At 47.3% G+C, this 494918-nt stretch overlaps 8 protein-coding genes, 3 long non-coding RNA genes and 2 pseudogenes across 21 annotated transcripts; 9 read left to right on the forward strand and 4 right to left on the reverse strand.

The window, feature by feature from the left end:
- Window positions 1-4802: 4802 nt before the first annotated feature.
- On the forward strand, window positions 4803-12248 carry Syt2 (synaptotagmin 2). The gene is made up of 8 exons (XM_048357303.1): window positions 4803-5010; window positions 6024-6190; window positions 7358-7477; window positions 7774-7941; window positions 8268-8435; window positions 9760-9877; window positions 10475-10608; window positions 12011-12248. Exons 1-8 carry the CDS (start codon window positions 4812-4814, stop codon window positions 12215-12217), a joined length of 1281 nt encoding a protein of 426 aa, XP_048213260.1. The 5' UTR covers window positions 4803-4811; the 3' UTR covers window positions 12218-12248.
- A 13283-nt stretch (window positions 12249-25531) lies between these two features.
- Window positions 25532-227328, reverse strand: Ppp1r12b (protein phosphatase 1 regulatory subunit 12B). Of its 9 annotated transcripts, none has more exons than XM_048357233.1 (25): window positions 226888-227328; window positions 185906-186036; window positions 180665-180783; window positions 177911-178070; window positions 175779-175923; window positions 173825-173899; window positions 170591-170670; window positions 169941-170080; window positions 162518-162630; window positions 159494-159697; window positions 158235-158317; window positions 156699-156824; window positions 153836-154018; window positions 147834-148016; window positions 110192-110282; window positions 106541-106729; window positions 102092-102281; window positions 101900-102003; window positions 100777-100818; window positions 48012-48028; window positions 44578-44722; window positions 42999-43103; window positions 39319-39369; window positions 37859-37909; window positions 25532-27185 (listed from the first exon to the last, which is right to left on the reverse strand). In XM_048357233.1, exons 1-25 carry the CDS (start codon window positions 227176-227178, stop codon window positions 27099-27101), a joined length of 3105 nt encoding a protein of 1034 aa, XP_048213190.1. In that variant the 5' UTR covers window positions 227179-227328; the 3' UTR covers window positions 25532-27098. The 9 variants fall into 9 exon arrangements, with proteins under 9 accessions (XP_048213190.1, XP_048213189.1, XP_048213191.1 ...); XM_048357232.1 differs by having other exon boundaries at window positions 39319-39372; XM_048357234.1 differs by lacking the exon at window positions 153836-154018 and having other exon boundaries at window positions 39319-39372.
- Window positions 65808-101880, forward strand: LOC125359478. Its single transcript, XR_007212561.1, has 3 exons — window positions 65808-65887; window positions 100800-100879; window positions 101802-101880. It is a non-coding gene; the product is annotated as an uncharacterized LOC125359478 (long non-coding RNA).
- Window positions 105476-105576, forward strand: LOC125360338 (annotated as a pseudogene).
- LOC125359479 lies at window positions 177493-185922 on the forward strand. The gene is made up of 3 exons (XR_007212562.1): window positions 177493-177873; window positions 185342-185563; window positions 185793-185922. It is a non-coding gene; the product is annotated as an uncharacterized LOC125359479 (long non-coding RNA).
- On the forward strand, window positions 215834-216456 carry LOC125359477 (annotated as a pseudogene).
- A 5820-nt stretch (window positions 227329-233148) lies between the features above and the next one.
- Window positions 233149-241637, forward strand: Ube2t (ubiquitin conjugating enzyme E2 T). 2 transcript variants are annotated; one of them, XM_048357242.1, is made up of 7 exons: window positions 233149-233200; window positions 237121-237291; window positions 238497-238566; window positions 239916-240021; window positions 240117-240215; window positions 240547-240630; window positions 241302-241637. In XM_048357242.1, exons 2-7 carry the CDS (start codon window positions 237183-237185, stop codon window positions 241449-241451), a joined length of 618 nt encoding a protein of 205 aa, XP_048213199.1. In that variant the 5' UTR covers window positions 233149-233200; window positions 237121-237182; the 3' UTR covers window positions 241452-241637. The 2 variants fall into 2 exon arrangements, with proteins under 2 accessions (XP_048213199.1, XP_048213200.1); XM_048357243.1 differs by lacking the exon at window positions 233149-233200 and adding an exon at window positions 233580-233600.
- Window positions 241638-254117: 12480 nt separating this feature from the next.
- Lgr6 (leucine rich repeat containing G protein-coupled receptor 6) lies at window positions 254118-372512 on the reverse strand. 2 transcript variants are annotated; one of them, XM_048357245.1, is made up of 18 exons: window positions 372292-372512; window positions 343694-343765; window positions 341167-341238; window positions 334869-334940; window positions 301859-302074; window positions 296225-296296; window positions 277971-278039; window positions 274607-274678; window positions 274326-274397; window positions 272440-272508; window positions 271181-271252; window positions 269985-270050; window positions 268861-268932; window positions 268384-268455; window positions 266060-266185; window positions 264757-264917; window positions 258300-258377; window positions 254118-255616 (listed from the first exon to the last, which is right to left on the reverse strand). In XM_048357245.1, exons 1-18 carry the CDS (start codon window positions 372510-372512, stop codon window positions 254361-254363), a joined length of 2910 nt encoding a protein of 969 aa, XP_048213202.1. In that variant the 3' UTR covers window positions 254118-254360. The 2 variants fall into 2 exon arrangements, with proteins under 2 accessions (XP_048213202.1, XP_048213203.1); XM_048357246.1 differs by lacking the exon at window positions 334869-334940 and having other exon boundaries at window positions 372292-372413.
- Window positions 372513-374997: 2485 nt separating this feature from the next.
- Window positions 374998-396313, reverse strand: LOC125359480 (receptor-type tyrosine-protein phosphatase V-like). Its single transcript, XM_048357244.1, has 33 exons — window positions 396257-396313; window positions 395863-395911; window positions 394871-395143; window positions 393967-394236; window positions 393541-393804; window positions 391794-392048; window positions 391458-391703; window positions 391027-391302; window positions 388677-388949; window positions 386804-387067; window positions 386329-386595; window positions 384739-385020; window positions 384332-384472; window positions 383873-384086; window positions 383688-383755; window positions 382361-382487; window positions 382195-382242; window positions 381078-381171; window positions 380884-380974; window positions 380737-380813; window positions 379039-379173; window positions 378504-378626; window positions 377873-378033; window positions 377634-377769; window positions 377086-377153; window positions 376824-376923; window positions 376661-376739; window positions 376496-376572; window positions 376232-376360; window positions 376020-376136; window positions 375733-375896; window positions 375392-375527; window positions 374998-375192 (listed from the first exon to the last, which is right to left on the reverse strand). Exons 1-33 carry the CDS (start codon window positions 396311-396313, stop codon window positions 375133-375135), a joined length of 5121 nt encoding a protein of 1706 aa, XP_048213201.1. The 3' UTR covers window positions 374998-375132.
- A 6779-nt stretch (window positions 396314-403092) lies between these two features.
- On the forward strand, window positions 403093-412647 carry Ptpn7 (protein tyrosine phosphatase non-receptor type 7). Its single transcript, XM_048357248.1, has 9 exons — window positions 403093-403616; window positions 403887-404070; window positions 404356-404440; window positions 406024-406100; window positions 407409-407546; window positions 407837-407947; window positions 409572-409729; window positions 411151-411264; window positions 412516-412647. The coding sequence occupies exons 1-9, from the start codon at window positions 403558-403560 to the stop codon at window positions 412607-412609; spliced, it is 1020 nt and encodes a 339-aa protein (XP_048213205.1). The 5' UTR covers window positions 403093-403557; the 3' UTR covers window positions 412610-412647.
- A 3147-nt stretch (window positions 412648-415794) lies between these two features.
- Window positions 415795-425646, forward strand: Arl8a (ADP ribosylation factor like GTPase 8A). Its single transcript, XM_048357249.1, is given in 8 exon segments — window positions 415795-416086; window positions 421682-421762; window positions 421870-421943; window positions 424068-424161; window positions 424297-424323; window positions 424325-424365; window positions 424603-424673; window positions 425033-425646. Coding segments are annotated over 8 exon segments (561 nt in total). The 5' UTR covers window positions 415795-415963; the 3' UTR covers window positions 425083-425646.
- Window positions 425647-430360: 4714 nt separating this feature from the next.
- Gpr37l1 (G protein-coupled receptor 37 like 1) lies at window positions 430361-435485 on the reverse strand. Its single transcript, XM_048357247.1, is given in 4 exon segments — window positions 430361-430765; window positions 430767-431035; window positions 431038-431173; window positions 434856-435485. Coding segments are annotated over 4 exon segments (1440 nt in total).
- Window positions 435486-449646: 14161 nt separating this feature from the next.
- LOC125359017 lies at window positions 449647-472582 on the forward strand. Its single transcript, XR_007212471.1, has 3 exons — window positions 449647-449692; window positions 451975-451977; window positions 472481-472582. It is a non-coding gene; the product is annotated as an uncharacterized LOC125359017 (long non-coding RNA).
- Window positions 472583-494918: the final 22336 nt, after the last annotated feature.

The following is a 494918-nucleotide window of genomic DNA, read 5'->3' on the forward strand; positions in this document are numbered from 1 at the left end:
GCCTCCAGACAGATGTCCTTCCCTCTCTTCCTCCCTCCCTCCTTCCCTCCCTCCCTCTCCTTCTCTCCCTCCCTCCCCCTCCTTTCCTCCCTCCCTCCCTCCTTTCTTTTTGTGCTGGTTCTTGTGCTTGAACTTAGGGCCTGGGCATGTCCCCTTAGCTTTTCCATCAAGGCTGGTACTCTATCACTTGAGCCATGGCTCCACTTCTGGCTTTTGCTGGTTAATTGAAGACCAAAGTCTCATGGACTTTCCTGCTCTGGTGGGCTTTGTTTGTTTGTTTGTTTGTTTGTTTTGCCAGTCCTGGGCCTTGGACTCAGGGCCTGAGCACTGTCCCTGGCTTCTTTTTACTCAAGGCTAGCACTCTACATCTTGAGCCACAGCTCCACATCCGGCTTTTTCTATATATGTGGTGCTGAGGACTCAAACCCAGGGCTTCATGTATATGAGGCGAGCACTTTACCACTAGGCCATATTCCCAGTGAGCTTTGGACCTCCATCCTCAGGCTTCAACTTCCTGAGTAGCTACGCTGGAGTGAGCCCTGGCAGACAGAGAAAGGAGGAGGAAGACAGGAGCTGGGACTCAGGCAGACGTAGATTCAATGCAGACCCACCTTGAGTGGGTCACTTGCCTGTCTGGGTCACTTGCCTGTCTGGGGGAACTTTGCCTGGTCTCCAATATCGTGGGGGCCTCAGAGAGGCCCTCCGAGGCTAATCAGCCTCCAGCAACTGCTCTTGGACTTCTACCTCTCCCAAATGTCTTTCTGAGTCACGTAGAGTCTCATTTTTCAAAGCATGACCCCTGAGCACCCGTGTCACAGCGGTGCTGGATTGGATGTAGGTGGTCAGGCACATCAGGCCTTGGTGGGGGGTGTGTGTGCAGGATCAGCCCTGTGCGTGCTCCCTGGGGGTCTGGATGCAGGCCAGGCCTGGGCCACGTCTCCTTACCCCTCCTCAGGGACTGCTCCCTGGGTGGCCTTGAGGGCTCTCCCTCTTCAGCCCTCCACCCTGGGCCCTGGGGGCAGGTGCAGTCTCCCCCCCCCCCCCAGGCCTGGGTCCTCTGGGGCAGCCTGGCCTTCTGGGCCTAATGGTGCCATTTCATGCTTCCCTGCTCGGGTGATTCTGACCAGACAGTGGTTGGCTCCATCTGGGAGCCCGGTCTATTTGTCATCCTCAACCTCTCCACACAGCTGCCACCTCAGGATTGAGTTGGGGGCCCAGGGGAGACTAAGAAGCGCCGCACCCCAAGGAGTTGCTCTTCCTCCCTGCAGGTGGGGCCACAGGATCCCGGGGTGGCGGGAGGGCAGCTGCCTGGAGAGGCGGGGAACGTGGGCCCAGGGGTGCAGAGATCCGTCCTGCCCCCCCCCCCCGTGCTGGGGGGCACCTAGGTCACCTGGCCCCAGCTGCTCCTCTCTGGGCCTCATTTTCTCACCCAGGTGTGGAGAACACAAGCTAGGTCTTCAGCCTCTTTCTCCCCTTGGCTTCCCCGTGGGCGAGCCCCCCCTCCCCGAGCTGTCTCCTGTGCCCCACCTGTAGAAATGGTGAGAACACCACAGGCGCTCCCAGGGGGAGAGGTCTGTGGAAATCACCCACGCCTCATCATAAATCCCTCTCGCCTCTCGTCACGTGCCGAGCACCACGATGGGCTGGTCCTTTCGGAACCTTGGGTGGTCGTGAAGCTGGGTGCTAGCTACTCAACAGGTTGAGATCTGAGGAGAGTGGCTGGAAGCTAGCCCGGGCAAGAAAGCCCGAGACTCCTTGTCTATTCGCGTGCTCCAGGCTGCGATTAAACACGGGGTCTCTTGATCACTGAGCTATGTATGGCCTCAACCCAACAATCTTAAGGAAAGAACAAAGTTGGAAGATGGGTGCTGCCTTGTTTCCGAACTTACTAGGTAGCTGTGGTAAACTGAGACGAAGGGCTGGCATTGGCATAAGAATATGCAGGTAGAGCTGGGGGCTGGGGGCTCACACCTGTAATCCCAGCGACTGAGGCTGCTAAAATCTGAAAATCGCAGTTCAAAACCATCCTGGGCAGGCAAGCTCATGAGACTCCTATCTGCAAGTAACTAGCAGAAAGCTGTATGTGGAGGTGTGGCTCAAGTGGTAGAACCCTAGCCTTGAGCAAAAAAGCCAAGTGAGAGCCCAAGGCTCTGAGTTCAAGCCCCACTACTGGCACACACACACACACACACACACACACACACACACACCAGTGCAATAGAGTTGTGAGTCCACAGGTGAGCCCTGTATTTCAGCAGGAAGAGCATGGTTTGTGTAAACGATGCAATGCTAGCTGGAAATCCACACAGTGAACTTGAACCTCTTCTTTAGACCACACACACAAAATGACTTCGAGTGGACTAGACTACAGACCTTCCCGCAGGGGCTAAGGCTATAAACCTCATAATTGACAACACGGAAACAGATCTTGGTGACACCTGGGCGCTGGGATGATTTCCTCCGCACAACACGAAAAGCATAAACAACAAAAGCAACAGACCAAGTGAACACCATCAAATTAAAAACCTTGGTGTTTTAAAGGACACCATCAAACAGCACTGGAAAGATAACCCTGGGATTAAGGCATGCTCTTGCAAATCATGTGTGTGACACCCTCTTTGTCCCTGAGGGGTTGGTGGGTGGCCACCCCTGGGACCCTGAGGGCCAGGGGATGAGAGTCTGCCCAGCTGTCACCCTGTCCCCCGCCTAACAAGGACCTGGTATCTAGAATGCATGAAGAACTCTTACAACTCAATAGTAAAAAGACAAATATTTAATTAAAAATTTGGCCTAGGATTTGAATCGGCATGTCTCGAGTGGCTAATAAGCACGTAAAAGGGTGCTCAGCCTCATTAGTCACTAGGGAAATGCAAATGGGAAGCACCATGAGATACGGCTGGATGGATGGCTCCCCGCGCTCTGGGACCCGAGAAGCTGGAAGCTCTTACCTGGCTGGTAGGAGCCCAAACTCATGTCTGTGCAGGTGGCTAAATAAAAAAAACATGTCCTATTCATACAATGGAATATTATTATGGCAATAAAAAAAAACACCAAGGGCAAGCTGACACATGCCATCGCCAGGCTAACCCTCTGAAACGCAATGAATGCCGGGAGACCATCACGAAGACTGCCTTTCTACGAAGTGTTTTATGAATGCTCCTTAGAGGAAGTGTTTACAACAAGCAATTCTGCAGAGACAAGAAGCGGATTCGTGAGCTGGGCGGAGGCAGAATGGGGAGTGATTTGCTAATGGGTTCCCAGTTTCCATTTGGGATGGTGAAAAGATTCTAAAATTAGACTGTGGTACTAGTTGCACAACTAAGAACGCACTAAAAGCCATTGAAATGTGCGCTCGAAATGAGTAAATGACACGGTTGATGAATTGCATCTCAATAAAGTGTGTTTTTAAGGAAAGGAGTTCCAGGGAGCCTTCATTCCTTATTTGAAAACAAGCTAGGGATCGAGGCTATTTTACCCTGGCTCATCGGAAGAGTTTACTAAGAGCTTGGTGAACGCACAGGGGCTCAGTGCATTGTGCTTAAGACTGGGCCATCTCCCTGAGTCTGAGAAGCTGTCAGGTTCTCATAGGAAGGACTGTACTTCAGAGTCTCTAGAACTTTCCTTAAGAGGTCCACTGAATACACTGTAGATTTTTAACTTATCCTCATGAACCATGAAGAAAGGCTAAGGCTTTTCTTTGAAACTCTTGTACAGTGTGTATTCTGCTCTGTTCCATTTCCATGATGTTTTAATTTAAAAGTGTTGTAAATTGCCATTAAGGATAATCTTAGCCAGGCACCAGTGGCTCATGCCTGGGATCGTAGCTGCTCAGGAGGCTGAGATCTGAGGATTACAGTTCAAAACCAGCCAGGATAGAAGTTTGTGAGACCCCTCCAGTTAACCAACAAAAATCTGGAAGGGGAACTGTGGTTCAGATAATAAAGTGCCAGCCTTGAGCAAAAAAAGCTAAAGGACAGCATTGGAACCCTGAGTTCAAGTCCCAGTACTGGCCTAACTTACACATTCCCTCTCTCTGTGTCTCTCTGTCTTACACACACACACACACACACACACACACCCCACCACCACCACCAAAACCCAAACCGTGGATGGTATAGTCTCAACATGTAAACAGAAAACTCTTGACAAACATTGCGTAGGGCCCTGACCCATGCAATTGCTCTCTGGACACTGCAGCCTCTCTCCTCCCTTCTTCCACAAATTTTCTACAATAATCTTTGATTCCTTAATCCCTGGTGAACCGCGGGCCTGCGGTGTATTCCACACGCCTGGGTACAGGGTATGGGGGGGTGACATGGATCTGGGCCCTGCCTCCTGAAGAAAGGATGAACACAACCCTGAGTGGGTGTTGTGGGGCGCACAGAAGACTGAGAAGGGGCTGGGGAAGAGCCCTGGAGGGCAGCAGCCGAGGGGGGCTTGGGGGGGGCAGAACCCAGTGACATGGGGAGGGCAGAGCACATAGGTGAGGTGACTCCCTGCGAGTTACCCTGAGGTGACCAGCCCACAGGACCTGCAGTCAGACAAAGGCCATCAGATAGAAAGCTTGGGTTAAACGAGATGCTGTGTGGGTTTATTCTTCACAGGCCTGGAATTATATGCAGGAGCTTGCTTTCTTTACCAAGAGTTGGGGAAGGGACCCAGGGCCTGTGCCTGCCAGACACGCCGCGGACTTGGTGTTTGGCTTGAGAAACTGCTGTCCCTGTGCCCCGGGCAGGGCCGTCTGCGTTCAGGCCTGGGCGATGCTCACCTGTGCCCTTCCCCTGTCCTTTCCAGCCATCCCCTCTGCCACCATGAGGAACATCTTCAAGAGGAACCAGGAGCCCATTGTGGCTCCTGCCACCACCACGGCCACAATGCCCGCCGTCGCGCTGCCGCCGGGACCTGGGCCGGCGGACAACTCCACCGAGAGCGGGGGTGCTGGGGAGAGCAAGGAGGACGTGTTCGCCAAGCTCAAGGAGAAGCTCTTCAACGAGATCAACAGGATCCCCTGTGAGGGGCCATGGTGCAGGGAGGGGCGGGGCTGGGCCTGGGGAGGGGCGGGGCCAGAGCCTGGGGAGGGGCGGGGCCAGAGCCTGGGGAGGGGCGGGGCCAGAGCCTGGGGAAGGGCTGGGTGGAGCCTGGGAAGGGGCGGGGCCAGAGCCTGGGGAGGGGAGGGGCTGAGCCTGGGGAGGGGCGGGGCCAGAGCCTGGGGAAGGGCTGGGCGGAGCCTGGGAAGGGACGGGGCCAGAGCCTGGGGAGGGGAAGGGCGGAGACTTGGAGGGGCGGGGCCTGTGGAGGGGCGGGGCCAGAGCCTACGGCACGCCAGAGCCTTGGAGGGGCGGGGCCAGATCCTGTGGAGGGTCAGAGCCTGGGAGGGGCTGGTCCAGATCCTGGGGGGCGGGTCCAGAGCCTGGGGGGCGGGTCCAGAGCCTGGGGAGGGTCAGGGCGGAGCCTGGGGGAGGGGTGGGGCCAGAGCCTGGGGAGGGGAGGGGCTGGGCCTGGGGAGGGGCAGGGCCAGAGCCTGGGGAGGGGTGGGGCGGAGCCTGGGAGGGGCGGGGCCAGATCCTGTGGAAGGTCAGAGCCTGGGAGGGGCGGGTCCAGATCCTGGGGGGCGGGTCCAGAGCCTGGGGAGGGGCGGGGTAGAGCCTGGGAGGGGCGGGGTAGAGCCTGGGGAGGGGCGGGGTAGAGCCTGGGAGGGGCGGGGTAGAGCCTGGGAGGGGCGGGGCCACGTGTCTACTAATAGAGCCCAACTGGTACTTTGCATATAAATTCCTGGCTGGCACTCTTCGCAGGCTGAGGGTAAAGCAGCATATTCATGGAAAGTATCCGCACCTTACCTGGTTTACCTGGTGCGCCGAGCGTACAGGAATCATGTGACCATTGGTTTGGGTACTCAGAGCTAAGCGGAGAAGGGAGGTGGAGCAAGGGCTGGGAGGTGCAGGGTCCAGACCCAGTTTTTCCCAGGCCGTGGGGTTGGAGCCTGCAGGCCACAGTGTGCTGAGTGGGGCTCCTCTGTGTGGCAGTGCCTCCCTGGGCTCTCATCGCCATTGCCGTGGTTGCTGGCCTCCTGCTCCTCACCTGCTGCTTCTGCATCTGCAAGAAATGCTGCTGCAAGAAGAAGAAGAACAAGAAGGAGAAGGGCAAGGGCATGAAGAACGCCATGAACATGAAGGACATGAAAGGGGGTCAGGTAGGAGGTGGTGTGGGCCTGGGAGGGGCCGCAGAGGGCTTGCTGGCGGCTGCAGCCGAGCCGGCCCGGCCTTCCTGGCTGCTCTGGGCCTCCTGTCCCTCAGCTAGTGGGTGAGGCATCATTCGTGTGTGGCATGAACACTTCTTGAGGGGTCATGGAAGGAAACGACACTGAGCCCTAAGCATGCTGTTGGCGGGCGACGCTGGACCCAGAGACGACCACTGCCACTACTGGAAAAGCACCATTGCGTGGCCCTGGGTCTGAGGACAAGGGGGCCTAGTTGGAGGCATGTAGCTGGGGTGGGAGGGGACTGGGATGGGGCTGAAGGTCCTGAGGCACCAAGACAGGGCCAGACAGAAGCCATCCCCTGCCCTGTGATTGCTTATTTGCTCATTTCTTTTGGCATTGGTCAGCTTCCAAAGGTCTTGATGTACGGAAGTCATCCCCCTCCCCTCGGCCGGTCTGATAGAACCGAGTCTACACGTCCCCATGGTGGTTTAGTGTGTTGGGAGGGACAGGGAGGAAACGCCAGGAATCTTATGGAGCACCGCAGAAAGGGGCTCAGCTGAAGGAGCTGGTCAGGGATTGAGATGGCCTTTGAGTGTGTGTGTGCACGTATATGTATGCATGTATATGTGTGCATGCCTATATGCATGTGTGCGTGTGCACACGTGTGTGTGTGTGTGTGTGCATGTGTGTGTGTCTTTTCCAAGATGACCTGGCGCTAGCTAGCTTGGTGTCACAGCCGCTGCGCCGGGGCTGCAGGATTGGCTTGATCTGTAGTTTTCGCATATTTCCCTCTCCCTTCTCTGCCCTCCTCTGGATCCGCCCTGCTCCCGGCTGCCTGGACGGCACTCCTGGTAAGTCCCGCCAGGATGAGTGGGGTCTGCCGTGGGGACAGCACCGGGTGGGCTTAGGGGAAGCGGGTCCCCTGCCTCAAGCAGCTGCGGGGCGTGGGGCCTGGTGCCTGGCCTTGTCACACTCGGCTCCAATCAAAACAGAGCCATGGTGGGGCTCTGCCTGGGTCCGGGGGGCGCGGGGATGGGACGTGTCCCCTCCTCATCTGTACACCCTGCTGGGACTCAGGTCTAGCTGTGGCGTTGCCTTTGTGCTGAAGCAGACCTGGAACCTGCTTCTCCCCCACCCCTCCCCCCCCAGCCCCTCCAGGATGATGACGATGCCGAGACAGGCCTGACTGAGGGAGAAGGTGAAGGAGAAGAGGAGAAAGAGCCGGAGAACCTGGGCAAACTGCAGTTCTCCCTGGACTATGACTTCCAGGCCAACCAGGTGTGTGGGGCTGGGCTGAGGGGGCCGAGTGGCGGTGTGGGGGCTGGGGTGCACGGGGAGGGGGTAGACAGCAGCTGTGGGGGGGCATGGCTCCTTGGTACGTCGTGGGGCAGAGTGGAAGCCACAGGGCCGGCCATGTCCTCGGTCACTGGCTCTGCCCTGCTCCCCCACCTGCTCTGGGGAGAGTGGAATCGGTTCACCACAGCCCCCACTGGCCTGGGCATGGTGGGATCCAGATCTGGTGTTGGAACAGTCTAGAAGCGCGAGCGCTGCCTTCTCTCTCTCTCTCTCCACAGCTCACCGTGGGCGTCCTGCAGGCCGCGGAGCTCCCTGCTCTGGACATGGGCGGCACCTCCGACCCTTATGTCAAAGTCTTCCTCCTGCCGGACAAGAAGAAGAAGTACGAGACCAAAGTCCACCGGAAGACACTGAACCCCGCCTTCAACGAGACCTTCACGTTCAAGGTGATGCGGCCGGAAGGGAGGTTTGCTCCCTATCCCCGAGTCTGGCAGCTCTCCCCTTGGTCCCTAGCCATGGCTGGGACACGGGGGGGGGGGGGGAGAGGGGAGGAGGCAGATGTATGTGTGTGCGTGTGTGTGTGTGTGTGTGTGTGTGTGGTGTGTAAGGTCACTCCCTCCCATGTCACTGTGCTTCCCGAGATCTGTACAGACTTCTCAGGGAGCCCTAGCTGGATGGAGAAGAGGCCCCCCGCTTAGTTTCCTGCCCACAGCACCCCCGAGGGGGGGCACGAATCATTCCGGCTCTTTCTGATCCAGCTTGTACCCTGCAGGTGCCCTACCAGGAACTGGGGGGCAAGACCCTGGTGATGGCCATCTACGACTTCGACCGCTTCTCCAAGCACGACATCATTGGCGAGGTGAAGGTGCCCATGAACACCGTGGACCTCGGGCAGCCCATCGAGGAGTGGCGAGACCTGCAGGGAGGGGAGAAGGAGGAGGTGAGATCGACGCCCCGGGGCTGCTGCCTGCTTGCTCGCCTTGGGTGCCGTGGGAAGAGGGCTCTGGAGTCGTCTCCGCACTGCTGCAGCTCAGACTCTGTTTAGATTCTTCTTGCACATGGAAAGTGCCTGGCGTCTGGTGCTTGGTAGATGCCAAGTGAATAAGGTTCCCCTAAGGTTCTGCTCTCTCCCAGAGTCACTGATTCATGACCCCGTGCCTCAGTTTACCCTAGTGGCTAAAAGGTGCTCAGCATGGGGGTTTGTCTTTTCCAGTAATCGTTACAGCATTGGTTCATCACCAGAGAGAGAGAGAGAGAGAGAGAGAGAGAGTGTGTGTGTGTGTGTGTGTGTGTGTGTGTGTGTGCGCTGGGGTTTGAACTCAGGGCTTGGGCACTGTCCTGAGCTTTTGTATTCAAAGCTAACCTTCCACCACTTGAGCCACAGCTCTCCATTTCGGCTTTTCTTCTGTAGCTAATTGGAGATAAGAGTCTCACAGGCTTTCTTGTCCAGACTAGCTTAGAATGGTGATCTTTAGATCTCGGCCTCCTGAGTAGCTATGGCTTCGGGCGTGACCACCAACACGCGGCAAACCAGTACTGTCAAAGCACCTACTGTGTACCAAAGATCCATTCTAGAAACTCATCCTTCCAAGCATGAATCACGATGCTGCCAGGCACAGGACCAGGCAGGGATGAGGGGAGAAATGGTAGGTGTCCTCTGTCCCTAGGGGCTCCCACCTCAGCTGGGAGGAAGTGCAGCACACCAGCAGTAGGCCGTGTGTGTGTGTGTGTGTGTGTGTGTGTGTGTGTGTGTGTGATTGGCTGAACACTCCGGATTAGGCTGTGAGGTCGGCTATCTTGGAGTCGGGATCCCTGACGGCACCTCCTGCCCCTAGGGCAGATTTCTGTGCGCCCCCGGGGGGCCTCAGTGTCTGGCCGCACGGGAGAGTTGCAATGACAGTAACGGAAGAACACTTTGAAAATCCCCCTGCCAGCTACCGGCGGGAGTGGGGAGTGGGCAGGTGGGGCCGCGTGAGAACCAGCCCTTGCCTACCGGCTGGCTCCTCCTGCCCTTGCCTCCCCAAGCCTGCACTCGGGGCTTGAACAAACCCCACAGCGGCCAGGCCTGCCAGGCCTCGCTGCCCCTCACCCGTCGGCATCCTCGGGCCACGACTGGGAACTGCAATGGGAGGCTCAAGGTCAGGCGCTGCAGGACCTTCTCAACCACAGGCAATGGGAGGGCTGGTGGCCAAGATGGGGTCAGCCGTGCTACAGGGAAGGGGGACTGCCGGGATGACCTGGGCCCCCCTTCTCTCCCTGGACAGCCAGAGAAGCTGGGAGACATTTGCACCTCCCTGCGCTACGTGCCCACGGCTGGCAAGCTCACCGTCTGCATCCTGGAGGCCAAGAACCTGAAGAAGATGGACGTGGGGGGCCTTTCAGGTAATGCAGAGCTGCTGGCTGCCAGCAGGTGGCACCAGCGAGCCAGTCACCGCTCTGAGCCCTGGAGCGCACACACCCCTGCCAGGAGGAAAACATCCCCCCAGAGGTCTGGGGGGCTTCCCAGCCCTTCGCCCCTCTGCCCTGCTTTCTCCAGGAGTGCTCTGTTCCCACCCTGAGTTATCTTCCCAGTGCTTTTTCGGTGGCCTTGGGGGAGAGGACCAGATACCGTCCCCCGAAAGGGTTAATAATGACTGGATTTCACTGCAGGGATCAGCCTGGAGATTAGCCCAGAACGGAGCAGTCCCCCCCCACCCCGCCCACCCCAGTCCTAACTGTCAGGACCTGTCAGTCCCCACCCTGTCTCACAGTACCTAGATCCCGGCAGTTCATCAACTCAGCGCTCTAGGGAGCCACGCGCAACCCTCAGAGCCGGCTCTGGGGTGAAGCCTTGGGCGCCATGCACTCCCCGGTTCCTCTGTCTTGTAGACTGCCTGTCCTGTAGGCCCAGGGCTTCCGGAGGTCCCACGGGGCTCCGGGCGCACTGGGAGGGCGGGCAGGGGCTAAGGGGCTGCTGGGATGGGGACTGTCTCTGCACAGACCCCTACGTGAAGATCCACCTGATGCAGAATGGCAAGAGGCTCAAGAAGAAGAAGACGACGGTGAAGAAGAAGACCTTGAACCCCTACTTCAATGAGTCCTTCAGCTTCGAGATCCCCTTTGAGCAGATTCAGGTACCCCAGCTCTGCAGGCCTTAGGCAGAGTTCATGGGGGGTGGGGGGCAGTGTTGTACACTCTTCTGAGCAGCTGACTTCATCAGGGAAGACTGGGTCCCATCATGCCTCATGGGGCCTCTGTCCCCAGGGACTCTTCTAGAGGATCCACCTTTCCTGAGAAGTTGGGGGCCACTGAGGGGGAAATGGCCTTCCTCCATCTGCCTGTCATGTCCTTCCTCGGTGATCCCTTGCTCATTTCAGTTGCTCCCATCCTCCCTTCTGAGCCCTTCTCTTCTCTCCTGTCCTGTCCCTCAGCAGATCCCACTGGTGAGCTAGCGAGTCCCCCCCCCCCCCCCAGTTCTCACCTCTAAAAACCTCTCCAATCTCTGGCACCAAGTTCCCACCCCCACTGTCATGGTTTGCATCCTTAAGACCTTCCCAGACCTCCTAGCAACTGACTCCTCCCCTTCATCCTGCCTCTTCCTCCTCGAGACTCTGCCTCTGCCGCCCAGTCCCAGGTTTCTCTCTCTCAAATGTAGATAATACTGTGACTTGAACTCCAGGGCTTTCACTTGGCTTTTTGGCCACAGCTAGTACTCTATCACTTGAGCCATGCCTACAGGCTGGCATTTTACTGGTTACTTGGAGATGGAGTCTCATGGAGTCCATCAATGTTTGTCAGGCAAATATGATCTTCCAGGTCTCAGCTTCCTGAGTAGCCAGGATTACAGGTGTGAGCCGCCAGTGCCTGGCTTTTGTCTGGTATTTTTGATAAGGGCTGATGGCACTGTACCACCTGAGCCAGACTTCCACTTCCATCTTTTTACTAGCTAATTGGAGATTAAGTGTCTCTTTTTTCTACCTAGTCTAGCTTCAAACTGCAATTCCTGAGCTCAGCCTCGTGCGTAGCTAGGATTAAGGCATAAGTCATTGGCATAGGTTACTCTTTCCTCAGTCTTCTTCCTTCCTCCAAGAGAAATCCTCAGCCTCATGGCCTACTTCAAACATTACCTAGCATCATCTCCCAGTCTCTGTGGTACGTACGGAGCGAGGGGTTACCTTTCTGGCATAACCTTCACCCCTTGGCATAGTTTAGTGAACACAGGGCTGCTGACCTCCTGGAGGTAACATTCATCTGCTTATGTCTCCCCCAAAGGCTTACACAGTGCCAGAGGACTCAGGTTCCTTCCAGAAGTTGTGGCCTTTGTCCTGACAAAAATTCAGATCTTGTTGGAAACAGAGATGGAAGAAAGGAGGAGGAGGCCTTTCCTCTCCTTCCCTCCCCTCCCCCCTCTCCCTCCCCCTGTCCCCTCCCTCTACCTGCCCTGTCATTGGGAGCTAGGCTTGTGGAGGAGGGAGACTGGTCAGGAAATCCACATCTTCCCCTTCCAATCCCCTCCCTTCTTTGCTTTCCTCACAGAAAGTGCAGGTCGTGGTCACCGTGCTGGACTATGACAAGCTGGGCAAGAACGAAGCCATCGGCAAGATCTTTGTGGGCAGCAATGCCACGGGCACAGAGCTTCGGCACTGGTCCGACATGCTGGCCAACCCTCGGAGGCCCATCGCCCAGTGGCACTCGCTTAAGCCCGAGGAGGAAGTGGACGCACTGCTGGGCAAGAACAAGTAGGCCGCAGCCCGGGAGCCCGCTCTTCACGGACACTGACAAGATCCAGAGCTATCAATACCTCAGTTACGCAACCTTAGAGGTTTTTCTTTTTCCTTCATTTGTTGGTGGTGTATTTTTTCCTTCCTTTTTCTCTTTTTAAAGACCAACTTCCCTTTGATGGCTACTGAGGAGAGTCCCCTAAGAGGTGAAAGAGAAGCCTGGCTCTGCTCATCCTCCCTGGAGTTGCCCTTGCTCTGTCAGTTTCCCCTCCCTCAGTTCGAAGCCTCACTCCAGCCTCGCCCAGCGAGGCCCTCTACTGGCAGAACGTGGTAGCACTTCCTGCTTTCATGCAGGTCCTGGACCAACCAAATGGCAGCACATCCTCTTCCCTGACAGCAAAGGCAGCACAATGGCCAGTGACGTATTACGTGTGCGTGTGCGTTGTGTGTAGGGGTGTCTGGGTGTCTGTCTGTCTTCAAGTTTCTCTCTGCATTCCTGGAATGAGCCGTGGACAGCAAAGTATCAGGGACTGAATGGGAGATCTGTCCGCTTGGGGAGAAGGCTCAAAATCCTAGTCAGATGAGAGCTGTCCTGTCCTTGCGCGTGGCGGCAAGCTGTGAGGGCCGGATGTGTCCAGAACTAGGACCAAATCCTTGAGAGCATCATAGACGTCCTCCCATCAGTCTTGGTTTCCCCAACAGTGGGGTTTCTGGGACATTGATGGAAATAAACTACTACTCGCACTGTCAGACTTTAACAGGGACCTCGAGTCCCAGGATCTCACTCTTGTTGACAATGAACATCCAACTACGAAGAAACAAAAGCTCCCATTACCCAGAAAGATCAAAATCAAACTCCCAATCCTTCACCTCATCCAGTGGGAAACGCAGAGGCACTTTCCCTCTCCAGAACTGACGCGGTGCGGCCCATTTGCGTGTGTCCTTCATCAAGCTTTTGCTTCTGTTTCTTTGTTCATTTAAGTCAAACAACGCTGTCTTGAAGACATGTTATTCGTGCAGAGCCAGAGAACTTGTAAGAGGAAGGATTAAATCTTCTTAGTTACCCCTGAGATCCAGATAAGAAGGGGGTGGTAAAAGGGAAGGATGGATAGATGGTAGAGAATTTCTGGGATAAAGATAGATGGGAGTTCTAGACTCCCCCCACCCCTAACTCCCGTTTCTTGCTCTCTGGACCCTCTGACCTCCATAAGCCCTCCTCTGTGGGCATATGGATAGCTGGGGTATCCCAGGGAGGCCTGTCACTCATTAGAGACTTATCTCTATGAATGCCAAGAAATGCAGGCCATTCATTCCAAATGGGTGATAGAGGAGAAGCACCAGGGTTTCTACCCCATGCTCAGTTGTGTCCCATTCTCTGTTTGCCTTTTGTCCCCAGCATTGATCTTTAAAAAAAAAAACAAACAAAAAAGAAAGAAAAAGCCATATATATGTTAGTAAAGTTTGCACTGAGTCCCCTTTCATACTTTTAGCCTGGGCAAGAGAGTCAGGCCCCCCCGTGTGGCCAGAGGCCAACCCTACCCGCCTCCCTTCCTTGGGTATCTCTTCCATCCTCCAGGCCTTCCGGCCCGCGCCATTCCACCAACATAGAAAGCTCACAGCTTCTCTGGAAGCCTGGGAATCACTCTCTTTGCCAGTAAAATAAAGGGTAGCGCTTCCTGCCCCCACCCCATTTGGGCCTCTTCGGCTTCCTGGGGGCATCTAAGATAGCCGGGTGGTGTTGGAGAGTCTCAGGACCTTGAGGACCTAGCATGCAGAAGGGAGGCACAGAGTGTCTTTTTTATTTTAATGGAGCAGGAATGACTTGGTTTTCTTTTGCTTTATTATTATTTTTTTGCTTAAATAGGAAATGAGAGGACCCCTCTACCAGAAACCGACTGAGAAGCAAGGCTTCCCAGGCCTTTTTACCCTTTATTTTGGTCAGTTGTGGGACTTGAACTCAGGGCCTGGGTGCTGTCCCTGAGCTCTTTTTTGCTCAAGGCTAGCTCTCTACAACTTTGAGCCGCAGTTCCATGCCGTTTTCTGGTGGTTATTTGGAAATAGGAGTCTCCTGGCCTTTCCTTCCTGGGCTGGCTTTGAACAGAGAGTCTCAGATCTCAGCCTCCTGAGTAGCTAGGATTTTACAGGCGTAGCCACCAGTGCCTGGCTTGTCATCTGCATCTTTTTAGAGACCCTTCTTCCTGCTACTGGACTCTGGTTCATGAGAACTTAGATATTTTATATTGTCTGTGTGTATGTTTGTGTGAATATAGAAGGTAAGACTCAGATAAGGATTATGCACTGTGGTCCTCAGGACCAGAGTTCTGGGCAAGGTAGAGTTCTGGGAAGTAGGGTGCATGCAGCTGGGTGGTTGCAGGGTACCAGGTCCTGGGATGGCTGTCAGATACCACTGGACTCTTCCCATCTCCAGGACTGTGGGATTTTGGTATTTTCTCAGGGTCCCTCCTCACCTACAGCTCCACAAATCTCACGAATGGAAACTCTCCTCTACTTCTCCTCTCATCTCCTCTAACTTCATTCTTTTGCTTCTTCCTATACCACTTTCTACTACCTGTGATTCTTCCCAGAAACCTCCTTTAGCCTTCCAGAGCCCAGCATTTGCTATGCACAGAGACAGAAGGGGAACCAAAGGCAACTGTGTGGCTTGGGTGACTTGGGCCTGGGGTCTGGGCGGGATTTGATTACTCTGGGCCCACCTCTAATGGGGGCATGTACGGGAAGGGCACATGGTTGAGGTTAACTCCTGGCACCAGGTTGGAGCTGGTGTGGTGCCAGGATCAGTTTCTTCCCACACTGGTCCTGCTAAGCCAGGTACTCAAGCAGGTTGCACCTGCCCTGGTCCAGGGGTGGGGGTGGGGGGCACAATGAACTTCTAGGAGCTCCCTACTGAGGAGAGGATGTAGCCCAACCAGAGCATCATTCCAAAGCCTCCATGTGGCGTGGGTTTCTTTCTGGGGAAGTCAGAGCCCTTGGGGGTGTTAGTAGGATAGTGAGGGTGTCTGACAGATGAGGAGTTCTGGGTGCCTCCAGGGCTGTGCGTTTTCATCCCAACGTTTGTTCCCAAGAGAAGGAAGCACTTAGTAGAGAGGGGATTTTCTTTTTCCTTTTAAGAGAAGGGCTGAGGCCACAAAATCCTAAACCCAGTCCTGCTCAGAAAGTGAGGATGAGGCACGAAGCCTTCCTTCTCCCTGAGAAATCATTCCGGGGAAATCATTCTGTCAGTGTGGCAGAGTTTTAGGCTGGAAGCAGAGCTTGAGGCCCGGGAAGGCCCGCTGCGCCGCCTCCGGGGCGGGGTGAGGGGGAAGCGTGGCTCCGGAGCCCCCCGCTGGAGCAGGCGGCATCGGGGGGCTGGCACAGCACGGGCGGAGGCTCTGGTCTTTTCTCTTCCTAGGAAACCAGACAGTCACGTCTGTAGAATCCATGTGGGATGAATTCTTTGGTTCTCAGGCTTCAGGGTGAGGGAAGATGTCTTATAAAGCTGCTTCCAGGCCGTGGGGTGCGGAGGTGGGGAGAGTGGTTCTAGCAGAGAGGGAAAGGGAGACCTTCCTGTTCTTTAAGGTCCGACCTAACTGGTCAGTCTTGAGACTTGTGGGTCCTAGGTCTCCCTCAGCCCTGTACAGAGAGAGCCTTCCCCTGAAGATGTCCCTCCTGCTTACAGGGAGGAAGAGAACCAATCAGGAGCTGCCCTTCCATCCTCTGCGCTGCCCCTTCCTTCTCTGCCCTCCCTGTTTCCCACCCCGGGCTGGCTGGGCCTTCTCTCTCAGAGCCGTGGTTGTGGCGCGGAGAGAGGACGCCTATGGCCGGTCCCGGTGACCCCAAGGCTCCGTGGTAGTCACCAGATTTGGCAAGTGAGAATACAGGATGAACTTCAGATAAATAATAATTTTTACATTTAAATGTGTCCTAGGCAATGTGGGACATCCTAGACTACAAGGTGACTCTTGGTTGAATCTGAAATTCACACTTAGGTGGCCATCCTGTATTGAGTAGCAGCGCTACCCTATGACCGTTCTCCGTTCTCCTTGCTCCGCCTCGGTCCCAGGGGGCCAGAGATCCGTGACCATGGATTTGACTTCATCTGCTTTTTGAGTTTTAGATTTTTGAACTGCAATATTGAGAAGGGGACACTGTGACTTGAAGATACATGAATATTCTTTATTTTTGAAGTGACCAGAACCTTCTGAAGCCATTTGAGCCTCATCTGACCCTCTCCATGTGTGTTTAGTTATATATAAAAGATGATAGTTATCTATAAACATATGAACAGAATCTTGTTTAATCAAGATGCATGTCTATAACTTTCTGTAAATAGACGCATGGCCATGCTGAGAGTCCCCTTGATCTCCCAACCCCCCTACCACCCCCAGCCATTTTACACAACTGGTTGAGGCTGCTCCTTTTGATTTTATGTTATATAAAGTCTTTGTCTTTCAGTCCTCCCCACCCGCCGTGGGGAGTCCCGCCGTGGGAGCCATTGGGATGGGGGCAGGTTTCTGCCCATGGAAGATGCTGGAGGACACTGAAGGCCTGCCTGCTGCTCATCCGTCCGCAGGGCTGTCTTTGGGCCATGCCAGTGTCTAGCTGGTGTCTGGTGTCCCGTGGCTTCCGTGTCTGTGTGTCTGGCGTGGCTCCCCCTCCCACTGTCTGAATTAACTGAAAAGCCATAAAGGGGGTCTCCCGCCAGAGACTGCCCCAGGCTCCTCCCAGGAGCCCCTGGTGTCCCTCCGCCTGGCTCCCCACAGAACACTTGTGAAGGGCTCACCTGTTGTCACCCCCTCCTGATCTCTCAGCCCTGTGTCGTGAGGACAGGCGGTGTCCAGGGCTTCTGGTGGGGCCTCAGGAGATGTCCCCGTTGACTTCCTTGGCCTGGGTGTAATGGTTCAATGCCGTCTCTATCTTGGGTGTGGATGGGGCAGTGGTGGGGGGACTCCATAGCTCTGGAACTTTCCTGAGGATTTTTCAGGAGCAGCTAGGAGCTCAGTGCATGGCCGGGTTCCCAGTGACCACCGGGGCTGAGGTGTGGGCGCCTGTGGATGGCAATGGAGGAGGGATTTCCGCAGGGGAAAAGCCCAGGGGCCACAGAGCATGAAGCTGGTCGCCCAGGCTTCCCCCTGCAGTCAGACGGCCCCCCGAGAGCGAGGCGGCCGTGAGTGTGACGGGCAGGTACGGTTGTGAGGGATGGCTCAGCGTGGGCATGCACCGGGCTCGGACCAGGCGGCCTCCGCAGGGACCAAGTAGTAGACAGGTGGGCAGAGGGGACTAGAACCTTCTAAGGCCCCAGGGAATCAGATTGAAATGCAGCCCCCAGCCTGCAGACCAGGACCCAGGGAACCCCCCTCCCCCCCAGGGTGGTAACGGCACGTGGATGGTGTGGGAGGCCTCAGGCAGGAGAGAACACAGGCCTTGTGGCTGGGGACGGCAGAGGGGAACCATTTCCGAGCAGCTGGGACTCCTCTCCGGAATCCCCTCACTTGCCACGGCTACAGAAACTGAGGCGAGAGGGCGGGGTCTGGTGACGCGTGGGTGTGGGCATGGGGGCTTCTCCTCTGCCTTCTGTAGCAATCACCACCTTAGGGAGGCCCTCCTTAGAGAAGCTAGCCATTCTACCCCGACTCTCGCTCATCTAAGGACTTGATTTGCTGCTTTCTGAAAACCTAGGCCAAATACCTTCCAAACTAGGGCTGGGACAGAGCCTAAGCTGTCCCCTGTTACCCCTGGGATGTTGCTGGCCCCACCAGGAGCCCCCCTGTCTTCACAGAAGGACATGTGTGTAGCCCTCCCCCAATCCCCTATGCTTGGCAATGCTCTTCACCCCTTATGTGGACTCTGTTGTTCTTGTCTGATCTCTTGTCATATTGTTATTTTGTAATGAGCTGCGTCTCCTTATTAAAGAAACAGCTGAAAGAACCCCGGGGGTGGGGGGTGTCTCTAGTTGTTTTTACTGGGCTGTGGTATGGGTTGGGGGGTAGCTACTGAGGGCCAGCATGGTGGGTAAGAGTGGCAGGCTGGTTCTGAGGTCTAAACTCTAGCCTCGTCTCCCTGCAGGGGCTCAGCCCATTCTCCTGTGGGCCGAGGAAGCCCAGGCAGGCGCTGTGGTGGGTGGTAGGGCATACAGCACCTCACAACAGAGGAGGAAGGCCACTGCCAGTGGCCTTCATGCCGGGGGCCATCTGCTGGGAGGCTGTAAGGGTCGGTGACAACCTTGAATCCCTCCCAGGAGAGCTGGGCCTTAGGGGACAGCCACAGTCAGCCCAAAAGGGGAGGCTGGTCCCAGGGTATGGGAATTTGAGAAGAATTCCTACAAAAGCTTGAATCATCTCATTTCCAATATTCCAAATGTCACTGACTTAGGAAGCAAGATCTTAGGGACCGAAGATAGCTTAGTAGTGTTTGGGGGGCAGGGGGCAGATTTCCCTTGACCAAGAAGGGGTTAAAACTCCTCTCCAGTCCCACGTCCACGGCCTTCTTGTGGTGACAGCAGGCAGGCAGGCCTGGCAGTTTGCCAGACTGTTACCATGCGGAACTTGTCTAAGAGCATCCCCAGCCAGAGCTGAGCTTCCCGCCAGCTGCGATGCTCAAGGGGCAGGCAGGGCTGTGTGCACGAGGGGCCTGTGGACACGTGTCCTGGGGATGGGGCGGCGGGCGGCTGGGGGCACAGGGTTGAGGTTAATCACTGGAGGGTCTCCAGGCTGAGAATGTGGGCTCTCCTGAAGGGGGGGGAGGGGGCGCTGTGCCCTTCCTGGGAGAGCTGGCCCACATGGCTGCTTGGTGACCCCGTCTGTAGACCTTACCCCATCGGGGGTGGGGGGGGGAACAGGGGTGACTCTGTTTAGGAGGAGCCCTTTGTATCAGACCTGCATCTGTCTTAGTTTTGGGGCCTGGGAACAGGTCTGAACTCTTCAACCATGACATCATGTATTTATTCTGCTGCTGCTTGGGCTATGAGCAGCTGGGTGACAGCAGCAGAAAAGAATCCTCCCTCCCTGCCCTCCCTCCTCGTCAGTGGCCAGGGGTTTCCGCCGGGCAGTGCCAGGGCAGGACTTGCTGTGAGGAGAAAGCAGGGTAGAGCCACCCTGGCCACCCACCTGTAGGACCTACCCTGTGCCCGCCTGGCACCTGCCTGGGCCGGCCCCCTCTGTAGAGTGTGCAGTTAACCCCTGGTCACCAAGTGAGCTGCAGTTGTAGTTTGGGACTAGGAGGACCCAGTCAGCACTGTGCGCTCTGTAGTGGGAGGAGGGCGGCTCACGAGCCCCAGGAGACCTCCACCTCTGGACCCTGACTCGCCTGACTTCTGAGGGTGGGTGTGTGCATTGAGATGGGCTCAGTGCCTTCTCACCCAGCCTTGCTCTCTGCCTTCGAAGACATAGCCACGTTCTCAGCCGCTGGGAACCCTAATTCCTTCTTATGGTCCTGTCTACCTTGGAACTCTTCAGCGCTCCCAGGGCCCCGTCTTCAAGGAGGGCGACACCCTGGGAAAGACACCTCCACGTAGCCCCTGGCTGCAGGAGGCTGGTGGGCGAGGGCCCAGGGCCTCAACAGATGTGAGATCATCAACCCCACTGCTCAAAGTTAAAACACAGTTTATTGATTCATTTATAAATACTGGTGTGTTTACAGGCATCATATAGATGTGAATACTATTTCCAAACTTCCAAACACATAATACTTAATACTATATAATAACAACCTGTAAAACAAAATCACCATCCATCTTAGGGTTGAAAGGCCACTCAAAATTGCATAAAAATACATTCAGTTCACAAAGCAAGTCTGACTTCCCTTGTGGGGTGCTATCCCCGTCCCCCAGGTGTATTTACAATGGTCTGAAGTTCATCCATACAACTCAGCTGAAAAATAGTTACATTGGTGCTTTAAACATGACGGGAGCGGGAGGTGAGGAATGAAGGGCGGAGAGAAAAGACAAAATGCTGCCCCTAAATGAGAGGGGAGGAGACACGGGGAGGCTCCTCTGCATTCCTTTCACCTTGTCCGTCCAAGGTCAGGGCAGAAGAAGCATGAAAGGAAAAAGCCCCTAAAGCCAAAGCCCAATCTGAGCCATTCCATGGCAAATAGATCATATATCTTCTCCCGGCAGAAGGATGCAAAGACACAACACATTCCTCCCCTTTCAGGGAAGTTATGGCGCTCCTTGAGGTACCAGCCTGGTGGGGGCCGGGCTCAAGGGTTGCTAGCTAGGAAAGGGGCTGGGCTGGATGGCTATGTCCACCCCACGGCCTCTCCCACCCTGCAGCCTACCTCCTGGTTTTTTTTACCGTCTGCCACTGTAGTGGGCCCCTCTATTTGAAGGACAAGCTGGAATCTGAGGAGAGCAGAAGTGAGGAAGGCAAGGGCAGGTAAACTCTGGGAGCTGGTGCTGTCCTCGAGTGTCCCTTGATAAGGGCCTATGCTCTCATCCCCGGCTCTGGGTTTCGAGAGTACACCAGAGGCTCTTACAAGGCTCTCCAGTCAGTGAGCCTCTTCTGGACCCTCTTTCTGCCAGGCAGAATGGGCTGAGGCGCTGTTTCCCTGTACATCAGCACACTGATCTGGTGTGTGCAGAGGACACACTTTGATCTTAAGATGGAACTAGTAACATCTTTCAAGAAAGAATGACCCCCGACACAGCGACCTGTAGTCTCTGGCCAAGTTACAGAGAAGTCATCCAGGCCTACAAACCTTCTGAGAGGCCATTGGCACATCCAGGAGTGTGTGTGTGTGTGTGTGTGTGTGTATGTGTGTGTGTGTGTGTGTGTGTGTTGGGAGGGTGAGGGTCAAGATTGGTATATGACACTTCTCCGGGAATCTTGGCTGAGTGAGCATCATCAGGTCCAAGTGAGGAAGCAAAGCATAAAGAATGTAGAGCGGGACGAGGGAAAGAGGAGGAGGGAAGGCATGCTTATTTTGGAAGAACATAAGAGCATCCTGATGTCACCTAAGGGGCCACCCAAGTAAAATTTTATTGGACTCATTAGGGGAAAATTTGGAGGAGAAATAATGAAGCGTCACTGGCAGATTCACAGTCCCAAATGATAAGCAGATGAGTAGAGGAATGGCTCAGAGAGAAGTCCTCTGGGGAACTGGAGGGGGGGAGTGGGGAGCAAAAGACAGGAATTAATAGAATACTACTCTTGGAGAAAATTGGTTTCTGAGCTCTCGTTGCTCATCAAGTAAGAATATGTTAGACTTCATTTTGAAAGATGCAGGCTAGCAAATGTGCTTGTGTACTCATGCAGGGTAAGAGACCCTCAAGTTGTCAAGCTTTTCTAGCATCTGCCGTGGGCTTTAGACTCACCTACTTCTCCTCTCCTGCTCTTCCCAACAAGGCTCCCATAAAATGGCCACAAGACACACCTCAAGACAACTGTGACCCTCAAGCACAGAGCTCAAGGAGACACGGATGTGAATGCTGGCTAGTCAGTCCCCAGAGACCATCCCATTCCTTAGCTGTGACAATGGCAGTTCTAGAGGTGTAATGAAGTTGATCTATTTTTTCCAATCTAATCAAAACACTAGCAATCGATAGGGCCTGCTGCTCTGAAGCAGTGTCAGTAGCTATTAGGGAAGCTGATAAAATCTCTGCTCAGCTGCTGGCTGAGGGATGCAGTCACTAGTGAAACCGACCTCCCTTCCTCCCTCCCAGTGCGCATGACCCCCATCCCACTCCCCGCTCAAAGTCCCGGCCATTCTCCTTCCAGAGAATGCAGGCCACCTTCCCTTCCAGGGTGTCAGCTCCTACACTGCATGCAAACCTGGACTTGCAGCAGTCCTGAGAGTGCAGTACTGTTCCATGCATTGTGTGCTTTAGAGGCACTTTCTGCTTAATAAGCTCTTCTGCAGACCAGCTTTAAAGGAAAGGCCATGGTGAACAGTACCAGAAACTTCTGAGAGCCTACATTTCAATAAAAGAGCTCAGTGGGTGTAAAGGTGGAAGTTCTTATGGATGAAAATCCTCTTGCTGTTGGCAAAGGCAGAATTCAAGATTAGGGACCAGCTGGTGCATAGAGAAATGCAATCAAGTCTGTTTGGGTACCGAGAGCCAGTGTGGATTCCATCTGAGAAGGCTGAGGAGGGGCGGTGAGGACGCCCACGAAGCAGCACATCTATTTCCTATTAAAACAATTTGTCCAAAGGCTGCTTGCAAACAAATTGCTTCCTATCCATTTCCCCATGAGCTCCAATTTCCACCTCTGCAGGTTTTAATATTCTTACCAAACCTTTAGGAGGAAAGCAATTGCAACACCATTCAATTACCCTCCCTTTAACAAGGATCAGTAGTCAACCTCAACATGCTGATTTTAAACAGTGTGAAACTGGAAGAAAAGCACAATTGTGGCCTTGAAGTTTTGAAATAAAAAAAAAAAAAGAAAAATTTGAGGCAGAAATTCCAAGCATAAGAATTGTTCTGATCTTCCCAAGGCTGAGTAAATCACAATTTTTAACACAAAATGGACATTACATGGTGCCCAAGGTCACACGGCTATACAAAGAACTGGCCCCTCACCCAGATGTGCCGATGCTCAGCCTTTCAGTACTTCCGCTGCCCTCAGCGCAATCCTGCTTACTGGGCTGGAGGAACCTGCAGCCTTTACTGTGTTGGCGACTGACCTGTTGTAAACAAGTCAGAATGGTGAGCAAGACTTGCAGCTAACTCTGGGCCTGGATTCGGGTGGGAGACCCTGACTGGTAATTGTGTGGAGGTAGGTGTGGTATGGGAATACGTGGCCACGCCCTATGACTCCTGGTGGCACCGTGAAGACAACACCAGGGTCCTGGCAGTGCTACCTCACTGCTGGGCTGCAGTGGAGCCAGTGGTTCCTCTGGTGGCCTAGGCATTCCCAGCCTTACTGCCTAGCTGCACAATCCTGTAGACTTTTCCAGTTAAAGTACAAGGCAGCTGGTAACACTTTAGTTTTTTCTTTCTCAGGCTTTTTCTCACCTCAGGCCTACCTCTTAATGAGTACCAACACTGTCAAGACCTTCTCTCGCCCAGTGGTCTGGAGAGAAACACTGGTGAGAAATCCTGAGCCCTAGCATGGCTGTGCATGGCAGTGTGAGTTTCTTCTCTCACCTCTGGCTCTAATGACATGCTCCTAGTAGAAAAACAGCTAGTAGTTTCCTCATACTTTTATGTAATCTCTGAGTGGTTAATGGGATTTTAGCCTTCTTACTTCTTGATGGAACTGTCAAGTAAGCTTTGTTTTGTTAGGGAGAACAGGTGGTCTTGGCAAACAGCGTGCCTAGGTCTCCTTAAACAGGGTGAGGGCTGGCAGAGAAGCAGAAGCCCAGAAGAGAAGCAAACATATCCCACAGCTGGGCAGAGACAGGGAGGTGCCAGGAATTATGAATTAGATGGACTCAGGAAAGAAATGAATGCATTAAGTGGGTCTAAGACATGCTTAGTCTTCAGATTTTGGGAGGCAACACCCTGAGATGCGCATAACCCTTACAGAGTCTAGGCTGGGGGATATGAAAAGGACTAGAAGCTCCTGAAAGCCAAGCAGGCAAACTCCAGCCAGAGAATCTCTGGAGTGGTCCAATGCTTGTTCCCAAAGGTGTGGCTTGCTTGTTGAAAAATCTCAAGTCAATGAGAACAGAGGGCATGAAACTATAGAGAACGTTCTTTCTCATTACCTGGCTTCCTGTAAAGTTTCTACCAAGACAGGCCTGAGACCCCCCTGCTGGCAGCGTATAGCTGCTCACTTGCCTTGTTGCCAGGGGTACTTGTGAGTACCAAGCCGGCAAGGGAGGACGGCAATCAGGCCACTGGGAGGAACCACAATATGACATGGGCCAAGCAGAACACAGAAAAAAGATGTGGCATTGCCAATACCATGAGGGAACAGCCAGCTACCAGAAGGCCTATAACCACTACCTCATGGGTCTGCCAGCCAATATAATTCTGAAGAAATAGTATTTTGTTCTCTGGAAGAGACCAGGATTCACAAGCTTATTTAATAAAAAGACTGACTTACCAGAAAGTACCAGAAACAACCTAGGATGGTTTCTACTTTCATGGGTTCTTGGTCAGAGTCTCATTCCTGAGCTTGTAAAAGTCATGTCAGTAAGGAAGGGAAACTCCCTGGCAAGAAGCATCTTTAACCTGAAAGGGCAGTGAGAAACAGCAGGGTAGAAGACCAATCTGGGTTCTGAAAGCCCTGCCTCCCACTCTGGGAAAGGCACAAGGGACCTGAGGGAACTCTGTCACTCCTCCATCTACCCTGTGGAATGGAGGTGGCTCAAAATGTTTTCTTGGGGGCTGGGAATATGGCCTAGTGGCAAGAGTGCTCACCTCGTATACATGAAGCCCTGGGTTCAATTCCCCAGCACCACATATACAGAAAATGGCCAGAGGTGGCACTGTGGCTCAAGTGGCAGAGTGCTAGCCTTGAGCGGGAAGAAGCCAGGGACAGTGCTCAGGCCCTGAGTCCAAGCCCCAGGACTGGCCAAAAAAAAAAAAAAAAAAAAAAGTTTTCTTGGGGTTGGGAAATGTGGCTTAGCGGTGGAGTGCTTGGCTTGTATACATGAAGCCCTGGGTTCTATACCTCAGCACCACATATATAGAAAGAGCCAGAAGTGGCGCTGTGGCTCAAGTGGCAGAGTGCTAGCCTTGAGCAAAAAGAAGCCAGGGGCAGTGCTCAGGCCCTGAGTTCAAGCCCCAGGACTGGCAAAAAAAAAGTTTTCTTATTAATCCAATTTTCAGTTCCTGAGAAACAGGCAGCCACCCCTTCTTCCCTATGCCCAAGATGGGCCAAAAGAATCACTTAGCCAATGTCCTGTTGACTTCCTCTCCTAGCATGAAGAAAATTGTTTACTGTAGTGAAAGACATGGCGCTGTTCCTTGTAGTTCAGCGTTCCCTGAGAGCTAAGCTTGCAGTGAGTGCCTCCCTAATAATTCCCTATAATAAGTCCCAAGGGAGAAGCAGCTTCTCCTGAAAAAAAAAAAAGGGTGGAACAGAAGAGAGAATATTGTACACTCTAAGAGTGGGGTCTTGTCAGAGGTGACATGGCTTCTATTCAGGAACTGGGATCTTGAATTACAGCTTCTGCTTTAAGAGCAAGGCCATCGATAAGGATGTTGCCATTTTCAGAAAGAAGCTAGCAGAGGTGGTGTATGTTAAGAGAATGGAGAACTGTCAGCACTGCGCACCACCAGCAACCCTAAAATAATGAGGCTTTACGTGACCCGCACACTCAAAATGAACCAAGGGATAAAACTATAAAAAAGCAAATACTATCATCAAGAATGAATGGTTTAATTGTGTTGGAATTGTGGAGCACTCTGTCCATGTCTGGGCATGATATTCTCAAAGGCTGTTTGTATCTGCAGGAAAAAGATATAACGGGCACAAATAGCTTGTGATGAGGACTGGGGACATGGCTAAGTGGTAGAGCACTTGTTGAGCAAGCATGAGGCCAAGTTCAATCTGTCAAAACTCTCTGATTATTAGAATTGTCCAGCTTTCAAATAACAAATACATACCCACCAGAGGCTACTTGACCATGGGTAAAATCTATGGTAGGAGAGATAGTCCCTTGGAACAATAGAAAGCCAAGCCAAATGACCTCTGGGCCTTGTCACTCTAAGATTCCATGGCTCTCATCATGGGTTGAAAGTACTGCATCCCTTTAAACCTCCATTAAGCAGTCATCTGCCCTGCTGGCTTCTAAGAATAAGCAAATGACTCTTCCCTAAGTCTCATCATCAGAAACAATCAAGTTTACCATCACGCTCACAGCACAGCCACAGGGCTGCAGTGCCCACAGACACTCTACTTTCACCACCTAAGTCTTTCCAGACTTCACTCCCCAGTCCAGCTTCCAACATTTGCCTTCCCATTCCTCAGACTTTCTTGAAATGACTTCATTTGTCATTAATAGCAGGTGTCAGAGCAGTCAGGAGCACAAAGATGGGTGATGAAGCAGCCCAGAGTTTTCAGAGCCTAGATTATCTAACACAGAAAATCATTTTGCAGGGGAAGACAAGCAGGAGATGTGAACAATGGTTCTAGCTTGTCAGGGACAAGGTGTAGCTTTTCAGGGAAAGAGCTCATGGTGCTGTCACCAAGTTACCAGGATGATGATAGTGATAGTGATGGTTTTCTGGTCTCCAGAGTAATGATTTACTACAATGCTCAAAGACAACTGTCAGGTGTTCTGTTCCAGTTTTTACACTATCAGTTGCGGTGAGGAGGAAGGGAGCATAAGCGGATAGAAAGTACAGGAATAAGTGAGGTCAGGGCTATCTGAGCCTTGGAGAAAGGGAGGAATAAGGGTTAAAACCAGTCAGGGATGTTAGCTGGTTATGGACAGAAGAATCTAAAAATAAGTCAGTTTCTGGGGTGAAGCAGAACAAAGAACCTTGATGCAGACATGGTCACCTAAGACCCTAGGAGACACAGACGCAGAGGCAGTCCAGCAGTTCCTTCAACATCCTCCCCTTTCTCTTGGCACCCTAGACTGGGTCCTGGAGTGGCTATCATAAGACTCACCCACATCAGAGGGCACTGTAAAGGTGAGTGTAAAGGCTGAGGGTCGAAGCCTTGCATGTTTGGACCAAATCCAAGGTAGACAGAGCAGCAGTGCAGCAGAAAGTTGGGGGGTCCACAGCTGAGCTCCATTTACTCCACAAGGCCTTCTCCAGAAGGCTTGAAGGATCACATTCATGCTCCAATTAAAACTGTCATAAAATCTGGGGTGGGGCATGAAGGGCATGGAAAAATCAAGAGTGCAGAGAAAATGTACAGTGCAGAGGTGACTGAAGAGTTAAAAAAAAAAAAAAAGGTTCTTCCACCCAACCTTTCACTTCTTTTGGCTGGAAGGCCATGGCTGGAAAAGAAGGTGGGGCAGCGAATGCTCTCCCTCCCCTCCAAAGTCTGGAGCCTAATCTATTTGGATAGTTTGCTGATGACTCTGATGAGGGCACCATTTTCATCTTTCAGCCTCTGGTTGTCAGATTTCAGTTCTGTTAACACCTGTGGTGAGAGAGGGAAAGGTGTGTTAGAGCCTAGCATGATCACCTCTTCTACCCTGCCGGACCAGGCAGACGAGCAGGGCCTCCTGAGACAGCATGTGTGATGAACTGTCATCACCCTTCCCACAGACGAAATAGCAACTGACCTGGTGATGTTAACATTCAGGGGAACCACAGTCCTTCACCTTTTGAGCCAGTACACACATAGTAGTCATACAGTATTGCTTTCTATGTAGGCTTTATGTTCCACACTGCATATGCTTCTATTCTATTGAGCTGGTGGCTGTTTTTGATTATTCCTGCCCCTTGAATGCACCTCTAGTCTACAGAAACTGAGAAGAGTGCCAAAGTAGGCTGGTGAGGACATGGGGAAGGAATTCAGAGAGGAGGTCACTGTTTCAAACTCATGAAAAACAAAATGCAGGCTGAGGAGCAGAACTTGACTTAAGAATCCTTCTCTTGGAGACTTCAGTGAACAGAATCCATCCAAATTCTCACCCACCATGCTACACACCCCCACTTTCAAATTAAAACCCAGGTGCCAGCAGCTCACTCCTATAATCCTAGGTACTCAAAGACACAGAGATCATCCCCAAGATGCTTATTAACCAGAAGAGCCTACAATAGGAGGTGTGGCTCAAGTGGTAGAGCACCAACCATGAGGAAAAGCTGAGAGAAAGTGTGAGGCCATGAGTGTGTGTGTGTGTGTGTGTGTGTGCAAACTTACAGATATGGTCAGTTATGGAGCTGCAAGACAAGGCATACACTAGGCATATATTTAATTTTCCCTTTGTTACCAAGAGATACAAGAGGGTGGGCACCAGTGACTCACACCTGTAATCCTAGCTACTCAGGAGGCTGAGAGCCAGGATTGCAGTTCAAATCCAGGCAGAAAAATCTGTGAGGCTCTATCTCCAATTAATCAGCAAAAAGCAGGACTGTAGGCATGGCCTATGTGGTAGAAGGCCAGCCTAGCAGGTTTGAGGCCCTGAGTTTAAGACCTAGTTACTCCTTACCTCCTCCCCTAAATGTAAGAGCGCTTTATAAACCCTCTAAAGTTTTAGGGGATAGTGCTATAATTCTAGGAAACAGATTCTTATGGAAGGAAGGGATGGAGTTCTGCCACCTTGGAACAGGACACATTATGTTGCCCAACTTCTGGAACACAGAAAAAGCAAGCCTCAGCTTAGAAATCTCAGTTGTTATTATGTGATCAGATGTTTGGACAAGTATGTTATGCATCTGAAATGGGCTGTTGATAAGGACTTGGGTAAGATTTAGGTTGGAGGTTAAGCACTTCTCCACTATGAAGGCTCCAGAAATCTATATCCTCATCTACTCAATGCAGATGTTCTCTTACTGATTAGTCATCAAAACCCATAAGACCCTTGAGGCAGGTAAGGTCCCCAGGAAAGGGGTGGCTTGGACTCATTTGTTAGAAAGCCTGTTTAGTTCTAGCTCTTGGCTCTACTATTTGACCACTTAAGAGGATCTAACTGTACTTTAAGGAATATTATCTTTGTTTCCTCAGGCTTGCAAGCAAGATGCAGATTAATCAAATGTGTATGTGAAGTTATGCATGGCAGATGCGTAAAGAATTTGCATTAAGGGGGACAAAGGGAAAACACTATATCAATGCAGGAGGCACTCACGAGAGCCTCAGGAACCAGATACAGCTGCCATCCATATTTACATAAATGACAGAACCACATCTTCCATAATTAGGTCAAGGCACCTGGCTACTTTAGTGGCAAAGCTGTGCCCAACTACAAAGATGTTTCCTTCATCATGGATGGGAGTAGAGATAGAAAACCAAAGACTGAAATGTTATAGCTCAGAAACAAATTTTAGTGTTGTCATTGTTACTACATGGATCCACATTCCTGTAGGCAAACCATTCAACTTTTCTACATCTTTATTTTTGTAGTTACAAAAGAAGAATAGTCCAGACCCTACTCTGTCATAAGGTAGGGACTCCAGGAGGCTGATAAGAGGTAACATATGTGGCAGTGTGCTGTTTATAATGTGCTTTGTGAGGATTACTTTTACTACTCTGAGTTTTCTATGAATGTGAGAAGGTGAGTAAGATTTAATCCAGAAAATATCAGAGTAATGTTTCAGTCTTTGACCCTGCCTCTCCTTCCTCTAACTCAATCAAGGCCACTCTGGCTGTCCTCTCTTTCATGCCTCTATTCCTGTAGCCTTGCTCATCAGAACTGGCTGCTCACAAAGTCATTTCGGTAAGATTTTTTAGAAACAATCATCCCACGGTGGCCTCATGATGTCTCACTTTCCCTTTTTTAGTCCTAATCCTGGGGCCTGGGGCCTAGGTGGAGACCCTGAAAACTGGATCTTGGTAACAGGATTCCACAGGCAGGAGGAAGCTATATATGGCCATGGGACCACATTTCACTGCTTAGCAGCTCATCAGATAAAAACTGAGCTGCATTTTTTAAAAATGCACAATTTGTTGAGCTCTAGTGATTTATTTCCACATTAAAAACTCAATTCCCTGGGCAAGGCAATTTCACAGCTGCAACATGCTACAATTGACATCTTAAGGGAGTGCCCAAAAGTACAAAAGTGGAATGTAGAAATCAAGTGGAGGGGGGGAGGGGATAAACTTTACCCTCCAAAGAGAGGGGAAAATCAACAGTGTTACCTGGTACTCGCTTGACATGAAGGAGTGCTTAAAGGAAGGACTTATGTGATAATACTTGAATGTATGCAGCTTAACAAGGTTTTATCATCTAAAATCTCAGCTTCTTCTAGATTCCCAGCATACCACAGTCTGAAGTTAAGATATATTGAACAAATAAAATCAAGTACTGTTTTCTTAGGTGTCACTTCTTAAATGTATGATGAGGATTGTTAGGGGTGAGGGGGACATGGGTGCTGGTGCTTCAGAGAGTGCCAGGGCGAGGCTAGCTATGGGTGAGGGTCTCAAAATGAGTCCTGCCTGATCTGTCTTGTCAACTGCATGGGAAGTGGAGAAGGAATCATCCCTCGTCCTCTGTTGGCAAGTGACTTGCACTACACACATACAAGTTCTCCAGGGGGATTATTATTTTTCAAAAGCACAGTAGGGCAAAATTTCCTGATCTCACTGTCAGTTTTGTTTGGTTATCTTCCCTGCTGTCAGGAGTTAGCAAGTTTTTGTTGTACAGGGTCAGAGGGGAAATCTTTTAGGGTTTACAGGGCACATCATCTCCATTGCAACAACTCAGTTCTGCTGCTGGAGCACAGAAGCAGCCACTGACACAACGAGAATTCACAAACAAAAGAACATGGCTCATTTTACATAAAACTTTTATTTTTGGACACTGAAATTTAAATTCCATATAATTTTCACGTGTCATGAAATGCTGTTCTATTTGTTTATTTCTGATTACTGGTATGCTCACGGGCCGCAGGACTCGGCTATCTTTGCTGTAGAGTCATACACCAGGCAATGACATTCTTCACAACTGAACGCTCTTTGGAAGCTAGCCTTTCGCAGAGGAGTTAAAGTGCTGAGAAGGCAGAATGCTGTCCTTTTTCCCTCTGCTGCAGTGCCGGTGTACACTGAACTTGCTCAATATACCCTTCCAGAATTGTTTAAGCTGTACTGTGCCAAATATGCAGACGCTTCTATCACAGATGACTCTAAATTTTGGATCCATCATTTATTCTTTGAGTGACCATGGGCAAGTTTTTAAATCTATAACTCCATTAAAAAACAAAAGCCAGGTAGTGGCTCAAGCCTCTAATCCTAGTTACTTAGGAGGCCAAGATGAGGATCCTGGTTCAGAGTCAGCCTGAGATCGAAATTCTGTGAGACTCTTATGTCCAATTAACCACCGGAAAACCAGAAGTGGAGCTATGGCTCAAAGTGGTAGAGTGCTAGCCTTGAGCAAAAGAGCTCAGGCCCCATCACATAAATAAATAAATAAATAACAAATAAACGTTAACACAGACATACAGACACACACACAATGGTTCTGAGGAATCAATAAGAAAAAAGATATAAAGCATTCATCACAGACCTTAATAAATGACAACTGTTATCATGCTTATTAACTACTAATTTTGCCCTTTATCCCATACTGCCACTACAACAATGGAGAGATTAAAAATAACTGGAACATCTTTGGGGTCTCTGTCCCCAAATCACATTTTCTAAGAAGATGTATGTGTGTGCGTATGTGTGTGTGCACACATGTGCACACATGCACAGACACATGGTAAAGACTAAACCCTGGGCCTCAAGCACGCTAAGCACACTCTAACACTAAGCTGGCTCTGGGTGAGGTCTGGGAATGAGTCTTGCCTGAGCGGTCCTAGTTCTTTTCCAGCAATCTTTGTAATTGTTGGTGTTAAAGCACTGACTCTGGACCTAAGGCTGGCTGTTCCCAGGCCATGGCAGCAGTACTTTCCTTTCCATTTTCTGACTGTGATAGCATCTGCAGCAGGATATTAGCTCAGCCCTATGGTAATTTGGGTGCTTCAGTTCTATTGGCTGTTAGTTGCCAGCTACTGACCCTGAAGGCAAAAGCAAATAGGCAGAAAAAAGAACAGGCCCTGGTCAGGACTAATTAGATTGTTACTGGAAATTAAAAACTCATTTCAGGGCAGTGGTGACCCCATCACACTGTCTTGGGATAGGAAAACAAGCTGCCTGTGAGCTTGTCTTTCAGATCCAGAGCCAGGGGAGGGCTCCAGTTTGCCAAACACACTTTTTGGTGTTCAGCTGAAAATAAATTCCTGCTGTGTGCTCCACTGCTTGCCACCTCCCTGGCAGAGCAAGTCCCATTAGGGAAGGCCTTGCTGTTGAGGGTCCTGTTTCTCTAAGTCATGTTTGCCTCACAGCCCACACACTTCGAGTGGGAAGGGATACAGCTTCTAGGAATAGGAAATTTGTGACAGGATGAGGTAAATGCCTCTGAAGAAGGGGGTGGGGAACAGATTATGGCAGAAAGAGGCAATTCTGCTCCCATGGTGAGATGGAGGATGTTTTGGCTGGTAGCAAAATTGAGCCCATAGTTCTAGCCTTTTCTTCCCAGCAATATTGTTACATGGGGGTCTGAATCGTGGTTGTAAAAACGAAAGCTTTGGAGAAAAAAATGATGCCTGGGTCACAACCTAAACCACATATTCTTTGGGGTAGGCCTAGGCACAGATATGTTAATAGTTCCTCCCCAGGTGGTTCTAAAGTGCACTCACAGTTGAAGGTCCTTGTCCTTGTTTTTCCCAGATCTATCTATAATATGGAGTCCACAACCATCCTCAGTTGCTACAAAAGACCAGCACAGACTTTCTGACTGAGAAAGCTCTGTCTCAATTTGCCAAGCCTCTTACACAGAAATGTATGTGTACATATACCCACAAATGTATATGTATGTGTGTGTAGCTGAGTGAGCAAATCCCTATTAAGTCCCTAGGGAAAGAGAGAGTCAGGTAATGATCTTATCAAATATACTGCTGGCCCAGATGAGTCTCCCTCCCAGCTTCCCTTAACCCTAGGCAGCTATGTCCCACTGTATGATCTTAGTCCTGGCCCCTTTTACCTCCAGATAACCAGACTTTAAATGGAACTGCACATGAGGCTCTGGTGGAGGGGATAAGCACAGGGCTTCTGGAACCAAGAAGAAGAGTAAACCTGCCTGGAGTAATTGAGGAGGGAAGTGAGGTGTAGAGGAAAGGCAAGAACTAGAGCTCCTGGGTGTCCGAAGACTCGATGGATTCCGAGAGTCTGGCCACCACACGGGTCAGGGCCCTGTTCTCAGCCTGCAGTTGCTCGTTCATCTGCTTCAAGGTTTGAATCTGTTTTAGCTGGTGGAGGTTCTGCAGAGAGTGAGACATGGAGGGGAAAGACACACAAGACAGAGAGAGACAAGACAGACCAGAGAAGAAAAAAGTAGGACAAAGAAACCATGTGACTTTTTGTTTTTGTTTTAGTTTGCATGCAAAGAAGGAAATGAGAAAGGCAGGAGTAATGAGAGCAAATTATGTACAGGGTTAGTGGTGGAGAAAAGCCCAGGGAGGGGAGAGCTGCGGTTGTGATTTTTGGCCCAGGTTTAAGTGTGCTGAAGGTCAGCTGTATGAACCTAACCACCAAGGCTCTTAAAAATCACATCTGGTTTGCTTTTGAGAATGACAGTCCACCAAATGGCTTGGAGCCTTCTCAACCAAATTCACATGGTTGAACCACAGCTTCAGGGACCCTACTTAATTGTCATTGACTACAGCTGAGGATTCAGTGTGGTCCTAATTCAGCTGCTACTCCCCTCCCCCTTTCTTCTTTCCCCTATACTTGACCTCCTCCCCCACTTATTTTCTTTCTGGATTCTTCTCTTTATTAAAACAAAAATAAAAACAAGGAAAACAAGAGGGGAATATTTAAGTACATATGGCATGTACTGTTCAGAATGAAGTGCATACCAAAATTATAACTGTCAGCTCTCTGAATGGGTCCTCTAGCCTACTTTGTAGGAAGCTTCATTAACCCTCCCAGATCTTCTCTGCTGTGTAGAGATCTTGCTCAGAATCCCCAAACTGCTAACCTGCCTCTGACCTACTAACTATGATTATATGCATCACTAAGTTCACAGCTAGCTGTGCTCTCTCAGTCCCAGTTCATGTCAAGGCTGGAGGATGCTTAAAGATGCTCACAAGCAGACTCAAATTCTGGAAATTGGGACTGTACAGTAGTGCCGAGATCATAAACATCCAATGATAATGGAGTTGGCCAGACCAATGTACTAGTCCAGCCCCTACTGTTTGTCAGTGTGGCAAATGAACAGAATAACCAGCCTGTGGATAGTCTTACTAATACTTCATATTCCATAAGGGACTCAGAGTCTTCAGTAAGTGATATTAACTCATAGACCTGCATACTCTGATACATGTCCTTCCTAAATTATCGTTTGCACTGACCTTGAAACTAAGACTATGAGCTCTTCTGGAGGATGGAAATGCTTTTGTTATGCAAATAGGGTTTGTGATGAAGGCGGACAAGCCTGTGGGTTTTATGATGACAAAAGGCTGTCAGGTAGCAGAGAAAAGTCTCTTATGCTCACACAATGAGAAGGATAAAAATAATTAGGTTAGTGAAGTAATAGTTAGGGAGTGAAGCAGCAAGGAAAAGGCAGCACAGGGAAAAAACAGTGAAAAGAAAAAACAAGCAGAGACAAACTGCTAAACAGCTCTCTGCCCAAGGAGGGAGAATGACCACTTTGGAATGACCACAGGGAAGCCAAATAGTTTATGTAATCACCGAGGGCAGAGACAGTCAGTCATCCTCTTTGCCCACTGCTAAGTATCTTGGTCATGGAAGGGATAGAGGATGGAGATCATGGTGTAGCATAAGGAAGAGTTTAAAGAAATGAGCAGGATTCAAACTTAATTATGAATGGAAAGTCCCTGGCTCTCACCCTTCACTGGTGTTGACACTGGACCAAAGCTTTCAACATAATCATTGTCATTATATGATCTTTGTCTCCAAGGAATATTATATACATGAACTGAGAAAGTGAGTTAGTCTAATATGTGAGCACAAGCAGACCGAGGTGGAGAAATTTGGAGGTTATCAGCATGAGAGAGAGAGGCAGGAAACAATCTGGTGGGATGTTCCACAGGCAGAGAAAGAAGTTAAAAGAGAAGCAGGTTATGGAGCATGTTGGGCAAGCATAGAACTTAAGGGCAAGCTTGGCTAGTGGCATTTTTAGAGTAAGCAAAGTAGAAATCTCAGTACCAATCTAAAAAGAGACTGGCTTCTAGGCTTCTCTCATGCAAGGGCCTGGGAAAGGAAGGGAGAAGGTCTGGCAAGGAGGCCAAGGCTACATGGAGGATGCAGTAGTAACCAGGTTGTGTGGGGGCACATCTTAGGACCAAGTGCAGGGTCAGCGTAGCTCACACTCACATGCACACCTGTCAGAACTGGCATATAATCCCACTCCAATCCAAGACTGGGCAGAGTTTCTCTTGAGGAGAATTTGTAAATACTTACCTTTCCAGGTAAAGGTCAAAAAGGCACAACTCATTTCTCAACCAGAGTTCCACACAGTTTTGGGAGAGCCCATTTCATGATTCCATATTTCACCTCGCCTTTGTGTTTTGTTGGTTAGAGTCAGAATAACAGGTATGGGAGTCACTCTCTGTGCTTGGGCATCTACTGTGGCTTGAAGAGATCACTAGATGTCAACTCTACAAATGCTGCTCTAGGGAGGGGGAAGGCGGAACCTCTGTATAACCTGGGTATGTAAAAGCACTCAGACCACCTGCCACCAAGCTCTAGCAGGCTCCAAATGTGACAAGATTGATACCTGGTGAGCTACCTTGTACACTGAGATTTTGGCCACTAATCACAATATCCTAGATGAAGAATTCTGATATAGAGAAAGCATTTCTTCAGTTTCTCCAGAGCCAGTTACAACAATTTGATGGTAGTCATATCTGTGTATGTAAAGTGTTTGCCTTCAAAGAACACACATGCTGGGTTTATGTTTACAACTGGGAGGCTCTGATTCTCCTGCCCTCTAATCCCCTAGGGGGAACTGGACGATTTGCAAATCTAATATATTAGGCTCTGATTTGAGCAAATTATGTTTAGGGGCTTTAGAGGCTGCACGCATTTCTTTTCTGCTTGGCTCTGTAATTGGTAATGGAGAATAATGGCAACTGGAGGAATGTGAATTTTTTTTTTAATGAGTGGATTTTTTTAAAAACTAAAAATCAAAACAGCTTACCTACTAGTTTTGGAACTAGATAGTTCTGATCTGGCTCCATTTAAAAATTTAAACAATTGAACACTTTAATGCATTAGAATTTCTATTGAGAAAAGAACTCGTGACTTAGTTTAGGAAATCACAGCTTGACAGGATAAGGAGAGAAACATTTAAGTCTCTTAGTTCACAGGATTGACAGCAATTAGAAGGGTATCTATCCAGAAGCAAATCTCACTTTCTGGGTCCTTGTGTGTGGGCCCGTGTGGACCTAACACAGTTCCATGACTGGGGAGTGTGGCCTGACTTCTTTGGTTCTGGGGTATTTGCTGGGAAGACATCAGCTTTGGCCTCATTTATGTGCTCCAGATCAGTATTGTAGGTCATTTTTGTCTCCTAGCTCCCCCCAGATAGGGCCTTGCTCCAGGCTGTTGTTCATTTCATGAACTTATGATCCTTCTGAGTCTGCTTCCCAAATGCTGGGAATACAGGCAACGTGCCACCATGTCTGGCTCTGGGCCATTTCTTAATGAGTATTACTGACAGCTGTCTAATAGCAGAGTACAGATGGTTTAACTCAGAGGGTCTCAAATATGGAGGAGTCCCCATGCAACGAGGAAATTCATTCATCAAGAACTATTTGATAATTCTAGCATACTGCTGTAAGTGGGAGAGAATACTTCTGTATGGTAAATGAGGTGGGTTTGGAAAAATCAGAGGACAGAGAAATTTAGTGGTGTTGTAATATTCTATCATCTCAGAAGAATTAACCAGTTATTTCTATTTCTATTTCTTGAGATATGAGCAGATATTGCTTGAAATTCTATGTGTTACCAATCTTAGCTTTAGGATGGTGAGTAGGAAATGTAGAATCAGGGTTTTACATTTCTACTTCCTTCTGTAATTATAAAGAGTAACAGGATCTGGCTAAAACTATGATTCTGTCAGGCCTTATAAAGCTTTTTTTCAGTAAATAAACTATATTTTTAGGATGCTGGAATAAAAGTTTCTCCTAAAGGGCTCAGTACATATTAGAGATGCTTGATCATAGAAGGAGACTTAGGGATCAGCCTGATGGTATCCTAAAGCTTTGGCCTCATAGCTTAAGATGAACACATGGCTTCATATATACAGTAAGTAATGTCTTTGAGAAAAGAATAAAGGCTAAGTAAGTGCTAAATGATTAAGGCCCTGTGGCATCCTGCACTGCAGGATTTAGATACTCCAAAATCAGATCAAGGAAGCTCTATATTCCTGCAGCTCTCTACCTTCCCCTTCCGTAGCAATGAATTGACCCCTTTGGGGTAGATTGCTTGATCTTAGCACACTGCCAAGAATAACAATCGTACATTAAAGCAGCCAGTGGAGCTTTCAATGACAATTGAAGGTCAGAAGAGAGAGGAAAGACGTGACCCCTGAAGTATGTCTGGTGGCATGTGCTTATTCTAGTGGGAGAGTGCTGAATACACTGGGATAGTGCAGGGGAAATAGATGGGGACAGAAAATCAATATGTGAATAATTTTTTGCTCTGTTGCAGAATGAGACAGTCTGTGCTCCTTCCTCTAAGGGAAGGGTAGAAAGGCTAGCTAGAGAGGAGCTGCTAGCTGTACTTGGGGTTTAGAGTTTAGTGGCGCCTCTGCAGAGCTAGGGAACATCCCCTGGCTTTTCATGGAGCCTCCCAAGAGAGAAGGTTAGAAAACCTTAAAAGTTCAACTTGGGTTTATTTCTAGCCTGCCAGATCTCCCCACTAACCAAACAGCATTTTAGAAAGCTTGTGAGATGGCCACAGTAGATGCATATGAGCTGAGAGAGCCTCAGAAATGCCTGTTCACTTCCCTCTCAGAGCACACATCCACTCTTCTTGACAATGCTCAGTTTGTTGTGAAGTTTAAAGGGGGTAGGCCTATGTTCAAACATCCAGTGTTGGAGGGCATTCAGAGAATAGGCTCATGGAAAAAAAAGTCTTCATACCTTCATCTCTTCCTCCATTTCTGACATTTTCCGCTCCAGGGCTCGCCTCTCCTGTTTAGAAACAACAAACCTGTTGAGTTTGCAATGGATTTAGAGGTAGTCACAACTCCACCATGTGATCAGCATGGTTCTGTCTATTGATCAGGAAAGCCTTCCTCAGGTACCCCTAACTTCCCTGTCCCTGCCCCTGGGGGATAAAGTCACCCCACTGGTCAAAATCACAGGATTTTAAGTCTCCTATTAAAAAGTTAAAAGATACAAGGAGAAGCAGCAGCTTGCTAAAAGGCAAACAGATTAGGGCGCAGTACTATGAGTTGTTCTTTGCAAGTTAAAAAAATTCAAATGACTGCAACTGACTAAGACATTCTGCTATCTATTAACTATTAATCATTATCTTTAGTAGTATCCACTTAAATTCCTAGGGAACTGCTTCTCATGATGTGGAGTGATGGTGAGTAGTGTAGACATCACTGTTTGCAAAGAAATAGCAGCTGCCTCCTAATTTCTTCTCTCTCCTACTGTTCTCTCAGAGACTAATTTGTAACTTAGTCTGAACCCGAGGAAGCATCTTTGATCAGATGAAATATCGAGGAAGAAAGTATAGGCCAAGGAAATGGAATGTAAAATTTAGTTAACTCTCCAAATTAACAGATAACTGGAGAAATGGGAACATATTATATCCCTGAGGTCAAATCATAGCCAGGATTCATCAATAGATCTGAGTTTTCCCAAAATCAAAATGTCAAATCCAAGGAAAATATGCTGAGCCAGGAGCCAGCGGCTTATACTTGTAATACTAGCTACTCAGGAGGTTAGGATCCGAGGATCATGATTCAAAGCGAGATTCTCATCTCCAATTAACCACCAGAAAACCGAAGTGGTGCTGTGACTCAAGAGGAAGCGTGCTAGCCTTGAGCTGAAGAGCTCAGGGGCAGTGCCCAGGCCCAGAGTTCAAGCCCTGTGACAGATTAGAAAAAAAAATGTTGAGTGTGTTGGGAGGTCAGCAATTGAACCAGAAATCCTCCCCTAATGAGTGACTGAAAGACTGATGGCTTATGTCTCAAGACTTAAGTCAATGGCAGAGGGTCCTGCTGAAAATTTCCTTTCTGTTCAAGATCAAAGGATGTACAAGGAGCTCTGGACCAAAGTATACTATGGCTCTGTGCATGTGTGCAGTTCTGCACATGGGCAGAGTAATTTATGGGATAACCTTCCAGGGCCCTTTCCCATCCTAAGACTGGAAAATGTACAAAGAGTATCTGAGTATCTGAGAAAGCCTAAGGTCTAGCAATAAAATTACTGTCCAGAGTCAGACAAAAACAGTTTCTCACCAAGCTGGGAATGGAATGTGGCAGAACTCCCGCCTTCTTAAGACGAACTTTTTCCATTGGCACAAACAGTAAAGTTAGAGAATGTCAGAAAGAAGAGATGAAGCACAGGGAAAAGAGACAAACACATACCCGTTTCTCCATCTCCAGCATTGACGATCGGTCAGAAGTCTTCTCTTGTTTCTGCTGTGCAAGTGGAAGGAAAACCCTTGTTACTTAGGCTGTTTCAGAGCCAGTGAAAGCCATGCCTTGTACAGCTTTACCATCAGACATCCAGAAAAGGATGGCAGGGCTTTCTGTTTAGCAGTCAAATAGACAGCCAAGCCCCATAATTATCTCTCTAGGGTTTGGGGAGGGAAAAGTAATGATTCCTGAAATTTAGAACACTCACATGCATAAAGACATTACCCATAATGCACACACAGACCACACACACACACACACACACAAACACGCACACACACTGTCCTCAGTATCTACGGCACCATGCTTTTCCCTCTTCTTTTCTGAGTCCTACCACAACCCAGAGGAAAAGAGGCTCTGAACCTGGATGTATAAGCCCCATGGCAGTCTTTTACAGGAGCTTTCCTTCCTATTCTTCTGTTTGGGCACTGATACCATTTCTCTTCTAGAGCAGTGGTCTTCACATATGGGCAGGCTTCCTGGGAGCCCATTCATGTCATCTGTCCTGCTTTGAATGCAGAATTTCTGCTTCTATCTGCTTAATAATCTAGACTTGTAGTTATGTGGATAAGAGATTCAAAACATATACTTCAGACACCTTCTGACTTTAAAAGAATTAGCATGCATTAGTTGTACAAAAAAGGTTTATTGTGACAATTTGACACGTTACAATGTTTCCTGGTCATCTTTGACTTTCCATTTAAATTTTTCTGAGGGGCTAAAAAGAGTTGGCCATTATAACTAAAAAGTAGACTAACCTCAGGTAATGATCTTGCTTTAAACAGAAAGGAACCTGTAAGTTCCTTTTGGTTATAGCATTACAGAACTGAGTAGATTTTCTTACACTCAATAGACTTTAGTAAGTAAAGGGTGATTATTTTTGTTTTGCCTCATACAATGCCTAGAAATAATTTAATAAACCCAGAAATTATGCTAGCCTTTTTGCACAATTTTCTCTCCTTTATTCTCTTTCCTACCCCTTTCCACCTTCTTTTTTTCTTTCCCCCTTCTTCTCTGCATCCCTCCCGCCTCCCTTTCCTTTATTTTTTCTTAAATAACAGCCTAAACTAGCAATAAAACTTGTACTCCTGGCTCTGGTCCTGTGCTTTTACTTCCTGTTCTGAAGGTCATGGCTATCTGTGTCTACTGTGAGGCAGAAGGAAAAGGAAAGATCATGAGATCTTGTATGCTCCAAAGTCTCACTTTCCTAAGTCTGAGAAGCTATAAAAGCTGTGAAGATTTCACTACTTTCAAAGTTCAGTATGCAAAGAACTAGCTTTTTTTGTCTGCTTATTTTATTTGAAATTTTAGCCTGCTTAGAGTTTGGATGGGTCTTCTATGTAAAAACACTGAGTATGTCCATGTGATAACTTCCTCCACACAAATGTGTGAGGCTGACAGGCCCACCCTCCCTCCACTGTTCTATCAAACAAGTCCATTTTTGGTAAATAGAGACTTAGTTTGTATCATCACCATTTCTTCTGCATTTCAATAATTTGTGTTTGGCAAAATTAACTATGTTCTGACACACCCAACAAAGCAGTTGGCTCGGGGCAGATGCTGCTCCCCAGTGACTGGGAAAGGCTGATTTCTTTCTAAGATCTTTGGAGCATCTGCAGCTTGGTGCACATAGCACAGGCTGGAGGAAAAGCAAGAACCCCAAAAGGTCAAGAGCTGTCAGGAGCTTCTGCTGGGGAGATGGGTAGCAAGTGGACCTGGGTCCTTATGACGCCTCACAGGGTCTGTTGTCTATAATAACAGTTACAGCCCTGTAACTACCTGTGAGAACCAGCATAACTATGACAGCATTATTTAGAATGAAAATCAGACTTCTATCTTCTGAGGCTCTCCCAGAAGAAGATATTTGCCTGCTCGGTAATACTGAGGAGAAAAAAAAAGACTTTAAAGGCTTACTTAACCCATCTCCCTGCCTTATGGCAGGGTTGTAATTGTGTTGCATTTCCCCCACCTTTTCTTGCTCCGTAAAAATCTCTTTAAGCACAGATGTTATCTATCTGTTATAACTCAGAAATTCCAGTATTCCATGTTTCACTACTACCTCTTGGCAGAAGGGAAGGCCCTGGCCAAACTGACAGGCATCTCTTAGGATAGACCATCCATTATGAGCCTGGCTAAGCCCTTCTCTGGAAAGTGTGAGTGTTCTGGCTGACTTGCAGGGGCACATGCGGTTCTGTAGCACTGTCTTCCAGGTGCTGCTGTCCCCTCACTCATCCTATGCCAGAAGGGATACACAAGATATTCAGAGGGTAGTCTCTTGTCCCTTCCCCCATCAGATCCCATGTGCCTGGAACTCTACAACTCTACGTTTTAGTCTTTGCTTTTGAATTATATCATGTTACCACATGAAGCAGCCACCTCTGTTTTTCATTTTGCACTCTCCTTGTAAAGAGTCACTTTACCTCAGTTCAGCTTTTGAAATTCTTGATCCCCAGGCATTCCAGGAGGGCAGTAACTCAATAGATTTCCTGTTAACTCTGCAATAACCTCAGACAGCAATGCTTCAGCTTTTAGCTGCAGGGCCTGTTTCACTGGTGATGAGGTCATTACCTCTAGCACGCTCTCAAGCACCACCTAATGAAATCAGGCCTTGCCATGAAAGGAAGTGGTTTATCTGGTCTTCCTGCCACTGGTTCCTAGTCTGAAGGAGGGTGGGACCTGTGGGATCAATATTTGTTACAGGACAGAATCATTGCTTTGGGACCTACTTCTGAGTTCTAGGACCACCTCTGTCCCTGATGTAAGATGTGACCCAAGCAAACCACTTACATGTCTAGGCCCTATCAGATACCTCTGCACTAGTTGTAGTGTCTTGTTTATCCCTCTCGACGAGGTGGTAAACGGAGAAACTAAATGGAAAATCATGAATAAGACACGGGAAACTGTCTAGGACTGACCTTGGTTTATATTTTCTCTCAGAAAAGACTAGACAATATTATTAGCATTCAGCCCATCAGGAGTTGTTAACTGAACTCCCAGCTTTCAATTTTAAATTAAACACTGGTTGAGCTCTAACATTAAATTATACTCTTAAGAGTCTTTTATCTCACTGTTCCGGTGGAAGCCAATTTTGATCTATCTCATCATTTTTATTCTGTGGTTAAGAAACTGGTGACTTTAAAGCTTTGGGGGGTGTGGGGCTCAGGAGCTCTTAGTGGTGTGGGTCTGCTTCCTCTTCACCACCATCTGACTGCACAGGATGGCCCTAGCTCTGCCAATGGCAATCATGCCAGATGGGGGTGGGTCATGTGCCTGAGGTTGCTGAGGACGGCCTGTGCGTTCTTGTTGGTGGTGGTCTGCACGTAGGACATAGCTGGCTTCTGCTGACTGGATCTCCGCTTCATGACCACCACACATCTTTGTTGTAGGCAGCCCACAGTCTTGCAGTGGACCAGCCCCTTATACCAGGAAGAAATGCAGGCCTTCAGGTTATTGGGCTCTGTGCTATAAGTCTGCTTGTTCCTCTTGATGAGGAAACTGGAGCAATTCCTCATGACCATCCATTCCAGATGGGAAGAGCCTACCTTACATCTTGTCCCTTAGATTCCTAATCCACTACGCCTCCTTACATCAACCCCCGTCTCTCCCAGCTTTGTTCCCCTATCGCTCACCTGGGCCATCTTCTCAAGCTTGGATTTTATATCGGACAGCTCTAGCTGGGCCTCCTGAAGTTTTGTCTTCAGTTTCTGGTTTTCAGTGAGGGCACTCTCATAGAGCTACAAGGGGAAAGCAGAATCGGGTCACTGGAGCCTGGACTCTCGGCCCCAAGTGGCCACTGAAAGCTAGTGGAGAAGATGAAGGAAGTCTAGGTAGGGAATAGGGAATATTTTTGCTGGCTTGTAAAGGCATGATCCCAGGTGCTGAACACAAATAACATGATCAGTAATGTTAATCGCTGGGATAAAAATCCACTTATTCACTTTTTTTTTTCTGCCAGTCCTGGGGCTTGAACTCAGGGCCTGAGCACTGTCCCTGGCTTCTTTTTGCTCAAGGCTAGCACTCTACCACTTGAGCCACAGCACCACTTCTGGCTTTTTCTATATATGTGGTGCTGAGGATTCGAACACAGGGCTTCATGTATCAGAACACTCTATCACTAGGCCATATCCCCAGCCCCTATTCACTTTCTCTTATGGGGCATTTATATTGCTTAAAAGTATGGCTTCCCGGGGCTGGGAATATGGCCTAGTGGTAGAGTGCTTGCCTCACATACATGAAGCTCTGGGTTTGATTCCTCAGCATCACATATATAGAAAAATCCAGAAGTGGTGCTGTGACTCAAGTGGTAGAGTGCTAGCCTTGAGCAAAAAGAAGCCAGAGATAGTGCTCAGGCCCTGAGTCCAAGCCCCAAGACTGGCTTAAAAAAAAAAAAGTATAGCTTCCTGTATAAAACATAATTACTTTATTTCAAACCAGTCTGTATTGGCTTTTACAAAATTCTGCTTAAGAACATCAACAAAGAAAAAGTTCCTTAACCAATGTTTTCTCCTGTCATCTCAAGCACAAGGGACATTTTCAAGGTCTAGCTAGCAAGAGACAAAGGAAATAAACTATAATGATTTAAATCTTCTCCAAGCTCATATGGTATTTTTTAAACTAGCATCAAAAAGTATTTGGTTAATATTCCTAAGACCTTATTAAAAGTACATTAAAGAATGCAGTTGGGCTGGGACTATAGCTTAGCGGTAGAGTGCTTGCCTTGCATGCATGAAGCCCTGGGTTCAATTCCTAGGCACCACATAAGCAGAAAAGGCCGGAAGTGGCGCTGTGGCTCATGTGGCATAGTGCTAGCCTTGATCAAAAAGAAGCTAGGGACAGTGCTCAGGCCCTGAGTGCAAGCCCAGGACTGGAAAAAAACAAAACAAACAAACAAGAATGCAGTCTACCCAATGATTTTCAGGGATCTCAGACAGAACTATCTGACAAGTCTTAATTTCTTATTTTTTTCTGTATCTCTAAATTTCAAGGCATAATCTGACTGCAATAAAACAATATACAACTGAGTCTTTTTTGAGTGGGTGTAGAGTTGAAGCAACCAAGAAGTCTGCAAGGAATTGGTTGTCACTGAAGTGCATTTTTTCTTGCTTACTCAAAACCATGCTCATTTTTTTTTTTTTTTTACAATCAAGGAAAAGTGAAAGGTTTATCTGCTGTGCTAACCCATGGTCAAGAAAATTAAAAAGACCCTACTCTTTTATAATCCCTGTTGCTGTCCTCTTCTACCCGGCTGGTCAGGCTGGCCAGCCGGGCCTCTCGGGCTTCCCGACGGGCTCTTGCGGAGGCCCGTTCACCATAAGAATCGCTGGTTGTGGGGTTACTACTTCCCGATTCCAACCTGTGAGAGACATTAAAGATAAAAATTGGTTTTAAGAAATAAACGTGGGGGAGGGGGAGTAAGGTAGTTTGTGTTCAAGAGTCCTAGCAAGAATCAATGAAGAAGCATTCCTTCTCTGAATCTCCCAGCCTGCATTCCTGGATCTCAAGGCTAATCTGCAGAAGTGTGGAGCTTGGGGAGGAAGGCCATTATCTGCCAAGAATGGAGCCTTCCTGAAAAATTGGTGGTTTGGACCCATGTACTGACTTAAATCTTAGGGCTTTTCAAATTAGTTTGGAATTGAACAATTTCCCTAAATAGTATGTTTTTAAAAGCAAAAGTTTCTTGGGTTTCAGTGGCTCTTGGAAAATGAGGACAACAAACTGTCAATGAATCAGAAACATGAGCATTGAGGCTGAGCTAGAGGCTGAATGGGGGAGGCATGACAATCTACTCTTAATTGGTATACTATTGGTGTGCTGGAGTCCCTAATAGTCCAAGGGTATCATCCTAGTGCTAACACAGCTCACTTTTAGCCTCTATTTCATATCAAAGACTTGTGCCCGAAATTATGACTTCTATACTAGCAACAGAGGTCTTAGAGCTGGTGGGAGTTTTATTTTTAGTATTGCTAGGTTAGGGAAGAGTCTCTCAGCTGATTACCTGTTTAAAGTATAAGACTATCATTTTTTCTCATTGGTCCTTAACACTGGACTTTGCTCTGCTAACCAGAATGTGGCACATATTTAAAGTGCTATGTACAAACCAGTCCTGAAGAACAATTATCTCCAGACCGGCTGTTTTGCAACATTATGGCTGTGGCACTTGAATTTGATGTTTCTGTGGTAGCTATTGTCAAGGCTGGGTGAAAAAGAAGCATCAGAAGAGGTACAAGAGCCATAAAGATGAGGGGAGGCAGGGGAGAAGCAAGGTAACTAGTGACTATGGACACCAATGTCCCCTTTTATACAGATGTTAATTCCTTCCTTCCTTCCTTCCTTCCTTCCTTCCTTCCTTCCTTCCTTCCTTCCTTCCTATAGGCCCTCTCTCCCTTCCTCACCTCACTCTCTTTTTCTTGTTAATAGAACTTTCTATATTGATTTTTTTCAAGCTAGTATTACATTATTTAGCACCAAAGTGTATACCCTATAATCTTGTTAAAAAATAACCACTATTAAGAGTTCAGGGTAGGGGGCAAGGTTGGAGTGGTAAAGCATTTGTTTAGTCAGTTCACTGCACTATGTTCAAAACTTCACTAACTACCAAAAATAGTTTGGCTCATATCTGTGTAAAATGTTGAACATTATGTTACAATATATACTTCCACGAAAAGAATCAGATAATACCTATGCTGTCTGGTCCCCTTCCTCATATTTGTCACTATGATTATGAGCACCTAAACATACAAATAAAAATAAACTGGCTCATTAAAAAAATAACAGAGCTGAGTGTTGGTGGTTCACACCTGTAATTCTAGCTATTCAGGAGGCTGAGATCTGAGAACTGAGGTTTGGAGCCAGCCTGGGTAGACTTATCTGAGAAGTGAGTATGTGACTCAAGTGGTAGAGTATCAGCCTTGAGTGAAAGAGAGAAGCAAGAGAGGCCCAGTACTAGTATTAAAAATAAAAATGCCAGCACAGCCCATTCTTGTTTATTAATTAACTTTCAACTGACACAGTTTTTTCAAAATTTTCAGCTACTAGGACTGCTACAATGACAGTCTTGTCTATAAATCTTGGTGCAGTTGTCCAATTTTTATTAGAATTGTTTTTATTAGAACTGTTTTTATTATAACGGTTTGATGAAGCGATAAATATATTTTAAATACTGATATTATATATAGATATACAGGGAGATAGAGCCATATTGCCTTCCAGGGAGGGTTAATCCATTCCAATCCAATAAACAAATATATTAGTCTCACTATTACTAATTTTAATGTTTTAAATATCTCTGATTATGCATATTGTTTTTGAATTCCTGTTCAAACTGGTGATCATTTTTTGTTAGGTTGGAGGACTCTCCTATATAGTTGAAGTTTTACAACTTTTACGACAAAGTTACAAGTATTTTTTCCATGTCACATTTTGTATCTGTCTATAGTGCTTTTGCTAGAAGAAAATTTAAATTTTATATAATTAAATATGGCAATTTTTACCTTTATGGTACAATGCTTGGAAAGGCCTTTCCCATACAAAGATTATAAAATAATATGTCTTATTTTTATGGGAAATTGTTTTTCTTTTAAAGAAGTTGCAACCCATCTGAAATGTTCTTTTTTGGAGGGGTGGTCATGGCTTGAAGGAAAAAACAATTCTCTAAATTATCACTTAGTGAAAAATTGTTTCCCCACTGAGATGAAATTTCACTGTATGAATATGACTTTATGAGAGGGCTATGGTTTGTTTCTAGCAATCACTTTATTCTTAAACTGTATCTCATTGTTGCTTTAATTAATGCAATTTTATAGCATATTTGAAGTTTGTAGGACAAGTCTCCTTTTACAAATGGCACTGAGCTGGGTGCCAGTGGCTCACACCTGTAATCATAGATATCCTGGAAACTGAGATTTGGAGGATTCAAAGCCAGCTCAGCAGAAAAATCTGTGAGATTACCCCTCCAAAACTAACTAGAAAAAAGCAAGGCTGGAGATGTGACTCAAGTGGTAGAGTGCTATCAGTAAGTAAGCCAATGAAGACTGCGAAGGCCTGAGTTTAAGCACTGATTCCAATACCAACCCCCCGCCCCTGCAGCCCCAATACTGATACTGAGTACTTTAGGTACATACTATAGTGTTGGTTCACTATAAAATGGCAACATGTAACCTCAATCTCAACCCAGGTTTGCGCTCTGCAATGGAGTCTTCCTGAATAACTGATTAGGCTGTCTAGTCTCTGTGTTCATTTTATCGTTCATACTTCTAAACAACTATCACTACGCTCTTTGGAAAGGATCTGTCTTCTCCAGTAATTTTGTAAGTTAACTGTTGGTGAGGATAGGTCATATTCATGTTGGTTCCCTAATGTCAAGCACTCTGTCACATATTGGTGCTTTAGGAAAATTAATCTACTAGATGTATACAAGGTGCACTGGAAAGAGGAGAACCTGGGGACAGGAAGGTGAGTTGAAAGCCGATCCATTAATTTAGGCAAATAATAAAAGTCTAAATTATGTGGAGGCTGTGGAAATGAAAATGAAGAAAAGTGTGTGAGGAACATTACCAAACAATCATAGAAAGCTAAATTCAATTAGGCATGCATTTACTCATAAGTTAACCTAAGCATGCATATAAAACAGAGAGAGTTCTTACCTAGAAAGTCTTTCATGCTAGAGAAGGGAGACAAAAAACAAAAAAGAAAACAGCATTAGTAAGGGACTGACTTTTATTTCCATTCATAACTGCACTTTTCAAATCAGATGTCTCACTTCACAGCTGGAGATGAAAATACAATTTAAGGAAAGCAATTCAACTGACTGCATACAAGGCTACTTAACTCTAACACATACTTATTTGCATTCTATGACTCGCCAGATTCAAGGCTCTGGGGCCAGACTCTTTAAAATGTGTCAGTAAAAAGGAAAATGATTAAAAACTCTACCATTCTCTCATCAGCAAGCTAAGCTTGTGTTCTAAGTACGACTATTTTTGACTTTCTATGTGACATTGAGCTTTTCTAAATCACAATATTTATCCTAATAATTTCCTTTAGTTTTCAACTCCTTCAAGCCTTTCCAGATGAAATAGTGAGATTTATGAACATTAAAACTCAGGACAGTTCCTGTTTCTCCTGTATCTATAGTAAAGGTAGAACAGTGGAGTTGGAGTCAGAGTAGGGTAAGTACCATCCTAGTCCCTAGGATGATGGTAAGAAAAGAATAACAAGGTGCTTTGAGGTTAGGAATGGTGCTGTGGCTAAAGTGGTAGAACGCTAACCTTGAGCCAAAGAGCTCAGGGACAGCGCCAGGCCCAGATCTGGTTCAAGCCCCTTGACCCACCAAAAAACAAGAGAAAGAAATCAAGTGCTTTGAGGTCTCAGAAGGAGTTTTACATATGCAAATTATAAGCTTAGTTACTAAATAAAGCTACGAGAATGGTTATGTGTGTATTTTCCATTTATTTATGGTAGATGACCCTTAACCTCCGTTCACTTTATTTTTTAAAAAGAACTGAAAAATAAGCATTCAACTGATATTATGTATTTCTTCTTTTGAGGTGTTAATGGAGAACAACACATTCAAGGACAGATAAAAGAAGAGAGAAGCTCCTGCCAGTAATCCTAGCTACTCAAGAGGCCATAGTTCTACTTCCAGCTTTATTTAGGGTAGTTTATTGGAAAGTCTCACAGACTTTCCGGCCTGCATTGGCTTGGAACCACAATTCTCAGATCTCAGTCTCCCAAGTAGCTAGGGTTTACAGTGGTAAGCCACTGGTGCCTTCCTTAAGTTTTTAATTATTATTATTATTTGGTGGTAGTAGGTTTTAACTCAAATACTCCTACTTGGGCCATACTTCCAGCCCTAAAAATGACCCTTTAATAATCAAGCCAATCTGCGTTGGATTTTCTTTTTCTTTACCCGACTGAAACATAAGCCCATTTTTGCATGGCATGCAGGAACCAAGGTTGGATTACCTTTCTCACATTTAAACTACGTCTGTTTGTTGCCTTTGTTTTTTTCTGAAATATGTGATCTCATTTGAAAGTATCTCCCCCTCAGTTTCTTTGTAAATGTCCTATTCGTTGAGTAATATTTAACCTTATCTTCAGCTTTAAATTTTTTCCTGTGTAGACGAGGCCAGTTGACTCAACAGTAAAGAAACAAACATTTTCTTCCACTGAAAGCAGAAAATTAGGATTTTTTTAACTTAAGCATGCTAATCATTTATTAACCATTTTCATTTAAATCATACATGAAATGAAAATACATTCTATGATTATACCCAAGAAAGTTCTCAGAAATGTGTGACCGACTGCACAGTGTACAGCACAACCTCCACCGAGGAGGCTGATGTAATCTGCAAACACTGCCAAAACACACAAGAACTAGGATAGCCCTATCATGTAGCCACCAGAGAAAGATTATGAGGGTCCTGGATTATGAAAAGATAAGACTCCACAGTGCTTAAATTACTCTTTCCACTGAGAGTAAGAAAGGTAATGCAAAGGGTGCTCAGGCCAGTTCTTGCCCCTACATAGGTTTCTGGTAGGTGTTTTTCACAGCCAGCCATCTAACTAGTTAACCTGCCAGGAGTAACTAAAAGTGTTTTAGGCATGTCGAGATTCTCTGCTGTCAATTTCTTCTTGGGTGACATTTTATAAAACTGTGTAGAGGATGAGTGATACAATGCACAAGGCAGTAGACACTCCGCCTAGATCCAGAGAACAGAGATGGATTTTCATGTTAATCTTCCCTTTCTTCACTGCCGTGAAATCCCCCTCAGCTTCGACTTGTCTCTGGAGCTATATGGGACATCCTCACCAACCCCCCCACCCCCCGCCGCCCCACCTTTTAAATTATTGTCTTCAAGGGATAGCTTTAGCAATGTCCTGGGAAGGCCAACCCAACCAATTAGAAAGAGTTCTTAAGCTTCCTAAAACCTCAGACATCAGTCAAATTTGGATGCAGTATCCATATAAGCAATATTTCAGAATAGAAGAAAATGGATTTCTGAAGGAGATACTGTTCTCACAGGAAAGGAGGAAAAACAGTTTTCTTTAAGCTTATAGCCTGAAAAGAATATTTTTATGGGCTAGAAGGTAAGATAGCTTAAAAATACAAGGATTTAGTGTTTAATTTTCTTGCTTCTGATAAAATAATTTAGGTTTTTAGATCATATGTTCTGATTTTAATTGATAGAATCCTTCTAGAAACTGTTTTTCTTTGCTTCTCAATACTTAGATCATTGAGATTTGATGACAAATATTGGTTAGATTTAAGGAGAAAGGCTTTGGTTTTAGGGTAAGGAGCTGATTAGAGAAGGAATCCTAACACCAAAATTTCCTTTTCATCTTGCAGTCACTTGAACTAATAAGCACATTTCATCTGTTAGACTCACATGGCTTCTCATTGTAGAAAGCTGTCTGCCAATCCTACAGGAGAATAACAGAGTAAATCTAGAGAAAAGATGCAGGAGTTTGCCTAAATGGTCTCAGGGGAACAGTGAGCTAAGGAAGTGACATGAAGAGGCAAACAGAACCAAGACCAGGGAAATGAACACTGAAGGTTCTCCCAGAGTAATGAATACCAAGAGGTCAGCCTAGAGGGCAGGACAGAAGGGAAGGCCTAGACCACAAGGTCAAGGCATCTCAGTCAATCTCTGATGCTTTGGACACCGGGAGCATGGGCTTCTCTTGGCTATGTTCTTCTACCTTTCCTTCTCTGAATATTTTCACTTTTTAAAAGAGAACAGAAGCTTTGTGCTGGTAGCTCACATCTGTAATCCTAGCTACTCAGGAAGCTGAGAGCTGAGGATTGTGGTTCAAAGCCAGGCGGGGCAGGAAATTCTGTGTGGCTCTTCCATTAATCATCAGAAAACAGGAAGTAGTGCTAAGGCTCAAAGCTAGCCTTGAGAAAAACAACAACAACAACAAAATGAGTTCAGAGACAGCACCCAGGCCTTGAGTTCAAGCCCCAGGACCAACTAAAACCAAAACAAAAAACTAAAAATAAAAAAAACCAAACAAGGGCTAGGAATATGGCCTAGTGGCAAGAATGCTTGCCTCCTACACATGAAGCTCTTGGTTCGATTCCCCAGCACCACATATATGGAAAACGGCCAGAAGGGGCGCTGTGGCTCAGGTGGCAGAGTGCTAGCCTTGAGCGGGAAGAAGCCAGGGATGGTGCTCAGGCCCTGAGTCCAAGGTCCAGGACTGGCCAAAAAAGAAAAGAAAAGAAAAGTCATAGGCTTTAAAAAAAACAAAAACAAAAACAAAAACAAAACAAGTAAAAACAGAACAGTACTCTAAAGTGTACTCTTAGCAAACTACTTGAGTTTACTCTAAGTCTGCATAATTTATCTCCACATAATGATATATAATTTAGAAAAAGCACGAGTCTTCTATCAAATTTTCAGGTTAACATGCAAATGTATTATTGTCATATACTTTAACCAGGATGTCTTAGGATGAATGTTTTTCCCCCCTTTTTGTGTGGTGGTGGTGGTACTACTTACTGGTGATTGAATTCAGGGTCTTGTGTTTGCAAAGCAAGTGATCTGAGCCATACCTCTAGTCCCTAGAAGTAACTTAAGTGTGTTGGCTAAAGATCATTTTGCTTTGCATTCCACTGAAGACGAATAACATGGGACTTTGGTGTGTCTAAACTACAAAACAAAACAAAAAACAAAATGCAAGGAAAAAAACTGTTCAGAGGAATTACTTTCGTAAGTTTAATGGCTCAAATGGGGGCAAGTGATATTGTGAATGATAACCTGGAGCAGAAGAGACTAACAGCTGTTTGAAAAAATCAACATGAATCCAGAGTTGAAGTAAGAAGAATATTTAACTAGACAGTACATGGTTTAAGAACAGTACCCTGAAGCTGGGAATATGGCCTAGTGGTACAGTGCTTGCCTCGTATACATGAAGCCTTGAGTTCTCAGCACCACATATATAGAAAAAGCCATAAGTGGCGCTATGGCTCAAGTGGCAGAGTGTTAGCCTTGAGCAAAAAGAAGCCAGGGACAGTGCTCAGGCCCTGAGTTCAAGCCTCAGGACAGGCAACAAAACAAAACAAAAACAAAAACAGTCCCAAGTGGGGCTGGGACTATGACTTAGTGGTAGAGTGCTTTGCCTTGCATGCATGAAGCCCCAGGTTCAATTCCTCAGCACCACATAAACAGAAAAAACCGGAAGTGGTGCTGTGGCTCAAGTGGTAGAGACCTAGCCTTGAGCTAAAAGAAGCCAAGGACAGTGCTCAGGCCCTAAGTCCAAACCTCAGGCCTGGCAACAACAACAACAAAAACAGTCCCCAAATTAAGAAGCAGACTCTTTTCTTTTATACCTCTTGAAATACTCCTATAATAATCTTATTGTTTAAGTCTGCTTCTAATAAAAGAGTGAGGCTCACCATTAATTCAGATGGCAACCCTTGAAAGGGACAGGAACCAGGAGGTTTTGATTTGTGAAATGACTAGGGCCTCTTGAAACACCAGAGGCTGGCTTAGAAAATCCACACAAAAGCTTTTAACTTGAAAGTTATCATGAGTTCAGGAAGGTACATAATCAAAACCAAACTCATTCTACCAAGTTTAAAATAAAATTGTGGCTCAGGAAAGCTGGGCCCAAGGGAATGAAATGAGACCAAGTCACATGTTTATTGCCAAGACTGAAACTGGTTTAACTCATGTTCCTTTGGAGTCAGGGCTTGACCCAACAGTGATGGGAAAAAAAAAATCTCCTATTTACATATTCCAAATGAAGGACAAGCAGAAGAACATTTTATATCATGTTCTTGTGCACTAGCTGAGCCAGGGGAAATGAATTGAGCTATTCTGGGATGGCCTACAGAAAGCCAGCCTTTCCTTTCAGAGTTCTCAAATTAATGGCCAATGATGAACAAGTAAATAGGAGTAAGGCTGCAGCTAGAGCCCTTCAGATTTTTACAGCTCTTACAAACCTAATCACTACCTGGATTTATTTTAAAATGATATAATTTTATAACTTTTAAGAATTATTCTGCCTAGAACACAGAAAACAAATGGGCATGATTTCCCTGATATATGACTGTTGTTAAGATGGGGTGACGGGGAGACAGTAGAGACCAGGTCTGTGAAACCAAAAACCTCTTGTCAAATGGTATTTCCCACAGGTTTGGGTCAGCGACCCTACATTATGTAACTAAAACCAAACAACTACTCAACATATAAAGGTCAAAAATTGACCTCTCAGTGAATCACAATAGCTCAAAAGCTATGTATGTATGTATGTTCATATAAGACTATTGTCGACATACTGTCTATTGTAGACATTACATTTAAAGACCTAGGCGAATTTTCTTTGGCGTAGGCCACGTGGCTACTGTATATGTTTTTGGTACATTGTGTATTGTATATTTGTCTACCTGACCTAGGGAAGGGAAAGAAAAACACGGTGTAAGATAACACAAGAAATGTACATACTGCCCTACTATGTAACTGTACTCCTTTTGCACAACACCTTGTCAAAAAAATTTTGTTTAATAAATAAATAAATTTTAAAAAAAGAATTATTCTGGCCAGGTACCAGTGGCTCATGCCTGTAATCCTAGCTACTCAGGAGGCTAAGATCTGAGGACCAAGGTTAAAGGCCAGCAGGAAAGTCTGGGAGACTCCAATTAGCCACCACAAAACGGGAAGTGACATTGTGGGCTCAAGTGGTAGAGCACTAGCCTTGAGCTGAAGAGCTCAGGGACAGCGCCCAGGCCCAGAGTTCAAGTCCCATGACCAAAAAAAAAAAAAAAAAAAAAGTAAAATAAATCTTTCAGAATGAAAGTATTTCTAACCTCTCTACCTTAGGAAGGATGCTCTTCATAAATCAAATGGATGGGACTTTCAAAAAAATTGAAATAAGAGCAGTGGCACACCTGTAAGTTTTTTTTTTCTTGTTTGTTTGTTTGCTTTTGCTGGTCCTGGGGCTTGAACTTATGGCTTGGGAGCTGTCCCTGAGCCTCTTTATGCTTAAGGGTAGCACTCTGAGAACACTACTTCTGCCTTTTTCTGAGTAGTTTTTTGGAAGTAAGGGTCTCACAGACTTTCCTGCCTGGACTGGCTTCAAACTGAGATCCTCAGATCTCAGCTTTCTGAGTAGCTTGGATTATAGACATGAGCCACTGGTGCCTGGCTATACTTATAGTCCACCCCCCCCCTTTTTTTTTGCTGGTCCTAGGACTTGAACTCAGTGCCTGGGTGCTGTCCTCGAGCCTCTTTGTGCTCAAAGCTACCGTTCTACCATGTGAGCCACAGTGTCACTTTCAGCTTTTTTGAGTTTATTGGCGATAAGTGTCTCACAAGGATTTTTTTTTGCCTCTGCCTGGGCTGGCTTTGAACCATGATCCTTATATCTCAATCTCCTGAGTAGCTAGGATTATAGGCATGAGCCACCAGCACCTGGCTTCTATAGCTTTTAAGTGGATCTAATCTTGCACAAGATGGGGCCTTGGGTCACAGTTATCCCGAAGTGCTACTCTGCTCTGAAAGATTAAAAACTGCAATGTTCTTTGAGTCTTCAGGTACATAGGTTGTTTAGATTTATAGGATTAAAAATGCTTTCTACAGCAAACAGGTATATTAAAATGTAAACTGTTGGAACAGAAAGTGCTTTTGTACTTTGCTTTTTCTTGTGTGTGTGTGTATAGAGAGTTCTTCAGGTAAGACAAACCTCAGTAATTCAGGCCATAATAATTCAGGACATGCTATGCTATAATTTAATAGGTTTTGAGTTGAAGCATATTTATGTGCTAGTTGTTTAAAATTTATTTACAAAGTGAATTAATCAGCATAGTATGATAAGAGAAAAAAATAACTTGATTTTTCAGGATCTGTTCCTGAGCACCTGCAAATGACTTTAGGATAGTATTTCACATACAATTGACAGACACATTAAAAATCCTAGATTCAAGCCAGGCACCAGTGGCTCATCCCTATAATCCTAGCCATGACAGGAGTCTGAGATCTGAGGACCATAGTTTGAACCCAGCCCCACCAGGAAAGCCTGTGAGATTCCATCTCCAGTTAACTACCAAAAAGGCCAGAAGTGGAGCTGTGGCAAGTGGTAGAGTACTAGCCTTGAGCAAAGGAAATACAGGGACAGCACCTATGCCTGGAGTTCAAGACCTAGAACTGCACCAAAACAAACAAACAAACAAACAAACAAACAAACAAAATCCTAGATCTTTCTGTAAAGATAGGAACCCACAGTTACTTAAAAACAACACAGGTACTTAAAAACAACAAAACTCTACCAATTTAAAAATTATGTAAAATTCTAGCACTTTTCTGATTTAGATTTATTTGCTTTCTTCTACATTTTTTTTTCTGTAAGGTTTTCCTCTTTCAAAATAAGTTCTGCTGTCCTCATCTTCCTTTCCAAATCAGATCCAACAGTCAGAGATACTGGCAATAACTCAGGAGCTATTTCAACAAGAGACAGTAATTTTACTGTAGCAGTTACACATCTCACTGGTCCAGGCTCTGGACCTAGTTATAGACAGCTGGCTACAATATTACTAGTTATGAGGTATTAGATAATTGCCAGGTTCTCTCTGCCAATGTTCTTATCAGTAAAACAGGGATTAATGGTACTCAATGCATAAAGGTTATTAAGAACATTAAATAAGGTAATGAATGTAAGTGCTTGGTAGAACACTGGCAGAGGAAATGTTCTACAAATGTTAGCCATTGTTGTTACTGAACTTTCCCTGATTTTCCATTTTCTCTCTTGTATCTTTTTGGTCCTTTTGTTCTCCCAATGCTTGCTGGCTACAAGAGGAATTAAGCTCAAATAAATCCTTTAGCACCCTTTAGCAAGTAAAGGGTTTTGTTTGCAGATTTTGATTATCCAGGCTAAGTCCTACTTACCCTATCTAACCTACAGACAATTTAAGCTCATTATTTAACTGTCTAGATGGAATACAGCCTTCCTAGATATATTCTTTCCAACCATTTGAAGTTGACTTTGGACAAAAAGATTTTTCTTATTTTAAATGATTTACTATATGTTCCTTATTTTACATTTAACATTATATACATATCTGTTTACGTAAGACAACTTGAAAAATAATTACTTGCCATTTCACATACAATTCCTATATGAAAATGTTGTTTTCATAATGAACCATAAAGGGTTCAAGTTGAGTCACACATTAAGTAGTCAACCGTCTGGTAGAACTCCCTGCATCATGCAACCACAGAAGGTTGCTGGGTTTGATGTGAACTAAGACCTCAGCTGTAGATAGCCACCACCTACTGCATAAAAACCTGGTCAAAAACAGAACCAAAGAGGAGCTGAGAAAGAACAGAAAACTAATGAAAGCCAACTTCAATCATTTCCCTTTGACCTTCTGAGTATAATTAGTTGCCAGCTCACTCAAATATTATGGAATTGGGGCAGGGGAACAAACCAAGCCAAAGCTCAATACTCTGGGAAAAATTTCAGATTTGAGGGGAAAAAAAAATCTCTGATCACACAACTTGACTGTGAAGAGAAAAGCTTGAACTTAACCTCAAACTCAACCAATCAACCCTAAACTAACTTCCTAAATTTCTAGATCCTTTGAGAACTGAAGATGATTGCTGCTACAGAAAGTTGACAATGCCCCTAAAGAAATATGCGGTTCCAGTGGTAGCTGGAAAGGAAAAAGCCTATGCTGGAGAAGCATCAGCACATCTTTGCCTATTCTTTGCTATGCTTCATGGTTCCTTCTCAGCCCTTTCTTCTTAGTATATCTATTCCTTAGACAAGCTCACCATTTCCACAGTTTTATTACATATATCAGTCCTTTCATCTTATAACATTCTCCTGAGCTTCAGATAAACTACAAGTTGAGTATCCATTATCTGAAATGTGTGCGAACTGAAGTATTTTAGATCTTAGAATATTTGCATACAAATAATGAGATAGATCTTAGAGATGAGACTGAGGTAAAACTAGAAAATCTGTTTCTTTCATACATACTTTATACACACACCATTAACATAAATTTTACAGTGTTTTTAGTAATTCCCATTTTCATATGAGGTCAGTTATAGAATTTTCCAATTGTGACACCATGTTAGTGTTCAAAAAGTTTCAAATTTTAGAGCATTTTGCATTTTGGATTAGGGATGCTCACCCTATACTTTCTGCATATCACGATCTGAATGTCCCAAAGTATCTCTAATTAAACCTACCTAGAAGTGAAACCATTTCACTTTTGCCTATTGTGTTTGGAAATTAACTTTTCATTTAATCTGTGTCAGCTAAACCAGAGTCCTGGCATTCATCTTTGACTTTGTCCTTCAGTGGTTCTTTCATCTTGGCTCCCATTCTATCAGTCTCCATATCTTGCCCGGCCTATCTTCTACACAATGGAATGTCTCTATTCAGGCCCTGTCATGTCTCATGTAAAATATTGCAAACAGGAGCCAAGTGACCTGTACACTTCCTAACCCACTCTCTACTTTCTAGCTCTCACAGTGGCCATTATTTCCTCACAATGCACCTCCAGGCACAACCATAACTCCTCAAATCCTCAGAATGTCAAGCTAAGCCCCACATGACATGGTCTCTGCTGAAGTCTCCAGCCTTATTTCCTATTATACTTCTAAAATATCTTTTGTCCAAGCCACACTGGTCTGTAGCTCTCAAAATAATGCCATATAGTTTCATATATTTTTGCCTCTATAATGTGCTGTATCTTCTTTGCCCATCTAAGTTGCTGTTGTTCTATACATATGAGGTTAATACATTTGCCTTTGAGTTTCTATAACACTCTGTATATTTTTTTATTAGAAAATTCACTTTCTTGTGTTGTAGTTCATCTAGGAACTCCAGTGTCCAATATAAAGGCTACTATATAGCAGATGCTCATGCAATGCTAAGTGTGGGAAGATTCAAAATAGGGTAAGTTGGCTGGGCATGTTAGTCTATTCTTGATATGCTAATTCTATGGGAGGTTGAGGCAGAAGGATTACTTGAGACCACAAGTTTGAGAACAGTCTAGTAACATACTAAGGCTTTGTATTTGGCAAAGCAAAATAAGCAAAGTAGGTAGCCATAATACCTACTTATCACAGGACCAGAAGATTAAGAGTGGCAGGGCAAGACAGAGCTTGCAGGAGAGGAACTTGTGCCTTCCAAACTCCAGGTCTTCCTGGTTAACAAATTAGTCTTTAGATGCTACTTCATCTCACTCTCTGGAGGACAATGAGTTAAAAAGATTCTATCTAGAATTAATGTAATGGCTCCTAATAGCAATCTTTAGTCCTATAGATCCTATATCATGGCTTAGGAAGACTTGGACTGAAGAATGATTGCTTATTGACTTTCCTTGAGTGGACTAAAACAAACAGAAATATATTAGTGACTTTTAATTAGGCAGAAAAATGGTTAACAGATTGCACAGTAATTAGCATTGTTCACCCAGACAAATGTTTCTTTTTCTAGGACAACAAACTATTAAAGTAGAGTAAAAATGGTCTCCAGATTACTAGTGCCCCAGATGTAGTATCACAGGTAAAAAGGACAAGATGATATGAAAGAAATATTTGGTGTTTTCCAGATGTGGTCACAAAGCACATTTGAAGAATGATGATAAACACTCAAGGTCTGTAAGGCAAAGAAGCAGAGAGACTCAGGTGGAAACTGGGGATCCTACATAGGTAAACTCTCAAGAAAGCTGCAAGCTTTTGTCATGCACCTAGCTATCAAATGTACTGATTAATTTGTAAGACTGGTTATACAACAAAGCAGGTTGAGTAACTCCCATTTCTGTACACTAGTGGTAGAGTGGAAGATATTGTTGTGCAAAATATTTTTTCTTGAGATGTTAGGCATGAAGGAATCCAAATGAAATGGGGAAAATGTTACTGACCTTAGTTTATAAAGGAAGCTGAATTCCTAGGATCATAAATACACATTCAGAGAAAATCTGCCTAACTAAAAGATTCCCTGGGTTTAGATGATAGATTAACTTCAAGATGAATTCAGTATATTAAATATCAAATAAGCACTATAATTTGGACATTCATTACTATTGGTTTTTTGTATATCTCTTATATTACTGTACATAATTTGTTTAGTCAGGTTCTCACTTTGTATCCCAGGTGGACTTTGAAGTTGCTATGTAGCTGAGGCTGGCCTTGGGCTAGCAACTCAATGCTCTTGCCTCAATTTCCTGAGATTATTGGTATGTACTACTATGATTTGCATAAGGTATATTTTTAGTTAGCAAGTAATTTGAGAATACTGACTAATGGTTTATGCCTTCAGGATGATTTAAAATGCTAAACCACCTGCCAGGGACTGATGACTCATGCCTCTAATCTTAGCTACTCAGAAGGCTGCGATCTGAGGATCATAGTTTGAACCCAGCATACACAGTAAACTCTATGAGACTCTTATCTCCAGTAAACCTACTCTCACCCCCTCAAAAAAAGCTGGAAGTGGCTAGCCTTGAGCAAAAAAAACTCTGGGACAGTGCCCATGCCCTGAGTTCAAGCCACAGGACTTGTACACACATATACACACACAAAAATGCAAAGCCATCTAATATATTAGTTCCTACGCTATACAATTTAATATTATATACAGTGATCAAAAGGTAAGAACTAGGGGTGTTTTGGTAGACTATAGCTCATATTTCTTTTCATGTTAGAAAATTACCATCAAAAGAAAACTTTTCTAAGTGTGTGCACCAAGCATTTTGGGTTTCAAGAGTTTCATGGTAAGAGAAGATCCTTTAGATTCTCACAAAGAACTTCCTAGTATGGTTCCCATTAGAAGTCAGACTGAATCTGGAAGTTGTTCTGTATTTTTGTAAGTAACAAATCAGAAGTAACAGACATATTCCTTTCTGAACTCCCAGCCTTTACAGACAGAGAGATGAATTAATGTGAAAGTAGTTTAAAAGCCAAAAGAAGCTGTTAAATAAGTTGTTTCATAATTCTATAGGAGAACTGAATAGCCATAGCAGAATAAAAGCCCTGTTGAGGGTTAGGGGTCAAGTTATTAAAAGGATGGGTAGATATTTTTCCTTGTTGAGGAAAAGGGTTTTTTGTTTTGTTTTTGCTGGTTCTGAGGCTTGAATTCTGGGCTTGGGCGTTGCCCCTGAGATCCTTTTGATCAAGGCTAGCATTCTACCACTTGAGTGCAACTTCTTGCGCTTTCTGAGTAATTTATTGAAGATAAGAGACTCATGGTGGGGGCTGGGAATATGCCCTAGGGGTAAAGTGCTTGCCTCATATATAAGAAGTCCAGGGTTCGATTTCTCAGCACCACATATATAGAAAAAGCTGGAAATGTCATTGTGGCTCAAGTGGTAGAGTGCTAGCCTTGAGCAAAAAGAAACCAGGGACAGTGCTCAGGCCCTGAGTTCAAGCCCCAGGACTGGCAAAAAAACAAAACAAAACAAAAGAGTCTCACAACTTTCCCGCCCAGGCTGGCTTTGAACCATGATCCTCAGATCTCAGTCTCTGGAGTAATAGGATTACAGGTGTGTGAGCCACTGGTGTCTGGTGGAAAACCATTTTTAAAACCATGTTTAATACTATAATTTGTGTTCAGAGAGTAAAAAAAAACACGTTGTTTTTAAAATATGAGCTAGAGAAGGCTGGTTGAAGACACTGACCATCCTGGACCATCTTCTGCACATGAACAGTTTTCTACGAAGGAATATTTTAGTTGCACAATCTCCATTTCTGGAGGTATGATATTTTTATATTATTAGAAAGGGTCCTAGGCTTATTGAATACAAAGAGAGCTGGCATTCTGTAATATTTACAGTATTAGATGCTGCTAGGCGTTCAAAAGGAAAATGTGCATGATAAAACAGTCTGTTTAGAATCACTAAAAAAAAAAATCATCCTCCCTTTTGCCTTCTCAAGTTAAGAAGAGTACCTGTTGAGTTAGTTTAATTTGCTTATAGGGATTCTTGAACATTTGTTAAAGAGCAAAGTTTCCAAAATATTCTCTTCATGTGAATAGCCATTATTTAAAAATTCCTTATATGGAAATATTTCATATTTAGTTCCTTTAAACCTACTAAAAATAACCAACAACTTTCAAATACTTGCTCAAAGTTTTAGTCCTTGGTTTTGTAGAATGTTGGAGAAAGGTGTGTGTGTGTGTTTTCTGGGGATCTTTTGTGCTCAAGACTAGTGCTCTATCACTTGAACCACAGCTCTTCTTCCATCTCTTCTTGGTAGTTAAAGGTAAGAGTTCCAAGGACTTTCCTGTCCAGGCTGGCTTTGAATCTTGATCCTCAGATCTCAGCCTGAGTAGCTAGGATTACAGGTGTAAACCACCAGTGCCTGATGGGGTAGCCCCTCTTTAACTTCAATCTCTAGAAGAAAACTCTGTGTACATATACATGCCACAGAGGTTGGGACAACTACAGTAAGAACCTTTCTCCAGCCTTTAATTAAATATACTAGCAGCTTCCCATCTTTACTGTAGAAGCCCAAGCATTTTCCTTCTTTTTTTTTTTCTTTCTTTTTTTTTTTTTTTTGGCCAGTCCTGGGCCTTGGACTCAGGGCCTGAGCACTGTCCCTGGCTTCTTCCCGCTCAAGGCTAGCACTCCGCCACTTGAGCCACAGCGCCGCTTCTGGCCGTTTTCTGTATATGTGGTGCTGGGGAATCGAACCTAGGGCCTCGTGTATCCGAGGCAGGCACTCTTGCCACTAGGCTATATCCCCAGCCCAGCATTTTCCTTCTTAAGAGAAATCTAAAGACCCTGTAATCTACAAGGTCTCAGATGCTGTGGGGTGCATGGTGTCAGAGGCTATGACTAGAATTTGAGGACCAGGCATGAGAGATTCAGTTATAAACAGTCAAGTGCTTCCCTCGATTTGTAAAGATAGTGCTCCTTCCCCCTGAAATTTGTTTCCAATGTCCCTAGAATGGATAAACTTTGCACTTCCACAGAAAACTAGGCTTTTAACTATCATCTTCATCCCTGAGTATGTCCTTAATCCTGATTCTCAGAATCTATTTGATATATCCTCCAATGTTGCTGATGGCAAGAGTTTTTGAGAAATTCTGGGCACATTACTTCTCCTCTGCAAATCCTGACCTACTTGTATGTGGAAGGTGGAAAGCATTACCCACCTTCAAGGTAGTAGAGGATCAGCCAGTGACAACCAGGCATATGAAGGCATGAACAGAAAACCACCATAAAACTAATTGTTAAAGAGCAACCAAAGCCAGTTTTTAAAGAGCACTCCAGTTAGTCAGATATAAGATGAAAGGAACTAGATTCCTAAAATCTTAGGAGATGATCTTAGCTTGGTAACTAGTCTTAAGAGACAACCTCCAAACTAGTGTTGTTGTTTATCTTTCTCTATCTCAAACATTAAAAACATAAATAACATTGAGTGGTATATGAAATCAACCTTCTCTACAGTATGGTCTCAAGCCATTTGTACAATGCAAGCTGGTTACAGTAAGCTAATCTATTGTGGGAATCTTCAGCCACAGACCACTAAAATTGGAAGGCAGCCTCTTCTTAAAGTTACCCACGTTTTCACTTCCTGTAATTTAAATTTTCAAATTTTCTCCCACTGTAACCTCTCTCTGAAAGGCAAGGATGAGAGGTAGTACAATGTGGGTGGGAAGGGCTGTTAAAGTGAGGAAAGACAGTAGGACCTGACTCTCAAGAAGAAATGGAAACCAGAAATAGAAAAGCAGAAATCTGCTAACTGATCACAAGTCCGATACACTGCTCTGAGCTGTGGTGACAGTAAGTGTTAACAAGGGGCTCTCTACACCAAAGGTTCTGTGGGGCACAAGAAGAGGGAAGAGAGCAAAGGGAAGGCACTATCTGAAGTAATGGTGTTCTGCTTTGGAGTACCATTGGAAATTAACCGATAGCTGCTGGGAAGCAAGTGTATGCAACTCCTTTGAAAAGGAGGGTACTGGCTCATATGTTGGAAAAACACTTTTGGAACTTAGTAATGGTGACCTGTACACCAGAGCTTCTCTTGGTTCTGCCACAGAAAAAAAGTAATGAATCAAACAGCTTCTTAACTCTTTTCCCCTACCGCCCCCCCCCCCCCACCCAGTCCTGGGGCTTGGACTCGGCCTGAGCACTGTCCCTGGCTTCTTTTTGCTCAAGGCTAGCACTCTACCACTTGAGCCACAACACCACCTCTGGCCTTTATATATGTGGTGCCTGAGGAATTGAACCCAGGGCTTCATGTATATGAGGCAAGCACTCTTGCTGCTAGGCCATATTCCCAGCCCAACACTTCCTTTTGGTTTGTTTACTGTGCTAATACTGGAGCTTGAACTCAGAGCCTCACATACTCAATTGGTTTTCTAGCTTGAGGACAGCACTCTACAATTTGAGTCACAACTCTGCTTCCAGCTTTTTGGAGGTTAATTGGAGATGAGAGTCTCATGGACTTTTCTTGCTTGGGTGGGCTTTGAACCATAATCCTGATGTCTCTGCCTCCTGTGTAATCTAGGATTACAGATGTGAGCCACCAGTGCCCAGCTTCTTTTTATTTTTGTATTCTGGTAACTAAATACCCCTGGATAAGATCCCAGATCCATATGCTATAAAACAAACTCATACTATATGATGATTTACATTTTGAGGAAGTCATTGATTATAAAGTAACTGGAAAGCAATAAGCAGTCTGTTCAGACTTCTTGCAGATTTTCTCCTCTCAAATCCCCAAATAAGGAAGCTTTTCTTAAGCTGTATATACAATATAGCACAGTCTAGTTGCCTAAGAAGGAACTGCTACCTTGCAGACTACCTAATATGCTCATCAAGGCTTCTCACTGCTTACTGTTGGTAGCATTTGTTACTTCTGTCTGCTTCCCATATAGGAAGACACTAAATTAGATGGAAATGCCCATATGCTCCTCACTTCAGTAGTGACATTTACTAGAGTAAATGGAAAAAAGTCTCAAAAGGCTCTGCCTAGGACACTTCACATACAGATGGTTGTTAAAAGTCAGACTTAATTTCTTTGTCTTTTAAGTTTGAAATTTTCTCATGGTACCTGATGATTGAGGAATGGTTTCATAGCCATTTGAAACGCTATTGACTCATAAAGCACAGGAAAAACAACAACTAAATATAGCCACAGAAAAGCCCCATAGGATACATAGTGATAAAAACTCTAAAATCTTCCTGTCAAGTAGTTTGTTTGCAACTGATTTAAAACTAAAAGGCAGAAAGTGTATTACCCAAGAAACTGAAACAGCTAAGTCTGCTTTTACTTAAAACAGTATCAAGTATTATGAACCACAGCCTCTTGCAGAGACACAAATTTTTACTTAGTAATGTTTTCCCCCTTAACTTACTTCTTCTATATGTTCTGGAATGCCTTTGCTGTCAACCTAACTCTGCAAGCTACACATAAACACATTTCCCAACTTTGATACAACTATAAACATATGTAAATAAAAAAGGCTGCTTACTCGGAGTGTCTTGGCAGTCGGGGAGGGAGATGCTGGGGGAGAATCAGACTGAGATTTCCTATTCCGAGTGAATTCTTTACTTCGGGTATATAAAGAGGACATGACTCTTCAGGATGTAGACACTCAACCTCTGGATTCTTCACACAAAGCTGGGAAACTGTCCCTGTCGGTTACCCTCACAGAATTTCTCCTTTTGAATCGATGCAAGATGACTTTGGGTAGAACTAAATAAAGGATAAAAGCCGCCCTGTAAATTATAGTCTTGAGCTCTGAACCAGTCCACAGTTAAACAGAGTCTGAAAGGCGTGATCCATCAGTATGTTCAATTCAGCTTCAACCACAGACTGGTAGCTCACAGTGGGGTTACGCTGTGCTGAGCAACTATACCTTTTATACCTAGGTTGAGCTCTTGATTCTCCCCAAAGGATACTTCTTATTGAGGCTTGCTGGTCCACAAAACCTGAATCTAGGTTCCTGATGACACCAGATTAAATCCCAGAGGAAGGAGGACTCTGGATCCTGCCACAGATGAGTCGAGAACAATGACTGTCACTTTATCCAGATGGAAGAAATACAAATCCTCTAAAAATCATGCTGTCTTCCCTTAGCTTGACTCCACTGGACTGTAAAGGTTTAAAACTGCTGTGATAAATTCAGGTTAAACAACTTAAAAAGCAAACAAAAAATATAAATAAGGAACCAAGAGCTTTAGAGAAGGAAGCAGTCTAAGGAAGTCAAGTTTTCCTAAGTCCTTCCAGACCAAGCTGCTTTTACATATAAACACTCAGTCATACACACATCTTTTCCCCTCCCCTCTCCTATTTTCTGACATTCCAAATCCCTATTCGCTCAGCAAGGAATGCTGGAGGCGAGCCAAGGGCAAAGATTCACTTTCAACTCAGAATTCGGGTTGCCACTTGTAGAAGGAAAAGAAAATCCACCAGTGTCTAGGAACCAAGGGAAACTCTTTGGGGCATGCTCGGGGGGGGGGCAAAGCCCCACCTTCCGGAATTTACCACCGAAGGGAGACAGCAGTGGCCTCAGCTGATTTCTCTAAACACTTCTATAAGGCGTGAAGTTGGTGAGTTTTCAACTTCTCAATCTCTTAAGTAACAAAGTTCAGACAGAAACATCAGCCAGAGAACCTCATGGCCTTTTATACTCATTTTTAATGAGATGTCATTCTTGCTACTTTATAAGGAAGACTCGCAGCTTGAAACTGGCCCAGTAGAAAGGAAACTCAGTGTGTCAGAGAGCTTACTGGTTCACTCTACATGTGAAGCTCATCTGAGTTTCCTAAGATGCCACAATCAGGAAGGAACAAGGTTACAAAGGAGTGTAACAAGTGAGGAAGGAAAAAAAAAGTGAGAAAAAGACAATAATGAAGCTGTAATGATGATTGTGGGATTCAGCACCACAGGGAAAACTGAGAGTTAAGAAGAAAGGAATTTCTTTGCTGGGTGTTGAAGGTTTTGCATTTGGCTTGAAGAAACATTTGATGTGATCTCCTGCACTCTGTTGTCATCGCTGACTCTCCAGCATTTCCAGGCCACATGCTTTCTAAGCCTATGAGTTTATCCCCAGAGTAACAACATACTTCTCCTTGGGTTCCTGGAAACTATCCCATCCAACCCTTTCCACAGGAAATTTACACTTCTTCCTCTAGACTTTTCCAATCTTTCTTCCTCTTTTCCCTCTGATTTGCTGGTATCTATCTTTTTTTATTCCATTGACCACTTTTATGAAATTAAGTGAAGAGAAATAATCAGTTACTTGGGAGTTAGTCTAAGGAATACAGTTGGAAAAAGATTTTTAAAAAGACCTCTGATGCCTTCCCAATCTGAAAAATCTCCCTAATGATACTGGCCAAATTTACTACTGTCAGAATTATATTTATTTATTTATCTATCTATCTATCTATCTATCTATCTATCTATCTATCTATTTCCAAAACAAAGTCAATTATTGTGGGAATTCAGATATATAAATTTTATACTATGGATACAGTTTATGTAGTTAATCCCACAAAATAAGAGTGAGACTTTGTCTATGACCTCTTAATTAGAAAAGAAATATTAGGGGCTAGGAATATGGCCTAGTTGCAAGAGTGCTTGCATTGTATACATGAAGCCCTGGGTTCGATTCCTCAGCACCAAATATACAGAAAAAGGCCAGAAGTGGCGCTGTGGCTCAAGTGGCAGAATGCTAGCCCTGAGCAAAAAGAAGCCAGGGACAGTACTCAGGCCTGAGTCCAAGGCCCAGGACTGACAAAAAAGAAAAGAAAAGAAAAGAAAAAAAAGAAAAGAAAAGAAAAGGAAAGGAAAGAAAAGAAATATTAATGTGAATCTAGATAATAACATACTCAAGGCAAACATGATTGGTTAGAAGGTATTAGGGATACTCTGTGAATATGTTGAACAGAAGTTACAAAGTTTCACTATTCCTTAAAGGGTCAGCTAGCCACAGTTTCCTGATTTGGTTTTCTACAGTTACTCAGTGATTTCACAGTCACTGGAGATTGAAGCGGGACTGTAACTCCCTGAACTCTGAAATGTTCTTTGTTTCTTCTCACTCCTACCTTGAGGTAGTTTTAACTTTGGCAAACTTTTGTATCTTAAAGTTTTAACATATACTCTCTTGTCTGATCTTCTCAACTATGCTAAAAAAAATAGTAGTATACTATTATTATATAGACTGAGGAAACTTAAGTCCTAAAAGGGTAAATGACCTAGCCAGTGACATACAGTCTAAGAGGGAAGCAAAACACAACTGCCTAAGTCATAAGCTTTGGTTGATTAAGGTAAAATAAAAACGGATCTGAAAGATTCACCAGATCTGAAAAAATTCAAAAGCCTTCAAGAAGGTTCGAGGTATTTGAGACATCCACAGGAATACAACAGAAATGTAAGAACAGAAATCATTTCTCTAAAAAGTTGAAGCTTTTCTTCATTCACTTGTTTTTGTATATATTTTATTTTCCCCAACCCTGCCAGCAAGCATTTATAGTTCCTTTTTGACTCAAAATACATTAACTTCTCTGTGTAAATGAAAGCATCCCAGTGGAAAAACAACTGGAAGTATGGATGAGTGGTATAGCACCTACCTAGCAAGTGTGAGGCCATGAGTTCAAACTCTAGTACTACCATCACCAAAAAATAATAAAGAAAAGAAAAAGAATTGCCATAGTCTTGTTCCTTTCAGTTCCTTCAGAGAGCCTAGTTTCCAGGTAGTGTACATTTCTAGCATCATCCCAATTACAGATCCAGAGATGAAACAGTCTACATTTTTCTTCAACCTGGCCTACCTTAAATAACATCCTGGCCATGGGCACACCCACTGCCTCTCAGAAGATTGCCTAACCATATATTTTTCTGCTCAGACAAGCAGCATGGAGTTAGAATCACTTTCTTCTCCTCTTTAAGTGGGAGTTCTCCAATTGATAATTTTATTTCTTCTCAAATTAAGATATAGTAACCTAAGAGCTTGGTAAAAGAAAGCCTCAGAAACAGACTTTGCAAAAGTGATTTGTTTAGAAAATAATTTATTCCAGATAGGCAGGAAAGAATGTTGGGCTCATTTATTTTAGTTCTTCTAGGTGAGATAAAGGGAAGGGGAAGCCCATAAATGTTAGGGGGTTGTTAATTATAATGGAATTAAGACTACCAGGTAGTGAGTTTTACAGTCTTCAGTGAACACAAACATGCAAACACATATACTTGCCTATGAGATAACACACATTGTGTGACTAAACCAATAAAATATCTTATTTGTGCAGGTTCTGACCACTGAACCTCATCAACTCAACTCTGGAAACTTAAAGGGAAAAATAATGAATCAGTTGAGTAATTTCTAGTATTTTTCTCTTTCTTTTTAAATCAAGAAAAGTAAATGCCATGGCTTAAAAGTGATAATGTTTAGTAAAATGCCTCCTCTATGGTGACTCCCAAAGCAGCCAACATGCTACTGTCATGTTCTACATGTGGCTGAAGAAGTGTGTTGGCCTTGCATCAGAGTGCCTGGGCTGAAATTCAAATCTCTGCTTGACTATCTGACATGACTCACTCTTAAACTTCACCCTCAAATACTGATAATGCATCCCAGTTCAGTTATTTCATGGTTTAGTCCTACTAGAGAGCACATACAACACCCAGCAGAGTGCCCAGTGTGGTCACACTCAATACACAGTAGCAATTACAGAAATAGTCTGGTCACTGGAATTTGTATAACATACCTAAGAGTCTAAATGAAAACCGGAAGTAAATAGCTTAAACATGAGTCTTTCCATTTTATAAGTTTGATTTTCTTTCTTTTTTCTTTTTGGTTGTGGAGCTTTATCTTTGGGCCTGGGTGTTTGTTATTCCTGAGCTCTTCAGCTCAAGGCTAGTGCTCTAACACGTGAGCCACATTGCCACTCCCCTTGATTTTCTTATGGTTACATAAAAGTCTACTGTGAAAGGAATGACAGAATCCTCAAGGATTTAAGGAACAACTTCTCTATCTTTTCAACCTCTCTCTCTTCCCAAACTTTATTTCGAGGAAAACAGTACCCTAGAAAAGGGGGAGGGTACAGTACAGAAGCAATCACCGGGTCTACAGTTAGAGGACTGGATTTACACAGGTTTCCTAAGCCAATGGAATTATAAAGACTGTTTTTAGAAATTGTTTGTAGGTGATATACAGGTTTGCCAGTATAGTCAGCCTTTCCTTTTTCTACCCATTTGTATTTGTATGCTCAACCTTCAGGATTTTTAAAAATCAGTTTGTGACCCAAAGAGCCAATACTGTTCCTTCTATCCTGTTTATATGTCATCTGTGCCTTCATATTTCCTCCTTCCTTACATATTCTTCAGTCTTTGCATATTCAAAATCTTTCTAAGATGAAGTTTACAAAACATCACTTTGGCTGGGCACTGATGTATATTATAATTACTAAGGTAAAGACTTTGATTACTCCTTAAGTTGTCATCTGTCTGGTGTCTCCACAGTAAAGGTTTTTTCATTCATTATGATGAATAAGTATTTTATAAGACAACACTTAGAGAGTATGTAAAATCCACTTGCTCATCCACTTTTACGCACCAAATATACAAACTCATTAAGACTAATGGAAAATAGCTAACTGTTTAGGTATAGACATGAAAGAGAGGAAAAGCTGAATGAATCCTGTGGTGGTATGCAATGGAAGGTATTAGTATGGATTTTCAAAATAGAAAAAAAATAACTATATGTAAATATGTACAAGTGTGCATGGTAATGAATGCGTTTACAAGTGTATTTTGTAGCCTCTGTCTACTGACAGGACCTGGGAAGATCAAACCTAGGAGCATTTAGCATACCTTGTGCTCAGATGACTGTTTCTAAATGCACTTTCCACCAAAAGGAATGAGGGTCCCTTGAGAAGCAGCAGTTCCAGAGCTGGAACAGCAAAAGGTCTTTTGAATCAAGAGAAAGTGCTTACTATGATTTTTTTCCAAGTCTTTCCATTTCCTTATGAATGGTGCAATGTCATTCTTTCTGATAGAGGCACAGAATTCCATTATGTATATGTACCACATTTTCTTGATCCATTCATCTACTGAGAGGCATCTGGGTTGTTGGTTCCATATTTTAGCAATGGTAAATTGTGCTGCAATGAACATAGTTGTGCTGGTAGCTTTAGTGTGGTCTTGCTTGTAATCCTTTGGGTAGATGCCCCAAAAGTGGGGCTGCTGGGTTTTAGGGGAGCTCTATATTTAGCCTTTTGAGGAACTTCTGCTTTCCAGAGTGGTTGAACAAGTTTACACTCCCACCAACAGTGTAGTAGAGTTTCCTTTGGCCACACCCCCGCCCCACATCTCTGCCAGCATCTGTTATTAGTTTTCTTGCTAATGAACAGTCTTACTGGGGTGAGGTAGAAAAAAAAATCATACTAAGTGAAGTGAGTCAAACCCAAAGAAACATAAACTCTATGGTTGCTCTCATTGGTAATAATTAGTATATGTCTAGGATAGTCCTAGCAGAAGATCACAATAGCTCAATAGCTCATATGAACATGTAAGATGATGCCAAGTGAAATGAACTCCAAATTATGGAAATAAGTGCTTTAACATTTTTGTTGTTAAGTTCAATGTACCATGTGAAATTATACCATTTTCTTTTGTCTTTATTCCCTAGGGCTTTACTTCTGTTACTACTGTAACTGATTTTGGTACCCTGGGTATTGTATACACATTTATTGGAACTAGGAAAGGGAAAGGGAACATCAAAATGGAGAGACAAAGGGTAATAGGTGAACCAATGCAGCAGCAATACTTATAAAACTATATGCTGCATATAGGTGAGGGAACTGGGGAGGAGGGAAGGTGAGAGAAAAATGAAGGGGGGGTAATAAGTTTTATAAGAAATGTACTGATTGCCTTACTTATGAAACTGCAACCCCTCTGTACATGACTCTGACAAGAAATTAATTAAAAATAAATAAGTAAGTAAATAAATAAAAAGATCTGCCAAATGGGAAACAAAAGAAGAAAGTTCTTAAGCAGTGATAGGGACAGGAAAAAGGACACAGAAGCTCTTCTCTCCCTTCTCTCCCTTCTCTCCGGCCATGGATCATCTTGGCCACAGGCCAGCAGTTCGGTAATAAACTTTCTCTCCTGCCTGAATACCACCTAGTGTTCTCCTTTACCTACTTTAAAAAACCTAACATATATGGTGCCGTGACTCGGATAGGGCTTAAGAGTCAGGACAGGCGGAATTCCCCTCTATTTTTCTCCTTTTTCTGGGAATATCCCCAGTCCTGACGGCCCTTTTTCCGCAAACCAAACTGCTGCCAGATGCCACATGGGACTTTTCACCAACACCATTGCTGGCCTCCTCATCCACCTCCACATCCACACCACTTGTCTACCTTGGTGAGTGAAACTGCTGCTGCTCAGGTTCTCTGCCGCTCTGTCTGCCGCTTCTGCACGCTCGTGCACAAGAAAATCTGGCCCCAACTTAAGGCATTATATGATTCCGCTTCTGTCCCCATTTATTCAGACCAGGGGATTGGGTGTTTGTCCAGAGGCATAACCCCAAATCCTTAGAACCACGGTGGAAGGGACCCTACGTGGTGCTACTGACTACTCCCACCGCCCTTAAGGTAGATGGCATCGCCACTTAGGTCCATTGCTCCCACACCAGGCCAGCTGACCCTTTTGCCCTGGACGATGACTACCGTGGTGGATGGGAGGTCTCCAAGCACCCGACTCAGCCGCTTCGCCTTCGCCTCAAGAAAAGAAAGTTAGAATGAATATTGTTATAATTTTCTTTTTGCCTACTTTCCTTGCTACCAAGGGTAATGTTGATGTTATTTTGGCAGCTCACTCCCTTATTTTAGGTAGTTTTGGGCTTGCTCAGGAATACGGGTATAGCCACCCAACCCTTAGAGCACAGCTGAGAAGTTTATGTATTATTTTGTTGCTTACATTTGGATACTAAACACTATACAGCTAATGGTAAGTCTGTATAGCTGAAAGTTAATTTTCAGTTTGCAGTAATCCTGCAGTCCCTTGGTAAAGTAGACTAAGGTTACAGGTTCCTGGCTAGGTAAGGTCAACACCCCTGATTCAGCCTGAAGAAGTTACAGAAGATGGATGATCTTCACCCATCAGCCCCCCTTTAAAATCGAGGGACCAGAGTTGTTTTTGGGAAGATGAGGCAGGATAAACTAGAGGCATGCAAAACAGAGGTACAGAGACTGTACTTGTGAGAAATGGTGACAGGCCCTTTGGTTACTATTTTGGGCCCTATTGGCCCATGCCTTATCTCTATATCATCCCCTAGACATGCAAGCCTGTTGGGATCCAGCCTTTGGACTTGACGGGGGACTTGACGCCCTTCCCCCCAGCCCTAGGGGAATGCGGAAGCAGGCTACAGTTCTCTGGGTCCGGAACCAGAAGTTGGGGGCCGGCTTTGCACCCAGCCCCCAACTCTCTCGCCAGCCTTCATGCCCCCCAGCCTCTCCCTGGCGCGGCGCTTTCAAGTGACGTTAGCTCAAGAGGGGATCATGTGATAGCTCCCAGCCTATTGGCGTCCTGGCCGATCGCCTTTCCCTTCCTATCACTTCCCTTTACCCCCACCTTAATAAATCAGATAGCTCTTGAAGCTTCTCCGAGACTCGCGTATGCCTGGCTTTCTTTACCAGTAAGGAGGTGGGTAAGCGTTCTCGTTAGGCCGCGCGCACGTGAGGTCAGTGCTGACTCCCCCGCCCCATCCTGGCCCTACCTGCCGGACGGGTGACCAGGAGAGAGGATGAGAAAGGGGGTGGTGAGAAACTTAGCTGAGCCTTGATCCCCAGGGATCCAGGGAGCCAGGGAAGGCGACCCGAGCCCGACACAAGCCATTGAAATGGACAGAATGGAGCCATGATTGGCTCCCAAGGTACCAAAAAGAAAAAGGGGGAAATGAAGTGCCAGACTTTGAAGTCAGGCCCCATTTTACCACGCAAACCCCACTTTACCACGCGAACCTGAGATAAGCAGGCCCTGTGAGCAGACCCAGGACAAGCCCATTAGGGCCCAGTCGGTCTAGAACTCTAACCACTGGGAATGCTTAACTCTGACCACCCCTAGAATCAAACCCTGAGCCAATCAGATTTGTACCTGTATCCTAATCTTGCTTGCTTGAACACCTGATTGTTGTAACTTTGTTCTTTGCCTTTATAAGCCCTGTGTAATCACAGCTCAGGGCTGCCTCCTAACCTCCGCTGTGTCGGTGGGTAGGACAAGGCCTGGGCCGCGGCCCCACTTGAATAAAGTCTTGCCTTGATATTGCATTTCGAAAAAAAAAAAAAAAAGGATACAGAAGTCTAGTTAAGAAGTCCCAGGTGCTGGGTGCTGGTGGCTCACGCCTGTAATCTTAGGTACTCAGGAGGCTAAGATCTGAGGATCATGGTTCAAAGCTAGCGCAGGCAGGAAAGTCCATGAGACTTTTATCTCCAATTAACCACCAGAAAACCACCAGCAAAGTGTCTCAAGTGGTGGGGCACTAGCTTTGAGCTGAAGAGCTCAGGGACAGTGCCCAGGCCCTGAGTTCAAGCCCCAGTACAAAAAAGAAAGAAAGAAAGAAAGAAAGAAAGAAAGAAAGAAAGAGAGAGAGAGAAAGAGAGAGAGAGAAGGAAAGAAAGAAAGAGGGAGGGAGGGAAGGAAAGAAAGAAAGAAAGAAAGAAAGAAAGAAAGAAAGAAAGAAAGAAAGAAAGAAAGAAAGAAAGAAAGAGAAAGAGAGAGGGAGGGAGGGAGAGAGAGAAGGAAGGAAGGAAGGAAGGAAGGAAGGAGAAAGAGAGAAAGAAAGGAAGGAAGGAAAGAAGGGAGAGAGAGAGAGAGAAGAAAAAAAGTTTCATGGACTTTCCTGCAGGGGCTGATCCTCACACTTCAGCCTCCCGAGTAGCTATCTCAGAGAGATACCAGCACCTGGCTGGAATTGGTTACTTTTAAAATTAAGGTTATCAGAATGTAGTTTTACAATCTCACAGTTCTTATAAAACCTTTCAAGTTTAAAAAAATATTTTAAAGACAACAGAATAAAACTCTACTGCTCCTGGCTAAACAGATCACAGTACGTCCCATTATCTTGGAAAATATGAAGTCTGAGCCTGAGCTATGCAACTTTGTTCTCATCATAGCCTGAGGTCTGAGAGGTTTTAAGGCAGTAAGTGTTAGATGACTTTAGCCAGAAACTTTATGCCTAGACTATTCTGAAGTATTCTCAAACACTTGAAACAATCATCTAAAACTATAATATCTGTTACTCCATTTTTGGCACAGTAACAAAAGGTTTCTTACCATGGTGTATTTGATCAGATAGTTTTAAAAAGTTTGGGAAAGTTCTCTGGGAAGGTAAGCATAGCTTCCAGACTGAAAGGTCTTCAAGGCCCAGAGGGGATCTCCAACAATTTGTTAGACATTACTTAGTCTTTCAAAAATTTCTTGGCTGCTTTCTGCAAATCAACTTTTTAGTAGCTTAGTTTATAAACTTCTGAGTAACCACAATAACACAGTATTTTAGGTCAGATTTAGGAAAGAAGGTGATGAGACAAGTATTACCAGTTAAGAACTATAGTTTAAACAGTTTAAGATGCCTCTTCCTCCTCTTGGAGGTAAGAATTTGGAATAGAATAATGACTTTCAGGCTTATTTATAGATATAAGGCCCAAAGAATCTTTTCCTATTTGCATTAACAGAAAACTTGAATCAATTTATGTGTGTCTGTGTGTGTTCTTTAAGCACGATTCCTATTGCCAAAGAGATCACAGAAATCTAATATCTAATTGTGAAGTAAGGTCTCTATAATGCTGAAGTTATAAATCAAGCCTCTTTGTTTTTACACAGTAATTTCTGACACCTTCCTAAATAAATTATTAGCCTTTTTTCTTCATTTTGTTTTTCTGCCATGTTAGGAATCAAACCTAGGGTCATGTACATGCTAGGCATTCATCCAACCACTAAACCACATCCCTAGCCTCAAATAAGCAGTTTTTAAAGGAGACCAGGGAACCAAGTCAGAAGATAGGCAGAATCCAAAAGAACTTCATTTACTAGCATATGCATTTATACTGGTATTTTTATTGGTCCCTAGAGGAAGGAAACAGTTTTTATAACTCATTGGCTTCTTTTAATTTCCCTGATAACTCTCCTTTTTTTGTGTGTGTGATAACTCACAGTTAATGATGGCTGCTGCACAGAGCTCCTGAGCGAGGGTGACACATTAGGGATTTTATCACAAAATGATCTCACTTCTCCTTTGAAATGAATCATTCCAGTGTGAAGCACTGTCCTTCATTCTACATGCAATAAAAATGTAGACCAGAGAGGTCATGCAATTCTTTCAACCTAATACAGGTCTTCTGACATATGCTTTTTATGAAAAAGCAATAAAAGCTAAAAAAAAAAAAATCAGACCAAAAAAGGTCTGCACTAAAAGGCCTGTATAAACTCTGGTGGCTTGTTGGGGAGTGAAGAGAGATAATAGTACCAGTATAAGGCATAAGGCAGCAATGGAAAGACCAAGCAAGACAAGGACCTACAATGTGTATTAGAACAGAGCTCACAATGACATATTACTCTATAAAATATTCACAGTTTTTCTCTCATCGAATTAAAGATTCATGTTCTAGTGGTAATGGAAGATTACATCTCAGAAACTCACTTAAGAGTTAGGGATTATAAAAGCCCTTTAAGAAAATCACTTTGCAAACCTGCCCTAGAATTGGTTCCTAAGTTTAGTTGTTTTAAGAATTAAGTTTAATTTAGCACAGCTTAAAGAGGCAAACACTAGTGAAAAGCTATCTTATTTTTTTGTTTTAGGTGAACAACTTATACAGATGTTTTCCCCCTCCCCCCCTCCCATTCTCTTCACTATCTTCAAAGGCTCCAGGTTAGAAACTGCTGTAAAGTTAGAAAGGGTCAAGTCAGAATGTGGGTAGATGTTTTTTCAAGGGCTGGGGAGGCAGTAATCCTTACCACTGGGGTATTGTCTCATTGATATAAAGTGGGACCAGCATTTAGTAGGTTAGGGTCACAGATGTAAATAGCCTGCTATATTGGAGACAGACCCACAGCGAAGAAGTACTCTGTCAAAATGCTTATAACATCCTGATGAGAAAAAAACTGCTTTAATTCATTAGAAGTATTAGTTTAAAAATAGCAAAAGATTTTAAAAGTGGGGTATATGACTGATAAAATATTTCAATGGATAGCTCATGCCTATAATCCTAGCTATTCAGGAGGCTGAGATCTGAGGATCATAGTTCAAAACCAGCTTAGGCAGCTATAAATTTGGCTGAATGCTTCATCAGGAGGTTATAAAAATGAATAATTTCCCCCTATTAGTAAATAGAGTTTTATGGAAATTTTCTCTAATAAGAAAAACAATCTACGTTTGGTTCATTTAGAAATTTAAGTACTTCAATTAGTCATCATGGTTGTGAATTTAGTTGATTCAGAAATAAAGGCTGCTTTGTTTGGATTAACAAAGAATAGTCCCTCCTGGACAATAAAAATGTGTTTAGAAACTTAACATTTAATTTTTTTATGCCAGAACATACCCTGGAAGAGTGTATGAAAGAACCCTCCTGGCTAGCTATAATGAATTAGCATGAAGCCCTGTTTGCTTTGCAGATACTGTTGATAATATAGTGCCAATGTTTATCCGTATGTTTTACTGTCTCTGTGCCACATTTTATGTTCTCAGTACATATATTTTAAAACAGTTGAAGGCTAGGGGTGTAGCTCAGTGGTAGAGTACTTGTCTAGCAAGCTCAAGGCCCTGAGCGCAATCTCTAGCAACAAAACAAACAGTAAATTAACAAACCCGTCAACAAAACAAAAAATAATCTAGTTGAAGATAAAAGATGTCTTTGCACTATTCAATTCTCTCACCTCTCTTTGCTCTCTGTCTCTGTCTCTCTCTTATTCTCAAATTATTTTCTTGAGTTAATTTAATTCTTTTTTTGCCAGCACTGGGGCTTGAATTCAGGGCCTGGGAGCTGCCCGAGTCTCTTTGTTGCTCAAAGCTAGAGCTCTACCACTTGAGCAGCAGTGCCACTTGTGGCTTTTTCTGAGTAGTTTACTGGAGGTCAGAGTCTCACAGACGTTCCTGCCCCAGTTGGCTTTGAACTGATCCCCAGATCTCAGCTTCCTGAATAGCTAGGATTACAGACATGAGTCACTGGTGCCTAGCTAACTAAAAATTTTAATAGCCAACATTTTCCTTTTTTTTTGCCTTTCACATTTATACTGGAGATTAGTTTGACCTCTATACTAGTGTTTTATCAGGACATGTAGAAGCTGTGCTTTTGGCTAAAACACATAGCTATTCCTCTAAAGACACAATAAAAGTTTCTTCCTGCTAGATGTGGTGGTACACACCTGTAATCCTAGCCATGAGTAGCAGAGCAGGGGAGTTTGAGACCAGCCTGGGCTATATAGTAAGACTGTCTCAACAAACAAACAAAAATTCTTACCATACCTAAGATATAGGACAAAACAAAACAATACAACCCTTAACACACACACACACACACACACACACACACACACACACACACACAGCTCAATCATAAAATAGAAAAAGCTGAAAGCAAAATATTTCACAGGGAGAATACTATTATTTGGCTCAGATTACTTTGGTCTATGGTAGGTAAAGTTTGTGTACAAATTTTCACACATCGTAATTCAGAAATGAAGCTCTTTTAGTCAGCCATAGGTGGGGGAGGGGGCTGCTGGAGGAGACAAAAGGGGGGGAAGGGGAAACAGTTCCCAGGGTACACAAGTTAATGGTCCTGTCAGCTCTGTCATTCCCACATTGCAATGCCAATGTAATTCCACACAAACACAATTTTGCTGAGGACAACACTGTTGCAGAGCATGAGAGCTACATGTGTGGTTCTCTAAGAAGGTTTATGAAGCATGGTGACATTTGTGGCAAAGAGGACCCATGTGGGAATTGAACTAACTAGATTCTTAGAGTCTGTTGTTGCTCAGCGTGCAAAACAGGAAAGAGCTAGGTTCCATGACAACAGAGCTGACTGACATATATTGAGCCATCTATCATTCTCTTGGAGCATAAAAGTCAGGTTAGCACTAACATCCAATGTCCCAAGCCTTGTTCTAAATAGTTTGCACTGTGTTACAAGCAATGTAACTATCCAGGTTGGTTGAATGGAGTGGTGATAACAATGTCCTACTGAGTTAAGGTCACAGAGACAATCTGTTATGTTTAGTTAACATTTTCAGACAAATCCAAAAAGAAATAGCTTTTCCATACAGACTATTGATGATCTAGCTATCTTAAAGGTACATATTACTGGTGATAATAGAGGCCGAGTATCCAAAACCTCTCATTACAACTGGAACCAAAGACTAAAGAACTAATGTTAACCAAACACAAGGGTGATGGAGGTCTCATGTTCCAACCCATGAAATTTATGCTGCCTAAGTATAATGGGAAATGCTTTTGTACTTTTCTAGTGCTGTCTGTGGGAAGTACTTTTGTTGTTCCTAACTAAACTGGAAACAAGACAAGATAGTATATAGCCTGCTTTTCTCTTTCTCTCTCCCTCCCTCTCTTTCTCCCTCTCTCTTCTCTTTCCCTCCCTTCCTACCTCCCTCCCTTCCTTCCATTTGTGCCAGTTCTGGGATTTGAACTCAAGACCTGACCACTGGTCCCTTATCTTTTGTGCTAGAGGCTAGTGCTAGTTCCACTTCCAGGAAGTGAAACTTTCCTGCTTGGGCTAGCTTTGAACCACAATCTTCAAATCTCAGTCTCCTGAGTAGGGAGGATTACAGGTATGAGCCACTGGTACCTGCCTGCCTCCCTCCCTCCTTCCCTCCCAAAATATTCTCTAAAACAGTTTTTATATGATTTTAATACTTAGTCCTTGAAGGCTCAATAAAGCTTATCCTCAAAATTAATTTAGGCTTGGTGTCACTGGCAGGAGGTGGTGGTAGCTGAATTTTTTACATGGTTATTGGGCTATTTTCCTATTTTTGAGTCATTTTTATGTTTGACTTTCTCAAAACTAAGTTTTGCAGATTATTGGCATAAGACTGTTCAAAACAATATGTTCAAAAATTAAATATATTTTATCTACAATGTATCCCCTTACCCTATCTAATGCTATTGGTTTACACTGTTATTTTCTCTTATATTGTTAAAGGCTTACTGTGTTGATAATCTTTTTGATGAATCAGGCTCTGGTTATTACTAATTATTTGTCCTGTCATTTTTTTCTTTACTTTTTTAGTCTGAGACTGGGCCTTGAACTTGTTACTTGACACTTTCGCTCAATGGCTAATACTCTACCAACTTAGCCCACACCTCCAATCCCTGAACTGCTACTTTGTTTTTGTTTCATATATTGCTGCTTTTATATTAATTTATGTCAATTCTTATTATTTGTATTTTGGAATGGGAAAGATAAAAGTCAGAATGTGATCACTCTGCTATCCTGACCACAAGCCTCAGACAGGCTTTCACTTTGAAATCAAGGCAATTTACCCCTCTGTAAACATTAACTCATAGAATCCAGAGTTTGAATCAACTGTAGTGAAAGAAAATTCCTATTATTTGGAATTTGTTTGCAATATTGATAACTGACTTGCTGGAAAATCAGAACTAGAAGGGTGACTTTAAAAAGGTTAGAAACTTGGGATAGCAGTATTGAAGCCTATGTACACACTCTACCACTGTTTTCCATAAATGGAATCAGACTGAACAAAAGCAGTTAGAGCTTCCCTGGCCCAGGGAGAGTCACTGCAGCAGAGTCCTGTCATCAGCACCAACCTGCACTTTTACACTTGGAAGGCAGCCATCTGTTCAGTGGAAAGAATGCTGGACTGAGAACTCAGAACAATTCTAGTTTATTCACTGCCACTAAGTCATTACACAACTCAAGTTAAGCCATGCCCCCATTTAGGGCTCTAGGTTTTTCATTTTAAAATAAGAGAGTTGAAATAGAATAGCTTCTAAAGTACCTTCTAGAAATTATTTCTGTCACCTCAACAGCTCGGTACTTTGTAAGTAGGCTGAGTACTCTGTTCTTCAGTTTGCTGAATAAACAACTTGCCAGGTAAAGGAAGAATATCATACATTCCTGAAATCAATTTTCAAATTAAGTGGAAGTCACAATTACCAGATGCATAGTTTTGCTTGCTTACCCCTCTGCAAAGACACAGCATGCTAGCTGGATGAAGTTTCAGTGTGAGCATAAACACAATCTAAGTTTTAAATAGAACAAACAAACCAATCTAGATAAAAACAAAAATCCCACACATAAGTCCAGACAAAAACAAAGAGTAAGATATCTATATTCCACAAAAATGTCTGTCATTGATAGCTAAGAAGACAACAAAAAACCAATAATCTCAAACTAACCTGATCAAGTTCAGATAAAGACAAAACTAAGCAGTCTACAGCAGAGTTATAGGAGTTGAGAAATCTGGTCTTGCATATATAAGACTTGTACAATCAGAAATTTCATGTATAATAGAGATGTGGGGCTGGGAATGTGTCTTAGCAGTAGAGTGCTTGCCTAGCATTCATGAAGCCCTGGGTTTGATTCCTCAGCACCATATATATAGAAAAAGCTGGAAGTGGCACTATGGCTCAAGTGGTAGAGTGCTAGCCTTGAGCAAAAGGAAGCCAGGGACAGTGCTCAGGCCCTGAGCTTAAGCCCCAGGACTGCCAAACAAAAGCAAAAGCAAAGAGATGTGGGAAGAAAGGATAAAAAAGAAAAGATAATGTTGGAATTCTGAACAGAAAGGAGATCTGGTTAAATTCTTAATGAATTTAAAGTTAGGGCTGGGTATAGCTCATTGATAGAAGACCTACCCAGCATGCATAGCCTCTGGCTTCAATTCAAAGGTAGGAGAATTGTCAAGGCCAGTCAAGCAAAGTAAGCCCAAGACCCTGCAATGGCTTAAGTGGTTGAATCCTGAGTTTGAATTAAAGTAGCAACTCAAGAACTCAAGAACAAATCTCAGAGCTTGGACTATGGGTCACAGTAACAACATGTAGGAGCTACTAGCTGATTCAAACTTCATAGATTGAGAGGGCAAAGCATGTAACTACCAGTTTTCCAAGAAGACATTCACTGAGAGGCATCTTACCCTGGACACTGCTGTTTGTGAGACCAGCCTGCTACATCAACATTCCTGCATATGTGGGCACAGATGATATTAGGAGAGGGTGTACAGAAGATTTCTATTTACTAGTCAATATTTTTACCTGCGTGAAATGAGCAACCAATCAGAAAAAAGGGATAAAGCTCTCTGGCAATTCCATTCAGTTTATAAAAAAGGCCGCTGAAGTAGTCTTTACTTTCATGTAAACTTTTACTTCAGCGGCCTTTTTCATTTTTCAAAGCAGTTATGGAAAATATGCAAATAATGAGGATTACTAAAGAAAATTCAGAACATAAAGACAAGGAGAAAAGTCAATGACACTAAACACTGGTGGCTTATGGCTGTAATCCTAGCCACTCTGGAGGATCACGGTTTGAGGCAAACTTGTGCATATTAAAAAAAAAAAATCCCTTCTTAGCCAACAGCTGAGTGTATTGGTATGGACCTGCCATCCCAGGTGTTCAATGCTAAGATCAGGAAGAGAAAGGTTCTAAGACAGCTTGAGCAGAAAAGTCCATGAGAGACTCCATCTCAGCAGAAGAAGCTTCTTGGTATGATGGTTCATGCCTGTCATCCCAGTTGTAATGGGAAGCCTAAAATAAGAGGATCAAGGTCCAAGTATATGTCAGGAAAAAAGACCCTCTCTCGAAAATAACTAGTGAAAACAGGACTAGAGGCGTGATTGGTGGTAGACCAATTGCCTAGCAAGGTCCTGGATTCAAATACCCATGCTGGAATAAAAAAAGAAAAAAGTTACATTTAGTCCCATCACAGAATATAATCAGTATTAATAATAGGTAGCTTTCCTTCTCATCTCACCTAGTCCTGTGTATCCTCTATGGCTTCATTGTGCATTGTGTTTATCAGACTGCATCTATGATTTTGAATCTAGTTCATTCATTACATTTTATCATAACCATTTATCCACATCCCATTATCTTTGTAACTAACTTTTAAAGTCTGCTTTATACTCCATACTAGTCCAAGGAAACATTCCTGAATGGGTAGTAGTCAGGGAACATTAAGACAAACTGTGATTCATATTCTACTGCAAGGATTAATCATAGTTTACTTAACTACTGTCAGAAGATTGGACATTTAGGTTGTTTCCAGTATTATAAATAACTAAACAGTCTATGGCTGTTTTGTTCAAGTACCTAACAGTCTTCCACATAGTAGGTACTCAAAGTTTTTGTGAAATGACAATATGTTTATAGAGCTGTATGATAGATATGGACATATGTGTCTATAAAGCTACACATATACATATTATATATACATATATTACATCCTGTCATGTAAATTTCTGAACACAAGCCATGTTTATATGTGTATATGTATACAGATATATACACACATATATATATTTTAATATCCTGGAGATAAGATTTCATAGAAGAAATTCTGAACCAATTTTAGCTTTTGACATTTTGACAACTTGCTTTCTCCAAAAGAATTAATTTGCATTCCCTGAAGTAAAATATGAGAAGGCCCAATTCACTATATTCTCATGTAAATTGGGTATTATATTTTTAGTCTTTGTCTATTATGACTAGTTTATAGAAACTGTCATTATATTTTAATTTATATTTTTAATATTGTTGAGGTTGAACATGTTCTCTTATGTTCATTAAGAAATCTAAAACAGTTTTCTAATAATCATTATTATCCACATCCCTCTCTGCTCCCTGTAACATTTTCAGGAAGTAATTCTGGAATATATTTCTTTTAGGAACTAATCTACATACATAGACAGCTATTCAGAAGGAACCTGGTACTATGCCTTGTTCTTTTACTAATAGCAAAACTGGAAGATAGGTTTCTCTGTTTCTGACATTTTTTTCTGAAGCTTATCTGCTAATACCATTTGTGAAAATCTTCTGAAGTGATGTAATTTAGGAGGGGAAGAGTGGGAGGAAAAGCTTCCTGTAATAATTCTTCTAAAACTTTTCTTTTAGGAAGCCATTCTGGGCTAATATGGATATTCTAAGGGCTGGTCTCTATAAGTGGCAGTCTGTAAAGACTTCTTCAGCTAAGATAATCCTGGGGTGTTTTTGCAGAACTTTGTCAATACTGACCCAGGCTTTGTCCTTGACAGCCTTCTATAACAATTAAGTTAGAGAGAGAGAACAATGTGGCCAGAGGAAGAAAAATAAACCTCAGCCTAGGGAATATTATCAGCAATGAGAATCTCACCATCAATGACACCATAATTGTTAGCATAATGTGGAAAACAGTCCTCTGAGGTAAAAATAAAAGCTTTTTATTCCTCCAACATATCCTTACAGGAGGAGGCAAGAATGTTGGGATATCATCAATAAGGACAGAAAGCAGAACCATGGAATGATGGTTGCCAATAGAAGCAATTCAGAGTACATCATAGAATCAGTCAGAAACTACAAGGTGCCAAATGATAGGATGATGAGATCTGCTCCAACTCTTCAAGCTGCCATGAGGACTGGTTTAAACAGTAAACTATCTTTGCACTTAGCCCACAAATGAAATGGTTACTAACCCCAAGCTATTAACACCAGAAAACCCATCGAAGTCATTACATGCAGATGAGTCGTGTTCTCAGCTCCACTCTACCATACTGCTCTCATAAGTCAGCAACTTCTCCTTATTGCCAAATCCACTAGATACTCTTTAGTTCTGAAACTGCTGGGTATTATTACAATGGACCTCTGGTAGCTGCAGTTTGTCTTTCTAGCACTTGATCCCTTTAACAGAATCCTCTTCTTGTGGGGAACCGATGCCACACAGCTAGCTGTAGGTCTTTTGAATTCTAGACCTGAAAGGGGTAGCTAGCAGAAACTAATACTTATACACTAAATTAAGTCTGATTTACCTTGAACACTAGGACACTAGGACGGAGAAACTCCTTCCTTTGAAATGAGGGCAAAATCACCACAGAGCTCTGATGATCAAATTTCATCTTCCTACATTTAGCTATGCCTAAAGCCAAGCCAAGATCAATATGCAGATTTCTGTTGCATAGCCTTTTTGTTTGAGCTATCTGAGGTTAAATTACTGGGGTTTTTTGGTGGGGCACTATTCTTTCTTAATCTTTTTTCCTTCTCTGAACATTTTTTTGATCTCTTTAATTGGCACCTCTCCTCCTCTGCTTATCTTTTTTTTTTTTTTTTATCACATATGTGCCCAGGGTTCTGTTCAAACTGTCCACATTTCTTTTCTTTTTTTTCCCCCACAATGGTGGCCCTTCTTACCACTGCATAATCATTTTGTTTATCTGTTTGTTTGGTTTTGAGATAGGATTTCACTGTGCCACCCAGGCTGGCCTCAAACTCATGACCTTCCTGCCTTCAAGTGCTGGAGTGTGCTACCATGCCCAGGGCCACAATTTTCTAAAGGCTTCTCCTGGGAACTCTGCTTCTTTTGCTTGCTGCCTTGGCTTCAGAATCCTTGTGATATTGAACCACAGTTACTCATCAAAGTATGTCCTTCAGAGTACCAGGAAGGAAAAGAAGTTAATACTCACTGCTCTCCAAGTTAATCTTGGGATATTAAAATTGTTTCCATAGCTTAGAACAACTATTATCAGCAAGTTAATGGCTTCTAAATCTTAATCTCTAGCCTTAGCACTTCCCTACAAATCATATTAATTGCCTAAAGAACATTTGTTTTCTTATACCTGGCAGGTACCTCAAATTCACCATGTTTAGAAGCACAGTCATTATTTTCTCCCCAAATAGATACTTCCTTTAAGTTTCTCAATCATTAATAGCATAATATCCATGTAGGCATTATGACTGTTATCTTCAAATAGATCTACAGGGGGGTTTCAATTCAACATGTCCAGTCTCTATAATCAGAAACATGAGAGCCATTAATTGAATTATTCTCCAAATGGTCGTGTGTATTTAGGTAATGGGAATAACATGTGTGACAATTCGTAGATGGAAAGAAACTGGTAAAGAACCATCAGACTAATTGTTTTCATTTAGCAAAAGCTTATTAAAACTAGGTGCTGTGCCAATCACTTATAAACACATTATTATTGTTGATGCTTATATCGAGCTCATGGAAATAGCCCTATTTTACAGATAAAAAATTTACAGAGTTCACAGTGGTTAGTTTTCCATGATCATACAGCTAATAAGAGATGGAATCAGCTTTGAGCATAGGTGTTCTGGCTCTAAAACCAATACTGTTTCTAATAACCTGTATATATTCCCCTGCTTTAACATCTCTTCCAGAAACACCTGACCCCTCGGTTCAACTGACATCTACTGGCATTTCAAACTGGGTGGCTAACAGGAATATCCCTTGCACCATTAAAATCTGAGTACTAGGAAGTGCAGGAACTTGTATACCAATGTACATTTCTATAGTTCTAATGTATATCACCTGGCATGTAGGGGAAATCAATAATTATTCCTAAATGGGATCTAACTATTGTAGAGAGTTTTGAGAATTTAGAATTCTGAATTAAATGTATATTTCTGGAGGACAAGAGGGAGAAGGTATTAGTGAGCTCTAAACTGCTTTATTGGGCACAGTCATTCCTACTCTTTGATAATCTACTGGGATGGATGACAGAAGTCCTTAAATATTATATGCCTACAAATACTACTTGTCAAATTTGCCTACTAAGAATAATTTGGGAGAATTCAATGAATTTCTCAGGTCTTTGCTGCCATGTCCCCTTCTAATTCAGAATCCCAATGGGAGAGGTCTGAACATTCTCCATTATTAGGAATTGACTCCAATGAGTCTTATTGATTGGTTTGAGAATGATAATGACAGAAGTTCTACTTACTATGTTAGTATCACTGAAAAGGACTCAGCTTGCTAGATACCAATGTCCACATGTGCTTAGCTCTAAGGCAAGCACTTCAGAAATTAGAATTGATTTATAAGTTGCTCAAATATTTCATTAGCTTTTTTTCTAGAGTACTAGAGGTCACCATGACCTAAGAAAGTACTTCTCACAAAGTTTTGCTTCTCTGTCATAAACTTAATTGTACCAATCCATGTTTTATCCTCACACCTTATATGAGTCTTTGTTGTAATATATTACCAGCTTTCACTACTTTTTTCCTTTAAGGTTGCAGAAGAATTAAGACTTCAGCTTCTCTTTCTAAAATTCACTTCTCTTTGCTAATTTCAAGAAAGCACTGTCAGCTGGGAATGTGGCTTAGTGGTGGAGTGTTTGCCTAGCATGCATGAAGCCCTGGGTTCAATTCCTCAGCACCACATAAACAGAAAAAGCCAGAAGTGGCACTGTGTAGCTCAAGAGGTAGAGCAAAAAGAAGCCAGGGTCAGTGCTCAGGTCTTGAGTTCCAAGCTCCAGGACAAAAAAAAAAAAAAGAAAAGAAAAGGAAACAAAGTATAGTCAAAGCTTTGGTCTCCTCCATAAGTCCTGGAAGTTTCTCTTATATACACGTAATAGGCTGAAAAGTTGACTAACAAATTCCATAACTTGCTCCGACTAAAGAATTCAGAACAAGAGCTGGGTGCAGTGGCTCATGCCTGTAATCCCAGCTGCCCAGGAGGCTGAAAACTGAGGATTGCAGTTCAAAGCCAGACCAGCCAGGAAAGTCGGTGAGGCTCTTACCTCCAATTAACCACAAAAAAAAAAAGCCACAAGTGGAGAGCAGTGGCTCAAGTAGTAGAGTGCTAACCTTGGCTAACCTTTGGTGAAAAAAGCTTAGGGATGGCCTTGGGTTCAAGCCCAGGAGAGAGAGAGAGAGAGAGAGAGAGAGACACACACACACACACACTCTCTCTCTCTTCAAAACAAAACCAGCAATTAAAGTGAATAACTGCAATTAACAATTTTTTGAATTGCACTCTTCCAAGAATCAGTGAGCCTAAAAGCCAAACTCACCTATAATCAGGCTACCAAAAAAAAAAAAAAAAAAGCCAAAACCAAAATTCAAACAACAAGCACCAGAATCTGATTGTTAAGTGATCATATATCCCCAGTCTGTAATCTTAGTTAACCTCAGAAGTCAATCCTTGGAAGGTAAGGAATGGGATCAGATTAAAAGAGTAAATATGGATACATTGGGACAAACAGTTTATTTCAGTCTTTCTTCTCAATAGGTAATAATAAACTTAAGCAGAATAGAGATACTATTTGTTTTGTTTTTGTGCCCATCCTGGGGATTGAATTCTGGGCTTGGATGATGTCCCTGAGCTCTTTTGATCAAGGCTAGCACTTTACCACTTGAGCCATAGCTCCACTTCTGGCTTTTTGGTGATTTACTGGAGATGAGAGTCTCACAGACTTTCCTGCCCAAGCTGGCTTCTAGTCACAATCCTCAGATCTCAGCCTCCTGAGAAGCTAGGATTATAGGCATGAGTCAGTGTTGCCTGGCTAGAGACATTACTTTTAAAACAACATGGACATAACTATTCCTCTTTTCTTTACTCTCTCATTATGGAAACTTTTAATTAATGTTTTTCTAAGTAATGCCAGAGAGACAGCCTGTATCTCCCCCCTTCCCCAAACAGGTGAGTTCCCATGCCCCCAAAATTGTTGACAGTAAAGCCTCTGAGGTGAGAAGTTCACCTATGGGGTCATGTGCACCTGTCCTTCATAAGAATACTCCTCTGGAGAAGAAGGAGTATAAGCATCTCCGCTCTCCATGGGCCTCACAGGGGCAGTGGTGCCTCCTCACAATAGCCAGCAAGTAGCTAGCTATACCCAACGTGGGCAAATGTGAAGCTTAGCATTTAGTTACGACAGATAGCCCCATAAATTACCAGTTTGGCATGTCATTTCAACTAAGTAAAATGTCACCTTAGGGTACAAAGTTTTATTAGGTATCACAATATTCAGAGATGTTATTTTCCTCTTAAAATATCTCTATCAACTGAAAAAATTTCAGAAGCATATAAAGAGTTATAATACCCAAGACTACAATAAATATTCATTTGATCTGTGCTATAGTTTTTTTAGATGGTGTTTTGCTAAACAGGCTGGCCTGGGTTCTCCCAAACTACAGGCAACAATCACTGTACCTGGCTCTAACAATATGGTTTTTAAAATGTCCCTTCTTTCTTCTCTGCAGCCAAAAGCAGGTATAAGAGTTCAGGTTGTAGAAAATACTTTAAAAAAATTCTAAAGCATAACAAATATCAAACATTTTTAAAAGTTCACACTCTATTAAGGCACATCTATGTGAATACTCATGTACCTTAACATCATATTTGCATACAAAATTATGGTTTGCCTTTGGAGATATTCATAACACTAAATTCTTTCTTTCTTTTTGCCAGTACTGGGCCTTGAACTCAGGGCCTGAGCACTGTCCCTGGCTTCCTTTTTGCTCAAGGCTAGCATTCTGCCACTTGAGCCACAGCGCCACTTCTGACCATTTTCTATATAGGTGGTGCTGAGGAATGGGACCTAGGGCTTCATGTATAGGAGGCAAGCACTCTTGCCGCTAGGCCATATTCCCAGCCCCTCATGCCACTCAATTCTTGAACTTGCAAAATTGAAAACCAAGATGGCATAGAAAAAAACTTAACTTATTGTTTATCATTACATTTTCATCCCAACTACCCTACCTTTTAGGTCTTACCAAAATAATGCTTCTAAGGCAACATCTGTTAGTACTTGAAGCTTAACATTCCTGCTGGAACAAATCTATAAACACTTCATTTGTTGAAAAGGGGCTTCAAATCCTATACTAAACTTTCTACCTCAATCATGAGGCTAGAGCTCTAACATTAGCTAAGCCTAAGCCGTAGTTAAGGTTCACTAGCCATGCTATAAACAGAAGAAATGAATACTTCTATAACCAAGGTAACTTTTAGACTCCAACTGAAAGGGAAAAATTATTCCTGGAGGCTATCATAGGACTGACTGCTTTGATAAAAGAGTTGAACTCAAGTGCTTTGAAGACAAACTTAGGAAATTGTCATCAGGGTAATGATAGGGTCTCAGGAATGCTCAACTTGAAAATGATCCTTTTCTCGAGAATGTCATTAGTTGGTCTTAAATATGTTAAAAGAAACTGAAGAACTTTGGAAAAATACCAACAGGAAATTCACTAGAATTTTAACAATAGATTCTTCTATAAAGTATGGTTATGGACAAGTTTTTCATTACAGCAAAAAACAGTTCTTTTTGTAATAATCAAATAGTTTTTAACACTTCCAACTTTGCAGTCCTGAAATGATATTCAATGATGTAAAATTTAACTAAGTTAAAAAAACAATAAAAGCAAAGAAATTTATAATAAAATACATGTATACATATATATGCATATATAGGCTAGCACTCTACCACTTTGAGCCACAACTCTACTTCCAGTTTTCTCATGGTTAATTGGAGATAAGAGTCTCATGGGAACTTTTCAGCCTGGCTGGCTTTGAACTGTGATTCCCAGATCTCAGTCTCCCAAACAGCTAGGATTACAGGTGTGAGCTACTGGCACCCAGTAAAACACACATTTTTATATTAAGGGTCGAACCTAATGCCTCATGTGCTCTCTCTGAGCTACACAACCTTATCTTCATATATATACATATTATATATATGTATGTATAGTATTTGTATGTGTGTATTTATAAATATATATGTATATAAACATGTTAATTCTTGGGCCAGTAACACTAGGAGGCATAACGAATGTATAAGGTTTGGATCACAGAATTATCACAAAGGCAGGGTTCAGGTGTAGAACTTTAGAATTTGTTGTACAATGTCATCCCTACACAAGTGGCATTAACTTTTTAGGATGAGTAGAACTAAGTAAAGTTTCTCCTTGATTGACATGGTGCTTGAATTTTTATAACTGTTCTTACCAACTCAGCTTATATATCAAATCAAGTTTGGTTTCAGATAGCTTTTCATTTAAGACTGTCCAGGGAGACAGTAAACAGTAAGAAAGCTTCAGGACAATCTGAAATGAGATGTCATAGGAATATGACATCTCTGGCCTCTCTTAATAAATACATGCAGCACAATATCTCCTTCACTGGGTTGCCTAAAAGCACTCCTATGAGTTTTTACAACCTCTGCTAGAAATGTTCCTGTTGCTTTTTTTTTGGCCAGTCCTGGGCCTTGGACTCAGGGCCTGAGCACCATCCCTGGCTTCTTCCCACTCAAGGCTAGCACTCTGCCACCTGAGCCACAGCGCCCCTTCTGGCCATTTTCCATATATGTGGTGCTGGGGAATAGAACCAAGAGCTTCATGTGTAGGAGGCAAGCACTCTTGCCACTAGGCCATATTCCCAGCCCTCCTGTTGCTTTTGATAATCAGTTGGGTGGGGTTTTTTTGGTGCAAAATTATTATTATTTTAAATATGGTGGCTGTTTTTAAGAGCTGGGCTAGAATGAAGTAACTTCATTCAGGTTCTCGAGCTTTGATTAACTGGTGGGGTGCCCCCACCTCTCTCCTGGGGGAGGGGGAGATCACAAGGGCCTGGGGTGGAGTTATACCTTGGTGCTACCTTGCTTAGTCCTGGCTTAGAATTGGTGACAACTAATTTTATACTTTTCTGTACTTTGTAAATATTCTGTAATGAAACATAGTATGTTTTATAATCAAGCTCATGAATATTTTCAAAAATAAGACAAGGTCACAGGGTACTAACAAAACTAACAACTTGAAGGCAGAAGGAAGAAATGAGAAGAAAAGGTCAAGAGGTTAACTACACTAGCTTTAGTAGTTGGATAAATCTTGCACAGTTTTGGGTAAGATGTTCGAATGATGTCCAAACAGATTACCTTGAAGGCCCATTTATTCTATCTTAGAAAAACTTTCTGGCTAAAGCTGGGGTCCAAACTTACTGGTCTCCAAGGAATACATGTGAGCTTTGGTTATTGAATCCATAAAAGGAAGATGCCAAAAGAAACCTTGTTTTTAAGATGGCTATGCAGCTTGGGCTACGGCAAAGCACAACCCATATATAGAAAAATCACAGCATCTGCAGTATTTTAAGAAACTACAGTTTCAAAGCAAGAACAAATGTACAGTGAGAGAAAAGATCCCTCCAGGTCAGTGCAGTCAGCCACTGGAGAAGATTCTTCAGAGCATACTGGATGACAGGCTGCTTCCTACACATGGAGCTGGTTGGCTGTCATTTCTCTACCTCCAGCTCCTTCTTTTGACTGCCCATTGTCATTAATTGTACAAATTCAGGATAAGTTGCTTTTCTACATGTGGAATGCCTGCCAACTCCCACGGGCTGGCTATATAACATGCCTGTTTGTAACAACCACTGCTTATTAAATCTATCCTTACTTTTTTAATCTTCTTATGAAGATTATCATGTTTCTCGGACTTCATAAAACCCACTCATTCTGGGGACAAGCTAACAACCTTTCTTTTATTTATTATTTTTCCCTTATCTGCCTAAAGATAGAGATTGAGTACAAAAAAAATCTGTATTGTGTTATCCTTTTAACTGTAAAAAGAGAGGCTTACCAAAGGAAAAAAGATTGTGGTTGTTATATGGCATACTGTACAAAACATTACTTTGCTACATAAATGATTGAGTCTATCTGAAAGCTTACCTACCATGTCTTTAAACTTAAGTCAAGCTGTTCTATCTCAACACTGCAGTCTTGTCTGGAAAATACCTTACCATATTAGGCAATCAGTCCCATAGAGAGGGAAAAGCAAAACAGACCTAGGCTTTTACCTAAAAGGAGAATGGCAAAGATATTGCCCAGTGCTGGAGAGTGGAAAGAAAACCGCTGGTTACACTCCAGCAGATAAAAAGGCTTCCCAAGATTAAGTAACAAGATTAAAAATGAATGCTTGAGAGAAAAGATCCAGCAAACACCCAGAAGCAAAGCTGTAAAAACTAGGGGAAAAAAAGGGGCTGTTATTGGCTCAAAGAAAAAAGGCAAGGAAAAGAATAGTAAAGATTTATATAATTAGATCTGTTGAATACATTGTCAGAGAAGTAAAAATAAGAGCAATGCATAATAAAAAATAAAACCCTGCTTGATCTACAGAGAAATTTGCAGAGATTTAATTTTCTCAGGAGTTCAAAGGATTCCAAGCAAAATTTCAAACATTTAGTCCTTTTCTTTCCCTGTACTCATTTCTTTTCCCCTAATGCAGTAATACCTTTCTAAAAGTATTAACTTTCTAACTTATTCCTCAAGATTCCTCAGGTATATGTCAGATATGGTGGAGTTAGAGAGCAATCTAGGCTACTTAACAGATTCTCCAAATATTCTATTCTTTTAAGGGTAAATTAATAACTTCCAAATCACACAATTCTAGAAGTCAATAAAAGTATTCCACTCTACACCAAATTAGGAACTTACAGATTTGGAAAAGAATGCTAAGTGGGTATTAATCATCTCTAATTATTTAAATGAATCAGTTCATTTTTATTTCAGAGTTCAAGAAGGTAGATATTACCTATGTTTTATATGTTATATATTTATGTATATATAACACGCACACACACACAGAGACATATATATATATATATTTTTTTTTTAAATGTTCTTTTTGGTGCTGGTCCTGTGGCTTGAACTCTGGGACTGGGAGTTGTTCCTGAGTTTCTGGCCTGGGTTGGCCTAAAACCACAATCCTTAGATCTGTTTCCTTGATACGTAGACTTATAGGCTCATGCCTGTAACCCTAGCATCTTTTCTGCCTGCTACCTACTGTCTTGCCCAAATCATCATTAGTTTTTTTCTATATTACTGGAAGAGCCTCCGGATGTCCCTACTTCCACTTGTACCCATGTAATCTTCAACATGGCAGCACAATGATTCATTAAAATACAAGTATAATTAGGCTTCTATGCTGCTTAAAACTCTAAAGTATTGGGTCTGCTCAAGAGAACAGCCTCAACCCCCTTCCTTCTTCATGAAGAACAGCACACAGTCTTACTAGAAATCACCTGCCTGAAACCAGTAATCATCTGATTGTGACTCAGCAAAGAACCCCCAGACCTTTAGGTCACTTCCTCATCTGCTGACATCACTTCTGACCTACCATGGTCCCGCCTCCCATCTTTCCCTATAAAATCCCTCTTAACACAAGTCACTCCCTCTTTTTCCTTCCCTTTTTTCTTCACACACCTCCATCTCATGCAGGCTGGTAGTCTGCTCTCCCCCTAATAAACTCTTTTCTGCCTGAAACAAGTTGGGGTTGTCTTTTGGAGAACCATACACACATCTCACACATACACATATTGAAAGCCAAAGGTCTTACTATGACTTAGCATCTTTTTTATCTAATCCTCTTTCTCCTGCTCCAACCTCCTTGGGGTCTTTACTTGTCCTCAAGCATAATGGGCACACGGGGCCCCATGTTTTTTTGCAATTACTATTCCCGCTGCCTATAATACCCCACCCTCAACATGTCCACATGACTTCCCATTTTGCTTCCTTTAATCTAGGTCAGAATCATCTACTTACAATAGTAACTCCCATCCACAATGATACTTTAAAAAAAAAAAGCTGGTCCTGGGGCTAGAACTCAGTGCCTAAACATTGCCCCTGAGCTTTTGTGCTCAAGACTACTGCTCTACTTCAGGCTTTTTTTTTTTTTTTTTTTTGGGGGGGGGCCAGTCCTGGGCCTTGGACTCAGGGCCTGAGCACTGTCCCTGGCTTCTTCCCGCTCAAGGCTAGCACTCTGCCACTTGAGCCACAGCACCGCTTCTGGCCGTTTTCTGTATATGTGGTGCTGGGGAATCGAACCTAGGGCCTCGTGTATCCGAGGCAGGTACTCTTGCCATTAGGCTATATCCCCAGCCCCCCCCCCTTTTTTTTTAAGTAGTTAATTGGAGATAAGAGTCTCATGGACTTTCCTGCCTGAGCTGGCCACTAGCAAATGGCACTTTTGATCCTTCTTTCCCCTACTGACTCTGTAGTTTTTCCATAGCACCTACCACCTGTGAACATCATATGTACTTACTTATGTATTTTTAAATTTATCACTTGTCTCCCTCTCTAAAATGTGAATTTTTCAACAGCAGGTATCTTATTTTTGCTCACTGCTGCACTCCCAGAATCTAGAAAAATACCTGGCCATATACTCTATAATACTCGTTGAAAGGAAGAGTAGGAAGACGTTTACAAAAGGACAGCAGGGCAAAATAACAAAGGCATTGAGGCTTTTAGTATTAGGTTATTTCTGGGGCATTTATTTTTTGTTCAAATTTAAAACTAAGTATTCTAAAAAATTATTTTAATTTTATTACTCATCTTAAAAACCTTACATTTAACTTGTTTGCCTCTTTTAGAATATTTCACCAATAAACTTTCCACTACCATGCCACCAGTTCCTTAGAACAACCATCTTGACATCCAACAATGAATAATTCCTTAATATCTCGCCTTTACCAATGTATTTTGCAGGATGATTAGCAATCTAATCTACTACTTCCATTCTGGATAAATATAGCTAGTTTGCTAACTTTGAGGTTGAATTTTCAGTGATCAAGTATTCCCTGATTCTTCTAAAAGCAACAGTGACACTAGAGTAGGTGTATTTTCCTAATAAGGGTATAGAATTCTTACTTCCTAACAGATGTAACTACCCACCTATGTTAAGGACAGCAGAAGCATGCTGATGCTCTACCCACTGCATCTTGATACTCTCAGTAGGCTTTTAAGTTGTCCTTCAAGAAGATGCTCCTTCACTCAAGAAGGTGAGATGTTACTAGCAAGTCAATTCGAACATGTAACCTGCTGAGTAAAAAAACCAAATGGATGAGTAAGTGTGGAAAAGACTGTAAGCCCTAATTTCAGGTCTGCATTGCTACTGTAACATAAAAAGGTTACTTGACCCAGGACATGGGATGCTCATCTAACCCAGATGTCATCTTTCCATATAATTTACTAATTTCTCTGGGTCTGTGTTTTCTTAACTGTGAAATGAGGTTTTCCTAAAACCAAGTTATCCCTACATTCTCGTCCAATTATATAATACGAAAAGTTGGGAGGCAAATGTCTTTACTACATTGAACTGGGTTCTTCAACAATTCCTTTAAAAATAAAAGAAATTTGCCTTGGCTCAGCTTCTTTAGAGGACCATTCTGCTTGCTTATCAACATCTTTTCTGTTGACCACTTGTGCCCCCTAGTGATAAAGTCAATTATACAACAGGATTGTTTAGGGAAGTAGATTGCTCCAGAGAAGTTGGGAGGAAAACAAGAATGAAGTAGATAAAACTCAATGTAAAGCCAAGCATGGTTGCCCATGCATGTAATTCCATCTGCTAAGAAGGTAGCAATCAAGAGGATTACAGTTTGAGGACTTCTAGGCCAAAAAGTGAGCAAGACCCCATCTCAATCAGCAAGACTAGAATGGAGACACAGCTGTGATGCCAGGTTACAAGGAAGCCATAGGTAGGGGGAAATCTGAATCTGGGGCTGGTTTGGGGCAAAAATGTGAGACTAGACATGAAAACTCTAGACCATAACTAAAGCAAAAAACAGGGCTAGGGGCATAGATCGAGTGGTAGAGAGCCTGCCTAGCAATCAGGAAGCTTGAAGTTCAAACCCAGTATTGCCTAATCACTACAAAACATTTTTTTTAAGCCACCTTAATGAAAAGCAAAAAGAAAGCAGGGCACAGAAGAATGTAAATAGCATGCCTTTGATTGTTCCTTCTAAAACAAATATTCCATGCCATTTCTACAGAAGCCCTACCTCCATGTGATGTTTGCTTTCTATGGTTTTAGTTGCCTAGTTGGCTGCTGCCTGAAAATATTAAATGAAAAAACCGGAGTAAATAACTCACAGTTTCAAAAGTGGATGTTGTTCTGAAGACAGTGGGGAAATCTTATGCAATCCTCTTCTGTCCTGTCTGGAATATGAATCACCCCTTTGTCTAGAGTGTCCCTGGTTGCATATACTGACACCTGTTACTCATCTAAGAACTTTCTCAGTTATTGGGTTATTATTAAGGCATCAGGATTTCAGTGCTTGTATTTAAATAACCCTATTTTACTTAATACTAGTCTTAAAGCACAAAAGTAGTGATGCTGGGTAATTCTGTTATAGTATATTATTATAAATTCTATTTTATCATTATTGTTAACCTTTTCCTGTGCCTAATTAAACATCATTAGTATGTACCTGTAGGTCCATACAATACCATTGTTAGTGTCAGGCAAAATTCCCTGAAGATCTTAGAAAGAATACACTGCATAATAAAAGACAAAAAAATACACTTGGACATGATAAATTATACAGGACTCTAGACATTCACACAGTGAGACCAAAGTAGGATATTTTTAATAGAGGATAACAAAGACCCAATAGCTTTGTGCATATGATCATATAAAGTTATAATTTATCAAAATGAACTCCAAGAAATAAAAACGAGTTTTTTTTGTTTTTGTTTTTTATTGGTCGTAGGCCTTGAACACAGGGCCTAGATGCTGTCCCCGAGCTCTTTTGCTCAAGGCTAGGTCTTTGAGCCACAGTGCCACTTCTGGTTTTTGAGTGGTTAAGTGGAGATTAGAATCTCATGGAGACTTTTCATCCCAGGCTGGCTTTAAATTGAGATCCTCAGATCTCAGCCTCCTGAGTAGCTAGGATTATGGCATGAGCCACAGGTGCTGAGCATTGTTATTTTGTTTTTTCCTCCTTTGTTGCTGTTTTTTGTTTTCTGTACCTTTTGTCTTATTTGTAAGTATATCTGTTTGGGGAAGGGTAAGTGGGGAGCACAGAACTGGTGCAGTGATAGTCACTAGCTATTATGTTGAAATTGAGCTATATGTGTATGGGGAGGAATAGGAGAGAAAAACTGGGAGAAAGTGAGGGAAGGAGAGACACTGTTAAAAAAAGAAATGTACTTATTATCTGACTTATATAACTGTAACTCCTCTGTACAACACCTCTACAATAACAATTTTTTTAAAAAAGAAAGTACTCTCATAGATAAAAGGGGTACTACTACACAGTAAAGAAAACAAAAATACTATTACATATAAATGACTGAAATAGATCAAAATTCACATTCAGATGCAGTTTATTTTTCATTCAGACAAAACATATCTTAAGATTTCCAGAGACACTGTCACATACTTAATGTGGACAATGAAAGAGAATTATTTGAAACATGTCTGTCAAGAAGGTGCTAAGACAGAGAATTACCATCTCTTTTTAAGTCTCACTGATGGGGAAAGGTTTTGATTAAAACTCTACACTATGTACATTCTTTGTTCCTAGGGGGGGTCACTAAAGAGTAATTCAGGGCTGGTATCTCTATCTTTCATAGAGAGTAAACATCAAGGTGGTCCTTGGCCACATAATCTATCCATATGCAAATCTTGGTTACATTTTTTTAGGTACGGGGCTTTAGGTTAAACAATAGGAAGGCCTCCTAGACTATAGTTACTGATATAATCTTCTGAAATCTTTAAGCAAAGAACAAATTATCCATACATTGGGATTTCAGCTCTAATTCCTACTAGAGGCATAAGATACAAATAATAACTACTGAAGTTGTCTTTCTATTCCAGCATTAACTACTAGATGATTCCATACATCTAAAGTTAAAGAATGGGGAATAATATTCTATGGTGACAGAAATCTGGAGAATGATTGACTCTCTGGGGACTAGTAACTGACTAGATAAGGGCAGGGGTGAGCTTTTTAACATTATAGAAAAGTTTGAATCTGATTTGGGTGGTGGCTATGCTGATACAAGTATCAAAAGTCTCCAAACAGGACATTTGAAATCTATGCATTTTACTGACTGCAGATTATATCTCAATTTAAAAGATTTCAGAGTTTTGGGAGGAGTTAGATAGCATCAATACTGAGGAGTAAAGTAGGAGAAAGTGAACATGACCTCAATAAAGTTTACTGAACTAAAACCAAGAAAGGAAGAATTGCCCTTTGGCACATTTGTTGTAGAGTTGAGTCAACTGCATTGCCTGCTGGATGGATGTGATAGAATGAGAGTGAACATACTATTCATAGGACATTACTGACTTACACTGGGCCATCATTGGGTATTTTGCTCTTTGGCCAATATGAATAATGGCTTCCTACCTGTTAGCACTGAAAGAGTACACACAGAGAAAAACAGACAAAGAATTTCACTGATATAAGTAGGTAAGTTTCATTGGTATAAGCAAAGCAAGCAAATTCAGGACTTAGAAAGATGTCTCACCCAGTACTGAATCTCCCTCTGCCTTTCTATAGAACTGTGAATGAGGATGTTGTAAACTAACTGTACAACTCGGGGGGTGGGGTAGTGAGAGGGAAGGTGGGAGAAAAATGAGGGAGGGGGGTAACAGGTTGGACAAGAAACGTACTCACTACCTAACGTATGTAAATGTAACCCCTCTGTACTTCACCTCGACAAAAAAAAAGATAAAAAGAAAAGAACTATGAATGAGACATCTGCTAAGTGCTTGTACCAACCCCAGCTGACTTGCACACATTAGAAACGGCATCTAGCATTAACAGGCTGCTCATTCTTCTCTTAGAGTCACACTATAGTCTGTCTGACACATGGTAAACACTAGTAGATGCCTCAAATATTTGGACTGGAATATTTTTTTTTTTTTTTTTTTTTTTTTTTTTTGGCCAGTCCTGGGCCTTGGACTCAGGGCCTGAGCACTGTCCCTGGCTTCTTCCCGCTCAAGGCTAGCACTCTGCCACTTGAGCCACAGTGCCGCTTCTGGCCGTTTTCTGTATATGTGGTGCTGGGGAATCGAACCTAGGGCCTCGTGTATCCGAGGCAGGCACTCTTGCCACTAGGCTATATCCCCAGCCTGGACTGGAATATTTTTTAGCCTGACAAATAATTTTCATACCAAATCTTAAGAGTCTGCTTTTCTTCCAACCAGAAAGACTTCTCCCTAATTTTGAGTCAATGTTCTAAGGACCAATACCGCAATATAACCTTAATTTTCCTTACTTAATATCCTAGAATAGGATTTTCAAGAGCCAGGAAGCTTAGTGAAGTAGAGACAAGGCCAGGCATGGTGTTGCATGCCTGTAACCCCAGCCCTTACCAGGTAGAAGGAAGAGGATAATGAGTTTGAGGCCAGCCAGGGCTGTATAGTATAGTTAAAATCAATCTGGAATGTGTAGCGAGACCTTGTCTACACAAATAAACAACAAAGTTTTTTACTGACTATTGGTATAAAACTTCTTTGTTATAATTCCCTGATTATAATCTATTACTCAGATTCTCTAAGTAGAGTTCCCCAAAGGAACTTTCCTATATTTACCCTTCTTGTCTCCAAAAGCCTTTTCAAACCTTTAAAGAGCTGTAGAGTTGCTGATATTTGTATGCATGCACACACATACACACACTTGCCCCAAGGGAACTTCTATGTGTTATTTCTAAACAACGTAATTCATCCTTGTGAAGCAGTCTCACCTTCAACTAGAGGTAGGCAATTCTAATCACTGTTACCATTCATCAGTACTGTTTTGGAAAAGCTGCTATCGCTTGCTTGAGATTTTTTTTTTTCTTACTTTTTGATCCCAGGTGGTCTCAAACTTGTGGCTTTCCTGCCTTAACCCCCTAGGAGTGCTGAAATTATAGGCATGCACCAAAAAACATGGCTACTGTTAAGGATCATGATTGAAATATAGGCAGGTCAACAATAATTTACTTTTTATATCTCCTTTGCTAATGTCAGTTGACTGTTGATTTCCCCTATAGGTTATTACATATATTCATGACAGTATGAGATATGAGAATACATAGCCAATTAACTGAAGGTTACTAAAAGGCTATTGGCTTACATGATTGTAAAAGCACATTCAGTTAATTAAATCAAGTCAATTAATTTAGTCAGACCAAATGCTTTCCTTCCTGAAAGGGGTTGTGAGAAGACACTCCCTGCTCCGGCATTCTCTAGTGTCTGAGTGGGTCATAGGAACCTGACCTATCTTTAGACATGCAGGATATAGATAGGCTTTACCCTTCAGAGAAGAGTTCGTTGCGATACTTCAAAAGGTTGGAGTTATAAAAGAAGCAAGAAGCTTAATCTTATTTCAAAGTCAAGTATAAATTGTCGACTGTCTGATGTTTTACAGTTTTCACATTTACTTTCTTTTCTATTAGTGTAAAACCATAGGGAAGTGCATCATTTTTTACTTTTCTTCCAAAGATTTCAAAGTACTTGATAAAATCCACTAACAATCAAGAGAGAAAGAAGTGGGGCCTACCATGGTGTTAGTGATTAGCAACTGGCACAGACAGATACTGAAAACTTGTTTATGAGTATGGACACAGTTATATCACATAAGAAAGTACCACCAACTAGCACCTGCCACACCTCTCAGAAGATTGTCTATTTCTCCTTTGAGTATTCATAGAACTTGCTATTTTACTACAAGTGTATTCATAAGAACAAGACTGAGCCCTAAGGGGACCATGCCTCACTGGCTTGTCACTTACCAACATTTCTTTGACCTCTTCAGAGCCATCAGCTTCATCTTCCTGAAAACAAAAGAAGAAAAACAAGAAAATCATGGTCACTGGTGTCTTTGAAACAAGCAAGGTCAGTTCCCATCAGTTATGCATTTTACTTTTTTAAATATGGGCAATGGGGATTGACAGTCAAGTGATGCTCTGTTATTGCCACTTTCAACAACTGTCACAGGGAGGCAAAAATATCAAATCAACAAAAGCTGAAAATGAGGTACTTTCAAGAAAGTAAGATTTCATCTCTGTCAAAAGCTATCACCTATGGGCAGGTGATGTATGTAGCTTAATAGTATAGGCATTTGTTTGCGTGGGATGTGAAAGGTTTGATCCCTAGCACTGGAAACAAAGAATTATCAGTACATTGGTCCTATAATTAGAAAATATTTTCCAGTAAATAACTATTTCTGTCACCTTTCTTATTTCATTGAGTAGGTTTATTTAATTTTCAAATGAATCATTGGTAATATGTAGCCTATAGTTCAAATTGTTGGGCACTTCATTTAAAATGCCAGCAGTAAACAAGGTTGAGTGAAAAGGATCTAGAACAAGATATAGAGGAGGGTACATTAAGGTACTGAATCTTTGTGGTTAGTAAGCATTCGTGTACCTCTCTTTAAAGACCCAACTCTTCAGTTTTCTATTATGTGTTCTTTTTCTTTCCCTCCAAAAAGTAAAAAAACTAGGTCAACAAAACTTAGATCAGCCTAAAGATTAAACTCCCAACTTATGTGTGGTAGGATACTGTTGACTACATGAGTTTCAGGAGTTATTCAGGAGGACTGTTAAAGTTTGCCAGGTTTACTCATCTCTTTTAGTTGTTTATATGATAATTGTAAATGTCTTTAAAATCTCTTTAAAATTTTATGTACTGAGTGCCTCCAATGTGTTTAGCACTGTTCTAGGCACTGTGCACTTAAGCAGGAACACATCAAATGGGTCTTCGACTAGCTAAGATTTCCTTCTCTTTTCCTCAGTGAAACTTCTCAGTAATCTAGGTTCATGGGACCATGTGGAGCTATTCCTTTCAAACTCCACAGAAAGGATGGCAACCAAGGGGAATGTGGTATGCCCCAGCATAGACCAACCCACTTACATCCTTTGACCAGAAGTTGATGCCTGTGCCTCTTCGTCGCCGCCTCCTCTCTCGGATGGACAGTCTATCAGAGGACTGATCATCAAAATCTCCTTCTTTACTCTCTGGCCAGAGATAAAACATAGTATGGATCTTAAGAAGCTGAGGCATGTGCATTAGGGAACAACTTACATTTTTTCTAACCATACATACCACTCTTGTCCATTTCCTTTGCAGTTGCAGTATTTGTGGTGGTCTCTGAACTCTCAGAATCAAGGGCTGAAGATCTGCTTGTCCGTAGCAGATGGGAGCTGGAGTAGAATGAGGGTCTTGATGTGGAAGGAGATACTGGTGTTGTGGGCTTATCTAGCTGAGCTGGATATCTCATATGACGATAGACAGGCTAGAATAAATCAGACTGAGATATTAGAGGTCAAATATTCAATATTAAGAACCTAATAAATAGTTGATGCTCAATAGATACTGAGTAGATTCAACATTAGCCAGTCAGGAAACAACAGCTTGACTCCTATTCTGAGGATACTGTCATGCTGATAGCAGTCCAGAAAAATTATTCCTAAATGACCAAAGGGATAACACAACCTGTGTTAATAAAAATTCTTTGCATCTTAAAATGAAAATAAGAATGACAGACTTTTTAAGATGTAATGCTGAAGGGCAAAGTTTATATGGTAAATAAACAGCTCAGGAAGATGAGAAACAGAACGAGAGATTATCAAGAACAAGTGTGAACATTTTATCAATTTCTAGGTACTCTGACAACATACCATAACAAGCTTATTAAAGTGTTTGTTTAATGTTATTATTATTTTTTGGTGTGGTGCTAGGAATCAAACCCACGGACATATGCATGGTAGCCAAGTGCTTTACCATTGAGCTATACTTCAGTCCCTTGAAACTTTAAAAAAAAAAAAGCCCATTTTCCCGCTGGAAATATTTTCTGGAATTAAAACACAGACAATTAGCCTTAACTTGCAAAAAGATAAGTTCTTATTACATGATGAGTTCACAATGCAGGAATTATATACTTTTAATTCATAAACTATGAAAGACAGAAGCTGCTGGGTGCCAGTGGCTCATGCCTGTAATCCTAGCTACTCTGGAGGCTGCGATCTGAGGATTGTGGCTTGAAGCCAGTGTGGGCAGAAAAGTCCCCATAAGACTCTTACTTCCAATTAACCACTCAAAAACCAGAAGTGGCACTATGGCTCAAGTGGTAGAGCACTAGCCTGAGCACAAAGAGGCTCAGGGACAGTGTCTAGGCCCTGAGTTCAAGCCCCACAATAGACAAAAAAAAAAAGACAGAAACTATAAAATAAAGTTAGTTTTAGTTGGGTGCCAGTGGCTCACACCTGTAATCATAGCCACAAGATTGTTGGGACCATGTTGGAAGAAAAAAGTTTAAGAGACTCCCTTCTCAATGGAGACCTTCGAGTGGTGGTGCCAGTCTGTTGTTAACGTAGCTAATGATGAGAAGCCTATACATGGATTGTGCCCAGGTGCAGGGCAAGAAGCAAGACTCTATCTCAATAATAACAAGCAAGGGGCTAGGAATGTGGCTCAGTAGTAGAACGCTTGCCTAGCATGCATGAAGCCTCGGGTTCAATCCCTCTGAACCACATAAACAGAAAAAGCTCGAAGTGATGCTGTGGCTCAAGTGGTAGAGTGCTAGCCTTGAGCAAAAGAAGCTCAGGGACAGTGCCCAGGCCCTGAGTTCAAGCCCCATGAATGGCAAAAAAGCAAAAATCTGGGCAGCAGGCATGGCTCAGCAGTAACAGTGCCTAACACACAAGTGTGAGACCCTGAGTTCAAACCCCAATTGTGGAGGGGAGTGAGTTTTAGAGGCAGATAAGTTGCCTTAAATACTATGTTTAACACTTACTAGCTGTGTTACCTTGAGTAAGTTATTTAGCTTCTTTGAGACTCAGCTTCCCCAGCTGTAAAACAGGGAGAACACTGTCCTCAGATATGATGGTGAGAATTAAAAAAAAATATTTGTTAGGTACTTAAACAATACCTGGTAATAAGTAACAGTATTATTTGCTTACAAAACAATACAAACAACGGAATCCTAGTTTATGAAACCTAGTCATTCCGTACTACAGCAAGAAAGATTCCTTTGGTCCTGTATATACAGTGATCACAAAATTTATCAGTCTACACTGGACCACTTTTGAGAGTGAGAAGTAGAAATAATAACTACCTAGAGATGACAGTTGCAACTGGAAGCATCTAAGGAAAATAAGGATTATGCTTGCCTTCAATACACCCTTGTGACTACTACTGACTTCCTTGAGACTAGTCCACTCCTTGTGTCTCCTCATCATCAAAATGTCCATACCAACAATGACACCCAAGAGCACTTTGGAAGCACTTAAGAGTTTAGGGAATGGCACATTAGTGGTTAAGACACATCTCTGTAGTCCATTGCTTGTGTTCAAATTGTTGATTATCTACCACCTTAGCTGCATGTGTGTTAGGTAAGTTACTTAACCTCTACGGCTATTTCCTCATGTGTGGAGTGGGAGGCTGAAATGAATTAATATACATGAAATGCTTTCAATAGAGCCTGGCATAAATAATAAATGCTTGTATTTTTTTTCCCAGTCTTGGGGCTTCAGCTCAGGACCTAGGTACTGTCTCTGAACTTGTTTTGCTCGAGGCTAGCACTCTACCATGTGAGCCACAGCACTTCTTCTGCTTTTTCCTATTTAGGTGGTACTGAGGAATTGAACCCAGAACTTCATGCATGCTAGGCAAGCACTCTACCACTAAGCCACATTCCCAGCCTCAATGCTTGTATTTTTATTTGCATTTTTTATACTATGTTCTTTTTTTTTTTTTTGGCCAGTCCTGGGCCTTGGACTCGGGGCCTGAGCACTGTCCCTGGTTTCTTTTTGCTCAAGGCTAGCACTCTGCCACTTGAGCCACAACACCACTTCTGGCCGTTTTCTGTATATGTGGTACTGGGGAATTGAACCCAGGGCTTCATGTATACAAGGCAAGCACTCTTGCCACAAGGCCATATTCCCAGCCCTATTATGTTCTTTTTAGAACAGTTGGTTCCTAGAGAAGGAACTGATCACTTACAAACTGACATCTTCTGAATTCTTTCAGGTGTGCCAATTAGAGGCAGACATCAACTGATGTTTTTGTTTGTTTTTGAGCTAGTCCTGGGGCTTGATCTAGGGCCTAGGTGCTGTGGTCCCTGAACTTTTATGCTCAAGGATAGCACTCTACTACTTGATCCACAGCTCCACTTCCACTTTGCTTTTTGGTGGCTAACTGGAGATAAAGGTCTCAAAAACTTTCCTGCCCAGGCTGGCTTCAAAATGTGATCCTCAGGGCTGGGGATATGGCCTAGTGGCAAGAGTGCTTGCCTCATATACATGAGGCCCTGGGTTCAATTCCCCAGCATCACATATACAGAAAATGGCCAGAAGTAGCACTGTGGCTCAAGTGGCAGAGTGCTAGCCTTGAGCAAAAAGAAGCCAGGGACAGTGCTCAAGCCCTGAGTCCAAGGCCCAGGACTGGCCAAAAAAAAAAAAAGACAGAATTCAAAATCTGAACCTCAGTGCCTGCATCAACAGCCCATTTACTAAAACTGGAATGATACAGAGAATATTAATGGCCTCTGTAAAGATGACATGCAAATTCATGAAGTGTTCCATATTTTTGGAAAGAATTATACCAAGCAAAGGAAGCCAGACCCAAAGAAACATAGGCTGCATGGCTTCCCTCATTTGTAATAACTGGAATGTGCCCATAAATCTACAGGTAAACTCAATGGATAGAAGAAGACAAATAATTACACCTGGACATGATTAATTAAACAGCAATCTAAACATTCACACAGTGAGAACAAAGGAGGATATTCTTAGGAAAGGATTGCAAGGGCTCAATAGCCATGTGTGTAAGATCATATAAAATGATGCTTATTGAAATGAACTCCAAGAAATGGAAAAAGTTTTTTATTATGCTGTTTGCAAGTTTTTTTCTCCTTTGGTTTATTCCTTTCTGTTGCTTTTTTTTATTTCTGTACACGTTGTCTTGCATAAGTTTATCTGATTTGGGGAGGAGAAGGGAAGCATAGAAATGGTGGGCCAAAGGGTGAACCAATTCAGCAGTGAAACCAGGAGATACTATGTTGGAAATTGGTGTGTGTGGGGGGGGCAGGAAGTCAGGAGGGGAAAAAACTGGGAGAGAATGAGGGAAGGAGTGATACCATTCAAAAGGAAATATACTCATTACTTGACTCATATAACTAACTCCTCTGTACATCAGTTTTACAATAAAATTTAAAACAAACAAAAACAACAATAAAATGTGGTCCTTAGATTTCAGCTTTTTTGAATAGCTAGGATTACAGGCGTGAGCTCTAGCACCTGGCTAGTTTTTTGTTTTCATTTTTGTTTTGTTTTGTTTTTGAGGCAGTCTTGCAATATAGCCTAGGCTGGCCTCAAATGTATGATCCTCCTATCTCATCCTCCTTAGTGCTAGGATTATGGGCATGTACTACCATGGCTGGCTCAGATACAGTATTTTTTAAATGAGTGGTCACTGCAAGGTAGACTAGCACTAGAACTCTCCAAATCTGTTCTGCTTGTCACACAGTACATGCCAGAAAAAAAATGAGCTTACCTCTTCCTGGGGTTGCTGACCTTCCTCAGCTTCCTTTGCAGGAGCTGTGGAGGGCTCCTGCTTCTCAGTGCTCTCCTCTGGTGCCTCAGTGTCTGCAGGCTTCTCTCCAGGCTGCTCCTGAGCTTGCCTCTCTGCTCTTGACCGGCTGAAAGTCCTTTCTGCTTCTTGAAGGTCTGTTAGGGTAACACCCTAGGAAAATACCTCAAGATCAGGACAGTTTCACATTAACATTAATAACTTCAGCAGGGAAACTTTCCCATGAAGGTCCCAAAATATACAATGAGGACATTTAAATGCAAGGTTTAAAATAAGCACCTCAGTATGTAGAGAACTCAGGCCTGAGTCTAGGTATATTTTGAATGTAATACTTTAGCATTCTTAATTTTATCTCCAGAAATAGGTCAAATTGATGTACATCTGTTACAGGTGTTACTTCTTCCATATATACAGTGTTCAGTATCTTTATATGAACACTCCTTACTCTTCCAAGATCAAATGGCTAACAAGAGGTCCTCTGAACAGTTACTGGAAAAAAATTATATTACTAAAAAAAACAGATACAATTCTTCAACAAAGGGTGCTTGAAATATTAGTTATCTATGTGTAGAAAACTGAAACTAGACTTCTAACTCTCACCCTGCACAAAAACCAATTCAAAATTGATCAAAAAGATCTTAATGTAAGACCTGGAACTTTGAAACCACAACAGGAAAACACAAGGAAATCACTGGAAGATATAGACCCAGACAATTATTTTCTAGAATTTCTATAATTCCAACTGCCTAGAATATAACACCAAGAATTAACAAATAGGATTGCATCAAATTAAAAGTTTCTGTACATCGAAGAAAAAAGTTACCAGAATCAGGAGACAACTCACAGGATGGGAGAAAATCTCTGCCAGCTACTCAATGCTTAAAGGCTCAAAAGATGAAAAGTCAGAGCTAGCCTATAACAACAGCAAAAAACAAACAAACAAAAAAACCTCTTACTACCCTAGATTAGCTTTTCTCTAACATCATTTCCTAAATAATTCTGGGAATCATACAGAGAAGCTTATATTCCCCTACCATTTATCCCTCACTCATTTATTCAATAAATACAGATGATGATTGTTTATTTACTATATGCTGTGGAAGAAATTTATAAACAAAATCTGATCAGTCTCCTACGTCATTTCCATTAGGATGGCTAACCCAGGAAATAAGTACTAGCAAGAATGTGGACAAATTAGAACTCTGTGCAACACCTATAGGGATGTACACTGGTGGATATTCTATGGAAAAAGTATGGTAATTCCTCAAAAACTTTAAAATAGAATGACTACAGTACATGCTTGTAATCCTAGTACCGAGGAGGCCAAGGCAAAAGGCTCACAAATTCAAGGCCAGCCCATGGTCCATAGCAAGTTTAGGATAGTTGGAGCTAACACAGTGAGACCCTGTCTCAAAAACCTGAATAAAAGTAGATGAATTAATTTCAGTAAAAACAATTACCAAAAATTCTAAGCATTCACTACAATAACATTTATCAATGTATAAAGAACCAATGAAAACACAACAAAAACAAACAAAAAAAAGATTACCATATGATCCAGCAAATTCAAATTCTAAGTATATACCCAAAAGAACTGAAAGCAGGATCTTGAAAAGACAGTATGGCAGATAGTATGCTCATAGTAGCATTATTCACAAAAGCCAAATGTCTATCAACAGACAAATAGATAAATAAAACATGGCATATACATACAATGGAACTATTATCCAACTTAAAAAGGAAGGAAATTCATATGCTACACAATGGATGAATCTTGACATTATGCTAAGTGAAGTAAGTTAGGTACAAGCAGACAAGTAACTTTACGATTTTACTTGTATGAGATTCCTAAAGTAGTCAACTTTATAGAGACAGAAAGTAGAATTCTGGCTGCTAGGGACTGCAATAAAACAATCCAAAAAATAGTGAGTCTTGGTCCTCATGGAGGATACATTCTAATAAGTGGAACACATAAACAATCACCAAGAAAAAATGAGAGAATACTTGACCCACTTGGGAAGTACAGGGAAGACAACAAGGACTTTCTGCCGCAATGTAGAATATCTCTTTCTCAGTAAACAACTTCTCTACTTGACTTCTGTAGCATTTAAACCTGGAAGACATTTCCTTTTTGCTGGAAACTGATTTTTTCCTTCATTTCCTGTGTCACTGCTCTTTTCTGGTTTTTGTTTCACTTTTCTGTATGTTCCTTTTCACTCTGCTACATGAGCTCATCTTTCTATGACTCCTTAAGTAATTAATTTACAGCTTTCTCTCCATTCTCACTGCCATTTTAACCTGGGTCATGAACTTGTCATTTTCAGCTTGGACCACCATTAACAGCTGCCTAGCAAGTCTTCTGGTTTTTTGGCTTGGCAAACATTACTTTATTTACTACTCTCATTAATTTTCTGAATGAAGATCTTTGTAAAATACTATGTAGACTGTATCACATACTTCCAATGGCTCCTAGGCTCCTTCTTCTTTTGGGTAATAATTTATATTGAAATAGAACCCACACATCATAAAATGCACCCTTTTAGAAAGTGTATAATTCCATGGTTTTTAGTATTTTACAGCTATGCAATTATAACTGCTAATATTAGAACATTTTTGTCACCCCAAATAAAACCCAATGCCCATTAATAACTGACTTTCAATCTTCTGCCCTGAAGCTGCTGGCACTAATTTACCTTCTTTCTCTCTGGTTGTGCCTATTTTGGACATATCGCATAAATGGAATCACATAACCAATAGAGTCCATCATGTCTGGTTTCTTTCACTTACCAAGGTTCATCCATATTGTAACATGTGTCAATATCTAGTTTTTAATGCCATATTACATTCCATTGTATGGACATATATATTTTGCTTATCTATTCATTAGTTAATGAATATACATATGTACATATATACATGCATGCATCTTGTGTGTGTGTGCATATATATAGAGAGAATATTATTTGTTGCTATAGATTATTTATTTGTTTCTACTTTGGCTATTATAAATAATGCTATTATAAAGATCTATATCCAAGTTTGTTTATTTTCCCTGCTGCCAGTCCTGGAGCTTGAACCCAGGTTCTGGGAGCTTTTTTGCTTGAGCTACATGTCCATCACTGGCTTTTTGGTGGTTAATTAGAGATAAATCTCATGGCTTTCCTGCCTTGCTGGCTTTGAACTTTAATCCTCAGATCTCAGACTCCTGTACAGACAGGATTACAGGTTATATAAAAGTTTTTATGTGGGCATATGTCTTTAATGTATATACCTACGACTAGGATTGCTGGGTCAAATGGAAACATTTGGAGGAACCGCTGAGCTGCTTTTCCTCAGAGAACCTTAAAGTACAACAGGCTAGAGGAATTGTTCATATCCTTAAGTACAAGAAGAATAAATAGTTTTGCTTTGAACTTGGAGAAATGAGCCAGGTGTCAAATGGAAGTAGGCCTATGCAGTTATAAATTAATTTGTGTGCAATGGAAAATTAAACATAAATAAAAATTTTAATACAGTAGCTGGAACAAGGCATTTATTGTAGCATGCTTAAAATGTACATCTAAGGGAAAGGTAGGCAGACAAAAATACATTTTAAAAAAAGGAAGTTTCACCCACTTGAGTAGACCTTCGCGTCTGCCGAGCTTGTCTAGAACGTGCTTTCCGTAAAGACTCTGCTTCCTCATCACGTACAGGAGTCAGATAGGACCTGCAGAAAAAAGAGTAAGCAGAAGTAAGAACACTGTTCAGGGAATGACAAGGTGCTGCCACATCCTGAAGGGATGTCTACACTCTAAGAATGAACCTTGCCAAAGTCAAAATAACAAGAATTCTATTCACCATCAGTAAATACGACAGCATTCAAGAACATTATTTGTAAATGTGTTGCTCTTCATACAGAATCATATCATCTGTAAAATGAAAATCATATTTCTTCCTTCTGTAACTAATTTCTATTTCCTTTCTTGCCATAATGCTTTGAACTGAATGAAGTTCTAGGACATGTTGAAGAACAATAGCAATGGTAGATATACATGCTCTCTGTTTCTGCCTTCACAGACAACATTTTCAGCATTTTATCATTAAGTGTAATGTCTACAAGTTTTTTTCAGATACCGCTTACCAAACTAAGGCAATTTGTTTTCATTCTGATACAAATCAGGCTAAGAGGGTTTGTGTTATACATTTTAGCTTTTCTCTTCTTTTTTTTCTTCTCTTCTCCCTCCCTCTCTTCTCTCCATCTTTCTTTTCTTTTTTCCTCCCTTTCTTTTTCTTTCATGCTTAGTATGGAATCTAAGGCCTGGCAAGCACTCTACATATAAGCTACAAACCCAGTCCAAGATGTACCATTTTTTAAAATGTTATGTTTTAATGTAGATTCACTATTATTTAGTTTAAAATTCCTATGCTCATGTTTTTAAAAGAAATTGGCCTTTACTTTTCCCTTCTGGCAATATAGTGACTAGCTTTGTGAATGAGTTATATGAGTTAGGAAGTTTTCTTGTCTATTTTCTGTAAAACTGTATGTAAGATTTAGAATATTTCTTCCTTGAATGATTTCCCCAATAGAAGCCATCTAAGTTCAGAGTACACTTTGTAGAAAAGCTTTAAAGAAAAGATTCAAGTTCTTGGATGGTGCTGGTAGATCGTATCTATGATCCTAGTTACTTGGGAGGCTGAGATTGGAAGATCATGGTGCAAGGCCAGCAAGGGCAAAAGGACTGAAAAACCCCATTTCAACCAATATCTGGGTGTGATGGTGTGTGACTGAAATCCTAGCTGCAAAAAAGGCTAAGATTGGGAGGATCATATTTTCAGGCCAGTGTGGGTAAGAAGTTTGTAAGATCCCTATACCAACAGAAAAATTTGGGTGTAGTGGTACACACCTGACATTCAACTACAAGTATAAATAAGATTACAATCCACACAGGTCTAGGCAAAACAACTTAGACAAAAAGGGCTGGAGATAGGGCTCACATGGTAGAACACCTGCCTAGCAAGTGCAAATTTCTAAATTCACACTCCACTAACACACACACACACACACACACACACACACACAGTTCAAATTATTTAAAATAGGCTTACTTGTATTTGGTGTTTTAGTAATATTTGGTTCTTTAAGTTTTTTGTTTCATTTTATCTATTTAGTGGCATCACATTGTTTATGGTACCTTTTAACATATCCTAATTTCTATAGCAGTGGTTCTCAATTCTTTTTAGTCCAGTTTTTTTTAATTTTTGAAAATTTCAAAATTCCAAAGAGCTTGTTTATATGGAGGGATACATTTCATAATTACCTATTAGAAACTACTGTTAACATGTTAAAATGTACACACAGCTTTAGTGCATGTTAACACTAACAGTATTTTAATAACAATACATTTCCAAATGAAAAATTTGAAAGAAGAGAGACACATTAGTTTACAATGCTAGCTTAGAAGACAACTAGGTTTTCATATCTGCTTTGGCAGTTGATATGCTGTAGTTGAAATATAATAGTTACTAGGGGCTGGAAATGTGGCTTAGTGGTAGACTGTTTGCCTAGCATGCATGAAGCCCGGGTTTGAGTCCTCAGTACTACATAAACAGAAAAGGCTGGAAGCAGCACTGTGGCTCAAGTGGTAGAGCACTAGCTTTGAGCAAAAAGCTCAAGGACAGTGCAGTGTCCAGGCCCTAAGTTCAAGCCCCAGGACTGGCAATAAATAAATAAATAAATAAATAAATAAATAAATAAATAAATAAATAAAGTTCCTTAAATGTGAAGAAATCTAATCAAGATGCATTGTATATATAAGCAGCTTTATTGAATGCCAACTCTTCTGTACAACTATTACAGATAATAAATATATTTTAATAATAATGGTTTCTAGTTAGTTACAATGTGGAATGTTAATGGACTTTTCATATTCTGTTACATTAAATCTATTGGCTACCTTTACTTGCACTGGATTTTCTTATTCATGCATGATTTTAAAATACCATGTCTTCATTAGTCATTTGTAAGATCTTTCTAGAATTTAAGGTAGGGTCTTATTATAAAGCCCAGACTGGATTGGAACTCACTCTGATTCTTATAGACTAGCCTCTAATTTGCAATTCTTGCCTCAGGCTCCCAAGTGCTGGGATTACAAGCATGTATCTTCATGCCCAAGTAACACATACATTCTTTAATATAATTTTAGACCTTCAAATAATTTTAAAATTTTGGCAAGTTGTCAGTATCACAGTGACAAATACAAGTTTTCTAAAACTAATTTCCACTCAAAGTTTAAATTTTATCATGGACACAAATAATTATTATGCTTGTTTATTTGTTTGTTTTTAAGGAAATGTCTATTAAATACCCAAATCAGAATAACCATTGCTTGACCAACTTGTAAAAAAATGGTGTTCTGGTACTACTGTTGTATACTCTAGGTCTTATTGGCCATGTTTTATTTTCTGAATCCTTTTATCTGAGTTTCATTCACAATATTTTCTCTTTTGTTTTCCTCTCCTCTCCTCCTTCCTTCACTCCCTTGCCTCCCCTCCTCCCTTCCCTGGCAATACTGCATTTGAACTCAAGATCTTATACTTACTGGGTAGGCATTCTACCACTTGAGCCATGCCAACCCCCACCCCCAGGCTCTCATGTTTAGCTGGTCTGCTGTAAAACCACCGAATTTCATAATTTCGGCTATTTTTCAGTTCTAGAATTTCCACTTGATTATTTTTAGTAAATTGAAGCTCTCTGGTGAAATTCTTCATGTTATATTTCCTTGAACATATTAATCATAATCATTTTAAAGCCCATGACTGATAACATCTGGATCTATTCCTATAATTTGTCTTTTTCTTTTTGTCATTTAGACAATCCGTTTTATATCTTGGTACATCTTAGCAATTTTTAAAGTAAAACCAGAAACATATTTAATTTAAAAATACAGAGATAACTTGTGGTGGAAGGTATCTTCATCTCTCAGAAGACTAATCGTTATGTCTGGCAGTGATGCTAAGAAATTGCTTCTCAAACTTTCACTTGTGTCAGAATTACTCAAAGGGTTTGTGAAACACCAATGGGTAGGTTCCACAACCCAATTCTAGCTTCAGTAGATTATCACTAGAAAGTAGTAGCTTTGGGTGTAAGGTTAAAAGTTTTATTTGTATTTATTTCTCAGATGATGATGCTCACTCAGAGAAACACTTTGAAAACCATATGGCTGAGATAAATTACCTTAATCTATTTTGAGAATGAGTTGATTGGAAGCTATGCTGTCTTTGCAGGGGCTTTGCGGGACTCTATTTCTGGCAGGGCCATGAGAGTTAGACCCTCAGTGGTCCCAGATGACAGTCTGGGTTGGCCCCTGAATTCTCTCTTCCTAATTATTGTTCCATCAGCCCCATGGGACTATTGACAAGCTTGCCCAATGTCTTAACTTTATCAGCAGAAGAAGCACAGCCAGATATCAGATACTCGTCTCTACAATTTCCTTGACCCTTCAAGTTCCCCCTCAATAATTATCTAATACCTTCAAGGGTTTTTTTTCTTAATTATAAATAGGTTTCTAGTTATTCTCAGTGTCAAAATTTTGTCTAAAGCAAAATATGCCACAGGCTGAAGAAGCCTCTACCATTTTTTAAAATTTATTTATTTTTTTCAAATTTTTATTATCAAACTGATGTACAGAGAGGTTACAGTTTCATACGTTAGGCATTGGATACATTTCTTGTACTGTTTGTTACCTTGTCCCTCATACCCACCTCCCTCCTCCCCCAGCCTCTACCATTTTTATAAGCATATTTTCCCCTCAATGGAGATTAGTAAATTGGAATTCTGATATATGCTTCTATCTACTGAGTTTGGTAGGCTTGAATTACTCCTTCTTATATACCCTTCCTTATATACCTTATATACCTTTCCATTGAGTAAACTAAAAACAACAACAACAACAATGTTCCAAAATGTGCAGAGTGATATACTGGAATTGGTGACCAAAATAGAGACATGGGAGTAACTTCCCATGTCTGGATTATCAGTTAACATACTCACCTGCAAAATAGATAGCATTATTATAATTACCTCTATTACCATATATGCCCACCATGTGTCCTAGAAGGCAGTAAACACCTTTTTTATTTGCTATGAAAATGAGATTAAACAATAGGTGACATTCAAACAATTGATTATAGAGAATTAAGTATGACTTAACAGCATTTATTTCTACAGTTTATTGTATCCCATCATCCCCTATAGATGGACCAATTTTGTGAAGAAGCTGAGCAAAATGCTTAGCAATTTACCACTGATCACTAAAGAATTCATAATAAACAATAACAAAAGACTTAAAATGTGCTCTAACAGGTATATTGTGGGGATAAGGTATCTTTGGCATGGGAATTAGATTGCCTGGCTTGTTTGTTTTTTACCAGGACTCCTCAACATACTAGCTAGCTTATTTTTAATAAATTGAACACTCTAAACCTAAATTTCTTACAAAATGAGGATTCTGACAACTGAGATGAATACAGACGTACTTATATGTTTGTTGTGGAAACGCTCACAACACACACTGAGGTAAAGCACTTAGACCTATGACTACCACTACTACCACCCCTAATACTACATTCTCTTCACTTCCTCCTTCAAAGATTAAGTAGTAACTTGGAAAATGAAGAAAGGATATGAGTTCTGCAATATCAACTGCATCTAAAGTTCTCCCTAATTATTATTATTTTTTAAGCCAGAATTGGATAATTCATTTGGAAGAGTTTTTAATTTCCTTGAAAATATTCTAATGAAGGTTTATAGGGTTATCTAAGCAAAATAAAACTACTTGAAACAGAAGCATAAAACTAGGATTTCTAAGGAGAAAACAAAGCTTCTTTCCCTAGAATGATGTAGAGAGGTCCAAAATTCAACAAGAAACTGGTTTTGAAGTACCTTTAAAGAATCTAAGAATTCAAATCTACTGAAGAGGGAAGGCACTTAGTGAAATAAATTCACTTCAAACAAGAAATCATCAAGTTGGCTATTTATCCTTAATATGCCTTTTACTATATGATACAATTAATACATTATTTATGGTTTATATATTAGAATATATTATAAAATTATAGGCATCCTATATGCAATTAATTTTTATTCAAATAGCCCATCAATCAATCAATCAAACAATAGAAATTTTAGAAACAAAAATTTTGAGTTCTCATACAAACATTATACATCTCAAATGCAGAGAAGCTCTTGGTCAGCCCCTGTATTATTGTCAGTTATGTTTAACTTGTGTACTTTGTCCTTTATTTTGTAAAACTATGCCTACTAAAGAAGCAAATGGTGCTCCTCATCCCTGGTCAGATTCCATTTCACTCCAGTTAGATGGGCCAACATCGTGAATTCAAGCAATAACAGTGAGATATGGGGAAAAAGAAACCCTGTTGCTCTGTTGGTGGGAATACTAGTATAACCATTCTGGACAGCAGTCTGGAGGTTCCTTAAAACATAATCTTCCCTACAACTCAGCCATACCACGCCTGGATATCCACCCAGAACATCACAAGCCAAGATACCATAAAGAGACTTGCAAATCATGCTCATTGCTGCACTATTTATAATAGCCAAGTTGAGGAAACAGCCCAGTTGCCCTACAATAAATGAATGGATCAAAAAATGTGGCACCTATACAAAATGGAATTTTATACAGTCATTAGAAAGAATAATATTATGTCATTTTCAAGGAAATGGATGGACCAAGAACAAATCATGTTAAATAAGACAAGACAAGCTCAGAGACACAAATAGCAAATGTTTTCTCTCATATGCAAAAGCTAGGTCTACAGTACAATGGGACATGATAAATTACACAAGACTCAAAGCATTCACACACAGTGAGCCCAAAGGAGATTATTCTTAGGAGAGGAACACAAAGGTGCAATGTCTGTGTAGCTCTGATCATATAAAATAATATTTATTGAGATGAACACCAGGAAATGGAAACAAGAGGGTTTTTCTTCATTGTTTTTGCTTTCTTTTCTTTTTGTCTTGTTTGTTCATTTATCTGTCTTTAGAAGGGTAAGGAAGAAGCATAGATATGGAGGGACAAAGGGTAAACAAATGCAGCAGTAGTTCTCACTAAACACTATGTTGAAAATGAACTATACAACTTGTGGGTGGGACCAGGAGGGAAAAACTGGGAGAGGGGAAGTAAAGGGGTGACATTGTCAAAAAAAGAAATGTATGTAATGTAATGTATGTATGTAACTGTAACTCCTCTGTACAGCACATTTATAGTAACAAAATTTTTAAGACAAAAGAAGCAAAGGGTGCCCCAAAGGAAGGTAAAAGTTAATGTGCTTAATAGAAGTGATAAAGTGAAAATCTTAGATCTGTTATGGAAGTTGTGTGGTGTTATAGAAAAAAATGAACCAAGAATCTATAAAACAGTACTGAACATTATGGGTCACAGGTATTTGTGGACCTCATTGTAACACAATCTCATTGGAACCACAGACCTGCAGATATCAAGGGTCTACTGTTTGTTTTATGTAATATTACTTACAAGAGCATCTAATGGTCTTATACAATAGCTTGTACTATGTCCTATGTATGAAGATATGTAAGCAAAAGCTTTTCAGAGATTCAAAAAATAACTACTCTGGTATCAACCTCGAAGCATATACAGGCACTTACAAGGGATGGGGAGGGATAAGTGAATCACAGACCTGGGGCTAAAGATTTTATAAATGATTCAATTCTAAGGCACTGGGTAGACATAATATTCTTCTTTGCTTATAAATGAGTTAGTCAAGGTCTAAGACAGCATGAAAATACTCCTAAAATGTCCTATATCCAAAGAGACTATGACCATATTTTTCTGTTTCCAGTATAAGTTTTCTTATGCTACAATGAGAAAATTGTTTCTTTTACCAAGCATCATGGTATTCTGGTTATGTGGATTTATGAAGACAATTCTTCAAATTCCATCAGTAACAGGAATAAATTATAAAAATGCCTTAGATTAGACTTCTCCTAGCATCCTCTGCCATTTCCCAAAATGAACACTCCATTGACAAGGATGATTTTTTACATTTCCAAAGGTTGTCATCAACATACTGTAAGGCTATCTTGAACAATAATAAATATTATGCAACCAGAAGGCCTAAATTCTCCTTAGAAAGATGCAGTGTATTGGGTGATTGGGCAAGTATTAGTTCAAGTTTACTTCCTGCTTTTAGTTGGAAATGAGATGTTAATACTGTGGTACCGTACAAAGAACAGATACCTGGAAAAGACTCCTCCTCAGGCCTAAGACCCGGTTATGCTCCACCCTGACCTCCACGGCTCCGTTTCAATTCACCCCATTCTGCCGGCCAGCTCCAGTTTGGCTCTATCCTGCTCCTCCTGCTGGCTCCAGTTTGGTTCACCCTGCTCCTCCAGGTTGGCTCGGGTTTGACTCTGCCCTGCTTCTCCAGACAGCCAGAACATTCGAGATAATTGTAAGATTTACTACTTGCCATCCGGTGGAAAGATCCCAAACTACAACAAAGTTTCCTTTAATTCTTCCTCAGAAGAGGAGGAGATAACCATCATCAGACAGTATCAACTGAAGGAGACCATCGGCCACGGTAGCTTTGGATATATGAAGGTAGCCCAGCACTGCCTCACAGAAACAAGGCTGGCTATGAAAAAAACTCCTGAAGAAAGACCTGGAGAGCTATGCCATAGAAAACTATGTGGACATTGTCAAGAGCATACATCACACACACATCGTCCGATTGTTCAAGGTGATGGAGGATAAAGACTATATCTCGGCATGGAGCTGGCCATGCAGGGACACCTCATGGGGTGGATCCGCAAATCCTGCTTCAGCCACATATTCGAGCATGAAACCAGGAGGCTGTACAAACAGACCATGTATGCTGTGTACTACCTTCATGAGAACAGAATGGCACACTGAGAACTCCAGCCCAACATCATTCCATTGATGCCAAACACAACGCCAAGCTCACTGATTTGGGGCTGAGTGTCAGGACGACCCAGAGGTTGTTAATATAGGGTGCTTGTGGAGCCTTTATATTCTGACTACCAGAAATGTTCCTTCACAAAATGTATTATGCCTAAAAGATGGACATTTGGAATTTATGAATCATTTTGTATGTGATGACAGTGGGAAAGTTCCCGTTGATGGGGAGGAAGATTGCTGATGTACAGTTCCTTGTCATAGAGGTTAAGTAGAGCCCTCCACTATACTTATCTGCAAAGGGACATGACCTATTTTCCCAACTGCTGACTGTGGACTCCAGTCAGAGGCTCAATGTTGAACAAGTACTAAAGAACCTGAGGCTGAATCTTGATGGGGGATCTGGCCTGGGTTCTGATGAGCCACCACCCAGCAATCTGGACCCCATTAGTGTGGCACTCATGTGCAACATGGGGTACAATGCAGCTGAGACTGAAGAGGCAATACAGGACAGAGCATTCAACGAAGCCAGGGCACCTACCTGGTCATCAGAGAACTTAAAACAGAATGCTGGCCATTTAGAGTTGAGAACAATGCCTTGGATGGTACCACCATGCCCAACTCCTGACCAACATCCCCCAGCCCCCCATGACAGTTTCTGCTGGTCCTCAATTTCATTGGGACGAGGATGGCACCCAGACACATGTGAAAGGATTCAGAAGTGCTTGTCTGCCTGTCATTCACCTCTGGTTCTTGCCTAGCTCTAGTTCTAGCAGAATTGGGGGCCAGTTTTCCTTTGACTGGTTGAGTAGCCTAGAGTGTTGCCAGTCAGAGGAGAATGCCCTTCCCTCTGGGCAGCCACAAGTTGAGGCCACAGCCTCCAGCTGGAGTACAAGACAGGGCTGCACTAAGGGTGGCTGACAGGATAGTCACCCTTCTTCACACACTCTGCTGCTCTGTGAAGGCCCCAAATTAATGCCCATAGCATGCAAACACAGCTATTCCAGGAAGGGGTGCAGAACTCAGAAACTTTCTCTCAGTGGGGTGTGGAAAATCAGAGAGGTATTCACATAAATTCTGCAGGAGCAAGTCATGCTGGAAGTTCACACTATACCTGGCCAGCACACCCAGAAGAGGCCTTAGCACAGTCCAGTCTAGCCCAGCCTGGGCCTGCGGCAAGTGCTAGGGGATCCTGCAGCTGGCATTCCGGGGAAAGAAGAGACATGGATATGACTTTCAAAGTTGAAAGATTACCTTTGGACCATTTCAACATGACCTGAGTGACCATAACAAGTTTCCTGCTGTTTATCAAATGGCCTCAAAGGACACATCGATAGCCACTGCCATGGTGTACTTACTGCTTCACTACAGATGGAACTGGGTGGGACTGTTAACCTTGCAAGATGAGGATGGTTTGTGGATTCTTTCTGAATTGAAAACAGAGATGGCCAAGAACAGAGTTTGTGTAGCTTTGATAAAGCAATCCCAAACCAGGTCATGTCATATGTATTCAAAATCATGGCACTTTATAATCAGATTAATAAATCTTCAGCAAATATTCTCATCACTTATGGTGATAATGAATCACTAATATGCTTAATGATGTGCATTGAGCAATATTTAATAAAAGACAAAGTTTTTTATCATGAAAAAAAAAAGAACAGATACCTGGTTCTTCCTCAACTACTTGTTTACCTTAAGAGAATCAATCTCTTTGGAATTTAGTTTTTTAGCTTATAAAATAAGGAAGAGGGCTGGGGATATAGCCTAGTGGCAAGAGTGCCTGCCTCATATACACGAGGCCCTAGGTTCGATTCCCCAGCACCACATATACAGAAAACGGCCAGAAGCGGCGCTGTGGCTCAAGTGGCAGAGTGCTAGCCTTGAGCGGGAAGAAGCCAGGGACAGTGCTCAGGCCCTGAGTCCAAGGCCCAGGACTGGCCAAAAAAAAAAAAGGAAGAGACTTGTAGTTTTTAAGGCCCCAGGTTGTAAACCATAATATAGCTATATTTATGCTGATTTTTGACAAATAGCCTAAGGCCCATTCACTGATCTGGCCAAAACTGTCTGTCATACTTTGGTGTCTGAGGGAAATTGGTTTTGTTGGTTCCTGGACCCCTCCCTCATACAAAATCCACAAATGGTTAAGTCCTTTATATAAAATGGCATCATATTTGCACATAACATATGTGTTTCCTCTCACTATAAGTCATCTATAGATTACTGGTAATACCTAAGACAATGTAATGCCATAAAAATAATATGCTATGTTGTTTAAGAAATAATGACAAGAAAAAAGTGTGTGCATGCTCAGCAAAGAAACATTTTTCCCCCTGAATATTTCCAATCTGACAGTGGTAGAATCCACAGATGCAAAATCTGTAGATAAAGGGTAGATAGTAATAAACTTCATACACTATACACATCACTTTCTTTAGAACTTTCAACAGAACTTTTTTAAATAATGGAAATGTCCAATATGCAATCGAATACAGTAGCCAGTCATATGTAGCTATTGAGCACTTAAAATGAGGCTAGGGCAGGGCACCAGTGGCTCACAAATGTAATTCTAGCTACTCAGCAGGCTGAGATCTGGTGATCATGGTTGAAAGCCAGCTTGAGCAGGAAAGACTATGAGATTCCTATCTCCAAATAACAACCAAAAAACTGGAAGTGGAGTTATGGCTCAAGTGGAAGAGCACTAGCCTTGAGCCAAAAAGTTCAGGGACAGCGTCCAAACCCCAGGACCAGTGGACACCGCCCCCCCCACACACACACCAGGTGACTAGGGAAACAAAATAATTGACTTTTGTGTATTGTGTGTGCTGGTACTGGGGCTTGAGCTCAGGGCTTTGTGATTTCCGTTACCTTTTCCCTCAGGCTAGCCCTCTACCAAAGTGTTCTATCCTTAGGCTAAGATAATGGTGACAACAAAATACTTTTCAAGAATTTGGAGGCTGATAGAAATGGTCTTTATCTTGACTATGGTGATATAACCATGGGGCACTGTGAATTTATCAAACACTTAGGCCACTGTTAGGGCCTAGTTCTGTTATTTTTTTGTGCTGGTACTAGGGCTTAAACTCAGACGCTGAGAGCTGTCCCTTAGACTTTTTTTTGTTCAAGGCTGGGTCTCTAAGACTTGAGCCACAGTTCCACTTCTGGCTTTTTGGTGGTTAACTGGAGATAGGAGCCTCACAAAATTTCCTGCTTAGGTTGCATCTGAACCTTGATCCTTAGATCTCAGCCTCCAGAGCAGATAGGATTACAGATGTGAACCACTGGCACTTGGATCTGATTTTTAATTTTATTTAATTTTAATTAAATTTAAATAGCCACCTGACTGAAAACTAGATTCAGCTCATATAACACATATCTAATGGAATTTTATTAAGGATACAATTTGGATCATTTATTCATTTTCTGTATTATGTATGCCTGAATTACATTTAGTGCCAAACACTGGTACCTGCTGTGCCCCTAATCATTTCTGTTTTCACTTTCCTTTCAGGAGGCAAGGAGTAAAGCAGAAAGGAGGAATACCTTGCATATATTACTTGTTTTTGTAATTGTGTATAGCTATGGCTTTAAGAGGACATAAACATATTTGTGGGAGAGGAAAAAGTAAGGAAGATGGACATTTGTGAACAAAAGTTGTGTGAAACATAGTGGGAGGCAGAGATGAGAGAGACCAGAGAATGGCCAAGGAGACTAGAACAACACAGAAGCTCTGAAGAATGTCTAGGCAAGCAGAGCCAGAGTTAGCCTTATAGAAAATTCTGAAGTTCCCAGGTTAGCCCCAAAGGAACAGCAAGTTGAGAGGTAGGGACAGTAGAGCTTGCCTGTAGCTACCTGTCTAAATGGCCACATACAAAGAATGGTCCTGATAATCTGACTGACAGAAGAACTTTGCAATATCCTAGGGCCAAGGGACATTCCAGGAAGAACAGGTATTATTACTGTTGCTGTTGTTGTTACCAGCTCCTGAGCCTCCAGGGTCAGAAATAAAGTTGAATCATAGGAATTAATTTTCTTAAGTGACTTTGGTAGGTGGGGGGTAATAGTATGACCAAAATGCATTTTAATATGTGTACAGAAAGGTGATAATAAAACTCATTTTTAAAAATTGCAAGAAAGTTTTAAAAAGAATGGGTTGGTGAAAATGGTGTAAAAAATAGAGGTACTAAGGGAGAGGTAAAGATCAAACTATACTGTATGCCTGTATGGAAATATCATAATGACACCTCTCACTTTGTACAATTAAATAATGTTTATGTGAAAAAATACGGTTTGTTAGCCAGTTAAATTTAAAAGCAATTGATTTCATTTTCTTCTCAAAGTTCTTATTTTTCCTCTATGCTTCCCAGAGTCAATATTGCTGTAATCTTACATTTTCTCTATGTGGTACTTTTAAGTTTTATGAGCTAGTGCTGAGGCTTCCACCTTTAAGATATTTATAGATATAGCAAACAAGAACAAGCTCACAGATGTAGCACACTTCAGAGCTACTTTCTCACTAATTGCAGCATTTATACTCTGCTGTCTCCATATGCCTTAGCCCATACCAACCCAGTTTCCCTCTGCCCACTTTGACCCAGAGAGCGCCAAGAAAACAGACCGTTACCTCCTTGCGCAGGCCTGCATGGCAGAATGAAGGTCAAGAGATGTGTGGAGACGAGTAGCAAGAAAGGTAAGAGGCTGCTGGGAAAGACTGCAGTCTCAGCACCCGGTCTCCCTTGGAAACTGGAAAAGGCAAGCACTGCCACTGCTATCCAGCAAGCCAGAGGCAAAGCTTGTAATTTGCTAGGAAGCTGCTACTAAGAAGGAGGAGGAGAAGGAAGGGGAGGAGAAAAGAGGAGGAAGGCAAAATCTTGGTGCTCAGCCAAGCCAATGCTGCTTGTTAATTGTTCCCAAAATACCATTCCATTAGATGCATATTTTATACACTGTACCAAACCAATCAATACTACTTCTCATTAGAGGGGAGGGAGGTAGGATTCTTTCTCAAGTGAAAGAAGATAGAGCAAGAGAAATGTATCATTCTCTTTCTGGATACTATTTCATCTGCCCTTGCACTACTGTAGTTGCTGTAGTCATCCAAGTGAGCTGTAGATACTGCCTCACTGGGAGCTCTGGCCTAGCCAGCTGGCAAATACCGACAGTGGAGAAGAGATAGATTTAAAAAAAAAAAAGACAAAGAAACACATGACAGAAATGTAGGAGCAAATTTCGGATCTTCTATAAATAGGTTAAACCTAGATAGAAGAAGACTAAGCATAGCTCAAGTTGATGATCTAGCTTCAGGGGCTGGGAATATGGCCTAGTGGTAGAGTGCTTGCCTTGTACACATGAAGCCCCTCAGCACCACATATAGAAAAAGCCAGAAGTGGCACTGTGGCTCAAGTGGTAGAGTGCTAGCCTTGAGCAAAAAGAAGACAGGGACAGTGCTCAGGCCCTGAGTTCAAGCCCCAGGACTGGCAAAAACAAACAAACCTGATAATCTAGCTTCAGATCAGGAGGGTTTCTAGCTCTAGTGTATCATGTATCACAGTTTAGGATAATTGCATTCAAATGTTTGTGTGTCATTTTTGCTTTTCTAATTGAACACTGAGATCAGTGTTCAAGAAAGCAAAGGCAGGTGACCAAAATTAAGAAATAAGAGAGCCAGGCACCAGTGGTTCATATCTATTATGCTAACTACTCAGGAGTCTGAGATCCAGAGGATCCTGGTTGGTGACCAAACCAGCCAGAAAAGTCCACAAGACTCCATCTCCTAAATAACCAGCAAAAAGCAGGGCTGGAGGCATGGCTTAGCAGTAGACTGCCAGCCTGACAAGAGTGAGGTCCTAAATTCAATCCCAATATTGCCATACAAAGAGAGAGACAGAGAGAGAGAGAGAGAGATAGAGACAGAGACAGAGACCGAGAGACAGAGAGAGAAAGAGAGGAGGAAGAGGGGGATAAAGAGGAGGGGGAAGGGGCTGGGGATATAGCCTAGTGGCAAGAGTGCCTGCCTCGGATACACGAGGCCCTAGGTTCGATTCCCCAGCACCACATATGCAGAAAACGGCCAGAAGCGGCGCTGTGGCTCAAGTGGCAGAGTGCTAGCCTTGAGCGGGAAGAAGCCAGGGACAGTGCTCAGGCCCTGAGTCCAAGGCCCAGGACTGGCCAAAAAAAAAAAAAAAAAGAGGAGGGGGAAGAAAAAGGGAGAGAGGGAAAGGAAAAAGGAGAAGGGATTTCCTTCAGCCAAGCTAAGTATCTTCAGAATTCTCCAAACCATGGGGTGGAGGTGGGGGAAATGGGAGAAAATGAGAGAGGGAGTAACACTGTTCGATTAGAAATGTACTCATCATTGGAAGTGGCACTGTGGCTCAAGTGGTAGAGCGCTAGCACAAAGAGGCTCAGGGATAGTAACTTATTTCAAGCCCAAGCACTGGCAAAAAAAAAAAGGAAGGAAGGAAGGAAAGAAGGAAGGAAGAAATGATCACCTTACTTACATAACTGTAACCCCTCTGTGTATATCACCCTTACAATAAAATAAAATTTAAATTAAAAAAAGAATCCTCTTTAGTAGGAGTTAATTTTGTACCCCTGCTAAGGCAGTTGAGGAGGCAGAATTATCTGGCCCAAAATGTCAATAGTGCTGACTATGAAGACCTTGAGGTTGGCCTATTTTTTCTATAGAGGAAATGAATCTTTTAAATATTGCAGACCTTGTAGTACCAGAGCAGTCCTAAATGATACATATGCCAATAGGTAAGGCTTTGTGCCAAACTATATGGCTTGCAACGCACAAAACATTGACCTCCTGGCTTATGAAAGACTGTGCTAATCCCTGCACTAGTTTCTTAAGTTATATAGTACTAAACTATACCCTCTGAGGGCGGACCCCCTTCGCTTTACAGACAATGGAGTCTGATGTTTCTGTGACCTTAGATAAGCAGTATATCATTGTGAATTCTTTTTCTTCTGAGGGTCTGTTCCAGTAAAAACAAGCCAGCTTCCACTGCCAAAGGCACTTTTACAAAAAGACCATGTTTTCCTTATGTAGGTCACTTTACAATTAGCTCACTGGTCAGAACAGGTGTTACTGACGCCAAGAATGATAGCCTCATGTACCAACAAGGCCAGTGAGAGCTGCTTTATTTCATACCCACAGGCTGAATCATCCAGACCTAACCAACTGTCTCAAATATTTATCACTAACTACAAAGTAGACCAGGACAAATTCAGCACCACCACCAATTTTTAAAAGAAGAAAAGTCAAAGAAAGTTAACATACAAAATATACATGTAAATAACCTAAGTTTCAAACAAGAATGGTTAAATGATAAAGTATCTATATGATACAACATGGACTTTAAAAGATAAACTAATACTTAACTTGCAAAATATTTATATCTGTAGTATATAAAGAACTTAAACCAATTAAACAACCAACAATCCAACAATTTAAAAAAATCAACAATAGCTAATCAAGTGAATCAAAAAATTCACAAACAGGAAGCCAGAAAAGTTTAGAAACCAAAGAGAAAATGTTGTCACCAATAGCAAGAAATTGCAAAGTAAAACAAGGAGAAATTACTTTGTCTTTCATAGATTGGCAAAAATTAAAAACAAAACATCCCAGGTCTAAACTAGCTACATCAGTATGTACTCATCCTTTAGAACCCAAATTTCCATTTGTAAATAAATACCCTTGAAACTCTTGCGCATTTATACAAAGAAGTACAACCAGGAATGTGTAGAATAGCAGCATTGGTATTGTGAGAGAAAAAAGAAATAGAGGAAAAAATGTAAAAGAGAGAGAGAGAGAAAGAGAGAGGAGGAGAAAGTAGGGTAGGAGGCAGTTGGGAGGAGAAGGAAAGAGGAAAGAAAGAAGGATGGACTTAGGAAAATAGGAACAGAGGAACAGTTCCTAGACTATGGTTCTGAACCTTTACTGAACATTAAACTACCTTGAACAATCAGATAAAAACTGTAATCCTAGGCCAGGTGTCAGTGGTTCATGCCTGTAATCCTAGCTACTCAGGAAGCTGAGATCTGAGGATCCAGGTTTGAAGCCAGTCAGGGCAGAAAAGTTCCCATGAGACACTTATCTCCAGCATACCACTCAAAAACCATAAGTGGCGCTGTGGCTCAAGTGGTAGAACACTAGCCTTGAGCACAAAGAGGCTCAAGGACAGCATTCAGGCCCTGAGTTCATGCCCCAAAACTACCACCACCACCATCAAAAAAAAAAAAAAAAAAGTAATCCTTCCCATCGCCCTCATTAAAAACAGAGCATTTATATTTCAACAACTTAAGTCTCACAGACTTCTGAATTTTCCCTTATCTCAAATTGAATGGAGAAAGGTCTAGAAGGGAAGAGCTCTCTGAAGGACCTAAATCAGATTTACCTTCAGAGAAAGTCTCTAGAGCAACTATTATCTTTACTTCCCAAGACTCAGTGGATAGGACATGGGTGCTAAAAAGAGGACATTTAATATGTATAGGGTTAGAGTTAGATGGAAGAAAAACTTCTACAGAAGCATAGCAAAATAACTATGATTCAAAATAATTAATCGAATATTTTAAAGTAGTTAGTAGAAAGGATTTTGAATGTTCCCTAATGCAAAGATATCATGTATGTCTGAAGTGATGATATATGCTGTTCTCATTACTTATTGTATATTTACATCAAAACATTACTGTATACCCCATAATTATGTACAGATAATGTGTCAATTAAAATTTTTTGGCTTTTTTTTCCTTGTCAAAGAATGAAAAATTTTAAAATAAAATTTAAAGCACCTTTCTAAAAAGTAGGATTTCCTGTGGTATAATTTATATACAATAAATTTTGTGCCTTTGGGTAAATAGGTCTAAGAAGTTTTGTTTTATTGTTTATTTGTAGTGCTGGAGGTTGAACTTCTAGTGTCCTACAAGCTAGGCAAGCAGTCTACTACTGAGCTACACCTTAAGCCCTAACAATGACCTAAGTGTTTTGACAAATTCACGTGCCCCATGAGTATATCACCATAGTCAAGATAAAGACCATTTCTATCAGCCTCTAAATTCTTGTAAAGCATTTTGTAGTCACCATTATGTTAGCCTAAGGATATGGATTTTTTAATAATGGAATAAAACGTAACTCACTATTCAAAAGATGGGCATTGCATTCACACCAAAAAATAGTATGTAAACCAACAAATGCCTTAGTGTACTAAGTTAGATGCTAGCTGCTGTACTAAATGTATATTACAACAAAACGGGAGGACTTGAGACCCTGGGGAAAAATAAACACCTGTAACAATACTTGACATGGATGACATCATAAGGGGAAAGGAGAATAATGGCCAAAGACTGCTATAGTTGTGGAGTCCCTAGAGAAGTCAGGAGCTGCCCAAAGCCCCTTTACATGTCCTGTTATGAAGAAGAACAGAGAAGTATGGGCTGGAGGCACAAATCTTAGTGACAGCTGGGGTGTAGAGAAGATATAGCCCTGTAAGAGTCCTGAGAGATAAATGGAGGAGGCCTGTGGAATGATATTTAAGGAACTGCACTGGAGAAAGGACTAAGAAGGACATTAAAAACAAGCATCCAGAAAAGACAGAAGCCAAAAAAGAATAGTAACAGAGAGGTTATGGTAGAACAAAAATTTTTTAAATCAGTAGTCAACTTTATAAAGTGCTCTTAGAGCTTAAAGATGAACTGACCATGGAATCTGATAATTAGAAACTTTGCAGGATTTTTTGCCAGAGCAATTTCACTGGCTGAAGAGTAAACAAGTCAGCAAGTGAATAAATGAAATTAGAATACTTTTTCAAGATTCAACAGCAAAGGGAAAGTGGAATACAGGACTCCAGAGGGCAATGTTGGGCCAAAGACGACTTCCTCATCTTAATAGAAAATGAGGGGTACTTTAAGAATCATTCGTTCTCTTATACTGCTTAAGCTTTTTTCATACTTGAAAGCTGACTCAAATTCTACTTGCAATAGCCTCACGAAGCCTGTTCTAGCCAACCTCCATTTTTTTTTTTTGGTTGGTCCTGGGGGCTTGAACTCATCAGGGTCTGTGTGTGACCCTGAGCTTTTGTGCTCAAGGCTAGTGCTCTACCACTTTGAGCTACAGCTCCACTACCAGTTTTTGGTGGTTAACTGGAGATAAGAGTCTCACAGGTTTTCCTGCCTGTGCTGGCTTTGAACTGTGGCCCTCATATCTCAGCCTCCTGATTACAGGCAAAGCCACCAGTGCCAGTGCCATCCTCCTAATGGAGGATTCCTAATGTCTGCCTGAACACAATTTTGCAAGAGTAATATATACTTATGAAACACTGTGTATGTATTCCATGTCCTCAATCTTGAGAGTACATGGTAGGGCAGTTCTAAACATAATATCAACCATGTGAATGGTAAGAATGATGACTCAGAATCCTATGATTTTGGAAAGCAAACAATATTGTAGTTGGAGGCAAGTCAGGGCAATAAAGATCATGAGACCCTCCCCATCTCAATAGAAAAATACTGTTCAAGATGGTACATGCCTGTCATTCTAGCTTGCAGTGGGAAGTATAAATAGAAGGACCACAGTGCAGACCTGTCAAGATAAAAAGTGAGACCTCTAATCTCAAAAATAATCACAGCAAAAGGGCTAGATGTGTGGTTCAAGCAGTAGCACACCTGTCTAACAAGTGCAAGGACTTTTCAAGCCCTAGTACTGACCCCCATCCCTGAAAATCCAATATTATCTATATATCTCCTACTTGTCCCTTCCCCTAATGCATTAGCCAACTAAGTAACTCAGAAATCAGACTAATGGCTTGCCTGAGAAAACATCAACTGTGTGCTTCTCCGAAGAATAAAGTAGGTGTCCTGCTTATAACCCAGGAAGCTTTTAGACCTGCTTTTGTGCCTGCACTCTCCTGTGAATAAGAATATTCACCCAAGGGCCCTTTGATTTTGCTTCTGTCTGAAAATAACTTGGAGCTGGGTGCCAGTGGCTCATGCCTATAATCCTAGCTACTCAGGAGGTTGAGATCTGAGGATTGTGGTTCAAAGCCAGCCCAGGCAGGAAAGTCTGTGAGACTTATCTCCAATTAACCACCAGAAAACCAGCAGTGACACTGTGGTTCAAGTGGTAGAGCACTAGCCTAGAACTGAAGAGCTCAGGGACAGTGCCCAGGCCAAAAGTTCAAGCCCGATGATTGACAAAACAAAAAAAGGAAAAGAAAAAGAAAGAAAGAAAAGAAAAGAACTGGGCTTCCTATATTGAGACACTTAAAATGGAATAGAAGAAACAGGTTCATCTGAAAACTGATCTTATCACAACATGGTCTTTGGGATCAACTCACATTCCTCTGCTGCCATCATATGGGCATGGAGGATTACTACATGAAGCTTACTTCCACTTGAGGAACAATTTTATTCAAGACTTATGTATTAGGCTCTGTAGTATGAAGAAAACCTAATAAAAAGCACCCTCACCAAGTCCACAAGTAATGAGTAAAAGCAGCAATATATCACTTGATTGGTCAAATCAGTCTTAAGAACAGTGCTATAAAAGAACACAGAGCTGTGGGGGGTGGGGGGCTAGGAATGTGGCTGAGTGGTAGAGTGCTTGTCTTGCATGCATGAAGCCCCAGGTTCGATTCCTCAGCACCAAATAAACAGAAAAAGCCAGAAGTGGTGCTGTGGCTCAAGAGGTAGAGTGCTAGCCTTGAACAAAATGAGGCAAGGGACAGTGCTCAGGCCCTGAGTCCTAAGCCCCAGGACTGGGAAACACACACACACACACACACACACACACACACACACAGCTGTATCAACCTAGAGCTGGGGGACAGAATTTACATAGACCTCATCAAACTTCTCTCTTCCCTTTATAATATCCTGTTTGAAGGCCAACTGAATTTGTAATCTGTCCTTCACTCATGCAAACCAGCTTTTTCTTGTACTTGCCCTAAATGTCTGATTTTTAAAATTTTTATTTAAATGTATATTATGTAACATTTAAGGCAAATAAAAAAGAATCAAACCAACCCCTGTGCATCACCATCTACCTTAAGAATAACAGTAGCAAAGTTAATTTCTCTTAGAAAGAGAATTTTCTACTTTTTGAAATTCTTAATTGTCCTCTGCTTCCCTGACCCTTGGGTCTAACTTATGGCCCAGTGAAGATGTTTAAACTCATTACAAATAGAAACAAACATAAGAATAGTGCCAAAGTGGTTATTCTGAATACTCTGTATTTTTACCAACTTATTTTTACCACCTGCTTTCTCACCCTTCCCTAAGCACACATTAAACCATATGCCATTAAGCCAGCTTCCCCAAAAAACACCAGAAAAAGGAGGGTAGAGAAGAATGTGTAAGAACATCAAAATTGTCAAGCAAAAAAAAAAAAAAAATTACCTGCTGGTTCTGTCATTCCATGTCTAGCACTAGAGATACCTCTGCTCAGTCCTGAGCCAGCCAAGGCAGAGGCGTGGCTCAATCCCCTGGAACACATGGGCCACTTCTGTGCCCTAGCTGCTCACTCAACTACACACCTGTGCAGCCACTTTCCCAGAAGCTCAAGAGCCACTCCTCTGTCTGTCCTTCAGCAAACGCCAGAACCCATTTTATGAGACTGTTATAAGCAACAGTCTTTTTCTAGCATGGGAAAATGAACTACTAGGTTTGAGGGTGGGGAGGAGTGACAGCATAAAATTTTGGCCCCTCCTACATGTTACTAATACAGCTCTGGGAAAAAAAAGAACCACTTATCAGAAGATGATTAAGTGCAAAAACATGTTTGATAAGGGCTTTGAGCAGCAGGTGTTAGGTGATTGCTCCTTCACTCTCAAGTGGCTGAGAAATTAGGACAGAACTACCCAGAGGTTCTGCTCTCTCTGGGAATGATTCTTATCCTTTCTTCTAAATGCATGTGTCCTAAGTGAGAAGGGCTTTAGCTCCTGCTACTGAACTATTATGCTCTCTGCTAAGGAAATAAATGATGAATGCCCTTGTCTCTGGAAAATGAAGCACAATTGTGTTGTGTGGCCATAACACTGTTTCAAACAGGAATGGATAAAAGATAATAGGCCTTTTATTTAAGGCCCTAAATCTCATAGTCTTAACAGACTCTAACCAGGTATTTCTTCCCAGAACTGTTTATTAGGGCTAAACAATGCTAATGTTATTTTTTAATAGATTTATTGAGTTCACTTAGCCATTCAGTATACCAGAGGTTTTAGTATGTTCATAGAGTTGTGCAGTCATTACCATAATCAATTTTTAAGTTATTTTCATCACCCTCAAGAAACTGTATTCTCATTCATTTCCTCCTCCCCCTCCTCCCCTCCTTCCCCCCCCCCTCCTCCTCCTCCCCCCCCCCCTCCTCTTCTTCTTCTTCTGCCAGTCCTGGGCCTTGAACTCAGGGCCTGAGCACTGTCCCTGGCTTCCTTTTGCTCAAGGCTAGCAATCTGCCACTTGAGCCACAGCGCCACTTCTGGCCATTTTCTATATATGTGGTGCTAGGGAATTGAACCCAGGGCTTCATGTATATGAGGCAAGCTCTCTTGCCACTAGGCCATATTCCCAGCCTTCTCATTCATTTCTTATTTCATGTTTAAAAACTAGAACAGCAACATCATTCTCAGCAACATCATACTGGGCAAACAGTACCACATTGTATCACATCTAGGACACCTTTAACTATGACATTCAATTGCTTTATTAACTGCTAAGAAAAAGCAGTGTCAACAAACCTATCACAGGTTTTTTATAATCTTATCACTTAATAGTTACTACACTTGATTTCAGCCAAATGGCTGAGAAGGGATTAGTTGACTTAATAGTTATTAAAAGATGCCTTTTAGACACATTTAGGTACATTCAAGAGTAGCAATCACATCACTCAGTGGAGGTTAACAATGAAATTCACATGTGTGCAAGAGTGACAACTAGTAATGACAGCTCTGTGTCACAGATGTTAAAATGTAAAAAAAAAGTTCCATTCACTCTAATATCATCAGTGTAAATGTTGCATACATAGATTACCGATAGCTGCAAAACAACAGCAACTGATCTCACTAACGAGCAGGAAAGGAATCTGCTGGAGAGAATAGCAACTTTAATCAAAGAATATCATTGGATTATGAGGTCTTCTGCAAGAGTCAGTTGCTTTTACCATCATGCTTAGCTCTCTAGTCATTGCCTCAAGTTTTAGATTCTTGGACACCTCTTGGTGAACGAAGAAAAAGTAAAAGATATTTGTATATGCTGTCTTTTGCTACATTACCATAATGAAAATTTTTCCATGGGGTCCTGAAAGCAAATCGCAACAATGCAGCATATTGTAGGTAAAGGGATACCCTTTTGTTATTGCATTTACTTGACTGGCTTCACAGAAGTGTTTTTACACATAAAGGATTATGACACTCCTGTTTTGAGTAGTCATAATTGAGTCATTTTCCAACAGCATATACTCAATTCATAACACTGTATTAGGTTTTAGTAATTCATAAAATATTTCAAACCTTTTAATTACTATTACATCTGTTATGGTGATCTGTGGTTAGCAATATTTGATGTTATTATAATTGTTTTAGCGCATCACTAAGCATACTCATGTAAAATAAGATGGTCAATACATTTTGTGTGTTGATTGTTCTACTATCATTCCTTGCTCCTCCCAGTCTCTTTAAACCTCCCTATTACCTAAGACATAGCAACATTGAATTAGACCACTGAATAACCCTACAATGGCCTCTAAGTGTTCAAGTGAAGAAATGAGTTGCATATCTCTCCCTAAGTCAAAATCTAGAAACGATTAAGTTTAGTGGGGAAGACTTTTTGAGATAAGCTAGGTCTCTTAGCCAAGTTATAAATACAAAGAAAAAGTTCTTGGAGGAAATTTAAAGTGCTACACACAAAAAAATTGTGCACACAAATGATATGAAAGTTAGCAGCCTTGGTGATGTAAAGAAAGCTTCAGTGGTCTGGATAAAACATCAAACAAGCCTCAACATCCCCTTAAGCCAAAGCTGAATTCAAGGCAAGTCCTAATTCTCTTCAATTCTTGTAGGATGAAAGAGGTAAGGAAACTGCAGAAGAAACTTTAGAAGCCAGCAAAAGCTGGACCATGAGGATGAAGGAAAGAAGCTGTCTCCACAATATGAAGGTGCAGGTTATACAGCAAATGAGGATGCAAAAGCTGTGATAAATTATCTAGATCTAGCTGAGATAATGGACAAACTTGATAGGATAAGCAACAGATTTCCAGTGTAGAGGAACAGCTTTTACTGGAAAATGTTATCTAGAACTTACATAGCTAAAGAGGAAGAATCAATGTCTGGTTTCAAAGCTTCAAATAACTGGCTGACTCATACATTAGAGGTTATTACAGCTAGTAATGTATTTATTTTTGTGCCAGTACCAGGACTTGAACTCAAGGCCTGAGTATAGTTCCTGAGCTTTTTTTCCCCCCTAAGGCCAGTACTCTACCACTTGAGCCACAATTCCACTTAGAGCTTTCTTGGTAGTTAATTGGAGAGAAGAGTCTCATGGTCTTTCCTGCCTAGACTGGATTTGAATCACAAGTCTCAGATCTCAGGCTCCTAAGAGAAGAGAAGATTACAGGGGTAAGCCACTAGTACCCAACTTACAGCTGGTGGTTTTAATTTGAAGCTGACAATAATTTACCATTCTGAACATCCTAGGTCACCTAATAATTATACTAAACCTACTCTGCATGTGTTTTCCAAATAGAACAACAAGGCCTGGACAGCAGTACATCTGCTTATAAGGTAGCTTACAAACATTTCAAGTTCATTCTTGAAAACTACTCAGAAAGATTCCTTTCAAATACTGCTGCTCATCAACAATGAATTTAGTCACCAAGAGCTGTGATGGAGATATATATGGAGATTAATGCTATTCTCATGTCTAGGAATACAATACTACTCTGCAGTCATAGATCAAGCAGTAATTTTGACTGTCAAATTGTACTACCTAAGAAATAAGACCATAGCTGCCATATATAGAGATTCCTCTGGTAAATATACACAATGTAAACTGAAAATCTTCTGGAAAAGAGGCACTGCTGTAGACACCCTAAAGGACATGGGTGATTCATGAAACATAACAGGAGTTTAGAGGTAGCAAGAAAGTTAGAGCTCGAAGTAAAACCTGAAGATGGGGCTCTGTTGGGGATTATTATGGCCTGGGAAAGACTGCCCTTCCACCAGCCCTGGGACAATAGAAGCCCCTCCCACCTTTTGACCTCCACCCCTTGGGAGGTGAACACGTGCGTGCCACCATGATGGGGTTGTCCCGCCCACAAAGGGAAGTTTCGTGATGTCACTTGATGAACGTGACCCCTAGCCTATGACTGACCCTTTGGCCAGCCCCCTTTCTTTCCCGCCATTACTTCTATATAAGTGCCCTTCCATATTAAAGTCTTTGAGACGCATTCCACCACCGCAGCGTGTCCCTGATACCTTCCTTATCGCCTCCGCCCTCGGTAACATGTGGGGGGAACTGGGGGGAGGGGAAGCTTCAGCAACCCGTCCTCTACTTAGCGTTTGCCCATGTGAGCACGCCTTTGGCCTTCCGCTGGCGGAGGGCCAGGCTGGGTGCTCTTTCATAGAGTTTGTGGTTACCATTCTCCCCGTGGGGGGAGAAAGGGGGTCCAGAACCCCAACATAAATGGCGCCCAACGTGGGGCCGAATTGTACGGCCGAGAAGTTCGGGGTACAGTATCCCCACAGATTGCTAAGTAGGGTTTTAGAGGAGGGTCCTGCCCATCCAGACGGGGCAGAAGCATGGAGACACAGGCTCGCGGGACGCGGCGCCAGAGAGTTGCCCCGCCGTGGCGATTTGGCGCCGGGCGGCGGAGGGAGCGGGGCGCGCTTCCCGCGGAAACATGTCAGTGGAGCAGTGGGGCCGGAGCAAGAGGAATGCGACCCCGGGCTGGGGTCGGTTAGTTCTGCTCTGTGCGCCCCGGGCCAGACGGCAGGCACCCGCAGTGGCGCTTGAGAAGCAGTGGGTGGCCGAGCGCCGGAGCGGTTTGGCTTGCGCGGGCTGAGCTGAGTACACTGGGCTCTGCGCGGCCCGGGTTCGCGAGCTGCGTGCGCTGGGGCCCGCGTGGCACCAGGCGTCTTTTGCGGTAGCGTTTCGGCAGCCGAGTGTCGCAGGCCGAGCACAGCGTGGCGGAAGCGCGGTTCCGCCATGTGGGAAGCTGTGGCATGGCGGCGGCAGAGCGTTGGGGATGGCTGCTGCTTTGGCCAGACTTGTATTTACAATGGCTGGGCTGGAGCCAGTGCGGCCCCAGCCCGCGGATGGAAAAAAAAAAAAAAAAAAAGAAGAACAAAAAGGGCGTGGCGTGCAGTTTAGACCATGGGACGGTGTCCCGCTGGGGTGCGCGGGCGGCAGCAGCGGCGGCAGCAGCCCCGGAGTGGCTGCAGCCCGGCAAACTGCTTTATGCCCGCCGATGGTCGTTAAGCTCAGAAATTCGGGTGAGTTGGTTGAATCCCGATTTCTCTGACTTAACACACACGTGGAGCACAATGGGGCGCGCCATATTGGAGGCGGGGCCCCACCCATTCCCCCCAGGTGAGGGGCGGGGACTCAGACTAACAGGCCTCAAGCGATTGCGCTGCAGCTGAGAGAGGCAAGCACCCCGCTGTGCTTGCCTGCACTTTTCTCTCTGTGTCAGCTGCAGACGGGGTTGGAGACAGGAAAGCCTCAAATTATAAACTAAAATGGAATATTGAAAGGAAAACAAAGAGTTTTGATACAGCAATAGGTAATTTGATTGAACTTCCATGTTTACCAGTTCAAGGAGATAAAATCAACTGGAGTTTTCTAGATGGATAAAAGGGTTTGCTTGTCCACTGTGATTTAAAAATTGTCATGTTGGGAGTGTGTAATTAACAGGTTTCCCTTTTGTTTTTTATTCAACCACGTGGTTCTATTATGGGCAAATTAATATCATTTGCCGCTGGAATTCCAGAAAATTTAAATGGCCAATCAAAGCAATTTTAAAGAGCGCTCAGGTATTTTTGTGTGTGTGTGTGTGTGTGTGCGCGTGCACGCGTGTGGTTGTTGGTAAGATTTAAAAGCATAACAATAGGTTTCCATTCCGATGTTCGATGGAGATAAAGGTGCCTATAAAAATTTCCATAAGGTTCAAATATGCAACATGTGGTAAAAGTTCACCAGTATGTTATTTTATATTCAGTGTGTTTCCATAAGGTTCAAATATGCAGCATGTAGTAAAAGCACAATGGTATAAAATCAGCATGTTATTTTATACTCAGTGTGTTAAAAGTTAAGTGTGCATGTAGCCTTAACAACTCTTTGGCATAAATTAAGATTTTACCTTCCCATTTTCTCTCCTGTGTTCTCATAAACTCTCAAGATCAAGAAATTGAGATTGCTTCATACAAATGTGACTATTAACCTCAACTTTCCTGACCCAGGATTAATATACTGCTTTATAGGATACAGGTGGACAGATGCTAGCCGCATGGACGGTGGCAGCTCCTGGATATAGGAAGATGCCACCACAGTCTGTTCCCGAACTGCCTTGTTTCACTACTAATGATTCTTTGCTCTCTCTCCCATTGGAAGCTGCTCGAATGATTTATGAGCCTTGAGTAGGATGTGAATAGTTCCATCTTAACAGTTACTCCAGGTTAAATCACCATAGTTATGTTAGTGGTCACAGCTAGCCAGGTAAAATTTTGTGATTAAGAAAGTCTTAAAATTTTGTGATTAAGAAAGTCTTTGAATTTTGTGATTAAGAAAGTCTTTTCACCCTGCTTAAACCAGAAGGGCATCGATATACCAGAGCCAGAAGTGCTGGAAAATTTTGAACACCCTAACCAATCTATATAGAAATTTTGCAGGCAACCCAGAGCAAGATGTGAGCAAGAGATACCACTACAGCTTTGCCTCGAGTTCCCCATCGCATGGCATGGAGCTTGCCAAATGGGGATGAGGGACGCAGCCACTTCCGAGACTGAGGATTCCACAATGCTTTAACCCTTTGCCCTTGGTTGTCATTTATCTGTGTTCTCTTTCACTTGCCAGTGGGATTCAATGGCGTGATTCAAGTTGATGGCATGTAAATCTCATGTTTTCTAAGTGTTATAGCCAAACCTTCACAAGCAGTTTTTGGTCAGTTCTCAACGGGTTACAAATGGATTATCTCTGTGTTTTTTCCTTGTTGCTCAATTGGGAATAAAAAGGGCTTGTAGGACTATGACTCCCTGGATAGTTCAAAGCCAGCCCGGGCAAAAGGAAAAAATCTCTCCAAAATCCCACCTCCCAGTTAAACAGCAAAGAGCCAGATTGAGAGCTCAACCACAGAGAGCGAGCAAAAGGCTGAAGCAGCACCGTGACTCAAGTGGTAGAGCACTAGCCTTGAGCGAAAGTGCTCATGGACAGTGCTCAGGCCCCGAGTTCAAACGCGGATGGGAAAATGCAATTCCAGCCACAAACGTTAAAATTCCTGGGACTTAGCCAGTCCAGGAGACGGAAAGGTGGAGTGGAGTGAGAGGAGAATGGTGCCATATTATCCTAAAGGGAGCTGCCTTGTTTCACCCTTTCAAAATGGATCAGAGCCGGGAAATCGAGAGAGATAATTCCTGTCCATTTTCTTCTTTTTTGCCAGTTGTATATAGGTGTATATATATATTTATTTATTTTGCCTCTGACTGGCTATGCCAAACCAGTTTTCTATCATTAACCACTTCTTTCAGTCGTTTCTCCTTACTCGTTCACTTTACAATTGGGTTTATGCTCCAAAAGGGAACTGTTCCTGGCTTATGCCCAGGGTGTGTTCTATGCCATTCATGCCAACCAGCTCTGAGAACTTGTCGATACTTTGCCTGACCTTTTCAAAAGTGTCTTTTGACAGAATAACATCTCTTGCTGAGATCACCAATGGGGAATTTGCCGTTCACAGTCGTCACCCTAACACAGGCCTGAACCCTGGAGGCACCAGCCTTGGAAACTTCTGGGTATGCCCAAAGACTCAGGGGGGGGCTGGAGAAAACCATAGCGCTCTCTGGCCCTAGTGACCATACTCATGGTAATGATGGGGACTTTTTGCCAGCTACACCGGACTGCCAGGCTGACCAGGGGCCCTTGATTTACGTCGCCCCCTTGACAGCAGGAAGTAGCTACAGAAGACGAGACCTCCATCCATACTCCCTGCCTAGTGGCCGCCGGTGTCATAATTTTAAAAAACAAAAGGGGGAGGTATTCCCCAGGATTAATTAAGGATTCCCTAGGATTAATTAAGGATTAGTTATGCTTACGTCAATTATCCAGAAATTTTAAATCATCCCGAATCAGTGTGGGATGGAGTACAGTATATGTGTTTTTCCAGATTGGAAAATTAAACCCAGAGCACCCACTCTGGAGAAATATTTTCTTGTTCTCTCCAGGAAAATGAGGACCATGTTGGACTTCTGCTCTCTCATGGCTCATGGAAAGTAGGACTGCCTACGGTAGGAAGCAACCAAGCTTCCTTTCCTTGTTTGCTTTCTAGATTCCTTCTTGAGCATCTCATGGCTCATGAAAAGTAGGACTGCCTACGGTAGGAAGCAACCAAGCTTCCTTTCCTTGTTTGCTTTCTAGATTCCTTCTTGAGCATCTCATGGCTCAATGTTTTGCTGTGGCAATACTGCCTACAGCGTCACACAAAGAAACCAAAGGAATTTTGCACCATGCTTCTTCCTTTCCTCTCCCCCTGCTGCTAGACTTGGGGAGTCCCGTTGGAAAGAAAATAGGAGCTGAGGGTATTGACACTCAACCCCAATGTTTTATGATAGAAATGTTTAAAAGGGTAAATGCAAAGGTTTAACACCTTGGCTTCAATGTTTATATAAAAGAATGTTCTACTAATCACTTATGTTTGAGTTATCAGCTACTGTGAACTGCCGGGAATGCCAGAGTTTCAGCTTCTACCTCACCAACAAAAGAGGGCTGCTGTCTGCACCTTCCTGCACTTGGCAGAAACCAGCTGAGGATTCTGACTTCTGGACATAGCCAGATGGATGGACCCTTACCTACCCCTCACCCCAGTTTTGTGGAAGGGGCCCCACAGATCTTATGTCAGCATTTGCCTTATGCCCACACATGCCATGTGTTTACAGCATCCCCTGCTTATTGAAAAAAACAAAAGGGGGAGATGTTGGGGATTATTATGGCCTGGGAAAGACTGCCCTTCCACCAGCCCTGGGACAATAGAAGCCCCTCCCACCTTTTGACCTCCACCCCTTGGGAGGTGAACACGTGCGTGCCACCATGATGGGGTTGTCCCGCCCACAAAGGGAAGTTTCGTGATGTCACTTGATGAACGTGACCCCTAGCCTATGACTGACCCTTTGGCCAGCCCCCTTTCTTTCCCGCCATTACTTCTATATAAGTGCCCTTCCATATTAAAGTCTTTGAGACGCATTCCACCACCGCAGCGTGTCCCTGATACCTTCCTTATCGCCTCCGCCCTCGGTAACATGTGGGGGGAACTGGGGGGAGGGGAAGCTTCAGCAACCCGTCCTCTACTTAGCGTTTGCCCATGTGAGCACGCCTTTGGCCTTCCGCTGGCGGAGGGCCAGGCTGGGTGCTCTTTCATAGAGTTTGTGGTTACCATTCTCCCCGTGGGGGGAGAAAGGGGGTCCAGAACCCCAACAGGGCTCAATTGTAGCAATTTCAATTTACTCCCGGCAAAGATGCTATGAAGGTTGCTGAAATGACAACCGAGAACTTAGAATCCTATATATTTAATCTATTTTTTAAGCCCTCAAAATAGCCCAATCAAATGGGCGTAGATATACTCAGATTATCTATTAGTTACTACTCATCCTGATAACTAGTGTGCAATGTTGGCATTATTTTTTTTATTTAGTGGTAACGGGAATCAAACTTAGGGTCTCATACTTGCTAGATATATACTCTACTACTTAAATCATTTTGTGAGCCCTTTTTTGAATGTTATTTTCAAGATATGCTCTCACTTTAGCCCATCCCCCTACCTATCTGTGCTGGCTTTCATCACTGGGATGAAAAGTACACACCACTGTGTCCAGCCATTGTGCTTTCCCTGTAGCTTGGGATGGCAGGCGTATGCCACCATACCCAGTATTGGTCAAGATGGGGTCTTGCAAACTTTGCATTTTTTGGTCTGGGCTGGCTTCAAATTACCATCTTCTGACCTCTGCCTTCCAAGTAGGTACAATTACAGGCTTGGGTTGCCACACCTAGCTACTATCCCTCTTTTGCAAATGAGGAACAGGTCAGAAAGGGAATCTGATTTTCTCCCAAGTCACTCAGAAAATGAAGACTGAAATGGAACTCTAAATCAATCCTGTGTACTTCCTACTAAGTCTAGCCTTTCACTGTTATCTAAAGGCAGCCTCCTCCTCTAATAACAATCATTTCGAAGCAGATACGTTTTTCAATTTTCAACTGTTTATTGAAGGGCTACAGTTACATAAGTCAGGTAAAGAGTTCATTTCTTTACTGTTGCTGGTTGTGGCACTTGAATTCAGTGCCTGGGTACTGTCTCTGAGCTCTTTTTGCTGAAGGTTAGCACTCTTCCATTTTGAACTCCACTTCCAGTTTTTTTTGTTATTAAGTGGAGGTAAGAGTCTCACAGACTTTCCTGCCCAGGCTATCTTTGAACCATGATCCTCAGATCTTAGCCTCCTAAGTAGCTAGGATTACAGGTGTGAGCCACCATCAATCGACTGAAGAGTACATTTCTTTTTGGACAATGTCACCCCTTCCATCACTCAAGGAAGATATATTTTTCAAAATACTAGACAGAGGTGCAATATACCACTACAGGTATCTTCAACATGGTAAAGACCCTTATCACTCTGCTACTTAAGGGTTAGGACTCAAGCAGAGAATAGCTTTTTAAAAATTTTTCTTTCTACTCCATTCTTTTGGAGTCCCACAGCATACTATTTGTGTAAATATATAAAAACCTCCAGGATGGCAACTTGCTGGTCATTTGAGCCTTCAGCAAGCTATAATCTTTTTGCTATCTGAAGGTCATTGCCTTGATATTGATGGCTCCTGACTGATCAGATGGGGTAGCTATGATAATTTCTTAAAATAAGGCAGTAAGACTGTCCCATGAACTGATTCTTCCTTTCACACAAGATTTCTCTGTAGCATGGAATGCCATTTGTTATTGTTTTACCACAGTAGAAAATGCACCTACTGCCACATATGTTTTACTTTCTTCCTGTTCAATATTCATACTTATTGAAGAGAGATTATGTTAGTAGAGAAAAGGAGTAAATTCAGCACTGCTACAGACTTTAGGATGAAGGGAATACTGATTTAGAGCAAAAATAGAGATTAGAGTTTGTGCTCTTTTTTAATGTTCTTTTCTATAGTACCTTTTTGGATTGACAACTGTCTATAACTTGGAGACAGAGGACTGAATCAAATGACTTGAAGACATGACTCAGATTTTAATTATGGTTTAAAATTTTAACATTCCAATCATAATGTCAGCTTAATCTTCTGACAGCTTTAAGTTAGCAGGAATAACTACCTAGCTTACAAAGACCCCAAGGGATTCTAGAAGATCAATATGTGTGGTATGCACAACTCAAGTCAGCACAGACCATATCCTGACAAGCAATAAAAAGAGTGCCACGTCTCATGTAGTGTGGACAGGTAGCAATTTTAGCTTCTTGTGGAAAAAAGCTACTTACAGTCATCTAAAAAGAAAAGAAAGAGCATCCATTATTTTAGAAAAGAAAAAGTATACATTGTAATAATATAAAAGTCATGGCTGGGGGCTGGGAATGTGGCTTAGCAGTATAGTGCTTGCCTAGCATGCACAAAGCCCTGGGTTCGATTCCTCAGCACCACATAAACAGAAAAGGCTGGAAGTGGCATTGTGGCTCAAGAAGCAGAATGCTAACCTTGAGCAGAAAGACGCCAGGGACAGTGCTCACTCAGGCCCTGAGTCCAAGCCCCAGGACTGGCAAGCAACAACCAAATAAGAAAAAAAAAAAATGTCATGGCTGGGTGGGGGTGGAAGAGGAAATAAACTTCAAGGAGAAACAGAACAAGAGAAGAAAAGGCAGACACTATCAGACTCTATTATTAGCTGAGGGAATTGTTTACATTTTGTTGCTAAGGAAAACTTGGAGCTTTGGAAAATGAACCCAACCATTACACTATTGTGACAGCTGCAGTTGGGCCCTGGTATCCCTATAGAGTTATCTGCCAACTGCTCACCACTTGCCATTTCTATCCTGCTGTCTGCCAGTCAAATCAGCCTTATTATAACCAGATGACCCTGTTAATTTTTCTATGATTCCCCAAGACAATCCAAAGTTTGTATATAAGTGATTGAAATACCATGAGGGTACTCACTATAGAATTCTGAATCAAACTTTTACTCTGAATGAATATTACTTAAATTTTTTTTAAAAAGTAGTAGCTCATGAAGCCAATGAGAGTAAAAAGAGGCCAGGTGATATTCTTTACTGTGTGTCTGATGCAGGGTGCAATAATAAGTAAAAGCTAATGCTCTCAGGGCTTACAATTCCCTTTCATAAAGAGAGTATAACTCCTCTTCCCTTCTTTATGTAAAGAGTACATTTGAGTGCACTAAGCTTGTAGGGGGAGCAGTAGTAAGGGGAGAAATTCATAAATCCAAGACTATGTCCTCCTTAAAAATAATAAAAGTTCTGCCAGGAGCTTGTGTTCAAAACTTCAGACCATCTATTAGCCTCCAAACCTTGAATCTCTACTTCATTTACTTGTCTTAACATTTCCATAGGCTTACACCATTAAAAGACTGTGGTTCTTAGGGTTCATCTTATTTTCCAAGTCTTCTTTTCCCTTGTGCCTTATTATAACACTAATACCTTCACTCTGGAACTTTGAAAAACAAAAATGAGTTCAGAAGACCTCCCAAGCCTCCAACAAGTGTTAAGGTTTCCATGTTTGTTCTATTTGATATTATATGGTATCCTTCTGCATCTAGCTTTGTTCATTTAACAATCTGTATAAAGCTGAAAACAAATTCTGGTCATACTCACCCATCTTCTTTTAGAACAAAACCTCTAAAAGGTACAGCCAGCTGTGAACTTAATGGTAAGATCCACTTCCCAGTCTAAATGTTCTGATTATAAAATTATTTCTGATAGAAGACTTTACACTGCTTAGGTCTTGCTGTGGCCAGTTTCAAAGCACCATTTATCCCAATGCTCACTAATTGTTTCAAATTGGACCTGAGAACACAGGCTTTAGGCCTCCATCAAGCTTTCCCAGTAGGAGTTGAAACACTTCCACAATGAGCTGATTACAGAGAAAGCTGCAGCTTCAAAAGAGAAGAATTATTACCCAGCTTGCTCTTTCAGAAGAAAAATTTAGCTGTTTTCAAAACATCTGATTTTTTTCCTTTCAGCTTATGCTTGTCTAGAGGGAGAAACTAAATGGCTTTAATTCTGTAATGGCTTAAATGATACATTTTATTTGATCAAGTCGTTCCCCTGCTAAAAATTCTTTAGTTGCATTCCATAGCTTTGAGAATAGAAAATCAAAGGTGTTGAGTGTGTGTGTGTGTGTGTGTGTGTGTGTGTGTGTGTGTGTGTCTGTGTGTGTGTGTGTCTGTGTCTGTATCTGTGTCTATGTGTCCTGGAGCTTAAACTCAAAAACTAGGCACTGTCCTGGAGATTAGAGTCTCTCAGATTTGTCTGCCCTCACTGGCTTTGAACCTCAAACTTCACATCTCAGCCTCCTGAGTAGCTAAGATTACAGGCGTGAGCCACAGGTATTCAGTGGTGAAAACTTTTCACAGTTGTACAAAGGAGTTGCCTCTAACAAAGCAGTTTGTAAAAACAATACATCTTGATCAATGTCACCCCTTTCAACATTCTCACCTGTCCTTTCTCTTCCTACCTCTTCCCTGACACTTCTTAATTTTGTAGGAGATATGAAGATCAAGTTTTTGAACAAAGCACAGACAACATTCTACATGATTTGGCTCCTGTTTCTTCTTCAGCGACACAGTGGAATACTAGTTGGGGTTTCTATAGAGGGAAAACCTATTAGGGACATACATGCTGTATTCTACCCACCTGAAGCCATACTCTTTATCTTTTCCCTTCCTCTCAGATAGAAATGTCCTGAGAAGGCTTGGCTGGTTCTGTTTAACCCCCTGTTTCCCAAATGCATTGGCCACAAAAGACTCTGTATCCCCCTCCGACAAAGTCTATTTCATTAAAAAAAAAAAACAAAAAACCACTTTCAGAAATGTAATGCAACCTTAACTTCTTTCAGATTCAAGCACATCAAGCTTGTTTGTTTCTTGAACTGCTTGTGTTTTCGCTAAAACACCATCCATCATTACTCCTTATTAATCTGTCATTACTACATATTAATTTCCAATTGCCTTTGAAAAATTCAACTAAGGAGCTGGGGGCATGGCACCACAACAGTGTACCAGTCTGGCAAGTAAAAGCCTTGAGTTCAAATCCCAGTACTATACTGCAAAAACAAAATAAACCAAAAATACACACCCCCTCCCCACTCCAGTCATATCCCAGCCACCTGAATCAGTGCCTCAAGCTTTGCTAGGCAGGTATTCAACCATTGTAGCCATGCTCCCAGGCTTTACTTTAGTCGTTTTGTGGTGATACATTTATGCCCAGGCCAGCCTATAGGACAATCCTCTTTTTCTATTTTCCACATGGCTAGGATAATAAATGTGTGCCACCACACCTACCCATTGGCTAAGATGAGGGTCTCATTAACTTTTTGTCCAGGTTAGCCTCAAACTGGGATCCTCCCAATCTCTGCCTCCAACTAACTAGGAATACAGGCATGAGCTACTGCACCTAGCCACAATTTACTAATACCTTGATTTAATCCATATAGACTTATAGTTGTTGCTTCCTGAGGATATGTCTTAGAAAGTCTATGTGGTACACAGAAGGTACTCAATAGGGTTTGTCAACTGAATAAAATTTATGTAAAATATGTAGCAAGTACTCTCTAATTCACTACAGATTATAACTAAGTTTTTCTAACAGTTCATGTTAACTAGGAACTTAACAAGACAGTCTGATAACAAATCTGATCTTCTCATCCTTATAGAGGCATAATCTTAATGAACTTGTATTATGTATTTCACCCCTGAAAATTTTTTTAAAAGTTTTCTCTAGCTAATGAAATGATTACTTCTTCATTTCATTTCTAAATAAAACAACAATATCTATATTACATGTGAGATAGCAAATACACAAAAGCATTCATATTCACGACTAATTTTTTAGTATTTCCTTCTCTGGAAACCAATGAAAAGAGGACAACTGTTGCTCTGAAACCTGTCAGCCCAGAAAACTAGTTTCCTTCAATATTTTATCCTAAGAAATAAAAAAAGGAAGGAAAAGAAAGGAAGTAGAAAATATTATTTTCCAACTCACTTACCTCTCTTCCTTTCCTGTCTGTGTCCTGTAGAGCTGTCTTCAAAATAAGCTACTCCCATGTTTATCTCTTCCTGTATCTTTTAGCTGATAACATGTCCTGACTTCTTCTTACACATATACACATATAAATATAAAATCTTCCTTTGGATACTCAAAATAAATCAAAGTGAAATCTGAATCTTAATAGAATTTCACCTCTTTTCTAGTCTTGCAAAAGCATAATTACAGCCTTAATCTTCAAGTAGATCTAAGACACCCAAATAGAGTACATTCCACTGTTCATACCTTTTTTTTGGGGGGGGGGGGGGGCTGGGCTGGGCACTGTCCCTGAGCTTCTTTTGCTCAAGGCTAGTGCTCTACCACTTGAGCCACAGCACAACTTTTGGCTTTTTCTGTGTATGTGGTACTTAGGAATCAAACCCAGGGCTTCATGCATGCTAGGAAAGCATTCTACCGCTAAGGCACCTTCCCAGCCCCTTTTCACACATTTTTAAGTAGAAGAAATAGTCTATGCTTCCTTGGTCACATCTTCCAAGGTCTCTTGATCCTAATAATTAAAAAGTTCTTCTGGCTGTCAGTGGCTCTTGCTTGTAATCTATGTTCTCAGGAGGCTGTGATCTGGAGAATTTTTATTCAAAACCAGCCTGGCAGTAAAGTCTCCAAGATTTTATCTCCAATTAATTGGCAAAATGCACACCTAGAGATATGGCTCAAGTGATAGAGCACCAGCCATGAACAAGAAAGCTGAATGAGAGCTCAAGGCTCTGAGTTCAAGCCCTGGTTACACACACACAGACACAGACACACACACACAGACACACACACACGCGCGCGCGCGCACGCACTTAGAGCTAGAAGTATAGCTCAGGTATTCAAGTGCCTTGCTGAATCTAACAAGTGCAAGGCTCTGAGTTCAAACTCCAGTGTCTCTACTCAAATGTTCTTCATAGCTTCTGCTGAATTTTCCTATGTTAATCTACAGAATCTCTCTTAATTTCTCTCCGGAAAAATTCCAGAGTCCCTGGACTCTGTTGGCTTTCACTTATAATCCTAGCTACTTAGGAGCCTGGGATCTGATGGACTCTAGTTTAAAGCCAGCCTAGGTAGAAAAGTATGTGAGATTTTTATTTCCAACTAACTACCACCAACCAAAAATAAAGCCAGAAGTGGAGGTTTGGCTCAAGCAGAAGAGCACCAGCTATGAACAAAAAAGAAATTGCAGCATACAGAGGGCACTGGTGCAGTGCTATATCCTAACACTCAGGAAACTGAGCGAGGAGGATCACAAATTCAAGGCAAATTTGGACCAAACAATGAGACAGTCTCAAAACAAACAAACGAACAAAAAAAGGTAAGGGCTTGGGATATAGTTCAGCGGCAGAGCGCTTTGCCTACCATGTGTGATATCCGGGGTTCAACCTCCAGTATTCAAAAGAAAAAAGAGAAGAATATATAGTCTCTACCCTTCAACTATATAATTTCCTTTCCCTCATACTCATTTCCTTTTCTGATTTTATTTGAAAATTAATAGCTTTTTGCTGCCAGAGAAGTCATTATGCACTAGCCAGAACAAAAGATCTTTTTTCTGTGCTTCAAGTTCCTCATTACAAAATACAGACATAATACCTGACAGTGGTTGCTCTGATGAGACAAATGCAAAAATTTATGACTATACCTACCTATATGAGAATAGATGTTAAATAATTAGAAATAATTAAGATTTCTACCAAAAACTTTCAAAGAAGCAAATGATATAACTCTAAAAGAAATGAAGATCTATTTCCAAAAATTGATTTGAGCTTGGGGACAAGACTTCACTCTGACTCCTTTATCTCCTACCTCAAAACAGAATGTCACAAAGGTATCAGTGAGCTACCATACCTCCGCTTCTCCCTGCCTTCCACAGAGGAGTCCGTTCCAGGAGAGGAGGGTACAGAAGCAGCAATAACCCCATTGGTAGTGCTAGGTGGAGGGCGATTGGTGATGACACAGAGCGGGGTACCAGAAGAAACACTGTCAGCTGCTTTCTCTGCAGCAGAATCAGCCTGTGATCTGTAAGGAGTCCTGAAATGAAAAAAGATACAAGCAGAGAAGGCATTCTTTACAACAAAGCACTACCACAGAGACAGGAAGGAGGCTCAGAGATAGACCTAACATGAAAATCTTCCTGTTCAGATTTTGTTTCGTGATTTACTCTGAGCTCTAAATCTTTCAATAATATACATTTAATCTGACATCCTTTGCCCAAAGACTTGCATTTTGAAATTTCTGGGTTGGTTTTTTTTTTTTTTTTTTGCAAGAGATTAAAAAACAGAGGGACAAAAATGAGCTATGGCAAAAGGCAAAATACTGACATAGAAGAGTGTTTTAAGATTTCTCATTGACAACTGGCCTCCCTCCAAACATGCAGAGTCCTTCTACACGTGAAAAAGACACTAAAGTCACTTACGATATTACTCTCCACCTGTCCCTTAATTCTTGGCAGTGACAGTCTTTGTGGCAGTCGTCAGCCTAGATTTGACAACCATCTTCTTGGATTGTCCATTTGCAAACACATCCCACAACCTCAGTATGTTTAGTTGTCTTTAACCCAGTTCAGTAACTGCAGCCGCTTTCCAATTTAACCAAATGTCTAATTGTCTACATTCCTAACTGCACAAGTGAGAAACTGAAACAAAAACAGAGCAGGATTCTATATGCAACCTTAACTACAGACTTCAACAGTAAGCTGTATAATTAAACTCATTTATGTAAAAACAAGAGCTTTGTTTCTGAACAAAGAGATAGAAGCAACCATTGGCTCTCCACCCAAAAAGCTATCATTTGTGATGTCACAGCTTGTTGCTGGGGTAACAGAGATCCAAAACTGATACTCACACGATGGGAAAAGCAATGAAATGCATGAATGTTAAAAATCTGTTTTCCACCTACTCACAATCATTATCAGAGTGTTTACAAGTAGCTCAATATCAAAATAATCACATTATTATAATAAGCTTAAAGAAATAATCAGATCCTAAAAGTGGTCTCCTAAATATGGTATCCAAGTATAAATATTAGAACACCTGGTCAGTGCTGGGAACTTAGGCCCTGTTGCTTGCTAGAACACTATACTTGAGCCATGCCCTCAGCTCCTTTTTTTGCTTTGTCTTTCAAATAGTGTCTTTAGTTTTTGCCCAGGACTTTTTTTGCCTTGGACTGCCATCTTCATACCTACTGCCTTCCACATAAACTGGGATTACAGACATGCACTTCCATGCTCAGCTTTTGAGACAGGAGACTGACCTTTTGCTTGGGCTGGCTTACAACCTTGATCCTACTGAACTCCACCTCCCAGGTTGCTGGGATTAAAGGCATGAGACACTGTGCCTAGACTAAAAGTATGGGAACTCTGGGCTTGGAGTTCTCACCAGGCTTTTTTGTTCATGGCTAATGCTCTACACTTGAGCCACATCATCACTTCTGGCTTTTTTTCTGCCTAAATGGAGATAAAAGTCTCAGCTTCAAGCTGTGATTCTCGGAGCTCAGCTTCCTGAGTAGCCAGGCATAACAGGAGCTAAAACAGAACACTTTTAAAGAAAAATAATATTTGAAATATACAAACTAGTTCTCTACTTCTCTAGAAGCAATTAATAACAGAATAAGGTGAAATTTTTAGGCATTTTCTTTTTTTTCCAAAAATTTTTATTATCGTAAATGTGATATACAGAAGTGTTAGAGTAAGTACATTTCTTTTTGAATGCTGTATATGATTTTGGTACACTGGATATTGTATATATGCTTATCTGAACTAGGGAAGGGAAAGAAAAATGAGGGAGGGTATAACAAGACAAGAAATGTATTCACTACCTTATTATGTCACTGTTCCCCCTCTGTACATCACCTTGTCAGTAAAATTTAATTAAAAAATAAATAAAAAACAAAGTTGAGTACTGGCACAAGAAAGAAAAATCCAGTTCAAAAAACAATGGCATCTTTAAGAACATCTATTTTAATTTTGTTGTTTTATAACTCAAGGACAAGAAGCCAAATTAATAACAGATAATCTTGTTATAAAAATTTTTATTGTTATCATAAACGTGATATACAGAGGGTTAGAGTAAGCACATTTCTTTTTGGACACTGTCACCCTTTTCTTCATTTTCTTTATATATTTTCTAATTTTAAAAATTGGAGTAAAATATAGTCTATAGGAAGTACTAATAAGATCAGATTAGAGCACAGCTATAAAAAAAAAAAAATTAAGGGCCTGTAATGTGGCTTAGTGGTAGGATGCTTGCCTAGCATGCATGAAGACCTGGGTTTGATTCCACAGTACCACATAATGGTACTGTGGCTCAAGTGGTAGAGCACTAGCCTTGAGCAAAAGAAGCTCAGGGACAGTGCTCAGGCCTTGAGTTCAAGCCCCAGGATTGGCAGAAAAAAATAAACCATTGTGGTATGTAGCTACTTGAGAGGCCGAGGCAGAAGGATCACTTGAGCCCAGAAGTCTACGCCAAATTGAGCAACACAGAGACAACCTTCAAAAAAATTTATTTTTAGGTTAAGGCACTATACTTATTAAAATATTACCTGACTTAAAAAACAATAACATGTTTGGTCTTTCTGTTATTTATTAAGCTCCTGGGATGCCAGAGGTTTTATCCTATTAAATTATACAAAACAATTTTAGAAACATGGTGTAATTTTATAAGTGGACTGGAAGGAACAGAGTAGGAAAAGCTTGATAGCAAAGATCAAAGCTGTACAGTGGAGTCAGGTATATTATGGGTTTGGAAGAACTTGAGGTTAAGTTTAAGCCAGTTTAATGAGCTCTTTTTCACCCGTAAAACAGGAGCAATAATATCCTGAGAAGTAGGATCCCTATGACAATAATATATGTAGAAGATCTATCATAGTAATTAGAATACAATATAAACTCAGTGGACACTAAACCATGACAAAATAGAGAACAGCCAGTTCAAATCCCATATCAGTTCCTCACTGTGGGATTCTAGATAGATGATTAGTTAAGCTTTTGTCTGTTCCTTCATCTATATATCAGACTGTGTACTGGAGGCAGCTAGCTGCCTAACCACAGTCATCACTTTTCCCCCCTTACATGTGGAATACCTGTATTACTGAGGGCAATATGTACTACTAAAAATCCCTATTTCCTTCAGGTGTACAACAAAATAGAAGCAAGAAATTACTGTTTCCCCCAAAATTACCAGTTTAGAGGGATTCCTTCTTTGCCTGTTTCCTACTTTCCTCCTGCTTCCTGCCTAGAATGTAGTCAAAATGTATACAGCTCCAGCAGTTAATGTGGACATGAGACAACACTTGAAAACAAAAGCTTTAACGTAAAGATTACAGAACAGGGGCTGGGAATATGGCTTAGAGATAGAGTGCTTGCCTAGCATGCATGAATCCCTGGGTGCGATTCCTTAGCACCACATAAATAGAAAAAGCCAGAATTCCTCCAGCCCTGTTCTTTCTGCTTAGGATTGTTTTCGCTATTCTGGGTCTTTTATTGTTCCATATGAATTTCTGGATTGCTTCCTCTATTTCATTAAAAAATGGTGTTGGGATATTAATGGGTATTACATTGAATTTGTAGATAGCCTTTGGCAATATTGCCATTTTGATTATATTAATCCTCCCAATTCAGGAGCATGGGAGGTTTTTCCATTTCCTTAGTTCTGCCTTAATTTCGTTTTTCATGTTTTTAAAGTTCTCATCACAGAGGTCTTTCACTTCTTTGGTTAAGGTTATTCCTAGGTATTTTATGTTTTTTGAGGCTATTGAAAAAGGAGTTGCTTTCCTGATTTCAGCCTTGGCGTTCAGGTCATTAGCATATAGAAAGGCCATTGATTTTTGAGGGTTTATTTTATATCCTGCAACTTTGCCAAAGTTTTGGATCAGCTCTAGTAGCTTGGGAGTAGAGTCTATGAGGTTCTTTAGGTATAGGATCATGTCATCTGCGAAGAGAGAAAGTTTAAGAACACATAAGATGATGCTAAGTGAAATAACTCCATGTTATGGAAACGATTGTTATATCACTGTTGTAACTACTTTCAACATGCTATGTGTAACCGTAGCTTCTATTATTGATGATCTTCCTGTATCCCCTTCCTGTGGTATACCTGCACTATCTCTGTATCTTATCTGAGTACACTGGAAACTGTGTATACTGGTATTAGAACTAGGAAACTGAAAGGGAATACCAAAATCGAGAGACACAGGGTAAAAAAGACAAACGACTATAAAAACAGTACTTGCAAAACTGTTTGGTGTAAATGAACTGAACAACTCATGGGGGGGAGGGAAAGGGGGAGGGGGAGGGGGAATGAGGGAGGAGGTAACAAACAGTACAAGAAATGTATCCAATGCCTAACGTATGAAACTGTAACCTCTCTGTACATCAGCTTAACAATAAAAATTAAAAAAAAAAAAAAAAAAGAAAAGAAAAAGCCTGAAGTGGCGCACTGTGGCTCAAGAGCTAGAGTGCTAGCCTTAAGCAAAATAGAAGCCAGGGACAGTGCTTAGGCCCCAAGTCCAAGCCCCAGGACTGGCAAAAAAAAAAAAAGGTTAAAGAACGGAATGACCAAAAAAATTTTGAGTCCTTTAATGACTCTGGAGCTATTATGCTATCTTTATGCCAAGGTTTTCTTATATGCAAGGCAAACTAAAAAACCTTCATCTTCATCAAGACACTTATGTAGATTTATGATGCATAATCAAATACTAATGTAAATTTTATTTAGTACTTAACCCAATGTTTGTCACATAATACAGTCCAGCAAATGACAGCTATATTCATTTTTCTCCACTTTCAGCTCTGTGGTTTTTTCCCCCAGGGCTGGAGATGGAATTCAGGACCTTCCTTGAGTATGCTAGGTGAATATATTACCACCATGCTACACCTCCAGCTCTCTTTGTGGTTTGGTGATAATGTCCATACAGCTATATTATTATGGGGTCTTCATAAATTTCTACATAATTATATGCTGCTAGTATTAATAATCTGTCAGAAGCTTGTCCCTCATACACAACTGATTATGAGGACCTAATAAATATCCACATAATTATACAGCAGTAGTAATAATCATAAACCTGCTCTTTTTGCCAAGAGAATGATCACTACTTGTTTTAGGGAAAGAAACCTAGAATATTGACAGACATCAATCAACCATCACCATAACCAGAGTTCTCAAAAAACACTATCATCATTAACATTTTTTTTCACTTTCTTGGGGCAGTTGTAAGGACAAGACCTAAAAGAATCTCTGACAACATGAAAAGAACTAAAAATCACAGAACTGCAGCTAAAGTACTGCTGCAGTTGCTACCCTTAGCCTCTATGAACCAGAAATCAAAATCCTATCACCTAGCATATAGCTAGACAAAAAAACAAACCAACCAACAAACAAAAAAACAACTCTCTCCCTTTCACAATGGTTCCAGAAAAACATTCTCATTGGCTGGAATTCTCAGAAGGCTGTAGAAATATAAATAAACTTTTCTTTGTATTTGAGCATGTATGCCATTTTACAAAACAACTCAGTATGCAAGATTTCGACTTATAATTACTAGAAAGCTAATATAACTAAAATATAAGAATATGTTTGGTACTTATTTCCTACAACAGGTCTGACCCTTAAATTGTAATCACAACTGGTAACATTACTGAGAAAGAAAAGCATTCATGCCAAGTTGACCTGAATACCAAGTACAATGATACATTCACCAAAACATGAAAAACATCTTCACTAAGTTGCAGACATTTTCACAGGAATTCAAACTTGCTTCTATAGTGGTACAGCCTCTTTGGTTTAAATTTCATGTGTTTCCAGAGTATTAACTTTGATGAATGCAACTCAAATGGCTCCAAGAAGCCTTACCTGCCAGGTTGTACAGATGCAGTAGTGTTTGTACTGATTGGTGCGGGACAAGAAGAGGCAGGTTGCCACTGACTGCCCCGAGAGGTAGATGAACCAATGGTAATGGGTGAGGTAGCAGAAGATGAATTGCGATTGGCGGAAATGTAGGGACTTGTGGGGTCACTACTTCTACCAAATGAAGCACTGCAAAACAGCACATAGTCACTTTCTTCAGGACATGCTGCTCATCCACCATTTCCCAGCACCACCTTCCCACCCAGATTGTGCACTTAAAAGGAATGAAGACCAAAGAGAAGGGCAACTGGGAAGTGGAGTACTCAACTCCAGCTAGAGCTGGGTGGTTGGCAGTAAGCAGGCAATCATCCAAAAGAATGAAGCTATCATCACTCTTTGAAAGATGATATTTTGGTCAATCATCCAAAAAGAGTGGAGAAATGTGAAGAAGGAGAGATGATATTTAACACAGAAAAGCAGGAAAATAGAATATATGTCAACAGTAGAAAGTAAGAATGAAATAATAGGAAAGAGTAGGAAATAGCATATTTCTGTTAGAAATAATTTTCAACAAACCGAATGCAAAAAATCATGCACCCCAAAATATCTGCTTGGTAGGGAAGTAGTACTACAGAAACCAGAGTAAGACTATAGAAATTTGGAGAGGTTTTAGAAATGTAAAGGTAAAAAATGATAAGAGTAAAGAAGAAGCACTGTGAAAAAAATGACTTTGAGAATTTTAGTTATTTAGCTTAAAACAAAAATTTAAAGGACTAAAAGCTTTAAGTCTAGAAAGTAATACTATGGGTACTAAATGCCAATTTTTCCTTATTTCACTTGAAGACAGGTAAGAACTATATTGATTGCAGCAAAAAATTATCTGGATTAGAATTAAAAATATTTCCTGACTATAATAGTAATGAGACATTTCAGGGGATGATCATAAAAAGTTATGAAACCTTCATTGGAAAAGAGGCATTTTATTGGGCCACAAGAAATTAATGCTTGCCAGTAAACAAGAGATGACAGAAAATGGAACTACATACCAAGATTTGTCACAGCCAAGGAACAACAAATTCCTATTTGCACTTAATGGAGCACATAATTATTTCTTGAAAAGATAAGACAGGAATTTATAAAATCAAAATGTGCTTTGGGATTATATAAGATGAGCTTTGAAAATTCAGGTATGAAGCAAGTTGTAGATCTTTTCTCAAAAAATTCTCACATAATTGTATTCTCACATAATTGTCTACCTTAAATAGAGGGAGCCCTTCCTTCCTCTGTCTACTATAATTTTGGCAATTACATCTATCAAGCCAAATAAATGCTACTCAACTCACTTGCTCATGACTTGGTGTTCATGAAAATCAACAAAATAACCCCTGCCTGGAAACTAAGCATCAGCTTTCTCTCTCTCCTAGATCCAGAACATTACTTTCCTTGAAAAGTTTTTAATCTTGGATTTGACTATAGCAATACTAAAGTAAGTAGGTCTACCAAAGCCTTTGCCTTTAAGACAAATAGGTCATACCCTCATGAAGCCCCAAACTTCTGATTTCTATGAATGCCAGTCAGATCTCTAGGCTATACTTGTACAATTTCACTGTTGAGCCCTCTCTTATAGGATGAATCTGTAGAACTGAAGGTAGTTAAAAGGCTGTTTCTTTGACAGCTCTTTTTTTCTCAAGTGACATTAACTATTTGACCAAGTGCCTTCTTGACAGGTGGAAAGAAATTTTGATCCCAAACAGCTAATCTGCTCATATAATTTATTATCAATGGAAGGTAGCCAATCAGTCATTTGGAAAACCTCATGACAAATGCATGAAAGAGCCAGGTGGAAGCATTAAGTGGAAGTGAAGAAAGAATTGAAAGTAAGCAATGAAAAACAGATTCTTCCACATCAGCAGCAAAGTTCAAATTAAAACATTAATTAAGTGTATCTTGTAGCTTAATGGTTCTGGCAAAGGTGCTTTGCTTGCTGGCTAGCTTGTGGCAAAGAAAATAATTGCAGAAAAGGGAAAACAGATGAGGGGGGGAAAAAAAAAAGAAGGAAACCCAAGTACCTTCTCTGCATCAAACTTGCGAGTTTCACATCTTGATGGATCTGAGGGCCATTAAAGTCATAAAAAAAACAACAACTCAAGTCCCTAAATTAACAGGCTTTAATATGAAATGTCTTTAATACAACAGAAAACTATTCCCCTTTCCAACCCCTTACCACCCTATTAAGGTCCCTCCCTTCCTCCCCACAAAAATTTAACTTGAGATGGGAATAACTAGTTTTAGAAAATGGAAAGCCAGCTACTGGACAAGGATGTTTTATTATTATTATTATTATTATTTTTTTTTTTGGTCAGTCCTGGGGCTTGGACTCAGGGCCTGAGCACTGTCCCTGGCTTCTGTTTGCTCAAGGCTAGCACTCTGCCACTTGAGCCACAGCGCCACTTCTGGCCATTTTCTGTATATGTGGTGCTGGGGAATTGAACCCAGGGCCTCATGTATAGGAGGCAAACACTCTTGCCACTAGGCCATATCCCTAGCCCACAAGGATGTTTTAATTTCAGTCTTTCCCAGAGATTACTAGAAGTAACTTCTGATAAAAAGATTTTACTGGGACTGAGAAGACTGGGTATAAAGTCAGGTCAGTGGTGTGAATTTAGAATTAACACACTTTAATTCAGTTATTAAGAGAACAAATTAACTTTTAATTTTAAATTAGTCAAAACGTTAATCCCAAGAAATCTAAAAGCAATTCATTTGTTGGTTCATTTGATAAGTGGATATAAAAAGGCATGCAGTTATTACCCATGTTCCCATAGCCATAGTGAAGGAAAATCACTGCCCACCCCTTTGCACCTGGTACCTTTTCAAATAGGTTGATACATAGGTGGAAGGAACAACTTTCTGTTGGGTTTCATTTCCTTTCCCTTCATCTCTCCAGAGCTGCCGGGTATAGGAGCCACTCCTTACTAGATTAACAGCTGATTCTCTATAGAGACAAAAAAGCAAATCAAACAAAACACTGATTTGTACCATCAGTTCTACCAGAGAAAAGCCAATGGCAACTGAAATATGGCTAAAGAAATGAACCTATCTTCCATTCTATTTTATAAACCTGTTTTCCTGCAAACAGAACACAAGTACTACTGCTTGCTTTCTTCTGTCAACTTCAAAGCCAGCTCATTTCAACAGGTACCAAATTCCTTACATCAAAGGTCTTTTTTTTTTTGTAATGAAGATTCACTTTTGTTCCTTATTTATTACCTTGTTGTAATAAACCTAGTAGCAGGCTTTTTAATCAAGTAAGCAAAGAAGGGATTGATGAGAGAGGTGAAGAAGTCTGTCACCACAAGAAGAAAGAAAGAAAAGGAGAGCCTCTGGGAGCCTCTATAGAGAAGACACTCCGGATTTTGGATCTATACTGATAACTTGGTGTGTTTGCTAGTAAGGTTATGAGTCTTCATGTTTCACTAAAGTCTCTAGAACAATCTTCTCAAGCTTTGTTACTTGAATTATCTAGGGAATTCTTTCAAACTATAGATCTGGGTTTTGTGTTTGTTTGTTTTCTGTTTGTCAGTTGTAGGGCCTGAACTCGGGGCCTGGGCGCTGTCCCTGAGTTCTTTCGCTCAAGGCTAAAGCTCTACCACTTTGAGAAACAGCATTATTTCTGGTTTCTTGCGGAGGGAGGGAGGGAAAGTGGTTAATTGAAGATAAGAGTCTTATGAACTTTCTTGCCCAGGTTGGCTTTGAACCATGATCCTCAGATCTCAGTTTCCTGTGTAGCTAGGATTACAGGCATGAGCCACCAGCACCTAGCTCAAAATGCAGATTCTGACCAAACAGTCCTGTGGTATAGCTTGAGCTTCTATAATTCTAACATGTTCCTAGGTGAGGCTGTTACTGCTGGCCAAAGGATCACCTTTAGAAACACTTCAAATTAAGCCAAGGCACAATGTATTTCAAAGTCTATACTCATCTTAACTGATAAGGAAGGCTTTAAATTTTATCTAGTTACAAATTACAAGATGATCGACTCAAGTAAATGATATGTTCAGTGTTTACTATGTGGTAGGCATTGTGCTAGGCACTAGGGATCCTTGAAAAACCAGACAGAAATAGACTCTTCTTTTACAGCACTTCTAAGGGACTAAAACGAACCCACACTTGGGTTACAGAAGATGTCCTATAAACCATAACTATGTTAGAATTAGAATTTGAAGAGTGAAGAACTATCAAAACAAAGGAGTAAGGGGCTAGGAGGTATTCTAAGCTGAAGGAAAAAACAATTCATAATGTGTTATGCACATATATGGAAAAAAGGTAGAGGAATAATGGCCAGGAGACCACTATGCCCAGAAAAGATTTTTTTAAGTCATTTTTTGGTCTATCTTATGATTACCTGTTCTCCTTTTCTTCAATGTCACTTGTGCTGTTGAGCCTCCGGGGAACTAGTGAACTAAAATAGCTTTTGTTTTCTCTTTCCTGTAAAATAGAAACAAGTAAAGCACAGAAAAGTAGAAAATTGACAGAGTAGAAGACATTTTGAGTAAAAAAGGTGGGAATTAATATACCTATGAAATCTATCTAGAGTCAATACTAATTCCATTTTGAATGATATTATAAAATGTTCACTTCCAAAAGCTTATTCCTAACTTCCCTTTATTAAAACCCCATACAGAGGGATATAATTTTCAAGGGAAAAGCCAGGATGATCCAATAAAGAAACCATTAGCAAAGACTACAAAAAGCAGCAACACTGCCAAGAGAGAAGGAGTCTTTGAAAAGCCACACAGAGCTCTACTCTAATGTTCTCTATGAAATTAGCCTAATTTAGTCTCCAGTATATCTTTCCTTGAAATGTTGCTTCCTTAGCAACTTGCACAGCAAATATGCTGGAGAGTTAACCCAACCACTATGCCTCACACTTCAAAAGTGTCCAGAAATGCAAGACACATTAAGAAGACTATGATCACGAAGAAGACATGACCCCCAGACAAGAATACTAAGTAAGCTTCATAAAATCTGGAACCAAACTCATCTTCAATGACTATACAGATGAACTGCTCATGAAGTTAACCTGATCATATTTCTACAAATGAAAAAAACAACAAGTTTAAATTATTTCCTAGGCTGGGTATGGGGACACACACTGTAGTCCTTGTACTTGGGAGGCTGTTAGGAGTTCAAAGCCAGCTTGGGCTACATAGCAAGTGCCAGGCCTGGCTCATCTTAAATAAAAAAAAAGAAAGAAAGAAAAGAAAAAAATTTCCAAGTATTAATGTGCCTCAAATGCATTAAGATTCATAACCAAACTACAGAGTGTCTAAATTCCAAGAATAAGCTTCTGGTTTTGGTTCAGAAGAACCAGTTAGGCAATTTCCTCTGAACCACTGTTGTGTTCTTGGCAAGAGGGTAAAGAAGAATGAACATAAGGCCAGCCAAAGGGAAAAGCTACTTTTAAAGGTTTTTTCCCTTTCTTTTTCTTTTCTAGTCAAGCAAATAATAGCTAACAAGTAGCTATTTGGTCAAACTATCAATGTGTCTGTCTCCCTTTAAAAACTTTCTGCTCCACAGTCAACTTAAAGATTAGAAAATACTTTCATTTGTTCCCAGAATTGAATTTTCATAGAAGAAAACTGCCTTAGAATTCCCCCAGACCTTATCTTTATTATCCAGCAGAGCAGAGATCCTCGGGCTTGATGAAGAACGGTAGATGGAAAGGCCTCGGTCCCGCAGAGCATCCTTGGAATTGGCCACTTCACTTAGCATGTTGTGGCTACCAGTTTTTCTGAGTCCCAGTCTCCATGAAGAAGGAGATTCATCTTTGGGCTCTTCAGACTTGCTAAAAAGGCTGGAAGAGAACTATGAAGGAGAAGAAAAGAAAAAAAGGTTCAAAGAGAAGTAAAGAACAGAAACAGTCATCAAAGCATTTTTCTTCTGAATGCTTATTCATCCTGTTTCCACCTGTTTAGCTTTTCCACACTTAACAAAGTTCAGTGCAGCAGCATAGAGCAGTACCAGGAGAACAAACACATGGCAGGTTCCCCTTAACATGACAATTGCTAATCACCTCTCACGGTGCTCCTTTTCTCTATGCTAGAAATAGACTCCTATGACAGAACTGTTCTCTTTCTACAATTAGAACTGACCTGGAGCACCAGGATGTATTCTAGTGATACATCTTGACTTGCTGGCTACCTGAAAATAAGATAATCTGCTTCTCTAGGTCCCAACATCCTCATCTGTAAAATGGTGATAATGAGTTTAATTCTTCCCTATCACATGTGGAATCTGAAAGAACTGGATAAGCTAGTATATAAATATACTTGAAGAAACTATATGTGGTAAGTAGATTTAATTTAGTACTAATAAAATAGAGGCAAATTCTAATGTCTACTTTTTTTTTTTTTTTGGCCAGTCCTGGGCCTTGGACTCAGGGCCTGAGCACTGTCCCTGGCTTCTTTTTGCTCAAGGCTAGCACTCTGCCACTAGAGCCACAGCGCCACTTCTGGCCATTTTCTGTATATGTAGTGCTGGGGAATCGAACCCAGGGCCTCATGTATATGAGGCAGGCACTCTTGCCACTAGGCCATATCCCCAGCCCTCTAATGTCTACTTTTAAGAAAACTATTTCATGTTGGGCAAGAGTTCTAAGAGTTTTAGATTTCAGTGGCTAAAAAGTTGAAGAAGAGAACATTATAAGGGTCAAAGAGTTGCCATCTTTTTTATTTTGCTAAGTAACATCTTTGATAAATAATACACCACCATCATCATTTTGTTTAAAGAGAAGAAATATTTTTTAATATCAGAAGAAAAAGCTTCAGAGCTGGATGTAGCATGTGCAATGCCCTGGGCTCCAATGCCAGCACGAAAGAAAGAAAGAAAGAGAGAGAGAGAGAGAGAGAGAGAGAGAGAGAGAGAGAGAGAGAGAGAGAGAGAGAGAGAGAGAGAGAGAAAGAAAGAAAGAAAGAAAGAAAGAAAGAGAGAAAGAGAAAGAGAGAGAGAAAGAAAGAAAGAGAGAAAGAAATAGTGAGAAAGAAAGAAAGAAAGAGAGAGAGAAATAAAGAGAGAGAAAGAGAAAGAGAGAGAAAGAAAAAGAAGAGAGAGAAAGAAAGAAAGAAAGAAAGAAAGAAAGAAAGAAAGAAAGAAAGAAAGGAAGGAAGGAAGGAAGGAAGGAAGGAAGGAAGGAAGGAAGGGAAAGAAAGAGAGAAAGAGAGAAAGAGAAAGAGAGAAAAAGAAAGAAAGAAAGAAAGAAAGAAAGAAAGAAAGAAAGAAAGGAAGGAAGGAAGGAAGGAAGAAAGAAAGAAAGCAAGGGGAGAGAGAGAGGGAGGGAGGGAGGGAGGGAGGGAGGGAGGGAGGGAGGGAGGGAGGGAGGGAGGAAGGGAAAAAGGAAGGAAGGAAGGAAGGAAGGAAGGAAGGAAGGAAGGAAGGAAGGAAGGAAGGAAGGAAGGAAGGAAAGAAAGAGAGAACAAGCAAAAGAAAAGAATGAAGAAAAAAAGGAAGGAGAAGATGGGGGAGGAAAGGGAAGGAAAAGGAGAAAAAAAAGCTTCATGGAAAGTTTATATTGTCTTTTTAACTATAAATTGGGGAAACATCATATATAAGATATAATTGGTCTTTCTAATTCCAGCCAGCAGTCCCTTCCTAGGGCCTATGGTCCATTGCAAAATGCTTAGGTCTACCTTTCCAAACCAGGTCAAGTATAAGCAAAATGAAATATAAACACAAACTCATTCATCTCCAGCTTACACTAAGATTTTCTCCTGTCATCTTAATATATAGATTTCTGTGTTACTTGCTTTTTACAAGCGGTTCTATTTTAAGGGGAATCTTTTCTTTTTTTCTCAATATTATTTTATAACAGTGGAATAAGTACATGTGTGTGTTTGTATTTTTTCAAGTTAGCATTTTTATTCCAAAGTAGGAAGTAGCCGGATGGGGTCATATCTGTGATTCTAGCTACTCAGAAGGCTAAGAGGATCTTAGTCCAAAGCCAGCCGGGGCAAGAAAGTACATGAAACTCATTTCCAATTAAATGCCAAAAGCCAGAAGTGGAGGTGTGGCTAAGGTGGTAGAGCCTCAGCTTTGAGTGAAAAAACTAAGGGATGGTACCCTGGGCCAGAATTCAAACTCCACACACTGACACACACACACACACACACACACACACATCAAATAAACAACGATAAGAATAAATGTCTATTGCTTAAGCAGCACAAGCTATAGGAGCCAGAATAAAACAGTTAAGAATGTATCTTTCTTTTGGAGGAAGTGTTAGTACTGGGGATTTAACTCAGGACTTCAGGCTCGAAATCAAGGCAAGGGCTCTACAATCTGAAACATGCCTTCATTCCCTGATGTATATTTAATGTTTTCCAAAGATGTATCTTTTTTTTCTTGGCTGTGGGGCTTGAATTGGGCCTGGGCACCATTGCTGAACTTTTTGCTCAAATTAGTGCTCTACTACAGCTCCATTTCCAGTTTTCTGGTAGTTAACTAGAGATAAGAGTTTCATGGACTTTCCTGGTTTTGAACTGTGATCCTCAGGTCTCAGCCTCCTGAGTAGCTAGGATTACAGGCATGAGTAACCAGCAACCCAGCTTAAAGGATATATTTTTTAGGCATTCCTACATATATTAGAGTAGTGAACTATAATACCCAAATCAATTCTGAAATACTTACTCTCCTAGCAGAAGAGGCAGAGAAGGTATTCTGAGTTGGTGATGGTATCTGCTCCATGATGCTACTCTTACTTTCAGGACTGGAATGGTTGACAGTGGCTTCTGTTTTTTTATCTATTATTCAAAGCAAGAAAAGCAACAAATGCAAATGTGAAAAATCTTATCTTTTTGAGTATATGGCTTTTGCTGCTAACAGAAAAAATTTGCTCATTAGCAAAACAATTATTAGGGCCACTAAATATTTATGCTCAAACTAAGATGAACTCTCTCTAGCAACTGTGGGCAGAAGAAAGTCAACTCAATAGGATTCCCATCTTGGTAGGTTTCAACTCCAATTTCCCAGATGAAAACTGCTTCCATATTATTAGTTATATTAAATAAACATTAATTAGTAACTAGTTATGAAGACTCTGTTATGAGGGAGCTTAGTAGGAAAAAAGCCAGAAAAAGTATAGGATAAGCCTTGCTCTCTAGATAATTACAATCAAGAAAAAGGGATAAGATAAATTACAATAATAAAAACAAGATCATTTATACTTTAGGTATTACATTGATTGATTCATATCATCAAGAGCTATAGGATTTCCTTCTGAGGAAAGAAACAATAAAAAAAAGTTGCTATTAACAATCAGGGTTCTCCAAAGAAATAACCATGGAGTGAGAAGATAGCAACACTTGGTAGATGAAGAAGAAAAAAAAGAGAGTGAGTAATAGCTCAGAATATACACACCTCCTGGTGGTGAAGAGGCTAGCCTAATTTAAGTAATTAGTATTCTTTCATTTTATTTTATTTTATTTTTTGCCAGTCCTGGGGCTCAGACTCAGGGCTTGAGCCCTGTCCCTGGCTTCTTTTTGCTCAAGGCTAGCACTCTGCCACTTGAGCCACAGGGCCACTTCTGGCCTTTTCTATATATGTGGTACTGAGGAATTGAACCCAGGGCTTCATGTATACAAGGTAAGCACTCTTGCCACTAGGCCATCTCCCCAGCCCTGGTAATCAGTATTCTTGAAATTACAATAGGACATAAAGGAAGAATGGTTTGTAGAGGAAGGTTAATTGCAGGTTAAGTCAGACTCAGAATAAAAATAGGAGTGATCCACTAGAATAGGGTCATCTGTTTAATTTATTGCTGCATACTAAATAACAAGCACAGTGCCTGCACCCAGTCCCTATGGATCTGGTCTATGTACTTTAGAAACATAGCCCCAGAATAACCTACCCATGAATTATGTGACAATTTTAAGCCACACCTTAACTCCGTGATATTAGCAAAGTTACTTATCTTACTAGAACCTGTATTTTCTTATTGATGTATCAGATATTTAGTTCTTTTTCACTTTGATTTTTTTTAGATGAGTCTTACTTTGGAGCCTACCCATGCTGGCCTCAAATTCATAATCCTCCTGACTCAGCCTGCCCAGTGCTGGGATGACAGGTATGTACTACTATATCTGGCTCTTAGATTTTGATTCCTTCCTTATGAAAACTATTATAAAGAGAAGAGATAATGCTTTAAAATTGCATGTCGGCCAGATGTGATGGTATACACTGTAATTCAGCTACAGATAAGGAGGTAAAGATAGGAGGATCACAGTTTGAAGCCAATCCAGGCAAAAGTCAGCAAGACTCTATAAAACAAGACAGTTGTGGGCTGGGAATATGGCCTAGTGGTAAAGTGCTCACCTTGTATACATGAAGCCCTGGGTTTGATTCCTCAGCACCACATAAACAGAAAAAGCCAGAAGTGGTGCCGTGGCTCAAATGGTAGAGTGCTAGTCTTGAGCAAAAAGAAGCCAAGGACAGTGCTCAGGCCCTGAGTTAAAGCCCCAGGACTGGCAAAAACAAAACAAAACAAAAAACAAAGACTGTGATGGCGCATATGTATAATCCCAGATTCTTAAGAAGTAGACATAAGAAGAGTGCAATCTAAGGACGATCTAGGCAAAATTAAAAGACCCTGTCTAAAATGTAAAAAGGAAAAGGTCTGGGGACATGGGTACTGTACCACTGTACCATGAGCTACATACCCAGCCTTCAAGGTATTTGTTAAGAATTATCTAAATACCAGCTGTCTCGGTTTTTCCCTTGAGCAATAAGAAATATAATTTACAAGCCAAATGTGACAGACTGGTAGATAGCTCCCAGTGAAGCATGCCTTTCTGAATCCTTGTGAAGTATTTTCTCATATAAACTCAGGGCTGGGCTAGATGACTTCCTATGATCACTGGCACATTAGCAATGTGACAAAAGCAGAGGCTTGGAAAGGGATTGTACACTGAGCCTTACCTTCTCTGTTTTTACAATCCAGTCGCCATATGAAAAGGTAGGGCTACTCTGCTTGATGATAGGAGATACATGGCCTACTTTCCCCTACACAAACACACCAACCACCAGAAAGGTGCCATCCAGGACCAGTCACTCTCCCAGCTGACTTAATAAATAACTAAAGACCAAATATGAGTGACCTCAGCATTAGCACGAGGAAAGAGACATGAGCCAGCTGATCCCTTCCTGAACTGCTAATCCATATAGTAGGGCTTACATAAAGGGTTATTGTTTTAAGCAACTGTTAGGAATAGTTTATTGTGCAATAATAGTTAATTGATATATGAAAGATTTAAGTCAAATAAATAAAAGAAAAATAGAGGGGCTGGGAATGTGGCTTAGCGGTAGAGTGCTTACCTAGCATGCAGGAAGCCCTGGGTTCAATTAATCAGCACCACATAAGCAGATAAAAAGCCAGGAATGGCACTGTGGCTCAAGAGGTAGAGTGCCAGCCTTGAGAAAAAAAGAAGCTCAGGGACAGTGCTCAGGCCCTGAGTCCTAAGCCCCAGGACTGGTGTAAAAAAAAAAGGAAAGAAAAGAAAAATAGAAATTCTGACCAAAATGCTTATATTGGCCTCAAAATGCATGTTCTTGTATACAACATTCACATGTAAGACACATTAAAACTATGTTTTTAATCTATGTATCTTTTTAAAAAATGAGAAAAATGCATTCAACAAATACAAGCCACACAGAAAATGAAGATACAAAATATATTCAAGTGTTTCCAGTGTTTGCCAGTAGCAGGAGACGAAGTGAGGGGGGAGATAATAATCATCATAATAATAATAATAAGCAACCAGAGAAAAGTAATAAAAAAGATGTTCAAAAAGATAGCTATAAAAGTCAAAGGGAAATAAAACCATGAATCTATCCTGTAAGGCTTCATAAAGGACACTGATTGAGCTGGGCTTTGGAACATGAATAACGTTTCAGTTGGCAGAGGACCACAAAAATGAGTAGGGCAGCTTACTGGAACCATCTGGCTTCTGCCCACACCAGACTACTGAAACTGCTCTCTAGGATTACTACTGACTTCATCCTTAAGCTCTCCCTTCTCACTATTGCTCTGATTCTTTGAGGAGCAAATAACTGTCCTGTTTTTCTCTACTTGTAGATGATACCTTTTTTGGCCCCCTTCATTGATTCATCTTCACTTCCTAAAAACATTATGCCCTGAGATTCTTTCTTTTACCTCTAGTCTCTAAAATCTCTCCTCTTACTGATGCAGATAATTTCCACTGTCCCTCTACTTCTCTGAGGAATCCCAAGCAAACTCAAGGTCTCTGGCATGTCTCATGCTAATTAGGAAGCCTAATTCACTTAACCTCCTTCAGTATTAATTTCCCATTCTAAAAAGTGGTGATGATGGTATGTACTTCAAAGTATGGTTGTAAAGATTAAATTATTTTAAGTGCATTGCAAATGAAAAAGTAACTATACAAATATAAATTTTGATTACAATTACCTGAACTAGATAGAAACCTTCTTACTTGTGAATACCACTGATTGAATTATTTTTCACATATTATTCATCCCTATGTCTTTCTATTCTTCCACTAGACATATTACAAAAACATTTAATGAATATGATGCAAATCATGTGCCAGGAATTGTGCTGAGACTTTCAGTATAACATACCCAGTTTCCCAACACAAAAATGCAGAGTGCTCAAACAAAAGTAAGTGTGTAATGTTAGAGGAACACAAAGAAGGAAGTAATAAGCACAGACAAGGAGAATAAGGGCCTGCTATGGTTTAAATACAAAGTGCCCTCAAAAGTCTCATGTGATGGACTGGTCCCAAGCTATTGGATGTAATCACTGACAGGTGACTGGATCCTGAGGGCCCTGACTTCATCAAGGGATTAATCCATAGGTGGTTTCTTAATTTGATGGTATTAATGGAGGAATTAGTGGGCAGTGGTGCCTGGTTAAAGAAAAGTAAATTACTGAGGACATGCCTTTGAAAAGTATCTTGTCCTTAGCCCCTTTTTCTCTGCTTCTAGTTATCATTGGGTGAATAGCTCTGCTTCGTCACACCCATCTGCCACCAAGATATCATCGGCTTTACCATAGGCCCAGAAACAGGGCCAGCCAACTTTGGACTGAAACCTCTGAAAATGTAAGCCAAACTGAATGCTTTCTCCTGCTTCTCTTAGGTATTTGTCACTGTGACATAAAAATTAACTAATGCAGGGTCAATTCTTTTCAATATCCCATGCCATAGAAACCTAAAGAAACGCTTTTTGTGGCTGCTAGATTCTGTATCTTCTAAGAGAACTCACTCTACAAACATCTGACAATCAGAAAAAAATTTTAAGGCATGAATAAAACATCTAGGGGCAGGAAAAAACTCAGTTTATAGTTGAGGAAACCAAGCAATCCAGTTTGGCTACAGTATATTCTTGCTAGTATATGGCATGGGAAAGGTCAGCTGGATCTGGATTATAAAAAGACCTTGAAGGCCAGGGTATAGGGCTTGAGATTTACTCTGCAGACACTGATGGAATGAGGAAGGTGCTCACAAAAGGTTTCTGAATAGAGGTGGTGCTTTGGTCATAAAGGCTAGTATTTGCCTCTAATAGCAATGTGGAGATAAGCTTCAGGGAACAAAAGCTAAGCAGGGGTACAAATTATGAGGCAGTAACAGTAGTTGGGCAACTTCTTCCCACTTTTCTAATACCAAAAGTGATGTGCCATAGACCAAACCCAACTATTAATTCTTTTTTTTTTTCCTGGTCGGTTGTAGGGCTTGAACTCAGGGCCTGGGCACTGTCTCTGAGCCTCTTTGTGCTCAAGGCTAGTGCTCTACCACTTGAGCCACAGCACCACTTCTGGTTTTTGAGTGGTTAATTATAGATGAGAGTTTTATGGGGAATTTTCTGCTCAGGCTGGCTTCGAACCATGATCCTCAGATCTCAGCCTCCTGAATAGCTAGGATTATAGGCATGAGCCACTGGTACCTGGCTAATTCTTAATACTTTAAGGCTAGAACATGTGAGTACTCAATATACAATAAAAATGACAAAAATGCACATTTATAATTTTGAAGATGTAACACTAACATTTCTAGAACAAGCTATACCTGATTAGTAAAAGAAATTTAAATCTCAAATACAAGATCATCTATTATAGGCCACACTTAGCTGGTGCCTGCCTTTTCTACAGAATTGATATAGTCTCTAATTTCCTTTAATGATATTCCAGGAGCCTCATATTTAGTAGTGAAGAAGGACAGTATTCTCCTGTGATTGAGAGAAAAAGTGTCAGCAAAGACAGACTTCCCCAGAAGCTGAAGCCTAGACAAAACTGAAGCCCAGACAACAAAGTCATATGCTTCCCTTATGGATAAACCAGTTATGGTGAGTTCCAAGAAAAACATACTTCATTATAATTTCTCCTTTAATTTGGTCTTCTAACTGGAAACATCTTTTATTGTGAACTCTATTCTTAAGGACAATACCAGTGAATGAGCTATAAAACTCATAGCCTATCATTACTTTCCAATAATCTGAAAACTATCTTGTTGGGAACTGAGTCTATTCAATAAAATCCAATACTGTTTCCTGTTTGCCTGACTATAAATCAAACTTATGGTTTTGGTTGACAATGTTCAGTACCTAATTCCTGTTAGGGTTCCTGACTTGTCAAACAATAAACTTAAGAAGTTCATAGCTGGGCTGGGAATACGGCCTAGTGGCAAGAACGCTTGCCTCGTATGCATGAAGCCCTGGGTTCGATTCCCCAGCACCACATATATAAAAAATGGCCAGAAGTGGCACTGTGGCTCAAGTGGCAGAGTGCTAGCCTTGAACAAAAAGAAGCCAGGGACAGTGCTCAGGCTCTGAGTCCAAGGCCCAGGACTGGCAAAAAAAAAAAAAAAAAAAAAAAAAAAAAAGGAGTTCATAGCTGAGCGGTGGCGGCTTACGCCTATAATCCTAGCTACTCAAGAGGCTGAGATCTGAGGATCATGGTTCAAAGCCAAGTATGAAAGTCCATGAGACTCTTACCTCTAATTAACCATCAGAAAACCAGAAGTAGCATTGTGCCTCAAGTGGTACAGTGCTAGCCTTGAGCTGAAGAGCTTAGGAACAGCGCCTAGGCCCAGAGTTCAAGTCCCACAACCGACAAAAACAAAAAATAAAAAAATGAAAAAAGAAGTTCTATATACTGCACAGCCCCCATATATGCATGTTCCATGTCTGTAGATTCAACTAACTGTGGATGGGAAAATACTTGGAAAAATACCTGAACCTGTGATGAACATGAACATATTTTTCCTTGTCATTCCTTGAACAACATAATATGACACCTGCTTACTATAAATAATCAAGACAAGATTTAAAGTATTCAGGAGGGTTTGGAAAGATTATATGTAAATACTGTGTCATTTTATGTGAGGAACTTGAGTAATGATTTTGGTGTTAATTCCAAGGAAACTATATAGTTATTAGTAAAAGTCATAAAGGTAAATATAATTTTGTTACTCAAATTCCCTCTCAAGATTTGAAAGAGCTTTAAGTAATGAGAGGAAAAAAAAAAGATTTTAGGATTCTGGTTAAGGAGCCAAACTAACCCAAGGACTAAATGTAAAATTCCCCCAGTTTGTTAAAGAAAATGACTGAAAGTACTTCTACAAGATCTCTGTCTCTCTGCACACTGACTTTCTAGATCTGGTCTCTATGGCATCTACCATTCAGATCAGAACAACTGGCTGCATATGAACTAATAGGTAGAGTTTAGCATAGCTTACAGCCTTTTTTTTTTTTTTTTGCCAGTCCTGGGCCTTGGACTCAGGGCCTGAGCACTGTCCCTGGCTTCTTTTTGCTCAGCCACTTGAGCCACAGCACCACTTCTGGCGGTTTTCTATATATGTGGTGCTGAGGAATTGAACCCAGGGCTTCATGTATACGAGGCAAGCACTCTTGACACTAGGCCATACTCCCAGCCCAGCTTACAGCCTTTATAACCAAGTTGCCACTGGCAATTTGATCTCTTGCCCTTGAAAACTGAATTTCATGTTCTTTTGGGAGCCCTGGCTAGCTCTCTGACAAGCAGAAGAAACAAGGATCTCTGTTGTGAACATCTTTGTATTACCTGCTTCCTTCTCAGTTTCTGACTCAGAAGCTTCATCTTCACCTTCTTCTTCCTCCGAGCTGGAGCTGCTGGATTCTTTGTTTTCTTCCTCTATTTCTTGTGATTTGGGTAGCTCTTCCTCATAAAGCAATTTCTCTTTGCTAAATTAAAGATACAATTTATAAGTAATTCAGAAGGCACTAGTCTTTTCAAGTTCATTCACAATCAGGTATTCTAATGAGGACAAATCTATACATCTCTATATCAAGTATTACATGCAGAAACACAGGTTCTTCTCTGTATCTGTGCATTCTGCTAAGCCCTAGGTTTTCTGAAGATGAAAGTTTGAAGACTGATTATATGTCAAAAATCATGCTAGGCACTAAAACAGGAGTAAATAAACAAGAAATTAAACCCACAGTGTAATAAAGGGGAGCCAGTGGACTAAAAACACCCATGCTACAATAGAAGACATGCTCCATTTTATGTGTAAAGGACATTCATCTTGTCCTCAGTGTTTTCCCCAACCCTATTAAAACCATCTCCTTGCATCATAAACTTTCCTACATGTTTGATTACTTGGCTAAAGTCAAACACTGAGGTTTTCATTATACTCAGCATTTCACCTCATATAGTCAGGCTTATCCCACATGGCCTAGACTATGCCTTACTTCTTGAAGAGTCTACTCTGCAACTTGCTGTTCAGGTCTGACTCAATGAGTTTATTCCGTGTTTCCTTTTCACTTCGAAGCTGGAAATTGAAAAAAAGAGAGAAAACGGACAAAGTTAATTACTGTTGAATCAACAGTATTGAAAAGCACCAAGATGGCACTACCCCTCTGGGAAAAAAAAAAAAAAGAAACAAAAAGTAGGACCAAATATCAAAGGGCAATTTGAAGATAATCTGAGAAAAAGAGATATTACTCAGTTGGGTCTCCTCAGAATAAAATGACAAAGGAAAACACTTACCCAAGGTAGAAGAGAAAAACTATAGTATCAGAGCTTTAAGAGAACTGTTCCCCACAAATATCCAAACTAGTCTTGGAAAACTAAGCCTCACTTCTGCAGAATTTGGAAATAAATTTGGAGGAACCTGGAAAGAAATCTTTATGATCTAAACACTGAAATACACTGGCAATAGTTCTAAGGAAACCACAGGTACCAAACGGGAAATAAGCCCTTAGGAAAAAGTCTGGTATTTACATGTATGTGCTAGACAAAATGTATTTATATCCCTGGAACATAAAGTTATTCAAGGGACAAAGATATACAACATTTTTATACATCATTCCTATTGATGTATAAAAAGTATTTGATGAAGATGTTACATCTAAAACCTAAGCAGGTTAGGTTTAAAAAACTAACGATAAAAAGTATACCTCTTATCTGAGGCAGGTAATCCAATATGTAACAATACTAATAGCATATTTAAAAAGTCTCAGCTTTTAGTGATCCTGACTGCTTAAAAAAGAAAGCAAACTGAGTTGTTTGATCTTTATATATGTGATATAACTAGAGTCTTAAGTAACAAGAAGCTGCCTCACATTTAGGCATGATGCTAACTAAACACATTCAAGATTAGACATACTAGTCTATCCCATCATTGATAGTTCTCTGACCCAGAATCACTCTATTTCCTAAATTTGTCCTAAACAAGTTCATATATCCTGTGCCACATGCAATTGAAAAATAATAAAGGCAAGCCAGTGATTTTCTTCTGTTGTCATTGATCTTTATTGTCCCTGCCTAAACCAGTCATTCCCTTTATGGGCTAAAAATGTGACTTATACATTCTTCATTGTACACTGAGGGGGGTTTTCTATTCTGCAGTTTGTTCATGGGCACCATGTTTATGTAGTTCTTCTGTTGATCACTAAGCAGAATGTTACACACAACCAAACAATACAATATTTAAAATAAAGAAGGCGATCAAAGACCTGGCAATTAAAACAGATACCCTGAAAACACTAAAGGAAGGAGTAGGAGAAACACTTGGGCTCCTTGGCACAGGACGGAACTTCCTTAACAAAGACCCAGAAATGCTACAAATCAAAGAAAGGATGGACAAATGGGAATGCATCAAACTGCAGAGCTTCTGTAGGGTAAAGGACATAGCTCGCAAGATAAACAGAAAGCCCACAGATTGGGAAAAGATCTTTACCGACCATACAATGGACAAAGGCCTCATATTTAAAATATATGCAGAACTAAAAAAAATTACATTCCTCCAAAAAAAAACCGCAAAGAACCAACAGCCCCCTCAACAAGTGGGCTAAAGACTTAAAAAGAGACTTCTCTGATGAGGAAATGAGAATGGCCAAGAGACATATGAAAAAGTGCTCTACATCACTGGCCATAAAAGAAATGCAAATCAAAACAACATTGAGATTCCATCTCACCCCAGTAAGAATGTCATATATCAAGAAAACTAACAATAACAAATGTTGAAGGGGATGTGGTCAAAAGGGAACCCTACTTCATTGTTGGTGGGAATGTAAACTGGTTGAACCACTCTGGCAAGCAGTATGGAGATTCATCGGAAGGCTAAACATAGAACTCCCCTATGACCCAGCAGCCCCACTTTTGGGCATCTACCCAAAAGACCACAAACAAGAACACACTAAAGCTACCAGCACAACAATGTTCATCGCAGCACAATTTGTCATAGCTAAAATATGGAACCAACCCAGATGCCCCTCAGTAGACAAATGGATCAGGAAAATGTGGTACATATACACAATGGAATTTTATGCCTCTGTCAGAAAGAATGACATTGTCCCATTCGTAAGGAAATGGAAGGACTTGGAAATATACTAAGTGAAGTGAGCCAGACCCAAAGAAACATGGGCTCTATGATCTCCCTCATAGGGAATAGTTAGCACAGGTTTAGGCAAGTCACAGCAGAGGATCACAAGAGCCCAATAGTTATACCCTTATGAACACATAAGATGATGCTAAGTGAAATGAACTCCATGCTATGGAAACGATTGTTATATCACTGTTGTAACTACTTTCAACATGCTATGTGTAACCATAGCTCCTATTATTGATGATTTCTTGTATCCCCTTCCTGTGGTGTACCTGCACTATCTCTGTATCTTATCTGAGTACATTGGAAACCGTGTATACTGGTATTAAAACTAGGAAACTGAAAGGGAATACCAAAATCAAGAGACACAGGGTAAAAAAGACAAACGACTACAAAAGCAGTACTTGCAAAACTGTTTGGTGTAAATGAACTGAACAACTCATGGGGGGGGGGAGGGAAAGGGGGGAGGGGGGAATGAGGGAGGAGGTAACAAACAGTACAAGAAATGTATCCAATGCCTAACATATGAAACTGTAACCTCTCTGTACATCAGTTTGACAATAAAATTTTTAAAAATAAAATAAAATAAAGAAGGCTTGTTCTGTATGTTTCATAAACCTGAAATAGATATGAATCACTGACCCAATACCGCCCAATACCAGATGACAGTTTTAGTATTTTATTTTTTTAAGAAAAAAATGTTTTCTTTGTAATCAATGTATTTCAAATAAAAAACATAATTTTGGTCAGTAGAAAAAATGCTATTAGATGTACCCTCTGATATTCCTTATTGAGGGTAAAAATACTCATTTGAGCATGTTCATTTTCTAGAATATGAGGGTAATTATTAGTTTCCTGTTTTGTGGGGTTTTTTTGAACTTTTAGTTGGTTGAAGGCTATCTTACAATGAGCAAACTTTAACAACAATGGTTTTGGGAATATAGTCTTCTGACTGTTGATAGTTCCTGATGGGAACAACTAATCTTTGGAATGCAGCTATGTCCAGTTCAGTCCTTAGCAGTCTTAAGCAAATCATTGAGATAGTGTAGAAAGAAAACTGTTAGGAAAGCTTTAAAAGCATCCACTTGAGACTTACCACATTCTGCTTCTTCTGGAGCATCTCCAAGTGCTCCACAAGACCTTCATCAGCCACATCAAATGGTGTCTGGCCCTGGCAGAGAAAATGGACGGATAGAAAACAGAAGTAGCAGTCATTTAACTTTATCTAGACTTATTCAGTATTCACTTTCTGCCTTTGATTCCAATGATACAAGCTGACTATTCCTTATATGAATTACTTAGAACCTAAAGTCTTTTCAGAATTTTTTGATGTTTGAGTATTTGCATATACATAATAAGATATTTGAAGGATAAACCCCATGGGTAAACACAAAATATACTTGCGTTTCATATAGACCTCATTCATATAGTCGAAGATTTTTTTTCCCACAATATTTTAAGTAACTTTGTGCTTTCCTGGTTTGGAATTTTCTACTTGGGGCATCATGAAAGTGCTCAGAAAGTTCCAGATTTTAGAACACTTGAGATTCAGATTTTCAGATTAGGGATGCTCAACCTATATCTGCTTCTCTAATTAATTTACCCTCCATTATGAAGCTTTCATCTATCACTAAGAAAATATTATAAGAAACACAAATCCTTTAAATGTAGAATTTTGTATTTTGTAAAACAGTAGCAAGGAAATCATGCCATTCCTAATACATACAGCGTCTTGTGGAATAAGAAAAATTCCTACTTGAACTTATTTTGAAAGAGTCTTTAGAACATCAGAGAAAGGTTTAGGGCACATGTGCATTAAAGATTAGTTAACAGGAATCATCTGAAAAGGACAGCAGGGAGGTATTTGTTTTAAGAAACATCAACACTATTAAAGCCCCAGCCCATAGTCTGAGAACAAGATCTGGGTTCAGGAGAGATGTGAAGCAGACAACTTCTACTTTTGTGTCCAGATTCCTAGGAAATCAAGAGATATATTAAGGCATAAGCCTCCCAGAGCTTCAAAGTTGCTTGATGTGAGGCTGAATAGTACTGTTTTCAGCCAAACTGAAAATGTTTGTTATTAGAACATTTCTGAATGGCTCAATATGAATAGGGCTTATATGTCCAAAAGACTTTGGATCAAAAACAAGTAAACTTTTTCATATCTCACCATAGATAGTAACTAGCCAACCTCCCCATACTAGTGTGGTGGGGCATGTGCTAGTTCTGAGGCTTGAACTCAGAGCCTGGGTGCCATCCCTGAGTTTTGTGGGGTTTGTGGATGGAGCCCGTTTTGTTTATTTGTTCATGAGGTGGTGAACCTTTAGATTATTTCCATTTTTAGTTACTGTGAATAATTTTTACCATGCACAAGTCATTTGTAAGTTTTTGTGGGGATACACGTTTGACTTTGGGGGGAACTGCCAAGCTGTTTCTATACTGGAGGGGTCCTTTTTTAACCTCCTCTAGCAATATCTGAGAATTCCCTTTTGTTTGTTCCACATCCTACAAACACTTGTTATTGTCTGGCTTTTAAATTGTAGCCATCCTGGTGGGTGAAAAGTTGCATCTCATTGTGTTTTACTTTGCCCTTCTCCTGGGGTACTGGGACTCAGTCCCAGACCTGAGTTTTTTTGCTCAAGCGCAGAGCTCTATTACTTGAGCCACAGCTCCACTTCCAGCTTTTTGGTGGTTGACTGGAGATAAGAGCCTCATGGAGACTTTCCTGCCTGGGCTGGTTTTGAACTGTAATTCTCAAATCTCAGCCTCCTGAGTCGCTAGGATTATAGGTGTAAACCACTAGTGCCCAGCTAGGTTTCTCATTTTTTACCAAGTACAACTATCTTTTTATTTTCTCTTTGCTGTAGAGACTTCAATATAAATAGAATCAGTTGACTAAGGTAATGGAGTTTCATAGCAAACATACCTCTGTGCTGATAATAGGGGTGGGGGCAGGGAGGTGGAAGGCAACACCATAGCTACCAGAGATGGGTATTTTCCTGGAGCAGTCACCTATCTCATTGCCCTCTTGCAGGCTCAGGCATACTAACCAGTTTGTTCCGGATATCCATGTCGCAGAGTGCTTCTGCCAGGATGGAGCAGGCTTCCTTCACTCCCCAGTGTGCAGCAGCATGAAGAGGAGTCCAGCCATCATGATCCTGAACATTGAGTTCATACCCAGCCTGAATTAAAAGTCTGAGAAGAAAACCCCAAACAATACATTTAGCTCCTTGATTTTACAGTTTTCTATCAAATATACTATTACCTAATTATTATTTCAGATATGGGGGATTACTGGTATTAGCCTTCTAAGGCATATAGGTCTGGTTTCCAACTACTTTCAGCACCAAATATAAGTTATTTTTACCAATCTTCTCCAAAAGGTCACAAATAGAGCATTATGTTACGCCATACAGAGTATGTACAAACAGGTGTATACCTGAGGTTAATCAAAGTATATCTCCATTACAGGGTATGATTTCCATTTGCCAGTGCAGGGAAGAATTCATGTATAAATGAGTGTTTGAATTTCCTTATTCGATAGCTTTGATGTGGGTCTTTCTGGAACATTACATATTTATTGTAGAACCTCATACTTTCAACTTTGTAAAGTATCTGCAAGATGTTCTTGCTAACTCTAAAGCTATAATTGAACTTGTATCCATGTTATGCAAAAGGAAAGACACAATTCTGGAAGCCCCCACACTGCACTTGGCTGGTTGGGGCTCATTACCATGGACCTAAAGACAACTTTCAAGAACTGAGCAGAGTATAAATGTCACAGCCAGGCAAAGTACCAATATTCTACATACCCCTACACTTACTAGAAAGTCCTTATCAGGTTGACTATGTAGCACTAAGGAGTCCAGTAACAACTGTACATAGAGTACCATTAGCAAATCCTGGGGGAAGCCTGTCAATATTGAACACTAAGAGGTATATAAAGCATTCATATATGTAAGTGAAAATGAAACAGGCCAAGTAGTAGAATCCATATCTCTCATCTAACTTTGACTGTCCTGTTCTAGCTAGACACTTCACACTCAAGATCAATATAATTGATCTAACGAGTCCAAAGAAATAATCAAAAAGGACCAAATCAGGATACAAATTAGGATACAATAAAGCCACTTATACAACAATGTTTATTGCTACACTATTCACCATAGCCAAGGTATGGAAACAGCCCAGATGTCCCTCAATGGACAAGTGGATCAAGAAAATGTGGTATATGTGGGGTCTGGGATATAATTCAGTGGTAAAGCACCAAAAAAGAAAAGACAAAAAAGAAAAAGAAGGAAAATGTGGTATATATGCAAAATGAAATTTTATTTATCCATTAGGAAACTTAACATTATGTCATTTGCAAAGAAATGGATAGACCTAGAAAAATAATATTAAGTAAAATAAATCAGACCAAGAGAGACAAAGGACACATGTTTTTTCTCATAAGTAGAAGCCAGAACTAATTCATAAATATACAAGCAAATATTTACAAATGTATTCATTGAAGTGTGATATTTGAAGGGGAGAATTCAAAAGGTGTAATTCCTTAGAAAAGTGAACTCACAGACAAATAAAATGAATACCAGGAAATTGGCCCTTGGAAGGTATGGGATGGAGGTCAAGGAGAGGGGGGTAGATGAATGAAGAGAGGAAGGGGGTGTACAGTTATAATATTCAATGCATATGCCATAAAACTAAGAAAATTGAGGGAGGGACTGGGTTGGAAAGAATGGGGGAGAATGATGAAAGAGTGACATCATTCAAGATGCATTGCACTTATAAATTTATATGTTGAATGATAACTCCTTTGTACAACTGAAAATTACAAAAGTATAATTTCAAAAATTAAAGAAGATCAAAATGATCACAGATCTGTCCTGTATAACAGGCCACAAGAGGAGATTGCAGAGCATTAATGAAAAATTCATAGTTAGAAAACACCTTAAAAAGTCCCTTCCTAGACAAGTGTATCTCACCTCTGTTTCTCCCATACCATATACATCAGAAAGAAGCTAGAGGAATGGTAAGAAGCAGGGGAGACCACACATGAAGAAACACCAGCAAAAAGGGAGGAAAACCTGCATGATCACTGAAAATTTAATTCATGTCTACTTCCAAAACGCATCTCATCTTTTCCTGGTAAACGAAACTCCTATTTTGTGTAAATGGACCATACCTGAGGACTTCAGAGTAGCCCTTGGCAGCAGCCACATGCAGGGCTGTGGCCCCTGAGCGAGCCTGCCTTATATCATCTATTTTCCCACTGTTGAGCCATTGGCGAGCATCCTGCAACATCTGTTGCTCTTCTTCCTTTCTTGATTGCTCTAGATCAACTCCTACAGAAGCCAGATAGCAGACAGCATTACTAAACCTCCACTTAAGCCTAACAGTATATTTTAAATACCATAACATTTACCACAAAGAATAGTTCATAGTCATCAAGTTGAGTATTCATCCACTTAGAAAAGCAAAGGCATTTGCATACACACTGGTTGTCTTACAGGGTTTAAATCACCAGGATAAATATTATGGAATGTGGGCCCATTAAGGGAACACACATAACTACTTATGTTCTTTATTTTCAATGGAACATAAAAACCAGAGGATTCATTATGTGTACTTTATAATATTTGTATGAAGTCATAAAATTCAAGGTGCTTTTGGATGTTTTATGATATTAGTTTTCAACAGTCTTCTAAGGTAAATATGCTTACTGCTAAACTCATTTATTAGTAAAGAAAAATACAGAAAAATTAGGTGCCTTATCTTAAGGTTACAAAACACATTAGTGACAGAGCTACATTAAAATTGATATTTTGATCCTGTTGGCTTTTCTTTACTATTCACTACTGTAAGGTTGGTACCAAAAAAACCCTGTTTTCAGATATGACACACTTAAGAACAACGAACTATCTCCAAAGCTTGTTTCCATGTAGGTAAATACTTACCTGGAGCTATCTACAATAATCTAGAGATGAATAAGTGATCTATAGTTTTATAAAGTACTTTTAGGGCTGGGGTGGTAACTTAGTGGTCGAGTGCTTGCCTAGTATGCATGAAGCCCTGGATTTGATTCCTCAGCACCGCATACACAGCCAGAAGTGGTGCTGCGGCTCAAGTGGTAGAGTACTAGCCTTGAGCAAGAGAAGCTCAGGAAGAGTGCCCAGGCCCTGCATTCAAGCCCCAGGACTGGCAAAATAAAACAAGTCTGTTTTGAAGGCAATGCAGTTTGTTTCCTATAAAAAGCATTATGGAGAAACTCAAAAGAGTTATTCTCTTAAGCCAACAACTCTAATATCTAATGCAGTGAAGAGGGGTTCATCACATTTTATTCTTCATTATATAAAGTATGTCCTAAATACCAACAAAGAGTTTACACTCATTAGTGGTTTTTATCTATACTTGGTCTTCTCCCTTTCAGCTTCAGCGAAAAAAATCAGTGAACTCCCTGTTTTCTCTGTATGCTTTAGGGCGGTGGATGGGGTAAAAAGGAAACCTATTTAGAACATAACAGCCCTCTACACACTAAAGAGAGTTAATAGTGCAATGGAGGTAGATGTACATATGAAATGCTACTTCAATAGAGCACAGTCCAGAGTATCAGAGCAGAAAAGGCAGGGTTTTAAATAAAATTCTTCTTCTTCTTTTCAAACTAAATATATACATTCTTAAGGAACTATTTTGTTTTAAAATATTTTGTTATTTGCAGCCAGGCACCAGTGACTCACACTTACATGAGGCAGTAGGAACAGCAGCTGTCTGTCAAGAGCATCTTCTAAAGCAGGGTTAACATACCTTCCATAAAGGGCCAGATAATAAGTATTTCCAGGTTTGCTGGTTACTGGTTTATCAAAATTGTCTGAATCTGTTGCTATAGTACAAATGTAGCTCTAGACCTTAAAAGCTTATCTGGGGGTTGTAGTACAGAGGCACAGCTACTATCATACCCTTAACTGAAAACTGGTTCTCCTCTATCAAGGAAAGGTCACTTTCAGCTGAACCCACAGCTTAGGTTACCAACCTAACCAACCAGCTCAGCTAAATCAACCATGGCAATTGGTGGGTAACAGATGTTGCAGCCAGATTACCCCCCACAGCCACAACTCTGAATAATATATAAACAAATGGGCATAGATTTGTTCTGATCTAAATGATTATATCAACAAGGGTGACTGGAGCTAAATCTTTTGGAACAAGCTATAAATTGCCAATAACACTGCTTAGCAAATCACCACCTTGGAAATCATGTCCATAGTTTTGTAATGATTCTGGCAATATTCCCTATTCATTGTCTATGGTTATTTAACATTTATTAATTAAAAGAACAATGAGAAAAAATATTCTCCAGTTGGGAAAAATTCTATCCTATTATTTAGTTAATCCTATTAATTCATCTAAAACCACAAAATAAAAAATAAGCATTTAAAATTTCGTTCTTCTAAGTTAGATCCCTCATCTTACTTAACAAACTACAAAAATAATTTTCATGGATAGTATGGATAAAGATCACTTTAGATGTTATAATAAATTTCTCGATGAGCACTACCTTTAGTTCTCTTTGCATCAAGAAAAAAAGATGCAAAATAAAATAATGAACTTGGCCACTCTACACCCCATCCTTTCTTTAGATTTCTACTGTGTATGGCAGATCTAATGTAATGTTTACACACAATAAGAAGTGTTTGCACTCCTCCTCAGGGCACTCCTTACTATATGATGGGTAAACAACCTCAGACAGTAAAAACAAGGAATGACTAACCATTCTTTGGCATTTGGCCTATTCTTATGTGAGTTATGAGGACTAATGCTGTGCAGATCTAATCCTCTCCTGTCACATGATCATCAAAGGCTCTATACAACAAATCCATTCTGTTTTGTACTCTAAGGGACAGTAAGAGCCTCTCCTTGCCGACCCAATTCCCTAGGTTACCTTGCTTCTTTACTTGCTCCAGAAGAAGATCTTTCATGGCTGGCTCTTCTGCAAGATCAGAGGGGACTTCACCTTCACTATTTACAATTCCCACACTGGCTCCATGGTTAATGAAATACCTGTACAACAAGATCCAGAATCAATATTATCTTTGTCAATCTAATATCCATTTCTCCTCATGTATTTGGGGTTCAATGCATATCAAGGCATGTTTTAGGGACTTATATATGGTCCCAGGAAAGGTGCTTTACTATTATTTTCCAAATCTTAGCTAGGGCTTAAGGTTTCTCGCTTCCTGACAAGAACAATCTCAATACCAGGATTTCTTTTACTTATTTGTCTTTTTATTAGAATATATTAATTGCAAAGAAGTTTTCATTGTAATATTTCTACACATGCATATAATGCACCCTCTATTGTACTTTCTCATTCTCCATCCCCTCCCTTTTTAAACAACTTTTGGGGAAGGGGAAGAACTGAAGTTTGAACTCAGGACCTCATGCTTACTAGACAGGCACTTGACCACTTGATCCACTTCACTAGCCCTTTTTGCATTTGGTTATTTTTTATTATTATTTAGTATTTTTGATGCCAGTTGTAGGGCTTAAACTCAGGGCTTGGATGCTGTCCCTGAGCTTTTTGCTCAAAGCTAGATGTCACATGGGCCACCGTTCTACTTCCAAGCTTTTTTTTTTGGTCATTAATTGGAGGTCAGTCTCAGGCTTTCCTCCCTGGGCTGACTTCAAAACTCAATCCTCAGTCCTGAGTAACTAGGATTAAAGCATGAGCTACCAGCATCCAGCTTTCCCTTGGTTACTTTTTGAGGTAGGTGCCTGGATTGGGATCCTTCTTTTGGTGCTTCCCCAAACTGCTGGAGTAACAGATGCATCACTACCATGATCACCCTTGGTCAAAATGGAGTTTTTTTGTTTTGCTTTTTCCAATATTGCTTGGGTGACTTCAACCTTGAACCCCTAATCTCATTCTCCCAAGAAGCTAGGATTAGGGCTGGGGATATGGCCTAGTGGCAAGAGCGCTTGCCTCGTATACATGAGGCCCTGGGTTCAATTCCCCAGCACCACATATACAGAAAACGGCCAGAAGCGGCGCTGTGGCTCAAGTGGCAGAGTGCTAGCCTTGAGCAAAAAGAAGCCAGGGACAGTGCTCAGGCCCTGAGTCCAAGCCCCAGGACTGGCAAAAAAAAAAAAAAGCTAGGATTACAGGCTTGAGACATCACACCTAGCTTTTAAAAAACTTTTAACTATCTTCATTATTCCATTTTCATATATGTATATAAAGTACAAATATACTTATTTGATCATATTCATCCTGTCTTTACCCTCTCCTTTTGTCCTCCCACCCCCAAAGATGTCTGTTCTCCCCTCCCTCACACTGTTATCACCATCTCACACCTGTCATTCTTTAATGTCCAGATTCTGCCTATGAGGAAAACATTTGATATTTGTCTTTCTCAGTCTGGCTTATTTCACTTGACATGATTTCCCCTTCCTTCCATTTTCCTAAGATTTCTTTTATACTCATATCCCTACCTGTTTCTCACTTCTAATGGATAGCAAGAGACTTTCTAACTACCATAAGGGAAGGTATGCAGCACTTAAAAAATTACTCACTATGAGCCTGGTGCCAGGTAATCCTAGTTACTCAGGAGACTGAGATCTGAAGATCACAGTTCAAAGCCAGCCAAGGCAGGAAAGTCTGTGTGACTCTAATCTCCAACTAACCACCAAAAAAGATGGAAGTGTAACAGTGGCTCAAGTGATAGAAGGCAGAGCAGTGCTCAGGCATTCAGTTCAACCTCAAGACTGGCATGAGCATGCAAACACACACACACACACACACACACACACACACACACACACACACACACACACTATCCACTATCCTGAGCTCTAAATAAGTTTTCTAAAAGGATATTCTGTACTTGCAATATTAGGAATGAAAGGCAGCCTCCAAAGGCTAACTAGCTCATTTTCAAGAAAACTTTTCCAATGTCAAGTTAGAGTTTATTAGTGTTATAGATGCAAAAATAGAGTAAAGTTGTACATTAAAATGAAACAATACCCAGGATTAGAATGGACATTACCTGGGGGTAAGGGCATGCCCCAAGGCGAGCTATCATTCTATGTCCTAAACCCCAATAAAAACAAATTAACAAAATAAAATAAAATAAAACTAAACAATACCAGAAATCTCTTTGTAACAGCCATTAGCCCAAAATACATGCCCTTCAAAAATAAAGCCTTCCCATCCTTACTAATAGCTGATGAATGGTCTTTTTGCTACTATTTTAAGGGAGAAATAAATGAAATGTGTTAAGAAAAACGCAGAATAAACTGGCATTGGAATAAACTATAAAGACATTAGGTCAAGCTGCTACTGCTAAGTTAAATGCTATTTATAATAAAAATGTAGGATCATCCCAGATAATTAATGTTAAGCCTACACTCAAGTTAAAATGAGGAAAAAATAACTTCTAAGCTTCTCTTCATTTGATGTACCATACTGAGTACAAATATGAGATTAAATAGATTTTCATGCAACATGAACTAGAACTCACTTGGATTCTTTCTGAAAAGCCAATGTGTCTTTTATTCATTTTGATTCCTCTGAAAGTTAGATTGCCTAATGAGTCTAAAAGTATATTATGACTCATGATTGTAATCCTAGCTACCCAGGAGGCTAAGATACATAGGATCAGGGTTCAAATCTAGCCTTGGCCAAGAAATAAAAAGGCCTCTGAGACTTTATATCCAAGCAAAAGGTTGGGCTGGAGGCATGGTTCAAGTGGTTGGACACCAGCCTGGCAAGTTATCAGGCTCTGAATTTAAAAGCCAGTGTGTGTGGGATGGAGTGGGGGAGGAGAACAAGTATAAAGTATAAGGTCTTTAAGACACAAAATGGAAGCCAGACAAGGTAGCACACATTTATAATACTATCATTCAGGAGGCAAGGGCAGAAAGATCCTGTGTTTAAGGCCTGCCTAGGCTAAACAACAAGGCCCTGTCTCAAACACAAAGCAAAACAAAGAGATACGAAAAGAAAAGTAATAAGATCACCAAGAGCTGATCTTACTGTTTCTGAGGCAAACTGAATATTGTTTTAAAAAATCATGTTATTTTCATTTGTATAAAAAGGAATGCTACACATTACAAATAAATAATGATAGTAAAATAAAAACCTGTAGGGCTGGGCTATAGCTCAGTGGCACACTGCCTAGCAAGTGCAAAGTCCTGGGTTCGATACACAGTACCAAAAAAGAAGACAAAAAATACAGTTAAAAAAAAACCTCAAGAAAAAAAACACATCTATACAGTAGTGATAATATCATACATAATGAAAGATAAATTGAAACAAGCTATCCAACCACCACTCCACTTCAGCAATGGATTCTAGTTTAGATCATCTCATTCATAGCTAATTCATACATATAATTTCTAGTACCTGATATGAGGAAACAGTAACTAATAGATTTACTGAGTTCCAGGTAATATTTGGATGAGCAAAAAACTGCTGAATTTTAACTTACTTTTAGAAGAAACCACAGTAAAAAACAAAAAGCATTGCAATAATTCTCTATACTCATTTTCACAAAAGGGTAATAACACAAATCTATCCTCAGTCTAAGTGTGAGTTTTCCTTAGAGAAGTAGAACAAATAAGCAAGTAAAACACTTGGAAAGAAAAGCCAATCACTGATAGCCCAAATATCTCAAATATGCCACCTGAACAAGTAGACCAAAACCAATAATGAAGGGTCAGCATGCCCTAGACCTCTTTGATAAACATTTTAAGTGCAATTAAAGTGGTCAAAAAAGTCATCTTAATTAACTCTTGGGCATTAATGCATTGGCATTAGTAAGGCTGAGAACTAGAACCTTTCCTTCAAGACTCTGAAAGGGGGCAACCTAGGAAATGAACAGGTAACTAATTTGCTAATGCAGAACATGGGGAAGAATGAAAAGAAACCACACTATTCAATTACCTTGGCTTTGGAATCAATATCATGCTGTACTTTCTTTTGAACCAGCAGCCAGTACTGATTAGTACTCATTAGTACTGATGCCTAATGTTTTTGTAGACTCTTAACTCTACCTATGTTTAAGTTTTCCTGCTGAACATCTTTCGCCCAAAAGGGCAAACCCAACAATTCAGGCTCTCTCTCAGGAAACCTCGGCAAATCAAATTCTGAGACCTCTACATAGCCACTAACTTAATTCTGCCTGCTTTATGCTGAATAGAGAAATGTTATGGCCCTCTAATCATGTTATTGAAAAGGGCTTAAAACAGCCAATCTGATTTTCAGAGAACTATAGAATATCATCATTTCATTTAGGAAATTTACCTTGTCAATCTAAATTTGTCCTGCTCTACAATATACTCAAAAGCTCCATTCTAAAAATAGTACAACTACCAAAGTCATTTTCCTATTTAAAAGCAACCTCCATGATCATTCCTTCATACCACAGCCACTGATATAGTATTTTTTATGTCTCAGATTATATGCTCATGATCTTCTGCTCAAAGGAAGGTAATCTACTGCCATAGAGGTTAGACGCTATTAATGTTATCTTATTAATCAGACCCATTACAACACATGCCAATCCCAACCTTACCTTGGTCCCCGATGTACTAAGCACTGATTTTTAAAAAAAAATAGGTTTACAAAGAAGACCAGAAAAAAAATCTCTTGGCCTACCTACTTATGCATGCTATCATAGCTATTTAGAAGTAACCTACATAGTATACCAGCAGTCTCGTGATCCACCTGTCCCAACAAATACAATTTATGATAATGGAAGTAAACAAAAAGTTTTAACCCAAAATCATTGATTTGGTAGCTCTATAAAACATGGTATCAGTTATCCCTTTAAAATAATCAGTTTCGGGGCTGGGGATATGGCCAAGTGGCAAGAGAGCTTGCCTCATATACATGAGGCCCTGGGTTCAATTCCCCAGCACCACATATACAGAAAACGGCCAGAAGTGGCGCTGTGGCTCAAGTGGCAGAGAGCTAGCCTTGAGCAAAAGGAAGCCAGGGACAGTGCTCAGGCCCTGAGTCCAAGGCCCAGGACTGGCCACAAAAAAAAACAAATAAATAAAATAATCAGTTTCCTGATTTGTAATTTGTAATAGAAATTACAACTACTTATGAAATTCAAGTTCTTAAAGCAGAGGAGAAATGAAGGTTATTTCTATCGAATTCATACAGTAGGTTACTTACTCTGCTATGTTGAGATATCCACAGGAAGCAGCTGCATGAAGGGGTGTCCAACCCTCATTGTCCTGCTGGTTTACATTGGCTCTGTTTTCCACCAGAAACCTTACCATGTCCAAATTTTCATCAATACAAGCCTGAAAAGAGAAATCAGTTCATTCATTCAACAGAGATGTACTGAATTCTATTATGGGCTGGACACCGTTCTAGACATTGGCAGTGACCAGGAGTTTTAATGATACATTATGTTTTTCTTTCATACTAATGTCCACAGGATTACTCTAAACTCAGATGTACTATAGAACCATTACTTATATTACTAACATATTAATAGGATTAATTGTGAAAGTCATATCTAATGTGCTATAAATACATAAGCCTTTTAATCATTATGCTATAAAATAAGAGTATATTAGAAATGTGATGACAAATTCGCTTATAAATTCTGTATTTTTAGCTTTTTATCTTTAAGTAGTTTACAAAGGGGTTTCAATTAAACAATTCAGTTAATAAACATAATGCATTTTGTTAAGTGTCAATCCTTCCATTGTTGTCTCCATCTTTTTCAACCTCAGCCCCACAACCTTGCTAATGAATTTTAAATGAAAAATCACATAGGATCAATCACATGCAATTTTCTCAGTAGGAAGTTATAGTTTAAAACTCTAGGATTGCTAAATAATCCCTCTAGTAAAACAGGTAAGGAAATCATTTTGAATGGGAAAAAATGTATTTTCTGAATGGCTTCAGATAACATTGGAAAGAATGTTTGTAGTTATGGTTGTTTAAAATCCTTATCTGCCCATCTTATGCTCTCAATCAGGGGATAGCACAGAAGCTTTCTGAATGAAGGCTTTAATCCTACCATAAAGGGAACAGCCAGTCATAAACAGCAATGAGATCTGTAAAAGTTAAAATGGGGGGCTGGGGATATGACCTAGTGGCAAGAGTGCCTGCCTCATATACATGAGGCCCTGGGTTCGATTCCCCAGCACCACATATACAGAAAATGGCCAGAAGTGGCACTGTGGCTCAAGTGGCAGAGTGCTAGCCTTGAGCAAAAAGAAGCCAGGGACAGTGCTCAGGCCCTGAGTCCAAGCCCCAGGACTGGCAAAAAAAAAAAAAAGTTAAAATGGTATCCTAACAAAATAAAAAGAAGATAGAAGGTCCTTGGTGGAAAAGATAATTATTATCTAGGCTTAGACAGAAGCAAAGGAAACCATCACATTTTTAAAAACTTGCTGGGCTAGGAATGTGGCTTAGTGGTAGGTTGCTTGCCTAGCATGCATGAAGCCCTGGGTTCAATTCCTCAGCAACACATAAACAGAAAAAGCCAGAAGTGGCGCTGTGGCTCAAGAGGTAGAGTGCTAGCCTTGAGTAAAAAGAAGCTAGGGACAGAGCTCAGGCCCTGAGTCCCAAGCCCCAGGACTGGCAAAAACAAAAACAAAACAAAAAATTTGCCTATGAATTTCCCGGTTAAAATGAATTATAAGTTAGTTAATTAAAACTATAGCTGAATACGTATTCATTAACCAAAGCAAAATAATGTTCACAATAATTTTAGGAAGTTATTTACTTTCTGTAGTGTGACATTACATTAAAGCTAAATAATGATGGGCAAAACTGGTGGTATGTTAGCATGGATCAGGGCAACCACATTAAAAAAAAAAAAAAACTCCTAGATGGGCATAGTGGTATAGCTACTTGGGAAACTGAAACTGGGAAGATCTCAACTCAAGGCCAGTTCAGGCCCCCAAAAAATGTTTATGTGCACAGACTGGTGGTTCAAGCTTATAATCTAAGGTACTTCGGAGGTGAAGGGTGAGGCTAGAAGTTTAATGATAGCCTATAAAAGCTCATGAGGTTAGGCATCAGTGGCTCACACCTGTAATCCTAATTACTCAGGAGGCTGAGATCTGAGAATCCTAGTTCGAAGCCAGCCTGAGTAGAAAAGTCTGAGAAACTCTTATCTCCAACTAACCAGCAAAAAAACCATCAGTAAAGGTATGGTGCAAGTAGTACAACAGCCTTGAGTGAAAATACTAAGAGAGAGCTCTGAGGCACTGAGTTTAGCACCAAAGTACTAGCACCAAAAAAATGCAGTGATACTCACCAGACACTATGTTGAAAATGAACTATACAACTTATGGCTGGGGATTGGAGAGAAAAACCTGGAGAGAGTGAGGGAAGGAATGACATTGTCCAAAAAGAAATGTAGTCATTACCTGACCTGCTTAACTGTAACTCCTCTGTACATCACTTTTATAATAACAATAAAAAAAATTTTAAATAACAGGGGCTGGGGATATAGCCTAGTGGCAAGAGTGCCTGCCTCGGATACACGAGGCCCTAGGTTCGATTCCCCAGCACCACATATACAGAAAACGGCCAGAAGCGGCGCTGTGGCTCAAGTGGCGGAGTGCTAGCCTTGAGCGGGAAGAAGCCAGGGACAGTGCTCAGGCCCTGAGTCCAAGGCCCAGGACTGGCCAAAAAAAAAAAAAAAGAAAAAGAAAAAGAAAAAGAAAAATTTTTAAATAACAAATGCAAAAAGGGGTTAGCAGAGAGGCTCAAATGGCAGAACACCTGCTTAGCCAAGTGCAAGGACCCTAGTATGGCCAAAAGAGACACAGAAACAGAGGCAGAGACACAAAGAGAGAACCAACTACACTTGCAGATAGAGTGGAGTTATTATTTTTATTAATTCTAAGTCCTTCAATATGGGTTTTCAATATTCTAGGTGACAAAACAGGAAGCACTGCTGCTGCATTAGCTGGCTGTTTCCAGGTGCAGCTGATTGAGTTGCAAGATGAACTGGCCATTTTTCACAAACTGCTGCTGCCTTTTACTCAAGAGAACAACTTATCGCTATTCTGTCTAAAAATGAACAAAGTGAGCTTGTCACCTTAAGGGAAATAACTAAGATTTATTATTAATGATCAAGTTTCACCACGTAAGGGAAAATGGGAATCTGGGGAAACAGCCACCATGCACATACACATATATGACCAGATTCTTTATATACTTTAGCAAAATATCACATCAGACTGAATAAAGACATTAAATGAGGCAAGCACTCTTGCTACTAGGCCATATTCCCAGCCCAAGACATTAAATGAGATTTATAAAAATGTAATATATATGTAAACACATATATGTATAGTGTGTGTGTGTGTGTGTGTGTGTGTGTGTGTGTGTGTGTGTGTGTGTTGAACTCAGGGCCTGGGCACTGTCCCTAAGCTTTTTTGTTCAAAGCTAGCACTTTACCACTTTGCCATTTCTGGGTTTCTTGCAGTTAATTGTTAATTGGAGACAAAGCGTTGTGGATTTTCCTGCCTGGGCTGGCTTTGAACCGAGATCCTAAGATCTGGGCCTCCTGAGTAGCTGAGATTACAGGCATGAGCCACCAATGCCCTGCTAACCCTGCTTTTTTATCCACACTCTCCAGTATATGGGGAAAATCTGCCATGCTTCTCCAAGCCTTGGGTATTGGATACACAGAAAGTCCTTCACTGACCTCACTGGTCAGGAGAAGGGTTTCATCTAGAGGGGTGAAAGGCAGAGATTGGAGACAGAAAGGCAGGAGGAGGAGGATATCACCAGGCGGGGATGAATGCCAGAGCTCAGAGGAAGCTTCTGGAGCCAGGACGAGATGATGAACAAATGTTTAAACAGCAAAGATTACTATGGAAGGAATTCAGGTTGAAACTCAAGAGAAGAACTATAAATATAGGACCTATATGGTATACATCTATCAAGAGAACTTATGAGTACTTCCTGCAGAGACAAACCTCATGATAATCCAACCTAAAAGCAGGGGGTACAGGATTCAATTTAAGTGAAATCTAATTACCTATCTCTGGTTACAAAAAGCATCACTGTTAATTTTTCACAAACTATTTGATATTCCATTTTTTAACAATTACTGAGGCTAGCTAAGCATATCAGCCTTGACTTAATTTGATGTAATATATTCCTCCAACAGGACCTTCAGAGGCCAGATGACTCACAGCCATATTTTTAAGTCTTTTCCAACAAGTAACTCCAGAAATCAATTTCTTCTATAATATTTTCTTAGGCTTACTGACTTCCACAGCATTTCCATTACCATTTTTATTTCTTTGTCACATAAAATATTTCATAATTATACTTATAATTAAATTGGTCTTTAATTCCAATGGCAAGAGCTGGTCAGTTTATGACCAGTTTCTGTGAAAACTGTAAATTTAAAAAAATGCGGGGGAGGGTGCTAGTGTCCTGGGGCTTGAACTCAGGGCCTGGGCACTGTCCCTGAGCTGTTTTTGTGCTCAAGGATAGCACTCTACCACTTGAGCCATATCTCCATTTCCAGCTTTTTTTTTTTTTTTTTTTTTTTTTTTTTGCCAGTCCTGGGCCTTGAAATCAGGGCCTGAGTACTGTGCCTGGCTTCTTTTTGCTCAAGGCTAGCACTCTGCCACTTGAGCCACAGCGCCACTTCTGGCTGTTTTCTGTATATGTAGGTGCTGGGGAAGCAAACCCAGGGCTTCATGAATACGAGGCAAGCACTCTTGCCACTAGGCCATAGTCCCAGCCCCACTCCCAGCTTTTTGGTAATTAATTGGAGATAAGATAAGGCCTTTCCTGGCTAGACTAGCTTTGAACTGTGATCCTCGGATGTCAACCTCCTGAATAGCCAAGATTACCAACATGAACCACCAGCAATAAAAAATTTTCAAATGGAAGTAGAAGTATGGCTCAAGTGGCAGAGGGCCAGCCAGCCTTGAGGAAAAGAGCCAAAACCCTAAGTTCACACCACTAGTAAGGGTGTACAGAGCACACAGACACACACACACGTACAGAGAGAGAGAAAAAGAGAGAGAGAGAGAGAGAGAGAGAACCTTGTAAGTGAACAGATGAAAGCAGGTATGTCTTAATCTATCTTCTATAACCAGAATCCCTGGGCAATTTTTAAAGACAGGCTTTTGGCTCATGTTGTAGAGACTAAGAAGTCCAAGGTTGGGCAATGGTGAGAACCTCAGCCTTCAACTCATGCTGAAAAGTAGAAGGGCAATGGATGTGTGAGAAAGCCCATTCCCACAAAGACAGTATCCATTTGTGAGGGCCCCTACTCTTCCTCCATGAACCAGACACCTCCCACTTGGCTCCACACCCAGTATTGCCACAATGAAGAACTAAGGTTTCAACACTCACTTTGAGATAGACTCAAACCAAAATAGGGCACTTTTCAAAAAAAAAAACAACTATTGAAATCAAAGGAAAAGGAAGTGCTTTAGGGGTTTTATCAGTTGCTTTTCCCATTACAGTGACAAGGTATTTGACATTAACAATGTAAAGGGGAAAGATTTATTTACCCTCCTGTTTTAAGAGAGCTTAGTCCATAGTCACTAAGCCTCAAGTACTTGGAAAAGTAATTTTATTTAAAAAAAAAAAAAAACTAGCAAGATATAGGAGCTTGTCTGTAAAAATAACTTCTGAAAATTCCCTAAGTTCAGAGCACAATGAAATTCTAACTGCAGGAGTTACCTGGCTGTAAGAAGGTAGACATGGTTAAGCTAGAAAAGAATCATCCTGGGCTGAGGATATGGCCTAGTGGCAAGAGTGCTTGCCTCGTATACATGAGGCCCTGGGTTCGATTCGCCAGCACCACATATACAGAAAATGGCCAGAAGTGGCGCTGTGGCTCAAGTGGCAGAGTGCTAGCCTTGAGCAAAAAGAAGCCAGGGACAGTGCTCAGGCCCTGAGTCCAAGCCCCAGGACTGGCAAAAAAAAAAAAAAAAGAATCATCCTTGTAATATCGAGCTACAGAGTCAAGGTTCCTTCCTCCCCCTGCCCTCTCTGCCACAAGGACTATGAAGCATGGTTGAGAGAGGAATGGTCCTTGCAAACCTCCTCAAATAAATTATGACTAAATTTAGATGTCCTCTGCCCACACCACCTGCAGCTGTGCTGCTGACTCATTCAAGACAGCAGGATGGCACTCCAGCAAAGCTACCCATCTATAAAACCCTGTCCAGGGCCGTGAACTCCAACAGCAGTCCTCTGCTCACAGCTATACTAAACCCTCCCTCTTTTTCCTGGGAAGGAGGCTAACATGGCTTTTGATGTTACTGTGACAATAATGGGAACATTCTTCTTTACCTTTAACTCAAAATTCCTTCTTTCATGGTGAAGTCCATTTCTTCCTATTTTGTATTACTAAAGATACTAAAGTAATTATTTGTCCTAAGCTCCCTAAGAAATGATGAGAAGGCTCATTTGTCCAAAAGAACTATTTGTTCTAAAGGCTGCTAAGTGCATAAGTCAAAGCGTTCTAAAATAATGTCACATTTCTCTGGTAAAGACAAGTTTTCATGGAGGGAAAATACTTGCTTTTACCAATTAATTGGGGAAAGAGCACTATGATCTTTCTACTGTACCTGATATTGCACTCTATTAAAGGCAAAAGTGACTGGTGGTGATCAATGCCAGAATTAAACTGGGGAGTGCACACAGGCACTACAAACAAAGCCTCTCGGTTCCCAGAATAGCCTCCAACTGTCACCACCTCCAAGTGCTGGCTTTTAGAGCTGACCTTGCTATGTATCTTAGAATAATGCTAACACTAACCTGCTTTAGCCTGCAAACAACTCTCCTTCCTATAATACTAGCTCCAGGTAACTGGGCTAATTCAGGTAACTGGATCAGAGCTTAGTGCAGCCTAGCATCTACTCATTTTGGTTTTTCCATCTATATTTGCTTTGATTTGTTAACAAATCATGATGACAAAAGTATTAGGAGAGTACACCAGCTATCAAGACACCTTCAGCAGGAGAGAAAACATTTGTAAGCCACACATCTAACAGATATTAATTTCCAGAATATATGAGAGTCTTTAATCTTCTAACAACAAAAGCAATCCAGATAAAACAAAGGTGAAAAGGGGGCAGGGCAAAAATAACAGATAAAAAAAGTTTACTGTTTTTACTCTATGAATGAGGAGATTCTGGCAACACAGAAAAGACTAGATTCTGAAGTGAGAAACAGAGGAAGAGAATCAAAGGCACAAAGGGGTGGGGGAGGACCACAAAGAAACCAAGCCAATGGAAGAACAGCAGCGAGGAGTTCCAAAACCATCTCTGGCCTCCCAGGAGTGGAAGGGATAGATGGCCCTGGCAACAAGACTGCCAAATCTAGCTGCAGGAAAAGCCCAATTTCCCATAAGCCTTAACCTCAGTACCCGTGAGACAGTAACTACTCCAGTATGGAAAGCTAGCCTTGGTGAAGAAATTCTGTAACTCCTCTTATCTCAGGAGCAGTATAACAGGGTCATCAGATAGATCTACTTTTAGTTGGGTTTTTTTTGTTGTTGTTGTTTGCCAGTCCTGGGCCTTGAACTCAGGGCCTGAGCACTGTCCCTGGCTTCTTTGCTCAAAGCTAGCACTCTGCCACTTGAGCCACAGCGCCACTTCTGGCCGTTTTCTATATATGTGGTGCTAGGGAATCAAACCCAGGGCTTCATGTATATGAGGCAAGCACTCTTGCCACTAGGCCATATTCCCAACCCTACTTTTAGTTTTTTGAGGAAACTCTGTACTGATTTCATAGTGGTTGTATTAGTTTATATTCCCACCAAAAGTATATGAAGGTTTCTTTCCTTGCATGTTCATCAGCATTTGTTGTCCATTTACTTAATAATGGCCATTATAACTGGGGGAAAATGGAATCTTAGTGCAGTTTTTTTTTTTAATTTAATCATGCTTTGTTTAAAGGTGTCGTACGTAATTAGGTTAATGAGTACATTTCTTGACAAACATCATTAGTACCTCCCTGGTTGTTCTCCCATCCCCTCCCTGCTCTCTCCCTAACCCCAAGTTGTAAAATTAATTTCTAACATAGTGTTTTGTGAGTTCTTAGTGTAGTTTTGACTTACATTTCTTTTATGGCTAAGAATGTTGAAACTTTCTAAATGTATCTATCAGTCAATTTTAGTTATCTTGCTATAAGCTGCTCAGTTTGTCCATTTATTGGTTGAGCTAGTTGTTATTTTACTTATTTTCTTTTTTAGCTCTTTTTTATGTTTTTATTATTGCTAAGTTGTTATACAAAGAAACTGCCATTCAGTAAAGCAGCTTGTGAATACAATGTATCTTGATCAGTGTTGACTCAACATTCTCATTCACACCTCCCAACCCAAGCCTATCTTCTTTTAGCTCTTTATATATTCTGGTAATGAATCTTTTATTTATTGAATAGCTGGTGAAGATTTTCTCCCATTCTGGGGGTTGTCTCTTGATTCTGGTAATTTGTTACCTTTGTTTTTGTAGTAACTTTAAATTTTGATGCAGTCCCATTTGTCTATTCTTGCTCCTGTTTTCTGGACAATTGGAGTTTTATTTAGAAATCTATTATCTGTGCTCATATCTTTCAGAGTCTTAGATGTTACAATTAGATTTTTGATCCTGGAGCTGATCTGTATACAGAGTAAGAGGGATCTAGTTTCATTCTCCCACATGTGGAAAGCCAGTCTTCCTAGCATCAATTGTTGAAGAAGATGCCTTTTTTCCACTATAAGTATTTGGCTCATTTGTCAATGTACCAATGAAATCCAGAGGACTACAAGGTAATATACCTTGAAAAACTTTAGTCAACTAAACTGTAAAACCTAGGAAAAATGGGGCATCTGACAATTCCAGTGCTCAAGACTTTAGCATACTAGCTGACTCTAATGGCACCTCTGATTGGCAGTCTGAGCCAGTTTGAGCACTCCTCTGGGAATGGCCACCACGCCTGTGTCTCTGCTGGGTGCCTCCTGGGTGCCAGGAGTAGAGAAGAAAAGCAGTAATAAGGATTTAACAAAACTCAAACCCTTTGCACTAAGGGTAATGTAAAATGATACAGACTATGAAAAACAGTATGGTGGTACCTTAAAGAATAAAAATATCCAAGTGCTGGTGGCTCATGCCTGTAATCCTAGCTGCTCAGGAAGCGGAAATATGAGGATCACAGTTCAAAGTCAGTCCAGGCAGAAAAATTCCTGGGACTTTTATCTTCAATAAAATACTCAGAAAGAGCTGGAAGTAGTGCTGTGGCCCAAATGGTAGAACACTAGCCTTGAGCACAAACAGGCTCAGGGACAGCGCCTAAGCCCTGAGTCAAGCCTCCAGACAGGCAAAAAAGTCAGAAAGAATAAAAAATAAAAGTACTGTTCCTATCTTATTTAAAAATAGCATTTGGCTGGGCAATGGTGGCTCACATTTATACTCTTAAGAGATGTTCATGAGGCTGAGACCTGGAGGATCCCTGGTAAAGCCAGCCTAGGCAAAGAAGTCTCCAGATTCCACCTCCAATTAACTAACAAAATGTTATAGACTGGAGGCATGGCTCAAGTGGTAGAGTACCAGCCACGAGCAGTTAGTTGAACAAGGATGTGAGGTCTTGTGTTTAAGTCCAGAACAAGGTTGGAGGCAAAGGTAGACACAGATTTTTTTTGTGTGGCATATACTCAAAAGATTTGAAAGCCAGATCTCACAACAATATTTTAAAATAGTTGAAGTATAGAAATAACCCAAGAGCTCACAAGAGAAGCAACATGTAGTGTAAACACACAATGCAAACATTGTAGAGGGAATATGGCTACACTGACACCTTGATGTCAGACTCTGGATTCTAGAAAATGTTTCTGTTCTTTTAATCCACTAAGTATAAGACACATACAATTGAGACAGAACACAGAAAGTCAACCCAGAGACTTTGCCATAGTCTCATTAATCTATCAGCAGTGATAGATCCCTATTTTGTCATGAGAAGTAGCCAAAAAATTTATTATACCAGCCTTTAAAAGACAAGTATATTAAACAGAAAGTGTTTTGTTTTTGCCCTCTCCTTCCTTCCTGCCTGCCTGTCTTCCTGCCTTCTTTCCTTCCTATCTTCCCTCCCTCCCTCCCTCCCTCTCTCCTGCCCTCATTTCCTTTTCCCTTTTCATGCTACTGAAATTCAGGTCTTAACTCTTGCTAGCAGGTGCTCTACCACTTGAGTCATGCCCCCCTCTTCATTTTGTGTTGCTTTAAAAAAAAAAGTGTGCTAGTCCTGGGGCTTTAACTCAGGGCCTAGGTTCTGTCCCTTTATTGCTTAAGGATAACACTCCACTACTTTGAGCCACAGTGCCATTTCCAGTTTTTAGGTGGTTAAATGGAGATAAGAGTCTCATGGACTTTACTGGCTGGGCTGGTTTCAAAATGATATCCTCAGATCTCAGCCTCCTGAGTAGCTAGAATTACAGGCATGAGTCACCAGCAACCAGATGTGTTGGTTAATTTTAAGTTGATAGTGTCTTGCTTTATGCCTTGGCCAATTTGGCCTATAATCTTCCTCGTGCTTCCTTTTGTCACTGGATGACAGACACATGCTACCATTGGTTGAGGTGAAGTTTCATGTTGTTTTTGTTTTGTTTTTTAAACTAATCTTTAGTCAAACAGCAAAACTCTCAAATGCTAACCATGGTATTCCCATCAGCCAAACATATTCTGACTGAGAAGTGAAACTAAAATTGTGGTAACTGAACTGGTGAGTTCTCTGTGAAATTCAGTTTCTAAGTTCAAAATCCACTTGCTCCAACTAGGTTGCCTCATCATATAACAAGAAATTATACACGTAAATTAAAGGTTACTAAAAACTCAGTTAATTTGGAAATCTTCACCATCAGCAGATCATCACCATTAGCACATTAGTAGTTAAAATTGACCTGTCCAGCATTTAAATCAGTCCTCCCAAAGTACGTTATCCCCCTATTCTAACCATGATACAGTGTAATTATACTTACTCTGTGTAACTACTCAGTGTAGTTACATAATCATAACTGCAGTCCATTCCAACATGACAGGCAACTTCAGCAACTGTCAACCCTGTGTGAAAGACTCACAACACACTGGCAGAGACAGTTTGGCTCCCACACAGTGAGAACTATATCTGATTATGTACTCAGTGGTCAGGCAGGCTCTGGACACAGATCAATGCCTTTCAGTGGAGAGAGCCAAGAGAGAGAGCAGAAGTGAAGAATTTTCCATGGCTTGTCACACTGATTAAGATTTTTATTCTCAGTGAATTGGCATATTACCTCAAGCCTGCAAATATTTACAAGTTGGCACTGAGCATCTTCCTTCCACTAAGAGCAAGTATCATACTGCCTAAGGGTAAACAATATTTAAGTTTAAAAAATATGCTTATTTTAGTTTCTAATGAGGCCTGCTCTAAATCCCAAGCTCTTACCCTTAATGTTTCCATCAAATCTATGCTCCAGGTCTTTATCCACTTAAATGAAGAAAAGCTCATTAAGTTGCCTTACAGGTGTCACAGTGGCAACTTTCTTGCACTACACAATGTTCTACATGTCTAATCTCATTCTTGTTGTATGGTAGGTTTTAAATTTGTGTGTGTGTGTGTGTGTGTGCGTGTGTGTACACACGCATCCTTGTGTGCCGATATTAAGGCTTGACATCACACTCTTAGTTTTTTTTCACTTAAGGCTGGCACTCTACTACCTGAGCCTCACTTCCAGTTTTTGCTGATTAATTAGAGATAAGAGGCTCTCAAGATTTGTCTGCCAGAGCTGGCTTTGAATCTCCATTCTCAGATTTCAACCTCCCCAGTAGCCAGGATTATAGGCGTGAGCCACTGTACCTGGCTATGTAGATTTTTTTAAGTTGAAGAGAAAGAGGTAAAGAAAAGGCCCAGGTAAATGATAGCATCTTTTGCAAGAAGTTTCATCTTCAAAAGAAAGTTAAGGGCTGGGAAGATGGCTTAGCGATGGAGTGCTTGCCTGGCATGCACAAAGCGCTGGGTTTGATTCCTTAGTAGCACATAAACATAAAAAGTCGCAGGTAGAATGTGACTCAAGAGGTAGAGTGCTAGCCTTGAGCAAAAGTAAGTCAGAGACAGTGCTCAAGCCCTGAGTCCAAGCCCCAGGACAAGAGGGGGGGAGAGAGAGCGAGAGGGGGGAGAGAGAGAGGAGAGAGAGAAAGAGAGGAGAGAGAGGAGAGGGGGAGAGAGAGGAGAGAGAGAAAGAGAGAGAGGGAGAAGAGGGAGAAGAAGGAGGAGGAAGGGGAGGGGAGGGGGAGGGGAGGGGAGGGGGAGGGGGAGGGGGAGGGGGGGAGGAGGAGGAGGAGGAGGAGGAGGAGGAGGAGGAGGAGGGAAGAAGAAGAAGAAGAAGAAGAAGAAGAAGAAGAAGAAGAAGAAGAAGAAGAAGAAGAAGAAGAAGAAGAAGAAGAAGAAGAAAAGAAAGTTAATAGATCCAGTCTCCAAATATCTTCTTTATTACTCACTGGTAATCCTGATTTGGGGGAACAATAAATGAGGACCATTAGTTACGGTAAAAATTCAAGTTCAATTTTCTTTCCTTCCTTCCGTCCTTCCTTTCTTTTTCTGTTTTTGGTCAATCATGAGGCTTGACTCTGAGCCTACGCTGCTGTCTCTTAGCTACTTTTGCTTTAGGCTAGCGCTCTACCACTTTGAGACACAGTGCCATGTCTGGTTTTCTGGTGGTTAACTTGAGAGTCTCAAGGACTTTCCTGCCTGGGCTGGCTTTGAACCTCGATCCTTAGATCTTAGCCTTCTGAGCAGCTAGGATTACAGGCATGAGCCACCAGTGCCCAGCAAGTCCAATTTTCCTTTGAACCAACGGAATATACACAAGCAGAACAACTATAACACTTTTAGTATATAAGGAGTAAAGTCCTTTACAAGTTACCTTTTTATAAATTTTTCATAAGAACTGAATACTACGCAATGGAATGACATCTCCTAGACTGACCAAAGGAAGGAAGTTCCTTGGAAAAAACCCTATTATAAGGAAAGCTACAAAGAATGTGTTCACTGGTGTAAGAAGCACCAAGAGATTTTAAAGATGGAGAAACTTAGACCATAAATATTAAATGACTTATTTAAGGACACATATTTAATTTACAAAACCACCTAAGTGCTTTCTATTTACCAATATAAAGGTGTCTGAAATAGAATTCATAGGCCAGGGTCAAGATACCACTTGGCTCATGGAACATTTTTAATACCTGATACTATCTCCCTAAAAATAACTTCAACATATATGGGGTAATTTGATATTAGTCTAGCCCTCCAATAATTTCATATGAGGAATATGGCCAATCCGTCCATTTGAGTTGGTCACTACTAAGTATGCTAAATGTAAAACAGAAAGATCACATTAAAGATCTTTGGTTACTACTCTGTTTATTAGCAAGAGTCTAGATTAGAAACCTCCCTCATATCTTGGCTACCTGTCTTAACCACACCCCTCCAAAAGTCTACTCTGCTGCCAACTTGGCATGTGGAGTAAATTGCTGTCCCATGGAGCAGGATTTTTCTATTTAACTCCAGATCACTCTGTGCCCATAAACAAATATTTCACAAGCCACAAGAGTACAGCTTGAAAGCTATGGCATGGGCAAAGCTCCACGGTTGTCAAGTGAGACTGGGGGAAAAGGAGGAAAGTGATCTTGAGAACTGATTTGGGTAAGGAATGGACGCCACAAAGAAATTATAGGAAGCTTAACGAAAATCACACAAAGTACAAATCAGTACAACAAATCTTATCTCTAAATGGTATTATTAAACAAGAAGTTATTATTATGTATATTTTCACTAAGAGTTTTACAAAGCCAGTAATATATTAGCCTACATGTTAAGCCTCGCTAGACTGTGTATAGTCCTATATAGTAAAAGACACTATATAATCTTGCCAAGTACAGTATATTTGTGAAGCATACAGACTAGGGAAGTCTTCCTGAGTTCAAATCCCAAGTCTACCAATGAGTAGTTCAAAGTAGACCAATATATACTTTGGAAACCAGTTATCTCAGTATTCTTCAGCTTCTTCATTGTAAAATTACTACACCAATCATTGTAACTTCTTCATGGAGGCTCCAATTAGGAATGAATAAATGAATAAAAATACTGAATGACAGGCACATAGTTAAATTCTATGTAAATGTTATTAGTATTATTATTACCTTTATATAGTCTCTAAGAGTTAGAAAATAACCTTTCACACCAGGGCCATTTGGATACTTATAACATTATTCACAGGTCATATAAATGATCAATACAGGCAGATGAGCCTCAAACAGCCATTAAGAAATTTGTATCTGTCCCATCATGTACCAAATAACTTTAAGAGTCTTATGTAGCTCAAGGACCAGAGATTCCCATCACTGTTTTACACCTAAGACAAAACTGGCATACTTAAACATAGGTATAGTACAAACTCAGGTGCAAACAGATCACAGTCAGTTTTCCATTAATAAAAGAAAGAAGTGAATTTAAGTTAGGCATAAAGGAAAAGCAAGACAATGGGCCAGGGCTCCTGCTGCTGCCTCTGATGGTTGGTAAAGAAGTTCAGGGACTGCAAAATAAGTTTGACCACAATAAGCACTGGCTACAGGGGAACCATCAAGTCTAGTTAACAAAACCAGGTCAGGGAAGACAGAGTTAAGTCCCAGATCAAACACTGGCTCAACAGGTTAAGAAATTGTCTTGGGACAATTTGACAACAGGTTACCAAAGAACAGGTTAAGAAAATGTCTCAGGACAAAACACTTAGTCATTGCAAGCATTGCAAGCATACAATAAGATCCTATACTGTGTCAGACATAGTCCATAAGGGAATACATAGGAATAAAAAAAATAAGGCTTACTATTTAGTGGTAAAAACAGGTAGGTAAATAATATAATTCAACAGGAATCATACTTTAATACAAAATGAGATAAAAGTACAAAGTGCTATAATACAGAGTAAGAAGTCACTATGCGTGGGGATTAACAGAACATGCTTACTAGAATGGATATAGCAAAATAAAAAGAAAAAAAGAAAAGAATGGCTATAGCATATAGGAGAAGTTAGACCACTGAAGAAGCAGAGATAAAGACAATCTGAGGGAACAGCATATTCAAAGATCTGAGGGATGAAGACAATGTCAGTTCTTTTTAAAAACTGGTTAAGAATTTGGTATGTTTGTACTCAGATGAGTATGAGGGGTATGTATGGGAATCTAAGAGGGACTTTATCAGACAGATAACTTTCCTCTATAATAGAAGGAAGAACAGCTAGTAGAGCAAGCTGCTAGCTATAAAGGTCCTTATATCCCATCCATGTTAAAGACTTTGATCTCTATCCTATAGGCAATAGGAAGATACGGGGGGGGGGGGGGTGTTAAATCAGAGTACAATACTGTCAGAATTATACCAGGAAATGATCACTAAAGTGAGAATATGAAAGACTAGACTGCTGGCAGAAAAATTCATGGTGAAGACACAACTTAGGAAACTGTAATCCAGGACAGCGATGAGATATTGATTGAAGGCATTATCAGAGAGACATGGGGAGGTGGGGACTGGAAAAGCACTCATGAAGTAGAATGGACAGAACAGGGTGACTGATTAGAGTACCAGTGGTAAGAAAAGATATCGAGATTTGTAAGAGCTTAAGACTCTGCTTAGATTGTGCTACTTAACTACTTGATTCTGCCTAAAACATAGAACATGAGGAAGTCTTGGAAATTTTTTTCTGTTTCTGGTTCCCATCTAGTGCTAATTTCTCTTAAAGCTTAACTGATTTAACATCCAGGAACTACATCTGAGCAGCAAATGAGCATGTACTGCTGTCCTTTCCATATTAAATAAACCTAAAATGAGCCCTGGGAATTAATGCCAACAGCTGTTCCCTGGCCCACAGCAAAGTCCTGGTTGGGTCAGTGTCATGAACACTGTGGCAAGGCCCTGGCAAAGAGCAGCATTAGGCAGCAGCTCACACAACAGGGGAACTGAGGTTAAGGCACAAACTAGCTATAGCTAAGATCTCTTTGTGGGGGGAAATGAGGGAAGAGGTAACAAATTGTACAACAAATGTACCCACTGCCTTACGTATGAAACTGTAAACTTTGTACATCACTTTGACAATAAATACGTAATTATTCAGGAAAAAAATAAAGTCACAAATTAGTGATGATAATGGTGATTTTACAGATCAAGAGAAAACTCCCATAGAAGTGGAGGCATGATGGGATTGGGAGTGTGGCTTAGTAGTAGAGTGCTTGCCTAGCATGCATGGAAGCCCCAGGTTCCATTCCTCAGTACCACATCAACAGGAAAAGATGGAAGTGGCACTGTGGCTCATGTGGTAGAGCACTAGCCTTGAGCAAAAGGAGCTCAGGGACTGAGTTCAAGCTGCAGGCCTGGCCAAAAAAAAAAAAAAAAGTGGAGGCATGGCTCAAATGGCTCTAGCATGAAAAAGCTTTTAAAAGAAAGACAGAAAGAAAGGAAACTACCAATTACTTCTCCAAAATAAAAATCTCTGAAATAATAAACTGGCTTTTGCCAGATATTTTTATTTTTAAAAATACTGTTTGGCCTAAATGGTATTTTTAAAATAAGTATTCTTTATACAAAAAAAAAATACAGCCAAGAGCCAGTATCTCACATCTATAATCCTAACCATTCAGGAGGCTGAAATCTAAGGATCATGGCTTAAAGTCAGCCTGGGCAAGAAAGTCTGTGAGATTCTTATCTCCAATTAGTCACCAAAAAAGTTAGAAGTACAGCTGTGGCTCTAGTGGTAAAGTACTGGCCTTGTGCAAAAAAAAAAAAAAATTCCATATTTGAAGCCTGGTTTAGTGGTATACATCTACAATACTAGTACTTAGGAGGTTGAAGCCAGAGAAGCAGGAGTTCAAGGCCAGCTTGGGCTATACAATGGGAGTTTATTCCAGAAAGACAGAGAGGAAGGAAAGAAGGAAGGGAGGGAGGGAGGGAGGGAGGGAGGGAGGGAGGGAGGGAGGGAGGGAGGGAGGGAGAGAGGGAGGGAGGGAGGGAGGGAGGGAGGGAGGGAGAGAGAAAGATGGGAGAGAGAGAGGGAGGGAGGGAGGGAAAGAGAGAGAGAAAGATGGGAGGGAAGGAGGAAGGAAGGAAGGGAGGGAGGGAGGGAGGAAGGAAGGAAGGAAGGGAGGGAGGGAGGGAGGGAGAAGGAAGGAGGGAGGGAGGGAAAGAGAGAGAGAAAGATGGGAGGGAAGGAGAGAGGGAGGGAGGGAGGGAGGAAGGAAGGCAGGCAGAGAGAGGGATGGAGGGAGGGAAGAAGGGAAAGAGAGAGAAAGATGGGAGGGAAGGAGAGAGGGAGGGAGGGAGGGAGGAAGGAAGGCAGGCAGAGAGAGAGGGATGGAGGGAGGGAGGAAGGGAAAGAGAGAGAAAGATGGGAGGGAAGGAGAGAGGGAGGGAGGGAAGGAAGGAAGGAAGGAAGGAAGGAAGAAAGGAAGGAAGGAAGGAAGGAAGGAAGGAAGGAAGGAAGGAAGGAAGGAAGGAAGGAAGGAAGGGAGAAGGATGGAGGGAGGGAGGGAAAGAGAGAGAAAGATGGGAGGGAGGGAGAGGGAGGGAGGGAAGGAGGGAAAGAAAGAGAAAGATGGGAGAGAGGGAGGGAAGGAGGGAGGAAAGAACAAAGGAACGAAGGAAGGAAGGACGGACAGATTTGATACTCCTTTCAAAAAGAAAAATAAAAGATGCTAGGTGCCAGTGTCTCATGTCTGTAATCCTACTCAGAAGGCTGAAAACCGAGGATTGTGATTTGAAACCAGCCTGGTCAGGAAAGTCCATGAGACTCTTATCTTCAACTAACTACCAAAAAGCTTGAAATAGAGTACAGTGCTAGCCTTGAGCAAAAAGTTCAGGGACAGTACTCAGGCCCTGAGTTCTAGCCCTTGGACAAGCAAGCACAAGTGCACACACTCTCACAATTAGAGCAGGGCACTGATAGCTCATGCCTGTAATCCTACCTACTCAGGAGGCTGAGATCTGAGGATCACAGTTGAAAGCCAGCCTGGGAAAACAAATCCTAGAGACTCCTCTCTCTAATTAACCAGCAAAAAGACAGAAGGAAAGACTTGGCTCATATGGTAGGTGCCAATGTTGAGTGAAAAGCCAAGAAAGAACACAAGGCCTCGAGTTCAAACTCCATAACCAGCACATACAGTCAACACACACACACACACACACACACACACACACACATATACACACACACACACAGAAACAATTTGAATATTTAACTTTACTAAAAAGGCCAGATTTCCACAAAGTAAGAACTGGCTAAAGTTGAGCAGCATTTACCTACCTTCTTTATGCACTCTACCCAGTCTGTTTTATTCAATTACATTAATTATCTTTTTGTTTATTTTTTACCTTTTTATTTTTTTATTCTAAAAATGCTCAAACATACAGAGAAATTAAATTTCTAGTGAAGCTTCACATAGCTGAATAAAGTCTAGCCCATCACTAACACAGTATCATTCTTGCTCTATCATGTATCTATCCCTCCATTCCCTCATTCCATTTTAGACAGTAGTAATAATTTCTTCAAATACTGCATCATGAATGTCACTAACTACAGCTCAATACTTCACTTTTTCTTTTAAAGTAAATTTTATGCATGTGGAAAGCACAAATCTAAAGCAATTATTCACTGAGTATGGACAAATATCTATACCTTCTAGCCATCATCAGAAGCATATGAGTTGACTTCCTGAGGCGTCTGATCTGTTAGACAGAAAACTGTTTTTCTACACTGCTCTGATCTCAGCACTGCCCATGGCCAAGGAAACACTGGCTATGAGCAGAACACAGCTGATCTCCCCTCATGGAGCAGCTTGTTTCTACTGGGCTTCAGCAGCCCAAATCTGGGTATAACTAAGCTTGTCTATCTGATAACATAAATTCACCAATAGGCTAAAAGAGAAGACACTACTGGTTAAGACTTCAGACATCTTGTTTGTTTCTAAAAGCATGTTATAAGAAATATGGCCTATCTAACACCAAACTGCTCTGTCCCAAATGTAGACAGAGAAGTGGGAAGAACACAAGCAATAAATAACACAAACCTCCCTTGAGGTCACATTCAGAAAAGTTAAATTCTACTCCCTTTCACTGAGCTCAGTGCTAAAGCAGCAAAGGAAGCTTCTATGATTTAATTGGTAAGAAAAGGCATTTCTACATCCAGGAAAAGTTCAAGAATAGAAGAATGGTTCCAAAAAGAGAAGGATTTAAGATTTGCTTTCTAGGGCAAAGACATGCCACATAGCCTGGCAATGTGGTAACATCCCTTTATGAAAGTAAAAATGAGAACCCACCCTCCCCACCTCCATCTCCTTTGATAGCAAGCACTTATTTATCTGAAATCAAATCCAGTACTCCTGGAACACTTCTGTGGCAGTAGGCTCAGAAATGGATGAAGCTTGCCAACACAGAGAATTTAGATACTATTGGAAACATGGTGAAGGTTAAGGAAAGACTGTATGTAACCTTACTTTTTAAATCTCAGTTGTCTCATTTATGGAGTGGCCTCAGGCCCAACCTGTGAACAACTGTCTATCTAGGACAGAGGTAGAGGGCAAATTTCAGAACCAAAAGGAGATACTACAAGATACTGTACAGGCAGAAGAGTCAGATTTTAATGTAACAGCCCCTCCCAACTAAGTTTCCTGGCTGTAAGATGGAAAGCACCACAGTTAATTTCATTTCAGGTTGATGTAAGGACACAGAAAATAATTTTATCTCAGGGTTGATGTAAGGACATGAGAATAAACACAAAAACAGATTTAAAAAAATTACAAGAGACTGGGGGTATCTAGCTTAGTGGTGGAGCACTTGCCTAGTATATATAAGGCCCTGAGTTGAATCTCAAGTAACCCCTCTTCAAAAAATAATAAATAAATAAAAAAGAGGAACTAAACCGGGCACCAGTGGCTCACACCTGTAATCCTGGCTACTCAGGGGGCTAAGATCTGAGGACTGCAGTTTGAAACAAGCCCAGGCAGGTAAATCTGTGAGACTCTTATCTCCACTTAATCACAGAAAAAGCTGGAAGTGGTATTGTGGCTTAAGTGGTAGGGCAAAAGGAGCTCTAAGAGAAGGCCCAGAGTCTAAACCCAGGACTGGCAAAAAAAAAAAAAAAAAAAAAAAAGAGTAGTATATAAATCCAAGTGTTGCCATTAACACATGGTCTTTTTGCAATATAATAAAATAAAATATGCTACTGAATAACACAGCACATTGATACCTATATCATTGTGGGTTTGGTAAGTTTTCCTGTAAAGAAAGTTTTTCAGCTTTATGGATCGAGCTCTCAGGACACTCTAGTCTGTCAGTGTAATATAAAAGCAGCCACAGTCAGTACTAAACCTATGACTATAGCTTGCTTTCCAATAAAACTTTATGGACACTAATATCGGGATTGCATGCAAGTTTTACATGTAACAAAATAATACACTTTTGATTTTTGAAACTAATTAAAAATACAAAGCCTATTTTTAACTTGTAGAGTGTACAAAAGCAAGTGGGAGGCTGGATTTGATCTGTTGGCTATATACAATTTGCTGACCCTTGATTTAGAGCATTGGCCAGAAAGTATAGATTCAAATGGTAGCTGTAAAACTTAATAGCAGTAAGACCTAGTATAAATTTGAACTTCTTTCTGCCTCAGTTATCTCATCATTAAACTGGGAATAATGATAATAATAATGACCGCTTAAAACTGTTATGAGTGAGACATGTGACACAGGCCTAAAAGTTGGAACAATACTTGGTACAACTTAATTGCTCCTGCATATTGCTACTAGCTGTTACAAACTACTCTCATGACATTTTTTAACAATTCCTCCACATCCTATCTTCTCTCCCTGGTATATGCTTTCCTGCTTACAACTACCACATGGTCTTAAAGGCTCAGTTTAAACATCATCTTCTCCATGAAGCCTAAGGTAGACTTCCCTACCTGGCAAATACTAAACCACCACTACCTGAGTTTCCAGTCACCGACTAAAGTATATTGCATTTTATTGCAGTTATCTTTGACAGGTAAATTCCTGCCCAGACTTCTATACAGAGATTCTTGACGGTAATTATTTCCCTAGGGCCTACAATATTGCCCTTCCACACACAAAAAAACGTATATTTGCTTAATAGTATAATTAACAACATAGAACATAACCTAATACATTAATAAATAGGATGAAAATCTCTAGTTACATGACAATGTTAAATATGAAATAATTTCTAAGACTATTTTGAATAAAACCTATGTTGGCATATCCAGTAGACATCCAAAGTTCATCCAGATGCTGTTATTAGTGAGTAGCAGATATCTGAGAATCCACACATATCACAGTGTCAGTGTTTTGTAATTCAAAAGCCCATCTCCAGGTAGGCATCTGTGGCTCATGCCTATAATCCTAGCTACTGAGGAGGCTGAGATCTGAGGATCTCAGTTTGAAACCAACCCTGGCAGGAAAGTCTGTGAGACTCTTACCTCCAATAAACTACAGAGAAAAAGCCAGAAGTGGTGCTGTGGCTCAAGTGGTAGAGTGCCAGCCTTGAGCACAAAGAGGCTGAAGGACAGCACCCAGACCCAAAGTCCAATCCCCTGGACAGGCAAAAAAAAGCCTATCTCACCTGGTGCTGGTGGCTCACATCTGTAATCCTAGCTATTCTGGAGGCTAAGATCTCAGGATCATGGAATCTGAGGTACTCAGCCTAGGCAGGAAAATGTATGAGATTCTTACCTCCAATTAACCATCAAAAGGTGGGAAATGGAGCAGTGGCCCTAAGTGGCACAGCCCTAGCCTTGAAGAAAAAAAAATAGGCGGGCTGGGAATGTGGTTTAGCAGTAGAGTTCTTGCCTACCATGCATGAAACCCTGGGTTGGATTCCTCAGCACCACATACACAGAAAAAGGCAGAAGTGGTGCTATAGCTCTAGAGGTAGAGTGCTAGCCTTGAGCAAAAAGAAGGCAGGGCTCAGTGCTCAGGCCCTGAGTCCCAAGCCCCAGGACTGGCAAAAAAAAAAAGGGCACCAGACACGTGCACATGCACACACACACACACACACACACACACACACACACACAGCCTATCTCCTATTTCCAATTTCAACTCATACAAATAATCTGTATATGATAGTGGAAGACAGATAGGATTAAATAAATAATAAAATCTGACATTTCTGACATATCTACCAATCTAACAACGAATTTGGTAAAAAGAAAGCAGTTAACAGAATGAAAGTCTTTTGTTTCCTTCTCTTAAACTCTTAAAAAGGCATTGATCAGAAGGCTTAGCCAAGATCACTGAAAGAATGTTATTCCAGTTACTTGGGATTCTAATTAAAACTGTTATACAAGCAACCTGAGATAACACGCTTGCCACTTGCCCTACCAGGGTGATCTCTCCCTCTGCTTAAGCCTCCTGCCAAGCAAGCCATTCCACTGTGCCTAACTGATCCTGGGCCAGCTACAACACAGTCCAGATAGAAAGTCTCCTGTGTCTGATAATATTGAGTTAACCAGAATTCCTGGCATACTATCTACTAAAACCTCAGCTAGGCCAGGCACGGGTGACTCATCACTACTCAGGAGGCTGAGATCTGAACATCATGGTTCAAAACCAGCCCAGGCAGAAAAGTCAGTGAGACTCCAATTTCCAACTAACCACCAAAAAAAATCCAGAAGAGGAGTTATGGCTCAAGTGGTAGAGTGCTAGCCTTGAGCAGAGGCGCGCAGGGCAGTGTCTAGGCCTTGAGTTCAATCCGCACAGCCAAAAAACTCAGCAATTACTATGGAGTCTACTATGTGTCACAGATTACCTTAAACCTTTCATCCTATTAAGTAATTACTATGTAATACTATGAGTTCTATTAGGGAGTAGTATTATTAAGAAACTCAGGCTCCGTGCTGATGACTCATGCCTGTAATCACAGCTACTCAGCAGGTTGAGATCTAATGACCGAAGTTCAAAGCCAGCTGGGGCTGGAAAGTCGCTGAGACATATATTCCAACTAACCACTAAAAACCCAGAAATGACGCTGTGGCTTAAAGTAGTAGAACACTAGCCTTGAGCAAAAGACTCAGGAACAGTACCCAGGTATCAAGTTAAAGTCCCATGACAAACAAAACAAACAAAAAAGAAACAAACTCAAATGACACAATTCAGAATGTCTCCACTTACTTAGACATACTTTATGTTCTTTAATAAAATATTTTCTCTCACCAGGTCTTTCATATTTCTTCTTGAGTCTATTAAGTCTATCCTTTTTTTTCTAGATAGTTTATTGTTCTGTTGTTGCTTTTTTCCTTTCATTTTTGGTATGTGTGGCATGCAAAGTAAACACATTGTACCGCAAACATTCTCACTTTTTTTTTACTACATTCCAAATGATTGGAAAGCTATTTTGTATGAATTCAAATTAATTTATATAATTTTCTCCTGAAATATATTTGTAATAGAATTTTTCTGCTTTTACACAGTGGCTGGTTAGAAACATTCTATTACAAAACCTCTTTCCTTAGCCCCCACAAAATATTAGTTCTTCAGCTTTCTCTTCTGATTACTTTCAATTGCATACAGGTAAATTCCAACGGGTCAAATCCAGTAGCCATTTGCTCTTCTCAGTGCTGAAAGAGCTCATTTTCCAGAATTTACTCAACTATTCGTGTATTCAAGCTGTGTACTAAGGAGAAAATGATGGTTGAGATGTGTTATCAGACGCAGACCAGCATGTGAAAAGTGAACTCCAAAGTTGTGTAAGATAGTACCACACATAGTTGCTAAACTAGGAAGAACAATATGTTATGAGAACAAGAAGGAAGGAGGAATAACCTCTGGCAGACTTCACAGAGGAAATGACACCTGAGCTGAGCCTTGCAGGATTAGGAGGGTTTACCAAGTACACAAGGGCAGAGGGGCAAACTAGGCAACAAGAACAGTATGAGCAAAAAGTTCAGAAGGAGTGCTGAGGAAATAGCAAGTAATACCTGTGTGGGTAGGTGAAAGCAAGTGAGGAGTGGGGAAGAAAGAAAACTAATAAAACAGAATGAAAACTGTTTCAATACCATATGTCAATGACTTCAAAATGCAGAACCGTATTGGAATAACGTGGGATGCTTGGCAAAAATACAGGTTTCTGGGCTCGACTCTGAATCTACTAAATTGGAATTTCTAACTGGTGGCTCATACATATGCATATATACCTAACAACTCAGAAGGATGAGTACTGGAGGATGGAGGTTCAAAGCCAGGAAGTTTTGCTCATGCTCTACCATTTGAGCCACAGTGCTACTTCTGGCTTTTTCTGAGTAGTTTACTGCCAGCATGGGCAGAAAAGTCCTCAAGACACCATTTCCAAAATAACCAGCAAAAGACTAGACTGAAGGCCTGACTCAAATAATAGGACACCAGCTAAGCAAGAAAGCAAAGCAAGTGCAAGCTACATGCCCTAAATTCAACAACTCTAGTACCAGCATGAAGTACAGTGCAGGCATCTGTACGTCAGTGAGAATTCTGATAATGCCAGTTTTAGTACAAAAGAAAAAAATAGAACTTTTCAATTCTAGCTCTGTAATCTCTCTTCACTTTTCTTTCCATTTCAAACTGCCAGTGCCATAGTTCAAGGTCTCTTGCTTATGTGAACTTATTCAATATTTTAAAGTGTTTATGAATAAGTTAATGTATCATCTTTATAGTATACTATAGGTCACTTTTTAAATTTTTTACTTCCTCACTTTTGGAATTCCTCTTAATTGTACCTTCAGAGTTATCTTTACATGACAATCTAATAATGTGACTTTTCATCTTAAAAACAACTATTGATGGGTCAGAGCGCTCATGATTCAATCATTTTTCAAAAGCTCTACCTCTGAAAATGACACCATTGGGGATCAAGCACACATAAGCCTTCCTGGGGTAGGGGTGGGGGAGGTATTTCAGATCTAAACCGTAACGGTGGGAAAATTCCAGTTTTTATCAGCAGTTCCCAAACTTGGAAGAGCATTAGATTAAAAAAAAAAAAAAAAAGCCTCGGTTCAAGGCTGGGAATGTGGCCTACTGGCAGAGTGCTTACCTAGCATGCATGAAATCCTGTGTTCGATTCCTCAGCACCATATATACAGAAAAAGCCGGAACTGGCGCTGTGGCTCAAATGGTAGAGTGCTAGCCTTGAGCAAAAAGAAGCCAGGGACAGTGCTGAGGCCCTGAGTTCAAGCCCCATGACTGGCAAAAAAAAAAAAAAAAAAAGAAAGGAAGGAAGGAAGGAAGGAAATAAGGATTCCTAGGTTCTACCTCAGTATTTTGAATCAGGCTTTTTGGAGGATAGAGCTCAGTATTCTATTTTAAACATCCTTCCCCATGATTTCCAGGAGTCAGCCACCAATCAATCGTGGGATTATTAATGCCACAGATGACAGAGTGGCTAGTGATACTTTTTTTGCAAGAAGAGAATTTAGAAGAAGGAGCAGAGAATTTGTGACTGGTAAAGTGGTTTTGCTCTGGAAATAATGACTGAGACAAATCTTCAGTATACATGTATCAGTATGCCTAATAAGCAGTTGGAAACACCAGGAAAAAAATTCCAGAGAAAAGGTCAAATCTTGAAAGGTCGGGCCTAGAAAGAGCTAGACATCATTAGTACACAAGAAACAAATGAGGCCATGGAGTGGGTAAGGTTACAAATGAACAAAGGATAGAAAGAAAATGGGTTTGGAATTCCAGGAAATAAAAGTAAGCAGTGGAAGAAGAATAGGCAAGCAAGAATGGAAGAGTGACTCATGAAATAGGAGGAGGATCTAGAAAAGGAGGAATTGTTTTGGAAGCTAAAGAATAAAGCTATAATTAATAAAGGACAAAAGTAGAAAAATATAAAATAGACAAAATTAGGTATGAAGAAAGAATGGTAATGTGTCACATTCCAGAAGACTAGTAGCTCTGAGAAAGTAGTTTCTTTTGAACCACAGCAAAGCACAACAGTGGGTTATATGACTTAAAGAGAATTTCAGAAAAGAAAGAGTTTGGGGCTGGGAATATGTCCTAGTGGCAAGAGTGCTTGCCTCGTATACATGAAGCCCTGGGTTCCATTCCTCAGCACCACATATATAGAAAAGGCCAGCAGTGGTGCTGTGGCTCAAGTGGTAGAGTGCTAGCCTTGAGCAAAAAAGAAGCCAGGGACAGTGCTCAGGCCCTGAGTCTAAGCCCCAGGACTGGAGAGAGAGAGAGAGAGAGAGAGAGAGAGAGAGAGAGAGAGAGAGAGAGAGAGAGAGAGAGAGAGAGAGAGAGAGAGAGAGAGAGCAAGCTTAAGATACTGTCAGAAAGATAAGACTGAGAGGTTCTTCTGGCAGCCATTTTTATTTTGAAGAAGGTAGACAACTTTATGTTCTTTCTAAAGAACTAGAGAAAGCAAAGGAAAATATAACTGATTTACTATCCTCTGAAAAGAGGTAGGGAAGGATGGTATCGGCCAGCAAAAGAAGGAAGAAAGGAAGAATGGTAATGTGGATACTCTGGATGTAGAAGGAAAATACTGAACATTGAATATTCTTTCTCCTGTGTATGTGAGGGAGAAGTAGATGATTGAGTTGTTGACAGAACATGAAGATGTGCTTAGAAGCATGAAATGAAGAGTAGACCATTAAGAATGGTTAAAACACTGGTGGGTTTTAAGACTCAGAAGGAGATATTTAACAAAATATTTCATTTCATTTAATGAAATTTCACTTCATTTAACAAAAATGCCTCTAAGAGCTTATTTTGTGCCTGACAGTGTTCTGAGCACTGTACAAATGTACAGAAGTATTTCTCCTCTAACAATGTCATAAGTTTAAAACAGTATTATCCTCATTTTACCTATAAGGAAACTAAAGCACAAGGAGATTAAGTGATCTGCCTGAGATAAGACAGTCAAGGGACAGAATCGGGACTGAAATGAGGTAGTTGGGCCCAGAGTCAGAGCTCTTCACTATTCTACTGTTGCCTCTTTAAAATAACAATCAGTTTATTTGATAACAAACCAGTAAGACACTCAGACACTTTAGCACTACTCAGAAGTTTGAGAACAGAATGGTAACAGGCAGGGAAGGATAATGAACTCCACAGACTCAAGGAAACTGAAGGCAGTTCGTTTTACTAGCTACTAGGGCTAGGTTTTCTGGCAGGGTGCTTTTGTTCCAGTAGTTGTTTTGTTTTGTTTTTTTGCCAGTCCTGAAGGCTTGGAACTCGCCTGAGCGCTGTCCCTGACTTCTTTTTGCTCAAGGCTAGCACTCTACCTCTTGAGCCACAGCACCACTTCTGGCTTTTTCTGTTTATGTGGTGCTGAGGAACTGAACCCAGGCCTTCATGCATGCTAGGCAAGCACTCTACTGCTAAGCCACATTCTCAGCCCTGGTTGAGTTTTTTGTTCTTCTTGTCCTTTATTTTTGAGATAGAGTATCACTATATAGCCCAGGTTGGCCTTGAACTTGAGTTCTTCCTCACTCAGCCTCCCAAGTGTTGAGATTACGGTTTATGACATCACACCAGGCTTGCCTGATTTAAAATCTGACTCTCAACTCCAATTGTTCATGGAGGTAATGTTGGATTTCTCATTTATGATCCTCAACACCAGCTTTCCTTTCGTACTCCTTATTTGCATTCAAGTTATAGGACAGAATTTAAAAAAAAAAAAAAGCTCTCATTCTCAACACCACTTTCTTTCCTGTGTTCTCAATTTGTGTTCAAAGCTAGGATGAGAAACCTAGCTACCCTCAATACTCGCTTTCTTTCCTGGGCACTCCACTGCTGTTCAAGTTACAGTTTAGGATGAAAGCTATATGAAAGAGGACTATTTCAATTCTCACCAGCACAGTACAAATGCTTAATAAATATTGGCTGAATATCAGTATCATTCTAAATATTTTAAGACTATCTTTGGCTTTTCCTTCTCCTAATATCTATGATCTCAGTAATCTTCCTCCTCCTCCTCCTCCTCCTCTTTATTGTAGTATTTGTAAGGTTCGCTGGAAAGGAAACCCGCCACATGGTTCAAAAGAAGGGAGTTTATTGGGAGAGCAAACTGCCAGCTCACGCGAGATGGAGGTGCAGGGAGACAGAGGGGAAGGAAGAAGAGAAAAAGAGAGAAAAGGAAAGAGAGAAAGGCAGCAAGAGAGAGTAAGAGAAAAGGAAAGAGAGCAGGGACTCGTTCGTGTTGAGCCAGATTATATAGGGAAGGCAGGAGGTATGGCCAGGTGAATTGGATGTGACCTCAGAGAAGGAGATAACTGCCTTCAGGGGTGCCCATTACCTAGGTAACATAGGTACTGGGCGAAGACTTAAACAGGTGGGGGGCATCTGCATGGAGCCCTCCCAGGGGTGGATCTTACAGTATTGGTGTTTTAGTGTTTGAACTCAGCAAGCCTGCTAGCTGGTGCTCTATCACTAGAACCATGTTTTTAGCCCTAGTGTTGTTCCTAAATGTCTCACATCTTACTATACTTATACCTTCATTATTGCCCAAAGAGCTATCTTAGTAATTTACTGTGATTTGGTTTGGGTTTTGTGCTAAGGATCAATTCCAGGGCCTTGGGCATACTATGTACATGCTCTATCATTATACAATATCCCAGCCCCAGTTCTTTGTCTTCTTTTTAGTCTTTGCTTGCCTGTCTGTGAGACTCTTATCTCCAATTAATTGCCTGCCAGTATGTGAGACTCTTATCTCCAATTAATTGCCTGCCAGTCTGTGAGACTCTTATCTCAAATTAATTACCAGAAAACCGGAAGTAGAGCTGTGGATCCAAATGCTGGAGGGCTAACCTTGAGCAGAAAAGCTCAGCGACAATTCCCAGGCCCTGAGTTCAAGCCCCATGACAACAACAAAAATTTACTACCCTTTTCACATAACTATTCTGCTCTAAAATATTTAATAAATAAATAAAGAGCTTTAAGATGCTCAGTGTGGCAGGAACTATGCTTTCCCAAATGAAACTAAACTCTAGCTCTTCAAAACAGTTAACTTAAGGTACCAATATAGTCATTCCACTATTACTACACTTAAACAGCTATTACTTTCTTTTTTATAATTCAAGTAGTTATGCCTACTCTCATTAAACAGAGAATAAAGTTCCTGGAGGAAAAAAAATGCTTTTCTTTCTTTATCCTTTTGAGACCAAGAAGCATTGTACTGCTGACCAACAGTCTCCCAGCATTTAAAAACAAAAAATTCAGGTTGAAAAACACTGGTTTCAATGCACACTGGTTTGGTCCATTATCCTATTATAATTTTCTAGATTTCTTTATTAAATATTAACAATTTACAATGTAATTCTTTTTTTTTTTTTTTTGGCCAGTCCTGGGGCTTGGACTCAGGGCCTGAGCACTGTCCCTGGCTTCTTTTTGCTCAAGGCTAGCACTCTGCCACTTGAGCCACAGCGCCACTTCTGGCCATTTTCTGTATATGTGGTGCTGGGGAATCGAACCCAGGGCCTCATGTATATGAGGCAGGCACTATTGCCACTAGGCCATATCCCCAGCCTACAATGTAATTCTTATAGCAAATAAATAAAAATAATTCTGTAATGCACATATAATTTATAAAAGGATTGCATTTATATGCCAATCCCAAGGCTACACTAAAAAAAAAAATCCGTTTTTTTATTCTTACTGCCATTCTCACATTTCTACCAATCCATTCAATTTACAGATGATCAATACAGATGATCTGTGTCAATTACAGATGATCTCAAATTGTAACCTATGATACACAGCAAAGAGAACTGGGCCAAAGCACACTATTCCAAATGTATGCTCCTGACCTTGCTATACTCCTTCAAGGTCAAGAATCTCAATTCTGTAATATTTTTAGCATCTGCGGTCTGAATTTATGCTCTTCTAGTCTTCTTGGTCTTTAGAAATGACTTCTTGGTATTTAGAATATATCAAGTTCCTAATTCCCTTCAAGCTTTAACCAACTGAAGTTTAACTAATAAAAAAAATTTTTTTGAAAAATCAAGAATTATTCACTGGGCTGGGAATGTAGCACAGTCATAAGACAGTGCTTGTGCAAGTCCCTTGGTTCAATCCCCAAAACTCCAAAAGGGGAGGGGAGTGGTTGGAAGGAGAGAGCGAAGGAAGGAAAGGAAAGAAAGGGGAGAGAAGAAAATCAATTAATAAAAACAAAATCAAGTACTCTGAAGCAAATGAAGTTGAAGAATCTGAAATGTGGAAGCTTAGAAGAGATTACCCAAAGGAAAAAGAAGCTCTGAAAAAGAAGGGAAGGAATGATAATACTGATGAGGAAAGCTCAGGGCCCTGAAGGAGGTGGCAATGCAGCAAGGTCCAGACACATTTTGTGTGAAAACATGGCAAATCATGGAAGCCATGGAGTGGTAAAGTCTGGAATGAGATTTAGCCAAGTAGACACATAGTATAGTGAAGACAACGCCAAGTATAGAAGCAACTTGGGACGAATAACCAGGAGGTGCAGGTGAAACCATTTAAAGAAGCAGCATTTGCCTTGTCTATAAGTGGGATTGCTAAGCCTGTGTTGACAGGCATGCTAGTTAAGACAAAGTGTAGACACCATATTATTATGGTTGAAGGGAGAAAATAAAATCATATGATTGAAAAGATTTAAAATATGATCCCAATTTTCAACTAATTACTAATTAAAACAAATTACTGTTTTGCCACAACCCTCTTTCTCTGTTTAGCCCATTCATTAAACAAATATTCACAATGATTAAAACTTAATATAGGGCTGGGAATATGGCCTAGTGGCAAGAGTGCTTGCTTCATATATATGAAGCCCTGGGTTCAATTCCTCAGCACCACATATATAGAAAATGGCCAAAAGTGGCGCTGTGGCTCAAGTGGCAGAGTGCTCCACTCACTTCTTTTTGCTTGAGCAAAAAGAAGCCAGGGACAGTGCTCAGGCCCTGAGTTCAAGGCCCAGGACTGGCAAAAAAACAACAACCCACTATATATTGCAATTTAACATAATAATATAGTCTCTATCCTCCCAGAGCTTGAAGTTTGGCTGAGGGAAGACAGCCAATTAACTATAACATTATATGACAGGCTAGCTATAAGATACCAAGAAAAAAATAAGAGAAACACCTAATATGACAAAAGACAGATGAACAGAGCCCCTTGGAGGCCAGGCCTAAAAAATGGTTGGGCAAAGAAGACAGACAATAAGGATTAGGAAAGTAGATGGGAGCATACTAGAAACTTGGAGACAAAGAATATTAAATGACTGAAGAAATTATGATGACTAAGGTTGTTGTTGGGAATGACAAGAAGAGTAGAGAATTTGGTAATGACAAGCAATAAATGATTATAAGAAGGTGTGAAATAGTCAACTCTTCCTAGATGAAGTATAAAAACTTGTTGTGGAAGGGCAATAGTAGGAGCACAGAAATCATTCAGTATGATTTTTGTAACCAGGACAAGAGACAATGACCTGAACTAAATTGGTGGTAAAGAAAAAAATGAAAACAGACTTAGCTGGGCACCAGTGGCTCCCACTTGTAATCCTAGTTACTGAGGATAAGATCTGAGGATTATAGTTCAAATCCAGACTGGGCAGAAAAGTGTCGTAAGAATGCTCTCCAAGTAACCACTCAATATACTAAAATGGAGCTGTGGCTCAAAGTGGTAAAGCTATGCCTTGAGCAAAAGAACTCAGGGACAGGGACTAGGCCCAGAGTTCAAGTCCCAGGCAAAATAAAAAATAAAAAAGCTAATCAAATTGGTCCTATAATCCTAGCTACTTAGGAGGCTGAGATCTAAGGATTGCAGTTTGAAACAGCTGTACATCAAGTGGTAGAGCATTATTAGCCTTGAGCCCAAAACCTCAGGGACCAGACCCTAAGATCAAGCCCCAGGACGGACACACACACACACACACACACACACACACACACACACACACACACACACTAAATAAGCCAGCAAGGCTTGAAAACTGGCACTTTTAAAGCACTGATAGGAAAAACAATGCCACTATAACCCTTTTATGCTTTATGTTCTTTAATCCCTTAACCCAATAACCACAATGTTCTTAGGATCAAAAGACATCAAAAATTAATAGCTGTGCATCTATTCTTTATCTTAAAACAATTAGCAAATGCTGGAGTGAATGTGAGTGGTAAAGTTCTTGTATAGCATGTACAACAAGGTCCATCAGCACTGATGGTTCATCAATGTAAACCTAGCTACTCAGGAATCTGAGACCTAGAAGATCACAGTTCAAAGTCACGGGCTGGGGATATGGCCTAGTGGCAAGAGTGTTTGCCTCGTATACATGAGGCCCTGGGTTCGATTCCCCAGCACCACATATACAGAAAACGGCCAGAAGTGGCGCTGTGGCTCAAGTGGCAGAGTGCTAGCCTTGAGCAAAAAGGAAGCCAGGGACAGTACTCAGGCCCTGAGTCCAAGGCCCAGGACTGGCCAAAAAAAAAGTCAGCCTGAGCAGAAAAGTCTGAGAGACCTCATCTCCAACTAACAAATAAAACTCTTCTTCCCTTATAAGTTATAACATACCACAGGTTCAATTATGTCAAGATATTTATAAAACTCAACTAAAAAACAGGCGGGGGCGGGGGGGGGGGGGAAGGGGCTGGGAATATGGCCTAGAGGCAAGAGTGCTTGCTTCCTATACATGAAGCCCTGGATTCAATTCCTCGCACCACATATATAGAAAATGGCCAGAAGTGGCACTGTGGCTCAAGTGGCCGAGTGCTAGCCTTGAGAAAAAGCCAGGGACAGTGCTCAGGCCCTTGAGTTCAAGGTCGAGGACTGGCAACAAAAACAAAACTACCAAACAAAAATGGGCCTGTGAAAGAATAGAGAAAAATAAATATAGTTGACGTGTTAGGGTACTATTTGTTCCAACTTTTTTCTTTTAAATACTCTTACATTAATATTATCATGTTCTTAGTGATAAATGGGAAGATGAATAAATCAAATGTGAAACGAATTCTGAAAAGAACCGTTAGATTCTTTTGGAATGTGAATAATTATCCCACAATGTTTCTGTTATGTCAACACTTTTGAAAGACAGATATAACTTAAGGTATCATCCTTCTTCAAAAGTTTGTCAAACAAATTTAGAGAACATTTCATTTTTTCTCAAGGTGATTTGCAAACTAGATTTTCATAGATAAACAAGAATAGGGTAGGAGACTGGCGCCAGTGGTGGAGCACTTGTGGAGCATGCCTGAGGCCTGGGGTTTAATCTCTAGGAGGAAAGAAGGGAAAGGAAAGGAGAGGAGAAGAGAAAGGAGAGGAGGGAAGAATACTAGGCAGAAATCTTATTTATAAAGAACATTTCATTATACTTATTTCTGTGCTTTGCTTAAGGTATTCCTCTGTCTTCTTTCCAAGCTCTCAGATTTCTTATTTGAAAAGTGACATGAGCCAGCACCAAGGCTCATGCCTACAACCCTAGCTACTCAGAAAGCTGAGATCTGAGGATTACAGTTCAAAGCCAGCCCAGACAGGAAAGTCTGAGATACTCTTATCTCCAATTAACCACCAGAAAACTGGAAGTGGCACGGTGGCTCAAGTGGTAGAGCGCTAGCCTTGAGCTGAAGTGCTCAGCGGCAGTGCCCCCCAGGCCCAGAGTTCAAGCCCCACGACAGACAAAAAAAAAAAAAAAAAATGACATTGAAAGACCACAGGTTGTCCTCTGATGTTCTTTTTTGAGATACTTTCCAGGAATTTCATAATACTCTAACCAACAAATGCATATGATAGCCCTGCAACTCCAGATGTACTTTCAAGTGGTCCTGGTAGCCTTTTGCACTGGTGTAGCATCCCAGAGTTGAAGCTATTACTGTCTCCTCTCACTGAGCCAGTGGGCCCAAAAAGAGTTAGAGAGCTTAGAAACTCACAGGATAGAGAATAAAACAATTATTTGAAAATTTAGTTAAAGAATAGGCATATTTATTTTAAGACTAAGGACAAGGACTTGATTATCTTTATATATATAGTTGGGTTTTTTACGGAAATGAACTCTAGGAAATAGAAACAAGAGGTTTTTACTTTGTTGCTATTTTCTTTTGTCTTGTTTATCTTTGAGAGGGTAAGGGGAGACACAAAAATGGGTGGACAAAGGGTAAACAATGCAGCAGTGGTACTTACTGAATGCTATGTTGAAAATGAACTAACTGTACAGCTTGTGGGGGAGGGGGAATGGGAGGGAAAACCTGGGAGAGGGGGAGAAGGGGTGACATTGTCCAAAAAGAACTGTACTCTTTACCTGACTAATGTAACTGTTACTTCTCTGTACATGACATTTATAATAATAATAAAAAAGAGGAAAATAAATAAATAATGGTATAGTATAAGGTTGAAATAAACAAACAAAGAAATATGAGTTCTGCAGCAACTGTGGGATCCTGAGGACAGGGGCCAGGCCCTCTTTGCATCCCTACAGTATCTGGTATCTAGGAAATACACAATAAATATGTGAGAAAAAATTAAGAAACACCACTCCATTTCTTACTTACAAAGGTTAATTTTATTTTTATTAGTGAATATTAAGTCTACAAAATAAAGATTTTCATTATGACATTCCCACACACGCTATAAAGATAGCACATTTTTTTTTAAGTCTCTGTAGAGACAAGGCAGGAAATTTCTCTTAATATTAGAAAAACAAAAAGAAGCCAGACATTGATGGCTCATACCTGGATTCCTGCCTACTCAGGAAGCATTTGGGAAACAAAAGCAGGGAGATTGCAAACTCCAAGACACCCTGGACTACACAGTGGAACCCTGTTTGAAAGTATAAATAAATAAATAAATACAGAGAAAATATTGTAAGAAAAAAAAAAACTCCGTATCAAATACAGGAAGTTACAGGGTAACTATTTGTGTTCCCTCCTAATTCTATGCTGAAATCCTAACCAACACAGTGGTCCTTAGTTGATGAGGGCTTTCAGAGGTAACGGATCATGAGATAGAGCCCCAGTAAACAGTATTAGCAGCCTATAAGAGACACAAGAATTTGGCCTCCCTATTTCTAGACATGCAAACTATGACACAGACACATTTGTATATCATTCAACAATAAAGATCAATGAACCACTGACATGTACAGCACCACAGAAAAATCCAAAGCAGCCTCATTCAAAAGGCTCCATCCTGTATGATTCCATCTATATTGCACTGTGGTTATAAGGACAGAAAATGAATGAATGGCTGCTGGGGACAGTAGGAAGTTGTCTACAAACAAGGACAAACTATAGGAGAAATAGAAATGCTTTGTATCTTGATTATAATGAAGGCTTCACACCTATAATTGTTAAAAATCATGAACCTCTGTAATATTCTTTTTTCGTGTGTGTGTGTGTGTGTGTGCCGATACTCGCTTGAATTCTTATTCTCAATTTTTTCTGCTCACAGCTGGCATGCTACCACTTGAGTTATACCTCCAGTTATAGCTCTTTGCTGGTTAATTGGAGATTAAGTCTTGAGGATTGTTCTGCTTGTTGTAGCTTCAAACAATGATCTTCAGATCTCAGTCTCCTAAATAGCTAGGATTAGAGGCATGGGTTACCAATCACTCATTTATGGGGTGAATTTTATAATTTATAAAACGTATTTTAAGCCAGGCATGATGGTCCATGCCTATAATTGCAGTGCTTCATAGGCTGGAGGATTTTGTGTTCTAAGATATATCATGTAGCATATTTAAAATCAGCCTGGGCTACATAGTGAGACCATCTTGAAACAGCAAAACACACACACACACACACACACACACGCGCGCGTATATATCTCTCTTATACACACATCTTAATTTAGAAAATATTTAAGAATAAAAACAGCAATGACATTAAGTTACCAAAAAACTTGTCTTAGCTTTTAGGATTTGTGATACTTTTAAAATATTTTTTAAATTGTGGACAGTTTGCCTATTTTAAAATGCAGAGGAATGGTAGTATATAGTTACTCAACAGAACTTTTAGAATGGGGGAAAAATGGCAAATTTTTCTTTGAAATTCTTGAATGAATAAAAGTCATTTGCATCTGAATTTTCAAAAACAGTCCAAAAACCTAATGTCCAAATTTGACTTTGAGGTCTACCACAGCATGGAAACTTGGGAGTGCTACTCACACGGCCAGGGGCCAGGTTCTCAACATAGTCTGATGCATCATATTAGCCAAGTGAAGAAGAGAAGTGACTGTTCTAGACACACAATGAAGGAACCAAGAGGATTTTCTGGATCCCACATCACCATTGGTCCTGACACGATGCAAAATTAATACTCGTTTCACAGAGAGAACTACAACAGTAACAAGTAATAAATTTAGACTAAAAGAGAGATTTGCTTATTTATTTGTTTTTGTACTAGTACTGGTCTCGAATTCAGGGTCTGCAGCACTGTCTCTAAGCTTTTTTGCTCAAGGCTAGCATGGCTCTATTTGAGCCACAGATCCATTTTGACATTTTAGTGGCACAATGGAGGTAAGAATCTCAATACACTTTCCTACTCATGCTGGCTTTGAACCCTGATTCTCAGATCTCAGCCTTCGGAGTAGACATTACAGGCATGAGCCACCAGTGCCCACCAGAAATTTATTTTACTATATAATAAGCTAGCCATATAACATATTATCTTATGTTGAACTGAACACGTTGTCATGTTAAGTCTTATCTCCCTCTAAATAAAAAATGCTCTACCTATCCTCCTCTACTCCTGTTCCCTATTTCTCTTCCTGAGAAATACGTAATTTTAACTTCTCTGGGGCTACTAAAGCAGCTCTAGAGTGAGAGACAGCTGGGCGATGTGGCACACACCAGCACTCAGGAGTCTGAAATGGGAGGACCAGGATTTAAAATCCAGCCTATACTACATATTGAGACCTTGTCTCAAAAAAAAAAAAAAAAAAAAAGCAAGGAAGGAAGGAGGGAAGGGAGAAAGAAAGAAAGATACTAAAAATTAAATTCCAGTCTGGGATGACCAAGGGGATCCTAATTTGGATCCCCAGACCATTATTACAAAGCCAATTTTAATTTCTGAATCAAGTATGGAATTACTCTAACCTTTTTAGTATCCCTCTAAATGAAGACAGATGACACCAGTGCAGAGTCAAGATTTATATGGGTTCAGTATCCCTCACCACACCTGGCAGAAATAAGTCCTGATGCCTCATAAGCTCAAAGAATAAGCAGACAGTCATTTTAATGAATTCTAAAGCATCTCCTTTGGAAGCAAGCACTTGCCTATTGCAACAGCCCAGTAATGTGGAAGGCACAGTTTCTAAAAGCCTGCATGTATCCTAGAACACACAAGACCATAATACTAAGGATACCAACATAGGTACTTGCAAGCATTCTAAATAAAGAAAATTTAAAAGTACCAGGCCACGTAGAGCCACTAACATGTATGTTCCTTCCTTATAAGGTATGTACAGAAATAAAATGAAAATGCTTCTGTAGTAAATAAGTGCTTCAGGGTCTATATAATCAAATGCAGACCTTTTTCATTGAGGATTTAAGAATATGAATGCATAAATATGAAATCTTAAATTATTCAATTATTCATATCAAACCTTAAATTACAATTAGTATACCTCAGTTTTCAAAGCTTTCATCAGAGTTGGCCTAGCATATGAGATAGTCCTTATCCCAGTCTATTTCAAGTATCATTAATAGTCCTCCTGAAGCTTGTTATCTTTGACTCAAGCACCTACCTCTCTGGCCTCAGCACAGGCTGCCAAGAGAAAAGTAACATCTACTATAACCTTGAGGGAGGAGGAAAATTGTTCCCAATATCACATAGGGATTTCTTCTAACATGCCAAGATGAGAATCCAGTTGTTTATGTGGCCACAGACAAAACAAAGGAGAGGAAGTTAGCATTATGTACATCATGCTTACGACAGATAAATATTTTACTAAATTATTCACTGTTCCACTCACTGTCCATTCCATATGAAATGAATCAGTAGTCCCACTACTAGTAGCTCCAGGCTTACATGTCGTAAATAATCTTTTATGTACTAAACAGTCTTTCAAATCATAGACACATTGTAGCTCTAATTCTTAAAGCAATTTTTGTCTTGATTCAAAGAGATAGATTCTCTGACCTGAAGACATGGCTCAAGTAGGAGAGCACCAACCATGAGCAAAAAGTTGATCAAGAGCTCAAGGCCTTGAGTTCAAGCCCTACTACCAGCCAAAAAATAAAGGGCTAAGGATCTGGAAAGCAATTTAGCTGAGTGCCAGTGGCTCACACCTACAATCCTAGTTACTCAGGAGGCTGTCAGTTCAAAGTAAGCCTAGAAAAACAAACCTGAGAGACTATTTCCAATTAACCAACAAAAAAAACAGAACTGTAGGTATGCTTAGTGGTAGAATGCCATCTCTGAGTGAAACAGAAAAGCCAGAGGCCCTGATCCAATATTGTGCATGCACAAACATGCAAACACACAAACACAGGCACACACACATTCGAATGCAAAGGCAAATTCTCAACAGACTGTTTTGACCTCAAATCAACTTGAGGTTGATGGCTAGAGCACCTGAATCTTTGACTGAATTTGCCTAGTATTGAGTATACTGATTGAACTTATCACGTTGCCAGCACTGTAAATGTGAAGAGAGGCCTCTATTTCACTTGCAGCTGGCTGCAGAGGGGGAAAAAAAAAATCTATGGCTCTCATCTTCTTCCTGCCCTATTTCAAGAGATAAATCTATAAAAAGTGAAAGACTTCACAACCAGGAGTGACAATTAAGAGAAAGAAAAGCATCAAGGTATCAGTTTGAAGAGAAGGGCTCAGGAGTCCTTACCTGAAATGAGAAGATCTAACATAAATGACATCAAGGAAAGTGCTAAGGGTGACACTAAAATGTGTACAGGAAGGAACAAATTTAGCTAAGCAACACTTCAAAAGAAACAAGGAGCCATGTGCCAGTGGCACACACCTGTGATCCTAGCTACTCAGGAGGCTGAGATCTGAGAGGATCTCTGTCTAAAGCCAGCCCAGGTCAAAAAAAAAAAATTAAACAACAGAAATCCTGAAGTGGGCTGGGAATATGGCCTGGTGGCAAGAGAGCTCGCCAAGTATACATGAAGCCCTGGGTTCGATTCTCCAGCACCACATATCTAGAAAACGGCCAGAAGTGGTGCTGTGGCTCAAATGGCAGAGTGCTAGCCTTGAGCAAAAAGGAAGCCAGGGACAGTGCTCAGGCCCTGAGTCCAGGCCCCAGGACTGGACAAAAAAAAAAAAAAAAAAAAAAGAAATCCTGAAGTAGAGGTGTGGCTCAAGTGGTAGAGTGCCAGCCTTGAGTGAAAAAGCCAAGAACAAGTGAAACCCTGAGTTCAAGTCCCAGTACTGTTTTGCATGTACATCTCTCCCCATCACACACACACGTTTCATTAAAATTTCATGTGGTTCTTTTCACTTCTGTGATATTTTATAATTTGTCCCCTATTCATTGGGATATAGTTCTGTAGTTTAAATCTAAAAGATACATACCTATGGTCAATGTATGTGTGTGTGCATGCACCTATATTGAGGCTTGAACTCAGGGACTTTGGCTCTCCTTCAGCCTTTTTGCTCATGGCCGACACTCAACTATTTGAGCCACTCTTTCAGCCCATTAATTTTGTTGGGGGGAGGGGGTTTCTTTTGCATTTTGGGTTGTTTTTGTTTGTTTTGAGGGGCCTTAGGGGGGGAGTACTAGTTAATTGGAGATAGCATCTTGCCAATTTTCCTGCCCAGGCTAGATTTGAACCTTGATCCTCAATATCCTTGATATCTAATCAATCAGCTTCCTGAGTAGCTAGAATTATAGTCATGAACCACCAGTGGCCAGCACTTTCTAACCTTTAAGTAAAAGGTATTCTGAGCTTCAGTTTTCTCATCTGTATGATGGGAATCGCAACATTACTGTTACTGGCTATATCTACTTCAGAAGATCACAACTAAGAGTCACATGAAGTAAGAAGTATGAAACTTTTTAAAATAGTAAAGCACTCTACAAATATTGGTTGTAACCTTAGATGGAACACTGTTATAAGCATTGTTTAAGTAAAAATAGGAGGAAATGAGAAGTTTCTTTTACCTGAAAAAGAAGGGATGGTGAGGAGCAATTTTAAACTATTGATAAAATATATTTAGGGAAATGGTTTAATATAACATTGAGTTATTATTTAGAAGTGAGATTCTCATAGGAACATATTCACTTTATATGAAGGCAAGAGAAAAATAAGAAGTGTATATTTAGCTCTCAGCTTAAAATAAGTGATCAAGTCCTATTAATGACAATCAGCACAATAATACTGTCCCATAAGTAAGAAAAGTAAAGGTTATTTCCAAGCACAGAACTACCAGGTAGCCCACAATCTACAGTGGGGGGTGGTGGTTATAGAGGGCATTAGAAAGAAAGGAGAAGCTATTCCTGAGGTATCAGTCAGACCAGAGAGATTCAGCCACTTGGAAGTTCTAAGGAAGGTAGCAGTGTTGCTTTGCACAGAGGAGGACACCCCTAACAATGAGGTCAAGGGTGTTCTGAGAGCTGTAGCCTAGAGAAGACACAAACTATTTTTGAAGCATCACATAACAGCAAAACAAGACATGGAGTTTCCTTTAACTGGTGATAGGAATTTACTCTTTAAGTGACCTAAGTTATTCATTCAATAAAGGGGCCAACATACAGACAGAAAGACTCAATTTTTTGGAAAAGACATCAGACAGGGCTGGGGATGTGGCTTAATGCTTAAAGTGCCTGCCTAGCAAGAGTGAGGCCCTCGGTACAAATGCCAATGCCACCAAAAAAAAAAAAAAAAAGACCAAAACAAACAAACAAACAAAAATATACTTTTATGGCTGAAAGGACATCAGACAAATGATACCAAGTATGCACAAGAGTGGCAGGGAGGTACAAAAACAAGACACAAGTGAAGATGATTATCTATAGGAATACCACCAGGAATCAAGTCGCCAGTCACCATGACAACCCAAGTAGGTGGAGGGAAATACAAACACTGACCAGGCGTCAAGATGACACGAGTTCAGGTAGGGACCCCGAGGTCGGGGGAAGGCTTGACTAGGGTGGAGAGGCGGCCGAGGGCGGGAGGGGGCGCTGGGCGCGGGGAGCGCGTCCGCGCCGGGGGCGGGGGTGGGGGGCCCTGAAGACCCTCCCCGCACTGACCTGGTGCAGGGCTGTCAAGCCGTCCACGTTGACCGTGTTGATGTCTGCGCCTCTCGCCAGAAGCTTTTTCACCTCGTCCGTGTCCCCGCTGGAGCAGGCGGCCAGGAAGACGGCGCCGTCCTCGAAGCGGACCCGCGGACTCCCGCGTCTCGTCTGCGGCGGCCGCCCCGCGCCTCGACGCTCCACGGGCTCTTGCTCGGTCAGCGAACCCCGCCAGCGCCTCAGCTGCTCAGCCCGCCGCACTCGCGCCGACTCTGCCCGCTTCCCGCCCAGGTGCTCTAGCTCCGCCATTGCTTGGGCCTCGGCGGCGGCTGCCGAAACGACCCACACTGGACTGCTGGAGCGGTTTGGGTTGCCGCCGCTGCTTCCCTCAGAGCGCTTCAGCCAGGAGGAGAAGGCGGAGACCACCGCGCCGCCATCTTTACTCCTCCCGCCACTAGCGCCGCCTGCTCGCTCCCTGGGCTTCAGTACGCACGCGCTGCCCGACCCTCAAAGCATCACGGGACTTGTAGTGAGAAACCCTGCCCTGAGGGCACCCCCCGGGACGTAAGGAAACTACATATCCCTGGATGCATAAGTAAAAAGGCGAGGTTGGCCTGCTCCCTCCCTCGCGGCAATCCCAGCAGGGTTACCTTTGCCCTGAAGCTGGATGGCCCTGCTGGACTGACCTGGCCTCTTGCTCTGGGCATCTTGGGAGTCGTAGTTTATTCTCATTATGACTACTAATCTCAGCTCCCTAGTTGTCATACATTTTTTAAGTGGAAAAACGGCAGTCATTACCCTTATTCTATAATGGGGAGAAGTAGACGTGAAGTACTCAAACGATCTGAATCCATGTCTAGGTTCGAAATCTAGAGATTCATCAACATGTAGTGATCTCAGTGAGGAGAGGAGATGCGTATACACGTTACAGCATTGTATTTTACCTAAGTATTTTAAACCTGACACTTATTCTAGGTCTAGAAAAGATTGAAAATGTCGTGTCCAGGTGTAATGGAAAGAGTTTACCTATAAATTCGAACAATTCACGTCTAGACAGGTTACTTGACTTTTCCAAGCCTGCTTGCTTCCTTCCTTCCTTTCTTTAAAAAAAAAAAAAAAAAAAAGTGCTGGTCTTGGGGCTTGAACTCGTGAACCTAGTGCGGTCCCAGAGATTTTTGCACAAGGCTAATGTTCCACCACCTGATCCACGGCTCCACTTCTGGCTTTTTGGTGGTTAAGAGGCTCCTAGACTTTTCTGCCTGGTCTGGCTTTGAACTGCAATCCTCAGATCTCAGCCTCCTGAGCCGCTAGAATTACTGGCACCCAACTACTTTCTTTATGAAATAGCAGTAAGATCCCCTCAAGGTAGTGTGAAATCAAAGATAGCAATATATGCAATAATGCCTAGCATTATCCCTGGCACACATCAGCTAGCAATAAATATTAGCTTCACCCCTGTCTTTCTCCTGGACTCTTTTCATGGTTCTTAAATGATCATGATAAATGTTTTGCCTTATTTTTTTTTGCAACGCCATAGAAAAATATAATGGAGTGTCATTTTTATTGTTATTTTTTATAAATTTATTTATTGTCAAAGTGATGTACAGAGGAATTACAGTATCATGGGTAAGGCAGTGCGTACATTTCTTATCCAACTTGTTACCTCCTCCTTCCTCCCTCACCACCCCCCCCCCCACCAAGATGGAGCATTCTAAACTCATAAAGCAACAAGTGGGCACTCTTCTGTTGGTGCTGATTTAATCAGAATTTGAACTGAGGGCTTCTACTTGCCGAGTAAACACTACCACTTAAGCTATGCTTCCAGCCCTTATTGCTCTGGTATTTCTGAGATAGGGAGTCACTTCATATCTGACCCAGTTTAAACAGCCATTCTCCTATTTACAATGCAGCTAGAGACTACGTGGGAATAAACTATACAACTTCTTGGTGGAGACAGGGAGGGAAGGGGTGACATTGTCCAAAAGGAAATGTGTGCTTTACCTGACTTAACTGTAACCCCTCTGTACATCACCTTTATGTTAACAATAAATAAATGAATTGTCTAAATTGACAGTGAGAGTAGGGGTGACTCTGCCCAAAAAGAAATGTACTCATTACGTCACTGCAACCCCTCTGTACATCACCTTTACAACAACAACAACAAAAAAAACAAAATGAATAGGGAAACTGTATTACATTGTTTTATGTAAATGTTTCCCTATTCCTCAATTTCCCCTGAAATGAATATTGAAGACATAAGCAATGAGTGGAGGGCTCCTAATAAGTATATGGATATATATGTGTATGTTTATACATAGTATGCATAATTGTATATTATATATATACATATGCTTTTTATTTTTACTAACATTGATCTTGCAGTAAGAATTTTAAAACTGTGATAAAATTTTCAGGGACCAATAATATTATATTTCTTTTGGCTGTATTCTTTTTGCACTCAGAAACAAGAAATACTTGGTTCTGGCTGCATAAAAAAGCCAAAATTGGCCAAGCAAAAGTTAAATACTTAATTTTCCAAGAGACATGAGCTTAAATTTCAAAGAATTCAGTCTCAACAATAGGAAGTTCCAGGAAGCAGGAAAATTATTGCTTTAATATACTTATTGTATTTGCTTTTCCTACTTCTTTTTCTTCTTTCTTGTAGTAGTAAGATTATTTACAGACAGATGAAAATAACTAAATTCTTTGGATAACTTCAGTGCATACTACCTTGATCCAGAGAAAAACATTTTCCAGCTATGTAATTATTATTAAAAGTAGTAATAATTATTATGACTTAATTGATTTCACTATACCAAACAAAAATGATTCCATAAAATATTCATTTATCTATAATGACTTAAAATTTTTCCAAACTGAAACCATGTAAGTTTCATCTTTATTCCAAAATATTTGGGCTGGGAATATGGCCTAGTGGCAAGAGTGCTTGCCTCGTATACTTGAAGCCCTGTGTTCGATTCCCCAGCACCACATATGTAGAAAACAGCCAGAAGTGGCGCTGTGGCTCAAGTGGCAGAGTGCTAGCCTTGAGCAAAAAGAAGCCAGGACAGTGCTCAGGCCCTGAGTCCAAGACAAGGATTGCTCCCCCCCCCCAAAAAAAAAAATTGGTAGTCTACATTTCCTAAATAAACACTTTAAAGAAAACAGCTTATTTACAAATGAGTAAATCCTGACAAATAATCCTATATCCAGATAAAATACAATCTTTATATTTTCAAAGATATTGGGTTATCTGTGGTGTTACTATATAAAGTGAAGAGATTTTTATAAAATACTTTTCTAAGCCACACTTTATAAGTGTTAATATTAAAATACTCTTTTAATATAAGGAATCACACCAGGTGCTGGTGGCTCACATCTGTAATCCTAGCTGGTCAGGAGGCTAAGAATTGAGGACTGCAGTTCGAAGACAGCCTGAGCAATAAAATCCATGAGATATTTTCCAATAAACTACTTAGAAGAAGATAGAAGTGGCGCTGTGGCTCAAGTAGTAGAGGGCTAGCCTTGGGCAAAAAGAAGCTCGGGGATAGAGCCCAGGACTGGCGCCCACACAAGAGGAAAGCAATAATACCTACAGAAACCTCATGGAAATCTTTCATTTGGGCATTTATTATCATCAGTTAACATAACTCCCCCTGGTGGACAATTATAAATTATACACTTAATGTTGGGTCTTTCCCTTTTTCTTTTGTACTGCTTTTTTTTTTCTTTTGCCCAAACTGCAAATAGTTGCTAGCTTTATACCATCACTCCCTTCTATAAAACTCAATACAGGCTGGGAATATGGCCTAGTGGGTAAAGTGCTTGCCTCGTAGACATGAAGCCCTGGGTTCAATTCCTCAGCACCACATATATAGAAAAAGCCAGGAGTGGCGCTGTGGCTCAAATGGTAGAGTGCTAGCCTTGAGCAAAAAGAAGCCAGAGACAGTGCTCAGGCCCTGAGCTCAAGCCCCAGGACTGGCAAAAAACCAAAACAAACAACAAGAACAAAAAAAACCCCACCTCAATACAGTTTGTGCTTTTGCTGAGACATTTTTAATACCTATTTATTAGAAGTATGCTGAGAAAGAAATCAATCTGGGATCTGAAGATTGAACTAGTTGAGATACAATTACAATTAGGTAAGAAGAGAATTATAAGTATTGAAGGAACTAAACATCAATAAAATTACATATCAGAAAATATCAGAAACTAAGCGGCAACTCTAAACATAACAGAAGGCATTACAATGCAATGAATCAATGTGAAAAAATGCAAAACTTCAATGCCCAATAGTAACAGGATTCCTTATATTTTATAACTTCATAACAAGAAATTCTCATAACAATTCATAAGCTACTTTAGTTTTTTCAGTACTATAGCCAAAGTGAGACACTCTAGAAACATGGAATCTTTGTCAGTGTGTAGATTTCAGTGAAAAAAGAAAACATACTATGAAGAGGTTATAGGAAAAGTTGTCAGGAAACAATCATTTTTAATCATTTGCAGTAGCCAAAATGTTGATTTACCAGTTTAGGAAAAGATGATCATTGCTCCTATGCCCCTATTTTTCTAGATACAGAACACACTGTGGGGCTGGGGATGTGGCTTAGAGGTAGAGTGCTTGCCTAGCATGCATGAAGCCCTGGGTTCAACTCCTCAGCACTACATAGACAGAAAAAGCCGGAAGTGGTGCTGTGGCTCAAGTGGTAAGAGTGCCAGGGACCGTGCTCAGGACCCGAGTCCCAGGGCTGGCAAAAAAAACAACAACCCAAAAACACTAAATAAACATAAAACTCAAAACAGAACACTCTGAGCTATACAGTGAAAGATGAAGATTCACTGGCCTGCTTGTTGATTTGTTTGGATCCAATCTACAGAACTCCCATAACCTAGTAAAGTTTCAGCCCTGGCTTAGATTCTGAGCCATCCTTTATCTCTCAAAGAACAGCAGAGAAAGCTCTGAAAAGTAAAAACTGTCTTACCCATATGTACTGGAAGACAGCTTAAAAATATCCCATGCTGAAAGAGGTGACACTGCTCAAGATGCATTCTATTCATAAACTGATGGTGAATTGAAACACCTTTGTATAACTACACGAAGATTTTTTTCTCACATTTTTATTATCAAACTGATGTACAGAGAGGTTACAGTTTCATACGTTAGGCATTGGATACATTACTTGTACTGTTTGTTACCTCGTCCCTCATACCCCCCCTTACATGAAGATTTTTTTAAAGTACACATACACATGGGGGGGAGGGGAACACCAAAACACCACCATTCAGGGGCGGGGGGGGCGGGTGGGATCGGAGATGAAGAGCTCCAGGCCTTGATTCAAGCCCTAGTACCACCTACACCCACCTAGTACCATCACACCCACCCATCTCAGGAAACTGACTTATTATGTACAAGATCTGAGTCCCCGCATGATGCAGTGAAAGAAAATAAAAGCCATATATTCCAGACTCCCACCCAATTGCAAGATCCCTTTTGCCTTAAGGCCTAACAAATGAATACCTAACTTGCACTGGATCATTTCCTGTGATGTGAGAAATCTACCCCCTTTGTTCTTGAACAGAATGCTTTCTCAAACTAAAGCTGCACTGTTTTGTTTTGCTTTGTTGTGTTCTTTTCAGAGGGAGTCTTGATATTTTAGCCAGGCCGGTCAGAAGCTAACCATCCTCCCGCCTCGGCTTCCCCAGTAAACAGGGGTGAGACAGGAGGCCAGGCTTGAACTTTTAACGTTCATCCATTGGTACCAGAAATGTCAGCGAGAGTAGTGAAGACTTCAGTGTGGAAAGAATCACACACACACACACACACACACACACACACACACACACACACACACACACACACACGATATCTTCGTAGATAGCATTCACCAATCCCTCCTCTGGATTTGCACTCCAATGGATTCCCTCCATTCTCCTTCCGGTAAGGTTATTTCCAGCTCCAACCAGGTGGTGGCCCACAGAGCGGATGCCGTAAAGGTCGCGCTAGGTCGTAAAGGCACCGGGAGCCCCGGGTCGCTCCGCGGGGCTGCTAAGGACCGCGCCCCGGGGGAGCCTCCCAGGCCGAGGTGGGCTGAGTCTTCCGGCCCGCTCGGGCTAATTTGAACGCCACGTGAGTGAAAGCGGCTTCCAGATCGCTGGCCAATAGGAAGAGGTGCTATTATCCCTTGGGGCGGGAAGCCTTCTGAGGACCAATCAAAAAAGTCCTTGCCGGCCGGGGGCGGGGCTACGTCAACGGTCCGAGCACGCCGGGCCTCGGGTCCCCCTCCTCAGCCAGGGTCGCACGCTGTTGTGGTGAGGAGAGCTCGCGCTGGTAAGAAGGAGTTTTCTTCCTCCAAATTAGAGGCCTGTGCTCCCCGTGGTGGTGGGGGGGGGGGGTCCTCTCTGGCGTTCTGGAAAGGTGTCGTGTTTCTGTGCAGCACGGACGTTCTCGTCTATGATTAGAGTCTGGGAACTTGGGGGCGTGCATCTGCAGAGACGCCCCGCGTGCCGCGCGCGCCCCCGCACCCCCCCCCCGCCCCGCCGCGCGCCCCCCAGCCGGCGGTCCTCAGGACCCACCCACCCGGGATGAATCCAGAATGTTTACCAAGACTGGCCAGCCGACCCCCCCACCCCCCCCACCCCCCGAGTCCGCTCTGGAAGGAGGCGCCACCAGGGATGACTGCGCCCCAGGATGTGCGTCCTAGTGGGAGCAGAGTGGGGAGACCTGGAAGGTGGGAAAGGCGAGGGATGGCGACTGGGAGTGGGCAGCGCTGTCATTTCATGATGACCTGCAACTTGTGGGCCTCCTGAGCCTTTGCCTCCCGAATGCTGTGATTATATGCCATAGTCCCTCCCTTTACCCCCACCTTTATGTGCTGACACTGGGCTTGAACACTTGTCTTTTAGCTTTTTCACTCAGGCTGGCGCTCTACCCCTTCAGCCACAGCTCCACATCCGACTTTTTTTTTTTTTTTTGGTGGTTTATTAGAGATAAGAGCCTTACAGGCTTTCTTGCCCAGTCTGACTTCCAACCTCGATCCTCAGATTTCAACCTCCTGAGTGGCCAGGATAACAAGCATGAGACGCAGTCGCCCAGCCTGGTCCTACCTCTGTACAGAGCCTTTATACCCAGAAAATTCAGTCATTGATGACTTTTGAGCCAACGGTTGACTTATACAGTTTATGTTAACACTGGGAGTTTGGTTGATTCTTTGAAAGAAATTGTCATGCTGTTTCTCACTCTCTGTAATCCTGCAGCCCTGTCTTTCCTCTGTGTTCTTTATATAGTGGTACAGCTGTGGCTAGTTTTATCGTACTCATTGCCAGTATTATGGTTAATTATCAACACTGAGACAGTTGTCAAAGGCCAGGTTGATTGTTTAATGATGTAACTTGCTCCAAGAGGTGATTTTAAAGGTGCTAGATTTTAATGGAGCTAGTTGTGGAACAAAATAGTAGAACAGGTGCCTTAGTACACCAGACTTCTTGGTCTCAGACCCTACACACACAAAATAAAGGTGGAATGAAAGCAATTTGAAAACCATATAGTTTGTAGAGTAGCCAAGCACTGGTGGTTCACACCTGTAACACTACTTGGGAGGCTGAGATTGAGAGGCTTGTGGTTCTAGGCAAGCCCAAACATTTCAAAGGAAAGAACCTGGGCTTTTCATTCAATGGTGCTGGTACAATTGATTGCTTGAGGAAAAAAAAAATTAAATTGGGGACTGGGTATAGTGACAGTTCTGTAACCCTAGCTACTTAGGCAGTAGATACTGGAAAAATTAAGAATGGCAAAAAATTAGCAAGACCCTCATCTCTACAAATAAGCTGTGTATGGTTGCGCTTGTCTGTGGTCCCAGCTATATCAGAGGAGTAGCTAGGAGGAAGGTTACAGTCCAAGACAAGCCCCAAATAAAAGCGTGAGGCCTGTCCAAAAAAATAATTTAAAAGGCTGCCTAAGAAGCGTGAGGCCCTGAGTCCCAACCCCATAACTGCCTGTAAAATAAAATAATGTGACCCCTCTCTCACTAAACAAAAAAATAGCTCTTAGTTGGTTAAAAATTAAGTGTTAAAAAAAAAGAAAATTGAAAAATGTGTAGAAAATACCTTCTATTTGGAAGTATTAAGAGTGTGGGCTGAGAATGTGGCCTAGTAGTAGAGTACGTAGCATATACAAAGCCATGGGTTCAATTCTTCAGTGCCACAGAAAAAGAAGTGGCACTATGGCTCAAGTGGTAGAGTGCTAGCCTTGAGCAAAAAGAAGCTCAGGGACAGTGCCCAAGCCCTGAGTTCAAGCCCCAGGACTGCCCCCCCCCCCAAAAAAAGAAGGGAATGTATTAACCAAATGATAACATGAATAAAGTGGTGGCAAGTTAAGGTGCAACAAAATGATAGTTGTAATGCAATAAGCCTACCTATTCATGGATTTATTACCTGTGGTGTTGACCAACTACAACCCAAAATAGTTATTTAATCAAAAGAAATATCAAAGACAAAAGTTGTAAATTCCTGCCTATGTTTGAAGCAGCTCAGCAGTTCACAGTCAGCCCATCATTACTATTAGTTGTGTTGAAATCTTTGTTATCTGCTGAGTGTTTCTTGGCCTTGAATTTTGTGAAAATATATCTCCCAAAACAAGCCAGACGTTATGGTAATCTTCCCAGCCCAAAAAAAGGGCATTTGAGTGATGAAGTGAACGTTGTAGATTTGTTGAAAGGCAGCATGTGTTTAGCAAAAGTTAGGTAGCATTATGGGAATAATGAATCAGGCATCCACAGTATTCAAGGTAATGAGCATGAAATAGGATATAGTTTCTGGTGAGCAGTGTTCAGCATTTTGTAACAGAGGTGTAACCTACTTTCTATGTTTTCCAGCTAGTGATTCTCAGACCTACAGTACTTACAATGTAGGTAAATGTGGGTACTTGACAGTATTGTTGAACTATGTATGTACCCTGAGCATTCATTTTTTTCTCAACAGCAATTTCCTTGGAATCATATGCCTGTATACCAAGGGTCTACTGTACATACCAAATGCAAAATATTAATATCTTGACTGAATGGTTACTAGAGGGAGAATTAGCATTACAAAGGGTGTTGAATAGATGTATGTTTGGGTTTTATCTTAAAAGAGACTGAGCATATTTGAATGTTAATGACTAAGAAGAAAACAGTGGAAGTAAGTGTTAGAGAAAGATGAGCTAATTGGTCTTTTTTTTTTTTTTTTTTGCCAGTCCTGAGACTTGAACTCTGGGCTTTGGCACTGTCCCTGGCTTCTTTTTGCTCACGGTGAGCACTCTACCACTTGAGCCACAGCGCCACTTCTGGCTTTTTTCTATATATGTGGTGCTGAGGAATCAAACCCTGGGCTTCATACATGCTAGGCAAGCACTCTACCACTCAGCCACATTCCCAGCCCTCTTTTTTTTTCTTTTTTGCCAGTCCTGGGGCTTGACCTCATTGCCTGGATGCTGTCCCTGAGCTTCTTTTGCTCAAAGCTAACACTACCACTTGAGCCACAGCGACTCTTCCAGCTTTTTCTGTTTATGTGATGCTGAGGAATTGAACCCAGGGCTTCATATATGCTAGGCAAACACTCTACCACTAAGCTACGTTCCCAGCCTTTTTTTTTTTTTCTTTTGAGACAAGGTTTCTTTGTGTAACCCAGGCTGGCCTTAAACTTGAAGTCCTCCTGCCTGTCTCCTTGGTGCTGGAATTACAGACATGTACCACCATGCCCAGTCCAAGAAGGGCTAATTGATGTGGTGGATTCCTTGGAGAATTAGGAATGCAGAACTCATAATACATGGGGAGAACGTCAGACATGTCTCAAGAGTGTTGACTATTTCTAGACTACTATTGTTTTTCACTTTTTGACCTTTGACCTCTCAAACTCTACTATTTGGGCCAGGTCCCCAGACCTGCTTTTACTAGATGCTTTGGAGATGGAAACTAATGAACTTGTCTGCCCTTGCTTGCCTGTGGGCCTCCAGATCTCAACCTCCTGTAGCTAGGATCATAGGTAGGAGCCATAGCATCCAGCCTCTAGACTTTATATTTTATTGGTGGAAACAGCTTTTTGTTTTATGCATTTCCTAGTTTTTTCTTTCAATTTATCTTCTTGAGTAGATAAAAAGTTCACAAGGAAGTAGATAAATTCAAACTCCCTTATCAGTATAGAGATTAACAACTAGAATCTGTTCACTGAATTAAAGCACCATTGCTGACCATTTCATGATTATTTCCTTCCCAGTCTATCTCAAGCAGCTGTTGGTGTGGAGTAGTAAACCGTGTGGCTCCTTTTACTTGGGAATCATGCAGAGAGCCTCACGGCTGAAGAGAGAACTTCAGATGCTAGCCACAGATCCTCCCCCAGGCATTACATGCTGGCAGGAAAAGGACCAAATGGAAGATCTTCGAGCTCGTAGGTATCCTGCAATCATAAATTTACTGACGGTTGTACTGAAATGTAGACATTTTTATATACATATATATATATCTTTTTTTTTGGGGGGGGGGCCAGTCCTGGGCCTTGGACTCAGGGCCTGAGCACTGTCCCTGGCTTCTTTTTGCTCAAGGCTAGCACTCTGCCACTTGAGCCACAGCACCACTTCTGGCCTTTTCCGTTTATGTGGTGCTGAGGAATTGAACCCAGGGCTTCATGTATACGAGGCAAGCGCTCTTGCCACTAGGCCATATCCCCAGCCCCATTTTTATATTTTTTAAATACACAATCATAAGTTGGAATATCTTGCCATCTCTATCCTAGCTTATTTATATATATAACACTTGCTTGATATTTCCAGCTTCTTTGATTTTGGGAATTGGGCAGAGGGCAGGTGGGGGTGGTTGTCAGGGTATTGCTTCATAGCCCAGGATGGCCTCAAACTCAAAAGTCCTCACACCTCAGTCTTCCTAGAGCTGGCATATAGATAGCTCCACCATGTCTGACTTATTTGGCTTTTTATCTTTTGCTGACTTAAAAATCAAGCTTTGAGTATCAGCTCTGAGGCTGTATTTTGTTCACAGATGATCTCATCTCAAGTATAGATCTATGAGGCCAGGAAACAAATGATTAGAACATTGCAGTCCAAGCCTGGTATAAGTAGCTCACATTAATCCTAACTACTCAAGAGGCTGAGATGTGAGGATCATGGTTCAAAGCCAGCTCAGATAGGAAAGTTTATGAGATTCTTATCTCTAATTAAGCACTAAAGGCCAGAAATGGGGCTATGGCTGGTAGTGTGCCAGCATTGAGTGAAAAAGCTAAGGCCCTGAGTTCAGCCCCAGAACTGGCCAAAAAGAACCCAAAATTTGCAGGCCATACAAAACAAATCTGTACAATGTACTTGGTTTTGTGGCCATCATTTTGCAGCTTCTGTTTGAGATGTTCTGTATGTCCCTTGTTTGACTTAGTCAATTTGCAGGTGGGGAACAGACTATATTAGTATTATGGTGCACATCACATAAAGATTTGTTAAAGTACTGTGAAGTATTATCCTAGACCTTGTTTCTCTATTAGAGCTATAGACCTTATTAAGTCTTATTTTGTGTGATAGTTTGAATTGTCTGATTTCCTTTTCACTTTTTCTTTCCTTTTTTTTTTTTCTTTTCTTTCTCTCTTCTAAGAAATATTAGGTGGAACCAACACACCTTATGAGAAAGGTATTTTCAACCTGGAAGTTATCATTCCTGAGAGGTTAGTATTAATTAGATTATCAATCTTCAAAGCAAAGCAGTTATTGGAAGATGGAAAAATATAATAGAGAGGGCAGAAAATATAGGGTCAAAGGACATGGGTTTTAATCCCAGTCTTAGTGTAACAAGTTATTTTCTTTCTCTGGAATTCAATTTTGTGTTTTCTTCTCTAGAATAATGGGGAAGATATCAATTGATCCCTACACCACATTTAAACTGTGGTTTAAAATGATCAGCTTTTTTTAATAACAATAACTTGACCATTTTAACTGTGTGTGTATGTGTATGTGCATGTCTTGAACTCAGGGCCTAGATGCTGTCTCTTTTGCTCAAGGCCAGTACTCTGTCACTTGAGCCACAGCTTCACTTATGTTTTTTAGCAAAGATAAAGAGTCTCAAGGCCTTTCCTACCCAGGCTGGCTTTGAATGGTGATCCTCAGACCTCTTCCTACTAAGTGGCTAAGATTACAGATGTGAACCACTGGGCCTGGCCATTTTAACCATTGTTAAGTGTACTTTTTACATTATTGTGCACCTATCACTATTTATGTGAAAACCTTCTTCATTCTCCCAAACTGTAACTTCACAGCCATTAATCTCAGTTCCCCATGTTACCCTTTCCCCCAGTCTCTGGAAACCACTATTCTGCATTCCATCTCAATTTCAGAGCCCCCTTAATGCAAGTCTCTTTTAAGGCTCTAATCAGGTAAGTTATAGTTTTAGTTTTGTGCAGAATGAGAAGGCATGAATGGACATCTAACTGCTGAAATGCAGACATATTTACCTGACCAGATCCTGGCCAGACTTGTTAAAATCCCTAGAGAATAGCTTAGTAATCATGTCATACATCACTTCTGAAAACAAACTAAATTTTCCAGAGTTTGTGGGTCACTAAAGAGACATAGTAACCAAATGCAATGCACAATTCTTAATTGAAAATTGCAACTATAAAACATTGGGGAGGGCAATATTAAGGAAATTTGAATAATGATACTGGGTAACTTTGGAATTATTTTTCATAGGTATAATGCTAGTACAGTTATATTGGATAATTAGGAGATATTTTTAATCTTAAAGTATTTAGATAATAAAGTGGCTTGAACCAAGATGGTGAATGAATATGAATGGTATATGAATATTTTCAATAATATTTTTCTACATTTTTATTATTGGTTAATTTTTTATAATGAAGATTTAGAAATTGATTTTCTAAATTTGCTTCCCAAATATTTTTTCCTGATGTTTTTTAATTCTAACATTTCTGTATAGCTTACTAACCAAGAAATTATAAAAACTGTAGTAAGAGACCAACTTAACGTAATAATTTCTTACCTTCCTGTGCATTTAAAGGTACCCATTTGAACCTCCACAAATCCGATTTCTGACTCCTATCTATCATCCAAACATTGACTCTGCCGGAAGGATTTGTCTAGATGTTCTCAAATTGCCACCGAAAGTGAGTAGTGGGTAAAGGGTTGACTTAAGTATTCTTTTAAACTTGAATTACAGTGTCACTTTTTAATATAAAGGCAACTTTTTACTTGTGTATAGGGTGCATGGAGACCATCCCTCAATATTGCTACTGTGTTGACCTCTATCCAGCTGCTCATGTCAGAACCTAACCCTGATGACCCACTCATGGCTGATATTGTAAGTGCTCCCATCACCTCTGCAGTACACAGCTACTTTGTTTCTCTATCTCTTTTTTGGGGGGGGGGAGGTAGGGGGAAACTGAGACTTAAATTCGGGGCTTAGGCACTATCCCTTTTTTGTTCACATTGGCACTCTGCTACTTGAGCCACAGCTTCACTTCTCGCTTTTTGGTGGTTAACTGGAGATAAGAGTCTTAGAGTCCTTTTCTGCCCCAGCTGGTTTTGAACTGCAATCTTCAGATCTCAGCTTTCTCAGTAGCTAGGATTACAGGCATAAGCTACTGACTCCTAGCTTCTCTGTTAACTCTTTTCCTTGGATTTCATTTCAGTCCTCAGAATTTAAATATAACAAGCCAGTTTTCCTCAAGAATGCCAGGCAGTGGACAGAGAAACATGCAAGACAGAAACAGAGGGTATGACATTTGCTATTATTATCAGTTCATTAAGTCTGTATGTATAAATATTGTTTGCTAAAGTTGCTAACTATACGTGTGCTCAAGAATAACTAATTGATAATTTTCTCCTATTGTAACCATTTGGTAATTATTCAGCAAAATAGCCTAGGTGCTCAACAGTGTATTTTTTTCCTAACAGTTGTCATCTGTTGGTAACACTAGAGGGCAGGCAGTGGCTGGTTAATATTGTTGAGGATAGCAGGAATAGAGAGTGGTGACTCAGATTCTCTTTTTCTGAGGTTTTTGGGGTTTTTTTATGCTGAGAAAAGGCAGTATTTACAGAGCAGAGGCTAGTTGCAAAAATAGAGGGAAGGGGAATTTTTTGTTTCTCATTCAAATAGTCTTAAGTTCATAAATTCTCCCCATTCACCACAATGTAAATGACATGAGCATGGTGATGATGAGTGTATCCTGGTTGCTGAATTAAAACATTTCAATTCAAATTGAGTGTAGCAGTTATTTATTAAAAAATTAATCAAAGAATTGAGGAAGATACTTTAGGAGGAAATGTTAGACAAACTACAATGTGTACAAAACACATGGAAATATTAGAGTTGGTTTTCGCCTACCCTCCCCCCTCCATTGGTATTTGTGTAGGCTTTGTAGTTCACCCCATCTCTTCTTTTTAGGGCAGTGAAGAAGAGGTGCTTGATGATTTACCCAAGACCAGTGACTCTGAAGTATACAACTCAATACAGAAGAGGAAGGCCAGGCAGCTAGGAGGCGTAGAAAAGAAATTTCACTCTGATGTTCAAGAGGTTTTTCTTGATCCGTCTTAGTTAATACGTTCTTTTGACAAGGTCTCATTTGCTTACTTTTCTTGAATGTTTTTCTTTGTATTTGGTGACATGATAATTTTTGTATACATATCCTGATCTACAGATATTCTCTTGAATTTATTTTATTTATCTTGTACATATGTTTTGAAACCTTTTTAACCTGAAAAATAAATAATCACTTGATGTCGAGTATGTTTTTATCCTAAGTGTGTATTTGGGAATAGACTGGCCAGAGTGCTATATTTCAGAATGTTTAACTATTTGATCAGAGTGTAATGGCAAAGGCTTGTAATCCTAGCATTTTGGAGGCTGAAACAAGAAAGTTGCCTGGGCTCTAGTGAGTTTGAGGTCTCAAAAACAAAGCTAGGAGTGGTGTTGCTATAACCCTGCTAAAGTGGATACTCTAAATTCAAACAAGATAGAAAAGATTACAGTATTTGAAATCAGTAGGGACACTGGATATTTGACATAGATGTAAAGTAGCTGTTAAGAATAACTCAGTTACCTCTAGACTTTAAGGAATTCTCACTTTTCAGAAGTCTTTTAACGTGAGAATAAGGAAATGTCCCTTTGGTTAATGGTTTCACAGCTTTCTCTTCGTGATATCTGGCCAGAATTATTGTAGTAAAACTTCAATTTGTTCAACAAGTATTTAATCAATACATACTATGTGCCAAGTAGTGCTAGTATTTGAGAATATAGTGAGAAAATTAGTCATGCTATTAACAGAAAACAGATTTACATAAAAATTGTTACAATACCTTTCACTCCTTTGTATGCCATTGTATTATTTAGATGGCATATGTGATTTCCCTACTTGGGATTTTATCATACACTTGTTTGTGTGTGAATCAAGGGTTTGTTTTTGTAGTGCTGGGGATTGAACCCAGGGCTCCACACCTGTTAGATGAGCACTACCATTAAGCTACACCCCAACCCCAACAGATTTTGACTGCAAAACCAGCTCAAGTAGAAAGAGGTTTCCTGTGCCATGGGAAAGACTTTTTGAGGGATATAGGTGTTAGGATTACCTAGGCAGAGAAATAGGTACTCTAATATCAATCCATATCCCAGTATAGCAGTAATGACTTTATACCTAGGCTGAACACCACACACATAAAGAAGCATCTCTGAATAGGCATTTCCTATTCATCTGTATTGGTTGTCCCTTTAAGACTAGGACTTGAACTCAGGGTCTGGTGCTTTTATTTAAAGGCTGGGACTCTATTACTTGAGCCAAGCTTTTATCCCCTCATTTAGTCCATAAAGTGCCTTATACCCTTTACTCAGCAGCAGTTTGCCATACAATGTGTCTACTGGACTTACACAAAGCAAGAAATGAGAACTCGCTGGGGATATGGCCTAGTGGTAAAAGTGATTGCCTCGTATACATGAAGCCCTGGGTTCAATTCCCCAGCACCACATATACAGAAAATGGCCAGAAGGGGCGCTGTGGCTCAAGTGGTAGAGTGCTAGCCTTGAGCAAAAAGAAGCCAGGGACAGTGCTCAGGCACTGAGTCCAAGCCCCAACACTGGCCAAAAAAAAAAAAGAAAGAAATTAAGAAATGAGAACTCCACTCACAGCAGGTTTGGAGTTCCTAAGTACCAGAAAGCTATCAGAATGCTTTCAGTTTTAAGTGAAACTCAACTAAGATAGGGCGAATAAAGGAACTTCTTGAGTGTGGGTGACTCATGCTTTTAGTCCTAGCTACTCAGTAGGCTGAGCTCTGAGGATTTCAGTTTGAAGCCAGGCTGGCAAATCTGAGATGCTCCAATTAGCCATCACAAAGCCTGAAATAGAGGTATGGCTTGGGTGGTAGAGAGCTTTAATCAAAAAAGCTAAATGAGAACAGGAAGCCCCTCTACTGGCACTGGAAAAAGCAAAAGATAGAACAAATACTTAGATTGGTGGATTCAGAGGCAGAAAGGACAAACATGGACTGGTAAACTCTGGCTCAATAATATAAAGAGCTTGGTCTCCATCTGTCCATAGTACTTACTTTCTTTTAGGCTGTTTGTCCCAGAAGTTTCTTCCCTTCCTAGGTGACTTCCAGCAGCAGTCATATGTGCTTTAGTAACATCTAGAGGATTTATTTTCCACGGAACAAAAGTTGGAGATTAGACCACCTTAAAAAAGCAATTACTGTGGCCAGTGGACTGCCTTGTACTGATTGATTCAGGCTAAACCCAGACAAAAAATGAGTTTGATTTAGGGAATAGTTATAGGAAAAGACCATCTTGAATGGAGCAAAACATCCTAAACATTACCACCTAGCCTATCAAGTTCTACCAGCTACTTGTTCCTTCTACTGCACCCCTCACCTGCACTGTAGTCACATTTATCTTGTTTCCTTGCTACCATCCTTGGCCCTCTGTCGTGCAGGCTTTTTCAGCAGAAAGAAAAACCTTTTAACAGTGTTAGTCAGGTTTGCTTTCCCTAGATAAAACCTTTCAAGTGGCTTCCCTTTATAGTCGAAACAAAAGTCTTCTACTTTTGTAACTCAAGGCTATATATGATCTGGCTGCAGCATCATTTCCTCTGCCTCCTATGTCCTCCATGATGCTTGCACGTCAAAGGTACCTGTCTCAGTCCCCATCCCATCTAGAGTGGATATAAAGCCTCAGGTACGCTATGGCTCATAGCTCATAACCCCTGAGCCATCTTTCCCATAGCCCTTGGACCTTCTGAAAATGTGTTTCTGTGTCTATTGCCTGGCTCCAGTTCCTATAGTACCCATAAGGACTAGTTGGTTTTTTGGGTTTTTTTTGTCTGTCATGGGACTTGAACTCGGCCTGGGTGTTGTCCCTGAGCTCTTCAGCTCAAGGCTAGTGCTCTACCACTTTGAGCTACAGTGTCACTTTTCGTTTTCTGGTGGTTAATTAAAGAGAAGACTCTCCTGGCCTTTCCTGCCTGGGCTGGCTTTGAACCACAATCTCAGATCTCAACCCACTGAGTAGGATTACTAGCTGGAGAGCCACTAGCACCCAGCTTATAAGGACTATATCCTATAATTATGATTGTACAGATACTAGAGCTGAGTTACTAGAAGTCATCTGTCCATCTCTTGCCCTTACAAGTTCAGAACAGAAGGGGCATGCCCAAGTCCCTCTTCCCAGCCCAGGGAAGGTTGGGAAATGACAGCATGGACACAGAAAGATCTGGCTCAGCCTGGTGGTGCTGTTCACTGGTAGTGCCACCTGAATGCTCCTCTCCATCTTTCTTGTTGGTCTTCACCTCTGTAAGTGGGGTGTGATGATGATACTTAACGGAGATTGTTGTGAGGATTGAATTAGGTGATGCATGTGAAGTGCCCAGTACAGGACCTCACACAGGCTATTTGTTGAGTACTTAGCAGGAGGCTGGGGAATGGAGAAAGCTGTCTGACCAGAGGTGGGCCCTAAGGAATTGCTCTGTGCCCTGTCTACTTGCCTGCCTGTTCTGTTGCTAGGACAAGCAAGCTAAGCCGTTTCTTAATTCCAAACCCCAAATTAAAGAGGAGAGATGACATCCATGACTGATCATATAAACATTGCAGATTCCAAGTTCCCCTCTCCTGCTGCCCCCAGTCCCCCTCTTCACCTCGCCCCACAAGCTATCTAAATAAGAACAGATTTTACCACCCACCTTGTGGGTGGGCAGACTCTAAGCCGAGACTGGGCCTAGCTATTTATCCTTCAGCTGCTGCGGGAATTCAGCACATACAAATAAAAGCTCCTTTTCCAGCCAAGTGTGTATTTTTCCATCAGTGTGTGGCCCCCCTGCCCAGGTTGTCTTGTTTAGGTTGGGGCAGCCTGAGGGAGGGAAGGACAAGGAGGGGGTATGGGGCTGTGGTTTCCAGAACCTGCTTCCCAGGATGACTGGCTGTAGGGCAGCTTATGGTCCCAGACTGCACAAGGCTGCCAGGAAGGCCAAGAGAGGCTGGGCAGTAGACGCAGACATGCTATACACAGAAACAACACATTCCACTTTCTCCTTGCTTCTTGGCAAGTCTCCCCTGCCTCCTGCCATGGCCCCCAGAGAGTGTCCATCCCTCTCTCCAGCTCTTAGTTTATATCAGAGATGACAGGTTACCCAACGTCTCTCATCCTGCCCTCCCTCCCACCTCTCTTTTGCATTTCACCCCTTCATGTACTTGTCTTCCTTGCTTATCTTTTTCTCCAGTACCACACACCATGAGGCTGTGTCCCCTTCTTTTGCCTTCCTTTCCCTTTATCCACAACCCTGAAACTGCTTCAGTCAAGAGGCAGCTCTGTGCCTTCAAAGACAACAAAGGCATCTTCATCTAGGGATGAGTTCTTAGTCTCCAGGTTATTTCCAGACCTGGAGTTATTGCCAGGCACCAAGCAAAGTTCTTTACATACACATACCCCTGTAACTTTTTCAATAACCTTCCAGGTGTAGCTGCTATAATTACTTCTGTTTTACTGATGATACTACTAGACTCAGGTAAAGCAACACCTAAGGATAGATGACTATAAATGGCAAATCTTGATTCAAACACAAGCCTGTGTGATATCTGTTCTAATATTATTCTCCTCAGAGTAGCTGTGGGGTAATAGAAAAATTCCTCTCCTTTGGTTGCCTCTTCTGGTAAAGAAGGCAGAGGCTAGGATGTTCTCCAAGACATCTTAGACACCTGCCAGTTGTTCAGTTCTGTAGCTACTTGTGAAATCCAGAGGACAGCCCTGTTTCGTTGGCATCTCCCATTCTCCTTCAGCATTCTTTGGCCCTAGGTTCCTGTGAAACACCCATCCAGGCCCAAATCCATACACAGGAGCCTATACTGTCAGTCCTGACCACTTTCTTGCCTAGCAAAGTCCCATTCCAAAGCTGCCTTCCTCTACCCTAGTAGTTGGTAAGAAGACAACTGGGTTCACTCCTCTTCCTTACCAGGTAGAGTGTACTGTGAACACGGACTTGATAAGGAAGCCTGTATGGCCCCTTCACCCTACAAGTACTGGAAATCCAGTATTCTCACTTGTGTAACAAGCAGCCCCCCTTTAACATGGATGAACCTAGAACAAATCATGCTAAGTGAGGTAAGCCAAACTCAGAGAGACAAATGGCGCACATTTTCTCTCATGAAGAAGTTAGGTCTAAAATATACCAGGCCATGACAAATTAGACAAGACTTTAGGCATTCAGACACAAGCAGTGAGACTAAAGGAAGATACTCTTGGGGAGAAACTCAAAGGTATAACACCTCTGAGCATTTAAAATACTATTGACTGAAATGAATTTCAGGAACTAGAAATATTGGTTTGGTGGGGGGGGTTGCTATTGTTTATCTTTGCTTTATTTTGGTTATTGTTCTTTTTTCTGCCTTATGAGAAGGCAAGGGTGGGGGGGGGACACAGAAGTGGAAGGAGGAAGGATGAACCGATGCAGGCATGGTACTCAATAGACAGTTCAGGGAACATGAACTATGCAACTTATGGTCAGGGATAGGAGGGAGAAACTGAGGGATAGCAAAGGAAGGGGTGACATTGCCCCAGAAAGAAATGTACATATTATCTGACTTATGAGATGGTAACCTCTCTGTATAACACCTTAATAATAGTAAAATATCAAGAAAATAAACCCTGCTTTACTACCTATACTGGTAGGCATGGCCAGAAACAAATGGTTGGCAAACACCATCAGGATTTCTCTCTCTGCAAGAGGCCAGGTGATCCCTGCAGTTCTGGTCACTCAAGTCCAGAAACTCTAAGGAGAGTATTTCCTATCTGCTTGGCATTAGAAGAACTTGGGATGTGAGCTCATCTTTGGATCAGTCACTGTGGCTAGAGACTAAAAAAGGCTGCTAAGGCTTAGGAATTCCCACCACCCATGCAGCCCAGTAGAGTCGCTGCAGTACAGAGCAGAGCAGAGCAATGGAGGCATCACCTGCAGGAAAGTCAGGCACTGATGTTGCCAGTGGAAGTAGTTACTGAGTAGATCCTGTCTAACCCGAAGGAATGGTGGAGATGTTTTTCTTATTTGAAGTCAGGGCTTCCAAGATCTCTACTATTTGATCCATGTCCCTAACCATTTTTCTGCTTTTTTTTTTTTTTTTAAATAAGATTGTACTTTTGGCCTAGTGCTGGCCTGAGTCTCTTCCTACTTCCACCTCTCACATAGCTGGAATTACAGCTGGGGTGGTTTACAGATGTACAGAAGTAAACCACCATGCCTGGCTTGTTTGTTGAGATGGGGGACTAGATAACTCTTTTCCCTGGCTGGCCTTAAACCATGATCCACGGCAGAGACCTCCTGAGCAGCTGAGATTACCAGACTTTGTCACCACACCCTGCTTAACATAGGAATTTTAACCACTGTGGTAGCCAAGGGAAAAGCTGTTGTAAAGAAGCATGTCCAAGAACTTGAGGGCCCTTTAAATCTCACCTTATAAATATCTGCCCATCCTGCTTTCTTATAAACAGAGAAGACATGCCCAAAGGGAGAAAAGTGTCAGTGACAGTTCTCAGGAATATAAATGGCCTAGCTCAAACAAGGAGTTATCTGTTGTTCTGTGTTATTTACATCTCCCTAGCCAGATGGCCCCTTTAGACTGGGAATAATCTTTAGAGATATACTTGGTTATATTAATTTCTTAATTCTCTCTCTTGTTTTCAACAGAAAGCCATTGCTCATTCTCGTTGTGTTAGGCTCTTCAGGAAGGACTGATCATGCTGTGGTGGAGCTTTTGCTACCATCCCCGCCTACACACAGCCTTGCTCCATTGGGAGCAGTTACCCTGTGTCTAGTGGGACCCCACAGAAACACCTCCCTGTACATGCCACAATGGAGTGAAACAAGACAGGCACCTTGGTCTAAGAAGGCTCAACTTATTATTTAGCTATTGATCTGTGATTTGGCCAAGAAGAAGGAAGTACCCTATAAGAAGACTCTCTCTATCTCTCAGGACATTGCCCCAAGAAATACTGAACGAAAACAAGGCTGTTGGCTCAGGAACTGATCCTGAAAAAAGTACTTAGAGGAGGAATGAGCATCAGAGTGGGGCACCTGTAAGAATTTATGAATAAACCATCTATGAGTCAAAAGAAGCAATGAAATGAAGACATAGTTATTTGTAATTATTTTAACCCAGAAATTCTATTTCTGGAGATTTATCATATATATACACATATCCTAAATTGGGTACATACAAGGCTACTTCTTGCAATATCATTTGTGAGCACAAAATCTTAAGCAACCCCAATGTCCAGTGGTGAGATAAAATTCAAATAAATTATATAATGGGATATACGTTGTTGTGGAAAAAAAAACACAAAAAGGTGGAAACTGGTGGGTTCCACCTATAATCCTAGTATTTGAAAGGTTGAGATTGGAAGAACCAGAATTCAAGGCTAGCTTAGGCAGGAAAGTTTCATTAGACAGACACTCTCCTCAACCAAGAGCCCAATGAGGTGGTTCATACCAGTTATCTTTGTTGTGACACCAAGTCTAACATGGAGGAATCACACCAGTGGCAGGAAACAAGACTCTCCCACAAGTAGCACAACCAAGGGCTGGAGGCATGCATGCATCCAGTGGTAGAATCTGCTAGCAATCATGAGCCCTGAGTTCAAATCCTTATACCACAAAAACAAAACAAGGAAAATTTTGTTGATATGGAAAGTTCTTTGAGTTACATTAGTAGTAGAGAAAAGTAGAATAATTGTGGTGTAGCAACAGAATAAAAAGGAAAAATAAGCACATATTGCTTGTATATGCACTCGAAAGAAAGAAGGAAGGAAAGGAAGGAAGGAAAGAAGCAAGCATGCTCTGCAAAGACATGAGAAATGAACAAGATTCGTAACCACTGAGGCTTTGGAAAGTCAGTAGAGAAGAGATGAGAGAGAGGGAGAGACAAGGTTAATAAAAGCTGCTGTTATTTGAACCATGTCAATGTGTTACTTATTCAAAAATTAGATTAAAGCTTTTTAAACAAAAGGGTGGGGCTGGAGCACTGGAATGCGGTTAAGAAGCAGATAGACATAGGAACAGACCTACAAAGAGAATAGTGGAGCCTGCTCATGGTGGGCGCTGGTGACTACAAACAGATTCCCACTAACTAGAACTCAGAGCTGCTTTAAATCCAGAATGGCCTCTGCTTTTAGACACAGTTCCCAGCCCCAGTTCTCTTTATATTTCTTTAGTTGTTTAGACTCTGTCTCTCAAGAAACAGGCACTTACTGGTGTTAGCTCCTGGGTCTATTTCTTAACACAGGCTCTAAGAACCCCTGAGGAAATCGGCTTTCCTGTAGCTGAGTCAGAAGGATGAAAGGGGGTGGAATGCTCTGTGTTCAAGAAGAGAAGGAGGCACTGTTTGTCCTCTCAGAGGGGGTGGGGATTATTACTAACTAAAACATAAGTGAAAAATAAAAGTAAATACAAGAAAGGGAATAAAGAGAGGAAGTGGGAGGAAGAGGAAAGGTAGAGGGAAGAGGAGGAAAAGGACAAAGAAGAGGAGGAAGAGAAAGAGGGGGAAGAGGAAAGGGAGAAGGAGGGAAGGGAAAGGAAATGAAGAAGATGGAGAAACAGGAAGAGGAAGCAGAGAAGGGGAAGGAGGCAAAAGGAGTCAGGCACCAGGCCAGTGGGCTTTGCACACCATTTGTGTGTGTGCCCATACTGGATGTTCAAGTCAGGGCATGAGTTGTCCCTTCAGTTTTTTGCTCAAGGCCAGTACTCTACCACTTGAGCCACAGCTCCACTTCTGTTTCTTAGATGGTTAATTGGAGATAAGAGTCTCATAGACTTTCCTGCTCAGCTGGCTTCCAACCTCAGTCTTCAGACCTCATCCTCCTGAGTTTGCTAGGATTATAGGCACTGGCGCCCAGCTCCTTATACCATTTTGGAGTTCCATCCTATTCCCATGACTGTAGGTTTCCTTAATCTTGGGCATCATCCTACTCAGAAGCAAGACATCTGAGGATGAAAAAAATCTCGAGGTGGAGAGTGGCTGAGGAATCTAGCCCAAGGAGAAGAAAGCAAGCTGATGCTTTGGGAGTATGAGACCCAAGCAGTAGGCTTGAGTTTGATGAGGTTGTCAGAGGCTGAGTGATTTAATCAAAGACCAGCTGGCACAGACGTTTCTTCAGGCCATTCTGTGTCTGATCCAGTGGCCAGCACGCGAAGGCTACTTCAGTGCAGGTGTGTGGAATTAATTCTCATGCTTCTAAACATCAACCCTGGGCTCTCATGGCTGGGCTTCACATGCTCCCAAACTCAGACGTTGGGGTGAGAAAAGGCCTTGACCAGATGATCTCTCTGCCCTCAAAGCCGCCCCACCTCTGGTCATACCCTTGGTCCCAGAAGAGGTAGCAGAAAGGAGCTGATGGACACACATGGTACTTCATTGGTACTTTATTATATAGAAGAACCCAAATATTTACATCTTGATAATTCTTACATTTTACATAGCTGGTTCGGGCAGGGAGCTAGGATTTGGGGCCCAGGAGGAGCACAGTGTGGTGAGTGATGGGAGAGGAAACGTGCTAAACCAGAGCAGAGGTAGTCAAAGGGGATGGCACCAGAAAGGATCGGCGTTCTAGCCACCTCGTGTCACCCTCGCTTCTCAGGCCTTCTCGTTGTCAGCTCTTCCTGCTTCCCCTCCCCTAGTCTTTAAACCACTATTGTTCCTGGAAAGGGAAACTGGAAGAGGGTCGGGACATGCTAAGGAGAAGGTTGGACTAGAGACTTCATTAATCCATAGCCTTCCAATTTTAGCTCTGGGTACTTTTGGTTTTCCTTTCGGTGCATACAGAGACGCTTAGCAAACGATGGTCCACCAAAAGCAGCTCTCCATAAGCTGGTGAAAGAGGACACTGTGGTTGGCAGCAGCTGCCAAGGCACAGCACGCAGACCCGGGGCAGCACCGGCTGGCTCAGCTGTTCCTAGCATTTCCACCACCGCAGTAGCCCTCCTGGGGTGGGTTCTTTCCTATGGATACCATTTTGGAAGATTTTGTCAACCAGAAAAAAAAATTCATTCATGTACACTGAACAATTTGATTTTGTGATTAATCAAATACACAACATAATCTTCTACTGATCACAAAGGAGATAACCAGAGGAATAACACACTGATTTGCTAAGAATTCAAAGACAAAACACAAAGAAACTTGATCGCATGATCTTATCTGGGGTAAATGTACATTGACTAGAGTCCTTGAGTAAGTTTATGACCCCTTCTCAAACTTTCCCCTACCCTCCCACCTCTCCTCTGACCAGAAGGTCCAGCCTCAGCTAATGTCAGATCTTTAGAATTAGACAATAAAGTGACAGTAATGCCACCGTACTGCTTGTAGCCAAAGAGCACTGGCCCACATTTCATAGGAGAAGACAACTGTAGGTAACAGTTTCTGTAGCACTATACATCCACATGGCCCTGCCACTCCGCCTCCAGGCTGGTTTCCTAGCTCCAAAGGGAACAATGGTGGAAGTGGTGGTGGTGGGGGGGGGGGTCAGTAGAGCTCTAGGGTGACTTCCTAGAAGTCATGGCTCCCCCAAATTATATCAATTTTGTCACCAGTCGATAATCTCGAAGAACTTCTTTCCCTGGTGAGAGCCACCAAAGTAACTCAGAATAACATAGACTCAAAGTTAACATCATCTTCTTCAATCAAGAACTCTTGATCAGCTCTGGGCAAATAGGAAGACCAGGAGTCCTTCTCTGAAGCTGACCCCATGCTAAGTAAGACCCAGAGGAATTATAAGATCAGCAGATTCAGCTTCAGAGCCTGGAAGAGTCCAGAAAGCCCAACCAGCCACAAGATTTAGAAAGGTATGGAGTTCTAGGCATGAACTCTGCCTCACCCCTCCTCTCAGCCTAGGTAATCCTGTTGACATATGTCAGAATTCCCACTGAGTACAGGAGACAGCAGGGAGCTAGCAGAGAAGCTAAGCTACAGGAACTTCGACTATGAGACCAAAAAGGCTTTCTTGGGTTGTCTTAAGGGCAGAGTCCCCAGAAAAGGATCTGGCTAATGATCACAAGAAGCCTCAGGTGGACTGAATCTCAAGATCCCAAATGGGGTCCTCCCAACAGGACTGATGTTGAGGGCACCCTGGAACAGCATCGTCATTTCTGAATCTTGGATTCTCTTTTTGTATCGGCTAGAATCCCTTTCTACATCTTCAAGAATGTTCAGCTTCCGCTCCTCATCCAGAGACTGGATGGGTGTGTTTGAAATGGGGTACAAGATAGTTTGAAGATCATCCACCACACTTGGGAATGCATAAGGTAGAAAGATCAGGGATAGAAATACAAAAGGGTCCACTGCCTGTTTTGTGCATCCATGAGTTCCAGATACCTCTAATGCTACCTAAGACGAAATACCTACAACACAAACATTTTTCCTTTTTGTTGGCTGATGGCTCTCTCTGTCCTACAGAAAAGAAAGATCTGGAATGAGGACCAGGTTGTGGCTTCTGATAGAGAAGCCTATGAAAGCAACTCAGAATCAGAGGGTGCCCACACAGGTACAGGCTTCCTCCTGTGTAACTTGCCAGGACCCCCAAATCCTTCCTCTTGTGGAGAGAAGTTTCACTGGTGCTTGGCGGGGGTAGGGGGGAGTAGAATCTAAAACCAGAAATACCTTTCTCCCTGTCCCACTGTGGGGGACTGGGGCTGAAACCACAGTGGCCGATTCCTCCCTCTCCTTCGTGGGTAGGACAAGCTGGGTGGACAGAGAGGATGGACAGTCTCTCCTGGTCAATGAAATCACTAGCTGCCTCTGACACTTGGCCTCTTGTTGAACTCCTTAGAATCAGAGCTTTGAAGGAGTGCTATGAATCTCGTGAGGTCACGGGGTAACACTAGGAAATATGGAGGGGAGTCCCTGGGACATCGATAATAAGTATTGCATGAGGACCAGACAATCAAATGAAAACTTGTCAAATAATTTGCATAAGCTGCTTAAACAAAGTTCACTCCATCTTTTTCTGCTGCAGGGCTTTTTATTACACTAACAGAAATGGGCAGAATGTGTTATGTCTTCCAAAGCATAGGTTAACTGATGTACTTTTCCATAGGTCAAGATGAACAGGATAGTGTGTGTGTGTGTGTGTGTGTGTGTGTGTGTGTGTGTGTGTGTGTGTACACTAGGGGTTTGAACTCAGCGCCTGGATGCTATCCCTTAATTTGTTCTCCTAAGGCTAGCACTCTACCACTTGAGCCACAGCTCCACTTCTGACTTTTTGGTGGTTAATTGGAGATGAGAGTCTCATTGACTTTCCTGCCTGGGCTGGCCTTAAACCATGATTTTTAAATCTCAATCCCCTGAGTAGCCTAGATTATAGGCATGACTCATCAATACCCACTTTACAGAGCATATTTTGTATCCTATCCATGAGTCACAGGAAAGATGCCCATATGTGTTTGGTGGTCCCCTTCCAGATCTTTCTCTGTAAGGTCTCATTGCCCTTTGAGCTCTGATCCTAACCCTGATCCCTCACTGTCTTTTTTTCTGTTTTTCTTTTTTTTGCCAGTCCTGGGCCTTGGACTCAGGGCCTGAGCACTGTCCCTGGCTTCTTTTTGCTCAAGGCTAGCACTCTGCCACTTGAGCCACAGCACCACTTCTGGGCGTTTTCTATATATGTGGTCCTGGGGAATCGAACCCTGGGCTTCATGTATACGAGGCAAGCACTCTTGCCACTAGGCCATATTCCCAGCCCTCCCTCACTGTCTTTTACTTCCTTTATTTCCCTTAAGTAAATTCCTTGGTCTCTGCTCCGTGTAGAGAAGAGTTGAGCAGGAACGTGAAACTTGGTGGTGGTAGCTGTGGAGAGGAGAGACCAAAAGAGCCAGGGCCGGGTCCACCTTGGCATTGAGCTCCAATTGTACCTATGTTACAAGCAGCAATCATTCATAGACAGGGAAGAGAGGACGGGGAAGAGACGGGAGGAAACGAACAGGAGGGACATTTATAAGTGTGAGGCAAAGCCTGAGCCAGAGGGCCGGAAGCCCCTGCCCACTGAAGGGCACCCACCTGCTGACATGGCTCCCTCTACCCTCAGCAGCAGTTCTCCATCCAGGGAGGGCTGTGGGTTCCCAATGTGGCTTCCTTCTGGCTCTACAAAATGGCTTCCCTCCAACCTGGGGGCCCCTGGTTGCTGATAGGAGACCAGGGTCACTGAGGGAAAGCCATAGGTCTTCAGCTCAGGGGGCCGCCCAGCCTCCGAAGCTTCCAGAATAAGATCCACATCAGAGAAGGCCACCAGAGCTTGAGTGGAATCACAGGAGCTCTTCTCTAGCTCACTGGTAGCAGCGTAGGTCAGGGGCCTGGCAGCCCCTGGACGGGGACAGAGCCTCCGAAGGTCATCCCGGAAGTGGGAGTTGAAGAGCAGGTAAAGCAGGGGGTTGAGGCAGGCGGGCAAGGGCAGTACCACGAGCAGGATGGACTTGATGACCTCGGGGGTGACGGGAAAGAGGCCCAGCATGGAGGCAAAGCTGAGGAAGGCCACGGGACAGTAGAGGAGCCCATCCGCAAAGATGAGCCAGGCCACGTGCCTCACCATGGCGCAGTCCCATACGGCCTCAAAGTCCCCACGCGGCAGGTCGCAGTAGAGCTTGATGTAGGCACCAGCCACTACCAGGAAGCAGAAGGAGTTCATCATCACCAGGGCCACAGCAAAACCCAGGGCAGCTGGCTGGCCCTCAGGGGGTGCATAGGGCAGGCAGAGTGGGGAGGCTCCATATTCCCCAATTGACATCAGGGGCAGGGCAGCAGCCAGTCCAGCCAGTGCCAGGCAGACCAGGGCTCCCACTCGGACGCTGCCCAGGGAAGGGGCCTTCCCGTAGGCCCGGACACAGGAGACAGAGACGCTGCACTGCACGGCGGCCAGGGTGAGTAGCAGCACTGAGGTCTCTGAGCCCAGGACAGCCAAGAAGCCTGTGGCCCTGCAGCCCAGCCCCATCTCCCAGCGGGCTCCATAGTCAGCAAACTGGCCAAAGGTCAAGGCATCCACAGAGGCCAGCAGGCCACAGGAAATGCCGGTCAACATGTTGGCGCCTGCAATGGCACCTACCACGAACTTGACCGGGGGCAGGGGACCGGGCCCACCAGCAAACATGGTCAGCAACACCAGCCCATTACAGAGCACGGACAGAAGGACGATGGCCCACACAGCCAGGCGGATGCCCCAGCTCTCAAAGAGATGCTCACAGGGCTTGAAGGGGCCTGTAGGAGAGAGGAACAGTTGTAAACCTAGGGCCACAGGCCGCTGGGACCAGACCTGGAACAAGGCCAGCCTCTGTGCTCAGAGACTCCCTCTGCCCCAAAGACCAAGGAAGCTCCAAGAGAACTTGTCCTAGAGGAGGCAGGCCTGGCCTCTACCTCAGAGAACTCTTGGAATTGGGGGGTGGGGTTGGGAAATCAGAACATGAACAGTTTTCCTTCCAAGGAGGAGTAATGGGGTGAACTCTAACCCTCCAGGGTGGTGGGCTCTTGTTCTCCAGTAGCATGGAAATAAAACCAGAAATGATGAGCACAGCGGTAAAGAGTTTCTTCAATAAACAGAAAGTAAAGGCCACTCAGGGGAGTGAGCAGCGGGGCCCAGGAACTGGGACCTGATGTTTTGTATTGCCCTTCCCCACCCTTTCTCCAACCTTTGTAAAGGCGATTTTTTCAGATGGTGATCGGTTTGTTTGCAAGACCCTCCCCTGAGCAGTAGCCACAGTAGGGTGGCTTATAGGAGGGCTGGCTTGAGTTATGGCAGAACCTAAGACCCTCCCCTGTGTGTGGGCCACTGGTGGGGGGCGGGGCAAGCTGGTCTGAATTGGTTGGCTGATGTTTTTCTTCAACATCAACTCAGGCATTGGGAGAATGCTGAGTACACCTGTCTTTCTAAAGGAGCAAGTTTTGGAAGGATGGAGGGGACAGACTGACCAATGAGAGAGGAGAGGACATCAGAACTGGCAACAGATGGGGTAGAGACAGTACATGAACAACTGCTCAGACAGTAACCACAGTCTGGCAGAGTAATCTACGGCAGGTGTCTCTCTCTTGCCCGGTGAGAGAGCTGTATACCACGTTTCGTATTCATTCCTAGGTTAATCAGTATTTGGGAGGTAAAGTAAGTAATCAAAATACAGGCAACTAAGCCAGGTGTGGTGGTACATGCTTGTAATCCTAAGGGTTTGGAGATCGAGGCAGGGAAGCTGAGAGTTCAAGACCAGATTGGGCTACATAGACATACTTTGTCTCAAAACTAAACAAAAGTTAAAACCAAGTAAGAAAACAATCACGGGTGGCTTCTGGATTTTCTAACTTGATTGCACACTCAGTGGGTGAGATTCTGATATTTTCTTATCTCTCTCTCCAAAGTCTGTTCTTAAATCACCTTGAACTTTGGACATAATTATTTCTTCATTTCCTTTGGCTTTGGATTCTTGTTTTTCAGTGTATTGCTGGTAGCTTGGGAATTCGAGAAGCTTCTGTGGGAGCTAGTTTTCTCATTATGCAATAATCAGTAGTAATCATGGAAAATTTAAATTATGATATAGAAAAATTAAAACTGCTAATGTCTTCACCTCTAAGAAAGAACTTGTTTTGGTATATTTCCTTATGTTAAAAAAATACATATATGCATATATAAACAGAGTTAGGATTTCTCTACATAAAGCTTTTTTCTTGTCTTTAATTAAATTTTGTTATATGTACTTTCTCATGCCCTTTAATCCCCCGAACATATTTTGAATGTCTAGATAATAAACAGTCCACCGTATGTTATAATTTATTTGACCATTTAAATGAGCTATTTTAAAAGTTAGTTCAAGTTGGACCTTGTTTTGAGACTTTGTTTTTGACCTCATCCCTGTTGATTACTGGTTTTCAGAGATGAAGTTTCTGTAGTGTGAAGAAAGTATGTGAAGTTCCAAGTCGAGAACCACCACCTGCTTTCTCTAGGTTAGGTGGGTGCGCCGGTGCTAGCTGGCACTAGGGGGCGTGCTGTTGTCACTAAGTGCTGATTGCTGTGCTGGGCAAAGAAGGCCAGCGAAGCAGGCTTCAGGGAGGGCTAGGGGAAAAGGGCCTGGGCTAAAGAAAGATACAAAACTGGGAGATGGAGGTGAGCTGAAATAGAAGCAGCAAACTGATCATCGCTTTTTCCTCATCCTGAACAGTTCCTGCACTGGCTTGAGCAAGAGGCTGCTGTTTTCTGGCATGGCCAGATAGCAGTTACACAAAGGGAAGGGATTTCTTTTAAAACATCTTCACGCCAGTGGCTTATGACTATAATCCTCGCTACTCAAGAGGCAGAGATCTGAGCATCAAGGCTCAAAGCCAACTGGAGCAGGAGAATCTGCGATATTCTTATCTCCAATTAACCATTGAAAAGCTAGAATTGACAATGTGGCCCAAGCGTTAGCACCAACCTTGAGCAAAAAAAGCGAAATGAGAGTGTAAGGCCCCGAGGTCAAGCTCTAGTACTAGGACTAAATAAACAAAAATAAACACCTCTTAGGTCGAATGCTATCAAGGAGAAGAATTGTCTTTTTATCTTAGACCCTGGGAGTACTCAAAAGCAGCACCCCTAACCTCCAGCTATGGGACCAAGTATTCTTTCTTGTTTCTCTTCTCTATGAGAGCAGTTTTCCTCCTAGATGCCTATTCTCTAATTGTCTGATTTATAAAAGTTACTTGACTGCTACCGACCTCCCTCAAGTAGCCACCCAAGGGAGAGAACCCCAGTTAGTCCTTCTGAGAATTATGAAATGGGGCTACCTTCTGCAAGCAGGTTGGACACCAGGCAGAGGTCAGCGCCTGAAGCCTGGCTGCCAATATGCTGACCTGGTGGTCACTCGTCCTGGGGTCTGATAGCCCTTTCCTGCCCCTTCCTCTGCTCCTCAGGTGCCCATCTCACCTGGCACGGGGCTGCACTGGACACTTGGGTGTGGTTTTGAGTCCATCTCCAGCTGGAACTCATCCAGGTCCAAGTCATCTGTAAGGGGCAAGAAGAAACCGGCTCAGACACTGGGTCTTAGGGGCCCATCAAATTCCACCTTGGTCCTCGCTCTGGCCCCTTTTGGCAACTGTATCCCTCAGTAATTCTGCTCAGCTCTGGCGATCCAGCAGCCCTACACATCTGTTTCTACCCTGGGGTATAAATATTTGGGCAGCTCTCTATGACCTGCATGTGGATTATGTGCATTGCCAGTTGTGTATAGCAAACATTTCACCAAGACTTGCTTCTTCTCTGCTCGGCATGCTCTTGTGCCCTTTCCAGAGGGCTGTAGTTCCTAGGTGCTGCTTAGAGTCCAGGTGGTAACTGCCCTAAAGATGGGATCACGTTGTCTATTCCAGCTGGGTGGCATTGCAATTCCATGGTGAGTGGTGAACACTACCCATGAGGAAGGCTCTCAGTGAGCAGCAATGGGTCCAGAGGTGAACTGGGGATGATGAGGGAGCAGAGGTCATTTGTGTGAGGAGCAAAATAACTGGGTATGTTCAGCTTAGAGAAGGCATGAGTAAATGGGGATATAATGGCTGTCGGGCATCAAGGATCAAGTCCAGAAGGCACAGCCAGCATCCATAATGGATTGTAATTGCAGGGCACTGGTGGTTCACGCCTATAATCCTAGCTCCTCAGGAGGCTGAGATCTGAAGATTGAGGTTCCAAGCCAGCTTAGGCAGGGAAAGCTGTGGGACTCTTCCTTTCAATTAATTATCGCAAAGCAGGAAGTGGCATGTGGCTCAAGTGGTAGAGTGCCAGCCTTAAAAATAAAAGCTAAGGGACAGCACCCAGGCCCTAAGTTCAAGCCCCAGTACCAGTGCACTGGATTATAAAAGGAGGCACATTGCAATTTCAGATGGAGATGTTCTAGCTCTTCCAAACAAGAACCCACTGCCAGAATTATTTCTCCAAAACTGCAGCAGCCCAGCCTTAACCAGAGCACAGTGGACCTGCGTATGGCAAACCTAATTTCAAGTACATTTGGGCACTGGGCCAGGACATGGGAATTCGGGGATGGAAAAGAGATGGTCCTATTCTTAGGAGCTTCTGGAAACAAACAAGCAGACACAACAATGTGCTTTCTCAGTGCATAGGTTTCCTTAACTAGGGTGAGTGTTCCCATGGCTCTTAGCATCCCTGTGGTCCTCTTCTTCATCTCATTAGCCTTCATCATGGCCACAGGACAAGGAACCTGAGGCTCATCATAGCTAAGTGGATTGCCACTGATCTCACGGCTGGTGAACCACAGGCAACATTCAAACCCAGGTTTGTCTGACTATGGAGCCTAGATCTTCCACTACCAGGGAGCTCAGGGAATAAGAAGGATGGGAGTGGATTTACCGCCACATATTCAAGCAGGAAAGTGCCCAATTTAGGAGAGAATGCTTTTACCGTGAGTCAAAGGTTGGATTCGACTATCTGAATGTTGATGTTTCATCCAATCCTAACTCTGTACCATTGTAGTTCAGTCAGAAAATAAGGTTAAAAGGTAAGTCCAATGCTAAAAGCAATTCTGAGGCATCTTTGAATCAAATGAAATTTTCTTTTCTTCACGATTGCAGGGTTTGGTTTGTTTGTTTTAAGCAGTGCTGAGGATCAAAGCCACAGCCTTAAATGTGCTAGGCACATCCTCGAACTATTATGATATTTCTTAAACAAAGACATGTGACTCCAGGGGGTTATCCACATTTCCAAGCCCTGTAAAATGGATTAGAATGTTAAAATGAGAGGTCAGGCATAGTGGGACATGCCCATAATGCTACACAGAAGGTACAAATTGGAAGGATTGAGTTTTGAGGTCATCCTGGGCAAAAATGGTGGTAGCAAGACCCCATCCCAACCAGGAAGCTGGGTATAGTGGAGTGTGCCTTCGGCCCTGGCTACGAGGAAGACCATAGGTAGGAAGGTCATTGTTGAGACTAGACTGGACAAAAACACAAGACTCTATCTAAAAATATAACTTAAGGAGCCCAAAGGGCTAGAAGTATGGCTCAGGTGGCAGAGCTCTTGGCAAGCTTAAGGCCCTAAATTTAAACTTCATACTGCCAAATATAAATTACAATCTAAAACATCTTATAAAGACCCAACTTTCTTTTGCCAGGATAATTCATCATTGAAAGACTTTTGGAAGAAAAGGACTTCAATTTCTCAAGCCAGGCTGGGAAAGGTGTGTTAGAGGATCTAAGAGGTGAGAAAGAATCACTTGTCTTTAAAAGGCATCTGTACCAAGCCTAGAACATAGAGAACAAAGGTGCATGGCCTCCCTGATATGTGGATGTTAGAAATAAAAAGCAAAGAGACGGGCTGGGGATATGGCCTAGTGGCAAGAGAGCTTGCCTCGTATACATGAGGCCCTGGTTTCGATTCCCCAGCACCACATATACAGAAAATGGCCAGAAGTGGCGCTGTGGCTCAAGTGGCAGAGTGCTAGCCTTGAGCAAAAGGAAGCCAGGGACAGTGCTCAGGCCCTGAGTCCAAGGCCAGGACTGGCCAAAAAAAAAAAAAAAAAAAAAAAAAAAAAAAAGCAAAGAGACATGACAAAGATAGGAAGACCCAAGGTACCAATTCACAGGGAGACCAAAAAGGGGGAGGGGGCAGCCTCGAGAGAAAGGCACCCAAAAGTGAAACACAAACTCTAAATTATATGTACATAAATTGATATGTACATAATTTAATATCAAGGCTGTAAAGAACACCAGAGATAAAGAAGCAAAAGACTTCTTCATAATCAATCTTAGAGAAACTAAAGGACCCTCTGCCCCTTTCCTCACACAAGACGTACACAGGTACACATCTGAAAGAAACTGGAAGGAGGACACAGAATGAATGGAAAACAGGGGGGAAATAAAGTAGAAAGGGCCCAACAGCTGCAACGGGCACTGAGAACACACTAAGAAACTCAAGGGCAGCAGGGAGGGGGAAAAACTAGAGGAAAAAGAAGGAACAGAGTACACGAAGCAAAAGAAAAGAGATGTATATGTATATATCACCTGAGCTGGAAGGAATTGTTTTACAGTTACTAATCATAGAGGACATAAGCACTGTAGACTAGAATGACAATGGACATTAAGGATAAGATATCTCTTTATTTTATATTTTGGTTTTTGAAAAAAAATAATTTAGAAAGCAAGGGGGTGGGGCGAGGGGCTAGGGGGAGGGAAGGAGGGAGAAAAATGAGGAAGGGGATAACAGGTATGACAAGAAATGTATATGTAATCACTACCTTAAGCATGTAGCTATAACCCCTCCGTACATCATCCTGACAATAAAAATATATATTAAAAAAAAAACAAGTCATCTGTACCATGGGCATGGTGATACACACTTATAATTCCAATACTCAGGAAGCAGAAGCAGGAGGATTATAAATTTGAGGCCAATCAGGACTATATAATGAGATTCTACCTCAAAAAGACAAAAACCAACCAACCAACCAACCAAAGGCCCCTGTGTACGTTAGGCTTCAGGGACCGCCTGTGCGCCTTTCCTCTACCCCAGGAGGCCAACCAGATGCCTGTTGCCCTTAGCCCATGTTTGGCTCACAAGGTCCATTTCCTGTGTGGATCCTTTGTCCCCCGTGTAAAGGGCAAACAATCTCAGGTGGGAGTTTTTCCTGGAGCCGGGAGGTTGTGAAGCTTCCCTCAACCTTGGACAGGGCAGGTAGGAGCCTGAGGTATGCCTATACCATCCTGGCATTCCCTTCCCTTCCTACCATTCATCCCCTGCCTGCCCCTGCTGTCTAGAACAGAGCTCAGCAATTCTCTGAAATCGAAATGCATGAATGAAATAGAAGGGGTGAAACCCACGGACTTGGTCTGGGGCTGGGAAAGCCGCAGCCAAGGTGTTAAATAACCACTCTTCAAACGAGGAGGAAATCAAATCTGGCTGGAGCAGCGGCTCCTGACTTTCCTTCTCCAGGCTCATTTGCTCCCACAGGAAGTGGGGGCCCCTACCCCAGCTCCTGTTACAGGCGGCAGGCAGCCCACGAACTCGACGCCCTGTGGTTGTCCAAGACCTAAGCCGGGTGGAAAGTTTCACCTTGAGGAAGGAAGTTTCCATTCCCCCTTCCAGCCCCTCAGGGAGAACGCAGTGTGGCCGACAGCCAGGCATGTCCCCTGGGGACAGCCCGCTGCTGGCCATGCCAACTGCTAGGCACCTCCTCACTGGGGCCTGGTACCCTCCTCTGGGAGATGCTTTGGTCTCTCTTGAGATCCCCAGACTCTCGGCCCAACACTTGGCCTTCATAAATGATGTCCTAGACTGTACAATGACACTGTCCCCACACCTGTCCCCAAAGGCACCAGCTCTCAGAACGGTAGTGGTCAACACGCTTCACCTTGTGTAGAACCTTCTGATCCTCCCCCAACAACCTCACAGATAGATATTATCTTCCTTGATGAATAAGGAAAATGAGATTCAGGAAAGTTAAACTGCTGGTACAAAGGCCCCTGTTGGGTTTGGACTTAATTCTGTTGACTGCATCATCACCAGATGTTTTTCTTCATGTTTTAATTTATTTTTCTATGTGTGTCAGTCATGGGGCTTGAACTCGGGGCTGGAGGTGCTGTCCCTAAGCTCTTTTGCTCAAGGATAGTGCTCTACCATTTTGAGCCACAGCTCCACTTCTGGTTTTCTGGTGGTTAATTGGAGATAAAGAGTCTCATAGACTTTCCTGCCCCGGCTGGCTTTGAACAGCAATCCTCAGATCTCAGCCTCCTGAGTAGCTAGGATTATAGGCATGAGTCACCAGTGCCCAGCTTTATTTTTTTTCTGATTATTGGGTTTGTTGTTGTTTTGTTTGTTTTTGAGCTGATACTGGGGCTTGAACTGAGTGCTGTCCCTTAGCCTTTCCATGCAAGGCTGGTACTCTATCACTTGAGCCACAGTTCTGTTTATGGGGATTTTTGGTCACTAATTAGAGATACAAGTTTTACAAACTTTCCTTCCCAGGCTGACTTCAAACTGGGATTCCAGATCTCAGCCTCCTGAGTAGCTAGGATTATAGGCTTAAGCCACTGGTGCCTGGCCTTGGTTCCTTATTACCAATACTGATGGGCATTCTGTTTATCTCGGGGTGGGGGGGGAGTATTTTATGACTAGCTCTATTAAAATTACTGCTCTGTGCTTATTTCAGCTGTGTGTGTGTGTGTGTGTGTGTGTGTGTGTGTGTGTGTGTGCACGCGCGCACATGTATTGTTCCTGGGGTTTGAACTCGGGGCCTGGGCAATATCTTTGGGGTTTTTTGTTCAAGGCTGGTCATCTACCACTTGAGCCACAGCTCCACTTCCAGCTTTTTGGTGGTTAACTGGAGATAAGAGTCTCACACACTTTCTTGCCTGGGCTGGCTTCAAACTGGGATTCCAGATCTCAGCCTCCTCAGTAGCTGGGAGTACAGGTGTGAGCTGCCAGCACCCAATCTAGATTTGAATTTTCGGTTCCACTTCGTTGAGATATTATATAGAGAAAGTTCAAAGGTAACCAAGAAGTAGGACCCTTTTCTCTCATTCCTAACTCTGCTTGTGGTCAGTGACATGGGGCAAGGGGAGAGAAGAGGACTCCTTTCTCCCCTTTATCCATCCCGGCCTCCATGCAAACTTCCTTCCACCTCAGTCCTTCCAGAGACCACCAGCTCTTCTCTCAGAGAGGCCCATTTGTACCTTGTGATTGCGACTTCTCACTTCACACTCACGGACAGAATGGAGGCTCAGGAGAACCTTGGAGCACAAACGTTTATCCATCATCCCTTTTGCTTCTAGGACATATTGTGAGATTTTCTTTTGTTCTGCAAGCAGGTTGAATTCCGTTTCATCCCACCCTACTTAGCTCAGGCTGATAAACGAATGGCTCCATCTTCTGTGAGAATATCCAAAGGTTGAGAGGCCATGGGACAAGGAGGCAGGCCCAGAAGAAGCACATGACCACAGTACGTGTGGACTGCTAAGGGCTGGGCGAGGGTGGAGACCTTTGTGTTGCCATAGTTACCATCATCACTTTTCCTCAGCAGATGACAAACAGTGGGGCAGTGTCTTCCGGGTCCCAAGCACCCTTTCTCAGGGCCCCTGCTCTGTGACCCCTGTGAGCACCAGTACTGGGAGCTGGAACTCAGGACTTCACACTTTCACTGGGCTTTTCCCACTCAATGCTGGAGCTCTACCACGTGAGCCTTAGCTCTGCCTCTGGCCTTCTGCTGGTTAATTGAAGCTAAGAGTCTCATGGGCTTTTCTTTCCGGGCTAGCTTCAAACTGTGACCAGCAGATCTCAGCCTCCTAAGAGAGCTAGGGTGACAGGCGTGAGCCACCAGTGCCTGGCTTCAAAGCTCCTTTCTAACTTCCTCCCCACATCCTCCCGAGGGCCCCCAGTCACTTACACTGGTTTTCTGCTTGTCCGGCAAGGAGGCCCAGAGGCCTTTTTGGTGCCTCTTCCTCCTCCAGGTGGAAGTCCTCGGCCTGCCACTGCCCAGAGGCCGTGAAGAGTCTGGCACAGACGCCATAGGCACAGCACTGGTAGGCATAGGGCACCTCCAGGACCCTGCGGGGGTGGAGGTGAGCTGCCTTAGCGTGTTGGGAGTCAGGCCTCAGCCTGGGTCAAAATAGATCCAGCTCCAGGACTGGCCACTTAGTGCCTGCCCTCCAACTCCTAAGTGCCTTCCTCCTGCGGTGAAGCCTCCTGGGCTTTCTTGATTTGAAGGGAACAGCCAGACTCCTGACCCCAAAGGCTCTGGGCCTATTCCAGTCTTACCATTCACACTCAGGATGGAGTGTGAATCAGTTCAGGAATCTCTTCAGCAGACTTAGAATGGGGAGCAATTCCCCAAGGCCACATAGTATTGGGGGGGGGGGGCGTTGCTCCCTTTCCCAGGCAATGAGTCTTCCTTTACATTTAAGGAGGCAGGGACTGCAGATGTAGCTCAGTGACAGAGTGCTTACCTAGCATGTCATAAGGCTCTGGGGTTCACACACACACACACACACACACACACACACACACACACACACACTATCTCCCTTCCAAAAATGAAAGGAGGCAAGGACACCCCCAGGGAATCTTTACCCTTGCCCTCTGCAAAAACCACACTGTCCCTTCCTGCCTCTGGGCAATCAGAGCTGAACTTTGTTCTCTTAGAGGGAGGGCACATGCCTAGGGCATCTCATTAGCTTGTAGCAGACAAGGCCTGGGCCACACAGGCAGTGCTGCTGCTGCCACCTCACGAAGGAGGCCTGGATGTCATTAGCACCAGGGAATGGCTGTGCAGCTTATTTTCCACTCATCAGTGCCCTGGGCTCTGCCCTGATTCTAGGGCCCCAAATGGTGCCCAAGTAAGGGCAGATAGCCTGGCTGTGTAGAAGCAGGCAAGGAGGGAGGGGCTCCGAGGCCCCTCGTGTCATCTTTCTCCCATCCTCACAGGTCCGTCCCAGTGTCTTCTGGGATTGGCACTTGGGATGGGGAAATGCTTCAGAGGAGAGGAGGGTGAGAAGGAGACAGTGCACCAGATCCGGCTGGCGGGAGGTGGGGTGAGCCTGCCCTGGATAATCTTGGCCAAATTCTAAGCCACCAAGGCTCTCCTCAAATGGGGTAGGGGGTTGGGGAGAGTAGCTTTCTTCCTGTTCCTCCATGACCTCCAGCAGACCCAAAATGAACAACTCTAGGTGTCAGAAAAAGTAGGTCCTCACCTCAGTTTGGGGAAACTGTCCTTGGAGAAGGCCTGAGACAGAGCCAGGTTCCCTTTGAGCTTCAGATGCATCAGGCCCCCCAGGCCGGCCAAGGGTAATGTGGTCAGCTGGTTATCTGTCAGGTCCCTAGGACAGTGGATGGTCAGGGTTATTGGCAGTCAGTGGGATTGCTGAGGGGCAGGGCTGTGCTGAGGGTGTGGCCAGTGTGCCTGGGATGGAGGCGAGAGGAGAGGAGCAAAGGACAGAAGGTAAGCACAGAAAGAGGACGGCCGTTACACGCGGGGGAGGGGCCTTCTAACTCATCTTCACTCGACAAACATGGGGTGCCAACTCGGGACCAGCAGCTGTTCTACCTTAATGCCAAGCTGCTCCAGCTTATAGAGAACCTATGGAGCTCCCAAAGATAGCTCCTGTGCCCAGGTCTGAGCTGCACACAGTGTCCCCTGCCCACTCTGTCCCCTGGGGGACCTGCCTGTTTGTTGTCTCCCTTTCCTGCCTGCTTTTCTGGTGGTAGGAGAAGCTGAGCAGGTGTAAGGCAGAGCTTGTCATCTGACCACAAGCAGGGATTGGTTCATCGACTTTTCCCTGCAGGGTCTGCCCTGTAACCAGAGGTGAGGACATTCTTGAACTTCTCCTGCAGACATTATTAGTGGAAGTCGGGGCTCCAAAGCAAACAGCAAGACCACAGACTGTGCGTCGTGGAAACTGCTCTGGACTGGCAGGCAGGAAACCTGGCACTGTCACCAACGCACTGTGTAACCAAAGGGAGTCACAACTTTGCCTGAGTTCCAATGTCCTCACCTTTCAAAGGATAAAAATATCTGCCCTACCTACCTGGCAAGAGAAGAGCAAACAGGAGAGGAAAAATGGAGGTGAGAGTTTTAAGACCACAGCCCAAAGCCCAGAGAGCTGTGGCCTGTGGAGGGATTGAAGGCATGCCACCAAGAGCCCTGGGCTCTGGCTTTGGCTTCGAGCAAGCTTCTTGTCTTGGGCCTTGGAGACATTACCTGTAAAATGAGGATCTGGGGTTGAATGATCTCCAAGGCCAGGACTGGAGCTAGCCCAAAGGTGCCTATGTATTATCCAGAATCTGAGTGGACATGCCTTTGGGATGCACCATTCACCCAGCAGGCAGGCAGAGTATTCACTCTACACTGAGCAGGAGCCCTCATGCAGAGAACAACCTGGACCCAAAGTGTGTGGCCTGCCATCAGGAGCCTCGTCCAGCCTGCCGTAATGACCACGGAGTCAGCCCTACACGATCCTCATACCCCATTTAAAGAGTCTGCTGTTGCCAGGTACTGGTGGCTCATGCCTATAACCTTAGCTACTTAGGAAGCTGAGAGCTGAGGACTGGGGTTCAAAGTCAGCCCAGGCAGGAAAATCCATGAGACTCTTTTCTCCGTTTAACCAGCAAAAAGTAGAAATGAAGGTGTGTCCTAAGTGGTAGACCACCAACCTTGAGCGAAAAAGCTAAGGGACCTCACACAGACTGAATTCAAATGCCAGCACGTGTGTGTGCATGCGCACATGTGCACGTGTGTGCATGCACACACACATACACACACTCTCTCTCAAGTGAAGAAGGAGTAGTAGTAGGAGGAGAACAGAAAGAGAGAGGGAGGGAGGGAAAGAGAGAAAGAAAGAGAGGGGGGAAAGGGGAAGAGGGAAGAGAGAAGGGAGAGAGGGAGAGAGGGAGGGAAGGAGGGAGGGAAAGAGGAAGGGAGGGAGGAAGGGAGGGAGGAAGGAAGGGAGGGAGGGAATCTGTTTTCTATTGCCTACAATGACAGCAGACCCTTGAGTTCTCTTACACCCCGGGTCCCACCTTAGCGAAGGAGTTCTGGGTCCATACACCTTTTTATTGATTGTGTGGAGGATGCACAGGCTGGGATGGGTGGGCAGGGAGCGTGGGGAGGACCAGGGCTGCTGTTGTAGAACGCTAGCAGATGATGTTCCAGAGCTTGCAGGACATCAGCTCTGTTCAACAAACCTCCCAGTCTGTCAAACAGACTGTCAGAATGATGGATTAGGCTGGAGACCATCTCCCTGGGATGTGTGGTCAAACATTTTATACATGTCCCTGGGGCTGGGGTTGCAGAGCATTGGCAGAATACTTGCCTAGCAAGCACAGACTGGGTTCTACATCAACCTTGCAAAATAAACCAACACCCCCGCCCCAATCCCCAGAAATACATACACAAAACACAAACAAACCAAAAATATATGCCTGTTCCTGCTCAGGAGTGGCCCTCCTGCTCCCACTGGCCACCCTAGAGTCCTTGCTGGTCCCTAGCATCTAGGGGGATGAGTCAGTGGCCACTTACAGCTTCACCAGTGAGTGTAATGTTGAGAAGGCCTCGGGGTGGATGGACCGGATAGCATTCCAGCTTAGGTCTCTGTGGAGAGAAAGCGTATTATAGGAGGGGATAATGACATGCACAGGGATCACTGTACCCAAGCTGGGCTCTCCCTCGTGTACATCCCCTCTGAGAGTAGTAGTGATCTTGTGGGAAGCTCCTGTTCTTTCCCAGACCCTAACATGGCGATGGTCCTAGGATAGGGACATAGCATCTTGGCTCTATGGCCCTGTGGCATGCTGCGTCATCTGTGGGAGAAGTGGCTTCCGAAGCTGTCTGGATGGAGAGGAGCCTTCCTGGTGCATGCTGGGAAAGGAGCTACAGGGCAGGGAAATGGTGTGCCTGCCATGTATGCTTGAGCTGGACGTGTGTACTATGGGTATGAGTCTGGCAGAGGGACGCACAAGTATCCACAGCCCACCCCTGGGTGCTGCAGGTACTCACAGAGCTTGTAAGGAGCTCAACTGGCTGAAGGTGTCGGCTCCAATTTCCCAGATCCGGTTGTGTTGGAGGCCACTAGAGCAGCAAGAGAGACTAGATAAGTCTTCAGGCTCAGACTCTGGCTCTGCTCCACACCCCCAGAGCACTGGGAGGAAGAAAGAAGAGCCCCCTACTTCTCCTGGCACAGGAAGAAAGGGCCCAGCCCGCGGAAGTCACCAGAATTAAAGGGAGCACCAGGGGATCCGGTTGCCTTGGGTAAGTGGGTCAGGAGACAAAGCCACAAAACCATCTCTGTGGCCCCAAAGGGTGTCAGCTTCCAGTGTTCCCACCGGGCCTGGCTTGGAGCCTGGCTGATCTGCCTACCATATTCCCCCTCTGCCATGGGTCCTCTAGACTCTGGCCCAGCAGCAGAGCACTGCCCAGCCTCTGGACAGCCCAGCGACGGACTTGAGAGATCAGTAGATTGATTGTCTGAATAGGAGACTGACCTGGGCCTCAGCAGTGACCAAGACCCCATCAGCACCCACGCTTACATCTCCTCTCCCCTTAGCCCACCCATGCATTGCTCTGCCTGGAAGCAGGTACGGGCATGGGGTGCTCAGGAAACTCAAAAAAACAAGACAAAACCAACAGCCAACAAAACCACCCAGGAGCTAGGAGACTAGAACTTTCAAGTGAGTTTTTTCCTTGTGGAACTTGAGTCTCATGTACTACTGCACATGTCCATGCGTATAGGAGGACACAGGCATGTATACATATAAGTGTGTGCTTACAGAGTGTGGAAAAGAAGAGAGCACACTCCAAAATGCAGGGTGCTTGAGCAAGCCTGAGGCCTCCTGTGCCCAGCCCGCTGTCCTGAGGCGACCCTGTTCCCCCGCTAGCTTTCATTACTGCTGGATGTCTGTGTCGCAGTTACTCGCACAGAGCCACCTTGAGACTCCTTTACAAGACCAGCTCCTGGGTCTGTCATCTGCTCTGGGTCCTGTGGGCCACGTCAGGCCTCTGCCAAATAGCTAGTCCCAACTCTGAGTTTAGCTGACTCGGAGAAGGGGGAAAGGTCAGGGTGTGCTGTGGCCTTTCTGCTCTGGCTGCCATTGCCTCCATTTCTCCCTTACCCCCTGACTCACATTTCCTCCAGCTTCTGACACCTGTGCAGGCTGGGCAGCACCTCGATCTGATTATGGGACAGCTCCCTGGAGAAGAGAGAGAGAGGAGGGCCGGGGTGCGGTGAAGCAGTGGCTATGGGGGTGGAATGGGGGGAGAGAGGGCGGGAGAAGCAGCTCTAGTCAGGGCTATGCCTTCCTGTCCAGCAGATGAAGGTCCTGGGACCCTGCAGGGACAAGGCTGTGGGTGCGCCTCACACTAGGTTTCCACTTCCTGGGCAAGTCCCGTTCCTCACTGGGCCTCGACTGGCTGATGGGTCATTTTGTCCAGTGAGGCTGTCGTATCCCCACAGAGGCCTGAAGGACCCTTGGAGGAGCTTCCTGAGCGAAGAGAACCGGAAGTGGGAGGGGCATGGAGAGGAGGAGAGAGGCGGAGAGTGGGGCAGAGGGCCCAGGGCATGGCACACTGAGCTAGCCAGCCAGGAGAACGTGCGCATTGCTGAGCAAGCTAGTCAATGCCAGCCCTGCTACGTGGTCTTGGAACCACCCTTTATGAGAATCGGCAGGGAAGAGCAGAGCTGGGGCTTTGGGGAGCATCTGGATTCACCCTTTCACTAATCAGAGGCCCAGGACCTCAGAAGTGGACCTGCCCAGGGGCATGCTGCCAGCCATGGCAAGGTGGCATCCAGAGCCCCACATCTTCAGATGCCCCTGGGTCAGCAAGTCCTGTCTGAGGTGGTCCCTAGATTTAGATTGGAGTTGAAGGGGAGAGGGAAAAAAAAAACCCACCATGACTGAGTTTAGAGGCCACTTAAGTACCTTCAAAATCCCAGAAGGAAGTAATTTCTTGTATAAACTAGAGTAATAATGCCATTTATTGAGTACTGACTATTTGCTAGGTTCTTTATATGTATTTTCACAAGCTTCACAAGTTTACTCCTATTTTACAAACCAGGAGATTGAGGTTCAGAGGTGTGAAACAGTGAGTCTGAATCAACACCGCTAATGAATCTCAGAGCTAGGCCTCAAACAACCCAGCTCTGATTTCCAGAGACCCTGTCTTTCACCCTCCACAAGAGATGACATTCTAGTGCTTCCTGGACAGATTCTCAGCAAAAGCCTAGGCTACCCTACTCTCCAGCAAGAGACTTGACCACGTGGGACCTAGGGGCAGACAGGGGCATGACGCCAGGGCTGTAGATTGCTTGCGAGCCACTCACAGGACTCGGAGCCTGGGCAGCTGTTGGCACATCCCCGGTGGGAGCAGCCGGATGCCTGCGCGAGTCAGAGTCCTGCGGGGAGAACAGAAACAGAGCTGGCACCAGGCCCAGAGCCCTGCCATTCCCAGCCACCTGTCCCCAGCTCTGGGCCTGGTACTGTCATCAGAGGCTGGGGTGGGAGTAGGGCTATGAGGACAGGAAAGGAGCATGAGTGCCAAGGTCTCTTGGGCCTGGAGGACCTGGGGATAGAAGTGGGGAGAGAGAGGGGGAGAGAGAGAGAGAGAGAGAGAGAGAGAGAGAGAGAGAGAGAGAGAGAGAGAGAGAGAGAGAGAGAGAGCTCTCCAGCCCAGGAGCTTGTCTTGGAATACAGTCCTTGCATGTCCAGTCCATTCCATCCAGCCCACCCCATCCCCATCCCACCTCCATAACTGTCCCAGCAATACTGCGCCTATTGGACAAGGACTAAATCTAAGTCTTCTGTGCTTCAGGGGCCTTGGGAAGGTGGGATAGCTATGGAAGGAAGTTAGACAGAAATGAGCACTAACCGAGCCATGGGAACACAGGCTTTGCTTCCTTTGTCTGGGGGAGGGAGAAGGGATGGGAAAGAAGGGGAGGACCTAGAGGGCCAGGGTGGAGAGGGTGTGGGGGCAAGTTGGAGAATAGGCTTGGCTTAGGCACATGGTGTCTCAAGAAAGACCCAAGGCCAAGGTCATCCTTGGGGAACTATGACTTTCCTCATGGAAAATTTCCCACATGCCACTGAAGCTAGAGGGGAAACAATGAAGGCACAGAGGAGAGTTCCAGCTCTTGCAATGACAGGAATGAGCTGACTCCTCATAATCACACTGGGTGCTTGCTTGATAAGTCCATTCATTCACTTAAAATATACTGAGGACCTACTATGGGCAAATGTCCCTTTTTGCTTTATGAAAAAAAAAAACCACCAGAGAATCAGAAAAAGTCTTTGTTGTAATCAAGCCCCTAAAAGAAAAAAAGAGATGGTTTTGACCACCCTACTCCTCATTCTGTGTCCTTGGTGTACCAGTGTACCCGCCAGACTGGAAATATCCAAGCCCAGCCTCCTCACTCTGAGGCAAGACGGCACCACGTACGCCTGGGGCCTACGTCAGCAGCAGAAGTAAGCCAGAGAAAGGGGAAGGGAGCACAGAGTCTGGACAGCCTTCCAGGGGCCGGAGGCTGAAGCACTTCAGAGGGTACTGGGGAGGGGGCTGCTGGGGAGGGAGAGAGAATCCACTCACAGGATCTCCAGACTGGTGGTGCCCTTGAGGTCTGGGAACTGCTGGATATCGGCAGCACCATTCAGGGATCTGTGAACAGAGACAACAGACGCCAAAGGGTGGGCTATCAGCATCTGGGCTCTCTGCCTTTCGACGTTTCCCATCTCAGGGTCTCTACCTTTGGGGGAAATGTCATCGTTTCCCAGTCTTCCTCAACTCAGCCACTCTGGCCCTGCTGGTGACTGAAACATGTTTAGCTAGTTCTAAGCCGCCACTTCCTTTTCGTTGGTTTCTTGTTTCCTAAGACAGGGTCTCACTATGTAAGAACGGCTGAACTCGGAATCACCATTCTCCTGCCTCTGCATCCCAAGCGCTGGGATTACAGGTGTGTACTACCACATCCAACTAACGCAACCACTTAACCACGGTGTGTGTGTGTGTGTGTGTGTGTGTGTGTGTGTGTGTGTGTGTGTGTGTGTTGGCACTGGGGCTTGGACTCAAAGCCTCATGCTCCCACTTGGCTTTTTTTGTTCAAGGCTCATTCTATAAACAGAAGGATAGAACCCTCAGAAGCCCACAGTTGAAGCTGGGGGTTAGGCTGGGTACCCGTGGCTCACATTTGTAATCCTAGCTATTCAGGAGGTTGAGATCTGAGAATCATGGTTAAAAGGCTATCCAGGCACAAAAGTCTGTGAGACTCTCTCTTTTTAAAAATTTAATGTTTAGGGCTGGGAATATAGCCTAGTGGCAAGAGTGCCTGCCTCTGATACATGAGGCCCTAGGTTCGATTCCCCAGCACCACATATACAGAAAACGGCCAGAAGCGGCGCTGTGGCTCAATTGGCGGAGTGCTAGCCTTGAGCGGGAAGAAGCCAGGGACAGTGCTCAGGCCCTGAGTCCAAGGCCCACGACTGGCCAAAAAAAAAAAAAATTAATGTTTAAAATTATCTTCAAGTAGTTGTAAAAAGGAGCTGTCACTTAACAAAGCAATTTATGAATACAGTGCATTTTGATCAATGTCGCCCCTTTCAACATTCTTATCCATCCTTCCCCTTGTGAGACTCTTGGCTCAAATGGTATAACACTAACCTTGAGAGATAAAGCTAAGGGTCAGCACCCAGACCCTTGAGTTCAAGCCCCAGTACCAGCACACACACACGTGCACATGCGCACAAGCACACACACACACACACATACACACACACACACACACACACATCCCTAGGGTCCTGGGCCCAAGCCCAGTGAGTACTTGAATGCTTTGGGTTCCATCTATAAAGAGAAAGAATGGGATATGTTGGGATGAAGATGAAATATAGTAACAAACATGAAAATGAAACAAGTACTTTGAAGAGGTTTGCCATGCACTGAGAGGCCACAGGGTGCTGAAAGCAATCCACAGATGTTTCTGGGTAGTGGGACCTGGGCTGGGAATTGACAGAGTTGGAGAGAGGAAACCACGGAGATCTTTAGGCTAAGTGTGATAAAGATGGCCCGGAGAGGGGCCTGGAACATTCTGCTCTAAGCCACTGTACAATCAGCCTACTGGCTGGGAGAAGACAGCACTCAGAATCTCAATCCACTGCACCCTAGTCCAGCAGATATCTATGAGGCAGCTACCAAGGGCAGGGTAAGCTGGAGAGGCCAGACGGAGCTCCGTGGCTGTGGAGAAGGGTCCGTGTCATCCATTTGGGATCTGGGAAGAAGCTGCAGGTCATGGACGTAGAGGGAGGCCAGGAAGCCCAGACAGATCTGGAAGCAGGTGTATGTAAAGTAGATGCCTCCAGGCAGCCCTGAGGCCATGCCTTCCCTAAGGGTTGAGCTTGGCAGTGAGAGGTCTGCATGCGGACGGTGGGAGAGAGGGAGAGGCAGCTGGAGGGAGCAGAGAGACCTCCGCGTCCACTTACAGAGTGTGCAGTTTAGGCAGGAACTGGAATGCTGATCTTCCCACAAACTGGATTGGGTTATCATAAAAGTGGCTGGAAGAAAAAGACCAGAACACCTTAGTTCAGGGTCTCACCCATTTCCAGGGGATGAAGTCCCACTTCCACTTCCTTCCCCTCCCAGTGAAGACTGGAGGAAAAGACACAAGAATGCAGCCATCTCATAGTCCTGCCTCTACGGGCCTTCCGTCTTTTCTCCCCAAGTGTGCCCTCACCCATTCAAAGATCCAGAAAGCAATACTCACATTGTCTGCAGCAGGGGGTTGCCCATGAAGGCCTTCTCTGGGATAGCCTTGATATTGTTGTTGTGGAAGCCCCTGGAAGACAGCACCCAGAAGCTGTGACCTGGGGAGCTCCATGGGACTTCCAGCAGCTGACGAGACATCAGCCTGGAGGTCCCAGGCAACAATCCTGCTTGTGAGATTTCTTAGTTCAACAACAGACTCATCCTTTCTGCTGATCAGTGTGAGGAGAACGAGGGGAGGAGTCCCAGGCTGCAAGCCTCAGGAAGCCCATGAGAGCAACTCAAGACCAAGCAACAGAGTTCAGGAAAATCTTCTTGCTCATTAGTGGCAGGGACCCCAATGGCACCCCGCAGTCTCTGGCTTCTCTTTGTGTTCTTTAGCCTCCCTCACCTATATCCACCTTGCTGTCCCATCATTTCTCCCACTTTCCTCACTTGGCTTCACCCTCTGACACCTCCAGCCACTACCCTTACCAAGGCATACTTGTTCCTTCCTTCTACTCACTCGTGCTCTTCTGAATACCTCCTCTGTGATTGTGCTAGACCAAACTTTGAGAGAGTAGCATATTTGCAAGGACAGAGGCTCTGTCCTCAAGCAGCTTTCTCTCAGTAGATAATACTAGATGGATGAATAGATGAACAGATAGATTGATAGATGGGTACATACATAGTAGGAGATTCATTTTTTTAAAAAAATCACACATCTGGGTGATGGTGTGTCCAGAGAATATCAGCTAAGGAGGAGGGGAGATCTGCCCTGAATGTGTTGGTACTATTGCACAGTCTAGGGACCCAGACAGAATAAGGGAAGAAAAAGTAGAAACCCAGCCATACAACATAGTCCTCTTTGTTTGCTGGCTGCCTTGATGTGAGCTGCTCTGCTCTGCCATGCCCTCCCTTGCCAAAGTGGACTGAAACCTCCGAAACAAAAGAATGAACAAAAGAAAAGAAAAAAAACCCACAAAGAAATGAACAAAAGAAATCCTTTCTCCTGAAGTTATTTTGCTTAGGTACTTTGTCATAGGAACAAGTCTAAGATAAATATATAGACAGATAGATATGGACATCGATGATATAGACAAAGAGTAGATATAGATATGGGTGGATGGATAATGGATTGTGGATGGACAGACATACAAACATCCTTATGTGTGTATATTCTTGCTCTCAATAACTTAGGTCTCTGCTCTCTCTTTCCTAATGCTTTGTTGTTTTCTGTACTCATGCCTTAGCACACTGTCTATTCCTGCTCTCTTTTGGCAGTACTGAGGTTTGAACTCAGGATCTTATGCCTGTAAGCCAGGGACTCTACTGCATAGCCATGCCTCCAGCCCTCTTTTGTGATGGTTATTTTTTAGATTAAAGTCTCACTTCCTGCCTCCGCATGTTCCTAGACTATGATCCTATTTTTCACTTTGTATCATAGGTGGAATGAGAGGTATATACCACCATGCCAGGCTTCTCCCATTGAGAGAGGTAATCTCACAGAATTTTCTGTGCAGGCTGCCTGGGAACCGTAGTCCACCCAATTTCAGTCTCACACATAGGTAGGGCAACAAATGTATGCCCCCATATCCAGCTATTGGTCGAGATAGAAACTTGCAAACTTTTTGGGGGGGCTTTGGTTGCTCCCAAAGTCTTCTCAATCTCAGTTTAGCAAGTGGCTAGGATGACAGGCATGAGCTGCTGATGCCTGGCTCTTCTGTGCCCTCTTGATTGATCAAATACCATCTTTTTTTTTCATATCTTTTTGTTTGTTTGTTTTTGTTGCCAGTCCTGGGGCTTGAACTCAGGGCCTGAGCACTGTCCCTGGCTTCTTTTTGCTCAGGGCTAGCACTCGGCGACTTGAGTCACAGTGCCACTTCTGGCTTTTTTCTATATATGTGGTGCTGAGGAATCAAACCCAGGGCTTCATGTATACGAGATGAGCACTTTACCACTAAGCCATATTCCCAGCCCTTTCATATCTTAACTCAAAAGACAAGAAAATCATACCCCAGTGACTCACTGGAAAAGTAATTCCAGTAGTTTCTCACTGATATCTTTTGATTCCAGTAGTATTTCATTTTTTGATTCCAATAGTATCTCATTAATATCTGGCTGGGCCAACCACTCCTCATCTGTTACCTACATATGTCATTCACACCTTCCAACTTCTGAAAGTGGGACTAGGTCTCAGATGGTTATTTGAGTCATGAAGATGCTGGGTTCACTGAAAGTTTAGGGTTCATTTCATGAATCTTCACGTCCTCTGCCTCCTGTCCAAATGTGTACTAAATCTCTTAGGTCCCTGAGAGCCCTGCCACTAGCAATGCTAGTGGTTACCTTCTGCCAGCTCCATATTCTAATGGGGTCTCTATCTGCACCACTTTACTGTCTGAAAGCCTGTGTTGTCCTGGTACCTAAACCCCACAGTAGATAGGAATCAGCATTTTGGGTCTTTAACTCCCTTTTCCTGAGTGGGAAGTAGGAACTCTCTCTCTCTCTCTCTCTCTGTCTCTCTCTCTCTTTTTTTCTCTCTCTCCCTGCTTCTCTATTTCTCCCTAATTTATCTTGATATATTAAAAATAAATCATTGCTCAAATTTCTATCTGTTAATCCTATCCTTGCTACGAGACCCCTTGAAATGCTTTTCACAAGTAGGTCTCAACGGCCTGTGATTTTGCATGGGAACTGAGAAGATGAAGGACGCCCTCATCCAGCATCTGGTGACCTCAAGATGCCTCCATCCACAATAATCTGTCAGTGTTACTCTGAACATCCATGGTCATTTTGCTAACACTACACAATTTAGGTCTGCTTTGTCCCATTCTCGATTTACATAGGTTCCATTGTGTGGTTCACTAGAGGATCTCTGGGGAGAAACTATGCTTGTTACTCTCTTCCCTTGGGTTTAGTACCAAGCTCAGAACCCAGCACTGTGGAGACCCAGAGAATACTCTTAGAGAATAATAAGTTCTGGCTGTGGAGTACCCCAGCCCAGCCCTCAGTCCATTTCTTAATCCCCCTAGGGACAAGGTGCTGAGATGCAGATCCTGCAAACAACCCCCCAGTTCACCTTTTCATTCCTCTCTGGACCTATCCCAACAGGGGCCAAGGTCAGTCCCAGGCTGTAAGAAGTGGCTTGTGCCACAGTCTTCCCAGACTGGAAAGACTCAGGGCCATTTCTGACGATGACACCCCCCCCCACCACCACCAAGAAATGGTTAAAGCCCAGCTGTCCTGGGGGCTGGGAAGGGCTGCAGCCCCAGCATTTACAAGGACCCTGGGAGGTGAGGAAGTGAGGGAGTGATGGAGGCTGGGGCTGGCTTGAGCCTCTGCCTCTGGGTGGAGAAGAACCCACAGAAACCAACAGAAGAGCTTACAGTTCCTGCAGTCTGCCCAAGGTCCGGATGGCCACAGGGAACTCCTGCAGCTCATTATAATTCAGGTCTCTGGAATGAAAAGCAGAATAGTCATTAGCGCAGAGGCTTAACGGGGCATGTCAGGGTCCCCAAGAAATGGAAACTTGGCTGTGGGATTGGCCAGAAAGATGGGTTTTCCAATCTGTTGGATTCGGCTGCCAAGGTCTGGAAACACATATTTGGAATGTTTGTACTCCGCTCCTGCTCCACAAATCCTCAGGCTCGGAGCCTTCCTGGCTGCAGAACTGTTTTGAGTGGAGGAGACACTTCAAGGGTACCTGGAGCCTCCTTTCCCCCCAAAAAGTCTCCACAAGCCAATGAAAATATAACAGGTCTTCGGAGCCATGGCACGGTCCAAGGAGCAGGGAGCATAGAATGATCTTTTGTTACCAGGACTCAAGATTCTAGAAAGTTCCTCAAGTGACTACTTTGGTTCTAGCTTCTGCTATGGTCACCTATTAAAAATGGACAGTGGTATTGTTTTTGTTGTTTTGTGTTTTTTTTTTAACCTTTGGATGGTGGCATAACAACTAATCTTTTTCTTTCCTTTTGCTGTATTTTCCAATTTCTTTATACAATAAATAGATATTACACGTAGAATCAGAAAATACAAAGGCATGTTTTAAAAAGATGTTGGTTAAGGAGATTTAAGTGTGTACAATTTTCGGGAACAACATCTTTTAAAATTAAGTAGGGGTTACAATTCCATAAGTCAGGTTATGAGTACATGCTTCTTGGTCAATGTTATCCCTTTCTTTGTTTACCCCTATTTTCTCCCCCCTGTTCCTACTCTCAAGTTACATGGTCCATGCTTATATAATGTACATTGAATATAATGACTACATTCGTTCCCTCTTCTTACTTCTATTCCTGTACCTCCCCTTCGCCCACCCCCTAGAACGTGTTTTCACTTCTTAGTATTCCTTTTGACAAACAGTACTTAGTTTAACAACATCTTTTAAAATTCATGTATCCACACTGAAGCCCTCTAAGTCTAGGGACTGATTCTACATGAAAGTTTATACCTGCGTGTAAAGAAAGAAAGAGCAAGAGAGAGAGAGGCGCGCAGGATACTACAGTATAGGCAACAGGGTCTAGACATTGATGTGGCTTCAACCTGTCAACTCTTTCAAAAGAACTTCTGTGTTTGTCCTCTTGGGGGTCATGACATGACAGAGGGAGGAAGGAGAGATGGGAGAGGCTGAGGACAAATTCCATTTTCACCAGGAAAGATTTAGAACTTCTTGTAACAAAAGAAAAAGGCCCAAAGCAAGAGACTATCAAAAGTGTGTGTGTGGTGTGTACACACACGTGTGTGTATACACACACATGTGTGTATGTGTACATGTATGCATATATGTGCATGTGTATATGTATGTCTGATGAATATTGAGGAAGCTAGGGAAGTGTGATGGTTTCCCTACATCTTTGCCAATTTGCTTCTCTGCTGCTTGCTTTTCTATGGCTCAAGTGGTAGAGAGAGCACCATCTATGAGTGAGAAATTATCTTCACTGGTTTTGGTTGGGGGAAGGCACAGAGGACTTTTAAAAAAAGTGTCACTGCTGTATGATGGAATTCCCCTAATACGAGCACTACTTCGGAAGAGATGACAACTTTCAAGTTTTGGTGGTTTTTTGTTTTATATGCCAGTCCTGGGGCTTGAATTCAGGGTATGGGCACTGTCTCTGAGCTTTGTTGCTCAAGGCTAGTGCTCTACCACTTGAGCAACAGTTCTACTAATGGCTTTTTTGGTGCTTAATTAGAGATAAGAGTCTCATGGACTTTCCTGTCTGAGCTGGCTTTGAACCACAATCCTCAGACCTCAGTCTCCTGTGTAGCTAGGATTGTAGACCTGAACCACTAGTATCTGGCTAAATTTCAAGTTTTGTTTTTAAGTTTGCTTTGGCTTTACCCAGTAGCTCATGTGGAAATAAGCTTGATAAGTGGTGGTAGTAGGAGGGGCTTTGATGTCTCTAACGTCCTGCTGCTGCTGCGGGGCTGGGGATATGGCCTAGTGGCAAGAGTGCTTGCCTCGTATACATGAGGCCCTGGGTTCAATTCCCCAGCACCACATATACAGAAAACGGCCAGAAGTGGCGCTGTGGCTCAAGTGGCAGAGTGCTAGCCTTGAGCAAAAAGAAGCCAGGGACAGTGCTCAGGCCCTGAGTCCAAGCCCCAGGACTGGCAAAAAAAAAAAAAAAAAGAGGCCTGCTGCTGAGTTACACCATCCTAGGTTTCGGCAGTGGAAGGGGTTGAGTTCCAGCATCTCTTTGAGCTATCCTGGAGATCCCTAGCCCATCTTCTTAGCCTTCTTTTTTTGGTGGGGGGGCAGTCCTGGGGCTTGAACTCAGGCCTGGGCACTGCTCAAGGCTAGCACTCTACCACTTGAGCCACAGCGCCACTTCCGGCTTTTTCTATATATGTGGTGCTGATGAATTGAACCCAGGGCTTCATATATACAAGGCAAGAACTTTACCACTAGGCCACATTCCCAACCCTTTAAAACTTCTTTTGGTGGTACTTGGGTTTGAATTCAGGACCCTATGGTCATTATACAAGTACAGTATCACTTGAATGTCTCTGGTCCTTTTTGCTTTCGTTATTTTTCAAATACAGTCTTATTTTTGTCTAAGGCATCCTGGACTGTGATCCTCCTTTTTACACTTTTCCACATAGCTAGCATGACAGGTGTGTGTCACTACATTCAGCCTTTTATTTGTTGAAATTAGGTCTCATGGACTTTTTGCCATGGCTAGGCTCATACCTCCATCCTCCTGACCTCAGCCTCTTCTCAGTCTTTTAAAGCCACTCCTGCCCTGATGATTGTGATGGCTGTTCAGTGCCAGGGCAGAGGGACCACATAGAAGTCCTTTAATTATAGAGTGATGTGGCAAGATTTGTGGATAAATAGCATGTTAACATGGAGATAATGACAGGTTCCTCTACATGACAAAGTCATTACACTTAATAGTCCTTAGATAGAGCCAGGAACCCAGCCCAAGGACCAGAGAGGCAGTGACAAGTGCCTGGCAGCCAGTGAGCTGGATAATTGTCCCCCTCCCTACACTCACTAATTACCTGATTACTCGCAGACTGCCTTGGTGATCCTAAGGAATGACAGCAGAAAACACTTTCTGCTCTGCTCTAGCCTTTAGTGGTCCAGATACCTTGATGGGCTCTCAGAGACCTTCCCCCAGGCTGTGTGAAGGCGGAAGCCTGCACATGCGCAAAGCACTTTGATTGAAACTGAGGTCTTTGAGGAGGAAGCATGGAGGCTTTTCAAACTCTGGGGTCCCTGGAGATACAGAAGGTACCAGGAACATGAAGTCAGGAGTACGGAGCATGGAAACAGCAGAGAGATAATCCTTTATCTGTTTATTTGTTTTGTTTTTGTTGCCAGTCCTGGGGCGTGGACTCAGGGCCTGAGCACTGCCCCTGGCTTCTTTTTGCTCAAGGCTAGCACTCTACCTCTTGAGCCACGGTGCCACTTCTGGCTTTTTTCTATATATGTGGTGCTGAGGAATTGAACCCAGGGCTTCATGTATATGAGGCGAGCACTTTACCAGTAGGCCATATTCCCAGCCCCAATCCTTTATCTGTTTATCCACCAAAAAGATGGAGAGAGTGTGTGTGTGTGTATGTGTGTGTGTGTATGTGTGTGTGTTTCTTTTTTTGGTACTGAGGATGAACCTAGGGAATTACACTTGTTAGACAAATACTTTACCACTGAGCTATATCCCAGACTATATTTTTTGTTCTTAAAGTACATAAACAGTTCATTTTCACATCTCAGAATTTCAAAGCCAAGGGTCCCTCTTTTATTTATTTTCACCTACTTATTTTTGTGCTTGTTCTCAGGGCCTTGCACTTTCACTTGGCTTTGTTGCTTAAGATTGATGTTCTACCACTTGAGCCACACTGCCACTTCCATGAGCCTGCTCCCAGCCCCGCCCCCCCCCTTTAACTTCACTTGGCTCTCTTAGGAATTCTTCATTGTTGCCCTAAGAGAACTCCATTTCCCATAAGTAACATAGATGTATCGTCATTCATTGAAATATTATTTCTAATGCAAAGAATTATGGTAGTCTGGCTGGTCTGGCTTGAGTGCCTTTGCTATCCCTTCTGTCTAGGATGCTCTTGCCCCAGATTTTTGGGGGGGCTGAGGGTGGAGGAAGGTGGTACTAGGGTTTAAACTCAGGGCCCGAGTGCTGTCTCTTGGCTTTTTCAACTCAAGGCTGGTAGTCTACCACTTGTGCCACATCTCCACTTTTAGCTTGCGCACAGACTTTCCTTCTCGGGCTGCTGTGAATTGTAATCCTCAGATCTCAGGCTCCTAAGCAGCTTGAGTTGCAAGAATGAGGCACCTTGGGGCTGGGGATATGGCCTAGTGGCAAGAGTGCCTGCCTCATATACATGAGGCCCTGAGTTCGATTCCCCAGCACCACATATACAGAAAATGGCCAGAAGTGGCGCTGCGGCTCAAGTGGCAGAGTGCTAGCCTTGAGCAAAAAGAAGCCAGGGACAGTATTCAGGCCCTGAGTCCAAGCCCCAGGACTGGCCAAAAAAAAAAAAAAAAAAAAAAAGAATGAGGCACCAGTGCCCAGCTTCTTCCAGATTTTGTGAAATTTGCTTCTTACTTGTGTCTCAATTTATCCCTCAGCAGAGAAGCCTTTTCTCTCGACTCTATTTTAAGCAGCACGTTTCCCTGTTGCTCACTATTCCTTTGCTCTGCGTAAAGGTAGCTTCAAATCTTCTGTAGTTTCTTCTACCAAGAGGTGGATTCACCTAAAAAAACCTGGACTGAGCAGGGCTCTGGTGGCTCATGCCTATAATCCCAGCTACTCAAGAGACTGAGATCTGAGGATCACAGTTCAAAGCCAATCTGGGCAGGAAAGTCTGTGAGACTCTGATCTCCAATTAAGCACAGAAAAAGTTGGAGGTGTCACTGGCTTTGAACTCTGATCCTCAGATCTCAACCTCCTGAGTAGCTTAGGATTACGGGAATGAGCCACCATTGTCAAGCTAGAGCTATCCTTTTGAGATTCTGAGGTTGGTGTGGAAATCACATGGGGCAATCTTGAGTGACACTGTTAGGGTTGCCCAGAGCCATGGAGAACATGGCCTTGGTCCTGTATGACTTTGCTACCACTGAGCCCTGTACAGTTCATTGGGCCCATGTTTAGGCAGCTAAATTGAGTGGTTCCAGCCCTCCTTGGAAGTTTCTGGTCAGGAACTTTGCCAGAAGTGAACAGACAGTGGGGAAAGACACATGGCAAAGGGCATGTGAACTGGAAGGCTCTTTCTGTAGAGAAATGTGGGAGAAGAAAAATTGTACAAATGTCAAAATGAATTCTGCAAACATCCCACCAATGAGGTGGCCTGAATTTTCCCATTTGGATGTCGCCAAAGATTCAGGGACCTGGGTAACTGCCAAAGCCTTGTTTCCTATAGTGTCGTGTAATCTAATTGTCTAGAGAATGTGTCCTTGTAGCTTTCTCTGCCCCTGATGAATTCAACATAGGGCCACAGACATTCATTGCCAAATGTCCTGAAATACATGAAGAATACTACTGGGTAAACTGGAAGGTAGCAAGATGGGCATAAATCAAATAAGCAACCTAGCTACTCAGGATGCTAGGATCCAAGGATCTGAATTTGAAGCCAGCTTGGGCAGGAAAGTCTCCAATTAATCATTAAAAAGGAAGAAGTAGAGCTGTGGCTCAAGTAGTAGAGTGCCAGTCTTGAATAAAAATGCTCAAAGATAGTGCCCAGGCCCTGAGTTCAAGCCCCAGTACTCACATACAAATACCTGTACACACATACACAAAATATGCAAGACATGAGAAGAACCCTCAGTGTAATGTTGTGGGTCTTAATGAACATACAAAGCATCACGACCTTCGGAGACATGAGTGCTGGTCACACAAGCTTGGCAGACCTACCGGGCTTTATGCCCTTTGAACCACACAACTTGATGGCAAAGGTTGGATTTCAATAGGGAAAGGATGCTGCACCAAGCAGAACAAAAATGCTTTAGAGGAAGTAAGCATTTTTGGAGTTGTGTATGGAGAAGAGAAAGTGGTCCAGGGTGATGGGAACACAGGACAACATTCATCATGAAGGAGGGAGGCTCCCCTAACCCCAATGCTGTACGTTCCCCTATCAGCGCCGCCTACAGGCCATGCATGAAATAACATTGGCAGAGCATGCACCAGCCAGTAAGTACTGGCTCAAGTCCTCCAACAGCCATAACAGATAGATTCTCTTATTATACCTATTTTACAGTTGAGGAAAGTAAGACACAGGGAGTAAATCAGTTGCACAATCAGCAACAAGTGACAAATGGCCACAGCAAAGAACCTACCCAAATCCTTCCTTTCTTTCCTATATGCTTTCTACCATTCCACCAACAAGATACCCAAAACAATAAGTTCCAGGGATGGCAAGATCTGAGCTATCAGGCCCCTGCATCACCATGTGGAGAAATACCACCCTCTGGGAAGTCTGCTTTCCTTAGATTGTTCTATGATCCAGAAATAAGCTTCTGTTGTGTTTGAGCAATGACACACATTTGGGCCTGTCTATTAGCTTACCTTAACAAATCCAAAGTTGCAGTCAGGATTTGAACCCTGGCTGTTAAGAGTTTATTACACATCTACCAGGGGTATCTTTCTAAAATACAAAGCTCCCTCTGTCATACTCCTACACTGGAACAATCTGAAAAAGGCTTCCAGAACAAAGTTGAAATTCCTGAATGGGCAACAATGACCTTAACCAACCTGTGAACATCACCCACATTTCAACCCAGCAAGCATTTCCATACTTTTGTATATTTACAAAGACCTGGCCTTCTAAATATTCCAGCCTGCAATGACCTTTCCCCACATCCTCAGCTGCTGAAATTCTAGTCATTCTTTGAAGTTGGGCTCAAATATACCTTTCTCTGTGAATCCAACCTCATTCCTGCAGTAGAAGGAACTGCTTGCCCTTCTCAGCAGTTTTCTGGTGTTTTCCTCCTTAGCTCACATAGTCAGGTCATGATGCTTGTGATGGTGGTAACAGCAACTACTATGTAACGGTCATGGCTCTAGGTGTGTTACATACATTAATTCACTGAACAGCTGTCATGTCAGCTCTTCCAGACATGTACTATTATTACCTGACCCCTTCCCCTCTTTGTGTGCTAGTGTTTGGGGCTTGGATTCAGGGCATGGGCATTGACTTTTAGCTTTTTCACTCAAGAGTAGGGTTCTACCACTTGAGCCACACTCTTACTTTCAGCTTTTTGCTAGCTAATTGGAGATAAAAGACTCTTGGACTTTCCTGCCCTGGCTGGCTTCAAACTCTGACCTTCAGATCTCACTCTCTTGAGTAGCTAGAATTACAGCTATGAGCCCACTGGTACCTGGCTTGTTACCTCTTTTTTTTTTCAGCTAAGCCATGGAGAGAGGCAACTATTTGGCCACAGTTCCACAGCCCATAATGGAAGCTCTGGGAAGTCCAGGTCCAGAATGGAGATATCTCTGCTTGTTGGTTCCTTCATGTCAGGCAGCTTGGTGAGGTCAGGGAATACAGGGCTTCACTTTTGGATCTCCTACAGCCCAGGTACAGGGCCACCCATGTGAATATTCACTGATGATCTGGAAGGTGAGCTGCGACTCAGGTGGTAGATTGTTAGCCTTGAGCAAAAATGGACAGCACCCTGGCCCTGAGTTCATGCCCCAGTACTGGCACATAGAAGAAAGAAGAAAAGAGGAGGAGGAAGAAGATGAAGAGGAAGAAGGGAAGAGGAAGACCAGGAAGGGGGGGAGGAAGATGATCACTTAAGCCCTTTGGACAAGGCCTCAAAATGGGAGAGGAGAACTCAGCCTTTGAAGCTGGCTACTTTGTGGCAGTGTCTTGGTCCTTTGGAATTTGACTTTAACATGTAGCTTCATGGCCACCACAGGGAAAATGGTCCTAACATCAAGCTGGTCTGATTGTTCTACTGCAGAATGGTTTATGATGCCCTAAACTTTAGCCAGCTGGAAAACTCATCCATGGCTTTATAGTCCATTTTCTTTTAATAGTCCCCCAACCCCAAATCAGCCAGAAGCCCGTGAAGAATTCATTATTCTGTCTGTTGCTTCTGAGAGCTAGAGGCAGATGAGGAAAGGCAAGGGTTAAAGAGAAGCCATTCTCAACTCTTACCAGATCTCAGTCTGGAAGCTGCAGCTGTCTGTGGCTAATCCACCCCTTCATCTGCTTAGTACTTTCCAGCCAAATCCAATCAAACTGATGGCAAACCCATGGGACCAGCCAAAGCAGCTGAGAAGGCAGCCCAGGCCTTGTGCTGCTTATGGCCCCCCATCCTTAGTCCTCTCCATCCCAGCTGGCTCTACAGAAATGGCCAGCCAGCTCCTGAGAGCTCCAGGGGCCTGGTCATGGTCAGGAGATGGAGCCAGCAGAATTTCACGGCCATCTTGTCCAGCCTCTGCCTCCTCCTCCTCCTCCTCCTCCTCCTCCTCCTCCTCCTCCTCCTCCTCCTCCTCCTCCTCCTCCTCCTCCTCCTCCTCTTCCTCTTCCTCCTCCTCCTCCTACCTCCTCCTTCTTCTTCGATGAGGATGATGATGAAATGGGGCTTGGAGACCACTAGTTCACCACTGCAAGTCCCAGAAGGAGACCTTGAACTCAGGCCTCTTGACTTACCTAGAGTTGGCAAGGTTACGAATAGCAAGGCTAACAAGGATGTTTGAGAGAGAATAGGAACGAGGATAAGAGGAGGAGGAAGCTTCTGGGGGAGTTAAGTGCTTGTAGATACGTCAAAACCAGATGATTATGACCTAGAGTCCATTTCTGTTCTGCTTTACAGTAGAAAGTGGCTGGTCTTAGCCCGTGCCAGTGGCTCATACTTTCAATCTTAGCTACTCAGCAGGCTAAGATTGGAAGGATCATGGCCAGCTAGAAAAGTTCCAAGCAGAAAAGTCTGTGAAGATTCCATAGAGGGAAGCTGGACACCATGGCACACACCTGTGATCCCAGCAACAATGGGCAGCTGAAAGTAGGAGGACCTAGCTCAGGTGCGTGTCCCAGAAAGCGAGACCTTATCTCAAAATGCTAACAAGAGCCAGACACGGATGGCTCATGCCTGCCTTCCTAGCTCTTCAAGTGGTTGAGATCTGAGGATTACAGTTCAAAGCTAGTCCAGGCAAGAAGCCTGTGGGACTCTTTATCTCCAATTAATTACCAAAAAATCTGGAAGTGGAGCTGTGGCTTAAGTGGATAAGCACTAGTCTTGAGCAGAAAAGCTCAAGGACAGCTCTTCTGTTCTGAGTTCAAGCCTCAGGACCAACATAAAAAAAAAAGGCTGAGATTTGAAGATCAAAGTGAAACCAGAATTGGCACACAAAGCTAAGGGATTCTTACCTATAGCAAAAGGCAAGCAAGATTGTGAGGCTCCAGAACTGGTATGCACACATGCACACACGCACACACACACACACACACCAACAAAAAGCAGTTCTAGAAGTATGGCTCAAGTAGTAGAGCACCAGCTATGAGACAGCAAAGCAAGCAAGCCTGAGACCCCGGGGTCAAAGCCAAAAACAAAGTTGGTCTTTTGTATACTCACAAGGTGACCTTGAACTCTTCATGGTCTTTTTCCTCCCCTAATGTGGAAGGCTACTCTGCTCACCTGGCCCAGAGACTGACACACAGAGTAGACATTTGAATAATGTCAGTGCCTTGCTCCTTTTCCTTCCAGTACGCATGGTACACTGGAACAAACACTTCATTCATTACACTCTACAACAGCTGGCGTGCAAGTTGGCCTATCTGCTTTTTTTTTGCAGCAATTAAGAAAGATGAATATCATTAATTGGGTTTCCACTTACATTTTTATTCTCCGGGCTAATATTTATGTTTATTGCCAGATCTAAGATAAAGGGCCCACAAGGTGAGGGATGTGGGCGAGCCTAGCTTCACAGTGGAAACACAAAGCAGAGAAATTTCTGCTAGATTGTAAATGGAGCCACTCTTATCTCCCAAAGGCTCGGAACAAAGGCGAGCAAGCCCAGTGAACACAGGTCTTAATTGCCCTTCCCACACAGCAGACAGAGTGCGCCTGTCTTGAATCTGACTCCATGTGCTTGGGGCTGATGACTTGGGAAGCCAGGAACTAACAAACACTTTATGACTAATAGCATTGTTTCACCTTTTAAACAACCTACATAAAAGGCTACCCATTAATAAACATGGCAATTAGTAAAATTGTCATCAGTTTCTATTGAGAGACACAGACACACCCTCATCCCTCCACCTGCACCCTCCTCCCTGCCAGAGAGAATGTTCAGATATACCCAGAGCAAGAGCACGGATACAGTGCTCTTCTTAATCGCAGCTGCTGGTTTCTAATACTGACATTACTTGTCCTAAATGAAGCACCTGGAGAGACCGAGTCTTGAAGCTACCCATCCAGTATCTCTCTGCACGAATGGTCCAAGTAGCAGAACACTCGTGATGTGCGCAGTGGCCACCGGGGGCTGCTGTATAGACCGCGCTTCATGTCTGCATCCGGGGCTACAGCGCCCCCTTCGCCTCCTCCCTTGGGCCTCTCCCAGTCTGCTGGAAGTGCAGACCACGAGTGCCTGTCTTCCACAGGCCATCCTCACACCCCACCCAAGCTTCTTTCCAGTTCTTTGGATCATGTTTTGTAGATACTTTATCTTGCCAATCTCCTCCCCAGGCAAACTCTTGTCCAAGAAATGATATGCAGCTTGGCACCGTTGGCTCACACCTGTAATCCTAGCTACTCTGGGAGGCTGAGATCTGAGGATCACGGTTCAAAGCCAGACCAGGTAAGAAAGTCTGTGAGACTTTTATCTCCAATTAACTACCAGAAAACCAGAAGTGGAGCTGTGGCTCAAAGTGGTAGAACACTACCTTGAGCTGAAGAGCTCAGGGACAGCACCCAGGCCCAGAGTTCAAGCCCCACAACCGACAAGAAGGAAGGAAGGAAGGAAGGAAGGAAGGAAGGAAGGAAGGAAGGAAGGAAGGAAGGAAGGAAGGAAGGAAGGAAGGAAGGAAGGATATCCAGTGGGGTATGGGTAGCTCACGCCTTTATCCTAAGTAACTATTCATCATTCAAAGTCAGCCCTGGCAGGAAAATTTGTGAGTCTCTTCTCTCCAACTAACCATCAAAAAGTGGGGAGCAGAGCTGTGGCGCAAGTGGAAGAACACTAAATAGCCTTGAGCAAAAGAATAAATAAATAAAATAAAGGACATAGCCCAAGCCCTGAATTCATGCCACAGTACTGAAAGGAAGGAAGGAAGGAAGGAAGGAAGGAAGGAAGGAAGGAAGGAAGGAAAAAGAAAAGGAAAGGAATTGATGCCCAGAACAGGACCTAATTCTGTAGATGGGATCAGATCCCAGTGATGGACAATCTGAGCTTTGAGGTGCTCTAGACCATGGCAGACTGTGAAAGCAGCAAAACAAGGGTGGGGGACCTAGGTGTGAGTATGGCCCATGACCAGGCCCTTTTCCTAAGTGAGAGCCTGGGGCATCTGTGCCAGCTCCCAGGCTGTGAGAGGACTGGGGGGGGGGTGCATATTTAAGTCTGAAGTCCAATGCAGAGCTCTAGGCAGGGGTCCCTTGCAAACGTATAATGTTGAAAGCTTCTATAGCGGATGGGAACATTGAAGGTAAAGGTGGAAAGAAGGAAACAGAAGCTGAGCCCTGGGGCTCGCTGATGTTAAGAGCTCAGGGTTAGGCGGGTAGAAGTGCTGGGAATGGTACATTAGTGAGGAACTCGGGGTCTAGAATCCTTTAGTCTCTGTGATAGCAGAGGCTCTACTTTTGTTGTTCATACAAGTGTCCCCAGTGCCTAAATGGTGATCTGGCACATTCTAGAAACTCGGTAAGTATTTGTGGAATGAATGAGTCTAAGGCAGCAGAAGCAAATGGAGTGGCAATCGCTGATTCTTTCCAGCTCCTTCCTGCAGATATGTAAGGGCTAGACTTGAACTTCTAAGTTTCCTCTCTGTGGCATCTGGTAAAGATCAGTGGCCAGAGCTCCCCCACCCCCTTTTAACCTCTCTTTCCTCTCCATTCCAGACCAGCTGGCGGGGACTCCTAGGGTCCGAGAGGAGGAGGTGGGAGTTCAGAGCAGTTAGGGCCCCATAGACAGCAAGGAGCAAGGGGTAGCCCTGACAGGAGCAATGACCTTGGCTGCCCTCAAGCCCAGGGCAGTGGGAAAAGGAATTTTGTGCTGGGAAGAACTATTAATAACTTGTCATGGTCACAGAATGCAAGACAAACTCATTGGGCAGCTCAATTTTCTGCCTGTTAAGTCATTAGTGGTTCTGCGGGGGAAGCCAGAGGGAAAGAAGTTTTATATGGAACCATAAATTCCTCTATACGCCACAAAAGCCCACAAATTTGCAGCTAATAAACCCACAAATGTAAAATGATTAAGAACTGGAGAGGAAGGAGTTCCTCGATGCTCTGCCTCAAGAGGCAGTGTGGTCTTAGGGCTGAAAATGGGCCAAAAGCACAGAAACCCGCAATCTCCTTCTGCCTTTTCACGAGCCGAATGACCCTGGACAAGTCTTCCACTCTCTGCCCTAGTTTCCTCAAGTGTCAGATAAGGATCCACCATTCCTATCTTGTCTTCCTCAATCAGCGGCTGCAGGTAAGAGGTAAGATATACGATGACACAGCCTTAGAGGAAAAGCATCCTAGTTCTGGGCAGGGTGGGAATTCTTAGCCCATGAACTAGTCAAGATGACGACGAAGACAAAGAACGATTCACCTGCAACTCTACATCCTCATCCTCCAGCAGACTCTCTTATGGAACCTGTGTGACCCCAAAACATATACCAAGGTCCTAACCCTTGTTGTCTGTGAAGGTGACCTTACTGAGACAAAGCAGCTATGCAGGAGTTTAGTGAAGGCTCCCTGGGATGTTTATAGGAAGCACAAACCAAAGACACTGTGAAGAGATGGGAGGGGTGAGTCTCTAAGCCAAGGATCATTCAGATTGCTACCAGCCACTAGAAACCAGAAGATAGGCAGGGAATGGATTTTACCTCCGATCTTACAGAAGGAATCAACCCTGCCAGCCAACGCCTTGATTTTGAACTTCTGACCTCTAGAACTGTGGGAGAATAAATTGCTGTTTTGTTAAGCCACCAAGTTTGTGGTAGTTTGTCATGGCAGCCACAGGAAACAAATACTGTAGCCATCCCAGATGGCCTGGGAATTCCTATCCATCCTATAGTGATGAGTCACAGCTTGGACCACAGCGAGATGACACCTCTAGGTAACGCTCCACTCTTGCCACCTTCACGCAGTCTATGCAACAAGCAAGAATTGATATAAATCAAGCACCCAGTGTCCCAGGCACTGTGCGAAGTTACCTCATTTGATGTGATCTTTGAGATAGTCTCCTGAATTGTAAAATATCAGCTTCATCCCCTATCCGTGGCACCTCAAGCTTTTTTTTTTTGTCAGTTGTGGGGCTTGAACTCAAGGCCTGGGTGCTGTCCCTGAGCTTCTTTGCTCAAGGCTAGCGCTCTACCACACTGAGCTACAGCACCACTTCTGGTTTTCTGATGGTTAATTGGAGATAAGAGTCTCATGGACTTTCCTGCCCTGGCTGGCTTTGAACTGTAATCCTCAGATCTCAGCCTCCTGAGTAGCTAGGATTATAGGCGTGAGTCACTGGCACCTGGCCACCTCAAGCTTTTAAGAGCTCCAGTGACTTGGGTATGCCATGCACTGGCAGCAGAGTCCCATTTTGAACCCGGGTTTTTGGATTCAAGGCCCAATCCTTGATCTTCCCTAGGATTCCCCAAGTGCTGGAATAACCTCAGTGGATATCTGCTGGAGCTCTGTTCTAATCCCAAGGCTGTCAGGCCCAAGGTGAGAGGTAGCCAGAGACTTTCAGGGTCATGTGCATGGCAGTGGAGCATAAAAACTGTTGACATTCATAGCTACAAGGGCAAAGAAAGAAAAACATTTTAGAGCCGTGGCTGCTGTTGAAGTAAACTGTCCGGCAGAAACCAGATCACTAGGCCATCTGTCACTAGAGGAGGTTTGATGTGGAGTGTATGATTTTGTATTTCTGATTTAGACAAGAATTGAGGGCCAGAGTGTTTCTGTTCTCACTATGGCCCAGACTCTCTTCCAAAGAGAAACATTCATCCAGCAAGGGCTCTAGTTAGACCTGATTTGTTTAACAAGGTTATAGCAAAGCCCAGAGAGATCATTGCCCAGACCCAAGGAAGGAGGCTGTGTGGTTCCAAAAGCATCCGGGGATGCCCTCTGTGTTACCGAAATACAGAATCAAGATCCCAGATGTAGGGAGTTGGGGGGAGGGGGGCGCCTTGGGAGGCAATGGGTTGCTAGATCCTTAAATTTAGTTTTGTTGTTGAGTAACTAGGAATTTGAAGACCACTAGCTGTCAGGGAAGGACAGCCACCCGAGTCTCCATGCTTGCAACTTCAAGCACGGAAGTAGGAGGACCTGGTGCCTGGTTCCAGGCCCCTTGCCAGAAGTCTTCTACACTGTGATTTCTTTCATCTTTCAACCTAGATCTCCAGAAAATCTGGCAAGCGATCTGCCCCTGAGAGTGCTAATGCCAAACAGACAAGATACCATGAGATTCTAGTGGTTTCTCCTCACTTTCAAACAGTGGAAACGTGGGCAACTAACCCAAGTCTGGAGATAGGGTCTGATCTGGAAAGGGAAGAAAATGCTACTGCCCAGGCTGAAGGCTAGACCATCTCTGATCCAGAGTTTTCCAACAGGTGACAGTGGGTCATCCCCACTGTGGGAGTGGAAAGGAGTTGGGGATGCAGGACAGAGCATGTCCTGTCTGCCTTTGGCTGAGCCTCCCTGGCAAAATCTACAATAGCGACGACTGTTTTGGGAAAAACATCTCAAACGTCAGGCTTCCTGGGAGCACAGCGAGGTTTCTTCTCCAGGACGGTGTGGGGCCTGCACGCTGATCTGCTCGACCAGAGCGAGTAGAGCAGTGCCCTGCCTCAGACCCTGTGGAAAGCACTGGGATTTGCCCGACTCCTTCAGAATGGGTGAGCACAGCGGGGGGCCCCTTCCCCCGCTCCCCCCGCACCCCACCCCCGCCTTTGATGTAGCTGATGGCACAGGTGAAGCAGGTGAGGTTTCCAGAAGTGAAGTGGCATGCTCCAGCGGACGCAGAGGCTGGGATTGGAACCAGGCCCCCTGGCTTCCAGCGTGGAGAGAGCTCCAGAGAGGCTGGGCTGGGCAGGTGCATTTGGGGGACACTTCTGTCCTGGGCTGATGGGAGGTGGGGTGTGTATGCAGAGTGGGGATGGTGGCAGGCGTGGGCCACATGCTGTGTGCACCGCCTGTGTCTACTTTGGGGATCCTGTGGGGCTCTGTGTGTGCGTGCCCACACCTGGCCCCTCCTCCCAGGTGGTAAGGCTGGGGATTGCTCTCCCTCCAAAGAGGAGTCTGCACATGAGCCAAACCACAGCCTGGGCTGTGGGGGTTTGATCTTCCCTGTGCTGCCAGAGATGAGAGAAGTCTAAGTGGCAGAGATTTACGGGGCCTGAGGGAGAAATACCCTTCCAGTGAGAAGCTCACATGAAAGCTCCCGAGTAATAACTGAGGCTGCCGAGCGTGCCAATTATGCAGCAATTAAAAGGCTCGACTATCATTTCTTTTTCCTTTCATTCTTCTAGCCACTCCCCTTCCCCCCCCCCCCCAGCCCCCTTTGCAATCTGGCTTCACCCGCAGGCTCCCCAACAAATACTCTGGGGAACAGAAGATAAAGAATACACTTTCCCCCCCTTTTTAATGGGAGATCAAAAGTTGGCTTACCCCTGGAGGGTGGAAAGGACCATGTTGCTGAGATGGCAGTGCTCAGGATAGGGATTGAGGAAGGAGAGGGGAGTGTAGGGCAGACTCCTAACCTTACTCCCATCATCCTGTTGGATCCACATAATCAGCCCTGTGAGGTCGGTATCAGCAGGGGCAATACGTGGCAGAGAAGTCAACCGTGACATGCGGTATCTAAGCCATCCCACTACCTGCTGACATGAGACTGCAGGTTGTCTGGGAGAACTTTCCCTTGTCTCTCGGTCTTGGCTTTCCTGTCTACAAAGTGGGCGCAGCCCTGGGCTTTGTGTAATGGGGCCAAACCCTCCTGTAGCTAGATGAAAGGGCTAGTGGGCGCTGAGCGGCAGGGCTGCTCTGAAATGCAGCCAGCCCCCACTCAGCCAAATGCCCTGCGTAGCAGCCCAGTGGCTAATTGAGAAAGAATTAGGCAGCATGCCCCAAAAGTGAAGAAACAGCTGCTTGGCTTTTTTGAGGTGCCAGCCCACACCCAATATATGTGCCCCCTCCTCATCTGATTTCCTAGCAAAGCAAACAGCCCCCACATTCCAAGGCCGTGGGGGTAAGACCCCCTCCGGTCCTACTGTTGAATGACAACTTCAAGCACTGCCTCAAGAGCTCTGAGTCTATGGAAGTGGGGAGCGGGCTTTGGGGAGGCAAAGAATGGGCTATGGAGCTGGGCTTCTCCCAGGAAATGCTCGCCTCTCACATTTAAGAGCCTTTGAAATCCTCTGTCACAATTCACAGGTGATCAGATGGGAGATGATAGCAAGGCACTCTCCCAGTGTTGTCTCATTGCACTGCCCGATTGGCGTTGTCTGTCATTAGACCACTAGTGGCGATTTAATGCGTCCATCACTGTAGTGATTTAATGAGCCACACTGTCCAGCTCTAACTGTCCACCTGTCTGCGACAGCTAGGGAGGAGCAACACATAGCTCAAGTCATGCAGAGAGGCAGGAAGTGGCTCCAGTGTTTCTGACATCAGACTGGGACACACCCAGCCTATCACCCTATAGCCTACTCCCCAGCGCTCAGTGGATGAAGAGGGGTCAGGGCACGGGGAGAGCTGGACATGGCTCTGCCGTTTCTCCTGCTACGGATGGAGCCCAAGAACAGCCATGCTCCTAGGACTTGTGCCACAGGAAAGAGGATTGAAAAAGCTAAGGGACAGTGCTCAGGCCCTAAATTCAAGCCCCAGGACTGTCACCTCTCTCTCTCTCTCTCTCTCTCTCTCTCTCTCTCTCTCACACACACACACACACACACACACACACACACACACACACACACACACACACACACACAAAAGAGGATTGGTGCTTGGTCTGAGCCTCCCTTATCCTTTCCCAACATATCAAAAATCCTGACAGAAGAGGTCTCTTGGGATAGACTTTGCCAAATGGTTTTCCCTAACAAGCAGCTTCCTGGTTATAGCCCATCTCCCAGCATAGTCTCCTCTGCTGCTTACACTTCTTGGAAATCCTTCACCTAGGAACTGGGCTCTGGGATGTTTGTTGTTTGTGTGTAGAAAATGGGGAGCTGGTTTTTGGACAGGAAAGGTGGGACCATGACCCCTCAGGATGCTGTGAGCCCTTTCCTCCTCCTCATACTTGGTGGCCTGAAGCTCCTTCTCTACCCAGCGCCCCCTCCTGGCCTGCACCGTGGGCACCGAAGGACCTCAGCTGGCATGTCTGGCCACACTTGTAGGGCCTGGCCAATTGTTTGCTCAGTTGGGGCCCACTCAGCCTACTTTACTGTGGGGGCTGGCGGGGTTCCAGAGGAAGTGATGGGAGGGCCCGAGTGTGTTCTGACCTTAACTGAATTCCAGGATGATGATGTGTGAATAATATGGCTTTTTAAGAGTCAACAGCTTGGGTGCTTTTTATAGTCAGGCTGGATGGAGCTCTGAATGGGCCATCTCCCCATTAATCATTCAGCTCGTTAGATCAGTTGGCAAACAGTCCTCGGCTTCTCTCTGTGGTATTCCTCTCCCCCTGTCAGCAGCACCCTTAAACAGACATCAAAACTGCCATTCAGCCGTTCCCCGGGCCCGGCCCCAAACCTTACAGGTCCCAAGCTTCCCATGCTAACTCCTCTAGCTTCTCCTTGCACGTCTCATTTCTCTGCAGGTTTGGTAGTCTCCACTGGCCGGGATTTTAGGTCCCTCCTTCTTGTTTCACTGTGAACTCCCACGGGATACCTCCTGCCCACATGGACGTCATTCTGCGTGACGGTCACACGGGTGATAAGACTCGAGCCAGACCATGGCATCTCGGCCCCACGGCCCCTGACCCCAGGACTGCAGGTCCCATGGCCGGGCAGAGCAGGGCCCCAGCAGGCCTCCGTCACTCACAGTGTCTCCAGACTGTGCAGCCCCTCGAAGCTGTGGGTCCCCACACACTGGATGCGGTTGTTGTGCAGATGCCTGGTGGGAAGGAGAGACACGTCAGAATGAGTGTCACTGCGCTGTGGTGGGCCAGTCGAGCGCAGTCACGGAGGGGGGGGGGAGCAGAGTGGAGGCAGATGCATTGGCAGAACGACCTCAGTGGCCAAACCCTTTGTCTCCAGGGACAAACAGATTGGCCAACACAGATTTAGGAAGCCACAACCTCCGAGGCCATATTGACCACAGGCTACATACATCATTCTGGATTTCCTATTGAAGGAAGGAGGGCGAGGAGAGCCCCAGGCCAAGACTAAAGGAAGCTTCTGCTAAGCACTTAGGGAGGGGGCAGGCCTGATGTCAGAAGGGTTCACATCCGAGGCACTGTCTATGTCTCTCTTCCTAGGACCCAGCCAGCCTGACTCAGTGGCCAGACGTTCCTAAAGGAGCCAAGAGCAAACCACTGCAGACAACATATAATTAAGGCTAAGCCTTCTGTTACAACTGGAGAGAGCTGAGGACGCGCGGAGAGCAAGGAGAATGGTGAATGTGGAGGATTCGGAGGAGGCTGCTTAGGGGTGGTGGCCCTGAGCAGGACCTTCGAGGGGCGAGCCTGATGAGCAGAGGGCCTTCTAGGCAGGGGTAAGATGCGCCCAGAGGTGGGGAGACGTGTCTGTGCAGGGGAAGGCCCCGGCCAAAAGCAGGTGTGGGTTGGAGAAAAGAAGGAGCTCCGTTTGGGAGAGATTTGCAAGATAAAAAGCTAACCAGAAAGAAACAGTAGAATTTCCTTCTACTGACAATTGCTATCGAACAAAAACGAATAGAAACAAGACTCAGCCTACTCTGAACATTGTAAGGAGCAACAAAGTCAGGAAAAAGAAAGATTGTAATGTAAGAACACTGCAAAAACTGGTGACCAAGAAAACAGTTCTGAGGTCTTTATCATCCCTCTTTGCCCGGAAAATGAACTGACAAAATCTATGAATTAAATCCCCCAAACACAGCTGTGAACTCAGGGCTTCATGCTCTCTCTCCCCAACCCTTTTTGCTTTAGTTTCTTTTTTAGATAGAGTCTCATACTTGTGCTGACACTAACCTTTGGACCATGATCTTCCTGACTCTGCCTTCTCCACAGCTGGGATGACAGGTAAGTGCCACACCTGGCACCAGACCCTCAGATGGGAACGGAAGACTTTCCCCTCCCTATTTCTGGCTTCCAAAAGGAATGCATAAGGGGAAAGTAAAATAAAGGCTTCTTTGGACTGGGGAACAGTTTCCTAGCAAGTGTCAGGTCTTTAGTTCACTCCCCAACATTGTGTAGCAAATAAAATAAAATTGAGATGATATTCCTACTCCAAAATGTTGTGGTAAAAATTAAATGGGACCTTTAAAGCCTGGGGCATGACTCAAGTGTTAGAGTGCTTGCCTGTGCACTTAAGGCCTTGGGTTCAATCCCCAGCATGGGAGAAAGAAAGAAGGAAGGAAGGAGAGGAAGGGAAGGAGGGAGGGAGGAAGGAAGGAAGGACAAATGGATGGATGGAAGGAAGGATAGGAGGGAAGAAGGAAGGAAGGAAGGAAGGAAGGAAGGAAGGGAGAGAGGGAGGGAGGGAGGGAGGGAGGGAGGGAGGGAGGGAGGGAGGGAGGGAGGGAGGGAGGAAGGAAGAAAGGAAAGGGGGAGAGAAAGGCAAGCAGGCAGCAGCTGGTATTCATTGAATGGGGAAAATGGCTGGAAGTTCAAGTGTGTTTGTAGGCAGAAGTGTTAGACTCTACATTTAAGCGAACACAATTGAGGTAGAGGAATTGGAATCCCACTAGTCTAACAAAGACTGGACACCATGTCAGAGCACACCCATTCCTTCACCATTCCACCAGACACAGGACCAGGGATGGAGCCTAATTCAGCCATGGTACTCAGGGTTCCAAAAGGAGGTAGCTAGATGACCAACAGGACAGAGTTCTCCAAGCATAGCCAGGAAGAAGAGGTCACAGGACAATTGTGAGAACACACAACAGAAAGACAGGAGAAGGAAGAGAGGATTCAAAAGCCAGGCAAAGTTCCAAGCCTAGAAGAAAATAGCTCCTAAGTGATAGACAGGAGGAAATGGATCACAGTTGTCTTCTGCTATAAAACAACCCAACTAATATTTCAAAGAGAACATTTTTTAGACAAACGAAAAAAATGACATTGTAAGCCAGTGTTGGTGGCTCATGCCTATAATCCTAGCCACAGTTCAAAGCTAACCCAGGCAGGAAAGTCTGTGAGAGTCTTCTTCCCAGTTAACCACCAAAAAGCCAGTAGGAGTGGTGCCTCAAGTGGTAGAGCACCAGCCTTGAGCAACAAAGCTCAGGGACACCGTCCAGGCCCTGAGTTCAAGCTCGAGGACTGACACACTGACACACACACACACACACACACACACACACACACACACACACAATATTCTCTAGGAAGAAAAAAGAACACATTCTGCTGCTTGAAAGCATACATTGTTCCAGGAAAATTAGATGCAGAGCATGCTCCACTGTGACATATTTGAGTTATGCTATTAAAGTTCAAGAATTTAAAAACATCTTCAGGCAGGAAAAGAAAATCACTTACAAGGGGTAAAAATCAGGCTGGCCTCCAAGAAGCTGTTCAGATATACAGGCCACGGCTGGACTCATCCAGCATGGATGGGAAAGTCTGGAGGCTTGGGAGTCTCGAGGCTTAAAACTCTTGTCTATTTTGACCTCCTCACCTCCTCTATCAGATTCCAGTGGAGAGACAGACCCTGCCTCCAGGGAGCTTCTAGTCCAGTAGAAAATCACAGTCCCTGCCTTCTGGGACTAAGTTCTCATTTCTTACCAAGGCACTGTGTGTGTGTGTGTGTGTGTGTGTGTGTGTGTGTGTGTGTGTGTGTGTGTGTGTGCATGCATGTATGTATGTGGGCCTGGACAGTGTTCCTGAGCTTTTCACTCAAGGCTGGCGCTCTACTTTCACTTTCTGGATGGTTAATTGGAGTTGAGTCTCACTGGACTTCCTGCCCAGGCTGGCTTTGAAGCTCAGTCCTCAGATCTCAGCCTCCTGAATAGCTAGGATTACTGGTATAAATTTCTAGCACTCAGCAGCATTTCATTTCCTTCACACTTCTATCTTAACTCTCACCAACCCCTATCATAGCTCCTGCTTCCTGCTAAACTCATGTCTCTCCATTTCCTACTCTTTATCCTCCCTGCCAGCTCTGGTCCAGACCATCTCAGGTTTCTAGACATCCAGCTCCAGGCCGCCAACTCCCTCTTCTAAAACACTCATTCAAGCCCTGGAGTTCTGGACACCTCCAGTAGCCCAGCCTGTAGTTGGTGTTTGGCTTAGAGCCTGATGATGACACCAACATCATGATGACACCAACTTGACACAGGACACCACTGCTGTCCAATGAAATGCTGCCAAGTGCTCCTGCCAGTACCCTGGACATGATGGGAAAGGGTTTCACACCTTATCAGAGCAGCGAAACAAACAGCACCGTGATTGAGCTGGGCACCAGGGTTCACTCCTGTAATACTAGCTGCTCAGGAGGCTGAGATCTGAGATTGTGGTTCAAAGTGAGCCCAGGCAGAAAGTTCCTGAGACTCCATCTCCAATTAACCGGGGGCGGGCCGGGGGGGGGGGGGCTGGGGAGGAGGGAATACCAGAAGTAGAGGTATGGCTTAAGTGGTAAAGTATCAGCCTTGAGTGAAAAAGTCAAGTGGGGGTATGAGAAGCCAAGCAAAAGCGTGAGATCCTGAGTTTTCAAGCCTAAGTTCACACACACACACACACACACACACACACACACACACACACACACGATGGGTCTCCCTGGCCTCTTACATCTGTAACAGGCCTTACATGTAAGCTAACGCCCTGCCTTCTAATGCAACCTTTAAGTTGTCCATGACTCCTTTCCTTCTTGGTCTTCCACCATGTAAAACCTCTAAAACAGATCAATGCTTCCTGTAAAACATCCTCTCACTATCCTTTCTTCCATCCATTTTGCTACCTCCCTAAGCTGCTATGGAGAGCCTCCAAACTGATCTTCCTGTCTCTGGGCTCCACCTGTCCTCATCCTTCCTTCCTTCCACCATCCATTCACCTTCCTACAATTCTCCCTTGAAAACCTCCACGTCCTCTCCTCCATTGGCAGACCAAAGCCAGATCCTTATTGTGACAAACTCCCCAGCCTCTTCTCCCACACTCTGCACGAGGACCCTCTGTTCCAGCCTGACCGGCCCATTCACCAAACACCCCTGACTTGCCCTCTGTGCCTTTAAAACTGTCTTTCCCTTTGCTTACCCAGCTCTCCCCCACAAAGCCTCCCTCTCACTCACCTGTTCAGCCTCTCCAGTGCTGCCATGCTACTATGAACACAGACTTCTCACCTGGTTCCGGTAGCAGGAGTAACACAATAGCCTGAGTTACCTTTCCCACAGTTCTGCCATTTGAACCAGATGGCAAGCCCCTCGAGGGCAGCAGGACTGGGTCACCCAGTGACCTGCAGTGCCCATGTATGGGCTCTGTAAGTGCCTGCTGCTACCCGCATGTCTGAGCCTCATCAGGAAATTCTCATTTTTCCATCAGTCTTCTGCCTTTGTAAAGACCTAGCCCTATTCCATCATGATGTCATAGGACGTATCACCAATGCTAAAAACACCTCGCTCTGTTGGCTTTCTACAAATACCCCCACTGACTTCCAGAAGGATGGACAGAAGACTGTGCTCCATGTGCTATTTAGATTCATTCTCCAAAATCATTAGGCAAACAATACTGGTACCTGCCTTTTCAGTGCTCATGTAGACCCAAGCATGGTCCATTCCCTAGATTGGAAACTCTTACCCGGTTTCCCAGGGGAGCAAAGGCAATGCTACCACTTAGCAAAGTCACTAACACGCATGTTCCTGAGCCATGTTTCTGCAACAATTAGTATGCAACCCAAAGCAATTACACATGACCTGTAAGCCCTTAGTAATTACCCTATGAACTTACCAATCATTCATAGCAATTAGCTGGAAGCTAATTTGCACTCTAAAGTTCCCACTGAGAAGGCAGAGTTAACTCCAGTCCCTACTGCTGCCAGGGATGCTATCTCCCAGGTAATTACCCTGATGGGGGTTTACTGTCTAATTATATGCGATGGCTTTTTCTGCTACTTTAGGCCTGGGAAATGAGGTGAATTTATCCTATCCTTATGCCAAAGCACATGACTGTATCATTTGATGGTCAAATACGATAGACATTATTTAAGAAATTCTTGACTTACATTCCAATTAGTATGGTGTTGTTATTATATTTACACAATGAGGAAAATAACATCTTAATTTAATTCCTATTTTCTCAGGATAGTACTTTGGTCCTAATTTAGTGCCTCTCTGAGCACTTCTATAAACCCAGTGTCATCTAGCTTCAAGATAATCCGGTGGATCAACAGGGGGCAGTTGGCCTCATCCTCTACAAAGGACAAACTGGACTGAAGGTTTGGTGACATGCAGAAGAGAGCAAAGCTAGCCAGGCTTCCTACCCAGGAGAAGACATGCCGCCTCCAGCCCCCCGCAGGACCCCACCAAGGACAGGGCCACATCAACACTCACAGCACAACCAGGCTGCTGAGGTTCTGGAAGGCGTAGTCTGGGATGTGGTGGATGCGGTTGAGGGCCAGGGTCATGGCCTGGAGGGCAGGAAGGTTGTTGAGGGCCTTGATGGGGATCTCTGTGAGCACATTGTCATCCAGCCAGAGGTGGCGGAGGGAGGTCAGCCCCTCGAAGCTCCTCTCCGGGACCAGGGAGATGAGGTTGGCATCCAGACGCCTGGTGGGAGAGAAGAGAGAGAAGAGTTGATCCAGGCACGGGTAGATCAAGCTTGGGGTGGGCCGAGCCAGCCAGTTCCCTAATGAAGCCTCTGAAGTATCAGAGACTGAAGTGGTGACTCAGTTCCTGTGGGTCATGCCTCCTACCCTTCAAATTCACACAGCTGGCCTCCATTCCAACCCATCATTCTAGACCCTTTGTGCCATACATTTCTGTTTATGACCCCAGCTCTTCCTCTCAGACTCAAGATTGGCCCCCTGTGGCCAGGTGCTGGTGGTACGTGCCTGCCTGCAATCCTAGTGAAGCTGAGATCTGAGGACCAAGGTTCAAAACCAGCCCTGGCAGAAAAGATCATGAGACTCTTCAATAAACCAGCAAAAAGACAGAAGTGGAGGGGCGGCTTAAGTGGTACAACATGAGCTGGGATGGAATAAGGCAAGGGATAATGCCTCAGGCCCCGAGTTCAACCATAGTACGCACACACGCACACACACACGCACACACACACACACACACATGACCCATGGCTCATCTGAGGATAAGTAGCATTTCTCTCAACTCCCTGAGCTTCCAAATCTCTTCCATAGGTCCTCTGTTCCATGTGTGACAGTCTTTCCCAGTCCTGTCCACTCCGAGGCCATAGAACAGAGCTGTCCCCAAGTATTAGCATAGGAAAATATCCTTGTGATCCTAATCAAAGATGTAAGCCACTCTCGGTCACCCACTGCTAGCACCTTGTCCTCTTGAGGACCAGGAGCTTTGTGGAGATCCCACTGAATTCCTGGAGTGCCTGGCTGATTCAGTGATCTATGGGAGGTGCCAGCATGCCATAGATGAAACCCTTGATTGCAGAACAGGTAAACAGATGGTACTGTGTCTATGCACAGAGATTCCAGGCTGACACAATAACTTCTGACTGAGCTCTACAAGAGCCTGGCACCCCAGCAAAACAAGGAACCTGTCACCTTAGCTTTTTACCCGTGTGTTCAAGTGATGTATTCCAGCAATACACAATGTCTCTGTCTCCTAGTCGCTCTGGGACCTAGACTGAACTCTACTAGCCCCATGGTGCTGGCTTATTTCTGAGCAAACTGGTAAATGGAGAAGATAGGATGAGCACACTGAAGAAGCCATGCCATCATGCTGGGGACACATGTGGATTTTGTTGTCAGAGAAGCTGGCTTTGAATGCCAGCTCTTTGGTTCACTAGCTGTGTGACCTTGGGCAGCTTGATCTCTATTAATGAGAGAGCCACTCATGATGTTGCTGAGAGGCCAGCGGCCACCTACTTGTACCTGGCCCTGTGCCCAGCATGTGACAACTGCTGCTCAGTAAATGGAAACAGTGATTATTATTGGTATCGCGGTTGTCACTTAGAGCTGCTCGCAGCCCAAGGCTTCCGGGAAGGCAGCAGCATCCCCCACAGGGAGTCAGACTCCGTGGCTCTGTAACTTTACCCATCAGGTTGGCAGTCATAAATGGCAATGCCCAGACCTGCCAGACAAGCCAGGCCCCTGCCCCTCCCTGGCCCCTCACCTCCAATGGGTTGCTAGGACTCATCCATCTGACCTCAGAAAGGCATCGAGATCTGCCCACTTCCTCCATCCACACTAGCACTTGGCTTTCTCTGTCTCAACACCAGCATTTGTGGCACTACCACTTCCTCCTACTCCTTGTTCGAATCCTGCCTTCCCGGAAGAAAGTTGTCTCAAAAGCACCTTCTGCCTGGTGCTAAGCAGGACTCGAAGGTGTGTGTCTAGGGTCCTGGGAAAGCTGAGACCTTGATCTTGTGCCCCCAGGATGGCCTCCTTGGGCCAGGAGAAGTCTGGGTCTGTTCTGAGACGGGATAGGCTCTTCCGGCTTCCTTGCTCTGCTTGGCCAGGCTGTCAGTTTGAGACTTAGAAGCAGGGGACTCAGAGGGTTTTCATTCAGACATTTATTCAAAATCACTGACTGAGTGCCATCTGGTGTGCTAAGTGCTTGGAATCTAGCACTGAACACAGTGTCTGCTGTGACACATTGTCATTCCTATAACCAGGATGAGGTAGAGCCCCATCTTCTGAATTGTGGATGATCCAGTCTACGAACAAGGTCTCCCAGGATCTGCTGAGCACTAAACCACAGGAGAAATGACCTTCTACCTCCTCATTCCGTTCTGCTTTCTTGCCCAGCTATCTGTGGTCACTATCTGGAAGACTCAGTGCTTTAAAACATGAATGTGCGTGCATATGAGCCAATGAATCACCAAGGGGTCATGGTTATGCATGGTGCTGTATACTTATAACCTCAGCGCTGAGGGATCGGAGCCAGGAGGACTAGGAGTTCAGGGCTAGTCTGGGCTACATAGCATGATCCTTTCTCAAAACAACACCACCAGTCAGGTTCCGCTTTAGTAAGTCTGGGGTAGGAGGGACCTAAGGTTCTGCATTTCTAACAAGGTCTAGGTGGTGCTGATGTCAGTGGTTTCCTGTACCACGTGTTGTGGAGCAAGGACCTAAGGGAAGGGCTGTTATGTCCTCCACTGCTAGAAGGGAGTGGAAGTGTTGGTCAGCGTGATGAAGCCAGGCGACTTAACCCTAGGCTCCCTCAAAAGGCGGCCAGGCAGGTGTGCAAGGGTCAGAGACTGCTGAGTCGCGGGGTGAGGGATTCCATGTTGGCGTAGAAATCAGTGACCTTGTGGAGTGCAGCAGCACTGTGGTACAATGGCGAGGGACGTATACTTGGGAGGTGGATTGTCCGGGTTGGTATCCCAGCTCTGCCACCTCCCTGATGTTTGACCGCTCTATACTTTTTTTTCCCCCTTATTTGCATACTGTCAACCTCCCCAGCTTGTGAACAAAAACATGACTTGACCCAAGGCACCCTGTGAGTGTAGATTCTCTAAACAGGGCTTGTAGCTGTGTAAGGAACTGAGGCTAAAACAGAGGTGCAAGGTGAGGACTACCCCCCCCAAAGGTGGGGCTCCACGGAGGTCACTCGAGGCCAGGGGCCGGGTTGGGCAGGGGTTATATCTTCAGAGACTCTGGTGATCTGAACGGTGACGGGAATGGGGCTGTTTGTCGAAAGGCTGTCATGCATTTGTGTTTGGTGTGAGCAGGGCGTCCCGGCGTTCCACTTGGGCCAGCTGAACATGGGGTGGGCTGGTGAGTGTTCGTGGGTGTAGCGTTAATGAATACAGGGAATAAAAATACATGCATGTCAGAAATCAAATGCAAATCATGGGAATTTTGTATAACCAAACATAAATATGTTCCATGCAATATATTGGGCCAATGCCTGGTGAAGTCTGGATTCCAGATAAATTAGAAATAACTTCTTAGTAAAAGTGGGTCCCGTGCAAGATTTATATTTTATATTAATATTTTATCGGGTCCCCTTGGGAGACTTTACATATCACCAAGTATGGCTCCAGATCTCCTCCTTCAGCCTGTGGCGTGGTTATCCTGGGCTATTCTCTTTTTCCTCCTCCCCTTCTGATAAGGAGCCTGTCCAGAGGGATCCAGGGGCCGCAGAGAGGAATGCTCCGAGCCCCTGACATTTGTAGGTCCTGGTGGCTTTGGCTGTGAGACCCCTTAGAGGCGATGCCCTAAGCGCCACCCAGAGGGGAGGCAACTGGAGGAAGAAGGAGGAAGGAGGAATTTGGGCTCCCCCTCCCCCTTTCCTTTTGTTGCTCATGGGGCTTGAAGTCAGGGCCTGCGCACCGTCCTTGAACTTTTTCATTCAAGGCTAGTGTTCTACCACTTTGAGCCACAGCTCCTCTTCCAGTTTTCTGGGGATGAATCTCATGGATTTTCTTGCCTGAGCTTGTTTTGAACCCCTATCCTCAGATCTCAGCCTCCTGAGAAGCTAGGATTACAGGAGTGAGCCTTTCCCTTTTTACTGAGCATGCTTCCCGGGGTCCTCTAGCACTTGGGGACTCCTCTGATCAACACCTTGGCTGCAGAGAAATCCCTCCTACTCTTTCCCTACCCAGCTTTCCAAAGAAACACTCTTAGCCCCTTTGAGCCAAGTTGAAGCTCCTCAGGGGTCCCCAGTCCTCTGTGGTGAGGGGCCCTGGCTCCCCCCACAATCTGGGGATGCAGAGGGGCTGAAGGAGCCTCTGATCAGCAGAATCCACCACTTGAGACACAGCTCCCCATCGGCAGGTGGGAGAGCCAATTCTGACTCTGGTTTGGCAGGAGGAAGAGAGCAATTATACCAATTAAGCTCTGGAATAAAATCAACAGCTCGTCTCTTTCTCCCACGTGGGCCTGAGCCCCTCGAGTGCTTTCTGATTATAATTCTTACCTGCGGTAATGGGGCCGCTTAGCAGGGCCCTACAGGCCAGTTTAGGCTTGCCTGGGCTCTGGGGAAAGAGCTTAACCTCTCCAGGGCCAAATTGCTCCTCATGCTCCCTCCACCAAGGGCTGAAGCTGAGGCAGAAAGGGGAAGATTGGGGGTGTCTGGTCATAGCACACTTTAGGGAGTGGGGACCGTGGGGAGGTCCCACTTGACTACGATACGATGAGGGACTTCCAGGGAGTAAGTTATAGCAGCAGAGCTTCAGATTAGACAGCAGGATGTTCCTAACAGTGATCCACAAAGGACACATGTAAACTCAGAACCACGTGCGCATTCACAACGTGCACTGGAGCCTGAGAGAGGCTGGCCAGCCCCACCCCCCCGCCTCCAACGAGGAGCCTGAGACATCAAGAGAATGCCCAAAGGGGCTGGGGATATGGCCTAGTGGCAAGAGTGCTTGCCTCTTATACATGAGGCCCTGGGTTCGAGTCCTCAGCACCACGTATACAGAAAATGGCCAGAAGTGGCGCTGTGGCTCAAGTGGCAGAGTGCTAGCCTTGAGCATAAAAGAAGCCAGGGACAGTGCTCAGGCCCTGAGTTCACGGCCTAGGACTGGCAAAAAAAAAAAAAAAAAAAAAAAGAGAATGCCCAAAGAGCCAGGTACTAGTGGCTCCTGCCTGTAATCCTACCAATTTACGAGGCTGAGATCGGAGGATGCCAGTTTGGAGCCAGTCTGGGTAGAAAAAGTCCGTACGCTTCTGATTTCCCATGAAGTAGCAACTAATAGGAAATGGAGGTGTGGTTTAAACAGTAGAGTACCAGCCCTGAATTAAAAAGAAAAGCTGTGGGAAAGCTGGGGGCCAGTGTTCACACCTGTGGTCCTAGCTACTCAGGAGGCTCAAATCTGAGGACTGTGGTTCAAAGCTTAAGGGAGAGTGTGAGACCCTGAGTTCAAGCCCCAGTACACATGTACGTACACACACACACACACATACACACACACACACCAATGTTCAAAGATGCTGGGAGTCAAGATCAGGACACCATCAGCCTACTTCAGCAAAGAGATGTGAGGACATGGAGAGAGCTCTTGGCTATTGAATATGTATTTCAAATTGGAAACCAGGAACTTTTATAGCTCACAGAAGATTAGAGTAATCTCATAGACTTTCTCTCTCTCTCTCTCTCTCTCTCTCTCTCTCTCTCTCTCTCTCTCTGTGTGTGTGTGTGTGTGTGTGTGTGTGTGTGTGTGTGTGTGTGTGTGTGTGTGTGTTTTGGTCATGGGGCTCAACTCTGGGTCTGGCATTGTCCCTGAATTCTTGCTCAAGTCTAGCGCTCTACCACTTGAGCCACAGCACCACTTCTAGTTCTCTGGTGGTTAATCGGAGATAAGAGTCTCATAGGCTTTCCTGCCTAGGCTGGCTTTGAACTGTGATCCTCAGATCTCAGCCTCCTGAGTAGCTAGGATTACAGGCATAAGCCATGGGTGCCTGACTTCTCATAGACTTTTCTAGAATCTTTTTCTCTAATACATCCCTGTCCTGCCTAGGTGCAACCAAACACAAGACCAGAGGGACAGATTTAGAACTCCTAATGGCCCAGAAGCTGACTATACTTGCTTTCCAAGCTCTAGCTGACTGTGCGTCTACAGGCCACCATGCCCTAGGGGCATCGGGGGGACATCGGGGTAAAAGAAGATTCAGGTCAGCCATGCCGTAGGTCCTCTCCCCAGCTCTGGGCTACATGATGCAAGCGGACATAGAAATTGTGGGACAGGGGTCCTCAAGATGAGAGAGGCTGGAAACCAGAATTCATGAGAAAGGATGTCCTGAAGGGGTCTCCACGGGGCTGGGCACATGCAGGAAGGAGCTCTGCTTCCCACACAACTGGAGGCAGGTGGGCCTCTGGGGCCTCCATGACCCGGTCCTGCCCTCCCAAGAAAGGGTCTCCAGCCAATCCTAGGACCTGAAGGTTGCCTTTCTCTCAGCCCAGTAGGTTCTGCAGAGAAGCAGGGGGCAAGTTTCCCCACTTCAGATTCTGACAGCTCAGAGAGGGGAGGCCCCAGCCAGCTGTCAACCAGTGTCCAAACTCTGAGACGGGTAAAGCTCCTCTGGGCTTAGCTCACCCTGGCCTGGCCCGGCCCCCCATGGAGCTGCCAATCACTCAGACTTTCCAGAGTACGAATGTACATAATTTGCTGGACCCAACACAAAATATGGATGCAAAGTCCTTGTTCAAAAATTATTGAGAACTTCAGGATGGCAGTAACAGGCCTAACCCAAGCACCAGGCCCTGCGGAATTGGGGTACCGTGCAGCCCCGCTGGCCTCATGTCTGTGAAGTCAGCCCTGCTCTCCAGCCCAAAGTCCTCAACTGTTATGAGCCCAGCAACCCACTCTTCCTATTTCCTAACTGGGACTGGGAGAGAAAGGAAGAAGCTGGGAGGGCAGAGGTCTTGAAAACAACCACTGTCCATTGGGCTTAGAGTTAATTGTCTGACCGAGGCCAAACCCAAGGCTGGCTTTTCATCTCTAAACCCCACTCAGGCCCTGTGAAGGGGCAGACCAACTTTTAGTAAAATATGAGAAAGGGAAGGAAGGGGAGAGTATCTTTCACTCTGGTGGGGGTGCAGAATAAAAGGAAGAGAATATTAGACAAAACAAAAAGTCACCATTACAGAAATAGTTATTCTGCAGGAAAAATAGTCCACATGGGAGCTGTTGATTGCCTGGAGGGACCAACAGCCCTGACCTGGAGCCTGCCAGGGAAGGCAAGAGTTCCCGCAGGGAGCAGGCTGGCACCTGCAAAGCAGAGGAGGACCCGACCCCCCCCCCCCGCCCAGCCACTGCACCAAGAGCACAGGGCTCCAATGGGAGGTGCACTCCCTGCCCACCTCATGACCTGGCCCTACCTGGCAGGGGGGCTTGTCCACTTCAGACCAAACAAACTATATCCAGAGATGCCACCGGCTTAGGTCTAGGGACTCATGTGTCTTTCCTTTGCAAATACCAATGCTGCTCCAAGGCTGTTGGTGGGTTCCTTATGGCATCTATACTGCCCTTGGGGTCCCCCCCACTGCCTGTCAAGTTGCTTGAAATGTTCCTCGGTACAGACAGACTCAACCCACAGATTAACTCCAGCAATCCTACCATTATACCAACCCTGTGGTCAGTTCTAATGCCAGTACCCCCAGGCATAGGTGGCTGTGAGCCCTTCAAACATGGACTGTATTACCAAGGAACCATTTTTCTTTTTAGAATTTTATGACATTTTAATTGCCACATGTAGCTAGTTGTTAGTGGCTGTCAAATTGGACAGCTCTGAGAAATTAGCTCATATCTATGTGAGACATTTGGATACACAGACCTGATTCCTGCTCAGTGGGAAGTTGAGCTAATAAACAAGCAGTAGTGGTGAGTGAGTGTGTGTGTGTGTGTGTGTGTGTGTGTGTGTGTGTGTGTGTCTGTGTGCTGGTATTGAGGCTTGAAATCAAGGGCTACGTGCTATCCCCCAGCTATTTTGTTTAAGGCTGGCACTCTACCACATGAGCCACAGTTTCACTTCCAGCATTTTGCTGGTTAATTAGAGACAAGAGTCGCATGGACCTTGCTGCCTGAACTTGTTTCCAGCAGAAATCCTCAGATCTCAGCCTTTTGAATGACTTTACCCAAGTGCTCACTTTGGTTGATTTTTCTCCTCCACTTGCCTGAAGAATCCAGATTGCATAGAGCATCTAAATTCTCGCATCTAAATTCTCCGTGAAACTGGGCCACAGTAGATATTCGGTCTGTGTTTTCTTTTTTGCAGTGCTGGAGATTGAATCAACACATGATAGGAAACAGCTCTACCACGAGTGGAAGAACGTGTGTGGCAGAGAGAAGAGTGGGTACAGAGGTCCTGAGGGAAGTCCAGCAGGAGAGAGGAAAAACTAGCCAATGGTGTGTACTGGGAGCAGAACATGTGGGTGAGGCAGAGGTGGGGCCTTTGGTAAGGAAGAAAAGACAGGTGGGAAGACTTTGTAGGAAGGGAGAGGCTGAGGCCGAGAATGAGCTCTGGAAAGGTGGGGGAAGAGGCTGGGGAGGTGTGTTCATAGCTGACAGACAGCACTGTGGCTGCAAGAAACTCCATTTCCCCTCCCTGGGCTCTGTTTTTACCTGTTCAGGAAAGGATTAGCTTAAGGGTCCTATGGCTCTGTCTTACTAAGAATTTAAACCTTCTCGGGCAAATTCTAAGACGGGGGCTAGCTGAACGGACCATGTAACAAGTATACAATGGCACGCCGAGGCCCCATCAACCAACACCGCCTTGTGCATCTCAAGGTGACTAACATCCTGCCATTTTGAAAAATCCTCTTTTTTTAGGATATAGAATTAGACTTCCATTGTTTAAGAGAATCTGGCAAGTATTATTTGGTAATCTTTTAATGGAGAATAGCTTTTTTGAGAAGAGTAGCTTCTGAAAATGAGACACAGACGTGGAACTCAGGGAGCTTTTTTTTTTTTTGGCCAGTCCTGGGCCTTGGACTCAGGGCCTGAGCACTGTCCCTGGCTTCTTCCCGCTCAAGGCTAGCACTCTGCCACCTGAGCCACAGCGCCCCTTCTGGCCGTTTTCCATATATGTGGTGCTGGGGAATCAAACTGAGAGCCACTAGGCCATATTTCCAGCCCTCAGGGAGCTTTGAGTCAGAGATATGAGGAGCTGGGAAGGAAGACCATCAAGGTGGAGGGAAGCAATGGCCACTTTGGACCTTTGACTTCCTCCTCCCCTCTTCCTCCTCCTCCTCCTCCTCCTCCTCCTCCTCCTCCTTCTCTTCCTCCTCTTCTTTCTCCTCCTCCTCCTCCTCCTCCTTCTCTTCCTCCTCTTCTCCTCCTCCTCCTCCTCCTCCTCCTCCTCCTTCTCTTCCTCCTCTTCTTTCTCTTCCTCCTCCTCCTCCTTCTCTTCCTCCTCCTCCTCCTCCTCTTCCTCCTCCTCCTCCTCTTCCTCTTTTCCCCTCTCTCCTTCCCCTCACTCTCCTTTCTCTCATCCTCTCTTCCTCCTCTTTTTATTTCTGGTGTTAAGGATTGAGCCCAGGCCTCACACATTAGGCAAGTATGTTGCCAGTGGCTTACACACCACACACACACACACACACACACACACACACACACACATCTGTGTTCTGTATTGATCACATTATGGGCACTGGGCAGGGAACATGCCTTGGTGGTACAGAGCTTGCCTAGCATGTGTGAGATCCTGGGCTCCATCTCTAGCAATTAAAAAAAAAAAAAGCACTTCAAGCCCTTTTCAGAGAACTGCTTGCTAAGAAGAGCCCACTATTGTAGAAATGAGAGCTGAAAGGTACTCCAACTCAGCCAGGAAACCCTGAGGCACCAATTGAGTTAGCCAGGGTCAGAGAGTAAAGAGATGGGGGAAATAGATTTTGAGTCCAGGGTTCCTTGAGCAAGGCTAGTGGTCCCTTCATCCTATCCCTTCACTGGCTGTATCCTGGGAAACCTTGGGTTCCAAGAGCCACTTTCTCCACCTCCACCAGCAGCCTCAGTGGGGTCCCATCCCATGGACCTCTGCATGTGGAACCAATCACCAGGCTTTCAGGAAGAACCTGTCCAGACGGCAGGGTCCTGAAAGGAAGCCTCTCAGGAGTCAGAGCCTGTGCACTCCTGGGGATGGGTTCTCAGGAGTGAAGGAGCCATGGAGGCCAGTGAAGAGAGTGAAGGAGTAGGTGAGGAGGCTAGCTGAGCCAGCAGGAGCTTGACACTTCAAAGGGCCTTGTTGTAGGGTTGGGGGAAGGTCGAAAGAGTGTTGAGTTAACCATCGCATTCCTGCTCATGACTTGGGAGACAAGGACAGCTTAGGGTTAGAGCACCCCTTTTCCTCCTCTCCTTATACAAGCGAGGGTCTTAGTTTGCTGGAGGAAAGGGATTTCATCAGCTCTGATTTATACCACCTAATAAGATCCTTCCCCTTTTGCTGTCAGCCTTCCGATAGATCAAAAGTGGGATATTAAAACGAAGGCAATTCCAACTTGTTCTCCAGGCCATGCTAATACCCAAGCCACCCTTCCCTTCCATCTGTCAGGAGAATTGATGGGTACTGAAGCCCCAGGAGGCAGGGAAGCTGCTTCCTTTGTATACATCAAAGACGATACCTGAACATTCCTGCAAGCCATTCCTTGTGTTCTATTCAGCAGCAATATATAAAAATAATTATGCACCCTCCAAGAGGGAAGCAGGCAGGCAGGAGACTGTGTAGCCTTTATGAGCTTCCCCCTGAAGACAGGAACCTAGAGATCTGGGCAGAAGGCCAGCTTTGTGGGTGACAATCCGGGAATCTGGGGGTGGGGAATACAAAAAGCTATCTCATCTCTCTCTCCCATCCTCCAGCCATTGGATTCCAGACACCAAGCTGGTTTCTGGGGACCTGCCTGGCTGGCGGAGATGTGTTGGGAGCTGGGTCCTGTGGTTACTTGGGCCTGGATGCCTGCCCTTGGTGAAGGCAGCTGAGGTTGGTTAAGAGACAGATGAGGATTTTCCTGACTTAATTCTCCAGACAGAACGCAGTGATGTGAGAGTTGAAGGTGACAGACTACAAGTGACATCCCAGTGTTTAAAAGACACTATTAGCAGACCCTGAAAGAAACATCAGGAAAAACCAAGGCATGCATCAACACTTGTGAAGGTAACATGGGAGAAGGCAAAGACAAAAGCAGAAAAGCTCATATTCATTTTGGCTTTCCTGGCTGAGGATTCCAGTCCTTCCTATAATCTAGTTTCTACTTTCTCATCCTCAAGAGCTCCCAGGGTCCCTATGGACCAGTGTGAGAACTGAAGAAGTCACACCTGCATGGTATTAATCCTTCTCAGCCTCCCTACCCCCTGTCTATCCATGCATCCATTCACTCACTCACCCATACATCATCCAACCATCCATCCATCCATCCATCCACCCACCCGTCCACCCTTCCATCCATCTACCCGACCATCCATCCATCCATGCACCCATCCATCCATCTACCTGTCCACACATCCATCCATCCATCTGTCCATTTGTCCATCTAGCTACCTGTCCATCCATCCATCCACTCACACAAACTAGAGACTCCTTTCCATGTTGTGACTTTGCTTTGCTTAGGATCACCTGTGATTTTCAGTTAACCCCCCAACTCTTTAGTGTGGCCTTTGAGATCCCTTCCCTGAGATGACACTTTCATCAGCTTCACTAAGCAGAAAGTCCTCCCAATTCCCATTTGAGTTGCAGATGTGTCTCTCTCTGCCTCTCCTTACCTCGCCCAGAGTCTGTGGGTATCCATCCCTGCATCTTTGTGTAGACCAAGATCTCAGTTTGAATTCCATTTCTCCTCATTTCAAAGCTCTACTTAAAGCATCTCTGTTTCTAGAGCCTTCTGACTCAACATACCTGGTGCTGCTCCTTCCACTTCTCAGCCTCCCAGTCCTTCCAGCTGGCCCCCAAGGGTCCTCCACTCCCCAGCCTGTGCTAGCACCACAACCCCCGGGGACACAGTCCCAGTCGCTCTCCTCCAGCCGAGCGAGGGAACAAATCAGCCACATTCAAATTATGTCCAGTTAAAATGGAATTTCAGAAAGGCCAAGTGCTAGTGGCTCATGCCTGCAAGCCTACCTTCTCAGGAGGCTGAGATCTGAGGACTGCTACTTGAAGCCAGCCTAGGCAGGAAAGTCTATGAGATTCTTATCTCCAATGAACCAGCAAAAAGCCAAAGCTGGAAGTGGAGGTATGGCTCAAGTGATAGAGCACCAGCTTTGAGTAAAAAAGCTAAGGGACAGTACCTTGGCTCTGAGTTCAAGCCCCAGTACAGACACAAAAACTAAAAAAAAGGACCAGGCACAGTGGATCACATCTGTCATCCTGGTTCAAAGCCAGCCAATGCTGGAAAATCTATGAGACTCTTATGTCCAATTAACAGCAAAAAGCCAGAAGTGGAGCAGTGGCTCCAGTGGTAGAATGCAAGCCTTGACCAAAAAAAAGGCCCAGAGACAGAGCCCAGGCCCTGAGTTAAAGCCCCAGGACCACCACCAAAAAATAAAGAAAGAAGAAGGAGAGTTAACTAAGTTTTCACTTAAATTCCTTAAGAGATAAAGGGAAACAAGTAAAACTAAGATGCGGACCCAAAGCAACATGAACCCAGAATCTGAGCTTCCTGCTCACTGGGAGGTGAGAGGAGCTCAGGGAAGAGCTGGGGATGTGTGCGAACCAGAGCAGCTCCCCAAAACAGATGGTGATGAGAAAGCCCGGCTCCCTCCCTTCCCTCCATCCATGCAAATGTGCTTTGAGAAATAGTCAATGCATCACTCATCCTATCACCCAACCCAACCCAGATTTACCTCACTGGAAACAAACAGTGTGACTAGGAGGGGTTGGGAGGAGACAGCTTTCTCCTAGGAGTGAGCTTCTTTACAGCAAGGGCTCTCCTGAGGCAGACAGCCCTGGTGGCCTCTATCATGATAGCTTTAGATAAGGCAGCAATTCTTATCTTCCTCGTCCACTTCCTTCCTTCATTTTCTTTCTTGAAAGAGTCTCACTGTGTAGTACAAGCTTGCTTTGAACTCACAATTTTCCCACCTTGGCCTCCTGAGTTCCTGAGATTACAGGCATGTACCACCATGCTCGGCAAAACAATGGTTCTCTACCTTGTTTCCACAGTAGCACCACCCAGAAAGCTTTTCAAATGATGGTACCTGGGATACCTCTAGAAATTTTGAATCTGGTGGCTCAGGACATAAGCCAAAGCTGAGTATCACTTACAATTTCCTGTGCTGATTGTGTGTTCAGCCCGGGTAGTCAAACCCGGTGTACACTTTCCTACAGACATTGGTGCCGAGAATCAGATAACCCATCATTGAGGGAGAGATACAATTCCACAAAGCTACAGCAGATGCGTATCTGCTTAGACCGGCTGGGAATTGCACACACCAGCCCGCTCTCTAGATGTCTATCTGAGAAGCTGATTGAACTAGGCCTAGAGGGAGAGAGATCAAAACCCTGAGAAATTGACTTTACCTCCCCAGTGACAAATGCTACATCTAGATAAGGTCTTTCTATTCAAAGTCCTTTTCAAACAAGGACTGAAAGAGATATTTGTACACTGGTATCCACAGCAGAACTAGTCACTATAGTCAGCCGGTGAAACAACCTAGTAGCCATCAAAAGGATGAGTGAACCAAGTGTCATCTATATGTACAATGGGCGATTATTTAGCCTCAACATGGGAGGGAATTCTAACACATGTTACAACGTGAACACTTAGGACATTATGCTACGGGAGATAAGCCAATCTCAAAAGGACAGATGCTGTATGGTTCATGTTCTATGAGGCACCCAGAATGGTCGGATGTATCAGAAGCTGAGTGGAGATTGCCAGGGACCCATACAACTTATTATTATGGGCACAGGGTTTCCATTTTGCAAGATGAACAAAGGTGTGTGCATGGATGTTGTACTTAATGCCACTGAAATATACCTACGATGAAGCCAAAAGGGACAGCTCCTGCGAGCATTACATCTGGTAGAGGACCCATGGAAAAGCACAAGGCCAGCCACCAGTGATTCATGCCCAGAGCCCTAGAGTCAGGAGGCTGAGATCCGAAGACTAAGGTTTGAAGTCAAATTGGGCAGACAAATCTGAGAGATTCTTATCTCCAATTAATCACCAAAACGCCAGAAGAGAGGTATGGCTCAGGTGCTAGTGTACCAGCTGTGAACAAGCAAGCTGAGAAGAGTGAGGCCCAGAGTTCCAACCCCAATACTTATTTAAAAAATTAGGAATAATAATTGCCAATAACTATTCATTCTTCTGGAAGTTCTAATGTATAAGGGGAAAAAAGCAGAAATGAGTATAAGTATTATTCACAAATAACATTAGATACCTACAAATCATATACTTAAAAGCAACAGAGAGAGAGAGAGAGAGACACTGCCACGGACGGACGGACGGGGGCATGGACGGACAGGGGCACGGAGGGACAGACAGACGGACAGACAGAGGCACATCCATTCTGAGACAAGCTAAGCTCATAACACAAAGCAGGGCTGGGAAATGTGGCTAAGTGGTGGCGTGCTAGCCTTGACCAGGAGAAGCTCGAGCACGGTGCCCAGGTCCTGATGCCAGTCTCCAGGACTGGCACACACAAAAAAACTAAAAACCAAAATACGTGTTTTCAGTCCCACGTGGAAGCTCCATCTGAAAGACACCCGCATTCATGGGCTTGCATATAGGGATGTACGCAGGTAGACACAGAACATGAGCCAAATGAAGGGACTACTCAGAGGGGGAAGGAAAAGGGAGAATAGTGACCAGCTCCGTTCCCCAGTGCTGGGCCTTGAACTCCGGGCCTGAGCACTGTCCCCGCTTCTTTCTGCTCAGGGCTAGCGCTCTACCTCCTGATCCACTGCGCCCCTTCCCGCCTTTCTGTGCACGTGGCGCCGAGGAGTCGAACCCAGGGCTTCCTGCCGGCTGAGCCCATTCGAATCCTTCTTTTCATTAGTCACGAGCTTTAAACCCTTGGGCTTAAGACCAGGGCTCCACCACTTTGAGCCTCCACCCACTTCCGGTTCCGGCCTCCTCGGAACCACCGCCCACTTCCGGGTTCGAGGCTCTCTCTGAGCCTCAGCCCAGGACAGACGGACAGACATGTGACGGGCAGACGGACATGTGACAAACAGACTTGTAATGGATGGACATGTGATGGACAGACATGTGATGGAAGGACAGATGGACTTGTGACAGACATGTGACAGACATGTGAGGGACATGTGATGGACATGTGACCAACATGTGAAGGACATGTGACCGATATTTGACTGGCATGTGACAGACATGTGATGACATGTGACTGACATGCAACTGACATGCGACCAACATGCGACTGACATGTGATGACATGTGACTGGCACGTGACTGACATGTGATGACATGTGACTGGCACGTGACTGACATGTGATGACATGTGGCCTGCATGCAACTGACATGTGACCAACATGCGACTGACATGTGGCAGGTGTGATGGCAAGTGACTGACATGCAACTGACATGTGTCAGACATGTGATGACATGTAACTGGCATGCACCTGACATGTGATGACATGCGATCAACATGCGGCTGACATGTGATCAACACGCGGTTGGCATGTGACCGACATGTGATGGCATGAGACTGACATGTGATGACATGTGACCGACATGCGACTGACATGTGACCAACATGCAACAGGTATGTAACTGACATGTGTCAGCAATGCAAACATGCGGCAGACATGCAGCTGACATGTGACTGGCATGTGATCAACATGTGACAGACATGCAGCCAACATGTGACTGACATGTGTCAGACATGCGATGGACATGTGACTGACATGTGACCAACATGTGGCCGACACATGACTAACATGTAACAGACATGCATCTGACATGTGACAGACATGCGTCTGACATGTGACCAAAATGTGTCAGACATGTGATTACATGTGGCCAACATGTGATTGGCATGCATCAGACATGTGCTGGACATGTGATGGACACATGACCTGCATGTGACATGCAGACATGTGATGGATGGGAGGACATGTGACGGATGGACATGTGACAGACAGACATGTGATGAACATGTGACGGATGGATGGAGGGACGGATTCCCAGCCTGAACTTGTAGTCTTCATTGGAGTGAATGGCCCAAACGCTTGGGTCTCTCATTTGAATAAAGGGGCGTGTCTTGTGTCCCTCATTTGAATAAAGGGGAATGTCATGACTGGTGCAAAAAATAAATAAATAAAAGCGCAAGAGGGGCTGGGGATATAGCCTAGTGGCAAGAGTGCCTGCCTCGGATACACGAGGCCCTAGGTTCGATTCCCCAGCACCACATATACAGAAAACGGCCAGAAGCGGCGCTGTGGCTCAAGTGGCGGAGTGCTAGCCTTGAGCGGGAAGAGGCCAGGGACAGTGCTCAGGCCCTGAGTCCAAGGCCCAGGACTGGCCAAAAAAAAAAAAAAAAAAAAAAAGCGCAAGAGAATCAATATTGAAACCTTGAGATGAATTAGCAAATTCGGTAACGTGACTAGATACAAGACACACACACACACACACACACACACACACACACACACACACAGTACATCCTGCGTGCATTCTCTGTAAACTCACACTACGGCTTGAGTGTGTCTCCCAAAAGCTTCATATGCTGGAAGCTTGGTTCTTAGTGTGATGATGTTCAGAGGTGGGCAGAGCCTTTTAAGAGGAGAGGACTGAAGGAAGCTGGTTGTCATTGGTGGCACCACCCTGAGAAGGGATTAAGGTAGGTCCAGCGGGCCCCCAGTTAGTTCCCATAAGATCCCCCACTCTTGTACTCCTGTTGAGACATTGATCGCCGTGTTGTGATGTGGCCAGAAGACCCTTTCCAGAGCTGCAAAGCTGCTCGGACCTCCAAAACCACAAGGCAGGTAAACATCTTTTTCATACAAATTACACAGCTTCATTCTAGCAGTGGAAGACAAATGAAAACAATACCTGAATATTTCTCCAAGTCCCAACAACAGGCACAAGACACAATGGTGCAAACATTCCCTAAGAATCAGTGGAAGCTACCAAAGAAAGCTCATAAATAATGAGGAAAAAAAAACCCTAGAGCTACAAAAAGATTACTGAGATATATAAAAGTTGTTTTGAATTAAGAGAAATAATATATCCTGTGGGAGAAGTCTAAATTTTGTTAAGTATGTAAAGTGTTTACAATTCACTGTATAGACAATGTAATTCCAATTAAGTCTCTTCAGTAATTTTTGGCAAGAAGTAGGGGCATTCTCTAGAAATAAAATTAAAACCGGGCAAGCTAGTGCATGCCTGTAATCCTGGCTACTTGGGAGGTAGAGGTAGAAGGATTGTAGTTGAGGCTGGCCTAGGCAGATAGGAAGAGCCTATCTAAAAGCAAAAGACGTAACGCCTGCCTAGCAAGTGTAATGCCCTGAGTTCAATTCCCAACATCACCAAAAAGCAGGAAAAGATTAAAATTTACATTATATAGTAAAAGGTGAGAAAAAGATTGATAACATAATGAGCTAGGACTTCCCTTATCAAGCATTGAAATAGCACAATGAGCTATTAGTGCAATGAACAAGAAGGGCAAAGCTGTAGGGGGGTAAGATAGGCACACAAAAATCATGTTTCAAACTTGCATCAGGCAACCCCCAAAAAAGGAAAATAAGAAAACAATTCAATTTATGAGTATCAACAAGAGTAAATTTATCAAAACAGTGAAAAACTTGTACTCTGAAAAGTATAAACATTGTTGAAAGAATAACTGAAAAGTAAAAATAGCCCAAAATGTTCATCAGTCAATAAATAGAAAAAACAAAATATGATTTATCCATATAATGAAACATTATACAGTTATAAAAAGGAATGAGTAAGCTGTTAGGAGTCAGAGGTAAGAAGGTTGTGAGATTGAGGCTAGTCTGAGCTATACAGTAAGACCCTGTCTTAAAACAAAACAAAACAACAAAAAAGAATGAAGTTTGGATACATCCTGACAAAACATGGAAGAACGTTGAAAACATGACAGGTCAAATAAGTCATATGCCCAAAGTTAACTACTGTATACTTCCATTTATGTGAAATATCCAGAACAGGAAAAATGAGAGACAGATTAATGGTTGTCAGGAGGCAGGAGAAAGGGAGATAAGCCATGGATGCTAATGAGTAAAGATTTTCAGCCACGAGCAGGTGGCTCATGCCTATAATCCTCGTTACTCAGGAGGCTGAGATCTGAGGATTATGGTTCAAAGCCAGCCTAGCCAGGAAAGTCCATGAGACTCCTATCTCCAATTAATGACAGAAAAAGCCAGAAGTGTTGCTGTAGCTCATGGTAAAGTGCTAGCCTTGGGCAAAGGGAGTTTAGGGATGGTGCCCAGGTCCAGAGTTCAAGGCCCAAGACCAGAGAAATAAAAAAGATTTTTCTTTGGAGGTGATGAAAATGTTCTAGAATCACATGATGTTGATGGTTGCACAACTTTGTAAATAACCATCACTGAATCACACACTTTCAAACTATGAATTACACCACATTTTTTTTAAAGTTAGCTGAGCATGGTAGCTATAATCCTAGAACCTGGGAAACTGGGTCGGGATGATAAGAAATACAAAGCCAGCCTGGACTACCCCGTGATATCCTGTCCCAAAGCAAACCAAAAATAAAGTTAAAATTCTTAAACGAGTGATACATCCATGTCATTGTGAAGAGACAGTCTCGACCTAATGTATCACCATGTAGCAAGAACGTATGAGTTTGTAACAGAGTTTGTATGTTCGTAGAGGAAGGACACAGAAATGTTAAGCATTGTGTCTGGGTGGTAGAATAGTGGGTGATTTTTATTTTCTTCTTATTTATTTTTTTAATTTTTTGTATTTTCTAAATTTTCTACAATGAGTCAGAACAAAAATAAACATGTTTTTTAAAAACCAAGTGCGTCAGTGTGTAATTAAGTCCCGGGCTCTTGGGGGGGGGGCAGGGTGAGGGGGGAAGGGGGGAGGGAGGAAATCCAGCCTGCAGCCTGACAAGGAAGGGTACGGGACGGGATGGGGGGGGGGCGGGGAAGACTTGTGCATGTGCAATGAGAAGAGACTTACCTGCTTCAGCCCACCTTCTCTGAGTTCACCTTGGCCACTGGGCCACTGCAGTGTCTAGCTGGCCATGCCCCCCTAACAAGCCCCAGCACTGGCCCCCCAGTGGCCTCTGAGGGCCACGGAGAACAGCTGGAGTACCACACTCTCTCACACACATCTGTCCCCAAGAAGATACACCTCTGCTGCTTGTGAGATGAGCCCCAGACAGCCACTGAGACCTGACCCTACCCACCTAGTTCCCACACACAGTGTGTGCGTGCATCCGCGTGAGCCCGTAACGGGGGCTGGCATTCAGGGAAGGGTGCTGTCCCCGAGCTTACGGTGGTTGTTATTGTTATATAGGTGATATACAGAGAGGGGTGACAGTTACATAAGTTGTTCCTGAGCTTTTTTGCTCAAGGCTGACACTCTACCACTTGAGTCATAGCTTCCTTTCTTGGCTTTTGGATGGCAAATTGGAGATAAGAGTCTCATGGGGGCTGGGAATATGGCCTTAGTGGCAAGAGTGCTTGCCTCGTATACATGAAGCTCTCGGTTCAATTCCCCAGCACCACATATACAGAAAACGGCCAGAAGGGGCGCTGTGGCTCAGGTGGCAGAGTGCTAGCCTTGAGCGGGAAGAAGCCAGGGAAGGTGCTCAGGCCCTGAGTCCAAGGCCCAGGACTGGCCAAAAAAAAAAAAAAAAGTCTCATGGGCTTTCCTGCCCAGCCTCCTGAGTAGCTAGGGTTACAGGCATGAGCTACCAGTGTGTGCTACGCAGGGTCTCTTGCAGATGGCATGCTAAGTACAGAAGGCCAGACATGCCCCAATCTTCCCTGTCATTCTCTGGAAGGATCACAATTCCCCTAGGTCCCAAATTTGCTGCCATCCAGACTTGCCCTGGCTCTCCTCCTCCTGGCATGAAAGCGGCGTGCTCATCTTCTCCAGCTCACCTCTTAGTCCACCTTCAAAACCCAGCACAGACTCTGGCCTGTGCTGTGCTCTGGGCCTCTCATAGAGGGGCATCGATGCTTGGTGGCCTCGTCTTGAACCTCTGCTGATGATAAACTTGCTGGAGACAATGACACACAGACACACATCTGCCCAGCAGAATGGGGATGGCAGGGTGATGTACACATGCGCTGCAGGGCTGGCTGAGCACCCAGAGGGGACAGTCCTGACAGTTGAGGAAGCATCTGTCACTCTTTGGGTAACAGAGCTGTATGCAAGGCCTGGCAGGGATGGAGAAGCCTAGCCGCCTCTAGGTTTTCCCCACTTAGGGCTCCTCTAAGCTGCCCAGGCTGTGGGAAAAGACGGCCCGTAGGAGACAGTGCTGGAGGCTGGTGTGGCAGTTACATTAATAACAGGCCCACTGCTTCCTGTGTGTTTGGGTGTGTCTTGCACAGGGCTCTAGCTACAGCACATCCTCTCCCAAATCTTCCTAATGACCTCTTTGCTATTCCCAGTGTACAAAGCTAAGGATCGGCATATTGAGACAATTTGTCTACGAGCCTTTACCTAGAAAATGGAAGAAATGGCTCTCAAAGAAAAGTAGTAAAGGGACTGTTCTTCAGACCCCTTTCCAGGTAGAGAGTCTAGCTGCCTTTGTTCACAGGTTTCTTTTCCCTTTCAAATAAACTTGCCCTATTTACGTCAAAAGCAAAAGAAAAGCAGTAAAGCCAGGTACCAGTGGCTCATACCAGTAATCCTAGCTCCTCAAGAGGCTAAGATCTGAGGATCACAGTTTGAAACCAGTCCAGACAATAAAGTCCATGAGCTTATTATCTCCAGTTAACCATCAATAAGCTAAAAGTGGCTAGGCGCTGGCGGCTCATGCTTGTAACCCTAGCTACTTAGGAGGCTGAGACCTGAGGATCACAAACCCAAACCAGCCCAGGCAGGAAAGTCCATGAGACTCTTATTTCAGTTAACCACCAGAAAACCAGAAGTAGCACTGTGGCTCAAAGTGATAGGCCGCTAGCTTTAAGCAAAAACACTCAAGGACAGCCAGCACCTAGGCCTTGAGTTCAAGCTCCATGACTAAGAAAAAGACAAACAAAAATGCCAGAAGTGGGGGTGTGCCTCAAGTAGTGGAGTGCTAACCTTGAGTTGAAAAGCTAAGTAAGAGCACAAGGCCCTAAGCTCAAGCCCCAGTGCCAGAACAAGAAAGGAAATGAAAGGAAAGGGGAAAAAAAAAGGAAAAGAAAAAGGGAAGGGAAGGGAAGGGAAGGGAAGGGAAGGGAAGGGAAGGGAAGGGAAGGGAAGGGAAGGGAAGGGAAGGAAAGGGAGTATCTAAGATCCCACGGCATCCTCTCAGCCAAATAGATTCCTCCAGCTGCCATTACCCAAAGCCCCAGGCAGAGCCAGAGCTCAGGCTATGGGTCTTTCTGGTCAGGGTCTCCTGGCCGAGTAGGCGAAGGCTGAAGGGCTGGGGATGGAGCCGCCTGGGCACCAGCCTGGAGTCGTGTTACCACTCACCAAGCACTCCCGAGGCTTCCTTGCCTTCCTCCTTTCACACCGAGCACTTTCTCAGAACTTTCCAGACCTACCAAAATGTTACCACTTAGTGTCTCAACTCCCTGCATCTGAATCCAGATCTCTACACACGATCTGAAGGTATAGCTGCCTGTACCCACGTCCTGTCCTCCCCTCAAGCTGAATTTGGATCGGCTTCTCCACACCTCTGGCAGCAGGGAGGTGCTGGCAGGCTCTGCGTCCAGCAGGGCCGTTGGCTCGGCTGCTGCTGGCAGCATTTCAGAGCAATCCTGCCGCCCCGCGCCCGCTGGCGCTTTCCTCTAGCTACAGGTTCCATCACCCGAAGCCTGAGCCTGGGTCCACCTTGCAGGTGGAAAGGCCACTGCTGAGAGATGAGAGGACGTTAAGGACCCTGCCTCTGGTATTGAGCATTCCCTGGATGTCCAGAGAGCGTCTGGAGGGACTTCCCAGAGGAGGTGAGCACGGCAGGGGCAGCAAAGGGGCCAGGCTTGATAGAAAGGAAGAAGAGAGCGCATCCCAGTCTGAGGAACGGCTTAGGGTAAGGCTTTGGCGATAGAAGAGGACAGCTGCTGAGGACTAGGGAGGAGCGGACAGGGGCTTTGCTGGAGTGGAACAGAGAAAACAGAAGGACTGCAGGCAGATTCTCCCCGACTGCTCAGGGCTGTATGGGCGGCTTCCCATCAGATTGGCAGCACAGTGCCACCTGATGACCTGGAGGAGACCTGGGCCCCTCTTCACCACACCCACCCTGGTCCACCATGCCTGACAAATGACACACCACAGAACCTGGGGCCTACTTCATCTGCTGTCTCCCTGCCAGCTCCCCAGCCCCCCACACACACCACATTGCCCTGCCTCTTCAGTCCTCTTTCTCCTTCTTCTTCCCTCTCTCTGTTTTCCTTCTCCCCCCTCCCCACCCCTTCTCCCTTCCAGGTGGAGTTCCCCCCACCCCATCCACCCCCTGCCCTCCAGATGTTCCGAGGGGGTTTTACTTATAAAGCCCTTCAGGGCCCAGGTTAGCAGATGTGTGCTGAGTGGCAGGTTCATGGGAGCCAGGGGACACTGCTGGAGCTGGGCTGGGGGCCTGTGCAGCTGCACTGGCCCAGAAGGCTCGTGGCTCCCTGAGGAGGCCAGGCAGCGCCGTTCCTGTCAGCTGCAACTGACAGCAGGAAGGAAGGGGGAGTGGGCTGGGGGAGCCTCCCGCCTGGGGAATGGAGCCTCTGGCCCCTTGGCTGCGATGGATCCAAGGGCTTCCTCCTCATCCCTCTCTTGCCTCTGGCCCCAACCCAGAACTCAGGAAATTACAAATGCCCCTCCTCGTCAGCCTTCAACATTGCCCCCTCCTGCCCCTGTCTCTTCCCCGTGAGGATGGAGGGCTGAGGGGACACAGACCACCCTTGGGTAGCAGGTCATTCTCTTGACTCTGGGAAGACATGGCATGCTTTTTGAGAAATAGCCATTATGATGGCCACCTGTGGTTCAGGCCTGAGGAAGCTAAGGACTCAAGATCCTGAGATCTCAGCTACTCAGGAAGCTGAAACCTGGGGATCACAGTTCAAAGCCAACCCAAACAGAAAAGTCCACAGGACTCTATCTCCTTTCTCATTAACTGGCAAAAGGCCAGACTGGTACATGGCTTAAGTGGTAGAGCAGCACTGTGATTAAAAAAGAAAAAAGCCAAGCAAGGATGCCCTGATTTCAATCCACGGTAGTGACACACACACACACAAAAAGCAAGTGTGTTCTTGTCTATTCAGAAAGGCCTATATTCAAACAGAGCGTGGTAACAAACTGTCAAAGCTCCTACCACAAAGCCAAAGGCACTGCCTGGAGGAGTTTGTGATCTACAGGGCAGCTTTCCTGTTTCTCCTCCCCTCTCAGCTCTGTCAGGTGCCCCAGCTCACTGAGGGCCCAGTGGAGGGTGGGACAGACCTGCGAAGTGGGTGGGAGTCTGGAGTGATTGAGGAGGAGTCAGTGAGCTGAAGGAGAAAGAAAGGGGCCTCAGGAACCAGACCCCCTATGTGTCAGACACCACCTGACTTACAGAGAAGAGGGGACACTGCCCCTCCGCCTCTCCCCACCAGCCATGTCTCCTGGAAGACAGGAAGGCTTTCTTTGGAGGATTCTCATGGTCTAATTAACTAGCAAAATAAGCCAGAAGTGGAGGCGGTCTCAAGTGGTAGAGTGCCAGCCTTGAGCAGAAAAAAACTAAAGGAGGGAGGCAGAGAGGAAGGATGAGCAAATGCAGCCATTATATGACTCAATGTTCATAGTGTAAGAATCGAACTATGTAGGGGTGGGATGCGGAAAGATAGGAGAAAATGAAGGAAGGGGTGACATTGATCAAGATGCATAGTACTCATGAGCTGACTTGTGGAATTGAAACTCCTTTGTACAACTACTTAAAAATAACAAAGTAAAATAAAAAGGTAAAAGAGAGCTCAAGAACCGAGTACCAGTGTGTGTGTACATGCGTGCACGCGCGCACACACACACACACACACATACACACACACACTGGCTTCTAGGTTAGGGAAGTAAATAAGTGGCATGATTTCCTGGAACAGGCAGCATGGAGCAGGAACGGGGTGCCAAGTCAGATGTTGGACTTCTGTGAGGCAGTGGGTCACGAGGCCAGCCCAGGCTGGGGCAGATCTGGGGACTAGGTGATTCTAGAATCTATGAGCAGACAACAACAACAACAAAAAATGCTCTGAAGGAATCTGTAGGGTAGCTAGAACCCTGAGACAAGAACAGAGGCCCTAGTATTTCTCCTTTTCAGGATGGATCAGAGGAGAGGAGCATGCAATGCCAATGGGAGCCTGGCCTGATAGAGGGACAAGCAAGAGAGTGAGGGACACAGCATGGGGACAGAGAGCCCAATGAGCCAGCAGGCGGGGAGGGGACACCTGAGCAGAGGGTCTCGCACTCTCTTGAGGGGACAGAAGAGCCACAGAGGTCATCCTGGGGGTGGAGGAGAGAACTGGAGGCAGCTGGCTGGACCATGAAGGGGAGGAGAAAGATGGGGGCAGCTGGCCAGCCATGGAGCAGAGCCAGGTAAGTGAACAAGGGGTCCCGCTACTGAATGAAGACCTGATTGGGCATGTCCCATGGGAAATATCAAGAGAAAGGCCACCCTCTTCCCTCCCTTCTGTCTGCTTTTCATTATGCTCCAGCTGGTAGTGGCTTGGCTCTGAGGAGAAAGAGGGGGCTGAGGTCACTTCTGCTGAGAATCCTCTGTGGTCTCTGTGTTCCCCATTTGCTAGGCAGTTCAGGCAGGACACCCTGAAAACATCTCCAGAGGAAGAACTCTTATCTTCTAGGAGACACAGGAAGGTGGCAAGCGTGGGCCCACAGTAAGTGCTCCTCCTCAGGAATAGGGTGGGGGGGTGCCCCCTGGGGCACTTGCATGCTTCTGATATAGCCCCTGGGTCAGCTCACCCCACAAATACTATGGGCCCCCAATCTTGTTCTTCCAAGAGTCCCCAAGGCCCTCAAGAGCAGGGCTCCTTGGGGCTGTTTTATTTAGGAAAGGGTAGGGGAAGACGCCGGCTCCAAGTCCCAAGACAGGTGTTGGGGCTGGCCAAAAGGAAGCCACCTTGGCGAGAGTCCCCCGGATGGGGTCACCTTCCAGAACAACTGCTCCTAGAGCCATCTGGTCAGAGTGGTCACAGGAGCTCATAAATAGACCAGCCCCTTCCCAAAGCATCTGCAGACCTGGCCTGGGCCCCAGGGGCTGCTGCTTCCTGCAGATTCCCTCTGTGCCCGGAAACAGATTCCCTCCGTGACCCAGAAGCATCCTGCCCGCTCTCTGCTGCCTGGTCTCCTCACCTGTGCACTGGGTGACCTTCCTGATCTGGTATTCTAAGGTGCTGTGGTCTCCTGCAGGCAGCCGCCACCCACATAGCTTCAGCCATGGCCAGGGCAGGTGCCCAGGGGTCCCACTGTCTTCTCTGTATAGAGTGTGGATTTCTATTCTCTGGCAAGTGGCTGGGAGCCTCCTGGGCACTGAAGGTTTACAACTGGGTAGAAAACGACTCAAGATGCTCAGAAAAAGAAAAAGGAAAAGAAGACTGCATTTTCCCAGGCCCTGAATGCTGCAGGTTCTGTCTACCCTGCATAGCAGCAGCTGAGCCTTCTCTCACCCCCTCCTAAGCTACGCTGAGCCTCAGTGGTCCAGGATCCTGGAAGGATATCATGAGCTACCATAAATGCTTCCCTTGCACCTCTGCTCCCAGGACAGGTGAGGAGACTGGGATCCTAAAATACCTTCACAAGAAAATACTCACTTCTGCAGACACATAGCTCTGTAGTCACTGACCACTGGGAAGTTATTCTTTATCTCTCCAACTGCACTCCCCACCCCGCCCCCCGCAAAGGCCATCTAGCATCTCTCTTTGTACATGCTAGACTTCACCTGGTTTCTATTTTAGCCAATAAAAAATCCCTTTTATACACCAATGGCACATCAAGTTATCTCGGCACATCATGGCTTCTTAGGATCTGAGGTCCACAGTACACGGTGGGGCTGGGTGGGGCTGATATTCTCACCTCAAACCACGAGCTCCTAAAAGGCAGGACCTTTGTTTGATTATCTCAGCATTACAATCACTCTGCAAATCTAGAAAGAATAAATGGATACAAGGATGGATGCATGGATGGATGCATAGATGGAAGGATGTATGGATAGAGACAGATGGATGCATGCATGCATGCATGGAAGAGTAGACAGATGGATGGACAGATGGACACATGCATGCATGGACAGATGGATTCATAGATATCCATGATGGGATTTCCTCTTCTCTCTGGACCCTTCTAGAACCCAGGGTAGGACTTTGTATTTGTGTCAGCTGTTCAGAAAGGGCCACCAACCCAGTCAGAGGAGAGGGGAGTAGAAACTTCTACCAGTTTTGCAGGCCTGCCCCCACCTCTTGGCTCTGCCTTGGGGCTCCTTGTGTCTAAACCAAATCTGAGCTACTCATTTCCAGCACCTCGAGATCTCTGGCCTTCTCTGAGCATTTGCAGCCCCTGCTGAAGCTCTACAGGGTCAGGATTGGCCCAGTCAGAGAATGCCAGCCTGTGAAGGTGGCCAACCTCTCACACAGGCAGAGAGAGGGCCGGCAAGTGCGCCAAGGACACACAAGTCTGTGCTGTGGTGCTTTCTATGGGACCAAGGCACCCCGCTGCTCCTGGGTGGCCTAGTTGGGGCCAAGCCTGTCCCCAACCACCATTTATAGCTGCAAGAATTGCTCCTGGATCCTCAGGCCCCGCCCACCATGGTCACTCTCCTAGTATTTCTCAAGAGACAAATTACCCACGTTCAGGGCCTCATGGGCTGCAGGGGGCTGCCTGCCTGCCCACCCGCCCACCTCAGAGCAGGCTCTGCCCCAGAGCATATAGTAATCAACTCCCGGAACTTTGGAAAGATCCAAATACAGTAGCATATAATCATGGAGCCTAAAATAGCTGGGCCAGGGAGGCCATCTGCCACCTCGTTCAACCCTGGGGACCCCTCAGTTAGGCTCCAGGGCCCTTGTTGGCTTGCAAGACTCACCAGATCACCTGCAGTACTTGGGGGGAGGTCCATCTTGGTGGGGGTCTCTACGGCATAGCAATCGCATCAAAGGATGGAGCCTGAGGCCAGAGCGTCCCAGACCTCAGACCTCGCTGCCCTCTCTCCTGCCGGCTCTGGGCTCCCTCTCTGCATGACTGCAGCAGGTACAGCAGGCCCAGGGATCCTGAGCTCCCGTACCACCCAGGTTTCTTCCTCCTGACTCATTCTAAGGTCCCCTCCCTGCAAGCATGCTTCTACAGAATTAAAAGCTTGCGTTCTCCCTTCTTATCCCTTGCAGGGGGCTGAGTGATGACTCCCAAATAATACATCACGTCCTAACTCCTAGAACCTGTAAGTGCCACCTTATTTGGAATGGGGGTGTTGTAGATATAACTGTAATGGGACAACAGGAGTGTGGCACTATACCCAGCCTCTTCCATTGAGATGTAGTCTTGTGAACTTTTTTTCTGCCTGGGCTAGCCATGCTCTTCCCGGACTTCATGCTGATCCTCTTTTGATTGTTGCTCTGCTACACGTGACTCAGTTTACTCCTCTGCAGAATGGGGATGGTGACACCATTAGCAGTAACCAGAGGACTGAGTGAGATGACAAGTTCAAGGAAGTCATGCATACCAAGGCCATCTAAGTGTGGGTTCTTATTCATCTGGCTTTGAACATTAGTCTGGGGTGCAACTTTCCCTCAGAGGTGGGTCAGAAGACTCAAGGAGCCCCTGCCCAGAAGCTCCTCGCTTTGGCTTTCCCTAAAAACACCTCCCTTCCCTGTCCCTTTCAGATCCTTGGTATTGGACTGAATGGCTCACCCACTTTCTTCTGGAGACATAGTTGTCTTTCCTCCTCATCCAATGTTGAAGCATTATCAAGAGGCTGAGAGGGCTGTCAGAGGATGCTCTCTATTGTACAGAGAGAGAAACCGAGGCCCAAAGACAGTCAGCACCCAGTTCTCGAATAGAACCAATAACTCTAATCATACCTCTACAGCATGGCTGTCTCCTGAGATGTCTCCTGAGAGGCCTGCCTGTCAATCACCCCACTTGACCATCCCCTTTAGAGCTAGAGAATCTTAGGTTCAGAGAAGGAAAATAATTTGCCTCCCAGCTAGTTTGTGATAAAGTCAGGATCTGTATCTAAGTATCTGGATCCTGAAGCATTGTAGTTTGGGGGAGATGCTAAAGGACAGAGAGGTTCAGAACATGGCGTTTGGAGTCAGAGCTAAACCAAATCCCAGCTCTGCTTTCTTCAAGCAAGTTATTAAATTTCTCTGGGCATTGTCTTATCTATAAAATGGACACAATAGAAACGACCTTGTAGGACTTTCAGGTTAATGACAGAATGTACTTAGCAAGCCAAGCACTGGTGGCTCACGCCTATAATCCCCGCTACTCAGGAGGTTGAGATCTGAGGATCACGGTTCAAAGCCAGCCTGGACAGAAAAGTTCATGAGACTCTTATCTCCAGTTAACCACCAAAGAGGTAGAAGTGGCGCTGTGGCTCAAGTGGTAGAGTACTAGCCTTGAACAAAAAAGCCAAGGGAGAGTGAGAGGCCCTGAGTTCAAGCCCTGGTACTGGTAGAGGCCCTCACATACACACATAATGTGTTTAGCCTATTGAAGGGTACTAAGTAAGAGTACTGAGTAAGCCCCCACAGTCTCAGAGCCCTGGGCCCTCTCTCTAGGTCGCCCACCACCCACCACCACCACCAGTGTGTTTTAGATAGGCTGCTGGATCCATGGAGGTTTGGTGGTTCTAGCTGGAGCTAATTTGGAGTCTGGCCACTGCTCTCAATTCATTTCCCCAGCTCCACACACAGTGCTGGCCAGTTCCGTGCGGCTGTCCTTTGTAATTATGCCTTGCCTCCCTAGGGTGTCTGGGCCTGAGCTGTTTTTCTGTTTTCTCCCCTTTATTTCTGCCACTGTGCTTTTCTGACTCTGCTCCTGGGGCAGCCCGCCGGAGCTGCCCGTCCCCAGCCCAGCCCGGCGCCCAGCTCCCTGGGAGCTGTGGTTCTGCTTTTCCATGCGCTCTCCCCCGGCCCTGCCTCACCCCCAGCCAGTTTCTATTTTCCCCCAGGTTCCACTGGCTTCCCGTGGTTTCTCTTGGCTCCGGCTCAGGCCTGGCCTGACATGGCTGGTGTGGTCGCCCTCCCCTTCCCATGTCGGGCTGGGGAGGAAGCAAGTGCATGCGGGGTGGGCAGTATGTGGAGCTGGGTACTGCCAGCCCAGGTGCCAAGTCAAACAGCTTGTCCGCCGTGTCTGACTGAGTACCTGGGGCCTGGAAAGCTGGGCCAGCTGCTGTATCCCCTACCCCAACCCCCACACCCACTTCCCACTGCCCTGGGTGAAGCTCTGGCTGGGAGAGGTAGGACCTCAGGACTGATTGCCCTGAGTGTGTGCAGGGAACTGCCCTTCTGGAGCAAGAAACAGCTTGCTCCAGGACACGAGCTGCACCTGGCCTGCCCCAAGGACAGACCCTCTCACCAGGGGAGCCCAGGCACGGTGGACCCCCTATTTGCCTCCCCTATTTGTCCCATCAGGAAGCAGGGCATTTCCACCTGCCAATGCCCTGACAAGTAGACAGCCCATGATGATGGCCATCAAAAAGGCGACATTGTGACAGAGATACCAGTGATATCCAGAGGGTCGTTGGGGAATATTTTGAAAAGCTGTAAGTCCAATACACTGGAAACCGTAGAAGAAATGGAATTTTAGATACACATGACCTATGAAAATTGAACCAACATAAACAATCTAAACAGTTATAACAAGCAATGAGAATAAAAGCCTAAGAGCTTCCCAACAAACAGAAGCCCAGGACTGAATAAACTCATTACTGAATGATACCAGATGTAAAGAACAAGCCCCAATAAATACTCCAAGTATTCCACAAAATAGAAAAGGAAAGGATACTTCAAAACTCCTTCAAAGTCAGGATTACTTTGGTATCTTAGCTGGTAAAGGACACTCACAGGGGAGGAAGGAAGGGAGGGAGGGAGGGAATGAGGGAAGGAGGGAGGGAGGAAAGGAAGGAAGGACTAGGAAGAAGAAGAAGAAAAGGGAAGAGAGGGGAAGGAGAGAGGGAAAGGAAGAGTAGGGAAGAGATAAAAGAAAGAGAAGAGGGAGGGAGGAAAGAAAGGAAGGAAGGGAAGGAAGCCTAGGTTTCAACCCAGGATGGCTTCCTTTAATATATATAGTACATATATGTAATCTTAGAAGAGGAACACAACAGTGCAATGCCTATGTGTATCTGATCATACAAAATAATATTTATTAAAATGAACTCTAGGAAATAGAAAAAATTATATTTGTATTATCTTTAAGTAGTTGTACAAAGGGGTTACCGTTCAACATATCAGTAATCCTCCCATGGTGTTAAGCATGAAGTCCACATCCCTAACAAAGACCCAGCCTACTTACCAGGCATCATCACTTGCTTATTCTAGAGCTTTCTCCACCACTTCCCTTCCCAGGCTCCCAATATACACATGCGTGGGCACACACACACACACACACACACACACACACACACACACACACACACAGAGTCCAGCCCCACTCCCTTCTGGCAAATTCTCTGGAGCTCCCTGGACTCCTGCTCACCTCTGTGCCTTGGCACCTGCTGCTCCTTCTGTCTGCTCGCCTCTCCTCCTGGTCCTTTAAGTCCTAACCCAAGTTTTGCTGCCCCCGTTAATGCTCAGAAATACTGGTAAAATGACTGAACTGGTGATCAGTTAGATGAACAATATCACAACTGTATCACTGCCCATGCCAGCTGATACACACACACACACACACACACACACACACACACACACACACACACACACACACGTCATCTTCCTGACAACAACTCTGGGAGGTCAGTAGAGAAAATAATGACCTCACCGAAGCCAGAGAGGTTAGGCTGGGATCCGTGGCCAGGCAGCGATCAATGAGCTGGGGACTGAGCTAACTATATACTTTTCCAAGTTAAAGGACTTCCCACTTTCCAGAAAGTATAAGGAAGCTTCTGTCTAACCTCCAGGTCTAGACTGAAAGCAAGACCTTTGGAAACCTTAAAAGGTATGATTCACGATTTTTTTTTTTATAAAAAGACTTAACCTCAAAACAAGCGTAAAGAAGTTTAGTGAGGGTCCAATTTTTTTCCCTATGAAATCTTCTTTGATGTTTTGGATGAAATGTCAGATTTCCCTCCCCACACACATACCTCTTATTTTTGGCTGTCCCAGCTCTCTGCCCAGGCCCTAAGCAAATGTTTAGTCTGCCCGCTGGTGGGGAACAAGCATGGGTTTTCCTAGCCCTTCCTCTCCTGACCTTGGCCTCTGGGGGTACCCTGGTTGCCTGGTCCTGTCTGGTGCTGAGCTGGGTGGAGGGAGAGAGGTGGCTGGAGCCTGAGGTCCAGACACGCTAGGATGGAGGGTAGAAAGAGGAGAGGATGCTTGAGGTGGGCGGCTCACACCCATAACCCTAGCTACTCAGGAGGCTGAGAGCTGAGGACTGCCGTCCGAAGCCAGCCCAGGCAGGAAAGTCCATGAGACTCTTATCTCCCATTAATCATAGAAAAATAAAAGCCGGAAGTGGAGCTAGGGCTCGAGTGGTAGGACACCAGTCTTGAATAAAAACCTAATGGACAGCATCCAGACCCTGAATTCAAGCCCCAGTACCAGCGTGAGCATGCACACACACACACGCATGCATATACACACGCACGCACGCACGCGCACACACACAATAAGAGGATGAGAGAAGGCGGTGTCTGCACTCAGGCAGATGGAAGGGGGACCCCGGGGTCCAGACCCAGAGCAGGAGAGCAGGCGATGGCCCGGGCAGCTGCGTGGGAAGGAAGCCCTTATGGAAGAGGGTGACAGCTAGCTAGCTGTCAGAGCCCCACTGCTGGACAATTTTATTATTGGTGCGTCAGGACCTGACCGTCCATTAGCCACAGTGAGAGAAGCCATCTTTTCTTTCCTCCTTCCACTTGAGGAAGCCAAAACAGTTTGGGATTGTCTGACTTTCTACACTCACACAGTGAGGCCGGCCTCTCGACAGGCCTGCCTATAATCACATGCCTCCGTTTCCCCTGTGGCTAAATGGTATGCCCCAGTCTTGTCCTCCCAATTCGCTTACTTCCAAAATACGTATTTACCCCCACCAGACATAGATGGACCTAAAAATTCAGTTGGGGTTCTTCGGGCAAGTGAAAAACACCTGCCATGTCCCCAGCCTTGCACTGTGCAGTGGGATAAATGAGACCCAAAAATGGGGCCCAGAGGATGGCGTGGGCTGGGTTCTCTCACCCTTGAGCACCTCTTTGCTTCTGCCTGTACGTAGGCTTCGCTTTTCTGCCCAACACCCCTGTGGGTGAGCGGGAACAACAAGGCTCCTTGGAAGGACACATGTGTCATGGGTGGCCTGGGACTTCAGGATCACAGTCTCAAACCCAAGTACGGAAGGGGGGCGTCTGAGCCTGGCCGCCCTCCTCCCACAGGGCCTCAAGGCAAGAGCAGGCCAGGCGGGGAAGACAGCCCTTTGTGGCCCTTCTTTGGGGGTGAAAGTCTCCACCCGACACCCCAGGCTCCAATGGCAGAATGCCAGCGGCCTCAGGGCTGCTGCCCTGGTGGGTCCTACCTAGGGAGGTCCTACTCCCACACGCCTCTAGGTGAGGCCTGTGCCCCGGCACACACACACACACACACACACACACACACACACACACACACACACACCCAAGTGCGCATGTGCACGCTGGCAGCAACAGACACCCCAAGAACGCCCAGCCAGGAGTGGGCCTTGCAGGGGCAGGGGGAGCCGAAGTGTAACTCACAGTGACTGCAGGCTGGGCAGCTCCCACAGCGCCTCGGCGGGAATCCCTCCAAGCTGGTTGTTCTGCAGCATCCTGAGGGAGAAAGGGTGGTAAAGGCTGGGGCTGGGTGGGGGCTCCTCCTCTTCCCCTCTTCCCTGAGATGGACCCCTTCCTTTCACCCCAGCTCCAGAGCCCAGAGAGTGCAGGTACAGTCCCCCTGGCTTGACTTGTCAGTGGGGAACTAGAGGCTAATGAGGTACAGTGGGGGCGGGAGGGCTAGGGGGAGACCCAATGGGGAGCAGGTGTCTCAGCAAGGCTTTGAGACCGACAAGAGGAAAGAAGGAGAAAAGACAGGGGAAGCAGCGACAGCTCCAATCAGAACACATGGGATTCTGCTGAAGCAGACACAGAAATATAGTTTTTTTTTTCTTCCCAGGCCTCTGTTTCCCTGTTGATTCTGCCTAAAAGCAATAGGTTTCTTTGTGAGGAAGAGCCCCAAGGGAAATAGGCTTGGGTGGGGGGGGGGGGGCAGGTGGAGGGGATCCTTGTCTGTAGAAGTGCTTGCAAAGCCTGTTCTGGTGGTCCAGCCTCTCTCACACACACACCCCACAAACAGTGGAAAGGGCCACTCACTAGCCTGCCCTCCTTGAGGGCTGGAGACAGGGCCTCTGGAGCAGCTCCAGGCCCTGGGCAAGCTCAGAGAGCTCTAGGGGAATGGGGTGCCTCTCCAGGGGGTTCTGCTGACTGAGCAAGGTGCCTGACTCCAAGGGTTTATGCTGGATCCAGAAGGTGGCATCTGATCATTCTTTACCTTTATGCTCCAGATCCAGAAATGAAAAGGGAAGAGTGAGGGAGCTCGAAGAATAGCCAGGAGGCAGGAAGAAAGGCCCTGCTGGCTGATGCAGGTGGAGTAACGGAGCCTGCCCTCCCTCTTGCCCTCCTTCCTTCTCCCCCAGGCCACCACAAGCTGCTGGTCCAGAAAGGAACCGTATACACTTGTAGGTTTGCCTCACCTACTGGGACTGGGGGGAGGGGATGGGCACGCCTTGGATACCCACTGTGTGCCAGGTTGCACTGTAGGGTCTACGATGACAGTGTCGCCAACCCATTGCTCGGAGCAGGAGGCTGAGACTCAGAGAAAAGCACTTCCCAAGTCCCTCTCTAACAAACTGTAGGACAAGCGGCTTCTTTTCTTTTGTGTGCATGTGTGTACATGAACACCAGTACTGGTACTTGAACTCATAGCCTGTGTTCTCTCTTGGCTTTTTCACTCAAGGCTGGTACTCTACCACTTGAGCTACACCTCCACTTCTGGCTTTTTGCTGGTTAATTAGAGATAAGAGTCTTAAGGACTTTCCTGTCCCTACTGCCTTTGAACCAAGATCCTCAGATCTCAGCCTCCTGAGTAGCTAAGATTACAGGCGTGAGCCACCGGCACCCTGCTTGAGCAGCTCATTTTCTGACCTTCACACTTAGTAAGAGCAGCAGGTGACACGCCAGGCCCCACTCCTAGGGCGTGGCAGGTTTCCACCCAAACTCATCCTGGTTACAGGTCTACCAGGAGGGAGTACTGCCCTTAGTTGGAGGTCACACAGAGCATGAGTGACAAGGCTGGGTTTGGACAAGAATGCTTAGGCATGTCACCATGACACCATACAAGCAATCCCCACAAGAGCAACGGAAAGAAAATCAGTGCCGAGGGGTAGGGTGGCAAGCTTGATCCCTGTGGATGCCTCCTGTGTGGCTGTTCTAGTCAGACTCCCACCTGTTATCCCCCCTGACCTCCTCATACGTGCGTACAGGAAAATCAGAGTGTGGCCCATGAGTGTAGCCTGTTGGGCCGGCTGCCGGCAGGCCTGGGATGGAGGCAAAGCTGAAAGGGAGAATGAAAGCCGACGTGAGGGGGAGGGGCTGGGATTGGGAGGCTCCTGGCCGTGGGAGGAGAGCAGGGTAGCACAGGCTACCGGCGAAGGGCCAGGTTGCAGGGGGGCTGCGCCCACGGCTCTGAGCACTGGAAGACCCAGCCCTTTGGGGCATGATCCCTCATCCTCAAGATCTGTTAGTCTCCTGGCCCATCCAGTCTGGGCTCCACATAGCACCAGGGAGATCTTTCCCATGCCAACGTTGTGCTTGGCAGGTAGAATTTAAACCTGTACCTTCTCCTGCATGCAGGCTGTGAACAGAAGCCTGACTTCGCACCTGACTCCTTGCCCTCAGCAAATGGTGCCCATGTGCAAGCACTGAAACACCCCATGCCTCAGTTTCCCCATGCATCATGAGTTGGTGATAATGAGGCCCACATCATACGCTCATCAAACGAATCAAACAAAACTGCCTCTGTTAATCACTGGGAGCAGAGTCTTACACATAAGGAAAGGTGAAAGCATCCTGGCTGATGTCATTCGATATGGTTATTACTACCTGCTCTGCATTCTCCCACTGACTGTTTGGCTGGAATAAGTCACTTCCTTTCTCTGGCCCTCAGTTCCCTCATCTTCCAAAGGAAGAAGCTTGCAAAACATGCATAAAACATCTCTCAAGCTGGGCACTGATGGCTCATGACTGTAATCCTAGCAACTGGGGAGGCTGAGAGCTGAAGATTGCAGTTCAAAGCCAGCCGAGGAGGAAAGTCCATGACTCCTAGCTCCAATTAACCACCAGAAAACTGGAAGTGGAGCTGTGGCTCAGGGGGAATAGCACTAAAGCACAAAAAGCTCAAGGACAATGGGCAAGCCCCTGAGTTCAAGCCAACCAGAGCCAACCAACAATGAAAACCATTTTTTTTTTAAGTCTCTCAGGCTGGGAATATGGCCTAGTGATAGAGAGCTTGCCTCGCATACATGAAGCCCTGGGTTTGATTCCTCAGCACCACATAAACAGAAAACGCTGGAAGTGGTGCTGTGGCTCAAGTGGCAGAGTGCTAGCCTTGAGCAAAAAGAAGCCAGGGACAGTGCTCAGGCCCTGAGTCCAAGCCCCAGGACTAGCCAAAAAAAAAAAAAAAAGAAAAGAAAAAGTCTCTCACTTGTAGCATCCAATGAGCCAATGTAACAAGAAGTAACATGCCGGTGGATGTGATCTCCTCACTAGGCTACCCTCCTGGAACTGGACCCCAGGCCGCAGGACCCAGGACAGCTCCCCTGGGGGTGGGGAGGATATCCAGGGAGCTCCTTAGGGACCCGGAACAGCCATCCTCAGGGCAGAAGGTCAGAGAGCACAAGGAAAGGGAGCCTGCTCACTCTGACCTTCCAGCCAGCCTGACTTCTAAAGGGAGCCCTTCACCCAGACCTCAGTGGGCTGCCTCAGCAAGCCTGACGCAAGGATACAGGAGAAACGATGGCGAGAGAATAAGGGCGGATGCTGCTCAGGCTCCTCACAGGGCCCCCCTCTCCAGGGGCCTGGCATCTGTACCTGGTCACGGCAGAAGGGAGCCCCACCTCCAAGAAGTACCTCAATGTACCTCCACCTGTGTCACCTCCTAATACCCCTATTTGAGAGGGAAGGTCTAGAATGATCTTTAATGTGAATTGTACATACCCAACACAGATCCTGCAGGGCGCTTAATTTTCCTTCCAGTGTCCATGTCCCCCCCCCCCGCCCCCAGAAAACACATACCACACACCAGATAACCTGGCCATCAGTCAGTCCTCCCACAAAGCAAAATGCAGTAAGCTGGAGCTTGGAGCATGGCGGCCGGCTTTGGCCTACCCTGCTTCTCTCTCTCTTCCAGCCCCGTGCCCCAGCCCTCTCACCTTCGTCAGTACCCAGGGGGTCCTCAGGGCAGAAGGCCCATCGGAGGGGGCAGCCTTACTTACGTTCCACGATGGAGGCTGAGCAGGAAGCTGACGTCCCCTGAGTGACCAAGCACCTCCCTGGCGCAATCAGAACAAGGGTCCAGGTCTGCTCAGGGATTGATTGGGCCCACGTTATTCTCTCTTTCTCCTACTGGCCCTCATTCGGACTGGTGGGCAGAGTAGCTCAAAACCAGCGCTGAATCCAGCCCTACTGCCTACCCGGCAGCCCAGTGAAACCTCGGGGAGGTGGGGGACATTCGTTCTCAAGTTCCCCAGGGAGCCCCGGTATCTACTATAAATCTATCCTTGGCTCCCCTCCCTGCTCACACAGGGGACATCTCTGAGTGCTACGGTTGGAAGGCCATGCTGAAGTGGCCTGCCAGTGACTTCCTGTGGCCTTTCTCTTAGATCTGTGGGGGTGGGGGGCGCGGCAGGTCCCGGGGGCCACCCAACCTGTGCAACCTGTGCACCCACTGGCCATGGCTCTGAAGCCCTCGCGGGGGCGGGGTGGAGCAGAAGCACAGGGAGTCTGCCCACTACCCTCAAAAGAGAGGCGGTCTACCAGCAGGTGCAGACACCCAGGTCTCCGAGGACGAGGCAGGGCTGGGGTCCCGGGAACAGTGAGGACAGTGTGGGCTGGCTGCCCTTGCTTCCACCGCAGCCTCTCCTATGCCCGGGCGCCGCTGGTGGAAAGGGGGCGGGCGGGCTGCGGTTTCTCCTGGGCTTTGATTTATTGCCTAATGCAGGCAGAGAAGAAAGAGGAGGCTCATCTCTAAGCTGAAGTCTTAGGAAAGGACATGAGTCTCACATCTTCTGAAGCCCGGCAAACAGAACCCCGCTCTCTAATCCAGCTGCAGGTCTGAGCCTGCCACTGGGCACAGACATGCCACCAAGCAGGCTGCCTGCGCGGTGAGTCTGGTTCGGGGTGTCTCTCCTCCTCCCTGAGGGGCAGCAGAGTTGATGGGGGGAGAGACGGGGGCAGGAATTAGAACTGAGAGGCAGGGAACAGAGGGACAGAGAGAAGACAGAGAAAGCCAGGTCTGACACAGAAAGGAGTCAGAGGGTGACAAGGATGCCAAGCCTGGGGCTGAGACGGGGGAAAAATAAGGCAAAGCAAAGGGAAAAGAATGGAGCCCCGCGTGGGCACAGACGGAGAGGAGCAGAGACCGATGATGCGGGAAACGGGGAGCGGGCTTAGTGGTGGACTAGTGCCTTGCTTGAAGGTTGACTCATGGACCAAAGGGGAAGGGCTACTGCTAGCCCATAAGCCACTTGGAGAAAAATAGCAAAACATGTCACTTTCTGGGTGATCTAGCCCCAAGCTAGGATACAGAATTAGGTTTCATCCCCTTCTCGGCCCGTCGGCCAGATGGTCTTATGCAGTCAACGGCCTGCTCAACAGCACCAAGAAAACTTACAAGAACAGTCAGAGTGGAGCAGCCGAGCTAGGGGACGGCTCACCCCTTTAGGGAAGCCCCTGACACTCCCCTGCTTCAAGATCTTCATTTTCTCCCCAAGTCAGTCTGCGGCATGGCGGTGGCCCCTCCCCCCACCCCCAGAACCTCCCCATTCGACCTTCAGCTTCTGGGTAGCCATTTCTCACCTCCCTCCACCCTGGCCCGCCATAAGGACTTGGGGAGGGCAGTGCCAGTCATGGACTGGGATTAAAGGCGATGGCACCTCAGCCTTCCCTTCCCTAAAACGTGCTGCCAATGAGGGGATCCCAGCCCTCATTTTCCTTTTGCTCTAAAGAACAATGAAATGCCGTCCAGTGCCAGTGGCTCGTGCCTGTAATCCTAGCTACTCGAGGGGCAGAGATCTGAGGACCCCCATTCAGAAGTCAGCCTGAGCAGAAAAGTCTGTGAGACACTTGTCTCTCGTTAACCAGCAAAAAGCTAGACAGGAGCTAGGGTGCAAGTGGTAGAGCATTAGCAGTGGGCCAAATAGCTTAGTGGGAGCACAAGTCTCTCTCTCTCTCTCTCTCTCACACACACACACACACACACTCAAGTAGAGAAAGGGGCTGGGGGCAGTTGAGTCTAGATGGGGTGATGAGAATGCAAATGGAGGCACAGAGACTAAGAAAAGTGCACGGTACAGAGATGCCATTCTTCCTTCCAGTGTTGTTCTACGTGTCAAGCACAATGAGATGTTTGTTTATACATTGTAAAGCTGTTACAAAAGAGGAAAGCAAGTGAAATTAAAAGTGGAGATGAGGCTGGGCACCAGTGCTCACACCGGTCATCCTTGCTGCGCAAAGCCAGCATGGCAGACAAATCCAAGAGACTCTTAGCTCCAATTAATCACCAGAAAGCCAGCCTTGAGCAGAAAAAGCTAAGGGACAGAGAGGACTCTGAGTTCAAGTCCCAGTTCTCTCTCTCTCTCTCTCTTTCACACATACACACACGCACACACACACACACACACACACACACACACACACACACAACCAAGAAACCAAGACTTGGGTTTTGACAACAGTTCTCAAGGTTGCACCTTTAAGGAACACAGGGCAGATTCCTACTCACAGGATTTTCAGGCTGTAGAGACCAGAGAATGCTTGTGCCGGGATGTGGGAGAGATGGTTCCCTGAGAGACGCCTGGAAAGCGGAGACAAAGGTCGGTGAGGCTGGCATCAACGGAGGGGCCTCCGCGGGTTCGCTGGTTCGCGTCTGGGGATATGGGACGGGGGAGGGTGCCGGTAACCTCGGCCACTTGCTGAATTGACTGTACTTGACTTAATAGTTCACATACACATCATCTAGAATCGCGCAAGGACTGCTGTTACATGGAGAACATCCCTTATCTGTGAACTTACTTGGTGATTTTACCCCAGGGAATAGCTACTTTTGATCCCTAGACTGAAGAACAGCCCTCAACAACAATAACAAAAAAGTTTAAGTGAGTTCAGGTGGCTCACAACTGAGGATCATGGTTCAAAGCCAGCCCAGGCAAAGAAGTCTGTGAGACTCTTATCTCCAATGATCGTCAAGCAGCCAGAAGTAGAGTTGTGGCTCAAGTGGTAGAGTGCCAGTCTTGTGCAAAAAAAAAAAAAAGCTGAGCAAGAACATGGAGCCCTGCGCTCAAGTCCCAGTATTGGTGCACACACTCAAAAAAAAAATATTTTGAGTTTTAGGTTTAGATTTTTTTGACTCAGGAGGCTCAACTTGCATTATCCTCAATTTCAGATGAAGACACTGAGATTAGAAGAAGCCGGGTCCCTCCCCCTGGAGCTGGCTTTTCTTTCTTTTTTTTTTTTTGGCCAGTCCTGGGCCTTGGACTCAGGGCCTGAGCACTGTCCCTGGCTTCTTCCCGCTCAAGGCTAGCACTCTGCCACTTGAGCCACAGCGCCGCTTCTGGCCGTTTTCTGCATATGTGGTGCTGGGGAATCGAACCCAGGGCCTCATGTATACGAGGCGAGCACTCTTGCCACTAGGCCATATCCCCAGCCCCTGGCCTTTCTGTTTAGCGGTGACACGGAGAGCTCTACACTGTCTCCCTGGCTCCAAACCCACCGTTGCCCTCCAGTGCCTCATTCTCTCCCATATCACCGCAACCTCTGTCCCGTGACACATCCCACGCTGAAGGCTGGGGTCCAGAGCGTCTGCGTTTCCCCACACCCTAACACCTCACACTCGCAGCTCATCGCCCACTGACCCAGCAACACCGGAAAGTGAGGTGCTGGAACTAGTCCAACATTCTGGTCCAATCACACATCCTCATGTCTGTCGTGGGAGTCAGTTCTTAAAAGGAGCAAATGTAACCAAATATCCTTGCCATGTACGTGTGTGTGTGTGTGTGTGTGTGTGTGTGTGCGCGCGCCAGTCCTAGGGCTGGAACTCAGGGCCTGGGTACTGTCCCTGAGCTACTTTGTTCAAGGCTAGTGCTCTACCACTTTGAGCCACAGCACCACTTCCTGTTTTCTGGTGGTTCATTGGAGAGAGAAGAGTCTGACAGACTTTCCTGCCCTAGGCTGGCTTTGAACTGCGATCCTCAGATCTCAGCCTTCTGCGTAGCTAGGGTTACAGGCGTGGGCCACCGTGTACACTTGTTGTCAGCACTGGTGATGTAACCGCAGATGGCTCGGGAGACCCTCCTGCACCTCCAGAGTCCCCAGACATGATCAGGGTGCAGCAGCAGCTACCAGAACCCTGTGGGGCTGCAGATCAGCTAGTTTCCATTGCTGGGTTGTTTGTGGGGCAGGGTTGGTATTTGTTTGTTTGTTGTAGGGGGAGAGACATAGTCTCGCTACGTAGCCCAGGTTAGCCATGAAGTCCTGTACTTCATTTCGCATTCCCACCCGGGCTGTGCCGCCTCCATCTCCAAAAGCAGCTCCACTGCCCCTTTTTCTACGCACTTCCTTCCTTTGGGGACTGGCTTCCTCTTCCTTGTCTTCCCTGCCCACAGCACACCCTGTCCCTCCCTCCCACATTCACATCCCCCCTCCCCCCGCCGCCCGGGTGCCCTCGGCCCCAGACGTGAGTTCCAGGCCTGCCTTCCACACAGAACAGCCCATCCAGTACTTAGTCTGCGAACCTAGTTGTGGCCCTGGGGGGGTTGAGGGACTCAATGTGTCCTGAGGGTTACTGCTTGGGACAAGGTGGGCAACCTGCTAGGGTAGCCATCTGTCTGGGGGGGGGGGGGGGTGGCAGGGCTGAGGATGTCCTCAGGGCCAGGAGCCCATCGCTGGCTCTTTAGGAGAATGCGTGGATCTGGGCAGGGTGAAAGTAAGTATGAGTGGGGCTGGCGGCGGGGTTGGGGGGGGGGTGTAGTGAGCCCAGCTGGCATGCGCTGACAACTGGGGCAGAGCAGACAGGCTGGCGTGGGGATGATTTACTCAGGAGCATCCTAGCTGACAGGCGGCCTGGGGGGGTTCTTGAGGGAGTGAAGATCTAGAGGGTGTCGGAGGGTCTAGAATGGAGGCAGCTTCCCATCTCCGGACGGCCAGCCAGGGCAGCGGCCACAGCTCTGCCCCCTCTCCCCCACCCTCCATCACCCCATTCCACCCCCACCCCCCCACCCCCCGCCATCACCAGCCAGGGCACAGGGACTCACAGCTCCTCCAGAAAGCGCAGGTGGCGGAAGAGGCCCGGCTGGAGCTCAGTGAGGTTGTTCATGCTGAGGTCGCTGTGTGGAGAGAAAATGAGAAGGGAGGCGTGAGCTAGTCCAACTCCAGCCCCAGCAGGGGACCCCAAGGCTTCCTGCAGCCCCTCACCCTTGCCAGCCCCACCCACAGCCAGCCTGACCACAGCCGCTGTGCTCTAAGAGCAGCGGGGAGCCGGGCCTCCGGGGACCCCACTCTGGATACCCTCCCCGTGTCCCCCGCTACCTTTCCCCACCCTTTGCAGGGTGCTCCAGGGATTGGAGAACCTCTAGGAAAAGGAGGAGACGGGAAGAATGCAGGGGGTTTTCCAGCAGGAAAGGGGCCAGGGACCCCTCAGGCAGTCAATGCTTTATCTCGGTTTTTTGTTGCTTTTTATTTATTTTTGCCAATACTATGGCTTGAATTCAGGGCCTGCGCTCTCTTTTTGAACTTTTTGTTTATTTGTTTGTTTGTTTATTGCTCAAGGCTGATGTTCTACCACTTAACCAACCACCATACTTTCAGCTTTCTGTAGTTCATTGGAGAGAAAAGTCTCAACAGACTTTCCTGCCTTGGCTTCAAACCGTGATCCTTCGATCTCAGCCTCCTGAGGAGTTGGGGTTGCAGATGTGAGCCTCTGGCTCCCAGCTTCTTACCTCCTCTTTTTACTGTGTGGAGACTGAGGCCCAGGATCAAGGCCCCTCCAGAATTACAGAGCTGCTCAAAATGCAACTGCCCTGGGGTGTTGCCGCTCCTTCCCTGGGGCTACATGGAGGTCATCCTTCCTCTTAGCGTCCCACTGGGCAGTTTTGCTGCCCTTTGAGGTCTCTGCCTTTCTTCTTCCTCTTTCCTCCATTCCCCAGCCTTCTGCCTTTCTCCATGGGTGAATTCCTTGGTGAATTCCAGATGATGCCTAAGTTTCTAGATGGGCAGATATGATGATCTGGTCTCTCTATGGAATCTCAGTTCTAGATGGGTCTACATTTGATGTCATGTTACCTGAGGGACCCTGTGGAGGAGTTTCGTGTCACAGTCCTCTGAAATGACTTTGTACACAATCATCACAATCATTATACTGGCATTTACAAGGTCCAGTCCGTGCCAGGCACCAGCTAATCTTTATCCAAATAATCAAATGTCATCCTGACAACCGCCCGAGTGAGCTGCCATTTTACTTCCAAGAAAACAAAAAGAAAAGGCCCTGGGGTCAGATATCTCCTCCAGTTACCTTAGGCTCTTGACTGCTACCATTTCCCTTTCCTCATCCACCAAATTGACATCTCAACACCCACAAGGCAAAGAAAGGCAGGAGGAGCTCAAGATCCAGGGCAGCCTGGGCTCCATAGCAAGGCCCCAGCTCAAAACAACAATAAACACACAAGGAACGGATTATGCCTGCTAGGAAGGTCCTTGTAAGGATTAAGTGAGCTAATGTTTACAGATTGCCTAATGAATAGTACCTACACAATAAATATTTGCCTCCTTCCTTCCGCCTTTCCCTCCCTCACTGTCCTATGAGCCCCACAGACCTGGGGGGTGGGGGGAGGTAGGAAGGATTAGCACTTTGATTTGTGGGTCCTGCCTGTGTTAACATTTTCTGAGTTTGGTCCTGGGTGAGTAGCGGTGTCTGAGGCCTGTATGCGTGTGCCCGAAATATTCAGATTCCACCCCACTCCCAATTCCTTCCTGCTGGGCACTAGTGGCTCAAGCCTGTAATCCTTCCTACTCGGGAAGGTGAGATCTGAGAACTGTGCTCAAGACCAATCCAGGCAGGAAAGCCCATGAGACACTGAACCAGCCATGAGTGAAAAGCTCAGGGACCGTACCCAGGCCTGGGGTTCAAATCCCAGTGCCAACACAAAAACACAATCTCCTTCCCGCCAGCTGCTTCTTGCCTCCACCCCTCCCTCCCGGGAGGCACAGAGGTGGATGCAGAGCAAAGCCCCTGAACCATGCCCACAGCCCTTTGTTGGTTCCTTCCTTGCCCAGGAGTGAACCATCACCCTCAAACCTCAGACTCTCCATTTTGCTCCCAGAAACACATTTGCTTGGAGCATGCACTGAGAAAGTCAGGCTGGAAATGGTGGGGGACGTGTGCGGAGAGCCCAGTTCCCATCTATAAAAAGACTGTTTAGTCTCAAATGTTTTATCTTTGATAAAGCTTGGGCTCCGGACTCCACATTCTCCATGGAAGAAAGACAGCTTGTACAGGGTAAAGCCAAGGCACTGGCATGCCGACTTGGGGGCTGGTTCTTGTCACTTGCAATAGAAGGACCATCTGTGGCTTCTCGGGCCAGGCCAGGCTCAGTGGAGCCGTAGCTCATGAGTTGGCCGTCCTAGGCAAAGCCAGGAGGGCTCAATGATGGGTTTTAGCCAGGATTTGGTGCTCAGGATGTTCCCAGGATCAATCAAGGAGCCTTGGGCTCAATTCCCTAGCCTTAGGTTCAATCCACTAGCTCTGGGTTTGATCCACCAGCCTTGGGCTCTGGCTGACCTGTGCAAATGCCAAGGCTACTTAGACTGGACAGCAGCAACGGACGCCGCTCACAGAAGCCCACGCTGCAAATCCTGTGTCTTCCCCCCGAGTCTTCTCAGGCCTGGCTCATCTTTAGCAAGAAGGGAGGTGCGAGGTGCCATGAAAACAATTACCTCTAAATATTTACCCTGTGCATTTCTGGATGTGCCCAGACAGGCACGGAGCGGGAGTTCAAGGAGCACGCGGAGCATGTGACTCAGACCTCATCACTCAGCTGTCCCTCCAGGGGCCGCTCACCGAGGCTCTGATGCGGCTCCACGTCCCCCACCCACTCCCTCCCTCCTCCCTCCCCCCACCCTCCCCGAGGAGCAGCCTCATTGTTCTCCCTGGGGAAGAGGGGGCTGCACCCCTACCCCCACCTCCACATCCTGCCTGGGACACACAGAGGCAGTTCACAGCCTCACGTGGGTGCTCTGTCGAAGGGTGGGGTGGGGTGAGGATTTCAGATGGTGGGGTGGGGGAGCCCCTTTCAGGCCTGGCTCCTTCACAAAAAGAAAAGAGGTGAGGCTGGTGCCAAGGGAAGGGAAAGGAAGAGGAATTTGAGACGTTGAAGAAAGCAGCGGTGCAGAGATTTCAAAGCCCAGCTTCTCCACACCGGTGCCACGGGCCTTCAGGGATGGACGGCCCTGACAGCTGGCCTTGCGCGGGGACAGGAAGGGGACTGTCATGCACACTTCCAGCACAGAGGTTGTCCGATCAAGCTGGTGGCTCTGACCTACAGCTGTCCCGGCAAGCCAGAGACATGGCTCGCCGGTCAGGCCAAGCCCAACCCAGGGGAAACTGGAGGGCTCTCTGACCCGTGGGTGTCTGGGGTTTGCTTGCGGCTATGTTGACTTGGTCGTGTGACCTTGTGTGTACATGGACAGGGTCGTGTGTTCATATACGTGAGACGGTGGGTGTTCTTTGTCGTGTACAGTGCTGAGCACACGAAGGGAATGGTTGCGTAGCATGTCTGCCCATGTGCCTGTTGAATGCTAGACCATCAGGAAGGCACAAACGTTCTCGAAGAATCCACCTATCATAGGCAGAAGCTCTTTGGGAAAATGAATAGCTTCCCCGAGTCTTACCTTTTAGGTTGGAAAACCTGGGTTTGGGTGTTGGTTTGTTTGCTGTTTGGACTGAGTGGCCTTGAACAAACTTGCCTGCTGGTCTCTTCTCACGGGTCCCTTCCCTAGGATGCCAGGCCCAGCAGGAACAGATTGTCTAGTGATGCCGGCTTGGGGTCTACTGTAGCTGAATTGGCTAGCCAATGCCCATGTACGCGCTCCCTGTCCCATCCCTGTCCCTCCTCCTCTCTAGGGCAAACTTCAGACCCGCGCAGTTGCATAGGCCCCCTACGCTCCATTCTCTACTGTTGCCATTTTAGAATCTTTAATGATTTGAAGAGACTCTATATTTTTATTTTTTCACCGGACCCCAGGAACGGTTGCTGTCAATGGAAAAGCAGAAAGATGGCGAGGTCGTCCTCCTCCCTGGCAGCACCCAGAGGGGGGCCATGTGTGTCCTCCTGGCTGGACACGGCCTTGCTGGGGTGGGGGTGAGCGTGAGGGTGGCTGATGGGTGAGGCTGGCAGGAGGGGGAGGGCGGGGAGAGATTAGAGGGCCAGCCCTGGGCAGGGGGAGTGGAAGGTTCTGGCTGCGCATTAGGAAAATGTTTTGAGCTTCACCCTGTGAGGCAACCAGACCACCCAAGGAAGCAGGGCAGGGCAGTGTCACCATGGAGACGGGGAACAGGTTTGATAAGAGGGAGGATGTTGGGGAGCTGAGGGGCCTGCAGGGGGTGGGGGGTAGGAGACACACCCCCAGGCAACCTGGCTGAGACCCAAAGCCCATGGGGGCCCAGTCTGTCTGAATTTTTCCAATGGGAAGACTCAGGAAGAGCCCTGAACCCGGCTGGGACAGAACTGGAAAGATGCCCCCCACCCTCCCCGAGCCCTTCAAAGAAGACCAAGGGCCACGCCGCCCCCCCCCCCCCCCCCCCGGTCCACAGGCTCTGCTGTGGGGCAGAGTGCTCACCTCTGCAGCGGGTTTGGTCCCTGTTGTTTACTGAAGGAGCACAGCTCCATGGCTTGCACGCTCACGCATTGTGAAGCAATCGTTGCCCTCGAGCCCATTAACATAGCATCGCCTCTAGGTCACTTTTGTTCTGTGAGAACCCTAGACTTTACCCCCTGCCCCCCCCCCCCCCCCGCAAGAGGCCAAGCTGGGCAGAGCCCTGCAAATCCCTCGGGTGTTTGGTACGCACTCCACAACTCATGGTCAGTGCGCCTTGTCCTGTGCCAGGCTCCATGAAGCCTTCAAGCACCACCCCAGCGGGAAACTAAGGGTCTGGGTGGCCCTCATGCTGTCTTTACTTCTAAGTCTTTATTTCTTCACCTATAAAAAGGCACAATAACAGTACTTACTCGACAAGAGTTATAGTGTGAAGTATATGAGCTAATAAACATAAAACACCATGCTCTGTAAGCATACCTCATTATTATCACAGTCAACTAAGTTATAATTATTAGTGTATAATGACATAGCTGATTAGGTGCTACGTGTGTGTGTGTATGTGTGAGAGAGAGTGTGTATGCACGCACATGTGTCAGTACTGGGGCTTGAACTCAGGGCCTCAAGCTCTTGCTTGGCTCTACTTCCTCCTCCAGATTTTTGCTGGTTAATTAGAGATAGTAATCACGTAGACTTTTCTGCTCAGGCTGGCTTTGAACTGTAATTCTCCGATCTCTGCCTCCTAAGTAGCTAGGATTATACATATAAACCACCAACACCCAGGATTGTTTTGTTTTGTTTCATTTTTAATTTTTTTTTTTTTTTGCCAGTGCTGGGGGTTGAACTCAGGGCCTGAGCACTGTTCCTGAGCTTCTTTTGCTCAAGGCTAGCACTCTACCACTTGAGTCACAGCGCCACTTCTGGCTTTTTCTGTGTATGTGGTGCTGAGGAATCAAACCCAGGGCTCCATGCATACTAGGCAAGCTCTCTACCACTAAGCCACATTCTCAGCCCTGTTATGCTTTGTGTTTTTTTTTTTAATTTTTATTTGACACAGAGTCCCACTACATAGCCCAGGTTGGCCTGGAACTTTCCATTCTCCAATCTCAGCCTCCTGAGTGCTGGGGTTTCAAGTGTGTACACTGCCACACCCAGTTTATTACTTGTTCCTTCCATGGAAGGACTTAACCTTAGTAATCTTGGTATCCTCTAGGCCTGTGGAGGTGTCGGGCAAATGATGATGATCAATAAACATTCAAATAAATGCACTGAGGGGCTATGTCTCAGTGGTAGAGTGCTTGCCTAGCTTCCACGAGGCCCTTGGTACAATCCTTGGCAGGTTAATGGCAGAATCTGAATCTCTTAAAATCCAGAAGGATGGTGAGTTTTCTAACCCAGGCCCCTCTGTCCCGCCTCTGAGGTGATAACTTGGAGATAGCTATCTTCTTGGAGATTCCAAACACACGAATTAACACAAAGTTCTCTCGGGGTGTTTTTTTTTTTTGTTTTTTTTTTTGCCGGTTTTTATAAATTTCCAAACATGGGAATCTGCCTCTGTCTGGTAAACGTGTATTTCTCTCTATCCACATAACAGCACGGACCATTCTCTTGGGCTTTGCACAAAAGTCTACGTAAGAACCTCATGCTGTATTTTTTAAATAAAAGAGCTATTTTCTTTCTGTGGTCACTTCTTGGATCCCTTTCTGGTGATGAGAACATCCCCTTGCCTGCCTGGAGTGGCAGGCAAGCGTGCAATGGGGCGAGCGAGGGGAGAGAAGAGAGGCGGGGGGGGGGGGACGCAGAGTAGAGGGGAGGGGGGGGCAGGTCAGAGGTCAGGGTGTCCTGGGCAGTTTCCAGGCAAAGGAGAGGTGTGTGTGGAAAGCCAGAGTGCCATCCGATCGGTTCAGGCTGGGGATAAAGGGAGGGGAAGAAGACATTCCTGGAAGTCAGATAAGAGAAAAGGAAAGGCAGGGTAGTTGGGTTTTTAGCCCTAGGATAAAAGGTCTTAGAACTTATAGAACGTCGCAGATGGGTCTGAAGACAGAAAGGAGAGCAAGGAGAGAAGAGATCGGGAGAATGCCTTCCACTCAAAAAGGCACCCAAGAAACCAACTGCAGTTTTAAATACTATTTTTCTTTACAAATCAGTGGTAGGGCTTGAACTCAGGGCCTGGGCACTGTCTTGGGATCTTTGTGCTCAAGGCTAGACCTCTATCACTTTGAGCCACAGCTCCACTTTGGGTTTTCTGGTAGACAATTGGAGGTAAGAGTCTCATGGACTTTGGGGCCTGGGCTGGCTACGAGCCGAATCCTCAGCTCTCAGCCTGCAGAGTAGCTAGGATGACAGGCGTGTGCCACCAGTGCCTGGCTCTACTTTTCAGTTTTAAGACCCAAGGAAGAAAAGAAGACAAGAAGGGGCAGAAGGAAGAAGGAGTCAATGCAGGCTGCGTGCACCCAGCCACAGGGAGGCAAAAGCATTTGGGTTGGGGCTGTCCCGGCGCTCAGTGCAGCAGGGGAATGGAGGAAGGAGGGAGCCAAGCCCTCACCTGGCTGATAGGGAATCAAGGAGAAGGCTCTGCTAGGCAAACCTGCCCCTGTGGGATGGTCCTAGCCTGAAGTGCCACGGAGTCGAAGGGGCTGCTCCTGACCCCTGGGCCATGAGTCACGGCCTCAGAGAGCCCGTGGAACATCCCATCCCAACTGTGTCCCGAGCCGGAGGACAGTTCTCCAGAGGGAGCGTGGCACAGGGATTGCGTAATGATGTGTTGTGCTTCTGCCCCATGGCTCCTTCCTCCTGCCAAGCCATGCCACCCACAGGCAGAGAAGTTAAAGGGGCCCAGGCCTCCTACGCAGCCAGGGCCACGGGGCCACGGAGAAGAGCTCACAAGCACCAAGTGACAGACGGATGTGCCCTTCCCCTGCCCGAGGAGGGGACATGTAAGTTGATTGAAATGTCATTCAAACGTCCCCTCTTGAGCTGCACTGCCGTAAGTCAAGCCTTGGTAGCCATCCAAGGCCTGGGGATCGTACCGGACAGAGCGGATCTAGGACACGCCTGTCCCCACAGGACGCCACACTGGATGGCAGCAATGCCCTGCCCCTGGGCCTCAGTGCCACCACTGGCAGGGTGCCTGGGGTCATGATGTCATCAGCATCCCCTCACTAGTGACGTGCTGAGGCAATTAATGAAGGTCACACAGGAGCCCGCAGCCCATTAAAGCCATTTGCTGGGGCCCAGTTCAAATGCTTTACCTCTCTCGTAGGAGGCCTCCAACCTTTGAACTTCATTCATTTACTCCACAAGCATTTTCTGAAGTACCTACTATACACCAGGGATTATGCTAGATGATGGAGCTGGAGTCTAGTCATGTGTGTTTTCTGTCCTCAAAGAACCAAGTCCAGCCCAGCTAATGTCTACAGAGTGGACAGTGACTTGAGTGTCTAGGCCTATGACCTGTGTGTTACAGACCCTTCTCAGACTAACCCTTGTGGCCTTTTAACTCTGACCCCTGAGGATTCAACCCCAAATCAGGCCACACAGTATCTTGGTGTCATCTCCTGGTCTCAAGGAGCTGGCTTGTGTGGCCTGTCTCCCCCCCAAGTCTGAAGCTCTTGCCTCCCTCCCATTTATCTGTCCTTACCACCAATACACACAGCAAGGGAGGGTAGACGCAGGGCCCCTGGCCAGAGGGACTGAAGGAGTAAGACGGCCCCCGCCAACAGGGGGGAGACACAAGAAATCCAGCAAATGCAAAGGGCAGCAAAGCTGGGCGCTGGTGGCTCACGCCTGTAATCCTAGCCACTCAGGAGGCTGAGATATGAAGAGTGTGGTTCAAAGGCAGCCTGGGAAGGAAAGTCCGTGAGACCCTTATCTCCACCAGAAAACCAGAAATGGTGCTGTGACTCAAGTGGTAGAGCGCTAGCCTTGAGCACAAAAATCTCAGGGACAGCGCCCAGGCCCTGAGTTCAAGCCCCATGATTGACAAAAAAGAAAAAGAAAAAAAGAAGAAAGGAAGGGAGGGAAGAATGAAAGAAGGAAAGAAGGGAGGAAGGAAGGAAGGAAGGAAGGAAGGAAGGAAGGAAGGAAGGAAGGAAGGAAGGAAGGAAGGAAGGAACTTGCTCACCAGCCTCTCTTCTATCCTTACTCTGATCTGTGTGCACAGGTCTAGGTGCACATTGCTCTGCCCTATCAGACTAGAGGTGGGGGGGGGGGAGAGAACTTGCCTCCCTCATCAGTCTAGAGAGGAGGGTGGGGGGACAGGAGGAGTGCACAGGCGGGAAGAAACCCCACAGCAGCAGCCGGCAGGGGTGGAGGCAGACCGCGGCTCGGTGCCTGTTTGTTTAGCTGAGGCTTCTGTCTTCCATGCTTTATTCCCCCGGATAAACAAGGCAGGGTGTGTCCAGGGTGGAGAAAGGCCCCTCTATTCAGTCTCCCGCCGCACCCCAGACACACAGACCTTCCCTGTGACTCCCTCAGCCCCTTCTGTGCCCACGGAGCCAATGCCCCCGCTCCCGGCTCCCAGCCAGGGGCAGCACCAAGATGGGGGTGGGGGGCTCAGATCCACTTACACCCTGGGGGAGGGGGGACCAGATGCTCGCATGGTCTCTGCAGCCACGCCAGGCCCGGGAAACCGGGACACCGTGCCACCCGCACCCGCCCTCCCAGGCCCTGTGGTCCCTGCCCACAGTCCCCTAAGGGGACCAGTGGGAGCTCCTGGGATTAGGCCCCACCCCAGTCTCTGGGTCCAGCTCCCCCAGGACCAGTGCATTCCGGCTGGCCTGGCCTCTGAGCCCAGCCTGTCGCTCCCCCTGCCGCACCTGTCTGTGGCCTCGGTTGCCGCCCCCATCCCTTCGGGTGGCTCCTCACTCCTCTGCCCCAGCTCCCTGCCTATTGTGGGTCATCCGATTTGTAGGAAGACTTAGACCCAAGATCTAGGTCCCAAATCTCTGCCCAGCCAGAAGTCCTTCCGGGCGTCTAGCGTCGCTCCCTCGTGCTGCCGCTGCGCGGAACACGGTCCTGCACCCTGCGCCGCGGGCTCGGGGACGCCTGCCCGCGTTCGCAGCTTGGCCTCCCGTACACTTAAGAGCGGTTTTGGTGCACAGCAGGTGACTCTTCCTCTCTGTGCCTCAGTTCCCTCTCCCGGGGGACTGGAGGCTTCCGTGGGAGAATCCATGGCCCAGGCAGTCTTAGCTCTGCCCGCTGGGTGGCAGGAATGTCAGTAGCCAGCCGCCTTCCCCTTCTCTCCATCCCCCTCGCCCCCAGGGAGAAGGGAGGGAGACAGGAGAGGGGCCAGAGGCAGGGAAGCAAGGGAGGGGAGGGGAGGGAAGGGGAGGGAAGGGGAGGGAAGGGGAAGGAAGGGGAGAAAAGGGGAGGGCAGGGGAGGGAAGGGGAGGGCAGGGGAGGCAGGGAGGGGAGGGCAGGGGAGGCAGGGAGGGAAGGGGAGGGCAGGGGAGGGAAGGGGAAAAAGGGGATGAAAGGGGAGGGAAGGGGAAGGAAGGGGAGGGCAGGGGAGGGCAGGGGAGGGCAGGGGAGGCAGGGGAGGGAAGGGGAGGAAAGGGGAGGGAAGGGGAGGGAAGGGGAGGGCAGGGGAAGCAGGGGAGGGAAGGGGAGGCAGGGGAGGGCAGGGGAGGCAGGGGAGGGAAGGGGAGGGTAGGGGAGGGCAGGGGAGGGCAGGGGAGGCAGGGGAGGGAAGGGGAGGGAAGGGGAAGGAAGAGGAGAGAAGGGGAGGGAAAGGGAGGGCAGGGGAGGCAGGGGAGGGAAGGGGAGGGAAGGGGGAGGGCAGGGGAAGCAGGGGTGGGAAGGGGAGGGAAGGGGAAGGAAGGGGGAAGGCAGGGGAGGGAAGGGGAGGAAAGGGGAGGGGAAGGGGAGGTGGGGGAGGGAAGGGGAAGGCAGGGGAGGGAAGGGGAGGAAAGGAGAGGGAAGGGGAGGTGGGGGAGGGAAGGGGAAGGCAGGGGAGGAAGGGGAGGCAGGGGAGGGCAGGAGAGGGCAGGGGAGGGAAGGGGAAGCAGGGGAGGCAGGGGAGGGCAGGGGAGGCAGGGGAAGGCAGGGGAGGCAGGGGAGGGAGGGCGTTCTGGGTCAGCCCTGCCCTTAGGAGGCAGCAGCTGCTGCTTCTCGGTCCCCCCAGTGCTGCACCTGCCTCGCCCTGATCTCCTCATCCTGAGATCCTCTGATCCCTGGCCAGGGTCTCCCAGCCAGAGGCATTCCTGTCTCCCGCCTCCTCCAAGGAAAGGCCAAGGGCTGCCCCACCCCCGGCTCCCCTGCCTTCCCCTGCGTCGTGTGTGTGTGTGTGTGTGTGTGTGTGTGTGTGTGTGTGTGTGTGTGTGCGCGCGCGCGTGTGTAGAGTCAGGACCGCCACCACTCAGGTACCACGTGACACACACCTGGTCCTTCCTGAAGTGGCAGTGTCTGGCGGGGAGGAGGAAGAGGAGGAGGAGACAGGAGACGGGAGAGAAGAGAAAGGAAGGGTCGGCCCTGGGCTCGGGCCCTGGGCTCGGAGCCTGGGCTGGAGCAGACACTGCTGGAAAGGGGCCGAGGGCCCAGCGTCCATGTTCTCCGTGCCCTTGCGTGCAGAGTCCTAGCTGAACCCAGAAGGAGACGTGCCTTTGGGCGTACAAAGGAGGAAAGCTGGGCGCTGGTGGTGTACGCCCGTAACCCTGACTACTCAGGAGGCTGAGATTTAAGGATCAAGGTTCAAAGCCAACCTGGGCAGAAAAGCCCATGAGACTCTCATCTCCAATTAACTACTCACAAAACAAACAAAACAAAAGGCCAGCAGTAAGTAGAGCTGTGGCTCAGATGGTAGAGCACTAACCTTGAGCAAAATAAGCTCAGGGACAGTGCCCGGGCCCAGACTTCCAATCCCAGGACTGGCACAAAAATAAAAGAAGGAGAAAACCTCCCCAAGCCCTTGGGAAACCTTAGACTGAGGAGAGGTGAAGAGCCACAGACTCCAGAGGTCAGAGCCCAGCCCTGGTACGGGGTGGGGGGGGGGGGCTTTCTGGGCTCCAAATCCAATCACAGTTGCCCTTGCTCCCAGATGTCACACACAAGGAAAAGGAGGAAGTAAAGGCAAGGGCGGAGGTGGGAAGGGTGTATCCACAAGCCAAGGAAACCAGCAACCACCAGAGGCGTGAAGCTTGCGGCGGATTCTCCTGGAATGCCCCATCGGGGAGAGGGGCTCCGTCAACCCATCGATTTCTAGCTGTTGGCCCTACAACTACAAGAGAATAAACTCCTGGTGTCTTAAGACACCTACTTGGTGGTTCTTTGTCATGGGCTGCTAGGAGTGCACACAGGTAAGCCCCACACAGTCACAAAGGCTTCAGTGTGTGACACTAATCCTTGGGCCTCTGTCCTGCCGAGGATTTCTGATCACCCCCCCCCAGCTCCCCCTCCACTAGCGGGGGGGGGGGGGGGGGTGGCCGCTCCTAGTGCCTCAGGCCAAGCCCCATTCCTGGGCATTTAACACAAATAGATCTTTATGCTCACTAAATACTGCACAGAGCAGCTCATAGCAACACCATTCTTAATACTCGGGAGTAAGGAAGTACCTATCGCCCATGCGCAGTAGAATGGACTGAGTGTGCTGTATTCAGCCACAGGGAATAGTATACAGCAAAGAGAATAAACAAACTGGAGGGAACAACAATCCTCAAACATGGTGAGAAAAAGAAAGCCAGACACAAAAGAATGTTCTCTTTATATAAAGTTCAAAGCACAGACAAAAGTTCCTATGTTGTTAGAAATCACAAGGATGGTTACCCTCGTGGGGGTGGGTGGGGACCAGAAAAGGGTGGATGAGTTCTGGAAAGCCGGTGGTGTTCTGTTTCTCAGTCTGGGTGTTGGTCACGTGGCATAGTCGCTTGTGGAAATGTACGAAACTCTTTGCTTATGCTCTGTACTCTGTTCTGGTCGATATATTATGCTTAAAACCTGAGTCTTGAAAAATTCTCTCTGAACATCTTGGGAACTTTAGGCTGCCTAAGGGGACCCCTAGATTCCATGACATCTTGGGTTTGTTTGGTGGGTTTTTTTTTGGCTAGTCCTGGAGCTTGGCCTCAGGGCCTGAGCACTGTCCCTGGCTTCTTTTTGCTCAAGGCTAGCACTCTGCCACTTGAGCCACAGCGCCACTTCTGGCCGTTTTCTATATATGTGGTGCTGGGGAATCAAACCCAGGGCTTCATGTATATGAGGCAAGCACTCTTGCCACTAGGCCATATTCCCAGCCCAGCATCTTGGAATTTAGCTGTTACATCATTGAACTGAAATTAGATGTTTATTTCTGTATATCATTTCCATCTTGCTCTTCTGTGCATCCTTTGTACCTCGAATAGACACAGGCACCTAGTAGATATTAATAAGCACTTAAGGTTTGCTGCCATGACCAAAGACTGGTATTCCAGGACCTCTCAGCTGGGGCTCTCTCTGGCCTTTAGATCCAGTTCCTTGGGTCTTCCCAGGATTCCTCAGTGAGACTCAACCCCTCGCCCCCACCAACCACACTATGGTCCCGCCAGTATGCATCTCCTCCCAGCATGCAATGCTCTGGCTTGAGACTTCCTCACTCGCCAATCCATGCTCTTTCAAACACAGTTTGCAGGTGTTACTCATCCTGGGTCTTCTGACTGTAAACAAGCATCCAACAATACCTGCATTTGAGAACCCACAGCCCAGAGTCACCAGAACTCTCACTCCATGCCAGCCTAGGGGCACACAACACACACACACACACACACACACACACACACACACACACACACACTAAAGAGAATGAAGAGCGAAGACAAAAAGGTTCCAAGTGAAAAGGACTTACAGAACAGATGTCTGATGAAACACAACATGACCATGAGCTGGTTGGCTGGAAGCTTAAGAGCCTTCTCACTTTGGCTTTCTCCAAACCACGGTGGTCTGGGTTCGATGCCACACCCCACGTTCCCGCGTGTGATGAAGCAGGTTCACACCACCACTGTGTCTGGAGAAGGTACCCAGCCCTGCCTCTCAGGAAAGCCTATGAGCTCCAGGATGGATTGCTGTCTGCCTCATCTTTCCATTCATGAACACATTCATTCACTGCTTCATTCATTCTGTGTGTGTGTGCGCACGCGTGCTAATCCTGTAGCCTGAACTTAGGACCTGAGCACTTCCCATGAGCTGTTTTGCTCAAAGTTAATACTCCTCCCCTTGAACCACAGCCCTACTTCTAGGATTTTTAGTGCTGAATTGGAGATAAGAATCTCACAGGAAAAAAAAAAAAAAGAATCTCACAGACTTTCCTGCCTGGGCTGGCATCAAAATGAGATCTTCAGCTCTCAGCCTCCTGAGTAGCTAGGATTACAGGCGTGAGTCACCAGCACCCAGCTCCCACCATTTTTCAAGCACCATGTACAAGGGGCTTGCCCGGCATAGGGGAGACCTGGCGAGCCCTGGGGCCAGGCCCTGCTCTCCTGGGGCTCCCAACCTAGTTGGAGAAACAATCAAACAAATCAAGGCAGAGTAGAGGCAGTTGGACCCTAGACCGAAGAGGGATACATCTCCCAAAGCAGAGGATGAAGAAAGGCTTTAGGAGCAAGAGGCCTCCCAGGCAACCTGGCAATCCTTGCAAAAGCCCAGGCTTTCCTGGTTTCCTCTGGAGACTCACCAGGCAGGGCCACAGGCTTCTTGTCTGAAGCCATCTCAGCCACAGTTTTGCAGTACAGCAACAGGGATGCCCTTGGGGTTGTCTGTTGCCTGGATGTAAACCAACGGTGTATCACCAAGGCAAATTCAGTAAGGACAGTTCTCTGGGGGGTGGGTTAGGGGGTAGGGGATGGCTATCGGGTACTTCAACTGGTAGCCTGACTTATTCTAAGGAGAAGTACCAGGCAAACTATAAAATACAGGTTCTGAGCATATGTGTAATCCCAGCACTTAGGAAATGGATACAGGAGGATTGTGTGTTCAAGGCCAGCCTGGGCTCTGTAGACAGTTCTTGTCTCAAAAAGAAACGAACCAGGGGCTGGGGATATGGCCTAGTGGCAAGAGTGCCTGCCTTGGATACACGAGGCCCTGGGTTCGATTCCCCAGCACCACATATACAGAAAACGGCCAGAAGCGGCGCTGTGGCTCAAGTGGCAGAGTGCTAGCCTTGAGCGGGAAGAAGCCAGGGACAGTGCTCAGGCCCTGAGTGCAAGGCCCAGGACTGGCCAAAAAAAAAAAAAAAAGAAACGAACCAAAAGGCAGATCTGACACAGTAGTCTGGAATAGAGTCAGCTCTGCTCCTGCATTTGCAATATACCCCAGATGTTGCTGCCGCTCTGGGGACTAGAGTTTGAATAAAAAGCCTTGAGGAGCAGGCACTGGTGGCTCATGCCTGTTATCCTAGCTCATCAGGAGTCTGAGATCTGTAGATCACAGTTCAAAATCAGTTTGGGCAGGAAACTCTATGAGACTCTTCTCTCCAATTAACCACCAAAAAGCTGGGAATGGAGCTGTGGCACAAGTGGTAGAGCACCGGCCTTGAGTAAAAAAGCTAAGAGTGCCCAGGCCCTAAGTTCAAGCCCCAGGACTAACCTAAACATACACACACACACACACACACACACACACACACACACACACACACACCACAAACACTTTAAGATATCCAAGGAACTCCATAGAATAAATCGCTAACCAAATCCTCATAAATGATTTCAGTCAATCCCTTTTGCACTAACTATTGACCAGGCTGGCTCAGAGATGAGCTGCTATGGCCTGGCGTAGCCAAAGGACCAAGCAGAGGCCCAACTGCTGTCTCGCTCCACTTACAGCCCTGCCTCTCCCTGTGTGAGAGCCACTAGGACAGGTGCAAATGTTCCTAACTTTCAAGGAGGCACAGCTTAGAGCGCTTGGCAGAGCGTGGGGGGGGGGGGGGGTAGGGATGTGCGGAGGGACTCGAGGAAGAACTTCCCAGTCATCAGAGCCCTAAAGGGTCAAACACTAAAGCACATGGCGGATTGTTGAATGACCCCCTCCGCTGTCTGAGGGCTCCAGGCCAGAGGAGGGGCAGGAAGCCAGAACAAGGTATCGAGGACTCTCTTTGGGCCACGCTTCTGAGCTCACACACCTTCCTCTCTTTGCACACTCTCCCCGCCCTGCCCATGGTCAGGCCCGGGGCCACCCACCCATCAGTACCGGGTACACGGGGCTCAGGGATTTCCTGACCCCAGGCCCCATCTCCAGCAGGTGCCCTTTGCACCGCCATGCCAAGCCGGGTAGCGAGGCGAGTACTGTGTGGCAGGTGGAGGGTGGACAGGCAGACAGAGACTGGAAACCGGGGCGTCGGCATTCCCAGTGGGGAAGCGGGCAGCGAGGCAGGGGCTGGGTGGTGTCCGTTAGTGGCGCGGGGAGTGGGGGGACATTCCTTTTTCCACTGGCTGCACATAGTTAATGGGGGCTGTTGTTCTGGCTGGGCACAGGGCCCTGTAGGTGCTGGTGATAGCCATGCCAAGCGCAGCCCTTGGGATCTCAAGTCTCAGGGAGGGAACACGACCAAATTTCTGGGGATCCCCAGGGGTCCCCCACCAAATCTCTCCGCCCCCCCCCCCATCTCCCTCTCTCTTCCCCCTCACCATTTGTCTATATCATATCTTGGAGTCAGAAGCTATCAGCCCACGGGAAACAGGCTCAAAGAGACCGGAGGACGTGCCCAAAGCCAAAGGCACACCGTGAGTAAAGACAGAATTCGAACCCAGGCCTTCTGATTCCAGTTCCACTGGACAAAGAACAAACCCAAAGCCACAGATGGGGTGGGTGAGAGAGGCTGTATACAAAATTAGAGGAAGGGCAGCCGTGGTGATGCACGCCGGTAATTCACAAGGAGAATGAAGCAGGAGGATCATGAGTTAAGAGACCGGCCTAGGCTACACCTTCATTAAAAAAATAAAAACGAAGGAAGGGACCTGTGGACGCGTCCTCGCCGTTGCTGCAGAGGATCCTTCTGTCCTTTCTTCATGCCACAAAAACCCTGCCACAGAGGGTGGCAGAAGAGAGCGAGGGGGCTGGGGATATAGCCTAGTGGCAAGAGTGCCTGCCTCGGATACACGAGGCCCTAGGTTCGATTCCCCAGCACCACATATACAGAAAACGGCCAGAAGCGGCGCTGTGGCTCAAGTGGCAGAGTGCTAGCCTTGAGCGGGAAGAAGCCAGGGACAGTGCTCAGGCCCTGAGTTCAAGGCCCAGGACTGGCCAAAAAAAAAAAAAAAAGAAGAGAGCGAGGGTGAGCCAGCCCGGCTCTGCACGTGGGGAGGGGGGTCTCCCAGGGCGGAGGGCTCACACAGTGTCTTCCTAAATGTTTGTCCTCCAGTTGCCATCGGGAATGTCTAGTCAGACCATCCGGGACAATCTGTTATACAGTGGACCCTCTTATCCAAGAACCATATGTTCTAAGAGCCACCCCCCCAGTAGATAAGTAAAACCTTGGACCATACCAAATGTTCCATACTGTGCTTTCTCCTGTACATGCCTGCCTATAAGAAGTCCTTATAAAGTAGGCCCAGTAGATACTATAAAAAAATAACTAACAATAAAATAAAATGGAATCATTATAACAATATACCGTGATAAAAGTATATCCTTCATTTGCTGGGCGCCAGTGGCTCACGCCTGTAATCCTAGGTACTCAGGAAGCTGAGATCTGAGGATCGCGGTTCAAAGCCAGCCCAGGCAGGAAAGTTCATGAGACTCTTATCTTTAATGACCCCCCCCAGAAAACCAGAAATGGTGCCCTGACTCGAGGTGGTAGAGCACTACCCTTGAGCTGAAGAGCTCAGGAACAGCACCCAGGCCACAAGTTCAAGCCCCATGATGGGGAAAAAAGACTCGGAACACTCAGAGAATGCAGACGTGCCCGTACCCCACTTAGGTGTAAGCCTGCCCACTGCAACCTGACGGCTGGTTCAGACAGAAGCACTTGGACTCACAGATGTGCCTGTGCCCACCTCAGCACCGTGCACCTCACAGTCCTTGGCTCTCCGAAGACCCCAGGCATGGACCGAGGGACCCCTCCTGTCAAAGGATGCTGAGTCTCCCTTCTAGTTCCTGGCCCCATCAAACGCATCTAGGCAGAGGCCCACCCTGGGACTTCCCTCAGAAGGACACCCTGCCGTGCTCAGGGGTTGTCACCATGATTAGGAGCACAGAAATGTGTTCAGGCACCTCCACAGGAAAAAGAACAAAAAAAAAAGAGGATTGAGTTTATGACCCCTGTGGATGGCAAAGAGGTGAAAGGAAGCAACTGACAGACTGAAGACTAGACTTTGAGGCTCAGAAATGGGAAGGGAAGGTGAGCTACAGAATTTGTAGGACCCTGTATAAAAATAAGAATATGGGGGGCTGGGAATATGGCCTAGTGGCAAGAGTGCTTGCCTCCTATATGTGAAGCCCTAGGTTCGATTCCTCAGCACCACATTTATAGAAAATGGCCAGAAGTGGCGCTGTGGCTCAAGTGGCAGAGTGCTAGCCTTGAGCAAAAAGAAGCCAGGGACAGTGCTCAGGCCCTGAGTCCAAGCCCCAGGACTGGCCAAAAAATAAATAAATAAAGAAGAAGAAGAATATGGGCTGGGAATGTGGCTTAGTGGTAGAGTGCTTGCCTAGCGTGCACAAAGCTCTGGGTTCCATTCCTCAGTACTATATACACAGAAAAAGCCAGACGTGACGCTGTGGCTCAAGTGGTAGAGTGCTAGTCTTGAGCAAAAAGAAGCCAGGGACAGTGCTCAGGCCCCGAGTTCAAGTCCCAGGACTGGTAAATAAAAATAAGAATATGAGGTAGGTGTTAGTGGCTACTTCTAGCTACTCAGGAGAAATATCTGAGATCACAGTTCAAAGCCAGCCAGGGCAGGAAAGTCTCTAAGACTCTTACTTTTTTTTTTTTTCTTTTGCCAGTCCTGGAGCTTGAACTCAGGGCCTGAGCACTGTCCCTGGCTTCTTTTTGCTCAAGGCTAGCACTCTACCTCTTGAACCACAGGCACCACTTCTGGCCTTTTCTGCTTACGTGGTGCTGAGGAATCGAACCCAGGGCTTCATGCATGCTAGGCAAACACTTTACCACTAAACGACATTCCCAGGCCGAGACTCTTATCATGAAGTAGAGCTGTGTTCAAGTGGTAGAGTGCTAACTAGCCTTGAGAAAAAAAAAAACAAAACAACTCAGGACAGCACCTAGGCCCTGAGTTCAAACCCCAGCGCACACACACACACACACACACACACACACACACACACACACACACACACACACAATGGAGCCCTGCACTACGAAATTATTAACTTTAACATGGTAACAGCAGAGCAGCAACCCAAGTTCAGAGCCCCGCTAAGCCCCGCTAAGGCCACCTAGATGGCCTGGCTATGGAGGGGGCCAGCTCACAGACACTGAGGCCAGCTGTCTGTGCTGGGACCTGGGTGGTCTGAGAGGTGAACTGGTTCCCACTTCCAACTCTCTTGGGTCCTGGGCTCCCATCTGTCCTCTGATGAGTAAAGGCAGGAACTCAGGTCCTGTCCCAATTCTTGTTCTCTCTTGCTTTTGTCCTAGACAATAGTCACCTTCCTTTCTTGTCTCCTCCCAGCCTCTTAATCTGCCCTGTCCACCACAAAGGCAGGGGATTAGTTTACGGTCCCTTCCTGCCTCAACTCTTACAATCCCTAGACATTTGATCCAGCCTCCCCATCCTCAAATACCCCACCCTTGAGATGCCCCAGATCTGGAGCTGGGAGGTGTGGGGGGAGGGCGGTCGGGGAGGGCGGAGGGCGGGGAGCAAAGACCAAACGCATATGCATGTATTATTCATGGATCTGTGCAGAGCGCCCCCTGCAGGCAGAGACCGAATATAGCCTGTGTGTGAGTGTTGATATTTGCTGGCAGGTACTAAGAGAAGATTGACTTTGATGCTTAGAAAAAAAGGAACATAGGAGCACAGACCCTGCCTGAAGGAGCTCTTAGTGGGTAGAGGAAGGCACAGCCTAAGAGATTCCCCTTCTTCTGATGCAGAGAAGCCCTGAATCTGATGACCCGCCACACCAGAAACAGATACAAATGCCCTGCATAGACATAAAATACATAGAACTACTTGACCTTGTCACAGCCAATAGAATCGCACCCTCTGCGTGTGCAAGCAGCATCTTGCTTCCTACAACAACTCATCGGGAAGACTCCATCCTCCTGCTTTGCAAATGAGGGTCAAGCTCGGTCTTCCACTTCGGGGTCTGTGGTGTTTTTTCCCTTGCACCATGGGAATCTGTATCAGGCATCAGTTAGGCAGAGCCTTCCCTCCCTGTACCCCATTCTCTGGCCCTGCCTTGTGCCCGTCTCACTTCCCACAAGGTGCCACGGTTAGTTGTGTGCTCGTCTTATCTCCCCCTCCAGGCCCCCAGACAGAGGAACGAGCCTGGGCCCGGGCTATGATTACCCAGATCCTGGAGGTCCCCCATGCTCTCTCCTCCTTTGACTCCCTGGGCTCCCAGGAGTCTCCCCTCATCTGGAAGAGGGGATGGCACGGGTCTCGGTCTCTCACAGGAAGTTCATGACAAAGTGCTTGGCACCGTGCCCCGCAGGCGGCAAGCATTTCCATCGATGCCTTGCAAAGGAATGAGTGACCGATTCATGCTTGCACTGGCATTGACTGTTAACGGGAGGGAAGGAGGCTGGGGACAGGGGGAGGGGGGACACCCTGGGGAGGGGCAACCTGGGTGGCCTCTTCCCTATAGAATGTAGAATGTCGTCAAAGCCTTTTAGTGGCAGCTGCTTTTTTGGCCTGTTTCCCAGGAACCACTGACGACTCAGGTAGGGGGACAATTCAAATCGCAGGTCACACAGGGAGTTGGAATGAACCTTGCTTTACTCCCATTTCCCTGGCCCCCTGCGTATCTCTCCATGAGAGTCAGCCCTCCCCTGCCCCGCAGAGAGCCCAGCTACGTATCTGGCTGGGGTACTTCCGGGGGATCCATGCACTGCTCATCCCCTTCCCCCCCCCCATTAGCCTGGGGACTACCTCCAGACCCCGGGACCATGGAAGGCGCTCCTTCCTGCCACCCACCCCAGCATGCACTCCGTGGGGACCCTCCACCTCCTCCAGCACCCCCAAGGGTAAGAGGGAAAGGACTCTGGAGGGGAGAGGGTGCACGGGGAACCATGCTCTGCCAACAGCCCTCCAGGCCTCCTGCTCAGGAAGTCCTAGGCAAATAGAGTCGGGCAGGTGAGACCGGAGGTCGCTTCACCCCTGCCTCAGTTTCTCCTTCCAAACGTCTCTCCCAAGGGGGACCAGAGCTCATAGGTAGTGGGCATTGGTGATGTGCCAATCACTGTGCCAAATCACCATCTGTAGGAGAGTTTGGTAATAATTATAGATAGTGCATGTAGATATATAATGTGTGTGTGTCAGCACTGGGACTTGAACTCAGGGCTTTGTGTTCTTGCTCAGCTGATGTCCTACCACTTGAGCAGTGCCTCCAGTTCTGGCATGGAAGGTTGGACAGAAGTGTCTCACAGACTTGTCTGCTGGAGTGGCTTTGAGTCACAATCCTCAGATCTCAGCCTCTTGCATAGCTAGGATTCTAGGCATAAAGCCACTGGCTCCTTTCAAACAAAAGACGCTGGAAGAGGTAAAGAAACGCTCCACTTATTGCTGGACTGAAACTCAACCCTGTGCTTGCTTGGCAGCAAAGACGAGCTCTTTCTTCCCCACTACTGCTTCCAGGTATACAGAAATGGGGTGTCCTGAGGGGACAGCCCCAGGGGACCAGGTGTTGTCTGCGCTTGGCTGGATGCCTTTGACCTGAGTAGGCTAGTTGATGTGCCCCAGCTGATGGGCATCTTGGATTGTTTTGTTTTCAAATGAAGAAGAAATGGGAGAAAGCTCTGCTCCAAAATACCCTATCAAGATGGGGTGACAAGATAGTGGCTCATGCCTGTAATCCTAGCTACTTGGGAAGTAAAGATTGGTGGATCACAGTTTGAAGCCAACCTGGATAAAGAAAGCTCGCAAAACTCCCTCCCAACCACTAGTTGGACACGCTGGTACAGGTCTATCATCCCAGCTGTGGAGGAAGGCATAAACAGGATCACAGCACAAACTGGCGCAGGCATAAAACAGTCCATCTCAAAAATAACCAATTCAGGGCAGGTGCCAATGGCTCATGCCTGTACTCCTAGCTACTCAGGAGGCTAAGATCTGAGGATCATGGTTCAAAGCCAGCCCAGGCAGGAGAGTCCATGAGACTCTTATCTCCAATTAATTACCCCCCCCCCAAAAAAAAGCCAGAAGTGGAGTTGTGGCTCAAGTGGAAGAGTGTTAGACACAAGTTAGAAAGCTCAAGGGAGCTGGGCACCAGTAGCTCATGCCTGAAATCCTAACTACTCAAGAGGCTGAGATTGGAGGATTGTGCTTCGAAGCCATCCCAGGCATAAAGTCCACGGGCCTCTTATCTCCAATAAACTACTCAGAAAAATCCAGAAGCCGTGCTATACCTCAAGTGATAGAGCATTAGCCTTGAGCACAGAAAGGCTCAGGAACAACACCCAGGCCTTGAGTTCTAGCCCCAGGACTGGTGCGCGCATGCACACACACACACACACACACACACACACACACACACACACACATACACACACACACACACACACAATAACCAATTCATGAAGGACCTTGCATTTGCCAGGCCCCGAGTTCAAAGGCCAGGACTGAAAAAAAGAAAAATAGTATATACAAATGACCAAAGCCCTATGTGGGTCCTAGAGGGTCCCCCAAATACCTCTAGCTAAAATCCCCCCAGCAACTGCTGACCTCGTGGCTGTTCCTTCCCAGGTGTCCCAGGGTGGTCTAGCGCGGGGCGGGGGGGGGGGGGTTTCGTGCATACCTGGGGCCTCTTCCCTATTCTCACGACATTCCCCTGAGCAACAACACTGACAAAAACCGCCGTGCCCAAGGATTGCCTCACTCTCCGCAGCCAGAGTCCCTAGCTTCTGGCCTAACACCTTGACTGTCAAACAGAGGAGTCGTACTTATTCCCCAGCTGGCAGAGAAGAGGGGAGGGTGGTCCACTTCTGCATCAGACCCCTGAATGGGGGGTTGGGACCCATGCTGGTTAGGAGGAAGGCTCTCCTGGCTGGAATCCCAGCATCACCAAGTACCAGCTGGTGGTCTTTGGCAAGCTCCTGGGCATCTAAATGTCTTGGTTTCCTCATCTGTAAGATCTGGGCCTAACACCTCGCTCACAAAGTTTAGGAGAGGATATAGATGCTAGGATACTAGCCAAGCTGCATGGCAAGATCACTCGGTAAGCATTCACGATTGCTGTGATTGGTTAATGTAACAAGGTGGTGGCACGGTCCTAAAATGAGGTCTCGGGACCTCTTAGGGGTCAGCCATGCTGGGTCCCAAGAACAGACCAAGCTGGTGTTTGGAAAGTCACAGTCCAGATAATTAACACACACACACACACACACACACACACACACACACACACACACACACACCTGCCACTTCACTACATACACCAGCCGACAGGAGAGGCAGACAGCAAGCCAGATTCCCATCAGCTGATTCGTCAGAGGGGCCCTGGATACCCCAGGTTTGGGGGATTTTAAAATCCAGGACACAAATCCCTTCAGGAAGACGTTGAAGAAAAAAAAAAACATGGTGGCAGACAAGAGAGAGCCAGGAAGGAGCACAAAGGCAAGCCCAGCGCTGGAGGTACCTAGTTGGGGAGCAGCCAGCCCAGCCCCGGCCTGCCCAATGCCAGCCCTCCGTGGCCTGCTCTGGCATGGCTCTGGGGGGGCACAGTGCCAACCCCCGAGCTCTCCCCCCATCCCATGTCCTTTCACTGCTTCCAAAATAACTCTCTGCTCACTGACCAAGTTTGGCCTCTGGGTGTTTTTCCCCTCTGGGGACCTGTTCTCCCACATCCGAAGGGTGGCAGGAGAGCCCTGAGTTACTGTTCGAAACCAAGGAGCACCCTCTCGCTTGCTGCCACTAGATTAGTTAACACAAAGGCGCTCCTACAATTCCCAGAGTCCCTAAGCCAATACGTCGGTTTTAGTCTGGCTAAGACATTTTACCCAATGGGGAGGAGGAGGTAGAAATGTCTTGCCCGTGCCTGACTCCTGCACCAATGTGTCCACGACCCCAGCAGGACTGTCCTCCGCCCTGCTGCCGAGTGAATTAGGGGTGCCTCAGGGTTACCTCAGAAGAGGACCCTTGGGGGAGGGGGGCTCTGATGACAGCAGGAACAAAAACAAGCAAGGTCCCTCCCACAGCACCGAGAGACACCCGGAGCCCAGACCCTTCCTCTCTGGAGTCTCCCATCAGGCAGCGGGCCTGGCCACAGCCCTGTGGCCCCCCTGAGCGCAGCCCTGCGGCACCCGGTGCGCCCAGGAGCACCCTGGAAGGCCATTCCCCTGAAGGTCACTGGGAGAGGATCCTTTGCCAATGAGGATGGAAGAGGCGGGGGGGGGGGGGGGGAGGGAGGAAGAGCCATTTGATGGGGCTTCCAAGCACGCACCCCTGGCTTCCCTCTGCCACCACCTTCCTGGCTTCAGGAGGACACTTGTAGTGGAAGGCATGGAGGAACGCCATCTCAGCAGTCCATGTTTCTAAGGCCTTACGGTATGAAAAGGACTACTGTTCTCCTTTGTGTTCCTTGCTTTTCCATGTAACCTTCCAGGTAGACTCTTAGGGTTTCCATTTTAAAGATGAAGAAGCAGCGAGCAGGAAACTGGTGGCTAGAAGTTTGAACCCAGCCCCGGCAGACAAATCTGACAGACACTTATCTTCAGTGAACCAGCCAGAAGCCAGAAGGGGAGGTTTGGCTCAAGTGGTCAAGTAAAAGCGTTGAGCAAACAAAAAGCCAAGCAACAAGTGTGAGGCCCTGAGTTCAGGCCCCAGTACTAGCATGCATACACACACACACGTGTGTACACACACATAGACACACCTGAGATGGCTACGGAGGTAATGCGATTTTCCCCCAGACACGCGGTTCTTCAGTAGTGGGGTTGAGACCCAGGCTCCACGCCAGGGCCCAGCGGCCCCCATTTTACCCTGACCCGACAGCGCCCCCCCTCAGACACCGGTCCCTGTGCCCTGTCTCTCTCTGTGCCTAGACGGCCCGGGGCGGGGAGGGGAGCAGGCTGCAGCACGTGGGCTGCAGCCATCAGGGCTGAGAGCCTATGGGGGGGGGGGACAGGCGGGGGGCCAATTCTGCTCTGAGCCAGGCTTTCTTCTCCACCGCCAGCCCCACCCGGCCGCACCCCGTGCCCACTGCTGCCAGAGCCCAGAGGTTTCCTTTTTCTCTTGCCTAAGGCTGTTTCCTGTCTTTCCTTTGAACTGGGGTGTTGGCTTCCCCACACGCTCGCTCGCTCTCCTCCGGGGACCCCCGGGGCTTGTCCTCAGATGGGCCCATCCCTTCCAGGCTCTGCTTTTAGAGTCGGCTGGCTGGCACAGAAGGCCCCTGAGGACCCCATTTCCTGGAATCGCACCACCCCTCCTTCGCCGTCTCCTCTCTGCTCTGGCCTGGGTGCTGCCTGGATTCCCCGGGGGCCCCTCCCCCTGCTGGCAGGGTGGCCAGGCCCTCTCGGGGGGGGGGGGGGGGGCCTTTCTCGGTCCTCACCATGGGAGCTCTCCCTCCCTCCCTCACCTTCGAGTTTCCAGCCCACTGTGGGCACACTGAACTCTAGAAAAGTTCTAAGACTGGCAAGGCAAGCCTGGGGACCGGGACCCCCACATCTCATGTGCCCAGCTGCAATGAGCCAGACCTTAGCATCGAGGGGAAAGCAACTGAGGCTGGGCTGGGCAGAAGCCCCCCCACCCAGGGTGGGAAAGGGGGCCTGGTGTGGCAGCACCTCTCCTGGGAGCAGCTCTCCCCCACAGAGGCTGCCGTCTCTCGGCTCCCTCCCCTCTCCCCCTGCAGGGACCCATTCGGGTGGGGTCTTTCCTAAGTCAAAGACACTCCCCCTCCCCTCCAATGGAGCCCTCAGACTGTGCCAGCCAGGAGGAAAAAAGAAAAGAAGAGAGGGGGGAGAAAGGAAAGAAAGGGAAGGGAGGGAGGGAGGGAAGAAGGAAGGAAGGAAGGAAGGAAGGAAGGCAGCCATTCCTGGGTCCCCAGGACAGCTCATATCATCTCCTTGCCAGCTCCACACTATCTCTGTCTCATTGATGCCGCTGCACCTCTGCTTCCAATGCTAGCTCCCGGACTTCCTCCTCCAGGAAGACCTCCAGAAATGTCTCCTGGCCCTGGTTCCCTAATCCCAGTCTTGCTAACACCCATTGAACTCCCCCCATGGGCCAAACCTAGGTCAAACTATCTACAAGCATTGCCTCTGTGAGCCTACACAGCAACTCTGAGGCAAATGAGGAAACTGAGTCACTGAGGAGCCAATATACTGGCCTGGGTTCCTACAGTTAAGAAGCAAGGCACAGCCTTTCATGGCCGTGCTCAGCACCTCTTAACCCTTCTGCCCTCTCCCTCCAGCTTCCTGCCTCTATCTTGTTAGTTATGGGCAGTGGCAAGGAGGTAGAGGCTCTCCAGAATACACACACACACACACACACACACACACACACACACACACACACACTGTGCCCTTTCACTTGGTCGTAGCAGGCAGACTTGGAGGGGGTGGACTCCAAAGATGGCGGGAGGCCACCCGGTGTGCGTGTGCATGGCACAGAGGGTGAAGGAAGCGAGCGCGAGTGAGCGCAGGTGTCTGACCGCCCCCCCAATCTTTCACAGCCAGCTACCCCAGACGCCTCACCCTGCGTCTCCCCCAGACCTTCCACGTGGGGGTAGAAGGAGTCTCAACCAGGCACCGAGACACCTCTCACGCAACCCTGGCAGTGTCTGCTGCCCGTATCTCCCATGATGCTGGGCAAGGGGTGCTGGGGTGGAGTGAGGGGCTACGTGCCTTCCTGCCACTCTAGGGCCCCAAAGCCAGCGGCACCAACAGTCCATTCCCCACACATACGCCCTGGGAGAAGGCCCCAAACCCTGCCAGTCTTTCAGAGCCTGAGACGATAGCATAGGAGGAGATGAGAGCGAGAGTCTTGCAGGACTAAGTGAAGTCTGTCTGGTAACCCTGATCAAGCAGGCGGGTGCTGGGCACTAGAGCAGTCATGGGTTTGGAACTTGTGGAGAAGGCGGACTCGCTGGCTTTCCCCAGAACCAAGATGCACCACACCATGGGAGGTTCCGGCTGGAAGGAAGGACTCTCAGCATCTCCCCTGGGGGAGCAGATGTCAGGTGATTCGTTCTGGGGTGGAGTGGAGGAATTCAAGGACCCCCCGGTGGGCCCAGCAGGCCCACCTTCCTGAACTGGGTTTCTCAAAGCTCCTGCCTCCCGCCACCTTCAAATGCCTCTGCAGCTGCTCTCCAGAAAAAGCAAAGAGAGGGGTGCCCTCGTGGGAGCCATTAGTAGGTCAGCAGAGGCCCCTCGAGGCCCCATCCACAGGGGACCCCTCCACAGCCCAAGTCAGGGCACCCCCGACCCTCCCCCCTACAACAGTCCCGACTTTGCCGATTTTCCCCACTCACAGGAGCATTGTCTGAGTCCTGGAAGCACCGGGCTTTCTCAACCTCCGGAGAGACTCAGGAAAAAACCACCTTCACTGGACCCCAAAGTCATTTATCTATCCAGTAGAATTGTATCCAGGGAAATCCTCCAGTGGCATAGCTAGTAAGGTGTGTGGATCCCCAAAATAGCCCTCTACCTCCTTCCTCAAATCTTAGCAGAGGAAAGACCAGAGAGAGACCAGTGTGTGAAGACTTGGATGGCGGGAAAGGAGGCTGGACCTTGAAGCCTCTGGAAAGCCCTAGAACCCCGCCAGCCCAACCCCCCCCCCATCCTGCCCCGAACCCAGGCAAGCGATCTTCCTCCTGCTCCTCCAGAGAGGCTTGACAGAAGTCGTTTGCAAACTCTTTCCAGCCATTAGAATCCTGTCTTCAGCGGAAGCGATGCTAGGTGCCCCAAGTATATAAAACTGCTAAGTGGGGCGCTAATGGCTCACACCTGTAATCCCAGCTACTCGGGTGGCTGAGATCTGAGCATTGAGGTTCAAAGCCAGCCCAAGCAAGAAACGCCCGCGAGACTCTTCTTGCCAATGAACCACCAAAAAGCCAGGAATGGGTGTGTGGCTCCAGTGGTAAAATACAAATGCCAAGCAAGAGCAATGCGGCCCTGAGTTCAAGCCCCAGTACGGGCACACACAAACAAACAAACAAGTAAATAAATGAAACTGCTAAGAGCTTTCCCTGGGTGAGCTGGAATACCTCCAGTGCCCCCCATCTACTTTCAACACTGTTGCCAGGCTTTTGAAGCAGCAGGCAGCCCCCCCTTCTTCAGAGATCCCCGGTCCTAGAGCCCCAAAGTGGTGAGGAGCCTCTGTCGGGCTTGGGGGAGCTCCGGGGCTCTCCTGCGGGGTGGATGCCCTCTCTATAGCCCCTGCTCCACCTCCTCTTGGGGAAGAACGGCAGATGCCACCTGGGCAGGGTGAGTTTTCTTTTCCCAGGGCAGGGACAGGTGGGGGCAGTTGATGGGGAATGTGTTCTCACCCTTCATCCTGCCCAGGTGGGAGAGCCCCCTCCCCAGAACAACTGCCCCCAGTAGGGTTCCCTTCACTGCCTCATCTGCCCCCCAACTCCGACTCTAAAAATGGTTCTCTGGTTTTCAGCCTCGGTGCCTAGCCACAAATTAGTGTCTCCGACACCGACTCCTGGGATGTGACTTCAGGGAGGCCCCCCGGGGAGGTGGCAGTTGGCCTAAGCAAAAAGACCTGGGCTGGCAGGATCCCCCTCTGAAAAGAGGAGAGTGGGTGAACCCCCTCCCCACGGCCAGCCTAGCTCCGGGGGCTCTCCCCACCTCGGCCGACCCTCCAGGACCTCCCTGGGCACTGCAGGTGCTGGACACCCCCTGTCTCCGAGCTGGGGTGCAGCCCGGCTCCCGGCGTGTCTTCCCACCCCCTCTCCAGCCCTGGGGCCCCGCTGAGATGCCCGGGTCCCCCCCAGCGCACAGGTGTCCCGGTCCCGGGCGAGTACTCACAGGTACGCCGTCAGGGCGTCCAGGTCTCCTGGCACGACGGAGAGCCCGAGCTCGGAGCAGTCGGCCGACAGCATGATGCCGTCCTCCTGGCAGTGGCAGGGGGCCGGGCAGGTGGCGCGGCCCGGGCCGGGCTGGGGGGCGCCGGGGCGGCCCGGGGAGGCGCACAGCGCGGCGGCGGCGGCGCACAGCCAGAGCGCCGCGAGCCGGGGCGCGCGGGGCATCGGGGCGGCCGGGCTGACTGGGTGGGGGGGGGGGGGGGCGGGAGGGAAGGAGGGAGCCCCGGCGGGCGCACGGACGGGCGGCTGTCCCCCGGGTCCCGTCGGCGGGCACCGGCCCGCGGGCTGTGCGGGGCCGCGGCGGCGGCGGCAGCGGCGGGCGCGGCGGGGACCGAGCCGTCAGCGCCCGGCAGGCATTGTGTGAGCGCTGAGCGCGCGGCCCGATTCGGTTTCACTGGCTGGGCTCGGCCGGGGAGGGAGACACGGGCGGAGGAGGAGTCAAGGAAACTTTCTCGACGCGGCGCCTCGCTCGCGCCCCGGCTCGCTTCCCTCCTTCCTTCCCAGCGGGCAGGAACTTCATCCAGGAAAAGAAGGAGAAGAAAAAGCGGGGGGGTGGGGGTGAAGAAGGCAAAGAAACCCAAAGCAAGGAAAGCCCAGGGTGTCACAGACATGCACTTGTTTGCTAGGGGCGCCCCAGAGCCTGAGCTGGGGGCCCCTAGCGGGGCTTGCCTCTGAGGACCGTCCATGTGCCCCCCGAGGAGACCCTGGGGGAGAGATCTCAGACGCCCCCAGCCCTCCCCCCACCCCAGGTCTGGCACTGGAGGAACCCAGACCCCAGCAGAGCTACCTATCTGCCCAACCCCAGGAGAAGCCCTGTGGCTCAAGGTCACCCATGCTGGGGACCGCAGCACAGCTGTGTCCTGGAGTGAGAGAAAAGTTGTCCTGGGGCGGGGGGGGGGGGGGGGGTGTCAGGCTGGGCAGGGGGGACACAATGCCCTGACATGGAAGATTAGGCTATGGGTGTCCACCCCCTGGGTGTACAATGGATGGAAATGCACGTCCGTCCTCGCGGTGGGGTTTTAGGCCTGAGGATCACCTTGACTCCTGCTCCCGGGACCCTGGGAGACGGCTGTGTGTCCAGCTGGCGGTCAGAGTCTGACAGAAAGTCGGCACGCGGGCACCCCCTAGAGGCGCGGTGCTGCAGGTGCAGTCCAGCCGCCTTGATGCTCCCGTCCCAGAGTCTGCCCTGCATCTCCAGGATGCAGGGAGCACTACGGTTCAAATCGGGGCCCAGTGGCAGTGCCTCCTTCACAGGGCCTCTTGCTTTCTCTGGTCACTCTCTGGGCCAAAACCCCAGTGCAGAAGCTAGACCAGGCTCAAGGCCTCCCTGCTAACCCTGTCCTATCATGGTCTATCCAGAAATCACACCAGAATCATGAGGACCTTGACGGCATCCAATATTTCCTCCATCGTACACTCTCCCCTCTCAGGACCTTCTCTTCCATCTCCATCCTCTGCGGGCACTCCAGGGCCAGAGGGGCTGCATAGCTGGATGAAAAAGCCAGCAAACCCTGACCCAGGAATCAGGGCCATGGCCCCGAAGCAGAAGATGAGCCAGAGGCTGGCCCTGCACACGCAGCGAGCCCTCCACACGGAAGCGGCTCCGCGCTGTGGCTGAGCCTGAGCTCAGGCGGGCCTGCGTTTCCTGTTTCACGCATTCGTAGTTGTGGCTCCATCCTGCACCCCATCTCCACTCCTGCTGCTCCAGCAAGGGGCCCAGACTGGAAAGCCGTGCTTGAACCCTGTTGCAGTCTCTTGAGGTGGGCTCAGAGGGTCTTTATGGAACCAGGCCCTTTGGCCTTACTTTCCCTTCTTAAACCAGATCCGAGGTCCTGACCTCTGACTCTTTGTGCATTACTAGGGACTGAAGTTGGTCTCCCTCATTCAAAGTGTGTGTGTGTGTGTGTGTGTGTGTGTGTGCGCGTGCAACTCCACTTAAGGGAATTCTGTTTCAATATCTTCAGGCTTCTCTGTCTTCCAGGGCCCTTCACCAACAGCCATCAGTATCCAGCCTCAGGGTCCTGCTACCCAGTCCTTGCTGTCTGTCGAGGAGACAGACAGGCGTTCATGCAGCCATCTGACATGCGGTCATCTTAAGATACCCAGGCCAGGCAGTCACATCCCTGCTCTTTCCTGACCGCCTAGCTGTTCCCTTTTCCATATTCCTACTCCTTGTGTTTTCTCCCACCTCCCATGTGGAGGAGAGGAGGGAGGGAAGAACAAAGGAGCAGAGAGGACTTGGTACTCTGACCTGGGGGGTTCCTCTGGCTCCTGACCCTCCGGAGCATCTCTACCTTGTCAAGAAGTCTGCCGAGGGAGGATGGCTCCTGAAGACTCTAGCAGGTAGAGAAGGCTGGGGTGTCTGGAGAAGGGAAGTGAGGAGCAAAGAAAATCCTAGTGCATTTGAGATGGTGGCTAAGAATGGGTACGACGAGTGAGATTTGAACCCTGGGCTTCACACCACAGGATGCTAGAGGTAGAGATGGAAACCAGAACACTCAGGAGATAGGGCGTCTCCGGAGTGAGAGCCAGCCACTTACCAGCTGCAGGACACAGCCAGCTCAGCCGGCCCAAGCCCCAGCGCCTACCCCTGCCCTGTGTTTGCCCACAAGGCCCCATGTGGGAGGATGGACGGACAGAACACAGCCTCAGACTTGACCACATGTTTTTATTCCTTGGCTGTTTCCCCCTTAATTTGGGGTCCCGTGGAACTGTCCTCCCAGGGAAGCCAGGCCTGGGTGGACTTGCCAACACAGCCAACGCAGGGCACGGGCTCCTCCCGCACTCAGGGCAGCCCGTCCACCAGTGCGCTGTTCAGACAGTTGTAGAGGTAGATGTACTGCTCCTGAGGGTCGACATGGAAAGCAGCTGCTTCACTCTACCTGCTCCAACCTGTGTCTTCTAACCCTGGCGCGCCATTTGGGTCAGAGCCCAGCGGTCCACAGCGCCACCTGGTGGCAAAACTGAATGCCGCGGCCCCAAAGCCACGGCAGCCAGAGCAGAAGGGGCCCTTCCCACGCCTGAGCCCCTGTGTCGCCTCTCACCAGTGTTGGAGTCATGAGGCCACAGGCCTGTGACTGCTGCAGGGCCACGTTGAAGACATCCACGGTGCACTCAGACCCTGCCTGCTGCAGCAGCTGCTCCATGGCCAGGAAGATGCCCAGATGGGCGGTGCCCTTGCTGCAAGTGACTTAGCGTTGGATGGAGTCGCTGAGGGGTGGGACAGGCATGCCTGGGGACTTGGTTGAAAGCCCAGGGACTGGGAAAGGGCCCTGGGTCCTGACTGGCAGGGGGGTAAAGATGCAGAGTGGACAGGGACATTGGGACACTGTGCCATTTGGGCCCACAAACCCAAGCAGGGGCCGGGAGATGCGTCCCACGGTACCTGGCGTGGCTGAGCAGCGTGCCCGGCTTTCGGCTCTTGCCCTGGGAGCAGCAATGGCCCACCGCGGCTAGGAAAGGCAGCAAGGTGGCAGCAGGCAGCTCGTGGCCGGATTCCCAGAACTGAAACTGCAGGTGCTGGACCTGCCTCTCCGCTCCGCTCGCGCCCTGAGGACCGGATCCGAATCGGTGCCCAGCAGGGCAGAGGGTGGCCGGCCCAGAGCTCTCCTCTGCTCTGACCCTCTGACCCCCACGGCCCTCCACCCCACGTCCTACGCCCTTAACACTTACATGTGTGACCCGGAAGACCGTACAGGGCCAGCCCACTATGTTGCTTTCAGCCATCCGGTGCACGGTCACCGTGTCTGTGACCACTGGCTGCATCTCCGTCGGCCAGAACTCCTGTGGCTGGGACACAGCCTGAGTCGCTCAGGGACCTTCCTGAGGGCAGGTGGCACCATACTGTCCTCCCCCCCCCATCCTCTGCTCCCCACACCGCTCACCTTCTCCTGAGTATCCAGCGGGTACAAGGAGACCAGCACATGGGCTCCGTGCTCCCACACCAGCTCCCAGAGCTCCTCTGGCCCCGCCGGGCCGGTCAGCACCACGTGGTCCCGGCCAGAAGGCCCGCCCTGCAGAGCGCAGCCAATCAGCTCCAAGGTTGACGTTGTTTCCCCGCCCAACCCATCGCTCGGACCCAGTTCCAGCCTGAGAAGCGCGACTAGAGGGGGGCAAGCGGCAGGGCGGCTAGACCAGCATCATCTCACAGGGAAGAGCCAGGCTTCCGTCACGACCTCCGTGGGGCTCTCCCGCTCCAGAGAAAGCTGTGCCTGAGCACCATCGTCTGCGGGGAAGTGGTGAGGGGAAAGGTTGCCACGGCCCCCCCAGCCTCTGCCCCAACCCCAACTCTCACAACACCCAGTGAGACTCACAGCAGACAGAGCTGTCCTGCGCGTGGCCAGGAGGGGGCGCCCAAGAGCCGGTGTCGTCCTTGATGGCCTGCAGCAGCAGCTGGGGAGGAGGAGTTGGCACCCTGAGGCAGGGCTGGGGGCGGGCTGACCTGGGAGGCCACCCACTCCTGGGCCTGCAGTCTACCTCGTACTCCTTCAGGAAGCCAGAGTTGGCATTGGCTGCCCTCTTGGCACACGCCTGTGCAAAGTTCGTCACAGAGATGGGCCCAGACCTGGGGGAAGGACTGAGAGGAGAGAGGCTCAGGGTGACCTTGCTCCTACTTCCGGTCTTCCGGGCTCTTCCCAAGCGCAGGAGGCCCGACCCTGTTGGGGAGAAGGTACAACAGGCACCACTGCCCCCCTCCCCATTGTCACCACCGCCAGGGCCCAAGGGCAGCCGAACTTACCTTAAGGTGCCCGAGGGCTCGTGGAGGATCTCGTTCAGCAGGCAGCTGTGCAGGAAGATGTACTGGCTCTGGTGGGGGAGGGAGGGGCCGCATGGGGGAGGGGGCCCGGCCCAGCAAGATCCACAACACCGGAGGGACAAGGGAGCCATCCAGGAACCTCCCTGTGCTGTGCTGCGGTGCGGGGCTGGCCCGGGCCGCCTCTCCTCTCCACTCGGAGGAAAGAGCACAAGCCGGGCACTGCAGTGGCTCACACCACCCATCCTAGCGACTCGGGAGCCTGAGCTCTGAGGATCCCCGTTCAAAGCCAGCCTGGGCACACAAGTCTGCGAGACTCCTACCTCCAATTAACCAGCAAAAAGGCCGAAAGTGGAGGTGTGGCACAAAAGCCCCACCAAAAAGAGGGAGGGAGGGAGGGGAGGGAGGGAGGGGAAACAGCAGCCCTGGGGGATGGAAGTGTGGAGCCCTCATCGCAACAGGCCACGGTAGAAAGGGCCCTCTACTTCCGGTGGCCGTCTGCTGCCCCCCCCCTTAGGGCCCGAGGCACTCACTGGGGTCTGGATCATGAAGGGCCGGTGCAGCCGGAGCGTGTACACGGTGTTGAACACGTCCACCGTCTGCTCGTCCTCCAGCTGCCTCAGCAGCCGCAGGAGGGCGATGAAGGTGCCCGTCCGGCCCACGCCCGCACTGTGGGGACAGCTCTGGGGAACTCAGTGGGGGAGGCCCCTCCCCCCCCAGCCCGGCAAGACCTCCCCCCTCCCCCCCGCCCCCGCCCCCCGTCCCTTCCCACCTGCAGTGCACCAGGATGGGCCCCCTGGCCGGCGCGGCCCTCGCCAGCTCCCGTACCAGCTGCACGAAGGCGAGCAGGGAGCTGGGGGCCTCGGGGGTGCTGTGGTCGGGCCAGGTGGTGAACTGGAGCTGCTTCACCCTCTGCTGTCTGCGCTGGGCACCCTGAGGGTGGGCAGGCGGGAGCGGGGACTTGCCACCTTCCTGACCAGCTCCCCCCTCAGACCGTGTCTGCTGGGGGGAGGGCGGCAGCTCTGTGTCCCCCCCCACCCCCCTACCCCCCACCCTGCCTCTGTCCCTGCTCCTTCTCGGCCCTCCTGGGTGATCTGTACCCGCAGAGGGCTCATCCCAGTCCCTGTCCTTCCTGTCCTGGAGGGTCACCCACTGGGGGAACGCCTGGGTCTGGCCATTGCTTCTCCCTCCGTTCTGTCTTGACCTCACTCCATACCCCGGTTCAGCCTTCACCTTCTCTGTACCCCGCACCCCCCTTCCCTAACCGCTGCTCCCTAACCGTCCTTCCACAGGTGGCTAAGTGTGGGGACCCTCAGCACTAAGGGGGCAGGGGGACCCCGGAGGCCGGGCCGCCTCCTCAGGAAGGCTGGGGCAGAAGGCCACCCGTCCCCTGGGGCACGCACGTGCCGCAGCTGGAACTCCCTCACGGTCCACTCCTCCTCGCGCTCCTCGGCCAGGAGGTGGATGGTGAGGTGCCCCAGGGTGACCGGGGTGGGGTCAGCCGGCCAGTAATGCTCACACAGCACCTGGGGTGGAGGGAGGGTGGGAGAGGGCCGGGAGTGGGGACTCTGCCACCACCCCCATCCCCACCCCCTGTGTACCAGCCCCAACCCTCTCTGCCCATCTTTGGGGACCCTACCACCCTGATGAAATTCTGCTCCTTGCATCCACAGCCCCAAGGCTGCCTTCTCCAGAAGGGTCCCTCCCGTCACTGGGAGCCAACACCCTCGCCCCGGGGCCCCCCAGGGCTCTGAGGGTCTTCGGCTCCTTTGGGAAACTGGGTGGCCCAGGTTTAGGGGCCATCTGCCTTTTGCTGCCTTAGTCAGAGGACAAACCCGGCATCCGCTCGGACTCTTGTGTCCCTCTCCCTGATGGACCATGCCTACGAGGAGAACGGGCGCCACCTAGTGGCCGCTCGGGGACCTGCATGGCGCTCACCCGCCCGTTCTCCATGCCCACGGTGAGCATGACGATGATGGGGACCTGCTGCTCCCACACCAGCCGCCAGAAGTCCACCAGCGTTTTCTTGAGAGGCCCCTGGGTGGCGATGAATTCCTGCGGGTGGGCGTAGCCCTAGAGTGTGGGGGCCGGGGGGCAGGAACCTGGTCACCGGGGGAGGTCATGGCGCCCAGGCACCCAACCCAACACAGCACAGGGGTCAGTCAGCACGTGGCCTCTGGAGGAAGCACGGGTGCAGCACACACACACACACGGGCCCGTGCAGTCACGCGAGCGAACCCAGGACCGGCGTGCGCCCTCGGCGCCCAGGCAGGGGACGTGGCCACCACCCGTGCCCCACCTCAAAGGGGCGAGAGAAGCCTCCCTAAAAATAGCAAGCTCCGCACAGACCCGACCGCCTGTCTGTCCACCCAGCTCGCCAACCCAAGCGACTCTCCGGAAGCCGAACCGCCTGCCTCCCGTGATCACAACCCTGCGAGGCGGCCTCGGGGCCCGCCACAGACTCCAAGGCCCCCGCCGGAAGCCCAGGTCCTCCTTCCTCCCTCCAGCCCTGTCCACCTCTCCCCAGTCAGCCCCACCGCCTCACCTCCCCAACCTCCCCCTGCATTCCTGTGCAGCGTGCGCGTGCGCGCACACACACACACACACACACACACACACACACACACACACACACACAGAATATCAGGAAACTATTGGGTGAGGGCAACCAGAGAGCGTGAATGAGGACAAATGTGGCAGAAGTAGTTTATCTGCATGTATCGAAATAGAACTGAAATGGTTTGAAGAAGGGAGAGGGAGCGGGGTGGGGAGAGTGAAGGGGGGGTCAGGTTGATCAGGATACGTGTATGGAGGTGCGCAATGGACCCCCTGCACAACTGACATGGCTAATAAGAAAAGGTCATTTGTGGGGCTGGGAATGTGGCCTAGTGGCAAGAGGGCTTGCCTCGTAGTCATGAAGCCCTGGGTTCGATTCCCCAGCACCACATATATAGAAAACGGCCAGAAGGGGCGCTGTGACTCAAGTGGTAGAGTGCTAGCCTTGAGCAAAAAGAAGCCAGGGACAGTGCTCAGGCCCTGAGTCCAAGGCCCAGGACTGGCAAAATAAATAAGTAAGTAAAATAAACAAGAAAATGTCATTTGTTTTTCAAGAGACCAGATGCGCCTTCCCCTAGGAAAACGTTGAGGTGTGAACCTAAGGCCTTGCACACAGAAGACATATGCTCTACCACCTGAGCCATGTCTCCAGTCCTGTTGTATTTCACTTTTGAGATAACATGGTCCTAGCTTTCTGCAGGCCAGCCTGGGACTTGTCGTCCTCCTCCTAGGTAGCTGGGATTACAAGCATGTATCACCACACTACACCCAGCTCTTGAAAGCCAATTTTTTCCTTCCTCCATGATGCCCTGATCTCTCTCTCTCATACACGTATGTGCACACACACGCTCACACACACACACACACACGACCCATGACCCCTTTGAAGGTATCAACTCTGCCTTCTGGAGACCTAGCACACAGTGGGCCCACAAACATGACCTACTGTGTTGACCTAAAAACAGAAGGATGGGGCGATCCTCACAGACGACGGCTACCGCCCGGCCAGGACCCCACATCCCCCAAGCAGCTCAGCTCCTAAGCGGACACCCCAGAGCCCCGCCCGCCGGTGGCGCTTACGGGGATGAAGCTGGCGTTGATGTAGTCCGAATGGGGGTCTCCGGCCAGCGGCGTCAGCCTGACCCTGGAGTGGTCATCTGTGGAGGGGAGAAGCTCAGGGTGGGCCACGCCCGGCCCGGGCCCGGCCCTCCTGCCGCCAGCACTCACAGGGCAGCACGTGTGGGTAGCGGTTCTTCCAGGCGTTGGCCGGCCGCTCTGCCTCCAGCCGGCTCTGCTCCCGGCCCACCTCTTTCAGCTCCTGCCCACGTGGGAGATGCTGACCCTGGCGCCCACCTCACTCCCTGAGTCAGGTGGGCGCCGGGCTGGGGAAGCAGCCGTCTAAGGGGCCAGACAGGCCTCACCTCAAACTCCTGGAAGAAAGCCTGGTTGGCATGAGCGCTCTTGGCCTCGTAGCTCTGCCGGAAGCTGTGAGCAGGGATGGGCCGGTGGGTCCACCTGGGGAGTGGGGGGGGAGGGTCGAGTGGGTTCCCAGGTGTGAGTGTGAACCCCGCTTCGCCCTCCCCCGGGGGGGGGGGGGCAGATGCACAGCTGGATGTACAGCGTGGGCACCGGGGCTGTTAGACCTGCAGACCTGGGCCCCGCCCCCCGGAATAAAGCAGCCCACACTCCCGGTCAGCTCTCTAGTGCAAGCCAGCATCGCAGAATGAAGGGAGAGGGGCAGAGAGAGAGAGAAGGGGCAGGAAGTACACGCGAGCCACCCCGGGCCCCAAAGAGGGCTTCCGTAGGCAGCCAGTGATCAATCGATGCCTAGAGGAGGAAGAGCTTTGGCCTGACGGTGACCGTCACAGCCACCAACCCCTGTGACTAGAACAGACTGGAGTGAGGGTGATGGCTAGTTTTATGTCAACTTGGCTGGCCACAGTGTCCGGAAATATGACTAAGCCTCCCCCCTGGGTGTTTCTAAGAAGCTGTGTTTGGGATGAGATGAGCGTTTTCACTTAGTTGACTTTGATTAAAGCAGTTGCCTCTCCCTAACGTGGGTGGGCCTTACCCACTCAGTTGAAGACCTTAAGAGTGTCCTCCTTTGAGGAAGAGGAACCCTTCTAGCAGACCCTTCTTCGGACGTGGGTCTGTGGCCTCCCATCCCATCGGATTTCGGACCCACCAAGCCTCCACCGTAACACAACCCACTTTTCCTGCCTCGGCTTCCCAAGTGCTGGGATCGCCGCTGCGTGCCACCATGCCATGTCGGTCCTCTGTCTCTGACAGCTCCAACTTACGCAGCAGGTGTGAAGGAGGAGGAGGAGGAGGAGGAGGGAGAGGCTGCAGGCGTGAGGAGAAGAGGTAGGGGGAGCCGCGAGCGTTCGAGAAGACGGGACATGCACGAGAGCCGTCCGTGTGCCACCAGAGGCCCAAGCTTCAAGGGAGCTGGCAGAGCCCCCCCCCACCGGGCCGGGCCCCGCGGGCCCCCGCTGCTGCCCTGCCTCCACTCCAGGAGGCCCTGGGTTGCACCCTCACCTCAGGCTGTGGGGCGTCAGCTCGTGGGAAAAGCCATCCTTCTCTGCCCTGCCAGAATGGAGAGGCAAAGTGGGAAGCACCGCCCCCCCAAGCGGGGCCGGACCGCCCCCCCCCCGGAGCCCCTTCATCCCCCACAGGCCTGGTGGACCCCCTTCATCCCACTCACCCCTGCCCCTTCTGCCTCCACCAGCACAGCAAGCCCATCACGGCGCCGGCGGTGAGGACAACGCCCGCTGCCGTGCCCACCACGCCTGCCAGGGGCACCGCGGCTGAGGACACGCTGGCCCGGGGCTCTGCGGACAGAAGAGGAGGTGCACGTGCCCGTGTCCCGCCGGCCTGGGGACAGGCCAGCTTCTACTGGACTCGGGCTGTCATAGAAAACACGACAAGTCACAGATGCAAACGAAGATCACAACTATGCACCGCTATGTTTGTCCTCGGGGTGTGTGTGTGTGTGTGTGTACACGCGCGTGCACGCATCCTGAGGTTTGAACTCAAGGCCTGAGCACTGTCCCTGGCTTCTTTTTGCTCACAGCTAGCACTCTGCCACTTGAGCCACAGCGCCACTTCCAGCTTTTTCTATATATGTGGTGCTGAGGAATCGAACCCAGGGCTTCATGCGTGCGAGACGAGCACTCTACCGCTAAGCCACATCCCAGCCCCTTTCACTAATTTTTAAGTCAGCATTTTGAAATAATATTTTTAGATACTTTAGTTTCAATGAAATGTTACAAAAATTAATGTCACCTATTTATTTTTGCCTCTGTGTGTGTGTGTGTGTGTGTGTGTAAGAGAGAGAGTGTGTGTGTGTGTGTGTGTGTGTTCTGGAGCTTGAATCAGGGCCTAGGCACTATCTCTGAGCTATTTTGCTCAAGGCCCGTGGCTCTACCACTTGAGCCACAGCCCCCTTCCAGCTTCTCGATGGTTAATCGTGGACGGGAGTCTTGTGGACTGTCTCGCCCAGGCTGGCTTTAGACCTCAGCGTCTTGCGCAGCTGGAAGGACAGGTAGGAACCAGTCGGGCTCTTTTCACCAGGAACCCTTGGTTGTTTTGCTCTCGGAGAGAGGATCCCGTGTGCGGCCCCGGCTGCCCTGGAGTTCACCATCTTCCTGCCACTGCCTCCCGGGTACGGACAGGGATGACAGGCCTGTTCCACCACACGGGGACCCACACTAGGAAACTCTAACGTGCATCTGTGCTTCCTCGCACACGGGCGGCGTGCGGCGGGCTCCGGCTGGACGGTGCCACTCCAGAGCCCTGGTGGCCGGGAGCGGCTGGCTGCAGACCGCCCCACCCCCACCCCGTGCCCCCCCCCCGCCTCCCCAGCCAGCCCGGCCCCCCTGCCCAGGTCTGGTCCCCGGGGTCTCAGCACCTCGGCTTTGCAAGATGGCCCCTGACGCCCGGGGAGCCTGAGCTTGGCCCTTCCCGTGGCACGAGATGTCCCCACATGCATCCCCGGCTCCGGGGAGCGGCCGGCACGGTGCCTTCCCCACCTGAGAAGGCTGAGAAAGACACGATGGTCTCCGGAGAGCCGAGCCTGGTGAAGGCCGCCACGCTGAACCTGGCGCAGGGGGGAGGGCCGTTGGGGGAAGGGTGGGAGACGAGGCCACACCCCTCCAGACCCCGGGGGCAGTGCACTGGCGGTGGACGCCCACATCCAGAGAGCGCCCCTCCACACCTGTACTGGAACCCCAGCTTCAGCGGCCCGTTGCATATCTCCCGGGTACGGCCGCAGTCCTCCGTGCCCATGGGCACCATCCAGGATGTTGTTGGTGCGGCCCAGGGTGCTGGGAAGAAGGGGTTGGGGAGCAGGATGGCCAGGTAGCAGTCCTGTCCCCCGTAGTAGTGGTCGAACCACGTGTGGTTGAAGGCTTCCCGCGGGGGCTGAGGCACTGGAGGAGGCGTGGGGGAAAGGATAGGTTGAGACGGGCGGTGGGTAGAGGGCTCGCTTCTCACCACCACGAGGAGTGCCTCCGCTTCTCCAGAATGTTCTCTACATAGGACAGTCTTGGGGGAGGGGGGGTCTCTTCCAGCTCCACACCATCCCCAGCGTCTCAGGTTAAGTGACAGTCCTCACCCACTCCCACCCCCCAGGCCACAGCCAGGCTCTCTGCGCCCTCCTGGGCCCGGGACTCACGTGACATGTTGTTGGTGGCAAGGACGCCATACCACTGGATCTGCCCATCATCCTTGCCAAACATGCCTCGTGTGATCGTCACCCCCAGCCCTGCCTCCAGCTCCAGCCGGGGGGCTGCAGCCAGCTCTGGGGGACGCCAGGCTGAGGGAGAGGGGAGGAAACAGAAGCCCCGGCTTGGTGGCTATGGTCAGGGAGTAGGGACCGGGCCTTCCCAGCCCCGGTGCCTCTCCCTGGGTCCGGCAAGAAACAGCTCATGGATGCAATTAAGTAAGAACTGGAAGGTTCCCAGGCTACAGGGGCCATGGTACAGAGCTCCTGGGTGGAACCAGAGGGAAGGCGTTGGGGGCAGGGAGAAGCGCAGGCAGCCAGGCGGCCAGTGATGGAGGGAGACCGGCACAAAGACCTACCCTGAGCAGAAGTGCTGCACACCAGGCTCACTGCCCGGCTCCACAGGCCGTTCCGGCCCAGCACGGTGAGGCTGAGGCGATAGGGCGTGGCCGGCGCCAGGTCGGGCAGGAGAAAAGCATCCTGGGAGGTGTTGGCCTGGAGCACGAGGTGGGCACCTCCTCCCGCCTCCAGCCGTTCGGCCACCACCAGACAGGTGCCCACGTGCCCGGGAGGCATGGACCAGCGCAGGGCCAGGCGGGTGGTCTCCGCCCGGCACTGCACGTCCTCCACGGGGCCAGGCTCTGGGGAAACCAAAGGAAGATGCCATGGGCTCAGAGGCTGTCAAAGGCAGAGAGAGGGGCAGCCCGGCGCCAGAGGCTCACACCTGCAGTCCTAGCTACTACAGAAGGCGGAGACCTGAGGATCAAGGTTCAAAGCCAGCCTGGGCAAAAAAGTCTATGAGACTCTTGTCCCCAGTTGGCCCACAAAAAAAAGCCAGCCGTGGAATAGGGGGAGAGGAACGTCACGAAACTGAAAAGGAACATCACCAGGAAGATCAAGAAGTAAAAAAAATAGGAGAGATTCGTGGAGCTCAGAGAGAGAAGAAAGTCAGAGCTGAAGCAAATAAAAATATACCAACCAAGAAGCAGGAAGGAGTTCACACAGGAAAGAAAATGTTGAGAGTGAGAAAAACATGTACTCTTGAAAAAAAAAATTGTGATCATAGTAGTTCAAATAATAAACGGGGTGGGGGGGGAGGGAGGAGAGGCTGATAGAAGTCAAAGTCCGTTATCAAAAATAAAACAGCTGGGGGGCTGGGAATATGGCCTAATGGTAAAGTGCTCGCCTTATATACATGAAGCCCTGGGTTCGATTCCTCAGCACCACATATATAGAAAAAAGCTGAAAGTGGCGCCGTGGCTCAAGAGGTAGAGTGCTAGCCTTGAGCACAAAGAGGCCAGGGACAGTGCCCAAGCTCTGAGTTTAAGGCCCAGGACTGGCAAAAACAAAACAAAAAATAAGTTTCATGTCTCAAATTTTAAGTTTTAGAGACATTGATGAATATGTTTTATGTTGTTTTCATTGTTTGGGGTTGTTTTCTGTTTGTCCTTTTTTATTTTAATGTGGACTTCATTGCGTTGATTTTTCTGGTAATCTTCAACCCAGACAATTTGTACTGCTAAAGTTTTGAAAATGAGAAACAAACAAACAAAAAAGCCAACAGTGGAAGTGTGGTAGAGAACCAGCCTCAAGCAAAAAAAAAAACTAAGAAAGAGTGTGAGGCCCTGAGTTCAAGCCCAAGAACCAACACACACACACACACACACACACACACACACACACACACACACACACCCCAAAGCCAGCAGGTGCAAAGGGCTGGCTGTGTTCATGGTGGGCAGGTGGGGGGGGGAGGGTGGAAGGGAAGTGCAGTCAAGTAGAGAAATGACTTCTCTTTTGCTTTGGGTACTATCTACCAAGGCATGGGGGACATAACCCAGGGCGACGATGGGCACCCCACCTGCCTGCCTGCCAGGAGCAGGTGGCTCAGCGTAGCAGGCCCCCAGCCTCTTGGCAACTTCTCCCGCCCCTTGCAAGCGGCAACGTACCGACAGGCAGAACCACAGGGCGAGTGGAAGCCCGGAGAGGCCCGGCTTGGCACAGCACGGAGAGCCCGAGGCTACATCCAGGTGTGAGGCCCCTCAGCACTAGGTGGGCTTGACCAAGAGCCAGGGCCTCCTCCCGGATGGGGTGCCCATCCTCGGAGAGCTGAACACGGCACGTGCCCCGCCCCAGGGGGCCGCTGGCCCAGGCCAGGCTGACCACAGCGCTGCCCGCCTGCACCGACACCAGCAACTCACTGGGCACGCGCGGGGCTGTGGAGGAAAGGACACAGGTCAGCCAGGCCCGTGGGCCCTGAGAGGCCTGCGTGGCACAGAAGCGCCCTGATCTCATGCAGGGCCCTCAGTGTGGAATCGGGGCTACAGAACAGCTAACACGCCATGGAGGCGGGGAAGCCAGGGGTCTCTCCGGTGGCCCTAGCCGCGTCCCCTCCCCTCCCTGTCTTTCCCACAGCCCACTCACGGGTCCAGCCGGAGACGTTGGCAGCTGCAGTGCGGAGGAGCCCAGCCTGTGCCGCCAGCTCCACCTCATACTTTGTGCCCGGGGTCAGCGCTGAGAAGCTTGTGCTGTCCGCCTCGGGCCCCACACTGCTGGTGGCTACCGGGGTGCCTTCCTGGAATAGGGTCAGCTGGTACCGGTCTCGGCCCCCAGAAGCATGGCCCCAGGATGCTCGGAGCTGCGTGGGGCCTTCGCTGGTCACGCGTATCTCAGGAGGGGCCAGGGGAGCTGTGGGAAAGCCAAGCATGGCCGGGCGGACAAGAAGAGAGAAGAGAATCGACATCCGGTATTTCATTGGGTTCCTCCTGCCCAGAAAGATCCATGCCACCACTCACTCCACCCACCCATCCTGGCCCAACCTGCTCCAGGGACAGTGGTCAGGGACAGCAGGGGATCCCAGGGCCTGACTCTGCCAGTTCTCCTAGGCTTGAGTGGATGAATTCATCTCTCCCTCTCCCCCGTGCCATCCGGGACCACACAGAGCAACATGGTGAAGGTTCAGTCGCAGGCTCTCCCAGTCCTGCAGGACTTGAAAGGCCTTGATGTGGGTAGACAGGTGGATGTCTGGGGCCAGGTCAATGCCCTCTATCCTCAGACCCAGTTCTAGGATCTGGGTGGTGCAAGCCTGGCCCATTGCCTCCATCTGCAAGGATGAAGGGGTCTCAGGGAGGCCGAGGGGTACTCTCAGTGCTAGCCCCAGTTGGGACTCAGGTCTCCAGACTCCCAGGACAGACTTCTGTCTAGTCTGAGTCCTTGAGAGGAACCTTTCTCCTTTTTCTTCTCTCTCTCTCTCTCTCTCTCTCTCTCTCTCTCTCTCTCTCTCTCTCTCTCTCTCTCTCTGCCTATCTATCTATATCTATCTATCTATCTATCTATCTATCTATCTATCTATCTATCTATCTATCTATCTATCTATCTCTGTGATGCTCATGGAACTTGAACTCTAGGCCTGGGCGCTGTCCTTAAGCTTTTGTGTTCAAAGCTAGCACTCTGCCACTCGAGCCACAGCCCACTTGCAGTTTTCTGGTGATTCATTGGAGATAAGAGTCTCATGGACTTCCCTGCCCAAGTGGGCTTTGAACCTTGGTCCTCAGACCTCAGCCACCTGAGTAAGCTAGGATTACAGGTGTGAGCCACCCGTGCCTGGTTCTTGAGGGGAATCTTGGTGGCTTTGCAGGAAGAAGGAGGTTGAGAGGGAAGGCACAGGCAGGGCTAGGGGGATTCACCAGGCTGGAGGCATGAAAGAGGCCAGCTAGCTGAGCAATGGGGAAGGCATGAGCTGGTGGAAGAAGGCTCCTGACCCCGCTTCGCAGCCCCCGAGGGCTGTGGGAGGAGGGAAGGGCATGTGTGTCTTGACCTCAGAGAATCCCGTGCCTCTTTCCTGTGCCCTCCAGAGCTAGGAAGCCTAGATGCTCATCACACAGCGGAACTTGCATCTCAGCTCCCCCAAAGGAAAGCTACCATCCCTCTCTGTGCCTCAGTTTCCTCCTTTGTGAATGGAGATAGCCATGGTGTTGATCTCCTAAGCGTATGGTGAGGAGTACATGAGAGCAGCAGGTGGAATACTGAGCAAAGTACCCAGTGAGCATTTGCTAGGGTGCTGCTGCCCACCTCCACACTGCTGGGCACCGGGGAGCATGGGAAATGGCCGCTGTACAAGCAATTGGTCCTTCAAGAAGGCCAGGAGTCCCCACGGGGGGAGAACAGTCCCCAGCCACAGGCGTGTTCGCAGTGGACGGTTTTCTCAGCTGCCTACCTTGACCAGTGAGGTCAAGGGGGACACACAGCCCTGGGAGTGCAAACAGCCAGGATAAGGGGGGACCCCTAGGCCACTCACGCGTCCAAACTGTTGCGTTGGCACTGCTGCTCTCATCCAACCCTCGAAGGGTTCCCAGCTGCACCAGGAACTCAGAGCCTGGGGCCAACTGAGCCCAGGAGAAATTCCGGGCCTCAGGCACCAGGGTCTCTTCTTTTTCCAGAGCCAGGGATCTCAGATTGTAAATCCGTAGCCGGAAACCATCCCTGCCCCCTGGTGGGGGGCTCCAGGAAGCCCTCAGAGCGGGAGGCTCAGAGGCAACGCTCAGGCTCAGGTTGGTGACAGGAGCAGGGCCTTGGGGGACAGGAAGAGACAGATGTGGAATAACACCAAATCCTGCCTCTGTTTCCCCAAACAGCTCTGCCACTTTCCTGCCTGCTCCCTGTCTGAGGCCTGGACCCTGCCCAAACCCCTGCTCCAGCCTAACCGGCCTAACCCCCCCTCAAACCTACCCCCGCTCCACTCGGCTTGATGTATGCCTCCTGAGGCCATGCTGTCTAGCTCACTGTACTACCTGGAAGGATACCCATCTGTTGGGGATTCGGCTTTGGCCTTGAGGGCAAGGAGAGCTATCCCGAGACGCTGCCCTTCCCCCAGCCCTGGGGCAGTGTGGAAGCAAGCCACACCTCTCTGGGTCCGGAACCAGAAGGGGGTAGCTTTGTGACCAGCCCCCCAACTTCTCGCCAGCTAGCAGTGTGCTCCCCTTTTCGCGGGCTTTGCCCAGGGGGTGGTACTATGGGAGTGACGTTGTCCTAGGACAAGCTCGCCAGCCTATCGCCAGCTCCTGGTCTATCACCCCTTTTCTCGTCAGCATTACTATATTAACTGTTAGCCACTCCCCTATTAAACCAGATTAAACCAGACTCGGTGTGCGCCTGGCTTCCTTCATGGGTAAGGAGGGAGGAAAGGGGATCTCGTTCGGCCACGTGCACCTGAGGCCTGCCCTAGCTCCCCCACTCCACCTTGGCTTGCCTGCAGGTCAGGAAGCCAGGGGAGAGGGTGAGAAAGGGAGCACAGATAAGAGAGTAAGCTTAGCATCCCCGCGCCAGGGGAGATAAATCTAGCCCGGCACCCATCAATTCTCTCCTACCCCTTAAGGGCCCTGCCCACCAGTCCATCAGCTCACACTGACTTCTGTTAAAGTCACAATCCATCTGTGGGTCTAACTCTGGTCTGTGTTCATGCTTAACCTCCTGCTAAATCCCCTCACCCTTCCTACTCAGCCCCCCACTAGCTCTCTCCTCTGACTCTCTAAGCAGATGTGCTTTTTAGGAGTACAAAAAAGATCAGATCAGTCTACATAAAATTCCCAATATTCCCCCATTTGAACCTACAAGAATGCAGTTTCATGTGATTTCAAGCTGGTACATCAGTACATCATGCATAGTCCTGCCAAGGCCTTTACATTTGTCATAGATGATATGTGAAATCTCATGCATTATAGGTATATAAGCTATCTACCAGTTGTCCTTTCTTCAGAATGTTTAGCTGCAGCACCTAACCCCATATCTAGAAAATAGTAGGAATTAATTATTTATTAAAAGGATAACTAGATGGGTAGTCGGATGGGTGGCTGGATGGTTGGATGGATGGATAGATGGGTGCGTGGCTGGGTAGGTGGATGGGTGCTAGGTGGGTGGATGGACAGATAGATAAGTGGATCGGTGGATGGATAAATAGGTGGATAAGTGGATGAGTGGGTGGGTGGATGGATAGAGGAGTAGAAAGATGGACAGAATGTATATATGAGTATATACATACATAGATGAATAGGTGGGTAGGTTGGTGGGTGGGTGAATGGATAGATGAATGAATGAATGAATGGGTGGGTGGGTGGATAGATGGATAGATGGATGGATGGATGGATGGATGGATGGATGGATGGATGGATGGATGGGTGGGTACGTGGGTGAATGGATAGATGGATGGATGGATGATGGCTGCATGGGTGGATGGATGGGTGCATGAGTGGATGGATGGATGGATGAGTGGATGGATGGATAGATGGATGGATGGATGGGTAGGTGGGTGGGTAGGTGGGTGGATGGATGGGTGCATGGGTGGATGGATGGATGGATGAGTGGTTAGATGGATGGATTGATGGATAGATGGAAGGATGGATGGATGGGTAGGTAGGTAGGGGTGTGGGTAGATGGATAAAAGAATGAATAGATGAGTGTGTACGTGTGTGGGTGGGTGGCCAGCCCATCATGTGGTAGAAGGTAGAAAATGCCTTCAAATACATTCACGAAAGGACTTACTTGTGACCCTCTGAATCACGAACATGACACAGGAAAAGGGAGAGAGTAGAGGAGACCATGCCACCACCTGCTGCCCTGTGTCAGCCCCTCAGGGTGAAGCCAGAACTCACGGGTGCAGGCCTGCATCCTTTGGATGCTAGAGTGGAGGTCCCCAGCCCAGGCCCACACTGACACGGTGTAGCAGGAACCAGGCACCAGGTCCCTCAGCGTCAGCCTGGAATGGTCGGGGCCCGCATCAACAAGGCTGTTCGGTGACCTCTGGCTGCCATCCTGGTGCCAGGCAACCTTATAGCCTTCTCGCTGCCCTGGGGCTGAGGCCCAGCCAATGGTCAGCTCAGAGGGGTGTTCCCTGCTGATCACCTCCAGGGACCGGGGTGCCAGGGGACCTAAAGAGAGAGAGACAGTCTGGTGAGGGGTCACAGGTCCTAGCTCCTGACACCCCCTGCTTGGCTCTCCCGAGCCTCTCCCCTCAGCAAGGGTTTGTCTCTCCTCAGCAAGGTCTCCCAGCCCCAGGACCGGGGACACAGTAGCAGGCACTCACTGGTGTGGCCTGCAAGGCTCTGAGTGATGACTCCGGAAAACGAGGCAATGTCCACCCGGTAGCGGGCCCCAGGCACCAGCTCATAGAAGGTGACTTGGGTGGCACCAGAGGGCACAGAGATATTTCCTAGGAGGCCTGGGGCACCATCTGCGTAGAGCAGCGCCCGCCGCCCAGGCTCCCTCGTGGCCTTCAATCCTTGCAGCTGCAGCTTGGCGCCACTGCCCTGCCTAGGCTGGGCTGCAGGATCTGGAATGGAAGAAAGACCAGACACTGAGGGCCCAGCCGGACCAGTGTCCCTAGCAGGACTCCACTGGGACCTCTCTAGTCCATACTCACCAGCCAGCCAGGCACTGGCCTGAGCGTAGGCGTGATGCAGCCCAGCCAGAACCCTCAGCTCCAGGGCATAGTGTCCAGTTGGCAGAGGTCCCGGGATCATGGCGCTGTGGACCTCAGGGCCCAGAGAGATGTTCCTCTCCACTGGTCCACTCAGCCTCAGTAAGTAGCCATCCCATGCTCCCGGCCCTGCCTTCCAGCTGGCCTGGAGCTCAGGGGGCACTGGAGTCAGCACCAGGTCCAGTGGGGGAGAGGGGTCTGGGGAGAAAGGGGCCAATGCTCCCAAAACACCCAGCGGTGGATGAGACAAACCCTGCTCTCCCTGCCAGAGGTTGTCCGCACACGCCCGGCTGCGCATGGGCCGGGAGAGCAGCCCCATTCGCCACACGCTGAATGCGTTCCAGGAACTGGCAGCTACCATCTGAGCAGCCCACAGTAACAGACGTGACATACCACGTGACGGAATGTGTGTCTGCCAGCGGACATAGAGAGACTGCCAGGCGTTGGATAGTCCAACAGCATCTGTGCCTGTCATCCTAGCTACTCAGGAGGCTGAGATCTGGGGATCGTGGTTCAAAGCCAGCCCAGACAGAAAAGTCTATGAGATTCCTATTTCCAATTAACTAGCTAGCAAAAAAAAAAAAAGTGGAAACAGAGCTATGGACCAAAATGGTACAACTTTAAAAACTAAAAGAGAATATGAAGTCCTGAGTTCAAGTGTCAGTGCTGGCACACACACGTGCACACACACACGCACACACACACACACACACACACACACTGGAGAGACACTCAAGCCAGGTAAGCAACTCATACCAAACATCACAGAACCCAGGAAGACATCTGATCCCAGGGTCTGAATTCAGGGCCTTGCACTCCCCTTGGCTTGCTTGCTCAGCTATTGTTCTATCACTACAACCATGCCTCTGGCCTGGGTTTTTGTTGTTGTTGTTGTTTTTTTGGCCAGTCCTGGGCCTTGAACTCAGGGCCTGAGCACTGTCCCTGGCTTCCTTTTGCTCAAGGCTAGCACTCTGCCACTTGAGCCACAGCGCCACTTCTGGCTGTTTTCTGTATATGTGGTGCTGGGGAATCGAACCCAGGGCCTCATGTATACGAGGCAAGCACTCTTGCCACTAGGCCATATCCCCAGCCCCTCTGGCCTGGGTTTTGGCAGGTAATTTGGAGATGGAGTCTCATGGACTTTTCTTCACAGGCTGGCTTTGAACTGTGTTCCTCTAGATCTCAGCCTCCTGAATAGCTCCGATGACAGGTGTGAGCCCTTGGTGCCTGGTCTGCTTCCTCTACTCTTCACCACTGCCCAGCAAATATGTCTCAGAGTGAAAACATGGTGAATGATGGAAGATGAAACACGGCTTCTACCGGGCTCCCAGACGGGTCCAGATCAGCTACATCCACACCCAGTGTGACCTTGCGTTCTTTCTCTCCCTGCATCTTAGCAACGCCTACCATAACACAGGGCTGTTTTAAAGATGGAATGACAGTACCCGCAGGAAGTGCCCAGCACAGGGCCCACCCTAGAAAGCCATCCACTGAGGATGAACAGTACTTCCACCATCATCCTCTAGGTGGCGGCTCTAGCCAGCTGGAGAAACTCAGTGTGAATGCTGCCCTCCCCCCACCACCCCCCCCCCCCCGCCCAGAAAACCCCTGCTCCCCACCAGCTGTTCCCTGATAATCATCCGGATAATTAAGCAGCTTGTGCTTGTCCCCTCTAGTCCCGGGCACTTACAGGTCCATTCGGTGGCATTGGGCCCCGTCGCCCAGTGGGGCCCAGCGGCAGCACTAAGCCTCAGCTCGTAGCGGGTGCCCGGAGTCAGGTGCAGGAAGGTGTGGTTTGAGACCCCTCGGCTGACTACCGCGGTCAGGTTGGAGCTGCCCAGGTGGTCTGTGAGCACGAGGTGGAGCCTCGCGGCCCCTTCCGAGCGGTTCCAGGAGGCGTGCAGAGCGCTGGTACCCAGGGCACTCAGCATCAGGTAGTCTGGAGGCATGGGGTCTGGAGGAAGGATGGGCAGAGCACACCCAGGCGGAAGGAGAGGCTGACACCGGCTCTGAGCCACACTGGCACAGGACTGCCTGGTGGCTCCCCACTCACCCCCCAGTCCCACTTCCCCCAGGTTGGTGGTCCCTCGGGGCCTTGCTCAGGGACCCGGCTTACCCGTCCACTGGCGGACGCTGGTCTTTGCTTGGAGATCACCTGCCCACGTGATAACCTCCAATACATACTGGCTACCCGGCGAGAGGTTGTCAAAGCGGTAAGACAGGTTGCCCGGGGACACGGAGATATTCTGTGCCAGGGTCTGGGACTCTTGGTGGTACAGGAGAAGCTGGTAGCCGTCCCGTTCCCCCGGGGCTTCACCCCACGAGGCCTCCAGACCGGTAGGGCTCCCGGGGCTGTGGAGCTGCAGTTCTTGGACCGTTGACGGGGCTAAAACAGAAGTAGAAAAATGCACCAAGGTTGTTCCAGAGACCTCACCTCTCTGCTTGTAGTGCCTTCCTCCCTACCCTCACCACCCCAGTCCTGGGGCTTGAACTCAGGGCCTGAACTTTTTCACTCAAGGCTGGTGCTCTACTACTTAAGCCATGATTCCATTTCCAGCCTTTGGGGGCGGGGGGTTGTTAATTGGAGATAAGTCTTGTGGACTCTCCTGCCGGGGCTAGCTTCAAACCTTGATGGTCAGATCTCAGCCTCCTGGGTGGCTAGGATTACAGGCGTGAACCACCTCACCCTGCTTCGTAGTGCTTATAAATGGACACGATAGGGGCTGGGAATGTGGCCTCGTGGTAGCGTCCTTGCCTAGCACGCATGAAGCCTTGGGTTCGCTTCCTCAGCACCACATATACAGAGAAAGCCAGAAGGGGCGCTGTGGCTCAAGTGGTAGAGTGCTAGCCTTGAGCACAAAGAAGCCAGGGACAGTGCTCAGGCCCTGAGTCCAAGCCCCAGGACTGGCAATAAATAAATTAGTGGGCACTCCACCGGATGTGTTCTTCACAGAGGTTGTCCCCTCTGGATGCTCTGCCCCAGCCCCAAGCAACATCTCCCTCTCCGTCAGCCCTCATACCAGTACGGGTGGTGAGAGTGACAGTGGCATTCTTCCCACAGGGGCGCGAGACGGTCACTTGTAGCTGGTACCGACTTCCCGGCACCAAGTTGTGGAACTCGAAGCTGGATGCCTTGGTGTGGACTTGGAGCGGCTGCCCTTCAGGAGAGCCAAGGGGGCTGAGGCGCAGGAGGCAGAGGGCATGGCCAAGGCCACCGGGCTCAGCAGCTGTCCAGTTCACAAACAGGCTGGTGGGAGTCCTCTGGTTGCTCACGCTCACGCTTGGAGGTGGCCCTGGAGACAAGGGGTGCATTCAGACTTTCCCAATACCCTTTGGGCCCTGATAAAGAAGGAAAGGTCCATGGGGCTGGGAAAGTGGCCAAGTGGTAGGGTGCTCACCTAGCATGCATGAAGCCCTGGGTTTGATTCCTCAACACCACAAACACAGAAAAAGTGGCGCTGTGGCTCAAGTGGATAGAGTGCTAGCCTTGAGCACAAAGAAGCTCAGGGACAGTGCTCAGGCCCTGAGTTCAAACCCCAGGACTGTCAAAAAAAAAAAGAGAGAGAGAGAGAGAAAGAGAGAGGAGAAAAGAAAGAAGGAGGAAGAGGAAGAGGAAAAAAGAAGGAGGAGGAGGAGAAAAAAGAAAGGAGGAGGAGGAGAAAGAGGAGGAAGAAGAAATAAGAAGGAGGAGGAGGAGGAGGAGGAGGAGGAGGAGGAGGAGGAGGAGGAGGAGGAGGAAGAAGAAGAAGAAGAAGAAGAAGAAGAAGAAGAAGAAGAAGAAGAAGAAGAAGAAGAAGAAGAAGAAGAAGAAGAAATAAGGAGGAGGAGGAGGAGGAGGAGGAGGAGGAGGAGGAGGAGGAAGAGGAGGAAGAGGAGGAAGAGGAGGAAGAGGAGGAGGAGGAAAGGACCTAAAGGAGTGTGGTGTGGAGCAATTAGCCCTGAGTCCACATAGCCCCTCTCCCAGACCCCCTCAGCCCCCCTCCGTCCCCCCCCCCCGCCAGAAGACACCTACCTTGGCCCTCCAGGTCCCGGCTCCCTCCCAGGGAGTGGCATGCATCTTCCTGTAGGAAGTGGGGGAGGAGAGTCGATGGGAGGTGGACCCCGAGGCCTCTGGGGTCTGGCCTCTGGGAGATCCAGCAGGGTCAAGGCTAGATAGCAGAGAGAAGGCGCTGGCCCTGCCCCGCACAGCCGGGGGGGGGGGAGGGTGTCTCCTGGAGGCATGCCACAGTCCCATGGCATCCTAGCAGGCTGGAGCCATCTGCTCTCTGTCCTCCGCTGCTGGCCTTCCTTCCTGCCTAATGCACACCAGCTGCGGGGCCCGCTGGAGAGAGGTGGGGGACCCGAACGTGATCGAGGGAGCAGGGGTCCACCCATCTGGCCTGCCCTCTACCCCATGCCCATCTTACCACAGCCAACACTCCCTGGAGCCAGAGGAGGACAGCCAGCAGCGCTGGGGGCCCCATCCCGGTCATGTCTGCAGAGGAAAAATTGGGAGGCAGCACAAGGCGGAGCCATACTCCCTCACCCCCCCCCCCCCGCCTTGCCCCACTGGCTGGCTTTGGGTAGGAGTGGGAAGGGCAGAGTTTGCAGCAGACAGCAAAGAGCAAGGGGGGCCGCCTCTCAGCCCCGAACCCTGACCCACACCCCACACGCCCCACCCAGCCCTGCCCGGGCTTGGAGAGGGAAGAGGAGAAGCAAAAGTCTGGGCTGTAGGCCCAGAAGGTGCAAGAGGAACCACAATACTCCAAACCTCAAGCCAAGCCCACGCCCTCCGGCTGCCCGTCCCCCCACCCCCCCACAATCCCACTTCCAGCAGGCAGATCTCAAGGGAGGAAAATGTCCTCTGTCCCTAGGGAAGACTAGGGAAGCAGTAGCCTTGCAGTAGGCAAGGGCCGGCCCCCTCCAACCCTGGAAAGGGGATGGGTGTCCATCAACGCCTCCTCTCCGACATGCGTGTGTGCGTGCGTGGTGGAAGGGGTGTTTGCCTTCTGGGGGGGGTGGCGGGGGAGAGGAAGAGGTGCAGGGCTCACAGTCCCTTGTGTCCCTAGGACCTGAGTGGGTGGCCGGCCAGCCACACAGCACTGGCTGCCGTCAGAGGCAGGCAGTGCACGGTGGGGGGGGGGGGTCCTGACTTGCAGCAATTGTGGGTGTCACCCACCCCACGGCTCACAGTCAGACGAGGAAGCTGAGAGCAGAGCCCCGCCCCGTGTGTCCAGGTAAACGCTGAATGGGAACCTGAGGCTTTGATGCCGTCCAGCGGAAACGGCAACCGTACGCTCAGCTCAGAACTGGGGTTCTCTCAGCTTGAATGCTCCCTTTGGGGGAACGAGTCAAGACCCCAGACGACTCGCTGGCCCCTCCCCAGGCAGACTGTCTCCAGCCAGGCCAGCAGTGTGCACCTGGCGCCTCGGCTCTGGGACTCAGCTCTACCCGCCAGGAGCCAGCGGCTCACCTGACCTTGCTCTCCCCACCCCCCCCACCCCACCCCCGAGAGCCCTGGGAAGGAGGCCCAGGGCCAAGCAAACTCAGGACAGGAGTGTGCGTCACAGGGTCCAGCCTCGGAGCCCCTCGGAGCCTGGCCCGGCTCCCCCAGGCCCGCCCCAGCACCGCCTCTTCCCCGCTCCACCCAGCCCCAAACCTCAGAGCCGCCCACCGGGGCCTGGATGGGGGCCTGGAAACTCAGCAGTGCACACTCATCAGATTTTCCAGGCTGCGTGCATGCATGAGTGTGTGCGGACACATGCACACACGTGCTCTTTGGAAAGAGGCCCTGGGGGTGGGGGTGGGGGGGTGGAGGGGGGAACTAACCATCAGGGAAAGTGACAGGACAGCCGGGCGGTGCCGGGCTCAAAGCCAGCCAAGTATTTGGGGGGTGGCAACGAGGAACACCCTACTCCCGTCCCTGGGGGCTCCCCATCTCACCTCACCTCACCTGGGGACCCCACTCTGGTTTTTCTCACACACTCTCCATGAGCAGTCACAGAGGGCAGAGGCGGGGCTGAAGCCCCCAAATTCAAGAGACACCCCCGGACAGGGGTATGGAGAAAGAAGGTCCCACAGCCCCCACACTAGAGAGGCCTGCTGGGGTACAGCAGACACCTCACAGCTAGTCCTATGTATTTACCACAGAAAGCCTGGCTGCCCACACCCCCCCCCCCCACCAGGTTGGGACAGCCTTGTAGAGGAGAAAGGGGCTCCAGAAAGGGGACAGAAAATTCCAGATACCTAGCAGCCCCTACGCCCCAGCCCAGCCGCCCCATTCAGAAAAAAGAAAGTGCCGCCCAGACTGTACCTCCACCCCCACAGCCACCCATCCGCGAACCCACATCCTCTCCCTAGAGATCCCCCGGGGTCCTCCTGAGGTCTCAAAAGTACCTTACCGCGCTTCCTTCTGGAGAGGTGCGAAGACAGGGCCAGCAGGAGCAGGTCCGGGCATCCCAGCGCCCAGCGTGAACTGGCCGGGCCTCTCCCCGCAGCTGGCCTAGGCGAGCTCTTCCGGCCCCTCCCCTGCTCTCCCACAGCCTGAAGCCAGGCCCCGGGCGCCCCCCACGCGGGAGGGAGATAATCACCAGGCAGCGGAGCTGCAAAGCGCCCCCTCTCCCTCCCACACCCTGACCAAGATGGCTTGGGAAGGGGAAAGGCGAAGTTTCACTGGGAAGGCATCCAGAGGCCAGTGAGGGGGGGGGTGTGTGTGTGTGTGTGTGTGTGTGTGTGTGTGTGTGTGTGTGTGTGTGTGTGTGTGTGTGTTCCCCTGTGAGCACTCAGGGGCACCAGGCTGCACCTGCCTGTCTGCACAGGGGCCTGAGTATGTGTCCAAGGCCAACACACTAGGAAGGAAGAAAGGGCCACCGCGGGAACCGCTGTCCATCTTGCTGCCTTACCTCCACCCCCCACGCCCGCTTCTGCAATCCAGCCACAGGCAGACACCAGGCTCCTTCCTGGAGCTCCGGATGGATTGACCCCCTGGCCCCCCAGCCCTGCCCCAGGCCAGGCTGGCCTGAGTCACTGGTCTTCTAAGCCCGGGGTGAAGGGCTTGGGACAGTTCCCTCGGCAGCCGGCAACCCAAAGGTAGCAAGAGGGAAAGTGGGTCAGGGTGGGGTGGCGCCCAGGGTGGCTGGCACGGAGGGACAGCCTGGCACGTGCCACCGCGCCTCCAGCCTTCGCTGGCCTCCCCAAGCCGCCATGCTTGCCCCTCACAATACTTCTCTGCCCTGTTCAACCATATCTGCTTTAGTGTCCTTTTTTCGCCTGCCACCTCCTCCTCCTCTTTCTCCTTCCCCTCCTCCTCCTCTTCCATCCTCTTCCCCCTCCTCCTCTCCTTCCTCCTTCCCCTCCTCCTCCCCCTCCTCCTTCTCCCCCTCCTCATCCTTTCCCTTCTCCTTTCCCTCCTTCTCCTTTTCCTGTTCCTTCTCCTCCCCCCCTCCTGTTCCCCCTCCTCCTTCCCCTCCTTCTCCCCTTCCTCCTCCTCCCACCCCTCCTCTTCCCCCTCCTCCTTTCCCTCCTTCTCCCCTTCCTCCTTCCCCTCTTCCTCCTCCTTCTCCTTCTCACCCTCCTCCTCCTTTTCCTGTTCCTCCTCCTTCCCCTCCTCCTCCTTTTCCTCTTCCTCCTCCTTCCTCTCCTCTTCCTTTTCCTCTTCCTCCTCCTTTTCCTGTTCCTCCTCCTTCCCCTCCTCCTCCTTTTCCTCTTCCTCCTCCTTCCTCTCCTCTTCCTTTTCCTCTTCCTCCTCCTCCCCCTCCTCCTCCTCTTCCTCCTCCTCCTCCTCCTCTCGTGAGCTCTGTCTCCTGCACACAGCCAGAGACAAGCCCGGCCATGTAAGGGGGGAGGCGCTAGCGTGGACTGGCCCGGGAGGGCGGTGGAGGAGCGCATGGGGAACTCTGGAGCTGCCACCCAGGATCCTGGGGCTTCTCCAGAGAGGATCTAGGGAGCACAGCTAGGAAGGGGCAGGAAATACGCAGCGTGCAAGACCAGGAGTCCTCGTCCCAGCAACTGACCCCTCCCCAAGAAAGGGAGGCAGGAGCCTCCGCCTCAGCATGCTGAACGCCGTGCGGCAAGCAGCTGTCTGCGCCTCGGGCACTGCGGGGAATGGGTGCTCCTAGGGACTGCGGGGAGACCCTGCTCCCGGGGGGCCTCTGATAGTGGGGACAGGGAGTGATGGCTCATGGCTCCTGGAACTGGGGATGTCAGAAGGAGACCAGGGAGTTAGGTGTCTGTCTGTCCCTGTGTCTAAGTGTGTGTGTGTGTGTGTGTGTGAGTGTGTGTGTGTGTGTGTGAGTGTGTGTGTGTGTTCTACTGGAGCGAGCTTAAACTCAGGGCCTATGCAGTGTCCCTTAGCTTTGTTGCTCAGGGTTAGTGCTCTACCACTTGAGCCATCATCCCTCTACTTCTGGCTTTGGGGTGGTTAATTAGAGAGAAGAGTCGCACAGACTTTCCTGTCCACGCTGAGTTCAAACTGTGATCCTCAAATCTCGGCCTCCTGAGTGGTAGGATTATAGCCACGTGTCACTGATGCCCAACTTGGAACCTAAATTGTAACCCAGGAAGACAAGTCATCAATGTGAGTGGATGGAAGTCTGGAGCTTCTGGTCAGGGTCCTAGGTATGGGAAGATTCGCTTTCCCGGGAGGCTCCCAGCATCCAGGACGGGGCAGAGCCGACTCAGGAGAAAGCAGGGAGCAGCCGGCAGAGTCCCAAGCCAGGCTGGGGAGGGGCGGTGGCGGGCAAGGACACGTGTCTTGTCCCATCAGAGGCTTGTGGCGAAGGCTCTGGCCATGCGCCTACACGGATGTCCAGGCATTTCTAGGCGGAAGTGGGAGAGGGAGTGGGCAAGAGGCAGCTTTCCCTCCATTCAGTGACCTGGGAGAGGTTGCCCTGAGTCTTGCTTAATTCCAACGTTATCCCCCAACTCCCAAACCCCTTTACCTTCCCCATCTCTTGGCTCCTGGCTGCCTTGGGTCTGCCCAAGACCTCAGCCTCTAACTGCTTGAACCACTGCTGGGTCCCCACTTAGGAGGGGCGGGAGCGGGGAGAAGGGGGAAGGGAAGGGCTCGCAGATAGGGGGTTCGGAGTATGGAAACCTGGGGGCACTGGGCAGGCTAGTGGGGGGAGGCTGTGCCCACTTCCTTCTCCCCACCCCTGTGGTTATCCTAGCTTCCTGTTCTTGGCCATAATCAACAGCTGCCCTGGGGAGTGGCCCTCTCCCCGCTCCCCTCCTTGTCCCTGTATCCCAGGGCTCTCTCTGCCAAGGCAAAGCCTGGCCCAATGGGGGAAACCAAGGCAGAGCCCAGCCTCCAATCACGGCCTTACAAGTATGCCAAGGACTCCCAGGCTCACCCTGGCACGGGAGGCCTCCGACCCTTCAGGGTCAGCTTGGGTCCCCACCTCTATCCTGCTCCCCCACGGGCCTGAAGAAGGCCAGGCCCCTCCCCGGCCCTCCCCCCCACCCCGGGGTGCCCAACTCCCGTGCCTCTCGCACACGTCTTTCTATTCCTGCCGTCACCACCTGACAGTTGAATCGGAGAGGTGGGAGGAAGACAAGAGGGTGCAGAGCGGGTGTGTTGGGGCCGGGAAGGGCGTTTGAAATGTGACAGGGTGCAAGGAGGTGTGCAGCCAGCGCGAGCTGCGAACCAGCCGGGCGATGGGCCAGCAAGGGGCCCGCCAAAAGCAGACAGGAATGGGGGGTGCGGGGTCTTGGATTGGGGAGCCGTTTTCTGGGCTCCCAGCATCTATGTGGCCCAGCAGTGAAGAGGACACAGGAGTCCCCTGGGGTGAGGGCCAGAGCCTGTCAACTACCTGTAAGTTTTCTGAGGAGATGTAGGGTTCTAGAAGGAGGCGGGGGGGGGGGGGGGTGACGGGTCCCCCGGGGAAGTCCTCAGACCCTCCTCTTGGTCAGTTCTGCTTCTCTTCTCAGGTGGCTGGCTCGGGCCCAGGCAGCTGGAGGGGGGAGGAGGACTCGGGGTCTGCAGGAGTCCTCGCTGCTTAGCCCCCGGCCCTTCCACCTCGTGTGAAGCGAAGATTCCTCCTTTCCTTTGTCTGCCTTGCCCCATGGTGGTGGCCCATCTGTGCTCTGCCTGTCCTTGACCTTGAATTTCCAAGGCTTGAAGCAGTAACGGCTTCCCGGCAGGGAGCCCTGGGCCACAGCTCCCGAAAGAAAGGCGTCCCCTGGCCAAGGTCAGAGGGAGTAGAGAGGCCACGGGGGGGGGGGGGGGGGGGGGGGGGGGACGGGTCTCAGCATGGAGCTGGGGTGTCAGCTGAGCCCGGTCCAGCCAGTAAACACAGGAGGGGACGGGATGGGGCCCCAGAGGAGAAGCATGGCAGGGGAGAAGAATGATCAGAGGACCCTTTCTGGAGACCGGGGCTTTGGCACCTGGCGAGGGGATCAAGACACCACCCGCCCTGCCCCTAGAGGGCCCAGGAGGAGGCAGCCAACCCCGGGTGGCAGCGGAGGCAGGCGCGGGCGGGCAGCGCGAAGCGGGGCGTGCGTGGGTGGCAGCCCGGAGGGGCGGAGGGAGGAAGCCGGCTTCCTGAAGCCTCCTCACCCTCCAAGACAGACAGACGGACAGACAGACAGCTGGCAGGAGGCAGCCCGGGGGGGACACAGCTGCTTCCGTGAGTACCTGCAGAGGACACAGGCGTTTCGTGGCCCGGGGAGGGGGGGGGGGGCGTGCGGGGTGGGGGGGAGACAGGAGGGCGGCCCTGAGGACAAGTTCTAGGAGGGTGGCGGGGGGCATGGTGCGGGCCTGGCACACCCCCCCCCCCGGCACCCCAGAGGCTGGAGGGCAGAGCAGACACACGGAGCATCGGAGTTCCCCCGCGCCCTGCACACTTGCGTGGGCCCTGCTGCCCCCTCCGTCCTCAGGGGCTCGGCGACTGGCCCCTTGGGCCTCTGGCTCTGGGAGGTGAGGCCTGACCGCCCCCCCCGGGGGGGGGGACATGGCCTCATCGGCTCTAGGCCCCCTCCCACCCTCCCCGCTGTGGCCTCGCCATGCACTGTCGCTCAAAGGTTTGGTGAGGCCATTTCCTGTGACGGTTACAGAGGCGGGAGACGGGGGATGGGCAGCGGGAGGAAGGAAACACCCCCAGTCCACCTCCCTGGACAGGGACCCCCACCCCCAAAACCAGAGGTGAGGTTGGGATGAACTGCCCCCTCGTTTGGAGGCCAGCAGCGTAGCATGTGCCGGGGACTCCCAGCGGGCCCCCCGTTTCTCACTGGGGAGAAGGCCCACTGGTTGACCTAGGTTGGGGTGGTTCTGGGAGCTCCCCGCTTTGTCTGCCCTGTGCACACAGACCCCATTCCTCCCTTGTCTTCTCACACCTGGACCGCAGCTTAGACTCCTGAGTTCTTGGTTCTCCCCTCTCTCTCTTCCTCCTGGACTCATTTCACTCTTCCTGTACAACTGCACTCTTCCGTTTCTTGCCTCTGCTCTAACCCCAGACTGTCCTCTGCCCTGGGTCCCAGAAAAGAGCTCTGGCCCTTCTCAGGGTGAGAACGAGGCCACTTCCTGGGGAACAGAGGACACCCCAGTAGAAACCTAAGCTTGGGAACCTCCTTCTGGCCCATCATGCAGGCCAGAGGCCAGCAGCTTTCAGGAGCCTTGTCTTTCAGGGGCTGAGGGAGCTTCCGCTGGGCCTAGAACCCCACCCCAGCATGGTCCCGGCCTGTGGGGGGCCGCTCCAGAGCACAGCCACCAACCTTGACTTTGGGGGCCGCCATGACCCAGCCTCCACCTACCAAAGCACCAGCCAAGAAGCACGTGCGGCTACAGGAGAGGTGAGATCTTCTCCACCTCTCCCTCCATTTGCCCCTGCAGCTTGGGCAGCCGAGTCCAGCCTCAAAAGGAAATGGATCCTGTTCATTTGCATGCCATTTGACGTGTCTGGGGCACCACATTCTGGGTCAACCCTGTCTGCTCCGTCGATCCCAGGCTGGGTTGGGCAGTCCCTGGGGGAAGGCCAGGGGCCTCCTTGATGCTGCTCCGTGGTTCTGAGCCTCGGCTCTCACGTGGGAGTGGGAAGCTCACGAGGCGGTGTCTGCATGCAGGCGGGGCTCCAGCGTGGCTCTGATGTTGGATGTGAGGTCTCTGGGTACCGTCGAACCCATCTGCTCAGTGAACACGCCTCGAGAGGTCACCCTGCACTTCCTGCGCACGGCCGGACACCCCCTCACCAGCTGGGCCCTGCAGCATCAGCCTCCCGGTCCCAAACAGCTGGAGGAAGAGTTCTTGGTAAGAACCAGGGGTCTGCCCTTCCGTGTCAGAGACAGCAGCCCTGCTCCAGCACAGACGCCATGGGAAAAGGTGGGGGGGGCTCCTCCGTGGGTCCCTTAACGGAAGAGAACCCCAGAGCTTCGCCGAGAAGTCTTCCTCTCCTGCTGTCCCCTCGACCTAGGCCTACTCCCCAATCTTAAGAAGAAATGGCCAGGCCCTGGTCCTACCAGAAACACGTACAAGGGGATAAAAGAAAGCTGGGGAAGGGTATCAGCTGCTCTTTCGTTTCTCTCCCCCTGCCAGAAGATCCCCTCCAACTTTGTGAGCCCTGAAGACCTGGACATCCCTGGCCATGCCTCCAAGGACCGATACAAGACCATCTTGCCAAGTACGGGCTGCCGGAGGGACCGGGGGAGCCGGGCACTGTGTCGACAGTGAAGGGCTTCAGAAGGCAAAATGCACAGTCTCCACCCCGGAGAGACAACAGTGCTTGGGCCTCTCACTGTCTTTCATCAGAAAAAACCACTAGTGCCACACCCCGGTGGGGGGAGAGGGGACAACCATCACAACGGTGATGACGATATATCCAGAGATGCTGGGCCCCGACAAGTGCTCAGTGGTGGGCTGCGGTCCGATGCTGGGCTGTGCAGATGGGTTACACGTTGACAGGGCTAGCACCTCCTATTTTTCAGGAGGGCAAGCATGAGGTCCTCAGAGCCTCTTTGCCCTGCCTCTGTCCCCACATTCCCAGCCCCGAGCCCCACACCCAGCAGAGCACACGGGGGTCCTGCCTTCTGCCGGTTCCCCACCTCTGCCGGCCCTGGTGGACCCGGGCACTAAGCATTCACCCACATGGGGTTGGATTAGCCCTTGGCCTTGGCCTAAGTCTATTTATTCATTAGTTACTTGCTTATTGTTATTACAAAGGTAATATACAGAGGGGTTACATTGTGTAAGTCAGGTAAAGTGTACATCTCTTTTTGGAAAATGTCACCCCTTCCCTCTTGTTTAGTTTTCAGTACAATTTTATTATCAAGGGGTTGTACAGAGGGGCAGTCGTTTTTCAAAATTAGGTAATGTGTCCATTTCCCCCAGTTTCCCCCTCCTGTCCCTGCTCAAAAGTTACATAGTTCATTTTCCACAGCAAGACTCACCTCTTAAACTGGATGCTGGTGGCTCACGCCTGTAATCCCAGCTACTCAGGAGGCTGAGATCTGAGGATTGTGGCTCAAGGCCAGCTAGGCAAGAAAGTCTATGAGACTCTTATCTCCAATTAACTACCAGAAAAGCTGGAAGTGGAGCTGTGGCTCTAGTGGTGGAATGCTAGTCTTGAAACACACCCCCCCCCCAAAAAAAAAGAAAACACCAAAATCTCAGGGACAGTGCCCAGGCCCTGAGTTCAAGCCCCAGGACCAGCACCAAAAAAGAAAAAAAAGTTATTCCTCTATAACCTTTTTCTTTCTCCATTCCTATTGATATAAATCCTGTTCCATACTGATCTCAAGAGTAGAATGTTGGGCTGGGAATGTGGCTTAGTAGTAGAGTGCTTGCCTAGCATGCATGATGGGTTCCATTCCTCAGAACCACATAAACAGAAAAGGCCAGAAGTGGTGCTGTGGTTCAAGTGGTGGAATGCTAGCCTTGAGCAAAAAGAAGCCAGGGACAGTGCTTAGGGCGGGAGTTCAAGCCCCGGGACAGGCAAAAGAGAGTAGATTGTTACAGTAACTTCCGGTCTGGCCTCTGCTGCACCCTGGGGCATCCTACATAATACCACTCTCTTCATCTTCCCAAATTACTACTTTGATCATGTCTCTTCCATGCTCTAAAACATTCTAGGTCTCCCTATTATCTACATACAAAGCACTTCAATGCTAGGTGCAAAGTCCCATGCTTTTTCCAGGGAGCCCATTCAAAGTCCGCATTTGTTGGTCACCCTTTGACCTCTGACCTCCACTGATCTTTACTTCCCAGATCCCCAGAGCCGTGTCTGTCTTGGCCGGGCACAGAGCCAGGAGGATGGAGACTACATCAATGCCAACTACATCCGGGTGAGTGGCCTGGCCAAGTGGCCGGGCTGTAGCAGTGGTGTGGGGGGGCGGGATGCGAGGGGCCATTTGAACATGTCAGATACTGTCTTCCAGCTGTGGTGGGTAGCTCAAGGGCCTGGGTTTCCTCTCTGCTTTGGCTGCCTGCGTTCATAGCCCTGCCAACCTACGAGGGACACTGAGTAGATCTCAAGGGACCAACCTAGAAAACATAGCAGATGCCAAACATTCTTGAAAGGAAGAAACTACCAAATCTCCTTAGCATGCAACCCATACCAGCCCTCCAGACTTGGTGCACAATTGGTATGGCTGAACCAAGCTGTTAATCAGCCCTGAGAAGCTAGCATAAATGGTCTCTCTCTCTCTCTCTCTCTCATATTCTCCTACACACCCTCTCCTTTGTGAAGATGGTTTGATTAATGTACAGCTAATTGGACCTTCAAGACTAAGTGAACTCTACTCCAACTTCTCCCCTATACAAGTCCCAGGTAGATGGAAGAGTGGTGCCCTCTAGTGTCCATGGTGGATATAACAGCAGCCTGGTGGGCAGAGGAGAAAAATCTCTTAGCTGGGAAGGAAATCCAGGCAAACAGCAGGTTGCGTCTACCATCATTCCCAGGAGCAAGAAGCTGAAGATCCTGAAAGGAAAAGAGATGGATAAGGGAGAGAGAGAGAGAGTTTGCTGCTAAATATATAAATGCATTGCTATTCTGGGGCTGGTGGCTGGTGGCTCACGCCTGTAACCCTAGCTACTCAAGGAGCTAGGATCTGTGGTTTGGAAGGTCCAGGAGACTCTTATCTCCAATTAACCACCAGAAGTGTCCCTGTAGATCAAAGTGATAGAGTGCTAGCCAAAAATCTCAGGGACGGTGTGCCCAGGCCCTGAGTTCAAGCCCCATGACTGACAAAAAAAAAAAAAATTCACTTATAATGAACACTGTTTGGGTATTTTGTACTAAAATAGCCAGGAAGGAAGGGAACACCTGGTATGTGCTAGACTCTCACTACATTGTATTGAATTTAACATACACTACTCCCCTGCAGGGTAGATATTATTATGCCCAGTCTACAAAGGGAAACACAAACCATCAGAGAGGCCTTATAACATGCTAATCATAAAAACAGCAGAGCAGCGATTTGAAGCGGAGGCCCCTCACTGCAGAGTCCGCAACCTTTCCACCCTGTGGCTTCTGGTCTGGTGTATGCCTTTGTGCACGTCGGGGGGAGGGGTGTGCATGTTTGCTGACCACCGCAGCCTGACTGCAGCACCGCAGGGCCACTCTTACCTCCTCCGCCGGCTCCCCTCCGCAGGGCTACGACGGGCAGGAGAAAGCCTACATCGCCACGCAGGGCCCGATGCCCAACACCGTGGCGGACTTCTGGGAGATGGTGTGGCAGGAGGAAGTGCGTCTCATTGTCATGCTCACTCAGCTCTGCGAGGGCAAGGAGGTAGGAGAGAGAGCCACCGCCCTTGTGAGCCCAGAGAGGGGACTGGGCCGCCCCCCCCACCCATCCCCCACGACACCCGTGCCGGGCACTGGCAACCAGCCCAGCCCACCACCTGTGATCAAGGCAGGGCGGCTCCCCGTGGCCAAATCTGTGGAATGGAGACAGCACCAAGCCAGGCCCTCCATGGGGCAGAGCACAGGGGTGGGGGTTACCAGGTCCTGTTCTGCTGCCCCGCCCTGCCTCTAGCTGATAGGCCTTCCCCCGCTGATGCCCAGCTCCCTCCTTCCTAGAAATGTGTCCACTACTGGCCCACACAAGAGGAAAACTATGGACCCTTTCGGATTCGCATCCAAGACCTGAAAGAGCACCCCGAGTACACTGTGCGGCAGCTCCTCATCCAGGTACCCCCCCACCCCCACCGCGGCCAGGCAACCTCCGCATCTCTAGAACTCAGGCCCCCTGCGCTCATCTAAACCTTGAACCCACACCTAAGAAGGAGAGGTGCTTGAGCCACAGAAGAAAGAGAAATTTGGGTACTTGTTTTTTTGAGATAGGGTCTGTGTTATTTATTTATTTATTTAGGCCTGGGGTGGCCTTAACTCACAATACTCCCAGTCTCTGCCTCCCCAGTAGCTAGAATCACAGTTATGGACTCTTTTTTTTTTTTTTTTTTTTTTTGCCAGTCCTGGGGCTTGGACTCGGGGCCTGAGCACTGTCCCTGGCTTCTTTTTGCTCAAGGCCAGCACTCTGCTACTTGAGCCACAGCGCCACTTCTGGCCTTTTCTATATATGTGGTGCTGGGGAATCGAACCCAGGGCTTTGTGCATGCTAGGCAAGCGTTCTTGCCACTAGGCCACATTCCCAGGGAACCTCTAGTCTTAAGAGGCCAGAGCCTCAGCTGCTCTGCCAGATGTGCCGGCTGCTGGCCTGGGGAGGAGGCGGCAGGAGAGGACTGAAAGGAGTGTTTCCTTAACACACGTGAAGGAGCTTCAAGATGTTTTCTAGCGAGATGGGACAGGCCCACGCCTGTAACATCAACACCCAGAAAGGCTAAAGCAGGAAAATGGAGAGTTTGAGACCATCCTGGACAACAAAGCAGGAGCCTATCTCAAAAAATAATGAAAAGGGCTGGGGATATGGCCTAGTGGCAAGAGTGCCTGCCTCATATACATGAGGCCCTGGGTTCAATTCCCCAGCACCACATATACAGAAAATGGCCAGAAGTGGCACTGTGGCTCAAGTGGCAGAGTGCTAGCCTTGAGCAAAAAGAAGCCAGGGACAGTGCTCAGGCCCTGAGTCCAAGCCCCAGGACTGGCCAAAAAAAAAAAAATAATAATAATAATAATGAAAAGGAAAAAAGCCAGGCACCGATGGCCCACGCTTGTCATCCTAGCTGCTCAGGAGGCTGAGATTTTAGGATTGTGGTTCAAAGCCAGACTGGGCAGGAAAGTCCACAAGACTCTTAGATCCAATTAACCACCAAAACAACTGGAACTGGAGCTGTGCCTCAAGTGGTAGAGTGCTAGCCTTGAGCAAAAGAAGCTCAAAAACAGCTCCCAGACCCTGAATTCAAGCTCCAGGACCAGCACCAAAAAACAAACACAGAAAGAAGAGGAGGAGGGAAGGAGGGAGGAAGAAAGGAGAAAATGCTTTCTGTTCCTGTGTCTCTGACTGCCAGCCCCAGCGGGCTGTGTACGGTTTCGCCTACTTCAAAGCAGTTCTCTATCAACCCATTCTTTCCCAAAGGCCCTGGAAAATGAACCAGTGAGACCTCACTGTGTTCACTTTAAAGCACTTGCACGAAGACCTGTGCTCGTTAGAGCCAAGACTTGAACTTGAGTCTCACTGCTCCCAGGGTCAGGCAGTTTGGGGGGGGGGGGGCTGGGGGCGGGGCTGGGAGTGCTTCCTTGGCTGTTCTGACTCAGACTCCCCCACAAGGTATCTGCCGGGGCTCCACCCCGCTCGGGCACCAGGGAAGGCGGGCAGCACCCCGACCTGGGCCTTGATCTCCTGACTCCCTTCCAGCACCAGGAGGAACGGCGGTCAGTGAAGCACATCCTCTTCTCAGCCTGGCCTGACCACCAGACCCCAGAGTCGGCCGGGCCCCTGCTGCGCCTGGTAGCCGAGGTGGAGGACAACCCGGAGTCAGCTGCGGGCGCCGGGCCCGTGGTGGTCCACTGCAGGTGCGGACCCCACCCCTGACCCGGCACCGCAGCCCGGGGGGCCCTCTCCCCTTCCCTTCCACTGGGTGTCTTTGGGGGGGGGGCAGGGGCGCTAAGCCAGACCAGTTGCCAGGAAATTCTAGGTCATTCAGCAAGTGTTCTCTTTGTCGATACTGGGGTTTGAACTCAGGGCCTCACACTGGTGAGGCTGGTGCCTTACCACGGGCTCATGACTGTAATTCTAGCTCCAGGAGGATCACGGTTTGACGTCGGTCCTGGGCAAAAAAAGCAGGAAACCCTATCTGAAAAATAAGTACAGATGAAAGGGTTAGGAACACGGCTCAAATGGTAGGACTCCTGCCTAATACCAAAAGGGGGAAGCAGGAAGAAAGAGAGGAAAGAAAAGGGGGAGGAAAGGGAGAAAGAGGGAAGGGAGGGACGGAGGGGAGGAGGGAAGGGAGGGAAGGGAGGAAAGCAGGGAGAGTTGGGTTAGAAGGCCTGGGTAGCCCATGGGGACATGGACGGGAGAGGGTCTGGAAGGTGAGCGGAGGTTACTGGGAGAAGACCTTGGGTTTACAATTTAAAATTACTGTTTTAGACAGGCACTAGTGGCTCACGCCTGTCATCCTAGCCACTCAGGAGGCTGAGCTCGGAGGATCATGGTTCAAAGCCAGCCCAGACAGGAAAGTCCATGGGACTCTAATCTCCAATTAAATCACCAGAGAACCAGAAGTGGTGCTGTTGTAGCTCAAAATGGTAGAGCAGTAGCCTTGAACAAAAAGAGCTCAGGGGCAATGCCCCCCAGGCCCTGAGTTCCAGCCCCACGACTGACAAAAATAATAATTAAATAAAATTCTTATTTTATTCTATCTTGCTGGGGACTAAACCCAGGGGCCCATATTTATCATTTCAAAAGAATGCTTTGGATGGGCACTGGGGGCTCACGCCTGTGATCCTAGCTACTCAAGAGGCTGAGATCTGAGGATCGCAGTTCAAAGCCAGCCCAGGCAGAAAAGTCTATGAGACCCTCATCTCCAATTAATACCCAGAAAATGGGAAGTGAGGCTGTGGCTCAAAGTGGTAGAGCGCTAGTGGGAGAGCAAAAGAGCTCAGGGCCAGCACCTAGGCCCTGAGTTCAAGCCCCATGACAAAACAAACAAACAAAAAAAACAACCCGAAACTGAAAACCAACTGTCCATAGGAACTGGATGGTGATGGGGACCAGGCCTAGGGTAAGGCTAGTGAGAGGCCCGCTATCTGCGCCCCAGCAGGACTGGCAGTGGGATGTTAGAATCCATGTTATTCCAGCCCAGCGCTCTGCACCACAAGGGAGGCCCCTCAAATCCCCTCTGTTTCCCTAGTTTGGGGCCTGGTTCCCAGGCCTCCCTCCCCTAGTCCCTGATTTCCTGTGACAACCCCGTCTTCTCTCTGGCTACCTCCAGCGCAGGTATCGGCCGGACCGGCTGCTTCATCGCCATCCACATTGGCTGCCAACAGCTGAAGGCCCGAGGGGAAGTGGACATTCTGGGCATTGTGTGCCAACTGCGCCTGGACAGGTGGGTGTATGGTAAGCAGGGCCTGCCGCTCGGAGGAGGGCAGGCTGCCATCAGACACCAAGAAAGGAGGGGCCTCCTCTGCCTAAAGAGATTTATAACTAATACTCAGAAAAGAATATCTGGAGTTTTAGCTTGTGACCCAGAATCAAATATGCTACTCTATAGATTTACCCTAAACTTCCCATCTATTATCCAAATTCCCTACTCAGGAGATATCTACACTCCCAACATTCAAAAGGCTGAGTGAGTCAGAAGGGTCACAGGTTTGGGGCAAGTTTGGGGCTGGGAATGTGGCCTGGCGGTAGAGTGCTTGCCTAGCATACATGAGGCCCTGGGTTCGATTCCTCAGCACCACATATATAGAAAAGGCCAGAAGTGGTGCTGTGGCTCAAGTGGTAGAGTGCTAGCCTTGAGCAAAAGGAAGCCAGGGACCGTGCTCAGGCCCTGAGTTCAAGCCCCAGGACTGGCCAGGAAAAGAAAAAAAAAAAAAAAGGAACACAGGTTTGAAGGCAGCTTGGGCTACATGATGAGTATTTCTTTAGCCCTCATTCCTTTATGAAGAGAGATTTTTTTTTCTCCAGTGAGCTGTTGGAAGGAAATGTGTGAAGTTATACAAAAGTGGCTTGAAAAATGAGCACAATTACAGAAATGTGCAGGGTTAATTGTTTTTACTTTTAAGATTACTGACAAGAAGTTGGGTATTGGTGGCTCAGACCTGTAATCCTCGCTACTCAGGAGGCTGAGATCTGAGGATCCAAGTTCAACACCAGCCCGGCAGGAAAAGTCTTTAAGACTCTTTTCTCCAATGAACCACCAAAAAGACAGAAGTAGAGGCGTGGCTCAAGTGGTACAGCACCAGCTTTGAGTGGAAAAAAGCTAAAGGACGGTGCCCAGGCCCTGAGTTCAAGATCCAGTACTCTCCTTGTCCCCCTCGCCAAAGATGATTATTGACAAGAGAAAAACTTGAGGCTGAGAACCTTCTGGGCCAAGCTGGGGAGTGAGGCCCGAGGAGAGACTTTGTTGCCCGTCCCCCCCCCCCCCAATGCACAACCTGGAGGAAGGGGTAGGGGGGTGGGGTCCTGCAGGGAGACCCAAGGGGCAGCAAAGAGTAGAAGGTGGGAAGGAAGGAATGTGTGGCGAGGGGCGGGCCAGCACTTCCTCGGGAGCATGCGGAGGGAGTCCCTGCCACCATCGGCAGGTGCCTGACCTCCCCGACTCCCCCAAGGTCACAGCCCGTGCTTCTCCTTGCAGGGGAGGAATGATCCAGACAGCCGAGCAGTACCAGTTCCTGCACCACACCTTGGCCCTGTACGCCTCCCAGCTTCCCCGGGAGCCCGGCCCCTGACCCCTGTGCCTGCGCCGGCCCAGGTGTGCCAACCGCCCCTCCCCTGGGACGGGGTGGGGGGGGTCTAGGGGAGTGGGCCGTGTGCACCCAGGGGGGGGGCTTACAGTCCTGGGAAGCTGCCTCCAGAGGGCCAGGGGGCCCCGGGCCCCGGATCTTTACCTCGGTCGCTCCTCGGCCTCCTCAGAGGGGAAGCGGAGCAGCCCGTGTGTCTCGGCCCGTAGGCTGAGAAGCCAGGCTGCTCACTTCCTCGACTACGCACGGACGCTGGGCTTTGAGAATGGAAGCCGGGGGTCGTCCCTCTGCCCAGAACTTGTCTGGGCACTGGCCAGATGCCATGGGGGAAAGCTGGGGCGACCTCCATCAGCCTCGCCAGGGCCTAGCTCCATGCTTCTGGGAGGGCTGGGGGATCCCCAAAAGGCAGCAAGCGCCCCACTGGCTCTGCTTCCATGCTGTTTCCTAGGAAGATGACAGAGGCAACCAGGCCCGGAGGCTGGACGCTCCGGAGGAGGGAAGTGCGAAGGCCATTGGGGGTGGGGGGGGCCAAGAAGGGCTACCCTACCTCCCTAAGTCCCTGCCCCCCCAGCCCCGGCCCGGCTGCTTTCCAGGGAGCCCCACACGCCCTGCTTTGCTTCTGTGAGCCCAGCAGAAAATGCCCACGGAGAGAGCAGAAGAGAAAAAGGGCTCAAGCTTCCCCTGTCTGGTTTTAGAAAAGCCACTGCCCCCCCCACCCCACCGCCCTGTATCTGCACAGCACTCCTGGACAGCCTGGCTCCTTGCAGAAAGTCCGGGTCCTGACGACTCCATGAAGACAATCCAATTGCTCAGACGGAACTGCGGCCCTCACACTGACCTCAGAGAACCCGCACCCCCTCCTCCATCTCAGTGCCAATTCCCAGGGACCCCAGATCCATCTCAGGAATGACCTATCACCCCAGGAAGGCAGCCAGACCCTGAGCCCTCCTGGTCGCAAGGCAGGCTGCCCTCTGGAAATGCACACGGGGTGCCATTCCTGCTAACCTTAAGCCTCCGGCATCTGCCTTGGCTGCTAGCAGCTCTGGGTGGAAACTGCAAGGAGCCGGTCCTGCGGAGCTGGTGGCCTCTCCCTTGGTGTCATCTCTTAGAAGAACATGAAATACTGGCCAGGCACCAGTGGTTCACGCCTGTAATCCTAACCACTCAAGAGGCTGAGATCTGAGGATCCCCGTTCAAAGCCTTCTGGTGCAGATAAAGCCCAGAGACTCCTCTCTTATTTCCATCTGTCCAGCAAAAAGCTAGAAGTGGAGCTAGGGAACAAATGGTAGAGCACCAGCCTGGAGCAAAAAATCTAAAGGAGAGCACAAGGCCCTGAGTTCAAGCCTGGCACCAACAAAAAGAGAGGGGAGGGGGAAAAAGAAGGAAGGAAAGAAAAGCATGCAGTACAGCAGCTAATGTGAAAATCCTTTCTGCTTCTGGTTGGCCTTACCACAGAGCCTCTGGTTCCCGACAGCCCTCGGCTCCCCTGGACCTCCACCTTCCTGCCACCTGGGAGAGGTGCTAGCTACCTAGGGGCCACCTGAGCTGGGGGTCGGGCTCTTAAGTGCCTGCCCTGCCCCGAGCTCACACCCAGGCTGGACAGGAGCCCTGAGGGAATAAGTTCTGGAAAAGTAACCAAGAGGAAAAAATAAAGACTTCTTGGGTCGCTGATTCCCTCAATCTTTCCAGCTTCTTCTTAGGTCTCTGGGGCTCTTTACACTGGTGGAGAGTTTAGACTCCAGAGAGCAGGAGCAGGAACTGGAGCAGGCTGCAAATCTTTTACCCTTGGGCTATGCTCTTCCCTTAGTACTTACTTCCAAGGACATGAAACCAACTAAGACTGCAGTCCGTTTAGGAAGTGAGACCCAGAGGTACTATCCTAGCCTTACTGTAACTTGGAAAGGTTGCTATAACAAAGTATCACATGCTAGAAGTTTGCTTCCCATACTGCTAATGGTGGAAAAGTCCCAGGTCACCTTGGCAGCAGACTCTCAATCTAGTCTAGGCCCACTTCTGGCTTGCAGGTAGAGTCCTCTCCCTCAAAATCCTGGTGTGGTGGGAGGGTGGGACTCTGGGTTCCCCCCCCCTCCCCCACATACATCCAGCCCTACCAGGGCCCTAATCTTATTCAAAGTGGCCCCGCCCTGGTGACCTCACTAGCTACCCAAGGCTCTTTCTCCCAGGGATTAGGATTTCCGTCTATGAAGACCAACACAAGACCATAGCAGTACCCTAGGAGCTAGAGAAGGATTTGTGAAGGGGGAAGACTAAACAGGTGGTACTTAATAAGCTAGGACATTACTCTGGTCCAAGAACTGGTGATCCTCCCACTTTGGCAACCATTTGGCTCTGCGGCGTAGGTTTGACCGGTGGTATTGATTATGACATTCCGACAATGGACTCCGTGAGAAAAGCACCTCTGAAGACTCACAACCAACTTGCATTGAAGCCTGGGACCCGCCGGACCCAGCCAACCCCGGGGGGACTGGAGACCTGGGGTGGGCTCCTGCCGGGCCAGGGAGCGGGGAGGACACCTCGCAGGCCCCAGACCACGCGATCAACCTCAGGTTCCAACACCTACGGCCCCTGGAGCCAACAAAGGCTTCCTCAGCAAGCAGCAACAAAACAAGATGGAGTAGAACAAGACCCCAGACCCGGGTGGGGGGGGGGGTCCCCGGGGACTCCGGACCCAGGGGCACTGAGAGACGGGGGGAGGGGGGACACAGCCCCTCCAGGGGTGGGCGCCCTTCCCAACCTGGAAATGCCCCACCTCCGCGCCCCTCACCCCAAGCCGGGATAAATCCTCAGCGGCGATCGGGCGGGCGCGGTACACCCGGGCCGGGGAGGAAATAAAATTAGAGCCTTCTCCCCCCCGCGCCGCCAGCCCCGGGTGCCGGCCGGAGCCTCCCGGTCCCCGTCCGTCCGCGCACAGGCCGCGCGGGCGCAGCTGCAGGACGGGGGCCCTGCGGGAGGAGGGAGAGGAGGGAGGAGAGGGAGGGGGGAGGAGGGAGGAGAGGGAGGGGGGAGGAGGGAGGAGAGGGAGGGGGGAGGAGGAGGGAGGGAGGAGGGAGGGAGGAGGGGGGGAGGGAGGAGGAGGGAGGGAGGAGGAGGGAGGGAGGAGGGAGGAGGAGGGGGGAGGAGGAGGAGGGCGCTCTGGCCACACCCATCGGCGAGCGGATCCCGGGCCCGCGGGCGTCGTCGGCCGCCGCGCTCCAGCCTCCGCCCGCACCGAGCCGCGGGGACCCGGCCGCACCCGGGAGGGGCCGCTGGGGCCGCAGCGCGAGGGCAGCGAGGGGCGGCGGGGACCCGGCACCGGGGGCCGGGGCGGCGGCTGCTGCGACCATGATCGCTTTGTTCAACAAGCTGCTGGACTGGTTCAAGGCCCTGTTCTGGAAGGAGGAGATGGAGCTCACGCTGGTCGGGCTGCAGTACTCCGGCAAGACCACCTTCGTCAACGTGATCGCGGTACGGACGGCCGGGGCCGCGGGCCGGGCCACCGAGGAGCCGGCTGCGGGCGCCCGGGGCCGGCCGGGTACGGCGGCCGGGGAGGGGGGGACCAGGGGGCGGCCGCCCTCGCCGGGCCCGGCCCCGGGCGGGCAGGGCTGGGCCCCGTGCGGGGCTCCGGGCCGACCTGGGGGGGTGGGGGGGACCCGTGCCCGGGCGGGACTGACCCCGGGGCTCCGGGCCGGGGCCATGACGGGGCGAAAGCGCCGGGCCTTCCCGCCCCGCGCTGTCACGGGACCGGCGGCCCGGCCCGGCCCCGCCCCGCCCGAGGCTCCGTCGCTCCCCGCGGGCCCCGGGGGCTCCGCCGCTGCCCCGGGGCCTCGCACCTGCGGCGGGGAGAGGAAGTTGCGGGAGGTCCCGCCCGCCCGAGGGGCTGAACCGGGGGCGCCGCCCACCGGGCCCGGGGGGAGGGGGAGGGGAAGGGGATGGGGAGCCGGCGGCGGCGGGGAAGGGGTGAACGCGGGGCGGGGGCGAGCTCCGGGCCGGAGCCGCTGTCATGGCCGCGGCCCGCACGGCGGAGCGCGGGGCCGGGAGGACTCGGGGCCCCGCGGGGGGTGGGGGGGGGCGGGGGCGCCGCCGAGGTTGATGGGCGCTGCCGCCGGGGTCCCACCCTCGGGGAGCGGAGGCGCGTCGGGCCGGCCCCGCGTCCCCGAGTCCCCGCGGGGCGCACGGCGGGGCGGCGAGCCCGGGGCCTCCGCGGCCACGTGACCCGGCACCGGCCGCCGCCTCGCCCGGTCTCCCGGGGGAACCTCCGCCCTCCGCCGCGGCGTCTGCGGCGCGGCCCAGGCCCGGGCCCGGCAGGATGACCCTGATGGGCCGATCGGTGCCCCTGGGCTCCGGGCTCCGGGCTCGGGGCTCGGCCCCCACCCCCACCCCCGGCCAGGCCTGGCACCCAGGTGACGCCTGGACGCCTAGAACAGAAAGGAGCACACCTGAGCCTCACCTGGCCCCGAACCGGAGACCAGTGCTTCCCGCCGGCCCAGATGTTGGTGCCTGTCCCCCCACCCCACCCCCGTCCCCCCCACGAAGCGCTCCATCTTGGGCAGAGGTGGGGTAGTGTACCCGGAGGGTCTGAATTCTAGGAGGTCTGGAGTTTTGGACAGTGGGAGGCCATGAAGGGTCAAGGACTGAAAGGCGGGAAGCCCCAATTCCCTTGCCAGGGTCCAGAGTTTCTGTGAAAACAGGGTTGTGGTGGTGGCACCCAAGAGAAACCCCAGTTCAAGGCCAACTTGGGTTATATATCAAGACTCTTGGTATCAGGTAAATTACTTCAACCAGAACAGCCCACGAGAGTGGGCCAAGCTGCTTGGTCATGGTGGTTCACACCTGTAATCCTCGCACAAAGGAGGCTGAGACCGGAGGGGTCGTGAATGGGAGGCCAGCATGAGCTACATAACGAGAGCCTGGCCTCAAAAAAAGTTTATTAAACAATATTTTTTTAAAAAACAATGGATTAAATAATAAACGTTAAAAGAGCAAGCCAAATTACCCTTCTGGTACAGAGGCTTGTCAAGTAAAACCAGCCCTTTGTGCGCTGCATCTTGGAATTGTAGTCTCTGGGTAAGTAACTCCGTTCTCTCCACTCCACCCAGGCTACTTCATAGGCATTTCTGCCACCTGGTATACAATCACGGTACAGTCTTCCAGAAAGAAAGAAAGAATCAGGACCGACCCCCCTCTCCGGGGCTCTGTTCCCATGACCACCAATGCCTTTCTGAATTCTCTTGGCCTGTTCACTCCAGTTGTCTGTTAGCTCAGGTTCCCTCCCTTGGATTTTTCTGCTCACTCCATGGGGTCTGGGTGTAAATAGGAATCGGTTTAGTGAGTGCAGCTGCCCAGTGGGTTCCTGTGCACTGCAAAGAAATTATGTAAAGACTTCACGGTGCTCCTGAGAAACTAACACTGAGCTCTGCAGTTCTGAGAGGGTTGTGATGCTAGAGAAGTTGGGAGGTTTTGTTTTATGGCACTGGGATTTGAACTTAGGGGCTTGAACTTGCTAGGCCGGCATTTTACCACTTGAACCAGGCTTCTATCCTTGGGAGATGTTTTTGCCTAAGTCAGACCCTACTCCCTTCCTCATTTCCTCTCTTCCTTCTGTCCTCTTTTTGAGACAGGGTCTCCCTGTGTAGCTGAGGCTGACCTCAAACTTGCCTATTCCTGCCTTGCCCACCCCCCCAAAGGCTTGTTAACCAGCAAAAAGCCAGAAGAGGAGGTGCGGCTCAAATCATAGAGTAGTAGCCCAGAGTGAATAAGCTAAGAGGATTAAGCCCAGAGTTCAAGCCCCAGAGTATACACACACACACACACACACACACACACCAAATATATAAATATTAAAGTATAAAAGACTTGTATTGAATAAGTTGTGATGGGGTACCCAACAGGATAAGGAACAAAGAATGAGCCCTATAGGAAGATGGCTTGAGGGACTGGTCAGAGGGGTTGAAGTGACAGCCCGGGGTGGGACTGGACCACTTAAGGTTGCTTCCCCCTCAGTTGAAGTCTGTGGGGCAGGAAGGCATTCTGGGGAACCTCAGTGATCACCTGATTCTGCTTTAGCTCCACCCGCAGGGGAACAGGAAGTCTTGGGGCTGAGGGCCCGCCCCCTACCCCCAGCTGCCCACCCTCACCAAGGTCCCCTGCAGGGAACCTGAAGCTCTGGCTGCCCATGGGTGGTGAGGGCGCCCCCTGCTGGAGCCACGCCATAGCCTAGCACTTGGTGAGCCTCGATAGGATTCCTAGGAGAACAAGACCTTCAGCCCCACTTTGAGCAGGAGACACTGGGGCCCAGAGGAGACAGAGCCTTGTCCAAGCTCCCCTGCGATGAATGCCCAACAAGAGCTGGGGGCCCCATGCTGGCAGCCCCGGGGCCTGCTGGGTGGCGATGCCCCACGAGGCTCCCCCAGTAAGCCCAGGAGAAGCAGCTCTCCTTGAGAGCACCCCCTCCTTCTTCAAGGGTGCCTGAGAAAGGTTGGGGACCCTCGTTCACTCAGCCCTTCATTTCCAAAAACCAGAAAGCTGAGGCAAGACGATTGCTTGAATGTATAAAAATGGAACAATGGAACCTGTTGAATTTGGGGGAGGAGGGTCCATCATGGGGCTTGAGCTCAAGGCCTGGGCGCTGTCCTTGAGCTTTTCGCTCAAGGCTAGCTCTCTACCACTTTGAACCACAGCTCCACTTCTGGCTTTTTTAGTTTATTGGAGCCGACAGTCTCATGATAGAGGCCCAGTGGCCAAGATGTGGAGATCGCAGTTCGAAACCAGGCAGGAAAGTCAGTGAGACTCCTATCTCCAATAAACTACCAAAAAGCCACACGTGGAGCTGAGGTTAGGAGCACGCGCAGGCCCTGAGGCTCGGGCCTCAGAAGCAGCAGTAATAATAATAATAATAGGAATGGGAGAGAGGGGAGGGGAGGGGAGGCTGATCCCCGTCAGGAGGCCGAAATCTGAGGATTGTGGTTCAAAGCCAGCCCAGGCAGGAAAGTCCCTGAGACTTTTATTTATCTCCAATAAACTACTTAGAAAAAGCTGGAAGTGATGCTGTGCTCAAGTGGTAGAGCACTAACCTTGAGGAGAAAGAATCTCAAGGAACAGCGCCCATGCCCCTGAGTTCAAGCCTCAGGACCAGCACAAAGTAATAACAACAACAAACAAACAACAACAACAAAAAAAGAAGATCGCTTGAGTCCAGGAGTCCTAGGCCAGCCTGGACAAAATAATGAGAGTTTACATGAGAAAAAGTGTTTTTCCCTATGCTGAATTTGGGGGGGGGGGGGTTTGTCATTATTTCCTGAACAACTCTGTGAAATGAGTGTTTACGTAGTATTTGAGTTGTGTTTGGCCTCGTAAGTAGTCAACAGCTGCTTCGAAGGCAGTGGGTGGTGCGTCTGCGCGGCTTGGCATCAGCCTCAGGCCGGCCTGGATTCCGTAGGGGACTCTGTTTGGGCACCAGTGGCTCGTGTCTATAATCCCAGCTAGTCAGGAGGCTGAGACTTGAGGGTCAAGGGTCAAAGCCAGCCCAGGCAGGAAAGTCTGTGAGACTCCGATCTCCAGTTAATTACCCAAAAGCCACAAGCAAAGGTGTGGTTCAAGTAGTAGAACCCAAGCCTTGAGTAGAAAACTAGCTCAGGGACAGCACCCAGGCTCTGAATTCAAGCCTCAATACGGGCACACTAAATAAATAAGCAAGTCTGGGGGCATATCTCAAGTAAAATCTACGAGGAAGACATATATATATGTATATATATATATATATATGAATTATTGGTAAACAGTATGCCATTTTATAAAGGGATTTGAGCATCCACAGATTTTGGTACCTGTAGGGGGTCCGGGACCAACCTCCATGATAGCAAGGGACGCTCTTACTGACTCAGCCTTGGCACACACAGGTCACGTGTAACCTCAGGACACTTGGGGTCTCTGAACCCCACCTCTGGGCCCCCGGGCTAGGACCCCACGCTCCACCTCATCACTAGCCATCAGTTGTGCCGTCTCAGTCACTACGCCGCCTGGCCTTGGGGAGCTGGTGTTCCAGCCCGCAGACTTCCAAGAACCCTTCTGCTGCACCGCGCCCAGGGTCAGAGGCCCTGGTGTCCTTGTGGTGTCCTTGTTCCTCCACTTGGTAGGAGAGGAAAGGGCGCAGTACAGGAGCGGGGCTGCCCGGGGCATGAACAAGTGATACTCGGGGAAGGAGTCGGGTCTGGCCCTACCCGAAGCTGCGCCACGTGAAAATGGCTCGATTTTAAACACAGGTTACAGGAGATGGAGTTGGGGTTCACTCCCAACTCTTCAGCACGTATTTATTAGCAGCTGGAGAAGCCTTCTGTGTAGTGGGGCTCACACGTGTGATCCTAGCTACCCAGAAGGATCAGAAGATCAGGGTTTGAAGCCAGGCCAGGCAGGAATCTCCAATCAGCCATCAAAAACCCGAAAGTGGAGCAAGCTCAACAGACAGCACCCAGGCCTTGAGTTCAAGCCTCAGTGCAAACACACACACTGTGGATTACAGCACCTCTAGGCGAGCCCTCTACACCGAGCTACCACCCGATTGCTCACCCCCCACCCCCAAATGTTGACTTTAATATTTACCACTGATTTGGAAATGACATCTGCTTTCTTACCACACCTCTTGAGTGTCAGACCGTGATCTTCTTGAGGTCCTTTTCCTGGAAGATAATATATATATTCTCCTCCACCGAAGGCTAGATACAGTCAAGAGCGTTTCGTTAACAGGACTGTAGGTTAGACTTTAGGAAGGACTTTCTCCCAGTTAAGGTTGAGAGACCGTGGCATTGCCGGAGGATGAGCCTCCTCATAGGAGAAGCCAGACGCAGCCAACAGCACCCTGCCTGAAAGTGGGGGGGGAGGGGGGGTGTTCAAGATGGCTCCGGACACAGGGGTGTGCACGCGCTCATACCCACCCTGGGAAGTCGGGGAGGGGGGGTGAGGGAAGCCTGACCTCCGCATTTTCCCTGTGGCCTCTCCCTCTGTCAGGAAAGGCCCGTGGGTGATGCCAGTGTCTGCGCATTTTCCAGTTCTGCTTCTTCTTTCCAGTCAGGACAGTTCAACGAGGACATGATCCCCACCGTGGGTTTCAACATGCGCAAGATCACCAAAGGGAACGTGACCATCAAGGTGAGGGGGAAGGAGGGGGGAGGGCGGAGGGGGAGCGGGAGGGGAGACCCGAGATGGGCCTGGGGTGCCTGCCTGTCCTGAGGCCCTGTCTCCCTCTTCTTGTTCAGCTCTGGGACATTGGGGGACAGCCCCGGTTCCGCAGCATGTGGGAGCGCTACTGCCGAGGAGTGAGTGCTATTGTGTAAGTACGGGGGGGGGGCACCCCAATACCCCACTCCCCAGAATCACCCGCCTCCTTCCTGGCTTCCCCAGCCAGCACCTCAGACCGGACACCCAGGATGTGCAGGGTCACGTTAGACATCCACCTGCCTTCTGCTGCGGCCTGGTCAAAAGGGGCCCCGCTGCCCCCCACCTAAGCGCGGGGCCTCAACACCCCCGGACTGCGCCGTGCGCTTCCTCATGTCTCCTTGTCACCCAGCCCAGCCCTCCCTGTCTTAGATCTTGTGTGGTTTAAACGACGGTCACAAATAAGTGGCTCACACCTGTGAGTCCTACCTTCTCAGGAGGCTGAGATCGGAGGGTCGCGGTTCAAAGCCAGCCTGGACAGTTTCCGTCTGTAAGACTCATATCTCCCAGTCAACCACCAGAAAACCAGAAGTGGCGCTGTGACTCAAAGTGGTAGAGTACTGGCCTTGATGACAAAGCTCAGGGACAGCACCCAGGCCCTAAGTTCAAGCCCCATGACTTACTAAAAAAAACAACCTTAGCGGGCCATAAGTGGCTCACAACATGCCAGAAACCCTAGCTACTCAGAAGATGGGCATCAGGAGGATAGTATTCTGGGCAACACAACTTGAGAGGGGCTGGGGATATGGCCTAGTGGCAAGAGCGCTTGCCTCCTATACATGAAGCCCTGGGTTCGATTCCTCAGCACCACATGAACAGAAAAAGCCAAAAGTGGTGCTGTGGCTCAAGTGGCAGTGTGCTAGCCTTGAGCAAAAAGAAGCCAGGGACAGTGCTCAGGCCCTGAGTCCAAGGCCCAGGACTGGCCAAAAAAAAAACACCCCAAAACACTTGAGAGATTCCATCTCAGCAGAGAAAGGCGGCGGGCATAGTGACATGTGCCTGTCATCTCAGCTACAGTAGGAAGCATAATAAGAGGATCGCTGTTGAGGCTGGCCCAGGGAAAAGGTGAGACTATCTCAAAACTAACCAGAGAGAAAAGGGCTGAAAGTGTGTCTCAAGTAAGGAGTACCTTGAATTCAAACCCTATTACCACCAAAAAAAAAAGGTTTTCATCAGTCAAATGTGGTACACACCTATAGTTCCAGCCTCTCGGAAGGAGGAGATTGGGGAGGGATCACAGTTTGAGCCTAGCCCAGGCAAAAAAAACAGACTCTCATCTCAACCAAGAAGCTGGGAGTGGTGGTTGCATCTGTAATCCAGCCACAAACAAGGAATAAGTAGCCCACGTAAAACCTCAAGACACTCTAAAAAAAAATGATAAAAAGCACTGGAGGCATGGCTTCAGTGACCAAGAACCTGCCTAGAAAGGGCGAGGCCCTGAGTTCAAGCACTAGTACCACCAAAAGGAAGAAAAAATTAGGAGCCAGGTGCTGGCGGGCTCACGCCTGTCATCCTCGCTACTCAGGAGGCTGAGATCTGAGGATCATGGTTCAAAGCCAGCCCGGCAGCAAAGTCCATGAGACTCCTATCTCGTTTACCACCAGAAAGCCACAGGGGCTCAAAGTGGTAGAACACTAGCCTTGAGCAAAAGAACTCCAGGACAGCGCCAAGGTCCCAAGTTGAAGCCCCACAGCTGACTGGGCAAAAAATGACGTGTTTTTTTTTATGGGTGCTGGGAATTCAGTGGTAGAGCTCTCCTGCCTAGAACGAGTGAGTGGGGCTCTAGATTCCGGCTCCACACACACACAAAAAAGAGAGAGAGAGAGAGAGAGAAGACAATGCATGCCTGAACAATAGATTGTTTAGTTTTCTTGATAGAATAAACAATAGATGGCTTTAAAACATATAAAAGAAATAATGCATCTTGTTGCAAGAAAACCATTGGCGGTTCCCTTGCTTTGCTGCTCTAATCAGATGTAACCTGAAAGCACAAGGAGGTGCATTGGGCTGGACCTGGAGGCTCCATTTGCCCCAGAGGACAGGACAAGGGCAGCCCCAGGACTGCCCGCGCCCGTGTACGCCATGGATTCAGAAAGCACTCGCTGAGCTGCCCTGGGGTGTGCCCTTGGCTACAGGGGTGACCAGGTTGTCATCAGAGGTGTTGTGCCCCAGAAGCAGCCCCTCTTCTTGCCCTGGTTGGGGGGGGGGTCCACATGCTGACCCTGCTTGCCTTCCTCAGGTACATGGTGGATGCTGCTGACCAGGAGAAGATCGAGGCCTCCAAAAATGAGCTCCACAATCTGCTGGACAAGCCGCAGCTGCAGGGGATCCCGGTCAGTGGGGGGGAGGGGGGCAAGGGGGGGTGGAGATGGGGGGGAGCTGGCTGGAAGTCACTGGGGACTTGCCTGGGCAGAAGCCGCCTTGCTGGGGGACCCTTGATCTAACCATCCTCCATCCCCTCTCCGCAGGTCTTAGTCCTGGGGAACAAGCGGGAATCTCCCGGGAGCGCTGGACGAGAAGGAGCTCATCGAGAAAATGTGAGTTTGGTGATTTTCCTTTGTACTTTGGCTCCGCTCATTAAACTCCGGGGCTGGGCTCCTTGCAGTTCTTAGTGTCGGCCACACGGTGGCAGCAGAGAACCACTTTCCAGGCACCTCACCCTCCTCATTGGAGCCCCTAGAGACAGAAAAAGACCCTGCCCACCCCCTGGCCCAGGCTCCTTGACAGCCCCAGCTTTGATCTCTTCCCCCTCCCCCCCCCCCCCGCCCCCCCAGGAATCTGTCTGCCATCCAGGACCGAGAGATCTGCTGCTACTCCATCTCCTGCAAAGAGAAGGATAACATCGGTGCGTGAGTCTGGAGAGTTGTTGGCACCGCATGGGGGGTGGGGGGGGGGGATGTCTTGGCCTGGGGCTCTTGAAGCTTCCGCTGGCCGCTTGCCCATAGCCCAGAGCTCTATGGCCCGCCCTCCTGTGCAGCTGGCAGCCAGGGCGTCCGTTCCTGAGCGTGGCCCTGGCCCTGCCCTGCCACGGTGCCCGGGTCCTCCACCACCCGTTTGGCAAGGCTGCTTGGGGGTCCACAGCTCTGGGATTTGGGTGCTCTTAGACTCGGTGCTTGCTGAAGTCTCGAGCGACCCGGGCTTCCCGGTGCCCGCGTGCCCTGCGCGGAGAGACCTCCTAACCCTCGCTCCCTCGTCCCCACCCAGACATCACCCTACAGTGGCTTATCCAGCACTCGAAGTCACGGAGAAGCTGAGACCGCGGTCCTTCCCTCGGGGGACCAGGGACGCGGTCCCCTGAACCTGAAGCCGAGCTCCCCGCCTACTCCGCCGCCCACCCTACCCCCACGCCCGCCCCTCCTCGCCCAGGGTGGGGAGGTTCCTGGGGCTCCCAGAGTCCCATTCTGCTGAGGTTTGAACTCCTGTTTTTATTGTAAAATAAATCGCCCCCCCCTTCCCCCCTCCATCTGGTGCCCTAACTTGTCCCCCCGCCCCTCTCCTTGTCCCTTCACCTGGCCCTACCTCTGTCCCCTCTCAACAGCCGTAGCCCACAGCCCCCGCCCCCCCCCCCCCCGCTTTCCCCCCCTCCTGCCCCCCTCCCGCCTCCCTCTCAACACTGTTATTGTCCTGTGTGTACAGTATATATATGTATATATATTTTAATTTTTTAATTTAAGCAAAGACTAAAATCACCCATTTGATGCTGCAGGGGCCTGAGCTGCGGGATCTGGGAGGGGACAGTCACGGGAGAAGGGAAGAGCGAAGGGTCAGCCGGGAGCGAGGGGAGATGGGGGAGGGTGGGCGGCGTGGGAGGGTGGGCCGTGTCCTGAGCCTCTCCGTCTGTCCGGGCAAGGCCGGGACACCGCGGGCTGGCAGGAGACCCCCCCCACCCCCCGTGCCCCTCTCTCTCTGCCCCCCAGTCGCAGCTGGACCACCAGATGCCACAGAGGGGCCAGGCCTTGGGGGGCAGGAAGCCGGAGTCCACGCTGCCCCCCCTGCCCCCGGCCCCCCCCAGCCCCTGCCTCTGCCCAGGGCCCCCCCCACCTCCACAGCCCCCCCTCATTTTCCGTTCTTATTTTACAGCTCCACGAGGAGAGAACTCAGCATGGGGGGGGGGGTTGGGTTGGTTCTTTGGGTTTTCGTTCCGTCGTTTGTTGTTCATTTGTTTAATTTAATGATTTGTAAAGTGACGTTCCTCTTCCTTTTTTTACACTTTTCGGCTCATATTTAACCTCGGTTTGGAAAATGATTCTTGTAACTGTACATTTTTTTTTTCTCCTCCTAATAACAACAACAATAAATGACCAATTTTGTGTTTGGGGGTGTGTAGGGCACCAGTCATTTCCCGGATTCTGAACCGGCCGGGCTCACGGGGACGCCGGGACACGGGGAGCCCACCGACCGGGGACAGGGGAGGGGGGGACCCCCCCCCACGGGACCGCAGCGGCCCCTCCGGAGCGAAGCCGCGTCCCACGGGCGTGCGGGTTCCGCGCGGCCTCTCGGTGCCCCGCTGGTCTCCGTGCGGGGCTCAGGCTCCCGCCGGCAGCTGCTGGCGATGCTGCTGAGCAGGTCTCACTGCTGATCAGAGCTCCCGTCCCACCCCTAGCTGGACCCCCACCTGACAGTCAGCTGCCAGGCTCGCTCCAACCTGAGGCCATCTTGACCCACATTTACAGCAATCCCCGCCTCCCCTTCTCCCTGGAAAACAGAGCAGGACCCACAGAACTCCCCACCTGCCCCCCCCCATCCCTTCTTTCCTCTGCCACTGAAGGGAGACAGGGCCTCCCTTGCCCTTGGTTCTATGAGGGAGGCCCTGGGACACCCTGGTCCTGAGCCTCCATCGGATTGGCGGCCTCCTCCCTGGAGACACGCCCAGGAGAGGCAGTTCTGCCTCGCTGCTTGAGGGAAGGGCTGGGGTGGGGCTTGGTTACCTGGGTTGGATCCCTAGAAACCTCCCCACCCCCCCAAAAAAAAAAAGATGGCTGTGATTCCACAACAGTCTCCTCAATCCCTTCACCTACTGAAGGAGGATGAAGATGGCCCAGGCCCCGTCTCCTGCCCCTCCCTGCCAGCTGCCCCATGTGGCTACTTGGACCCTGGCCCCATGCCAAGGCCAGAACCATTCTTGTCCATCTGGGGCTTTGCAGAGCGGAGAAGCCTTGCCAGCCCTGGGGCCTCCGGTGAGGGCCAGGCTTGAGATCAGAGACTCCGCTCTGATTGCCAGCTAGCACCCAGCACGGCCCCAACACAGCGACACAGGCTCTGGGCCTGCCTGCACAGGCCACACCCAAGTGAATAAGGAGCAGGTTAGCATATGTAAATCATCATGTTTGAGGCCTTTTTCTTTTCTTTTTTTTTGCTAGTCCTGGCACATGAACTCAGGGCCTTAGGTGCTGACCCTGAACTTCTTTTTGCTCAAGGCTAGCACTCTACCACTTGAGCCACAGCACCACTTCCAGCCTTTTCTGTGTATGTGGTTCAGAGGAATGGAACCCAGGGCTTCTCACGCATGTTAGGCGAACACCCTACTACTGAGCCACCTTCCCAGCCCTGGGGCCGTGTGTGTGTGTGTGTGTGTGTGTGTGTGTGTGTGTGTGTGTGTGTGTGTGTGTGTGTGTGTTCAAGGCTAGCACTCTACCACTTGAGCCACAGCTCCACTTCCAACTTGTTTTTTAGTGTTTAACTGGCGATAAGAGTCCTACGGCCGGGCACCTGTGCCTCACACCTGTAATCCTGGCTACTTCTGAGGCTGAGGTCTGAGGATCAATGTTTGAAGCCATCCCAGGCAGGGAAGTCCATGAGACTCTTTTTTTTTTTTTTTGGCCAGTCCTGGGCCTTGGACTCAGGGCCTGAGCACTGTCCCTGGCTTCTTCCCGCTCAAGGCTAGCACTCTGCCACTTGAGCCACAGCGCCGCTTCTGGCCATTTTCTGTATATGTGGTGCTGGGGAATCGAACCTAGGGCCTCGTGTATCCGAGGCAGGCACTCTTGCCACTAGGCTATATCCCCAGCCCCTCCATGAGACTCTTATCTCCAGTTTACCACCAGAAAGCCAGAAGTGGCACTGGGGCTCAAAGTGGTAGAGCCTCGAGCTGAAGAGCTCAGGGACAGCAGCACCCAGGCCCTGAATTCAAGCCCCATTTCCTGTCCGGGATAGCTTCGAACCGTGATCCTTGGATCTCAGCCTCCTCGGTGGCTGGGGTTCTGTAACGTGAGGCACTGATGCCCGACTTTGGGGCCTTTTGATGTTGAAACGGTAAGGATACCCTAGCCATGCCTGATCCATAGTACTAGGGATTTGAGTTCCCAAAGGAACGGGGATGGCCACCATGCCAGCTGCTCAGGTCATCCTGTCTCGTGTAATGACTTGTCCTCCGTGGGAGGGCTTGCTTCCACCTCACTCACTGGTGGGGAGGCTGAGGTGAAGGTGTGCTCCCAGGATAAAGGATGGGGCTCGGGAGTGAGGAGGTTTTCCCTGGCTCAGAGGACCCCTCCCCATCTGCCCCCTCCCTTGACAGGGCTCTGAAGGCCGGTCCCCTGCAGTCAGGCTTCCTCTAAACATCCACATCCCCCCCCCAGCCTTCCCCCACCCTCACCCATGCAAGCCTGGGACCCCAAAATAACAAACACCGCATTGTGTCCCTGCTGGCCGGCCCGCATGGATGGTGGCTCTTTCCCAAGGCCACTGGCCTGCTGAGCGATTCTGCAAGCCCTTCACGTTGGCAGGCCCAGGGTTGGGGCGGGGGGTGGGGGGGCACGGAGCCACCAGCTCCCCCTTTAGCTCCAGGCTGGCCAAGCAGCAGGAGGGAGGCGCAGAGGGTGCCCTTGGTGGAAGAGGCCCTCAAACAGATGCTGAGGGGCCCCTCCGCCCTTGAGCCTTCCTTCCTCTGCCCTCTGTCCCCGACTTCCCCTCAGTCCATCCGGCCCCCTTCTGTCATTGGTGCAGAAGGACTGGAGGGCTGGGGGTTGGTGGGGGGAGAGAGCAAGCCTGCCTTTGGCCTCCCCTCCCTCCCATCCGAAGTTCCAACGAAGCTGGGGGCTTTGGTCACTGTGGCAACAGGTCTGCCGAGAAATGGTGGGTGCCATTCCCCAGCACAAAGGGTGCGCGCATGGCACTACCGTCACCTAGCAACGTCCTCCCTCTCTCTTGGCGGCGTCACTGGCCCCGGGAGTGGGTGCCAGGGAGAGAGAACAAGGCTGTTAAGATCCTTGGTCGGTAGGGGTGGGGGTGGGGGGTGCAGGCTGAGGCCGAGGGGTGTGGGTGGCTGGCTGGAACAGAAGAGAATGGAGCCCCTGCCACACTGAATCCTTGGGGCCCCATGCTGGTGGTTGTTCTAGATGGTTCTAGCTGGGCCTTGAGACGGAACACTGGTGGCCGAGGCGGAACGGTCACTTCTGGTTGATGTCCTGCCAGCTTTGTGGGGGCCAGCAGGGCTACGGGGGGGGGGGTCCAAGGATGGAGGATGGAGGCTGGGGACGCGAGTTGGAGGGCGATGGCCGGCAGGGGGAGCTGGGGATGGGGGTGGGCGGGACGGGGCGGTGGATGGGCCAAACAGTCCCTTCTAAGAAATGGGACAAGAGCTGCTGTCAGCTAAGAGAGGCCAGGAAGCCCTGGCTCGCCCGGGGAGGGAAGGCGGCTGGAGTTCCTCCAATGGGGGCTTTGTGGAGAGGGGGTGGGCTGGAGGTGTGGGCTCCGCAAGGGATACCATGGCAGTCTTCAACTCCCGGCAGCTGCGGGGGTTGAAGTGGGGAGGAGCAGGGTTTGCTCCCCAGCCCCACCCCCTCCTCTGTGTCCTCCAGAAGCTAGAATGCCCTTGGGGTCTTGGGCGGGGCCAGCAGCCCAGAGGCCAGAACCAAAGGCTGCCCCTAAGGCAGGGCCCAGCCCAGGTAGGGCATCTGGGCCCTGCCAGACAGCGGCCTAAGAAAGTGAGCGTGGCACAGGGGTAGTTCTACCTAGTTTATTGGTTTTCCAGAGGGGCCTTCTAGAGGAAAACACCTAACAAGGGGAGCTGGCCAGGGCAGCTTGGGAGCCTCAGAGAAAGGAGGAGAGAGGAACATTCCAGAAAAAAAAAAAAAAAAAAAAGGAGGCATCCAGGGATGGGGAGAGCTAATCCAGACGAGAGAATACTAGCCTGGTGGGGCCTGGTCGGGTTGTCGATGTCCCAAGGAGCCCTAGGATGGGGGCCTGCGGGGGGGGGGGGGGGAGCTGCTCTGTGTTCCACGTGTGAGAGAAGGGAGTGGGGCTGTATACCAGGAGAGGGCAGGCGAACCCCTTCCTCCCGGCTGACTGATGGCGCCCCGCTGCCTCCTCACCCACCCACTAGGCCGCCCCGACCTTCACCCAAAGAGCCGAGTCCACGTCTACACAGCAGGGCGGGCGGCCAAGCGAGGTCTTCAGGGGGAGAATCAGCAGACACGGGCTCGGGCCGTTCCCACCCCTGTTCCTGTGTGTGTGTGTGTGTGCGCGCCCCTGTCCCCCCTCCCCCCCCCCCCCCGGCTCCCTCCCCACCCCCCCCACCCCCGCTGGGGCCTGGCCTCAGCAAGGCGTGCCCAGGGGCAGGAGCGGGGGCGACTCCCTGGGCTTGTGGAAGTAGATGGAGGAGGACACCTCGCTCTTGAGCTTGCCGTCCGGGCCGTCGGCGGCCGTGGCGTCGGGGGTGCTGCCCTCCTGGCAGCAGCAGCAGCAGCAGCAGTCCAGGAAGGCCCGGCCCAGCGGCCGGCACACGCACAGGAGCAGCACGGGGGTGACGGCGCCCTTGAAGAAGGCGGAGAACTGGTTGACGAGGCCCAGCAGGTCCAGCGTGTGGCGGGTGAGCTCGGTGGAGAGGTAGGCCACCACGATGTTGCACACGTTCTCCGGCAGGGTGCAGAAGGCGTAGACCACCGTGAGCCCCACCACCGTGCCGTTGAGCTGGCTCTCGCACTGCCCGTGCTGGCCGGCCCCGGCACGCGGGCTTCCTGCCCGGCGGTCCCCGCACCCGCCACGTCACCAGCTGGCAGGTGACGGTGAAGAGGATGGGCAGGCAGAAGTAGCAGCCGAAGTACCACCACATGCGGGCGTTCTGGTAGGTCATCACCAGCGAGTAGAGGGACTCGGGCAGGCTGGCCGAGGGCTTCATGACACACGAGTCCACGGTGCCCGCGGTGGGGGCTGGCTCCTGCGCCAGCTGCCACAGCAGGAGCTCGGGCACCGCCAGGGTCATGGAGCCACCCAGATGACGGCCAGCTTGGCCAGGATGGACTGGCACCGCTCGATGGGCCTCACCTTGGGCAGGGTGCTGGTGGCCACGTGGAAGCGGTCGATCCCCAGGGCACAGAGGCTGAAGGTGGTGACTCCCAGGGAGGAGACCTGCGGGCACGGGGCGGGCAGGAACACGAAGCGGGGGGGTGAGGGGTGATGGGAGAAGGGGAGAAGCCCTGGTCTCTGGCTGCATCAGACCTCGAACGGCATCCTAAGCATCGAGTCGTCGCCATGGTAACAGCCACACCCATTTTCTACTTATTGGGTGCGTGCGTGCGTGTGCGTGTGTGTGTGTGTGTGTGTGTGTGCACGTACAGGCCAGTACTGGGGCTTGCGCTCAGGGACTGGGCGCCATCCCTTAGAGGTTTTTTTTTTTTTTTGCTCGAGTCTGGTGCTCTACCACTTGAGCCACAGTTCCATTTCTGGCTTTTAGCTAGTCAATTGCAGTTAAAAGTCTCGTGGACTATCCTGCCCCGGCTGGCCGGCCTTGAACCCCCATCTTCAGACCTCACCCTTCCGAGTAGCTAGGATTCCAGGCACCCAGCTAACGAATCAACTCTCCACCCCATCATCTCACGACCAGAAAGAAATGGAAGCTCAGGCAGCTAACGCGGGCTTGCTCGAGATCACACCGCGGGTGAACTGGGGTTCACACCTCACCCGCATCTCCCCGTCTCCTGGACGAGGGAACGTGTGGCCTGCCTCCCTCCCTCCCGCAGCCCCCGTGCTCCCGACAGGCCGGAGAACCGGCTCTCAGCAGAACCCAGGGCAGAGAGGCAGGAGGAGGGAGGTCTGGGGTTTTTTAAGCAACTTCTATTTCCTGAACCTCCTCAGGTGCAACCGTGAGGGGATGATCTTGGGGATGAAGCACGCGCTTATTATCCGTCTGTCTGTCTACCAATTTTTTTCTACCTAACATCTGCCATCTCTCCTCGTCTATCCGCCCCATGGGGGGCAGCGCAGCCCCCGTGGGGCATCCCGTGCCCACCATCCCCACACACTCCCACACAGAGGAAGATCGCCCCGGGAGCCAAGAGGACGCGCCCGGCACAGGAAAGAACGAGTGCGTCCAAGGGCCTGAAAGGAGGAGGACGTTGGGAGCTATCGAGGGGTGCGAGCCCCATCTCCACCCCACCCCCCCGTCCAAGCGCGTCCCTCCTCTGGCAGAGACAGAACACAATCTCCGGCTTATTTGCAAGTGCCACCAAGTGTTCTTTGTGAGACTTGGACCCCCTTCTCTTGGCAAGGGAGCGGCCTTCAGGCTTGGGCAAAAACACCATGCCCTTTCCTCCTCTCCCTCCATCTCCAAACTACCCCAAGGCTTATTTCATACTTCCCCCCAGAAGCACCGAGAACCTCCCCAGCCCAGCAGAGGTTCTAGGCCAGCGCGCTTTGTGCTCCCAGCCCACCGCCGGCCTCCGTCAGCTCCGGGGTCTCCTCTCTTTCCTTTTGGAGGAGTTGGGCACAGCCGGGGGGTGGGGGCGGGGTGGGATCAGAACCTGCATGCTGGACAGGCAGGGTTCACAGGGAAGCAGGTGTCCACTGATCTACTGGCCACATACAAACAGGAGTTTGTGTCTACCCTCCTCTCTTCTCTTACACCATTTCCAAATATAAACCATCATCTAGTAGATTATCTTCATTCTAGGTACTTATGGATATTGCTCCTTTTAATTCTTCAAGAACCGGGCCTGGGAGTATGGCTTAGAGCCTGTGCCTCGCCCTAAGTTCAACCTCCCAGCACAAAAGAATTCATTTAGGTAGTTATTTAGGTACCATGGTCCTGTGTACAGATGAGGAAACTGAGGTTTAGGGCAGGTCAAGTCACTTAAAAATGTCCTCGATTCCTGATGGACATAGCCCTGTTTCAAAGCCAAATTACCAATCCCAAAGCTCCGTGTGTAACCACTCCGCTCAGCTGGGCCGTGAGCTCAGTGCTTTGTCACGCCAGATCTAAAGCTGGGGAGGGGGTGTCTCTTTTCAGGTTGGAGGACCCTACCCAGGGCCTCCCTGGGTTACAGAGGACTGGAAAGGGCTGTTCCGACACCGAGTCTCAGGCTGTCCAACCCTGAAACCATCAGAGCAAACTGGGAATGGAGCTAGGAATAGGACCAGGTCAAGTGCCCGAGCCTGATTCCTTCTCCACTGGGAATGCTGTCCGGATGACACAGCACCAGCCACGATGCAACAGCAGCTTGCAGACAGGCGCAGGTGGCTCGTTCTAGAATCCCAGCTACTCAGGAGACAAGGTTTGGCCAGGCGCTGGTGGCTCATGCCTGTAATCCTAAGCTATTCAGGAGGCTGAGATCTGAGGATCCAGGTTCAAAACCAGCCCAGGTAGGAAGGTCTGTGAGACTCTCATCTCCAATTAACCACCAGAAAACCTGAAGTGGAGCTGTGGTTCAGAGAGGTAGAGTGCTAGCCTTGAGCGAAAAAGTTCAGGGGCAGCACCCAGGCCCTGAGTTCAAGCCCCACAACCAATTTTTCTTTAAAAAAAAAAAACAAAAAACGAGGTTTGAAGCCAGTTCAGGCCCTGAAATTCTTATGTCCAATTAACCATTAAAAAGCCAGAAGTGGAGCTGTGACTCAAGTGGCAGAGCACCAACCAGAGCCCCAGGACCAGAAAACAAAACAAAACAAACAAAGAACCAGCAGCAGCTTTGGGAGGGAAGCCTCTGTCAGTAGAGCCTTTGCCGTTCCCGCTGTGGGGCTGAGCTTTACCAGGCGGATCGCTTGTTCTGTGCTCTCTGTGTAGACAGCAGCCTTCCCGAGTCACACATCAATGTACACACGCAGATGCAGTCGATCAAGCCGACCGTCTCCTGTGAGCCTCAGAGCCTAATGTAGAAGTTTCCAGAAGGAGGGCATGGTGGTGTACTTTAGAGCATAGAATAGGGCGGGTAGGTCCGTCTGGTCTACCTGCCTCCCTCGGGGGACGGGAGGGGATGAGGAAATGGGAAGTGAGAAGCCATCTGCCCACTGACACCCAGACTGGGAGGGACAAAGCGGAGACCAGAGCGTCTCAGAGGCAGGTTTTGCCTCGTGGAGAGGATTGAAGAGGCTCCTGATGGATGGAGATGAACAATGGGATGGGAAGAGGATCTACACTCACTGCGTATGGGGTGTGTGAAGGAAACGGCGGGGTGGGGGAGGGTGTCTTCTAGACACTGCCAAAGATTGAGGGTGCAGAAGAGGGGCGGGAAACACAAGGTAGAGAAAGGAGACGCGGCAAAAGACTGTGGGATTTCCTGGGTGGAGCAACTGGGGACCTAGGAAAGGAGAGAGACTTGCCTCAGGTGTTCCTATGGGTTCTGTGATTCCTGTTTTGCTTTGGGTTGTGTACCAGGGCTTGAACTCGGGGCCCAGGTGCTCTCCCTTAGCTTTTCCCCTCAAGGCTAGCACTCTACCACTTCAGCTACAACTCCATTTCTGGCTTTTTGCTAGTTCATTGGGAATCAGAGTCTCACAGACTTTCCTGCCCTGGCTGGCTTCCCGCCTCCCTCCTCAGATCTCAGCCTCCTGAGTAGCTGGGATGACAGAGGGGTGAGCCGTCGGCTCCCTACCGGCTCCTGGACACCCAGGCCCTGCACACCTGTTCTCAGGGCTCCCAGAACCCAACATCACGGTTGCCTCGTGTCCCCCCCCACCCCCCCCAGCAGTGACTAAGGAGCACGAGTCTGAGCACCACGGCTCTGGTAACTCAGCTCTCCTTCCAGAGTCCGGTGGAGACTGAGCGCCTGCCCTGGGCCGAGGCCCTCCCGGCTGAGTGTTCTAGAAGGTCCACACTTACCTCCATGAAGGGCACAGCTCGACAGGAAATGTCCCCCAGAAGCCTCTGCTGGGTGAGCTCGTTAAAGATGACGATGGGCAGGCAGAAAAAGAGGACGAGGAAATCCCAGAGGGCCAGGCTGGCCAGGATGGAGTTCCAGGCGCTCTTCAGATAGTAGCTGTGCCACACCACGCACATGACCGACAGGTTGCCCACGATGCCCACGGCGAACACCACCAGGGCCAGCAGCAGGATGGCGTAGGCGCCGTAGGAGCTCTCCGTCACCGGGTACAGGGGGTTTTGGATCCGCAGCCTCTGACCCGGGGTCCCCGTCAGGTTGCCCCGTGGCTCCTGCCCACCGCCGGGGCTGCCCCCGTTCTTGTGTGGGTCGGGGCTGGTGGCCACCGGAGGCCCGGTGGGCCGCAGGCTGGCGGGGAGGATCGGCCGCGGGTACTCGGCCCACTCCTCCGGAGCGTACTGCTGCACCTCCTTCGGCCCCTCGGCCTGGGCGCCCCTCCTGGCCCGGCCCGGCGGCTCCTGGGCCCCGGTGCTGTGCCCACCCGAGGGCAGGGGAGCACCCCCAGAGGCCCTGCCCAGCCCCACAGCCAGCACCGCCGCCAGAGAGACGGCCAGGGGCCACCGCCACCCCATGGCTGGGCACGCAGCGAGCCGGTGAAGACCCGGGACCCAAATGCCGGGCGGAATGGAGAGCGGCAGCCGGCGGCCGGGTCCGCCTCCAGTCAGGCGTCTGGCATGGCCGGCCCTCCCTCCCACCCTGCTGACCACGGGCTGCCCAGGGCCCTCTGCTGGACACCGAGGAAGCTCTGCTGCCCTCAAACGGCTCGGCCGCCACCGCCGGCCACCAGGCCCACGGCAGGCCAGACGGGGCAGCCGCCGTCAGAGGGACCGGTGCCAGGCGCCGGGGTCAGGGAGGACATGCGGCCCGAGGAGCTGCTAAGGCTGCTCCTGTGTTCAGAACTGAGCGCCATGGGCCGGAGGCAGCGGTGCAGGCCTGTAATTCCAGCACTTGCGGCAGGGGTTGGGGGGGTGGGGGAGGGAGGGGGGGGTGGGAGGGTGGGGGGGATCAGAAGGAAGTGAATCAAGAGGTCCAGGCTAGCAGAGCTATGGAGTGAGCCCCTGTCTCAAAAATCCAAACAGGGGCTGGGAATATCGCCTAGTGTAGAGCACTCGCCTCGTATACATGAAGCCCTGGGTTCGATTCCCCAGCACCACATATACAGAAAACGGCCAGAAGTGGCGCTGCGGCTCAAGTGGCAGAGTGCTAGCCTTGAGTAAAAAGAAGCCAGGGACAGTGCTCAGGCCCTGAGTCCAAGCCCCAGGACTGGCAAAAAAAAAAAAAAAAAAAAAAATCCAAAGAAGAAGCAAGCATCAGTGTTCCATATCTGTAATCCTAGCTACTTGGGAAGCTGAGACCTATTCAGGATCATAGTTCAAAGCCAACCCAGGTAGAAAAGTGCACAGAACTCTTATCTTCATTAACCAGCAAAATGCTAGACTGGAGGCATGGCTCAAGTGATAGAATACTAGCTATGAGCAAAATAAGCCAGTGATTTTAGTGAGGCCATGAGTTCAAGTCCTAGGGCATGTACGCATACACACACACACACACACACACACACACACACACACACACACACACACACACACCGGTCTGGAATTAGATCTGGGTTCCTGGCATGGTTCTGCCTTCTATAAGCTTTGTGGTAAGTGATTAACTATAACAAACCTCATGTTTCCAATCTGGAAAATGGGTGGAAATTGTACTTAGCCCATGTAAGAGTCTGAAGAGAATCCATCCAGAAACGGACTAGTACCGGTTAAGGGTTCAATGGTTTTGGTGAATCCTTAATATCATTTAGAGGTTTTTTTTTGTGTGTTTTGTTTTTTTGTTTGTGTTTGGCAATACTGGGGTTTGAACTCAGGGTCTTATACGTGCTAAGCATGCATTATTCCACTGAGCCATACTTCCAGCCCTGTTACTTAGTTTTGCTCATTTGTGCCAATACTCAGGCTTGTACTCAGCTTTCATCCCAAAGGGGGGAACTAAATATGCCAACGAATAATTCCAATTCAGCCAGACAGATGCAATGCAAGGTAAGGGTCACCATGAAGGGGGTGCAGAGAAGTCTGGGGTGTCATGAAGGTCTCTAGAATGACACCAGATAGATTACAGTTTAAAAAAAATCCTGAAATCTGCTGAGCACCAGTGGCTCATGCCTGTATCATAGCTACTGAATGGGGGGGGAGGGGGAGGCTGAGATCTGAAGATCACGGTTGGAGCCAGCCCAGGCAGGAAAGTCAGTGAGACTTACCTAGAATTAGCTACCCAAAAGCCAGAAGTGGAGCTGTGGCTCAAATGGTAGAGCACTAGCCTTGAACACAAAAGCTCAGGGACAGTGCCAAGGCCCTGAGTTCAAGCCCCAGGAATAGCACAAAAAGAAAGAAAAGAAAAAAAGGAAGGGAGAGAAAGACAGACAGAAAAAAAGGAAAGAAAGAGAGAAAGAGAGAGAAAGCAAGCCCGGCTCTGGTGGCTCACACTTATAATCCTAGCTACTCAGGAAGCTGAGATCTGAGGATCATGGTTCAAAGTCAGCCTGGCAGGAAAGTCCATGAGACTCTTATCTCCAATTAACCATCCGAAATCTGGAAGTGGTGCTATGGCTCAAGTGGTAGAGCGCTAGCCTTGAGCTGAAGAGCTCAGGGACAGTGCCCAGGCCCGGAGTTCAAGCAGAAAAAAAGGGAGGGAGGGAGGGAGGGAGGGAAGCAAGGAAGGAAGGAAGGAAGGAAAGAAGAAAGGAGAGAGAGAGAGAGAGAGAGAGAGAGAGAGAGAGAGAGAGAGAGAGAGAAGACAGACTGGGGTCCCAGGAACTCGTGAGAGTGGAGGAGAGGAAGAACAGGTAACCCTCTCTGTGTCAGTGAGCAGCAATGGGCCAGATCAGGTAGAAACTCAACCCTAACCTTCATCAGAAAGCAGACTCCCATTCAATACCCAGCATCCTCAAAAGACCAGGGGTGCGGGGACTATAGGAGACCTGTTGGGTACCAAGCCCCACCCTGAGCATCTTGAGCTGGGCTCCCATTCAGTGCTGCGCTTCCCTAATGGGGCTGGAGAACTGACCTGAGCCGCTTGGCTTGTCCTCGCCTCTGAACATCCAGGGCATTAGGCAACTTCCATTCACATCCGTCACCCTCTGCCTCCAGTGGCTATTTGGATTTAAAAGTCGCCGTTATCAGCATCGTCTGCAATATTTACTTGACTGTGTACTCGCAAGTATCAGACTCTGTCCTAAACACTTGCTGTAATTACTCCTTCATTCTTTTTTTTTTTTTTTTTTTTTTTTTTTGGCCAGTCCTGGGCCTTGAACTCTGGGCCTGAGCACTGTCCCTGGCTTCTTCCCGCTCAAGGCTAGCACTCTGCCACTTGAGCCACAGCGCCGCTTCTGGCCGTTTTCTGTATATGTGGTGCTGGGGAATCGAACCTAGGGCCTCGTGTATCCGAGGCAGGCACTCTTGCCACTAGGCTATATCCCCAACCCTACTCCTTCATTCTTGACATTATTGCCCAGGTTCAGGGAGGGAAGAAAGGAACTCACTTAAAGACACACAACTAGTGAATGACAAGGGGCGTATCCAAATAAAGATTTGTCTAACTTTAAAGCTAAAATGGTCAGCCACTTTGTTGTGTGGTTTACAGATGTTGACACAGGGAGAGATCCATGCCAACCATTCTCTCTTCTCTCTCTCTCTCTCTCTCTCTCTCTCTCTCTCTCTCTCTTTCTCTCTCTCCCTCTCTGGCCCATCCTGGGTCTTGAACTCTGGGCCTGGGCGTTGTCCCGGAGATCTTTTGCTCAAGGTTACTGCTCTACCACTTGAGCCACAGTGCCACTTGCGTCGTTTCCTGAGTAGTTTATTGGAGATGAGAGTCTCACCGACTTTCCTCAGATCTCAGCCTCCCGAAGTAGCAAGGATTACAGGCATGAGCCGCCGCCCTCTTCTTTTTCAGAATTGCAAACCGAAGACCAGGAGCGCCAACGCCAGACACTGCTACGGCGCCACAGGCAAGTCTCGGCACGGTGGCCTGGCACACATGGCACTGGGCTGGCATGGTGGGAACCAGGCAAATACCTCTCCTCTTTCTTTATACCCACAAGTGGGCCTGCACCCCACTTTCCCACTGTTGGGCCTCAGGCCTGGAAGGGCACCCCACCCCCTCTCATGGCTTCTGGTGGGGCAGCTAGATCTCCACTAGGTGGCGCCAGAGGCTCAGCCATGGCGCTGTAAGGGCCCAGCCCAGCCCAGCCCGAAGGGTAACAGGTGGGTCCCCAAGGGCTTGCTGAGGTGCGCCTGCCCTTTCACCACCACTCCTGGAGTGCTCAACATGAGTCTCCTGAACGTGGTCTTTGCCTGCTGGGCTTCTGCAAGATTCCTTTCTCCAGAGCTAGCAGCAGGCAGGATGGCTCTGGTCCAGAGGGGCCTGGCGACCTGCCCAGCCCGTGGGAATCTCCACATCTTCCCAGGAATTCCCCACTCTTCTCCCTGGCCTTCCCCTGGAGGCTCCTGGGAAGAGGGACAGACCGAGGGGGTGAGGGCCGTCCCCCAGCACCGAGGGGGTGAGGGCCAACCCTTGGAAGCAACACCAGACCCCGTTTCACTAAAGTAAGTGCCACGGGCTGGGCAGGCCTCCCCCTCAGCTCAGCGGGGCTCGGCCACGGAAGCTCAGGTCAGGCGCCTCAGCTTGCTTACCGGCGACCAGGACACCGGGGTCCCCAGATCAAATGCATTCCTCCGTGAGAACCCCAGGACACCATGTGGCACGTGGTAGCAGCGTGGCTGTTGGTGAGGATGGATTCACTCAATTCCCATGGCAGCCTCACCACAGAAAAGCCCTAGGTGTTACCTTCATGTCACAGAAGCAAGCAGCAGTCAGGAGGAAGGCAAATTCTGAGAGCAGCTTTCCCTGCGTCGGGGCAGAAGCAGGCATGTCTGACAGAGCGGGCCTGCAGCTGGTGCAGGGGATGTGGAGGAAATGGCGACAGTCCACCTGCTGATCTGTGCTCCCGGCTCGGGGGCCCACAGGCCACAGGGGACAGGCGAAGGGCCACTAAAGGCAAAGGACTCTGTGGTCAGACACAGTGGCTTGCATTCGCATCCTCAGCTACTCAGGAGATGGGGATTGGGAAGATGACCCAGGCAGGCCTGGGCAATAATGCTAGACTCCGTTTGTAGCAATAACTAAAGCAAAAAGCATTAGAGGCGCGGATCAAGCGGCAGAGTGTGAGGCTCTGAGTTCAACTCCTGGTGCTGACTCACTGAATAAATGTCAGAGATTAGAACCCGTCCGTCCTCGGCAGCAAACTCACCCTGAGATGGCAGGCGTCACTGGTGTCACTTTGCCAATATTTACTGAGCACCTACTTTGTGCTAGGCACTTTCCTAGCTACCCAGATACAGAGTGAGGGGTATAGCCTGGCCTCCGCCCTGGTGCAGCTCACCTGCCTGCGAATAACAAACAGCGATGAAGGATGGAGGAAAAGCACGGGGTGCCGTGAGGTCACAGGGCCTGGCCATCCTTCAGTGTAATCCTCCGTGAAAGATCGGGAGCCCCGTCCAGGGAGCGAGGACTCACGAGGGTGTGAATGAGGCCAAATCTGGTCCTTGTCAGCATTTAGGAAGGACAAGACTTAGCTCCACCTAGTGGTCCTCCCTTGTAATTCCAATATTCCAGAGGCGGAGGCAGGAAGGATGTGAGTGAGAGGCCAGTCTAAGCTATAGAGTGGGAGGGAGAGAGGGAGGGAGGGAGGGAGGGAGGGAGGGAGGGAGGGAGGGAGGGAGGGAAGACAGGGCCAGCCGTGGCTTCCTGGAGCGAAGGCATGGAAGGATTTCTTCAGGGCGCAGTCTGGCTAGGAGAAGGGAGCCAGTGTGGCAGAAAGCAGGAAAAACAAGAGTCCCAGCAGGAAGGTGGACAGGGAAGGAAGCCACCCTGCTGCGGGAGCCCAGGGCCATGCAGGCAGTTGAGGCACGGCAGGTGCGGGCTGAGGCCCCGTCTCCCGTCACCAGCAATGCCGGGCACATGATTCCTACAGCCCCGTGCTGGACACCCATCCTCCGGGGACGGGGGCCCTGGAGGAGGCTGGGGTGGAAATCTCTGGGTAGGGGAGCTGTGGGCAGCGGTGGCCGCTTCCCGGAAGAGGGGTGACTGTGAGAGGATGCGAACTCCAGACAGAGTCTGGGGGCTGCCTCCCGATCTGTCTGGCCCCCTGCCCTGGGTCCCGGCACACCCCCCCCCCGCCCTCCCCGCACAACCCAGCCACAGGGCAGCAGGGCTGGGACAAGTCGATTATTCATTGCCAGGTGCCCTGGCCACGGCCTTTCTGCTTTCGTGCCCCGATGTCCCGACTTGAGCTGCCAACCCCAGTGCTCAGCACAAAAGAATGCAGCCCAGCGCCAAGGAGGAGCTCAGCCCTTCCCCAGCAGCTCTCAGGGGGCAAGGGGGTGGGGGGGGGCGGGGAGGAGGGCTGACACAAAAGGAGGCTGGACTTTACTCCCGGGTCTTCCTCAGCCAATGGGAAGCAGCTTCCTCTACATCTCTGTAGTTGGTGGCTTGCTCTGGACACAGACTAAGCCAGATTCTTCTCAATCCAGAGCCCCTTCTTCCTAGCTGTGTGGCCTTGGATAAATCACCTAACCTATCTGGACAATGTTCTCCTCCTCCTCTGCTTTGTTTTGTTTTGTTTTGCTTTTTGCCAGTCCTGGGGCTTGAACTCAGGGCCTGAGCACTGTCCCTGGCTTCTTTTTGCTCAAGGCTAGCACTCTGCTACTTGAGCCACAGTGCCACTTCTGGCCATTTTCTATATATGTGGTGCTGGGGAATCGAACCCAGGGCTTCATGTATACGAGGCGAGCGCTCTACCACTAGGCCACATTCCCAGCCCATCTTTTTTCATTTTTTTTACAGTGTGTATTAATGACACCAAGATTCCACCATGTTGTTTCAGAGTGTATGCACTGTACCTTGCTTAGAACACCCCTGTAATCTTCATAACTGCTGTCTGGCTCCAGGGCCTCCTACTGCATTACGCCTGCCTAAGCGAACCCCCAGACTTCACCATGAGCACAGGTCCAGTTCCAGGGCCCCAAATTCTCCATACGGAGAGGCCTGTGGGCCCCTGCCTGACGGCGGTGACAAGGTCTCCGTCTCCATTTTCTGAGGGCCCTCGGGCATCTGAGTGGGTTAGGAGCTTCTTTCCTTTTCCCTCCTAAAAAGTTTGTCCTAAGTCTACCTTAGGAGAAGCTTAGGGTGCTTCAAAGAGATGGGGGGGGGGGTCAAAGGTTGCAGGCCACACCTCCTGGTGGGAAAGATGGAGGAAATTCCCTGCATGCAAAGGAGGCTAAAGATAGACACAGAGGGGCTGGGGATATGGCCTAGTGGCAAGAGTGCTTGCCTCATATACATGAGGCCCTGGGTTCAATTCCCCAGCACCACATATACAGAAAATGGCCAGAAGTGGCGCTGTGGCTGTGGCTCAAGTGGCAGAGTGCTCTAGCCTTGAGCAAAAAGAAGCCAGGGACAGTGCTCAGGCCCTGAGTCCAAGCCCCAGGACTGGCCAAAAAAAAAAAAAAAAAAAAAAAAAAAAAAAAAAAAAAAAAAGATAGACACAGAGACCCAGCCCCTGCTCAGTCCTGCCCCACCTTAGAATCACAGCCCGCCTCTGTTAGCTGGAATGGCAGGACCAAGCTGGCTGCCCAAGAGCCTGACCTATGAAAGACCAGGCAAAGCCCCACCCATCGCTGGCGCTCCCCGTCTATACTATAGGAGACCAGTAGAGCCTCCCTACCACCACTCCATGGTTCTAGGCAAGTGCCTTACCACTGAGCTGCACCCCCAGCTCCTACCCTATTCTGAATCATCGTGGAGTTCTTTCTTCTCTCTCAGTCCCTAAGCCGGCACAAAAGTCCCAAGGATCTGCAAGACTCAGGTGCGCGCTTGCTGGCTCGCCAATTCTTTTGCCCGGAGGTGGGCCTGTGACCTTGGGGGTGGAGGGGGTCCTGCGCCAAAGCTCTACCCATCCTCGTGAGAACGCACTGCGGGGAGGAGCCACAGGGCATCCTCCCGGCTCCCCCCGCCCTGCAGGGGGTCTGGAACTTCAGGGCCAGGCTGGGGCCCAGTGACCCACCGAGGGCTGAGGTAGCCTGCGTGGGGCCCTGGGTTCCAACCCCACCATTGCAAACAGAAAAGAAAAAAACACCTCCTGCACCTGCTGCCCTTGGGCGGTTTTGTTCTTAGCAGGACTCCATCAAGGCCAGCCCTGGGGGGGCCATGAGCACCCAGCACCACAGCACTGAGCTCCAGTCCCCCAAGCGAACGACAGCTCCCCTCCCTCTGCCCCTGAGGGAGAAGGCCCAGGCAGGAAGACGGGCAGCCGACGTTCACGGCCTCTCTCCAGTCATGCGCATGCCAGCTGTGGCCCATCCACAGCTGGACAGCCCCTGGGGCGGAGCCATCAGTCTACACCGGTCCCAGCTTCTGGAACTTTGATCAGAAGCCCCTGCCCTCAGTTGTGGGGTGCCATGCCCCCCCCCCCACTCTCTACAAAGACTCCCTCTTCTCCTAGCCCCAGGGCTCCATCGATAAGAGGGGCCTTTTCTAGGAGAGTTCAGCATTTGCAGAGAAACCTATACACAGTGTAAGGTCCACCCTGGGAGGGCTCCCCGCAGATGCCCCTGCCTGTCTGAAGTCTCCACCCAGTACCTGCGTTACCTAGGTAACTGGCTCACCTGCCCACACACCCCTGCCTCTGCCTTAGAGAAGGCAGAGCTGGGTCAGGGTCTCCGCCCCTTCTCTCTGGCCATGCCTCCTCTTGGCCACAGGCCAGCAGTTAGGGAATAAACTTTTCTCTCCTGCCTGAAGAGCGCGTGGCGTTCTCCTTTATCGGCTACCTACTTTAATAAACCTTACACAGAGAATGAGAAAATCCAAGGGCAAAGTTGCGAACCACCGCTGGCCTCGTGGTTCACAGCAAGCCATCACGCATTCCATTCTAATGCTAAACCTTTCCTTTTTCTCATTTGCCAATTTCCAACCAAGGAGGTGGAGGAGAAGGGAAATGGCTGTGACCTTGGCTGAAACAGGAAAGATCAGGGCTCAGCTTCCTGTGGGGTGTGTGTGTGTGTGTGTGTGTGTGTGTGTGTGTGTGTGTGTGTGTGTGTGTGTACTGGGACTTGAACTCAGGACCTGGACACTGTCCCTTAGTTTTTGCGCTGATGATTGGCACTGTACGACTTGAGCCACAACTCCACTTCTAGCTTTCCGGTGGTTAATTGGAGATAAGAGCCTCAGGGACTTTCCTGCCTGGACTAGCTTTGAACCATAATCCTCCGTTCTCAGCCTCATGAATAACTAGGATTCGTGAGCCACAGGCACCTGGCTAGGTTTTTGTTTTTGCCGGTTGCCTGTTGGTGCTTTGGGATGCGTTGTGTATCAAGGTGCAACTCTGTCCATCCGAGAGTCACATGCTCTTCTCCTTTCAGTTGTATAAAGAGATTTTTATTTCTGGAATGATTGAGGTCGGGGTGTGGTCCAACAGATGGCTAGCAGGTTACAGGTGTGTCTGGCTGAAAAAGGTACCTTGGCCTGGGGCTTCCTGATTGGCTGTCAGTGAGTCAGGTCGGTTGGGTTCCTGGAGCGGAGCTAATTGGCTGTCATGGAGTCGGGTTCATGCCCTGCCTTATCTTCAGGGCCTCTCCTGCCGGCTCAGACGACAATGTTCTCCTTACAGGCAGTGACTTATAGGCTGCTGCCTCTGGGTCAGTGGGCCGTGCCCTTTGGGTAGATTTCCCAGCAGTCTGTGGGCTCACCTTGACCTCACTCACCTCCCTTGCTCCCCTCCCCGCCCCTACTCTTAGGGATGGGGGGGGGGAGGGGATGACTTGCGACCTGGCCAGCCAAGGCTCCCTTCCTCACTTCTAAAAGACTGGCCTGACTGAATGGCAACATCAAAGTGTTTGTGGGTAAACACCGGAACTCCAGATCCTGCTAAAGGCCTGCAGGCAGATGGGCAGATGGTGCTTTGGGAACTCAGGGATCGGCCTGTGGGTCTGAGCAGAGAGTAGGATAAAAAAAAAAAAGCAGGCGTATGTGGCTACTGTCTATGTTCTTGATACATTGTATATTGTATATATGTCTACCTGACCTAGAGAAGAGATAGAAAAACAGGGCGTAAGATATCACAAGAAATGTACACACTGCCTACTATGTAACTGTACCCTTTTTGCACAACACCTTGTCAAAAAATTTGTGTTCAATTAATAAATAAATTAAATTAATTTAAAAAAAAGCAGGCGTGCCCCCGATGGCTTGTCAAACCAAGGGTTCCTTGGACACCCAGGCCAGGCTCAAGTCCCCAGTGCACACAGAGCCGCGCCTTGAGCCCTTCCAGGAGGGGCACGGGCATCGTCGATTTAGAACACTCAGGGCAAGGACTGAGGAACAGAGCATGCTCGAGGTCACACAGCAGAGACCCCCTAGGCAGTGGGAGCTCAGGGGACATTTGCTCCTACAGTCCTATTAGTGTCTAGGGACCACGGCGTCAAGGTGCTGAGGAGAACTGGCAGAGAAGCATCCAGAATTCACTAGACAACCACACATTCTCCTCCATCTTCTTCCCTTCTTTCCACCTAGCCAGGGAGCAGAATGCCCTTTTTGGTGTCAAGGGAGTGATGGGCTGCTGAGCCACCAAGTCCTTGGCAGTGGCCGACAGGCTGCTGTTGGTACCCTGACCTCCCAGCTCTTACCTGCCCAGGCTGGCACAGTTGCCAGCCAGGACACCTGGGCCGAGGGCCAGAGGGAATTTTCCACCTGCCTGGCTATGTTGTGGGCTCTGGAGTCTGGAGCCTGGGCCTGGGGGGGGGGGGGGGGCGCAGGTGCCCTCAGGACTGGGGGCTTGCTCCTCCATGCTCCGGGCTGTGTCACACAGGCACTGCTGGACCTCCCTCCATCCCCTTCCCTCCAGAACCTGCCAGTGTCTCTCCTTTTCTTCCCTTGGGCAGATGCAACAACCAGTGAGGGAACGCTGAGACATGCGTCGTAATGCCCACCTAGTTAACACAGAGTGCCAGGGCGAAGAGGGCCTGACTTATCCACCGGAGCCCCTGCCTTGTGCAGATGGGCATAGGCAGCACCAGGATGTGCCATTTGGCACACTGCAGGTCACAGAGGGAAAGTAGCCAAGCCAGGACTCCAAGCCAAGTTTCTAGACTCCATCTCTCACCTCTTTTCAGTCCTTACAGCCAACGCCTCCCAGACTCTCTTTCCTCCATCCTAAGCTAAATCAGTGGCGGGGCTGAAAGGTATCTCACTGGGCCCTACCGAAACAACGAAGCCAAAAAGGTCAGGGGTGGCCCAGGTAGAGCGCCAATGGGGAGGCCCAGTTCCACAGAAAAAGGAAAGGAAGAGCAAAGACGGGGAGAAAGGAAAGAAGAAAAAAAGGAAGGAAGGAAGGAAGGAAGGAAGGAAGGAAGGAAGGAAGGAAGGAAGGAAGGAAGGAAGGAAGGAAGGAAGGAAGGCCAGGGAAAAAAGTCTTGGTTTTTCTCCTAAGCTCAAGGAGAATGGACCGTGTGGAGAAACGAGTTTGGACAATGGATTTTATCTAAGGGAAACAGCCGGCCTGATTTTCCCGCGGGTATGAGCAGGAGGCTTGGAATGAGGGTCTTCAGGGAGAAGGGTGACCTTGCTGGGTTTTATGGCTGGGGAGAGGGCTCCTAGTTTCTGTGACAGCCTTGGGGAAGACAAATCCGGTTTCTATGACTCGGTTTAGGAGAGAAAGGGGGTGAGAGACCTGAAGCAATGGGAGGGGCTAGTTTGGACATCAGAGTACTCTCTCCCTCATAGTACTCAACAGGCCAAAACACCACATTTTAGGGAGCCACGTTTTTTGGGGAGTTTGTGTGTGTGTGCCAGGACTGAGTTTTGAACTCAGGGCCTGGGTGCTGTCCTTTAGCTTTTTCTGCTCAAGGCTAGTGATCTACCACTTGAGCCACACCTCCAATTCCAGCTTTTTGCTGGTTCATTGGAGATAAGCGTCACAGATTTTCCGGACTGGGGAGCCCCCAGCGGGACTCTGGTTCTGTGTCCGGATTCTAGTCTACACAGGCATGCTGTCTTCTCAGCTCAGGGTCTGGGTCACAGCCATCCTGGTCGGCCTTTGCTACCTACAGGGTACCCTGGCTCCGAGGGCTGGCTGAGTTCCACTAGGTGGCACAGGCCTTGGGTGGGGCTGAGCTGAATGACCTAGAATGACTGAACCCCGAGTGGATTCCCCAGCCTTCGGAAGGAGGAGGGGGGCAGGGATGAAAGGAGAAAGACTCAGCTCCCAGCGGGATGGCCGGTTCCAAATGGAACCTTTGACACGACTTGCAAAGCTTGGTAGGGAATCTACCTATGGGGGTAGGGACAGCGGGGGGGGGGGGGGGGCAGGTTCCAAGGCTGGAGACCAGTATCTGCACCACCACCACCACCCCATTAGGTGACCAGATGCACCTGCTCCCCACCCGTTCCAAGTAAACAGCCACTGGAGGGCCCCTGGGCAGGGCGGGGTGGGGCTGAAACCTGGAGCCTGCGAGCTAGTGGTGAGTCATCTCTTCACTCCGCCCCTACCAGAGGCTAGAAGGGGATTTGATAGTGTGGCCCAGGACAGATCAGAGCCACCACCGGACTGACTCAGGCCCCAAGCTCCCCTCCTCTGAAACTCCCTGAAAGGTCCATCGGAAATCGCTTCTCTGACCTCTCTATCTTATGGGGGCAGAAGGCTGTGCCCCAGGAGACCAGTGGCTTGTCTGGAGATGCATAGCAAGTTAGCAAGTAGTCTCACATCCCCTAAACCGGGCAGGGGTTCAAATTCCAGAGACAAGAGTGGAACTCTCAGCAGGCTTTCCTGCCCTGTGGGGACCCACAGGATTCCAGGGAGATCTGTCCTGACAGTCATTGCTGAGGTGGTGAAGTCAAGGCACAGTGCTTTGCCCTTCTGGGGCTTCTCCCGCGTCTCTGACATCAGCCAAGTGTCACCAATCTCCCAAAGTCCTGACGGCTGACGTCAGGAGTCTGGGTCTGCTTTGCTGGGGAAGGAGTGGAGAGATCTCGGGTGTTGGGTGGTGTTGCTTTGTAATAAATACAACCTGGAAGGTCAGCTGACCACAGGGACTGCGAGGAACCCCACCCCTTCCTGGTTTCCAAAGCCCACCTCCTATTTACCCTTGGAGCCCAGGACCCCTGGAGTCCCTGCCTTCGGTGACTGAGTCAGCTTTCCTCCTGGACCAAGTTATGAATAACAAGCGAGGCTTTCCCTGGTGACGTGCAGTGTTGTGGTTGAGAGGGTGGAATTGGGAGAATTTGCAGTATCAGGTCACACTAACAAATCTAAGCTTGTCACCAGTCAGCCGTGAGTCCGGGGCCCAGCCTGGCCCCACTGGGCCTCTCTGGGCATGAGAATCCTTGACTCACCATGTCACCCGATGCAGGTGAGGGTTTGTGAAGTTTCCCTCTAACAGTAGGGACTATTCACTTAGGGTCCTCGACTTTGATCGATCACGGAATAAGAGTTTCTGGACAAGGCATAACAGTAAGAAAACATGGCAGAGCTTTATTGAGTAAGCCAGCAGTCAGGCAGACAAACAGACACTCAGAAAGGCAGGGGCATACCCTAACACAGCGTGGGTGCTCTCAAAGGGAGAAAGACAGGGCTCTGTAACACCGGGGGCATTTAGAGGATAAAGGCAGGGGGGGGTCTGACTTAAAGTTATGCAAAGACAGGAGTGTATCTTTGCACTCCATCACTCTTGTCGATATTGTTTCACCTTCTAAGTTCCCAGCTCTTGCTTACCATTCTGGTTGTTTTATGTGGGTCCACCTTTTAATTGGGGGGGGGGCGGGATTTCTCTCAAGAAGGGATGTATCCGGCCACCACACAAATGCTAATTGTTGAGATAAGGAATGCCTCCAGTTGTCTCTCTTAGAAGCAAAGGTAGTGCTTCTATGTTTCTAAATACCTTGTTTCTGAGTCCTCATTTCCCCTAAGATAACTTTGGTCCCTTAATCTTAAGGGAAGTAGATGGATGGATATCTCCTGTATTTGCTTTATGCTTAAATTTTTTTGAATTCCTGGCAGCTGTTTACCATGCCTCACTTTTTCCTAGTCTAATCCTGCTTCTACAAGAGCGTCCTGAAGATAAGATGACTTACCTGAGTGTCCCTTGGGCATAAAGTCAGGCATGTGTCCCCAAGGTACATGAGTGTGACCAGCGTTCGTGAGTGTATGCCGGTGCTTGCAAGTGTGTACCAGTGTTCACAAGAGCTAGGGATCAAACCCAGGGCTCTCTTTTTTTTTTCTCTCTGTATCACAACTTCAGATTTTATTTATTTATTGTTTCTTTCAGCTACAAGTTACTTTATTTATTTATTTAGGCCAGTCCTGGGCCTTGGACTCAGGGCCTGAGCACTGTCCCTGGCTTCTTCCCGCTCAAGGCTAGCACTCTGCCACTTGAGCCACAGCGCCCCTTCTGGCCGTTTTCCGTATATGTGGTGCTGGGGAATCGAACCGAGAGCTTCATATGTAGGAGGCAATCACTCTTGCCACTAGGCCATATTCCCAGCCCCTTTATTTATTTTTTTTAACTTATTTATTGTCAAAGTGATGTACAGAGAGGTCCAGGACTGTCTTGTGTCAGGCATGTGCTCACTACTAAAGAACATCCTCAGGCCTGGAGCTCAAGTTTTGTGAGATAAAATATGAATATTAGACAGGTGCTGGTGGCTCACGCCTGTTACCCTAGCTACTCAGGAGGCTGTGTTCTGAGGATCCCAGTTCAAACCAGCTGGGCAGGTAAGTCCGTGGGACTCCTATTTCTAATTAACCATCAGAGAGGAATGTCCCCACTAGAAACTATGATCCTCACTGGACACTATGTGGAAATGAACTCTATCTACAACTGTGGGTGGAGACAGGAGGGAAAACCTGGGAGAGAATGAGGAAAGGGATGACAATGTCAAAAAAAGGAATGTACTCGTTACCTGACTTACGTAACTGTAACCTCTCTGTACATCACCTTTATAATAACAATTGGAAAAAAAAAAAAAAAGCTAGGAGTAGAGCTGTGGCTCAAGTAAGAGAGCTAGCCTTGAGCACCAAAGCTTAGGGACAGAGCTCAGGCCCTGAGTTCAAGCCCTAGGACTGGCGCAAAACATGACAAAGAGTAAACAAAACCTCAAAGGCGTAGAGATTTCTCCTCCCCAAAATGTGTAAGTATGAGCAAATGTGACTAAGGAGCCACTGGGCCTCCCAGGACATGGGCCCCGGCGGCCTCCCTTCCACAGCCCGGGTACGGGTAGGAAGTGGGAAGGGTGGGGAAAACACGGCAACCAATCCATGGATGGAGACTCCTCAAGAAGCCTGAGAGACCTGGAGGAGGCATCTAGCTAGCATCTCACTCAATGTATTCAGCAGACATTCATAAACCCTAAGGCACCAGACACCCAGCTAGGCCCTGTGGGAACGCAATCCCCGTGGGAGCTGCTGGTGGCCGGCTGGGTGCTGGGACTCAGGAAGGCTGGGAGAGGTCACCTTAGGCCGGGAGAAGAGCCTTGGTCAGCCAGACCAAGAGTAGGAGGTAGGCAGGTGCAAGGAGCAAGTGTAAGGGCATTTCAGGACACAGACAGAATGCAATGGGCGTGGACTCAGGGCCTGAGCACTGTCCCTGGCTTCCTTTTTTGCTCAAGGCTAGCACTCTGCCACTTGAGCCAGGCCCCTAGGCTTCATTTGCCTTATCTTCTAAGTAGTCTCATGCATGAATTTTACCTGGGCCCAGCCTTGGACTGTGATCTTCCTATGTAGCTGGGATTATAGACACACAACTTTATGCCTATGCCCACCCCCAGTGAGCCTGGGCACTGTCCTTGAGCTTTTTTTTTTTTGCTCAAGGGTAGTGCTCTACCACTGGAATCACAGCTCCACGTCTAGTTTTCTAATGGTTCATTGGAGATAAAAGTCTCATGGACTTTCCTGCCTAGGCTGCCTTTGAACTATATCTTCGGATCTCAGTCTCCTGAATAGTTAGTATTATAGGCATGTACCAGAGGCCCCTGGCTCATATATGCCCTTTAAGGAAAAAATCTCCAGGGCTGATAAGCATACATTAAAGGCAGAGAGCTTCCCTGCCACGTTTGAGACCCTGGATTCAGTCTCCAGCCCCACTAAACCACCCCACCCCACCAAACCACCCCACCCCACCCTCCAAAAAAAAACAAAACCACAAATAAACACAGCTTAGTCAAGTGCCAGTGGCTCACGCCTGTAATCCTAGCTACTCAGGAGGCTGAGATCAGAGGATCTGGGTTCGAAGCCTGGGCAGGGAAGTCCCTGAGACTCCTATCTCCAATTAATCACAGAAAAAGGCAGAACTAGAGCTCTGGCTCAAGTGGTAGAGTGCTAACCTTGAGCAAAAGAAGTCAGAGACAGCACCCAGGCCCAGAGTTCAAACCCAAAGACCGGCCAAAAAAATAAATAAATAAAAAATAAACATAGCTTTGATGTGTGCTTACAATTTATACATTACTATTTAACTTTGTGACATTCTACATCAGTACAGATAAGGCCATGGTGAAAAATGAGGGCTTTGTAGATTGTGTGAAAATAGAGAAGAGAGTACATGTTTAACTTTATTAGACACTAACAAACTGTTTTGCGGTCTTATAAACACACCTTTACCATACAACCTAACAATGCCATTCCTAGCACCTCTCCAGGAGAAAAAAAAAAAAGCAGATGTACTCACAAGATTTTTACAGGGCCTTCCTGACATCATTATGCACTCAGTACTCAGGCCAAGCCAATCAACCACTCAGAACCAACCCAAGTGAGAACACTATGGTGTACCACACGGTGGAATACTACTCGCCAATAAACTAAGGATACATAAAACAGTCTATGACGAAAGGAGAGTCAGGTGTAAAGGGGGCAGAAGGGGAGCTGGAGCTTTGACTTAAGTAGAGTCTCATCAGTAGGGGCAGGGTCAAAGGGGAGAGCTGCTGGGAATTCACGTGAGGGCCGCCTGAGTGGTGGGGGTGTGGAAGGGGGTTTTGACATCTAGATTAAGGTTATTGGCTGGAGAATTTCAGCCAGGTCCCCTGGGGAGCGGGGGAGGGTAGCCCGTGGGCCAAGCCTGGCAGTCACATTTAGTTAGGAAAATAGCATAGTTTCCCATCCCAGAGGTGACCGAGGCGTGCCAGATTTGTATGTGCTGAGCGGAGAAGGATGGCCAGCAAGTGCCAAGTCACTGAGCTGCACACCGCAAAGGAGGGAATTTTATACCAGGGAGCTGTGGCGGAAAAGGGAGAGGGGGTGGGAGATGGGGAGGGAAAAGGACCGTGTAGATGAGGAGTGCAGAAATGGGAAGATTCTGCAGGAGGAAAGGGGTAGGTGAATGTGTGTGCTCTTTGGCCTTCTGCTGGGAGTGGATGGAACCCAGGGGTGTCTGTGGGCGGGAGAAGGCATTGTCTGGGCTGGGCTGGCCCTGCTCTGTGGGGGAAAGAGCTCTTCAGCAGGTGTTCAGGTCTTCATCTCCTGCCTCCATTTTCAGAAAGCATATTAGACTCTAAAGCAATGATTTGGGATTGTTTTTTTCTTCCCACTCTGCTGTTTTACCACTTACAGACAACTCTCATAATCTCTCCAAATACCAGGTGTGTGTGCACACGTGCACACGCACCAATACTGAAACTTGAATTCAGGTCCTCCCATTCTTGCTAGGCTTCCTTGCTCCAAGGCTAGTGCTCTACCATAGAACTGAAGTAGAGTGGGGGTTCGCTACAATGAAACGGGGTCCCCCCCCAAGGGAGGGGATTCCTGGTTCCCCCCAAGAGTCCACCACACAGTCTCCAGCTACAAGATGACAAAAAGACAGATTTATTGGGGAAGTAAAAAGTGAACCAAAAGTGAACCGACCGGCCTTGGTCGCAGCCCGGACTCGGGAGCTGAAACTGCCGACCATGAGTGCAGGGTCGAGGCCCAGACTCGGGAGCTGGAACCGCGTGCCTGTGTGGCCTTCCAGCATGGTTATGAGGCAAACATCACAGTCAAACTGGCCACACGCAGGCAGCCAATGAGGATACGGCACCTGCCGCATGCAGGTGGCCAATAGAGTTACAGTCTGTCTCATAGTATCTGTTTGAACCAACCTATCATTCTAGTTAGAAATGGCGCATGGATTTGACGTCGGGTGGACACGCCCACTCTGGAGGGCACATGGATTTGACGTCAGGTGGATACGCCTACCCGTGGGAGGGCACAGGTTCCCTTGAAGCTCCCAGGCCTCAGGTGGTCAATTTACATAACTTATCATAATAAAGGGGAGCTTCCCAGAATAGGGTGGGGGGGAGAGCTTGGTGGAGATGGAGTTGGCTTCTGCTCTTACCTGAGCTGGAGTCAACCTGAAGTCCCTCCACAGTTAATGATGGCACTGGCCAGATCTGACCTCCCTATTACAGAACCAAACCTACAGTCTCAGCTTTTTTGCTGGTTAGTTAGAGATGAGTCTCGAGGATTTTTCTGCCTGGGTTCTGTAAGGTCTGTCCCTGGAAGGCTCGATGCAGATGCCCCCACCTCATTAAGTCTCCACCCAGTTACCTAGGTAACCAGCAGACCTGGAGGCAGTTACCTCCCCTTTCCCTGAGGTCACATCCGAATCCACCTGGCCACCCCCCCTTGCCCCTGCCCTAGATATAAGGCAGGGCTGGGTGGGGGTCGCTCTCTTCTCTACCTTCTCTCCGGCCATGGATCATCTTGGCCACAGGCCAGCAGTTTGGTAATAAACTTTCTCTCCTGCCTGAATACCGCGTGGCGTTCTCCTTTACCGGCTACCTACTTTAAAAACCTAACAGGTTCAAACTATGATCCTCCAATCTCAGGCTCCAGAGTAGCTAGGTTTACAGGAGTGAGCCACCCGCACCTAGTAAGTCTTAAGGTTGTTCATGTAGAAATACAGTTATTAACCCTGTCCCTACTTTATGGACGCCATAATAGACAAAGTGGGTTAAGATCCCAGGACCCTTTTGTTTTTTTTTCTTCTGTGTAGCTTGCTGTCACAAGTCCTTGAGGACAGCCACTTCTGCCCATTTCTCCCACAGTCCATGGGGGTCACTGGGCCGTTCTCAGCACCCCCAGAACATGAAATAATCTTTGCTACTGAGTTAAACTAGTGTGGTCATTCTCACACCTAAGTCCAGCAGTCGGGAGGCTGAGGCAGGAGGATTGTGAGTTTTAGAAGCACCTTGGCTGCATAGTGAGGCGCCTGTCTCAAAACTCAAACCGATCCTGTAACAGCTGCTTCCTGAAGGTGGCGTCATGATTTCTCTCTTAGTCCCTAGCCCCCAGATCTCCAGAAAGGGAATGTTTCAAGTCAGATAGAATTTTGTGTGTTCTACGTGATTGGGATTTGAACTCAGAACCTGGTGTTCCCATATGGCTTTTTTACTCAAGGCTGGTAGCCTACCACTTCCAGACCTGTTTTCTTTTTTGTCTGGCGATTAATTGAGATAAGATTCTCACAGACTTTCCTGCCTGGCTTTGAAACATGATCCTGAGATCTCAGCCTCCTGAGTAACTGGGATTACAGAAATGAACCACCAGCACCCAACTCCATTCTTTTCTTTTTTTCTTTTTTTGGTTAGTTTTGAGGCTTGAACTCTGGGCCTGGGCACTGTCCCTGAGCTCCTTTTGCTCAAATCTAGCATTCTAACACTTGAGCCACAGTTCTACTTCTGGCTTTTTTTTTTTTTTTTTTTTTTTTTTGAGTAGAGTCTCACAGACTTTCCTGCCTGGGCTGGCTTTGAACCACAATCTTCAGATCTCAACCTCCTGAGTAGCTAGGATGACAGGCATGAGCCACCAGCACCTAGCTCATTCTTACTTTTTAAAATAATTTTTAAAAAAATCCTTGGGCTGGGAATATGGCCTAGTGGCAAGAATGCTTGCCTCGTATACATGAAGCCCTGGGTTCGATTCCCCAGCACCACATATATAGAAAACGGCCAGAAGTGGCGCTGTGGCTCAAGTGGCAGAGTGCTAGCCTTGAGCAAAAAGAAGTCAGGGACAGTGCTCAGGCCATGAGTTCAAGGCCCAGGACTGGCCAAAAAAAAAAAAAAATATATATATATATATATATCCTTAAGTGATTGTAGATTTCCTATTTTTTTTTTTCCAAGAGACTCATCTTCTGTTAACCAACAAAGAGCTGAGAGTAGAACAGTGGCTTAAGTGGTAGAGAACAAATCAATATTTGTGAAATGGGCGGGGGGGATGTTTCTTTCCAATGTATGATGCAACCTATAATTTGTATTTGCTTCTTAGAAAGATGATGAAAGTTGTAAGATGGTTGAAATTTGAATATCTAATATCTCAGTTTCATAATTCTCAAAGCACATCAAAGTAATAAGGAATATTGGACAGAATTTAGAAAATTGTCACAATTTACTTATAATCATGGGCTCCTGAATCTCGTGTGTGTGTGTGTGTGTGTGTATGCACGCGTGTGTGTGTTGGTACTAGTTCTTGAACTCAGGGCCTTGCACTCTCAGTTGGCCTTTTTGCTCAAGGCGAGCTCTCTACCAATTTTTTTTTTTTTTTTTTTTTTTTGGCCAGTCCTGGGCCTTGGACTCAGGGCCTGAGCACTGTCCCTGGCTTCTTTTTGCTCAAGGCTAGCACTCTGCCACTTGAGCCACAGCGCCACTTCTGGCCGTTTTCTGTATATGTGGTGCTGGGGAATCGAACCTAGGGCCTCGTGTATCCGAGGCAGGCACTCTTGCCTCTAGGCTATATCCCCAGCCCCGCTCTCTACCAATTTGAGTCACAGTTCCACGTCCAGCTTTTTGCTGGTTAATTGGTAGTGATAAACATCTCAGATTGGTTTGCCTGGGCTGGCTTTGAACCATGACCCTCTTGAGTAGCGAGGATGACAGGTATATGAGTGGAATCTTCACATTTTTTACAAGACTTTTGTTATATATCCCAAGTTAACATTGTACTTAGATATCAAATAGTAAAAAGCTGAAACCTTTACCTCTGAGTAAAGAAATTCCGAAAACAAAATGTATTCAATGTATGTTCTACAAAAGTGGAGAAAGGATTTACTTTTTAAAATACTTTCATATTGGAGCGGGAAAACAGACACAACAAAACCTAGTCAGATGCCGGTGACTCACGACTGTAAGCCTAGTCACTTGGAAGGATGATTGGGAGGGTGACAAACAGTTGAAGGTCAGTCCAGGCCAAAAGTTCGCCAGACTACATCTCAGCCAGTCTCTGGTTGTGCAGTGATGTGCACCTGTCATCTCCGTCACAATGGGAAGTACAAAATAGGAGGATTGAGGTCCAGGAGCAACCAGAGAAGGAAGCCAGTCCTATGTTAAAAATAGCCAATGTCGATCAGGGCTGGGGTGCGTGGCTCAGTGCTAAGGAGCCTACCTAGCCAACGGATGGAATCCAACTGCCTGGGGCCCAGGGCAGCCGCTAGGCCCCACCCCACCAGCTCTCCCCCACCCCACCTCCCACTGCTCCTCCACAGCCACCGGCCTGCAGCAAAGATGACCTGTGTGCAGCAGAAGCTGGACTCACACTTGTCCCCGGCCGTCTCCACGGTGAGAAGCTGGAGGAAGCCAGCCCAGAGGACCACAATTGTCTTGGCCTGCCTCCCACAATTCCCTCTCCAGATAGAGACCCCATGTCCATTCCTTCTCCTTCCCTCGCCATAGAAACACCCCAACTCTGCATCTGTCCTATTCTCATTTCTCTCTCCCTCTCCCTCTCTCTCTCTTTCTTTCTTTCTTTACCAGTCCTGGGGCCTGAACTCTGTCCTGGGCTCTGTCCCTGAGCTTCTTTGCTCAAGGCTAGCACTCTACCACTTGTGCCACAGCGCCACTTCTGGCCTTTTCTGATGAGTTCATTGGAGATGAGAGTCTCATGGACTTCCCTGCCCAGGTTGGCTTCAAACCACAATCCTCAGATCTCAGCATCCTGAGTACCTAGGGTTACAGGCCTGAGCCACCAGTGCCCAGCTTCTGATTTCTTTTTGAAAAGGGACTGTTAGCACATCCAGCCCCATTTTAAGTTGACAGCCTTCATCTTGGGTCACCCACAAGGCAGGCCGGGCCACAGCTGCCCATTTCCACCCAAACTGCACGTACCCTCAGCCCCAACAACATCAGCAACGTGCTGCTGCCCTAGTCAGGATGCCCACTCCCGGTCCCATGGCTGTTTATAGTGCCCAGGTACAAAAGGTATTGTCCCAGCTATGTGACAGATATAGGATGTTTTCCTCGGCTATAAATCACCTATAGAATGCCCTGCCCTGTCGGTCTGATATCTCCGATGTCCAGCTGTGAGTACAAAATATTTCCTGCTCCCAGCCTCTTCTGCCTTCAGCCTCCTTGATACTATATAACTACGTCTCTGCCGGAGAGCAGGCTGCTACTCTACCCCGGAGAGAGCTAGCCTATCGGCTTTGGCTGACATTAGAATGCTTGCTTTCTTCTGCATGACTGTGTGTCCATGGGGTTTCTAGGTTGCTGCTTACAGGGACAGTAGATATAAAGGTGACATTTAAATTTTGGAATGTTGGGGTCAGGGGTCAGGGAACATGCCTGTTTCAGTGTTCCAAAAGAGGAGGCTGGAGGTCTGAAGTTAGAGGCAGCCGGGACAAAAGTAGGGAGATTCTATCTCAAAAACAAAATACAGGGGCTGGGGATGTGGCCTAGTGGCAAGAGTGCTTGCCCTGTATACATGAAGCCCTGAGTTCGATTCCTCAGCACCACATATACAGAAAATGGCCAGAGGTGGCGCTGTGGCTCAAGAGGTAGAGCGCTAGCCTTGAGCAAAAAGAAGCCAGGGACAGTGCTCAGGCCCTGAGTTCAAGGCCCAGGACTGGCAAAAAACAACAACAACAAAAAAAAAAAACACCCCAAAACCAAACAAAATACATTAAGAGAGAGACTACTACAGATGTGGGTATGGTTCCAGTGGTAAAACACTTCAAGTTCAAGATGTTGGGTTTACTTCCAGCATCACACACACACACACACACACACACACACACACACGGGAATGGTGGTACTGCATATGTATTAGCTTCGCACACTGCATGCTCATATCTTCTCTACTCCTCTCCCACCCTTGTCCCCCCCATCTCTGTTCCCTCACCTCTCCAGACTCACTATGCCTTCCCCCATGTCTGCCTCTTCTCCCCAAGGATGGCCATCACCCCACCCCTTCAGCCAAGACAGGAGTGATCTGGGCCTCCCTTCCGGTGTTGGCAGGAATGAGACACCTGGACAGACCAAGAGGGTTCTGCCAGTCCTGTAGAGAGCTGGCCTCTGACGTGGGCTTCCTTCTCATCTGTCCAGTCACAGAAGTCTCCTTGCTTTGAAATACAGATCCTGGCTCTAACTGTCGTCACCTTGGCAAGGTGGTGGATGACGGGAATTGGGTCTAACTGGGGCCATCTTGGCTTCTTGGTGTATGAAGGAGAAGTCCTACCCCCAGCAGATGGGCGTACCTGAATTCCTAGAGGCAGGGGCGGGGACTTGGACGGTAGGTTGCTGGACCGGCCAGACCTATACCATGAACTCTTGAGACAATGTGACCTCTCGAGCTCCCAGTGACCCTGTCCCCTGACCATGACCCTACCTGGCCCTCCACACCACCCCCCCCCAGGTGCCAATGACTCGTGTCTCCTGACTCACCTCAGGTCACCATGGCACCCCTGTTCAGCTCTCCATTAGAGTTGATCCGGTGTGGTGAGATGGGTTTTCTGCTCTTTCTTTACTCTCCTACTCTCGTGGCTCTGTTTCCTAACAGTATGAAGTGTATTCAAGGCTGCAAGGTTTTGGGAGACGTGCATTCACCTAAAGACTCCCGGTTTGACCTCTCAAAATGTGCTTTCTCTGTATAACAGTTTGGTTTTCACATTCTGTTCTTATTTTATATCTGTAGTACTGGAAATTGAATCCGGAGCCCCGCACTTAGCTCTACCATTACCACTCGAGACAGGCATCTGCCTCTTTTGCTTTGTTTGTATTTTGCTTCCGTGATGGGAACTCACTAACGCTGGACGAGCTTCAACGTGATGACCCTTCTGTCTGCTTCCTGTGTAGCTGGGATTACAGACGCCCACTACCATGTCGAGCCTTCCACACGTGTGTGTGTGTGTGTGTGTGTGTGTGTGTGTGTGTGTGTGTGTCTATATGCTGGTGCAGCAATTTTGAAGTCAGGACTTGGGCACTGTTCCTTGGCTTTTTCGCTCAAGGACGGCACTCTCGACTCTCGCTACGGCAGCTTTTTAGTGATTAACTGGGAATAAAGAGCTTCATGGACTTTTTGCTTGCACTAATTTTGAGCAATGATCGTCGGGTCTCAGCCTCCTGAGTAGCTAGGCTGACAGGCGTGAGCCACCAACCAGCACCTGGCTCCATGGATATTTCCTTTATGTGTAAAATGATTCTTTCAGTGTTGGAATGGAACCCAGGGCCCAGGCGCATGCAAAGCAAGCACCGCTGTGCTTCATCCCCAGTCTTCGATAAAATGATGTCTTGTAGTTATTAATTAGCACTTATCTAGATTTCAGTTGACTGTGAGTAGGTCCATACCACCGCAGAAGAATCCAGACGGCAGCTGTTCCCACCAGACTTCATCTTTTCTCTCTCCCGTCCTCTCGGCCTCTTCAGTCTGAGACCAAGAGGTCACTCAGTCCTGAAGTCTCCCAGCTCCAGCCATGGCCTCTCCTCACTGAGCTGGGTTCCAGCCCCTCTGGAGCGGCCCCCTCCCCCATGCCTCCACCTGCAGGGATCCTCCGGCAGGGCACAGCCAGCCGCAGCCGGCCCACACAGGACCCGGCCAGCCGGGAACATCTCCAGCCTCTAGCGGGGCCCAGAGTCAGTTTCAAGCCCTTCTGGGGCAGGAGGAGACGCAGGGTGGGGTTGCCAAAGTCAACACATCCTGTTTCCATGGGCAGGGACCTGCCTGGCACCTGCAGGCCTGGTTTCTAGCCCACAAACCCAGGTCCTGGCCTCTCTTGGCATTACTGGGTGTTTCTTCCCTTGTAGTTCGCCAAGTGTAAAGCTTCTTGGCCTCTACCTGCTCTGTAGGCCCACAGACCCCTGCCCACCACAGACCCCTGCCTACCACGGACCCGTGTCTATCACAGACCTGAGACCCCTGCCTTTCTCACAAGCCCTGGTCCCACTCTGTGGCTTCCCCCTTCTGTGTTCCAGCGTACCCCCACCCAAGTCAAGGACTTGACTGAGGCCAGGCTCTGGTGGCTCATGTCTACAATCCTAGCCACTCAGCTCAAATGTACGGATCACAGTTCAAAGCCAGCCTGGACAGGAAAGCCGGTGAGACTCATCTCCAATGAAGCACCAAAAATGCAGAACAGGAGTTGTGGCTCACTGGTAGGGAAAAAGCTAAAGGACATTCCCCCCTGGACAGTCCCCAGGACTGCACTGGAAACCGCCACAACACAAAAGACTTGATTGTTGTCCACTTCAGGGACTTCGGCCGGCCCATCCCCTCTTCAATAGGGGCATTAACAGTCCTGGGCTCCCCAGCCAGTTTGGAGAGCTTGGCTGTTTGCTCTGCCCCCTGGAGATTAGGTGTTGACTCTCACCCATCCTAATAATAACAGTTCTCCCAACTGAAACGCCCATTTGAAACTTTTCTTTTGAGATGTAGCCCAGGCTGGCTTCAGACGCCCAGTCCTGACTCCACCTTCCTGAGTGCTGAGATTACAGGCATGCTTCACCACGCCTGGCTGAGGCACAGCAGGTCTGTGCACCTGCAGAGTTGGTGGAGACCGAGAAGCTTCAGACTTGCACAACTGGACGGGGAGAAACTCCTACTCACCCCGTGGTAAACCAAACCTCCATTTCTCAGTGGCAGAGAAGTGGTGGCTGTCTCCCTCCTCAACGAGCAATGAGCTAGACTTCACGCTGTCAACCAGGGTGGACTGCAATGGGGATGTGGGAGTCAGCATTCCATGCTCGCCACTGATCCCCTCAAATGAACCATGCTGGTCCCCGCAGGTGCAGCTCCATTAAGCTCCCCAGCCTGACGCTGGTCCTCCTGAATACCTCAGGCCAAGCCCAGACCCCTCCTCCCGGACCTCAAAGCCAGCCCCTAGACTCCTCCAAGGCACACACGTGCACGCGAGATGGCACCGGCAGAGGCATTGTGGGAAGAAAGAGCTTCATTTAACTAACAAATGCATGGGAGGGGGTGGCGCTGGGGGTGGCCTGAAGCGCCACCAATCCACATTTCTCTCCCTTGTTCTGCAAACTCTGGTCCTTGGCCTGCTTTGCTTTGCAAAACTGCTGCGTCCTGTGGCCAGCCCCTCCCCCCTGACCCCCCCTCCCCTGGGGTGCTGAGGGGACTGCACGCACAGCTCTGACCTCTCCGGTGCTGCTGTTCTATGCCAGTCCTGGGACTCGAACTCAGGGCCTAGCTGCCGCCCTTTAGCTTTTACACTCAAGGCTGGAGCTAATCACTTGGGCCACAGCTCCACTTCTAGCCTTTTGCTGGTCCCAGACTTTCCCTGCCCAGGTTGAGTTTTGAACTACCATCCTCAGATCTCAGCCTCCTGAGGAGCTAGGATTCTAGGCATGAGCCACCGGCGCCCCCCATCTACTTCTTCTTTCCTTTCCCCAAATACTCCCCTCGGGCCTAACTCAGATCTCTCTTCACACCTGTGTGGAAACCTGATGATGAGGAAAGCACCCTCTCCCCCAAATCGAGGGGCCCGCAGGCTACCCCAACCACAGCTCCAACAGAGACAGAGACACTCATCTGCATGACGGAGGAGATCAATGCAGAAAGCAGCCCCTCGGTGCCCCCCGTCTGAGCCTGGGTGTGCCCTTGGGCAGAGAACAGGCGTCACCCATGCCCTTTGCCCATCTCATGCAGGCTCGGCGGTAGCCCTGCAGCTGCCTCACCCAGCACTGCCCTGCCCTCCCTCCACCCTCCCCCTGCGTGCCCCTGGCAGGGTTCCCCTCCCCCCCCCCACCCCCCAGCCTGGGTCCCAGCACTGCACAAAGAGTCCTTTGTCTGGACTGGAAACAATGGTTCTCCCCTTTATGGAAACATAGACTGCCTCCTAATCAAGCTTGCAGGGGCTGGATCAAAGGGCACTGCGGCTGGGCGCTGCGGATTATGGAGCTGTCCCCGGAGCCACTGACAACCTGTCATCAGTCCCTAATCCTTACCTGTCCCGGGCCTCCCGACAGCACCCTTTCTTCCCTGGGCTAGGCCTGTGTGCACCTCGGGGTGCAAGGGGAGCCGGGGAGACCCGGACAGGAGAGGGTGGGTCCACACCCCCCCTCCTGGCACCCAGGGCTCCGGTTACAGCCCCTGCCAGCGCGGCACTGGGTGTGAACGTGCAGACAGGCACTACCTGGTGGGAAAGGGAGGTGGCGGGTTTGGCCCAGGGCCACCTCCATCTTCCAGATCCTCAATCAAGCGGGACAATCCGCCCCACAGCCTCCCTGTGGCCTCCTCGCCCCCATTCCCCCCTGCACGGTGTCGGTCTCTGCTCAGACAACCAAGCTTAGATCCCCTGCCCGGCCTGCAGCACCCCGTCTACCTGTGGTCCCCAACCCCTTCCCGCCTCCATTTCCCTCCATCTTCCACCACCCGGGGCCCCCACCCACACCCCAGGAATAACTGGGTGACCCTGCGGCCGTTCTCGACAAGGCCTGGGAGGCTGAAGACTGGCAGCTTCCAGATTGCCAACACCTTCATCTGCACAGACCCGCCCTCCCCCCCCCCCCCCCCGGCCCCATACCCACACACAAGCCTTTCTTAGAACCTAAAGTCGTAAGCCAGGTGCCGGTGCCTCATACCGATAAGGAGGCTGAGATGTGAGGATTGTGGTTCAAAGCCAGCCTAAGCAGGAAAGTCTGTGAGAGTCTTTTTTGCTTTTTGCCAGTCCTGGAGCTTGAACTCAGGGCTTGGGCCCTGTCCCTGAGCTTCTTTTGCAAGGTTAGCACTCTACTTCTGCCTGCCATCGTTCAAGCTTCTTTTCTCCTTTGAGCATGCTAGGCAAGCGCTCTACTACTGCTAAACCACATTCCCGCCCCTTCTTTTCCTTTTTGGGTGTTAGTACTGGAACTTGAACTCGGAGCCTCATGCTCTTGTTTAGCCTCTTTACTCACGGCTGACACTACCACTTGAACCACACCTCCGCTCCCCATCATTTTCCTTCCTTGCGTGCTCACTCGATTCCTTCCTTCCTTTCCTTTCCTTCCTTCCTTCCCTCCTTTGTATTGGGGTTTGAACTCAGAACCTTGCTAGGCAGGCACCACTTCTGCCATTCCCCTGACCTCTTTGCTTTAGTCTAGGCCAGCCAGGACCTTGTTTTCACTGGAGCAGCCTCAGAGCCCGCTCCTCTTACCTTCTCCAGAAATGGTTTGCCTTGGCTCATGCGTACCCACCGTATTCCCTCAGCATTTCCTCCATTGACCCCACCACCCATTACAATGACTGGAATGTTGTTTGTGCCCAGCCGCCCAGTTCAACCAGCCCTCTGAGGAGAGAGGCTGGGCCTGCTCCCTTCTCCCTACCTCAGTTTCCCTTGTGGCCAAAACTACAGTGCATGGTACGAAGCAAAAACGCATATAGCATCAGTTAAATGAACAAGTGTGGAGTGCGTTTCAGGCCAAATAAGTAGCAAAGAAACGGGGCTGGCAAAAAAAAAAAAAAAAGGCTGGGGGGGGGGGTGGAGGCTGGGAATGTGGCTTAGCGGTAGAGTGCTTGCCTAGCATGCATGAAGCCCTGGGTTCGAGTCCTCAGAACCACATACACACAAAAAGCCAGACGTGGTGCTGTGGCTCAAGAGGTAGAGGGCTAGCCTTGAGCAAAAAGAAGCCAGGGACAGTGCAAAGGAGGAGGAGGAGGAGGAGGAGGAGGAGGAGGAGGAGGAGGAGGAGGAGGAGGAAGAGGAGGACAAGAAGAACAAGAACAAGAAGCAACTGCCCCTGAGGGTGAGACAGAACCCTGTAGGCCCAGATACGGACTGGTCCAAGAGAGATGCCCGCGCTACCTGTTAAAGGACTGGCCCGCCCAAGGCCCCTCGCTGTGCAGGGGAACAGAAGGAGGTGGGGACCAACCCAGTGCATCCCACTCCTCTTATCGACTTTCTCCGGGGCTCTTATCTAGCTGGACTTCAAACAGCTGCCTCTTATCTCTAGCCCAGCCCAGGCTGTTATCAAGTTCTAGAATAACAGCTCCCCGGGCTGCTAGGAGCCCAGTGCCAGCTCTCCTGCCTGGCATGGAGAAGTCCTGAGTGCCTTCCCACCCCTGTACTCCCTGGGCCCCCCAAGACCCCTGCCACAGCCCAGGGAGGGGCTAGACACAGGTGAATCTCCACAAGGCCACCCTGGCCCAGGTCACAGTGCAGGGGACCAGCGGGGCTCCTCATCTCATTAAGAGACAACTCCCAGGCCTCTCGCCTCCAGAGTCATGGCTCCGTCTGCAGTGTGCTCTAACCTGAGCACTAACCCTGAGCAAAAGGCCCAGGGAGGGGCTGGGGATGCGGCTTGGCGGTAGAGCGCTCACCTAGCATGAAGCCCTGGGTTCCTTTCCTCAGCACCACATATACAGAAAAAGCTGGAAGTGGTGCCGTGGCTCACGTGGTAGAGTGCTAGCCTTGAGCACAAAGAGGCTCTGGGACAGCGCCCAGAGGGAGTTCAAGCTCCAGGACTGGCAAAAAAAAAAAAGGTCAGGGACAGAGCCCAGGTCCTGAGCTCAAGCCCCAGGACTGGCACCGAGTGAATGAATGAATGAATGAATGAATGAGGCCAGCCTTGAGCAGGGACAAAGGGAAGCAGACGCAAGGCTTTAGGTAGAGGATGGTCAGTATCAACTTTGCTGCTGCTATGATGGGGGAACAAACCAAGGGAGGGGCACAGACCTGCAGGGGAAGACATAATAGAGCAGAAGGGGAGAAAGCCCGGAAGCCCATCTCCAGGAATCAGGGAGGTCCGCCTGACCCAGGCCTGTCGCAGAAGCTCCAGCCCTAGCCCTGTCTCTTGGTTAGCACCCAGGTTTTCTGATGCCACAGTGCCCAGGCCTCCATGCGGCTCCCCCTCCACGAGGACACCCTCTCTCCCTTGTGTGTCGTGCTGGACCTGAGGGCTAGCTCTCCATCCACGGGTGCTGGTTGTCCCCTGAGCGATCAGCCTCCCCCTCTTTCCTCCCTCTGCATGGAGCTCACACCTTTCCCCGGTTCTGAAATCCTGGGCCACGGCCTGGCCACGTGACGTCTCTACTCATACGTGGAAGTGCTCACGGATGGCACACAGTCGGCGCATCTGCAGCTCCGGCTTCTGCATCTCAGACGCAACCAACCCTGGGTCAGAAACATTCTTAGGACAGGTCCCCTTGTGTACTATTTTGGTCTGGCCTGTGGGTGGTTGTTTCTGTATTGAAAATGGACCCATTTTTTTTGTTGCTTTCATTATTCCTTAAATAATAATACAATGTATTAGATAGTCTCAGTGACTTGAAGATGATTGAAACTAGACAGGAGAATGCAGACAGTGCATAGATTATATACAGCACATCACACTGTTTTATATATTTGTTTGTTTTGTCAGTCCTGGGGCTTGGACTCAGGGCCTGAGCACTGTCCCTGGCTTCTTCTTGCTCAAGGCTAGCACTCTACCTCTTGAGCCACAGCGCCACTTCTGGCTTTTTCTGTTTACGTCGTCCTGAGGAATCACACCCAGGGCTTTGTGCATGCTAGGCAAGCACTCTACTGCTTCCCAGCCCCTTATTTATTTTATTTTTACCCCAGTATTGGGACTCAAACTCAGGACACAAGTGCCGTCCCTGAGCCTTTTTTTGCTCAAGGCTGGCACTCTACTACTTGAGTCACACACGGTCCCATTTCCCACTTTTTGGTGGTTAGTTGAAGATAAGAGTGTCATGACTTTCCTGCCTAGGCTGGCTTCGAACTGCAATAATCAGATCTCAGTCTCCTGAGAAACTAAGAATACAGGCATGAACCACCAGCCCCAGCCTTGCCCTGTTTTATACAAGGGACTTGAGCATCTACAGACTTGGGTACCTGCAGGGAACGTAGAGCCGGTCTTGAGAGTACCGAAGGGCACTGGAATCCATAAATGCATGTTGAATGACACCTTTCTGGAACTTTCCCTAACCACTTTTCTCTTTGGGAGAGGGTTGGGCAGTGGCCCCAGGGTCTTGAGCTTCTGACCACGAGAGTTTTGTCACAGAGCTCCATCCCCAGCCCCCTGAGTACCAGAGGGACAAGGTGGGTTTACCCTCCCTCGTCTCCCACACCGCCGTAGCCTGGGACGGAAGCCCGGCTGTACCTCCATGTGATAAAGGAGAAACACACCCCACGGTGCAAGGGCATGCGTGATTCCTGGGAAGAGTTTGGTGAATTTCAGATAAATAGCAACTTGGTCATTCCAGCCTCACCCACATTTTCCCCACTCCCCGAGCCAGAAAGTGGGCCGTCAGGGCCTCACAGGCCTTGCTCACGGGTGGGCACACGGGCCAGAGGTCACAACACATTCTTGGTGGGTGTTTTGGGTTTTTTTTTTTGGGGGGGGGAGCCAGTCCTGGGGCTTGGACTCAGGGCCTGAGCACTGTCCCTGGCTTCTTTTTGCTCAAGGCTAGCACTCTGCCACTTGAGCCACAGCGCCACTTCTGGACATTTTCTGTATATGTGGTGCTGGGGAATCAAACCCAGGGCTTCATGTATAGGAGGCAAGCACTCTTGCCACTAGGCCATATTCCCAGCCCCTACAAAGCATTCTTTTAGGAAGAAAAAGGAAAAGAATAAAAACAGGAGAGGAGAGGAGAGGAGAGAGGAGGGGAAGGGAAGGGAGGGGAGGAGAGATGATGGGAGAAGAGGAAAAGACAAGAAAAGGGAGAGATGGGACGCTGGTGGCTCACGCCTGTCATCCTAGCTACTTAGGAGGCTGAGACCTGAGGATTGCGGTTTGAAGCCAGCCCAGGCAGAAAAAAAATCCCCCTGAGACCCTTATCTCCAATAAACTACTTAAAGGGGGGGGGGGGGAGCCAGAAATGGCATTGTGGCTCATGTGGTAGAGTACTAACCTTGAGCACAAGGAGGCTCAGGGACAATGCCCAGGCCCCGAGTTCAAGTCCCAGGATGGACAACAAAATTAAAAAGTAAAAAAGAACAAAAAAGAAAAAGGATCTGAAAGACTGACCAGGGTGGTTACGGAATTGGGAGGGGCCTTTCGTTCAGGCTGCCGGGGAGTGCCCGTGTGCATTGGTGTGGCAGGGCCAACTGTCAAGTCCGGCCAGTAGCCCGCCCAGCAGCTGGGCTCTGGACGGGCAGCTCCGACCCTGGCCAGAGGCTCCCTGCCTTTCTTCTGGGGCGCCCAGCTCTCCCACCACAGGTGCTGTGAGCCTCCTAAGGAGGAGGTGCTCTCCAGGTAGGTATGCTAGTCCTGAAAGCGAAGGCCGAAACCGCGTGGACAGCCCAGGTGGACCGCCTTGCACTCCCTGGGCCTTGAAACCTGGAACTCGTTCAAGGCTGTTACTGAAGAGCTAGAAGTTGGGATTTGTTTGTTTGTTTGCAGTGCTGGAGAGCAGACCCAAGTCTTTGCACATGCTAGGCAAGCATTTTACCACTGAGCTCTGCCTCCAACTCCAGCTAATGGAATTTCAGGGTTTGTTTGTTGGGAGACCAGGTGGTCTGGGAAGGTGACTCAAGAGGTAGAGTGCTTGCCTTGCATTCATGGGGCCCTGGTCTCCAGTACTACGAAAGGGAAGGAAGGAGGGAGGGAAGGGAAGGAGGGAAGGAAGGAGGGATGGAGGGAGGGAAGGAGGGAAGGAAGGAGGGAGGGAGGGAGGGAGGGAGGGAAGGAGGGAATCTCATTAAGTATTTTAGGCTGGACTCAAATCCTCAATTCCGCCTCTGTCTCCAGAACACTGAGATTATAGGTATCCACCATCACAACTGGCATCTAGCTCATAGAATTTTAGTGATTCCGTTGGATCATGTTAGATTGGACATTTAATTTGGGATACATTGAGAGGGAAAGGGGAGCCCTGGGTCTGCTGCAGGAGAGCTGGGAGGTCAGGGGAAAAGCTGAAGTTCATGGGCTCTATGCAGGTAGCTCCAGGTTCCATGTGGTTTCCCTAATTTGATCCTAGACAGAGGCACCTATTTTTACTAGCAATATCCACCATTCTACAGGTAAATAAACCAAGGCAGAGAACAGGTAAGTAACAGAGCGGGTGCATTATAAACGCACCATGTTGAAGACCATGTTGCAGTCACTGCTATACACTGACCTTTCAGCCTGTGTGCTTCCATCTGCCATTTCTATCATGGCTCTTCCTCCTCCTCCTCTTCCACTTGCTCCTGCTCTTCCTCTTCATCCTCTCTCCCTGAACTTTTTTGTTCAAGGCTAGTGCTCTATCACTTTGAGCCGCTCTTACTTCCAGCTTTTTTTGCTGGTTAATTGGAGATAAGAATCTCAAAGAGTGGGCACTGGTGGCTCACGCCTGTCATCCTAGCGACTCAGGAGGCTGAGATCTGAGGATCATGGTTCGAGGCCAGCCTGGGCAGAAAAGTCCCGTGAGACTCTTATCTCCAATCAACCACCCAAAAACCAGAAGTGGAGCTGTAGCTCAAGTGGTAGAGCACTAACTAGCCTTGAGCACAAAGAGGCTCTGGGATAGCGTCCAGGCCCTGAGTTCAAGCCCTACAACAACAACAACAACAAGAAAGAATCAAAGACTTTTCTTCCCAGGCTGGCTTTGAAGTGTGATCCTCAGAGCTCAGCCTCCTGAGCAGCTAGGATACAGGCGTGAGCCCCGGGCGCTGGCTCTACACAGATTTTCTGTAGATCTCCGAATCACTGTCCTCAGGAGCTGCCTGGACATCTCAGTGCCCCTCATCTGGAACCAAAGACACCAAAAAGGGGTCTAGGTGACTCATCATGGGGTCCCAGGGGATCCAGGGCCCACTCTCTAGACTAGACAAAGAGGTAAACTGAGGTGCTGTCACGAAAATCAATCGGTGTCTACACATCTGAACCAAAGGCCCCTTTCATCTGGCATCCTCGTGGCTCCCGGCGTCTGGAGGGATGACGACGGAGTGACAGTCCCCGTGCAGAACACCGTGTCCTGCAGGAGCAGACACCGAGCCAGAGTTTGGGGTGCAGGGTGTTTCTCCAGACCACAAGTGGGAGAGTAGGACTGATTCGAGGGCGATGGTGATCTACCACGCAGACCCCACAAAGCCTCAACCGGCCCTGAGCTAGACCTGAGCGAGCGTGCCATGCGGGGCCAGGTAGCCAGGCTCCCCTGCTCTGCCGGGTTGGGGGCTCGGCGGGGGGGGGGGGCGCACGTATATCAGCAAAGCAGACCCCCCCAAAGCCAGCAGACCCAGAAGGGGCTGACATCTGGGAGCCAGCCCTCTGGGGTCCTCACTCGCCAGAGCCAGGCAGCCTGTGCTGCTCAAAGATGGTGATACAGGCCTGCCATGCCCCTAGCCCACCCCATCCCTTCACTCCTCCTCCGCGGCTGCTTGAGCTTGGCTGACATGACAGGAGGGTGGAGGCGACTGATACCTTCCCAGCAGCACCTTAGAGGCTCAGCTCCTCCCTCCTCCCTCCTCCAGCCTCCACGGCCAGCTGCCCCAGGTCACCTGCTAGAGTTAGCCTCGGAGCTGAGCCCTGGTCACCTTGCCCTTCTTGGCTGAGGCTTTATCCCAACTCATATATGTAGTCTCTTATTCTTGGGGGAAGGGGTACTGGGACTTGAACTCAGGGCCTTGTGCTCTCCCTTCCTTGGCTTTTTGGCTCAAGGCTCGTGCTCTGCCATTTGAGCCACCGCTCTGCTTCTGGCTTTTTTTGGGGGCTAGTTAATTGGAAATAAGAGTCTCATGGACTTCTCCTGCCCAGGCTGGCTCCAAACTGCAGTTCTCAGATGTCAGCCTCCTGAGTAGCTGGGATTACAGGCGTGAGCCCCTAGCACCCGGCCATGCCCGCTTTGGTTCCCAGGGTCAGGCATGAATGTCTCCCCATCTCTGTGGGCAATCGCCATCCAATCTCCTTCTGAGGACCGAGGTCAATCACCCCTGCAAGATGGTGCACCCTCTTCCTGCCTGCTGGCTATGCCACAGGGCGGCCCACGCATGGCTGCGCCCAGAAGCGGCCCAAGGGCGGAATCAGTGGGGCGCTTCCCTCCTCCCCTGACCCTCGTTCGGACACTGGAACTGGGCCCCGAGTGCTATTCCTGAGCTCCTTTCGCTCAAGGCTAGCACTCTGCCACTTGAGCCACAGCACCACTCCTGGATTGTGTGTGTGTGTGTGTGTGTGTGTGTGTGTGTGTGTGTGTGATTTAATTGGAGATAAGAGTCTCACAGACTTTCCTGCCCAAGTGGGCTTCGAACCGTGATCCTCAAATCTCAGCCTCCTGAGTGGCTAGGATGACAGGCGTGAGCCACCACTGCCTGGGGTCAATGGGGCTCTTGTTGGGCATCCATGAACTACAGAGCGCCAAGAAGTAGCTCAGAAGCTGGGCAAGAGAATACGGCCGCCACCCTCTGCCTCTGGTCACCCTGGATGTCTTCCCACGGCAGTGGTTTGTCCTGGTCACATGGGTTTGTCCCTACAGCCGTCCTGTGCCTCCAGCCTCCAGCCCTTGTCAGGTCCCCCGGCTCTCACTCCCCCTGTGACCGTGTTTATAGTCATGCTGTGCAGTCTGACTTCGCCGCATGTATGTGGACACACCTGGGCTGCACTTGTCCTGGGTGTCCAGGTCCCCAGGGTCATCAGTGACCATCCATCCTTGGGGACCTCAACCAGGAGAAGAGCCACTGTTGTGCCTCTAAACCTGAACATCTGGAGGTTCTGGTGACAGCAAGCAGTGTATTCAGTCTAGCACCCCCACTTCCCTGCACCCCACAGTCCTTGCCTTCTGCTTGCTGACTCTTAGGCGGGTAGCCATGTCTGCAGGTTCAGAGACGCTGGGGCATCAATATCTTTAGGACCCCAGATATCTCCATCCATTAATGTCTGTACTCCATGTATCAGGGCCCCACACTTTCCTAACCAGGGATCTGATTTGCTGGAGCAGATATGCGCTGGCTGAGCATCCAACTGGCTCTGATGGCCAGGTGTGTGTGGTGTGTGTGTGTGTGTGTGTGTGTGTGTATGCACATGCTTGTACTGGGGCTTGAACTCAGGGCCTGGGCACTCTCAGCCTTTTGGCTCAAGGCTAGCACCTTACCACTTGAACCACAACTCCATTTCCAGCTTTTTTTTTTTTTTTTTTTGGTGATTAATTGGAGATAAGAGTCTCACAGAGGGCTGGGGATATGGCCTAGTGGCAAGAGTGCTTGCCTGGTATACATGAGGCCCTGGGTTCAATTCCCCAGCACCACATATACAGAAAATGGCCAGAAGGGGCGCTGTGGCTCAAGTGGCAGAGTGCTAGCCTTGAGCAAAAAGAAGCCAGGGACAGTGCTCAGGCCCTGAGTCCAAGCCCAGGACTGGCCAAAAGAAAAAAAAAAAAGAGTTTCACAGACTTCGCTGCCTGCCCTGGCTTTGAACTGTGATTCTCAGATCTCAGCCTCCTGAGTAGCTAGGATGACAGGCGTGAGCCACTGGCACCTGGCTGCTTTTACTTTTGTTCTTCTTTGTTTTGTTTTGAGAAAGAGTTCTCTCTGTGTAGACCAGGGTAGGTTTGAACTCTCCATTCTTTTGCTTTAGCCTCCCAGGTGCTGGAATTACAGGCATGCAGCACCATGCCTACTTAGGTTTAACATTTTGAGGAACCGCCACTATTTTCCGAGGTGACGGTACCAATTTACACTGCCAGCAGCAATGTATATGAATTTCCAGTTTCTCCTCAATCTTGCCAACACTTACTGTTATCTACCTTTTTATTATAGTCATCCTACAAGGTCAAAGTAATATTTTATTATGGAGCTCCGCCTCACGTGGTATGGGGGTTTCATTGTGGCTTTCGGTTGGCTTTTCTTATCAATTCATGATGTTAGCAAGCTTCTCACAAGTTTACAGGCAGTAGTCATAGTTTTAAATAGTTTGGCATTAAAACAATCCATTTTCAAGGGAGCGGAGGTAGCACTCAGCCGGCAGTGGGCACCTGTGTGGTGAGTTTAAATCCTAGTAATGTCAACAAACAGGTAAAGGGCTGGGGATATGGCCTAGTGGCAAGAGAGCTTGCCTCGTATACATGAGGCTCTGGGTTCGATTCCCCAGCACCACATATACAGAAAACGGCCAGAAGTGGCGCTGTGGCTCAAGTGGCAGAGTGTTAGCCTTGAGCAAAAAGAAGCCAGGGACAGGGCTCAGGCCCTGAGTCCAAGGACCAGGACTGGCAAAAAAAAAAAAAAAAAAAAAAAAAAACCAAACAGGTAAAGAATGAAAGGGATATATAGATTGTGGTACAGCATTTGCCTCGCATGTATGAAGTTCTGGATTTGATTCAGACCAAGAGAAAGAGACAGCCAGATGCTGGTGGCTCACCCCTGTAATCCTAGCTACTCAGGAGGCTGAGATCTGAGGATTGCAGTTCAAAGCCAGCCCGGGCAGGAAAGTCTGTGAGACTCTTATTTCTAATTAATCACCAGAAAACCGGAAATGGAGCTGTGGCTGGAAGTAGTAGAGCGCTAGCCTGAAGCAAAAGAGCTCAGAGACAGAGCCCAGGCCCCGAGTTCAAGCTCAATGACCACAACCATAAACCACAAGAAGAGACAGACAGACAGACAGACAGACAGACAGAGACAGAGACAGAGGGACCCTGAGCCCAGGATCAGAACAAAAAAGAACCTTGGCTGTTTTCTCCATTCCTCCAGCTGTTCAGCTGCTCTGTCCAGTATCTGCTTCCTATCTGCCCCAGGGCCTTTGCCCAGCAGCTGTATCCCCTGAGACTTCCATAACTCTGCAAAGCACCAGGGTCACATAACAAGATAACTGGCCAGGCAGGGCAGTGAATAGTAGAGAAACGAAAACCGATTATCCATCTAAATGAGTAGTATCGAGTGATCACATTTTCTTAACTCAAGGCAGCAGCAGCCTGGGATCTGATGAGAGAACACTTGTACCTGAATATTTCCTGCAAATCCTGTTTTGATTTAGCAAGCGGTAACCGAGTGACCGAGACTGGCTTGGGCTTTCTAAGTCTGGGGGTGAAGACAGACGAGGCTCTTGCTCTCGCTGTGGGTTCAGGTGCTGAGTGGGCGCCGAGAGGCCAACAGGAAAACTCTCAGGGTTGTTGAGGCTTGGCAGTGTAACTACTCACAGGGGACTGTCGGTTGTTCTAGATCAGGAGGAGGCCAGGGATTTCCTGGGGCAGCGACATTCAGCTGAGAACAGAAAGACTGAAAAGCCGAGGCAGGAGCCACAGGAAGGGACCAGGCGTGGCCTGTTCCAAGCCATGCCGAGGGGCTGGAGAGGACTGGCCAAGGCCAGCGTCACGGGCTGCAAGCGGGAGATGTGGAGAAATGAAAACGGCTAGCTTGTGTTGCCCTCCGTGCCAGGGGTGTCGATTTTATCATGTGTGATGGATAGTTATGGATACTGATGCTCTTGATGATGTTTGGGAGAGGACCTAGGAATCAACCCAAGTCCACACAAACCCAAGCAAGTGAGCTGCGCTCCTAGCTTTAACTGCCCTTCACATCATTCTTTTTTTTTGCCAGTCCTGGGCCTTGAACTCAGGGCCTGAGCACCGTCCCTGGCTTCTTTTTTGCTCAAGGCTAGCACTCTGCCACTTGAGCCACACGCTACCTCTGGACATTTTCTATATATGTGGTGCTGAGGAATCGAACCCAGGGCTTCATGTATAGGAGGCGAGCACTCGACCACTAGGCCATATTCCCAGACCCCCTTTACATCATTCTTAGCTGCAAGTTTCTCAGAGGTTTTTTTAATGTTGTTGTTTTTTCCCATCACTGGGGCTTAAACTCAGGGCCTTGCATGCTTGCTTAGATTTCTTGCTCATTGGCTGGTAATCTACCACTTGAGTCAGGCCTCCAATTTGGCTTTTTGCTAGTTAATTGGAGACTAGAAATCTCATGACCTTTTCTGCCCAGGCTGGCTTCAAAACCCTGATCTTGCAGATCTCAGCCTCCTGAGTTGCTAGGATTACAAGTGTGTACCCTCAGCCCTTCATGGTTTCTTAGACTCTCCTTGCTTTAAATCATTTAATAGGGGCTGGCAATATGGCCTAGTGGTAAAGTGCTTGCCTCGTATACATGAAGCCCTGGGTTTGAGTCCTCAGCACCACATATATGGAAAAAAGCCAAAAGTGGTGCTGTAGCAAAAGTGGTAGAGTGCTAGCCTTGAGCAAAAAGAAGCCAGGGACAGTGCTCAGGCCCTGAGTTCAAGCTCCACGACTGGCAAAATAAATAAATAAATAAAATAAGTGATTTAACATTTTGGTAATTGTCTAGGGAAACAACGTAAGAGGTAGAAAGGCTAGATGTTGAGAACCATCAGTAGAACATTCATTTGTTTACAGGTACTGAAGGACATTATTTTATACTTTGGGTTATAGTCCAATACAACTTTATTTTGTTGGTCAGATTGCCTAGTTGTGGCTATTAGGAGCCTTTAAAAGTTGGCTCCGATCTCCCTTTAGCTTATAAAGTCCTAAGAGAGCAGCAGGAAACGCTAGGAGCAATTGACAATCAAACGGTTGTCAAGTGTCAGGCACAGTGAGTGACACAGGCCTATAACCCCTGCATTCAGGAGGCGGAGAACTAGAAGATCTCAAATTTGAGGCCAGCCTCAGTTGCATAATGAGACCCTGTCCCCACCCTTTCCCCCGTCAGAAAAAACAAAAGCAACTAAAAACTAGGCTGACATATTTAGCTCAGCGCCTGACGCAGCCCAGTGGCCGAGTCCTTGGCTAGCAGGAGCACGTGCAAGGCCCTGGGGTTGACTCCCCGGAAACAGGAAAACCAAACCAAACACCACAAAGAGGAATGTGAATAAAGGGACAGTGTGTGGCGTGCAAGGATAATTTATGAAAACCATCGCTACTTCCCATTTGTTTGCTTGTTTTGCCTTTCTTTTTTGTCAGTCCTGGGGCTTGAACTCAGGGCCTGAGCACTGTCCCTGAGCTTCTTTTTGCTCAAGGCTAGCACTCTGCCACTTGAGCCACAGCGCCCCTTCGGGCTTTTTCTATTTATATGGTACTGAAGAATCCCAGGGCTTCATACATGTTAGGCAAGCACTCTACCACTGAGCCACATTCCCCGCCTGTTTGTTTGTTTTGTGCCAGTAGTAGGGCTTGGACTCAGGGCCTAGGTGCCATTCCTTTTCACTCAAGGCTGGCACTCTAGCACTTGAGCTGCAGCTCCACTTCCAGCTTCTTGCCGATTAATTGGAGACAAGAGTATCATGGACTTTGCTGCTTGAGTTGGCTTTGAGCCATGATCCTCAGATCTCAGCCTCCTGGATGGCTAGGATTACAGGTATGAGCTACAGCGCCCAGCTTGCCACTTTCAATCTGAACTCCTTCCAATTGTTTGCTCTTGGGGAGGACAGTGGTCCCCCAAAAGAAGAACACATAAGGGGCCCATGGAGACACCCATGTGAGAGGGAAAGGAGAGGAGACACCCATGTGAGAGGGAAAGGAGGTTCCCTGCTGAAAATCAGTGTCCACTCTGCTGGCACGTGATACCGCCATTCCGGAGGTGGCTCCTCCAGCCCACGAGACCTCCAGACTACTGGAGACCCAACCAGCACTTTCACTGTAACCCTAAGAGATACTCGGAGCCCGAGTCCTCCACCAGAACGCCCGATCCAAGAAAATCATGAGATAATAGATGCTTACAGTCAATTTAAACCTCTGAGGTTTGGAATGATCTGTTAGGTAGCAATAGGAAACAAATGGACAAGAATAGAATACAGTGAAACAAACAATATTTATAGAAAATAAAAGAGCTGGATCAGGTGTGGTGACACATGCCTGTAATCCCAGCACTCAGGAGACAGGCAGGAGGATTGCAAACCTGAGGTCAGTGAGGGCTACATAGAAAAAAACTTGTCATGAGAAAACAAGAAAGAAAGGAGAGAAAGAACAAATGAGGGAGGAAAGGAGGGGGGAGGAGGAGGAGGAGGAGGAGGAGGAGGAGGAGGAGGAGGAGGAGGAGGAGGAGGAGGAAAGGAAAGAAAAAGAAATGAAGGGAAGTAGGAAGGGAGGAGAAAAAGAAGGAGGGGGGATACAGAGGGAGGGAGGACGGAGGGAGAGAGGGAGGAAGGGAGGGAAGGAAGGGGAAGGAAGGAAGGAAGGAAGGAAGGAAGGAAGGAAGGAAGGAAGGAAGGAAGGAGTAAGAAATTCACCACTGAAATAGTTAAAGAAAATTTCCTCACTTGGGCATGGGAGGCTCACATCTACAGTCCTAGCTACTCAGGAGGCTGAGATCTGAGGATCAAAGTTCAAAGCCAGACCAGGCAGAAAAGTCCATGAGACATATCTCCAATTAGCCAGCAAAATTAGCTGGAAGGGGAGTTGTGGCTCAAATGATAGAGTGCTAACCAGGAGTGAAAAAGCTAAAGGATAGAGCCTGGGCCCTGAGTTCAAGTCCTATTACTGGTACAAAAAAAAAGGAGGGGAGCACGTTAAGTACCCAGGACAATGTTTGGAAATAGAAATAACACTCAAGCAGAATTCAGTTAACTTTGAAGACACGAAGAATACAAAGATCCTACAAACAATTAAAATGGTATCAGTCCTCCATTTTTTTTGTTTGTTTGTTTTTGCCAGTCCTGGGGCTTGAACTCAGGGCCCGGGCACTGTCCCTGAGCTTTTTTTTTGCTCAAGGCTAGCACTCTACCACTTAAGCTACAGTGCCACTTCCAGCTTTCTCTGTTTATATGGTACTGAGGAATTGAACTCAAGGCTTCATGCATGCTAGGCAAGCAAATAGTGTAATTCTTTAGAAAGACTAGGTCAAGGGCTGGGAATATGGCCTAGTGGCAGAGTCCTTGCCTTATATACATGAAGCCCTGGGTTCGATTCCCCAGCACCACATATACAGAAAATGGCCAGAAGTGGTGCTGTGGCTCAAGTGGCAGAGTGCTAGCCTTGAGTAAAAGAAGCCAGGGACAGTGCTCAGGCCCTGAGTCCAAGCCCCAGGGCTGGCAAAAAAAAAAAAGATAAGTCAAAGCCAAACAAAATAAGTTTCAGATATTTTAAATGTCTCTTTGCTATTTAGCATGTTTTTGTCATCTGTAAGGCCTTTAGAAAGTCCTTCAGATGGTCCCACCATCCCGCCTTCTCATATGCCAAAACCTTTTATATTTGGTGACAGGGGTTCTCTGTGTGGCCCAGGTTGCCCTTGAACTCTGATCCTCTTTTCCCAGCCTTCTAGAAGTGCTGGGAGTGCATACATCACTACCAGATCTGTCCTCTTTATGCTTAGGCTCCTTTATTCATCAAGACTTAATTAGCCTCATCTTTAACTCTCCATAGATTTATTCTCCTATTCATTTTTTAAATCGATGTTTATTGAGCAACAATGATGCTTCAGGCGTTGAGATTTAATGAGTAAGAAAGACAGAAAAAAATCTCTGTTACAGCACCTGTCTCGGACGGTGCTGTATTGCCAGTCATGCATTTACTTAATCATTCAACAAATTTTCATTGAACACTTACTAAGCACCAGCATGGTGTCCAAGATTTCAGCAGACAGGTGCCTCCCGGGATAATGATGAAGCAATACACCAGGGGCTCTGTTTCAGCCACACTGGACTCTGAGCTCCCCGTCAGCTTCAGTTTTGCTCTACATAGAAAGAAGTGTCCACGAGTGTTTGCTGGACTGATTTGAGGAAAGGGGAAAAAAAAAACATCATTTCCTGCCAGGCTCCAGTGGCTCCTGTCTGTAATCCTAGCTACTCGGGAGGCTGAGATCTGAGGATCCCGGCTCAAAACTAGCCCAGGAAGACAGAGCAGAAAGAGAAGCCCTTACCTCCGGTAACCAGCAAAAAGCCCTAAATGGAGCTGTGGCTCAAGGGGTAGAACACCGTCCTTGAATGAAAGAGCCCAGTGAGAGCATCGGGACCTAAATTCCAGCTCGGTGCTGGTAGGAAAGGACAGGGAAGGAACCCATTGCTTTCTAGATGGGACCAGAGGTGTCAGCCTACTCTGCCCCCCCCCCCACCGTGAGTGGAACTAGATGCTGTGGGCTTGCAGCCGGCACCCCAGAACTGCAGCCCCTCCTTGTCACGTCACATAGCTCCTGGCAACGTGACAGGGCTGTCTCTCTACATCAAGGGCTCTGCGGAAGGGTGCTGGCTCCCTACTCGTCTTTATACCCACAGTCTATGTTTCCAGTGAGGCTCATAGCTTCCCAGCCTCCCCGACCCCCACTCCCACCCCCGGACACACACACTGATTTTGTTCACCTGCCCTATTGGGGAACCTGTTTCCTAGGACAACCCTGGCAGGCCCTGAGCAGGGACAGTTGGTTGGCAGCCCCACCCTGGATAGTTTCAATTGTCCTCAGTGCGGTGACCAGGATGACAGGCCAGCTGAACGCTTTGTTGGGTTCGTGACTCGGTCTGTTTGCAGAGCGCTGGCACGGAGGCGGCCCGGGGCTTACGTTGCGCTCCGTTCTGGCCCAGGGCCCACACGGCCACGCCTGCCCCCACCAGCCAGGTCAGCTTGGGTTACAGCGGCTCCCAGGTTACAGAGGAGCCCTCCCCCCACCCCACCCCACCCCAGGTGGCTTGGGAGCCTGAGGAACAGTGAGCAGGGCTCAGTCTCCTGTCCGTGGGGGAGTGGCAAGAGTGGCTGGAGCCTTAGTCGCCATAGAGACCAGAGCCTGGGGCCTCCCCACTTCCCTTCTCCCAAGATGCTCTGCAGTTTGCATCACCAAGCCACGCTGGGCCTGTCTATACTTGCTCTAAGCACCTTAGAGCCCCTCTGCCAGCCTCAGCCCTTCCCTGGTGCGCCTGCCCCCCCGCCCCCCGGGCCTGGGAAAGGCGGCTCGGACCCTAATAGCGATAGCAGGTATGGTCCGCCACGGGTCCCCCACCTGCTCCCACTGCCGCGTTCCCGCCACCAAGCCGACACCCGATTTGGTTCCTCACGGCTCATCCCCTAGCAGGATGGTGGTACACGCCTGTCATCGGGAGTTGGAGCCAGAAGGACTATGAGTTCAAGGCCAGCCTGGAAGCTAAAGGGGGACCTGACTGAGAAGAAAACAAATAAAAGAACACGGACCTAGTCCTTGATTCAAAGTTAACACAGCACACCCCGACTCTTGGTCCTGGCTGACACGGCACCCCGTGCTGGCCCAGGATCCCCCACGACAACTGCCCACCAGCCCGCTCTACACTCTACACGCTGCGTGACTGACTTCACGGTCCAGGCCCAGAGGCCACCCTCCCCTCCGGGGCCGCCGCCTCCACCGACTCATGCCTCCCAATGCTTTGCTACGGGTTAGAGAATCCTGAACCTGAAGGAGGGTGGGCGAGGTGGGGTCTGGGTGCCACCGAGTCCTACGAGCCTCGGCCGTTACAGAGTTAGGAAATCAATACGTCTCGTGAATAGAAGGTGGCCCCGGGCTCGGGCACGCCTAGCACACATGAAGCCCCGCTTCTCTCCCTAGCACCACGCACAAAAAATCCACTCGATGTTTGCCCAGAATGAAGCAAGATGTAAGGAAGAGTCTCGTGGCTTTCCTGCCTGGGCTGGCTTCAAACCACAATCCTCAGATCTTAGCCTTCTGAGAAGCTAGGGTTACAGGCGTGAGGTACCAGACTTGTTCTGCTCTCACTCTGAGTGAGCCCCTACCCACTGGCATCATTATACTGGGGTGCTACTGGTACAGGGTGAGCGGGAGCCTCCTACAGGATTGTTCCTGAGACCAAGGCTGCTCTGAGTAAGAACCAGAGAGATGCTGTTCAGAGATGTGTGCAATGACAGGACATTATTATTATTATTATTATTATTATTATTATTTATTAATTTATTTATTTTTGGCCAGTCCTGGGCCTTGGACTCAGGTGCTGAGCACCGTCCCTGGCTTCTTCCCGCTCAAGGCTAGCACTCTGCCACCTGAGCCACAGCGCCCCTTCTGGCCGTTTTCCATATATGTGGTGCTGGGGAATCGAACCGAGAGCTCCATGTGTAGGAGGCAAGCACTCTTGCCACTAGGCCATATTCCCAGCCCGACAGGACATTTTTATGTGTTGAACCAGTAACAAGAACGGATCTGGAGTTGGTGGCTCACTCCTATAATCCTAGCGACTGGAGGCTGAGACCCAAAGGATTTCTGTTCAAATCCAGCGCAGACAGAAAAGTCCACTAGACTTTATCTCCAAAATAATCAGTAAAGTACCAAAAGTGGAGGTGTGGTTCAAGTGGCAGAGTGCCCGCCTTGAGCCCACAAAGCTAAGTGAGGCCCCAAGTTCAAGCCCCGGTACTGACATAAAGGAAATAAAAAGGGAAATGGATGGATAATTTTTAAGCCTCTTATTCTTTTCATCTTCCCAGGGGTTTATTTTCAAGGCCAGCTAGGGCTTACCTAGCAAAACCCTGTCTCAAAACAAACAAACAAACACAAAGTAAGGCAAAAACCAAGCTGATCCTTCAAGGAAGCATGTGGAGCTGCTCCGGGCTGGAAATCCTGGTGTGTGGAGCTGTTCCCAGCTGGAAGTCCTGGGCTGGTGCCCGGCTCCACCTCTGCAGCTCACAATTGGCCTTGGGTGAGTGACATCATCCTGTGACATCATATTTTCTCATAGGTAAAAAGGGATTCCATTAGTACCTCCTTCAAAAGGCTGTTGCAAGAATTAGGTGAGATAATACATGTAAATCACTCAGAGGTGTTGGCTTTCCCCACCCTTCCTTGTCTCTCTTACCCCTTCTGCTGGAATGACAGCCATCTCCCTTGTCTGAGAGACAAGGAGAAACCCAGGGGAGACAGAGATAGAGCAATTATGGCAGAATCATGGCTCTGGAGTTGGGGGGCAGGCTCTGGAGGTGTGCCCCGCTGGTCTGGCACTGAGGGCAGTGGAGGGCGTGGGGGACCTTGATAATGTGTGTAGAGCTGAGGGACAGTCCGAGGTGGACAGCACAACCCACTGAGGTAGGAGGCTATGTGGAGAGTGGCCAATAGGACCTGGGGATCCACTCTGGCACTCGGGCTTGGGGGTTTGTGGGGGGAGAAGTGAGGAGTCCCTCCATTGGGTTGCTTAGGAAGTACCTGACACAGGATACCCAGCACCCAGGAGCCCTGTGAAGGAAACCTACACTACAGGAGCTCTCCAAGTCATGGCAAGGAACAAGTGAAGATGAAATCCTGTGTTCACATGCCAGGACAGTCAGGATTTGGGGGGGGGAGGGGGTCTGCAGAAGCAGCTCAGGCACAGCTGCAGGAAGGCAAGGCAAGGCAAGCCAGCACTCCTCAGCTTGGGGGGGCAGGGGAGGGACTCTGGACCTCCCTCTTGCTCAGTAGGACCCCCTCACGGAAGACCGTTGGGTGGTCTTATTGCTGAGCCGGTGTGCTGATCACTGTGTGCTGAGCAGGGGTTCCCCAGCTCAGGGGGCAGAGTCAGCACTTCATTAACTATGGGGCCAGGTGAGGTGCTGGCCATTCTGCAGGGCAAACAAGAACAGGCTGTGTTTTGGGTGGGGAGGTGGACAGCACGGCCGTCAGTAAGAGAACGTCATCGGGTGGGGAGGCCAAGTTTCAGGAGCTGGAGGACAAGAAGCGGGGCTGACGGAAGGAGGGCCAAGAAGATGGATGGGACAGTGCCTGCTAAGAGGCATGTCATGGACCGGCGGTCACCAATGAGCCCAGCTGTGATTGGACACCCAGCAAAGGGCTGGGGCACGTAGTAGGCAGTCAGTACACACTGGTGACAGAGTTGACAGTCATCGTGGTTCAGAGACACAGACAGGATGGGGGACACAGATGGAAAACGGTGTTACTTGCTCACTTAATTCTTTGGAGGAGGGAGGAACGTCTTCCCCGACTGAGTCACACCTACCCAACGCCTCTGCCCCTACTAGGCAACCATAGGAAGTAAACCCAGGGCTCGGGGTTCCTTCTCCTCACGAATGGAGACGGCCTTGTCCTCAGTACCTTATCCCGTTGGTTCCTCATCCTGCTCCCCTAGCTCTTTCCAGACAGCCCAGTTACATGCTTTCCCTTACTTCCTCAACTCACAATGGAGGACCAAGCCCGTCCCACCCCTAGCACCCAGGTCCAGAGTAACCACCACCCCTGGGAACATGTGACTGTGTGCTCAGTGCAGATCCTTAGCACCAACTCTGCCCCTCTCGGGACCTCAGTGTCCCTCTAGGAAGTATCTCCTGAGGACAAAGGGTATTTGGTCCTCCCCCTCTACTGACTGGTGCAGAATTTCCTGGCACTCCCTGGGCAAGGAGACCCCATCCCCCATCCCCCCAAGAAGCGTCCTATCCTCTTGGAGAGGGCCAAGGTGGCCAGGTGGCCGCGCTGCCATGAGAACAGCGTGCTCCCCCGGGGCCTGGATCGCCCGCCAGGACCAGCACCGGCTCCCCACCCCCAAGCGCACTGCCCAACCTGTCCTACAGGTGTGTCTGGCTCTGGGCCAGCAGGGCACAGTGCCCAGCTCATTTACGGGAAGGGAGGATGTAAACAGAGGACAAGGGGCAGGTGGAGGACAAAGGCAACCCAGTCTTTTGTTTGCACCTCATGTTGCTCTGAGTCTGCCCTCCTCGTGCAGGAGGGGACCGGCACCCTGGGACGTGCCCACCGAAGGGCAGCCGGCAGTGCTACGACGTTCCCATTTACCCTACAAGACTGCCCCACTGCCGGCTGCCCTTCGCCTATCTGTCCTCACTCACAGACACGATCCGGGCCCTATGGTCACAGCCAATGCCCAGCCTGGCCATCTGTGGACGAGGATCGACCGGAGAACTGGAAGGGCTGGATTCACTGGGCAGCATCTGCCCCGTGGCTGCTGAGAGGGGAGAACGCACCTTAGGTTTCCGTTTCCCCACTTGAGGGTACTGGGAAGAGACAGAGGGCAGCAGTGCCAGGGATTGGACAGCTTCTGAGATGGGAACCAGACAGAGGAGAAGGAGGCCTCCTACCTCCGGGTAACTCCTAACCCACTCAGCTGGGTGCTGAGTACTTGATTCCATGCACCCAGCAAATACTGATCGGCCATCCACCAGATCCTAAGCACCCCGCTTAGGACTGGGGTACATCAGGGAGGAAAATGAACCCTCCTGAGCCTCTGCCTTCCTATGTTAGTCTCAGTTCTGGGAGGCACAGACATTAAAGATTACACAACTAGGTTGGGCACCAGTGGATCATTATCTATAATGCTAGCTACTCAGGAGGCTGAGATAGGAGGATCGCAGTTTCAAGCCACCCTGGGCAGGGACATTGGTGAGACTTTTATCTCCCAGGTAACCATCAAAAAGCTGGAAGTAGAGGCATGGCTCAAATGGGAGAGCATGAATCTTCAGTAAAAAAAAAAAAAAGCTGGAGGACAGTGCCCAGATCCTGAGTTCAAGCCCCAGTACTGGTACAAAAAAAAAAAAACCAACAAAACAACAAAGGATGTGCATGCGTATTGTAGATGAGACAGAGAGCGGTACTGTGAGAGCGAGCAGGCAAAGGAGCAAGGAGGCCTGTGAACAGCCCCTGAGATGGTAGTTCAGTAAGGGCTGAGGTGGTGAAAGGGAGAGCCTGGACAAGCCAGCGAGGAATATTCAGGGCAGACCAGAGACTACACAGGGCTTGCAATGTGAGCTGGCTGTTCAGTGGGAGAAAAGGAAGACCAGAGCTGCTAGCGAGAACAGGGCTGGGGAGTGGGGGTTGTGGGGTTTGGGTGCATACTCTAGTCAAGTGAGCGCCCTGGAATCCCAAGCAGGGGGTGAGCTGGGAATTCATAACTTCAGTGGATCCGTGATGGCTGGCTGGAAGGTGTGATGGTCTTGAATGCTTGCTATTGATTTTGTGCTAAAGTTAACAGCATAATGTTGGTCTTTTTCCTCATGGTGTACAGGCCATCCTGTACACCATCCTAACCCCCATCCGGAGGCTGAGCTCTGAGGATGGGGATTCAAAGCCAGCCCCGGCAGGTTTGTGAGATTCTTTTTTTTTTTTTTTTGGCCAGTCCTGGGCCTTGGACTCAGGGCCTGAGCACTGTCCCTGGCTTCCTTTTGCTCAAGGCTAGCACTCTGCCACTTGAGCCACAGCGCCCCTTCTGGCCGTTTTCTGTATATGTGGTGCTGGGGAATCGAACCCAGGGCCTCATGTATACAAGGCAAGCCCTCTTGCCACTAGGCCATATCCTCAGCCCAGGTTTGTGAGATTCTTATCTCCAATTAACCACACCAAAAAAAGACAGAAATGGAGTTGTGGCTCAAATGGTAGTATACCAGCCTTCAGAAAATAAGCTAAGGGACAGCACTCAGGTGGTGAGTTCAAGTCCCAAGACCAGCACGCGTGCGCACACACACACACACACACACACACACACACACATTTCCCATTTTCCTTACCCTGCCTGCCCAGAAAATCACCGTTGTCCTTCCATCCCAAATCATGCAATGCTTGACCTTGTGTGTCAAGCAAACTGTCATCTGTCACGTGAAGAAGATATTATATTATATGATAAATTTGGCCTTCATTTCATTTCGAATGCAAAAGGGATCCACCTTCAAGAGAAAACAGTAAAAATAAACTGTAGTCTAGGCAATGGTGATGATGGTCCAACAGTGACCAAAGGTGGGAAATTCCACAGCTGTGTGAGCAGAGCTGTTCTCATGCATCTACTGTCTAAAGAGAGCCCACTGGGCTGGGAGTGTGGCTTAGTGGTTGGCAGCGTGCTTGCCTAGCATGCATGAAGCCCTGGGTTCGATTCCTCAGTACCACATAAACAGAAAAAGCCACAAGTGGCTCAAATGGTAGAGTGCTAGCCTTGAGCAAAAGAAGCTCAGGGAGTGGAGGAAACAGCAAAGGCCGTGGTTCTGCCCACTGTCCGTACCTGAACGGGGATCCTGGCTCGCACCCTGCCTTCCGGTGCTCTTTTCTTGCACTGGTTTGGGCGGAGCCCAAGCAAAGGCATCCCATCCAAGAGACGTCATACTGCGGCTGGCCCAGAAATGCTCAAGAAACTGCGCAACAACCACTGACTAGATGTGTAAGTCGCCAGGCTCTCAGTAAACGGTGAGCTCTCACGGAAAGCAGAATCTGAGCAGCGCAGGGCTGAGGTTGAGATATCCCTAGAGACTGTGGCTTCAGAAATTGAAACAAAAGCATTGCCAGAGTGGAGAAGAAGCTCAGTCTCCTCTCGTGACTGGGGTCTGGGCACACAGTGGGCCAACTGCAGAGCTATGGTCTCAAGGCCTAGTGACCCTGAACTGTCAGGTGGGGGTCTTCTATCTATCTATCTATCTATCTATCTATCTATCTATCTATCTATCTAATTATCTTTTTTTTTTTTTTTGCCAGTCCAGGGCCTTGAACTCAGGGCCTGAGCACTGTCCCCGGCTTCTTTTTGCTCAAGGCTAGCACTCTGCCACTTGAGCCACAGCACCACCTCTGGACGTTTTCTATCTATGTGGTGCTGAGGAATGGAACCCAGGGCTTCATGTATACGAGGCAAGCGCTCTTGCCACTAGGCCGTATTCCCAGCACCTGTAATGATCTTTAAGTTACTGCACAAAGGGGTTTCAACTGTACGTGTCAGTTTGTGAGTACGATGCAGCTTGATCAATGTCACCCCTTAAACTCAAGGCCTTGGGCCCTCACTGTCCCTGAGCTTTTTCACTCTTGGTCCTCTACCACTTGAGCCATAACTCCACTTTTGGCTTTTTAGTGGCTAATGGAAGATAATCCCATGGCCTTTCCCACCTGGGCTGGCTTTGAACCACAGCCCTCAGGTCTCAGCCTCCTGAGGAACTAGGATGACAGGTATGAGCCACCAGCACCCAGCTGGAAGGTGGTTTTACAAATGTACATCTAAACTGGGACAGAAATACATTCTTTGGAACAATGCTACATGAATAAAATGCTATCTAAGTTTGTACAAAACATAAAATATTGGCCATTGGAAAGCTTTCTTCTCTCTTTTTTTGTTTTTTTTTTTGGCCAGTCCTGGGGCTTGAACTCAGGGCCTGAGCACTGTCCCTGGCTTCTTTTTGCTCAAGGCTAGCACTCTGCCACTTGAGCCACAGCGCCCCTTCTGGCTTTTTCAAGATATGTGGTGCTGAGGAATCAAACCCTGTGCTTCATGTAAACAAGGTGAGCACTCCATCACTAGGCCCAGCTTTCCCAGCCCCAGCTTTCTTGTCTTATATGTATATGTTTTGAATTCAGGGCCTGGGCACTGTCCCTGAGCTGTTTTGCTCAAGGCCTGCACTCTACTACTTGAGCCACAGCACCAGCTTCCAGCTTTTTCTGTGTATGTGGTGCTGAGGAATCAAACTCAAGGCTTCATGCATTCTAGGCAAGCACTCTAGCACTAAGCCACCTTCCCAGCCCCTATGTATATGTTTATACTGTGTACAAGTTCTTTCTGATACCTATGAGTTACATATAGATAACAAGGCAGTGGCCCAGACCAGAGCCACCACACGCCCATCTTAGCCGGGATCAGAGCTGCTCCTTGGCCTGTGGGTGTGCCCTAGGCCAGGCCCCTGAGGCCCTCTGAGATGAGGCTGGTTAACCATTCGCTCTGCATTCTCTGCTCTGGAGTGAGGTAATAATCCTGGCTCCTGAGGGAGAGGCAAAGACTTGCACAGAGCCCAGCCCATCTTGCACTGTGGGGCTGAGGTCACCCCGACCCCCTCCAGGCTGCTGAGGGGCCAGACTGTGAGTGGGTGGAAATCTAGAGCCTAGAGGCTCTATCAAGCCAACGGCTGATTTCTGACTACACGCAGGCTTTCCAGGTAGAAATCACCAGCTGGTCCTCCAGCCCTGGGGCAGCAGGAAGACTCACCAGCTGAATGAAGGAGAGAGATCAAGAGCCCTTTGGCTTAGTTTTGGCTTAGTTTCTTATTCCTCAGAACAGCCCGAGGACATGGATGTAAATATTGGCCATGTTACAGCTGGGAAAGCTGAGGCAGGGAGGGAAAGATGAGCCAGCAGTCAGGGCTGATGGGACTTCAACACAGGTAGGCTGGCCCTAACGCGTAATCACAGACCCTAGCCACCCTCCTCCTCTCCAACTGACCCTCCAACTTAGCATCCCCCACTTGCCACTCCTCCCTTGTTCTTTTCAGAACCAATTCCTTGCCAACTCTGGGCCTTATTAGTTCTAGAAAGGAAGGTCTGTGGAGAGCTGGTTTACAGTGTCCCCAGCCAGTGTAGGCAGACATTGACTTTACCTGTTGATTACAGATGAAGAGTCTCAGTGTTGCTAGAGATCACCAACCAAGAGTTCAAAGGCGATCCTTTAGTGGAAATTAATATCTTTATAAAGTCTGAGATGGGCACATTCATTAACCCAATCATTATAAGCCAAGCGTGGTGCTACACGTCTGTACTCCCAGCTCTTGGGAAACACAGGTAGAAAGATCAAGAGTTCCAGGCCAGCATTGGCCATGGAGCAACCCTGACTTAAAAAATAAATAAATAAGGGGCTGGGGATATGGCCTAGTGGCTAGCGTGATTGCCTCGTATACATGAGGCCCTAGGTTCGATTCCCCAGCATCACATATACAGAAAATGGCCAGAAGTGGCGCTGTGGCTCAAGTGGCAGAGTGCTAGCCTTGAGCAAGAAGAAGCCAGGGACAGTGCTCCGGCCCTGAGTCCAAGCCCCAGGACTGGCCAAAAAAAAAAAATAATAATAATAATAAAATAATAAATAAATAAATAAGACAAGCTGGGAATGTGGTTTAGTAGTAGAGTGCTTACCTAGCATGCATGAAGCCCTGGGTTCGATTCCTTGGTACCACATAAACAGAAAAAGGCGGAAGTGGTGCTGTGGCTCAAGTGGTAGAGTGCTGGCCTTGGAACAGTGCCCAGACCCTGAGTTCAAGACCCAGGACTGGCACAAAAAAAAAAAAAAAAAAAAAAAAAAAAAAAGAAGGAAAGACTGAACGGGAGCTAAGTACTGTGCGCTGGTGTATCACATGTATAGGCTGAGATGCAATTCAAAGCCAGCCCTGGCAGAAAAGTTCAAGAGACTCCATCTCCAATTAAACAGCAAAAAGCAGAGCTGGAGAGTGTGGCTCAAGTGGTAGGGCACTAACTGTGGGTAAGCCAGCTGGGTAAGGGCGAGGTCCCTGAATTCAAACTTCTAGTACCAGCAAATCAACAAAAATAAAACCCAAACAAACAATCACAATAAGTTCTTGACTGTTGTCCATGGGCTAGACATTGTGATCGAGATGAGTAAAATGGCATGCCTTTATGGAGACTATACCAGATTTGTAGAGGAAAAAGACAACCCCCAAAATGGAGATCGATGCAGTCTATGATCACAATTAACACGATGGAGAACGTGGCGAGGAGAAAGGGAGAGCGCACGGAGTCCTGAGAGGCGGAGCGTGGTGAGTGGTTTACAGTTTTCCCTAGGTAGGAGGCCCGGGGTCTTCCGAGGCCCAAAGGCAGTAGAAGCTGAAAGCCTTTGGATGTGGGGAGGAGTCAGGATGGAAGGAAAGCAAGTCCAATGGGCTCCAGAGTTATGGGGAAGTCTGTGTGTGCTGATCACAGTGAGGGAGCTGAGGGAGAGTGGTCTGAGGAGAGGGAGCAGAGCAGGTGGGGTGTCAGGTGGCACTGGCAGGAGCCGAGTGGACTCGTGACTTCTGAGTGTTTTGAGCAGAGGACTGAGATGATTGGAAGACTGCAAGCAGGAAAAGCAGTTAGGACACAGCTGTGCTCGTTAAGAAGCCTGGTTGGTAGAGGTAGACGTGGGTGAAGCGGTCAAGGATGACTTGGAGGTGTTTGTCTTGAGCAACTAGGAAGAAAAGCTTTTCACTCATTCATTCATATTTATTTATTGATGTCAGGTTGTGGAGCTTGAACTCAGGACCGGGGTGCTGTCTCTGAGCTTTTCTTTTCCCCTTCAAGGCTAGCATCCTACCACTTTGAGCAACTTCTAATTTTCTGGTGGTTAACTGAAGATAAGAGTGTCCCAAACTTTCCTGCCGGGGCTGGCTTTAAACCACACTTCTCAGGTCTCAGCTTCCTGAGGAGCTAGGATTACCGGCGTGAGCCACCAGCGCCTGGCTAAGCTCGGCCTTTATTGCGGAAGCATTGCTCAGAGGGAGATCTAGAGTTGAGTTTGAGCGTGTTGGCTTAGAGCTGCTGATCGGCCTGTCGTGGTGGCAGTGAGACTCTTGAGTCCGGAGGAGGGGTCATCCCTCAGTGCTCAACTAAGAATTACTCAGGTATAGGGGCCAGTAGTTTAGGAAGGAGACAACACACTGGGTCCTGGGACACACAAACATTAGATAGCAGGGAGGGGGAGACACTAAGCAAAGCAGTCTGAGACATAGAGGCTTCCAGAAACCAAGTGGAGAGGAAGAGGATGTGATCTTGGCAGCTGTGGTTCCAGGCCTACCACTGGACCAGAGACTGCTGGGCACAGCCGTTGGCTCCCACTGCAAGGAAGGACTCGCTGAGGCTGATGAGATCGTCAGCAGCAGACGGGAGGCAGCTCCAGCTGGGTTTGATCACTGAGACCACAAATACAGACAGGACTTTGCTCTGCAAGGGGAACAGGGATTAAGCAGTGACTCAAGAGAATGAGGCTCCAGAGAAGATTGTGCTGGTTTCTGTTTGCTTGTTGTTGTTGTTGTTAATGCTAGGGATGGAATTTGGGGCCTTCTACGTGCTAAGTTAGCTTTCTGCCACCTAGGCTAGCTCTCTACCAGTAAGCTACAACTTCAGCCTAGGTTTGTTTTTTTGGTGTGTCTTTTTTTTTTTTTTTGGTCAGTCATGGGGCTTGAACTCAGGGGCCTGGGTGCTGTCCCTGAGCGGTTTTTTTTTTTTTTGTTTTTTTTTGCACAAGATAAGCACTCTACCACTTGAGCTACAGCTCAAGTTAATTGGAGATAAGATTCTCATGGATTTCCTGCCCGGGGCTGGTTTTGATTCTCAGCCTCCAGAATGGCTAGCTGATTATAGATATGAGCCACCAGCACCCAGTTTCCAGCCATTTTTTTTTTTTTTTGCCAGTCCTGGGGCTTGAACCCAGGGCCTGAGCACTGTCCCTGGCTTCTTTTTGCTCAAAGCTCGCACTCTACCACGTGAGCCACAGCGCCACTTCCGGTTCTTTCTATATATGTGGTGCGGATGAATGGAACCTAGGGCTTCATGTGTATGAGGCGAGCACTCCTGCCAGTAGGCTATAATCCCAGCCCCTCCAGCCATTTTTTTAAGGGACAAAATAAGTTTATTTCATTTATATGCGGATGAGAACAATCAGAGAGGGAATTTCTCTCTCTCTCTCTCTCTCTCTCTATTTTTTTGTTTTGTTTTGTAGTATTGAGAATCAAATCCAGAGCCTTAGGCACTAAGCTGCACACCCTCCCCTCTGTCTTTCTTTTTGAATTTACTGCATAGCCCAGGCTGGCCTTGAACTGGAAATCCTGGAAATCCCACACCTTCATCTCCTGAGTGTGGGAATTACATGTACCACACCTGGTTGTATTTTCTTCATACTGTCCATCCCAGTCCGTGGCGAGTGTCTGCTTACTCATGTGAGTTTATGAGGAAAGAGGCTTGCAGTCGCTTCCACTGTGTCGTCAGTGCCCAGCATGAAGCTGATTGATTCTTCAATGAGTCATCATTTTTAAAGGATGCATACAATTCCACAGTATAACTAGATGAGTCATACTTTAGTCCCCAATATTACACATGTTGTTTATTTCACCCTTCTGAATTTCTGTTTCTTTTGCAAAATGAAGAGAGCAAACACTTATCTTCATGTTCTTGTTTTTGTTTTGGTCAGTCTTGGGGCTTGAACTCAGGGCCTGGGTGCTGTTCCTGAGCAGTTTTGCTCAAGGCTTGCCTCTCGCCTATAATCCTTGCTACTCAGGAAGCTGAGATCTGGGGGTCATGTTCAAAGCCAGCCTGGGCAGGAAACTCTGTGAGGCTCTTGTCTCCAATTAATCCCAGAAAAAGCCACAAGTGGCGCTGTGGCTCAAGTGGTAGAGTGCTAGCCTTGAGCAAAAAGGGAGCTCAGGGACAGCACCAAGCCCGGAGTTCAAGCCCCAGGACCCAGAAATAAAAGAAGTTTATTATGAAGGAAAACTCAGGCAATACAGAAATGTGTTTTAAAAACAAAACAAAAAAAAAAAAACACAACAAAACAGAAAGACTGGGGGGATATGGCTTACTGGTGGAATGCTTGCCTAGCATACTCAAGACACTGAATTTGATCCCCAGAACCAAACCAGAAACCATATATTTTCACTATCCAAGTATGGCCACTCTTCTATAAAGCCACCCCACCCCCACCCGGCACTAGAGCTTGAAGCAGGGGCTCCTCGTGCGTGCGGGGTAAGCACCTCCACCGAGCTGCACCCCCATGCCGAGCTCTGCGTCTTTTAACAAAGCCGAAGTATGCCATGATGCTGTTTTGTCACCAGGCTTGTTTTTTTCATTGTCAGGATGATGTACAGAGGGGATTACAATTACAGACTTACATTTCTTGTCGTACTTGTTACCCCCTTCCTCATTTTCCTCCCTCCTTCCCTCCCTGCGACACCCACCCTCGCTTTCATCATCATTTTTTTTTTTAGCCTTCCCAGTGATGGACATTGTCGTTCTAGTCTACAATGCTTATGAACTCTACAAACGTTAACAATAAAACAATTTCTTCCAGGTGGGATGATACGTACATTTCTTTCCTTTCCCTTAGTATCCATCTCTTCCTCTCTTTCTCTCCTTTCTTCCCTGCCCTTGAGTTGCTTAGTTGGCCTCCATCGACGTCCATTGCCGCTGTTGCCACCAGGCTTCTTCGCAGAACAACGTATCATGAACAACCTTGGTGCCATTGGATAGTCATATGTCATCATTTATAATGAATATCCATGTAGCATCACCTGTAATGATTTCATAATATTGTATCATGCCATAACAATGTATGTAAGCTATCCCTTCTCTTTGGACATTTTGGTTGTTACTATAAGGTCCACCCCTGGGAGGGCTCCGTGCAGATGCCCCCCAACCTGTTTAAGTCTGTGTCCACTACCTGCGTTACCTAGGTAACTGGCACACCTGGAGGCCGTTAATTCCTCCTTCTCTGAGGTCACATCCAATCCACCTGGCCATACCTCCCGCCTTTCCCTATATAATCCAGCCCAACACGGTCTCCGCTCTCTTTCCTTTTCTCTCTTACTCTATCCTGTTTTTTTTCTCTTCTCTCTTTTTCTCTTCTTCCTTCCCCTTTGTCTTCCTGCACCTCCATCTTGTATGGGCTGGCTCTCCCCCCAATAAACTCCTTTCTCCTAAACCATGTGGCAGGTTTTCTTTCTGACGAATTTACAGTTACCAATCTGTCATGAATCTTCTGGTAGATTATATATCTCTGACCTCATAAATTTTCTGATCATCTGCTTACGATCTGTTCCTGAATGTTTGCCTTCAATTGTGTTAGGGGCTTGTACGTTGTGCATTATTGGAGATTGAATTTGGGGCCTCTTGCTCAATAGGCAGGCATTCTGCCACTTAAGCCATATCCCAGTCCTTTTTCTTCGGTTTGTTTTTCAAATAGGGTTTCCTGATAACTTTTTCCAGGGCTAGTCTCAAACTATAATCCTCCTGACTCAGTAGCTGGGATTACAGGCTTAAGCTATGTTGCCTTTCCATCCTTTCCTTCCCACTCCCAGAGGGGGTTTTGCTATGTAGCTCAGGCTAGCCTCAACGTCCTGGGATTACAGGCTCACACCCCTAGAAAGGCATTTAAAGAGGTGGGCGTGGGTGGGTGTGCATATGTGTGCACACGTGCGCGTGTGTGTGCAAAGCTTGAATTCAGGGCTTGGGCGCTGTGCCTGAGCATTTGTGCTCCAGGCTAGCGCTCTACCCCTTTGACCCCTGGTGCCACTTCCAATTGTCTGGTGGTTAATTGGAGAGAAGAATCTCATGGACTTTCCTGCCTGGGCTAGCTTTGAACCATGATCCTCAGATCTCAACCTCCTGAATAGCTAGGATCATAGGTATGAGCCACCAGCACCTGGTAACGGGTTTTTTATTTCTTGTAAAGCCGTCAAAGGGCTCTAAAACCCTCTTTGCCAAAGAACCAAAATAGCCAGCCTATGACAAATGACAATCTTCCAAGTGGATTTAAAGGAAAGGAAGGAGGGGTGTGGAGATAAGACAATGGTAAAAAGACCATTCTTCCCAATGTCCTAAGAAGAAAATGTCAGAGGACCTACAGAGTCCTAATTCTGGAACTGGTCAGAACCAGGCTCAAGGATGGCCACGTAACCTAGTACTCAAGGAATGGAGCGACGCGTGTGGGGAGAGAGACAAGGGTGGAAGACACGCCCGCCCAAGCAGGAGAAAAGCCAGATAAACCACAAAAAAACTTCAGTCTTCCGGAGACCATCGGAGACCTGGGATCCCAGAAGAACCCCTTAACCCTGGACTCAGGCAAGTTAGGAGCGTGCCGGGAAGGGAAGGACGTGAATCGGCAAGCGGAGGCTGAGCGAGGGAGACACACCCACACCACCCTGGAGGGCAGGAAGAATTTTGCAAACCTCTTTAGCAAAGTGCTGGAGGCTGAGAGAGGGCTGGCTGGAGAGCGCTCGAGGAATGCGCCCTCTCTTACCCCATGGGCTCCCCGGGAGCTCAGGAGAAAGACCAGCGAACCTCCAGCATGGATGTCCACCAAGACCCTTCTCCCTGGAAGAAGAGCCGCGGGAAGAGAGGAGAGGAAAGGGAGGGGAAAGGAGAAACGACAAATAGAAGCTTCCAGGAGGGACAAATCCTCTTGCCCCCAGGGGGCAGGTGATGCTCCCAGGGGAGGGGAGGACTCCTGGGGAGGGGAAGGGTGGAACCCAGAGCTTCCTTCCTAGCTCTGGGAGGGGCCGGCAGGCCTCGGGCTCCAGTGAGACCTGTGGTTTTGGGCGGGAATCTTGCCCCCTTTTCCCCCCACTCTGCCCCAGGACATTTGATTTTGTTGAGAGGCATTTGGGTTGTCATAACTGGCGACCAGGATCATGTTAAGTATAGGTTTCTGGTGGTAGAGGCCAGGGCTGCCTAACACCCCAGGACAGACCCCCTGACTGAACCAGGAATTTCCCAGCCCAGAATAGCAATAGGGCCCACGTTAAAGTCAGTGACTCAAGCCTGTAATCCTAAATACTCAGGAGGCTGAGATCTAGAGGATCAAGTTTTGAAGCCAGCCCAAGCAAGACTCTATCTCTGGGAGACTCCATCTCCAAGTAACCAGCAAAAAGCTAGGCTGGAGATATGACTCAAGTGGTAGAGAGCCAGGTGAGAAATTGAGTTGAGGCCCTGTGTTTAAACACCACCAGCAGTGCAAAAAAATAAAAATTAAAAAAAAAAATTAGTGCCCTAGTTGGGACTCTCTATAGTCCTGGTCTCCAGGGGAAAGGCAGGAACCTGCCCCACAAACCTGCGCCCCTCCCCCAAGGCTGACAGAGCCCACCAAGAGGAGCGAAGACCAAGAGAAGGTCCTAGGTCCTCAGGCCTGCTAATATGTCAAGACAGCCTGGATCAGGACACCAGACCGCAGAACCCTTCTGACTCCCTCTGACCACATCCCCTAAGCCGGGCCAGCAACTAGCGAGCACCACAGCCTGGTATCCCAGGGAAAGAGAGAGCCCCCCACCCTCACAGCAAGTGGAAGGCAGTGAGAGCAATCAGAGGCTAGTGGGGTGTGGAAGGCAACAACTACAGCAACAGCAAAGCCCAAACAGAACTAATCTCCAACACAGGCTGAGCCACCATACACACACACACACGAAGTGCCAGACACGTGAACCCCATTTTAGAATTAAACCCTGAGCCAATCAGATTTGTACCTGTGTCCTAATCTTGCTTGCTTGAACAGCT

Source organism: Perognathus longimembris, chromosome 11 (assembly GCF_023159225.1).
Source record: "Perognathus longimembris pacificus isolate PPM17 chromosome 11, ASM2315922v1, whole genome shotgun sequence".
Classification (NCBI taxonomy): Eukaryota; Metazoa; Chordata; class Mammalia; order Rodentia; family Heteromyidae; genus Perognathus; species Perognathus longimembris.

Excerpts from the sequence above, each read along its gene's own strand:
- Syt2 (XM_048357303.1), top strand. The coding sequence starts at position 4,812 with ATGAGGAACATCTTCAAGAGGAACCAGGAGCCCATTGTGGCTCCTGCC. Across the intron at positions 6,191-7,357 it reads AGGACATGAAAGGGGGTCAG|GATGATGACGATGCCGAGAC; the intron begins GTAGGAGGTGGT and ends CAGCCCCTCCAG. Across the intron at positions 10,609-12,010 it reads TCCCCTTTGAGCAGATTCAG|AAAGTGCAGGTCGTGGTCAC; the intron begins GTACCCCAGCTC and ends CTTTCCTCACAG.
- Ptpn7 (XM_048357248.1), top strand. The coding sequence starts at position 403,558 with ATGACCCAGCCTCCACCTACCAAAGCACCAGCCAAGAAGCACGTGCGG. Across the intron at positions 407,547-407,836 it reads AGCTCTGCGAGGGCAAGGAG|AAATGTGTCCACTACTGGCC; the intron begins GTAGGAGAGAGA and ends CCTCCTTCCTAG. Across the intron at positions 409,730-411,150 it reads CCCGTGGTGGTCCACTGCAG|CGCAGGTATCGGCCGGACCG; the intron begins GTGCGGACCCCA and ends GGCTACCTCCAG.
- Lgr6 (XM_048357245.1), bottom strand. The coding sequence starts at position 372,512 with ATGCCCCGCGCGCCCCGGCTCGCGGCGCTCTGGCTGTGCGCCGCCGCC. Across the intron at positions 343,766-372,291 it reads GACGCCCTGACGGCGTACCT|CGACCTCAGCATGAACAACC; the intron begins GTGAGTACTCGC and ends CTCTCCACACAG. Across the intron at positions 296,297-301,858 it reads CTCAGCAGCCTGGTTGTGCT|GCATCTGCACAACAACCGCA; the intron begins GTGAGTGTTGAT and ends CCTTCCCACCAG.
- LOC125359480 (XM_048357244.1), bottom strand. The coding sequence starts at position 396,313 with ATGGGGCCCCCAGCGCTGCTGGCTGTCCTCCTCTGGCTCCAGGGAGTG. Across the intron at positions 383,756-383,872 it reads AAGCTGGGGTTCCAGTACAG|GTTCAGCGTGGCGGCCTTCA; the intron begins GTGTGGAGGGGC and ends CCCCTGCGCCAG. Across the intron at positions 376,137-376,231 it reads CGCTGGATACTCAGGAGAAG|CCACAGGAGTTCTGGCCGAC; the intron begins GTGAGCGGTGTG and ends GCTGTGTCCCAG.
- Ppp1r12b (XM_048357232.1), bottom strand. The coding sequence starts at position 227,178 with ATGGCGGAGCTAGAGCACCTGGGCGGGAAGCGGGCAGAGTCGGCGCGA. Across the intron at positions 186,037-226,887 it reads GCTTGACAGCCCTGCACCAG|GCTTGTATTGATGAAAATTT; the intron begins GTCAGTGCGGGG and ends TTCTCTTTTCAG. Across the intron at positions 178,071-180,664 it reads GGAGCAAGTAAAGAAGCAAG|GAGTTGATCTAGAGCAATCA; the intron begins GTAACCTAGGGA and ends TGGCTTCTGTAG.
- Ube2t (XM_048357242.1), top strand. The coding sequence starts at position 237,183 with ATGCAGAGAGCCTCACGGCTGAAGAGAGAACTTCAGATGCTAGCCACA. Across the intron at positions 238,567-239,915 it reads GAAGTTATCATTCCTGAGAG|GTACCCATTTGAACCTCCAC; the intron begins GTTAGTATTAAT and ends GTGCATTTAAAG. Across the intron at positions 240,631-241,301 it reads ATGCAAGACAGAAACAGAGG|GGCAGTGAAGAAGAGGTGCT; the intron begins GTATGACATTTG and ends TCTTCTTTTTAG.